A 576,716-nucleotide genomic window follows, 5' to 3' on the forward strand; every position below is an offset into this window, starting at 1 on the left:
TGCTTTCTTTCATTCATACATGGAAAAAACATTTAGAAACAGGTTTTATACTTGCATTGCACCATAACTGGCAGATTAAAATGCTTTTTAATAGACACGTTCCACATTTGGGTAATTTGTCATGTTGCAATGTTTTCTGTTACACAGTGGCACGTTTGAAAGTTAAGAGGTATGCTTGTCAGTATTCACCCAACAGCTCACGAAGAAATGCCCATGCTTTGGGAGAGAGGCAGGGAGTACTTATTTAAATCCACAAATTAAACCTATTAACTCAAAGGGCAGTTTCTGGGATGGCAGGTGGGTATCAGTATTTTATTGCTAAACTACCGATGGTGCTCAACAGAATAGAAACATCTAACCAGGAGTGTTCTAGGGACTTAGCTAGGATACCTTGCTTCTGACCAGCTCCAGTTATTAAGGGTAGGTCTACTCTACAATGCTACATGCTGTTGTAGCATAGACATTTCCTACAATCGATAAAAGAGGTTTTTCCATCAGTGTAGGTAATCCCCTGCTCCAAGAGGCGGTACTAGGCTGCTAGAAGAGTCCTTCCATTGGCCGAGTTGCATCTACACCTACTGTGTTTAGGACACATTTTTTAACAGCTCTGAGTAATGAGTGACATTGACATATGTTTTAGGTATAGCCCAGACGTATGAAGGTAACTTCCAGAGCTGGTCAAAAGACTTGTCAATTTGTTTCAAACACAAAATGGCTTTTTTTCTTAACAAAAAAAAACAAAAACAAAAAAACAACAACCCACACCTGACATTTTTGCAGTGAAAGGCAGTTATTGAAAAATTTTGGGTTTTCAATTAATTCACCCCTCCTTTCCCCCCTCAAAAAAATGAATACTAATTCTTTGCCAACATTTTTCATGGGGAATTTTTTTCTAAATAGTTCTACTAATTTATCAATTTATGGTAATACAATACATACTTATAGAGCTGTACAATGACAGCACTTTACAAACCCAAAGTAATATGTTTTCTACCGCTAAGACTCTAGAATATAAAGATGGAATACCGCTGTCTTTCGAATCTTCATCTACTTGAAAGCCTAGAGGGGAAATTAGCACGTGTTAAAGGCAGTGTGCATTGTCTACCCATGACTTTTCAAGGATGTTCGCTAACATCACACCTTTTTTACCCAAGCCAGACAAAGCCATTTACATAAGCCTTATAGTGGGGAACTATATATAATAAATAATTTGCACACATACATTTGTCACATTGCCACTGAGAGATAGGTTTGTTTTTCCATCTTTTGGCAGATGAAGTGGGGGCAAGCAAAGTAAAACCCACCCTCTTGAAAGAGCCTACACCAATCCTACTATACTCCACTTGAGTCCCATGCACAGCCTGTGTGTGGCTCTGCAAACCAGCCAGAGTTCACTACATGAAAGCAGGAATTAAATGCACATCTCCTGCTTCCCAGTCCTGGGCTTGAACCACTAACATGCTCTAATCTCTACCATACTCTCTGCTGTTTAGTACGGAGATCTGAGGATCAGCCTTGCCAACTAGGGAGGGAATGTAATGTTTACAATGCATACTGTCATATCTGATGAATCTGAATGGTATTTGTACATCAAGCAATCAAAAATATAATTGTTTATTCATTCCACTATTCTGTAAAAATAGTCAATTTAACTTAAAGAGCTGAGATAAATGACATTAACTGTGACATGTGTGTGACTACATGTGGATCATAGAAGGCATATGGCAGAAGCTAGAAGTTTGGCTCGCAGTTCAAAGGTTAAAAATCCTTGTGCAGACTCACAGAGCATTCACATTAATTACTTTTCAAACATCTGAATGTTAGTTGGAAATTTACTTGTGGGACTGAAACTTTTTTTAAAAAAAATTGTTTTATGACCACAGCCCATTTAAATGTCAGAAGAGCTTTAATAGGAGGGCTAACTTGTACTAAACTCCAATGAAAGCATGGGTAGTTCCTTGAGAACAAAAAATAACCCCAAACCACTCCTTCCTCTCTTCCCCCCACCTCTTCTGGAGCACATACCCATTGTGGAGTTACCAGGATCAGCATGGGAGATTTTATGGCACATAATAAGGTGGAGTGATTAGCTCTGCTGTAGGGAAGGAGAATGGTGAGGACAGAATTGGTTTTGTGGAGGACAAAGAAAACAACCTTGATATGTGAGAGTGAGGAAAGAAGGAGATAAAGGAATGTCATAGATGGGAAGGAAAGTTAGAAAGAGGGGGGCTCTAAATCCAATGGGAAAGGTCTCTGGAAGTAGGGCTCATACTGAGCCATGGACATGACAATTGAAATGAATATTTATTAATTTGGGCCTGATCCTGATCTCACTTCCTCTGGTTTTCTACTGGAGTCTATTGATTTCAACGGGATTACTCCTTATTTATAGCAGTTAAGTGAAATTAGAGTAACTTATCTCAGACATATGAAAATATGGTCCTTGTCCCAAAGAACTTACAAAATCCACAAAGAAGCACGCGTGAAACTAAGATCAATTTACCGTGGTACCTCAGAGTCCTTAATGGTGGGTATTTTCAATAATCAACCCAAGAAATATTTTGGGAGTACAAAGTGAAAATAAGCGGCATTAAAGACAAATAACTTGCTTGCAATAGATTTGGTTTTAGATACTAGTTTGAACCAGAATATTAATGATCTGAATGTCCTTCTAGAAACTTAGTATCCCTCCATAGCACTAGACTGTTTCAGTAAGAAGTGAAAAATTGAATTAGGGTCTTCTAAAGGACGGTACAGAATGTCACCCCAATTAGCAGGGAGCAGAAGTTGGTCCACAATAAATATTTGGATATCAATTTAAACAGTCTAAGCAGTAACAGGGGTTACTGTATATGCTGTGTTGGTGAGTTAATAGTCAGGGCCTGCAAAATATTTCCACCATTCCCCACCAAAAAATGTAACCTATTCCTGTCCACAGTTCCCATACTCCCCCACAAAAATGTGATGTATTCCAGTTCATACAGCATATGGCCAGCCTTGGAGAGGACTTGGAGAGGTTCTTGGGAAGATTCTTTGGGATGCACTCCAGATTTAACTAACTCCTCTTTAAAAAGTGTGTTTATTCTATAGGACCCTATCCACCCACCTGCTACAAAAATAGATTCCAAACAGCTTGTTTCTTTCAATTCTAGTTATAAGGGTGGTATTTAACTGGTTTACATTTCTGAATATCTCAGCAAGGAAAAGGGCTAGGGTTGTATTTTTTTCATGACAGCAGAGATTTCTCTTTATGTTTCTAGGCCTCTATTCCACAAAGGAAACTGTGCAGGCAGACCCTTTGCAGCATCAGTGTCCCTATTACCCCCAAAATTAGAGGGTTCCACCACCGTAGGTTTCATGGTGTAATAGTGTTTAATGGTAGTACATTATTAATCTGCTAGATGCTATGTGCTGTATAGAATTCCAGGTAGGCCATGGTCTCTGGTAAACAGCAGAGACAAAGCTGTGTGAAATCTGTAGCTGTTTTCTTTAATACACTTTCTGTTTAAGATTAGTGATTCCATATACAATTAGAAGGCAAGCTGTGGTGTTCGTCTTAATTTTTTCTTCATTTCTTGAAATGTATGTTTAAAGTTGTATCCCTCATGTTGCATTAATATTGTCTCTGTATTATCCCAGATTTAGGATTGTGCAGAAATACATTCCGTTATCACTGCTGTATCACAGTTCTGATAATCTGGAACATTGCAAAAATGAAAATCAAAATTTTATACCACATCCTATATGTTCCAAAGGGACTGACTTTTAAAAAGGAAACAAATCATTCATTTAGAAATTAGAGACCAAAATCATTGTCTATTTTTCTAAGTATTACTTAAGATCTTCTATAAACCTGAGTCATTTGTTTTTCTTGCTGGCTTCCTGTTGCTTTGGTCTTTGTTTAGGTTCACCATATGTACTTCATTATTACACTTCCAAATCCCCTGCAAGATTCCTGATACAAAGGGTTGCCAACCCTCCAGGATTGTCCTGCAGTCTTCAGGAATTAAAGATTAGTCTTTATTAAAGTTTGTCATGTGATGAAACCTCCAGGAATATGTCCAATCTAAACTGACAACTCTACTGATAGAGTCTACGTTAAATATACTCAGTTTCTCTGTTTTATGAGAGCAAGCTTTCTGTTTTACCCTGCGGGGTGGGGAAGATAGTTATCACCATTTTGTGAAATTCAGAAAACTTGAACTGCTCATTGTGGAATATGCAATAAGCAAAGAAATACCAAAGGGAAAGGGATTAAGTTTTGAAACAATAAATCCAAGAAATAATCTTACATTTTAAAGAGTTGTCTGAGATTTATCATCATCAGCCAGCCATATACTATACAGTCTAGTCTGCATAGTGCAAGCTTTCTTAGTCTATTTGCATCCTCAGAATACACTGAAAGTAGGATGACAAAAGAAATCAAGGGTAATATTTTTATCTTTAAGAAACCATATGGCAATGTTTGCAACATGAAGTATTCAAGCTGAGAAAGCAAGAGAGTGGCATGAGAGAAAACATTGCATAGTTGAGATAACTGCTACATAAAGTAGGTGGGTATAAACCCCTATGCTTAGAGAAGTGTGATTTAGAGACCAGCTCTGTGTCATTGAAGTAAAAGGAGAGTTTTTTCATGGAGCTCAGGGAATCATGATCAGGTCTTTGCTGTGGCTATGTTTGTGATCAGTCAGGATTACCAACTGCATAAATCACCACTCTACATAACACAGTTATATAGTCCTCCCCCCATATATTTGTTCTAGGTTTGATCAGATACATTTTGTCTAAATGTGTGTATACATTCTATGGCATATCCAGCTAATCATGGCAGAGTGTTTAAAATATATAGTAACTGTACATTTTCTAATCAATAATATGCCTCTTTATATTCAGAAATGATTGGCCTGAGTCTCTATTTGCTTTCTAACCACCCAGCACTCTTGTGGAATGAATTGAAAGACTGTGTATATTTTCTAATTAAAAACCCCATTAGATCATTACCATTTATTTTCATTAAAACTTGAAATTAATCTTGCAGTAAAATGCCTAGGGACAGCTTGGAAACCATTGGACATTTGCTTTTCCCAATCATTCATTTAGCCTCTGATCCTGGCAGATGCTGAGCACCTCCCATGAAGTGCTGAGCATTCTCCATTCCCTTTGACTTTCCTAGGAGTTGATGGAGCATAGCACCATTGAGGAGGCCCTCAGCACCTGGCAAAATTGTACCCTAAATAGTAAATTTGCATTTGAGTTTTTATCCATAGCAGATTTTTTTTTAATCTCCATGTGGCTGCAAATATGATTTACTTCACATCCAAACTACAGCTTAACCAGTTACCAGAGGAACAGAATTTTGCCTCTGAATGAGAATGTGCACACACATACCGTAGGGCAGTGTCTGGATTTAAAAACAAAAGCAAACAGCAAGCTTTGTTTTCTAGTGGTTATAAATATTTTCTTGCATTAGACCAAGTTCTGTTCACCTTACTCATATTGAAAGCAATGGGGTCAAGTCAGTGGAGGAGGGTTTGGTTTTATGACTACACAGTCAGTTTTTAAAATCAAAGATTATGGGGGAAAAAACATGGGCTATCTTTGGAAGATCTAGTCCCATACCCAGCAATATGACAATCGGATTTCCCTTTGCTAAAATTCCTCCCCCAAACAGGAAGAAGGTTGGGGTAATTTCCCTGGCTCTGACTGAGTTGACTCCACTCTGGCTACTAGATAATTCCTGCAAGAGGTGAATTATCTTTGGAGTTTATTATAATACTTCTGAAGAGCATATTCTCTAGTTTGGAATCAGTTTTCACCAAATTATTGATCAAGCACCCAAACGTGCAATAGGCAATTGACAAGTATAAATACAGACAGATTGTTGCCCTGAAGATAGAGCAGATGGTATTATTCAGGGAGGAATTGTACCTTTTCACCTCACCCCATCCTCCTCCAGTGTTTGCAAATCTACAGAATAAGCTAGATGGTCAACATATCTAGTGTACCTTTTTAGGAACAAAGTCTGAATGTTTCCAATAAGTGGCACCTAAGGTATGGGTATGCCCAGCGATGCAGTCTGCTTCCTTGGTTGTAAGCCAGTGAATGTTTTGTATATGAATAGATTCTGCAGTCATGCATCCAAGTAAATGGGGTTTGTCAGAGTCTTAGCCCTGGTCTACACTAGGACTTTAGGTCGACTTTAGCAGCATTAAATCGATGTAAACCTGCACCCGTCCACACAATGAAGCCCTTTATTTCGACTTAAAGGGCTCTGGACAGCACTCTCAACTCAGATGCACTGGCCAGGTAGACAGGAAAAGAACCGCGAACTTTTGAATCTCATTTCCTGTTTGGCCAGCGTGGCAAGCTGCAGGTGACCATGCAGAGCTCATCAGCAGAGGTGACCATGATGGAGTCCCAGAATCGCAAAAGAGCTCCAGCATGGACTGAACGGGAGGTACGGGATCTGATCGCTGTTTGGGGAGAGGAATCCGTGCTATCAGAACTCCGTTCCAGTTTTTGAAATGCCAAAACCTTTGTCAAAATCTCCCAGGGCATAAAGGACAGAGGCCATAACAGGGACCCGAAGCAGTGCTGCATGAAACTGAAGGAGCTGAGGCAAGCCTACCGGAAAACCAGAGAGGCGAACAGCCGCTCTGGGTCAGAGCCCCAAACATGCCGCTTCTATGATGAGCTGCATGCCATTTTAGGGGGTTCAGCCACCACTACCCCAGCCGTGTTGTTTGACTCCTTCAATGGAGATGTAAGCAATACGGAAGCAGGTTTTGGGGACGAAGAAGATGATAATGATGATGAGGTTGTAGATAGCTCACAGCAAGCAAGCGGAGAAACTGGTTTTCCTGACAGCCAGGAACTGTTTCTCACCCTGGACCTGGAGCCAGTACCCCCCGGACCCACCCAAGGCTGCCTCCTGGACCCAGCAGGCGGAGAAGGGACCTCCGGTGAGTGTACCTTTTAAAATACTATACATGGTTTAAAAGCAAGCATGTGAAAGGATTACTTTGCCCTGGCATTTGCGGTTCTCCTGGGTGTACTCCCAAAGCCTTTGCAAAAGGTTTCTGGGGAGGGCAGCCTTATTGCGTCCTTCATGGTAGGACACTTTACCACTCCAGGCCAGCAGCACGTACTCGGGAATCATTGTACAACAAAGCATTGCAGTGTATGTTTGCTGGCGTTCAAACAACATCCGTTCTTTATCTCTCTGTGTTATCCTCAGGAGAGTGAGATATAATTCATGGTCACCTGGTTGAAATAGAGTGCTTTTCTTCAGGGGACACTCAGAGGAGCCCATTCCTGCTGGGCTGTTTGCCTGTGGCTAAACAGAAATGTTCCCCGCTGTTAGCCACGGGGGGGGGGGGGGGAGGTTGAGGGGGTAGCCACGCGGTGGGGGGAGGCAAAATGCGACCTTGTAACGAAAGCACATGTGCTATGTATGTAATGTTAACAGCAAGGTTTACCCTGAAAGAGTGTAGCCACTGTTTTATAAAATATGTCTTTTTAAATACTGCTGTCCCTTTTTTTTTCTCCACCAGCTGCATGTGTTTCAATGATCACAGGATCTTTTCCTTCCCAGAGGCTAGTGAAGCTTAGAAAGAAAAAAAAACTGCACTCATGATGAAATGTTCTCCGAGCTCATGCTGTCCTCCCACACTGACAGAGCACAGACGAATGCATGGAGGCAAATAATGTCAGAGTGCAGGAAAGCACAAAATGACCAGGAGGAGAGGTGGCGGGCTGAAGAGAGTAAGTGGCGGGCTGAAGAGAGTAAGTGGCGGGCTGAAGACAGGGCTGACGCTCAAATGTGGCGGCAGCGTGATGAGAGGAGGCAGGATTCAATGCTGAGGCTGCTGGAGGACCAAACCAGTATGCTCCAGTGTATGGTTGAGCTGCAGCAAAGGCAGCTGGAGCACAGACTGCCACTACAGCCCCTGTGTAACCAACCGCCCTCCTCCCCAAGTTCCATAGCCTCCACACCCAGACGCCCAAGAACACGGTGGGGGGGCCTCCGGCCAACCAGCCACTCCACCACAGAGGATTGCCCCAAAAAAAGAAGGCTGTCATTCAATAAATTTTAAAGTTGTAAACTTTTAAAGTGCTGTGTGGCATTTTCCTTCCCTCCTCCACCACCCCTCCTGGGCTACCTTGGTAGTCATCCCCCTATTTGTGTGATGAATGAATAAAGAATGCATGAATGTGAAGCAACAATGACCTTATTGCCTCTGCAAGCGGTGATTGAAGGGAGGAGGGGCGGGTGGTTAGCTTACAGGGAAGTAGAGTGAACCAAGGGGTGGGGGGTTTCATCAAGGAGAAACAAACAGAACTTTCACACCGTAGCCTGGCCAGTCATGAAACTGGTTTTCAAAGCTTCTCCGATGCGTACCGCGCCCTCCTGTGCTCTTCTAACTGCCCTGGTGTCTGGCTGCGCGTAACCAGCAGCCAGGCGATTTGCCTCGACCTCCCACCCCGCCATAAACTCTCATAAACCCTTACTCTCACAGATATTGTGGAGCACACAGCAAGCAGTAATAACAGTGGGAATATTGGTTTCGCTGAGGTCTAAGCGAGTCAGTAAACTGCGCCAGTGCGCCTTTAAACGTCCAAATGCACATTCTACCACCATTCTGCACTTGCTCAGCCTGTAGTTGAACAGCTCCTGACTACTGTCCAGACTGCCTGTGTACGGCTTCATGAGCCATGGCATTAAGGGGTAGGCTGGGTCCCCAAGGATACATATAGGCATTTCAACATCCCCAACAGTTATTTTCTGGTCTGGGAATAAAGTCCCTTCCTGCAGCTTTTGAAACAGACCAGAGTTCCTGAAGATGTGAGCGTCATGTTCCTTTCCTGGCCATCCCACGTTGATGTTGGTGAAACGTCCCTTGTGATCCACCAGAGCTTGCAGCACTATTGAAAAGTACCCCTTGCGGTTTATGTACTCGCCGGCTTGGTGCTCCAGTGCCAAGATAGGGATATGGGTTCCATCTATGGCCCCACCACAGTTAGGGAATCCCATTGCAGCAAAGCCATCCACTATGACCTGCACATTTCCCAGGGTCACTACCCTTGATATCAGCAGATCTTTGATTGCGTGGGCTACTTGCATCACAGCAGCCCCAACAGTAGATTTGCCCACTCCAAATTGATTCCCAACTGACCGGTAGCTGTCTGGCGTTGCAAGCTTCCACAGGGCTATCGCCACTCGCTTCTCAACTGTGAGGGCTGCTCTCATCTTGGTATTCATGCGCCTCAGGGCAGGGGAAAGCAAGTCACAAAGTTCCATGAAAGTGCCCTTACGCATGCGAAAGTTTCGCAGCCACTGGGAATCGTCCCAGACCTGCAACACTATGCGGTCCCACCAGTCTGTGCTTGTTTCCCAAGCCCAGAATCGGCATTCCACAGCATGAACCTGCCCCATTAGCACCATGATGCATGCATTGGCAGGGCCCATGCTTTCAGAGAAATCTGTGTCCATGTCCTGATCACTCATGTGACCGCGGTGACGTCACCTCCTCGCCCGGTATCGCTTTGCCAGGTTCTGGTGCTGCATATACTGCTGGATAATGCGTGTGGTGTTTAATGTGCTCCTAATTGCCAAAGTGAGCTGAGCGGCCTCCATGCTTGCCTTGGTACGGCGTCTGCACAGAAAAAAGGTGCGGAATGATTGTCTGCCGTTGCTCTGACGGTGGGAGGGGCGACTGACGACACGGCTTACAGGGTTGGCTTCAGGGAGCTAAAATCAACAAAGGGGGTGTCTTTACATCAAGGAGTATTTCAGGCAAGACTTCACGGAGGGTTCCAATAAGAAATGGTGCACCTAAGTAATTGTTCTTATTGGAACAAGGAGGTTAGCCTGGCCTCTGATTGATACATGGCTAGATTTACCTCGCTGCACCTTCTCTGTGAGTGACTGCAGTGTGACCTAGAGGAATGAGTCCCCTAGACAGGGGAGGAGGCAAATGAGAACAAAACAGATCTGGTCTATTTCTTGTTTTGATCCACTCCATCTATCTTTTACATCTTTGGCTAGCAGCAGACAGTGCAGAAGGACTGCATGCCATCCACATCTCATGGCTGCTTGGCAGAAGATGGTACAGTACGACTGCTAGCCATCCTCATCTCTTGCCTGCCCGGCAGAAGATGGTACAATACGACTGCTAGCCATCCTCATCTCTTGCCTGCCCAGCAGAAGATGGTACAGTACGACTGCTAGCAATCCGTATCGCCTGCCTGCTCACCATAAGATGACGGTTCAATAGGACTGACTGCAGGACTAAAGAGAATGACCTGGTCAAGTCACTCCAAATTTAGTCCCTGCACCCATGTCTGCCCAGGCGCTCCCAGCCGACGTGGCCAGGAGCACCTCGGACACGACGAGGACGACTACCATTCGTACTGCACTGTCTGCTGCCAGAAGGCAATGGGTTGCTACTACTGTGTAGCAATGCCGTACCGCGTCTGCCAGCACCCAGGAGACATAGGGTGACGGTTACCTGAGCGGGCTCCATGCTTGCCGTGGTATGGCGTCTGCACAGATAACTCAGGAAAAAAGGCGCGAAATGATTGTCTGCCCTTGATTTCACGGAGGGAGGGAGGGAAGGGGGGCCTGACAATATGTACCCAGAACCACCCGCGACAATGTTTTAGCCCCACAGTGCTCCATTGTGACTGCTCTGGACAGCACTCTCAGATGCACGATTGTTTGCCGTTGCTCTGACGCAGGGAGGGGCAACTGAGGACATGGCTTACACGGTTGGCTTCAGGGAGCTAAAATCAACAAAGGGGGTGGCTTTACATCAAGGAGTATTTCAGGCAGGACTTCACGGAGGGTTCCAATAAGAAATGGTGCACCTAAGTTATTGTTCTTATTGGAACAAGGAGGTTAGCCTGGTCTCTGATTGATACATGGCTAGATGTACCTCGCTGCACCTTCTCTGTGAGTGACTGCAGTGTGACCTAGAGGAATGAGTCCCCTAGACGGGGGAGGAGGCAAATGAGAACAAAACAAATCTGGTCTATTTCTTGTTTTGATCCACTCCATCTATCTTTTACAACTTTGGCTGGCAGAAGACAGTGCAGAAGGACTGCATGCCATCCACATCTCATGGCTGCTCAGCAGAAGATGGTACAGTATGACTGCTAGCAATCTGCCTGCTCACCATAAGACAGTTCAATAGGACTGACTGCAGGTCTAAAGAGAATGACCTGGTCAAGTCACTCCAAATTTAGTCCCTGCGCCCATGTCTGTCCAGGCGCTCCCAGCCGACGTGGCCAGGAGCACCTCGGACATGACGATGACGGCTACCAGTCGTATTGTACCGCCTGCTGCCACAAGGCAAGGGGTTGCTGCTACTGTGTAGCAATGCCGTACCGCGTCTGCCAGCACCCAGGAGACATAGGGTGACGGTTACCTGAGCGGGCTCCATGCTTGCCGTGGTATGGCGTCTGCACAGGTAACTCAGGAAAAAAGGCGCAAAACGATTGTCTGCCCTTGCTTTCACGGAGGGAGGGAGGGAAGGGGGACCTGACAATATGTACCCAGAATCACCCGCGACAATGTTTTAGCCCCATCAGGCATTGGGATCTCAACCCAGAATTCCAGTGGGCAGCGGAGACTGCGGGAACTGTGGGATAGCTATCCACAGTGCAATGTGGAAGTTGACTCTAGCCTGGGTACTGTGGAAGCACTCCGCCGAGTTAATGCACTTAATGTACTTAGAGCATTTCCTGTGGGGACACACACACTCGAATATATAAAACCGATTTCTAAAAAAACGACTTCTATAAATTCGACCTTATTCCGTAGTGTAGACATACCCTTAGAGGAAGGAGTGATGGGAACCACTTGCAAAGATAGTTGCGAGTGCTATCTGATCAGATGATTTAAGATCAAAATTCTTTGCTCCATATTGTGGGGGTCACATTACAAACATTGAAAGATTCCATTCTTTAAAAAAATAAAGTTAATTTATTGTTAAAAAAAATTGGAAGGAGATTGACCTTTTGATTGTGCTATGAGTGAGGTAGGATTTGCTGCCTCCCCACTTGCAGTACAAGAAGTGGCTTTACCCCCTAAAGAGCTATGAAATCGGGACTACCATGGGGCGGGGGGAATCTGCTTGAGGCACAAGACTGTGCACAAGGAAGCCCTGTTCTTCCACATCAGCTCAGGGCTTCCCAGCGCCTCTTCTTGCTCCCTGGCAATACAATTCCACTGGATCAGCCAGTGAATATTCCAGGAAACACCCACACTAAAGTTGGTGTCCTCTCAAAGTGGTTTCTGAAGGGGATATAGGGAATAATTTACATATTGCCCTATCCCTTGTCTCCTTTTCCAGTGTGCATCTCCAGGCCTATAGAAGTTGTTGATGGACTTCCCTTTATACCACAAGTGAAGGCAGGGGTGGGAAGGGAGATCTACACATACAGGGTCATTTTCACATAGAGATTCTTGGGAATAAATCTCCCCTTTCCCTCCAAAACACTGTGTTTAAGGGACCTGTTATTTATTTCATGCAATTAGGGACAATTTCAGGATTGGCAAGTAAAAGATGAATGTGCTATAAAGGTGAAATACTTAGTCTTTGGGTTAATGCCAGCTTTATCTCTGTAGAAATCCTTCACTGAAATGCTTGGATTTTGAGTCCTTTGAAAGGTCTGTAAAAACAGGCAACATCAAGGCAAGACACAGGTAATAAATATGGGTAAAAGATGACATAGGCACATGAATATTTTATGTAAGAAGTGGAATGTGTTTTAGACATGTTCATATAATTAATACAATCAAGTACAGTGTTTATGCTATTGTTTTGTTTGTAACATTGCAAAAATCTGTTCTACTTAAAAATAGAATTATGATGATGTGTTCCTGTCTTATAAAGGTATCAACCATAAACATTTTGGCACAATATGTAGGAGCACTTCTGAAGCTGCTGTTACCAAAAACCAGACGGGCACATTTGTCAAGATGCATGAGAGAGAAGCAAATGAGCAAAGTGAAATAGCACTTTTTTAATGTTTACACTGACTATTCAAAGTGATCCAAGATAGTTTGCTCAGCATGGAAGACAATTAGAATCTCTGTCTTTAAAATCGAGTAAAGTAAGCTCACAACAAAGACGAGAAAGATTGCTATTTTTCAAAGTATGTATAACCCATTCATCAAAATTAAGCCCCAGCAATGACTGAGCCCAATCAAATAGAAGGGGTGAGCAAAACCACGTATCTTTTCAATCTCCAAGTCAAATGTATATAAATACAGCACATGCTATCTTTGATGCTTTTGAAATATAACTAAAGATTATTGTAGGCCTGCAGTATATACTTTGCAATTCTACAGCACCAGTTCATAACAGTGAACCCATCTAAAAAATATATACATAATGCTCACATATTCTATTTTTATTTTATATTTTTGCCTCTGCCGATAGTGTGAACACTAATGCACAGCCAAGCATGAAGCCTTTGTTTTCAGGAGAATCAGGATCCTCTGAAGTCTCACCATGACTAACTATTTGTCCTGTGACAGCACTCCAACCGCCCCATTCAAGAGTAACAGCCGTGTTAGTCTGTATTCGCAAAAAGAAAAGGAGTACTTGTGGCACCTTCGAGACTAACCAATTTATTTGAGCATAAGCTTTCGTGAGCTACAGCTCACTTCATTGGATGCATACTGTGGAAAGTGTAGAAGATCTTTTTATATACACACAAAGCATGAGGTATTTTTTCATGCTTTGTGTGTATATAAAAAGATCTTCTACACTTTCCACAGTACGCATCTGATGAAGTGAGCTGTAGCTCACGAAAGCTTATGCTCAAATAAATTGGTTAGTCTCGAAGGTGCCACAAGTACTCCTTTCCCATTCAAGATTGGAGCCCCATCATACTAGGTGCTGTATACATAGCAAGACATGGTACCTGCTCCAAAGAGTTTACAGTCTAACAACTGTGTCCCAGAATAGGACTTTTACATTTGAAGTCGTGGACTAGAGTAGCCAAGCCAAGTCATGTAGAGACATTGCCTCATATCACTCTGCCATAACCCCACTAGCTGATTCACAGGCTCCAGGGGGAACTGCATTCAACACTCCTCTTCAATAGTAAAGATGGTCACTATGATCTGGGGTTACAAGAAGGGGAATCAAAGCAAACTCGGGTGTGATCCTTGAGCGTGCAAGATAAAGTGGAGTATTTAGGGAAGAGGAGACTGGTTAGGAAACAGGTAGAGGAAAGAGCTGTATAATGCCCATCCCTTGATATGATCTCACTGTTACCTTGTACTCTCCCAGTTTGTTGTATCCACACATCTTTTATCAGATTTTTAGATAGTCCTAGTGCCCAGAATGATTAATCTTATATGTATGAACAGCACCTAGCACAATGGGGCCCCAGTCTCTGATTGGGCCACTGAGGAGCTGCTGTAGTAATACAATAATACAAATAATTGCTTTTATCTAGCCTTCATAGTTTAAAAATAATTTTATTTAAAACCTATTGCTGAAAGGAGTAGCCAGTCTTCCCTTTAAAAGTAAATCATATGGAGTATGGTTACCACCAGCAGAGCGGATCTTTTGGGGCTACCCAGGAAATAAGGCTTTTTAATACCTATCAATTTTTAATGCTGATGGATATTGCTTTAATACACAATATATCAAACTAGTAATTGCCCAATACTTGACTGACAATCTGGCAGGTGAGGACTAATTTGTTCAACTTGAAACACCTGACAACTTTTATGGTTGTTGAGACATTGCATTTGTTTGGCTAGAGCGCCAAACACACAGTATGAATGATGCCAAAAGCCAAATGTGAGACAAAAGAACCACCCTGCAAAGAAAAACATTGAAGAGGAATGTTTGTAATCTCTACTGTTTGAATAATTTTAAGGTCTTGATAATACCACAGGATATGAATGCTTTTCAACTGAAGTATGTGTAACAAAAGGTTATAGATATGCAAGTTATCTCTGCTGGATCTCTATACTAATTCCTTATGAAAGATAAAGTATTGTGGGATCACTCAAGCTATTTTTAATCAGTGAACTTGGATATTATGACAATATTCAAATTATGTAGCTTTATTAAAGGGTTTATCCCAGCACAAGGGGCCTGCTCAAGACTTAAAAACACCGAATAAGCTGTTCAAGAAATATCTTTCTTCCCATCTCTCCTAGTATACAGAGTTATATCACTTATACTGTGCATAATTGAAATGGCTAGTACATACATGTCAGATATCATACAACTAATTAGACTGAGATTATTGGACCAGATCCTCAGCTAGTGTAGTTAGGCATAAATTGAGGTCATAGAATCATAGAATCATAGAATATCAGGGTTGGAAGGGACCCCAGAAGGTCATCTAGTCCAACCCCCTGCTCGAAGCAGGACCAATTCCCAGTTAAATCATCCCAGCCAGGGCTTTGTCAAGCCTGACCTTAAAAACCTCTAAGGAAGGAGATTCTACCACCTCCCTAGGTAACGCATTCCAGTGTTTCACCACCCTCTTAGTGAAAAAGTTTTTCCTAATATCCAATCTAAACCTCCCCCACTGCAACTTGAGACCATTACTCCTCGTTCTGTCATCTGCTACCATTGAGAACAGTCTAGAGCCATCCTCTTTGGAACCCCCTTTCAGGTAGTTGAAAGCAGCTATCAAATCCCCCCTCATTCTTCTCTTCTGCAGGCTAAACAATCCCAGCTCCCTCAGCCTCTCCTTATAAGTCATGTGTTCTAGACCCCTAATCATTTTTGTTGTCCTTCGCTGGACTCTCTCCAATTTATCCACATCCTTCTTGTAGTGTGGGGCCCAAAACTGGACACAGTACTCCAGATGAGGCCTCACCAATGTCGAATAGAGGGGAACGATCATGTCCCTCGATCTGCTCGCTATGCCCCTACTTATACATCCCAAAATGCCATTGGCCTTCTTGGCAACAAGGGCACACTGCTGACTCATATCCAGCTTCTCGTCCACTGTCACCCCTAGGTCCTTTTCCGCAGAACTGCTGCCTAGCCATTCGGTCCCTAGTCTGTAGCTGTGCATTGGATTCTTCCGTCCTAAGTGCAGGACCCTGCACTTATCCTTATTGAATCTCATCAGATTTCTTTTGGCCCAATCCTCCAATTTGTCTAGGTCCTTCTGTATCCTATCCCTCCCCTCCAGCATATCTACCACTCCTCCCAGTTTAGTATCATCTGCAAATTTGCTGAGAGTGCAATCCACACCATCCTCCAGATCATTTATGAAGATATTGAACAAAACCGGCCCCAGGACTGACCCTTGGGGCACTCCACTTGATACCGGCTGCCAACTAGACATGGAGCCATTGATCACTACCCGTTGAGCCCGACAATCTAGCCAGCTTTCCACCCACCTTATAGTGCATTCATCCAGCCCATACTTCCTTAACTTGCTGACAAGAATACTGTGGGAGACCGTGTCAAAAGCTTTGCTAAAGTCAAGAAACAATACATCCACTGCTTTCCCTTCATCCACAGAACCAGTAATCTCATCATAAAAGGCGATTAGATTAGTCAGGCATGACCTTCCCTTGGTGAATCCATGCTGGCTGTTCCTGATCACTTTCCTCTCATGCAAGTGCTTCAGGATTGATTCTTTGAGGACCTGCTCCATGATTTTTCCAGGGACTGAGGTGAGGCTGACTGGCCTGTAGTTCCCAGGATCCTCCTTCTTCCCTTTTTTAAAGATTGGCACTACATTAGCCTTTTTCCAGTCATCCGGGACTTCCCCGGTTCGCCACAAGTTTTCAAAGATAATGGCCAATGGCTCTGCAATCACAGCCGCCAATTCCTTCAGCACTCTCGGATGCAACTCGTCCGGCCCCATGGACTTGTGCACGTCCAGCTTTTCTAAATAGTCCCTAACCACCTCTATCTCCACCGCGGGCTGGCCATCTCTTCCCCATTTTGTGATGCCCAGCGCAGCAGTCTGGGAGCTGACCTTGTTCGTGAAAACAGAGGCAAAAAAAGCATTGAGTACATTAGCTTTTTCCACATCCTCTGTCACTAGGTTGCCTCCCTCATTCAGTAAGGGACCCACACATTCCTTGGCTTTCTTCTTGTTGCCAACATACCTGAAGAAACCCTTCTTGTTACTCTTGACATCTCTTGCTAGCTGCAGCTCCAGGTGCGATTTGGCCCTCCTGATATCATTCCTACATGCCCATCATTCCTACATTGACACAGGTCAATGGAGCTATGCTGCTTTTCACCAGCTAATGAGCTGCCATTCTATTTCCACTGTGATTTCACAAAAATCTTGTTATATCTAAGCTTCCTGACAACTTCACTTACACTTCAGAATTGTAGTACTTTGTTCCAAGCCTGGTTTTGATTTCACAGCATTCTATTCCCTTCAAGGTTTAAGTCCAGCGTTGTAGATATTGACATCAGAAGGTTACTCTCTCGTGCACTAAAACTAGGCTTTATCTCCTTGACATGTGACGACCCCAAGGTTGCACCTTGAAACTAATGCCTAAATACATTCAATGGCAATGGCAGCACCAGATGTGGCAGCAGCTGGAGAAGCCTTTGTTCATATTTGAAACTGATATTCAAGTACATGTTGAGCCAGACTCCTTGAGACAAATGTGAATTTTTGATGATGCCTTTGATTGTGCACTAAAATAATCTTTCTATCTATCATTGATGCCTGCCATTGATGTAAGCACCCACTGCAAAGAAGAATTTTATAAAAAATGAAAACATACAATTGTATACAGATGTTTTGATCTACCATGACCTGGAACCACTAAGTGTGTCATATTGTGCTAGTGCAAATTAGCTGGTATAAAAGGCTACCGAAGCGTTCCCTTAACATTAAAGGACTTCACTTCCAAGATGCTATATAACCAGCATAATGGCTCTTTGTCATCATCCCCCACACAACCCTTGGTGGAGGGTGGGAAAAAGGGATCCCCAGCTCACTGCTGAAATGGCTCTTTGGGGGATACTACAGCTGGACAGAACAGAGCAGCTCTAAGTAGTGCCAAACTAGACCCTGGCCAGCCCCAGGATGAGGTATACACAAAGGCAGCCCAAATAAAGATTTAGCCCAAGGAGTTCAAGGCTTTATTTATTTCCCCCTCTTTTTTTTTTAAGTATAAAGGTTTTATACTTGAACATACAGTGGTACACAATTTTACTGACTGAGCAAGTTGGGCAAGACCTGTATGATGAAGTCTCATTTTACATGAGCAAACAAAATGGTTGGAAAACAAAGGACAAAAAACCCCCAACCCTTTAACAGCTGGCACTGACAAAGACCCCCAGGGAACAGACAAAAATGCTATCATGCTTTTATGCATCAAGGATCTGCATACTCCCCCACACCCAATCCTAGAAGTAGCTCAGGGCTAGTTCTAATTTTTGGCCAACTGCAATGCACTTAGAGCTAATTTTGGTAGCATGGCTCCCGTTTCCCAGCTGTGCACCATACACTTTGAGATCCCTTTCGCTGGTGAAATTCTACTGGTTTCTGTTTTTGCTACAAATCCCTAAACTAGGCAAAGATTTCTGGAAGGCCACCATGTTTTGAGTAGCACTGGGGTAGGACCAAACAAACCATGTATGATAGTGAGGTTACATGAGAGGCTGCCCTTTGAGCAGGCAGGAGATTCTGAAGGTGGTGTCTGATAGAATTGGTTTAATATTTTGTTCTGAGATTGAGATAGGTTGGGCAAAGAATCCTGTAAAAAAAAAAATCTCATAAATGCTTGTCTGCTAAGATCCAGCATTTGAGAATTTAGGAAGCAAGATATTTGAGCACATTCTACTTTCTGGTAGAGATTTTACGTTTGTTTATTCCTCCCTATTTTCTTTTTTAAAAAGCAACAATTATGAAAGATTAGACTTACTGCTGGAACACCTCCTTGTAGCCATGGGTAGTATAACAACTGTCTTCCTATCTGGTGCCACCTGCCAATGGCTGCCCTGGTCCTCCAATAGTCCACCTCTTCTCCTGACTCAGCCCTCTGGCCAGGTCACGATTTAAGTGTACCCTTCCAGGATAACACAGAGTCCAACAGAAAATAGTCCAAACATCCTCACACAACATCTGTGGCTCCAGCTCTGGGCCCCATGGATCTCAGCTTTCTAACATTCTTATCTCCTGTCAGGATAGATAGCTGCATGCTACCTTCTCTGGTGGTTACTAGAGGAACCTGGACCCTCCCACTACAGTGGGTTCCAGCCCAGGGACCCTATAACCAGCAACGAAGGTCAGTTCCTTTCAACTCCTTGCTGCTACCTCCCTGGGCATCTTCCTACAGTGGCCTATCTGAGGCCTTCTCCCACACGACCTTTCTAGTTTCACACTTCCCTCAAGGCCCTCTCCTAGAATCCCCCCCAACAAAGTCCCAAACTAAAAGTACAAACCTCAACCAACCTTTGCTCTCCTCTGGCTTGCTCTTTTAATCATCTGTACTACTTTGTTTTACCCAGCTTTGTTTCTCAACCAAACTCCTATGACTCCTTGGAAGGCCCTAAGTCTCTTCCAGCCTCTTAATAGACTTCCCTACTGAGGATAGGATCTCAGGGCTAACTCTCTTCCCCCGCAGGGCTTCCTCCTCAGAGCCTCTCTAATCCCAGAAAGTAATTACAGAATTTCTCTCCTCCCTATAGCCCCCTCCTGTTCTCATTTTCCTCATCTTATAGTCCTCTCCCAGCCTCTCCTCATCTGAGCTTCATTGTCTGTTAAGGCTGGCCCATCCTTTAGGTGCAGCCTTGTATGTTAATTGGCCTCTCAGGCCCATATTAATTGATTGAGGGCATGTGCAGGTATACACCTCATCACAGTAATCTTAACTGAAAATCTATGGTTTGTTCTCTATTTATGGGAAACACAGAAGATACCTACTTTCTTAAAAATATGTTTTCTTAACTTTTGTATATTTGCAACACTACTAGAGCCTTAAGTACAGCAATTGTGACTACAAGTTTACGGCTGTAATAATTACAGATTAAATCTTGGTTCCAATGAATTCAATTGCAAAACTCCCATTGACTCCAATGGGGCTGGGATTTCACTGTGCCTTCTCTGATCCCCAGACTTTCATGGTCATAGTCGGTGTAAGAGGCCAGACAGTGCAGCAATTGGTCACATTAGGAATGAAGCCAGCACATAATTTTTGGCAGCTCAACGCCTAACAAATCGGAAAGCCCTTCCCAAAGTTTAGAGTCTACACAGAAACAATCCATGCTGTCTTTCTTCCTCCTCCTCCTGCTGCTGCTGCAGCGGTGGTGGTGGTGTTATATTACCCTGGGACTTCAGGTACCTGGGGCCAATTAGACGTGTCCACATTTCCAAAGGCTGCCCTGATATCCTATTAAGATGAAGTGATTCATTGCATCTACAGCTGCACATGCAGCTACAGGTCTTCTGGCTGTTAATGACATGTAATTAACCCCTTCCTTTCCAGATATCATGCCAGAGTACTCCACCCCATTGAATCAAGTTAAAAAAAATGAGAGTCAGAGACTTGGTTTTATATCCAGTGTTGCTGTGTGACCAAGGACAAGTTACCTAATCTTTCTGTGCTTCAGTTCCTTCATCTATAAAATGGTGCTAGTGGTGCTTACCATACTTTGTAAAACACTTTGAGGTCCTAGGAATAAAAGTGCTGTAAAAGAGCCCAGGGTGAAATCCTGGTCCAATAGAAGTCAATGGGATTTTAGCCACTGACTGCCACAGAACCAGGATTTCAACCCAGTTGGTTTCATTAGTGTATTATAACAGGGATACTCTTAAGCATCATGGTTGTCACAGTCTGTATGCAGGTTTTATGAGTGAAACATCTCTACCTGTGCAGAATTCTGGAATCATGCATTTTACGCCTTCAAAATAAACAAAATCAGTGATGGAACCACAGCCTACTCAACAACTTTTGCCTTCCACTCTGGGATTCTAAAGCCATCTTTAGAAGTGTTCAGCTTTCTTTGTTCAAGATGGATGCTTACAACAGAGGAAATCTTTCCCAAGGGTGAAACAACAGAGTCATTCATATGAAAGGCAGCTTTCCATTTCATTTGGTCAGCTTTCTGAGTTTTCATAGTGGAATCTGTGACAAAGCTCTGTCCTTGCCTCCGTGGGTCCGACGTTTCATGGCGGATTTCGCTAGACTCAGAGGCTCACTGTGACCCTCCACATAACCCTTCTTTCTCTAGAGACAAGGGCCACAGTCTACTGAGCCATTTTCATCATAAGCCAGCAAGGGAGGTGAGGAGAAATTATCCTTCCTTGCACAGTCTCTGTTGTCTCCCAGTCTCAGTGATTAACCAGGGGGGCAAAAGTGTGGGGGGGGGAGCCCGGGCCCACCCTCTACTCCAGGCTCCCTAATAGTATCAGCTATGGTAGATAGCCTTTTAGAAACATGACATGTACAATTCCCTGGGCTACTTCCCCCACAGCAGCCCTCACTTCCTCAAGCTCCACTTCACCCTTACCTCAGGGCCTCCTTTCTTGTGCCTGATATGGTGTATACTGCTCAGCCTCTTCGACAGCGCAACTTCCTCCCACAGCTCCTGACATGCACACCCACCTGACTAACTGGGAGGCTTTTAACTAGTTTCAGCCAGCCCCTGATTGGCTTCAGGTGTCCCAATGAACCTAGTATTCTCCCTGCCTTCTGGAAAGTTCTTAATTGGCCCCAGGTGTCTTAATTGACCTGGAGCAGCTTCCATTTCACTTAACCTGGTACCAGGGATTTGTTTAGCCTGGTGCTACTATATCTATCTCCCACTACTTTTCTATAGCCATCTGGCCTTGCCCCGTCACAAATCTTTAACCTGGTTAAATGGTGCTGGTTTCCATTTTTGTTGCAAACTCCCCAAATCAAGCAGAGATTTGAGTTACACTGGGTCAAACTTAAAGCACATCTGGGCTGAGTTTCTAGTCAACTTGGCACTACGTATGGTTTATGGTAGAAATAAAACTAAGGCATTTTGCACAGGTCAGACTCCAAACCAGACAGGATACAGCATTTTTGGCTGTTTGGAATTGTATATTAATGCATTACTTTAAGTTTCTAGCATTTAAGAAAAATTGGTCCTTGCAAAGCCTTTGTGAGGCAGAGAAGTATTATTCTTAACAATTATTATTCCTATCTTGCCAATCAGGAAACTGAGGCACATAGAGATTGTGACTTAACCACAGGCCATATGACAAGGCAGTCTTCTTAGGATATGCGCAAGGTGCCTTGGGTGGCACATGACCAGGATTCACCACTGAATTTGGTCTGCTGGTTGGATTATTAATTTTTCCAGCTTGGGCCGGGTGCTGATGGGGAGTGCATCATGAATGCTAATCCATGCCTGAGGGTGGTGCCTTAAATAAAACCCAGAACTCCTAATTTATTGTCCCATATTCTAATCCTTTGATGATATTCCCTTGTTTTTCATTTGACCTTCCTCTTAAAATCCAAAGTGAAACTCATGTACATACCTATGAAGACAAAAAGGAAACAAAGGTTCATGCAAGCCCTGTGTCAGCTAAGAGTTCCACACAAATCTTTACTCCTGTATGCAAGGATTTCTCACATAAATAAGGATTTACACAATCTGCCTCTAAGTATTTCCCCACTCCCCTGATATAACATAGACAATGAGCCTTTTGATCAAGAAATAAAATTTAAATCTTTGAGTAAAAAAAGGCCCAACACTGGACACTGGCATCCATGTTCCAAATGTAATATAAATTAGACGTAATAGATACGAAAGCTATTGTGTGATACACTTCAGTAAGGTAGTCATCAGTGCAGTCAATGGGGTATTGCAGTGCCAGGATTCATTATCACTCTTTCCAACAAGCAGAGGCTTTTTCAAAGATGCATGTTTTTATTTCTGTAGGAAAATGGGGGGCAAAACACATCTCTCAAGGGAGAAACATCTCTGCGGAGAACTGCATAGGATATGCAAAGATAAAAGAGTTCAGATAAACTCTGTGTATGCGGTTCAACAAGAACGCTGTTTTAGTGCTGTAAACTCATTTGTCAAGTGGAGGAGGAGATGTAAGTTTACTTCCTCCATGAGTGACCCTTATGTCCTCTCATTATCCCTGAGTGATTAAACAGCAAAAAGTTTAGCATATGTCAAGGAAATATCTCAACACGTTATGGGTCATACATATATACATGTGGCGATTCCAGATCTTTCGGTCACATTGTTTTCATAGTTGTTACTATAATAATTTCTATGTCTGAACTGCTGGGGGAAAAAGAAATTCAAAGAATTATCTTCAGCCATGTTTGTGCTGTGATCTCAACTATTTATCTATATATAGCAGATAAAATGGGTTAACAATGGATATGCAAATAAGCTGATTCTACTCTGGCATAAATCCATTGACTTCACTGGAATTATTTCTGATTTACATGGATGGAAGTGAGAAAAGTATCAGGCCCAGTGTAATCATTTATATAAATGCAAAGGGATTTACAGAGAAGAAAGAAGAGCTCATAATCCCATGTGTGCTGGGGTTCTCTGATTCTGGAGCTTTCTGGGAACTGAATTGTTCCCTGCCATATATCGGAACAAGCTAACAGCTGTTCTAATTTATGCTGGATGACAGCAGCCAGTGATGACTGGAGATCATATGACATTTACTTTGTGAAGCAACAGCAATAATGTTGACCATGTGTCATACTTCTTACCTCTAATTTTTTGTGGTGTCCATACTATATTATGTAGCAACATACATTACCTCCTGCATTATTGTGATAATGTAAGCCCACAGTCCAGCAGGCCAGCTTCATTTGTCATTGCTATGATTTCCTATAAATACAATACCTTTCTATGGAGGTGCTGCTGGATATGACTGGCATACCATTGGCACCAGTGCTACAGGGGTCATTTTGGAAGCACAGACTCTCCAAAGCTACATATTGAAAGAGTTTAAATGGGAGCCCATTGCAGGTGACAGGGCTGGAGACAGCTTGGTTTCACTGGGGTCCAGTATTGGAATATCCCAAAGGAGAAGGACAAGACATGTGATTGTTCTAGCCTAGTACAAACCTAGGAGGTACCTTCATGCCCCTTTGGTACTTGCAATGCATGTGTTCAGAACAAAGAGATAAGGGGTACACCATAGTACCAGAAAAACAAGGTAGAAAGCTGATTGGTTAAATCTAGTTTCAGATGACGTACTCAGTACCTTTTACTTGTAAAGAGTAGAGTATACAAAGATAGCTTTAGGGGTGTAACTTTGAGAGCACACCTACTACTTAAGGGGAATGTAATAATGCTGCAAGAGACGGCTTCCTGGAGACTGGTGTCATATAGAACCCTTTTTCCTGTAGTCTGTTGTTGGCTTACAGCAATCAACCTGACTGACAGTGGTTGCTTGGTCTCTTGAATATATTTCATAATGAATCAAAATGTGGTAAAGCAATTGACTATACAATATATCAACATGTGTATACATAAAACCTACTGCTGTTTAAGGGACAGTTGAGGAGGACTGAGTCCTGCATTGGCAGTTTATTTTGTTCAACACTTTTGTCCTTGCTATTTTTAATTATAGTTTTAATTATTGGAAAACAGTACAAAGACAAAATAAATCAAATTAACTTTTTTATTTTCCACATTCTATTACATTCTATTTCTATTACCTCAGAGTTATCAAATAGGAGATGATAGCTCTAATTACCTTTTCAATGTATTTGTCACATTGGATTTAGTTTTCTTGGCGGTTTTGCCCTTAATACAACGGATTATGAGGCGACTCTGGCTACTTGAGCGTGCCTCTGAATCCTATGGGTAACTGAAACATTGTTTGGGTGCCTGTAATGGTAATTACAGATAAAGTGAAGATATATGCAAAACTTGTGTAAGAGAAATTATAGGCCAATGTTGTTTATGTCATGCCATTTCCACAGTGACGAAAGAAATTGCAGTTCATTACCAGATTATTAGCATATTTACTTCTGATAATTCTAGGCTATCAAAACAATATTTGGAAACACAAATCATTATTTTGTTCTTCCAGCAAGGTGGCAGTACCGCTCCTATATCACTAGCTCTAAGAGTGCTGTCATTTTTGTTAATGAATTAATTTTTCTTCCTTATAGCTGCTATTCACAGATTAAAAATTTGCCTTGAGAAGTTAAACAGTTTCCCATCTGAGTGATTTACTGATTCGCATATGCATATTTTCTCTTGAAAGCATCACTTCTAAGTTTCAGTGTAGTTATTGCTCTTCTGGCTACATTCTTTGGGATTGATACTGCAGAGTGGGAGTTGGCAATATTCATCAACTATCAGGCAGAATTAGGCTTCCATCGCTACCAAGAGGTATAGCTCCAAGTCTAGAAATAGAAAATTTCCTTCACGCTGTTGTTGGGAAGACAGAGCTATGACACAAGAGTAGTACTGGGAAATGGATCAAAATAACTCATTTTTCATTAAGACCTAATTCGAGAAAGCATCTCTATTCAGCAAAGCACATACTTAACTTTAAGCACCTGCAGCCAGACAGGGGGAAGTTGTACTCAGGAGTGGGAGGGGGCAGGCCAGGGGGAGCTGGAGCTAGGAGAGAGTATGCCAGAGGTGTGTTGAGTGTTAAAAAGATTTTGCAAGGCTCCAGACTGTCAACCAGCCCATAGACAGCCCAGTAGAGGAAGGGAGAGAGATGGGTCTGTAAATACTATTTTTGCTACATGAACCACAATGGCAGAAAAGCTTGAACATTGGTAGAGAAATTTGCCCCAAATAATTCATTAAATGTGAAAGTGAAATAAAAGATATTAAATACTTTTTGCCCAAAGTGGGATGTGACATAAGCATTACCTTGTGCTGGGGATTCAGTATTTTATGTTGAATGATCATGTGGCTCTGACTCAGGTAAGGAGGACATATTCAAGAGTACCTAAGAGATTTAGGAACACAGTGAGCTTTGTATCCCTAATGTACTTTTGAAAGTCTCATCTGAGACAGGGCCCAAACTCACAAGGTGAGATTCTGAGGAGATTTAGAGCCATAGAGTTTAAGACCAGAAGGGACCATCAGATCATCTAGTCTGTCTTTCTGTATAACACAGGCCACCAACACCACCCACACACTAAACCCAACAACCAAACTTAGGCCACCAGAGACTAGACTATTATGTGCCACAGGCAGAGGCCCCTGCAGTTTCAGGAGGTGCAGCACAGAATGCGCAACCCAGTGGGAGTGGGGCGGGGGGATTTCAAGCCAGAATCTCAACCTGCATGTTTGGGGTTTCTTTACCTAGGGGATTTAGGAGCATAAATTCCAGTGACTTTCAAAAGTGGAAACAACCCAGGGTGCTACAATTAAAAGGAACAATTTTAAACTTGTCAGGTGTTGCCGAAGAATGTTTTGAGCCACAATTTCAAATTGATTACGAGGACCTACTGTATAGCAGGTGACAGAAACCAAACCTTTCTCTAATATGTATCTGTGGTGATTGTGTCTATTATTAGTTCTTCTATTACAATTACTTTGCACTTACATGGTCTTTTAATCTGAAGGTCAGGAAGTTCTTCACTGTAAATATTATTATCTCTGCTATGCTGATGGGAAAACTGAAACACAGGGACGTTAGGCAGTGACCTTGTCCAGGTCACACCGGAAGGCTGTAGCAAAGCTGGATGTAGAACCCTGATCTCCTATTTGAATATCGACACTGCAAGTGAGAAGTGTGGTTGTAGCACACAGACATATCAACGTTAGGTTCAGAGTAGCTAGTGAAGGTAACAATAGAAGTTCAGATATAGGGCAAGAGCTTCAGCATTGGCTTGCAACCTGGGTACATACCCAGGATCTCAGGGCTTGTACTTGGGTTGCTAGCCCATGCTGAATCCCTCACCACTATGTCTACACTGCTATTGATATCCATGTTAGCTGGAGTAAAACTGGCATGGCTATGCCTATGCGTGCTACAGTCACACCTTTCACTTGACATAGACATAATCAGTTCAGTCTATTGAAGTCAATGGGAGTCTTTCCATTACTTTCGTTGGGTTTTAAATTAAGTCTGAATGGGGTAGGCTGCCTCAGATAGAGAATCTACAGCAGAATGTAAACGTTAGTTAGAGAATCCTCAGCAGAATATAAATGAAGCTTCTGTCCACAGATACATTTTAAAGGCAATAATAAAACACAGAAAATACAGTTTTTAGTTTGTGGAAAGCTAGTGCAAGGCACAATAATTCCCTTAGTTTACTACTTCTGGAATAAGATCTTATTGTTGATCTTTTTTTTTTTCAAAAACCAAGAGTTTTCTACTATAAACCCCACTCACATGTCACATTAGAAAATAAAGTGAGTGACACATCCTTAAATACTGCCATAAACCCGAGCTCTACCCACTCATGATGCCAACATGAGATGCCACTAACAGGATGATTCTGGTATTAGAAGAATAAAAAAATTGCCCCTCTTCTGTCTTCTATGCTTTGATCAGCAGTGAAGCGAGTTAACAGTGATGACATCTGAATTTATCCATTAGTTTTCAGAGTTAACATGTAGTTGACTTACACATGGAAAGTTCAGACTTCTCAGAGCTATTTTTACAGGTTGACATCACACTCAAGCAAACAGCACTGCACCAGTTTTCATCCAGTTCAGATTTTTCTCCCAGCATAAAGCTGAAATATCATTTTTTAAATTATAGTTTAGATTCTGGATCATAAAATGAATCCTGCAGAGGAAACTTAGGCACCACTAACCGGCCAACTCATCCCTCAGTTTATTCCAAACATTCTATATAGGTGGTGATTTTTACTGTATTATACAGAAGAAAATTTTAAACACTTAACAAGGACTGAAAAAAATTATTTGCTGACAAGAAAAAGCAAACCTAGAGAAATAATTAATCACTGAGAATTTTTTGTGTATGTGTGGTAGTAGCAGAAAAGTTAAAAGCTGGCTAACACACAGTGAAAATACTTCAGATTAAATTTCCATCATTAGAGATGATTTTTGTACCCTTCTTGCATCTCATCAGAAAATGGTGAGAGATGTGAGTTATACCCCTTGAGTAAAATATTAAAATTATATATTCCATCTTCCGGTGGGTTTGAAACAGACACTGTGAAATCCTCTATTATTGTTTGAAAGGAGCAAGGGATAACTACCAGAGTGCCCTTGTTTATATTCCCTCTGAGTTAATAGCACTATAGATTAATATAGATTGCACTAAAACAAATGATCCTCACTATAAGTGGGCACTTGCTGAATATGCATTGGTCGCTGCATGGGTTTCCATGCAATCAATTCATATCAGACTAAAAATACCCACAAAGTGCTTTGAGATGCAGTATATGAAAAGCACTATAATACTGCAAGCCAGAACCATATATTATACTTTCCAGTCTTTAATTCTTGAATGATTGAGATCAGTCCAGTACCTCACAGTGAAAACACACAAGCTTAAGGCCACTCTGGTTTCAATGTGCCATGCATGCAAGCTCCTTGCAAAGTTGTCATTGTTACAGATCTGCTAACAGAATGATGAATTGACTTACATGAGTTGGAAATCAGTTTCTTCAAGTGTCAGTGCTCCAACAGCCAGTATAGTTATTTTTCATCATTTTGCTAGAAGTTTAATTCAATTCTAAGATATTTTGTCATGGTTTACAGTTGGGTCTTAACTCTTAGTTGCATCTTTTTGCTGACTCTCTCTCTTCTATTCATTTGTGATTTCCATTTATTTTCATTCTGTATTCTTTCTAGTAATTATCCAGCATGCACATGAATTAGAGTTCTTTGGGTGCACAGGCTTAATAAAAAGGTCATGAAAATTACACAGATGATTTGTTGATTGTCCATAACTGAATTTTTATACAAATCAGCATTTACACTATCCAGATAATCTGGTCTCTTCTGGAAATACAATTTTCCATCTGTGTTACAAAATTATAACTATGATTAAATGTATTGGCCCAGTCTACCTGCAGTTCACGTGAGAAGGGGACCCTCCATGGATGGATCTTCCCCCGCAAAACAAAAGTGCAAACGTCTGTTCATCGCTTCCCAGAATCTTGTGGGATCAATTGCAGTTGGACCGTAAAGGGTGAGGGGGATTGGGCAAACTGCGGGTGCATGGCCCTATATGAAGTGGTGATGGAATGTCCCATGCTATGTTTCCCACAGCTTCCATCTACAGTGGGTGGTCCCCATAGTAGCCTTAGCTTTCTATTACAAGGTGTATATAAGAAGCTAATTAGATTGATAGCCCATGACAGTGCTCAGTGCAGGGATGGCGGGTGGAGGGGTAGCATTGGAAGTAAAGATCTGGTGTAGAGACAGAAATTCTACCTGGAGGCCCTGACTTACCAGCATCTGTAGCATTTAGGGGTGATCCCTGTGGTCTATTTCACAAGGCACACTTCACAGTAATTTCCTGTCCCCGTGCTCCATCCGGGACATGGATTTTAATAACAATCAAAAGTAAGTTCCCAGAATGATGTATAAATTGTAAAAAAAAATTATTTCATCTGATATTAACAAAATTACTAAAGAAACCCATAGCGTTATAACAGGTTACAACTGTTACATGTTCTCAGTGGTAACTACATAATTAATAATAAATAGAACCGTAGAATCGTAGAATGGTAAGGGACCTCGAGAGGTTATTTAGTCCAGTCCCCTGCACTCACGGCAGGACTAAGTATTATCTAGACCATCCCTGACAGGTGTTTGTCCAAACTGCTCTTAAAAATCCCCAATGATGGAGATTCCAAAACCTCCCTAGGCAATTTATTCCAGCGATTAACCACTCTGACAGTGAGGAAGTTTTTCCTAATGTCCAACCTAAACCTCCCTTGCTGCAATTTAAGCCCATTGCTTCTTGTCCTATCCTCAGAGGTTACGAAGAACAATTTTTCTCTCTCCTCTTTGTAACAACCTTTTATGTACTTGAAAACTGTTATCATGTCCTCTCTCGGTCTTCTCTTCTCCTGACTAAACAAACCCATTTTTTTTCAATCTTCCCTCAGAAGTCATGTTTTCTAGATCTTTAATCATTTTTGTTGCTCTTCTCTGGAATTTCTCCAATTTGTCCACATCTTTCCTGAAATGTGGCGCCCAGAACTGGACATAATACTCCAGTTGATGCATAATCAGCACGGAGTAGAGTAGAAGAATTACTTCTTGTGTCTTCTAACAATACTCCTGCTAATACATCCCAGAAAGATGTTTGGTTTTTTTTGCAAGTGTTACACTGTTGACTCATATTTAGCTTGTGATATGCTATGACCCCCAGATCCCTTTCTGCAGTACTCCTTCCTAGGCAGTCATTTCCCATTTTGTATGTGTGCAACTGATTGTTCCTTCCTAAGTGAAGTACTTTGCATTTGTCCTTATTAAATTTCATCCTATTTACTTCATACCATTTCTCCAGATCATTCTGAATTTTAATTCAATCCTCCAGAGCGCTTGCAACCCCTCCCAGCTTGGTATCGTCCACAAACTTTATAAACTCTCTATGCCATTATCTAAATCATTGAGGAAAATATTGAACAGAACCGGACCCAGAACCGACCCCTGAGGGACCCCACTTGTTATATCCTTCCAGCATGACTGTGAACCACTGATAACTACTCTCTGGGAACAATTTTCCAAATACATAATAAATAAGTAATATTTCCTAACAGAGTGCTCTACTTTCCATTTTCAAACTGCTTTAAAAACATTAGGCGCCCTACTCCACTTAGAGATGTTGGGTGGGAGGAAAGGAGAACTAAACCCAAGAATGTATGAAGACTGGGCTAACCAGAGCTCTCTCTTCAGGAAGAAAAGGTTTGTAGCTTCACAGAAGAGGCACAGTGATGTTTTTCCAAGGCATTGAGCTTAAAGCTTTGCATCATTCTTGTGAATCTCTGACTATTAGCATAGAAAATCAGTGTCTTCATGCAGTGTCCTGCTGCCTAGATCGTCAGCATGTCTGGCTCTGTGGCAAGCTGCAGTTGGCTCCACAATCTGCAGCTACATGCTATCCTTTCTCTGTGAAAGGTGAAGCATTACCACCCACTGGAAATTCCAACAGAAAAGACTCACCTCTCTTCTAGCCAACCAAAACCTGCGGTGCTCATTTATTTTAAGAATATAAATAGTCGGGCTTTGTGAAATATTTGCATTGGAACATGAAGTGCTCAGCATTTGAGATTTTCACATTTTATTTTGTGTTCACAAAAATAATCCATTTTTAATGTGTATCAGACATGCTTCCTAAGTTTTACTCAAAAATAGAAGTAACCATTTTTGAATGCTAATGAACTATTGGTTCTCAAAAATGGCCCTGTACTAGACCAAAATCCTAATTTCAAAATTTTGTTTTGAGAAAGGCTAATTTTTATATTGAAATGCAAAGCCTTTCTTAAATCTTGCATGTTTTGACATGAAACTACTATTTTGAAAAACAAAAACCAAAAAAGCCCAAAGTGAAATCTTTGAGCTGCAAAATGGTCTAGAATAAAACAGTGAGGGGGAGGGGCAGGGAGAAGAGGGGCCATGCCATTTTGCTGTTAACATGTAGGTTTGATTAATGTATATTCTCTGGAAAGGAGTGAGGCCCACAACCTTTCCAACACACACGTTGGGTTAAATCCTGGCCTAGCCAAAGTGAAGGGCAAATTGCCTTCCAATTGCCTTCAGTGGTACCAGGATTTCCCCCATTAACTTTATGCAGGCGAGTAGTGCCACTGAATTCTTATAACTTCAAGGCTTTATTCTTTTCTGGTTCTTTGCAAACATATTTTGTAACTTGACAGCGATATGAAACCTCAGCTATCTGACGTATGTGTAACTAATGGGAAACCCTCAGAAAGATACCGTCCTGAAGCCAGGCAGAGCTTTAGACTTAATTAATTACATTAATTTTAAAGCCAATGACATGAACAAATTCATTACAGAACTTCTAAAGGAACAGAAGTGGAATTTATGGCCCTCACTGGTCAAAGACCTAAACGAGTGCTTAATTTTACACTGATGGTTAGTCTCATTGGTTTCAATGAGCCTACTCACATGCATAAATGTAAGCACATGCATAAATCACTGCAGGATTGAGGCCTACTATTTTTACAAGCCTACTGTAAAAGATGTTATGATTGGATATATACTGGAAATAAGGTGCACATTTTTAAAACCAAGACTGGATGTTTTTGTAAAAGATACGCTCTAATCCAAATAGGAGTTATTCTGGGGAAGTTGTATGGCCTGTGTTATATAGGACATCAGACAGATGATCACAGTGTTCCCTTTTGGCCTTAGAATCTATGAATCTGTGAAATATTACATGATGGCAGAGAGTGTAACTAAACACATATGTCAAAAAACAATTTTTTTGAAGGTGTTGGGTTAAAATCTCCGCACCACTGAAGTCAATGGCAAAACTCCTATTGACTTCAGTGAGGCCAGAATTTCAAACTTTGAAAAAACAGTCCCCCAATCCTGTTTCTATTGAAGGCAATGAACTCTAAAAGCTTGATCCAGACAGCTTGTGTCAAATATTGTATCGCTCAATTTAGTCACATGGGTAGTCCCAGTTGAAATGAGTGTGACAACTCACATGAGCAAGGGTGTGTCTACACTAAGAAATACGGTCGATTTTATAGAAGTTGATTTTTAGTAATCGATTTTATACAGTCGATTGTGCATGTCCCCACTAAGCGCATTAAGTCGGTGGAGTGTGTCCTCAATACCGTGGCCAGCATCAACTTACGGAGTGGTGCACTGTGGGTAGCTATCCTGCAATTCCCACAGTCTCCGCCACCCATTGGAATTCTGGGTTCAGCTCCCAATGCCTGATGGGGCAAAAACATTGCCAAGGGTGGTTTTGGGTACATGTCGTCAGTTGCCCCTCCCTCTTTCCCTCCGTGAAAGCAACAGCAGACAATCATTTCGCGCCTTTTTTCCTGGGTTACCAGTGCAGATGCCATACCACAGCAAGCATGGAGCCCGCTCAGCTCACCGCTGCTGTTGTGAGCATTGTAAACACTTCACACATTATGCTGGAGTATGTGCAGAACCGGGCTAAGAGACACCAGGATGAGGATGATTGTGAGGAGGACATGGACACAGATGTTCCTGAAAGCACGGGCTGTGGCAATTGGGACATCATAGCAGCAGTAGGACTTGTTGATACAGTGGAACGCTGATTCTAGGCCCAGCAAACAAGCACAGACTGGTGGGACTGCATAGTGTTGCAGGTATGGGATGATTCACAAGTGGCTGCGAAACTTGCTCATGCATAAGGCCACTTTCCTTGAACTTTGTGAGTTGCTTTCCCCCTCCCTGAAGCACAGGAATACCAAGATGAGAGTGCCCTGACAGTTGAGAAGCGAGTGGCAATAGCCCTGTGGAAGCTTGCAATGCCTGACTGCTACTGGTAAATCAGGAATCAATTTGGAGTGGGCAAGTCTACTGTGGGGGCTGCTGTGATCCAAGTACCCAGCGCAATCACTGACATTCTGCTACCAAGGGTAGTGACTCTGGGAAATGTGCAGGTCATACTGGATGGCTTTGCTGCAATGGAGCTCCCTAACTGTGGTGGGGCAATAGACAGAACACATATCCCTATCTTGGCAGCAGACCACCTTGCCAACCAATATATAAACCACAAGGGGTACTTCTCAATGGTGCTGCAAGCACTGGTGGATCACAAGGGACGTTTCACTGACATCAACGTGGGATGGCTGCTTGCTGTGTGCTCCATAATATCTGTGAGAGTAAGGGGGAGGCGTTTATGGCAGAGTAGGAGGTTGAGGCAAATCGCTTTTAAACCCTGTACCCTGTAGTTACAAAAGTGCACTCACCGGACCTGCCTTCTCCGGCTTCAGGGTCGGGGATCCCACTTTGGGAGGGTATTGGCTCCAGGGTGAGGAAAAGGTCCTGGCTGCCGGGGAGAATGGATACACCGCTTGTCTGCTGCGTATTCTCCTCCTCCTCCTCTTCCTCTTCCTCTTCCTCAAAGTCCTCCTCCCTGTCTCGTGAGACTCCTCCCTTGCAGATGTCCACGGACAGTGGTGGTGTAGTGATAGGGTCTCCCCCTAGAATGCCATGCAGCTGATCACAGAAGCGGCGTGTATGGGGCTCTGACCTGAAGTGACCATTTGCTTCCTTTGTCTTTTGGTAGGCTTGCCTGAGCTCCTTAACTTTAACGTGGCACTGCTGTGTGTCCCTGTTGTAGCCTCTCTCCACCATGCCCTGTGCGATTTTGGCATATATATTAGCATTTCTTCTTTTTGATCAGAGTTCAGTCTCCACAGATTCTTCTCCCCCTACAGCAATCAGATCCAGTGTCTCCCTTTTGGTCCATGCTGGAGCTCGTTTGTGATTCTAGGGGGACTGCATGGTCACCTGTGCTGCTGAGCTGGCCACGTTGACCAAACAGGAAATGAAATTCAAAATTTCCTGGTGCTTTTCCTGTGTACCTGGCTAGTGCATCAGAGTTCAAAGTGCTGTCCAGAGTGGTCACATTGGAGCACTCTGGGATAGCTCCCAGAGGCCAATACTGTCGAATTGCGTTTGCACTACCCCAAGTTCGACCCAGCAAAGTCGATTTTAGCACTACTCCCCTCACCAGGGAGGAGTACAGAAGTCGATTTTAAGAGCCCTTTAGGTTGACGGAACGAGGTTGGTTGTGTAGACGCATTCATTTTAAAATCAACCTAACGCAGGTAAATTTGACCTAACTCCATAGTGTAGACCAGGGCTAAGAGAAGTAGGGTTTGGGTCTTTGTTTCTAAAACTCTATTGCCAAGCAGTGAAAGAGAAACTGTCAAGAATATTAAAAATTGAAAATCTGGTTAAAAATGATCTATACTTTTCCTTTACTGGAAAAGTCTGAAAAAATACTGCTAGTGTTTTATGTTTCCATTATCTGGCTAAAAAGTTCATTTTATTGCATACCAAATGGCCACCGTTTACCTTTCCATACATTCACAAGTTATTTTTCAGCTTTTATGTCTGATTTATAATCATTTCCATGTGCTTAAATAAAATTAACTATTTTTCTAGCTCTAACCAATTTGCAAAAAAAAATCTGTACAGTCACACAGAAATAGTTTTTCACTTCTAAATACTTTGATTGTGTCTTCTAGGGAAAATAAAAAGAGTCTGAGCCAAATGGCTGTCAATGACTGTGTGCAATTACATCACCTGTTGTGGCTAATTTGTCTCCAGAACTGACAGTGAATATTTTCAAAAACTGAGCTTTTTGTTCATTACAATGATGACAATGTATCTTGACACAAAGACCATAATTTCAGGAGAGACGGCCCCATCAGGCAATGCACTACTTCTACAAGTAATACAATGGGCTTCAATGGGAGTATTTGCATGAATAAGGACTACTCCTTAGATGAATAATGATAGCACAAAGAGACCCATAACCTCTCCAACTACTGACATATTGAATAGGGATTTTCATAAGGGAGAGTTTTGTTTCATCCTCCTACTAATACATTAAACATAATTTAGTGGCCTGTAATTCTACAAGTAGATGACTGTAGGGGTGAGTTCTTCACCCCCTACTCAGGCCCTTTAAGCTGGGTAAAAAGGGCCAGAGTGGCATAAATGGCCCTAAAAGCTCCCTGTCCAGGTGAAGGAAGATTCCCCTAGTGCAGGCACTGTGGAAGACAGCTATAAGGCTGATTCCTGAGGACACTTCTGTAATCCACAACATAGAGGGCATGCTCCGTGGTCTGGAGGCAAGAGTGGTGTGACAGCACTGCAGCCCACAGGGCATTCATATATTAGACAGCCTAATTAGGGGTGTTTAAATTATGCCAGAGCCTTCTGAGCAGCCCAGGATTGGGAGGGTGCAAAAGTGGTTTAAAGCCAATTTAGTGCCTCCTCCCTCCCTTGGCTGCGAGTTCTGTGCTGCATGTCTAGGAGGCGCAGCACAGAATCTCACCCTTGAGAAATGCATCCTGGAAACTATTTAATTCAGGTTCACCTAAAACTGAAAAACAACAGCAGTAAAAATTAATAACTATTTCATTGAAATAGAAAAAACTATGGCCTTATATATTCGGAAAATGTTACAACTGCACACTTAAACATTTAAGAAATGGAAAAGTTAAGCGCAGGTTTCTTGCCTCAGGAGGTCTACAGGAAAAGTGCAACCTCTACTTATTCTGTGGAGCATAGATGCTCTGCAGGAGCCCTCTCTTATCCCCTTACGCAGTGCATATGGGCTGAAGCAAGAGCTCCTAAAGAGCCAAGCACACCTTCAAATCTCTCTTTGAGATGCCACTAAATAACCCATCTATGGATTTGCCCTGCAACCTTTCGTAGCAGGTGAATTTACAGGCTTAGCAAGAAATTCCATTCAGAACCTACTGCACAAGTTCCAAGTGCAATTTTCAGTGGCTTATTGCTCACTGATATCCAAACTAATTTTCATGTAAGCACTTAAAGACGCTTCTCCCCAGTGAGCGCTATTTTCGGTCTGTCCATACAACCCCACGCTGGCTGCTGTAGGCTCTACCTCACCACACCTACAAGGCATTCGGATAAGGTGTTTAAATGGGGAGCACAACAGCTCACTTATGGGACAAGGAGGGAACAGAACAGACCTTCAGCTCTCAGATTCCGAGGAAAGGGCTGACTGAAGGCAGGAGCTTCCCAGGCAACTACTGCCTGAGGTAAGGGAGGGACCTGATTCTGAGAGGGTGGCCTCTGCCTGCCACTCCGCCCCTTCACTAACTCAGTTTGCGTGTGTTAATCCACCTTCCCTTTTATTTCTGGATGGCCCTGGAAGGGGAGAGACTTTGAAGTGACCTTGCCAGAGGGCCAAGTCATAGGAAGAGGCAGGCCACTGCAGAGGCACAACAGCCAGCAGCAGCAAACCTCAGTGAAGAGAGAGCTGCCATATTGTGACCACCCATGAGGAAGTGCCAGAAGTGAGTCACCCCCTTCACACCACCCCAATGATCCATATTGAGCAATTCATTAGATATGTGAGTTTCCACCTACTGGATGTGGATGGATACAGAAACAAAGGAAAGAATGATAGAGCCCTGAGTTATTAGCTCTTGAAACTTGCCTACTATGTTTTAATTTACCTGCCTTTGCAGTGTCTGTCCAAGCAAACCTACAAAACAATGGGATTTTTTACCTATGTTACGATGGCAGGTTATCATATGTTTCTTGTCACAGCAGAAGTGTCACAGTGCATTTTCTCAATAGTGAAATAGTTACATGTTACAAAAACATTAATTCCTGGATATTGTGCCTTGTGGTGTATGTCCTGACAATCCTGGAATACTGCATTCAGTTCTGGGCACTACATTGTCAGAAAAATATTGACAAACTGTAGGGAATTCAGAAAAGGGGTTGGGGGGCGGGAAATGGATCAAGTGGCTGGAGAGAATGCCTGATGGGAAGAAACTAAAGAGCTACATATCTAGTTTTATTAATTAGTGATTAAGAGCAGTAGGAGGCAGAATAACAGACTACACATATTTGAAGGATATATGCACCAAGGAAGGTCCTGATCTACATGTGAAAAAGGACATTTATAGATTGGATTGGGGCCTAAGGCTTTAAAACAATTACCCAGGGGGCTGTGGTGGACACCCTGGTGCTTGTGGCTTTTAGGATGACCCTAGACAAAATGATAGAAAATGAACTGTAGGTAAAACCCTAGTACCAGCATGCAGTGCAGGGTAGTCTAATGCGTCTTTGCGATGTCTTACTTCTGTGCTTCTACAGAGTGATGTGATTCTAATTAGCAATCATCACAGTATAGAAAATATGGCGTACGTCACAGTGAAATGTCATTGAAATAATTGGAAACATACCAGCTGTGATCATTATGGTCCACAGAGGATATTTCTAACATTTCCACTGAAATCATGTTTCACTGTTAATACATATTAGTTTGAGTATGCAAAACCATTACATAATAAATCAGTAAAACCATACTAAAAGTACCAAAAACTAGAATCTACATGGACTTACGTCCCTGCATACACTGACGTCAATGTGGTTGCACAGGCTGTAAATCAGTGAACATTTTGGCCTTACAATGTGGCAAAAGATTAAAATGACAACTGACTGTACCTCATTAATCTGATAAATAAGAATGTGAGATTTTTTTCCTTATTTATTTTAACATTGGAAATTAAAATTAAGCACGAAAAGCAAAATAAAATCAACATGAAGGTTCATGACCTTATTGCAAAGAAAGACCTGTCTAGAATAAGAAAGATCAGTAAATTAACAACAGTTGGGAAAGGATTTTGAGCCTGATCCGGAAGTCAATGGTAGTCTTTCATTGGGCTTTGGATCAGACCCTTAGGGCATGTGTACACTGCAATAAAACAGCTGTGACTGGCCCAGGTCAGCTGACTTGGACTCATTGAGCTATAAAATTGAAGCATAGCTGTTCGGGCTCAAACTGGAGCCCAAACTCTGTGATCCTGCCCACTCGTGGGGTCTCAGAACCCAAGCTCCAGGAGAAACCCAAACATCTACCCTGCAATTTTATAGCTCCATAGCTCAAGCCCTGCAAGCCTGAATCAACTGACCAAAGGCCAGCTGTGGGTATTTTATTGCAATGTAGACATATCCTCACATACTCCAAACTCTGCTTCCATTGACGTCAAATGCAAAACCCCCTTTGACTACAGTGGCCACAGGATTGGGTCCATATTGACAAATAACTCTTAGACTATTGTGGGAGTAAACTCATGCTTGTTGATTTGGGCTGAATAGATTTTTGGGGACAGTGGGAGGGTTGACGGAAAGATTTTATTTGATATTTTGGGTCATTAACAATAAGACATTACAATTACATTGTCTTGACACATATAGGGACAGATCATACAGCATTAACAATATTAAGCAACATATTGTATATTGACCATATTTTGTTATGTCATTAATGTTTCCCTTTTTTCGTCTCCAAAATTATTTAGACCTTAACAAGGGGTAGGGTTAGTGTGTGTGATATAACCTTTTAAGGTGTTTTGCAGTAAGCTGAATGTTATCTGGGCCCGATAGGGGAGAGGAAGTCTAGAGAATAAAATGAAAGGAAAGCTAAGGGAGGGAGGAGGGATGTAATTAAATTATTTTCCTCTGTGTAAAAACAACAAGGAGTCGTTGTGGCACCTTTGAGACTAACAAATTTATCTGGGCATAAGCTTTCGTGGGCTAAAACCCTTTGCCACAAGGACTCCTAGTTGTTTTTGCTGATACAGACGAACACAGCTACCACTCTGAAACCTATCCTCTGTGAGTATCCTTCTTGACTATACTGTAATATAGGATAACTGTGTCTAAATCAAAGCTTCTCAATTATTTTAGTATTTCTACTGTATTGTTTTCCTGTGCAACGTATGCTATTACATTTATCCTTTTGTGTGTGTGTATGTGCACTCGTGCATGTGTGACCTTCTTTAGCATTGTTCTTACAAAATGTGTTAAGTCTTCCATTACAAAGCTATTCTATTAATAGCTTTCTCCAGTAGGATTTGTTGCCTGTGTCCACAATTTAAGACTGTAGCATAAAAGCAAAGAGCGCAATCCTTATTCTTGGTTTGAATCATTTTAAGAGGCCAACGCCCAATACCTTTCTTTCAATCCTGTTCAAGTTCTCCTTCTTTATTTCTTTCATTCAGGCTGGTTTAAAAAAAAAACAAAACGATCCAGCAATCCCATATCATGTGTATAAAAGAGGGCCTGACTGTTTTGCATTTGTGGGACAATACTATGTATTTTGTTATATAGAGATGGAGAAACGTACATTCTGCAAACTAAAAAGTACGGAAATTGTACTACTTGTGTAATATTAGAGCCAATATAAATCAACTGCATTATCTGATTCCATTCATTGGCTGTTATTTCATATTTACAGTCTGCTCTCCATCACTTAATAGCTTTGTCCTTTAAAACACAGTCATGAGATCACACATTCTAGACATAACCTTGATTGCTGAAATTTAAAGCAGTTTTCAAATATAGACGGGAACCAACTAAACATTCTTCTCTGAAAGTTTTTTTTTTAAATAAAGTAAGCAATTTGTATTAGCTTATATTGTGCATGCTTTCTCTTTTTAAATACATCAGCTACATCTGTTTGTTTTAAAGGGTTGACACCCCTAAATAAATCCTTCCACTTATTTTATTGTAGGGCAGGGTTCCCTCACCTTGCTCCAAACAGTCATGCACACCAGTGGCAAGTTCAACAACACCATGTGCTTGATTTTCAATGGGCTTTACAAGTGTTTGTTCCTCACAGCATATGGCTTTTCTCCAAGTAGTAGGCTTTTATCTACTACCAGAGCACAGGGCAGGAGGGGGAGCAAAATCTCACCTGTCTGAGATCCCCCCATCTTTTGTCTTTTCTTGTCTCTTACCCATCAGCAGCTGAGGGAGTTGAATCCCATTGTTGAGTGGTTAATCACTTGTTACTTAAACAATGATCATAATTTTGGCTCATTTGGGGACACTTAGCAAGTGCAGTCAGCCTTAGGCTACTCACACTCTGGCACATGCCCCAACATCTAAAATCTTCCTTACTCAGTCTCAAAGCACTATTACTTCTGATTTTTGATATCACTAACCTATGTTCTTTTTATTTGGGTGCTGGAATGTTGGAAAATGAGTCCAGCATTCAATTATATAGTGAGATCAGGTTTGCCACTTTCTGTTTTAACAGTATCCATGATGGATTCTCTCTATTAGAAATGCATTGCAGTACCAGTCTAATTTGCGCCACCCTATAGTATCTCCTGAAGTCTGGTAGGTCTCCCATCTCAACTGAATGTTCCATCCATTCCATTTTCATTCTCAGTTTCTGATTTGATTATAGGAATGTTTGAATAGTTTTTTTAAAATTTCTTCAAGAAATTTTTGCCGGGTGTAAAGGAAATCATGGAAAAAAGATACAAGACCCTGGGCAGGACATTCATTCTCCAGCCACGCTGGATGAAAGACAAGAGGCAATGGATGTGGTTTAATTAGGCTGCAACTTTATTCACTTAAAATTTCTGGGAGTCCCCAGAAATAAATTGCACAGTACAGGTCATCATCTTTTCCCTAATAATTTCCACATAATACCCAACCTGGTCCCAGCCAACCCATTGCTGGGATGCCGCCAACCTTTTCTTGTATGAGGATTAAAGGTGGCTGGATAAGGAGGTGGGATTGGCTCGCCACTGTGCCAGGTGCAGGAGACCTGGACCCCACTTCCTTAGCACCCTTAAGGGATGCTTTCCTTTAAATCCTTCTCTGAGCCATTTTATCCGATAACCTTATTGCAGCCATGAGTACCTGTACTGGACACCTGCCATGAGTTTTACGTACTAAGTTGCAACATTATAACCAGAGGTGGGCAAACTACGGCCCACAGGACCATCCTGCCTGGCCTTAGAGCTCCCAGCCAGGGAAGCTAACCCCCAGCCCCTCCCCTGCTGTCCCCCCTCCTCTGTAGCCATGCCGCCAGCGCTCTGGGCGGTGGGGCTGCGCACTCCTGCAGGGCAGCACGGCAGTGTGTCTGGCTCCGGCCAGCCACGCAGCTCCAGACAGGCTGCTCTGAGCTGCATGGTAAGGGGCCAGGGCCAGCGGGTCCTGGGGGGCAGTCAGGGGGCAGGGAGCAGTTAGATAGGTGTGGGAGTCCCGGGGGACCTGTCAGGGGATGGTTGGATGAGGCAGAGGTTCTGGGGGGGCAGTCGGGGACAGGGAACAAGGGAGGTTGGATAGACGTGGGAGTCTCAGGGGGCCTGTCAGCAGGCGGGGGTGTGGATAGGGGTCATGGCAGTTAGGGAGCGAGTGGGTTGGATAGGGGGTGGGAGTCCCGGGGTGGCCTGTCAGGGGCCGGTGGGTCCCGGGATGGGGCAGTCAGGGGAGAAGGAGCAGGGGGGATTGGATGGGTTGGGGATTCTAAGGGGGGCAGTCAGGGGGCGGGATGTGGGAGGGGGCGGATAGGGGGCGGGGGCCAAGCTGTTTGGGGAGGCACAGCCTCCCCTACCCAGCCCTCCATACAGTTTTACACCCCGATGTGGCCCTCGGGCCAAAACGTTTGCCCACCCCTGTGATAACCCCTGTTATAACCTAACTCCCACCCCTCCTCACTGATTTCAGGCAGGTTTGTACTTGGCATAGCTCAGCCATGCCTCCACTGCTATCTGCGCTACTGTGGCTACACTATTTGTTCTCGTACTAGCTTGGTGAGATCTAGTGTAAGTGTGTGTACACAAGCAGGGAAACCACACCCCTAGCTCATGGTGAAGACATAGCCTTAGAGTAGTTTAGTCTTTACCTTGATTCCTGACCAACCACTTCAATTATTTCTTGAAATACTGGGGAACTTTTATTTACATCTTGTATAAAAAGCATAAAGGTGTCAGCATATAATGAAGGCTGAATAGAATTACTTGATCACACGGATAATGTTTGTTATGATGATGCTTCATATAGTCTAATATTGTCCTTAAAAACAAACCTGTGCTATGAAGCCTTCCAGTTAGAATGACCATGAGGTGTTTATTCAATTCAGTGTTGTTTCCACACGTCTTCAGAAAAGAGGTTCTCAGGATAAATTGTTCGTTTGCCTCAGAGTGCGGTCCCCGCCAACTCTTGCTGGTGGCCACTCCCCCACTTTTCCCTAAAATACTTAATTAGCTTTAGGAAAATCATTCATGTACACACATCCAAATCACTGTAATTTATTTATTGCTAACTAGAAAGTCTGTTGTGAAAAGTGATATTAACAAACATGCAAGTATCACTTTTTACAGCAGACTTACTCAGCCTAGCTAAGCCTGGGGACAAATTAAGCCCTGGATTGGGGGTAGGGGAAGGCAGCCAGGGCCAGGGGCAATGGAGGTTGGTCGGTGGGGAGTTGGGGGAGGCAGTGGGGGGCTGGAGCCCGAAGCCCCACAGCCAGATCCCAAAGCCCCGTGGCTGGAGCCTGGGGTCTGCCACCCTATAGCCAGAGCCTGGGGCTGGAGCCCTAAGCCCCTTGGCCAGAACCTGCCACCCTGCCAAGCCAGGGCGGAAACCCAAAGCCTGAGCCCCACTTCCCCGGGAAGGTGGAGAATTCACTTGCTGTCTGCTCCTCCAGAGTTGTGTCCTAGGTGTCTCTAGAGCGGGGCGGCCCCGGCAATCAACACTAAGGCTGTGCATCCAGGAGCAACAGGGAGGGAGGGGGCCAATATTTTGCCACTCATCCTCACCCCATCACAGCCCATGAGGCTGAGGCTGCAAGAAAAGCCCCTAGTGGCCACATGCAGACATGGTGGCCGCATTTGAGAAATGCTGCTTTAGACTGTAATCTGTCTGGGCAGGGATTTTTTACAGCACCATCTATATGTTTGGGGCTACTTAAGGTCCATATGTGGTAGGGGTATTGATGGGAAGGGGTGGATGATAGGCAGCGGATAGCGTATCAGGGAACATACGTTGCATCAGATAAAAGGCTGGAGCAGTGTATGTTCCTATTCTGTTGTAGAGAGGTAGGACTGTGAAATTATGCACTGCCTCATACACAAGTCTTCTGTCAAAGCTACGTTTTATCTCCAAATAAAGAAAAATGATACTCCTGAATCATCATTGGCATTTTAAAATATTAGTGTGTTTTTTATAATACACTACAATGTATACAGGGAATTTGAAGCAAAGTATCATTTGATTCTGTATGCTTCAGTGAGACAGAGGAAGGTGAAAAAACAGATGACAGTGCAGCACAAAGTATTAGAAAGATTATTACACTTTTAAGACTCTTGTAGTATCTAGAAACAAGTGAATGAAGTAAAGACGGGGCCTGATTCTGATCTCATATATAATAGTGGATCCTAACTATAGCCATTGACTTCCATGGAGTTACTCTGGGCCTGAACTGGTGTAGCTGAGATCAGAATTTGGTCTTAGGTGTTCATTGCTAATTGTTTTTAAATTAAGAAAGTCACACTTAATTTTTTTGATCAGCCACCTCTGTAACTTCTATTTTTCCTCATGATTTGATGAGTTAAGAAACAGCCTCATGTGTCCTTGAAAATAGAAATGCTGACAGTGTGTTTTTCTTTTTCTGTTTTTTTTTAAATGAAGATTGTTATGATCATCATTGCTGAAACGTCAGGATGTATTTAACCAAGTGCAAACATGTAGCCTGGGACACCCTAGCAGATAAAATATTTTAAATTGGAATACACACACACACACACGTAACCACACTTTTAATTGTGACACTGGGAACTTTGCTTCTAAGTCAATAGAAGTTCTTACAGAAATAAGTAGTCTGTGATTTTAATAACCATTTGAAACAAAGGGGACAAGGAATGAAGGGTCATAGCAAAAACTAATAACAAAATTTAAAATTTTTGTCAGATGCTGGATTTTGACTGAACCCCTTTGGCGTTTCCTTTGAAAGTTTAATTTTGACATTCCACTGATATGGATTTTTTTTAAAGTACTCCATAGCTGAGTAAAGCTCACATGAACATCTGTTCACTGTCGTAGAAGTTTATAGTGACCCGTGAATCTGAATTTTAAATCAGATACCATTTCAGGCTATAACTTTTAGATTAGAAAGAAACAGCATTACATTCTAAATGAACCAATGTTGGCAGAACAATTTTTAACGTAACTACCTTTTTACCTTAAAACAAAAAGCATATGGGCTTGATGTTAGCCAATGTCACTTTCTTTTTGATACAATTATATACATCTGTTATTGCAATAAAGAAAATGGTCCTTCAGCAATACACATCTGCTGGCAGGAAATTTTCCAAACTACTATTAAACATGTAAGACCTGCTCTTCTGCTAATATTTTTCAAAAGTCATGTATTTTTTTTCAAAAGAGGATGTCCTCTTCATATTTCAAATGTCCTCTTTGTATTTTCCTCCATTTTACTGCTGCTGATTTCTCTTAAGTGTGAACTATACAGCACTAAGTCCTGCTCACTTCACTCACACAAATAGTCCCATTTGGCATCCAATATAGACTGAGGCCATATCTTCACTGCCCCCCCAAAAAGCGAGTTTTACAGTGAGATAACTATGCACGATAGCTATCTCACAGTAAAATCCTAGTAGAGACAAGGCAGAGGGAGTTTTTACTAAAATGTAGGTAGGTGAGCTCAGGATATACTGTTGACCTTGCCTAGCTACCTAAATGGAAAAACTGCCTATGCCTTTTCTCCAGTAGAATTCAAAGTGTGAAAACTAATTCATGGTAGTTATCCCAATGTAAAAACCACACCTTTTTTTTGGCAGTGAAGGCATAAGTTATGCTTTCATTTCCCAGGCTGATATACAATAGTGATTCTTTTACCATGTCAAATCACTGAGTGACACATAGTCCTGAATCTCCAGGCCTCTCAGTGAGGGGCATCATTCATTTTAGTCCTGAAGTTACTTATATGCCATACAGATTAGGGGTTCCCTCTCTTTTATGGTTCATAATTACATGGGAGATAGAGAATCATGAGATTGAGGGTATAGAAAAAGCCATTTACACCAAAGGAAGGAAACCCACATCATTTTAAGTCTTCTGCACAGATACACTTTCTGTGCCCCTCATTTGGGGTTTTTGCCGCACATTGAGTCCCACATTTGGGCCTTGGCAGGTTGGGGAGAGGAGAGTCTGCATTGCTTCGAAGCTGCTGCTGTAAATGCTGACCCATGATTTCATTAGTTTATGCTCTACAGTTTGGCATTGTTTCATCTGGACCACTGACAAACTTTATTGCCCACATAAATCATTTTCATGAAGCCTTCTTTAGTGTAAAACTTTTCAACAAACCAGGAAGCACCCATCTTATAACAGATAATTCTAGGTATTTCATATCTGGAATAAATCATGGCGTTTTCTTTGTCATTTAAGTTATTATTACACAATTTGTTAAATAATCTTCAGCCCTAACATTTTTACAGCTAGTCTTTCACTCCACTACAGAATAAACCCTGTTTATCTAATGGCATTTTTATAAGACATGTATTTTGCACCTTCAAAATAAGGTGATTTATATATATATATAAATATAATTGTAAATATACTGATTTATTTATATATATATATATATATATATATATATATATATATGGTTAAATAGTGGATACAATTATTTACTGAAAAATATAGTGAATATGTTTTTCAATGGACATTTTTCATCCAGCTCTTCAGCTAGTCAAAAACCCCCAAAACTTATTTATCCAATATATTTCTTGACACTTAGTATTCAGCCTGATTTAATTCTGTGTGACAGTCTGTCACTTGGCATCACATGGTTTTGTAAGTGTGCATCAGTGAAACATTATTCTGAAGCCTGTGAAATGTAGATCTGCCTTTTAAGTTGCACTGCAATTGTTTTTTCTAACTTTTAAAAACATCTTTTGATATTGTCAATGGGTTTAACTTTTCCATTTAGGATCCACTACATGTGCGCCCACACATACAGAGTGGTAGCCGTGCTGAGGTGTTCGGGTAGCGGGGGAAGGGCGGTGTGGCTATTCCTGGAAATAATCTGTTTTCCTGTAATTTTCATATAATAATGAGTGCACACATCTTCACAATCAGGATTTCACTGTGCCTGGTTCCACATATAGCTAGTCTTGAACTAACTAAGCTTGGGGCTGTCTAGGTACTCTTCAAGCATCCAAGATTTTTGCACTATGGGGAATATGCACTAAAATAGTTGCTTTCCTATTACTAATTCTCAAAAGCTGAAATTCACCCCTTACCTGAACAGAACCGAAATAAGAAGGTTTTGTACATAGAAAGCATCAGTACTAAGATGGACAGATCTGCCCCTGAAAACTCACAGACAGTGTATGAGGCTACTGTGCAGCTTTGCTGATTGTTAATTTTTTCATGGCTTGTCACAACATCCTAGGATTTGCTGGAGGTTCTGTTGTCCTAATTATGTGCTACTCAAACCTATGTAACCCAAAGAAAATAGAAGCAAACTTTAGGGCGAAATGGTAGTGTGTAGTGCCGTATGTGAAATTATTTGGCCTATGTATCTGAGGTTGATCCAGAGGGCTCATCAGAACCTAGAGGGGCATTTGTAAAAAAGGAGTTATAAAAAACAATCATATTTTATGTTATTCCAGGAATGCTACTGGTTCCTAATCAGACATAAAACCATTACATCATTTGTAATTGGGGGCTTGATGTATAATGGTGGAGAGCTCCAGCACATAATTACTGCAATAGCACTTTCAAATCATCTGATCTTGTCTGAAGATTTATTTGACCTTGTTTAGACTCTGCATTAATTCTGTTTGTTTACTTTTAGCATTAGCAGTCTAATCTTCCATTAACACCTGTATGCTGCACCAAAACCCACAAAGTTGTACATTGACAGTGCATTGTAATAAGGTACAGAGCTTCTTACTATATAAATCCTGACAAATGGAACTATTAAGACTTCTGTACAGAGCAAATTGTTAGGGAATAACAAATAATAATGATGAAATGAAAAAAATGTAATGAAAAAATAAATTTTAACTTTCTTTGTCATTATTATTTATGTGCAAATAACAAATCTTCCTTCAAAATGGAAGGACATATGAAAATAAAGTTCACAGATAATCACTCATGCAGACACATGATAAGAAGTCCTGAAACAACAAATAGAAAATATAGTTATCTACATATGACAGAGTTCCTAGCTTTCAATTGGAACATAATTTGTCTTCTTGTAAACCTTTTAAAAAAATGGTAGACTATATTTTTGGAAGCTTTCCAGAAATAGTAGACTTTTTCAATAATAAAAGGAGCAGCCAAAGGATTATAAGATGCACCACCAGTATTTCAGCAGAGATAAATCAAGCATCCCATCAATGCGCTCTAACTAACTTTCTGTGAAGAAACAAATAGTCTTGCAATTCTGATCAATCCATTTTTAGTGATCTGTGAGCCTGTACAAATACTCATTATGTATATTATATATACTCACACATACACGCTATAGGAACACTGCACTGTATATCTATCTATAGATATACATGGCTCTGCTATAGTGAATTTGTCTCACTATATTAAATAATAAATGAATGCATAATTTACACGGGCTGCCATGTCAACGCTAAAATTTATCATAAAGTTCAGATGGACTCTAAAGATTCATGACAGTAAAATATAAACTATGGAAAATTTATTTCAACCTGAGGGAGCAAGCCCTGGTAAAGTGCCTTGAAGAAGATTGTTCAGACTTTTTTTTTAAGTGACACATTTGACAGATAAGGCAATAGCCCTACAGTCTCCCTTCCCAGAGCATTGCATGTGACTTCAGTGTGATCTTCAGGAACTACAGTCCTTCCAGTCATCTCATCCCTTGGTTTCTGCCATGAAAAGACCATTGTTGCTAAATTGTGCAGTATTGTATTTGAATATTTTGTAAGGTGGATATTTAACATACCATATATAGGCCAAATGCTGCTCCTATTTACACAAGTGTAAATCCTAAGAAACTCAAAAGTAGAATGTTTCCCTGTAGCCTTTTCAGTACTGCTTAACAAAAACTGATGGTCCAAATTCAGCTCTGATGTAACTTCATCCCACTCCCTAGTCAATAATAAAATCACATTGAGTTAAAAAAATGTGATGATCCTGTTGTTTCTATGAGAAAATAAAGTTTAGGGGAAAAAAGGCTATAAAACTCCAGCAACAGGAACTGTGATGTTTTAAGTGGTCTTATTGATGTTTGAAATTCAGTAGGCTGTGTAAAATCAGTTTACATAATTTGTAAGTTACTGGTTTCAATTTCTTTCACAAAAATAACCCAAGAATACAGTTGGGTTACATTTCCACTATATAAACTTGAAAAAGAAAAAGGAAGGAAATAATTTGCTGAGTACTTTCCCCTATGAAAGCATATAGGAAAACAGAAACTTATATAAAGGTTGGGGAGAGTATGTGGAAAAGCTAGACCATCCCTTTTTTGATGAAAATAAGAGGGGAGGCCATTGGCTAAATCTTAGGCTCTTTTCTGATGGCAGCACAAAGTCACTAGAAAACTGCTGTAAAGGAGCAGCTAAGGATTCACCATGACCTAGGGGACTCCTCAGGGGCAGCAAAGATGGCATGGAAGGAAGTTTGAGGGGTGGGAGTGGGGGTGGAGGGGCAGGAAAGCACACAGTGTTCCATAGATACTCAGATTGGGAAACTGCTGTCTGTAGCTGGGGTAATTTAGAGCAGCCTCAGAGCCACTTCAGCTCCCAGTCAGACTGGGATTGGGAGAGTGGAAAGCTGTTTTAGAGCTACTTTTCCACTTCCACCTTCTCAACTGCACTGAGTGTGACAACACCCTCTGCCATGTGTTTTAAAGAATAGGAGCGTCAACTCGCAGCAGCTGAGGAGTGAGCCCCACATTTCTAGATTGGAGGTGAATGGAGGCATATACCTGTGCGTATTTGGTGCAAAATGCTGAGCACCTTCAGTGTCATGGAGTTGAGGGAACTTGCAGATTCAAGCCCTTATAACCCACATCTGCACTCTGAATGCACATGCCACTAGTGTCCTAAGAGTTTCAACATAAAAAAAAGAAGAAATGTGTGCTTTGGTTAAAATATGCCTAGCTACAAAGCCAATGAGCTCTGAAAGATGTGCATTACAGCAAAGTAAACCAAACAAGGTGATTGTTATTCCTGTTGTTAACAGAGCTAAGATAAATGACTGAGTATTACCACTTTGAACAATTATTAGAGGAGCTATAGAAAACTCTGCAGGATAAATCCATATTAAAAACAAAGAAAGCTTCTAGCCCAAGAAAAATGAACAGAAGAGTTTGGATGTTTATGAGCTGTGAGTCTGTAGAGAATCAGCCTAATGATTTAAAATGTACAGCGCCTAATTCATGAGGTAAACTAACACAAGTAAAATGTTGTCACTGAAGCAAACAAAAATATCCATGTGATGTATGTTGTTATACAAATGCAAAATGTCATGGGATTGGACACTTTAGGTGAACACACAAAAAAAGCAAATCAGCACAGAAAATAAATAAATGCCAGCTAGGAAGAAAGAAACAAAGCAAGTTTATACAACAAACAAACAAAAACATCAAGGTATCCAAACTAAAACAAGTACAGACTAATAGCAAGAGTAAAGAAACTTGCTGAGAAAAGGGATTCAGTGAATTGTCTACTCCTATTTTGAAGACTGTAAAATCAAAAGGTTACACAAGTTATTACTGAAGATAGAACAGAGAGCCAGCCCACTATTACGGAATTGGACACAGGAACATTTGCATCATTCCTTCCTGAAAAACTGTATAAGAAAAGTTTAAGAAAATGCCACTTCAAGACTTGAATGACAAGCTAAAAATGTTTATAGTTCCAGCAGTGTCTGAGATTGGAAAACTAGAGGTGGCAGTGACCTTCCACACTCATATGACAAGGTTGCCATGACAAATAATGCATTGGCCCTGTTAGAGCCAATTTCTGCCTATCTTCTAGTTATATCATCAGAAGGTTAAATCTCTATATAGAAAATATTGCTCTGCAGATACTATTGGAGAAATCTTGGCCCTACAGAAATTAATGTAAGCTTTGTCATTGACTTCATTGGGTCCATGATTTCACCCCATGTTTTGCACAATAAATTGAATACTGTTAGTACATTTCAGTATGTAAAATACTGCAGAAGTACATCAATGAAATATTCCAAATTGTTTAAAACCATACTCTGTGCCATATGTTCTAAAAAATAAGAGAGCAAAACAGCTGAGAAGGCTGAAAAAGTTCAGATGTCACAGGGAAAGCAGGTTATTTAGAGTGGGCTATACAAACAGTACTAGTCAATACTACACTGGTCCACTCATTTATGTAGTGACTATAAAGTGCATCAGCCTGGACCTGGAAGTGCATCAAAATCTATATCCACACCAGGGGAAGTGTTTATGGGGGACAGAAGTCCTCTGATTTAAACTCTCTGGTTTTTTTATATCTATAAAATCAATAATGATTGAAAAAATCCACAGATACCGGTGACATAAACATTCATATAGATCTATATCACTGTTTATATCACAAACTACCCTATGGTGTGGCTTTGGTACCAACTGTTTTCCACTTATTAATAGATAAGATTCTGAAAGGTCTTCCAGTGAGATGCTACACTGGTCATTTTAATGGTGGCTGAACAAAATGGTTGCTGAACAAAAGCACTTCAAAAATTTGGAGGTAGCTTAAAAACATTTACGTAAGTATGAAAATAATTATTTTAAAAGTCCAACTGCCTTTCTACAAAACTGTTGAATATCCTTGATTCATTGGCAGTTCACAAGAAAACCACCCAGTGTCATCTTCCGCAGAGGTTGTTGCAAACCCCAATCATTGTGAAATATTGAGGGCTGTGAGAATGCAGGGCTGAGCCACTCGTAGTGCTATGGAACATAATGCTTTGTTCCTCATGAACCAATAAGATGAAGTAAACTGAGGGAAAATAGCACTGAAGTCTGGTGAGACAAATGGAGTATTGTACTGGCTTACGTCATGAGTCACTGAGCTGCTGGATGTGAGAAGTTCTGTGACGCAACAATGGTCAATTTTAAATGCAGTGTTTAGGCTAGTTGTCAGTGCTTTTGAAAATCCCACCCCATGGCTTTTTAAAAAAAAAATATGGCATTTAGTTCTGACAAGAGAGTGGATTTTAACATATTACAGAAACCAAGATTTGGGGAGGAAGAAGTTAAATGTTAGGAGAATCAGCAGCGGTTTTGGCACTGCAGGTTGACTTTGGTAAAAGAAAACAGTTAAATAGAATTCAATTCAATTGAAACAGACAGTTCTGACATTTAAATGAAATTTCCAAAGCATGTACTGTAGCTAAACAAGCAGGGTGGCTAGTTTCCAGATACATATGGTAATTGTGAGGAAGCAGTTTTATTGATGACAATCTAAGCTGGCAGGAGAATTGCTGGGCCCAGGAAGAAAAAGAAGAAAAAGCCAGGACCCCTGTACATAATCTACGTCCTCTTCCTTTCTCCTTCAATATCTTCCCCTTCCCCTTACTTTTCATCCCTATCCTTCCTGTAACACTCCCATGCCCTTCTTTCTATTGCTTCCCTCTCCCATTCCTTGTCTTTTGCTTACTCCACATCATTCTCTGACCCTCACTCGTTCCACTATTCCCCCTGGCATTTCTCCGGCCCTGCTGGAAATGCTGATAGACCTGGAATGCATTAGCACAATATGTAGGAAAGATCATCTGAATCTTAATGGGATCACCATACTTGATGAAGACGGAGGTAAAAAAAAATCACATGTTTAACAGCGGCAATCAATCAGACATATGTCACCAGGAGCAGATTGATTTTATTTCTACCTGCAGCACTGAGCCTTTTCTTCAAGCACACACGGTTCAGGAAAGTGTCATGCGACACAACTGCTTAAAGATCAGTGTTGCCACACAAAGAGCAAATGTAACGAGCAATGTTAGACTGCATTTGGAAACTCATTTGTAACCAGTTATTTTACTCTATTATGTATTTCTTTTCCTCCTATTCCTTTCTGTGATGGCAATCAGCGTAGCATGTGGGCTTCCTGTCTATGATACTGAAACACAGAAATTCTCCACCGTGGTGGAACGTGAGCACCTCCTCCTAATCTTTGTTTAAAACTGCTTATGTGGAAAACAGAACAAAACATGATAGCATCCGATAGCATTGGCAGGGCCACTCTAAAATGCAGGAAGGGGAAAGACAGAGCAAAGAGATGAGTCTTTTATTTTATCCTACACTTTTGCTCAGATGGATCTCCAGCTGGAGTGAATTCTAGTCAGTGGGGTGCATGTGCATCCTGCCCCTGCAAATTCTGCCTCCAGAATCACAGCCAAATCCTCCTTAGGAGAGTGGAAGAAGACAGGCAGGGCCAGATTTAGGGGCAGGCCACCCAGGCGACTGCCTGGGGTGTTGTAAGATATTCAAAAGTTAAACAAATGGAAGGGGGGGGCACCAAAGACGCTTCTCACCTGGGGCACCATTTGATCTAGGGCCAGCCCTGGAGACAATCATTGTGAGACAGTCATCTGTATAGCCCTAAAAACCTAACACCAGAACTTAGAATTAAACACTGAATTGAACTGGCAGTCAGTGGAGAGTACAGAGCACTGGAAAGATGTGGTCTCATTGATCTGCCCTGACTAGAAGGAAAGCTGCTGTATTCTGAAACTGTAACAGTTTCTATGCAGACTTACAGGTAGCACTGGCTAGGATGTTGTACTGTGGTGTAGTCTGGAAGTGAAAAGGGTATGAATCTTTATTGCTAGATTTCAAGGAGAGAGCCAGTCTTTTTGCTTTCTGAAGTTGGGAAGAGAAGTAGTGGGGGGAGGCATTCTTAGCCCATGTTGCTATCTGTGAATTCCAGGAGCAGAAGGGAGTCTAATAGCACCTTGAGCTTACTCACCATCTTGACAAGGGGAAAACAAATACCCTAAAGCTGAGTGTGAAGCCAGAATTCCTGTCAGTTCTTCAAAATGCTTCCCCATGCTGGCCAGCATCACTTCAGTCATACCTAGTCGAATCTGAACCAACTGTCCAATCCCTTCTTCACTCAGATACTGAGACAGAAAGCAAGCAGGGATACCATTGCTTGGCAAGGATCACCATATTATATAAAATAAAAATGTGTGTATCTTATTACCTAATTGTGACTTTTTTCCAGATAACATTTGGTAACAAGTAAAGTGATATATAATTTCAATCTCCTCTTTGGAACATTGATGCCTGTACCAAACTGGATTCTGATAAAGAGAGGATACAGCTTCAATGAAACGGAAGCAGATTCAGCTGGGAGAGACTATTATGAATGAAGTAGAAATAGATGCACACAATTCAATGAACTCTGAATACTTCTGTAAATGGGGAAATAGAGGAGTCTGTGAGAAGCACAGGTATTTAGCTACCAAGCAAACAGGTCAAACTTGCCATGAAATGATTACAGAAAAGACGAACTTTACATATCCCCCCTTATTTCTGCATCTGTGGAGTTTTTCTATGATGTCCTGGAAACTCTTGCTAAGTTTGTCTATGATTGTGAGACAAGTAATCATATTACGCTTATGTTGTTGTGTTAAACATGGCCAGGCCATCCTGATCCAAATCCAATCTTAAACTGATCTCCTTGGAAAGCTACATGTCAAGATTGAAATCTCTGATCAGGAAGAAGCAGAATTTAGAACCTCTAGCCCTGGTAGTCTATGGCTTTACCTACAAACCCAATAGCTCTCTCCAGAAAATTAAATCTAGGCTTCAGTCTGCATTGCCACATAAGACTAGAGAATATCTTCCAAATATCATTTTATTTTTTACCCATATTCACAATTAGAATGCTACTTTCAGGAAAGGTTGTCTGGGCACTGCTGTCTATTGAATGTAATCTACACTCATAAACCATGGTCATCACAGTGTCTGTGTGCTTCAAAAAGTTATAACATGTACAGACCTGCTCAGATGTGTCTCTGCAAACTCTCATGCCACTTCAAATGAAGGAAGAGATTCTCTTACTTATCCTTTACCTCTGTTCATTTGGGGAAGTAATAGCTGAGCTGTATCTCTGCTTGTGACTGAAAAATCCCAAGTGACCCTGTTGTAGAGTAAAATGATGACTATCAAGTCTTAGGCAACGGGGGGGGGGAAGGGGGGGAGCAATTAAATAAGGTACATAAAAATCCTGATAGCAAATAAGCATGCTCTGATAGTCTGATATTTAAAACTATGGTCTGATATTTAAATATAAGGCATCAACTTAAATAAAATTGCTGCAACTCTCCTTATCTTTTCCTAAACCTGTCCTGCCCGGTTTATATAGATGACAACCAATACTGTAAAACTGAACAAACCTTGTGTGAGGCAGATAGGCCTGCATATAAAAATTGAGTCCTGATATAGAGTGATTAGGAGGAAAAGACTTTTTACTCCGATAAGGTATAGTCTAACATTTCACCCAGACTTTCGGTTTAAAAATTATGTTCAAAATTGAGTCAAAGTTGGTATTTGGGTATCAAAATATAAAAGAAAGTTTTATGTATTGATTATGTATTGATGTATTATGTATTGATTGTATGTATCAATTTATTTAGTTTACCAAAGAGAAGGTCTTCACCTTCTTAACCTCCTTTAGGGTGACAATTACAATCTTTAAGTACCGACATGGGCAATAAATATTTGCTAGTGGACTCTTCAGTCTAGCAGAGTAAGGTATAACAAAATCCAATGGCTAGAAGTTGGAGTTAGACAGATTCAGACTGGAAATGAGGCATACATTTTGTTTTAATAGAGTAATTACTCACTGGAACATACTAATGGTTGTGGTGTCAAGATTGGATTTTTTTTAAAAGATCTGCTCTAGGAATTATATCAGGGAAGTTCTATGGCCTTTGCTATACAGGAGGTCAGACTAGATGATCACACTATCCCTTCTGGCCTTGGAACCTATGAAACTGGTGCCCAAATGGGAACACAGTTTGTTTTGGCAGGAAAGTTGATTTATGAATCAATCAGTTTGTTCAAAAAACAAAATGGGTTGCATAATCTCAGAGGGACTGGGCTGGAGGAGACTAGCTAATCAATCCAAAGGCTTACTAGTTCCCTATAATAAGACTATGCTTCTCACAGTTAGAGTATTTATCTTCCTGGTGGTCTTCTGCTCCTTTTTTCTGGCAACAGAAGATGGTGATATCCTGATAAAACATCCTCATTGTTTCTTTTTAAAACATACATTATTGTGCTATGTGCTCAAAGTGATATGAAATTGCACTTAACTTGCCCTCCAGAGCCATGCATTTTCTTTATGATGATGACCATCTCATGAAGGCTAATAGGCCAAAATGTTGATTATAGCCATTATCTCCACAGAGAGCAGAGTTCATGCTAATTACCTTTCTTCCTCCTGTTTGAAGGATTCTCATTGTTAATATGTTAAATCTTTAATTGCCCACAGCTGGAAGTTCCCTTAGGTAATTATGGGACTTTTTCTTGCTTTGTCTGGTTGATTGTCTTCTCTGCAAACATAGTACTCTAACATATTTCTCAACCTTCTAAAGCTCAAATGTGTGACAAAGACCCACAATGTAGGCACAAAAATGTATTCACATCTATTCTTATATGTATCTATTCTTATAGCCACATTTTCTGATGAATGAACAAGAGGGGTGATCAGATTTCTGTGTGATGCAGGTAACTTTGGGACTAAAGTGCGTGATGATGTCCCTTGAAATGAGGCACAGTTGAGAGTTATGCATCCTAACATACACATTCATGAGTAGAGCTGACCCATGTCACTATATTCTTCCTCAGACTATCTTCTCCATAAAAACTAAGTAAGTTTATGGAGCTGCATGGAAAAAAGCAACACCATTACATTCTCATCACCACAGGTATGTGAACTAGCTCTCAAACAGTCAGTATCTTTCTCTGCTGTAGTACAGAGGACAAGATGCCCTGCATAGTTTTTAAAAAGCAAAGTTTCAAGAAATATATAGCAGGGTGAATTAAATATTTTTCAGGGTTGGGGATTCACAGAAATGAAATTAATGCCAGGATTGGTACATTGGTTGTATTTGATCCTCAGGTTTCCGAGGTTGTGCTTTATTTTCAAAGGCAATAATGTCAATGTAATACAATATACAGTAAGTAATGGTGGCTATGTATTAAAAGGATGGAACTAGACAACACAGCAAATTGTCTACCCTACATCCAGATGCCTCTGAACTAACACTTGGTAGTAATTAGTTACCCAAATGGCACAACAACAGACGTGGGATGGGTGTTCAATAATAGATATTAATATAGAAGCACAAAAATCCTTCAGCTGACATGAATAATTCTTTCTTACGTAAGAGAGAAAGCATCCTCCTAACCTCTCCAAGTGTTCCTAGTTCAATATTTGACCTCTTTCACTACTCAGCACTTGTACTTTTTATGGGAAACATGTACATGAATTGGGAGCTTCTTCAAAGGTTAGTAAAAGCCTTGTTCTCTCGCGCTCTTTCCACCTCTTAAATATGCATACAAAATCCCATCAAAATGAATGAGGCCATTATTCTGTGTATCGGGTCACATAGCATTGTACCAGCCAACCCTAAAGGGAACACCAGACTCAAGCCATGTGCTTGGAGTTTAGTGTTCTGCCATCATTCCAGAAAAAGAAATTAATCATAAGTAATGCCTATTCATATTTTACTTGAAAGCCCCCTTCTCCTCTCCTGATAGGTTAATTTGATTATACTTGTCACATCTCGATCGGATATGGAGATAGATGGGCTGACTCATTTACTTAATTTTTTTTATATAGTTTTATAAATATCTTAATGTGTCATTTTCTCATGTGGCAGGTTTCAGAGTAACAGCCGTGTTAGTCTGTATTCACAAAAAGAAAAGGAATACTTGTGGCACCTTAGAGACTAACCAATTTATTTGAGCATAAGCATGTCTTCTGCAGTTTCCACAGTATGCATCCGATGAACTGAGCTGTAGCTCACGAAAGCTTATGCTGAAATAAATTGGTTAGTTTCTAAGGTGCAACAAGTACTCCTTTTCTTTTCTCATGTGGGTCATTTTGATATTTTGTTAGAAGAAGAAAAATTGAAAAATACAAATTTGAATTTGCATGGTTACTTGAAGTACATAGTATAAGGCAGAGCTATCAAACTATTCATTACGAATGATATTCGCTATGAATGTTGCACCTTAATATAGTTAAATCATTTCACAGGTGATCTTGATCTTCTTTGAATATATTTTTTATTTGTGAGTATTCAGCAAAGTTTGGGTGACTAATTTCCCATTAGGATAAGTCTGTGGACTGGTTATGTTGGCTGGTCACTATTTATTTGTTGTGCATGATTGGTTGCCCAAGTCACATGACACTATTTCTTCTCTGTAGGTGAATGACACGTTTTTGAAAAAAGAACAGCAAATAAAACACTACTAGTACGAATTTTGGAGAGAATAGTCATTAGTGCTAAACTTTGCAAAACTTTCAGGGTTTGCTAACATTTTTACAGCTAGCTGATTGCTGTCCAAGTACTCCCAATTAATGAATAATGTGATCCCACCAATCACAAAAGGCTGGTTGTTACTATCCAGATGAGATATTTAATTAGTATTTAGGAGTATTATTAAATGTCTGTTTACTTAAGATGGGTCCAAATCAAAACCACAGACTGGAACACCTCTGAAATTTGGAAAAGTTTAGATCTGGTTCAAATTTTGCACCTCAGAACTACCTCTGATATTGACAGAGCTGTTGGTTAATAATATGATAAACAATTTAAAATACAAGACACTATTTTCTCTATTAGCTAGACTCCTGTTCCCATTGGGTTGAATTTCAGACAGATGGCATTAACAGCTGGGAAGTTAGCCAGTGAGGAAATATTACAGACCCTGCAGCTATGTTTTCAATAACTTATGGTCATTTCAGTGGTAAAGCATGCATGGATAGATTCCTGATGGTGAGTTAAAAGGCACCACTTTAAAAAAAATCATATATGAGAGGACAGTCTGAAATGGAAACTACTGATTGATATGAGAGGAATGGCAAATTTCTTCTTTATTCCATTTAAAAGAGCGAGATGACTTATTGTTTTCTTTCTTTCTTTTCCTTCTTTTTAAAGAAGAGCTATTGCTGACCTCATTATCAGTGGTCTTGAAGCATAAAAGACAGTCACTGCTCAATCCACTGTTCATAATACTTGTGCTTTCCCCTTTCACTTGATCCTGTAATCCAAATTCTCATGTTGCATAGCACTTTACTCCAAGGGTAGTCACATTGAACTTGCTGCTTGAAAAGTGAAGTATTACTCAATCTGAGTATGGACATCAGAATCCAGCCCTTAGACAAAACTATAGAATTGATTCCTTTAGAGGTTTTCTAAAGTAAAATGTAATATACTAAATAAATTATATCTATATGACAAAGAAAACATCAAAATGTGACAGAGAGAATTGCATAGAACCACAAATCCAGCACCCAAGAATTTGTTTAATCTAACAGACCATGGATAATTTATTCATGAATAGATCTGCAAGGATACTCAGGTAAACAATCCAAAATAGTCATGAGGCATTTATTAACTCTGCAATTCCGATGGAATGTCTTAGAGTCAGTAAACAGTATAATGAAGAAATGCTGTATACAAGATACATGAGACAGCGAGATAGTGTGGTGAGAAAGAGGGCCCCTTTAAATAGCTCAAGCATGATTTACATCTTTAGAGCTGTGTGTGTAGTAATAGAAGGTGTCGAGCAGTCATTAGTCAATTCCATGATAGTTCAGTACAGGCCTAGACGTAAGGGGATCTTGCATGGTGATACTAGGAACCACACATATTTACTCAACCTGAGAGCCAGAGAAAATTGCAGTTTCAGGCGGTGTCCATTAGCCTAAAGAATCACAATCACATTCACTATAATGGAGTCCTATTTTTCTTCTCTGCCACAAGGTGTGCATGTGTGGTGGGGGTATGGGAAGGAGGGAAGGTGCACAGCTGTATTTTGAGTGTATATATATTAAAAATAGCATAGTCATCATTAATCATTAAAGGTAAAAAGCAAGACTTAATTATATGACTGAGTAGTGAGAGATCTTCCTAAAGGAACAGAGAACCATGCCAAAAATGTAAAAAGAAAAGTTCAATTAGGAATTACACCTGACAGGTAAATAAGCCAAAAATACCCATTAACTATTTTATCTGTATAGCCTTTTCCCAAGTGAGCTCATTAAAGATAACACATTTTCAGCCCATGCTTTGGCAGTACAATTAAACTTTTAACTCTAAATATTTAATTTAATATAATCTTTATGAAAGGTGCCTAACTGATAGTGTTGACAAGTAAAGTCCTTTATATATGCACAAAACAGGTACAACATTGCTGGCATTGGGACAAGCTTTCCCACATCACCTTACCAATGTACCGCAGTCCTAACTGACAGGCAACAGAATATTTGAGTTTCCAATGCCCATTTGATCCTTCACTTCTTCACAGAGAATGCCAATAAAGTTGCCATTTGTGATGTGGATTCCTGTCTCCTAAAAACTGGACTGAAACTAAAATATTATGCTACTCAGGTCACTAATCAGCCATCATATGTATCATCAAAAATGGTAACAAGTTTGTCGTTATTGACTGTGTCCTCATTTTGGCAAATTGACTTGTAGGGGAAAGGTTTTTGTTTGTTCGTTTTTGTTGTCTCTCCCCCCCCCATCTCTTTAGCAATTCCCTGAGCCATAAATTAAATTTACCAACTAGCCCAAATACTGCAGTATATGTGCCACTGCATTAATGCCACAGTTGAACCAGCTTCTTAAGGATATAAAGGTCATAAGTTGGTGTTCTCTCTTTTTTCTTATGTAATCATTTTGATTTTTGGATCTAAAATTTAAAACCAAGAGACTGTACAAAGAAGCACAAGGCTCTGTAAAATTCACGAGTGACTAGTTTGTTCAGTTCTACAGGGAAAATGTATAAAAATATTTTTTCAAAAGTCTAGGGAGCGCCTCAGAGCAAATGTTAAAAACAAAAGTGGGGAGGAGTCTTTGAAAATACTAAAGTCAATACAGAAGAGACTGAACTCTTTTTTTTATTTTATTTTTTCAATTTTTTCCCTCCAGGGTCAAGAGCAGGTGGTTCTTTTGATCACACAAAATTAAGCTCTCTTTTCTTTTACCACTGAATATAGGTGAGGAAATAATCTTCAACAAAGCTTGTACCTTGCTAGATTAGGTATTAGACATTTGGATGTGTGTTTTCACTTTTGTTTGCTTGTAACCCTTTCTAACTTTATTTCTTATACTTGAATTCACTTAAAACCCTATATTCTTTTGTTAATAAATTTGTTTTACTATTAATCTAAACCACCAGCACTGCGTTTGAATTGAAGTAAATGTTAACTCCAGTTAATGTGGCCAGCTGGTGGGTTGTGTGTCTTTAGAGGAACAAACAAATTTTTTTATTTCTCAGAACTTCCTAGGAGAGGGCTGGAAACTACAGAGCTCACAGGTTAGGGAAAATTCAGGACCGGGAGTGTGCTGGGGTCACCCTACAAGTAGTCACCCAGGGTGGTGGAAGTCAGAGTGGGGCTGTAGGGTTGTAGACAGGCTGCTGGGGTCAGGGCTGCCTAGCCTCACAGACACTCAGGCCTGCATGCTTGTAGGCTGGCTGAGAGCATCTCAGGTTGGAAGCTACAGCAGCAAGGTATTGTGAGGCACCCAGGGCTGTGGAATAGGTGGTGATTCAACCCCTCACTGGTCTGGAGTGTTCCACTGAATACTGTGACAAGCTCACAAAAGGAGAGATAGGAAAAAAGTCAAAGAGAAATTATTAACTTGAGCACTGTTTTGCTGAAAACATTTTTTTCAGGTGAAACTTTCCAAATTGATAGTGATTTTCAACAGCTCCCACATTTTAAAATGTACAGAGATCACTTGGCTTGTGTTTATTTCTAATAATAAGAGATACAATTCCCAATATGTGGAGATAATTTTTCAATTCTACAGTACCCATAGCTTTTTCATAGCTATTAAGGAACAAGGAACATCTGTTTCCTGATATAAATCTGTCATGCAACCAGTAAATCCCAACAAGATGACATTACCAGTTTATAACTCAAAACACCGCAGTTGCATAGATAAAAACAATATATCCTGCTGAACAGCTACCATGTCGCCTCTAGTTTATTTGAAAATATGACAGCTGAATAAAACACTTACCTTTCTCACTTGCAAGAATTAAATTCTACTGCAGATACTGTATATAAGCAGATTTCAGAGTAGCAGCCGTGTTAGTCTGTATTCACAATGCATCCGATGAAGTGAGCTGTAGCTCACGAAAGCTTATGCTCAGATAAATTTGTTAGTCTCTAAGGTGCCACAAGTACTCCTTTTCTTTTTGTATATAAGCAGGCGGTCTTATACCATAGTTAAGAGGCTGTACTTAGTCACTAGCTACTATAATTCCAGTATTTTAAAGGGAGCTACCAGTTTAATGCAGTCATGTATTACCATCAGTTTACTTGTCAAAGATGGAGGTGACCAGATGTCCTGATTATAGGGATAGTCCTGATATTCGGGCCTTTTTCTTCTATAGGCTCCTATTACTCCTCACCCCTATCCCAATTTTTCACACTTGTTATCTGGTCACCGTATTTCTGCTTGCACAACTGGGGGCCTACGTTTTGTTATTTTATTATTTATTTTGTTATTTTTGTTATTATTTATGTCTATTACCGGCATCATTTTTAATGTAACCTATTCATAACCTCTGAAAAATACTATGAAAATGCTCTCCAGGATGTCTAAGACATTTGCTTCCAAAAATTACATAAAATTGGACAAAACTAAGATTTTCCATGTAGGCAATTCAGTATATTCTCCCTTACATGAAAAAGAGCTAAAGAAAATTTGCTTGGTGGTCAGAACAAAGTAAGAACTGTCTTTCATAATCTCTTATTCCTTGATTTATCTTCTCATATGGTACCACATACAGTGCTTGAATCGTATTTAATTACAACAATATATGTGTAGTCTGTGGCCTTAATCACTGGTTAGTATGGGGGATGCAGTGGAAAAATGGTTCTGCCTAACATATCTGATTCACAGTTGTAATGTCACATGAAAAACATAAATTAAAGTAGGACTGTAGCGGAGTGGTCACCCGCTCCTTCCCCAAAATCAGCCCTGGGAGAGGGCTGATGCTGGGAGCAAGCAATTCCCAGGCTGACTGGGAGAAGCAGGCTCAGCTGTGGCCACCTCAATCAGGGCTCAATCAGGCCACCTCAATCAGGGCTCAGCTGGCCCTTATAAGACGGCAATGGGCCAGGAGCAGACAGAGTCTCCTCTAGCTGTGAAGGGAGATTGGCCTGGCTTCTGGGGAGCTTGAGAAGGTACCTGGAGCGGAGCTGGGGAAGGTCAGAGGAGCTGGGAGGCTCCAGACTGGAAAAGCCCCAGGCTGCAGGCCTGGCAGATGGCCTAAAAAGGGTACTGAGGTTGCAGGGGGCAGCCCACGGGTAGGCAGAGGCAGCAGGTCCAAACCCTCCTTGCCTGTGATGATTGGCTTATACACTGCAGTCTGCCCCAGTGTGCAGGGGCTCAATGATGACTGGCAGTAGCCAAAGACTGAGGGGAGGTGGGGATAGTGGGTGAGGGTTCCCTGGAGAGGGGAGATCCAGAGACTGGGGGGGGGACTGCCAGGGGGCAGCACCCTTGGTAAAAGGGGCACTATGGTCCAGGAGGGACACGGGGGCCAACGGCAAGTGGGACACCGGCCTGCAGAGATGCTTTGGAGGCTGGAACACTAATTCCCTGGATGACCAGCAGGAGGCGCTGCAGAGGTGAGTCCCATCCCGTGACATTGACTAATGAAGTTTAAGCAATCTTTAACACATCATTTAGATGAGTGGTGTTATTTTTACCTGAATGTTGCGGAAATACATATTGGAAATACTCATTGGGCTAAACTATCTCTTACTCATTTTTCTGGCTAGACTCATGGTAAACTCTCCTCTCAGGAAGATCAAAAAGTGTACTCAGAAATAAAAATGCTATTTAGGGAAACCTGTATTTGTAACAAGTTTTCATGAACTGGATGGGGAGGGAGAATTTATCTGATGAGAAACATCCAGGAACTTAATGTGGGTATTTGTTTACTCTTTAATTTGGGAGAACTTCTATACCTCTTTTTTTTTTTCTTCGATGAACCAATGAAATTCAAGAGAACTGGGGACATTTATTCCAGTGGAACTGTTTATTCCATTAATTCTAGTGGTGGCTTCAGCACGGGATTGCTAAATTGCCAAAAGATTGCACAAACAAGCTCTTGTCTGTGTTCTGGATTTGTTTATGTTAAGTTTTAAAAACTATGGTTATTTTCAGCTGTGACAATTAGATCTATAGCTGATTGATTACTTAAGATGTTTCTGAGGTTAGTAAGTATAGAACTCTCTCTGGTATTGTAACATGCTGCCTCTGGAAACCATTTTCCTTGAAGCACCATTCATAGTAGAGGATATATTCTCTGTTGCATGTGTGAGAATAAGGAACTATACAATGTCTGAATGAGATTCCAGTACACAGAAGTCAAATTTATCTTTTACATAGCTATTGCGATTGTGAATGCTGACAGTCAAATTAGCAGTTTGTTCATGCTTCTACATTTCTTGTATGTTTATGTACAAAGAGAACAACGGGAAAAATACGTCAAGAATGCCATTTACTACCCATTGTTGTTTTCTCATTTTCACTGTACTAAATTTACAAAGTATTTAATATAACCAAGTAGCAATATAACTTTGCTCCCTTCCCACCCCACCCCGCAACAAAAACATAGCAAAAGTACAAAGTGGTTCCCGAGCCACTGTTGATCAAACACAAGGTATGATTAACTTTATTCAGCTCAATGATAATCATAAATATTAATAGCATTTGTACCACTCTACAGGAATTCAGCTTGAATTATTGAAATTGACCTACCAAGTACTTAAAGCATGGTTTTGCTAAGCCTATCGATGCAACCACAGGTAGTCAGAGTGTACTTGAAAGCATGGGGTTCCTCAATTGTGTAGAGAGAGGGCTGTTGTTTGTCACAGCAGCTTGTAACATCACTGTTCAGATTCTTCAGACATCATGCCAATTTCCACACACAATAACAGAAATTTGCTTTCTTCTTATTGCGCATGTAATGGAAGAAAACAAATGATTAATGATGTTGAAATCCCTCTTTATACATCATAACTGATAAGTAATGGACAGAAACAAAAAACTCTTGCATTCTAGTTTATTTTATTAAGGAAAAACAAACCAGGTCACTTTTTTGTGTGTATTATTTCTTTTATACAAACATTTAGAATGTTAACAAATTTCAATGTTAATGAATTTCAAACATATACAGATTTTTTTAGAAGTGAACATGGAAAGTACTTAATACATAACTTTGTGGTATCTTCTCCCCATTTTGTACATGCACCATAGTACTTACTCAACAGAGTAGGTATGACACTATTCTTCTCATGCTCTGGAGGTTTTAAGGGAAGACAATGTTACATATCAGCTACGCAACAATATTTCAGCAACAATATTGCTGTGAGAAGATTTCTGGTGATGGAGGTGAAGTATTAACAACATAACCATATTCCATCCTCAGTAGATACACAGAATGCATCACTGTCTCATAAGAGAAAGTTCTCTTCTTCCCACTAGTCCTCTACCTCTTTGAGGCACTAAATTCTTTGACTTGTTAGTACATTGCTCACGTTAATGGTTTAAAATAGCTTGAGTTGGACTCTCTAGTACGCGAAGGCCACCACTCATGATATAGCAGCATACAGCAGCCTTAAACCAGCTGAAGAGCCAGTGGAAAATTCCTTCTTCACAGGAGAACTCTCAAGGCATAATGATTTCTGTCTAGATGTGTTCTCTCTCTAAACCAGGAAGGGCCAGGCCTTCCTGTCACAGAGTCTTCTGCCTGTGATTCAGAAGCTATTGTAATGAGTATTAATTAGGGGAATTCCCTTATTTTTTCTCTAACATTGGGAATAGATGTTCTGATTTTACCTAATACAAAGCACAAAGTAGTATTTTTTTCAGACTTTTTTTATTATTTTGAATTGGGATATAGTTTCTTAATGGAAAGTTTGATAAAGCCTTGAGTGCAAAAACAAACAAAACTTTTCATTCAGATATGACAATGTAATAAGATTATAAACACCATACTTCAAGTTGTTTTTTCCTGAATTTCCTTACTAAAAAGTGGGATGGGAGGCCATTAAGATAAACAATAGTTATCTGCTTCTGTCCTTCACTAACAACTTCCACATGTACCATGCTGACATATGTATTTGTACCTTAGAACAAGGTTGGCTGCTAGATGGCTTTAGGGAACATTCCCCACTGCTGGAAATTGAACAATAGAATTGGAAGGACTGCAAGTTTTGAAATATATATATATTTTTCTCAGGTGCCAATATACACAATGCTACAAAGTTACATTAATCAGATTTGGACAGAGATTCAATATAATAGTCAACAATTCATAATCTATATTTTCCTTATTAGAGGACTGGCAAGCCAGAGACAGCAGTTGCAAATGAAATAGCTTGTAGCCAGCAGGCTGGCATATGGTATGATCTAAGTTAGCCAAGTTCTTGTAAACACTGATTATGCCAAAGCAATAAGTAGTGCTTAGTCAATGGAGATAGGGGATATTAATGGCCCTGATCTAATCAATCACTGCTTTGTTCACCAGAAGTCTCAATACTACCAGTCTCTCTGGGTTTATTTTTCTTTTGCAATGTGTGTTTTTTGTGTTTGTTTGTTTTGGTAATGTAAGACCTACCATGTGTCAGGGTCTGACACACAGGCCTCTGCACCTGCTTGAACAAAAGATTTCTCTACAGGAATAACAGCATCTCATGACGGGCATAGGTCATTGGCTGACATCAAGGATAAAGGAGGGCCTTTTCTCAATTATTGTTAAGTTTAGTGATACCATGGTGCTTCAAATATCACTGTGCTGACATTTAAAGGTTCAAATTAAAAGTGTGGAAAAAAAAGGAAAAAAAAAAGCTTTCCTTCACTTGGTCAGAGAGGACATTTGTTTAGGATTCCTCTATCTTTTAAGTTGGGGATAACTCTAACTTAGTTACTGGAGTTAGACTTTAAGAATATTTGTTGTCATAAGCATTTTCTGTTGATTCCAGATTTCCCTTTTCTTACGGATAAAGACTTCTCTTATACTATTGTCTACAGCTAAGAGCAAACAAACACAAACAAAGAAAAACAAGAATCAGCAGTGACCTGGGCCCCAAACACAAATTAACTAGTTAATCTCTGCCCAAAAGCCTGAATGACATCATTCAGAGATCCCCATAGAGTTGACAGTCACTCTTAATACTCATTGGGTCCAGCTGAATTTATATGCAGTTTAGGTGCATCAGTATAAGAAAGATATTAACTAACTCAAGGGAATTCAGAAAATGATAAAGATGATTAGGAATATGGAAGAACTGAGGTAGGAGGAAAGGTTAAAAGAACTAAATATAGCTAATTACCACTAAGAGGGAATATAACTGTGTACATATATTTGAAGGCCTTTATGTAAGGAGAGCCATTTCAGAGAATGATTTGGACTGAGAGAGGGAATAAATAGGTGTCGCAAGATGAACATGCTGATTTGGCTGGACATTAAGACATGTTGTTTCATTTAGACTATGGAATTCTTTCCCAAGGGCCCAATCCAGCGTCATCTTATGTGGTTTTGTTAGCACGACAAGCAGCAAACAACTCTCTTTCAATTGTGCTGTTGGGTAAAGCAGCAGACAACCTGTACAGTGGATCTCTACACTCACAGCTATGCTATGGATATGACCTTTGCGGCAGGTTTTTGCAAGGGAATTTAGAATGAGAAAGGTGCGTGTGACCCCCACAGGCAGAGACATTGCCAATGGAAATCTTGTCTGGCCCAAAACTGGCATCTGCTTCTCTACACCTTATATCTTATCCAGCAGTAGCTGCCAGTTGGCCAGCCGTGTAGGTGGCCTGAGCTTTATTACAATGGTGTGGCTGTGGTTTGCAGGTCCATAAAATCACAGCCCTTTTAACAAAGGCATGCTTTCTCAGAATGAGGCCTAGGGGAAGTAGTGACAATTCTATCACTAGCCAAAAGTAGACTGGATAAAGCACTCTTTAATGCACTGTAGAAAACAGTCTTTCACTGGCAGGGGGAAGGATTAAATGACCTAATTGTTCTTTTCTTTCTAATTTCTATCATTTCTAGCTATCTGAAGATAAAAGTGGTAAGCTAGATGCTTTGAGATCTAAGTATCCCTTAACATGGGACATCATTAAGGAAAGGATGCTTACTACATCAAGGGGTTGCTGGCAATTCTCTATACTGTATGCAAGAGGGATCTAAACTCCAATCATCCCAAAACAACTCAATGAAATAACAATCAGATCTACTGCAATCTAACAAGAAAATGCTAAAACAAGAAAAGGCATAGTAAGTTCATACAAGAAATTGCAATTTGTACATCAACTTTAAAACAAGAAAAATCAGATCACTTCACTAGCAAGCTATGTGTATTATAACTGCTTCAATCTCTATCAATAATAACCCCTTAAAGCTTACATTTTTTGGTGTGAAACTGACTGGTTTTGGTATTATTCATATTAGAATGAGAAATACAACAAATATATGGTAAATGTAATTCATAGAGCTGGTAAATGTCCATTTTGGACAGTCAACTGTAAATGCTCTCTACTCAATATAGCGTTTATGTCTTGTTAATAGTAATGAGAGACATCTTGGTGACTAGTGGAAAGCAGGCTTCTGTGTTTTTGTCTGATTATATCCTGTTCTGACACACCAGATCATGGGGTACTAAAAATTTGTTAAAATCACCATAAAGTTTGATGCATAGCAGAAATACTGTACATACAGACACATGATGACACTTTGTGATATTTATTTATCAGTAGAAATAGACTTAATAAAGGATTTGTCTTCAGAAATAACAGTTTAATTACTGGTATCCTGATATTAATACATTAAGGAATATACAAATTTAAAAGTTTAAATGCAAAGGCTTTATCTCCAAACTACAGAATGAAATGGGATCCCTAAACCAACAAATATGTATCAGGCTTGCTATTATTTGCATGATTTCACAATGTGAGAGAGAAGAAAACAGGAACAACTGTTAACATGACTCTCAGTAGCTTTCAAGAAGTAAGCATGATAGACATGGTAAGGTAGAAAACCACATGGTTGATTCTGCTTTTGTTATGCCAGTGTTTCTCCACTGGGCTTCAGTTTCTTAAGTCTCTCTATTGTCATATGAGCTTAATGTAGTGGAGATTCAAACCCAAGAAAAGTCAGGATACAAATTAAAATGATTTGGCAATATAGTTGCCAAATTGAGACATCTGAAAAGCCTTTGAGTTTCTTTCTACCTGTGAATATTTGTTCCCTGCAAAGTGAAAAGCCAAAACACGTTTGCGGTCCTCGAACAGGACACTACAACAATGTTCTCCGTCTGCATGGAACACAGCAGTAGCAGTTAGCAAGAAGAGGGGAGAGAACGCTGATGAAAATTTGGTGTTTATGAAGGAATCCTTAAAGAGAAATGTCAGAGCCAAAGAAACACAGGGCCAGATCCTCACCATTTATACCAGTTGAGGATCTGCTTCACATTGTTAAAAAATACAACAACAAATAAATGTGAATAAAAACCAGGGTTGAAGAGAGGTAGATGGTGATGTATGTAGGAGGAAAAATTTGGAGAGGAGAAGGATCATACCAGAAATAGACCTAGAGAAAACATCTGCAACAAGCTGTGCCAGTTTAAAGGACTGAAAGGAATGCGGCAGAGGATATAGGAAAAGTAGCAGCATTGGGGTAGAATGTTTTTTTTCTCTTTAAATCATTACTACAACAGAAACACAATCTCTTTATTTCTGTAGAAAACGTGCCAGAAAAGTGAAGGAGGGCCTGCTACACACGGGAACACTGTCTGCTCCAAGAAGTCATTCAAATGAGAACCCCCATACCGGTGTGTGTGTGTGAGAGAGAGAGACAAACAGCTGTAGAGTACATAATCAGAAGCAGGAATAATGGGGTTGGAACATAAGGAGGGTGAAAATGAGACTAGAAGTATCTCAGAAGGGAGCAACTGCATGTGCCTTCTTGAGCTCCTGCATTTGCAATACGCCAAACTTACTTTTCCATTAAAGAGATGTCAGAGTTCTACAAAACCCCTGCCAGCAGCAGTACCCAAGACTTAGAACATTTCAGAGGCTCATGTATTCAGAGGCTCACAGTTGCTTTAAGAGGTTGGTAGAGCCATGGCTCTCAGGAAATTCTGCAACACAGGAAAAGAGGTACTTACAGTACATGGCCATTACTAGAGGGTGCAAATCATTTCACGAGGGTGCTTAACCTCTGGTACAGCAAACGGTGATGGCAGTTCCTCGGGTCATATCAAAATACTATACCTACCATATGAGGCAGAACCTCGTGGCATTTTGTCCCTCACAGCTGGGTACAATGCTTATCTGTCAAATGATTATAAGGCAAATTTTGTTCTATGTATATTAAAATACATATTTAAATATAGATCGCAGGACATTCCATGCATGATAAATGGCACAAAAGAAGTGCAAAGATGTTTGTAGGAGATGTAGACAAAGACCACTGACGATGGCAACATAAGCTGAGTTAAAGGGGCACTGCTGTTTTTATATTTTTTGATGTTATTCAAATATTTACCTTTATTGGCAAGATCCTTGGCCCTTGATCCAGATGCTCCATGCTATTGATGTATAGCCAGCTCTATGCCACCTGTTCTGACCCTCAGTGTAGGAGTTATGGAAAGTACATGGAGAAGGTGAGCGGAAGCCATTGTCACTGACATAACTCAGAACAACCTAAAGATCCAGACCTACCCCAGGACTGGGTGAGGAGATGGGTGGATCTCAGCAACCTTACTCCAACCCTTCCTCAGCTGCTGTCCAGTGTAAGCATGACTGAGCTGAGAACTGAGGCCTATGGGAATGTATTTTCACATAGCTTGTTCTGTTTAAATCTTTGTGAATATAAACTTTGGAGTCTGCCTTCTCCTAGGCCCCATCCTATAAGATTTGTGAACAGGCATTTAGGAAAAAGTAAACACTTGTTTTTGATCTTTGCAGAGACTTATTTTAAAATTTGCCTACAGATGGTAAAACCCACTGCCAAGTCTGAGTGCAGATAATTTTATGGGATAATTACCAACCATACTAAAGTTTTTAGAGGCTAGTTATGAGGAGACTAAAGAAGTCTGAATTATAACTAACCACCTAAAATGGACAGGTAACTCCTTTTGACATTGGATCAGATTCTGGGCTGCATCTGAACTGTGCTTGGCTCAGCTTAAAAGGAGCAAGAGGAAGGAAACATTTTCCCCTACCTCAGTCCTTGGATGAGCCAGATGCTGGGTTGCTCTCCTGTCCTCTGTAAAGTAGTGCAGCATCAAGGTTGAGCTGTTTTATGCCAGTTGCTAGAGATCCCTGAAGGGCCATTCCAGCAGCTGATGATCACTGGGGGCAGGGACACCCCAGCCACACCTATTTCCCCATAGGTGCTCTCTCTTCACAGGGGAGCTGGAAGAGAAGATGCAGAAAGGGTAGTTGTGGGGATGAAGAGCCACTATGGCAGTCCTATGCTACAGGAAGATTTCCATATACAGGGGAGATCTTTCACTGGCTGGGTTTGCCAAGTTTACAGCTGTCTGTGTCTGGTAGACAGACACAAAATGGCCCCAGTGCAGCTGGGAATCTGAGCTTTTATTCTGATCTGCAAATTCATCATCATCATTATCACTCCCATAACTGTATTGGTCATTGGGGCATCATCACTGATGAGCAATCAACCAATTGTCTCCACTCCTGATGATGGTGTCTCAGTGCTTGAGTCTCCGTGAAGTCCACTCCTATGCACTCTTTTATCTTGTCAATCCATCTCTTCTTCTGCCTACCTCTTCTTCTCTTCCCCTGTACTGTCCCTTGGATGATCTTGGATAGGCCAGATCTTGTTACATGGCCATACCACTTCAACTTGCGCTTCTACGATTGTCAGAACGTCTTCATATGACCCCGAGCATGGGGTGATAATGTTGCGGACCTCTTCATTAGTGATGTGGTCAAAGTAATAGATGCCAAGGATTTTTACGGAAGCATTCATCTCTACTACCTGTATTTTCCATTCAAGTTATGCTGTAAGGGTCCATGTCTCACACGCATACAGAAACATGGAGATGAACAATGCGTGCAGCAGTTTCAGTTTGGATTCTAGGGAGATATTCTTATTCCTCCAAATTGGCTTTAGCTTTGCCACTGCTGCTGTTGTTTGTGCAGTTCTTGCCCGAATTTCTGCCTTGGATCCTTCATCAGTGATGATTGCCCCCAAATACTTGAACTGTTTCACTGTCTCCAGCTCTTATCCATTGATATGTGAGCTGATCCCATCATGTTTGTCATCAGCTTGATTTTCTCTGCACTGATTTCCACACCATATTTTGTGGCTAAAAGGCAAATTATTTTGACAATTGCAGGTTGCCTTTCTTTGACAGAGTGGTGATTAGTGACTGTGTCCACGTGGAGGGACACTCACCGGTCTGCCAGATCTTGTTGCAGATCTTGGTGAGTACATCTATTAATAATTATCCTCCAAATGTCATCAGTTTGGCTGGGATTGTTGGAAATACCTGTAGCCTTTCTGTTTTTGAGTGATTTCACAGCTGTCTCCACTTCTTCATGTAGTATTGGAAAGTCATCCTCTGTTGAATCTGGGCTGTCTAAGACACTAGGATCTCCATTTGTCTGGTGGTTGTATAGATCAGAGCAGTAGTTTATCCACCTATTGATGATATCCCTTTCTTCTGTAAGACTGTTCCCTTCTTTGTCTTGAATTGCATTAGTTTTGGTCCATCTTTCCTTTGTCAGATCTTTTACAACCTCGAAGGCTCATTTGCTATTTTTATTATTGATACACTCCAATTTTAGAGCATTGTTTTTCAATCCATATCTCCTTGGCCACCTTCATACCTTTTTTGATCTTTCTGCCAATAATACTGTATTTATCAGTTCCCTCATTGCTGTTCTTGACTCTCTTAAGTTCTCTTCTAATGTCACACATTTGTAATATTTCATTTGTGACCCATGGTTCTGTTGTCTTACCATGTTTCCAAGGATGTCCATTGCTACCTCATTCATTACAGCATTGAAATTGTTGGTCATTGTTTCTATGACTTTCTCTAGAGCAAGCAGCAGGGCAAATTTTCCGTCGATCATTGCTTGGAATGTCTCTGCAATGTTTCGGTCTCTGAGTCTTTCTAAGTCAAACTTGATTCTGGTGGACTTTGGCCTGACGATTTTCCTTAGCCACAGCCAAAAATTTTGCATCACAAGTCATGAACACTTCCCATATCAGTACCGTGAAAGCTCCTTGTTTTAGCTCTGTTAATCCCAGAACGAAATTGGTTTTGCACCATGATGTAGTCAATCTGGTTGTGATGTAGACCATTAGGTGTGTGCCATGTTGATCATCTGGATGCTTTATGTGCTCCTAATGTGTTTGCAAGAACCAGATCGTTATAGCAGGCAAACTCAAAGTCTCAATCCTCTCTCATTGGTTACCGCATTACAGAAAGGGCCACAATAATCTCGCCAATCTGCCTGTGCATTGGTACCCACTTTAACACTCCAATCTCCTTGTACAATCAGGATATCTTTCTTGTGTACCGTATCGATGATGTCTTGGAGCTGATTGTAAAAGTCTTCAATTTGCTCATCATCATAGCCTGTTGTAGGGGCGTAGACTTGTACCACTGTGATATTAAATGGTACTGCCTTTAGACAGATGGAAATAAGCCTGCTGGACATTGGGCAGCATCCTAATACTGAATTCTTGATATCTTTATGCACAAGAAATCCTACACGGTTGACATGTTTGTCCTCTCCATTGTAATAGAGTACACGGCCTTCTTCTGTTAGTGCCTCTCCAAAGTTCTTTCATCTGACTTCAGAGATTCCTAGGAGATGCCAGGTGTGTTTCATTTCGTACGTGAGTTCTTTCAACCTCCCTATTTGTCTCAATGTCCTTACATTCCATGTGGCTATGGTGATATCTCTTCCATAGATCCTCTTTGTTGGGGTTACACCAATAGTATACTTGTTGTGTCCGCCCTGGTGGGAGATAGATGGCGTGGTCGTTATTAACCCGGGCTGCGATCAATCCAGTATGGACATCCTTGATGCTCATCATATGGTGTGTCTTGGGTAAATTTCTAACCTGGAAGAGCCCTTCCTTCTCCAGGTAGCCCCCTTTTAGTCACAATAATTTGCAAATTATTTCCTTGTTAAGAAGAAAAAACTTCAGAAAGGATCAAGTCACACATTCATTTACAACAGTTAAAACCATTTCCTTTTTGGACACAACAAGCTGTTTCTACAGTCAAGTTTACCTGTTACTGTGAACAGTTCTTATCTCTGAACAGTTTTGAAGTATTAAGTTCTCTAAATAATACATGCTTTTTTAAATATAGCAAACAATCATTTGCAAGTGCATTTGTTCCATTAAGTGAATCAAAAATATTTTCCCTTCTCTCTTTCTCAGGATTAAAACCTTTGGTGCAATATTCAAGAAGCATCTTAAACTAGTCCTATGATTCTAACCATTTAAAACCATTACAAAGTCTGCCTCTGACTTAATTATTTATCTGATTTAGATTATTTCAGAATAGGTGACTAATTCTCAGCTATTAACATTAATAACTCTTCCAAACTAATTAACATTGAAACTGCCTGGTTATCCCCAAATAATCCAACTCTCCATTAGAATCCTTCCAAAATAATCTGCACTGACTTTGACAGGGCTTTTTGTTATTTTGAAAATATAATGTGAGGCAAGATTTCTTTTCAGAAGTATTGACAATAAGGACTTCAGTTCTCTCACTGAAGGTTAATACAAAGGCTGAGATTGAAAGCAGTCTCCAAAACAGTACAGAACATTTTTTTTTTTTACAAATTAAGTGGTTATTCTGCTTTGCAAAGTCTTCTGATGGAGATGTTCAGCTGACATTTAAGGATCAGCTGGCAACTAGAGCCGCAGATTTGTGTAGCAGATATGAGATTGGAGCTATATCATTTCTAGTTGTCCCCCTGATTTCTCAGTCTGAACACTTATCTCTGTCCCTCTCAAAGATTGTCTGGGATGATCTCTGGCACTCCATATTCTGGCTTTCTTCTCATCCTCAGACATTTTGAGTCTTTGTCATGCCAAGGATATGCCTCCCAGAACTCAGACCACCTCTTTGCCAGTCACATCTGATTACACATCTGCCTCTTGTACCATACTCCACCACTGGAGTCCACTCTGAAACTACACTCTTAGAATGCCTCATGCCACAAGAGGCTAATCTTTGATTCACTCAGAACTCCTCAGGTTAACATGTGCATGTTTAGGAGTTTTTCTTTCCAATTTCTGGCAATTTCTCAGAAGCATACACTGTTTTTCTTGCTACACCTATATTCCTCTTAAGTTTATTTACATGTTCAGGCAATAAAATTTCTTTGCCATTTTCTCAAATATCCTTTAACCGTTTTCCCTTTATGTATTATAGTGTTAACCTGGCACCTAGGAGTCCTAGTCATGGACCAGAATCCACTGTGCTAGGTGCTGTACAAAGACAGAACAAAAAGACAGGCTCTGCCTCAGAGCTGACAATGCAAGTATAAGACAACAGGTGGATACAGAAAGACCAGGGAGTACAAAGAAACAACAAGACAACATTAGACTGCACGATAGGCAGTGGTATCTGTACACCAGCAATCTAATCGTAATTTTTGTAGGACTTATGGCGAAGAAGAATTTTAAGGAGGGCTTTGAAGGAGAAAAATGAAGTGGCTTTGCAGATATTTACAGGGTGCTTCTCCCAAATATGAGGGGCAGCAGGAGAGAAACCACAAAAGTGCTTTTTTGAAAACGTAACCAGTGGGCAATAGAAGTTGCCATTATTGGCCAGTCAAAGACTGGGAACTGCTCTCTCAATAGTGAATGAGAAATGATAGGTAGGGTGGGACTGGGGATAGGACATGAAGGCCTTTGAACTTGAAGACAAGGGGGCAGTGGAGGGATGCAGAGAGGGTGACATGGTCAAAGGAACGGTCTAGGAAAATAATCTTGGCAGCAGCATCCTGAAAGGATATGGCGGGGGGCGGGGGAATGCATTTGTCAAGGCTAGAGAAAAGGATGTTGCATTAATCAAGGTGATGGCAGCCTGACGAGAGTTTCAGCTGTGTAGATGGATAGGAAAGGCCGTATCTTTGAGGTGTTATGCAGATGGAATCTGCAATATTTAGTCATAGCCTGAATGTGAGGAGTTAGAGAGGTTTGAGTTGAAGATGATGTCTAGGTTACAGACCTGAGTGACTGGCAGGATGGTGGTGTTGTCTTTTAGTCTTTAAATCCAGCCCAAGTCCTCACACTATCATTTACATAAACTGTTATAGAGCAAGATGTTACTGATGACGATATTTGAGCATCTCTCTTTTCTTCACTGGTCACCTCTGGTTTGCTGCTAAACTTAGCTGAGTCCATTTTAGCCTCCTCTCTGTGAAGAGATGGGCTAACAAACAAGACTCTTGCTGCTGACCTTTTCTTTCTTTATTTCATTTTGTTCCTTTCTTCTCTACCTAGTGCACCATAACACATACTTTCTCCAGGCTTCCATCTATTATTACAATTTATTTGTATTAGAGTAGCACCCAGAGGTCCAATGAGGTTGGGGACCATATGTGTTAGGCACAGTAGAAATAGTGAGTGCCTCTGGTCTGTATTTCCTTCTATAGCCGATATCTATAGGGTCAATTTCTGCCTTCATGTGTGTACACATAAGCCCTTTTGTATACAAGGGAAGCTGAATGCTTAACTAGGGCAGGGTTTCACCCATAGTACATATTTCATGGCATAATGTCTGTATTTCATTATTAAAAGTAAGTATTTTATTATAATGTGACTATAATTTCCATATGCTATCTATGAATTCCCCAAAAGCATCTCAGACTTTTCTCAGCTGAAATATCATACTCTACCAAAATAACTAGAAATTCAGAGCAGCTGGCTTGTTTGCAGAGAAAGATGCTTCATGTTGAATTTTTGAATGAAACACAGCCTCAGAAACGTGTAGCAGTGTTTCACTTGCATTTTAATACTGTGGCTAATATACAGCTGTGATGTGTCTCAACTCCAATCTCACCGCAAAATTCCTGAAAACAGTTTTACAGAAATTTTAACACCTTCTAGCACATGTACAATTTTCCGGTGATTTGGAAAAGTATCAAATACTCTCTCAAGTCTCTGAAGCATTCCAGAGGAACTCCGAATACAGTATGAAGAAAAGTATATTTCAGCCATTGTGTCCACCAAAGAAGGACAAAACACTGAATATGGATTTCCCCCTAAACCAGAGCTCTCAGAGACATACGCTATTTTGCCATTAAAACTAAGCACATGGGGCCAGATTTTGGCCCCCACTAAGCTTTCTGTATGCTGCTCTAAGGCCAGCAGAAAGCTAGCTTAACCAACTCCTTGGAGATTTCCTCACTGTAGGGAATAGAATGTAGCCAATGAATTGCAGGTGAAGGAGGCATGACCGGAGCATTAATCTCCAGCTGTTGGAATGGTCTCTTGGACTGCTTTAAATGACACCGGGAGGTGAACTGGCTTCTGCCAAGATTTGGGGGTGGGGGAAATCAGTGGGATGTAAAGGTATCCTTAAACCACATTTTGCCCTCACTCTTCAGCTGAATGACAGGTTTCAGAGTAACAGCCGTGTTAGTCTGTATTCGCAAAAAGAAAAGGAGTACTTGTGGCACCTTAGAGACTAACCAATTTATTTGAGCATGAGCTTTCGTGAGCTACAGCTCACTTCATTGGATGCATACTGTGGAAAGTGTAGAAGATCTTTTTATACACACAATGCATGAAAAAATGGGTGTTTACCACTGCAAAAGGTTTTCTCTCTCCCTACCCACTCTCCTGCTGGTAATACCTTGATTATCATACACATTGTAAGGAGAGTGATCACTTTAGATAAGCTATTACCAGCAGGAGAGTGGGGTGGGGGGAGAGAGAACCTTTTGTAGTGGTAAACACCCATTTTTTCATGCTTTGTGTGTATAAAAAGATCTTCTACACTTTCCACAGTATGCATCCGATGAAGTGAGCTGTAGCTCACGAAAGCTTATGCTCAAATAAATTGGTTAGTCTCTAAGGTGCCACAAGTACTCCTTTTCTTTCTTCAGCTGAAGCTGAGGATTCAGCCTATTATTCAGATTTAATTTAAAACAGGGTGCATAACTCCTCTTAGCAACACAATATCTCGTTGCTGTTATCTCAGGTCCACTGAAAAGTCATATTTTCTTCTGCCTTTTAGTTTTCTCTGCTAGTCCTTGACTCTATATGTGATTTCTAAGGATTCTCCCAGGACTTTTATGAATCATTCTAGTTGTGGTCTTATGGAGAGGACACTGAAGAAATCTCTCTGGGTGATAGGATCTGAATGGGGTCCAAACCAAAACTTCAGATCAGAACAGCCCTAAGCTTTGGGGAAGTTTACATCTGAAGCCTATGACTGAAACTCGGGTGACTTGCTGTAAACAGTGAGCACACAGACACAGCTGAACATTCAGATTTACAGACTTTTGAACTGTTCTAGAAATTGTTAATGAGTTCCAGTGGAGTTAACCCAACACACAAGTAGGAAAGTCAATGATCTAGTATCAAAGTCTATGTGCTACTTGTATCTCTAAATTGTTTAGACTACTAATATGTTTACATGGAAAAATATTTTTTACTTTATCAGGACTATGCACATGTGCTTGTATGGAATGGGCCCTGGATTAATCAGAAATATACTATTCCTTAATGCCCAAGGCTACAGTATGTAGGAACTACAGTGAGCAAGATTAGCACTCATATATGATATGTATCAATATGAAATATTCATATTTTAATACCTTACCAGTATCTTAGCAACTTTTCTGGCCCCTTTATTAGCTCAGTATGATATAGATCTTTTAGATCTTTTTAGATCAATGCCAGTATGATATAGATCTTTTCCTTGTCACTTTCACCATACTGCTGCACTAGACAAATATAGTAGTAAGCAATTTATACAAGTAAAGAGCCATATCATGCTAATATTTTGATAGTAAATTAGTAAAGGTTTATGCAACTGATTCAAGAGTGAGGAAAAAATGGTAATTCAATAATTTGTTTGATTGATCAAAACCACCCAACTGTGCTGCTGTTAGCATAAGGGTTGTTTGTTGAAAAGGTGTTGGAAGAAATCTGGCTGGGGGGTAGCTTAATTACTTTGAATGGCAAGATAGATTTTTCCCTGGCTGACTCTCTGAAACTGCCAACACCTTGCAGTGAATGCACTAACTTGTCACCAGTGGTGACCTGGTTTTAATCCATTTCAAGTGAAATGGTTTGGGAGGTCTCAATCTATCCCCTCCTGTCATATTTATCCACATTCTAAAACTACATACCAATCTGAAACAGTAGACAGGACCTGCTGTAGGTAAGGAGTAAGGTAAAGGGTAGGAAAGGTAAGGTGCACTTACAGAGATGTGGGGGGAAAGTTGCACAATGCCATAACCTGCTCTCTGCCTCTGATTTTCAATAACCCCACAATATCGTTGAATAATATTAAGGAGATTCTGGACATAGTGCTCTATCATATCTACAAGCATTTCATTGTATTCTATTATACTACTGAATCATGTTTGTAATAAACACAGCTTGGAAAATGACTCTTGTATTTTACAAAAATATGTATGTACAAGTAGTAGTACAGGAACCACTTGGACAATTAAAGACAGATGTTCTTTTTCTGTTACTTGAGCAACTGTCATATTTTGCTGATAAATTTAATCTTATTGTCCCTTTAGCAAGTTGTTTTTTTTAAATAACAGAGACTTCAATCTTCCTTTCCCACTGTGTTAAAATGGAGGTTTCCTTTTGTGCATACAATCATGTAGTCAAACCGCTTGGCTCACACTTGGATGTGTGAGAAGAATATACATACAATCCTTGAGTGTAGAGACAAAAATAGCTTCTTGAATCCAATACGCTTCCCACACCTACTGCTGAACCAGTCCCATGGCAGGCAGGCCTTTCTGGGGCTGTGGAGAAAGTGGCAGGCTCTTTCTCAGAGGAAGTAGGGCTAGAAAATACCACTTTGATTAACCTGGATTTTACACGCTTGCTCACTCCATCATTCCCACTAGCGGTACATTTAAGGTTTTTTTTTTTTTTTTTTTTCTTGAAAATTTCCATTTAAGGTGTCTTTCCCCCCTTCCTTAGTCAGTCTGTTCTGTTGCCCAGTTGTGCTGAAAATATCCTTAATATCTGGGGTGATCATATTTTCCCAAAGGGAAAACAACACTGCAAAGGGCTGGTCTGAGGACCTCTCTCCCCGCCATGCTCAGCGTTTGCCCTAGCCCCTCTGCCGCCCACCTGCATGGGGCCAGCCTGAGGTTCCCTTCTCCCCCCGCCCCCCTCCATGCTTGGGCCTGGCCTGAGCCCCCCATGCTGCCCCATCCACATTGGGCTGGCGTTGTTGCTTCCCCCAGCATGTTCCTTTGCACCGTGCTAAGGGTTGCACCCCAATTTTTTGACAAAACTGTGCATTTCTCCAGTTTGCTTTTGCCAACTGATGATCAACTGGCAAGAGTAAATGGGACAAATGCCCAGTTTTGCCAAGGAATTTAGGCTGAATTTAACCTTGAAGGAATTTAAGCTGTGATCACATGGACCCTGGGCCTTCTTTTTTCTAGACTATAAAAATTTAGTGTCTTCAGTCTTTCATCTTATGACATTCTTTGAGCACTATAACATCTTTGTTGCCTTTCCTTGTATTTTTCTTGTTACTTTTATCGCTCCATTCAGACTAGTGCGGATCTGGGCCGCAGTGTCTCGTCTGGCCCGTTCTTGGATGCTAATTCTCCAAGGAAAGCACAGGTGGGATCCTTTAAGATGAATGGCAATATATAAATGTAAACTATAATTATCTCCTCATTTTTATTCATGGTGATCCCCTATTGATACTTCTGAGAGCAACACTGGCCCTTTTTTTTTTTTTGCAATGATTTTTGCATTGCAAGATTGTTAATCCGAGTCCTCAAAGTCAATGTATTCACTCCATGATAACTTTTTATAGTATTTCTAACTGGCAGCAGAAGCCCAAATTCTATGTCTATACTACAAAGATAAGTCGAACTATGGTAGGTCAACTTATGGTCACCACATTAATTAGTGGAGTAGCTGATGTCTACACTACCCTCCTGTCAGTGATGTGCATCCTCAACGGAAGAGGGCAGTGTGGGGGGCTGAAAGCCAGGCGTTTCAGCTCCACACAGCTCCCCACCAGGAGCCCAGCTTCCCCTCAGGGTTTCTCACTTCTGGGGTGGAGCTTCATATCGGGAGTCAGGTCCGCTGCCGTGCTCCACGCAGGGAGGCGGGACCTCGGGGGCAGCAGGGCTCCCAGTGGGGAGCCCAGGTGGCAGCTCAAACTTGGAGATTGGACAGCTGCCCGGCTTGAGGCAGACAGCAGGTGGCAGCCCGGGAGCCGGCTTTCTTGTCAATTTCACGGCTCCAATGGAACTCTTAAATTGACAAGAATGACAGCCAACAGCCCATGTAAGTAACACAATGTCTACACAGATACTGCATCACCCTAACTACACCGACATAAGCCCTACACCTCTCATCGAGGTGGTTTTATTATGTCAGCATAATAGGGAGTTACATCAGCAGGAGGAGGGTTTCAGCATGTACACCTTTGCTGCTCAGTGGACAAAACCTTTTGTTAAGTTTCAGAGTAACAGCCGTATTAGTCTGTATTCGCAAAAAGAAAAGGAGTACTTGTGGCACCTTAGAGACTAACCAATTTAGTTGAGCATAAGCTTTCGTGAAAGCTTATGCTCAACTAAATTGGTTAGGCTCTAAGGTGCCACAAGTACTCCTTTTCTTTTTGTTAACAAGGCCCACCTTTCCTCTCCTCTCTCCTTTTCTGATAGGCTTTTTATTACATTGCCCAGTTTGCTGACTGATGTATGAGGCTTTGAGTTATTTCCTTCCTCCAGAAGCAAAATACATTGAAAACAGACTCTGTAACAAAATGATCCCCCCACTACTCAGTCCTTGATGTATGTAGATGTTGGGTCTGAGTTCTGAATGGTTAACTAGATCTTGCCTAACTAGCCTGTACAGCCTCACACTCTCAGCTTCCAGATGCAAAAAGCCAATTTACTTGTCATGGCTTTGTCCTGAACCCCTGTAAGTGCCTTCTAATGACAGCTTGACAGTTTTAGTAGTATTTTTAAATTGCTAAAAACAGGCCAAGTCTGTCTAAACATAGCCTATTCACCAGCTCTCGTCAAAACAATTCTGTTTTTTTTCTACATGACGATCCAGCAGACCATGGAAACCGGCTACACAGATTCTATTTATTTTAGTCCAAAACTGGGCCCTCAGGCTAAGAGCAAGTCTACCAAGCAGTGGTCACATTAAATACTGTTTCACTGTCTCATACAGAAACAGGGCCTCTCTTTGAGAGGGAAATTGTCAGCAAAAGCAACACAGTCAGATGCCATGGAGCAGACTATAAAACATTACAGGCCAGATCTCCTACTATAGCTGAGGATTGCTTGTGTAGCCAAGTATGGAGGGGTGCCAAGGTGTCTGTAATCTATTTTTGCCCCCTCCCACAATCCTCCTGTAGCCTGTCTGCATTCCACTAATGTTCTGGTGCAAGTTAGAGCTGCCTAAAAGGCAGTTGCCCAAGAGAGTTGTATACACTTTAGTTCAAGCTATTTCTTCTAGTCTCCCCGCTAAGTAAAGGAAAGGGAATGAAAAAGGAGACCTCTATTAAGAAAAGTGGAATAGAACATACAAATAATGTATTATTGCTTTAGTGCTGGTCCGGAGAACCTCATGTAACCAGGATCCTCCTTTGTGCAGGGGAATGGAATCGTGGTTTAATATTAAGAGCTAAATTGTCAGATGTTCTGTACATGTGGGAAGCACAACAACAGGCTGCCCTCAGGAGCAGCCTTGCCTCCCTGTTCCTTCCCTGTTCTGGAGAGGACATATGCTGGGCCAACCCTATAACTATCTCAGTGTGTGCCCCCACACTCACTATGGGGTGAAGTCAAGGCTCTGCCTATTCCTCACTCCTTCCTCTTGCTCCCCAAGCATGGGGGTGAGATGAGGTAGTAGAACTCTATGGAAGCTGTTTTCCCCCATGCGTCTCTCTGCAATGTTAGTAGCTGGTGTAACACAGTAAGGAAGCACCATATGCCCCCATACTATCCAGCATGGGCACCCAGCACAGGCCATGATCTGGCCCTAAGGGAACATCTGGGTTATTTTCTTACTCACTGCAGCTTATAATAGTATATGTTAGTAGCTCCAAGTGGCAACAATGGACATATGTTGAGGAAAAAAATAAGGCCTGAGGTCTAGATGAAAGACCATGTGCACAATTGCATACTTATATATTTTAGGCAAATACCACAAATGTGCATGCAAATACATCTTAGATATCTGATAGGTATGAGAGGCTTTGAGCAATTTCTTCTAAAAGGATACTGTTACTTTATGGATTATGTTATACTCCTTTTTATGAAGCACCAAGAGTTGGAGACCAATTTTCTAAATAAATAAATCAATTAATAGCAAAGCCCAGTTTTCCAGTTTTCTGCATTCAAACTGAGCAACTCTTCCTCACAGTATCTGATGCACATGGTTATATATAACCACCTGAGAGCTCAATCCAGCACCAATAAAATAAAGGAAGCTTTGCCTTTGAATTGTATGGGAGCAGGATCAAATACAAAATGTCCATGTGTGAGTACTTTGTCTAATCCATAATAATTGGCTATGCAATTATTAGGTGTAAAATTGTGTGCATATCACAGATTTTTTCCCCAAAATGGCTAGAAATGATTACAAAACCTCCTATTATTAGTAAGTAAAAATGAATGCTCAAAGTTAGAGATAAAATAGACATGCTTGGCCATTGCCTTCTTCCCTTTGCCAATTCATTTTGTTGGTGGAGGATAGGGAAATGATAACATTTGCCAGGAGAAATAACCTCCAACCCAGACTGGAAAGCATGCTTGCTGTTTCACTAGGTTCTAGAAAAGAGAATCAAGGAGAAGCCTCACAAAAATCATAAGGAAGAGCATGAGATCCCAAAGGAAGTGACTCCCAGGAAAAGTTGAAGAGTCTGCACATAAATATAGTGGAAGGGTAGACTAGACTGAAGTCTAATACAACACAATACAATATTAATTTTATACAGATGAAAAGCACTAATATAAGAGATATTGGAATCATACCTATCAGAGAATAAGTAAACAAAGCCAAAATGTAAATGAATTTCATTGTTTTGTTTTAATTATTTCAAATTACTTTCACGACCATGGAGACCCATTAAAATTAGTGGAGCAGTTGACCCATTGCACAAAGCATTTTTGTGAACATCTTGTGGTTTTACAATGAAACTCTAATATGGGAGTTGGTAGCAATAAATACAATAGACACATTGATTATATCCACTCTAACTGAAGGACATAGGTGGGATTGGTTGCATATTTCTGTGTGTAGAAATCAGCTCGAGGCACAGATGAAAACATTCCCCACTCTTGGCTGGAATTTTATTTACCATTTTTCCATGTTCTCCTGCCAAATAACAGGACTAAACTGGAGGAATGGCTGACTCATATGTGGGTTGCATGCTGCCCTTGTCAAAGACCACTGAAGCAGTGCAGGGTAATTAGAAGTAAAATAAAGCAAAAAATTATTTCCAGAGGAGGACTCAGTTTTCAATGAATTGGCTTTATCTTTTACACCCTCTGTGCAGGGAACTCCTTTTGACTTCAGTTGGAATTCTGCATGTGCACACATTCCGAGACCAGTCCCAATGCCTACTATGTGCATTCCTCCCAAAAAATCTTATTTCCTTAAACACAACTAAAATGACTAATGCAGCTGAAAATAATAGGCCAGTCCTGCTTTAACTGCTCTTGTCCCTGTTCTGATGAATACCCAGGTGGCATAAAGCTGCTGTAGCAATTCACTAATGTCTGATTGACGCATTGTATTGTACTTGTGTGTAAGTAAAATTGAGAATATGCCATTCTCTAAAGATTACTGTTGTTGCTTGTATTCTGACCTCAGATGAGTTACTGTCATCATTCAGATACAGTGACCAGAGGATGTGAAAACACACACACGCTTCCCTATAAGGAAAAACAGTTAGAGGCTGCACATTGTTTAGGTGCGTAGTTTTGTTCGATATCATACCCTCCTTAACCCTGAAAAATGTAACCCAAGAATTCTTAGTAAAAACTTGAATAGAGTTTTTTTCTCCTAAAAATACTTTTGATCTTTTCCTTTCCCATATCCATGTATCTGGATTCCATGCAATAGACATTCAACTTTTATACTATAGATGCTTTAAAAGACAAACAAACCCTGAGACATACATGATTTTCAAATACAGTTGTGGGGGCACAGGTCCATAAAGTAAGAAGTGTGCAAAATCCAGATGGTGATCATGTTACAAGGAATGAAAGGAAAGCATAAAAACCAAATGCTAATATTTTCTCCCGCCTCCCTCCCCATTCAGAAGAACAGGTACATTGTGCTGTGAAAAGGCTTACTGAAGCATGCAACTTGATAATGCTTTAGGCAATACATCAAGTTCATTGAAAATTTTTTATAAAGCACAGCATTCAAAAACACTTCCTTTTTTTGTCTTCAATGTTTTTGCTTTGAGACAGATTTAAAAATAAAACCAACTAGAGATGGGTTCAGGTTGCTTGAGATCCAAAATATTCCCCAGTTTCCCCAGACTTTGGGAAAGTTTGCATCTGCATCCAAACTTGGCAATTTGGGCACATCTTTAAAATTAAGATTTCTAAAATAGTTACTAAATTCCGACAAACGTTACATTTTATGTCATGTGTTTAATTGGCTCAATCCTTCAAGACCCTGGCCTGTTCTGTCCCCAGTCCAGCAAAACACTTAAGTTCATGCATAACTTTATGCACATCTTAGCACCTTGTAGAAACAAGCCCTGTGACTCCAAAAGTCTCTCAATAATTTGTCAGAAGAGATTACTTCCATCAGTTTGTCTTCTTGATGATCTAGGGCTATATTCTCCGATGCATACTTACACTGAAACTAATAAACCTAGTAGTGGTGGAGTAAGATAGACTCAAGTAAAGGTGAGTAGATTCTGGCCCTTAAGAAAAGTACTGTTGCTATATCCCTGTTGCTATTGAAGTGTTTCCTTCACAACTAGTTTGTGAGCTCACTGCTGTTAGCTGATTAGGCTTGCTCTTTTCTTTATTAGTTAGATTGTGGAAGCAGCCAAAAATATGCTGTCACTTTCCAAACACAGATGTTGACAGAGTCCCTGCCCTGATGAGCATTCTGTCCAAAATGACAAGACACAGAAGGCTGGGAAAAAGGGATACATCATCTAAGCAAAGTGATCATGGTGCAGAAACTGGTAGGAACACATGCTCTCAATTATGAGTAGGATTTTCAAAAATACCTGAAAGAATTATGTGTCCTGCAAGACAATGGGAGTTGGGTGACTAACTTCCTTAGTTGATTTTGAAAATCTCTACTTATGTGATTGCTTGTTATTTTTATTTTCAAATAGATACAGGAAATTCCCTTCTACATCTGAAGTCTTAAAGTACCAATGTGGCTTACCATTAAATTTGGATTGTCAGGAAATTCAGACTGACACCACTCTGGTTTATCTCATAATTTTTCTTTTTAAAGAGTATCTGGCCTTGCTGGATCTCATTAGAAAGAGTGCAGGTCATTTAGGGTCCAAACCAGCTTCACCTAGAGTTAATGGAAAGGATTCCCATTGATTTCAAGGAGAGTCTGACCCAAATGCAGCCCCTGGAATTTGAAAATCCAGCCCAATCCTTTGGGACTGGAGCAAAGACACAGAAATACACAAGGCTGAATCACACTAATCTAGCATAGAGGGAGTCAGGCTCATAGAATCACTGAAATTGGAGAGAGAAACAAACAGCCATCTTATCCATTCCCTGCCTATATAGGATTGTTCCCTCTAACATATGTTTGAGCGCTTGTCTGTTGCAGTTTTAAAATGTTTCAGGTAATGTCACTTCCACCAAATCTCTCGGAAAACTACTGCAGTTTCATACAGCTCACTATTTTGAAACATTTCCTCATAGCCTAACTTTTGCTCAGATTCTTTCAATTATTCCTAAGCAACTTCTTTACTATCTTGGCATTTTCACCCTTCAAATTACTTGTACACACTTAAAAGCTGAAATTATCTTGCTCTTTCTTACTTTCCTCAAGAGTCCCCCTCCCCCGCCCCCCCACAGTGACTATCATTTCTGTTGCCTGAATTCCCCAAAGGTTGAACATACCTTGCTGGTGCCCTGGACTGCTGTATTCTAGGTACAGTGACACCTGCTGGATCCACCTCTGACAAATCAGTAGGGAAGAGCAAGCAGGGGGGACCAAGTGGAATCTTTTCAAGTCTTTCCAAAAGGGTTCTGGGAGGGTGAGAAATTGACAGGTGAGGACTGAACCTCAACTCAGCATTTTTAATGCTTTTTTGACATGGTAATTTCTTTGCAAAGAAGATACCAGGCAGGGAGAGAAAAGGATTGAATTATTTAACACAGTTTGTAGAAGCACCACATTCAACTACTTCCCTCCCTCCCCTGGTCGGGGGGTTAGTTTTGTTATATCCATCATTAATCAAGGAGAGGAAAGACTTACGGAAGCCTAATAAACAATATTTATATTTACTTACCTACCTGATTTTCTTTATTCTTGTCCTAGCCCATTCCCTATCTCCATGAGCAAGGTGATGGTCAGAAACCACTTAGATGTTAGAGTACAGCCAGGATTTGCATAAACACCAAGCCTCACTGTTGGAATTCCCTGTTCCTCAGTGGGTGGTTTGTTAGGGTTTCATAATACATGTACATGGAGAGTCTTCTCTAGTCTGGCCTATAGATTCCAAGTCTTTTCCAGGATTCTTACTTTTATCACAAGATTGAAGGATGAAGCTCTCTATGCACAATCACTGCCCTGACTCCACATGTACCTTGCTTAACATAAATGCTGTTCACAGTGCTACTGTGGCTAACTTCTCACGAAGGGCCAAATCTTTCTTCTGGCAGACTCCCACTGAAGTCACTGGGAACTTGCCTGAGTAAGGACTCAGGAAAACCTGACAGAGAACCTCAGAGTCTGGTCCAACATGAAGGGATGGTCCTTAGCTTCCTAAAAGGCACAATAATTGATAGAAATTAATTGTCACAAATGCCAACTGGCACCTGGCCCTTCTGGACTTATTACAAACAGGCTGATTTTTTGTACACGTATAGATTATTTCTTGCTGTCCTAGTGTTTTCTCACTTTTAATTTTTAGTCTGATTTTAATAAAACTCACTAAGCAGGTTTTCCCAAGTTACCATAGCGGTAGTAATAACTTTCCTCAGTCTACAAGGCAAATCTATACTATGCTTCCTATGGCAGTCCTGGGGAATGAGACCATTTGGATAGAAGTTGGTTCACAGCATGATTGAATTGAAGGTCTCTGATTTCAGTTGCCACAAGTACAGAAAAGGGTACCAATTTCCCTTAAAGTTTAGTTCATGACCTAACCTATTTTTACTTGTTATACCAGTACATCCACATAAAAACATTCACCTCCAAAATGGTTGGTCAGCAAATAATATAAGATTATATTACATTATATACATTAATAAAGAGTATTTAATCAACCCCTGATGTGGGTTTACATTTGGATAAATAATTGGGATATTCAGCTGAACACAAATTAACATTCTTGCCTTTCACAGTTTTAGCTGTAATGTGCATATTGATATTATAATTTCATCTTTTTATATTTGAGATCTTTCAAACCATTGCGAAGTTGGATAAATCAAATGTATACGTATACCGCAGGGTCTCAGTGTTTGGAGGACGTTTCTAGCAGAGATCCATGTGGGTCTGATACCATGCAATATTTTCATTAACGGATCTTGGAGTGGAGAGTGTGCTTGAAAAATCTGTGGATGACACTAAGTTGGGAGGAGTTATAAGCACTTTGGGGGACAGGATTAGAATTTAAAATAACCTTGACCAGTTATCCAAGAAGAATTCAATGAAAACAATTGCACAGTATTACACTTAGAAAGGAAAAAAAAAAGCACAAATACAAAATGGGGAATAACTGGCAAGGTAGTAGTTCTGCTGAACATTATCTAAGGGTTACAGCAGATCACAAATTGAGTTTGAGTCAGAAATGTTATGCTGTTGCAAAAAAGGCAAAATACACTCTAGTATAATAGGAGTGCTGTATGTAGAGCATGGGAGGTAATTCTTCTCATCTACTCAGCACTTCTGAGGCCTCAGCTAGAGTATTGCAGTTTGAGTGTTGCACTTCAGGAAAGACATCACTATAGGGAGGCTGCCTCCAAAGTGAGCCCTCATGATCTCAGAGTGGCCCAGCAAGTGGCCCCTGCCTTGATTTCCCTCTTCTAGGGCACTCACAGTTCCCCTCTTCTTAATTGGGGATCACCTACCTGAATTTTCCACCATATGTGAAAAGGCGACCCCACCTGGAACAGCCTCTAGCATCTGGCTGCGGCAGAACAGTTCTGCCTCCGTTTCCCTGCACGTGGAGTCCCCAGTAAATCCGTGTAAGCTTCCTAAATATAAATAGCCTGTTGTGGGATTAATTTATTACAAAAATCCTCGAACCACAATTCATAATTCTCAGTAAAGTCCAAACAGTACATTTAATCTTTCCAGTCTCAAAAGTCCATCAACATCACGTACAGCTCTGGCATCTCATGCCTCATTTCTCACATACAGCTCTAGTATCTGTCACTATGCATCACCTCAAGCTCCCTAGTTGGGGTGCATCTTTGCCCCCTTTCATTCTCAGGTCTGCCCCTAGCCCTCACCTGGAGACATCAGTGGGTTCACCACTCTATCATTCAACCCTCTCTGGCCCTCTGACTTCAGCTCTTTGGCTCAGAGAAACAGCATGGATCCACCTCTACTGCTTTCAGCCCTCAACCGTCTCTGGCCATGGCTGTCTGGCCTGGGAAAGTTTGTAGGTGACGCCCTGACTACCTTCTGCTTTCACCAGCCTGACCTGGATCCACTGTCTAGCTAGGGACCTCTCACCTCTCCCTCCTTCAGGGACATCCCTTTCCTGAAGCTCTTGGCCCAGCTCTGCTCCTGAGCTCCCTCTCTCACTCTCTGCTTCTCTAGATATCCGCATCTCTTCTCTTGCTCTCTCTGGACTCTTGCTTCTGAACTCTCTCTTGCTTTTGGGTCGTCTCTCATTGATAATTCCCAGGGACAGCCCTGTCCTCCTCATTATACCAAACTAAGGCACACCTGGATTGCAACAAGAGAGCCGAACCCAATTTTGTTTCAAGGGCCAGTTATGCTGTTACTAAGGGGACAAATTGGAGAGAGGCCAAAGGACAGCAACAATATGATAAAAGGTTTAGAAAACCTGACATATGAGGAAAGGTTTAAAAAAATTGTACATGTGTGGTCTTGAGAAAAGAAGACTGAGTGGGGACCAGATGGCAATCTTTAAATATGTTAAGGGCTGTTATAAAGAGAAAGGTGATCATTATCTCTGTCCATTGAAGATATTACTTCTTGTCCTTGGCTTAATCTGCAGCAAGGGAGATTTAGATTAAATGTTGGGAAAAACTTTCTAACTATAAGAATAGTTGGCCCTGGAATAGGTTATGGAGGGAGGTTGTGGAATCCCTGTCACTGGAGGGTTTTAAGAACAGGTTGGATAAACACCTGTCAGGGATGGTCAAGGTTTAGTGGTTCTGCCTCAGTGCAGGTCCTGATTAGTGCAGGAGGATGGACTAGGTTATCTCTTGAGGTCCATTCTAGCTTTACATTTCTATGATTCTGTGCTGCACTTTGTAGTGGGAAAGAGGTCCCAGTACCTGGATTATATTTCTCTCCCTGTGAAACTTGCAGTCCCACCCAGCCCAGAGAACAAGAGATGGGGACTGGGCAAGTAACTGACCTACATCAAATTGTTTTCAATGTTTAAACAATAATCCCTGTTGTTGGGGACTCTAGTTTCTATAATCTTTTAAAGTCCCTCAGAAGAAAGGGAGACCTTATTTTATCAGGTGGGGAGAAAGAATCTAAGGGATTGAAGTTTTGTCATCTTCAGTCCTTTCGTACACAAAATGGAAAGTGAGTATATGCATTCTAGTAACCATCCTTTGAAAACTAGGCATCTTTAAGATGTCTCAAACTGGGCCCCCCGAGCTGAGACTCCCCAAATCATTAGTTACTTTTGAAAATGTGGAGGCCTCTCAGTCTGATATGGGTTAATACTGAACTTTTCCCTTTGAAGCAAACTATAATGAAGCAAAATCCCAATTACCCAAAGATCTCGGGGGAACCCAAAAGCTTCAGATTGGCTATTCTGATTATTTAAACCTCAGTCTATGTGTTAGTGGCCTGCTCCCTCAATTATTTATGATGGAAGGTGCCCAGAAAGATGAGTTTGGGAAACAGGGCCTTACTAAATCACACTTGGTGCTCAGACTCCTTCTCTGCATCCCAGCCCTTTTTCCTTGGGAATCTCTCCTGGCAGATAATTGGAAATTGGCCAGTAGGATTTCCTGGTTATTCAGATTTAATTTATCCAAAGCCCCCGTTGTCCAAAACAATGTCACATCCTCAGCTAACCCAAGAGAGCATGGCTCTGCTTCAGAGAACTAATGTTATATGTGTGATTCACATAATCATGTTTGCGCTGTAACTAAACCGTTGCTTATGTGTACATAAGAGGGGGAGGATGAGGCAATACCAACTTTCAATTTCTATTGCAGCCTTAATTCCTCCACCCTGCGAGTGATAAGTCACAAAGTACTTCCTCTAAATCCAGCTTCTAACATGAACTAGCATTGACTAGATATGCACAGGGCCAAGTGGGTTTGGTTTCATTCCCAGCAGATGGAAGCATGAATCCTGCAAGAATCGAAGCCGTTCCCAAACTAATCCCTCTTCCCCTCTCTGCAGCCCTATATCATTGTGTGGTCCATCTGGTGGATATCAAGCTTTGGCAGATTTTTCACATTTTTAAAATATTAAACAAGCATTTTTGCAATAAATTGAATTTGATAATATGTGAGTACATTGGTGTATTTTGCAATGATGTTTTGGATGCATTCAATGACTAAAAATACATTGTGTACAATGCAGTTACATTTATTTTGTTCCTTTTGGGAGTCACCCCCCTTGGAACAGCTCACCTTAACCACAGTTTTTCCATCACTTTCACTGAATGTACAGTCTTTAATTTTACCTCATTTTGGCTAACCAGTGAGTATCTGACATTCAAAAATGTTACCCACTATAAATAGAACATACATTTAATCTGCCATTTCTATTAAAGATGCTATTCTGTGCAGTGAATTACCAGTGAAGTATTACATCATAAACTTGAACCAGATGAAATATTTACTGCTTTCCTTAAACTTAAATGTAAGATCTCAATAGCAAATTAAGTTTGGGTTTTGCCAGATTAGAGATCTGATCTGTCCTAAAACTTAGAGCTGTGAAAGTTTCCAGATTTCATGATGATTTGACTAAAATATATTAAGCCCATTATCACAGTTCCTCCTTTATACATCTACTGATATTTCAAAGACTTTAGAAAATGTATATTTGTTCTCATTTTCTTCATTTTATTTTGATATTAAAGAAATAGTGGAGAGGGACTAATACTAAAATATCTTCTGTTTTAGTTTATCTGTGGTTATCACAAAAATAGCCCTGCATTCACCTTTTTTCAAATAGTGACATAATTTACAGAAACAGCCTATTCATTCTGGCCTACATAGTAATTTTCCTTTCAGAAATGGTATCTCCAGCTATGACTTTTAAAGGAATTATATAGAAACATGGTGCTGGATACCAAGGTATTTAGAGACTGTGAATGTCCAAAGAACTGCTGTATCTAAGTGTAAAATCAATAGGTAAAATTGAGAACACCAAAATTTTAGAAGCATGTGTGCAATACTGTATCTCTAGGGAACAACTTGCAGATTTTTAAAATGCAGCATTTTAATATTTGTTGAACTGTGAAATATTGCAACCGCATTTCCTTTCTGCTTCTTACAACCAGTGTTGCATTTACCTTTTCTATGAATTTGTGTGCTGTAATGGGAGGGACTAAATCACAATGCTATCCTGTGAAGATGGCTGACTCCAGCTGTTTAGGCTGGCTGTAAGTTCAAACCCATCCATTGCTAGATAGCTAAATGCTTTTTGGTGAATTTTTCTCTTGACCTTTCTTGTGGCTCAGGATTAAGATTCAAGGGTTTGTATGCAGAAAGATCAATACTAGTGCTCCTGGAGCAATGAGCTGTAGAACTACTGCACTGCCTATTTTAACTCTAATTAGACACATTAAGCATCATTAAATAAGAATCCTCTGGCCTGATCAGCTAACATTTGAAAGTCATGTTAACGCTGGTTCATGAATTCTGGTGAATGTTTTGTAATTAATTCTGGGCATACCTAGTTGTGCTACATGAGCAGTGCACAAGTCCCTTAAGTAGAGCAAGGCAGAACGTGAACTTTTTTCTCATTTTCACCATTTCTTTGGTTGACACTCAAAGATTAAATTATATCAGTCTTCTGAAGTGTTATTATCCCTTAGAATCTAAAACCATCCTGTAAAGGTTTCCATTCGATGTATTATCTGTAAAGAGCTCATTTTCTTTAGAATGAATTTACGAGAATCTTGGATATTAATTCCAAACACTAAAATACTTGTAAAAGACATCATGTCAATCTTGCCTTGTATATAAAAAGTTCAAGTTCAGTCAGAGCAAAATTCATCTTCACATAAAGATTTGATGTTGGTATTTTGAAGGAGTTAGACTTTAAAAAAAAATGCTACTGGAAATCTGAAATGCAGTCAATTAACAGAGAAGACACTATACATAAGTCCAACAAAAGAAATATCAATATTGTAAGATAAAGGTAATTTATCAATTAAGTGTACAATTGTTATAAAAATGTATTCATAGGTCCCAACATAAATGCAGTAACAACCTATCTCTTTGTTCTCCTTAAATATGTTTAATAGGAATAGAAGTACCACTCTACAGTCTAATTCCTGAAAGAGCTTGACAGCAAGCATGGTAGTGAAGAGGATAGGTCCATCAAGGGATAATAGTCAGGATGGGCTGGGATGGTGTTTCTAGCTTCTGTTTGTCAGAAGTTGGGAATGGGCGATAGAGGATGGATCACTTGATGATTACCTGTTCTGTTCATTCCCTCTGAAGCACCTGGCACTGGCCACTGTCAGAAGACAGGATACTGGGTTAGATGGACCTTTGGTCTGACCCAGTATGGCTGTTCTTATATGGTATTGTGTTAAGAGAATACATTACTCTTTTGGCTAGCAAGGGGGAATGCTAAGGGACAGGTTACCTGTGAAAGCATAAAGGAAATTAGAGGAAACTTTGCAAGCTGAGGCTGAATCCACATAAAACCAAGATTATATTGGTAGACTAGAGGAAGATGTGGGGAAGATGTGCTGGGGGACATGGAGCTTTGTTATTGTAGTGAGTGGGTAATTATCACAGTGAGATAAGTAGATTATTATATTGTATCTTGAATTTGTTCAGCTATTAGGCCTGATCCAAAGTAATTAAAGTCAAAGAGAGCCTTTCTATTAACTTCAGTAGGCTTTGGATCAGGCCCATTGTGAGTTTTAAAAATGTAAAAGTACATACAGAGTTTGAGATGAACACTTAGGGCCAGATCCTAGTTCACTTACTCATCACGTTGAGGGGTCCCGTACTCCATAAGTAGTTTCTCTGAAGTCAGTGGGGCTACTTGTTGAACAAAGCAGTACTTAGTGTGAGTCAAAGTACAGAACTCCGACCCTAAATAAAAAACTTTGTGGAAGTACATGTGCAAGGTCTAAGGAAAGCTCTCTCTTTAAAACAAAAAACAAACAAACAAAAAACCCACCCCACTCACTGAATTAGATAGAGCAGCAGCAAAACTGCTGAAGATTTAGGTAAGAGTGTCCAAATTATTTTTACTTTAAGTTTGCCTGGAATCACTTTATCACTGTGCTTCATCATTTCACTTGGAAAGTTTGTCTGAGCCCAGGCATGATCTTAGGACTCAAGTTTTCCTAGCACGTGGAAGTAAATATGATGGTCATTGTGCAGGGTAATGATCTTATATTTCTTACAGCAGCTCCTGTGGCTTGCTAGTTCTTGGGAGTAAGTCATACATCCTGCCTTCTAGGCTGGAGGACATAATCTCAACATGCCAGTCATGAAAAATGACTGTCCTGTAAGGAATAAAGATGTCTGATATTTAATTGTGTAGGGGCCTTAAAAGAACTGTACCAGCTATGTGATTTATAGAGTTAAGTTAAGAATGTCCTTAGTGGAAACACAATTTGTATGTGATTATAACTATATTTTCAAATATGATGTATGATGTTGTGCTGAACTTATGGGCAAGCCCTGATGTTTATATGCATAAAAATTGAGGACAGAGTATACAAGCAACTCTTTCTTTTCTCACAGTTTGGAAAAGGATAGCCAACAGAGGATGACAAAAGCTGCATTTCAAAGGTGTTATGTTCCCTAAAATCAGACCAGAAGGAAACAAAACAACTTTTCTATAAATCCGGGAGTCACTTCCAGGATAAATTGGGAAAGAAGGGTGCACAGAGACACACAGCACTTGGGACATTTGATATGGAACTAACAGGACACAGATACTGAGGAGAGACAGCCTTACCTCTCAAGAAGATATAAATGATATTGCATCTAAGTTATAGGACTGTGATATCCATATCTGGTAAATTAAGGCTTTTGTCTGCTCCATGATATTAGTCTGAGGTTTGTTTATATTAACTAATTTTTATTTTAATTCTGCTTTGATTTCAAACAATCTGAATTTGAATTGGTGACTGTTAAGCTAGATGATATTCAGTGCTAGGCACTCCTGGAGGTCCTCGGTACAGTCCTGAGATGGGCTACACTCACACTTTGTGCAAGGGAAGGCAAAGATGCTGCTAAGCTTCACGTCTCCCCCAGTGCTTGTGACGGTGGTGCAAGGCAGAGCAGTCACAGGGTGCTCTAGTTCCTGACAACAAGAATGGCCCCTTAGGGACCATTCTGGCTGCAAGAGATCAGTCCTTGTGGAATTGCAAAGCTAAGGATTTCCCCTTACTGGGGAAATCTTCAGATGTCCTGATAGGGCAACTTTAAAGTCATTTTGCATCACACTGGTGGAATAAAGTAACATGAGTAGGGGCTGAGGATGTGGCTCAGCATCTGTGATTCTCCACTGCCTTGCCCCTTAGGTAGTTTCTCTCCTCTGGGCAAAAAGTGCATGTAAGCTGCTACCAAAAATGGTCTTAATTTTACAGTCAATTCTAGGGGGAAGGAACTATCTATCTGTGAGCACTATCCCCAACAGAAGCCACAAGGAAGATGGCATAAGCCACTATGTACATGGGGAAAGCTGTAAGGCTGAAAGAGTGGTAGGTTTGGAGAGATGACACATACTAAACTTTATTCCTATAAGTGACCTGATTTTCAAATATTTCTAATTTGCAATGTACTTAATAAACTATCTGACTAGTTTAGGCCAAATCCAAACTTTTAACAGTAAAGGCAAAGAGTGTTGAGAGGCTGATGTCTCAGCACCTGTAGAAGAGAGAGAGGAAGGTTTTAAGTGCACATCCTACAACTTTTCACCATCTGCATATAGAGTAGAACAATACTGGCTGAAGCTGTTTTCCCTTCAGTCTGCATGTAGAAAAGTGAACTCACCACAAGAGCCCCTCCTCATGCGTGGACCTGGCATAGCAGCCTCTCTCCTCTTTAGCACCTCCAGCTGATGGCTACTCTGGAGTGATCTCTCTTCCTATAACTCCAGCCTTCCAGCCAGGTCATGATTTAGTCCCACACCATTCAGATTAACAACATCCAACAAATAAAAGTCCAAACATCCTTTCAAAAGGAGAATTCGTCCCCAGCTTTGTGCCACATGGTCTTCATCCCCTATTTGCTCAAGGTTTTCCCATGTTCTTAATGGTTTCAATCAGGGGACAGAAGGGACTTAACACCTTCCCTGATACTCGTACCTGTAGTGAGCAGGCAAGGTCTTCTGTTCATATGCACCCTGCTACCTCTCTGGGCTTCTTCCCCTCATAGCTTTTTACCAGGCCTATTCCCCGCTACTTTTCTAGGTTTATCCTTGTCTCAGGGCCAGGACTCACAACTGGAATTCCCCAGTAAATCTCCACCCAGAAATACAAACAAACTTCCTTCTGTGCTGCTCGGGTTTCACCTGTCATCCCTCTTAAGTTTCCTTTGAGCAGTTTTTCAGTTAACAACCTCCCAGAGCTCTTTCTCAGGAAATCCTGAACCTATCCCTTTTATCAGGGCTTCCCACCAAAGCCTACTCCACTCCAATAGCTGCCTTGTCTTTCTCCTGGTGGCTTACTGGCATTCTGTATTCCAGAAAGGATCCCAAGTTTTACTCTTTCCCCTTGATTCTCCTGATTTCCCTATTCTCTAGTCCTAGAGAGTGACTGCCAAGTTCTTCCTTTTCCTCTCTAGACTTCCTCACTTTAAACTAGCCACCCAGCTCCTTCCTCAACTCAGACTCAACTTTCAATTAGTCCTGGCCCATGCTCCAGGTGCAACCTGGTAAGTTCACCGGCCTCTCAGGCCCACATTAACCCTTTTATTGTCTGTGCGGAGTAAACACCTCATCACACTGTAAAGTAAAACATACATGACAAGAGTTGTATAAGAAGGGCAGCTCTGTGTTGTGTAATGGTGCTTAGATGCCATGATTTGAATAGATTCATAGATTATAAAACTAGAAGGGAACACTGAACATCTAGTCTGACTTCCTGTTTAACACAGGCTGCAGAACTTCCCTGAATTAATTCCAGATTGAACTAGAGAGTAGCTAGTAGCAAAATGTTCAATCTTGATTTTGAAGTGTTCAGTGGTAGAGAATCCATCACAGCCCTGGTAAGTTGTTCCAATTGTTAATTACCATTGGATGTTAAAAATTTGCACCTTATTTCTAGTCTAGATTTCTATAACTTCAATTTCCAAACATTGGATCTTGTTACACCATTGTCTGATAGTTTGAAAGCCTTCTATTATCAAATTTATGTTCCTCATGTAGGTATTCACAGACTATGATCAAGTCACCCCTTAATCTGGTCTTTCATAATTAAATAGATTGAGCTCCTTGTGTCTTTCAGTATAAAGCATATTTTGAAACCCTTTATCATTTTCATGGCTCTTCTCTGAACCATCTCCAATTTTTCAACATCCTTCCTGAATAGTGGACATCAGCATGGGACACAGTATTCCACCAGTGTTTGCACCAGTGCTAGATAAAGACACAGTAGAGCCTTTCTACTCCCTTCTTGATAATCACCTGTTTATACATCCAAGGCTCATACCAGTCCTTTTGGCCACAACATTGCACTGGGAGCTCATGATCAGCTGATTATACACCAGGACTTCCAAGTCTTTTTTCAGAATCACTGCTTCCTAGGATAGTGACTATCTTTTAAGTACAGCCTGCCTTATTTGTTCTTAGATGTATGATGTAACATTTGGCTGAATTGAAACACATTGTTTGTTTGTGCCCAGTTTGGCAAGCCATCTAGATTGCTCTGTATTATGGACTTGTCCACTTCATTATTTACCACTTCCTTAATATTTGTGTCGTCTTTAAACCTGATCAGTGATGGATTTCATAAAAGTGTTCAATAGCAAAGAGCCAAGAACCAATCCCTGCAGGACCCCACTTACAATCATATTTTATGGCCTATCAGATAGTCCATTTTTAATCCATTTCACATGGGCCATATAGATTTTGTATTGTTTTAGTTTCTTAATTGAAAATGTCATGCAGTATAAAGTCAAATGCCTCACAGATATATACACAAATAGCCCAGGAGAACACGCTTCCATACAGGAAAAAAAAACCCACTGACCCCATGCTCCTAGCCCCTCCCCTACCTAGAACCTATATGGAGTATCAAACAATTACAACCAATACCTGACGAGGACCACATCCCAAGAGAAATCTTTTCTGAACACCTTCTTCTGGCCTTAAAACAATCCCTGAACCTTGCCAAGCTCATCATCAGAAGCAAGTTCCCCACAGACCAGAGCAGACCAATTCAAAGAGGCAGCAGACCCTGTCAGAACAACAGATGCAAAACCTACAGACACATCTCCACTCCTGCAATGATCAATACCCATCCCAACACACCTTTCAAGATCCATGGGCCCTACACATGCCTGTCATAATATGTGTTGTACCTTGTCCAATGCACCAAATGCCTCAACAAATATGTGGGTGAATCAATCTCTACACTCTTGAATGAATTCACACAGAAAAATGATTAAAAAAAAAGACAAAACCCCTGTATTAGCCATGGGCATACACTTCCCCAAATGATCTCTCCATAACTGACCTATCATTCCTCATCCCCAAAGGAAACCTGCACAACACCTTCAAAAGATGAGCCTGAGCATTTAAATTCATAACTCTGCTGAACACAAAAAAGGACTTAACAGAAACACGGGTTTTATGGCCCATTACTACAACTTAGCTTTTAAGGTCAGAAGGGACCATTATGATTGTCTAGTCTGACCTCCTGCACAACACAGGCCACAGAATCTCACCCACCCACCCATTCCTGTAACAAACCCCTAACCTATGTCTGAGCTATTGAAGTCCTCAAACCGTGGTTTAAAGACTTCAAGGTGCAGAGAATCCTCCAACAAGTGACGCATGCCCCACGCTGTAGAGGAAGGTAAAAACCCCCAGGGCCTCTGCCAATCTGCCCTGGAGGAAAATTCCTTCCTGACCCCAAATATGGTGATCAGCAAAACCCTGAGCATGTGGACAAGACTCACCAGCCAGACACCCAGGAAAGAATTATCTGTAGTAATTCAGATCCCACCCCATCTAACATCCCATCACAGGCCACTGGGCATATTTACCTCTAATAGTCAAAGATCAATTAATTGTCAAAATTAGGCTACCCCATCATACCATTTCCTCCATAAACTTATCAAGCTTAGTCTTGAAGCCAGATATATCTTTTGCCCCCACTGCTCCCCTTGGAAGGCTGTTCCAGAACTTCACTCCTCTGATGGTTAGAAACCTTCATCTAATTTCAAGTCTAAACTTCCTGGTGGCCAGTTTATATCCATTTATTCTTGTGTCCACTTGGTACTGAGCTTAAATAATTCCTCTCGCTCCCTGGTATTTATCCCTCTGATATATTTATAGAGAGCAATCATATCTCTTGTAACATGCTCTGCTGCCTACTAACCCTACATTGTCGTGTGACTCCCCATCTAGTTTCAGGGATAATTCTTCAGTGTTCACATTATTGAAATTACCTACTATATACTTTGTTTTTCCTTGGCTTATTCTGAGCCCATGACTCTCTAACACATTTCTCAAGATCTTCTTCTAAACTATCTTTCTTCTCACTGCATAGAATGATGTAATCTGCAAACGACATGAACCAAGGTGCCTCCTTTTGTATGTTCCCTCTGAGGGTATCCAGATTGAGACAAGAAAGGGCTTAGTGCTCATGCACTCCCACCTTTACCAATAATTTGTCTGTTTCACCACTAGAAGTTCTGACTATTGACTTTGCACCTAAATACATGGTGTGAACAAGCCACATGAACAATACTGGTACCGTTTTCTCCCTTAAATACCACCAGATGACTTCTCTTGGAACTTGCTCAAAAGTCTTTTCCAGATCAGTGAACACCATGTGAATATTTTCCCCTTTCTCTCTAAATCATAGTGACAAAATATCATAACCAAAATAATTCTGATAATGCTGCTTGAGTTTTAGAACATCTCAAATATATTCATGCCCTTTGTCCAGAAGCATACACCTTCCACACAACATTCATTTCATGTGGCGGGGCGGGGGGAAGCAATGATTACAAAATGTAAGTAAGTTATATTACAGTTTAGATATGTCAGTTTTAACCTGGGTGCTCAATGTTTGCATATCCAAGCAGTTGAAAGCAACCCGGAACAATGTAATAATTCTTTTTAGAAAAATTGACTAGTTGCCACAGGGAATTTGTTTCTGTCATTTGAGGATATATGGAAAATAGCTGCAACCTGTTATAGCTTTCAGTTCAATGCAAGCCACACAGAACAGGCTGATTAGGTATTTACCACTGACTGAAAATAGTTATGTGCATATTCAGGACAACCAGCACAAAATTTATAAAGTATTAACATGGTGGTGGGAATGGTGAAGAAAGAGAAAATAAATCTGCTTCCAAATACCTTGCTGAATGCTTCTTGTTGAATTTTTGTCCTTACCATTCTGAGAAAAATAAATGACATCATCAATAAGGGACTCTTCACCAATGAATCCATTTCTAGATTGTTATGGTATTGTAGAAATATATGGAATATATTAGTCTTTTAGTCTGAATCCAGAGGTCACAAATCCCTCACCAATGTAATTACTCACTAACTGGAAAGTTCTAATTCCACAGCTGCACCCGTCTGGCCAGAATGACCCGCCAACGACTGAATGAAGTGTCTGTCACAGTGTGAGACGGCTGCAGCTTCAGCATTAAAGGAGTTTGTTATGTGGCTTTTTGAGAGAGAATAAGAATTAAAGGGAAAATATATTGAAAGTCAGAGGCTAAGAGAAGCAATGTCTGAAACAGAAATATGCTATAGACACCACAAATGATATCTCCCCCCTCACACACTGCTCTGTTTATAGCTTGGTAAGAGAAAGTGAATCTGTGGCATGGAAATGAAACTGGCAGTCCTGTAGAACCAGAGAGATTTTCAGCTTCTAAAGAGAAAATATGATCAATTTAAAATATAAGTGCTAGTAAGTTTTATCCACAGTTTGGGATATTATGTTGGCAGTAGCCAATGGCAGAATAAATTCAAGCACGTTAACTGGAATGAATATTTTCCCCTTCATCTGGAATGCAGGGAAATCCTTTACCACAGGGAATGAAAGGGAGGACATGCCTTACAAAAAGGGAAAGTTTCTGTGGATTTCACTGGGAACTGGAGAGTGGAAATAAGGAATTTCATACATCTCATGAGTACTGAATAGAAATATCAATATGTAATATGATGTCCAGCCTCTAAACCCAGCTGTTTAAATAAGGCTTATAATAGAACAGCAGTAAACTGTTTCCCAGCATGGTAAATTTAAGTGACCAAAGCATCCCAGTTCCAGTTAGGTTGTCTGGTAGGTTCTCTATTTGTTATTAACTTTAAGAAGTGCCATAGACTCCTTATGCATTGAACTGTTGGCTGAGTAAGGGTCCCATTCTGAGGAAGGATCGTCTAGAGAGCCACAATTTACCTCAGGCAGTGTAGGTTCAATTCCATCTCATCCCAGTTCCCCATTTATAAAATAGGGATAACGCTTCCCTACCTCACTACTGTCTTGAGATGATAAAAATCAATTAATGATTGATATTCAGGGGATATACATAGAAAGCTGCTGTAAATATGGTTACAGCTAAACTGATTTTGGCCAACTTCTGTGGATGAGGCGGAACCGTGTTAAAATGTGCTTTCCCCTAGGACCTTAGCTCGGCCACACCTGCTTATCTAAACCATGTAAAATGTAACGGAAATGTTGTTTAAATATGGCTCTCTAATCCAGTGAAGGGCCTCAGTGCAGGTGGGGGGAGGAAGGGCTAAATGAATTGAGGAAGTTATACCCTATGAGGGATTTAAATATTCATAAGCACAGGAGGCAGTGGAAGAGCTGAAGAAACACACAGAGGGTAACAACAATTACAGCAGCCTTGCTGTGTCATGATTTCTGCTTCTGATTTAGAATGTGATTTATTTTGGTGACTGTGAAGTAAGCGGAGGCCAGAAGAACAGACTAGCAGAGGAAGATGGAACAGAGGGGAAGTATGTTTAACTTCCATACAAATTTTTGAAGTACATTCTTGTTTTATAATTATCTAAGATATAAAAAGAAAAAGAGGGAAAAGTGGGAAGTCCCCAAAACAGCCCTGTCAGTCTGATGGCCTCAGAGAGATTATTTTGTATAGGTTCTTATACTGCCCTAATCCTGGAATCTGAGTGCCTTGCAGTATTGCAAAGTCACAAGACTAACATCTGTCATGAGTGGTTTGTCCTCTCTTCCCCCAAAAGAAAAACTTTGTGTGCGGTGGAGTGTATAGTTTTGGTAGGGTTTTAGTTTTTACATGTACAAGTTGCTGTGTTTTAGATTAACTTGGGCTGTTTCAAGAAGTTTTATCATATGTGACTGGGATACAGAATGAGACAATTCCTTCCCCATTCTGTCTCCTACTGAAACAATTACACAGAGCACTTCAGAGATTGGGATATTTTTACTTTCATTCAGCTGCTTTTAGCATGAGCAAAGCAGTATTGAGGAATAGTGCAGAGCATACATGGAGACAGACAACTACTTTGTGGAAGGAAAATCATATAGCAAAGGAGAAGGACAAGAGGAGGAGGGAGAGAGAGAGACACACACAAACATACAAACACAAAATGAGGGAAGAAGAAAAGATACAGAGAGAAAAAGGATTTTCCTACCTTGAGTGGCTGAGCACAAACAACCTGCTCTCTTCCCCTATTTTGTCTCTGCCCACATCCCCATATCATGTTGTTCCTTCCTCCTCATCACAATGCTAGAATAATCCCCAGGCATCAATGTCTGACATAACCATCATTGTGAACCTAGATAAAAGGTTCTAATTGTATGGCAATTTTTAACCCCACAGATGTCATTCAGTCATTTTCTGGTTTGTCACTTGCTTGGAGGAGCACTTGCTGACAGTACTCCTGCGAATGACACTAAAATTCTCTTCCAACTTCCAATACAATACACTTCTGTTGACTTGTCACTGATCACATCAGCACTTTCAATCTTTTATGAAACATTATTACTCCTCTTATGAGGCATTCAGCATGAGATGTTTGGGTTCATTTCCTTAGAACTTAGTTGAAACATGCCAGGCTATTTTGATTACAATATATACAAACCTCAAGGATCAAAAAGTAGGAAAGACAACAGCAATAATGACAGGTTTCAGAGTGGTAGCCGTGTTAGTCTGTATCAACAACAACAACAAAAAAAAAAACCAAGGAGTACTTGTGGCACCTTAGAGACTAACAAATGTATTTGGGCATAAGCTTTCGTGGACTAAAACCCACTTCATCGGATGCATGTAGTGGAAAATACAGTAGGAAGATATATATACACAGAGAACATGAAAAAATGGGTGTTGCCATACGAACCGTAACGAGACCAAACTAATCAATTAAGGTGAGCTATTATCAGCAGGAGGGGAAAAAAACTTTTGCAGTGGTAATCAGAATGGTCCATTTCAAACAGTTGACAAGAAGAGGTGAGTAACAGTAGGAGAAAAAAATTAGCATGGGGAAATAGTTTTTACTTTGTGTAATGACCCATCCACTCCCAGTCTTTATTCAAGCCTAATTTAATGGTGTCCAGTTTGCAAATTAATTCCAGTTCTGCAGTTTCTCATTGGAGTCTGTTTTTGAAGTTTTTTTGTTGGAGAATTGTGACTTTTAGGTCTGAAATTGAGTGACCAGGGAGGTTGAAGTATTCTTGGTGCCGTGACTCGGATGTATTGCATCGGATAGGTGAGTGGCAGCCTGTAAGTCCCCCTCCGCAACAGTCCGCACAGCTGCTTGGAGGGGGTATAGTGAACTCTTGTGATGGTAGTTGCAAGTTCTGGCAAGCCAGGGTAAAGGATTTTTTGGATAAATGAATAAAGAAGAACCAGGGCCCATACCAGGCGCAGGGGTCAACCTGGGATGAGATTAAAAAGGAAATGGAGGCAGTGTTAGGGGACCTAGAGGGATGGGGGGTGGCTGAGGAGCCCACCCTCCTTTGGTATATGGGTAGTGGAAGAAGGTCCCTACCCATGAGGACTGGATGCCTTCCAGGGAAAGGAGGCACTTCAGTCCACTTGTGAGAGGTCTGAAGTAAGGGCAGCATTATGGGAAACTGCCAGGAATCTTTCAAGTTTGGTGCTTCAGCGAGGGCTGCTGAAGGGTTGTAAATTAGTTAGGGGTGGTTAAAGATTTGGCACAACAGGGTTTAGAGTCAAAAGCAGAGTTAACAGACTACCTTTAGAGACTGGAGCTGTGACTTGGTCCTGGGGGAGTGGAGAAAAAAAAAAGTTTCAAAGTTAAAAAATGGCAGGGTTTGCAGGAGCAGGTAACAACCCCCACTCTTCTCCCGGACCCAGGATGAAAATCTGGGGCCTGGGGGTAAGGATTCCCAACTGTTTCAACCCAGGGAGCCTCCTCTTGGCTCAGAGCTACCTATATCCTTTTCTTCTTTTCCTTCTTCTTTTTCTCAGTTTGCTTAATTTGCTGCTGGTAGCCTATACTTTAAACTGACCTGACAGGCGTAATTGGTTTCTTTACACCTCTTCCCCTTCTCTTCCCCTGCCTTTCCACCCTTTTGTTTTTCTGAAGTTTTAATTGAGAGTACTTTGGATACTTATGTAAAATGTTTATGGTTATTTTGGACAAAGTATGACGGAGGTCTGCTGTATTCCACTGGAGTGGAAATAAAAAGTAAAAGATCCACGGGTAACCATGGAGACAAATGTTTTACTGCCTTTTTGAACTGTCTCAGGGTAAAGACAGCACAGGTTAAGGCAGCTGTGTAGCAATAATTGTACTTGGTGGCTAAGTTGTTACAGACAAATTGCACAACCTTAAAAAACTAAATGTAGGAGTAAGTGATTTAAAGAAGTGAGTGAAAAGTTACAAATACTTTTTGCAAAAAGTAATAATACAACGTTTGGAGGAAAGTAAACATTTGGAAGTTGTGGAAATGTTAAAAGGTAACAGTTGTGGTGTGACAAGAAGGGAGTTTTTGTTTAATGATAAAACCCAGTTATATAAATGTAACTGTATGTGCAACTCTGTGCAGTCACATTAAATTATCCAAGGGGGTCAGGTAGAGTGGCTACTACCACCACTATGACAGGTTTCAGAGTAAAAGCCGCGTTAGTCTGTATTCGCAAAAAGAAAAGGAGTACTTGTGGCACCTTAGAGACTAACCAATTTATTAGAGCATAAGCTTTCGTGAGCTACAGCTCACTTCCTCAGATGCATATCGTGGAAACTGCAGCAGGCTTTATATATACACAGAGAATATGAAACAATACCTACTCCCACCCCACTGTCCTGCTGGTAATAGCTTATCTAAAGTGATCATCAGGTGGGCCATTTCCAGCACAAATCCAGGTTTTCTCACCCTCCACCCCCCCACACAAATTCACTCTCCTGCTGGTGATAGCCCATCCAAAGTGACAACTCTTTACACAATGTGCATGACAATCAAGTTGGGCTATTTCCTGCACAAATCCAGGTTTTCTCACATCCCTCCCACCCCCATACACACACAAACTCACTCTCCTGCTGGTAATAGCTCATCCAAACTGACCACTCTTCAAGTTTAAATCCAAGTTAAACCAGAACATCTGGGGGGGGGGGGTAGGAAAAAACAAGAGGAAACAGGCTACCTTGCATAATGACTTAGCCACTCCCAGTCTCTATTTAAGCCTAAATTAATAGTATCCAATTTGCAAATGAATTCCAATTCAGCAGTTTCTCGCTGGAGTCTGGATTTGAAGTTTTTTTGTTTTAAGATAGCGACCTTCATGTCTGTGATTGCGTGACCAGAGAGATTGAAGTGTTCTCCGACTGGTTTATGAATGTTATAATTCTTGACATCTGATTTGTGTCCATTTATTCTTTTACGTAGAGACTGTCCAGTTTGACCAATGTACATGGCAGAGGGGCATTGCTGGCATATGATGGCATATATCACATTGGTGGATGTGCAGGTGAACGAGCCTCTGATAGTGTGGCTGATGTTATTAGGCCCTGTGATGGTGTCCCCTGAATAGATATGTGGGCACAATTGGCAACGGGCTTTGTTGCAAGGATAAGTTCCTGGGTTAGTGGTTCTGTTGTGTGGTATGTGGTTGTTGGTGAGTATTTGCTTCAGGTTGCGGGGCTGTCTGTAGGCAAGGTATTGTTTCATATTCTCTGTGTATATATAAAGCCTGCTGCAGTTTCCACGATATGCATCTGAGGAAGTGAGCTGTAGCTCACGAAAGCTTATGCTCTAATAAATTGGTTAGTCTCTAAGGTGCCACAAGTACTCCTTTTCTTTTTACCACCACTATGCTTCTGTCCCCAGAAGCCTTTACAGCTATTCTGAGGGAAAATGGGCCCCTTTTCCCACAGAAATGGTCTATAAGGGATTGCTGCAGGCGGCAGGCGGAGAGATAATCTGATCAAAATTATTTGACTATTGGGTAATGTAATCAAAATCACTAAAGGAATGTAAGGGGTTTCTATTGGAACTTAACTTGGCTGCCCATGGCTGTCTCTAATTGTACAAGATGGGAGTGTAATCAGGATACAGTTGTGTAAAAAAGAGTAATCGCAGTGCAAGGGATGTTAGGCAAAAGAGAATTTTGTGTCTGTGCACAGGAAAAAGAAAAGGAAAAGGGAAGCAACGATGGAAACACTGAGTCTTGTGGGGGATTGAACTGTCGCTTTGGTGGGGGTGCATGAAAACTCTGTGGGCATGGGGGAGGCAGTTACACCTTGTGTAAAATTAATATGACTAATATAATGTTATGGAGGTTAAACTATGGAAGGAATGTGCATTTTCCCAGGACGTGTGCAGTGTATATTAGAGAAGGGGTAAAATAAATACAAACAAAACATGGTACTTAATTAAAATCCTATTAGGGCCCCAAAAGGAGCCACAATAGGTTGTGCTTTCTTTTTCAGATCTCTGTGTGTTTTGGAGCAGGAGATGAAAGTGGAAAGTAATCAGAACTCTGGTAGAAGTAAAATGTTTCCCTTTTAAGACAGTCTCTGAGCTGCTCATGGCTTTGGATCCAAAAGCAAGCTAGAAAGCCTCTGTGTGGATGCAGTTACCTAGCTGATGGGGAAAGGGAAGAACTGCCCGTAAGTAGCAGCACAAAGGACCTGCAAATAATAAATACATCTGATCAGCAAACCAACTACTAGCTGTCTCTCAGCTATTACCTGAGAATAAACTTAAAGCTTGGTACAGCAGAGAAACTATTGCAAACCTGGTCTGTTGTACAAGAGGGGAAACTGAGGTACACCACCGCATGAATTTCATAAATGACCAGTGAATGGGGTAATTCACTAGCCTGGAGGTAATTCTTCTAGTTTTCCTGCAATTAGCCAGGAGATTTGTAAAAGGAAGTGGTATTATTATTATTAAGCGATAATGTGTCCCCACCAGGGGGGGTGGAAATTGTTTCTTTTGTTTTTCAGACACTCTACAAGCAAGCTGGCGCAGCGGAAGAATAACCTATAATAGCATGGATCTATGTTTTGTGTTGTTTGTCTGTGGTGTTTGTCTTGTTGCTAGCATTGTTGTGTTTTAATTAACAGAAAACCTCATGATGTGGGTGGGGTGGCTTCAAAAGGCTGACCTAGCAGGGGAGATGTGTATGGGAATGCAAAATGCTCAACTAGGAGGCTAGCACCTGTGTAATAGCTACCATGGTATGTGGAAATGGAACGGCAACTAAGGTGTTCCCCACAAGCCCTATGGGAATAATGAGAAGCGGAGGAGCTCACTGGGAATCAATGGAAGGGTGTGTAAAATGGTGTAAATCAAGAGAAGATGTTTGGATGTGCCCCTCTCCTATGGCTATGGAGGAGCAGGATCAATGGCCTATGGCAAGGGGTGCACAATTGGGTGTACAGTGTATGAGGTGTTTTGCTGGGAATGTACATATTACTAGGGGGCACAATTACACCAGCCCATAACCAAACTACACAAATCTAAACGTGGCTATCTGAACTTTGGTACACAAATGGATCTGTGAATCTTATTGCTTTAAATAATCAAACTAGTGCATACTGCCTGATTCCATACCAAGTGGTTAAGTTGGTTTGGACAATAACCCATTTCTCTGTGGACATTCAATTAAATTATGATATGGAAAAAAGCATGCAAAATCTGTAGGGGCAGCTTGTTGCAACTGCCAGCAACTGGACACATTAAGATTGTGACCCTGTTGAAGGAGGAGAGGCAGTGTTTTGGTGGTGGTTTGGATGTTGGACCATACTGCAGTGGTCAGAACTCTTGGTGTTGCTATGACTTATTATAGCAGCTGGTGTATTCTTAACTGTATTTGTGTGTTACGTTGCATATGGAAACGATCAAGGGGGACACAACCCCCTTGAAAACAGCGACTAATTATAACCTATAAGTAATGTAGTAAGCTCTCCCCACCCCACAGTGTATGAGACAACCCAGACCCAACCTTCTTGGGCCTAATATAATGGAAAGTCTGGAACACTAATTGGAATAGGTGTGGTATGCCCGTACGAAAGAAGGTGCAGGGCACTATACTACACAAGGGGCAGTGGGACAAATGGAATATCGACACCTTCCACCTTGATGCAATGACACATTCCATGTCTTTATCTTGATTTTAGGTGAAAAGGCACAGAAGTAAGCCATGCACTCACCATGGGCTTGGTCCCTCCCTGACTCTCTTTTCACTTGTTATAAGGAAGGAGTGGAAGTGTGTGAAAGGGTAATCGATGAGCCATTAATTATATTTAGCACTATGAGAATGAGCGTTATTCCATTAGCCTGATGTCTGTTGCCAACACTTTCTAACCTGCTCTTTGTAGGCAGGATATCTTGCAAGAAAATGTCCATCTCAGATTGAGATACCAAATTATTGGTCCATGATGAGCCAGCACTCTGGAATCTATAACTGGACAAGGTGGTCTCTGAGGCAGACCCAGGGGAAACTGAACCCTACAAAAGAGTCTAACCATATGGAAGGAAAGTTGGTGTGAGTGGGCCCCCCCGCATTACCACCTGAAGTTCTATCTTGCTCTCTTTCATTTTTCCTCTGGACTGGCCATCCAGAGGAAAAATGAAAGACCCTAACTCTGAAGCCCACAACTAAGAGAGAGAAGAGACGAACCACCTTCTGCATGTGAAGCAAGATGATGATATTTGCAACATCAGGACTAATTTGCAGCTAAGACGAATCACAAGAGTTAGAGACTCCAAGAAAACATGAGTGTGCTTTTGCATTGTATTCAGAGCATTCTGAATTCACCGTTCCATTAGAAATGTATTTTTATGTGTCACTCACCATTCCTCCAGCTAGACACTAACCCCGCCTCCACCACAAATCAGTTATCTAATTAGTAAGAGATTAATTTGGGTTAATAGTGTGTTATTCCAAAGCTGCTATAACAGCCTGACTTCTGCATCTTTGTAAGAGTTTCAGAATGATGCAGACATTGAATTAATTTGGGAAGGAGAATAAGCTAAGTAAACAGAGTCTAACAGAAATTGTAAGGTGGAACAAATTGCGAAGCTTTAAACTATTAAGAAGTCATTCTAAGTGTTGTACTTCCTTAAAACAAAGGCAAGAGTCAACTGCAGACTCTTAATCTAAATTAGATTAGAAGAAATATGTTCTTCCTTAACTTTCCTATAAAGTATTAAAGTAATTCTTGTATTAACCTTATACATTGATTTAACTACTCATTGTAGTAACTGGTGAGCCAGATACATTGAACCTTTGATCTACTGATTCAATTTCAAATGTGCTGTTAATCTGATCATTGAATTGTGTTATATTTGATTAGTTTAGGGAAATTAGAAGTAAATTAGTGTCATTTTTGCTTTGCTTTATATTTGTTTGTTTATTCTTTTAATAAATCCATAAAAGCACACTATACTGGTTTCTCAAAAACTCAGTGTAGGAAAACAACCTAATTAGAGGTAAAGGTAAATACATTGAATAGCTGCTGGACCTGTTTTTTAATTATTTGATTAAAATCCTATTTCCATTATATACAGTAGGAGCTCCATCCCTCTTGTTAATTATAATCTTCCAGCCATTCTTGCTCATTACAGTCACAGACAGCAGGAGGGAGCACTTCACTGGATTGAAAGCCAAATGTTACACTGTAAGCTAAATTCTGCTTGTTTTCTTTTATTCAAGTGATGCCCATAAGTTTTCAAAAACATTTGAATAAGACCATAAAACCGGCCATCGTACGTCAGACCAATGGTCCATCTAGCCCAGTACCCTGTCTCCCAACAGTGGCCCATGCCAGATGCTTCAAAGGGCATGAACAGAACAGGGCAATTATCAAGTGACCCATCCCTTGTCATCCAGTCCCAGCATCTGGCAGTCAGAGGCTTAGGGCCACTCAAAGTATGGGGTTACATCCCTAACCATCTTGGCTAATAGCTATTGATGGGCCTTTCCTTCATGAACTTGTCTAATTCTGTTTTGAATCCAATTATAGTTTTGGCCTTCACAACATCCCCTAGAAACAAGTTCCACAGGTTGACTGTGTGTTGTGTGAAGAAGTACTTCCTTTTAGTTGTTTCAGTTAATAGGTTGGGCCTATTAATTTCATTGCATGACCCCTGGTTCTTGTTTTACATGAAAGGTATAAATAATACTTCCTTATTCACTTTTTCCACACCATTCATGATTTTATAGATCTCTATCATACCCTCCTTTAGTCATCTCCTTTCCAAGTTGAATATTCTCAGCCTTTTAAAATCTCTCCTCATGTGGAAGCTGTTGTATACCCTTAATCACTTTTGTTGCCTTTCTCTGTATGTTGTCCAATTCTAGTATATCTTTTTTGAGATGGGGCAACCAGAACAGCAGACAATATTCAAGATGAAGGCATACTATGGATTTATATAGTGGCATTATGATACTTTCTCTTATCTCTCCCTTAGTTACTAACATTGCTTGCTTTTTTTGATTGCTGGACACACTGAGTGGAACCACATTGCGGATAGTTTTCAGAGAACTATCCACAATGACTCGAAGACCTTTCTTGAGTGGTAACAGCTAATTTAGATCCCATCATTTGGTATGTATAGTTGGGACTGTGTTTCCCAATATGCATTTGTATGCACTTAACATTGAATTTCATCTGCCATTTTGTTGCCCATTCACACAGTTTTGTGAGATCTCTTGGTAACTCTTTGCAGTCTGCTTTGGACTTCTTTATTTTGTTGCATAATTTCTAACAGTGAGGCAAGGTTGTGCCTTGGGCTATGTGGCTGCTCAAGGGAGATAAGGTAATTAAGAACTCCTCTGATGCTCCTTCCTAGGCTACCTGGACTTTGGGTTTGGTTATTATAGTTCTGCTTCCTGTTAACTCAGAGCACATGAGCAGAGAGTGGGGGGAACGGTGGAGAATAGCAGTGGAGCTTTGGATTCACTGCCCATTCTCCCAGGGCAGTACTTCTGAGGGGTTGCCAACAGCTTGATTAGGAGGCTCTGTATCTGTGAGACTGTTCACACATCTGGGCAGACCTCCATTGGGCAGCATCCACTGACTCCCTTGAATCTTTTTGGAGTGATAAATATTGTCTGGGATTCTCAGCACAGGCCCACTCCTGTCATGCCTCTGACCTCACTGCCAACCCTCTGTTTTTTAGTTTGCTCTGCAAACAGTTTACCTAGCATTCTCTTTGGTTTCTCCCCTCTTCTGAGACAGAGGGTATTGTTATCTGTGTGGTATGGCCCTTTCCAGAGCCCTGCCACTGTCAGCTAGCGGTCAAATATACTGAGCTGGCAGAAGGGCAGGAGTGTCCGTGCACATATGCTAATTTACGGTTGGAATAGGACAATAACAAATTACCACCCCCATCACAGAGAGAAGAAAGCAGGGGAGGAATTGTGATTTACAGAGGGTGTCTCCAAGTTACAAAGCCTCCTGGGGCTACTTATGGAAGTTATACCTTATGATAGGATGCTCTAAGTATTGCTGGAGCAGTTTTAGCAGTTACACCCCATCAGTTTCTGCTCTGAAGCCCCTTTCTTGCTCTCAGGAACAGCAGCTATTCTCTGTGACTCAGCCATCCAGCCATGTCACTATTGTGGTTTCCCCTTGTGACATTATCTGATTAAAATATGACCGTGCAAAATCATGGTTGCTACCAATGTTATATAATTGCAACAAATCTTATATCAAGTGTGACACGTGGCCAGAAAAGGTTAAGCAGCTTTCAGGATAAATGGCCCGAAGTCAACCATTAGAGACATGTTAAAAAACATATATGAAAGGTAGAGCCATTCCATGCTAGATAGGATAGAACTTTGAAATGCAAACCTGTATTGTTAGAAAATTGGAGGTGACACTAATTGTATGTGTGTACTTATATCTTGTAGGATGTTAGCCATGTATACAGACAGTTCCTGTCTGTCACTATAACAATTGATTCAGAGATCAAAAGGACATACTAACATTTAGATGAACTGTAAACATAGTAACATCACTGTATTCATCTCTCTTTGAAATGTATAGCAAATCATCTGCAAATGGTGGGAAAATGGGCAACTGCCTTATGTTAATACATGTAGCTTATTACCAGTAATGTTTAGGAAATAGGTCCATTTCAAAGTATCCACGATTGCCTATTGTTCGCCTAGGGACTCTGAGCTGTCAAGGAAGACCTGGAAGTGCATAAGAATGTCTGGGGTCTTGATCCTTTTTATCTCAGATCTGCTTGATGCTTCATGCAGGGAAAGCTTAAGCCCAAGATTGAGATCTCTAGTCCTAAAATGGAATATTCTGAATATGAACATTGGACTATAACCCATGGACTAAATCTGAAAGAACTCTTTGGAACTACAAAGCACACCATCTCCACTATGAATCTGATCTCAAACTGTACTCATGTCTGTATGTATACTTATCTTTTAACCAATACTCTCTCTCTCTCTCTCTCTCTCTCTCCTTTTTTTTTAAAATAAATGTTAGTTTAGTTAATAAGAATTGGCTGTAAGTGTGTATTTGGGTAAGATCTGGAATATTCATTAACCTGAGAGGTAATGTGTCTGATCCTTTGGGGTTGGTAGAACATTCGTATATGATGAATAAGATTTTCAGTAATCCTCATCATACTTGACTTCAGTGTCTGGGTGGAGGCCTAAGGCTGGGTTGCTTTAAGGGAACTGTGTGGTTGGCTTCTGGGTAACCAGTAAGGTATTATAGAAGCTGTTTTGTGCTGGCTTGGTAAATCTAAGTATTGGAATATCCACCAGCTTTGGGGATTGTCTGCCCCATTCTTTGCAGTTCACCCTAATTGAGTGACCTCAGTTGGTTCCCCCGGGAATCCGGGTACACCCCTTCTCGGTGGAGTGGATCAAGATTCCTGCTCTCCAGCAGCCTCCTGCTTCATGTCGCCATTTCCACAGTAGCTGGCAGGGGAACATATGCCCACCCTCTACTCTGGATTCTGGCTCAGGAACCCTTTACACAGCATCTAAGATCCATTCCCTGCACCTTGCTGCCTTTCTCTGAGCCAGTTCCATGCCTACTAGCCTTCCTTACTCCTCTGGGTTTGCCAGTCTCTTCACTGCCTCCTCCCAGAGAGTAACTTTAGGCAAATTGTCTCTTTAGCCCCTCAAATACACCTCCCTTCTCCCAAGAAGTAACTACAGCCTTCTCCCTGCTACCCCCTTCCGTTTCCATTTTCCTGTCTTTTATAGGAGGCCTGCCTGTCTCTCACAGGTGAGTTTATCTCTAATTAGCTGCCTCCAGCCTAAAGCTCCCCCACCCATTGCAGACAAATTAGCTGACCAGGCCTACCTGGTCCAACTCAGCTCTTACAGGGCCAGTATGGAGTGCACACCCCATCACATACCTGCTCAGGACTGGGTCTAAAGTCACAATCTAGCTATTAGATTTTAACCTCTTCAAGGAAGGGACTTTGCCTTTTTCCTCATTCTGGAATATAGCTAGCACACTATTGGATGCTTTAAAATTAAGACATAACAGTTGAAAGGAAGAATAGTGTGTGTTTAATTTTAAAGAATCAGCATTTACCAACAGCATTCACACAGTACTGAACTGGTCACCCTTAAAAATGGCCAGACTTGATTTAAACATGTTTCCTCCTACAGAGGGGAATATATTATTTTTTAAATAGGGAATACCCAAACTACTGCAAACACTGAGATCAGGCTATTTAGCTAGAAAGGAAGGAGGGTCTAAGAGAGGAAGGCCAATCTGTTGGTTAAGGCCGTTGTAAAGATTCAAGAGATCTGGCTTCAGTTCCCAGCAGTTATATACTAAAGATGCAGACAGATTCCCAGTGGGATTTCAAAAGTACTTAGGCACCTCACTCCCATTGATTGGGGTGGGGCAGGACATACTCTAAGTAAGAGTTTATAGAGCACATAGTGTCAATGGGTCTCAGGCTTGGCTGGAACCCACGGGTGCAGTTGCAATAAAAATAATAAATAGATTTGGACAAAAACAGACTAATGATTTTTGACCTTTTCAATGAAAATTGGGAGAGTATGTTGGCTAAATTTTTGTTGCAAAAAATATTTCTTTTTTGACCATCTCCAATAATCATCTCAGGCATTATTTGGCAAGTGGCAAGTTTTTAATGGTGACCAATACAAGAGGGCCGGGGCTCACTGGTTCTATTGGGTATTGGGAAGTGGGTGGGCAGCAAGTTTCAGCTGGCCTGACCTGATCAGTGTACTCCACTTCATTAATCACATAACTTGTATCAAAAGTGTGTCATATAAGATATCAATAGAAAGCTAATATCATATTGCTCATTAATATTATTGCCTGGTGTATATACAGAGGAAAAGATCAAAATTACAAACATATTGGGAATTATGTTCTTAAGGCTTGTCTGCCAGGCAGGACTAAAGTTCCCCACCCTAGAAAAGGAATGTGGTTCTGCCACCTTAAAAGGTATTTCGCAGGTACATTGAAAGACAATGGTAATGCAATTTACATAGAAGGTAAACAGGAACAGCATACCCACAACAGGAGGAAATAACCACTCAGCAACATGCCAGGGGGAAGAGATTTTAGGAAACAGATCATTTTGCATTTTAGCAAATACCAGCAGGGGAAGAAACCACCATGAAAATTTCCTTCATGAGCATACTCCATGTTACCTTCCTCACAGCTTGAATGAAATTGTGCATGTGGTGGGGGGTAATCTTCAGAAGAATCCATTTCCAATGTTCATTGGACTATAAAAAGAGAGGGGCAAGGAATCTAAGATGACAAAGCAACCAAGCATTTTGGACCTTTTAGTCAGCCATATTGCTGGAAGATAGATTGTTAAGGAAACTGCCTTGAACAAAGGCTTATAACCATTTCTAAATCTACCCTTTATAGTTGAACTTACTTAAAATCCTATATTATTCTGTTAATAAACTTGTTTTACTTTTAATCTAACCCATGCCAGTGCTGTGTTTGACTTAAAGTGATTGCTATGGTAGCTATGCATTTTGTCTCTTTAGAAACCTTATAATGCCACTAAATGGTCCTGGAAAGGGATAGATATTTCCCAGCACACCATTTTAGGAAAACTCAAGACTGCGAGTGTGTGGGGATCACCTCTGCATAAGGTAACTGGGTGACAGAGATTGGTTGTTGTGTTGTAGACTGGATGCTGGAATGAGAGTTGCTGAGTCAGACCTTCTTAACACACTTAGTGCATGCTTGTATACTGGCTGGCAAAGCAAAACATTTTCAGACACTCAGGATTACAGGACAAGTCATGACAACCCCTCACTAATATGGATAGCACCTCAGAGTGTGACACCACTGTATATGAGATTACCATACATTTCCTTACATTTAGAATTACATATATGTAGGACTTCTTTGGCAATGATTGGCAAATGTTGACACTTAAATAATTGTTGGGTTTTTTATGGAAATAAACCAGTCAGAGAAAACCTCAATCTCTCTGGTCACGCGATTACAGACATGAAAGTTGCTATATTACAACAAAAAAACTTCAAAGCCAGACTCCAGCGAGAAACTGTTGAATTGGAATTCATTTGCAAATTGGATACAATTAACTTAGGCTTGAATAGAGACTGGGAGTGGCTAAGTCATTATGCAAGGTAACCTATTTCCCCTTGTTTTTTCCTACCCCCCCCCAGACGTTCTTGTTAAACCCTGGATTTGTGCTAGAAATGGCCCACCTTGATTATCATACACATTGTAAGGAGAGTGATCACTTTAGATAAGCTATTACCAGCAGGAGAGTGGGGTGGGAGGAGGTATTTTTTCATGCTTTGTGTGTATATAAAAAGATCTTCTACACTTTCCACAGTATGCATCCGATGAAGTGAGCTGTAGCTCATGAAAGCTTATGCTCAAATAAATTGGTTAGTCTCTAAGGTGCCACAAGTACTCCTTTTCTTTTTTCATCAAATTAGTGAAGCTGAAAGAGTAGTTAATGTTATGGTAACATATGGACAAGCAGCCAAACAATTCATACCTTTCTACAGCACGCTGATTTAGCTTTGAGCCTAGAAATAGGGAAAGGGTGTTATTTTTAACACTGATTGTTAGCCTGGCATCAGCATTTCTGTCACCTCCACTACAGTGACCACTACCACAAGTAAAGAAAGACACCTGCCACACACACTTAGGAAAAAATGGCTGTGTTCCAGGTAAAACATTTTCTGCAAATGCATACAGCTGATAGCATTCAAAACCAGCTGGAATGTCTAGTTACTGCTTCGATAATCAGTCAAACCATTGTACTGTGGACTATAATAGCAATGTAACACACTCAGTGAGGACCTGATTCTGCAACACTTGTGTTGAGTACTACTTTTTATTCACATCAGTAAGCCAGTAAGATAAATAACACTATTTGTGTGAAAGCCAATGAACAAGAGTAAGGGTTACAAAACTGGGCTGTGGATGACTCTAACCAATGTCCATTGCTTTATCCATTAACTTTATTTGTCCATCAGTAGAACTGGTTGGGAATTTTACATTAATATTTTTCTCTACAGAAAATGTGGCTTACTGAAATTTTCTGGAGGAAAATGTTGGTTTTGTGTAATTCTTTCAATTTGCTACAGGGAAAATTGAAACTAAACCTTTTGTTTCAAGCCAAGTTGACCCAAATCAAAATATTTCAGTTGAGATCAGTTCAAACTAATCTGGGAATCTGACTGAGCAGCTACAGCCCCTCAGGGGAATGGTGGTTTGTGTACCTCATACCCTTACTATGCCCAACTGGACTACATCTCCCAGGACGCACCAAAGAAATTCATCCAGAGGGAGAAACTGTGGTTTATCATGGAAGACATAGTCTGGCCAAGTAGTTTGATCTATAGTGGGTGCATGAGATATCTGAACTGCAACTTCCATAAGGCATTGTAATGACTTAAGTGGATGCTGAGTAATCTCAAGCCAATCTCAAATGAAATGTTTCTTCATTTCCAATTTTTTTGTTCTCAATTTTTTTTTTAGACTTTCCATGCCACATTGGGAAAAGAAAACAAATCTCAAAAATATTGAATATCCTGCAGGACTGGGATTTCATTTTTCACTTAGCTCTAGTAATCTGTGATGTTTCTGACAGGGATGATAGAGTGAGCATTATAATATGTGCAACATAAGGATTTACTTTCTTTTTAACCCCTCAATGAAGGGCCATGAGAAAACTTGCCATAAGACAGAAAGCAAGCTCTTTTACTTCAGCATCCCATTCTTGATATAAAAGCTAGTATAAATTCTACCTACTATGGTATATATTCAACTGCTATGTAAATTCAGCAAAATCTGATTAAATGTCACTCACCTGAAGTAGCAATAAATGACTGTATTATGACAGTATGAGGTAAAATTCCAAAGTGGGTAGACAGAATTATTTGTATCAGAACAGTTGGGGGAAAAGAAAATTCACACACACTAGAAGCTTTGATTAAAACAAGTTTAATTAAATTTATGTGGTCCCATGGGATAAGTCTTCACTGCAATCAGACACCCACAGCTGGCCTGTGACAGCTGAGGCTGGCTCATGCCAAGGGGCTGTTTAATTGTTTTGTGGACATCCAGGCTCAGGCTGAAGTCCAAGCCTTAGGACCCTCCTCCTTCACAGGGTCCCAGAGCTTGGGCTCTAGCCCAAGCCCAAATGTCTACACTGCAATTAAACAGCTCCTTTGCCCATATCCTGAAAGCCAGAGTCAGCTGATCCAGGCTGGCCACAGGTTTTTAATTTTAGTGTAGACATATGCATGGTGTCCAGCTGTTGCTTAATAATCCTTCCACCAATGAGCCCCCCTATGCAGGGGGTAGCTATAATTGCCACAAGCAGGTGGTCCCCTAAGCACAAAATTTGTTGAAGTCTAACAAAGGGAAGCCCCTGTCTTCACCCCACTCCACACCTGGCAACAGAACAAGTTGGTCTCCTAAGAAGGTAGGGCTTCAGTTACACTTTCTAGGCATTCCAAGAAGCATCATGCCTCCCTGAGGAACAATGCTTCCAAAAGTTCCCAGTGTGTCAATGCAGCTCTACATTGTCCACTACTACAGATTGTACCTTATTGGCACCCTGTGACCCAAAATAGAGATGAAAGGTCAACTAAGATGTGCTTAAAGAATGAGTTTGTTTTAAATGAAAATCTCAGATGAGTCTTCAAACATTTGTTAACTTTTCTTGGTAAAGTACTTAAGAGTGACAAACATTTTAAGTATTTTTAGTCAATATTAAAGCGCCTACATAAGCCTAGACTCCAGTGAGGACCTTGAAGTGCTGTATGGATGGATAACCAGCTAGAAGGATGGTAAATGTTTTACTTCATTATTATTTTTAAAAAAATGCACAACTTTATGTATTTTATCTATTCTTTTTCTTATAAGAAAAAGCTCAACCACTAAATCTCAGGCTTAAGCCATTTGAATCGTCATACAGTGAAATGGTAGAATAGCTCCGAGAAATGTTTTATTTAAAATAGGTGATTGGTTTGGGTTTTTTTAAAAATCATATACGATGTGTTAGACCATAACCCATTTTATTTGTTATTCTCAGAGCAGGCTGTTGACAGAGGAAGACTCCAATGTATGTTGAAATTGAAGGGCAAATTTTTTATGGACAATTGCCCATTGTTAGGATATAGATATTCAGGCCTGTCTGCAAAGGCCTGTACTTTAAGAATTTAGGTGCATCACTTGGCTAGTTAGAGGTATAAAAGAAAGAATCAAAATCACTGTCTGCCAGTGTAAGGTCCTTCTCTCACTGTGACAGTCTGAGGACCTGTTCTTAGGCTAGGGCCTTTGGCTAAGCAACAGAGGCAGCCATAAACTGGGAAGCGACCGGTCACATCCTCACATTCCAAACTAGTCACATATAAAGAAAGTGCTATTGCGCTGTTAGGAATACAATCCTGTCCTGATAATGCCTGTCACCTCCAGAGAAAGGGAAGTGCCTAGAAGATGTAAAAGTAAACTTCGTTTGATAGCATCCTCTCTGGCAAGAACTCACTTATCAATAGCTGGGATGTGAAATCCTCACTTCTGTATTGTTTTGTCATTATAGTTCCCACTTTGCTATTGTTTGTCTGTATAATCTCTGTCTGGTTCTGTGATTGCCTCTGTCTGCTGTATAATTAATTTTGCTGGGTGTAAACTAATTAAGGTGGTGGGATATAATTGGTTACATAATCATGTTACAATATGTTAGGATTGGTTAGTTAAATTTCAGGAAAATGATTGGTTAAGGTATAGCTAAGCAGAACTCAAGTTTTACTATACAGTCTGCAGTCAATCAGGAAGTGAGTGGGTGGGTGTGGGGAGGGAAAATGGGAACAGGGAATGGGGGTGGGGAAATTGGAATCATGTTTGGCTAAGGGCAGGAATGCGAACAAGGACACAGGTGTAAGGCTCTGTGGTGTCAGAGCTGGGAAGGGGGACACTAAGGAAGGAAACTAGAATCATGCTTGCTGGAAGTTCACCCCAATAAACATCGAATTGCACCTTTGGACTTCAGGTATTGTTACTCTCTGTTCTTGCGAGAAGGACCAGGGAAGTAAGTGGGTGAAGGAATAAGCCCCCTAACACCCATTTTGTGCAAGCTCACCTGTATGTGAACTGAAAACCCAGGCTGTGCAAATGTAGATCTAGCTACTTGATTTACATGCATAAATACAAGTTGTGTGTTCAAACCCAAGCCCAGACTAACCACTATGTAGTTGTTGCAATAGATCATAATGACATGCACTCAAATTCAGCCTGACCCACTCTCTGTCATGACAGAGGAGCAACAGGGTCAAACCTGAATGGTGTGGGGCAGTGTGAATGTGGGAAGTCTGGGACTGAAAGGAGCCCCCCTAACCTTGGATGGGTGTGGATCGCTGAGCAAGGTGAGTATCCACGAAGGTGGTAGTGGGTAAGGAACTGGGAACAAGTTGTTAGTGGGTTATGAAGTGAGAGGGGAGAGATGTATGTCAGGGCTTCTGGGATGCATGTGGGGCTGGTATGGGGCAGTCTCCATAGTGCATAGAGCCCCAGAATTCTTTAAATTGGGCTTGTGCGAATCTCTACCTAATATCCAAATTAGGGCCAGATTTGCCTGCACATTGATCTAGATTATGAAATGTTTGAACCTGGACAAAACTATAAGCCAATGGGTACAAGGTAGGATTTATTAATGAAATTCCAAACCAGACAAGTTTTATGTTTTGTTACAAAAGGCTTCCAGAGCTCTTGAAAATATCTTGTTGGAGTCTGGTGATGGAGATGGTGATGGAGTCTTGTTGGAGACTGATGATGCACTATAAAGTGCATACATACACACCCAAAAAAAAAAAGTCCTTCAAACAATTATAGCTTATGATTAAATTTGAGAAAGAAGGCCAAGCCACAATTTCAGACCCAGACTCTGATTTTGAATACCTATTATTTGAGGATGTTCAGATCTGGAGTTTTAGATTATAATAAGGCTCATTTGTAAAACTTGTAACTGAATCCAAATTTTGCTTTTAGTACTCCCAAAGTTTGCATATGCTGGGATCTGTGGTTCAGACCATGACCCATCTCCACTTAAAAAAAAAAAAAACAGGTGAGGGAATAGATGCTCAAAGAAAAAAGAACAAGCCACAGGACATTGAAACCCTCTTTAAAAGAGACAAAGGAAGCATCTTTGTGGTTTTAGATTCTTATTGAGTATGCCAGCTTTCAGGCAGTTTGGACAATGTGAGAATGTCCATTCTGGTTTAAGAAAGAAGTTTTCTTCTCAAAAATAGAATTAAGGTACAAGGTCTCAAAAGAAAATACCCTGGGAAAAATTGTTCCGATGATATTTTTATTGGCAAGCAGATTAGAACAAAATTTGTTCTGGTTTATTTGGTTTTACTCCATAGGAGTTGGGGCTTCTGATTATAATCTAAGGGCAAGATTTTGCAGGGGTGTTTAGGTGCTTAAAAGACTGGGGAATTAGGCACTTCCACTAAGCACCTAAATACTGTAGAAAATTTGGCTGTAAGTAACGTTGCATGCTCCCATTTATAAGCTAATTCACATGGAAGCAATGCTTTTTTGATTATGGCATCAAAGTGCTTACAACTGAATCACCACAAATATATATATAAAAGATGAAATGCTGGGCCCATGGAATTCAGTGGCAAAACTCAACAGGGCCAGAATTCCTCCCACAATGCATAAATCAAAGAAGAACTGGATATCGATCTCTATTTAAAATTAAGGAGTTACAAAGCCGCTAGGCATTTCCCATGGTGGCACAGCCCTTCAATGGTTTTAAAACAGTTACAAACTGACCAGTCAACCACACCCTCATTTGGAAATGGAAGTACACAATCAGACAGCAGCAGCAGAGACAAAAAAAAAAAAGCACAATACTGTTAAATGTAACCTATTAAAAATAAAAGGGAAAGCAGCATTTTTGTTCTGCATACTAAAGTTTCAAAGTTTTATTAAGTCAATGTTCAGTTGTAAACATTTGAAAGAAGAACCATAATGGTTTGTTCAGAGTTACGAACAACCTCCGTTCCCAAGGTGTTCATAACTCTGTGGTTCGACTGGAGCTTTAAGCAGTACCCATAGCTCTGTGTTATTTCAGGGCCAATAGTGGGTTTCCATGTATTAAATAATTACTCTCAAGTATGCATAAATGAAGGCTGTAATTCCATTTTTGTGGATGAACACTCTCTAGCATCTCCAACTTTTGTTTTATGATGTTTGAAAAACCCCTTGATGGTACTGGATGTTCACTGTATATGCTTTATGGTTATATGCTATACATTTGAGATACACCTTATTCCTTGGGAATGGTAGTGTATGTAGTGAGAATTAGATTTAAAAATTGAAACTCTCAAGCCATCAAATTTTATTTGAAATGATGATGATGAGTAAAGTAACAAAAGGATCACTCCAGTATAAGAGAGAGTTTTCTGATGGGCCACATAGAATCTTCTACACTGTCATAAATATAAAGGGAAGGGTAAACACCTTTAAAATCCCTCCTGGCCAGAGGAAAAACCCTTTCACCTGTAAAGGGTTAAGAAGCTAGGATAACCTCGCTGGCACCTGACCAAAATGACCAATGAGAAGACAAGATACTTTCAAAGCTGGAGCGGGGGAGGGGAAACAAAGGTTTCTCCTTTGTGTGATGCTTTTGCCGGGAACAGAAAAGGAATGGAGTCTTAGAACTTAGTACGTAATCTAGCGAGATATGCGTTAGATTCTGTTATGTTTAAATGGCTGATAAAATAAGCTGTGCTGAATGGAATGTATATTCCTATTTTTGTGTCTTTTTGTAACTTAAAGTTTTGCCTAGAGGAATTCTCTATATTTTGAATCTGATTACCCTGTAAGGTATTTACTATCCTGATTTTACAGAGGTGATTCTTTTACTTTTTCTTCAATTAAAATTCTTCTTTTAAGAACCTGATTGCCTTTTCATTGTTCTTAAGATCCAAGGGTTTTGGGCCTGTATTCACATATGCAAATTGGTGAGGATTTTTATCAAGCCTTCCCCAGGAAAGGGGGTGTTGGGTTTGGGAGGATTTTGAGGGGAAAGACGTTTCCAAGAGAGCTCTTTCCCTGTTATATATTTGTTAGACGCTTGGTGGTGGCACCAATAAAGTCCAGGGGCAAAAGGTAGAAGTTTGTACCTTGGGGAAGTTTTAACCTAAGCTGGTAAAAATAAGCTTAGGGTTTTTTTCATGCAGGTCCCCACATCTGTACCCTAGAGTTCAGAGTGGGGAAGGAACCTTGACATACACCAATACCTCTTGTTTCCTGAAAAGGTAACATGACTTGGGCTTCCTTACCTCACCCTATAACCAGCTACTGCATTGGCTTCTTGGGCCTGTGGACAGCTGGTGAAATTCAAGCTAGGTCTATGGTGGTGACTTGGCATGGGTCCATGCATGTGGTTGTGCCAGAACCCCTGCCCCCTTCCACATCTTAACCACATATGCATGAGTTTCAAGGCATGTACTGGGTAAGAACTCTAGCATTTCTGAGGGGTATAGCCATGAACATGCTCTGGGCTGTGGCATGGCTCCATACTTGTACCATTTTGTAGCATGGATGGAATAAGGGGTGCATACTGTTTCCTAAGTTCAGTAGTCCTCCAGCCTTGTTCCCACAATGCACTGACCCTTTCCTGCTTGACACTTACCCAAATCTATAAAAGGTTCCAGTCCTCCCTGTTCTTATTAGTACTAGCATGCTCTGATGACCCCTTCTGAACAGTTATTCACTGTACTCTTTTCACCAGTACAATGTGTGGTGAAATTCACTGTTATCCATGAATTCTCCCACCATAAACTTACATTTGTAGTGGGAAATTTTGGATAAGCTGGCTCAGGTGGACATTATCCATTCCCGGCACTGGGCCAGAGTATGGGGAAAGTACCTGAGATGCTAGTACTGGAAGGTAAAAAAGACTCCAGCAATCACTCCAGGAGGGGTCCTCCAACATGATCGTTCTTTGAGAAGTGAGGCAGGGTGCTTGCCAGGGTTCCTAGTATTAAGTGTGAGTTGATGCAACCCTGCTAACCTTATGATCTGATGGGATGACAATAAGGGCCAGGGCATGGAAGCAGCAGACACCAGGGAGGAGGCAGCCCTAGAAGACCAGGAGGAAGAGGAGCACTTTATCCTTCATCTCTACCCAGAAAAGCTGGCTCAGCAAGCCCCTCCAGGTTAGCCAATAGGGACCCTGAGATTCAACAGGACCTGGAACCTGAGGATGCTAAATTAAAACCCCACCTCCATGGCAACATCCCCTCCCTCTTTCTCTGAAGCTGTATGCAGGAGTGGAAAGCTCCCCCCCCCACTGGTCCCCATCACAATGTCAATTAAGTAAGCAGGTATGAATTTCAATTCAGAAGAGAAGGTGTTGCATAATGACTTAAAAAAAGTCCCTTTTCAGAGCAAAACTGCACTTTAAAAATCAATATAAAAAAGCAGGTAGTGAAGAAATTTAAGAGAATAATATGCCAATTTGCTTTAATATCAGGAAGAAATGTATGTGGCATTTCAAGCCAGTTACAACTCATATCTCTATGGAATAGCAGAATAGTGAGAGGTTTCAGAGTAACAGCCGTGTTAGTCTGTATTCGCAAAAAGAAAAGGAGTACTTGTAGCACCTTAGAGACTAACCAATTTATTTGAGCATAAGCTTTCGTGAGCTACAGCTCACTTCATCGGATGCATACTGTGGAAAGTGTAGAAATCTTTTTATACACACAAAGCATGAAAAAATACATCCCCCCACCCCACTCTCCTGCCCCACTCTCCTGCTGGTAATAAGCTATTACCAGCAGGAGAGTGGGGTGGGGGGATATATGTTTCATGCTTTGTGTGTATAAAAAGATTTCTACACTTTCCACAGTATGCATCCGATGAAGTGAGCTGTAGCGCACGAAAGCTTATGCTCAAATAAATTGGTTAGTCTCTAAGGTGCCACAAGTACTCCTTTTCTTTTTGAGAATAGTGAGAATTACAGACCCCAATCTCCAGAGAACACAAAACTATCTTCCTAATCTATTTTAGATAGCATATGTCCAATCCACAAAGTAGTCAAAGATAGTAAAATAAATCTGAATATTGTTTCAATCTTGGAGGAAAGATACATTGAATATCTTTGATTTCTTTATTTTCAGCTTCGAAAATGAATTAAATAACTAAAAGCAATGAAGACAAAATATTTTCCTACAGACTGATTGTCAGATTGTAATTCCCCAGCTGCTACTTATGGCACTGTCTAGCTGTACACAAATAACTTCCTAGGTATGGAATTACTTGTTTCTTGTCCAGTTTTTCAGGCATGCTCCTTGTCAGGGAGTTAAAATTCCCCCTTTTCCCCCCACAACCACTCCAGTGAGTAATCAATGTGTCTATAAAAATTAAGATCAGCAAAACATGCAAAAGCTTGCAATCGTATTTTAAAAGCCACTTGGTTAAAATATTGATGATGGCTTAGAATAATAGACCTCTTGTGGTGAATTTTTATTGTCAAGCCTTATCCTTTGCTAGGTTAATCCATGTAGAATTGTAGAGTAATTCAGCAGCACTGGAAAACAAAATAAAAGAAAATCTTATTTTCATTTCAATGTTTTCAGAAAGGTTTAATTCTTGTTTTTGTGATTATTTTTCTCTAAAAAGCTTTAAGAACAACCTGTGTGTGTGTGTCAGACATTAGAAAGTTTTGTTGAGAAGGGCAAAGAAGATGCCTCTTTACCTCAACTAGAATTTAGAAGAGGACAAATGGGCAGCAACTTGAGGTTTTGATTCAGGAATATTGAACATTTCATTTTAATTGAAAATGTGTACAAGTTGGCCTACTTCTATTTCATTTCTTAGCTGAACATGTGGACAAGGGCGATCCAGTGTACATAGTGTACTTAGATTTCCAGAAAGCCTTTGACAAGGTCCCTCACCAAAAGCTCTTACGTAAATTAAGTTGTCATGGGATAAGAGGGAAGATCCTTTCATGGATTGATAACTGGTTAAAAGACAGGGAACAAAGGGTAGGAATAAATGGTAAATTTTCAAAATGGAGAGCGGTAACTAGTGGTCCCCAGGGGTCAGTCCTAGGACCAATCCTATTCAACTTATTCATAAATGCTCTGGAGAAAGGGGTAAACAGTGAGGTTGCAAAGTTTGCAGACAATACTAAACTGCTCAAGATAGTTAAGACCAAAGCAGACTGTGAAGAACTTCAAAAAGATCTTACCAAACTAAGTGATTGGGCAACAAAATGGCAAATGAAATTTAATGTGGATAAATGTAAAGTAATGCACATTGGAAAAAGAACCCCAATTATACATACAATACGATGGGGAGCTAATTTAGCTACAACTAATCAGGAGAAAGATCTTGGAGTCATTGTGGATAGTTCTCTGAAGACGTCCATGCAGTGTCCAGCGGCAGTCAAAAAAGCAAATGGGATGTTAGGAATTTTTAAAAAAAGGGATAGAGAATAAGACAGAGAATATCTTATTGCCCTTATATAAATCCATGGTATGCCCACATCTTGAATACTGCGTACAGATGTGGTCGCCTTATCTCAAAAAAGATATACTGGCATTAGAAAAGGTTCAGAAAAGGGCAACTAAAATGATTAGGGGTTTGGAACAGGTCCCATATGAGGCGAGATGAAAGAGGCTAGGACTTTTCAGCTTGGAAAAGAGGAGACTAAGGGGACATATGATAGAGGTATATAAAATCATGAGTGGTGTGGAGAAAGTGAATAAGGAAAAGTTATTTACTTGTTCCCATAATGTAAGAACTAGGGGCCACCAAATTAAATTAATGGGTAGTAGGTTTAAAACAAATAAAAGGAAGTTCTTCATTCAGTGCACAGTCAACCCGTGGAACATCTTGCCTGAGGAGGTTGTGAAGGTTAGGACTATAACAGTGTTTAAAAGAGAACTGAATAAATTCAGGGAGGTTAAGTCCATTAATGGCTATTAGCCAGGATGGGTAAGGAATGGTGTCCCTCGCCTCTGTTTGTCAGAGGGTGGAGATGGATGGCAGGAGAGAGATCACAAGATCATTACCTGTTAGGTTCACTCCCTCTGGGGCACCTAGCATTGGTCACTGTTGATAGACAGGATACTGGGCTGGATGGACCTTTGGTCTGACCGAGTATGGCCATTCTTATGTTCTTAGGAACCAGTGGAGTTCTGGACTGATCAGCACAGCTTGACATGAGATGACTTCATAGGGCAGCAGAGGCAATTTGCAGGTTAAAAACTCACTGAAATAACTGATATTTTGTGAGCCTTGTAATGTTCTTGAAATTACCATAAGAGTCTAAATCCTTAACCACACTTAATAAAAGTCAAGTTTCTGCCTCCTTTAGATAAGACTTAAGCCACAGTTGGTTTTGCTTAATATGTTGAACTGAAGTCAGACCAATGTTTTGATGATAAGAACAGACATTAGCCAAAGGTCCGCTGAACTCATGAGAGGTGTAGCTCAATCTGGCCATTTGAAAAGTGGCACACTTAGTGAGTCAGCAGTGCAAATGTTTATGATATTGACAGAATCTGTATATAATCCTCATCTGTTTACTTCAGTGGAGTATTTTAGCTCTTTCACCATTTCTAAAAATTAAATCAGAATTTATTTTAATATCTTGTATTACAGAATACATTAACTCTAAGTATGGACACAATACAGGTATCCTGGGCAGAGGAACCGCTATCCCTATCGCTATGAGAATTAACCCTGAACCTTTGTCCAAATCCTGAACTCAACCTTTGCTTTTTCATATCTGAAATTGTTTAGTTTTAATGTAACATTTATTCCATTTTCCTTTGCCTGTATGCTTTCCTGTTCCGTCTGTGGCTGAAACTGACCATTCCAAACTAATGTGAACCGCCATTATCATGGTGTGTCCGACTCAACCAAAGCCAGAGACAACCTTATTAAAATACAGCAACAACATTCTAATATGACTTTCAAAATGGGTAGAACAAAAGAGCAACTTCCATCATCCTCTACATTTCAGGTCTGTCAGGGGTAGATTATGACCCCCTCACAATGATGAACAATTACTTACAAAAATTAGCTATTTAAACCCATCCATTTAAATTTGGGTTTAAAAACAGTAAGTGACAGACTGAGCACCTACACACATTGGTGAGCTGTAGCTCACATGGGTAATAACAGTCACTTTTTGACTGAGCAACAAGCACAATACAGACAAATCTGCACTGGAGATAACATACACCTGCACGTGTCAAGCAGCATCTATTCCAATGAGTACATGCTCTAGTATACACATCTTTTAATTTTGTTATGCAAGAGATACAAAGAATGGAAAGAATCTCATGAAGTAATAATAATAAAAAAAAGATCATCGCGGGACAGAAGATAAGAGAGACCATACTCCACAAATACCCATGTTCCCATTCCTTGTGATGACTGTAGGAAATTGGTCATGTGGAATGTGCCCACATTAATAGGTGATACTCATTCAAAACAACAGGTAAGTCCTTTAAGTTACTTTCACCCCTGAAGGCACCCCTTCTTTAACACAGAAGAAGCAAAGGGTTGTCACCAACATACTCTTAACAATCATGCTCATTGGGTAGTAATAAATTAACTTACAACTGTCCAGTTTATTTGAATGGAAAACAGCAGGAGGCTCTGAGCTACAATCCACATGATCATCAATGCTGTTAATATCTGTTACTGTATTTCTTTAAGTTGATTAAATGAATGAACCAGTGGTCTTTCCATGTTGTAAATTATGGATTCATTTACTGTGATGTTGCCTCTAACATTACTTTGGAATAGCATTGGCTTCTTGTTCAAATCTATTTTGCATTTTGTGATTTCACTGATGTGATCCAGTTTGATCACATTTTTATCCCAGTAAGTTCTAGCTATTATTATCTGTTAATTGCATAGCACAGTTAATAATAGGGTTCTCAGGTCAAGGGCCAGTGAAACAATAAACATCTTCTTACTGACTTTTAAGAAACAATCAGGATATAGAACAAATCTCTTTGAAGAGATCTGGTTGCATTGTCCTCAATCATGTGTGAAAAAGCCTTCTTGGGTGAAACAGTGCTACTTCACTTGGGCAGGGATTGGAAAACAAAAGTGAACATCAGTAACAATATTTACTTTTGATCATTTGATCATTGCACTGTGAGGATGCTGGGGCAAACTTATCACACTATTCCAACAAATGATACTTTTACATAATGGGCGCTACTAACATCATTCTAGGCATATTTACTCCATTATAGATTAGCCTCCACTAATAAAAGAATGTGGGATAAATCATGTGACTAATCAAGCTAAGCAAATTTGTAAAAGTAATCATTTTATTTGAAAAATACTGTGTAATTTGCCAAATGTATATAATTACTAATCAACAAAGCTGGCAATAATAAAGGGCAAATATTCATCCTGTGACCCATGTGACATAATTCACAGAAGTGTTATGTTGAAAGAGACACTTCTAGAATCATATTTCAACAAGGGTATTTTAGATATACCATAGGTAGAAGTTTATACGTGGGGAAATAAATACCAAGACATCAGTAATCTAGACAGGTTTGTCTTCAAAAAAGAAAAAGAAAATGAACTTGAACCAATCCTGCGAAGACCATCAAGCATTTTTTTAAACCAAATAAAGCATGTGATCGGTTGAATAAAAAATTTCCTTCTGCTCCCTGTCATATAAATCCTTTCCAAACTTAACTTAATATTTTAAGCCACACACAAAAAATTATCACAAGGAAATGGGATGTATTCATTTCAAGGATCATGCCCTCACCTGTATAATATTGTAGCCAATAACTGAAGTAGTATGTGAATGGAAGTACCATGAATATGAAAAAGGTCTGCAAAGCAGCCACAACATTATTTTAAATTTTAGAAATTGAAAATCAGAGTTAAAACAAAAACAAAATCAAGAAGCAAGAACATGTAAGTTAAGATAAAAGTCTAATGGAAGAGCAAAGATGCTTAAGGCGTACTTGAATGTAATAGGTCTTTTTCTCGCTCAGATTTTCTGACAACCTTTATGTAAAGGTTGCCATAGACTCTCACCTAAATCTGTCCAAATCCAAGGGCGAAAAAAAGAGACAAACAAGAAATGGAAAAGTCAGACTGAGGTAACCAAGCGCAGGTGTCTGGCATATTTATCTCCATTACCTCCTCGCTTCTAGACTTTTCCTTAGAGACACTAAACAAATGAGCAGTAAGTTTTAAAGAAGGTATGAAAGTGAAGCAAGGAAGTACACTGGTTGCCATTTGAAAAGCTTGTTTTCAGACAGGACCTACAAAGAATACAAGGCAAAAATATAACTCTGTAACAGATTGGTAGCTTGTGCACTTTGTTGGGCCTTGATAAGAGAGACTGGAACTGAACATTAAAAATGCACTTTCGCTGAGTACTTCACTGATGTAAGAACTGTACTGAAACATATTTCTTCTTCTACTACTGCTTTAAATGATTAACTCTAATCTCTTAAAGTGCCAGGTTTCAACAAATAGGAAAAAAATGTTTACATTATGGACCAAATTTTCAAGAAGCCTTAAAACTCAACCTCTATTATTGTTTTAATTTGCACCCATGTTTTTGCACTTGCAAAAGAAACTGCAGAAGCAAATATGAGCACTTGTGTCTCTAACTACCCAAATTACAACCACAATCAGTTATTTAGATGTGCAAGTATTCAGATTTATGTCCACAATTCAACACTGGCTGCAAATTTGATGGATGAAAATGGTGTCTGGACAAATGGAGGCCTTTCTTTTAACAACTGATTCCCATCTGTCACTTTTTTTGCAAGTGGAAACTGGCCTGCACATTAAATTCTCATGTCAATGAAGACAACACAATTTCATATGGCCCACAGTAATCGGGGTTTAGAGCAGAGCATTTCCTTAAACAATACAAAATGGCCTGCAAATAAGGATAGAAAACTGAGTGCAAACATGCTTGCTTTCTTACATAAATGTTTACCAGTTTGTATTAGCAATACACTAATGATTTAGATGGGTTTTTCCTCTCCTTTATATCAGAATGTCATTTTTGGGGCAGTGAGCAAGGGACAAGGAAAATGTATTACATACAGATGTGTGGCCAAACTTCAGTGTCTCCTTTGGGTATTTAGTATTCTAGCCACAGCATGTTCCTTGACATTTCTGCTAACATCCCTTTGAATCATAATTTTTCTGAATATTGCTTGGCATTTCAGGTAGCAGGGAGTTACAGCTGGGCCACAAGGTTGCATCAGCAGAGCTGGGAAAGTGATCTCGATAATAGTCTGGGTGCAGGAAAGGAAGGCGGAGGGCCAACGTGGCTTTAAGCTACCTCTTTACCTCCTGAATTCTGGCCCTACCCACAGAACTTCTTAAAGCAGCACCAAGTCTGCTCTAAATTGTACTGATCTGTAATGACCTCCTGTGGATCAACCCTGCTGAGACTAGCCATAGTGCAAAGTGACCTGGTCATGCCCCCTACCACTCCAGCATACCACATACACCATTCCACCAGATTTGTGATGCAAGGAAATCCCTTTATTATGGGTGGGGGATGTGTCCCCTTTATATTGCTGGTGTGGTTTAAAGCTTTTCAGTGCATGGACTGTGTCCATATGTGCTTGTACAGAGTGACTGATACTTTTTGAGAACTCTGGGCACTCCTGTAATGTCCTGTTATTTATCATATTTAATATTTATATTGCAGCAGTGCCTCAGGGCCTCCACCAGGTCAGGGATCCATCATGTACAAACATATAATAAGTGACAGTCCCTGCCTAAAGGAGCCTACAGTCTAAAAGACAAGCCATAACAAGGTGGATGAGACAAGTGGAAAGGAAGGCAAAGAGTAGCAGTGAGGGTGATCTCAGGGCTTGTTTCCACACCAAATTAGCATGTGGCAAGCTAGAGTGTGAATCTACAGTACACAAGGTTATCACACACAAACTTGCATCCAGAAAATTGTTATATGCCAAAAACTACTTGTGATCACTGCTGCTGACTGGCTAAGGCCTTGTCTACATAGCAAGTTAGTACACAGCAATCCATGGTGGGCACGAAATGTTCCCTAATGTGTTTTGATGTATTCCAGTTTGAAACTAGCTATTGGCACAGTTTCTGGATGCAACATAGCAGAGGTGAATTTTTCCAGAGGATAAGGTGATGGCTTTATGGATTTTGAGTGGTTGCTTGTCTCACATATAAGGGGCAGGATGAGAGAAAGTGCAAAAGTGCTTGTGGGATAATTATAGAAATATTAAATAAAAATAACAGTAGTAAAAAGCCTGCATTGGAAAGATTAGCGATCCATATGACTGTGAAAAATCAAAATGCCATATACAAAACAATGTTGATTGTTGATTTTAAAGAGACCCTGAAAATCTTGTTCATGTCTATTCTTACAACATTCATGGATATTTTGGACCTGATTTTTCTCTCGCTTACACAGGTGAGAATCAATGGAATTACATCAGCATTAAAATATGTAAGTGGGATCAGAATCTGCCCCTTTCTACTAGGTAATGACCTTGATCTAGTTGTGTAACTGTATGGATGAAGTTATTTAATATAGAAGTCAGCCTTATTTTGAGTAATTTTGCTGGTCTTTCGGATGAATAATGAAAATTGAAAACAAACAAAACAAAAAATTGAAAACAAAATGTAATAACATATTGATTTTACCCCCAAACTAAATTAGAGAAATGCTGGAGACAAACTGATGGAGAGGGGGGAGAAGGAAATCCTGGAAGAGGAAATGGAAAAGGAAGAACAAATAATTCAGTTACTCAGCCCTGGATTCTCTGGATTCTCACTCATAGCTCCACATGTCCCTCATTTATCCTATGTGCTATGTGGAGAATGTCGTTTTATGAAGCTACAAATTGTAGGGAGGACACTCTGCCTCCTATATGCACACATAAAGGGCAGAGCAATACAATAATCAAAAGTGGGGAAGAGGTCTCCCCTCCATTGACTTGATGAGCATTGCAGTACTGTATATTTATGGCCACACTTCTGATTTGCATTGTCCCTTTACTCATTTTATGTGGAGATATTGTATCATTCAGCCCAATAAATCACTGGAGAAAAATACAGTGAGGAGCAGGACTGAGTTATGGACTCATTCAATTAAATATTCTGGAGGGTTTGATTGCTTTAGGCCTGAAATTGAACAACATCTTAGTAAAACTAAAGACATAAAGGAATGAACTCTGGTAATTGCTTATTAAATTTTCAAACCCCAATGACAACAACAAGTTTAAACTGATTGCTCAATATGTTTAAAATAGACATTGCTAAACATTCAACAAAACCACACCAGCACAGCTTACAACTAAACCTTATTGAATAGATAAGTATGACACTACTTTGTTACCTCTGGAGAGTTTAAGACAATTCAATAAGGCTGACTGGAATGGATCAGATTAAATTGCTCTGTGGCAAATGCATATAAGCTCAGTTTTTGTAGTGAACCTTAACTCACTTTAGTGTTTAGGTAGAATAATATAAAACCTAAAATCTCCCTATATGCACATTATGGCTTTTAACAAATGCAAATCAGTTTGAAAACGCTCCCTACCTTATTTCCATTTTAAATACATGGTACAAGCTTTCAGATGACTTGCATTCTGTTAGCTATTGAGAGGAGCTGCTGCTTTCACTAGAACAGATTTCAGCATAGCAGGTGGGGGGGGGGGCGGGCAGTGGATCAAGGATAACTCCAAGCAAAGCATTTTAAAAATCACTTTGATGATGGGAGAAGGAGAAGACAGAAAGGCAGATGGAGGAGTAAGAGGAAAAAATATATGGGAGAAGAGAAGAATGGAACTGAAAATAGATTGGAGGGAGATTTCAAAAAGCACCTGAGGGATTTAAAGCCCAAATTCCATTGAAGTCATTTAGGAGCACAAGTCTCACTGGTTAAGATGTCCCACTTCTCATCTGCAGGGAGATTTTCAAAATGCCTAAAAGATAAGGGGAGCAAAAGTCCCACTGGTTTTCAAAAAGTACTTTTGCTCCTAACTCCCTTAGGGATTTTCAAAATCTCTCACCCAAGTTGGGAAGAAGTGGTGAAATAAACAAGGAAAGAAGGAATTGAGAAAGAGGACAGGAAGACATATGAAACCATGCACATTTCGATAATTAGGCACAAAGGGGAAGCTAGAGTGCTAGCCGTAACTACTGGTATTTTTTTTTCTTGACATATCACAGCCTTAATGGAAATCAAATACAGTTTTCCTATAAGTAAGCAGTGTACAGACTCTCTGATCAAGCCTGTGAAGCTAAATACATTTGCTTGACTGTTCCTCACAGGACATGCTATATGAGACACTGTCCAATAAATATAACAAAAGATATGAAAGAAATAAACTTCAGCTCTGCCAAGTAAACTAAGCAGCTTGAAGACAAGAACCAACATGCACTCCATTGTCACAGCAGGAATACTTCCACTGCTTTGAACATACCAAGGACTGAATTATTTGGCAAGCAATGTGGGGAACTATAGCTTGTTGCCAACTGCTGAATTTAAGGCTGCTTTAGATTAGATTGCAGATGTACAGCATTTAAAGTTCATTGTTTAAACATGGATTCATGGATCACTTTAAAGGCAGCCCAACCTGTAAAGTTAAGAAGTGAATGTTGACTAAATTACAGATTAACTGGATGTCTAAAATGCATCAGAAATTGCTTTGCATTTATAGTAAAGACAAAACCTTTTGAGCTTTTGCTTTACACTCTGGTTCCTGACAGATGACCCAGATGAGTTTTTATGTACAATGGTGGAATGAGTTGTCTACAAGGATCATTCTCTCTTTTTAACTCTTTTGTATCAAGGAATGAATAAAATTGCTAGTATAGCTGTTTAGGAGAAATTAAACTTTCTGCACAGAGGAGAAAAGGTAACAGCCTTCTTATGTTTTTATTTTCCTCTGATAGGACTCCACATAGGAAGATTAGGATATTGATTTCAGTTTTTCATGGCTGACGTATCAAGGGAATGTTCAGTTTGTTATTAGGCTGACATCTATTATTTTTGACATTACTGGTTTGAGAAAGAGCAAGTGGCAAGCATAAACTAGAATCAAAGTCTAATTTTTAAACATAAATTGAACTATTATTCTCACCCTCATGGGTCAGAATATAGATTTCAGTGTCTCAGTAGATCTGTATTTTATGTGCAGTAATTCAGCTACAGAACAGTTAGGAGCTTTCTTAGGTTATCCATGTAAATGTTTTTTAATCCTCTTCCTTTAATGACTCAGACCTTAAGTCCTTTACCAAGTTTCCTCCCTCACCATATCTAAATAAGTCAATCTTTTCCTTGCAAAGCGGTAATTGTATCACACTGTTGCCAGCTCTCATAACACTGGATGTTTTACTTCAAGCCCCAGCTTGTGGAGATAAGTGATTACAAGAGAATTTCAATATTCATTTTTTTTTAAAAGTAACTTTCTAGCCTTCATGGTTGTGGAAATAAGCTTGAAAGTGTGACCCTATTCCACCTTCAAGACCCAGAAACCAGAAGGCAAATAAAAAACCTAAAGTGTGTTTAAAAAGAAATAACCTTCCATGATTTTTAAACCAAACTCATGATTTTTTAATGTTAGCAATACTGTGTTATACATATTTTGGGAATTGTACGTTCAGAATGTAACCCCCTCCCCCTTTCAGTGTTGCTTCCCTCCACTGTCTTCCTTCCTTATTGTCTGGGTACACCGCAAGAAGGACAGGAGACACTTGTAATGGATTTTAATCAGGCCGCAACTTTATTACATAGATGTCTGGGACTACCTGGCAGATAAAGTGTACGGTGCAGCCAAATCCATGTTTATTCAAATCAATTCTCCAAGCTTTTCACCAGCCCCCCTTTGTTTCCATCCAGGTCCCCCAGCCGACCCATGGTTTGGACCTTACCATCCACCACCCTCGTAAGAGGGTTAAGGTGGGCTATGAGAATGGGGAGGGTGGAAAAGGGGGTTGGCTCCCTGCCGTTACCAGACTTGCCCCACCCAGGTTACGTACCTTTATGCCCTTCGGACCTCACATTCTTGGGGGAGGGAGGGCGAGTCACTGCTGCAAAGCTAACCACCGAGCACCTTTTTTACAGCAGTTTCTGACCTCCTTTCTCCCCCCACACCCATGCATCATAAAGCAGAGCTGTCCTTCCTGGGTAAGCCCCAGACAAACTCTGCCCCACCTTAGTTGTGGTGCAGTCACTCTCACCTTTCACCAGATTCCTGCCCCTCAATTTCACTTCCTTCCTATTTCTGTTTTGGGAAGGTAGCCTTTCTGCTTCCTGCTCCATGGTCATCTATCTTCTATCTCTTCCTGTCATGATGTGTGCTATTCCTTCCTATCACTTGACATAAAACACAAGCTTAAAGTCTCCTCATTTAACTTCTTTTTAGCTATAAACCCAAATGACAATCCCAGATCTCAACGTCTCCCAAACTTTGGCTAATTTTTAATCTGAACTTCATAGCTCAGGTTAATCTCTGCTTTCTTTCTTGGACAATAGCATTGATCAGAGTGAAAACTCAAGAGTGAAAACTCACACCTTTCTTAAGAATAAGAGAAATTCTCCCCACCCTTCCTCCTACAAATACTAAGCTACATAGAATATAGCTTCTCATCTCTACAAAAGAGGGAAGTTGTGTTTCAGTAGTACCCAAGAGTTTTTTATTTGCAATACCAAAAAAGGTGCAGTTCAACTGGCATTTAATATATAGAAAGGAGAAAACAAAAACCCCAAACCACACTGCTCTCATTTGATAACATACACAGGGACAACTCATTGTAAGCAACAGCAGGGGAGCTACCTCTCAGACTGAATTATTTTGACAGTAGTCATGGCCTTTGAGAATAAAGAGTTTGAAAGAGTGAAGTAAAAATGGAACATACAGTAGTCAGGCCAAGAATGGAAAGCTGCATTTTGTTGTGTGCCTTTCAAATCTTAGGCCAATGGTATCTATAGAAATCTTTACTGGAACATTTTACCAGAGTGGTATTGGCCTGAAGAGGATATTATTTTTATTACTCAATTTAGTTAGAAAGCTCCAAGTTGTGTCAGTGGCAGGTTAAGTCTGAATTAAGTGATATAGCGGTGCTTCTCTCCTGGCTTAGCAGGTAAAAATGTGTTTCCTCCCTTCTTTCCTTGCTTTTGATTAATATTTCCTCTCAGGTCCAGAAAAAATATTTCAGGATTCGGCACAGCTACTTATACTCTTAAGAATTTCCTCATTTATGATTGAAATCAGAATTTCCCTGAGTTGGATTCAGATTTTACATATGGTATATACTAACCTTAATTGTAGCAAGTGACTGGAAAGGATTAAGTATTTTCCATATCAAGGGTATTCCATAAGTGAAGTTCAAAACCAACCAAGCATTTTGTGCTAACATGAAGGATCTAATTTAAACCTATAAAATCAGGGAGAGTTAGTTATAAATGGTTTCAGAGTAGCAGCTGTGTTAGTCTATATTCGCAAAAAGAAAAGGAGTACTTGTGGCACCTTAGAGACTAAGCAATTTATTTGAGCATAAGCTTTCGTGAGCTTTTGTGTTATCACCCATTTTTTCATGTTCTGTGTGTATATAAATCTCCTCACTGTATTTTCCACTGAATGCATCCGATGAAGTGAGCTGTAGCTCACGAAAGCTTATGCTCAAATAAATTGCTTAGTCTCTAAGGTGCCACAAGTACTCCTTTTCTTTTTAGTTATAAATGAGACTCTATGCTTAACTCATTCCCCTGTGTCCCTTTTTAAAGTAAGAAATAAACGGTTTAAGAAAACATCAACAAAATTGGCATTGAAGGAAAGGTCTCACTATAGTAGATGACAACAGTTTGTTGTAGGCTTTCATGTAATTTCATGAACTTCCTGAGATGATTGTTTACCTAATTACACATTGACAGTACACAGAGGCTTTTTAAAATATGGATTGTTGACACAATGGACAGTAATGGCTGTATAGTCTCGTGTATCCCTGCTGCTTACTTAGGGACTCTTTAATAAGACTACATTTCATTCCTTAGCTTTTGTACTATCAACTGATTATGAACACAAAGCAGCTGGTCTGGTTCATTGCATTAGTGAAATACTATGCACATGCTACAAATACTCACGAAACATTTGCTGAAAACAAATAATTGGACATGGAATAAAATAAGGGTCACATTCAGCGAATCTCACTAATGCTTACTCAATGAGTAGCTCAATGGTGAATTTTTAATCTTGTCCACAAGGCTATATGCTGAGTATTACCTCACTCCGAAAGAGTAATTGTGACAGGATCTACACAACACGAGTTAAGGTGCCAAAAGCCATACATTTCTAAGGGTTTTCCCCACCTATCCAAATGCACTGCATTTAATTGAGAGTGAAAGTAAAAACAACACAGACTGAACAATCTCATTTTAGCAAAGGGTCTTCCAGATCCTGAGATCGCTAGAATTAGGAACATGTTACACTTATTTTTTGTGTCAAGCCTGCTTTTCTTTTCCTGGTGGGTGAATGGTTAATAGGGAAAGGGTTAGTACTGCTACCCAATATAGACAACTGAAAATGAATGTTTGTTTCTTTGTGATGCCTCCAGATGCCAAAGTAATGGGCACATTATAAGTGAGTCAGTAAATATATAAATGATAAGTGCCTTGCAAAATTTGACCAATAATCAAAGACATCAATACTTGGTTAAAAATAAATAGAACTTAAATGTAAGAGCTTTAAAAATGCCCTCTGGGAGTGAAGTCCCATCAATAACCTCAACTCATTTCCAGTATGGCAGAAAAATGTCTCCACTAAAACAGAAGAGCAAACATGAAAGTGGTAAACATTAAACCAAATTTACATAAATACTAGGTCCTTGAAGATCTTTTGCTTTTAGGAAGATGGAGGTGCAACCCAGGTTGAAGTTGAGCCAGAAAACATAACAGTGTTTATTGTTCACAATTGTAAGGATCAGGTTGCTGGTTTTCAAGGTTTCAGACATTAAAGGCACATTTCTAGGGCTCACCTTTCCTAATTATCTTTTAAGCAGCAGTCACTGAGCAGAAATAAAACTGACAGGTTTAAGAAACAGATAAGTCCCAAGAAGGTCTCAGATTCATTCTTCAAAGGAAAAAAAGCAGTCCTTCAGGACAAGACTTACATAGCATGACCTTGTTTTCTATAATCCCCCATTATATATGCTGAAAATATTTTAGAAGTCTTTCATATGATGAAATAGACTGGCCCTGTGATCACTGGATGAAGGTCCTGATCCAAAGCAGATAAAAGTCAAAGGATAAGACTCATTAAACCTCATTGTCATCAATAAAGTAGTAATAAATAAGAATAATAATGCTCTTATACCATTCAGAATGCTGCTGCAAAGATTATTTTCCTAGCCTGAAGCTTCAACCATGTTACCTCTTTCTTTGTCTCCCTCCAGTGGCTGCCTCTTCTCTACCATACTAATCACAAGCTACTTAGCTTCACTATCAGGGTTCTTCATGACTTAGCCTCACCCTACCTATCATCTCTCATTCACTATTGAAAGGTCAACTCTGGCCTCTGATCAGCCAACAATACCAGCCTCCATTGCCGACTTAAGTTTTCAAATAAGTACCTTTGTATTTTCTCCCCTGCTGCCCCTCATGCTTGAAAGGAGCTCCGCGTAAACATCCACAAAACTCACTCATTATGCACTGAGATCACTGCCTGTCAGGTTGACCAGTATTGTCTCACTGTTTGCTTATCCTCCCCTGTGTGTATCCATCTGTTCTCTCTTATCTGATACTTAGAGTATAAACTCTTTGGGGCAGGGACTGTCTTTTTGTTCTGTGTTTGTTCAGTAACTGCCAAGGTGGGGTCTGCTCCTGGGGCTTCTAGGTACTATGATGATAAGTGATCCTGTGCTTTCCATCCGTAGATCTCTAAACACTTTAAAAAGGAGTTCCATATCATTATCGCCATTTTATACATGGGGAAAATGAGGTACAAAGAGGAAAAGTGATTTGCCTAAGGTCACTCAGACCACTGGAAGAGCTCAGAACAGAACCCACATATTCTGAATCCCAATCTAATGCTCTATCCACTATACAGTGCTGCCTGCCAACAGGAGCCTAAGTCTCAAGCTCAGCTGCTCTCAGTTTTACACTGGCAAAATTGTCTATATTCATATCAATTATATCAAGAGAGTCTTAGAACTTAAGTTTCTGAAGAGCCTCCATGCTGTAATCTTCAGAACTACTTGAGGTACAATCTTTCCTCTGTGGAAAGCACTGAGTAAGTTTTCTTTAAGAGCATAATCCTTTCCAATTGCTGATTTTCTGATGGCTTTCAGGGGAACTGAGGGCACCCACTTACTTGGAGAGTTGGGGACTGAAGTTATTTTCTGTTCTGTTACTCTCTTCAGTATTATATCAGGCAGGTCATTCAGAAAAAGTTGTGGAATTATAACTGGAACAAAGTAAGTATAAAATAAATGAGAGAACTGAATATTCAACTATCCAGATGCATTCATGGTCTTACAGCTATTAAGCTAGCAGGCTGAAAACTATGGTGGGTCAAAAATTTCCATTTAAACTTTTTCAAAGAAAAATTGAGTGGAAAAACTGATTTTTCATCAAAAACTGAACACGCAAAAAACCACCCCAAAATACTGTATATTTGGCTGAATTTTTTTTTTTTTGGTGTTTGTATTTCTGCCTCTTCTCTCCCCACAAATCAAAATTTTCCATAAAAAATGCAGATCAAAATTATTTTTGTTGTCACTATCCAGATTTTCCATGGATCAACAAAACCCAACATTTTTCTACCCACTCTACTGAAAATAAAATGGGGTAAAGCCAATACAATGTTCAGACCTTTATAAATGTAATAAGAAGGTCGACATAATTTTAAAAATATTTCATTATTTTTAAAAAGTCACCTCAGAGACTGCACAAGTGGCAGAAGTTGGAGCTGCAGCTTGTCCTCCCCACCACCTCATTGTGTCTGAGCTCTGCTCACTCACGGTCAAGAATCTGGCCCACATGTATTTTACTAAATATTATGTTCTTGAATTAATCATGTTTAAGTGATACCATCCTCAATAGTTTAATCTGGTTCAATGGTTCTAAATACAGATTTGCTCCCTGTCTTGCAAGAGATAAGTGGAAGTTATCTGCTGTTGCCCTTGTTTAATGTTCTGACTTCAAAGGACATAAAAAGGGATGCATAAGTCACTTGAGAGTGCTGTTGGAGAATCCCACTTGAAACATATTCATAAACCATGAATCATGTAACATAATCTTCAATGTGAACTTGGAAAACCATGCCACCAACCTCAGACTGATGGCAGACTAGACAGATTAGTTTATTTTCCACTGATCCACCCATGGAAGATACAGGATAGATATTTATATAGCACATATTGGAGTGTGCAAAATCTCAGATGCCACATTGTACATTCTCAAATAGCTTTATGCTTACAATCACTTCCCAGACCAACCCATTCTTCTTTATCTCTCTTGTCTCTTTCTCAAAGCACAAGAGTCTTCAAAGGCAACCACAACATCCTGTCATACCGCAGTTAAATAAAATGATACTGCACCATACTGTAGATTCAGTGTGTATATTTGGGAGTCTCCTTTGGGTCTTGGCAGCCTTTAGAATGGAAAAGCGACAATTATGTATGTAGCTAATGTTAAATGGGAAGAAACATTTCAAATTACCATGATGATATTAGTGCTTTATGTCATATACCTGGAAGGAGAACACAGATATGTGGTTTCACTCAGCTCCAGCCATATATCTCTAGCTATAAAGCTAAAGTGCTTTATTAGGCCTTGTCTACGCTACGGGGGGAGATTGATCTAAGTTACGCAACTTCAGCTACGTGAATAACGTAGCTGAAGTCAACGTACTTAGATCTACTTACTGCAGGGTTCACACTACGCGATGTCGATTGGAGACGCTCTCCCGTCGACTCCCCTTGTGCTTCTCGTTCAGGTGGAGTACAGGAGTCGATGGGAGAGAGATCTGCAGTCGATTTAGCTAAATCAACCTCTGATGCATTGATTGCCACTCGTCAATCCCTTGGTAAGTGTAGACAAGCCTTTAGTAAGAAATAGGAAGGGACACAGAAGCATCAACATTACCTCCAGGTTTACTGAAGCCTACACTATTAACCATTTAAGGAATGCTTAATTTTGCCATGCAGTCATTTCAAACAAGACTCTTGCTACGACTCAGTATCCTTTGCCTTCAGATATTTACATGGCTGCACTGCTAGCTATCACTACATCTATTAGGAATTATTTTATCTTCCTTACAAGTAACATAATTGAGAAGGGGGGAAAAAAGCTGTTTTTTGTTATGATGAGAAAATAAGACAAGATAACTCAAAAGCTATGTCTAATAGTTTGCTGGATGTCTTTGTTCACTGCATGACACATAGCAAGGATATACTGAAAGCAAGGCAGATGTCATTAAAAGCACAGGCTCAGATCTGATAGGAACTTATTTCAAATAGGCTAAATGGGAATGGAGACTTTTTGCTAAAATGAAAATAACCAGTAGATTAAGATCACTGGTAATCTATTCAGGTGAAAAAGAAGTAATAACATAACAAAAAGGCCCAGATTTTGAAATCTGCCATGTACTGTATAAGATACACATAACTGTATGAAGTTGCAAGAAAGGATAGAAGCCTATGAAAACCCATCTCTCCACTTATGTGATTGCATTAATTGGCAGAGTTCTCAAGTGTAATTGAACCTGTGTGAAAATATGTGGTCACTTTGTATTTCAATATAGCATAATGTAAATAGTGTATGATAACTCACTGCAATTCACTTCAGATTTCTTTGTAAGCAGAAACATGCTTGCCGGAATCTGCCAAAGTCAACATCTGAAAAAAGGGGGCGGGCTTTTACATATTAGACACATAGAAATATCACTTATTTATCTCTTTGACAATTAGAATGAGTAGCTCTAGCGATAGATTCCAAGTTTCTTCATGTGCTGAAAAACAATACATAATAGATATAGATAATAGCACTGTTCAGCCTTTGCTATGCATTTTTTCCCTAAAAGTATAGCTTGTATCTTATCTCTAAAATTAATTGAAGATAGAAGCTATGAATTCTAGGTTTGAATTAAATACACAATTTGTGATCCCTCTGAAAAATCCATTTCAGGCTTGACATGATAGTAAAATACATCTGAAGATAACAAAACCCAGGATCCTCTGAGGCTAGAGACATTGTACTTCGAAACTCACAAGCACTTCTCTTCTAGTTCTTAATTGTGTTATATAAATAACAAGGACACCTACGGTATGCAGAGTGACATCACATACAGTATGAGAAAGGGTGATCACAGCATTACATTAAAACATGGCAAGTGTAATAAACAAGCACCTCAAAGCTATAAAGATACCCTTATTACACTATATAAAACAGATGCTACTGATGCTTTTAAGGGGTAATAAGATGATCTGAAGAGAACACCACAAGAAAAGAGATGCAGTAAATATTTTGGCCTTTGTAAAATGATTACAAATATAAATTACTTTTTCCTGGTGAGTTATTATTTAATAACAGTTTTATGTCCATGGATGTGTGCTGACTACAAATCTGACCGCTTTCCATATACACGGTTGCCTTTGAAAATAGACATATTTGTGGAGATTTACACTATTAAAATTATGAAACTTTTCTATAAAAAATCATCATAATTAATCTTGAGAGCAGCACATGGTTTTAAAGATCATGTGTAAAGTTCTTCTTAAAACCTGTAGTTCCCACTGATGTCATAAGAACATACATTGCCTTCTATGATGAGATAACTGGCTCTGTGGATATGGGGAAAGCAGTGAATGTGATATAACTTGACTTTAGCAAAGCTTTTGATATGGTCTCCCACAGTATTCTTGCCAGCAAGTTAAAGAAGTATGGACTGGATGAATGGACTATAAGGAGGATAGAAAGCTGGCTAGATCGTTGGGCAAAATGGGTAGCGATCAATGGCTCCGTGTCTAGTTGGCAGCTGGTATCAAGAGGAATGCCCCAAGGCTTGGTCCTGGGGCCAGTTTTGTTCAATATCTTCATTAATGATCTGGAGGGTGGCGTGGACTGCACTCTCAGCAAGTTTGCAGATGACACTAAACTGGGAGGAGAGGTAGATATGCTGGAGGGTAGGGATAGGATACAGAGGGACCTAGACAAATGAGAGGATTGGGCCAAAAGAAAACGGATGAGGTTCAACAAGGACAAGTACAGAGAGTCCTGCACTTAGGATGGAAGAATCCCATGCCCTGCTACAGACTTCAGCACATGGCTAGACAGCAGTCCTGCAGAAAAGGACCTAGGGGTTACAGTGGACAAGAAACTGGATATGAGTCAGTGTGCCCTTGTGAACTAGGTCTTATTGTGATCTTATAATTCACTTTTGTGAGTGTTCCCACTAGTAAAGCCAAGTACTTGAATGGTCCCAGAAGGTAAACACAAAGAGGCTGCAAATGTAGCCAAATAAAATGTTGCTATAGAACTACTCACAGAAGTTTCTATACCTATTTGTTGAATCCTAACAAAACACATAAATAGTGATTAGCTGCACATCTTGCCTTCTGCCTTCATTTATTTTCCAGGTAATATTTTCAACAGGAACTAGCTATGACAGCAATGGTGTTGCACAAGCCTTCATAACTTCCCTCCAGTCCATCAGTGAGTGATTCACCATTTACCAAAAGCCCATACATCACATCTACCAAAAGCCCCTACATCATCACAGTTATTTTCTGTTCTAAGTCTGCTAGACTAATTCAAACACCAATGTTGTAATGGCTGGAAATGTTACTTTTCCCAATCACAAGCTTGGTAAGACTATGTCTTAAACCTACATCTTTCTCCCGTGGAAGTCAACTGCAAATTTTCAATTGACTTCAGTAGGACAGGGTCAGGTTTAGGTGCAGGACCTATTAGGATCAGTGTTGAAAGGGCCATGAGTTTTTAATAACCAGAGGCTTGTGACAGACTAGAGGACTTTTACAGCAGGTCAAATACCAGGACAAAAAATATCTCTCTATACAATATTTAATAAATATTCTGTCATTCATTGACTAATTTATTTGACAAAGAGCACCTGTGCCACTATAAAGCTGGTTGAATATCACAAATAAAATTATTTGAACAAATTATGTGTATAATATTGGCAACATTTGTGCTCTTCCATTGCTTTAGAAAGATAAGAAATCATGTAAAGTTGTTTTTAGAGAAATGGGGATCTCTTGTATTCACTGAGAAGCAGAGGTGTGAATGCAAAGGTTTAGTCACGCAAAGAGAATACCCGAAGAAGTTCTGGCTTATTATGATTTCTGCTTGGGTATGGAAATTTTTGCTATTAAAGCAGGAATTTTCAGATAATTCTGTAGAAGAAATCCTTTGCCTCTCACATATCCCTGATTTCAAACAAGATTTCAAAACTCTTTATGGCATGGTCTGTCAGACGAGATACAAGCATTCTGCCACCAGTGGTCTAGCCATCTCCCCTCCCACCTCAGTTGTCACAGATTTTCTGTAAACCAAACTGACAAAGAAGATATTTAGGTGCCAATTTACTGATAAACCCATTATAGGGTCCTAACAACCCATTAAGAGAGTGAACAATGGAAAAAAAAGGTCTCCCTCAGAACATTCCAGAAACACTCTAGTTTTATTAATCTCCATGAATGGATCATCAAATCAGGCCCCTACCCATAAAAGGAGAGGCGTGCCCAACTCCAATGGCAGGAAATAGACTCATAGAATTTAAGGACAGAAGCAACCATTGTGATCATCTAGTCTAACCACCTGCACATTGCAATCTACAGAACCTCGCCCACCCACTTCTGTAATAGACCCCTAGCCTCTGGCTGAGTTTCTGAAGTCCTCAAATCATGGGGGGAAATTCCTTCCCAACCCCCAAATAGGGTGACCTGTTAGACCCACCAGCCAGACACCTGGGAAAGAATTCTCTGTAGTAACTTAGAGTCCTCCCCATTTAGAATTCCTGGCCATAGGGCATCTTGGGAAATATAGTTTGGTTGGGAAACTGGCCCATAGAGGAGAGTAGGAGCATAAGGCACTCACATTACATCTCCCAGGAAGCACTATAGCAGCATTTCTGAATAATAATAAAAAGTCAGTTTTAGATAAAACCCCAAAACTGTGTTTTTCAGGTGTTTGGTATTTTTTTCTCTCCAGAAAGCAGATACGTCACGTACAAAATTAATGTAGTTCGTTTTAAACCCAATTATCTGTTAAAAACAGTTTTGATGAAAACTTTTCATCAAGTCCTAGTAGTTTGTTAGCTTCATGTTGAGAGTTACACACAATTTCTTTATTTCTTTAAGGTAAGCTTCTCCTTAATGCAGAGGCATTCAGAAAAGCAATAAGGAACCAGCTTTTCTAACCTATTTATCAATATACTTGCAGTTTCCATTTCAAGGTATTGTAGACAAAGCAGTAATAAATCTTGGGCAAATCTTTACCCAAGGTATTTTGATAGAATGTTTTTTAAAAATCAGTTCATACCCATTGACTCTTGCCAAATTTTGTTTCCATAATCTTTCTTTTGTTACTGAACACTTTGGTCTTGTGCCAAACAATACAAATGTTAAATGTGCATGATATCCTTTTGGCTTTTTTGCATCCTTACAGGTCATTATCTGAAGCCATCCATCAAAGGAGCAGAGATCTGTGCTTGTACTATAATGGGTGTAAACAAAAAACATGAATAAGAAGATTCTAAACTACTGAAGGAGCTTTTTTAAAATCTGAATCCAGGATCTGAATTTCACGATCAGTTGACTTAAAATCTGAGAGTCAAACTGTCAGAAATTATGTGGAAGAGTCCACATGTAACTATCGCAGCCCAGGCCCATAACTAATTTTGAGTTTGTTGTGATGTGCAATTCCGGATTTTAAGCAAAACAAATACTATCAAGCTTGTGCATTTCTTAAAAGTGTAAGTGTCACATAAAAGTGCTTCAGCTCCTGACACTCTTTTCTGTAGCTTCCTGGCCAGCTGATATGTTCTGCATTTCACATCTGTATTCTACATTTTATAGGTTCTAATCTATCTCTGGCAGTAAAACTGTTCAAGAAGTATTCACCTCTATTATCAAAGATACTGCACGTACCCTAGAAGCACTGTCTCGGGCAGGAATATTAAAACTTAGCCAGAGATTTTAAATAAAATTAAAAGAAAAAAAAGCACTCCATAAATAACTGTAAATAAGACTGTAGAAGGTTCAGGACAATGGATTCACAAAGAAGGCTTACAGTATGAGCTACAGAATATGCCTCCTCTAGAGATTCCCTGACATTAGCTGTTTGTTTCTTTTTATTAGGAAGTTTTATGATGCATATAGTTTGCTTGCTTTTTTTGCTATCTTATAATTATTACAGAGATTTCATTTTGGAGGATTCATTTTTTTGTGGCTCCCACTGTGTACTTAGGCTTCCTCCTTGGGTGGTATCATTCTGTTATATATTGATTCTGACCCGGCAGGATACTGTGGTATCTTGCTTTGGATTGGATTACATGTTAAAATGGATAATGTAATGCTGTAATGCCATTTAATCCATAAAAAGGATAGGCCAAGACAGAGAGAGATAAACATTTAAAGTAAGATAAAAAATAGTTAACCTAAAGCAATTGAATGGCACCAACAAGCCATATACCATCTAAGGCATCAACAAAAGTTCACAGGGGGAAAAAAGTGATTGAGTCTTAAACTATACACATGCCTCACTCTAAGCTCAAATGGATTTACCTGATTTAGCTAATTAGATAAGAAGAGCAAGCAGAAGTTTGACAGCCAGCAAAAACATATAATTTGATTGCAAGAGTTCTAAACAAGGCAATGGAATTCAGTGCTTTCTAACAAAAGATTCTATATGAATCATAATGGTGGTATTGTAGATCTGCAGATGAGATATATCTTAGTAATTTGGCCATGTTGTTATGTAACACCTTGTCATCCTTCAGGCCATTTGGCTGTCTCAATTCCGCTAGTTTGCCTTATAGCACCGTTTGGAAAGAAGGTCACAAACCCTTTCTCCTTTGACTATTCCTTCACTCCTGCTTCCACCCTCCTTAAGGTCAGAAGTAATTTTCTCCCTTTCTGAAGGATCCAATAGTGCTTACCCTTGCTTAGTTAATGTTGCCAAATCCAGGTATCTCAAATAGAAGAGTTTAATGGGCATAGGAAAAAAAACAAAGGGAAAAAAACCCAAAGTGATAGTTCAAGTCAGATACTAGAAGAAACACACTGCTGGATGGGGACAAAGTCTGTGTTACAAAAGTCATTACTGTGAGCATAGATGAACAAAACAAAAAAATCTCACTCTGAAGGCTGCCAGGACACTTCTCACATTGTCACCTTAGAGTGCCCCTGTGCTTTATACCTGAGCAAGGTACGTGTTATATGCTACAAAGGAAAGGTGCATCTCACCCCTCCCTTGAGATCTCATCCCATTCCATTTCACTGGATACGAAAGGCCAATCTGCAATTACTTTGTGTGTGGATGAAAAGTGTTGAGGAGTGCAAGGAGTCATCCGTCATCTTGCAGAGCAGTATCTATACCCAAAGGGGGTGTGGAGATGGCACAAAGCCTCTCCAGTCTCCCTTTGGGTCAGGGCAACTCTTACTTGGTAAATAGTTCAGGATACATTGTGCCAGACACAGACCCTATTGTGGAGGGATGCCACTAAACCCTGCACAGTAATACAATGTGCTTCTTCCTGTTGTCCAGACACAGTTCATGTTACCTCACCAGTATTTCTCATGGGTTTTATATTACGTTCCTGTTCCAATATTTACAATAATACTGATTTGCACTGAATAAAAAATCCACTGTCACCCAGAGTTTTGTGTAAGGGAGAATGTCCAGCAGTTGATTCACAAAATCTCATTAGCCTCTTCGATTTTTTTGACAAGTCTTGGAAGAGAACTGTTCGTTACCATGCAAATGTAGATAACCCCTATCTCTAGGCTAATTGTCATACAGTACTTCTTTTCATTCCAGTTAAATCTGGCAATTTTCAAGCCAAATCAATTTTCCAAGTCTCAGATGTAATGGACTAAAATAGACATTTAAATTGGAAGATGGCTGCAACCTTAACTACGGTGGTGCTACTGACTCTCCATGGAACAACTCCATAAAGAAGCTTATTTGTACATGTCTTTGCCCCAAAAGCCATACAGTTCAAGGGGGATAGGTGCTACTTAACAAGTTTAAATGTTACTCCCAAAGTACATTTATAGACTTCAGTGGGACTTCATGAAAAGTAAGCATATCAGAACCTGGTTCTAAATAAGACATGACAACAAAGAGATGACAAGAAATACTAGATATTAGAAGACAAGCATTACAGTAGTGACAGATCATGAGTTGTGCTTAATATTATATATTTTTAAAGTTTCTTTATAAAATAGTCTATTATATTAGAGTTTGTGGATAGAAAAGGACAGAAGACAGACTATGATTCCTAATAAAGGTGTTGCACATAGCTTTTAACAGAAGGCATAGGAATGCAATTAATGGTTGCAAAAGATAATTTTCATATAGAAAACACTGATGCTGCCTATTTGCCAATTAGGAAGCTAAACTCTACTTTCCATGATCACTTGGGCAAGCAGATCATTTACATAAATGTTTGTGGAAAGTGAACACAAAAGGGATGTGTGTATGGCAAAAGCAATTTCATTTTTAATGTGAGTGAACGTTAATGGCATTTTTTTTTACAGTTTCCCTGACATAACTGTTATCACTGGGGCCGTGATAAGTTCTGACTGTAAGGTATTTTCAATTCCTTTAGGATAAAAATCTCAGAAACCACAAGAAGGTCCTCAATGCAGCAGAATCACTGCATTTCCACTTCACAAAGGGACTAAGAAGTTCCACACAGAATAAAGAGAAAGCTCCCTGGTGTCTAAGGGGTTGTTGGTCAGTTGGTGAGTGATAGCAGCATTGCCCTAGGTGAGACAACAAGCAGTCTGTATGGGTGGCTTGGCTTATGTTTGTATTGGTAGATTTATTCAGGCTCTTCTTTGTGTAAAAGATTTTTTTCCTGTAATCAAAAATATTTTTAGCTAAACAAAAAATATTTTCCAAGTATATGCCTCCCCATAATAAACCACCCTGTCAGATTCTGATTACAAGATGCTGCATTAATAGCACTCCATATGGTGTCATGTTTTGCTTGCAATGGTACATGTTGTTTCTAAGGTTTGTGAATGCTCAGATTTTTATATATTCTAACTCTCTGCCTGTCCTCGGTCTTTGGAAAAATGTGACACTTTTGGAGGTTTACCCAATGCCATCTAGAGCTGTTATATGGAAATGATTGAGTTTTTAGACAAGAACTTAAATTTTTGACAAAAATGAAGGATTATGTGCTACTGCAATTTACATCTTCTACAGCTGTTTTGGGATTGATGGCTTTTCAAAAATTCTACATTATATTCACCTAAGTAATTTGTAAAACATTTTACTCTTTACACAATGACTGGTTCCAAAATAAATCAGACTTGGTTTAGCTCTTATTTTCCATCCAAAACCCATAGATATTTTTATTCCTTTATGGTTTATTCTTTTTGTTTTAGAATTTATTTGTACTGAAGTTCTTAGTTAAGCAATGTTATTAAAAAATATAAGAAGTAAGATGCTGGCAGAACATAAAAACCCCAAATAATATCACTGGGGTGTATGACTTCCATGAAACGGTCCCTCCAAAATTTAGTTACAGTATCATACCATCAGAGGAAGATTAGCCAATGAGCATTTTACTCAGGGGGGAAATTCTGCGCACCCACTGATTTTTTTTTTCTCAGCAGAAAATACATTCTGCTGGAGAGATGCTGGAGTTATGCCTTTCGCCCACCATGGGCTGCTGTGGCACCAAAACAGCGGACAGCTGCTCACCAGCAGTAACAGCCGATAGAGAGAGAGCAGAAGGGGTGAGGACAGAGTGGGGCACATGGGACTGCTGGGGAGGGTCACAGACTGGGATTCAGAAGAGCTAATGTGGGGGCAAACTGAGGCAGGGGCAGAATGGGAGTGGGGGTGCAGGGCCACATGGGGTGGGGGGGAGAAGGGGTTGAGTGGGGGTGCAGAGACATATGGGGACAGGGAAAAATGTGTCTGACTGAATGGGAAAGGTTAGGAGTCAAACAGGGTCTGCATGGGAGAGGTTCCCCAACTCCCTAACAATCCTTTCTCTCCCCCCTCAAAAAACCTGTTCCATACTTTTCCCACTCATACCCAACAACCTTCCAGGTTCAAACCCAGACTCCTTCCCAGAAATTACTTCCCTCTCCCTCAGTTCCTCCATTCCCCAAAGCCTTTGCACTGCTTCTGAGGGGTGCAGAAAATACGTTTCTGTATCGTAGTTTAAATGAATAATTACGCAAAGTTCTGTATTAATATGCCTAGCAAGGACTATATTTGTCAACAACAAACACACAAAAACATTTTCTGAATCTTTTTCATTGCTTGTATTGTTATAGATATACTTGCTGAAAAGGTCTTTTGAAATAAATTACCAAAATAATCGAAACTGGTGTGATTATATTGTGTTATTTTGACCAATAAAATATGAAGAATTTAAAAATAGTGTGTGCAGAATTTTTAATTTGTTGGTGCAGAATTCCCTCAGGAATACCCTTTGTTGTAGTGATGTGTTAAACAGAACATCACTGCTATTGCCACCTAATGACTAGGAATGCATGTTACAGGTTTTCTTCCTACCAGATGCTTCCCTTTCTTACTACTGCTCCACTCTGCAGTGGACTGTCCTTTCAGGGACTCAGCCCTCCAGCCAGGTCACATGTTCAAGTCTACCCTCTCAGAGAATATATAAAACAGGACAGTCTTGGAGATTAATCAAGGGTCTCAGGGCTTTCCTTTTGGTTGGGAGTCATGTGGTCCAGATCCTGTATTTCCCCCAGCTAGATTCCCTGCATCAGGGAGAGACTTCTGTAGTTCTCCCTCTTTAGGGTTTGGTAGAAGAACTCACACCCACACTCTCAACCAAGCTCTGATACAGGACCCAATGGTAGGTAGCTAAGACCTGCACTGTGGAGTACTATGCAGCCACCTCCTTGGAATATTTACTACCAGTCCTCTCTCTTCCCACCTTCTAAAGTAAAGAATTAAACTCCAAGATGAAGTTTTTAACCTTCAGAGAAGCAAGGTCCTTCCTTTGGTGGCTTTGTAAGGTCACTATCACCAGGCCTCACCTAGCAAGAGCTCCTCTAATGCTCCTTTCCAGGAGCTCAGGATGTAGGTCAGCTCATCTCCCCTGTCTGCCAGCTTCTAAACTACTCTGGTCCCCTTCTTAACTACTCCTCTAGCCTGGGCATGCTTTCCAGGTGAGTAGGGCAAGGCCACCTTGGCCCAGAGTAGCTCTTTAGCCCTTTCCTTTCCAGAGTGGAGTTTGTATACCCCATCACATGATGTAATGCTTGTATCTTGACATTGTAATGTATTGAAGAATGCCCTCGACTGGAAGGCATCAGAATTTCTCAAAGTATGGCATAACAAATACTACTACAGAGTAGAATCCTATGCTATTGCAGCAGAAGGATCTGATTTCTACCCCTGCTGTCACTATGAAGTCCTGAATGTCATGGTGTGCATTATAGTGACAACTATGACAGTGCAGGTGCGGATAGAACTGTTAAAAAATTTTCTGAGGAGGTTTAGTGGATGGACCAGGCAAAATTGGAATTCTTCCTCTCCAGCTGAATTATGTAGATTCAATTAAGTTCAGTTGAATTAGTCTCTTGTTGTTGATAATGTTGTTGTAGGTTTTTTGTTGGTTTTTTTGTTTTGTTTTTCCTTTCTGTCTCATCTCTGGACTCTTTGGGCCAGATTTCAAATCCTGACCTCTGTATTTGCCCACACTGTACCCAGAGTTTTGTCATTTAGGTGGCTAAGTAGCTAATTATGCCCACATTTCAGATAGTAAGAAGCATGAATCGTCTGAATTGCACCTGTAATTACTCAAGTGGAAAAAGGGAGGCCTAGTTTAAGGCCAGACTGAAAATTGGGCCCTTAAATACCATTATTCCAGCTAGGTATTCAATGATATGTGAATCAACATGTAACAAAATAAACAGAGTTCTGAAATAAATATCTCATAATAAATGACTATGCAAAAATAGGACTGATTCAGAAATAGAGTATTTAGGAGTCAGGAACCTTTTTATGAATAATATTGTACTTATGACAAGGGAAGAAAAAGAAGTGAATGTGGACACCTATTTCACCAGCCAAATCAAAAAATAATTCATGAAGTAAATCATAAAGAGCTGACACTATCCTGCTAGAACACAAAACTTGTGATATGTGAGAGAAAACATATAGCTAGGTAAATGGTGGGGCCAATAAATCAGTGCAAAAATCTAACGATTGCTAAGCTGACAAGAATGGAAAGTAGTGCAGCTGACAGAGAAGTGTAAATGACTGCACTGTTTAAAGCTCACATTTCACTCAGTTTTAGTACCATGGAAGATATAAAAAGCAGGGATATTTACAGCTGTCTTATCTAAAGAAAACAGATTCAGAGAAAGACTTTCCAGCTGTTTTTAAAAAAACTTTTCCCTCTACCCTCCTTTGCATTAGTGCAACTTGCTCACTTTCAGGAATCAGAGTTTTGGTGCCTTTGCTGAGATTTCAGAGCCAACAAAAAAAATTCGGATGTGGAAGTCGTGGAGGTGGGTAGGCAGTGGGTCAAGGGCATGCACAGACGAACGTGCTCTCAGGCTGTACTGCGTCTGCACTATTTGAGGGTTTATCAAAAAGTAAGAATGGCAGACGTGAGTGTGTCTTTGTGATTAGTGCTGGGGAAGAGGGGTTCAAATCTGTGAAACTGCTATGGCCACAGCTGGGTTGGTACATGAATTTTATTCTTTTGTGTAGCCTCTTATAAACCTTACCACCTGTGAATTAAAACCTATGCAGAAGATCCTGCTATAGAAACACTAATCATGTGACCTGTAGGAAACGAGCACGATAATTTGGTTCCAGTCAAAAGATTTTCCTTTGTTTTGTTTTTTCGGGTAGCAGTTTGATTTTGTGTCTTACTGACTTAAGTGTTCTGTACTGCCAAAGTTACTGCTGGATTATGTGATGTACAATTTTCCCCACTGTGCTTCGTCCTATTATGTTACTTTTAGAATGAGCCCACTAGAGCATGAAGCCATTTGGGGCCTCTGCAAGGGTGGTCTTGATGCACAAGCTACTGTACTACTAAAAATCAAATAGCCTCTAATGTAACAAATTTGTAATGTCCAAACAATCTGAAACAGAGCCCTCTGATAATGTTTTAATGTGCATGAGGCTCCTATAAAAAAATCTATGATGGCATGGGATATTTGTCTGTTAATTGACTTCCGAAATAATGTAAAATGAGAGAGAATGAGAGAGAATGAAAGTTAGAAAATATGTGGTTAGACTGTTAGAAAATAGGGATTCTCTTGTAGTACTGTAGAAAGCTGGAAGTGAATAGAGGAATTGTTTTAGAAAGGATGTATTTAAAATAGGGCAAGCTTTTTTGGCATTGTTCACATGTTTTATAATAATGGAACATCTTTAGCATTAATATGACATCCATATCTGGCAACAGAAGACATGCAAGAATCAGAGTTGTGGTAGAATGCAAATCTTAGCTCGGTCATATTCAGATACTTTACAATGCTAGAAGAGGAAAAGATCAAGCAAAGACCATTGTCTGCTCAGAGTCCTATCCCAGTTTGTGGCCAGGAATTAAATCTGCTGCAGCCTTTTGCAATTAATTGGCCAGTAACGTTATTGGGTCAGTCATGGTACGCTTTGTGTGCCAGGTCATTTTCCAACCAAAACCTAGGGCTTCAGTTTCAGTATAAAACTAGCCCCTGACCTGTGTAAACAGTGCAATTCATCAAAAGCCATCAGTATGCTGAAATTGTTTTATCTACCTCTATATATGAATTTCATTGATCTACTGTTTATTATGATTTGATTCTCTCTGTTGACTCTGCTACGACTGCTAAGTACTTGTCAGTGCATCAGTTAAATGTCACCATTGGTGGTGAGAAACGATAACAGCAAACTGCAAATGTCTTAAATGTAAACATGTATCTTTTTTTTAAAAACCAACTACTTAGTTTTTAAAATATTGCTGTATTTTAAATATTGATATGTTTTAATTTTAGCCTGAGGAAATCATTGCTCCAATGTATTTTTGGACGAGAGGTTAGTAGGATTAAATAAATTATCAGACCTTTTCACAGACAATGAGGAATGTCCACAATTAAACAGGTAGCTGAACATTTTCACAGAGAACATAAAGCCTTATGCTTCACTGAGGATGGTACTGTTGTTAAGGCTCTAGCCTGATGCCCATGAAATCTACATTCCATTCCTGATGGCTCTTCCATGAACTTACCGTGTGGTCTTTGATAAATCACTTAATCTTTCTGTGCCTCAGTTCCACATCTGTAAAATGATATTTATTATCTCAAAGGAGTGTTATGAGAATAAGTTGTGACAAGGTGCAGTGCTCCATTAATGAGGGCCACAGAAAAAAGTATAAAAATGAATTCAGGATATAAGCCAGCTACTAACTGCCTGGGGTTATGAAGAAATTTCCCCAATGGCAGGGGTCATGAACTTTCAACACGTGGCCCATCAGGGTAATCCGCTGGCGGGTCACGAGACATTTTGTTTACATTGATCGTCTTCAGGCACGGCCCCCCGCAGCTCCCAGTGGCTGTGGTTTGAGATCTGAGTACAGCTGACCTGGGGTAAGTGACTGGTCCTTTGGGACTGGGAGTAACCTGAATATTGTGATTGTTGGTATAAAGTGACCATCTATCCCATAATCCAGCTTGCTTGGGTGGCAAGATAGACTGGAGTGCCCAAGGAGTTCACAGTGTTACAGTCCTTTAGGAGTTCACACTTGTTACCGGGTTGGTGAAATCTAATTATAAAACATATAACCGGTGTGGGATTTCTGCCCTGCTTTTTGACAATTTGCCCTGAGGTTGGCACTCACGATCATGAATAAGGTTGCCAACACTATATTTCAAAAGTAAGGGATTATTTTCTCAGCACCTCTGCCTCAACCCTCCTCCTGATATTATAATTATCATCAATAATAATAAAATAAAGAAATAAAGAAGCAGAGCTCTCAGATAGATTCAACAGGAGTATTTATTGCTGCTTTTTGCAGCACTCAGCAACTCCTGATCTTGTTGTATGGAGATGTAAAAAGAAGGGACTGTTGGCAATCCTCGGGAGCCACTCCAGACAGCAAGATACCCACATGCAGAGGAGTGGTTGGGGCTGAGACCCCCTCTTTGGGGGTGGATCTGAGTCTCCCTGAAGAGTGGAAGCTGTGGCCTGGGAAATGGGAAGGCTCAGTCTGCTCAGATAGAAAGATGTTGTGCCAACCCCCAGCTCAACAGATGTCTTTTGTAGATTGTCCCTGCTGCTGCAATCCTAAGGGCTAGGTCCATGGTGTGGGAGACATGCGTGTGCTAAAAGGGCATTGCCAGTTATGATAGGGCATGGTCTCCCAGTGAGGTATATCTAGGGCCCCAGATTGCCTTAGTCCACACTGGTGTGATCTGGTTTGGCAATTCCTATAAAAAAAAATGAAGTCCCATTTCTGTGCGTGCTATAATGTATGTGCAATATCTCAGCTACAGTTCCATGTCCAATTCCTACTGTTGTATAGACACATCAGATATACATACAGCCAGGTGGCCAGTTAGGCTTCTAAATAATCTTTTTATTAATGCATTTGTCCCATATGCATGTGTGATAGCGGTAATTGATCTTACCGGGGGCTTCTTTTATTAAAAAATAGGCAATGGAAATTATGTTCACCAGAACTGGTTTTAAAACCGTGCCTAGCTATTATATGGATAGTTTTCATTGAATTTGGCATTGTAGGTGCTGCATGTGGTTATGTAACAGCTAGGGGATATTATTTGATTTTCTGTGTACTGCACCCATAAGTATACAACAGTCGCTCTCCCTACTGCACGGGTAGCTGGTCGTTTTGTATTTCAGTTCAGATGCAGAATGTTTAGAGCAAATCACAGTACTCCCTCTCATCTTGACTGATGGTGTTTTGTTGTTGTTGTTGGGTTTTTTTTGTGGATGGCCAGGTTCTGGCCCCGAAAATGCACGAGGAGCAACCCCCATCCATTGCATTTCTACAAAGGGACAGATTGTCATTGAGGATGCAATGGTTATCCCTATTTGCATTCTTGAAGAAGCTAATATTTGTATCCTGGGACGTGTCCATACTAACTTTTACAAAACTGTTAATTCTCTCAAGTTAATTGGCAATCAGTCAGTGAAGGTTAAAAAAACCTACCCTCTAATGAAGACAAGCTCTTAAAGGGAAGAATTGAGAATGGAATTAAAGTATCTCTAAAACTGTGAACCACCCTCTTGTGTGAGGAGCATGTTGCCACCTCTGACACACTGCTAGAAGCGTCATTCTAGCATGCATCCCCAGGAACCCTTGGGAGGAATTTTGGCTGGCTGAGCCAAATTTCTCGCCTCCCTTCACAAGACCTCCCCCCACTTACCCGTGCTGAGGTGCCTAAGGGAAGAATCCTATCCTTAAATTTGTCTTTTTCCATAATCTAAAAGAAATGTCCCTTAGACTTAAAAATGTTTGGCTTTTTATGGCTGGGAAAACAAACAGTTCCTGTTAATTACATTGTAAACTGAAGACTATACTTAAAATGCTTATTTTACATGGGATATTTACCCTAGAATACATATGCTCAACCTATTTGCTGAAAAAAACCAGCATTCAGCAAACTGCTTGAGTGTGTGTATCTGTGTTTCATTTTCAGCTTCTAGAATACAAGGTTAATGTATCTGAGTCACTGAAATAATCTACAGTTACATGAAATAACTGGACTGTATGATATCACATTGTATATCAAGGCAAGTCTTGTAATTTTTCAATAATTACTACTTTAAATAGTTTCTCATGGAGAATTTTTTCCTCCTCAATGACTAATTGACTGTGATTTGTCTCCATTTGTTATTTTATTTTTATGACCCTAAGTTATTTTCCATATGCAGCTTGTTGAGATATCACTTTTTCCAAACATGGAGCATTTTTTCTACAAAGAGCCTTTTGACTCATTCCAAAACAGCGCAGACAACATTATGGTTGTAATAGGAGATATACTGAACTTCTTCCTCTTCATTCCCAGACAATCACTTTGGCACGTAGAATATTTTGTTTATTAAATTCAAATCAGTTCATATTAATGATAGGCCAAGTGAAGACCCTCAGGTATGAACCCCCTACAATTTCAAAAGTTAGGATTTGAATCTATGCATCTGATCCCACCCCTCGGGTTTGGAATGGGATATAGATCAGATCCTAAAGAGACCCCATTTTCTTATTCCACTTCAGACACAGCCAAGAATGCCATACAAATAATTGTTCTCTTAATGTTTCAATCCAAGATGTCAGAAATATTGCAAGATAACTGAGTTCATGTCATGAGATTATCTTACTCTATCTTAAACCTTCCCTTTCTATCTCTAGTTAATATGAAGCAAGCAGTTTTTCACTGGAAAGTCATATTGCTTATAAAAAAGAAAACAACCTTTTTTCCCCCCTAGTTCAAGTTTTTAAATGGTGAAGCCAAGGGCCAGTACAAATTACAGTGCAACATCTAGAAGTATCTTGCATTTTCAGAGGAAACTTTTAAATGAATTCCCAAAGCCGAGTTGACAGCACACTATATGCTAAATTGCAATCCAGAATTTTATTTTTAATGGGTATGCTGGGAAAAAGTCACAAAATTGAGTCTATTCATAAGCATTCCACCTCCTTTCCAGGATAAATGTATTCAGGCTTGAGAAATTCACAAACAGGCCAGACAGATAGATGCTGTCCATGCTAAATCTTCTTTATCTCAAACTTGTGTCCATGATTCATGTTACTATTAAAAGAAATATACTTGCATATACGATAGTCTTCTTTGATACTATATAAAAATAGGTATTTCCTATCACTGTAGAATTCCTTGAAAGTCTAACTAAAATAGAGATCTGATTTCAGGGAAAATGCTAACATACTGTAAACTATGAATCACAATTCATTTTTGTTTGGTTGGTTTTGTCTGTTCATTTGTATTTTTGCTGGTCTTATCTGACATCATCAACACTAACTTTTTGAGCTGGCATGCTGTTATCCACGGATGAGTTGTTGAAAAATGCTGTTTTGATTTGATAAATACTGTGGGAATATTACCCAATACTGTAGAAAAATATTTTGATGCTCGTTCATTTCTCATCTTTGCCAGAGTTTTAATATAAGAAGGCCCACTAGGGATACTAAACCTGATGATGTTGCTGCTGATAAAATTTTTTACATGTTTGGCATGTTATGGTTTCTTCTATCCTCAATAAATGTAAATAGAATTTGCACAATGGAGTCACTTTGGGTGGCAGCCTTTTATGTTTTCACCTTGCTAGTTTCAAGTCCATAACCCTTTAAAAGATTCAAGCAGCATATGCAGGTTCCTCTTTGTTAGCTGTTACTAGATGCCAGGATATAGGATGTCAGTAAGAATTATGACCCTGGTTCTGCACATTTTCTTCCTGCTGCCACGGATGGCAAAGGAACTGTACCATCCAGGCTTTTTCAAAATGTAACCAGTGGCTGAAAAGATGGGTCAATAAATGGTGTTGGCCAAACTCATAACTCAATTAATTTGGTTTTGCAGCTGAATAAAGCACTCAGTAAACAGGATACCAAGAGTGACACATTGCTGTATGTGAAACAACATGTTTTGTTCATCTCAGATACTGCCACCATCAGCACAAGCAACAAAACAGTATTCCCGGATGAGATGAGTAAATTATGGCATGTTATGCTGCTTACATGACTATGCAGCATTTCTTAAGTGTATATGATTCTTACAAAGATTGTATGTTCTCTTTAGAATGGTGATGTGTTTAATAAGCATGTAAATTATTTCTGAAATTAATTATTAGATATGTGAATTGCATAATATATTTACTTAGTAACTAAAGGGTTAATTAGTGCACATGTTACGCATACTTCCTAAACTAGAGTCCACTCAGCTGGATTGTTATTCACTAGAGGAGCCAGGGAACTGTAATAGGGTATTTTTATTGCAACTAATGTTATAGTCTGCACCTTTAGCAGTGATTTTGTCCAGAGACGTAGCTGTGTAGAAGCAGAGCTTGAAAAGAGCAATGACAATTGTAATCTTTTTAAACTGGTTAGGCTGCTGGTTTGATCTCTACCATGCTGTAGAAACCTTTACTTCATTTAATAAGCATGTGTTAAAAGAAAAACAAGTATGCGCTTTTGTGATTGAGTAATATGCAGAACACTATCAGCCAGGTTCTCTCATGAGGTCAGCGCTTTGGGCCCCTCAAGGGGTACAAATAGGCTGTAATCTGATTGTTAGTTCCTAGAATTCCCCTGGTGAGGCGAACTGTCTGCTACTTGTAACTGTGCCAGATCCAGTCCGTACCTCAGGAGTATAGGGAGCATGCTACAGTGTGGAAGGAGCATGGTAAAGTAGAGCTCCATTACCTCAATCCTCCACTAGATTAAGGTCTATTAAGAATGCTACATGTGTGATGCAACTTAATACTGTCCAACTTAACAGTAGCTCTAGGTGGTGTCAAAATGGAAGCCAGCCCTCATACTCAGAGAACTGTAACCAGCAGTTAAGAGTTGCAGTTAGTGCTCATATATATTCAATATACCACTTTGTATATTGAAAATATTGATGTACCCCACAAAGCGCTGTTGCAGGGAAACCGCTGTATGCCCAGTCAATTCTTTCGATCTTTAAGTCATTTTCTTGACATTGCAAATTACCATTGATCCTAAAGATGTGCCAAAATAATTTCAGTTCACTATCTTATGTTAAGAAGAATCAGGAATTCAGCTAACCAATTTAAACATTCTAAATATATCAAATCATACATTAGCCTATGAATCATATTCATACTGAACCTCTCTCAGGGTTAAAAGTCCAGAGCCATAAGAAAGAACAAGATTAAAAGCTATTTTCATCAGTGAGAGATTTCCCAACATTTCCATATGGTTTGACATTGTACTTGTTTACTCTCCATAGCTAACACTTTGACTATTAGGATTCTTAGAGTCTAAACCTGGTGGCTGAACTTTGTGACTTTGTCCTCACCCATAACTATTTCACATTTCGGGACAATGTATACCTTCAAGTCAGTGGCACTGCTATGGGTACCCACATGGCCCCACAGTAAGCCAACATTTTTATGGCTGACTTAGAACAACACTTCCTCAGCTCTCGTCCCCTAATGCCCCTACTCTACTTGCGCTATATTGATGACATCTTCATCATCTGGACCCATGGAAAAGAAGCCCTTGAGGAATTCCACCATGATTTCAACAATTTCCATCCCACCATCAACCTCAGCCTGGACCAGTCCACACAAGAGATTCACTTCCTGGACACTACGGTGCTAATAAGCAATGGTCACATAAACACCACCCTATACTGGAAACCTACTGACCGCTATTCCTACCTACATGCCTCCAGCTTTCACCCAGACCACACCACACGATCCATTGTCTACAGCCAAGCTCTATGATACAACCGCATTTGCTCCAACCTTTCAGACAGAGACAAACACCTACAAGATCTCTATCAAGCATTGTTACAACTACAATACCCACTTGCTGAAGTGAAGAAACAGATGGACAGAGCCAGAAGAGTACCCAGAAGTCACCTACTACAGGACAGGCCCAACAAAGAAAATAACAGAACGCCACTAGCCCGTCACCTTCAGCCCCCAACTAAAACCTCTCCAACGCATCATCAAGGATCTATAACCTATCCTGAAGGACTACCCATCACTCTCACAAATCTTGGGAGACAGGCCAGTCCTTGCCTACAGACAGCCCCCCAACCTGAAGCAAATACTCACCAGCAACCACACACCACACAAAAGAACCACTAACCCAGGAACCTATCCTTGCAACAAAGCCCGTTGCCAACTGTGTCCACATATCTATTCAGGGGACATCATCATAGGGCCTAATCACATCAGCCACACTATCAGAGGCTCGTTCACCTGCACATCTACCAATGTGATATATGCCATCATGTGCCAGCAATGCCCCTCTGCCAGGTACATTGGTCAAGCTGGACAATCTTTACATAAAAGAATAAATGGACACAAATCAGATGTCAAGAATTTTAACATTCATAAACCAGTCGGAGAACACTTCAATCTCTCTGGTCACTCGATTTCTGACCTAAAAGTGGCTATTCTTCAACAAAAAACTTCAAAAACAGACTCCAAGGAGAGACTGCTGAATTGGAATTAATTTGCAAATTGGATACAATTAACTTAGGCTTGAATAGAGACTGGGAGTGGTTGAGTCATTACACAAAGTAAAACTATTTCCCCTTGTTTATTTCTCCCCTCCCTCCACTGTTCCTCAGATGTTCTTGTTAACTGCTGGAAATGGCCCACCTTGATTATCACTTCAAAAGGTTTTCTTCCCCTCCCCCCCCCACACTCTCCTGCTGGTAATAGCTCATCTTAAGTGATCACTCTCCTTACAGTGTGCATGATAAACACCCATTTTTTCATGTTGTGTGTGTATATAAATCTCCTCACTGTATTTTCCACTGAATGCATCCGATGAAGTGAGCTGTAGCTCACAAAAGCTTATGCTCAAATAAATTGGTTAGTCTCTAAGGTGCCACTAGTACTCCTTTTCTTTTTGCGAATACAGACTAACACGGCTGCACTCTGAAACCTTAGAGTCTTTCCTGTATGTAATATCTCCAGAAACACCAGTACCAAAATTAATTAGTTGAACTCTAATTTACTGGGGTGTTTATTACTTTGGTTAGATGACTGGACATAAATTCTGGTTGAAAGGTACAATCCTGCTTCTATTGATGTCAAGTGGAATGTTACCATTAACTTCATGGGGCATGCGGGATCAAGTCATAAGTGACTGGGTATTAAACTAATGCTTAGCATGGACTACCCAACAACTTCTCAAACTTTATATAAACTTTAACAATTTGATTGAAGTTACTCTCTCTAAGCATCCTACACTTTTTGCCATACATCGGTACAGAGAGAATTGGAATAGATTAATTTTTTTAAAAAAGACTTATTGACGTTATTGATTTAATGGTTCAAGTTAATTACAACTTTTAAAATAGACACCTAATTTAACATATTTTCAAATTCTTCACCATTAATTTCTACATGTCTGGCACTCAAAATAGTAAGCTTAAATGGAGGTTTCTCTTTCATGGGGAAAAATATGTTGAATTCGTGAAGGTTTAGAAATTCCAAGGCTGCTTTTACAACATTCATGAGCAGATTTCTTTAGGGAAAGCCATTTTCTGTTTGAAATCTGATCTTTCTTGACAGATATTTAAAAAGCAGCATATCAGATGTTTTCAAATCCCCTTGTGCTGCTGCTTCTTCAATTCTATACGTATGTGGGCATAACAGGAAAAAGGAAGATTATTTATGCTCTGTGAGGAAATACTAAATAAGAATCAGACCCCGTTGCTGACTTCTGCAGATTTTCCCAACATTTCCCACAAATATTGAGTATTTGGCTCTTGGCATGTTAACAACCACCATAATGGATTAGGTGTACCTGTAATAAAACAAAGCAACCTGCATGAATCCAAACGGATGATTTTTCAATACTGCAGAATATTTAGTCTGAGAAGAAAATACATTCTTAACCTATGGGATACCAAAAAAATGGAATTTATAATATCAGCCCATAATAAAAAGTCTCATGGTTTCTTGTACATATACAGTGAGCATAATTAAAATATTTCAACTGGGGTGTAAGATTTTACCCATTTAAGAGTTATTTCTCTCCCTATACATATAGTTCCTGGATTAAGAAAGCAGCTATGCACATGCTTAATTTCATGTGTATGCAGGACAACACTTAAGCATGTGCTTAACTGCTGTAGTGAATAGTGATCTTTTCCTGAATATCAGTAGAATTGATATCTTTCAAAGCAGTGAAAATATACTCAGTACATATCACAGTTACCATCTCCACTTGCTGCACTTGTTAAAAGAAATTATTACATTTTCTATTTTTTCAGTAAGAGACTATAGAAATTATAGGGAAAGCAGCATGACCTAGTGGGGAGGGACCTGGCCTGGAAGTTAGGAGACTTTGATTTTATTTCTGGCTCTGTCACTGGTCCGCTAGGTGGACTTGGGCAAGTTACTTCACTTCTACATGCTTCAGGTTCCCCATCTGTACAATGGGGATAATGCTCCTGACCTCCTTTGTAGAGGGCTTTGAGGTCTACTAATGAAAAGTGATATATAAGAGATACATACTGTTATCATTGCTCATCATATAACCGTAAGTGTGAGAGGCCATAGACTTCCAATCAGCAGCTATATGGCTACGTTCAAGGAGTGTGGATCCCTGTTGTTGTTTTGTGATAGGAAATTTGGACAGGAGGATACACGTTTATTTCAACCACCTACAAAAAATATCTCTCCAGCTAGTGAGGGATGATCAAAATAACTCTAGCCCATTTTTTTTCTTTTGCACACCTTGTCTGAGGACAGTAGTAGTAGGAAATAAGTGCAAAACTACAGCTCAAACTGCCATTATTTTTGTGACAATGTGTCAACTACTTTGTATGCTGGTTCCTGGAGATATATATTTGTTCATGGGGCTCTCTGCAGAGGTGAATAAGTTGATTTTGCTCTACTCAAGGGAGTTCATCAACCTGTGTTACACTGAAATCTTCAGGGCCAATTATTCTGTTAGAAGAGACTTCTCACTCAATTTGTATTTCAAGTACCTTCCACCTGTATGTTTGCAATTTGAATATGTGCTTCTGTGCTTTCTGGAGTTGTGGAATTGTTTCTTGATGTGGTAAAATACTTTGAGACTCATTTTTGGATCAAATATGACACCATGGTTGTATCATCTGTAGTGACTAGGACATGTTGATTATCATGAAATGGATGTAATTTACTGCCCTGAATTGCAGGCAATGATACTACTGTATTTCACATCTCCAGATCAAGCCTCTGCATTGCCTCTCCACCCTGGTAAACAGTCATCTGAAAATCTGATTTACATACAGGGGTCACCCATACTAGTGAATCTATCACTGTTCTGGGACTGGTTTCAGGGTGGTAGCCATGTTAGTCTGTATCAGCAGAAAGAACGAGGAGTACTTGTGGCACCTTAGAGACTAACCAGTTTATTTGAGCATAAGGTTTCGTGAGCTAAAGCCCACTTCCTCAGATGCATGCACTGGAAAATACAGTAGGAAGATTTTATTTATATATATATATATATATATATATATATATACACACACACATACACACACAGAGAACATGAAAAAATGGGGGTTGCCATACCAACTCTTAACAAGACCAATAGATTAAGGTGGGCTATTATCAGCAGGAGAAAAAAAAACTTTTGTAGTAATAATCAGGATGGCCCATTTCAAACAGTTGACAGGAAGGGTGAGTAACAGTAGGGGGAAAATTAGCAGGGGAAATAGTTTTTAGTTAGTGTAATGACTCATCCACTCTCAGTCTTTCTTCGAGCCTAACTTAATGGTGTCCAGTTTGCAGATCAATTCCAATTTTGCAGTTTCTCGTTGGAGTCTGTTATTGAAGGTTTTTTTTTTTTGGAGAATTGCGACCTTTAGGTCTGAAATTGAATGACCAGGGAGGTTGCAGTGTTCTCCAACTGGTTTTTGAATGTTATAATTCTTGACATCTGATTTGTGTCCATTTATTCTTTTGCGTAGAGATTGTTCAGTTTGCACAAGGCAGAGGGGCATTGCTGGCACTCTATGGCATATATCACATTGGTAGATGTGCAGGTGAACGAGTCTCTGACAGTGCGACTGATGTGAATAGGTCCTATGATGGTGTCCCATGAATAGATATGTTGACAGAGTTGGCAATGGGCTTTGTTGCAAGGATAGGTTCCTGAGTTAGTGGTTTTGTTGTGTGGTTGCTGGTGAGTATTTGCTTCAGGTTGGGGGGCTGTCTGTAAGCGAGGATTGGCCTGTCTCCTAAGATCTGTGAGAGTGAGGGATCGTCCTTCAGGATAGGTTGTAAATCTTTGATGATGCGCTGGAGACGTTTTAGTTGGGGGCTGAAGGTGATGGCTAGTGGCATTCTGGTACTTTCTTTGTTGGGCCTGTCCCGTGGTAGGTGACTTCAGGGTACTCTTCTTGCTCTGTCAATCTGTTTCTTCACTTCAGCAGGTGGGTATCGTAGTTGTAAGAATGCTTGGTAGAGATCCTGTAGGCGTTTGTCTCTGTCTGAGGGACTGGAGCAAATGCGGTTGTATCTTAGAGCTTGGCTGTAGACAATGGATTCTGTGGTGTGGTCCCGATGAAAGCTGGAGGCATGTAGGTAAGTATAGCGGTCAGTAGGTTTCCGGTATAGCGTGGTGTTTATGTAACCATCGCTTAGCATTGCAGTGTCCAGGAAGTGGATCTCTTGTTTGAACTGGTCCAGGTTGAGGTTGGTGATGGGATGGAAATTGTTGAAATCATAGTGGAATTCCTCAAGGACTAATTTTCCATGGGTCCAGATGCTGAAGATGTCATCAATGTAGTGCAAGTAGAGTAGGGGCATTAGGGGACGAGAGCTGAGGAAGCATTGTTCTAAGTCAGCCATAAAAATGTTGGCATACTGTGGGGCGATGCGGGTACCCATAGCAGTGCTGCTGACTTGAAGGTATACATTGTCCCCAGATCTGAAATTGTTATGAGTGAGGACAAAGTCACAAAGTTCAGCCAGCAGGTTTGCCGTGACATTATTGGGAATACTGTTCCTGATGGCTTGCAGTCCATCTTTATGTGGAATGTTGGTGTAGAGGGCTTCTACATCCCCAAATAAATTTGCTTGTTCTGGGACTGATGCTTATAAGTGCATGGAAATACATGTTTTCAACCATTTTGTTAGCATGATTCTCAGAGGGTTTGAAAGCATTTACAAAAAGGAATAGTTGGTGCTTGACTCATGTCCCCAACAAGTAAAGATGATTTTATCCTGCAGCTTATATTGGAAGATATTAGGGTTATCACTACCTGATCTTTGAGAAATCTCTCCTTAGTGAAAGGTATGGCATGACACCCATATTAGTTTTCTTCTCTACAATTTCCACTCCCAGATGAGTGACTGAGATGGCACCAGACTGCTCTTCTTGAAGTTAGTGCAGAACCCTGGCTTCACAGTTATGATTAGGGTCAAATCCATGGCTAAATGGGAGTTTATCCTTGACATGTCCCACGTAAAGATGCCACCCAGAAAAGGATGTTTTCCCTGTATCTGCAAGTAAGCAATAATTACTACCTGCACCTTGGCAAGAAACTTGTGGGCGGTAGCCAACTTCGCAGAAAGGTATGGTAATCAATGCAGATGTGTAGGCAGGAAGAATGAGCTTCTGGAGGGAAGATATGATTAGAAGATGCAGGTACAGATTCTGTTTTTGCGAAAGATGGATATCATAAAGTTATCTGGCTGGATGTTGGAGAGGTTAGAGATCAGGGGTTCCACTCAGAATTTCCCATATATGATAGATTTGCTCAAAATACTTAATATCCAGAATTGTTTTTATTCTACCTGATTTCTTAAGAGCAGTCTCTTATCTTGTTAAAATACTGAAAAGTAGATTATCCAGAATCTCTTAATGAGGACCTGGTTAAATTTAAGCTGTCTGGATCAGATGATTGAATCAACACATGTAGTCCTGGGTTCTAAGGTGTTCTTGATCATCTGAAGTGAGCTAAGGGCAGCTGAGTAAACTCTGTGACAGTGTCTGCTCATAATTTCTAGGACCTGTTTGTGACCAGTTTTTTCTCAGTCGTACAACAAGGAGGATCATCTCTGGGCAGAATGGGGTGCTTATCCACTTCAGCGATATTTGTGGTGAATTCTTTTCTGATACGAAGAAACGATGGGATCTTGTGAATATCTCACTTCTGTTTCCTTTGTATCAGGGTCTACTCTCTCTACTATTGGTATCATTTTTATGGTATCTGGTACTGTTGTAGGGGCAAAAGGACCACCATTTTTGTTGAACTACTGATGACTTCTCAGCTTTGGAGGAGGAGTATATGTAATGCTAGTCCTTTTCTGAATTCTCTACCATCACTTTGTCAAGGGATTCCCAAAACTGATTTCTTATCTAGAAAACCTGACAGAATATTGAAAAAAATACAGATCGGAAAAAACACCTGTCAAATAAATTATTCTCCTATTACTATGTGATCATCTATGGGCTAGCTGGTTTGTCAAATACTAAAAACATGTGCAAACAAATGGTTTGAAAAAAATCATATAAATTATCCTTAATGGATAATTTGACAGGCTATGGCCCCTGAAAAAGAGCTGTTGGAGCCAGCTGGTTGTCTGAAAATCTGCTTCTGCAAGAACAGCCACAGATAACTCCTTGCAGCTGTGTTTGTGGCTAGAGAGCTGGGGGAGGATAGTATCCTGTCTTACCTTGGATGCATTGGTGGTGAGGGACCAGATCTTTTATTGCTGGATGGACTCCACCTCCGTAGTATTAGAATTGCATTTACCACTGATTGACAGTAGCTGTAGATGCCTATCTTCACTACAGTAAAGGCACCCCATGTATCTATCACAAATTAGCAGACCTTATATTGGGAGAGAGAACCAACTTACAGGCAAAATACTGTGGAGTTTCAATTATAATTCCTTTTAAAATCATTACTGATATTACTATTGAGTAAATTAATAGTTTATAACTAATAGCAGTGGGAGGCTGGGTATATATAAAAATGTTTTTGAAGCTAATTAAATGCAAATCCAAATTATCTGTGTATGGGTTTTCTGTAGCTCTCATCATTGTAGTATCTCTTCCCCTTATGTATAATGTCTGTTCTTTCTCATTCAGAGCAAATACCTGGAGACTGCTACTGTAGTCTAGTCTGCCTCTACCTCCTTCGGACTCTCTTTTTCTGTCTCAGGTACAGAGTTGAAGACAATGGGGCTTATATTTAGTTTGGCTATGTCAAAATTGATTGGGAAGGTAAAACACCTTGACTCTTGATGTCTCAACTATAATGCAATGAGTGGTAAAAATCCAGCCTGATCCCATGTCACTCAGCATGACAATTAGAGACAGCTAGATTTATATTTACAAGGCTTTGGTTATATACAATACCATGGTACCTTCCTTCTTTTCTCTTGGTCTTGTAACAACTGTCTCACTGTTGTTACACTGTTACATGTGAAGAACTGAGTAACTTGCCTTATTTGAGGAAAAAAACTTAGCATAGTTCTAAAGACTAACACCTGAATCTCTTAAATCTATCAATTTGTCTTTCTTGTGAGCTCATTTGTTTGACTTGGGGTTTGGGCTGTTTCCAGTAACAGAAACATACCTGTTTGGTTTTTTATTCCTATTTCATTTGTTGGCTGTTGTTTCAAATGTCATTTGTCTCCACACGTGTTCAGGGACTTATTTCTCACACCTCTTTCACCACTGATACAGAGAAGTCTTTCCTGACCTTAAAGATGGCGTGGGAGGCAAAGTGAAAATTGGCTTGTGACCTCTTTTTTTTTTTTTTTTTTTTTTTTGTCATTTATGATGAATAAAGAAGGTCTGAAAGGTTTTTTTGTCAAAAGAGAAATTAAATAAAATTATAATTCTGCTTGTTTTACATTAAAAATTTAGGACCAGCTGGGAAGACCTTATGTGATTAGAGAACTAGTAAAATAACATCACAAGAAATAAGAAACAAACCTGAACAGTCTAAAGGGGAAATAATTTTTAATCAAACATTTAAAAACTGTTTGTGTTAAACGCCAATTGCTAATGAAGACTCAGGAGAAAAGAGGTCTCTGTTAAAGATTCAATATCCAGGCCCCTTTAATTAATGAGTGAGAGCTCAAAGAATACCTCCCTGAGACCAGCAAAAAGTCCCCTGCATATCCTGAAATGACCAGAATTAGCATTCCTGCTATTTCTAAAAAGGTGTGTGGAGGGGGGGGGGGAGGCAGAAAAAGTGTCCTCTGTTTAAAATAAAAAGAAACAAAGCTTTCAGGCCTCTTTTCTATATCACAAAGAGCCACACACACACACACAAATATAGGGGCACACAACCCCAGTTTAAAGGAAAAACCTTTGTTGATCAGGTCACCTTTAAAAGTGGAGAAAGACCTGAATCAAAACACTGGATCCAAACATCCCCAAAGTTCAGCAAGATCATAATCCTGATATGGACCAAATTTTACTGTGTAGGTCCATCTCTAATTAAAATGATATACTAGACAAACCTCTAATTGAGTCAGCCCATAGGAACCCCCAAGTCCAAGTGTTGGGTATAAGAAATAGGACAAAGGTGATGCCATACTGAATCAAAGCATTTTTCCATTGAGTCTGTTAATCTGTCCCTAATATTAGCCATGCTGTGATACTTCAGAGGCAGTCAATCCCCTCTTCTTAAGAGACCTAAACAAGTACACTATGCACACTTTATGCACCAGAGGTTAGTAAGTGGGTCTGTCACCCTGGAGAAAAGACAAAGGTCCATCATAGGGACAATCACCAGAGCAATACTTTCCCCAGTAATCCCTGCTCTCTGACCCCTAAGAACAATCCTTTTTCTAGCTTCATTTCTCAGTCTTCTCCTGAGTTGGGGGGAGGGGGGGAAAGGTTACTAAAGTTACTAAAGCTTCAGTAATTTCTGCAGGGCCAGAACAAGAACTGACAGAGGACTTGGGAAGTGTGCAAGGACTTGGTTCATATAAGTTATGCATCCTTCCTGGTGTCTCTATAACTTGCCCCTCTGCAGTCAGTGCAGACCCCACTCCACTCCATTGTTCTGGGGATTGGTTATCCTGATGTGCTAAGGGACGCCTTAGTGCTCTTTTACATAGGGATCGCTTCACCCATTACTAAAAGTCATGTATCCATTGCTGAGGTGGGAGGCAGCAACCGTTAAAGAGTGCAAAGCAACACTATACAAGCCAAATGAAGAATGATTTAACCCATGGAAACTGCAGAAGAATTTTAGGAGCCAAAGGTTTGATTCGTCTGACTTCCTCAACCACCACATTACATCAGCATGGTTTCCTGTCCATTTAATTTCTTTGATGTTTAAAAAGAAAGAAAAAGAGATGCGTGATTGATTGTGCATTCGAATAAACACACATTGAGATCCAAATAAGCACTCAGAGTGTAACTCTTGAACATTCTCACAAGCATAGGGGAGCAGCTGACTTTACGTCAATGTGTGGTGAGTGGTGGAGCTCTGGATACAGGCACACTTCGGCACATTGTTAAAAGTTAGTGAAAAAGCACATATTGTGCATTTGCGTGTTATTTCAATAACTTCATTATTGGTCAACCAAATGCCTTCAAACATGTCAAAGTCCTTGTTCTCCTCGAGTCTAAAGTCCATGGCAAATGTAAAGTCCATGGCAAAGGTTTACAAATACGTACAATGGAGTTATCTGAGCATGTTTCTTAACTAGTGAAAAAGTTTCTTACTGCTTAAATGACAAAAACAAGCTCCTGACATTTTACCAAACTTCAGAATACTCATCATGAGAAATGTCATTACAAAAGTGCATTTTTTAAACGTTAGAAAGGTCTGCAAACAGAGCGGCTCATAAAGGAATTTCCTCATCAATTTTAACAATAATGCTCAAAAGAGTGTAAATCCAGTTACAGTCTAGCTACTTGAGAGTCTGCTACTGTTGGTCTTTAGGTTTAGATGTAAAACAAAACTATATTTTACAGAAGTAGCCCCTAGAGGCCAAGGGGAATACTGACATCTCAGGGTGACTATTCATTCTATCAATCCTCTGATTATTCATTCATTCGCTTTCTCATTCATTCATTTCTGCTAAATCAGTAGGAGAACTTATTCACATGTTATAGCTGCAACACTGACAGATCAGCTATGAATGATTTTATATGTTAGGAAGATGAATACATAGGAACAAGTGAGGTAGTGCAATTAAAACAACAAATTCCAAGCAAATAAGTTACTTCAGAAAATTCAAAAGATTAATCATTTGATTATTTTTTAATAGCAATGTGGAGTTCTGCATTTATCGCCTGATGGAACTCCTGAAATGCATTGTGTAGCTTCAAAAGCAGTCTAGCATTCTGAATAGGACACTATAAACCTGATTTCAACAGATTGAAAACAAGATGTGACAAGCAGTTTGACACTGGCCCTCTACTAATTTCCGCTATTTGTAAAGAGACACATCTGAATGGAAATAGCTCAGCAGAATGGGTCAGTATGGTTGAGGCCATGTCAGTCCACACATAAAAAACTCAGAACAGGGGAAAATAAGCAGGCATTGATTTCCAGTGAAAGCTGCCAGAGTCTGGGGAAAGCAGCCAAAACGAGGCACCAGCTGCTCTCTGCTGGAAATCTTTTGTGGAAGAGTGAGAGGAGGGAGAGAGAAAGCTAGGGAAAGCTGGTGGGTCTGAAAGGGGAAAACAAGACAGAAATCAAGATAGAAGATGTGCTGCTGACTGCCTCAGTAATGCTTTATTCCCCAAGCTTAACATTCTCAGAAAAAAGATCCCACCCCCTCAAATTTTACATGTATGCAATCTATTGGGAACAATTCCAATGGGGATTTCTCATGCTCCTTCACACTCCCTGAATTCAGTTGTGGTGTTGTGTTTTTTGTTTGTGTATTTGTGGGGGGTTTGTTTTTGTTTTTAACTGCTCTGATCTAAACATGCTACAAAAATGGACGAAAATACTCAGTGTGATTGCAGCTCTTCATTTGCATAATTGCATTATGACAACAATTTTAGGGAGATAATAAATGGAGGATATTCTGTTTGAAGTTTTCTGCCTGTAATAAGAAAATCATCCCCAGCTTCTTCTTAAGCACTTCCATAATGAATGCATGCTATAAATGAGAGTGAAAAACTCTTTAAAGTTTTAGCAGTGAGTAATAACTCTTTTGTTTCAATCCTAGACACTGCAGGCAGTACATCCCGCAATGGAATAAAATATTCATGAAAGGGCTCAAAGTGAGCATATATCAGTAAGTTTCAGATGGCCTCCAAAGTTCCAAATGGTTTGCACTCTTACTTCTCTAATTAGGCCAATATATGCTCTCCACAGTACTTTAAAGAAGAATAAGGCCTAAACTAAAACTCTAGTGTCATACACCCAATAATTTTGGATCCAGATCTGAATTTTGAAAATGGGGAGCCTCTGTTGAAGGGACCAATCCATCTGATTAGATTAGACGGTAGTTCAAAAAAGGCCACTTTCATGGTAGGTCTTCAAGACTATTTAACAAAGCTGAGTAATTCCACCCCAGTGTTTGAACTTTGCATGAGAAACTTTCATTATTTTCCTTCACTGAGAGACATTGCTCACCTCTAGTTACTGAAGTTAACAGCTTAAGGGTTTTGTTTGATCTTTTCTGGACCTCTGGAAGCCATGGTGGCCAGAAGTTTGAGATCCTTTCTGCTGGACAGGTATCAGTTTTACATGCTGTTGTCCTCTCCAGATGAAATTACTGCAATACATTGTACTGGGGCTACACCTAAAAAAGCCCTCTGAAACTTCATCTGGTGGCAAAATGTCCCCTCACTTAGTAGTAGGGTTTCCCCACAAGAACATTATGTCTGTGATCAAGTCTGCAGTTCCAAGTGCAATTTAAAGTTTTATTTTTTTAGTCTATGAAGCCCTAACTGTCCTGGACACTGGCTAATTTAGAATCGAACCTTTTTGTCTGTCTGATACCGAGAACTTCAGATCACCTGGGGAACCTGAGCTAATAACTCCTCCCTGTGTGTAAAGGGGCAGGGGGAAGCTGGTGACAGCTCTTTTTAAGTAAATGGTCACTGACACGCATTCACTCCCCCATTCCTTAGCTCAGCAGTTTGTCAAACTTCAGAGCATCCTGCAAGGTCTGCCTAAGGGCTGCTGAATTTGTGCTCTCTTTCTTTTCTTTGGATGGTACAATGGAAACTAATTTAAGCAAGCAAACAAAATATCAACACAGTTAAAAATCTGTCCTTAAGACCTTCCTGTTATGTCTTTTCCGCCCTCCTTCTCCACATCTCTACATTGTCATATATCTTTCCTCTGCTTTCAAGCCTCAGAGCAATGTTTTCTCAGGCTGTAGGCTCACTTGAGTTCCAACCTCTCATGCTTTCTCCAACAGAGCTGCAATATCCTCATAGTGATGGTAAGCGCTGAAGAGAAATATGGAGGCTGCCAGGGAAAGGCAGAACATGAGTGGACCTGCAGGTATAGTACTCCCCCAATTGATAAAAATGATGGAGCCCCATCCTGTTATGGTAGTTTGGGAAGGTAGGTAGGTAGGTGGTGTGTGAGTGTAAATTTTATTCCAGATTCTGCCCTGATTTGAACAGGAAGGCTGTTGCAGTTCATAGGGCTCCACAGAGGTGTAGCAGTCTGCTAACATTCATCTCATTGTAGGATCTGGGCCTCAGGAGAACTAGAGTCTTTAGTAATTCAAGACTTCTGAGTAGCAACAACTGCTATTCACTCAAACAGCAAAAACACTTTGATATGTAAGAATTAGTGCTTATTCTTTTCATTCTCATTCATGCTTCAGGCACCCTGTATACACAATATTAGCGTTAGAAGGTTCAGCCAATCTAGTGACGTGGTTGTCTGAAAACCCCTAAGTGTATACACTGCCCAGAAGGTACTTCCTTTTGTATCACTGGCTTCAGACAATGAACAGTTTGGGTTTTGGCTGGGCAGGTGTAAAATAAAGCTGAACAAATTTTGCTTCAGTAAACCTAAACTGCAAAGAAGAGCAGGCCCAGATTGCACGGAGGGGCTAGGTGCCCTGGGAGCAGTCCAAGTATTTATTAGATAACAATTTAAAGATTAAAACAGTATGAAATACATTTTAATGGAAGAAAGTGGCATTCCCTCTTGCCTCCAGTTCAAACAGTGAAATGAAATATCTCACAATATAGTGCATCACAATACAATCATTTATAAAACTCACAAAACTCCTCCAGAATAATCTATTTCCCTACTGTCTTGTTATGTAGATTCATTGGAAGGTGCCTTAAAAATACTGCGGTTGTTTAGCAATCATCATCTTCATTTTTTTAAAAAGGTGTCATAATACTGTATACTTGGAGCTGCTAGAACATAAAATCCATAACTTCTGCCCCCCTTCACAGATTTTCATGTGTCCACAGTTCATCCAAATTATTTTCCCTATTCACTTTCTTTCTCATCAGTCAGATGACTAATTTGACAAAATATACTACCACCACTTGGCCTCTAGTTTGTCTTTTCATTGCATACGGTATCCAAAAATGGCTGATAAAACTAGCTAAACACTATACTGCAGCTCCTCAACTTGTATAAACTGTTGTAGCTCCATTGAAGTCAATGGAGCTGGGATAATTTATGTCAGCTGAGGGTCTGGACCTATATCAGGACCCAAGACTACATGTTTGAAAATATAATTTGATTGTTGTAGAGCAAATGAAGGTCACCTTTAATATAAGGCCTCTCAGATCAGTTATAAAAATGTTTTCTACAGAATATAGGAAAATAGCTCACCACTCAAAGATAGGTTTGGAAAGGATGGAGTTGGAATTCATAATTGCTCCTTAGACGGCCTACTGTGCTGACATTCATGCCTCTGTCACTAAAATGTTTGTCATCTTTCCAAATTATATTTCTAAAAATAAAATGTCTTGTGCAGGTTAATTTGCCTCCACTTACTTTCATATTTCCCCTCATAGAGGCTTCCTAAAGGCAGAGTCAAGGACTATAAAGGTTAGGGCAGACTAGTTACAGTAAATAGATCAGTTTTATCTAATGGGAAGCAGTTAACTGGAAATATCCACATGAAGCTTAAAAGTATCTTAAAAGAAACTGAAAAAAAGTTGAGCATATTGCAGTATGGGGAAATTCCATGTTGTGCTCCACACTCACATTCAGTCGTTCAGCAAAACACACAGATATTTCAATTTATGGTTGCATTCCTTTTGGACTACAGATGAAAGGATCATCATGAATAGCAGAAGTCAGAGGAATGAAAACAACATGATTTTTTATTAGGTTTATTTTGTTGGATGAATACCTTCCCCACCCTCCGGCCTTTGACTTATCAGCATCAGCTTGTGGAACATGGACTGACACAGTTCCATCTCTTGATCTCAGATTCTTGTAGCATATAGAAGTTTTAAGAGCATCACAAAATTTAGAGGTGTAACTGGCCTATTTTATCACGTCTAACAACAATGAACTCTGTACATCTGCTACAACAAGAGAAAGTTTGTTTTGAATGAAAACAAACTTTATTGAAATTTTTGCCAGAGCCTAAAGTGGTTCCTGAAAGGCAAACTGACATCATGTAATTATCTTGGCTATAATCCTATAAATCCTTGCACCACATAAGGGACTGCAAAGTTGTTGTGGTCCAGCCGAACTGTAAGCAGCTTATGATTAAAATTCTGTGCCACATATCCAGGAGGAGCAGCACAGAAAGCACTGCCGAAAGGAAGGGGGAGCAAAGCCAGCTTTTGGAATTGTGTACTATTGCAGAGGCTGGTGTGGTCCCCAGCATAAATTAGAGAACACAGGGGCTACTCAAATTTACAGCAGCTTCCCAAAGGCCACCTGCAGGCTGCTCTAGGGCTCAAGAACAGCCCAGAATCCCCTGTACTGGTCTGCACTATGACCCTACCCCTTTAAATCCCCAGCACTTGCCCCTGTTTTAGTATTTATGATGGGGACAGTCTATGAGCATATAGAGTGGCCCTATGATGTGCTTATGGAGAGGCAATTCTCCTCTGCTCCTCTGAAGAACAGTTCCAGCCTTTGAATATTGATGCAGTTGCATATAGGGACCAGATCAGGGAACAGAAACTGTCCCTATGGGTGGGTATGAGTAAGGTTAATGCATCTGTGGTAGGTGGAGAGTCTCAAGCCCCTGGTGAGCCCACTCGCTTACACTCAAGAAACAGATTACAAATGGTGGCAGGCAAAGAATGGGCCTGTCTGATGAGGCATCAGCCTGCCAATAAGGGCTTAGTTGTAGAATCATAGAATTGTAGGACTGGAAGGGACCTCAGGAGGTCATCTAGCCAATCTCCTGCACTCAAGGCAGGACTAACTACCCAGCTCCTTAGTCTGTCTCCTGTTAGTAGGCAAGAGTGATTCAGTGGCTGCTCAGTGGCAGTCTCATCAATGCAGGATCAGGTTTCCCTGCACTACATGCTGGGCATCACTTTTTACTGGATACTGTAAGCTTTGTGGGGCACAGAGAGTCAATCCTCCCCACTCTCTACACGGAGAGAGCAGCAGCCACCAGAAACAGCTTGGAGAGGGCAGTTTTGGAGCCAAAAGGCAGCTACAGCCCAGGACTAAGCCTTCCGTCCACCCCCACATCACCCCTAGAGGGACCACATGAGGTATCAGGGCACTGGGCCCAGTGGCCTCCTCATTCCCCTCCACCTGGGGACCAACAGCAGCAATTAGGCAGAGTTTACAAAGGTGGACATGGAAAGCCCCCAGCCCTCAGTGCTCCTTCCCCAAAGCATCTAGCATCAGTGGCAGGGTCAAGTTCCCTTTCCCTACATTAGACCTAGGGCAGGGGACCTTCACAGCTTTCTGACATCATTATACTCCCTCACCTCTGAAACTGGGGCTCTGGATGTATATATTCTTTCACAATTATTCTGTGCCATTGGTTGTTGCTCCTCCTTTATTCTGCCCTTCGCAGGCCACTGCAGCCCTCCATTTGCCCAAACTCTCACTTTTTCTCCACTGTACTTGTCACCCCCTTCTCTTCCTCCTCTCTTACCTTTTATCCTCCCTCCCTTTCCTTTCCCCACTCTCCACTCCCATATCTTATTCCCAGAATCACTTCCCTGTTCCACCATTCCTCTCAGGTGCTGCCCCAGTAAATCCTAGTGGTGCAGTTCTGTGCTGTGCCTCTGAAAGGCATGTTAAGGGGCAGAGGAGAAAGTGAGGATTTCACGCTAGATTCTATATTTTACTTTACACACACACTTACACACACACACCGAACTAACAAGATACGAGTCAGTCATCATCCTGACCACTTTGTTTATATATCCATGCCATATCCCTTTCTCCTACCCTTCATCTGTTCTTTAGATCACAAGCTCTTCGGGGACATGGAATGTGTCTTCCTATACTGCATGTAATGCACACAGCACATTTTGGGAAATACTGCATTACAAATTAGCAATAATAATGTGCTTATAAACTGCTATGCATATATATGGTGCTAAGTAATAAATAATCATGAACGATAACTTGTGTTTATACAAGCAACACTCTCTACCTGTGCTATGAAGACTACATGGTACTATGATGATGTGTATTTCAGCTTCCATTTCAGATTGTGCAGGGAATATTCATCAACAGAGGACAGCAAAATTACATGCTGTAGGAATCATAATGTAACTGCTTACAAACAGAAGCAAAATGCCTTCGAACTCTGACACTGTAATAGAAGCTACTGGCAGAAGGTTCTTCCTGCTGCATTACCCCTACCTACTTTATCAAATTGTTGGATGCAAATATTCTATATTCCATTCTAGCTCTTCATGATTTTATTTTCAGTATATGTGGTCCTTCAGCCAGTTCTTATTCAGATAAGATTTCATTCAGGGTGATGAGAGTTTTGCCTAAATAAGAAGGATTCAGGATCAGGCCCTCTCTTGCGATTAAAAGTCAAGCTGAAAGAAACTCTAGAGAGAGACATTATCTTCCCTGACATGCATTCCATTATGACTAAACATTCTACAAACTATACTTTAGATGGCTATCTGAAAATCTCCTGGGATTCCAGCCAGAGGTCTCATATTATTGAAGCTACCTAACCTCCTGCAGCTGGCATTCCACTCTCCCTCCTTTCCAGATAGAATTGTAAACAGAATGGGACTAGCTCACCTGCAACTTTGAAAGGTGCCAGCACTGTAACATATTTAGGCATTTAAGCAGGACAGCACTGACTTTCACGGGATTAATAATTCATATATTTGATCTCATTCAGGGCATTTCAGAAAGTCCATTATACCTATATTTTCGGTACAGTCAGTAAATTTTGTAGCTCTTAAAACCCATGAAATGAAAAATAGGCTTGAAAAGCCATAACACTATCAATACATTAATATTTATGTAGCTCTTTTCACAACAAACATTCCAAAGTGCTCTACAGTAAAAATAAAATGAAATAAAGCATGACCAGAATGCAGATGATTGCAAGTCAAAAGGTCACTTAAAAAGACAAATCAAATGAATCTGTTTGGCAAAGAGATTGACTAAGTTCACACAGGCAACAAGAGCAAATCCTGTGCTCCATTCTCAAGCTTCAGCAAGCCAAGTTCCAAAAACAACCTGTCGATAATCAAAAAGCAATCATAATGAATAAGGTGGACCAGCTGAAACCATTTTAGTTCAGACAGATAAGATGATGCTGTTCCAGCCACCCTATAAAACATAAACAGTACTTCTCTCCCTGGGTCATTTACATAACTCTATTAATATGGCTTTGCAGCACCAAATATAAATAAAGGTAAATAAGCTGATAAAAATGCAGTCATAAGGGCTTTTTTAAAATTTACAGTGGAATATTATTTTATTCACACATCACTGCAAAATATTATTGATATAAATTATGCTAATTGCTTTCCATGATGCAGTTATTCATGAGTGAAAAATAAATCTAGAGAACAAATGATCTCTAATGTGCACCTCCTGATTCTCTAATAGTAGATTGTCTCTATCTATTTTCCATTGTTTTTTTTTTAAAAGAACCATGCTCCACATAAAAATATCCTCCAAATTCAGATGAGTTTTTCCATCACCTCCTGAAGCTCATGATTAAAGAAAACAAATAAAACCAAACCCCAACAACTTGGAAACATTCATGAGCAAAAAATCAGTTGAGTTTCATTAGAACTCCCATCATGTTTCCCTAGTTTGGCAGTTTTGTGTACCAAAGCATTAGGTTGCAATGATGTATATCCTCACAGTGTATAAAGTCTCTAGATTAGGGACTGGAATTTCTGCATCAGTGGTAGACTATAGATCACGTGTTCCTTTTCTGAGTTAATGCTGAAGCAGAACTAACATACAATGATTAAATCAGTTATCTGTACACATCAGTGGCCAGATGTGGTCTTCTTTTATACCCTGCACACCACTAATGAAATTAAGAGGGTGGCAGGGAAGAAAGAGCAAGGGTAAATTTAGCCCTTAGTATGCCTACAGATTGCTAGAAGATTTAGACTTAACTAGACATATATACAAGTAAATGAAGGACCTGTTTTCTGTTTTTATATAGAACTACGTGAACCATTCACTTTATTATACGTATTGACTTTTCACAGTCAACTCAACTCCCTAATTACTGGTATTGGATTTTGGGTGGGTGTTCAGTAGCTGAATTCAATACCTTCAAAAATCCTATTGAAGTCTAAGGGGGAAAGGTTTCATTCCTTTTAATTGGAGATATTTTAATGATTCTTTGGCTACACAGGATCTCATAGTAGTGAGCAATTCTGCATAATGGGTTAGTGTTGATTTCATAGCTATAACCAGGGATAGAACTCAGACAATCAACTCCAAATATTAAAGCTCATCTGAGGTACCAACCCATCATGTCTAGCTATAGTAACATTAGGGCTTATATCCTCAGCTGTACTTGTACTATTGAAAGTCTGCCTTTCCATCCAGTAGAGGGTAATAGTGGTGCACATACATTCTAGCCAGACTGTTATAAGATATAGTACAAATAAAAGGGGTGAAACTTTTTTGCCTAAATTTAAAATGACTCAAATATTGTGAGTTCAGAAGTTCCATCACAGAACAGTGTTCAAATGGATTTGCTAAGTAAGGGGAAACAACTCCCATCAGCCCCCTCTCCACTACACATGCCTTTCCTCATGCCTGGTAGCAGAAAGTAGTCAGGATGTGCCTGGAAAATGGGAGCCGCATGGCAGCAGGGAGTGAAGAGAAGCCCCAGGAACTTTGAATAAAGCCACGGGTGGAACAGGCTGTCGGTGCCAAACAGACAGGTCTGTTGGCACTTATGGGGGAAGAGCAATGGCTGGGCAGGGAGCCAATGAAAAGGGGCCTCAATGAGAGACATTAACTGAGCCAGGCTTGGAAACCTGCAAGCTCCTATTCACGGGAATGGAGAAGGCTCCCCATACACTAGGTCGGTCAAACCCCGACTCTTGATTGGATTGCCCAGCAGCCCAAACAGAACTGCTATTACTCACTTTGAACTATAACTGTTTAAGCCTCTGTCCCTAGGGTATTTGCAACCTATCCCTTTCCTGCCAGTCTCATAAAATAACTTTTCCACTAGTCACCTGTCCAAGTGACTATTGAGACCCACCAGGGCTAGTGCCTACAAGACCTAGCTGCTGAAACACCCAGAGGGCTTGCCCCTGAGTCATGGTATAGCTGATATGCTACTGGCATGCCTGGAGTTTGAGGAACAGTCGTCCCAGTAATTACAGCTGAGCTCATGTTCTGTTTACAAAGCCCTGCAAAGGAAGGAGCAGAAAGGATGGGAAAAAACTGCTAATGCAAAATAAAAATATAGTGTATATACTGTATATATGACACTCACATATACTGGCCTCTTATTTAGAGGATATTTCCGTTCCTAATGTGAGACATAGCACAAGTGATTCTTTAGTTAGAAAAAAAGACATTATTAAAACTGCATGTGTAGTATTATTTATAGAAGTACTATCCTGGAAGGCTAAAATGATATTACCGCATCAGAGATGATGTGTTCAGAGTGCCGCAGCACATGGTTTAGAATAAGATTACGTTCCCCATGCCAAACCTGAATAGCCAGGCTAAGCTATAGGGTGCTCTTTAGGAGAAGGAATTCTCCCATTTGGGGAGCAGTGGAAAACCATCCCAGAGTTTCTAATGCAGCCTCAGACCTACTACACCTCCCGTTTATGCTGTGCTATGCTGATGTTGGGGTAATGACCAGTGGATGTGCATAAGAATGGATCTACTGCTATGTCTCCATGAACACACTGGCAGTGTAGAAAAAAAAATCCTCTCTACCTTTATTTATAGTACTGCTATTTTATTATTTATTATGTATATTGTGGTAGTATCCAGAGGTCTCAGCCAGGATTGGGATCCTGTTGTGCTACGTGCTGAACAAAATGGAGACAAAGTCCACTCTGAAGAACTTACAATCTTAGGCCCCCATGTTGCAAAGACTTATGCACATTCTTAGCTTTGTTCATTGTGAGTTGTTCCTCTGAGATCAAGGGAACTAGTTATTCACACAGTGTAAGGTTAAGCACATGAGTAAATCTTTGCAGGATCAGAGCCTAAAAAGACATATGATAGACAAAGGACATATGGAAAGAGATGCAATCATATATACAAATTTCTGTATATTCATATATACATTTACAGGGTTTAAAAATAAAGCAACTCACCAAAACTGTTCCTCAAGCCATCATGGCTATTGCTGTCTGAGCACAATGCACATGCAGACTCCTAGCATCCTGGTCGCCTGCGTAACAAAATCACAATAGTGCTGCTATGAATCAACAAAGGGGCAGGTTTGTCCCTTAAAAACTAAAGGGTTTCAAAGATGGTACCCCAGGAATAATAGTAAAGAACATGGTGTCATCTCTGCAGGTGCCATAGCTTCTGGTCTATACATTGAAAAAGATCTGCTTTATCACGAAGTCAATCTTTGGTGGCTGTGTACATCTTTGGAATTACTTGAATACTTTTACATCATCATCTGGAGTCTATTTTTTATTCATTACAATTTTGAGTGTATTGCAAATGTATGGTGCTTTTAATATTTTATGTATCAGCTCCATGTGGGAAACTTTTTAAAAATGCAACTTGTATAATGAATATGCACGATACAGATATTCCTACAAAGCCGTATGTGGGAGGGTTGCCACATTGCCAGAAGGGTTTTGGTTTGCCTGCAGAGACTCATTTTTTAAATGTGGAAAATGTGATAAGAGAGGCACAGCATCTCTGAGTACAAGAAAGTAAATTTCAGGAGTTGCAGATTCTCTGCTTGCTGAATTGGTACTTTGATGACCACTCCACAAACATACGGCCAGATTCTGAGCATCATCAGCACCAACTTAATTCAACATCGTGCTGAGCATGAACACCACCACTGAATTTAACTGAGCTCAGCTCCCCGCAGGATCCGGCACAAAAAACATTTGCAAGTATAAGAGCAGGACAGTATCTGAGTTCCACCTTTCAGAACTGTTCATTTTCCTTTTCATATTTGTGCTGCCAGTAAAAGAAAATAATTGAGGCAATACAAAATGTCCTGGCACAAAACACCTATTTTAGTGTCATGATATTAGAAGCATTTTAATGTTGAAAGCATGGACATTTATATTTCTAGGGCCTGATTCTTCCCCCTCTGAATTCAATTTCCAAACTCACATTAAGTTCAATAGATGCTGGATTGGGACCTTCAAACTTAAATTTAATGGTGAAATCAACTGCTTTCAAGTGAACGCTTACTTTCTTATTTGCCAAAAATACTAATGCCTCTCATAAAGGAATAGAAGCATGCTCCTTTTAGGATTAGGCAGACCCAGGGTGCTTAAGGAAGCAAGACTTTTTTTTTAATGGGAAACAAAATATCAAATGCAATGAAGTTCACTCTGCAATGCATATATTTTAGATATAGCCATTTAAACTCATTTTTAGACTAAACACTTTGTGCTGCCCTCCAGCTAACTCCTCTAGAGATGAAAGGCACCATTTATAAACCAGTCTCTCTTGCCTTTGAGGGCACAAGTTCTCACTCCTTTACATATCTACTTGAACACAAAAGATTGGTCTATCTAAAATGGGATTTTTGTAAATGTTGGATCTCTTCTGGTGTGATGCAAACTGTATTTTGGGTACTTTTTTCAATACAAAGATGAAATTCCTTCTTCTTGTATTACTGTTTGACTCACACTGCTGTTGTGAAATGATATTATTTATTAGTGCAATACTTCTGATAAACCTTTGCCTGTCCTCAGAGAAGGCTTTATAATCTCCCAAGACTATTGAACTATATGTTTCTAAAGTCCTAGGACAAGTATGCATTAGCAGGATTTATACAAGATGTTTTGAAATTGTAGGTGCAAAATGTATAATGCAAGTTTGAGTTTTCTTACACGAGATTCCCAGATCTGGGGCAGCAATTTTGAAGATGTATAATGGTCCCAATGCTCCCTTTCTCCCTGCCCCCTCTCTCCTCACATCCTCATCATCAAAAATGCAGAAAATAGTGCATTCAGATTTCCCTCTGGCAGAATAAACTACAGCTGAACCTTCACGTGATTATCCCAGAGTGAGTCACTTAAGCACGAGACTGCTTCATAAACTTCAGGGACTTCATTTGCATGTGAATATTGATTCTTCTCACACCAATGGTTCATCCTTTTATGTTTCTTTTGCATGAATTTCCCAGCAAGAGTATTGATTTTTTCTCTCTCCGTGCTGCAGCAGGGTGTTACTGCTGTTCCAGTCAAAAACACTTCCCTTAGCTGAAGCTGAATCAAATGGAGACTGTGTAGATTACTCACAGTTCTTCCCCTGTCAAGCATAAACAATTCACATTTCCTTCCAAGGAACCAGTGAACATTTGACCTTTCTTTTTTACATCATCAGATAAGCAAGGAGGGGAGGCAGGAAGATGCCCATCATTTACCAAAAGTAATTAAGGACCATATTTCTTAAGTGGTCCGGACCTGCAGTACTCTTTGATCACTAAACCAACAGCTATAAAGTATTCTTGTTTTCATGATTCACCCAAGGGCCATACTCACCAATTGCATGGAATAATTATACTGTATGGGCCTGATCCCAGAGCCCTTACCCATATGAATAATCCTAAATCATGTGAATATTCCAATTAAAGTCAGCAGAACTTCTCAAATGTAAGGATTGCTCACATGGGTTCTGGTTTCAGGTCGCATTTGTTTGAGGGAGCCAGAAGGGGACAGACATTCTGTGTCAATCTGCTCCCCCCTGCACAATGTGATACTTGGTCAGGGGAAGGAAAGTTCTGCCCAATTGCCTTGTGGAGTTTCCGCAGATCATTTTGTCAGGGGACAGTATTTGTCCTCACAAAATGTAATCTCAATGTATCTTCTAAAGCACAGAGCCACCATCACTGTGCCTCCACATTGGCTCCAATGCCTCCTGGCCCCCCTCCTCTGGCTTCCAGCAGATTCCTGTGAGGGCCCTTAAAGGAGGGTTCCCCAGCACGGAGCGGACTGGGTAGGAAAGTTAATGTATCCTCAGCTTCATTCTTTGTGCGGTTGGTGGGGTAATAATGAGCATCTCCTTTCCTCTCCTCTGTATGCCGGGACTCTCTAGGCTCAGCATAGATGGGGAGGGGCTTTGTAGGTGTTTGAATCACCCTTCCATGAATGTAGAGACTAATCTGGGTGAAAATATAATCTGGATTTTTGTTACTAAATGATAGCACAATATAGTGAACATTTATTCCACCATTCAATAGATCTGCTGTACTGGATTATGATTGTGTGAGATGCTGTGATGATACAACACTAAGTGGCATCACATTGCTATGACTCAGACACATAGTGGAATGAGACTATTCATTTGGAGTATCAGACTTGTCTGTGAAATAAGGACTAGAGTAGGGCTCTTGCATTTCACCATGGAGGCATACCAGAGGAGCTGTACAGAGAAAGCTATGAAAACCAGTTAGCTCTATCCTGAATTATGCATTCACTCATTTTTCATAGGAACTAAAATTCACTACCATTTTAAAACATGAAATTCTGTTGTCAATACTAATGTCTATAAAATATATGGGAACAAGCTGGAGAAATATTTACTTTGTTTCTGAATCCAGCTGTTAGTAAATGATAGCTGGGCCTAATAAAAAAAGTTCTTAAATTCAGATTTATTGGAGGAAAGATAGCTACTGTATACTTTCTTCCTCAGAACTGGTTTCCAGGCTCCACAGCACTTCACTGTATTTATGTATTTTGTTTGGAGACCAGGTACCTGCAAAAAAGAGCCACAGTATATAGCACCGAAAAATCCATAATAAATTACAGAACTATTAGTGGTTATTGGTTTACAGTTCTACATGTGGTTCTTAAGCAATTTCTTATATTTTCTCTGCCCTTTCCCATGCTGCTAGCCAGATGGTATTTGACATTGTTTTGCTAAGAGTACTGTGGATTTATGAATGAAAAACAAGGGGGGAAATTCTCTCTTTGTTCCATATCTGTGTTCATGGTTTCACGGTCAATAAATCTTTTCTGGTTTTATAACAATATAATAAATTGTCTCCACTTTCTTCTGTGTTTCTTAGGTTCCTTTGTAACTCTAGAGCTCACAAATCTCTTACTTTCAAATGGTAATGTTGTTATTTATTTATATTACTATAGTGCCTAAGAGCCCGAGTCATGGACTAGGACCCCACTGTGCCAGGTGCTGTACAAACACAGAACAAACAGATGGTCCTTTCCCCAAGAGCTTACAACCTAAGAGTAAGACAAGAGACAACTGATAGATACCAAGGATGGACATGATAACAGCCTTCAAATATGTAAAAAGTTTTTATCAAGAGGATGGTGATCAACTGTTCTCCATGTCCACTCAGGGTAGAACACGAAGTAATCAGCTTAATTTGTTGCAAGTTAGATATTAGGAAAACTTTTGTAACTATGAGCATAGTTAAGCACTGGAACAGGTTATGTAGGTAGGTGGTGAAATTCACATCCTTGGAAATTTTTAAGAACAGGTTGGACAAACACCTGTCAGGAATGGTCTAGGTTTATTCAATCCTGCCTCAGTGTAGAGGGATAGACTCCCTGATCTCTTGAGGATCTTTCCAGCTCTAGATATACAAGGGAGTACAAGGAAACAACAAACACGGGTAAGCGGGATAGGTAGTAATGGCAGCACAGCAGTGGCCTTACCATTGTTGATTGTTTTGTATGCATCACAGAAAAGTAGAGTGGTAAGAAGGGTTTTGAAGGAGAATAATGTAAGGGATGTTTTCTTGTGAAAGAGTTGACCCAAGGCAATATATTATACATTTATTTTATATATACATGCACAATGTATATGCAAGATTCAATTCAAGTAGCAGTGTTGCTGGGATAAATGTAAATATTAATAAAAGATGCTTTTCAGAAGGGAATATTCAACAATCCCTTTTCACCTGTCACACCTGATGCAATCAGCTCACACTTTTTGCAGATCTAATGTTTACAGCATCATAAATTACTTTTACCCGACAACTTCTGTATCCCTTCCAAATGTCTTCATTTTCTACTGACATTTCAAGGATCGATTTGAAATATTAGCACAATATTAAACAAGTAATTTCTTCAAATTTACCTGTAAATCTAAGATTAACTCTCAAGAGTAGCCCCTTATTTTTTGGGAAGATACATTAACTCTGTTTAAAAAGTCATTCCTGATTAAGCAAACTGAGATTAAGCCTAATAAAGAATCTGACTATATATCCTATGATTCGCCACAGAACTGACATCACTATAGATTCCATCACTACAGAATAGTACGGCCATGCTACTTTACTCTCCTTTAAAAAAAAAAAAAAAAGATCAATTGCTATATTCTCCCAATTAGCTGCGGTAGGGATTCAGTTGTGCTGCAGGCTGGGTGGGGATTGAGAAATTTAAAACTCACCAACCTCTCCAACTGGTTGTTCTACCAGTTTCATGGCCTAAAAATCACGGTCTTGAAAGGAGTGTACACCCCCCCCCTTTTTTTTCCCCACCAGTCCTGCCCCCATAGGTCCTTCTCAGGGCAGTAAATGTTGGGTTGGTATGGACATGGATAAGGTTTGGGAGCATTGATTTCTGCTTACATATACAAAGCGAAATCAGAAACCTGAAATCAGGAAGGGATTTCCCCCGAACAATGTAGGGTGAGGGCAACCATCTGGGAATTCATCTTCTGGTGCATTCCTTGTGGGGCAATAATCAAGGTGAGGTAGGTATGTCCTTAGCACTTCTGATGTTTTCATGCGATGTTTTTTGGCTGTCACACTTTCTTGTCAATGCTGGCGCATTTCCATTAGTGTGCCCTTAACAGACAGCAATAGCTTTGTTCAAGTTAGCTAATAATGTAATCTTTCTTCTTGGTGGGTAGAACTTTCACATTCTAGACACTGGGTTGTCTTTGCCTCTTCTTCAAAATTTTGGTGTAGGTGTGGGGGAGAGTAAGACCATATGATCTGACATGGGTACAAGGCTTCCCTCAAAGGTGAGCCTTGTCCCCTCAAGAGAAGAGTTGCAGTCTGCAGCAAAAGGAGGTGTGATTCCCATTGTTTGGGGCTGTGGGGGACTTTAAGGTGTTTGATTTCAAACACAGAGACCAAAAAGTCCTGAGTAATTCTGAGCTTGTATGAAGAATATAAGATTTACCATACAAGATCAGATGAATGGCTCAATTAAGTTCATATCCTGCCTTTGACAGTGACCCATACCAGATGCTCACTGTTGGACAGGTCCCTGCTGGCTCAGGACTCAGTCATTGCTCTGGAAGATCAGGCCTCTGGTGCTCTTCTCTGTTACAGTCTGATCACCTCAGTTGCCCAATTCAGTCTACTCACTCCTGCCCATTCTCTCTTTGGTCCTCTGTTCTCCTCTGGCTGCTAATCTCCATGCTGCCTCTCTGGACTGAGCGTCCTTTTTCCCACTCAAAGTCATAAACTGGGGATGGGAGCAAGAAGGAGAAGAGGCAGGAATGTGTGAGGAGCACCAGCTGAGAACTGCAATACCTGCACTCCTTGAGGTATTAGAATGTAGCCTGTTGATGGTATCCTGCCCGCTGACCTGTCCTAATTTTCCCTGGGAGAATGAATTACTCCAAGGCCTCCATGTGTGCACGCACATCCCGTGCTGTAGTAATACAATTAATATTTCCAATTATGAATATGTCTTTGTAGGGCTGGAGTCCTCAAGCCCTGTATTGGTGCAAAAGATTTTCTTCCACCCTTACAGTGATGTCAGGATGTGAATTTCAAAGTGTGTTTCAGACATGAAAGGGCAGCAGAGCTGTTTCTACTGTGGATAACATGCTTCTTGAAAACATTAACTTTCCAAGTAATAGGCCTGCAATTTTCTTTATTTATATTTTTATTACACCGAAACAAGATGCTGCTTTCTTCTTTGCTACCATTTTCTCTCCTGTGGTCAGGTTAGGGCTTACAATTTAAACTATTTTTGCAGTTTGTGATTTTACCATTATTAGAAAATTAAGAGGCTTTTCAAAACCTGCATAATGGCAGAGGACCTGGGTAATTTACTTGTTGACAATAAATGCATAATATGATTCCAACTGACAAAAAAATTATACTAATTCCCCTCCATATTGGCACTCCAGAACAGCTTTATCTGGTCTTACTATTGCAGTTAATAGTTACCTGGATTTATTTCTCCTGCCCCTTTTTCTAAGTGTGTTGCAGGTAGTGCTATCCAAAGATGAAAGAATATGCAATTGAAAATGTATATACATTCATATACCTTCATTTTTTATGTGAATCCCAAATACAAAATCTACTTTGCAGACCATTTCCCAACTATTTTAACAGGATATAAAACAAACTTAGTATAGTACTTGGATTGTGTTGTATCTACCTCAACACCTACTTACTAGAAAAAAAGTGACACAAAACCTGCTCGATTTACTTTTCCACCGCCTTCTTCTCAACCAGTACTGGATTATCGTAGATACTTGTAAGAAGTTACATTGACTACAGTGGTGCTGTCTGGTGTCAGGGCATGACACTGCAGTCTTCACCTCTAATGACCGCTGGATCACCTCATTGGCACTGCAATGGCTTGATTCAGTCTATGAAAGTACTCTAACACCTGCCATGGGAAATAAATAACTGTATATTTATTCCAGATTTGTGGTGGTATTTCTACTTTTACCAAACAACCAGAGTGCAGGTTAAGTGAGATACAGTAACTCCATGGCACTGCCTTGTTCTATATCCTCCTTCCACAAAATATTAAAAGAGGAGCAAGATTGAGACGTGAAATGATAAAGATGAGAAATTCATATGCTATATGTTCTCCAGCATTAGACACAACAGGATATGTCAAGAGAATAGCTGCGGGGGCATCCAGCTGTGTCTCAGTTCTGCAGAACCTAGGAAATGTTTCACCCTTATCTGTATATTTCCTGCTGTTCACTGTTGTGTGTGTCACTGCTTTGCCATTCATTAGTACAGTTTTTGGATGGTGGAAATTTGTAATATACTTTTAAATGAATACGCCAAAATATTTTAATACAAAGGCAAACATTTCGTGTATGGATGATTCTCTCTCTCTGAATGAAGCAAGAGCTGATTAATGATTTAAGATATAGTCAAGACGACAGAAGTTTACTTCACAAAACAAAGCATAGCTACAGATAAACTAAATCTTTAGTGTATGGATGATACCTGCAAAGTAGAGTTGACCTCTTATGATAGTGAATTTAACTGGTTAAATACATGCATAAAGCAGTATTTCCTTGTATTTATTTTAAATATTAATTTCATCAGGTGTCCCCTTCTTTTTACACTGTGTGACAAGGTGCCCAGCTGTAAGTGTCCACTGACACTTTTCTTTTCCAGTCTAAATAGTCTGCCTCTAGATTTTTTCCATTTTAAAATATTTTAATAATAAATAAAGCTAATAGCTTAGGTAAAAAATAAATACTGTTTCAAGAAATAATGTAATTTCATTTTTAAATTATGAGGGTTTTTTTTTAAAAAATGCATATTTCTTGCATGTTTACTACTCAAAAATAGTAAAAACAGATTTTCTTCAAATTCCATTCCCTTCTCTCTCAGACTAGGGAAAAAAAATAAGTCTGAAATATGAAGTTACAGTCCAGAGAACATTTTTACAACTGACACATAAAACCCTGGAAAGAGGTGTTTTTATGATGGAAAGTCTGACACTACCCTAAGTCCATAGAGCCACAAAAACAAACACTAGAATACATGTAGCTTAATAAAAACTGATGGTAGATCAAACCTGAACTGAAGGTAACTAGCAAGTTGTTACACTAACATCTGACAACAATACTATATTTGGCCCAGTCTTGCAAATAAAGCTTCCATTGGAGTCCTTGAAGCCATCAAATTCAATGGGAGTTTTGCCTGGATCAAGACAAACACTTTTCCCCCCCTATAGCGAATGAGGTCAAAAATCCTGGCCGCAGAACACAGCTCTCTAGCAACATAGCTTTAATAGATCTGTTCTGCCAGCGGCCTCCCCTTAAAAAAGGATATTTCCCAAGGCAGAGGAATTCCATAGAAAAGCTAACACATTTCTGTCAATCCAGTCCACAAAACATTCATCCAGGCACTTTTCATCTCCCATCTTGAGTACTGCAACCTTTTTCTCTTAGGTCTTCCTGATGCATGTATTGCTCCTCTCCAATCTATGCAAAATACAGCTGTCAAGATAATTTCCCTCCAGATTATGATAAATAAAACACAGAACAAACTCCCATCACATTAAGCAAAGTATGAAGTGCTTGTCTAAAAGAATTATGCAGGAGAAAACCACTATGGTTAGAGAATGCATAGCTTCTATCTTTATAGCACTATACAAGCTCTCAGTACAATTCCCAGAACAGAAGTTTCATCTTAAAGGCTAATGTGTTTGCAATTAACCAGATATAAGTTAAGGCCTTCCCTCTGAAGTAATTATTGTTATAATTCCTTTTTTTAAAATCAGCTGGTACACATTGTGTTCAAAACCTTTGCATTTTTATTTAATGGGAAAATCAAGGAAGATGTTTATTGTCTCCGTCACATGGTTTCAAAGTGCAATTTTCAGTTACAGACCTCCATGTAGTGCAGTGCACTAGTTTCAATGCCTGTGGATGTATTAGTTCAAAACATGGGCCAGAGATTTCCCATTTCCCAATTTACAGCCTCTCTCTTCTACCTAAGCTAAAACGATTTGAATATAAAAAGGTGTGATTACTGTCGGTATTGCAAAGTTCAAAGTAACTAATGTGTCTAAGGGAATTCAGCTGAGGTTTTTATTCTTTATTTCTATGACAAGACCTTTAAGCTCTTGGCATCATCCCCCACAAAATTTCTATCAAAGGAAGGTGAATTTCTAATATGCAGTAAACTCATCATTTGTAGGCAAACATTCCATTTGTTTAATCATCTATTCAGAAAGAACTTTCCACTCTATGCTTACAACTACAAATCACACCAGCTTCTTACCGCAAGCAGCAATGAATCCTGAAGAAGTTTAGCAATGGATACAGATTTACAAATGGTTGAAAACTCCCTGAAGTGTGTATGTGTTTGCTAACTGATAAACTACAAAAATAACGCAAGAAAAAACCTAGGCTTTAAACATGAATAGAGCTTACTGTGTACAATTGTCTACGATATAAAATATGAAGAAAACACTGAATATTCATGCATTTATAGGGAGAGATTTTCAAAAGAACCCAAGTGATTTAGGAGCAAACATCCCATTGATTTTCTATTAGGAGCTTTTGAAAATTTAAACAGTGCTGATCAAAATTGGGATGCTTAAGCATTTTTTGGCTTACGTTTGCATCTCTCTCCTACTCCTATTCTAGTGAATATTCGTTATAGCAGACAGGTGCATCAACTGCATGATACTCTCCTGACAGATGTTACTGTATACAGTACCCATTCAGAGTTTGTTTGACGAGGTACTGGAACACAGACTTCAAACATAAGTATATCTGGCTACAAGGTATGTCTGCAGGCTTAGAGACAAGTATCGTTTTCAGATGCATTATGAGTCAAGGCAGGTGTTGGTGAGGAAGGGCTCAATTGTAGCATCCAAACTGTGGTGGTGGGAGTGATTAGATAAAGTTTAGCCCTAGTGTAAGCAGATGTCATACCACTCTAGTCAGTGGAATTGCATCCACTTACGGCAAGTCTGAATTTTTGCCATTATGTCTATACAAGACACAGTGTGCCATATTTTGAAGTGAGGTGAATGATTGAGTAAGTTGTATGTTGGTAAATCAATGTATGTCAATGAAAGTGGGTCTTATTCTGATCTCATTAACTGAGATCAGAACCTGACTCACTGAGTATGAATGGGTGCATATTATATGCTGAGAGGGTAGAAGGATGGGGTTACATCAGGAAAACCAACTAACAGGAAGGTGGAGAAGTTATAAGATAAAGCGGGCCATCATTATTTTATGTTATACCCTCATGCTTGCTTTTCTTGATGCTACCCTAGCCTCCCTTCATTTCAACATGTAAGTTACAGCAACATACACCAACACACACAGATTTACCCCATTTTACAGATGCATATAACTCATACCACCCCTTTTAGAACCTCTGAAAATTTGGTCCAGTGCCTATAGGGTGCTGGGGAATGAGCTCAGTAGCGGCACTTGCTACTTATGGAAGTTCTAATGTGCACTTCATGTGGCAGTGCCCTCCCCTAGGATAGCTGGTGAACATGGGGTTTAGAGCTATAGCCACTATCTGACCTACTCCAATATGACACATTCTCAGTGCATGGTATTTGCAGCATTCAAGCAGATTGCCCTTCATCCCTTTCCCTTTACTAAAAAGAAGGGCCAACCATCATATTATAGTTTTCCCTCTCAGTTGGATGGATGGGGGCGGGGGGTGGGCAGGGGAGGGTGTGGAGGGAGAAAGATGCTCCCTGTGCCCTCTCTACAACATTCACAACCATGAGCAGCACTGATTTGTCCTTCAACATACACTTTTCATAGTATTATGCTATTCATATGCAGCCCTCATCAGTGAGTGCGCACAATACCTGCGTAGATGTCCGGTAAATAAATGGTGGAACTGCTTTTCCAACCCCATCCCAAACATATTTTTGTAATGCCTAAATAGTCTGCACATGCTCATCTGCCAACATATATGTTTTTTAAAGAATTAAAAAATAAACAAAATATTGGAACTAGTCATAGAAAAGAGAAAAAATAAATGTGGAGAGACCATGACAACATTTGGATTTTTGGTTGTGCCACCTTCATAGCCCACACAGCAGAGAATGACTGATAACTTACAGTTACCCACAGATTATCTAGTGTGATGACTTGATTCACACTGTTCCACAGAGTGTTGCTGACTAATTCTGTATGGAGTTCTAGGGGTCATGAAATATAATAAGGTGTGTTGTGAATGAAAAATATCCAACTTGTGTGGTGTGTCCAGTTAAACTAGCAGCTGGTTCTGCAAACAGTTACTATGGTGTGCAGTGCTTACTCCTGTCTCAGTGGGGACACTGCCTTCATGTGGAATGACAACTGTCAAAGCCCTTCACTCATCTGTGTTTCCTTGGTGAGGACCTTGCTTTGCTATGATGGCTAATTTTCCTAAAGTTTAAGACTAGAGATAGCCTGAGACAAAATGTGAATCTGGAATCAGCTCTGAATGCCCTCATAGAAAACTTGTAGAGGTTCAGACCTGGAAGTTTGATTCTGATGAAGTGAGCTGTAGCTCATGAAAGCTTATGCTCAAATAAATTGGTTAGTCTCTAAGGTGCCACAAGTACTCCTTTTCTTTTTACAGAAATAGTGGCTAAGTCCAAGGTTCATATTTGGATCTGGATTTAGATTTAAATTTCTCCAAGATTGGATATGTTCAGATGCAGCATTGTGGTGTAGGCTTCTCTCTATTTAAAATTATCTCAAGCATTTAAGTTTTTATTCCTTGAAGAGGTTTTTTAGTCACTAAAAACCTTGTTTTTAGGAAAAAAAATTAGATCACGTTAATTCAGAGCTAGCTGCAGTCTGCATCCTTCTCACTCCAACTGTTGCTGTAATGTGTGCAGCCTAAGGAGCAGGTAGACAGGATATTAATTCTGAGTACGCTAACCTCCTATTATCCTGCACTGCTAGATCTGACCTGAACAGTAATAATTTAGCGACCTTAATAGTACTAAGTGAAAAGATGTGTCCTGTCTGGTTGTGCAAATAGGCTGGTGAGTGTGAACAGTTGAAGCAGTGAAGTAAAAGATCTTGGCAAATCATCAGAGTCAGTCTCTCACAAACACCCATTCAATGCTCACCTGGAGAAAGTTCTAAACTCCTTGACACTTGCCTGTCATGCATACTTGTCAGAATGAAACCCAAGCCTGAAAGCTGCCAATATTTCTAGCTTTCATTTTGGAGATTCATTTGTTTTATCTGTAAAATAAAACCAAAAGATGGATTTGTCTGCTAGGAAGAAAACCAATGAACAGTAATGGGGCTCAGCTATTGTAAACGTTGGAGTGTGCGCTGAGGTGAGGAGGAGTTGCTGTGTGAATGTAATTAATCTCCCTTTCGCCTTGAAAGCTTGGGGTGCTTCAACTTTATTTACTTATTTATAGATAGAAGCACACTCTTCAGGTGGGATTTCCTGACTCTCAAAGCTTCATTAATCCCAATCACCCTCGATTGATCTGGTCTTACTCCTTACAAAATAAATCCTGTTGAGCAAACAGATGTTAATTTTAGTACAAGTTGTGATCCACTGAAAGGAAAAGCACTCCATTAAAAATGTAGGTATGGCTTTTAAAGCATGAAGTGCAGTATGTACAATGCTTAAGGATTTAAAATAAAATTCTTCATCACCAAATTCCTATTGGTTGGAAAATGTTTAACAAAGCTGACAGGCTTTCAGTTAGACATGTGCTCAGTCATCTCAGGATGTGAACTAGGAAAGCGGCACAGGACAAACATTCTCAGTTCACAGACCACTCATGGTATGACTGTGATGGCATGTATACACTGCTTACCCAGGGAAGTGAAGAAAGGATTAAACTGCTTCTCTACAAAAGAGCTGCAAGGGATTAAGATTGGGTCGGTTGCGGGAAATCTATGTTCTTAAACAGAGAGCAGACATATGGCTCCTTTTGGGCAGTGAAAAACACTCCTGGGTGAGTTGGTTTGCCGTGGAAATAGTCTTACCCCTAGCCAGGTAGGCTGAGGCAAGCCCCGCTCATTTTCCTTTCTTGATTAAATTTACATTTAGAGGGCTTGGTTTGATTCCTTAAAAATACAGGACACTCTTTTGGCTTTGTTACTTAATTATACTTCATAACTAGTGACTGAGGAGGCTTGGCAAGTTTTATTTTTTTATTTTCCAGATCTGCATGTGTCGGCCGTTGTTCAATGTTCAGCAATCGTCACTCAAACGTGACGATGATACAAATAACAAATGTATTAAAAGAAAATCTGTGAATGATTCGCTAAATGAAAAAGGGGGCAGATTCATGATTATTATTCAACCAGTTCTACTCATGAGGAAGATGGAAGTGTTGAGTTACTTTTTGAGTACAATTTACAACTTTTAGAAACTCACTTTCATAATTCTTCATGTATTTTAATATGGAGATATATAGATGCTATAACATTCATCATACCTATAATAAGTAGATATTAACTTCCTTTGACATGAATATTACAATCTATTGGCCCAGAAGGTAAATATTGACTGAGTGAAGCTAAAGTCAAGATTTATCTCCATGCATAGTTAATCTTGATATTAACTGAAACAAGAAATTAATGTTAATATTGATATATCCATTCTAACAGCCTGATTCATTACAAGTGTAATTCATTACAACTGACATTACAAGTATTAGGATCAGACACTTAAAATTTTAACCAGAGGTATGTGGAAGCCTCTCTTGTGGTTAAGGTTTTTCAAGAAGCAACAATTTTGCCTTTAAAAATAAAATGAAGGAGAACAGCACAGGGACATCTAGGGGAAAAATACTGACCTCCTGAGAGGCAAGAAGTATGCAGTTAGAATGAACTTATTATACATCAACAGATTTCATAAACTTCTCTTGAGAATAATATGTTGGTGAAATTTAATGGAAAAATGAAGTTTGGGGTGTGTGAAATACCTTAGAAAGAAATGGGCAAGACATTTACAGAAAAAATGTGTCACCACTTTCATTCAGCACTGCATTTCAGTTAATTTTGGGTCAGGGATGTTCTTTCCTACCATATCCATTAATACTATACACCTCATTTTGCTATGAACATTCTGGGTCCTTGAATTCCATGTCTGTTTACAGGAGCTCAGTGTTATCCAATGCAAACAGAAGGATAAGAACTTAAATTTGACTATGTTTGCACATTTTGCCCATATTTTATTTTCTATAGGTCTGAAACTGCACCATTCAAGGTAATAGGAGTTTTGCTGCTGATTGCAATGGATGCAGCATTGAGCTTTACCTATTGAGTTTCCAAGCTTTCCTAACATAACTAGTCACTAAAAAGAAGTGTGTAGCACAAATGATCAAATATTTGCCAAAAACTAATTTGAATTGTATTTTTAATTATAACATTTTCTATTCAGTTTGTGTTGTGTTGGTTACTTATAGACACCATATTGTAATTTTATTGATAACTGATTAGATGATTTACAAAAATCTTCACAGTGTGAATATGAATATTACAATTAATTGAATATATCATTTGAAATTCAGTGAGTTAGGAAGTTAATTACTTAAATTATAGTTGCCTAGATTATATAAATTCCAGTACAAATTACATTCATTTGTGATAATCACAATTTAAATAAGCTGTATAGTAAGACTATTTCACTGAAGAAATTCAGGAATAATTCTAATTAATATATTTGAGAATTTTGAAATCTGTTCCCAAACAATTCATTAATAGAACAAAAGGCTAAATTAATTGTATAAAATATTTATTTGCTCAAGCTATAAATAGAATCAATTCTTCAGATCATGGGGAAGCCCATGCAGAACACGTAGAATTTGAAGGATCTAGGACTATATTTAGAATTCACATTAGAGTGAGCTGGCACCATGAAAAATAATTAAGGGTGTTTAAAATGTAACTATTTAAAAGGAAAATAAGTCCTTTGTGGCAGTGGGTATCATAGAATCATAGAATATCAGGGTTGGAAGGGACCTCAGGAGGTCATCTAGTCCAACCCCCTGCTCAAAGCAGGACCAGTCCCCAATTAAATCATCCCAGTCAGGGCTTTGTCAAGCCTGACCTTAAAAACTTCTAAGGAAGGAGATTCTATCACCTCTCTAGGTAACGCATTCCAGTGTTTCACCACCCTCTTAGTGAAAAAGTTTTCCCTAATATCCAACCTAAACCTCCCCCACTGCAACTTGAGACCATTACTCCTTGTCCTGTCCTCTTCCACCACTGAGAACAGTCTAGAACCATCCTCTCTGGAACCACCTCTCAGGTAGTTGAAAGCAGCTATCAAATCCCCCCTCATTCTTCTCTTCTGCAGACTAAACAATCCCAGTTCCCTCAGCCTCTCCTCAGAAGTCATGTGTTCCAGACCCCTAATCATTTTTGTTGCCCTTCACTGGACTCTCCAATTTCTCCACATCCTTCTTGTAGTGTGGGGCCCAAAACTGGACACAGTACTCCAGATGAGGCCTCACCAATGTCGAATAGAGGGGAACGATCACGTCCCTCGATCTGCTCGCTATGCCCCTACTTATACATCCCAAAATGCCATTGGCCTTCTTGGCAACAAGGGCACACTGCTGACTCATATCCAGCTTCTCGTCCACTGTCACCCCTAGGTCCTTTTCCGCAGAACTGCTGCCTAGCCATTTGGTCCCTAGTCTGTAGCTGTGCATTGGGTTCTTCCATCCTAAGTGCAGGACTCCGCACTTGTCCATGTTGAACCTCATCAGATTTCTTTTGGCCCAATCCTCCAATTTGTCTATCCTATCCCTGCCCTCCAGTGTATCTACCATTCCTCCTAGTTTAGTATCATCCGCAAATTTGCTGAGAGTGCAATCCACACCTCCTCCAGATCATTTATGAAGATATTGAACAAAACCGGCCCCAGGACCGACCCCTGGGGCACTCCACTTGACACCGGCTGCCAACTAGACATGGAGCCCTTGATCACTACCTGTTGAGCCCGACAATCTAGCCAACTTTCTACCCACCTTATAGTGCATTCATCCAGCCCATACTTCTTTAACTTGCTGACAAGAATACTGTGTGAGACCGTGTCAAAAGCTTTGCTAAAGTCAAGAAACAACACATCCACTGCTTTCCCTTCATCCACAGAACCAGTAATCTCATCATAGAAGGCAATTAGATTAGTCAGGCATGACCTTCCCTTGGTGAATCCATGCTGACTGTTCCTGATCACTTTCCTCTCATGTAAGTGCTTCAGGATTGATTCTTTGAGGACCTGATCCATGATTTTTCCGGGGACTGAGGTGAGGCTGACTGGCCTGTAGTTCCCAGGATCCTCCTTCTTCCCTTTTTTAAAGATTGGCACTACATTAGCCTTTTTCCAGTCATCTGGGACTGGTAGGTAAATTTGAGTCTAAAATGAGAAAGATCTTCCGTAATGAGGGACAATTTGGGCACTGACATACAGGGTTACATGGCTCTATTGTGTCCCTGTCTGAAATACTTGTGTGATTTTCCATGAGATATCTTGGTGCCATAAGACTTCCCCCCCCCACCCCCGCCCCAGGTAGAAATAATGTCACATGACCACAGTCACCACCAGGAGTGAGTGATATTCCTAATGAAAGATTTTGTGACAGGAATAAAATAATCACTCCAACCTTGAATCAAGTGGTGTATAATTTGTCTAGTGATAAAAAACAGAAGCTGCTGTATCAAGTTTCATTAAAGATGTTAAATTATGCTCCATTTTGAGTTGAAAAATGGTTCCAAATGTAATCTTCAGCTCATAGCAAAGCAATTCCAAGTGTGAATATCTAAACCAATTTTTGTAGATAATAATCAGATACATTGTTTGCAGTAATTGGATAATTTCTTTGTCCACAGATAATTCACCAGTGCAGCTATTTCACCATTTGAATATATCAGCTGCCAAGGTTCTGTTATCATAACAGTTTATGCAATATATTCTATACAGTAAACTCACTAAAAGTGGACTGAAGACTAAGTAAAGTACTTGCATCTCCTGTTAATTAGCTTACAGTGATTGAAAAGGAAAATATACTTGCAGGCCAAACACATCGGATTATTTCATTTACTTATTTAGGTCATCATGGTGATACTGAAATGAAAAGTGTGGCTGACATGACATTGCACATGATTAAAAGTTAAAAGTAATCAAAATTAATGAGGAGAGCTGTCTAATGTATGGTTTAAAAAAAAAATAGTTAATGCTTTTTGTGACACTTTGAAAATGGATATATAAATGCTAAAAATTATTATTTAGTTCTTATGAAAGGTGCCGAACAGACAGCACTGAAGTTTGAAATCCTTCATTTACAGAACAGATAAACACACACTTTTCATGGGGAGTGATTTTGTAAGCTTCTGCATGCTATTTTCAGTGGGGTGATCCAAAGCCCAACAATGTCAGTGGACCAGGCTCAACATGCTTCACTTGTGTTCTTGAAGGGCTACCTTTGGATTAGAGGGGGGAGTCCAGTCTCACAATCATCTGGCTGGTCTGTCTAGACAGCCAACAGAAATACTTAGGAGTGAAGATCCATACCTCATACAGCATACTAGACTTAATATATGTTCAGAACTCCAGAATTATTCCGACACTGTCCCTCAGACATCTTTGTCCCATACTGCCCCACTACTATGGTACAGTCAAGGCAGTATTGCCTTTTTATTTAATTTAGATATAACATTCAATTTTAGACTGACTGAATTTTCTAAATTATGAATTTTTAATTTTTTATAAGTTGAAAATTCATAAGTATGTAGTGAGTGGCCTCAAACAGTAGGAAAGAGAAAGGGAGGGACAGAAAAATATCAATATTTGTTAGAAATCAGCAGCAAAGTGCTAAGAAAAATATATAGTAAACAAAATTCTTGTCATAATCCTCCTCTTTGGTCTGTTTATGACTAAGGCCCTGATGTGACTTTCCTGCTCCCCTAGTCTTGCTTCCTTTCCTATATTCTTCTCCTTTAACACTGTCATGCCTGGTCTACACTAGAGGGGGTGGGAAATTGATCTAAATTATGCAACATCAGCTACATGAATAACGTAGCTGAAGTCACCATACTTAGATCGACTTACCGCAGTGTCTTCACTGTGATAAGTCGACTGCTGATGCTCCCCCATCCACTCTGCCTATGATTCTCACTCCGGTGGAGTACCAGAGTTGATGGGAGCGCACTTGGCAGTCGATTTATCATGTCTTCACTAGATGCGATAAATCGACCCCCGCTGGATCGATTGCTCCGGAGGTAAGTGTAGGCATGCCCTCAGAGACATAGAAGTTTCTTGGCTACTCTTCTAACCGCTCTATTTGCTCTAGTGATCTCATTCCAACATCCCCCTCACTCCCATACTTACCCCCTCCATTACTCTTTCTCTTACAATACAAGGGTGCCTTAGCGTTTCTCCCACTTTAAAAGCATACTTTTGGTTTCACGTTCCCTCTAACTACTGCCCCAAGTCCCTTCTCCCTTTCATGTCTAAGCTCACAGAATACCTTGTCTGGAATTCCTCTCCTCCAGTTCCATCCTAGACCCTCTCCAATCTGGGCTTCCATCCCTTGCACTCCACTGAAACTGCTCTTGCCAAAGTCCTCCTTCAAATCACTCCTTAAAACCCTCCTTGACACGATACCCATAAAAATCTCATTAACGGTTAGACTATTTGTGTGCTGAAACCACAGCCTATCATGCTGACCAATATTGTCCTACTGTTTCCTTGTGTCCACCCATCAGTCTGTCTGTATTCATCTGTTGTCTTTTGTCTCATTCTGAAATGGCAAGCTCTTTGAGACTGGTGACCAAAATATTGTTCTGTCTTTGTACAGTACCTAGCTTAATGAAGCCCTGCTTCTTAACTAATGCTCCTAGGTGCTATGTATGGTAATACAATAACTACAACAGTAAGATACTTGAGCACATGCCTAATTTTAAGCATATAAGTAAGTGACCCTAAAGCTCCAATGATAATGACTATAAAAAAGATGCTTCAATATTAGCACTTCACTTCACTCTTCTTTGTCAATGACCTCTCTCTTACCGCCTCCTTGTTATATGAGGTAGGCTGAACTGAGAGAGTCTTGTATAAAGAAGTTGTGACAAGAGACTCCATCTGACCCATGCACCAAAATCCTAACTCACTCAAGTAGCGCCATTTACTTCAATACTACTGTTCAAGTGAGTAAGGCTTTGCAGGATCAAATACATTTTATAGTCTACTTTGAAGTGATATTTTTTCCTGGCACAGTGAATCCAAAAGGATTTACGGAAATGAAGTCAGCACACACTAGTTTGTTGAGCTAATAAAAGCAGCCTTGATATGGGATTGGATTCTCTTTACAATGGGTATGAGAAGTTATCAAAGAAAAGAGGATATGGTTTATTTCAAACCCTGCCCTCCTTCTGGACAGCCAAGCACAGTAGAAACATCTCTTTTTACAATGACAGTCCTGTGACATTATTGACATGAACTGTGACCGTATAGATCATTGTTGCAACCAGGGTCCTATGGTTGCACCAGGTCGTGTACAGAGGAGGTCAAGTGGGGTGTCTATGGAAAGGTTGTAGTTTTGCTAGTTATGATTACGCAGTCTGTATGTGTGTATCATTTTTGTATTTGAAGTTATGAATATTGGCTATGTACGTGTATCTCAAAGTGTTTGATTCTAAGTAGCCTCAGAGAAGCATTTGGTCAGCTTCTTGAGAATGGGCACTTACTGAGAATAGTCCTATCAAGAAGCACTTAACTGACAATGGGCTTTGGGAGATGCCAATCCACACCTGAGCTTTCCTGGGAGCGTTCAATATGTAAACAATGTAACGTGTAAACAGTAGCATTGGCCTGCAAAAAGCTGAATAATTCATGGACATGTGACTTTCCCAGGTGGTTACAAACTCCATCTTGTTGCTGTGATTTTGCACAGGAGAACAAAGGGGTTTCTGCCCACAAGAGAAATAATATAAAAGGCCCTGGAAACCCCTCCATTTTGTCTTCAGCTAGCTTAAGAGATGGCCTCTCCACCCCCAAGAGATGCCTGAAAGAAACTGGAACAAAGGACAGTAACTACGAGGATGAGAGTGATTGCTGGTCCCAGACTAGGAAGGAATCTAGTCTGTGAAAGAAGCTTATTGGAACATCTCTAAGGGTGAGATTTATCTGCAATCAGTTTCTTAATGTATTAGACTTGCATGTTTTTGTTTTATTTTGCTTAGTAACTTACTTTGTTCTGTCTGTTATTACTTGGAACCACTGAAATCCTACTTGTTATACTTAATAAAATCACTTTTGTTTATTAATTAACCCAGTGTAAGCAATTAATACCTGGGGGAGCAAATAGCTGTGTATCTCTCTCTATCAGTATTCTAGAGGGCGGACAATTTATGAGTTTACCCTATATAAGCTTTATACAGAGTAAAACAGATTTATTTGAGGTTTGAATCCCATTAGGAGCTGGGCGTCTTCGTGGTAGAGACAGGAGCACTTCTTAAGTGGTTTTCAGTTAAGTCTCCAGCTTTGGGGACACGGTTCAGACCTGGGTCTGGGTAGCAACAGGCTAGTGGGTCTGGCTCAACAAGGCAGGGTTCTGAAGTCCCAAGCTGGAAGGGAAAACAGGCTCAGAGGTAGTCTCAGCACATCAGGTGACAGTCCCAAGGGGGTCTCTGTGACCCAACCCGTCACAAGTTCACCAAAGGAAACAGCAAGAATCAAAAGTAAGATCAGCTAAGTTTGATAAGCAGAATGAAAAACATGAATCTCACCTGAACTTTAAAAAAAAAAAAAAAAAAGAACTGAGTACCTAATTCCATTTCTATTTTTTCCACTATCATAAGTTGAGTGCAACAGTTTTTCCTCTTGTCCGTATGTTACTGTGTTTCTGATTACTATCAAAAGCATTGTGCTGACAATAACTGTTCACTGTAATTGTGTCCAATGTGAATTTCAACCTCTTGATCTCAGGCTATTCATTCTTTATTCGTATCTATTAGCGGCATGTGTTGAAGCTATCCTGTTATTAAATCCTCCGTTGCATTGAAGATGAATGGTTCCACTATGCTCCATTTTACTTAGCACTCAGTGGAGAAGACACCATCTCTTGTTTTTGAGTTCCCTTATGTCCAATTTGTACACTCTCAAGGATTAAGAAAAACACACAATATTTTATTGGGAACTTCTTAAAGTGCTGCTGGCATAATCCAAAGATAGTGTTCTTTAAAGAAGATTCCAAACCTCAATTCGGGTTACACATGATTCTGGAGACCATCTTTAGAAAGACTGAAGACTCATAACATGACCTGAGTATCCAGTGAGATCTCATAGTGTGTAACATACACACAGCAAGTCATTTTTGTATAAAGTAAATACTCAACTCAGTTCACAAATGTATCCTTATTAAGTATGTCAAGGTTCCTTCCCCACTCTGAACTCTAGGGTACAGATGTGGGGACCTGCATGAAAGATCCCCTAAGCTTATTCTGACCAGCTTAGGTTAAAACTTCCCCAAGGTACAAACTTCTACCTTTTGTCCTTGAACCTTTATGCTGCCACCACCAAAGTGTCTAACAAAATAACAGGGGAAGTGCCCACTTGGAAACATCTCGCCCCCCAAAATATCCCCCCAAGCACTACACCCCTTTTCCTGGGGAAGGCTTGATAAAAATCCTCACCAATTTGTACAGGTGAACACAGACCCAAACCCTTGGATCTTAAGAACAATGAAAAAACAATCAGGTTCTTAGAAGAAGAATTTTAATTAAAGAAAAAGTAAAAGATTCACCTCTGTAAAATCAGGATGGTAAATACCTTACAGGGTAATCAGGTTCAAAACATAGAGAATCCCTCTAGGCAAAACTTTAAGTTAAAAAAAAACCACAAAAACAGGAATATACATTCCATTCAGCACAAAACTTATTTTATCAGCCATTTAAACGAAACAGAATCTAATGCATATCTAACTAGATTGCTTACTAACTCTTTACAGGAGTTCTGACCTGCACTCCTGCTCTGGTCCCGGCAAAAGCATCACACAGACAGAGAAGACCCTTTGTTTCCCCTCCCCCTCCAGCTTTGAAAGTATCTTGTCTCCTCATTGGTCATTTTGGTAAGGTGCCAGCGAGGTTATTTTAGTTTCTTAACCCTTTACAGGTGAAAGAGTTTTTCCTCTGGCCAGGAGGGATTTAAAGGTGGTTAGCCTTCCCTTTATATTTGTAACAAAGTAATATAAGCATTGTCAAGGATACCCTTTGGAAAACTTTAAAAATCATTCAACATCTACATTGTATGGTCTATGTACCATACAATACCTCCTCATACACTTCTACTTAGGGTATTTACATTAAAACAGGATCTTTGGACTAGGTTTTTAAAGGTATCTAAGTGTTTACAGAGGCAGATAGATGCCAAAAGGGAGCGAGTTAGTTCCCTAGACCTTTAGTAATTTTGAATGACTATGAATTTATTGAGACCAAAAAGGAATAATTTGCATGTCTCTGTTATTCAATTTTCATAGCTTTTTAAGAATTGTTATGGTCAACCTACAAAACAGATCTGATCACTCTCTAAGTAACTTATCTTTTCCTTTAGTGAAAAGCATTAGCTCTGAAAGCAGACTTAATATCAAAACATATAGATCAACTACAAAACAGCACCAAAACAAAATAACAAGAGTGGCGTTTGAGCAGAGTTTCATGGACAAACCAGATTTTTGTACCCATACCATACTACTTTTCATTCTGCATATTTCCTCTCCCAGCACTGTTGTAGTTGGATCTGGGAGCAAACAAACTCCCCTAAAAGAAGTGCTGCAGGCAAACTGATGGTTTCTGTGGTGAGCAGCAAAATAAAAGGGTTGGAGCTGTCAATATTTCAACAAAGGTCTCACACAAATAACTGTATTTTAGGTTACTAGATCATCCACTCACAAGCACTTCCTATTTTTCCCCTCCCCATATCTCTCTCCCCCACACTTTCTCCACCATGGTAGCTGCTCTCAGTTTTTCCTGTTTTGTTCCAGAGTGAGATCCCAAGTGTGTGAGGTCCACCTCTTTTCCAGAATATTATCTGCTTTTCCTTTGTACCATAGTTGGTTTTTTTCCTTTCCCTGATGGATGTTTGCCCTTTCCTCTCACTTTTCCCTCTGTTGACTATTACTTCCCTTGCTTCCTAAGGCCTAAGGCCACAGAGTAATATTCATAATGCTGCTACCTGGCAGGGGCCAGCGGGCATGCTATTGACTGTGTTTTAGCTAAGTGAAGAACAGTGACTGAATTACATTACTTCTATGAAAGATGTGTGACCCTGGTTAAAATGTATCTGTAGAGGGGGTCCCTGCAGTGAGGCTTACAAAGGAGTAAAGTGGGAACCACAGGATTCTATGCTGGAATTTTTGTGACCAGACCCTACCTACCTGTTTGGAGAGGAAAGAAGAAGAGAGAACAGAGTTTCTTTTGAAAAGAGAAAGCAAAAGCACAAGACAGAGAAAAGAAAGCTCCTTTTGGAGTGCATGACAGCACATGCATGGGCTGGCTAGAACTGGAGTGCTCCAACCTCTAGAGCCAAGTCAAAACCTTACAGGGACTTTCCAGGGACTGGGACCTTACTGCAAAATCAAGGGAAACTCTAGATTCATTGGCAACAGAGTTGTGAATACCATTACCACCAGAGACTCTGGATTGTTACACCCTACTTCCTTCACCCCAGTAAACCCCCTTTTCAGTGGAGACTAAGACTCTTGTGTTTGGGAAGTCAGGCCTGGCTGAAAGACATTTGTCCTTGACACTGCAAAATACCAAGAGGGCTGGAGGTACCATCACATGTAAAAAGCTGTAGAATCCCCCCCAGAGGAGAAGACAACCAGCTGGGTAAGGTGGTAGGGAAGGGCAAGAGAAGGGGAGGGATACTAGGGATGATAGAGGAGTAGGTAACTGCAATCTGCAGCTACTGCTGGCTCCAGAGGTACTAGACTGAAAATTTAAATCTCCCATCTACTTCCAGAGCTCTCCTACTGGCGGGGCCACTGTAAGACAGGCTTCCCTCTTCCCAAACTCCCCTCAAGACCTATATCTTGGCCACTGAAATGCTGTTTATCTACCCTAACAATAATACAATAACACCCTGTGCCAGGTCAGCACCTTGCTGACCTATGGACTCAAGCCCCTCTTATACCTGGTGGAATAGAGGCTACAAATAGTTTTCAAAACTGACAGATTTGTGATTCCTCCATCTCAAAGAGTCGCGACTTAAATCTTACTCTGAACAATTCATCAAGAATTTTCATCAACCTACTTAAGTTTACTGCAGGACAAGATCCAAAACTCAAGGATGCTCTGAAAACCATTCCAAAAAACCCAAAGTATATCTCCACTGAAATTCAGAATGAAATAATTCATCTTATGAAGAAAATGGACTAAAATTATTGAAGATATTCAGAAAAAAATGGTGAGGTCAAGTTCTCCTGCCTGAAATGTGACACTACAAGGGATGCTGTGAATGGAAAAAGTTTGTCCACTATTTTGTGCTACTTGATGATGAAGGCAGACTTTCTAGGGTAGCCCAACTTCTATGGCCTCACTGCTGAAGATATTACACACCACATTTTGAAAGACTTCTATGAACAGGGTCTTGACCCTCAAGATAATTTATGTTCTTGCTTTAATGATGCCAAAGTTACATCAGGGTGCAAAGGAGGTGTGCAAATGCTTTTACAAGAGAATTTAAACAAGTAAATATTTTACACACACTGTTTGACTCACCAGTTACATCTGCAAAGACCAGCACTCCAAAGATTCATAGAAACAAGATGGCCTTGCCACCTGAAAACATTGGAAATAATTTGGAAGAGATTCAGAGTGTTCTGTCAAAATGGGTGTGTGTGTGAATGCATATGGCAATTTGTCCATTGAAGCAGGAGGGCTGTTGATTACAGAATCATTCAAATTCTTGTTCTTAGCTGAAGTTATGAGACTGGTTCTGAAAGTTTTTGTTCCTTTGAACAATTACTTTCAAAAGGAACTAATGCACCTTGCTAAAGGAGTTGAATTGGATTACTGTTGTTGCCAGTGAAGAACTTCAACAAAAGAGAGCAGTTTTAAGATTTTTTTGCATAAATTTAATCCACGCAAGCTGTTTTGAAAGATGCATATGATGAAGCATCAATATAGGATCTGCCCCCTAAAGAGCTAAGGTATTGCCCCCAAAGCTTCCAGATTCCATGGTTACAGAGCACTTACCAGGATTCCAAAGTGTAGCATCAATTATCCCAGATTTATCATGAATTGATGAAACCAGTGGTGAACTGCAAAGGACATTTTTTGAAATGGTAGTCACTTGCATACTTTGATGGACTTGCTTGGATTAGATACAAAAAAGGAAACGTTGAAATGGCTGTATTTAAACCACTGATAGATAAGAGAAACTGCTAAGAATCTGAAGAAGTTCTAGGTGTTGTCAAGGAATTAAACGAGGCTTTCCCATGTATTTTTGGGATGTTTATAGTGATCTTGTTTGGAGCATCAACTGCACCTTGTGAATTCCTTTTCTTGTGTGAAGAGAATTTTTTGGCACCACAGGAGAAGCATGCCCAATGAAAGAAAGAGAAACCTAATTCTGCTGTCATTTGAAAGTGATTTCACTTCAAAACTGAACCTGGATGTCCTTGTGGAAGAATTCAGACATTATCATCTAAGACTACTTCAATTTTGGTTTCATGAACGGACTTTACATTACATAGCACTTTCATGTTCAGATCTGTACTTTTATATTTCTTATTTTTTTTTGAATTCTTGAATATTTGTTATACTGTACAATCACAGAAAGAGGTATATTTTTTCTTATTACATAAAAATAAAGTTTTTAAAAGGCTTATGACTGAGGCTGCATTTTTCACTAAGTACGTGAACTTCTGAAGGCAAGCACAACTTCCCCTTTTGTCATGAAGTCTGCTCCCCATGTTGATGTCTTAGCTATGGACATCTAGATTCAAGACTTCACTTCTTCCTCCCCACAATTAATACTTAAACTATATTGGGATGACTAAAGAATTGACTCCTCTTGGAAAAGAATTATTCAGACTAGCACATTTACTACCAGAGAAAATTATTCACACTGTACACAAGTACTTAAAAACACCTTATTTAAAAAAAAAAAAACATCAATTGCTGGAATCTGTATATGCAGTTATAGGTTTAAGTAGTATAACCTTGGCTGGGATGTAATTAGAAATGGGACCAAACTAAAAGCTTTGTGAAAGCTTGCATCCATGTCCAAATACTGTGGCTGGACCCTAACTCTGTAATGTGCTGACCCAAAACCCTGATTCTGAACAGTCCTGAACTATAGGAAAGTCTCCATCTGGCTTTAACTATTTTGTTTCAATCCCATCTGTAAAGATAACTAATTCATAGCAATTAACTCGTAATTTCGACACATTCTGCAGTGTCATGTTGTCAGTTAAGTTCACTCCAGGTGACATCTGTACTATAATGCTAATGATATTTTACAAAATCCCTACTAAAAACAAAACAACCCCCCCCCCCAACAACAACAACAAACCCCCACACACATTATGGCAGTATGTCAGAAACCAATGAAGTCCTTTATGGCTTATGGCTACAGAACTTACTGACGCCTAAGATACAAAGTATATTCTGTTTAGAAACACTTTCTTGCTTCAGATTTTTTCTGCTGTCACATAAAAGTTGTTTTTCTCCAAGCAAGAAAAAAAAGAAAGATGTGCCACAGAAGTGCTATGCCTGCAAAATCAGAAACATTTTACTCTTTTCAAGGAAATATTTCATCCTAATAGCAGTAGAAAACTATAAACAGGCTCCACTATCTGGTAATGACCTTACTTGTCCAGCCACATTAGTCATCATCAGGTTGGTAGAGTTGAGTGAGCCCCTAAAGATATAAATACAAGTTTTTACATCTTTCAAGTCTCATTTCTGTTTTCTGTGTTGTGTGTTTTGTGCCATCTCACATTTTCTTCTTGTAGGCTAACTAATGATGATGACAGGTCAGTCTGCTGCGAACCTGTCACAAAGTTATCATCTAGGAAAGGGACTCTTGTATTCATGGGGAAAATTTGCCTAAATTCTTCACTTTATACATTGATCAGTCATTCCTTATTGAGACACCACAAATAGAACCTGATTAGGATCACAGTTTCCAGAAGTCTTGTTGTCATATGCTACAATTATCAGGTTTGACCAAATGGAGGATATACAACTGAACCACATTGTCTGGTGTAACCACTATACCATACAGGTTTCAGAGTAACAGCTGTGTTAGTCTGTATTCACAAAAAGAAAAGGAGTACTTGTGGCACCTTGGAGACTAACCAATTTGAGCATAAGCTTTCGTGAGCTTCACGAAAGCTTATGCTCAAATAAATTCGTTAGTCTCTAAGGTGCCACAAGTACTCCTTTTCTTTTTGCACTATACCATACAGTTCTTCATTCTTCACAGAAACCAGATTTCTGACTCCTTAACCAACAGCTCAATAGAGTCTTACTGTGAGCAGCTGACTTTATTAAAGTATAACTGCTTCTGAATTTAAAAGGATATCTGGCCCAAGCAATATATAAACAAGGTAATACAAAATATGGACAGGCATAATTCATGTTCATATTGATATTGCATTTATTAACATGGCACATCATGCAACACAGATACTCTGGCATCAATGCTGGAACATTCAGCATATTCCCATAAATGTCAGAAGCACCAGTACAATTGCAACAAAAGTTTTCTTGCTTAGGATTCTAGATTTGCCCCATCTGTCCTAGGTTCCACAGTCTCACTCTGACTGAGTCAGAGATGGAAACTCCTGGCTGACTAAAATACTTACTCAACATCAGTCAAATGGGTGATAAACTTAGAAAGTTTAACTTAAAGTTTAAACGATAACATTCGGAGGGCTACTTCAAACTATGGCTGCTGGCTTTGTTTGACCCTCTTTTCTATAGGATGTCAAACTTCCAAGCAAGATATTCTCAGAGACACCAGCTGTTATTAGGCCTTTATACTCTAATAGCTCTGATGAATCTGTTTCATCTGTGTAGAAACCTACGGAGATGCTAGAAAACCCCCTATATTTATGTTTAATTTTTGGAAGCCTAATTCCATCTCTCCTGCCTGATCTGGCCGTGATAATATCAAGGCTTTTATATAAATACAAAAACAAAAATGTCCCCTTGAAGGATCTTCCTCTTCTTGTAAAAAAACAAGCAAAAAAACCCTCTGACAATGCAATCCCCAGTCATGTGTCATTGATTGTATCAATTACAAGCACCGGGGAAGTCTCCAACTTTAAATTTACTCTTCCCATTTTCTCAGTGCATCTCCACTTCATCTATGTTTAATTTCTTGGTAGCCTTACATCTTTTCTGCCTGATCTAGGCATGGTAATAGTTAAAGTTTTCATACAAATAAATATACAAAAATTATTTTTGTATATTATCTCACACTTAAGAGTAGATGCTATCATTAACTGACTTTATTTTTAAAGGTTTTACCTTCAGCATTTGTCTCTTTTTCCAGGACCAAAAGAATATCCTTTGTGTAGTTTAGTGTGGGATATAAAGGCGTCAGCACAAAACCCATCAGCCTAGGTTGATTGGTGCTTCTGTTTATCATGTTATTTATGGTAGCAAATCTCATAATTCTGAGACTGGCATAATGGACACATTGACACTTGTAAAAAAACGTATTTCTCACTCAAGACACAAAACATTTGGAAATGTAGATGTCTGAGGCAAAGATGCAGATCCTCAAGGTACTTAGGTGCCTATCTGCCTCTTTAGGTGGCAAACTCCACCATTGAGGCACCACTGACATTTTCAAAACTGCCATTCAGCTGCTGTCCTACCACATAGGCATGTAAATCCCCCTAAGTGCCTATGTTTCTGCCAGTCAGCATTTCCATTTAGGTGGCTACCTAAACTCAAATGCTGTCTCACAGCTAACAAGGAGCTCAAAGCCCTTACTCTAGCTTAAACCTTGGAGGTCCTAAAATAAGATGCTCAGACTAGATGAGGGAAAGTCTATTTCACAAATAGGGCCTGATTTTCTAGGTGTGCTCAGAGCACACCTAAAGCCTGACATGTTTGAGACCCCAGAACAGGAAGGTTTAATGCAGGCCACCAATAGGTGAGGTGGCTGCACATCATCCTCAAAAAGACACACAGGGAACCATAGGGTGAGCATAAGAGAAGTATTGAGCATGAGCAAGAGACGGCTTTTGCTACATAAGTGGCTGACCTAGGTTAGGTGCCTAACTCCAGAAGAGCGTTCACAACTGAAGATCCTGACTGAAGGGAGCTGCCCATCTCTGGCCAGTCAGCCAGATACGTCAAGTTAGCTACTTAGGCATCTAAGCCCCTTGCCTCTTCCATTTCCTCTTTGTTATTTCACTCTGGCTAGGTTAAGTGGCTTCCCACTCAGCGTCCTCAATTCTTTTCTTTTGCACTTAACTTTCCCCATGTCTTGTATGTGGAGGCTGGCTGATGAACCCACAAGGCGGCAGGTGGCCTAGGGGTCAGGCATTGCAACTCTGAGTGAAGCAATGCCCAGTACTTTTGAGGACCTGGGCCATAGCTCACGTTAATAATTATTCCACATGTTGCACATTAGTAACATGCCACATTGATTTTAACTATTTTTCTAGCCATCAGTAGTCAACAAGTGACTCTATAAACGTATTAGTTACACCACTGATTAGAACTGAATTGCAGTTAATTCTCACCACAGTACAACAGAGGGCTGAATATTCATACCTACGTAGTTGTACGATAGAAACAAGACAGTGCTTCTCTGAAACATGGAACAATTTTTCTGCATGAACCCTCACTAATAGTATATGATATTTAAACTGCCCTTTTAGAAAAGAAACAGTTTACCGCAATGATTCACTGGGGTTGGGTTGTTTTTTTAAAATGCTTTCTTGGGCTTTCATAGTTTTGACACAGATCAAAGCTAGATGGCAACAAAATAAAATGTCTTTGATATACAGACATCTAAAATGTAACAATAGGCCTCAAATATGTAAAGAAAGAGAGGTAGTCAAAGTACAAGTATCCTATATTACAATAAATTTTATACTATTATATGTTCACCTTTCAGGCATGGAGCTTGACATATCAGGTGACAATGGGACAAAATTGTTATTTTATTTACTAGCAATTACAGTATCCAGAAGTTTGTTACTTTAATATAAAGAAAAACACTGAATGATGCTTTTTAACATCTGCTATTAAGGTTAATCATGGTAGATCTAATACTCCTCTCACTTAGACCAGTTTGCCTACTGTTTTACTTTGTAAAAACATTCTCTTCTGTCTTCAGAGCAATTTTTTGTCCAAACCGATTTCCCAGTCCATGGTTATGGGAAACAAAAATATATCCATATAATGGAAGCTGATTACATCTTTAACAGTGGAGAGGCTTCCCTCTCTCCATGGTGTACCACTTAAATATATAAGAAGAAACTGTAGTCCCACTGAAATCAAAGGGAGTTTTGCTACAGGATTTCACCAATAGTGCCTATAAAGAATTGGTTAAAAAATAGTGAAAATGTAATAGAAATATTTTCACTGACATTTCAGAAAGTTGAAAAAGATTCAACCAGCTTTGGTTTCTAAACACTGAGCCTCCAAACACTGACAGCACAATGTTTGCACATTGTATAGCTAACAGAGTACCTCCAGGGTAGGCATTTTGAAGCAACTGAAAAATATACCTGTACTTACACCGCATGCTGAGTTTCTGTAATTGTGACACAGTACATTTGGAAATTTCAATGTTAAACTGCCCAGATCCCCATGCACTTCCATGTAGCACAGCGATGCAGTGTTACTCTATTAGACCATACCAATAAGTCAAACTAGCTCCTGGTTTAAGAACTTCTGCAAGTTATTCTCTCTCCGCCCCTCCCAACTGCCCAAACATTGTCTCTATTTTAATCCTCTGTACTCTTTTTCATTCCTCCCTCCCTCAAGCACTATCTTTCTTCCATTCCATGCTAAAAATGACTTGCTAAACTTTACCTTATGGGTTCTTTTTTCTTTCTTTATAAAGCACTAGTTACAAAAAATGGGGTAAGAAAAGCAAAATTTGCTAGGCTGACACTGACCCTGAATCTCTCTCACACTGCAAAGGAACACATTCTTTACAAGCAGCAGGTGAATACCACATGAGCTTGTGAAAATGGGAATTGGAGGAGTGTGATGAGTGGTCTTGTCTATAATGCATTTATCTCACACAGCCCTTGTAAAACTGTTATAACTAGCCTAGGCATATTAGGAAATTGCTAATAGTTTTGGCAGTGCAGAGAAGAAAAAAGAAATAGTTGGTATAAATAGGGCAGTTACAGTCTAGCATATCTCAAGTGTTAATATGTTCTGAAAAAATGTACTTTTGTTCCTGTGTCTCCATCTTTCTTTTTCCAAATTTAAAGCATTGAAGCTTATTCTTGATAGCAGTACTACAGCACCTCTATAAATCCCTTCCAGTGCCTTGTCAATACTTGCCATAATAAAAGAGGAGCATTTCAGACTCCTGCTTCAGGATATGCCCCAATTCCCCAGATTATCCAGAGCACTATCATTCCATCTACAAACAACTGCTTGTTTTATTTGAAGTTGTATGTAGAGAACTTGGGTGATCTGTAAGTAACTATGCAATGCAAACCCCCAAAATAACTGACCTACTGCATTATAATGCTAGAAAGTATATTACCAGAAAATTAAGCCTTTCCAGTTTTGCATCATCAAAGAAAGGAATTCATGAGGAAGTTATCCATAACATGCTTCCAAGAAACTGGAATTTCTGTGAACACTGTGGTTCAAGTATTGTATTAAACTACAGAAGGTGATGTTCATAATTTTCCATAATGGAAAAAAATGTAAAAACTAATTAAATTAATTGCAATTAATTGCACAGTTAAACAATAATAGAATACCATTTATTTAAATATTTTGCATGTTTTCTACATTTTCAAATATATTGATTTCAATTACAACACAATACAAAGTGTACAGTGCTCACTTTGTTTATTTTTATGACAAAAATTTGCACTGTAAAAAAATAGTATTTTTCAATTCACCTAATACAAGTACAGTAATGCATTCTCTTCATCATTAAAGTGGAACTCACAAACATAGGATATGTACAAGAAAGCCTGCATTCAAAAACAAAACAATGTAAAATTTTAAAGCCTGCAAGTCCACTCAGTCCTACTTCTTGTTCAGCCAATTGCTCAGACAAACAAGTTTGTTTAAATTTATAGGAGATAATGCTGCCCGCTTCTTGTTTACAAAGTCATCTGAAAGTGAGAACAAGCATTCTTGTGTTACTGTTGTAGCCGGCCTCATGAGATATTTACATGCCAGATGCAGTAAAGATTCACATGTCCCTTCATGTTTCAACCACCATTCTAGAAGACATGCATCCATTGTGATGACAGGTTCTGCTTGATAACAATCCAAAGCAGTGCGGACTGATGCATGTTCATTTTCATTATCTGAGTCAGATGCCACCAGCAGAAGGTTGATTTTCTTTTTTGGTGGTTCAGGTTCTGTAGTTTCCACATCAGAGTGTTGCTCTTTTAAGACTTCTGAAAGCATGCTTGTAGTGGGGCGGCTGCTCCACTCTCTGAGAGGATGGGCTAGAACAGGCCAGAGGGGCTGCGCTGATCAGCAGCCAATCAGCAAGGGCCTGTGGAGAGCCAATCAGGGCTGGGCTGGGTCCTATATAAAGGCTGCCTAGTAGTAATGGGGGCAGTCTCTCCCTGACTAGAAAAGGAGGTAGCACCTTGGTCAGAGCAATGCTGGACAGGCTTGGGGGAGCAGAGGAGAGCTCTGGCCCAGTTAACTGCCAGGCTGTGGCCCCTACGAAAAAGGGTCGAGAAGGTGCCCGGGGCCAAAGGCAAAGTGGCCCAGGCAGGATAGGCGGACAAGAGGGGAGCAAAGGAGGGCAGAGAGAGGCTGCCACTAGAGGGTCCCTGGGTTGGAACCCAGAGTAGTGGGTGGGCCTGCCCCCCCACCCCTTACACTGCATCTGGCCACAGAGGAGTGTGGCTGAGAGAGACTGCAATTTTCCCTTAGGTGAGAGCTAGACCTGGGGTTGTGGTTGGCCACTGAGGCAGGTGCATGATGAAGGACTGTTGTTACCCCTCCCCCCCCCCCGAACGGGGTGAGAATGGAGTAGTGGGCACTACTGGAGGGCAGTGTCCTGAAGAGGATGCCGCTGAGCGGGGAGCAACGCAGGTCCCAGGGCAGCAGAACAGACAAGGGGCGAGACAACATGTGTTGAGGGTGCTCTGCAGCTGATGAGCTAATTCCCAGAGCAACTAGCAGGAGGCACCAGCGGTGGTGAGTCACGACCCTGTTACAATGCTCCACACCTCATCCCTCTCAGATTTTGGAAGGCACTTCAGATTTTTAAATCTTAGTTACAGCACTCGAACTAACTTTAGAAATCTTACATTGGTACCTTATTTGCGTTTTGTCAAATCTGCAGTGAAAGTGTTCTTAAAACGAACAACATGTGCTGAGTCATCATCAGACTTCTATAACATGAAATATATGGCAGAATGTGGGTAAAACAGAGGAGGGGACATACAGTTCTCCCAAATTCAGTCACAAATTTAATTAAACACATTTTTTTAATGAGCATCATCAGCATGGAAGCATGTCCTCTGGAATGGTGGTTGCAGTGTGAAAGAGCATATGAATGTTTAGCACATCTGGCACATAAATATCTTGCAATGCCGGCTACAAAAATGCCATGCAAATGCCTGTTCTCACTTTCTCGTGACATAATAAGTAAGTGGGCAACATTATCTCCCTTAAACGTAAACAAACTTGAACAAGAAGTAGGACTGAGTGGACTTGTAGGCTCTCTTTTACATTGTTTTGTTTTTTTAGTGCAGTCATGTAACAAAATATCTACATTTGTAAGTTGCACTTGCATGACAGATTGCACTACAGTACTTGTATGAGGTAAATTGAAAAATACTATTTTTACAGTATTTGTAAGCAAAATATATGCTTTGATTTCAATTACAACACAGAATACAATATATATAAAAATGTAGAAAAACATCCAAAATATTTAATTTCAATTGGTATTCTATTATTTAACAGTGCAATTAAAATTGTGATCAATCATGGTTATTTTTTTGTAGTTAATCATGTGAGTTAGCTGCAATTAATCAACAGCCCTAGTAAAATCACTTCTGAACAATGTATCCCGAGGAGATTTATTTCTTACCAACTGAGGAAAAGTGAGTAAAAGTAGCTATCCTTAATCTCATACAAGAAAATGGAAGTGCAGTTTATAGGAGCAGAAGTACCAGCACACAGACATTATAGGGTCATTTGTTTCTGTAATGATAGAGAGGAAATAAAGTTCAGGCAGTGTTTGATTTAAAAGGTCAGACTTTACATATTTCCAGATATCATGCCACAATATTTGTTTGAATTTTCATTGCCTCTACACAAGGCAAAAAACATGTCCAACAAACCAGAAGACCCACTGAATATTTTCTTAGTCATTAAAAATTAGACCCTTAACGTGGTACCTAAGGGTAGCAGAATTCTAAGTTGTGAGTCTAAAATACAGAAATATTTTTTAAAAAATTTCCTGAGTTACAGATGTTAACGTGCAGTTTTCCACATCTGAGTGTTTGAGAGTCATGTGTTATCTTATTGCAAAGGGCCAGTTCTCTGAGACCCACCAAAAATGAGACCGTCCGATTCATCAGGAAACATCTGTGAAAATCTCTACCAATTACTGGAGAATGATGGTGAGTGCTACATCTGATTGTTAAAGTGTCTTTCGGGGCCCTTGCTCCTTCATAGTCAACACTTCTCTGGAGGAGGGGAAAATGAGTATATGGCCAAATACATGTCTTGCTTCCCTCATCTGTAGAATTTTAATCTCATGGACTTCAGTGAGATTTTTAACATGCTAGAACTTAATCACATGTTTAAGTAATTTGGTGGATCAGGGCTTAAGAGCTCAAACCTGCAAATAGAATTGGTTGAAATTTTCTCATAAAAAAACTTGTCTTTTTGGATGAAGTATTTGTTTTAAAACAAACCATCATTGACTTTTCTTTCTGTTACCCCCTATACACACATCTCCTAGCCTCTCTTTTTCAAAAGAGGTGGGGGAAAGAGAAGTATCTTTCCCCCCAAATGCACACCCTGGAACTGTGACATGAAGCAACACACCTAATTCATAGACAGGAACATAAAGAGGTGGTTATGAGTGAAGATCAAAAGGTTCAGCTTTAATTCAGTCTGGTGAATCATCCAAAAATTCAGATACTTATCCAAACTTAATTTTGGAATCTCTCTTTGGACTCAGGTCAAGCATTTCCAAAGATGATCTATGCTGGCTGCTTGGGAACAGAGTAAGGGGGAAAAATCCAATGGAAAATGTGGAGATCTAGAATAGGGCAGGTATTTATACCCCTGGCAGGTGATGTTCCACAAAAAGCCAGTAAGTTATTGGGAACATTCTGCTGGAACTTTCCTCTGGAAAGCTTATTCCAAAATGGAGTGCAGACCTCCTCATGTTCCCTTCTCCAGAAATCTCAGGTTTTTAAACTACTGCAATATTGTTAATCCTCATTATGTTAATCCATTATGGCACAAATCATATATTCTAAAAGTATAATTCCACTGTGGCATAAATCTAGAGATGACTTTTTGAAGAACTCTCTTAGCAGTCATCTCTTATAAAACCATTGTGTTGCAAATCATTGAGTCTAAAAATCATAACATTATGGAGACTCTTTACTATCAATGACAAAATAACAACAACATCATGGGAAGAAACAGTAAAATGCTGCAGTTGTCCTACATCTTTATTAGTGTCATGAATCATATTTATGAAAATAGAAAGTTATAAACAGTTAGTGAACAGCGGTCCATTTCAAACTCAGTATGATTTTATTACTTCAGTGGACAAGCATTACAATTAAATAAGAAATTACAATATACACTTTTTTGGGCGGAAAAAACAATGGGTAACAAAAGGTCAATATACAGTACTGTGTGGATTTTTTTTTCCCCCATGAGCCACAATAATCATACTGAATACTTCCAGAAATACATGGTCAGAACTGTTCCATAAAGGATATCTGACCTTGACTCCACCAGAGGTAAACTAATATGGACTATATTTTATCTGAAATAGACCTCTCATCCATGATGGAGAAACATGGGTCAAGAAAGTGAAGAAAAACCTGGCTTCAGTCTTCATGATTCTTCCACTTATTCAGTAGCATCCAGCCATTTGATCATTTCTAGCATTAGCAATTTCTGTTAAATTATTGGAGTCAATTATACATCTTGGATTTATGACTGAACTTATGATTCTGCATTTCAACATGCCAGTCACTTTTCATCTAGAAAATATGAAATGTTGTCTTCTGTCTCCACTTTTCACACATTCAGTGGTCACTTGTCTTGGCTGAAGGTTCTTAGATAATAAAGCCATGGCATTGTATTCCATACCTAAAGCTCCGACAGTGTCTCTATGCTGTTCCTTGAAGTGTTTTTCCTGATATAGCATTGACTCAGGTTATACCGCTGAAGAGAGGAATGTTTGGCTCCTTGACTAAAAAGAACAGATGTTCTCCTAGAACTGCATAATGTCTATGTATTACAACAATGGGTATGTGAAAACGTAACCATTTGGTGCTGATCTATAGTAAGGCCAAGAAGTGGTATCTTGTCAGACCTATTTTCCCTTTGTATATCTGACAGCCTATTTGTATGTTGTTCCACAGGGAGAGCTGACCTTCACTACAACTTTACCTTGAAACCTGACTAATGGCTTTGTCGTACCAAATTAATGTGTCTGTGGCAAGTAGGTTTCTTGTCAACATTGCAAAGAAATGTATGGCCTGGCTATGGTGTGAAACTTGTATACATCCCACTCCTCTTTTCTCAACAAATATGAGTCTCCTGAAATGTGTCTTTCATGCTGTCCATTGTCCAATATTCTAGAGTTGAGATATTATACGATATAAGTGGCAAATCATTAGAAAATAATTTAGACTCTTAGTTTTTGGTCCTTTCTTGCCCAATCATTCAGAGATTTGTCCAACTTTTCAGGACAAGCTGCAAAAAGGGTAATTTTCTCCCCATCAGCTACCAGTTAAACAGATTCCTCATGCCCTTCTATTTTTCTGTGATTCAGTCATTGATTCCATCTTCTCCTGCTGCACCTTATTCCTGACCTGCTTATTCCTGACCCGCCTCTGCATCTTATCCATCTGCATGGATTCAACTAGCATCTCTGTTAATGATCCACAAATCTGCTTCTCCAGATGTGACTAGTCTTCCAGTCCAGCACATCTGACTGTGTCCCTGACATTTTGCAGGGTAGCTGTCTGACAAACAAAACAAATCTCTTTTCCTCCTCCCTTTCACTATCTCACGTCTCTATTGTGATGGACAATACCATCACCCTGCATGCAGTCTTGTATTTCTGAGGTCCTCTTTAAATCCTCACTCTCCTCCTTTCCGCATATCCAGGCAGTCACTAAGTCCTTCCACATTTGTGATACTTGGTACAAGGGTAATCCTACCAATATCATATTATTTCCCCCCCACCCAATTCCTTACATTCTGCCAGACTGTAACGCTAACCTGCAACCAATCTACTTTGAATCATTCTACAAAAACTCCTGCTTCGGTGCTTTCTTCCATGCTATCCTCCATCCACATAACATCCCATTCCCAGAGTCCCAGGCCCCCACCCTCTCCTCATTCAAACCCATGTTAAAGATTCACTTCCAAAATCCCCAAACACTAACTCTTGCCAGTCAAATACCTTCTGCTCCCAAGATTAAAAACCAACCAGTAAACAAACCCTAAGTTAATACAGCTTCCTCTGGGTCTCCTTTCTTGAAGGCAGATTCAAATAAACCCTAACACCACACAAAAGCAGCACCCCCTCCCCATGTAGACACTCAGATTAGTTTACACATACTTATATGAATGTATCACAAATAGATTCCTCACTCAATTGATTACACTGATGTAAACTGATTTAAGAGTCTACACAGGAGTCCACACTGGTTCAACTAAATTAATTTAAGAAATCAATTTAGTAAACTGGTAAAACTTTTGTATGTGGACTGGGCCTTCACCTGTAAGCTCCTTAGGATAGTGCATGTTTTTCTTGGTTGCGCCTTGTGCAGTAATCAATGCTTAACACATAGAGCCCTGCGAAGATACAAAACTTGTATCTGCATCAAATCCACAACAATGGTCCATGGATATCCCCGGATTTGCAGGGCTCTACTAATACACGTATACATGCCCAAGCATACTTGGACATAATTGTCCACTGAAGTCTCTCTTACACTATATTCAGCATTATAGTTTCAATTACAACTATTTTTCATCTTTATTGCAGGTTTCATCATAGTCTGTGGGCAGAATAATATTTTATCCAGTACCTTTAGGTCTATATTTTGAAGTGATGAGAGAAATTTTGTACTGATCTTTTGACCAAACCTGGGATAAAAGATCAACTCAGGGGAAGTTATTATCAGCACAGTATAGTATAGCACAGTACTGCCTGTTTTGTGGCCCATCCTTTGGAAGCTGCAAACATATGGTGCTTACCATTTCTGAGTAAAGAAATATTAATATTTCAGAGTGACTATATTTTGGGGCTTCCAAAGCACCAGCACTGAATGTTAGTCACGTCAGTGTATTTATTTATTTGTAAAGGAATCAATGTTTTTGTCATGGAACTGCTCCCAACCCTGTATTTGATAAGCTGGAGAGACAGGAATAAGAACAGTACCATGAAACCAGCATAGTGCAGAGGCACTTGATATAGACAGATGGGGAGTTTGATCCCATGTCAGAAACAACTTTTCTGTGCTAAGACTGTTAGCAGGGCTGTGGAATACAAAAGTGAAATTCCCACCTCTTTTCAGTAGGTTGTAGAAGTATTTGAAGTACGACTCCCCTCCTATTTGTCTGCAGCTCCTGCTTCCTTTATCTTACTGTCTCCACTTTCCAGGCTCCTCTCTGTAATCAGAAGAAATATGGCAGTGGGTGCTACTCATATGCCTGCGCCTGCCAAGGGACCATCAGGAGCACAGCTATATACACCCCATGGGAATAGATGCAGGCTGTTCTGTTTTCAGCTAATTGCTCTCGCGGCGAAGTGAAGATTATCAGCATAAGTGATACTTTACTTTGTATCCTATGAGCAGCTCACTCAAAATTTACCATCCTGATATACTTTTCCCTCAATTTCCTGGAATAAAATGTTTCCAGTTCATATTGATTGCAAATGTCTAGCTTTGAAATAAAACCCAGATTAGAGCAGACTGGGATAGACAATTGTTGTTGACTATGCCACATCTGCATTAGTTTTCCTAGATGCACTTAGGAGTGATAAATGGCAAGTGCCTGTGTGGGAAGGTGTGGATGGGGAGGGGAGGGGTGAAGAGCCATTACTAATATAGTAAACGAGGGTTGAATTAGTTTTCTCTTTATCTAGTGCAGACTATAACTCCCCCTTCAGAGCTACAGGCTGAACCAACCATTAGGACTGGCAAGGAACTCTCTGATCTCAAACAACCCATTTGGAGTGTCTTCACTTTTAAATGGCCAAATCTCTTCAATGGAAAGCTACTCTGAGCTTATGAATATGGAATAGCAGAAAGAAAGGAGGACCAGCCCCACCAATTAAAATAATCAGTGTTGCAGAAATAAGTCTTCCATTGTGCCATAGAGGCTTTAGCCTTAATCAAACTAGTGACAACCTAGGGAACTGGATATTAGGGGGCTCCATGTCCACCTCTGCCAACACCACTGAAGGTGATTTTGATAGTGTTTGTTCATACCCGCTCCTGTGGAAATAAACCCAAAAAACTACAGAAACAGGGAATTAGCCAAAAAGAGGGGAAGGAGGGATGTAGCTTTCTGAGTCACTGACATGGCACTTTTTGACTGACTCATAAGAAGTGTCGGCACCTTATCCCACTCTCAATTCAGTCTCCATCTTTATCCTACTACCAAGATGATGGCCTGATTTAAGTAGCAGGGAACACAGGGCCAGAGAAGAGTAACTGAACTGCCAGCACTGAAGAACCTGACAGGTTCGGTGTTGTGTGGTTTTTGTTTTTTAAAGGGGGGGTGGGAGAACGACAAATATTTAAGAGGAAAAATTAGGCCAAGGCCCATTTGGCCCATTTGCCCTGAAGATCCTTGCACTCCTTCCCTTTCTGGGAGTAGGGGGTACTACTTGTAGGAATGCAGACTGACTACAGGTGAGCTGCCAGCTCTGAAAATTTCTGAGCTCTGCAGGGCATGGGCCTATACTGGTTCCAAGGGCAGACTCATCTGAACCAGGTAACTTTGGGAAGTTGAGAGGATTGTGTGTGTTTTGTGTTAGATTCAGGTAAGATGTTATGTTAGGGATGGACAGGAAGATTCAGGATAGGAAAGTTTGTGTGTGTGTGCCTCAGACACATAGGGAAGGAGTTGCTTGTCTTCCTGGTTTTGGTCATGCAACAGCCCTGAAAGAGAGGCCTGACTTGCTTGCCAGAATAAAGAACTCCCATTCAGGATCAGACTACTGAGCATGAAACTTGATGAAAGTATGACCACTCGGGTAGTAATTGTCTGTGTTTTTCCAGTTAGGGAGCTCATGGGATAAAGGAAAGAAGTTGCCCTGATGTGGAACCCACAGTTCAATTGAGAGTTTGTAGCCATTCAGCATTCATCCTAGCGCTGCATGCTACTAACCCCCTGAAAGCGGTTGTCTAGAGTGTGAGAGAACAACATTTTTGAAATATCAAACCCAGGAAACACATGATGCAAGAAATAAATCCCTCCATGAGGAGAAAAAGCCTCTGGGAGATTCCTTTCAAGACAAAAACCTGCAAGGGAAAGTGCTTCAGGGAAATGTCTAAACAAAATCCCTTCTCTAGCTGTCTCTCTCAGCTTCCAACTTGAGGCTTTAGGAGACTCTTCTCAAAACACTGTTCACTGCTTTTACAAACTGCCTATTGGTACAGTATATCACTCACCCCCTCAGAAATCTCTGCAGTGATCCTGCACAGTTGGCCCTGTGGCATAAAACTCCATGCTGCCATATCAAACAGCCCGCAGGTGAACAAAGTCCTCCTTATTGCTATACTCCAATTAGGACTAACAAGAGCCCATGGAAAACTGGGCTCAGTTGTTCTCCTATGCCTCTATTCTGTACCCAGAAGAGTTGGCAAGTTAAAGAACCACTCAATAGCAAACAAGTTTTTTGGTTTTAAAAAAGAACTATGGGATTGTTTTTAATTACTTTAGAGAAGAGAGGGACAGTACTATACATTTTGCACACTGAAAAGATAGAAAATTGCCCAGAAGACTGAGTTCTGAGATATAGTGAGCTGTATGGTATTACTCTCCTGAGAACATTTCCTTCAATAAGCTGCAAATGGTAAGAGAGGAAACACCACCATCAAAACCAGGAAGGCTTACTTAAGTTGTAAAAAGAAAAGGAGTACTTGTGGCACCTTAGAGACTAACCATAACCCATCTTTAACTAAGTAGCTACCATCTAACCAAAGTCAAAGAATTCACTATGTGGCCTTTGGAAATTGGAACCTCTGTAGGTGAGCTTGAATTTATTGTTCCTGTTTGTTTTTATTGCAGTAAAGTATGTCTACACAGTGTTTTGGAGACCAGGGGAGTTAGCTTCCAGCCCTGGCTGACAGACTTGAACTAGCAGATTTCACACTAACATTCTAAAAATAGCTGGGTAGACAGTGTTTTGAAGCTGTGGCTTGGATTGGAACTTGAGCTCTGAAGCCGACCCCATTCCTAGGCCTCAGAACCTGAGCTCCAGCCTGAACTGGAATTTCAAAGTGCTGTCTATACATCTATTTTTAGAGCACTAGCAGGAGCCTTGCTAGCCTGAGTCTACTGACCTGGCCTAGAAGGCTCACTCTTGCGGGCTTCACAATGCTGGGTAGACATGCCATAGGAGCCCCAGTCATGGACCTGGAGTTAAATTTAGAATTATGCTGCCCTGGAGCTGCTGGGTAAAGCATCAGTAAACATTAGTTGGGACACACACAGGGTATGTTGAGAGCTAGATTATTAGTTAATGAATTAAACAATCTTTTTATTCTGTAGCTGGCAGACTGTGATAAAGCAAAGCTTTATTTCTCATGGTGTCTTGAATGTGGTGACTGCTACTATAGAATATTGTAATTTCTGGCCATTGATCGGAGGTAATGGGCAGGCAATGAAGCTACACCAAACTGGTGCACAGAGGTTATGTGATGTACTTTGCAATTTACAGTAGGACACCTTTCTGGCTTGTACACTTTTATTCAAAGACCAAACCAAAGGGTCCACTCTGTTATCAATATGTATATAGAACTCTCACTCCCATTAATAGAAATTATGCCTGTGGATTAGCTGCATTACAGACCACAAATTCTTTAATGTTTTTTAAAGACTGCAACCCTTTAATCTGAGAATAAGCTCACCAGGTTTGTCTCGGTATTTGTTGTCAGAAGGATAGCTATAGAGTTTACCCAGGGAATTACTTTCCTATAGGAAGTAATACTTTTGGATAACAGTTGATTGTTAGAAAGGGGGAGAAAAAAGGGTTTGGAGAGGTTAAAAGACAGGAGAGAATGCAAGTAAAAATAAAATAAAACTTTATACCTTTTGCAGTCAAGATGGGAGAGCAAATGCCCCCAAAGCAATATCAAATTTATAACAATTTAATTTTAATGAGGCAGCCCAGGGGCTCAAAATAAATGATCAAGCATTTGTTCTAAATAATGGATGAAACATATAGATAATATAACATGACTTAACAATTTCTTTAAAGATGAATTATAAGTGTGGTGTTTGCTTTTCCCTGCCAAAAATAATTCTTAATCTCAAAATGAGATTCCAACCTTAATTGGGTGAATAATTCTATTTTTATAATAGAACACCATCATCTTAACCTTTTAATTTCAGAGTTCTTAGAACATCAGCTTAACTAGATCCAGAACACTTTATCTGTTGTTGTCACTCAAGAATACAGATCTTTATTTTACCAAAATTCTGAGGTGACGAACGTCTGCAGAAGAATAACTCACTGTAGTGAAATAAGAAAAGGAGTACTTGTGGCGCCTTAGAGACTAACCAATTTATTTGAGCATGAGCTTTCGTGAGCTACAGCTCACTTCATGAGATGCATGCCGTGGAAACTGCAGCAGACTTTATATATACACAGAGAATATGAAAAAATACCTCCTCCCACCCCATTGTCCAGCTGGTAATAGCTTATCTAAAGTGATCATCAGGTGGGCCATTTCCAGCACAAATCCAGGTTTTCTCACCCTCCACCCCCCCCCCCCCCCCACAAATTCACTCTCCTGCTGGTGATAGCCCATCCAAAGTGACAACTCTTTACACAATGTGCATGATAATCAAGGTGGGCCATTTCCTGCACAAATCCAGGTTCTCTCACCCCCTCACCCCCCTCCCAAAAACCACACACACAAACTCACTATCCTGCTGGTAATAGCTCATCCAAAGTGACCATTCTCCCTACAATGTGCATAATTAAGGTGGGCCATTTCCAGCACAAATCCAGGTTTTCTCACATCCCCCCCCCACCCCCATACACACACAAACTCACTGGTAATTACCAGCAGGATAGTGAGTTTGTGTGTGTGGTTTTTGGGAGGGGGGTGAGGGGGTGAGAGAACCTGGATTTGTGCAGGAAATGGCCCAACTTTATTATCATGCACATTGTGTAAAGAGTTGTCACTTTGGATGGGCTATCACCAGCAGGAGAGTGAATTTGTGGGGGGGGGGGGGGTGGAGGGTGAGAAAACCTGGATTTGTGCTGGAAATGGCCCACCTGATGATCACTTTAGATAAGCTATTACCAGCTGGACAATGGGGTGGGAGGAGGTATTTTTTCATATTCTCTGTGTATATATAAAGTCTGCTGCAGTTTCCACGGCATGCATCTGATGAAGTGAGCTGTAGCTCACGAAAGCTCATGCTCAAATAAATTGGTTAGTCTCTAAGGTGCCACAAGTACTCCTTTTCTTTTTGCGAATACAGACTAACACGGCTGTTACTCTGAAACCTGTAGTGAAATAATTTCCTGGTTCTCTGTGGTGAGATTCCTTTGTATCACTGTGGACATCAGCACATTAGAGAATAGTCATGTGTGTATATAGTACCCACTAGACTAGAACAGAACGTATAATAGATTAGAAGGACAGAACTGCTCCAACATAAGCAGCAAAGTAGCTTCATGAATAGCATAAATATTATTCACCATACATTTGTAACCCATATGATTTTGAAACTTTTTGTCCTTTTTACACCTTTGGTTTTGGTCATGTACCCAGCAGCTTTGTGCTCTGTCAGATATTGTGGCATGTGATAGGGTTTAGCACTCATCTGATATTTTATTCTGAAGCTGAGTTTGCCACCAGGTTCTCCAGTTATGAAATTTTTGGACCCACATAAATGAAAACAGCATTTGGTATAATTTCTTTTACAGGGCAACAGGGCACCATGTGTCTCTGAGACATCCTATTTAAATTGCTGAATGTTTTCTTAGATGAACTACAGTAGTTCCTTTTCTCCCTAGAAAAAGATTGCCAGTATGTGCCTTTACAGCATGCTCATCAAGCCTTTACCCCTAACACAATGACTTCTCATGGTGAACATCCTCCAGCAACGAGAGGTATCATCCAGCAATGACAGGACTTACCTTTCCCTTTGTACCAAACAAAACCCACAATAGTAGCACTTACACATGATCTTTGGCCATGTGTAAGTGCTCAAATATAACTCAGCTCAATATAACTAATTAACAAACTGAGTGATAGGATAGCAAAGGAAGGAGCACAGAAATATTCTAATGGCATCTGTGCCCAGTGCCAGCATAAGTAACCTGTCTGTAAATCTGCTGAAGTTCTGCAGTTTTCTCTGGACTATTTATATAATTACAGTTAAAAAAAACCCCTATGTTAGAGGAACATTAAGGTTGCAAAGTCCAACACTCAAAAGTTAGGAAACTTGAGAGAAGGTTGTTTGCGTAACCTTAATTCAACCCCATTGTTCAGAGACATTATGATACAACTTTTAATTACATGAACAAAAGCTTGTTCCTTCTCCCCCCGCCACCTCATGGGACAGTGCAAAGAATACATGGTACTTGGGGTATGAATCAAAGTTGTGAGGTGAGTGAAGCTACCTTAAAGACCCCTGCCACATTTGTTTCAGAAGTTGGAATGTGGGGAGTGACTGAGGTAAAGGAAAGGATGATCTTATGGTCGAATCCCAACCCTGGAGAACTGGATTCTAACCCTGCCTCTGACAAAGTTTCTATATCATGCTAGGCAAGTCACTGAAACCAAAAACTTATCACAGGTGGCCACTTCTGTCATTTATACAGCAGAACTGAACACCACAAGCAAATATGATTTAGTTTTTTAAGAAAAGCAGAAGTTTTGGAGCTTTAGCAAAAATCTGTCATCTTGGCCTCTCTCATCATTCCTCCAGAATTACATATGATGATGGATAGAACTGGTCAAGATGTTTGTTTTTTTTCAGGGGGTGGGGAGGCAAGGACAGAAAATGCACTTTCCACAAAATAAAAAAAAAAATACTGATTTTGCTGAAATATCTTGATTTTCCATTTGTAAATCTTAAACAAAATGGTTTTGGGTCATTTTGACCCAAATTGAAATATTCCAGTTTGTTGAACTAAGCTGCATTATTTCATTTGGCACCACAGTTCACTATACCACACTGCCAAGATGTTGGCTAGGTTGTGGGTGGGCGGGGGGAGAGTTAGACATTTAATCTATGGCAGAATTAATGCATTTTGTACTACATCTGGTTACATACAGTTGCTGTCCTAAGTTTAAAAACATTTGGCTGCCAAAATGCATTATTATACTATGTTGTTCATCATACATATTCTTATAAACTGAAAAGGTTTTGTTTTTTTAAAAAGATTACTTTACATGCATTCTGCTCAACATTGTCTCTCCACCATAAGTTGTTGTTACCCCTGGAAATGTCTCTGGCCTGTCATTTTTCTTGCAGAAGGAGACAGATGCCTCCAGGAGTCCCCAATATGTTTCTGCAATTGTCCTTTGGTGCAGTAGATTTCCTTAAATACCATTTCTTTTTAATTTATCAGTGATTTTTTTTGTTTACAACTAAAGCATTAAACTCCTGAAAGTTTATGTACATTTTGATGTGTGCTTGAAAACCATGGTCATGTTACAAATAGTGAGAATTATCTTCAATTTGTTTAGCTTCTTTCATCCCAAAGTATCACACACTGACACATGAACTCAACATAGGATTCACATGCATTCACTGTTGAAATGCACAAACACTCTAAAAAACAGCACATCTCAAAGCAACATATCAATTTTGGACAGGAAGAGAAAGTGTCCTTATCCAATTAATTTGCAGGTGTAATTTTAGTAAACAGAATTTAAACAAACAAATTTGTCCAATGCATAACTCTTTTACACTTGCAAAGAGTCCTTTGGGCTCTATAATGGCCATAAGAGGTAAAGTTTTGGTTTTACATCTCATACAAAGTATGGCCCTTCCACCAGTACTTTGTCCATACTGCCAGGCTCCAGGAGAAGACTGACACCTACTGAGTCATCAGCACCTAATGTTCATTAGAGGTCTCCTATCAAACTACTGACATGGCCTGACCTTAGCTTGTGAAATCTACAGAGACTACTGATCCTCTTCCTACTGTTGCCCTTTGTTCCAGGCTACCATTCTCTTCCCCACCCCTTTACTACCTTTTCTGGGCACTTCCTCTACTTTCCTTCATCCACCCCCATGGATCACTTACTAGACCCTCCCGTACTCTCTTCCTTCCTTTCTGCTGCTGTCCTCTAACCCTTATGTAACTTACCACGTTCTCCATTGGCCCAGATCCCATCATTCAAGAATTTGAATCAAGCCTGCGTATGATTTCTGTAATCTTTACACTAAATGCAGTATTTTAAATATAGCAGTCCATGTGAAGGAGCTACATGCTGGGCTGATAACACTTGAATTTACATCTACCTTTGTCCACCCATACTTGGATTTGTTACCTTTTGGACACTACAAGGCTAATCTGTTTCCCAGGGCTTTTGTGATAAGGTCAATGGATATTGGGAGAAACCTGGTGTTTAAGCGGATAATTCAGGGTCTTAAGAATGACTGACTGATTTTCTTAACAGATTTTAGGCAGTCTATTTGACTATATCTATAAATTATATAATGTGCTAGTATGTATTTTAATTATAGCTGGTGGAAAGCATTCAGATGAAAATTTCTTCTCAGAAATTAGTTTCATTGAAATCCATATTTTCCATAGGGGAAAAGTCAATTTCAACAAGCTTTAAAAAACTGCAAAATTAACATTGCAAAATGAAACATTTCATCATTTTGAAATGTAGATTTGAAGTGAAATTTTGTTTGAACATGTTGATTCAATTTATGACTTGATATAATTTTAATGTGATTTTAAATCAAAGTCCATTTTAAAACAAAAATGATCATTTCAAATGAATATTTAGAATCTACACTTGCTTTTGAACTATTGAAGCATTTTATTCCAATTGAAATGTCATTTCCTAAACTGACTTTTTTTCTGAACTTTTTACTCCGAAATATCAATGTTTAAAATTTTGGCCTGACAAAGGACAAAAACAAATTTCCCATAGGACAAAAATTCCATTTTCTGACAAGCTCTAATTTTAGTATATTGTTGGGATGCCAAAAAACATGAGATGGGTGCCTATTTGCACTACTTTATAAAAGAAAATTAACTCCAAAAATAGTGAGAATACAACTTCAAAAGGAATTTCATGGAATCATAGACATTAAAAATAGAAATGTGATTACATTATTGAGTGTCTCCCTGCCTATCCTAGATAGGCCCCTCCCTCCCCCGCAACTAGTTTTAAAAGTTTAAAACAAAATCTGCTACCTTCCTTGGATCATCATTCCCCAAATACAGCGTACTATCAGGAAAGATCTTGCTGTTGGGATATATGCATGTGGTACACAAACTAACATGCTAAATTTTCAAGGGCATCACTAAATTTTTATGCCTTATTCATGATATTCGCATGTACAAATCAGGTACAAAACTTTTTACAGAGGCGTTAGAAAATTATGACCAGTACATTAAAAGAAACAGAAGTATGCCTTTAATGGGAAACATGCTACAAAGCTCAACTAAGGATTCAGGAATTTATCTCCTGTAATATTTGTTGCTTTGATATCTCACTACTTTCATTGCTGGGAAAGAACTACACTTCCCCAATAAACTAAACTACACGTGATAATACAATAAAATACAAAAAAAAAAATCACAACCACTAACCACAACCACTTTGTACAACTCAAGATTTCTTCAGATTAAACATATGAAAAATCAGCACTTCCATCTCATGCTCAAGGACACCCTAACACTACAGCTTGGCTCCCCACCAAGAAATGAATCTAGACCTGGTGAATCTCAGAAATGCTGCCCTATGATGAGAGCTTCTAGGCCTATGAAAAACTTAAACTTAACTCAGTGGAAAAAAAATTCTCAAACACTTAAATTCAGGGTTTGGAACCAGAAAACACAACATTGCTGCAATACGATATATTCATCCATTCCTGTAGGTGGGATTTGGCTTTCAAAAATATTCCACCTCTCAGCCAAATCTACCCTGTTTCTTCACTCCCTAAAACTCCTTTCTGTCTTCAGGGGCTAATTTGACCAAATAGAAAGAGAGTATACATCTGAGGGAATGATGGAGTCCTAAGTGTCTCTCATTGACACACTTCAATTCAGCTTCAGGCTAACTGGCTAACCTCACACATGTCAAAATAGTCATTTGTTCAGCAGAATGATCTCTCATGATTTAGTGATATCATTCAGAACATTATTGTACTTTTCATTTTAGCAGCTCCATTAGTTCCTTTTCTTAGAGCACTTTGAATTTCCCTGTGCCTTACTGGAGCTATTCTCAGCATTATCTTTTTTAAGCTTGCTCTTCATCCTTAGCCTAATGGCCACATTGTGACTTGAGCAAGCCCACAGGGCAAATACCTGTAGACTAGGCAGGCTAACTTAGCTCCTATATAGCAGTATCGTGAATAGAACAGGTATGTATAGCATTATAGGCCTTTCTTGAAAATTCTGGAAATCTCAGATGATATTTCACAGTTCAGGCTTCTTTTCACTACCATTTTTTTGGTAACTGTCTGCTACTGTAACAGAACCTTAGGTGTCATTATGGCTCTGTATACAAGTATAAAATATTTGGTTTCACTAGAGGAAGATCAATTCTCTTTGTGGAAGAAAGAGACCTTATGTGATTTTTCTAGAAACTGGATACTTTCTCTCCTGTGGCACCTTAGAGACTAACCAATTTATTTGAGCATGAGCTTTCGTGAAGTGAGCTGTAGCTCACGAAAGCTCATGCTCAAATAAATTGGTTAGTCTCTAAGGTGCCACAAGTACTCCTTTTCTTTTTGCGAATACAGACTAACACGGCTGTTACTCTGAAACCTCTCTCTCCTGTGGCATTGGGGACTGAGGCTTTAAGGGCTGAGCTTCTCAGACAGGGTGTGGACTGAGCACTGTGAAACTCGTTACACACAGCCACCTGGAACAGGATACAGAGTAAAGCAGATCTCTTGCCAGTACCTTAAGCACTGAGTGATCACTGACCACCACATCCCCAGCTCTACCATGGCCAACTCCCTGCCATGGTGACTTAATTTCATTTCAGCCAGCAGGTAGTTACTGAAACTCCTTAATGTGGACAGAGATCCCCTTCCATACATAAAATGTGAAGGGATGAGATGGTAGCAAAAGCTAATTTCTGTACTAATGGCAGAGAAAGAGTTTGAGAGCCCAATAATTCCTGTAAATTTTGTCATACAAAAAACATTGTTCCACAGAAGGATGGGTTTCTCATCATTTTCTTTCTGCACCCAACTTTGTTTAAAATAATACAGTATTTCCCTAGCCACTTTAAAAGTCTAAATGGCAATGGGTTGCTGGTTAAGGAGGATGCCCTCTTCTACCAATCAAAAACAAAAGTTTTGTATAAGAAAAGGACTCTTAAAAATTCCTGCCTGCCCCCAAGCAGGAGATCCTTTCACTGATCACTTGCCCAAAGCATCTTTAAAGCCCCATGAGTGAGGCTGCTCTAGCACCATAGAGTGAGTCAGCATGTTACATCAGGTCAACACATCTTTTTTTATTTAATCTACATTAACACATGAAAGTTAAGTACAATAATTCTATTTTTTTCTTTTCTGTTACTGTTTTAAACACTTTATATTTAAAAAAAAATCATGCAGAAGAAATTTCCAAACCCGCAAAAGGTTTTATTTAGGGTTGGTTTATAACATAGTAGCAGTGTTTCTTAATTGTAGCACCTAGAATCACCAGTTGGATCAGGTCCTTAAAATTAAGTTGCACTACATGTAATGGTCCTGGCCCCCGAATTGGTTACAAACTAACTTAGGTCAAGATGGATTAAGTAGGTGGACAAAATAAACTGATAGGGTCTGGTTTAAAATAATAGCTTCAGTGGTGGGCTTCTCCTTCAGGGCTCCTCCCTATTTATATCAATTGATATTAAATAACTATTCTTACTATTATTCGAATTCATCTCCTCTTCCAGATGACCCACAAAGTTTATCGCATGTAAAATCTCACATGTTTTAGTAGGTTACAGTTTAATAGAGGTTAAATTCTATCCAAGCACTGTTCCAATGACACCCCACTTGACACTTGCCCCTGGATTTTTGTTACTATTAATCTCTTGTTTATACTCCTGCAGCCAGTTTTCTGCCCATGTGACATGACAGTTCATGTTCAAGCCAATTTGAATTAAATTTTTCTAGCGAGATTCCTTGAGGCCATGTATCAAATGCTTTCATGAAGTCTACATTTGTTACTGCTATGGCATTCTCTTCTTCCCATAGCTTAATAATTCAACCAAAAAAGCAATCAAGCGTGGCATGATTTGTTCTTTATAAACTCATGATACTTATTATATTGTTATCCACAGAATGCTTAGGAATAAATATTTTCCTAATATTGGTTCTAATTTTAATAATTGTAATTATGGTGTATCTCTGATATAGAGCATATCATGTGTATGTTTATAAACTTGTTAAAAACAGCCACTTATTTAGCACAGGTTTCAGAGTAGCAGCCATGTTAGTCTGTATCCGCAAAAAGAAAAAGTACTTGTGGCACCTTAGAGACTAACCAATTTATTTGAGCATAAGCTTTTGTGAGCTACAGTTCACTTCATTGGATGCATTCAGTGGAAAATTCAGTGGGGAGATTTATATACACAGAGAACATGAAACACCTTAAAGTGATCACTCTGGTTACAGTGTGTATGGTAACACCCATTGTTTCATGTTCTCTGTGTATATAAATCTCCCCACTGTATTTTCCACTGAATGCATCCGATGAAGTGAGCTGTAGCTCACAAAAGCTCATGCTCAAATAAATTGGTTAGTCTTTAAGGTGCCACAAGTACTCCTTTTTCTTTTTATTTAGCACAGTAGCTGTACATGGTATTTTGTAAACTAAGGCCTCAATCTTGCAAACTCATATGTATGAGTAGACCCACTGAAATGAATGTCTCTACTCTCTGCAACCCCTTTTACTGCAACCCCTTTTATGTGCAAATCAGGATGTTAACCTACTTATATATTTCTCCTTTAAAATTAGTCTCCTCTTCTCCCCCCCCCCCCCCAAAAAAAAAGGCTGCAGTGTGTTGAATAAAACCATTTCCCTGCCCTGCAATGGGGGGCAGAATTTTAAATGATCGTAATAGTGAATTGCAGAGTGATTAATCTGTGGTCTCTGAACATGCTGGATTCTCCCAAAGGATAGAAAGGTAGCCCAAAGTATAGCTGAGAGTCTGATTCATCGCCAATCTGTACACATGCAGGCCATTACAAATAGCTGTAAAGATGGCAAAATATGAGTGGTTACATGACATCTGGAGAATGAGAGCCATGAATTTTCAATCCACTATGTTTCTTTATTCCTTCTTATACCATTCATCCTGCCCTATGTGTCAGCACTATTTAAAATGTATTAATTTTTTTTGTTCTAAAAATTTATATTTTCTTTGAAGCCAGGCAAACTTTTGACATAAACTAAAGTGTTGCGATGCTTGATTTGAAGTGATTTGAGACAGCTATTAATGTGTAAACCCTAATGTCAGAATAGTTTTAATTTATTGTATCATTTTAGGTCCATTTGTACGGAATATGACAATCTCTCCCCAGTTTGTGGTTGCTCCTGCAAAACTCTTGCTCGATACTTCAAAAATGTCATATTTTCCTTGTGTGAGTGATATAGCCCTACAAGTAAAAAGAAAAGGAGTACTTGTGGCACCTTAGAGACTAACCAATTTATTTGAGCATGAGCTTTCGTGAGCTACAGCTCACTTCATTGGATGCATACCGTGGAAACTGCAGCAGACTTTATATACACACAGAGATCATGAAACAATACCTCCTCCCACCCCATTGTCCTGCTGGTAATAGCTTATCTAAAGTGATCATCAAGTTGGGCCATTTCCAGCACAAATCCAGGTTTTCTCACCCTCCACCCCCCCCCACACACAAACTCACTCTCCTGCTGGTAATAGCCCATCCAAAGTGACAACTCTCTACACAATGTGCATGATAATCAAGGTGGGCCATTTCCTGCACAAATCCAGGTTCTCTCACCCCCTCACCCCCCTCCAAAAAACACACACACAAACTCACTATCCTGCTGGTAATAGCTCATCCAAAGTGACCACTCTCCCTACAATGTGCATGATAATCAAGGTGGGCCATTTCCAGCACAAATCCAGGTTCTCTCACCCCCCCCCCCCCACACACACAAAAACTCACTCTCCTGCTGGTAATAGCTCATCCAAAGTGACCACTCTCCCTGGTCACTTTGGATGAGCTATTACCAGCATTAGAGTGAGTTTGTGTGTGTATGGGGGGGGGGTGAGAAAACCTGGATTTGTGCTGGAAATGGCCCATCTTGATTATCATGCACATTGTGTAGAGAGTTGTCACTTTGGATGGGCTATTACCAGCAGGAGAGCGAGTTTGTGTATGTGTGTTTTTGGAGGGGGGTGAACCTTAATAAATTGTACCTTAATGTATTTATCTATTTTAATTTAGGAAACTTATAGTAATTGTCTAACATACTTGCTTTGTTTTATATTTACTTATTTTAATAAAATATATAAAAAGTACACCAAACTGGTTTTCCCCTCTCAAAACTGTAACAGAGGTCAAACCCAAGGGCAAGTCTACCTTTGCTAAACTGTTAAGTTGGTTGGCTCTGCCCTAAATTAAGATCTACATCTGACATTTTCCACTAGTGTATTTTACTAAATCAGGTGTGAACTGCATTGGAAACATGGTATTTGTGGCCATACAAATAAACTAGTATTCCCTGAGTGATATTTGCATGTTCAGTAGATACATTAACAAGGATAAACCTATTAAATAATAGGGCTATCCTAAAGCAAAAATTATATTTGTTTTTTGCTATTGCTGCATTATTCAGACTTATGCCTCTAAGTATTGCTTTCTTTTTTTTAAAAAAGCAAAACACTATTTCGTTCCCAGGCTGTAGGTGGGTGATTAGTGCAGTTGGTACTGCATGCATTTCTTCTATAAATTATTGGGCTAGAACCTCAGCTGTACATAATATCCACTTGGTATAATAGTGTGTGATGGGGGAGGCAAAGGGGCAATTATAGTTTATTTCTATATTAGTAGCAGCATAATTTAGTGAAGTCTCTTCCAAAACACCACTTTCTCTCCTTTTCCTAGGGGCTGGAGAAGGGCATGGTCTAGGGACAATCTTGGAATGCCTCCATGCCCAATGAATCCTCAGCTAGGAAGATTTGTCAGCTTTATGCCCAAATCTGGCCAATTCTGTTTGTACAGTCACTCAATTCTTAATTTTAGTAGATAATTGAGTGCTCAGGGACAGTGTCCAATTTTATCTTCCTTTTCAGCATTCTCCTTCCAGTTGATTTTAGTGACAAAATAATATATACGTGTTGGATAAGTGCCAACCAGTAAGAAACCTCCTAAAGGTTCTCACTAGTGAAAAACATATTTGAGACCTGTCCAAGTTCTTTCTGGTGGTCACTATATTATTTCTTTCGGTGATCATATTTTTTCCTGAGCCTCACAGCCTTCCACCTTGCCCTTCCATGATTTCCCATCCATTGATTTCTCTACTTTCCATGAATGTCTTTATTCCTTCCTTATCTCTCTCTCTCTCATTAACTTCTTGGTCAACTCTACTACTACCTCCACTCCTCTTCAAACTTGTTTTCACTTGCCCATCTCCTCCTCACCTGCTTCCCACATTGTTCATAGCTCTCCTCTTTTCCCCAAGTCCCTACTGGTATTGCCTTGCCCCTGAATCTGCCCACGTACGTGGATATCAGACAAAAGAGAATGAGTTGGAAGGCAATAGGCAGACAGACATGCAGGCAAGCAGCTCCAAAGGATGCCAGACACTTTCCCATACCTTAGTACCAGCTAGAGCTTCTGGCTGCTGTGAAGGTAGAATAGGAGAACTGACAAAATGTAACTTTGGTAGAATAATGTCATTTTATGTTTTTCCAGATAAATAAACGCTGGACTAGTATGAGCTTGCTCATTTTTTTCCCACCCCCCCACAACTTCAAAACTAAGCCCCTCTGTCTGCCAGAGTATAATGGTGTTTTGAAATATTTTCAAGAAACAGTGAACAAGCATTGATCTTGGTGACAATAAGGAAACTGGCAGTCAAAATACCAGGTTGAATGTGTACACGTCTCCCACCTAGTAGTCACTGATAACCTATGATTGATCATGGCTCTGGTTAATATATGGCTGCTGACTACAACATTTTTTGCAATTTACTTTGCTTTTGTGATTTACAGAACAGTCCCATAGGTAAACTTTACCTTCAGCATTATGGTCTGATGCTTACTTGCAGCATATTTAATTCAGTTTTTAAAACATCCAAAAACAAAGAAGCATCAGATTCATCATTCAAAAATTTGACCTTTAAAATAATTAGTAGGCATTCCAAATTTTCAGGTTTGAAATTTCAGACTTAAAAGGTCATCTGTGTTTATTAGGAATACTGACTTTTGCACCAAAACATTTAAGTACAATTAAGGTACTTGACTGCCAAACTCATTTGAATGAACTGTTAAAAATGGCTTTGGTGGAGTCATGATGTATCCTGGTAAAACTTGCAGTATTAAAACAAAATAAAATTTGATTTGTGGCTGGTATGAAACTGGTTTTAGCTTGTGGCAAAGTCAATTGGAAGCTACTTGGCTGTTGCTATGCAGATTTAACTGAAGATTCAAAGTTCTTCATCTCTCTCACTTACTTCAGTCACTATTCCACTTTAAGGTATCATTTAAAATATCATGGCATTTCTACTTTACCCATGAGACTTCATCAAGGCTTCCTCTTCAATGAGATGTGGAAGCCTTGATGGAGAATTTTCCTTGGTAGCAGGATGTTAAGTAGCAGGTGTACACAAAACCAGCAACAGCTTCAGTTACATTTTCAGAAACTTATTGTAAACCTGAATTCCTTGGCTACTCCTTAAAAATTAACCTTTGGTTAACCCTATCTGTCTCTCTTTTTAGCCTTTTTGACCTGAGTGCTGCATCTTCTTATTTCAATGCACAGCATATTTCTTAACAGTTTGCTTTTATACAGTTTATTGAAACATTGAGGACCTCATTTCACCTAGCTTCTTTCATGGGACTAAAAAGTGTCTACTCTGTGCTCTTTTAGGTTGTCTTCCCCCACCCCTTCCTTACTCATTCCTTTTCCCTACTTCTTTTGTGAATAAAAACATTCTTCTCTACTCTGGCATTTCCACTACTTTGGCTGTTTCCACACTTTCAGCCTGCTTTGGTGACTATTCTGGGCATGTATTCAGAGTAGGAGGCAAGAAGAACAAGGAGAGTCAAGAGTTGAGGAAGTGGCAGAGTTGCTCAAAAGAGGCAGTGGGAGTGAGGGTGGATGGGATGAGACTGAAGAAGTTCGAGGTGGAAGAGAACTCAGGGAAGTCAATAGACTGGAAATCATGAAGGAAGCAAGTGGGAGGGTGAACATAATTGTAAGAAATAATACAGTGATCAACCACCAAGAAACTGGGAGGAAACAAGAAGCTGCTTCCATGATAGGGCACTACTACACAGGAGGCGGCACAGAGAAGCTACTCTCCAGGACTGAACCAAGAACTGGAGTGGCCAGCATGAGAGGAGGGAGGAGGGGAAAACCCAACCAATGGGATTGGCACCAACATCCATACAGGTACATCCAGGGGAGAAGGGAGCTGGGTAGAATGTGCAAGGGAATAGTGAGGGGAAGATGACTTGGACCCAGATCTGTAAAGGTATTTAGGCATTTGTGTGCTCAGTTTTGCAATGGCTAACTGATTTATGATCCTAAATCTCATTTTCAAAAGTTTTCTGGGCACTTAGAACCTTAAATCCCAATGACTGACTGAGATTTAGGATCCTAAGTACCTAAATCACTTTCAAATAGGAGACTGGCATCACAATGCAAAGCCTAAAACACCTTTAAAAATCTGGGGCCTGGTGCCTAGGCAACATGTCCAAGGGAATAGGGAGTCAGGCAAGTAATCCGTATGCCCAGGGAGTGGGGAAATCAGGCATTATGTAGAGACATGGGGAAATAGGGAAACTTGCTCAGGGAATTGTGGAGAAGAGAGAAAGGAGCAGATGAATACAGGAGATAAAAAATGAAGAGCAAAAGAAATGGCATGATATTTTTCAAAAAGGAAAACTTCCCTTACAAACTGTAAAAATACATTAGATACTTCCCTAATCATTTTTTCCCACATACACAATTGTTGCAGCTGCCATAAGGATGTTGTGCTCTCACAAATAGAGTTATGAGTGGGGAAGGGATCTGGTCTATAAGGGAATCTCTATTAAAATGTGTTCTGCACTGTGGAAAGATTTGAGAACCCCTGGCCATCCAGGAACCAAATTGTGAAATATCAATAAGATGAAACTAAAACAAAAACAAAAAAGCATTTATTATGTTTGATTTCAGTTTGCCCTTAGTTGATGGATTCTTGTTCTGTGCTCCAACCCCTATAGTGTGTTTGACAAGTAGAATACTGAAATCTCAGGCTTTTCAAGTGATTTAACACAGGAGGACAACCCAGTGAGACACAAGGGCCAAGACCTCTATTTGGCATGGTTTCAAAGGCCATTTGTACATTTTTCCTTAGGCTAAAAATCTCACGGATGCTACTGTGACAGAAACTTTTCTTAGAAGCCTGCCTGGCACTACAGTGAGCCTCAGGATGAATATATGAAATAAACAAACTGCCTACAGAGTGAAGGGACACAACATTAAATTAAAAAAAAATTAGTTTTTCCATTATTGGCAAGATTTTGTCTAATCCCTAAATGCTACTAAAATTTAAAGAGGGGGAAACAGTAAAAATACAGTCAAATTTTCAGAAGCGTTGTAGCATTTGTAATAAACATTACATATTAGTCTCAATGGCATGAATTCTGAATTTGGACAAGTTAAAATTGGTTTATACAAACAAGGTAAGTGTTACACTGCATAAGGAACTGGGTGTCATTGCTTTACTGCTGCCAAAGAAAACAGGATATTCAGAAGATTGGAAATCAAATCTACTGTCTGGTGAATTCCCTCAGCCATTCTGTCACACGAGGAGAAAGTATTGTAAAGTGGTTGTCACTGTGCCGCAGTGGGTCACAGCTGAGAATATCAGATTCAGGACAAGCCACTGAGAAATAGGGCAGACTCACCCCAAATCGATGGTTATTCTAAATAAAAGATATCAAGCCAGTTTAAAAAAAAAATACACACTTCTGTGCCACCACACTGGCTAATGAGAAGTCAAAAACTGTCTCCTTAAACACTCATTTCACCACTCAGACACTAGACTTTACGATGAATGTGTTTTTTTTTAAACTCCATTTAATCCAAGAAAAGGGTCCTTCTAATCCCAAGAGATCAGCCACACAGCCAGGTCAATATATAACTCAGATCTTGCCCAATAATCATGCTGTTGCCAATCCTTTAGTATCTAATATCTAAAGGTTTATTTATAAGAGAAAAGGAGGTGGCAAGAGATAAAATGGTGAAACCATATACCTGCAATCATTGCAAAGTTCTTGGATCAGCTTTGTAGCAGCAATTTTACAGACTGCTGGCTTATAAAAGTCTCCAGTAACTTCCAAAAGATTGGAAGGTTCTCAGTCCATTCGTTGGAATGCTCCTTTTAGTGAAAGTCCATAGTCCAGAGATCAGAGTAGGAAAAAGGCAAAATTTAGATGCTTCCAGCGTCCTTTACACATTTTCCCATGTGGGGGGACTGCTTTCAGTTTTAGTTTGTGGAAAATTATGGGGACAAGATGAAGTCTAGAGTTACATGAGCTAATCACATTCCCTTACATAGTCTGATGACTCGTAGGAGCAGCTATTACCCATATTCTGGCTAAAATGTCCACAGGAAGGCTCACTGGGTGGACATGAGCTTTTTCTATGACCCATTGTGAGAGCTAAGTATTCTTTGAGGGGTCATCAAGTTGAATAGTTCATTCACAAAGTGCTGGCCAGACTGGATGTAAAACATCTACCAGGTAATACCACAGGACAGACATTTGAAATACTAATACATAAAACTTTAGATATAAAAGTATAAATGCATATAAACAGGATACTTATACTCAGCAAATCACAGCTTTTCCATTGACACCTTACAGGACATACGTCATACAAGGTTTGTTACAACTGTATAAACAGTGGTAGCAACAGTGATAGACATGGTCGTATTTCAATCACACAGCATCACAGTAGTTTGGGAAACACTCATATATAGTAAAGCCAATAGCTTCCACAAAATTTTGAGATCCCCAGAAGAAAGTAGGCTTATAAATGAAAAGTATTGTTGCTTTGAAAAGTAGTAATCATGGATTGTTCTAAAATTAACTTTCAGATATTCTGCATGTGTGACCATTTAAAATAAAACTACCATATTTATGTATGAACTAAAAAATTACTCATGGAAAACAAAGGAAATTAAGCTAACATTTTTAATGTTGTGCATGTGAGTGATCCTGTTGTCTTCAATGGAGCTCCTCATACTGGTAAAAAATTAATTACACAAGTAAGTGTACACAGGATTGAGGCCAACATTTGAATGATTCAAAGTCAGAAAATGCCAACGTGAGGATTACTTGTACCCCAGGATGGGTGGGAACTGGGAGGCATGAAGTTGGAAGAGCGAGCCACTCTTTGGGAACCTCAGAAATCAAAATTTGGGAGAGGCAAGAGACATGTTGGGAACACACATGAACAAGAACGTGTGTCTCAGTTGCGAAGGGTTTGTGAACCTGAGCAGTGAGCAAAGATTAACAAATGCAATAAACCTTGAACTCATGTGGCATTAAAGTTCATTGTGAATGTTTTTGAACAGCTCATTACAAGAGATCCATGGTTCCGCTGTCAACCTTTGAAGAAGGTGGTAATAATAAATAAAATACCAACTGCCTCTTAAAAAGGTAAAGGAATGATTATTTTTCCTCAGAAAAAGGAAAAGAGCATAATGGTGGTAATTTAATGGTCTCCTCACATAGATACCCTTGCCAAAATATTCTACACATTGACTCAAGAGAAGGTCTAATATATTAGCAGACAGCCTTTAGATCACATGCCTACTAAATATTACATCTGAAATCTACTTTGGAAAGTTGGATTTCTCAGTTGATTTAAAGAAGTCAAGTTTTGTAGACACTTTTCTGAGTAAAATGTACCACAAAAAGACCGAGGAATAACATTTATTTATTTCTCTATTTACCATTTTTCCCCTACACGAATAATACAGTCACTAGCATAAAGAGCTAATAAATGCAATCTAAATTCAAAACAAACAATGTGCTAATTATAAAAATAAAAAGAAAGGCAAAATGAAGAGAGACGACAATCCTACTAAAAGTACTTTGAATTACATTACACTAATTAACTTAAAATCTCAGCCACAGATAATCCTAGGATGAAGATGTAAGCCTAGGGATGTTCTACACATACTCAGTACAGGCAATAATTTAGCCAAACATGTGAGCACAGGCATAATCTTATTGATTTTAATGGGACTATTCACTAAAGTTAGGCACATTTGCTTTGTTGGATCAGGACCCAATATCTCTAAAGGTATTTCACAAAACCAGTACTATGAAGAAAGATTAGCAACCCAATTAGAGCCTATAAGGAATGGTGGTCAGTGTTGCACAGTGGTGACTTTCAACCCAGTTCTAGTGGGGAAAAAGTGAATTGTAAAAAAGTGCTATATTTTGAAGAGTGATCATGCACTTTTGTTTTGCTTGATTTTTGTGCTCTCAGTGCCCCAATAAGCACGCACAACTCTAGTTCTCATTTCCATTGCCATAAAGTAAAGATTTCCCTAGATTCTGGTCTTAGATTTGAAGAAAAGACTAGTTAGTGATTGCATGTGTCTGTTTGGTGGTAGGGTGTCTAATTCAGTGCATCTAAAAAGGGTCCGATTTTCAGAAAGCATTTAGTATTTCTCTTGTGGAAATCAATCCCCTTTAAACTGTTCAAGTGGGTCACTATAAATTAGACAGTCCACAATTGCTAGTCATTACTGAAGATTTAGCCCAAGATTTTCAGCATTGTAAGCTTAGATTGATTCCCAAATCTAGGCATTATGGTCCTACCAAACCATCTACAGGAATTTCTCAAATATTCAAAATGAACCCACATAACCCTAAATGTTTCACAGGAAGTGTCCCCCAAATGTTGTTTACATATCAGAAGAGTCTTCATATATGCAAACTCCCACTGAGTTGTAATAAGAGGCTTGTGCGTCTGCAACTCCTTGCAGTAATAAAAACATTGAGGACATTGCTTTGGGGAGGGGGGGAAGATTACACTTATCCAAAGAACTGAATTCTATCCTGCTCTTTTTTTCAGCCATGAGTTGAGAATCTATGCCTTCTTTGGAAGGAAAATGCAAAGCAAAGCTACTTTGTATTTCAATTAAAACAGCAACAAATGCTAATATGCTGAAGAGAAATGGAAAGGAAAGGAAAGGAAATGTAATATAGGAAAGATCAGTTATATCTATGGTCTAATTACTGCTATTTTGCAGTGCTCTCTCAACTACCTATATATCTCTCCGCTCTGCTCCCTAGCTCAAGCAGCACCAGGTGTATATAGAAGCTCCTCCACTTTTACTTTGCATTTTGAGTGCTGATCAGATATTTGGATTTTAGAAACATTAAGCTAGATTTTGACCTGCAGCTAAGCTGCACTTGGTGCAGGCAGGATGACCAGACAGCAAATGTGAAAAAAATCAGGACAGGGAGTGGGAGGTAATAGGAGTCTGTATAAGAAAAAAGACCCAAAAATCGAGACTGTCCATATAAAATCGGGACATCTGGTCACCCTAGGTGCAGGGGATGTTAGGGAGCCAGTTCCACCTCCCTTATGTTATGCTACCTTGCCCTGCCATACATTAGAGCACCCGTGGAGCTGCTGTGACTCATGCCACTAGTGTAAGTTCCCCCAAGTGACCTTATGCTAGTAGTGGAAAGGCATAGCAAGTTCTGCTTCACTACATCCTCTTCAACCCTTGACACACCCCTGATGTGGAGCTGGGAGCCAACTACGCAACGTCTGCCAGTGTCACACCAGTGCAGAGTTCCCTTATACAAGGAGAATTCTCTACAGGCTCTCTCCTGCCAGAATATGTTTTGTGCCACTGCAGCAAAGTGAAGTGGACCAGAAATTCCATGCTCTGGTTTTCAGTTGTTACTGAGCGAGTTTTCAGTACGAAAAATGTTACTAAACTCAATGCAATACCTCAGTTACCAAAAAACAACCCTCAGTTTTAAAGTATCTTCTACTGGAAATTCCATGCATTAAAACATTTGTGTGGAACAGGCCTCTGCTTTTCTTGTTATGTTTCCTGGGAGATTTAGGGCCAAATTTTAACACTGGATGAATATGAGGCCACAGCTGACTCTAATGGGAGCCAGATAAGTGCATCACAGAGTAGAATCTTGCTAACACACATTTTATCACAAGCATTTGCTCATGGTGATCACAGGAAAGGGGAGGAAAAATCACTTAATTTGTCATGGGAAAACAAAGAATTAGGATGTAAACCTTATCTGAAAGGGATTCCCTTCCAGTTAGCAATTTCCAAGGGACGTACAGTACGAGGTCACCATTCAGAAATTCTACAGAGGATCACCATTGGGGTCAAGGTCAAAAGAGATTGGGTTTTAAGATTTAGAAAGTGTGATTGGAGATTTAATGCATCTGAACCAAAGTGAGAGTAGTAAGAGATCCTGAGAGATAAATATATTTCAGTTTTATCTCCTCAGCATGGGGAGGGGAGGTGACGAGAGAGGGCTAATGCAAGAGCTCTCAAACTTATGACCTTGCAGAGACTCCCCAGGGTCAAATTTATTGCAAATTCAGATGTTTCACAGTTCACTCTGCCACTTTGAGTTCTTGCAGTTAACAAGATTTACATCTATGAACTAGAATCTGTACATTTCCATAAATGCCACTCAATAGGATATCATTCTGGTTTGCTGATAGTTCATAAAGAAGTCAATAAGTATCTGTTATTTATTGAGATGTCAACTGCACAAACCTTTGTGTAAATGGTAAGACTAGCAAGTCTTGTTCTTTTTAAAAGACCCATTGGTCTCCTGCAGGGAACACTTCAAGGAGTTTCATTCATATAATCAATATATTTCTATATTTATGCACCTAATCAGGGCACATCTGCTTTCCTGCTAAAGTACTATTCAATAAGAGTCACAATCAAAATTATTAGCTTTATTACATTGATTTTATGTTCTGCTGGTTACTCAGACCACAAAAATAATTAAATAAATATTTTTCTTTCAATTACTACAACTGGACACAAAATCATTTCTGTAGAAAATATTTCCCTGGTGTCAAGTTCAAGGCATCTTAAACTACAAATGCTGCCATTCCTCATTTTAGTTATTAGAACTTAACAGTTCCATGGGTTATTTATTTTTAAACATATTTTTCTATTCTAAAGAGAATATCTGTTTCCCAGTATGTGTAGAGAAAAGCCTGTCACTGCTGCCTCCACCAGAACCTGATAGAACCACCAGGAACAACTGAGGGACTAGAACTGGCCCTTTCCTCTCACTCTACAATGTAGCTTCACATAACAGCCAGCTCTTGCAGGGTCAGTTACACAGATTGCTTCCTTTGTTAGTAGCACCTTGTAAGTGTCATTAATACAGAGCACTGATAAAAAGTGCAAAAATTGTATTAAGTTGTCCAGAACCTGTTCTCAGGTACACTGGGTAAATCCAGAGCAACACCTGGAGTAAGACCATTAACTTCAAAGATTTGCCCCAGTGTACAAGTGGCAACGTGCACTTTGCTGCAGGGGTTGAATGTGTTTTTATACACTGCACATAGCTCTGACAATGTGTGCTCAGCTATTTTAACAGCTCATACTAGACCTACACGTGGAGAGTACCCTGCGGCCATCTAACTTGTACACTGAAAGTTTGCTTAGTCACATCTCTGGTACCATCCTACCCCTCTGGAAACTGGGGAGGTCCTAGCCAAAGCTAGTACAGAGGCACGAGGCCTCCACACAGGTGCCCTGGCCTCTTGTGGACCCCTGGGATCATCACCGTTTTTCCACAATCTAGAAAGTTTGATAGGGCCTGTTTTATAGTAGCCAAGCCACTTGGAGGAGGAAAGATGAAAAGTTTGTATTTCAAGATCAGTTCAGTATCTTAAAATGATAAACATTGGAATATTTTCGAGTGCATTAGAAGACATAATAATTCAGAGCACATTTAAGCTCCATGGCTATAGAACAATGGGTATGTACTAGACAGTGTAGAGAGTGTTGGAATCTGTTCAGCAGAATGTCTCCTCCATCCCCCCAAAGATGCCATTTCATGGACACCAAAACACTTCAAAACTTCTGCTGAAATCAGTATATTTTGTGATGGATGTTTTGCTGGTTCAGAAAGTCCATCCTGAGAGAGGGGAGATGGGGCAGGGATGGGTATTGAAAATCTTACCTGTTCAATCTGAAAACAAAAATACTGTATCATTTCGCAAAACTTCAAAAAGATTTTGTTTTCATCCCAATGCAGAATAAAGACATTCTGAAATCTTGAAAGTTGCAAGGGATTGCCTCATGCAACAGAATTGTCATTCTCCAATCAACTCTAATGTGTACATTTAAAGGTACTTAAGTTAAGGCTGCTTTAATTTAGGTCATTGATAAAAATGGCACATTGTTAGCTGCAATTAGCAACAATGCAGTAGCTTTTAAATATATTTTCCACTGCTGAGGTGCTTCTAAAAATCTCTGTAGGGTTTTACTTTATGGAATAGGTTTTGAAATTATTCATACTTCAAAAAATTACATTAAGAATCAAATCGGCAATTTCAGCAAACATGCTATGGGGTCAATCATCAGTTCCATTGCATGCCCATTCAGAGGATTAAAGAGGCCCCCCAAAATCCCCTTAGTTTCCTCTGTGGTCTACTCAGCACTGATGGACACAGTGCTGTAGGGAAAGCAGCAGCCACCATGATGCTCATCTTCCTTGGACTGTATTGTCAAGTTACTATCCAGTCCTGGATGATCAGTTTCAGAAGCTATCACACTGGATTGGGAGTCCGAATACTTCCCTGTTATTCCCAGATCCATCATTAGCTTGCTCGGTGAATTTAGGCAAGTGTTTTCACCTCTGTGCCACAGCTTCCATATCTAATGTGATGATAATACTTTGAGATCTATAAATGAAACATGTTTTATAAGTGCTAATTCATCACTATTATGGGTCCAACTAGATTTGACAAGGTCAGATACTTTGCATGCACGTGGGGTGTGAACCTATGGGGCAAGAGCCTTTTGTTGTGAGGCCACACTTTCTGCTATGTAAAGCATTTCTGATGTATACCTTTCCCATCTCATTTTGTGACAATTTAAGAGACTTGTGGAAAAATGTAGACATAGCTTTCCAAAAAAAAAAAAAAAAAGTTTTTTAAAGTACAGTAAAACCTGTACAATATTCCACCCTTAATAGGCAGTCTGTCTTAAGCCTGCCCAAAGCATGGATTAGGAGTTCTCCTCCTCCTAATAGGAAACCAGTTTGATTCAAATCCAATTTTTGCTGATCCTTTGAATAGTTGCTTAAGGCAGTTGGCACTGTATGTTCTAGGGGCCAAATCCTCAAGTCTTTGCTCAGTTTTTACTCCCCTTGCTCAGGCAAAAAACTGTTAAAAACTCAAGCCTACTCAGGTAAAACTCCTAGTGATATCATTAAAAGACATTAAGGAGACAGGGAGGAGGTAGTACAGCTGTGTCAAAGGAAATGACCTCTCCTTTAAGAGGAGAAAAAGAAAGTTGTTGGTATTAGGTGATGCTGTAAGGAAGGGAGGAGCACTTCCTAAAATCACTAAGTATTTATTTTAATAGTTTGTTTTGGTAGTCAGAATTGCTGGATTGTCTGTGTCTGATCTAATAGCCACATCTGAATATCCATGTCATATGTATTCCATATATGGCACACAGCAAATAGAGCAAAGCTATGGGTAGTGGCTCTACATCATTCAAGGATTTTTACTGCACACTGAAATACCAGTGTTCCAGATTTGCACCTGTGTTGTAATCTTGCTATTGGGTTTAGGAAGGCTGAGCAGGATTGCCTCGGGTGGAGCGAAGGTCCTCAATGCACTGACAAGGCTTTTCCTTCATCTTCTCTGTGTTGGAGTGTGTATTTGTATATGTGCCAGCAGACAGCTGCAGTAGCAATGTTGATTGCTAACTAGGCAAAGTTGGGTGTAACGCCAAGTAACCGTTTTGCATGTAATTTTTTTTTGATGACTGAATACCTAGCCTGCCTTTTCACAAGTATCAGGTCAGTCAAAGTCATAGCCCCACTCATCCAATATTCTTCCCAATGGGAAATATTTGGCCTTTTTTCAAATCGTGATTGTGGTGTCCTTACAGGGATTGTAGCTTCTTTAGCTGGAACAGCCTCTCAGTGTAATTCTTTTCACCTACCTAGCTCAAAGTCGACTCACTGCCGTTCAACCATTATTCAATAATCCACAAGACCGACTACAGAGCCAAAAAGATGAAGTTTCCCCCTCCTATTTAGGAGATGATTCTTTGTTTGTTCCATGAGACTCCCACTTGCAAACAGACCAGGCTGGTCTGGTGAGAAAAGGGTTTCACCTTAGAGCTGGTAAAAAGAAAACCATTTGTGAATTTAAAAAAAAAATCAATTTTTCCTAACTTTGAAATGCAACCCTTCGGCTACATTTCCAACACTGGCTACTGGTTTTCGATCTCTTGGTTTGTGGGAGCCCAGAGGGAGACAGTAGGTGTCCTGATATTTAGAGGCACTAACTGCAACGGATCCTATTAAAGCCAATGAAAAAGTGACACCCAAAAGAAAGTTCCAAAGCATCTCAAGGTGGGCTCCAAAAAGTTGGCACCCTTCCCCTCCCCACAAAAATTAGAATCCATGCTAGCAGGAAGCAGCAAATCCAATTGGACTTTATCTTTATGCTCCGTTCTAATAGCTGTCTTCCACATACAGAATTATGAAGTAACACATCAGGCACCATGTTTCCAAGAGTCGTTCCAGTACACGACTTCATGAGGCACAGCATCTGCCGGAGTGCACCACAATGAGCTCTGCTCTGTCCTTACGGTGGTAAGTGTAAGGGCAGGAGGGTAGTTTTCTCCATGAAAATAGGTCACGAAGTCGTGGAATTCACAATTCCTATAAAGTCTGCAGCTGTCATTCACCTACATAAGACATGTATTTTCTGCCCTGTTCTTACAGATGAAAAACGAATGATTCCTGCAGTTATTCTTAAAGGCTTATATTCAGTGGAGCATTTCCGGATTTCACGTACGGCAGTCAGTCTATGTGATTTTAATTAACCAACCAGTGAATTGAGCCTATTTACTAGTTTAATATTTTTCCAAAAGGTTAGAAAACATCTTCAGACTATTGATTAGATATAAAGATATGGGCAAATTAAAATATTTTCCAGAACATTTATTTTAGAATTTGAAGTTTTACAAAAAGCGGACATGTTAAAGATAGTTTAAGCATAGAAATAAATTAACATTTCCTGATACTCCACAAATGCCACATTAAAATCAGTTGTATGCAGTGTTGCGGTAGCCATGTTGGTTACTAGGATATTAGAGAAACAAGGTGGGTGAGGTAATGTCCTTTATTGGACCAACTTCTGTTAGTGAAAAAGAGACAAGCTTTCAGGTTACCTGAAGAGCTCTATGTAGCTCAAAAGCTTGTCTCTTTCACCAACGGAAGTCATTCTAATAAAAGATCATGCCTCATGCATTGTGCATCACAAACCAGAAGTGTCTATATTTCATTTAATTTAGTTTCAAGCTCTTTAGATCAGGTTTTCTTAAAAATGTTTGTTCTATAAGAACCTCCTGCCTTACAAAATTTTACATATAACCATCACATTCAGATAAATAAGGGATGTTTAGAATACACTCTGTCAGTGCCTCAAAGGAGAGGCAGACAAAACCAAATTAGAAGTCTGGAGAATTAGGAGCTTTTGTCCCAGTGTTAGCATCACTTCCTCTCCCTGGGTCAACAGAACTATAGGACTTGTACTCTTGCTTGTATTATTTCATCTGGCACATGACTGTCTGAAAGGGTTTATTTTCCACTTTCTCCACCTCAGCTCCCAAACAAACAAGCATTGAAGATTAGGGTTGGAAGAGGCCTCAGGAGGTCATCTAGTCCAACCCTCTCCTCAAAGCAGGACCAACACCAACTAAATCATCCCAGCCAGGGCTTTGTCAATCCGGGTCTTAAAAACCTCTGAGGATGGAGCAACATAGTGCTATCCACACTGGTGCTTCTGTCAATGTAACTTATGTCGCTCAGGGGGGTATTTACGACAGAAGTGGTAGCATAGACAAGCCCATAGTGTAGGCCAGGATTTTACTCCTTGTGGGTGCGTACACTATGAACTTCATTTACACCCGATATGGAATATAGTGTTTTGCCTTGTCTGTACTGTGTCATTTATTGTGCTATTAGTTTGATGTTGGGACAGAATTATAGGCCACCCTGCATCTCTGTCCCTATTTTTGTTTTTTCAGTGTTACTCTCAGGTGTGTGTAGGGGGGGTCTTTTGCCACTCCTATTTAACTAGAGTGGAAACCCATGACTCTCCACTCTTAGAATGACACCAGAGTATAGTGTCTTGGTTCATAGGCCCTTGTAGCTTTGCAGGCCCTCTGGGTTGGGTACCTGTTCAACACTCTCCTAAAATGAATGACCATCATGAATTTCCCAAACTAATGTCAACTCTTATTTTTAAACTAAGTTACTTATTTTGTAGTGAACAAAGCATAGACAAAAATAATTTACAAACAAACTAAAACAAACATTCCCTTATCAAAACTTCAGTTTTACTATAGGCTTTCTAGAGAAGGTATTCTCATAAGTTATATAAATGAAGATATACAAACTAGTAACATACCGTTAGAGAGCAAAAGGTCATCCCCCCATCCCCCATTCCCATAGGTCCAGCCCACAATCTTATGCTGGGTTAGAGAGAGAATGTCTTACTCTCCCCTTGTAGGTTTGTTTCTATGAAGGAGCCTGACTATCCCCTCTGTGAATCCATCACCAAATGTCCCAATCTCATGAAGATTTACCATATTTGAGAATCTTACCCCTCACTCCTGAAAAGTCATCTCACACTAGTCTAAGCATTCCTTTCTGAATCAACCTGTGTAATATCCCTTCTGATGTTTTTGTTTAGTGATAGTCCCTTCTCTTGATGTTGCAGAAGTAGTTCACATGTCTGGGGGTCTGTCCATAAGCAACTCTCATCTCTTGGTTTATAACACACTATATTAGAAATTCAGCATAGACTTCACATTTTGATTACATACCCAAGTACTATTTCACAAGGGGTCCCTCTATCTCAGTCAGGCATGGTGGAATTTTTATGCAAATTTTGGAATTCACTAATACAATCTTGGAGCCCATAGACAACAGATGGAGACTAATAAGGAATGCTTGCACAGTCCATCCCACTGTCAGTACTCCATTATTTCCTACGATCTATTCTGATATGCTCTAGGCACTCCAAATTTCAAATGACTCGCTGATTGGATGGGGCTTCCATCAGTTTGCTTCAGAGTCTATTTTAAGTTCTAATAGATTTCACTTTGTAGAAGTATTTCCTGATGTTCAGTCCATGTTTTCCTGGGATACATGTACTCATTACCCCTATTCATACCTGTTTCAATCACTAGCAGATTTCATTTATAAATATTTAGTTATTTTAATTTTTTCTCATAAATCCAATCTTTTTGTCAATCATTTACATTGCACCAGCAAGAATTGCTACTAATTAGCTGTCAAAGGGACTTAATGAGACTCTGGGTAATAGTGCTTTGAAGGTGGGAGAATATTTCTTGAAATAGCTTGGGGGGGGGATATACAAAAACAAAGTCCATTTAAAGCCCAGATTCTGCCTTCTTTACTCTGAGTCAAATGCACTCTGTGACATAAATGAGACCAAGATCTCAACCTTTAAGTAATCCTTCATTCCACAATAGACCTATCAACTTCAGCGAAGTCCTCCTGAAAATCAAGCAGGCAATGATTTTAACGTAATGTTGATGGTGTTCAGATGGACAAATACAGTGAATGCACTTCTGGAAGCCAAGCTTTGAGTGCCCCAGAAAGAGGCATAAACCAGACTGACCAGGTTCAAGGGGCCCAGGACTAGGAGGGACTTTGATAATGATAAATAAGTTTTAAAAAGAGCCTGTGAAAATCAGGAGAGACAAATGGGGGGGGCGGGCGGCACTGGGAAAGGAAGGGTGAAAAGAGAAGGGTGTCAGATTGAGTGAGACTGCATGGAAGCATTCTGTGTTTCTCAGCCCTGACTCTGAGGAGACTGCTGTGACAAGTGAAGACTCACGCAAGGAATGGGTAAGATTTAGTCAAGGTAACAGAAGACCTTGAAAGTATGTTATTTTAATCGTTTCCGTTCTATATGTTCTATTCCTATGGATAACTAAATACTACTTAGACAACAGCTTGCTGAAAACAGTCACTGCATTTTCCAAACTGATCTTGTAAGTCCCAAAGGGAAATCTATAGCGGGTGCCAATATGAAGTTGGCCCTGCTGAGGAATCACACATGGTGAATTGGGGTGCTGTGACTTGGGTATCCTGTCTAAAATTTGAGTAGATTGTGAAATTCTATCCTGAGGAGTGAAATGAAGGCACAGGCCTACCACTTGGAAAAGGTGGCTACAGAGAGACTAACTGATGGATCAAAGGCACAGTTCACCTTGGAACTGGGACGAGGGGTGTAGAGGGGAAACAGGCTTTTAAAAAACAAAAAAGTGAGACACTTCTAAGGAAAAAAAATAGCTGGAAAAAATGGAAGAGTAATCCATTCACAGTACAGCCTGGCTAATTGCTAAGATGAAATTCTTTCAAAATATTACTAAATTATGCCTATCCCTGTGAAACTGCACTAGCCTGGGCAGAGAGGGAACAACAAGATCTTTCTTCCTCTACATCAGCCATACAGGAGCCAGGCATAAACTTGCCTCATATTAAAGGGACAGAAATCAAGATTGCTAGTGCTGCCAGGATTTCTGGAGGCCTCAAAAGGATTCTAAGTGGGTAAATGGGGGCAGGGGTGATTAGGGTTGCCAGTGCTCCAGGATTGGCCTCAAGGCTCCAGGAATTAAAGACAATCTTTAATTAAAGATGAAATATCCCAGAATACATCCAACCAAAACTGGCAACCCTAGGTGTGACCCACTCCCTCCCTGCTTTAGGGGAATACCTGCTGAATTGGTATACTGGGACACAGCTGTCCATACTTCCCTAAAAAGTCATCATTTTTCCAGGCTCTGCCCATGCCTCCCCCTCTCTTTGGGAAGTCTGATTTCCAGTGAGAGTAATTAAGCTCAAATGAATAGTTCTACAGAACTGCTGTTCAACTGGGCTTTACACAGAGAAAATCAAGTTTTACAATGTCAGCCTTTTCAATGCAAACATTTAGGCAAGGGCAGATGAGGCTAGCACCCCTCCCCCTGGAAAATACTGCAGGGAGAGGATCTATTTGTCCCCCAAAAAATGTTTTACACTCCCACAATCTCTCTGAGGCTAGAGCAGGACCAGCTATGTAACATACAGTCACCAGGAAGGCAGGGGAAGCGGCCACTATAATGCAAGACGTAAAGCTGCCTGCTGGGAAGCAGGTATGACTCCTTGGCCCAGTACAGTCTCACATTCCAGACGCTCCAGGTCCTGGTGGAGACACCTGACCCAGGGGAGGGGCAGGAGCATATGCGCCAGCTGCAACATGGCTGTGGGGCATATCATCACCCCAAGAACTCTGGTGAGGAATGACCGGGACACCTTTTCCCCTACAAACTATCTCCCTCACCTCCCCCACCAGAGTCTCAGGATCTCCCCTCCTATCCCTTGACCTCCCATTCACAGGAAGCTTCCACCCCAACCCCACCTCCTATATTTTTAAGGTACAGCCCATATAAAGAAACATTCAGAATGTTTTGTTGCTGTTGCTAGAGCTCAAGTATATAAAATTATAGCAAAGCAGAGCTCTCCCTCTCGCGCTCCACCCCCTCTCCGTTAGATGCATGCCCAGGAACAAAACTATTTACCTAAAAGAAAATGCAGTACCACAGGCTCTATTACACCATTTTGCACCTTAAACACACCCAACAGCTTTAGCATATTTGAAAACCCTATATAATACCTTCTATTAATGCTATCTTTTTCTTTCCTCTGTAGGCATCACTGCATGCCATTTTTATTGATATCCATTAATACACAAATAAAATATTGAATGAGAAAAAAAGTCTACACAATGGAGCTAACACTTTAAAATTTCTTAACAACTAAAACCACCAAATCCCAGACCCATTCTTATTGACATAACCTAGTGGCTATGGGCCAAATTCTGCCACGCACATGCACTCTTAGGGTATGTCTGCACTACGAAATTAGGTTGATTTTACAGAAGTCGATTGCGTATGTCCACACTAAGCGTATTAAGTCAGCAGAATGTGTCCTCACTACTGTGGCTAGCATTGACTTGCAAAATGGTGCACTGTGGGTAGCTATCCCACAGTTCCTGCAGTCTCTGCCGCCCATTGGAATTCTGGGTTAAGCTTCCAATGCCTGATGGGGCAAAAACATTGTCGAGGGTGGTTTTGGATACATGTCATCAGGCCTCCCTCCCTCCATGAAAGCAATGGCAGACAATCATTTTGCACCTTTTTTCCTTGATTACCCACGCAGACGCCATACTATGGCAAGCATGGAGCCCACTCAGCTTACCGTCACCATACGTCTCCTGGGTGCTGCTGACAGACGCGGTACTGCATTGCTACACAACAGCAGCTCTTTGCCTTTGTGGCAGACACTGCAGTAAGACTGATAGCCATTGTATGTCTCCTGGGTGAGGTCAATCAGGGGTGCCTGGACAGACATGGCTATTCTTCTCTTAGAGCACCAAATGGGAGCCAGAGGCTCCAGGTCATTCTCTTCTTTAAGTTTCCTCTCATGGAGATTCAGGCCTGCCTGGAATATCCTATGAGCAGGAGGCTTCACCTCAGGCTGCTCTCCCAGCCTGCAGCATCATGCTGTCGCACCTACCCTTTGCTCCCATGGCTCATGAAGCCTGGACAGTAGTAAGGAGCAAATCAACTATAGGCTGAGCAAGTGCAGAACAGTGGTAGAATGTGCCTTTGCACGCTTAAAAGCTCGCTGGCACTGTTTGCTGACTAGGTCAGACCTCGGCGCAACCAACATTCCCATTGTTATTACTGCTTGCTGTGTGCTCCATAAGATCTGTGAGAGTAAGGGGGAAGACGTTTAAGGCAGGATGGGAGGTTGAGGCAAATTGCCTGATGTCCGATTTTGAGCAGTCAGACACCAGGGCAATTAGAAGAGCACAGCAAGGTGCATTGTGCATCAGAGAGGCTTTGAAAACCAGTTTCATGACTGACCAGGCTTCGGTGTGACAGTTGTGTGTTTCTCCTCGATGCAAACCCTCTCCCTTTGTTGATTTTAATTCCCTGTAAGCCAACCACCCTCCCCTATTCAAAATAAAGTAACTATTGTTTTGGAGACCATGCATTCTCTCTTTTTTTAAAAAATTTAATAAAGAGATAACAGACAAGGTAGCCCGGGTAGGGTGCAGGAGGAGGGAAGGACAAGGCCACATTGCTTATTGTAGCCACACTAAAAATCAAACTGTTTGAATGACAGCCTTCTGTTGGTTGGGCCATCCGCTGGAGTAGAGTGGCTGGGTGCCCGGAGTCCCACCCTCCCGCATTCTTGGGTGTCTAGGTGAGGAGGGTAGGCGGTTATACAGTGGATGCAGCGGGGGGGTCTGTGCTCTTGTTGGCTTTCCTGCAGCTCCAACAGATGCTTCATCATGTCCATTTGCTCTCCCATTAGCCTCAGCATTGCATCCTGCCTCTGCTCTCCATGCTCACTTAATTCTTTCCTGGCATCTGCCACTGAATGCCCCCATGCATTAAGCTGTGCCCTATCAGTGCAGGAGGACTGCATGAACTCAGAAAACAGGTCATCATGAGTGCATTTTTTTCACCTTCTAATCTGCAATAACCTCAGGGATGGAGATGATAGGGGGAGTGTAGAAACATTCTACACTCTATGATTCTGGGCAGACTGCATGGTCACCTGTACTGCTGAGTTCACCACGCTGACCAAACAAAAAATGAAATTCAAAAGTTCCCGGGGCTTTTTCTGTGTACCAGGCTAGTGCATCGGAGTTCAAAGTGCTGTCCAGAGTGGTCACAATGGAGCATTCTGGGACAGCTCCTTGAGGCCAATACCATTGATTTGCGTCCACACTACCCCAAATTCAACCCAGCCAGGTCGATTGTAGTGCTACTGCCCTCATCAGGGAGTACAGAAGTCGATTTTAAGAGCCCTTTAGGTCGACAGAATGGGATTGTTTTGTGGATGCAGTCATTTTAAAATCAACCTAACCTTGTAGTTTAGACCAGGCCTTAGTAATACCTTACTGCTTGAGCAGTCTCACAGGAGTAATGATTTCTCAGAGGGAAATACTATTCAGCATGAGTAAGGGTAGTAGGATCTGGTCCTATTTTAAACAATTGCAAGATAAATAAATATTTGTTTCCTGTGTACTGCAGTTCTGCAAATCACACTGGTTGACATTCCCTTTTCTGGGAATAAATGGGAATTAGGTTGTATATAAAAAACTTTGCACTAAACATGTTGTGTTTCTGCTTAATGTTAAGGATGATACAAGAGATATCCTTGAGGATAGCAAGTCTTTTGTAATATGTACATACAATGAGGTTTATTAGTCTGAAACAGTCTAAATCAAGTTAGAAGTGTTGTGTGACAATTGTTTCAAAAGGGTGTTAGGCATAGACCTCCAAGTGTGGGAAATGTCCTGCAGACAGGCTCTCTTAATCCATCTTGATTTTTCTGATGAAGAAATAAAACAATAATGGATATTTCTCTTATGTAGGTCAAATTGTGATCCAACATGACAAAAACTACCAGTAAGCCTGTCAGTACCGGAAACTAGGAAACACTGTTCCCAGAACTATGTTAATATCATTGACGGTAGTACTCAAGAATTCAGGAAAACAATTGCTTCTTCAAACACTGGGACAAAAGCCTGTTATCAGATCTGCAGTGCAGACCTCACATACAATATGCAACAGAAGCCCACTTTTAAAACTTGGGAGGCCTCAACTTAAGCAAAATCACCTAAATACCCATCTTAGACACACCCATTTGATTTGTAGAAACCTAAATCATTACTTATCCCTAAAATGAGTATTTTAAATACCAAATAAATATTTAGAGAGAGACAACTTTGAAAAATTTGGTCCTCTCTTCCATAAAATGGACTCAATCAATAATCCATATTTCCATACCAATGGTAATGAGAAATTAGAGGTATAAACAAAGTTTGCACCTAGCAAGAGTTGGTTTGCAGATACTTTGTCTGATGTACAAAATAGGTGTCTATGGGACCTGTAAAACACTTTGCTCTAAATCACCCATGACTTATGTCGTGACCCCCCCCGCAACTCAGATGAAAAGGTCTGAACCATCACATCCTTGTGTGAGGCAGAAATATTATTCTACTTGATCAGCAGCACTGCTATGGGTACCTGCATGGCCCCACAGTATGCCAACATTTTTATGGCTGACTTAGAACAACGCTTCCTCAGCTCTCGCCCCATAATGCCCCTACTCTACTTGCGCTACATTGATGACCTCTTCATCTGGACCCATGGAAAAGAAGCCCTTGAGGAATTCCACCATGATTTCAACAATTTCCATCCCACCATCAACCTCAGCCTGGTCCAGTCCACACAAGAGATCCACTTCCTGGACACTACGGTGCTAACAGCTAATAAGCAATGGTCACATAAACACCGCCCTATACCGGAAACCTACTGACCGCTATTCCTACCTACATGCCTACAGCTTTCATCCAGACCACACCACACGATCCATTGTCTACAGCCAAGCTCTATGATACAACCGCATTTGCTCCAACCCCTCAGACAGAGACAAACACCTACAACATCTCTATCAAGCATTCTTACAATTACAACACCTACCTGTTGAAGCGAAGAATCAGATTGACAGAGCAAGAAGAGTACCCAGAAGTCTACTACAGGACAGGACTAACAAAGAAAACAAGAGAACGCCACTAGCCATCACCTTCAGCCCTCAACTAAAACCTCTCCAACGCATCATCAAGGGTCTACGACCTATCCTGAAGGATGACCCATCACTCTCACAGATCTTGAGAGACAGGCCAGTCCTTGCTTACAGACAGCCCCCCAACCTGAAGTAAATATTCACCAGCAACCACACAACAGAACCACTAACCCAGGAACCTATCTTTGCATCAAAGCCCATTGCCAACTGTGTCCACATATCTATTCAGGGGACACCATCATAGGGCCTAATCATATCAGCCACGCTATCAGAGGCTCGTTCACCTGCACATCTACCAATGTGATATATGCCATCATGTGCCAGCAATGCCCCTCTGCCATGTACATTGGTCAAACTGGACAGTCTCTATGTAAAAAGACTAAATGGACACAAATCAGACGTCAAGAATTAGAACATTCAAAAACCAGTCGGAGAACATGCCCATCTCTGTGGTCACTTGATTACAGACCTAAAAGTTGCGATTCTTCAACAAAAAAACTTCAAAAACAGACTCCAAACGGGAGACTGCTGAATTGCAATTAATTTGCAAACTGGATACAATTAACTTAGGCTTGAATAGAGACTGGGAGTGGATAGGTCATAAACACAAAGTAAAACTATTTCCCCATGTTTATTCTCCCCCTCCACCTCCCACTATTCCTCAGACGTTCTTGTCAACTGCTGGAAATGGCTCACCTTGATCATCACTACAAAGGTTTTTTCCCCCCTGCTCTCCTGCTGGTAACAGCTCACCTTAAGTGACCATACACACTGTAACAAGAGAATGATAACACCCATTGTTTCATGTTCTCTATGTATATAAATCTCCCCACTATATTTTCCACTGAATGCATCCGATGAAGTGAGCTGTAGCTCATGAAAGCTTAGACTAACAAATTTATTTGAGCATAAGGTGCCACAAGTCCTTTTCTTTTTGCGAATACAGACTAACGCGGCTGCTACTCTGAAACCTATTCTACTTCTGGTACCTTTCCTCCTATTTAAAAAAAAACAAACAAAAAAACCAAACACCACACCACATCAGATTAGTTTCTTAAAAGCAAATGCATGCCAACATTATGGAACCCCCAAAACAGCAACAAAATGTGAAAGATCATAAAGTCACGGAATCAAAAATCTCTGGTAAAACTGCGTAGCCTAGCATATTCCATTTATATGCTCCAAAGATCATTGTCACTCAGAGCAATTCTTTTGCTCTGAGAACAGTTGGCCAGTGGCAGTCCTGCCACCAACATATCTCCCTTGTTTATCAGCAAGAGCCAAGTTTTCCTATGAAATATTCATTCAGTAGATCAGGCTGCTCCATCCTGTCAAGTGGATGATGGTAGGCCTCGAAGGTAGCTGTACATGTAAATTAATCACTGTTTTTATTAGCTCCAACTACAACTCTCCAGGGTGGGATTTTTCTTTTAAATATTGTCTATCATTCTTCAGTCCACCTCACAGAATGCAGGAATACAAGGCCTGAATTGGCTGCAGGAGATTTGTGCATATGATAATTTCCTATCATTTGGTATCAGAAAGGTAAGAGACAAGACACCCCCCCCCCAAAAAAAAAGTAGTTTAAAGGGAGAAAGTAAAACCTGGATGTATTTTTGAGCTCATCTGTGATCCAATTTTACCAGTAGAGCTGCTGGGGATTAGTGTAGCTGATTACTTGCATTAGGGAAAGTTGAGATATCCGGTACTATAGATTTTGTCTAAAGAGAAAAAGCTTTAACTTTTGTTGTTAGCAAACAATGTAAAAGTATCACATTGGGAAATTGTAATTTCTGTTGTGGGGGAGGGGAGACAGCGACAATAAGATCTATGTACTATTTTCCTGGATATTGCCTATTAAATCAAAGTGGAAAGTCTTGAAGGCAGATATGCTAATTGCCATCCAGCTGTCATTAAGCAAAACTTTATTTATTCATTTTTACTCCCATTCAAACACTCTTCCCCCTGTGGTTATACTGTCTGAACTTGATGTAGATCTGTGATACAACTTGAGCTCTTGTTGCAAAGCAACTTGACTGACTACTATATGGGGAGCTATAGAAACATTTTTTGCATATTTATGGGGCTAGATTAAGCCCAGGGTTATGTTGGCTTCTGTCAATTGTAGGCAGAGAAAACAGAACCCAGAGAGGGGTAGCAACAATGTCCAGCATTTGCATCCTTCTTCCCATCATTAAACACTCTAGAGCAGGTGATGGTGACCATTGAAATAAGCTGACCAGGGCAGCATGGGGAATTGTTGATTCAGCAGTCTGTGGGCAGCTTCTGCAGGTGAGGTTCTTATAGTAGCCTGATCAAAATTTACAGCTGCTTTCCCTTGGCAGAACCCCCAGTAGAGAACAGTGGTACAAGCATATCCTCTTCTGGAGTGAGTGATTCCTGCACTTTAACAGTTCTCATTGCTGCAAGGAAGTATAAATTGCACCTTCTTGCAACAGCATCTCTTTAAGCCTATTTAAACAAGTATATTCAAAATATGGAAGACTTCTCTCCCTCCACCATATTGTATCTTTACATACAACCCTGGGGGCCTGATTCTACCTCCCACAGAACATACTTGACTCTGCTGTAGTTCCAGGTCTTCTTAAAATGATCTCAGGTCCTGTACCTGAGACAGCAGCCAGAGCCGTTAAATAAACTGTCCAGAAGCAGTTTTCAAATGGTATTTGCATTTGGGCACATTTTTTGTTGTACTTTGCTTAATTGTACCAATCACAGTGCCATAGTATGACACTTTCACTACATTGATGTTACAGGCTCTCTTAAGTAGACAAGTTGCAAGACAGTGACTTGTACAAAACCAGACTTGATATGTATGCCTGCACAACATTCCATTTCTTTCATGTGTTTTTTCCTCTTGCTTTCAGTCTTTGTGCTTCCTCCTGTCTTAGTATGCATGCATGAAGTAATGATGGCTCTCACGTCTTATGGTTGTGGAGTGCACTTGCACTGAGACACTTCAATTATTGTATCTTTATCTATTGGACTTTAAAATCAACATGTTAGATATTGATTTCTAGCACCACAGTCTGGGCTACGGCTTTAGCCATTCCATCATACCCAAAAGTCAATTCCACACCCCTCTTTTCTGTCTCTTGCTGACTGCAGTATCAGCCACCATGAAACTGCTGGCACTTGTGTGTATCAGCACAACATCTGTAAGATAACGTGAATTCCCAAATTAAAATTGCGATGATTAATTACAAAATTCAAGTCTGGAAAGTGTGATTTTTATGAGAATCTTTTCTTTTCGATGAAAGATTTTAATCATTTCCAACATTTCTTAGAAATAGTTTGAAGCTAGAGTCCAAAAAAGAGATACAGAGATGCTAAAATGTAGAATATTTATAGCTGCAAATAAACAATCAACTAACTGGTAGATGCATACCTGCAATATGCGGTGCTGGCCCTTTAAGGCTCAGAAAGGAAGCCTCTGGGTATGTCTACCAAGCAAATTAAAACCCATGGCTGACTTGGGTTCACACGGTTTCATCACTGTGTGGATGTCCAGGCTCAGGCTGGAGCCCTCCTAAGTCTCAGAACGCAAGCTGGTGCCTGGAAGTCAACACAGCAACAAAACTACCCCACTAGGTTTGAGCCTAGGTGGCAGGCACTGGCCAGCCATGGTTTTTCTTTGCTGTGTAGACATTGTCTAGGGCCTGTTACTGTGTTCCAGGTGTTTTTCTGTGAAGACAAACCCATTAAACAAAGGAAACAAACTAGTGAGAAAAAAAAGTAATCCCAAGAGGACAGTTTGTGATTTGAAAACCCATGCTGCTAACTCTGTCCAGAGCCTGTACCTGGAGCCTTGAAATATGGGTGGATCAAGGCTCCCTTTTTCTTAGGTGTACTTTGACTTCTGTATTTGGGGTGGGGTGGTGAAGGGAAAGGGGGCTTAATACTGTTAAGAATAGGTATAGGTCAAACGTCCAGATTTACCAATTGTTGTGGCACATAAAGTTACAGTGTACTTAATGAGTGAGCTGGGGCATGGAGCAGCCTAGCATTGCTGCTCACCCTGAACATTTCTCCATGCCCCCCATAGGAGAGGTGTGCCCCAGTTTGAAAACCTCTGATATATAGTTGGGGGCAACACCCCTCAAATCTCTGCCCATGTTCTTCTCTGCCAGCCAAGCAGAAGGCAATTGGGAATTGTAGTCCCAGAGCTGCTAGGACCTGTTCGCTTCCCCAGTGGTGTACGATTGTTAATATCCAGCCACTCTCCTCGTCTCTTTTCCTTATAAGAGGATAAAGTGGAAGGATTTCGACCTACAGGCAGGATCTCCTAAAGAAAATGAAACTGAAATGGAAAGATTCTGCACTGGCCCCTAAGAGTCACAACTCCAAACTCACAGCCTAGGGGGGAGGAGGCTAAGGGATCTTTAAGCCGTTGTCATGCTTAAACTGAAACATCTCTGGATTCTATTTAGGCTACACCTACACTTCCGCACTTACAGCTGGATCTAAGGTTTTTAAGAACTATGTTATGCTGCTGCAGTTCCTCTATATTGTGTCAAGTGCCACAACTGGGATGAGAATTTTAAACAAGCTGTCTCCTTTTTACTTTGACTACTAGATCCAGTGAAGAATCTGGACTCCCAGCAAGAATTCATGGGAGAACGAAACCCTTGAAAAGGAGGCTTTGTTCTGACTTTAAATAGAAGACATACTTTTCGTGGCAAGATGTTGCATGGGAGCTATCATGATCCACATGTGATGCTAAATTTTGAGACCCCCCCCCCCCCCGAAACCAAGAAGCACATCAAGTTATTTAGGACAGGAATTTCCAGCCACCAAAACTACATTTACATTTGGAGCTGCGGAGTGAGATTCTCATCTTGAGTAGATATACTAGCTTGATGCTAATGCATTAACAATAATAGTGTAGCTCCAGTACCCTGGGCAGTGGTGAGCGGGGACATAGGCTAGCTGCCTTGCACTGTGTGACAAGTCTGTTCTGCTCGTTACCACTATCAGTGCTGCCAGCATATGCTATTTTTAGTGTGCTAGCTCTCCTTGAGCTAGCATAAGAATGTCTACTTGAGCTTGAAGAAGGATTCCAAGTGTGGACGTAGCCTAAGAGTACAGTTATGATGGTTGTGTATCAAACCCTTCAAAAAGTAAAGTGCCAAGGAATGTTTGTACAAAGGAAGAGAGTGACCTGAATCATGTACGGAACATGGAATGTAGGGGGGAGAGGAAAAAATCTCACCACTGTGACCAAAGAATTGGAAAGATGTACAAAAGATATATGTGGAATCTGAGAGCTGTGACAGAATGGTTGGGGTCATTTCATGATAATGGATGAGTGTACTGTTCAGTTTTCTCTCACTTTCTCAGATCCTGAGTTACATTTATCTTATCCCAGGAGACAAAAGTGTGATTGTATATAATCCAGTGACAGAATCATTACAATTTGCCTTTGGAAAAGACAGTTAATGTCAATCATATTGGTTGGTGCTCCTATGACTGCAGCTGACAATGACACAATTGAGTTCCATGAACTGTTTGAAGATACCCTTAGTGTTTTAATGAGTGTATGGCTACACTTCAGAGCTTACAGTGGTGCAGCTGCACTGATGCAGCACTGCTAATGCAGACGCTCTAAGCCAACAGGAGAGAGCTCTCTCGTTGACTTAATTACTCCATCCCCTGCAAATGGTGGTAGCAGCTGTAACAATCGGTGAAACTTACCTCACTCAGGGGGTTGATTTATTCACTGCCCTGAGCAACTCAAGTTTTACAACCTAAGCTGCAGCACATAGCAAAGTCCTGACCCTTGTAAATGGAGACCTGAACGCAAAACACCTGAAGCTGTAAGCGATCAAAAGGGTGTTGGAAAACATTGTCTGGTTTTATGAGAAGGAGACACACATTTGGTTGAATTCTCCTCCTCTAAATCAGCTGGTCATTACAAATGCTATCTTCACCCAACCTTCTAGATGTTTATATGCATGGAGGTCACCTACTGTGAAAGGACCAAAAAATTGCCAGTGTAATGTTACAGAGATGCTCGAGATCAAGAATCCAACGGACAAAGACTTTCCTGAGTGCAGACTGCAGGTCAGACCATCAAATGCCGCCTCAAGCACAAAAAATAAGAGAATATGTTTCGCAGTTTCACTGAGCCTGGACATGTCCAGAATCAATTCAAGCTACACAACTTCTGTCCAGAATGGGTTTAAGGCGTTGTCACAGGTGAATGAGACCACCACCCCAAACTGTTTTTTTTTTGGGGGGGGGGTGCCCGCAGGGCTGTTGAGAAGAGTGAAAGAGTGGCTTTGAATCTGAAGAATGTAGGAGACAGTCTCAAAGGCAAACAAATTGAGACAAGAGTGAACACATCAGAGCAAAACGTGGAGAACTTCAGAATTAGAAAGATAATACCGAAGGTATATTCACAATGGTCAGACTACTTAGTAAAGAATTTTCCTCATGACTGAGCACAATAAAAAGATCATGATGGCAGATGGAGCGAGATTACTGTACTATTTGTAAGTGGCTCTGAGGCATACCAATACTGAACGATGTGGGGGGAGGGGGAAGAGCATGGAGCCAGAGCCATCAATCCTGCAAGGGGAAGTGGTGCATGCTGTTATGAAAGAGCACCAGGTGTAAATACCTGACCAGTAGAATTGCTAAAAGCAGTTGGTGACTGCAGTACTAATCTCACATAGTTTTCAATGATGTGTGATTGAACAGAAATTGGCTGGATGACTACACAAAGGGAGTCTCTGTCCTTACCAAAGACGGGGATAGTTATGGCATTTTGTTGTATCTCCTGGAGATCACACATGAATAAAGTGCAGGGCCACATAATTCAGGAGTGCATGAAGCGAATGAGCTGGTTTCAGAGAGGGAAAAGGCACACAAGGAAGTTGCAAATAGCCAATCATATTCTTGAAAAATGCAGAGATTGAAACACACAAACAAAGGGTGTTTATGTAGATTGTTCCAAAACATTTGATACCATCTGACAGGATAGTCCCTTGGGAATACTGGCAAACATGGGGATTCCAGAGCATTCTCTGAACTCATCAGAAGTCTCTACTGTCAAACAGGCTATGGGGCAAACAGCAGTGAGTGACGAGTGGTATTCCACTGGCCAGGGTGAAAGAGACAGGTGAGACACAAAGGTGCCTTTTGTTCCCAAATATTTTCAATATGTATGCAGAATTTTATATGAAGCAAATCCTTGAAGGTTCTGATAAATGGAAAGAGCTGGGATTTCCATTGGAGGACACCTCTTAGCCAGTCTCAGATATGCTAAATGATACAATGCTCTTTGCTGCAACTATCGAAGCGATACAACAAACATTGGAGTCTGCAAAAACAGGTTTGATGAACACGGACTCTCTCTGAAAGCGGTAAAACAAAATGCATGTATGTTCACATGATCAAGAACAGCAACTACTTGTTATGCTGTAGACTAATTTAATTATCTGAGATCATAAATATCCAAAGAGGATACTTTAAAGGAATCGGAAAGTGACCAGGGATGGCTTACATAGCCATGACCTTTCTTTTGAAAATGTGAAGAAAACATGCCATCTTGAAAAACAATTAATTGTTTTCCAGAGCAACTTATGGATGTGAATTCTAGGAAACTAATGCCGCTGACAAAAGGAAAATTGAGATGTGACACTCAAAGATGCTGGCATATATCCCAGACGGAAAACAAAAACAAATGCTTATGTTAGAAATATTATTGGAGAGAAACTGACTCCGCGGTCAGAAACAAACAAGTACTTTGGTCCCATCAGGTGTACATATGGAAACAGAAAGTTATCATAGTAGCAGATGACCAATGACATGGCTATATGGTGTGGAGCAAGTAACCAGGAAGTCAGCTACTGGGCTTGTGTAGTTAATGACAGATCAAGAAGTCTGAAATTTCTCTTATGTCAGTCTTTACCTCAGAGGAAAATGAATAAGGCCCAAAATACAGCAATACCTTTCAGCTGCCTGACCCAGGGCCTGTTCTTGTGTCCACTGAAGTCAATGGAACAACATTCCCTTTGACTTCAATGAGTACTGGCCCAAACCTGTTCAGATAAGGATCAGCTCCGCAAATACAGAAATAAGGGATACCATCCCTCCTCTCTCCCCCTCCCCCCCCCCCCCAAAACAACCAAAAACCAATGGCAGCCTTTGTCAAAGAATGACAAAAGACAGAGGCTATTCATTTCAGTTGTTAGATAAAACAAGCCAATACACTCAAACCAATATCAGTTATCTCAGTACAAGAGGACATTTTTAAATCCCAGTGATTAGTGAGGGACTCTGGCAGATGAAGGAAGCTTTAATACAAAGTCAGGGTGGTCCAATGTGTCAGAACAGGTACAGGTATGGAGCACAATAGGATCTGTGTCTCTCTCATCACAAAGCATAATAGAAATTAACTGAGCATTGTGAAATATGATGTAGTGTTCACATCTGCTTTACATTTCAGTTAATACTTCGGCAGATACTCTAAACATTCATGTATAAATTAAGGCCTTCTGCATGTTACCACTGTCTTAGTTTAAAAGCTGTAATAAGATTCTGCCTACTGCATTTACTGTTTTTCAAGTGAGTTTCAGTCAGCCCATTCCCTAGCAAATGAGGACAAATTCCATAATTATAATAAATTTATAAAAAGTACTGTAGACAATTTAATTTTGAAAGTTGGCATAAATGTTACCGTATTCACTGTCAAGCATTTTGCTTTGTAAAGGATTTTTTAAAAATAGTGTGCTCAAAAAAAAAAAATCAATAAGTCTCAAGAGGCAGCCCGAGATCAATTAAACTACAAAGGATTTAATATAGATTTTCAAAACAGAGTTCCATTACCAACATGTCATATATAATAATTGTGGTTCTTCAAAGCAATGTCCAATGGGACTTACAAAACCAAATATACACCCAATAATGAAAATAGAAGTAGGCAACATTTTCTACCAGACCTTATTGGCAAAAATACAGATTCTGTTCCAGTGAAATATGTCACCATTGTGTGTTGATTCTGCCAAATAGTTTTAATAAGACATTTATATTTTTTTAATCTCTCACTCTCTGTATCTATAGATAAAATATATAGAGAAATCAGGAAAAATCTAAATGTTTAGTATTGATATTTCTGAAACAGTTTCATTTTTCTATTAAAAATGTTTTCTAAATTTAAATTAAAAAAAAAAAGTTAAAATGCTCAAAAATGGACCCCAAAATGTTTACTTTTCAATTTAAAAAGTATCCAAAAATTTTGAGTTTTCCCCAAAACAAATCCCCCCCCCCAAAAGCCAACAATCAGTTATTTGCCCACCTCTAAATGAAGATGTTAGAATGGATGAGCAAGGAACTCATTTGTAGGATTTTATTTAACAAAATTAGTTACATAGAAAAACTACTTTGATAGATGGAAGTTAAATATTTTGGAAGGTCAATAATTTCTTTTTAATACACACAATTTGACTTGTTAGAGATACTCTTTGTTAAAGTATGGTTATTCTCTGGTAATTGCTGTTAAAATGGCATAAAAATGGTATTGTAGCCTGCATGTTTATTGTTTCTGTGATTTTACATATCAAGTGTGCTTAGTTTAAATGGAAAACCACAGGTGTGTCTCTTAACTGCCCTGAAAACCCAACCTTGATCTGAGAATCTAGCTTGGTCTACACTAGAGAGTGATTGTAAAAAATTTCTCCATTTGAAATTACTTCTACATGATAGGGAAGCCACAGTAAATTTATATTACCCCAACATCATGCTGGGGTAAAGCTTCAGTTGACTGAGGTTCAAATCATTGTGCACCAGTACACCCCTCACTGGCTCAGTCAATTCAGTTTACAGACAGCTGTGTGTGACAGCTGTCAGAGAAATTAGCACTCTTAGACAGCACACTGAAGGGTTTAGAGTTAGGCAGCTGAGAGTTTCCTCTGCCCTTCTCAGAAATGCCTCCAACTCCAGTCCCACATGTTATCTTACAAAATGCCTCACATAGCTGTTGCTCTGCAGCTCCTCCTTACCCAACCTCAGCCTGCTCACCCTAGTCTATAGTGTACTTGCTTTCCCTGTCCCGCTTCAATGTTCCTGCTGTAATTCCTGTGCACCTCCTGAGAATGGAGAATCTGATCTTCAACGTCTCAAGACAGGCATGTTCTAGAAAGGTACTGCTAGGTTTTGTTCTTGTGATAATATCCCTGCCTGGGTACACAATTCATTTCCCCAAAAATATTAAGCAATACACCAGGGAGGGGAACAAATTCCACAAATCTAAGTCATCTGTGGGATTTTAATAGCTTCCTGATAGTTTACCGGTTCAAGAGAGCAGTTTCAATGAGATTATTATATTGCTCTTACATCTTTATATGTTCTGCATACTCCAGTATGACAAAGTAAGTAGTTTAAGCTGGCTCTCAAAGAAATTCTACAGTGTTAACATTTGCCATTTTATCATTTAGACAGTTTCTCTAGAAACTTGAGGCCAGTGAAAGGCTGCTTATCTGAGATGGTGATCTGGGTACAGTATGTCATACAGCTAATGTACACATTCCACTATACAGAGGACTGTGATGTTCTGTACCTTAGGGGAGCACCCTGTAACGCCCCCATATTCCTCCTCATCTGTATATAATTGTGATCTTACATATAAAGCATGCCTTGGAAAGTACCAGGGGAAAAAGTTATGACCTGCTGAAAGTCATTTCTCTATCCATATACGTATATTATTAATGCCTGTGAAGTTGAGAGATTGTATTGAATTTCCTTGACTTTAGCAAAGCTTTTGATATGGTCTCCCACAGTATTCTTGCCAGCAAGTTAAAGTATGGGCTGGATGAATAGACTATAAGGAGGATAGAAAGCTGGCTAGATTGTTGGGCTCAATGGGTAGCGATCAACGGCTCCATGTCTAATTGGCAGCCGGTATCAAGTGGAGTGCACCAAGGGTCGGTCCTGGGGCCAGTTTTGTTCAATATCTTCATTAATGATCTGGAGGATGGCGTGGACTGCACCCTCAGCAAGTTTGCAGATGACACTAAACTAGGAGGAGGAGTAGATACGCTGGAGGGTAGCGATAGGATACAGAGGGACCTAGACAAATTAGAGGATTGGGCCAAAAGAAATCGGATGAGGTTCAAACAAGGACAAGTGCAGAGAGTCCTGCACTTAGGATGGAAGAATCCCATGCACTGCTACAGACTAGGGACCGAATGACTAGACAGCAGTTCTGCAGAAAAGGACCTGGAGTTACAGTGGACGAGAAGCTGGATATGAGTCAGTGTGCCCTTGTTGCCAAGAAGGCTAACGGCATTTGGGCTGTATAAGTAGGGGCATTAACAGCAGATTGAGGGATGTGATCATTCCCCTCTATTCGACATTGATGATGACTCATCTGGAGTACTGTGTCCAGTTTTGGGCCCCACACTACAAGAAGGATGTGAAAAATTGGAAAGAGTCCAGCGAAGGGCAACAAAAATGATTAGGGGACTGGAACACATGACTTATGAGGAGAGGCTGAGGGAACTGGGATTGTTTAGTCTATGGAAGAGAAGAATGAGGGGGGATTTGATAGCTGCTTTCAACTACCTGAAATGGGGTTCCAAAGAGGATGGATCTAGACTGTTCTCAGTGGTAGCAGATGACAGAACAAGGAGTAATGGTCTCAAGTAGCCGTGGGGGAGGGTTCGGTTGGATATTAGGAAAAACCTTTTTCACTAGGAGGGTGGTGAAGCACTAGAATGCGTTACCTAGGGAGGTGGTGGAAACTCCTTTGAGGTTTTTAAGGTCAGGCTTGACAAAGCCCTGGCTGGGATGATTTAGTTGGGGATTGGTCCTGCTTTGAGCAGGGGGTTGGACTAGATGACCTCCTGAGGTCCCTTCCAACCCTGATATTCTATGATTCTATTGCATGGCTGACACTAAAACATGCTGTAAGTTAGGGAATCAGCCAGATATTAGCTCCCAGAGGCAATAGCAAGGAAAGTAACCAGTGTCCGGGCGGGCTGTGAAACAACCCATCTGCTGCCATTATCAAGCAAGGGAGCTACAATTCAATGACTCACCTGCATGAGGCCACACCAAGGGGATTGCTGAACCTTGCCTGGAAACTCAGCAATGCCCCCCAGACATGCCTGGACTTGTGTTCTACAAGCAAATAGACTGAGGGTATAAAACTGAAACATGGAGTCCAGACTTGGCCCTTCTCCTGCCCCACCTATGCTGCAGGCAACTAAGACACTGAAAGACAAGACTCCAACAGAGGAGATTGGCTCAGGTTTAAGGAAGGACTGCAATATCCAGTGGGGTGAGAAACTTCTTAATCTAGATGTTGCCCAGTCTAACAGGGTTGGGAGTTTAGACTGCATGCTTACATATTTTATTTTGGTAACTGACTTTTTGCCTTTTATAGTCAATAAATTTAATGGTTTATATCTTTACCGGGGAGTCTGTGTGCAGTGTGTGGCAAATCTCAGGTTTTGCAAAGGCTGGCATATAACCACTTTCCATTGCTGAAATGGTGAGCCAATAAATAAATCTGCAGTGCCCATCTTGAGCAGTGCAAGAGGGTATATTCCTGAGGTACAGTGCTGTGAGCTGGGGGGTAGGGGGGGAGGCAGCACGGATTTGGCTCTGGTGCCTCTCTCTGTGAGAATCAGGAATGGCTCTGGGAGCATTCATGCAATCTGTCTGGGTATGTGGGGCTCCTTATGCTGAGTGATCACAGTGCCTGGTGGGGCTTGCTGCTGGTCACTTGCAAGGCACTGAGAGAGTCAGCCCAGGCTGAAGAGAGTAAAGGGGGCACAGCAATCCCACAGTCCCAGGCTGCACCCTGGGGGATCCCATCACAGGACATTTCCTGGTAATCAAGGCATAGAATCATAGGACTGGAAGGTCCTTGAGAGGTCATCTAGTCCAGTCTCCTGCCCCCATGGCCGGACTAAGTACTATCTAGACATTTCATCAGCATAACCCCAAAATGCTTAGAATCTTTGTGGATATTTCCAGTGGAGGGAAAGAAGAGGAAAGGTGTCAGATATTTTCCTGACGTGTATTCAGTGGGTTATTAAAACATGACTAAGCCACTGAGACTCTGCAATACTTTCAAAATGAATTTGTCTTTGTTGTATAGAAAATTCTGAATGAATTCTTGTGCTCTCCCCATCAAGAGTTTAATTTAATCCAAAAACATTTGCCCTGCTATGCTTGGAGGGAAGCAAGCTAAGCTAAAACTAGTAGTTTAATTTTTTTCTGGCATTGCTTGCAAAAATACACAGCTTTATTGAATCATAGCATCCTACATAATCCTAAAAAAACCCTGATTTTTCTTTATATCCACATCTTGGGGTTTACACTTTACCTCAGAGAGCTCAGTTTAGATCCAGTGTGTACATAGCTCTAGGAAGTAGTGTTCTGAACCAGAAAACAGAAAGGAATATTAATCAAATGTGAAAAGGTTGCTGGAAAGAACTCAGAAAATGCTTTTAAAGATCACTTGCCTCATGAACGCTATTATTTCTTTGTTCTATCTTATGGCCAGCTTTTGAAGAAAATGACTGCAAATTTTTAATTCCAAAGTACAGTATGTCTGTGTATTCAATGGTCTGCAGTGTTGTTGTAGTTGTGTTGGTCCAAGGATACTAGAGAGACAAGGTCCTGTAAAAGATATTATCAGCAAAGGTTGGTGGGTGAGGTTAGAAAAACAAGCTTTTGAGCGGCACAAAGCTCTTCTCCAGGTCTCCAGATGTATTCCAGAGACTTTCTATAAATGGTTGTCCAATGCTGCATGAATTGAGACAATATGGTGCATATTTTTATGTGATCCAAAAAGATGTAATACTGTTGATAAGAGACTATCATGAATGTGTCTGATGAGTAACTAGCAGTTGTAGTCTGCATCAGGAAGACTACTCAACATACCTTAGCAGGGCTGATACTGAAGCTTTAAGTGAGAGCAGTTCCTATCCTAACTCAGAGTAGTGCGAGGGCCTAACTGGCTTTAGAGCTGCTTTGTACTGGAGGAGCAATGCAAAAAAAACCAAACACACCCACACACACACACCAAAGAGCTCTGATACTGGGGAGAATTGGGCTCTCTCTCAAGTAGCTTCTAACACAGAAGGCAAGAGGGGTTGGTTGCACATATGGAATGATGAGCCTCATTTCCACCGCAGATAGGTTTACTCAACGAACAGCAGTTCATGTGCCATTTTATAGAAATACACTCGTGATACAGAATTAGTGAAACACACAGGCCTACATAAACACTACAGAAATCATAACTACACCAGCACTAAAATTTAAAACTTAACACTGGTCAAACTATCTTGATTTATAGCACAGTAGAAACTTTGCCTGCTGAAAAAGAAAAGAGCAACTTTAAAGCCTTTTGAAGTAAGAACCTCTACAGAGTGTATTTTATTTTAATGTACTGTAGCCCCATCTCTGCTTATGGCCTTCCCTTCACATGAAAAAGTCTGCATTACACATGGTTACCCATTTGGTGTAACTTTAATTTGTTCTCACTGGGCCCTATTCTGCCTTCCACTACTCATATGAATAAATACTAGTAAATGGAAGAAAGTATTTACTGCTCTAAGTGAGTAAAGATGGCAAAATGAATCCAACGTATTTACAATTTCTGATATCAGCTCATGACAAATGATGCCTCTTCCTATTTGATTCACACACTGCTACTTGAATAGATCGTGTTGTCTGTAATTCTTTATGTCTCCCATGAGTACGTGTTAATTAGCCACACAGTTGTATGGCTAATGACTTTATAACACTTTTGTAGTTGTTGATTATTGTGCAAAGAGCATCAAAATAGGGAAATATCTTTAAAAGAATACACTGGTATATGCACAATTCAAATTAAAATAATTTAGACAGAAAGTTAAAAGAGGGAAAGTATGATAGGTGATTATTCCTGCTCTCTCCCTTCCCCTGACCCCCCATCCCATGTTCAAACATATCCAGGAATACACTGAAGTTTCTCAACTGTTGCTCAAAATGATTCATTGTTCACTCACTCATTTGCAAGCAGTTGATTATGAGCATGCAATATTCTAAATTTGCCCTCATTTGATATATGAGCACAACACTTTTTTGCTTCCTGATATGTTGTTAGTTATGCTCATCTTAACTGCATAAATCAGTGCCAATTTTTTAAATATTCAATAGTTGCTTAAAATTCACTGAAACAGTGAACTAACATTCCCTAGTGTTCCTCAAAGAGAGCAAGCTGGAGAGAAAGTCACGTCAGCTGTTAAGACGTAAAGAGCAATATTTTGCTGACCTCACATTTTTCCAAAGGTTTTCCACAAAATGAAAGGCAATTTTCAATGGAAAGATATGTCTGTCTTCTACAAACATTCTGAAATGTCACTGCATATTTTTTCCTGGACCAAGTTTGGGTTCATTTTAAATTTTATTCCAGGATTCAATTTTTGCCTTTAGCATAGAATGTTTGGCTGTGGGAATATGGAAATATATCTGTTTTAATATTGAGTAATTCTTCACCTTTATGGACATATTGGGGCCTTTTAAATTAGGCCCCAATCCCGCCAAGAGTTACACACAAATGTGCATAAAGTTAAGGATGTGTGCAAGTCTTCACTGGATTGGAGATTTACTTTGGAACTTTGAAGTGTGAAAAATAAACTTTGCAGGTCATGGAGATTTAGAGTGAAAAGTTAAAATGCGAATCATCCTCATCTACACTGTTTTTGCATCTCCTACCGTTCTAGGTTATGGATGCCAAACAGGGCAAGTGAACAACATGGGTCTCAAATTCTGTTGCTTCACTCCCTCATGGTTCAGCTGAGTCTCTGATTGTGCTATCTTGACAAAGGATTGATTGTCTGTACACAGAGTGGCTGCAGGCTGTGCTCTCATGATACATGCTGTATTTACTGACACTCCAAGTGGTCTTAATGAGTTTTCAATTCACCAGCTGCAATACAACCTGTCTTGTTGGTGGTCAGCTGTGCGTACGAATTCCGTGTCTTCATCTTCCCCTCTTGGCTTGGCTTTTCGTTTTTGGCATTGGAATATCAATAGGTGTGAGGAGGCATGCAGTGCCAGTGCTTCAGCACTGGTGCCACGGTGGGTCTTCCTACAAAGGCGAATGCTGGCAGTATGAGCAGACTGCCCATCTAAACCCTCACTGCTTGGCAGGGCGCATATTCCTTGCGAAGGATGCCAGGTCTAGGCAGATGTATATGGAGCAGAGACCATGTACAGTATGTGTATTGCCACCGGTATCAAAATTATTCCCCCATCAATAATATTTAGATAGCTGTCTGGCTTGGTTTTCATAGTGTATGACTGTGCCATTAAAAATCCATCTGAGTTGGATTAAATTTCAATAAAACAATGGGTCTCTCACACACACACACACACACACACAGAAAAAACCTCTCTTCAAGACCCTGCATTCATCCCAACTCCTTTATGCAGCACTGCTACACTTCGTATGGATGAACTGGCAGAGAGAAGAACCCTGCACACATTCTTCCATAGACTCATTACACAGAAGGAATGGGGGACATCTCTACCTCTCCAAATATCGCATTTCTGAAATTTAAGTGCAAACTCCATAAAAATATGGGCGGCCACGGGTATATGTTTGGCCAAAGACATCTATCCAGCATTTTTCCATCTGTCCCTGCTCCCCACCAAGTCCCTTGGTCTACCTACTTCCTGGTATTAGCTCTCAACTGAATACTTTGAACTGTGTCAAGACTGTGGCAAACTCTGCATGTCCAGCTACCATAGCTTAATGCAAGCCCTCCATTTAATGGATAATTGGCTGAACACCAAATACTGAAATATCCAGCTGTTTGAGTCAGGGTTGTTATAAGCTCTTGATGTTAAGAGCACAGTGGGGAAAAAGGGATCGTCAGGAAAATGAGAATGTGGTGAAAACCACAACCCATTTATGTCAATGCAGTAAAGCATGCGTGGCTTTAGTCAATTTAACAAGAAAATGGGACCATATGAACAGCAGCAAACAGACTCATTTAGAAGAGCCTCAAAGGGGATATGTTGATTTTTGCAAATTTTTGCTGAGCAGTTTGGGGGGGAAAAAAAAAGGACAGGCTAACTGCTGCTGACTTTACTGTTGTAAGTAGTCAGAGCTGAACTTGCAAGAAACTTTTGACCTACTTTTGTATCACTAATAACCCTCAAACTTCCAGATACTAATCTTAGTCAAAGAAGGGAGTATAATTAGATAACCAACCTAATGTAACTATCTCTACAAATGTGCTTAATAGGTATGGAAAAAGGTCTCTGCCATCAGAACATATATATGTTAAATTGAGCCAATGGAATGAAACACCTGCCGTTTATTAATCACAGGTATCATATGGCACACAACATTTGTCAATATAGTCATAAGCAGAACACTAATCAGGTGTAAGAGATTGAGTGTTTAAGACCTGTGCTTTACTCTACAACATACAATGTTGTTCTTTGACTCAGTTCTGTCCTTGGATACAAAATACATTAAGTTGTAAGAGATTTTTCAATATCCTTGTAACCCTAACAGCACCTCTCAGAATAAATTCCTTTAAAACTCCAATGAAATACATAGCAGTAGTGTTTTAGGTCATGCTATTGCCACTTGTAAGTCCAATGAACATGAAAACACCTGGCTTAATTGAGATGGAAATGTGTCATTTTGGTTACAATTCAGAACAAGCAAGGGTATGGGAAGAGTTTTTAATAGTGGGGGTGCTGTGAGCCATTGAACCAAACTGTGAACCCTGTATTTGATAGAAATTACTTCAATCCAGGAGATGCAGCTGCACCCCCAGCACCCCTAGTTCCAGCACCTATGAAGACAAGTGTTCCTTGTACCTGGTGAACAGAAACTGAGTAGTTTGTTCTGTAGACCCTCTCTTCCTCCAACACAGATAGCTTGTGAGAGGAGTGGGGGCTGAAAGAGGTTTTACAAAAGCGGTGATAAAATAAGTATCTCAGAAATAGGAGGCTCACACTAGGCTTTGTGAGGGGCTTTGCAGCCAATACCAAATCACTGTTCAAAGAAATGGATTGTGCTGGAAGTTTAAGAAAAAAAGAAAAGGGGAAAAAAACCTACAACCCCAGCTCCACACCCCCACACATACAGCAGCCCCAGCCCACACATTTAAAAAAAATAACTACAGCACTTCCTTTTAATCCAACTGTAAACAAATTAACAGATTTGGGCATAGATGCATCTGAAGAAGTGAGTTTTTTAACCCACGAGAGCTTATGCCCAAATAAATCTGTTAGTCTTTAAGGTGCCACCAGACTCCGTTGTTTTTGTGGATACAGACTAACATGGCTACCCCCTGATACTTGTAAACAAATTAATGTATTACAAATCCATCAGAGGAAGCTTAATTGCCAGACTAAACAGAAGTGATTGATGTTCGTGCCAGGAAATTAAATATATTGACCGCTCCACCACACTCATTTCTATAGCTGAGCCCTGATGGTCAGATTCGGATAGCTTTTACACCACTGTAAAGTCAGAATGTCCCCACTGACTTCAAATGCATGAGATCAGATTTGGCCAGGTATGTGTAACAGAAGAGATTTTGAAAATCTTACATTTAAAAAAAAAAAAGAAAAGAAACACCCATCCCCACCCTCCATTAGAGGCTAGAGGCAAAATATGAGAACATTTGTTTTATATATCTTGTCATTTAGGATCACAGGTCTCCTCTTTGTCATCTAGAGTGGGTCAGTACACTGGTGCAATGAAGAATGAATAGTTAAATTTTTGAGATAATGGAAAATTTGAAGCTGGAGTGATGTCTACTTATATAAGCAGCGTAAAAACTCGAGAGAGACTGAGGGCTTATCTACCCAGGACGTTATTGCACAGCAAACCTGGGTATGAAACAACCACTTACTAGATTGGCACTGTCACTATGTGGCAGAGTACTCCATGGAACTTTTAGTCTGCATGGGATGTTATTGTGCTGCAAGCTATTGCTTTGTAGTTCACACTCTAGTTTGCTGAGCAGTAAAGTCCCATGTGGGCAAGCCCTGAAAGAGCAAAATCAAAATCTTAAGTACATAATCAATGGTGAAAGACACATGGAAGAAACAGAAGTTAAAAAACCAAAAAAAAAAACAAAAACACAAAACACAACCCCATACTACCTATAAGGCAACACCATTGACTAGATAGCAACAGAAGAGCAGGTGGAAATATAACATAGCTACAGACAGACAAAGTGTCAGCATCATGTTCATATCGTAAGTTTTGGATGGGAAGCTTCCAAATCAATGCTCTTTGCTGAAATATTTTCTAAATTGCTTGATCTAGAGATTGTGAGGACTTTAATATATTAAGTGTCTTTATCGACCTGCTGGAAAAGTATGTCAAAATAGCAGATATTAACAGATTAAAAACAGAACACAGAGGACCCAATTCTGAGTTTACACCAATATATTAAATCAGCAGTAGTCCCATTGAAGACAATACAGTTCACTAATTTTTACACAAGTATCAGAGCAAAATCTGGCCCTGAATTAGTGGGCCAGGAATAGTGCAAAGAATACAAAGGACATACAGTTCCCACATGTCTATTAACCAGATTGGAGAAGAGGGAACACACACACACACACACACACCAGTAAAGCAGGATTTCCCAGATTAATACATCACATTTGCTCAAACAATCAGGTCACTTACCAAATTAAATTATTTTGGAGACAAAGACAACATACAGTCTCAAACAAATGAAAACTGAACTCACATTAGATGGACATGGACTTTTTAAGTTAATGCAACAACAACAACAAGAATTCTTGGTACTGTTTGCGGCATCAGTTCCAAGTTAAATGCTTACTGCTGTGATGGGCATTATAGAAAACCCTAGACCTTGAAGAGAGGTTCATTGACTTCAATAAGATTATTCATAACAATAAACAGTACAGTCAGTTGACCAGTGTGATATAAGAATATTAGATTGTTAGTACTGTATTAGAACACAAATCACTTTAGACACTATCTATATATAGAAAATTAAATGCCTTACAGTTGTGTTGAACTGTTCAGTAGTTAATATCTTCATTTAAATGTGAAGCACCCACTGTAGATGTCAGACTTTATTCCTCTGCAACAATATACTAGACTATTAACTTCAGTTCTTGGAAGACTGCATAAACGGAGATTGGACATGTTCTGTTGAAATGCTTTCTGAGTTGGTTATATTTTCTGCTCTCCTATCTTGCCCTCTGCATTAACAGACTGCTTGAAAGCCCTATAAGTGCCAACATGTTTGCAATGCCATATGTTTCAAATTGTAATAGAGGAAAAACCAATACTGTACTGTGAGCCTGTACTATAAATTTTACAAAATCATAACAATAAGCTTTAAGAAAGCAGCCTTTTCTGATCACTATATTAAATAATGCATTTTCTTTAGTCTCAACTGTGAGAGCAGAATTTCATAATGTCTGTCTTCACTTTTAATTCTTCTGGATGATCTGTTTTACTCAAGGCGACAAAGGAATGCAAGAATTTGTGTTCTTGCATTATTGAAAATTCATATTTTTTGCAAGACAAATGTCTACAAGCTTCTCTGAATCTGGTCAGTTGTGCATTTTACCTGCATAAAGCATGGAAATACCCAAAGATATGGTATGAGTAACGAAAAGATCTATTGTTAGTATAAAGATGACAAAGATGCTTGTGTCAATGTTTTATTAGCTTGGTCAACAGTCAATACCATTGACTACAAAGCTCCATTGACTTGTTTATAGCCATCACTTGCCAGGATAGATAGAATAGCCCTACAATTGTTTCACTCCTTCCTCTTGGAATGGTCCCAGAAGATAGCATCAAGAACAAACTGTGACCTTAAAAACGCCTCAATGTCAACTGGCAAAGGGTTCACTGTTCTACAACAGCAACTCATCAGGTCTAGCTAGCTTATTACACTGAACAACTTAGTATTGATGCAAAGAGGGCCATGTGAGGTGTAAGAAAAGCTTATATCATACTGATCTTAATAAGGATTGTGAGAAGTATGTACAGATATTTAAGGAGTTGTGTGGAAGTATTGAAATGTGGGTCGAAAACAGAGCTGACAAACCGGTTGTGTGGACAAAAGATGTTAATTCAGTGGTTGGAGTCAGCTATGTAGATAAAGCATGATAAACCAGTACGATGGAAGCCAAAACTGCATGTGGAGTAAACAGGAGTATATGAAGATATCTTGGAGCGATCACCACAGGAAAGGAACCAAGGTTTCATCCAGGCTCTGGGGACAAAGACACTTTGGGGTCTAAGAGGAAGGCAAAAGGACACCTTTTTAATCCATTCATGGAGAAAACCCCTTGAAAGGCACAGTGTTCATAAAAACTGGACCCTGGTTTTGACTGAAAACCAGCAGTTCTGTCAAAGACTGAATCCTTGGGAGGAAAATATCCATATTATTAAATAGGAAAGGTAATCACTGATAAGTGTTTACCTAGGATTGTGTGTGTGTAACCATTTGTTTTCACTTATTCTTATCAAAGGTAATGCTTTGAGATAATGGGCAATAAAAACTGATTGTTGTTTCACTATAAACATATTTCAGTGTTGTAATGTTATAAGGGACCTGACCCAGAATTGTGCCCATCAAGCAATGTGTACATTGTCTCTTCAGGGGCAGCTTACCTGGTAATTACTTTGAATGTCCAGTATCCATGCTGCAGGGAGCACTTCAAAGCCTCAGGGGTTGGTGTGCACCTACCACTAGGGCGAGGTGACCGAGGAGTCAGTTCTTGTGTGGCCTGAGGCTGGTGGTTTCAGGGTACTGAGCCACGGCAGGCACAGACAAGACTTCTTCATAATAAGATTCATACATTACTCCCCAACCTACCTGCACAGGTGGCATGAAAGAAAGAGGGCATGGCCAGGACATTTTTATTTCTTGCCATTCCTGCTTGTTGCAACAGCTCCTGGGGGTGGGGGGGGGAGGGGGCGCTGAGCAGCAAGTGTAATATAGAACAGATGAATCCAAGCAAGACAGTGAGGCTGGAAGATTAGGTAGAGGAATGGGTCTTCCATATCAGTTGAGATCAGACAGTCACCCTTTCCCAGTAGTACATGGACTCTCAGGTACTGTTGGAATTCTTGTTCTTCTGGATATGCAGTCAGCCACTTTGCCCTATAGTCTTCTTTTCCATTTGTAGCTGCCTCCTAGATGGTGACCTATCTTTCTTTATAGATGCATCCCTTATCCAAGTGATGCAGGCCTTTGTCACTCCCAAAGATTATTATAAGGAGTTTTAGGTCCTTGATTAAGCTCTGAAAGTTCAAAAGGTTGCAAAGAGACAGCAAACCTATGACAGGCTCATTTCCTAGTTTTCATTTAGCCATGGTTGGCAATGAGCTATTCTCAATGAAGGATGCACTCTTTTGGAGACTCACTCCTCTGGGTTTGGAGAGATTCAGATCATGGTGCAAGACTGAACACTAATTATTGCCTTGTGATAATGGCAGATGAGATTTCTATGATGAGTGGGACATAAAGGCCAGTAGTCTAGCAGAATTTAAATAAAAGTTATAATAGGAAGAATTTAAAACAAGCAAACAATGTTATTTGGAAGGGATCTGAACTCTTATGCTCACATGAAAGCCAACGTTTAACTATTGGGGATTAGGAAAGAGACTCAATTGTGGAAAAGCAGCATCACTTGCCCCATAACCTCAGCTGTGCAGAACACAACACCATCCACAGCCTCAGAAACAACTCTGACATCATAATCAAAAAGGCTGACAAAGGAGGTGCTGTTGTCATCATGAATAGGTCGGAATATGAACAAGAGGCTACTCGGCAGCTCTCCAACACCACTTTCTACAAGCCATTACCCTCTGATCCCACTGAGAGTTACCAAAAGAAACTACAGAATTTGCTCAAGAAACTCCCTGAAAAAGCACAAAATCAAATCCGCACAGACACACCCCTGGAACCCTAACCTGGCATATTCTACTACCACCCAAGATCCATAAACCTGGAAATCCTGGGCACCTCAACATCTCAGGCATTGGCACCCTGACAGCAAGATTGTCTGGCTATGTAGACTCCCTCCTCAGGCCCTATGCTACCAGCACTCCCAGCTATCTTCGAGACACCACTGACTTCCTAAGGAAACTACAGTCTATCGGTGATCTTCCTGAAAATACCATCCTGGCCACTATGGATGTAGAAGCCCTCTACACCAACATTCCACACAAAGATGGACTACAAGCTGTCAGGAACACTACCCAGATAATGTCACGGCAAATCTGGTGGCTGAACTTTGTGACTTTGTCCTCACCCATAACTATTTCACATTTGGGGACAATGTATACCTTCAAATCAGCAGCACTGCTATGGGTACCCGCATGGCCCCACAGTATGCCAACATTTTTATGGCTGATTTAGAACAACGCTTCTTCAGCTCTCGTCCCCTAATACCCCTACTCTACTTGTGCTATATAGACGACATCTTCATCATCTGGACCCATGGAAAAGAAGCCCTTGAGGAATTCCACCATGATTTCAACAATTTCCATCCCACCATCAACCTCAGCCTGGTCCAGTCCACACAAGAGATCCACTTCCTGGACACTACAGTGCTAATAAGCGATGGGCACATAAACACCATCCTATACCAGAAACCTACTGACCGCTATTCCTACCTACATGCCTCCAGCTTTCACCCAGAACACACCACACGATCCATTGTCTACAGCCAAGCTCTACGATACAACCGCATTTGCTCCAACCCCTCAGACAGAGACAAACACCTACAAGATCTCTATCAAGCATTCTTACAACTATAATACCCACCTGCTGAAGTGAAGAAACAGATGGACAGAGCCAGAAGAGTACCCAGAAGTCACCTACTACAGGACAGGCCTAACAAAGAAAATAACAGAACACCACTAGCCGTCACCTTCAGCCCCCAACTAAAACCTCTCCAATGCATTATCAAGGATCTACAACCTATCCTGAAGGATGACCCAACACTCTCACAAATCTTGGGAGACAGGCCAATCGTTGCCTACAGACAGCCCCCCCAACCTGAAGCAAATACTCAACAGCAACTACATACCACACAACAGAACCACTAACCCAGGAACCTATCATTGCAACAAAGCCCGTTGCCAACTGTGCCCACATATCTATTCAGGGGACACCATCACAGGGCCGAATCACATCAGCCACACTATCAGAGCCTCGTTCACCGGCACATCTACCAATGTGATATACGCCATCATGTGCAAGCAATGCCCCTCTGCCATGTACATTGATCAAACTGGACAGTCTCTACATGAAAGAATAAGTGGACACAAATCAGATGTCAAGAATTATAACATTCATAAACCAGTCGGAGAACACTTCAGTCTCTCTGGTCACGTGATTACAGACATAAAAGTTGCGATATTACAACAGAAAAAACTTCAAAACCAGACTCCAGCGAGTGACTGCTGAATTGGAATACTATTAACTTAGGCTTGAACAGAGACTGGGAGTGGCTAAGTCATTATGCAAGGTAACCTATTTCCTCTTGTTTTTTCCTCCCCCCTGTTCCTCAGACGTTCTTGTTAAACCCTGGATTTATGCTGGAAATGGCCCACCTTGATTATCATACACATTGTAAGGAGAGTGATCACTTTAGATAAGCTATTACCAGCAAGGAGAGTGAGGTGGGGGAGAGCAAACCTTTTGAAGTGATAAACACCCATTTTTTTCATGGTCTGTATGTATAGAAATAGCCTCATTGCGTTTTCCACTTTTATGCATCCGATGAAATGAGCTGTAGCTCACGAAAGCTTATGCTCAAATACATTGGTTAGTCTTTAAGGTGCCACAAGTACTCCTTTTCTTTTTGCGAATACAAACTAACATGGCTGCTACTCTGAAACCTCTTGGTTGGCAATTTATTCCGTAACTGCCAACTGTTGTGTTTCTTGCATCTGCCCCTGACACTGCTGGTACTGTCCACTGTTGGAGACAAAGTTACAAACTAATCTAAAAGAGCAGTTTGTAGGTGCTATATGGTAGGAACATACGTTTTAGCATGTACGACACCTGGTAAGTTCCATATTGGTAGTATTCAAGGTACTGTATTGGTTAAAAAAAACCTGTAAAATACTCAGAGGACAATAAGAGAAATAATTTGTAAACATTCTGTATTTGAAGTCTGCAAAAAAAAAAAGCGCTATAGAGCCATTATTCAGCCACATTTTTAGTAGTTCTGCAGCCTTGATTTCTGTTTAAAATTGAGAGCACACACATTTATGGCACTATTCTGCCTATACTTCTTTATCCATAGTAGTCCTAACTGACATCAGCTAAATTCTTGCTTAGTTAAGGACTCTTCTCATCCATGAGAATTTTGAGATATTGGTTCCTAGCAAAATGTTACTCATAAAAATGGTATTCCTGTAAAAGTAAATTCTGTTGGAACCCGGGGAGGCTTGCACACAGACTCCTGAAGTATTGAAAAAATACTGTCTCTGGTGGAACTGAAACAAAGAAACTTTAACTTGCTCTGTGTGATCTAGAATACATTGAAAACATGCCAGAAGCAAAGAGGTCAGTCACCTTAGCTTCAGAGAACTGAAAACTGTCCCTCAAGACTGACAGCTCAACTATTTGGTATACTCCTCAGGCAACTCCTGCCTGGTCTCTGTTCATTTATTACTGAAAACAAGACTTGTGCTAGGCTGCTGAGAAAAGACCTCGATGTGTTACATGCATAGATACGCAAACACATGTCAACATGAAAGCTTCACACTTGTAAAATAAACACTGACATTGCTATTTACATACATAGGGTTTGGAGGTTTGTTTGTTTACTTACATAAGCTGAAACAGTAGTTTTGAATAGTGGAAAGGGAATTTTGCAATAGTACAGGTAATATTCCAAAGAAGTCAAAGAAACAAGGCCACTGAAATCAATGGGAGCAGTAGAGAGCTGAAAAGAAGGCTAGCTACTTAGGAATGCTTAAATAGGAATCCAAGTTTAGGTAGCCACACAAACATTTTGGTGGAGGAGCCCACAATGAAATACTGAGAATTAAGTGTAAAACAAAATCTATTCATTCAAATTGCTCAGTCAAGCAACTGGTAGTCAGAAGTGTGCAGATTAGAGTTCTGTGCTCTCCCCTTCTGTATGTACAGAGACTAGGCAAGTTAACTCTTACCATTTAAAATTTGCCAGAAGAATACAACCCCAACAGCTAGTTTTCTTGAACAGAAAGAGTGAGTGGGATACAGAATCTATTTCCTCTTTGATTCTGAACTCGAGAGCCCTTTAATGGCTGAGCAGACAGGTTTTGATGCTGAAAAGGTCCAAATTCCAAGTTTGGGTTAGAACTCTCTAAAGTATATCCTTACTCCTACACTGGTAAAGACGACAGACTACAGTGCTTTTGCCTGCTACCTAATATATAGTCCGATTCCAAAAAAGCATCCCTAATCAGAACAGCATGCTTAGACACATGCCCAACTGAATGTGCTTAAATTTAAACATATGCTTAAGTGATGTCCTGAATTGAGATGATTTCCTGAACTGGGGCCTAAATGATTGCGGAATTATGATCTTTCTTCCTTTGGCTTTTTATTCTGTTCTGTCTGTTTTGGGCTATCTGGGGTGATCTGTATGGCCCAGCAGCAAACCAATGCAATGCTACACGAACCTCATCAACTGCCAACTGCTCCCCTGCATACACAAACTCTTCATCCTTCCAGTAACGACAAGCTTCTGAAAAATGAAACTCCTCAAAATGGGGTTTGTAATCAAGTAAGAAGTAAACAGTTTGGAGACTCCCTTCAAACCCGATTGGGTGGGTAATATGAACTACATTTCTCAAGGTATTTTTGCTTGCCACTTCCTTACCTGCCCCCTTTTTATTTTGCAATCCATGTTCTGGGGTGTAAGCAGTACCTCTACTCCCCTAGAGAAGAGGGAGCATGGATAGTAATATTGCGGGAATCCTGTAAAAAGTCAGGCAAAAAGAGAAGCTTCTTCCGTGCTCCCAGTTTGGCCAAGGAAGGCCAACACATTATGGCTCCTTATTTTGCATTTAATCTGTATAAATCTAAATAAAGCTCCTGTCCAGGGCTCAAAGCACCCATAACAAGCATTCCCTGTGCAATCCAGAAATACAAATCCAGCACTGTAGCGTCACTGTGTCTGAATTTACTAGCCAGAAGAAAAAAAACACAATGATCTCTTCTCCACCCCCAGCACTGGCCCTCAACACTCCACCCCAAAAACCAATAATAGAGAATGAAATGCTATTTCTGGGCAGCAGTTTCAAGGGGTTGTTTAATATTTAGTGAGGATTTAAAAAAAAAAAATGTACAGCACATCTGGGCATCACTGCACATTTTTAAGGGTTTTCATGGCAATCACAATGTTTCTCTTCAAAAGACTGTTTGAGGCATTTCATTCAGAACAATTTACTTTATCTCCACAACCCCCAAAGATGCCAGTGTAATTACAGGTGGCATGTAACCTGCCTATTGCTTCACTCTTCATACATTTATAAACCAAAAATCTTTAGGCAGTGTGGATACTTTATGAGCAAGACACTTAGAAACATATTCAAAGCTACTGGTGAACATTATGAACTTCTTCCAGAAGAATTTTCAATATGCTCAGCATTGCCCTAACTTTGCTCCCATGGAAAAAGATCAGTGTTAAAACTCAGGCCAACAGTGAGTGCAACTTAAAATCCCACCATTCGTGTTTTAATCCAAAGCCTTTTTAAATATATGCAACCAATAAGAATCAAGTGTATGTTTTTAGTAATCCTGTACAAAGTAATGGACAAAACACAAAGAAAATAGCCCCCACACTAATTGTTGTTATGGCAAGCTTCAGCCTGGAGGGAGTTTAAACATAAGAATGGCCATATTGGGTCAGACCAATGGTTCATCCAGCCCAGGATCCAGTCTTCAGATAGTGGCAGGTGCCAGATGCATCAGAGGAAGTGAACAAAACCGGGAAATTTATTGAGTGATCAGTCCCTTGTTCTCCATTCCAAGCTTCTGGCAGTCAGATGTAGAGGTGCCCAGAGCATGGGATTACATCCCTGGCCATCTTGGCTCAGAGCTATTGATTAACCTGCTCTCCATGAACTTAATTCTTTTTGAATCCGGTTATACTTTTGGTCTTCTTTGCACACCACACAGTCAACCGGTGGAATTCACTGCCAGGGTGATGTGATGAAGTACTTTCCTTTTTATTTTTTTTATTAAACCTGCTGCCTATTAATTTCTTCAGGTGACCCCTGGGTTCTTGTGTCATGTGAAGGGGTAGACGCTCTTATTCACTTTATCTACATCATTCATGTCATCTCTTTTCTATAGGACTAGTCAGCAATGCTTTTAATCTCTTGTATGGACTCCTAGCCATTTTTGTTGCCTTCTTTGTACCCTTTTCAATTCTAATACATCTTTTTTGAGACTAGGCATACTATGAATTTACATAGTGGCATTATCTATCCCTCTCCTAGTGGTTCCTAACATTGTTAGGATTTTTTTTTTTTAAATACACACACACACACACACACACACACACACTATCGAGCAGATGTTTTCAGAGTCATTGTGCCTAGTTCTCAGAGATCTTTCCAGAATGGTAACTGCTAATGTAGACTCCTCATTTTGTATGTATAGTTGGGATAATGTTTTCCCAATATACATTAGTTTGCATTTCTCAATATTGAACTTCATCTGACATTTTGTTGAACAGTCACCCAGCTTTATGAGATCCCTTTGTAACTCCAAAGCTGACTATAAAGAGTTAACTAGCCTGACTAATTTTGCATCATCTGCAAACTTTACCACCTTATGTTCACCCCCTTGTATACATCATTTCCGAAGACGTTGACCAGCACTGATACCAGTATAGATCCTTGGGGAACCTCCTATTTACTTCACTCCACTGGGCAAACAGACCATTTATTTTTTGTTTCCTGTCTTTTAACCAGCCACTGGATCCATTAGAGGATCTTCCCTTTTATCCCATGACTGCTTACTTCGCTTAAGAGCCTTTGGTGAGGGACTTTGCCAAAGGCTTTCTTGAAGTCCAAGTATACTATATCCACTGCATCACTTTTGTCCATATATGTTTGTTGACCCCCTCAAAGAATTCTAATGGACTGGTGAGACATGCTTTCCAACAGCAAAAGCGGTGCCGACTCTTGCCAAACATATTATGTTCATTTAGGTGTCTGATAATGCCATTCGTTAGAGTTTCAACTCATTTGTGAATTAATGCTCCTGACACTTCATCTCTAGCGCAAAGGTTTCCAGATGGCTCGTACTGTATGTTGCACCTTACTATACAAGAATTTTCTTTGTAAGTCAATCCTTTATCACTTATATATATATTAGATATAGTGCTATTTAATAAGAGCTTTAACAACAGCAAGTCTACCTTTAACCAGATCTCCTAAGTGCTTTTTATTGGGGCAGAAAAACTGGAAATGCTTTAATTGTTCTTCCTACTTTTCTTAAGCCAACCCTGTTCTGTGGTGGTGATAGCAACTCTGCACCTAAGAAATTATTCCAGTCAGAATGGCTCAGGCTTTAATGGGGACAACTTCCCCAGAAGAAGTGTACCACAACTACATTTCTTCCAAGATCTGATTGTACATACATTTAGTTCAACAGAACTTACAAAACTATCTACAGATCCCCAATAAGAGTACATCAGTCCCTTCCTACTGGGAGGCAGCTACAGTCAGTCACTGATTTCAATTGATGCTAGGAGCCTAAATACCTTGGAGGATCTAGGCCACTGGATGTACAGAAGCAAAAAAAAGATGAAGGAAGCAACCAGTAAGGGAACGAGACTATGAAAAGTTAGGGATAGGCATAATTAATGTTTTGTGCTATTGGAATCAGAAGTAAGTGAAAAAGTTACTAGCATGTGTTATTCTTTTACCAATATGAAAGCAAAGATAACTTGATAAAGCCAGATTTACAGGTTCTGAAGTTTTATTGCAGTTAAGGAAATTAAAAGTATGGTTATATCACTGAGAAGGCGGCTAGAGATAGCAGATACTGAATCAGAGGCTAACTTTCTACAACACTATTTGCAGGTCTCCACTACATATTTGGGCCTGCTCCTGCTACCATTCAAGTCAAAGTTTTGCCATTAATGTCAATGGCAGCAAGATTGAGCTGAATAGGAAGTAGTGAGGTGTGCTCTTAGGTAACTAACTCTTTGGTTAACAGCCAGTATAAACAGGGAATCACAACATTAGTAATAATGTGTTTGCAGCCTTAAGCTGAATAGTGCAAGTGACATAGGTGCTTTATCAGAATCATGCCAAAGCACCCACTGTAGTCACTGTCTGATCAAAAGGAGTGACTCATCTGGAGAGAGGTAGTGAGGAGGAAAAAAGCTTTAAGTTTCATAAATTTAGTTTAAGCCATGCTACAATTTAAAATTCAGACACTAAAATTATAATAGATTGAAAAGGTAGGAACAGGATATTATAGGCATCTCCTTACTTTCCTGATCTGCTTACCTTCCATTCTCACTGCCTTCAATTCTAGCCTAGTGATGCTGTATTCACTTTTCAGTAGATCCTCCATAGGGCTTGGAGGTAACAATACCCTGCCCCACTTGCTCCCCATAGACAGCTGATCTTATCATGGGCCTTCTGGAACAGTGCAGAAGGTATCACTGCAATAGAGGCAGTCCATCACTCCAGCATACATAGGAATGGGGACTACTTGCATGAGAATACAATCAAAGGGCAGAATCCTATTAACAATTTCGGGACAGGCGCATTATACGTATAATCACATGCAAAGCACTTAGCACTCATTTGGCATTATGGAAATAAAAACCACCACTCATACAGCAGTCCTCCACCTCACCAAAGAGGAGGTTTTTATGACAGCAAGAGAGCTGGTATTTTCACTGGAAAAAAAAAAAAGGATTCTTAAATTATAATTTATATGCTTTTCTTCTCAAGGGGGGAGAACAAAACAAAAAAAAACACAATAACTGTAGTTCCCTCCATGTTTGTGTTTTTGTTAATCTGGTCAAGACAAGTAGACTAGCTGGCTGTTAATCCCAAATCATACATCATAAATTGTAATATTTCAGCATCCCTGATGATAATCACATCAAAATAAAATGTAAGGCAACCTAACAAGATAGTTCAGTTACTGTTTTACAAAGGTAAGGATCTTTGAATGCAAGCATTTTTGAGTTATATTGTATGTAACTATTCTAAATACTACTTCTTCCACAATGGTCAGCAAGAGGGACTGATCCTGCAAACACACTTACACTTGTACTTGACTGAACACGAATAAGCATTGGGACTACTCAGCCACATCAAAGTTCGTCATGTACTTAAATACTTCTCTGAACTGGGGTTAGAGCTCGTCAACAGTTGCCTCCCTTCCCCCATAGAAAATTGTGATTGAGTGGAAGTTCAAAAAAAATTGAAGTTGCATCCAAAAACCCAACAATTTCGTCTGAAAACTAAATTATCCTTTGGAAATGCTTCCATGGTGCCTCATGGGAGCTGTAGCTTGGATGCCTCTACCTCCCATTCTCTTCCGCAGGCTGAGCTCCCTGGTCAGATTACATCTCCCCCACAAGTTTTTCTGAATTGGAGCCCCCCCCATTTGTGTTAGGGTTTGCAGGATTGTGGGTAATGTCTGCATTTGAAATGTGAGTATGCTCACGCAGACATACCCCATCCCAGCTCTGCTCAGGCTAGCGTGCTAAAGTTAGCAGTGTAGCACCATGACAGTGGTTCAGGCTAGACACCCAAATACACATCCAGGGGATCCGGCGGGGTACGTACTCTGCTGCCTGTGCTACTCCAGCTACACTGCTGGCATGGATACATCAATGAGAGCTATGATTCCCAGCTCCTAACTAAAATATAGATGTAGCTTTAGAACCTACTATAGTCCCCTGCACCTATGCAGGGCCCAGTTAAAATAATGGGATTCCACATAGATGCAGGAAGCTGTGCTAATAGATCTCATGCAGGACGGGGACCATGATTTTTCATATAGACCTTAATAATTTATCCGATTTTTAAAAAGTTCTGTTTTCTGAATATTACAAAGCATCTAAAGAGATAGGATATGGATAGTAAAAACTAAAAAGAATGACTGTAGAATTATGGTAAGGGTACAAAATGTCACCTAGTTTAATACTATAGTTGCAAAAAATGATAAAGATATGTCTATTGCATGATATCTAGTGTATTAGAAAACCCAGATTAGGGCTTCTTGCATATTACATTGCTATTTATTATTATTTGACAAATTAAAGTGTGTTAACTGACTGAATATATTCAATATACAATTTTTGGTGGTGACCATCAGTTATGTGGCAGATCTAATATTATTTAGTTAATATATGAAATATACACCTATACATATAATGTACAAATATTAAAGACATAATACACATTATATGGTAAAATATTTTACCATATAGTCAATGAAGATTCAACATGCTCAGACTCTAAGGTCTCATTGCAGTCCATAACAAAGCTTCCCTTCACTTCAGGGAGAGACAGATCAAGAGACAGATCAAGAGAACACAGACTGATTCCGTCCTGCCAAAACTTCTGCATGTGCTTAACTTTTAATGCACAAAAAAGAGTTCCATTGAAGTCAATGAGACTACTCACATGCTGAAATTTGAGCACGTGAGTAGGTGCTGGCAGCATTGGGGTCCTAAACATATCCTTTAAAAAGTGAAGGCTCTTGTAAACTCCCTCACATGACCAGTCCCATGTAAGTCACATGAATAAAGGTTGAAAATACTGCACCTGTGTGTTTCGATTTAGATCCAGTCTATTTATTAAGTCCTAAATAGAAGAACCAGGCCAAATGTTTATCGCAATCATGCTTATTTCTTATATAGTCCTATTCGTCACTAGATCTCAAAGGACATCAGTATTATTCCTGTTTTTTCAGATGAGGAAAGAGGAAGAGAGGAGAAGTGAGATGCCCAAGGTCACCCAGGCAGCTGGTGTTGGGAGACCTGGAGTCTATTCTTGGCTCTAAGTCCTACTCCAGTATTCTAGCCACTAGGTACCATTGTCTCCCTATTATTTCCAAGTACCGAAAACCCAAACTGTTGGCCTGATCCTGCAGGAGTTTCACATAAGACTGTTATTGGCTCCTCTGACTATTTTACATGTGCAATTGAACTGTTTCCCCACCCCTGACTGGATATAAATATTCATCAGTGACTTAGCTGCTTCTTGCATCTCAGTTCAAATTTTTATGATAAACATATTACTGGGGACTTCTGTCGGGAAATATATGTGAAGCTAGAGTAATTAAATGTGCAGTTTGGCTGCAATATATTTTTTTAAATGTTATACAATATCATAAAAGTGTTATACACAGCACCATCTGTTGGCCGAGGTAGCTATAAGATGAAAAATAGGTTATGCAGATTATATAGGAAGTACATTAAAGTTTGGATTTGGAAGGGGGAAAGAAACCAAGTTTAGAACAGTGAATTTAAAAAGTTACTCAACATGTCCTTTTAGTTAGGAAATATATTTTAAGTGCTACTGAAAGTAAGAAGCTATTCCACTTTGGAAAAGTTTGAGAAGCTATTAAACTCATCTTCATGTCAAATGATAAATAGTTGAGAGGAAAAAATTAATCTACAGTATTCTAGATCACTGTGTACTTTGCCTCTGTGGATCTTTAGTGCTTTCAAATGGCAATAGCAAGTTTTTAAAAAAAAAAAATTTAAACACTACCACCACATACCTATCCTGAGAATTTGTAAGAATTGTCTATAAGTGTTTCTTCCTTCTGTAGGCTTAGATTATGCCTGGCTATGTAAGAGTGGTCATGAAAGCAACCATCTCCCTCTTATGCCTCTGTACCTATACAGTGGCCAGCCACAACTGCAGCTTCACCATAATTCTTGCTCCAGGAGATTGTTAATAGTTTCCTTATGGATACCTTTCCCGTAGCCAAACAACTTTGTTTTCTTAATGTAGCTTTTCTCCCAACTGTGGGAAATACATTAGTGAGTGTAGCCCACACTCCTTGCACATGGGTCATCTAAATTCCTAACGAGCTTCATAGTTCTGGCCAAACATGCTCCTATAGTAAGCAATATACCATTCTCCCTGAGATTAATGTTAGTCTTCTTAAGGAACCAATACAGTTCTGCCTATGGCTCAATTTTCCATGCAATAAAAAAAAAAAAAGTGTAGGTCTTCTTCTAGGATAACTGAAACAAAAGCTACAGCACAACATGGTTTCTCTTTGATTTTACAATATTGCAATTCAGCAGTTTGCCAATTGATTCAAAACATTAGGCTGCAGATCTGTAACGTATCACTGAAATTGATCATTATGTGCCATGCAACATTTGTGCTTCAGTAATCTTAAATCCACTTATGTTAGCACTCAAACACCTGCAGAGATCTGCTCAGGCTCCTTCTTCCCTACAGGACACCTTTCAAAGTCTTGGCTCCCAAATATCTAGCATTTAGATATTGCTCACCCAGTAGCCCTTCACTTTCCTTCCCAAAATAAACTGAACAGTTACTTAAATTATTCATGTTCCAGCCATTGTATTTATGTATCTGACTATGATTGATGGAGGCTGGATCAAAAATTCTCTTAACTCCCTACACATCTAAATATGTGGGGGCAAGAGAACTAGAAGGGTCCTTATGTATTGGTCAGTAATATTGTGGGTCAGCAACTCTCTCTTCCATTTTACAATAACACCAAGATTGTTTTTTTTCTGGACACTTCAGAACAGCAGCAGCTAAGGTAGCAGTAATAGTGCTATGCTTCTGTAACTCCACTTTAACATGACAACATGGCTATTAGACAAAGCTATTTGTAACAAGTGTGAGGTTCAGAACCCATAAACCACCACGGATGTTTAAATCCTAACCTAGGGTGACTATTTCTAGAGATGAAGACAATTAAGTCATCATACCACTATTTCTTGAACTCACTCCTTAAGGCTCCCAACCCCAAAGACAGTTTAGCCCAATTATACTGAGGATTCTTTTCAATATGTGGATACTTACATTGAGCACAACCAATACTTTCACGTGGACTACCAAACAGCCATCATTAGATATTGGCTATTTGGAGACATTATAATTGACTGAGATTCAAAGCACTGATGGAAAAACCAAAAGCTTTTGCAATTCTATTTAGTCAATCTCTGGACCCAACCAGAGCCACCATCAGGTTTTCCTCCCCCTGCCCCAATTAAAAAAGGGCTCTTTCTTTTTTTCCCACCCCAAAGCCACCTGGATCTACTGACTTAATCTAGGACCACTGCCTTATAGAGGAAAGGTCATACATATTAAAGTTAAGGGCTGATGTACCCTAGAGGACTGCACTGTATCAGTTTTAAGGGTTTTGCACGTGTCAAAAAGAATCAATGATTGTGTCTCCTGACTGTGTACCAATACAGCGTGGTGGAGATAATCTGTGAAAGGAATGATTTTTGTCCTCTCCCTTCCCTATCTCACTTAGGGATCAAACGAATTGTTGTCACCCAAATCAAAGACCAGGATCTGGCAGCAATAATAGTGATGGATTTTAAATCCCTGCTATTGTTGTGTCACATCTCCACAAGCCACCCCAATCACTTAATAACACTGAACTGAAGAGGGAATGTAAATTGAGCAAAGCAGCATTGTTCAGCAAGGTGGAAAATCAATTATTAATGTTTCTCTGGTATATAGGACAGCTCTGATCCATTTTCACTGTAAGTAAAATTCTTGAATCCTGCAGAAAGCCTGAGTGCAGTGATTGAGATTTATGCAGCTGTCCTGTTCTGGCAAAGATGGAGAGGAAGTGTGAAATCCACCTTCTAAACAGAGAGCAGCCTGTGGGGCTCCAGTATGGTTTCATTGATGCAGATCAAATGCCTAAATTTATGGGGTATAAGTGTGGTTCCTCTCCCAGCCTGGCCCTAATGCTCCCCTCCAAGCATCATAGTCCTAAATGGGCACAGAGCTGGGCTCTTTCCCTGCTGTTACTCCTGCAGACTACATTTTGAAGCCAGGACTGGAGAGCAGTAGGATCACATGGCTTTTTGAATACTGCCAGGCCCATCCAGACTGAAGCATTGCCTCTGATCTTTCTACTTCTAGATTTACTAGTGTATATTAGTTGGCCAATTTCTTATACACACACACCACAGAACTAGTGGGCCTTGAGGAAGGAGAGTATATATGCCTTACAATTTGAAACATAGTTGGACTCTTCTCTTTGAAGACCCTCACTTTTCAGCAAACCCAGGGATAAAAGGAATAAGTGTCTGATTTGGTTTGATGTGGGTTAAAAAAAAAAAGTAGTCTTTTGGGTGGGCCCCAAGTCACTTGCTGCATTTTTCACCTGGAAGCCTTGCCCCTGCTTTGAAAGATGTGTTTGTCAGCATGAGGGCAGAGGCTACTTGAAAGAAAGCAAGCTGATTTCTGCATCAAAAGAGCTGCAGCAGTCTGATGTACAGGGGGAGGGATGAGGTGGAACCCTATCTCTGGCCTCTGCACACATATTCTAAAAGATCCGAGTGAGGGTAAATGGCAAGAGTCCTTTCCCTGTCAAAACTAGGAGACAGATGACCACCACATGATTTCAGGGACGAGGAGGGAAAAAAAAAAAAAACTCACCACACATATTCTACTTCCACAGATACCTTGTAGTCTGGTTGAGGGTTAAAGAGAAACAATGCTCCTCTGACCCCAGAAATATAAGCCACACAGAAGAGCTGGCTGAGGAGAGAAAGTTCTCCTGATTCCCCTTTACCCCCCACCCACACATCCTGCCTGAGAGCTGGCCACCTGCCTCTGTTCTCTTCCAGGCAGCCCTTTGATCTGCTACTGGCAGGGAACTTTGCTGTCAGCAGCACTTCCTTTCCTGTTCCCACAGCCACTTAACACTCCCTTCCTAATGGGCGAGAGGCAACACTCCTGCTCTGCGAAGCAGCCAGGGTGGGGAAGTCAGAGTGCCTTGCAGCACAACAGCCTCCTGGTAACAAAAGAAGCAAAAGCTGATCTATTATCTGCATGTTCTTCTTGTCTCCTGTTTTACCTATAAGCCTGCAATGTCTGAGGCAGAGTGTTTCGTAGCTAGTTCAAGGAAAAAATTAATTTGAAGTAGCGCATTCACTTAGGAATACCTTCCATTTGTTCCACTAGGTGTGTCAGTGTGGATATGATTTATACTTCATTTCTTAAGCCAAGTAACATTAGTTTTTTCTGAACATCTGGCTGGCATCTGGGAGATCCACAGTACGCATAATTAATCAGAACATCATTGTGAGGTTTGGTAATGACAGATAGAAACGGCTAGGTTTACTATATTGATGTTCAGCAAAGCAGCAGTTTTCAACATATATTAAAAAAAGAATTGCTTTAACAGACTAAAATGTAGTACTTGTATTTAACAAAATCATTTAGTGAACACCTGTCTACCTTTCACATTTTTTTTAAAATAAAGTGGATCTGATCATCTTCATTTCCTGTCCTAAAGTGCTATGCAGTGTTAATGCCCATTGTTGAACAGCTACCATATTTTAGGCCAGAAGTGGCTACTTCTCTGAAGCAATTTCTATATACAGACCCTGTTCCTGCAAACACAGACTTTTGAGCAACTTTCTGCGTGTGTGCTTTAAGAGCTTGCAGGATCTGAGCTATAGTTTTTAAAGTTCTTTACAAAGGGATCTTTTAGGATGACGGACTATACATAAATGTAATATTTTGACTAATAATAATGAGGCCTAACCAGTAACCAAAGTTTGAAAACAGTTTTTCTTCCTATATTTCACTGTCAAGACCAACATGAATCAAGGCCCTTTTGATTAAAGATAGACCAGAAACAGACAGACCATCCTGACAGATCACCCATCTTACCAGATCTGATCCCCTTTTCTCCAAAATACAGGATTCAGTTTAGTATCCAGTGACCAAGCCTATTACACACAGAAATTGACTGAAAGGAATATGAAAGGATAATGTGGTAGCCTCTGAACTGAGTGCACTATTTTACTCTTTTAGGGTCACCACACAGACTCTCAGCCCTTTGTGAGCTTCTCTTTTATGTGATGGTATGGGAGATGGAGATGGCCACTTGCTTACATATCTCTAAAGTTACAACTGAAGACAGAGCCATCCCTAGGGTATGGCGAATCGGGGCAACTGCTCTGGGCCCCGCGCGATCAGTCCTGGAAGTGACAGATTCATACTTCCGCCCTGAGCCCTGAACCTGCCCCCCTGCCCTGAGAAACAGCCCTGACTGAAGAGTATCTAAATTCATAACAGATTAACAATTGCACTGGGGGGCGGGGGAAGGGGAGAAGAGTCACAACTGTGGTGCCCATCTCAGAGATATTGGCAACATGCTTCACATATGGAAAAGCAAATTTCTACAATTAGCTACATGCTGTATGAAATGTGTTGTAGGTATATTTCAAAGGAGACTGTAAACTATCTAGAAATACAGTGTTATAGAATTGGCCACTTATGTGGCATGACATAGTAAAAACACTATTTTAATACATTTGTTTTGGTGCCCCAACTGTGCATTTCTTTATTTCAAGAAAGGTATACCTGTCAAGCTTCCCATATCACACACAAGCATGCATTCCAATCAAAGTCCACATCTAGCATGATAAAAGACCAACTACCAGCTTCTCCACCCATGCCAGGAAAGATCAACCAGGTTATAATCGGCTCTAATTGGCACTCCTATGGGTTGTAGCTTTATTTACTTGCAGCCAAGTGGAACTCAGATGAAGTAATTTCTTTTCAATCTTTGAAAACATCAAAAAGTTTGCTCCAGTATACTAAATCTGGCTTATCAGTGATGAGCAAATATTTGTCGACAGAAAAAGAGAGAGAGAGAGAGAACCTGCACTTATCTTTCATGTCCAGAAATATTCATACTAGTTCATTTGACACCATCTTATTTAAAGATTTTTCAGAGATCTTATTTTAAGTTGGTATTTACCTTCAGGGCTAGGATCACAGTGGTATAGCACACTGCTCCCAAACACCCTAAAATCGGACTTGTTCTGTTCCCTCTATTACTACAGCCAATCCTTCTCTTGTGGGTAAGAGATAACTTCCCTCACAATACTGTCACTCCCTTGTCACAGGTGACTACCCTAGAGGTTGAATGTAATTTCTCTCACAACATACCGGATAGTAGGTAGGATCTTAGCTCTGCTGGAGGGATGACATTTATAACCAATATACAGAAAAGTGATACTTCTGTCTTTCTGGCACGAAGAGCTGCAATCATAGTGGTAGCTTAAAATACAGAAGCAACTATTGATTAATACAAATGTCAAAGATAATACTGTGAGAATACATTGTGGAATGTGAAAAGGAATACAGAGGGAGACACAGCATGCAGCAAACAGTTTCAAAATAGCCACTATAAATTGCAGCTGCAGATCACTGAAAAATTTAAAGGGCCTCATAAAAGGGATGCTGGGAGAGAGTGTTCCTATAAGAGGACAATTCTCCACTGGGGAGATTTCAGGCTAAGTAACGATGAAGGGAAAGGGTTTTCAGCTGCCTCTATATTTACTTTAGCACCAATACTCAATTTGAGTCTACTTAAAAATACTCAGGGTGAGAGAAAATTAATTTTTGTTTCTGAACATTAGTTTTCTGTGTAAACAAGCTACTATGAACAAGCCTAACGCTAGTTTAAATCCCTGTATTGATCATTGTTTAAGTTGGAGCAGGTTGCATCTCTCTAGTGTTGAGGAAACATTTACTATAAAAGGTTATATTATTCCTCCCCTTTATCTTTAAGTGTCAGAGACCTGAGCTGCCAAATTATGACAGATGTTCTTCTAGAATCTTCCTCTAGTTTCTTGAGGATTTACAGTGACAATTGTAGTAGAGCACTGGAGCTAGAAATGGTTTCTCTCTTAGAGAGAGAATCAAGGAAAGAATGAAATAGTGGTGCTGGCTGATTTCCAATAAGCCAGGCAGACATTTTTGCAAAATTATGCCTAACTCTATGCCAAGAAATCCTCTCTCAGACTCTGCATCGGCCCTTACAGCCTTTCATAGCCGGATATTACCACTGTCTCACAAAGAGACCATATCGAAGAGGAATGTAAAATAACCAGACTTTCTATTATAACTACCTATTTTGATGGGTCAATGTTTAAAGTGTTTCTTTGGGAATAAGCCTCCCATAGTTATCTTTAAAACTTTAACATGTAGTACAAATAATGGTAGTCTGGGAATCTGTTACACAGAATTCTAACTTCATCTGTTACAGAGAGCAAGCTTTACACAATGCACCAACACATCACAAACACTGCATTCATTTGAAATGCTAAAAAGGAATATCCAAAACAATAGGGGGAGGGGGAAGGGGAGGGAGAGAGCAAACAAGAATAGTTACCAATACTATTTTGCGGTTATAAATTTGGAGGTGTTTTAATATCCAGACTCAAACTGAGTACCCAAACTGAGTACTGCAAATAGGCCCTTTATAAAACAGACTGAACCAAAATGTTGGCTCTGAAAATTTCATAATTTTAAGGTGTTCAATATCCAGACCTGATTTCATGGTTTGAGCTCATCCCTGTCATTTGTTTTATGTCAAGACTGTCAAAGATCTTTACTAATAATTAAGCAGCACAATAGCCCTGTCAGCAGCACTAGGAAATAGCATATTCATTTCAGAGAAGGGTAAAATGAGACATGGCGTAGTTAAGTGACTTGTCTAGGGCTATATAGCAGTACTCAACAAAACTAGAGTCCTGGCTCCCAGTTGTTTGCTGTGACCAAGTGAACAGTTGAATTTGTCATTGCAATACCAAGACAAATGATAGATAAAAAGTATTGCCATATTTTTATTATTTTGCACTAGCAGACTCCAAACTAAAAAAAAAAAAAAGTGTTCAGAGGTCAGGCCCTCACAAAAATATCTACAACTGACTGATTGCTCTAATGCTGCATCATTAAAAGACTGGGCTTCTGCCATGGATTCCAAGGTCCCAATCATAGCAACAAGAATCTCCTCTTCGTAATCAAAGGAAGTACTTATTTTTGAGAGCAATGCTTTAAAGAACGGAGTCATTGCGCAATAGAGTTTAGTTTAACATAGCTTTCCTGGTACCATATCAAAACACTTTAGCGAGTTTGATACCATCGGTCTCAGCAGCAGCAAGTCTTCTACATCAGTGAGTTGGGTAGAAGTAAAATATAAATCAGTGCTGAAATATGAAAGCAGAAGAGGAGAGACATGCTACTAAGTATTCCTGAAGTTTAGTCAGATAGCGCAGACTAGAAGGATTCAATAACAGGGGAAGGGAAAGGTGAGTAGGGTTAGAGTCAACGTACCTAGAAATATTTTGGTGTGATAGCATATCTGGAGAAGTAGTGAATCAGTGGCCTGAAGGGAGGGAACAATTAGAAAGAGAAAACCTCCCAACTGTGGTTAATTCTTTAAAAAAAAATAATAATAATAAAAAAAGGAAACCCATGTTTTAGGACTAGAAATAATGAGTATGAATATGGGACTGGGAGCAAATTAACTGGTGGACAAGTACATACTACAGGTGCCTACTCAATGAATAATGATTGCAAATAAGTCTACCACCACCCATTTGTGAATTTGGCCTGAGTGCCTATGTGAGGTACTATGTTAAGTGAAAATGTGCATACGTTTTTGTAACATGCACAAGATCAAATGGACAGTTGTCATACTATATGCAATATTTCAAGGAGCAATAGCATCTGCTCTGATCGGTCACCAAACCAAACCAAGGAGTTGCAAACCAAAATTTTAAAGAGGTACAAGTACTTCAGAGGTTTTTTTTAAATATACTAGTGATCGAAATTAAGGTCTACCTTCTTGGAAGCTGCAAGAAAGAAACATTTCATCTGTCTTAGTCTCTCAGCTGCAAAATTTCTTGAGACAAGCCTTTGCACACTTGTAGCTTCCCTCTAAAACTGAGTCTTGAACAAGACCCACACAAACCATGTGCTTGGCATTTTAACAATATATATACAAAGACAGTCCTGGACCTAAGAGATTTACAATCTAAGAGACAGACACATGGATAAGGCAAGATGGACTGGAAGATCCAGAGGATGAATATAAGGCTAGATCACTCACCAACCCAACTCCAGAACCACCACAGAAAAGGGACAGGGAGTACGAGGCTCTGGGGAAAAACTATGCCATTCACTTTGCAGATGTTGTGTCGTCATTTGCCACAATCCCAAACTGATATTGGATTCATCTACCCAAAGCAGTAGACCTACAGAGGATCTGCCTAGGAAAAGGCTATCTATGGAGATGGATTCCACTCCAAACCTGGGATTTCTGATTCCTAATAGTTTGCTCTGCTAGAGTGCCCCAGCCATTGCTGTCCCTGGGAACTTGACAAAAGAGGTTGGCCAACGGAAGGGTCCACAGCATGGAGGGGATTTAATACAGATGGAGTAGAGGGATATCAGCTTCAGGATGAGCAGTGAGAGAGGAGGCGGTCATAATCCAGGCAGAAGAAGACTAGTGTATGGATGTTTTATGAATTTTAGTGTGACAACACTGCAAACTACATAGCAAGCAGACTAAACATCTCATGATTAAAACTTCAAGCATTCATGAGCTATGTTAGCCTCAATATTAAACTAATCAATTATTTTTATTTTGAAAATTTTAGAGATTTGAGTCCATTTGCCGGACTAACAGAACACACAATTTACTGAAGAGTTAAAGCTGTCAAGTCACCTTCATAGAAGCGGCTGGTTGAGATGGAAAATATAGCCATTATAAAAAGATCCCTGTGACTTTTTGGAGATGACCTCACTTCTCCATTGTTTGCAACAAATCTCCTTGGGCTACAGAGTGCTTTTTCTTTCGTCCCACCCCCCTCAATCGTATTCCATTGGAATGTCAATGTTAAAAATCCCCCATCTCCTTTCCACATGAACAATATTGGCAGCATGAAAAAAAATTGACATTTGGAGGCCAGGCCCACTTCACCAAAGCAATAGCAACGTACTACACTAGGAACCACCACTAAGATGGTAGAGCAGCTGCACCAACAGTAGCGGAGAAGAGAGACGGCTGGCCTCCTCCCACTATGTAAGCCGTTGGACCCAACACATGCCCACTGCCGTGCCTCTCCCTCCTGTCCCATTTACCCGTCACCACCCATGGTCACTACATGGGCAGGGGCAGAGAGAGAGAGACAGACATACAGACTGGCTCACAGGCCTGGCTCCTCCTAGTCACCTTCTAAACCAAGCATATTATGCCAGTGACCAATCCCATTCTGGGCACAACACCCAGGGAAGGAGCTCACTCAATTCCGGACAAAAAGGAGAGACAGCATGGCCAGACTGAGCTCCCCAAGCCACCAATCCAGCTCTTGGACTCAGGAATCCATCCTTGTGATGGGAAAATCGCCTTCTTGTACTGCCAGCCAAAGTTGCTAGACCTGTAGCTCAAATAGCAGCAGCACAATACGGAGGACTCTTGACTCAAATTCTGCACCCTAAGGCTGCAGGGGTAAATTAAATCTGGCATGTCCACCGTGCTTGACTTATAAGTGATGCTCTTAACAGGTTTGGGGCTCTGTAATTATAATATTTATATTGCACTTTGCATTATTATTTATTATTGCACTTAAACATTGTCATGTACATTTAATCCAAGTCTGACTCCAAAACAAGTGTTCGGACCTTGTTAAAATTTCTGGTCAGCTAATATTTGAGGGAGGATTTGAATCCTCCCCTCAGATAATTACAATATAGCTTGTAATTTTGAATGTCATGTTTGCTTGGCTTATGGGAAATAAAAATAATAAAAAAAACCTTGCCCAAAAAAGCTTATGCCCAATTAAATCTTAGTCTTTAAGGTGCCACTGGACTCCTTGTTGGTTTTGTGGATACAAACTAATACAGATACCTCTCCGATACAAGATTTTCAAGAAATCATATATGTAACCATGTGAGCTTGTGCAATTACTAAAGCCTTTGAAATTACGATGTCCAATTGCTACATTCCAAGACTATGATGGAAGAATAGAACACCTGTGTGTTGATTTAAGCAGTGTGTGGCTGATATGCAGTTTCCAGCTTATCACACTGTATAACATTCTAGAAGTTTATACCTCTGTCTTGTTTTTCCAAATATCAAGACTCACATTAAAAATCAAGTTCTAAAAAGAAACACCATTGGTTATCAGAAGCATCTGCAAAATTCAGTGTATACTCAAGTGGATTCTTCCCCCCGACCAGAGCAATGTAAATGAACATTGAATTCACAGGGTGACAAACAAGCTCATTGCCTAGTTTTCAAAGGTGCTAAGCTTCCACTGAAGTCAATAGGAACTGCAAGTACTCAGCCCCTCTCAAGCTCAGGCACTAAGTGAGAATATGATTCTTCACCAGCAATCCCAACACCACAACTAAAAAATAATTTTGTTTCATAAAATGAAAGTTTGACAGCCTATGCCAGGCAAGAAAATTCACAGTTAATGGGGTAGATCCTGAGCTGGTGTGAATTGTCAATGCAATCAGTGGAGCTAAGGCTTTGACCTTAATCTCATTCTTTTGTGCCTTATTACTGCAAGGAGTATTGTATGCAATTATGAACTGCGGGGAGTACAGAGATTCCTGCACTCTTTTAGCCCCAGCATTTCTGCTTTTTCAAAGTTGCATCTTGGCATTACTATAGCTAGCAGACATCTAACAACCAGTGCATAGAAGATGAATACCCCATGTAATTTTGATGTGAGAAAATAGCCAGACAGAAAGAGAATGCGAAAGAAAAGAAAAAAGATAGTGCTGAGCTCCATGAAATTACATGGAGTGACAGCAGCAGACCACTGATCCATCTGGCAACTTTAATCTATGCATCTGGCAGTTTATGGGCAATAACTCCACCAGTCTTGATAAAAGGCAGAAATATTTCTTATCACCTCTGAACAAGACACCTTCAAGCCCAGAATTAGCCCTTATAAATCTAGATGCAAAAGTGTCAGCTGGCAGTCCACAGTCCATGTAAACAGCCTATATTGACCTTTAAAGAATTAGAAATTACCATTAATCATCCAGAAAGAAAACAGAAGATTCTCACTTGTGATGGTATATTACCATGTTTAACATTTCTAGATTTGTATATTTATTTCTACGTACAAACATACAGAAAAAGGAGTGTGTATTTACCTTTGACAGAACACAAAACCACCCAGTTGTTCAAACCAATAACTAATCCCAAACAAATTAAAGTAAAACCTAGCCTAAAAGAAAGAGGTTCCCCTCCACCACAATCCTCACTTTCATCAGAAACCCCCCTCTTCAAAAGCCTACATTAAAAAGTAGTTGGCCATGCAGTATGTCAAATGACTGAGTACTTGAGAACCAGAGTGGAAGCTGGTTTTCAAGCTGAGGGCTCCTCATGAAGAATATTCTACTGCTAGCCCTTGCCTTTTATATCAAGTGATATTTAAAGTGCCTAGCTACCACAGGAAGAGACTCAGTAGAGAACAGTTATAATTATGCTCAATTTATAGAAGTGTCAGATCTTCAGATGCCACACAATTTTAAGTCTGCAATTTTTCCAAAAAAGAATAGAATATGAGCAGGACAGTGGAAAGACTATCACACTTTTCAAAATAAAAAATAGTGAATGAAAGTCAACGTTAGTTTCATAGACCACAAAGCTGTCTCTATTGGTACTACTCGTGAGCCACTTAGCTTTAACTCCTCAACTTTAGCTATCCAAGAAAACCACAATATTGTTCAGATTTCCTTATTCCACTCAATGTTTTTGTCTTTTAAAGTTTGGACAATTTCACTTTTCCATCCTAAACTGGAGCACAGTCCAAGGATGTAACACAATATCTCAATTGTTAGTTATAACAGGACTGTGTGATTATTTTGTTCTGCTTTTTCTTGACTTGATATAGCTGTAGTGAGTATTCAGACAGCTAAATCCAAGTCTTTTTTAGACACAGAACAATTTTACAGATATCTTTACAGGAGAGAAGAGACATTTAGGGAAAGTATAATTATATTCAGTCAAACCACGTGTAAATCAATCTACTCACTAGTAGGCAACCCCTCATAGCCAGGTGTAGTGTAGCAGCTCTTGTTTTTCTGGCACCCCCAGCCAGCAGTCTCTCCAGCATTGTGATGCTTTTCTTCCAGTGACTCATCCTTGAAGCCAGCTCACTAACTTAAGTCCACCCCTTCCAGGAGGACAATTATCCAAACTTAAAACTCCAAAAAAGTATCATTAACACAAGTAAAACCCATCTGCCTTCACTGGGGCTATTTCTCAGCCTGTATTCCAGGCTTAGCCGGCAACACCCTGCTGGGTTCAATAACCCTTGCATTAGGCTTTGTATGCCACATTCCTTAGCACCAGTAGGGGAACCTTCTATTCTAGGTTCCAGGATCTCTCCCAGGCCACTGTCTGAAGAGCTTTTCTTTACTCTTTGAGGTTTCTTCTTAGTACTCTTTCCCCAGCTGGCCTTCATCATCACTTAAGCCTGGTTCTTCCTCTTTATTGCATCCATCTTCTGCTCTTTATGGGGAATTGCCAAATCCCTCTCAGGTGGGGCTCATTCTGTAATCAGGTTGGCTTAGCCCTAGGCTCTCCATATGTTATTCCACCACAAGTATGAGAATGTTGAGCAATGTATTTCTAAAGGTAATGAAATAGTGCATCTTGACTGACCTTTTTGTTTGAGACAAGTAGAAATATAATCAACACACATAAAATTACAAGTTCATGAGGCCAGAGATGAGTGCTGCAAACATTAGCCTGCTTAACAAGAGGGGTTACTTTACTGTGTCTTTGTACCTGGAGCGGGCATGGTACTCTCCTGGTTCCCTGGTCCAGAGTCCCATGGAGGTCTCAGCTAGCTCTCGTAGCCAGAGCCAGGTTGGAGTTCGGTCACTCTGCAGGGCTGGTATTGCCTGACCCATACACAGAAATCTCTGGCAGTCATTATTGTTGTAGTCCATATGGCAGGACCCCCTACAGGCTCAGGCCAAAGTTCCAGGAGCTGGCAAACTCTAGCTGGGGTTTGTATTTATTTCTCTGACACTTAACTGAGTTGATTTATAATTCAGTGATTCAATGCTACTTAATGGCTTTATCTGCATATTTATGGATGAAACCTCAATGCTTCCCACCATTTTCTATTCATCCAGAGGAAGAGCAATAAAAATTGGTGGATCCCAACCTACTGCATTGTAGAGAAAAGCAATGGCTAGCACTGGTGTTGGAAAGCTTCCTGAATTAGAAATTATATTCGATGGAATGGCATTAAAAGTGTTACCCAATCTAACCTGGATAGTTTATTCTGATCAGTAAATCGAGATTGCTATATATAGGAATCCATTCAGAACTGAAATTGGGAATGCCGTGGCCACCATATTCCTTCCAATCACCCATCAGAAAGTAGCCTCTTGAGTAACTGACCATTATGCAGCCCAGAAAAAAGACACTACAACCAAATGGAAAACCAAACAAACCACAAATAGACACCCTGATTCTGAATAATTCTTGATGTAAAGGACCTAATCCATTTGGCTGTAGGAAACTATCTTCCTCTAAGGAGATTAAGCTTTTTTTATTCCAGTCATATAGGTAGTGCATATGGTAGTGCAGACAAACTCATACTAAGTGTGATTCTATTCACCATATTGTGGATGCACTTGGCCCATTGAACTGCTAGTCTTGTCTTCACTCTGTTCTAGTTCTTTGCTATTTTATCCGGACTACTTAACAGACTGCAACCAATTTTCAAACAATACCAACTTGGGTAACCTCGGAAAAGGGTGAGCAAATTGAAATTTGTTTCCAACTTGTATAAAACAGTTGAGTATGGACAATCTTTGTTCATTTACAATTTATGACTTCATTCTAATCAAAATCCAAGAGACTGAAGTCCCTTAGTTGTAATCTTCAAGAGAAATTTTACCAGAAAATGTAAGAATATGTGCAGGAATTTTTTTACTTTCTTTCTCAAGAGACAAGGACATAATATTGTTAGTGCATGTTATATACATCATACAATTTCAGTATTTTCCCCGAAAATTTAAAAGTCTATTTTAAACTTGTATTTTTCTATGTCATTGGGGAGCAGAGGGAAGCTGTGGGGAGAGGGGAGAATTATAAAGCTAATACAGTTCTGCAGCTGAAAGCTAAATCCAGTGCTTGTGATTAAGGGCCCTGATTCTCTCTTGCCCTGCACTTTCTATAGTCATTTCCACCAGTGCAAAGAGAGTCTGAAGTTGGTGTAACCATTCAGATCAGGAAGCATTTTATACTCATTTTGCATGGGAATAAACGACTGTACAAAGTGGTCCAGGTCCTTATGGACCCAATTCTTCTCTCACTTACCCTGATGTAAATTAGAAGTAACTCCATTGGTGTCAATAGAGTAGCATCTGGGTAACTCCATTGCTTTACATTTACTTTTCCTAGGAACATACTAGTTTACTATGTTATATACTACATTGAAGATAAATGTTCAGACTAGCGATTTAAAGATAATTGCTTTTGTCAGCTGAAGCCATGTCCCCTTCCCTTCTTCTGCATCCCTGTGACAGGTACACATTCCATGTGCGCACAGAAAAAAACCCGCAAAGAACTGATTAAGTTACTTAAACAATCGGCTGTTCAGAATGAACCTCTTTAACATAAAGAGGAGTTTGGCAGGTAGGAGAGATTCTATTGATTTGTTTCTCCACAGAGAGCTGGTTGCAAACTTCTTGAATGTAAGGCTATTACAGTTCAGCACTGTGTGGATCAATTTTATCAATCCCTTTTACAATTTAAAAATCTCTAAATTAGGTCATTACGAACTCTCCTTTCCTCCAGTGAGAATAAGTTCAACTTTCTTAATCCTTTCTTATAAAGTAACTTAAGGAGACTTGCTATCATGCCAGACTATTATATCTATGGTGAACAGTGATGTATACTGTTCTTTATAGTGTTTCTTTAAATCTCGTCCTTCTGTATATTTCTCTAGCAATATTTCTGACTGCTTTCTTCATTGCAGCTGACAATCTGATGACTTTTAATACAACATTTTCGTCCAATTTCTTTCAAATCTATTTTCTTGTCAGTTTATTACCCTGCCTTACTATTTATCTCATATCTTGTGGCTCTTTACTTCAGAATTTACTAATATTTGAATCTGCAGTGAACTCCATTTGCACTCTATTAGTCAGGTACTTAAACAATTCCAGTCATTCTGAATCAGATTACATTTTACATTGTCCTTTATTAGTTAATGAGTCTTCCAGTTCAGTATCATCAACAACCTTGCCTGTGACATTATCTGTTGGAGCTTTTCTGTCTTCCGCCTTTTCTTAGAGGGCTATAGGATGCAAATTGTTTACACTAAATGTCTTGTCAGGCTTAAGAGCCTCTTCTGTTTTCAGAAGCATTCGCCAGAAAAAACTGGAAACTCTGAGAAGCAATTTTGTCTGTTCACCATCTCTCTTCCGCTACAAATGTAGTGTACAATGTAAAACATCCTGGTATGTTATTGACTCTAGTGTGTCCTGGAAATAAGGAAACTGAATTTTGGTAGAACGAGTCCAGGTGAGATATTACAAAAAACACAGTGTTCTCTTGTATGTGGAGAGAAAGTAGCAGCCCCATGATGAAGAGAAAGAGGAGGCTTCACTTACTTGATCTTATTCCTTTTTCTGATTATTTTCCCCTCTGGTGATACACATTGTTCTTATCCTCAGCGCTGCTGTCTTGATCTAAAATTTAAAACTAAGATTATAAAAGAGCAGAAAAAGATTTGCAGAGCACATTGCTTAATTCATTTGCTACGTCGGGAATCTACATCAATTTCAATTTCAGCCAAGTATCAAACATGTATGGACATGAAAAGGTAATGTGATACCTATTCTACATTGCCAATACAGAGTTTAACAATGGCTAGTTACATGTAGTTGTGATTGAACCAGTTTGGCCTGGTCAATGTGAATGGATATATATGTGTTATTAACCAGGTTAAAAAAAAAAACACTATTCACTATCTTAGGTGTGTACTTGAGCAAAATCATGGTATGGTCCTAGACACAGTGTCTGAATACAGTTCATTCGCAAACAAGTTTAAAAACTAATGTTAAACTCAATAGATTTTATACTGTAGTTGGGAGATTTAGTGAATCTCTGAGACTATATAATACTTTGTTAAAACATAAATGATTTCTTCCCCCCCCCCATAATCTGCTGAGAAAAGAAAAGAAAAGAAAAGAAAAGAAAAGAAAAGAAAAGAAAAGAAAGCTTTCAGGCTTTTTGGTGAGATTTTAATGAAATTAGTATGACTTTTTCTAGAACATTCCCTGACCAGGAAAATTTTAAAATACTGTAGGTGAGATTTTGTGCTGTGCCTCTATGGTCCACAATGCTGCCCAGAATGTCTACAGGGTTGTATGGTGTAGTCCCGCTCCCTCCGTTGGCATGAACCTTATGCCATGGCTTGCAAGGGGGCCCTTGGAAGACACCCTTACAGCTATGCCTGTGGCTTGGGATCCTCCCTTAGCTGGGACAATGACTTTTAGATCCCCTCTACACTGCTTAGCACTAATACATGTAGAAATATGTATAAAATGATATTATATATTTTAGGTTAATAGATAAAACGTTACAAATAGTGAGAGGAAAATCACACAAATGATATTTTTAAGGAATTCTATAACAGAGGTTCTGAATTATTAGCTGCTTAGTGAGTTAATACAGGAAGTAAATTTGCTGTTTTTAAATGTAATTTTAGTTGACTATGTTACAGCAATACTTACAAAGTCAGTGTTAAGCATTTTCCAAATAACAATATCAACGGGACACTACAACAAGCCAAAGGGAGACAGGGACACTTCTCATCTAGTAAGTCTAGAAAGTTAAGCAAGTGAAATATGTCTTCCATATCCCCTCACTAAACTAACAAGGAAATATAACGTGACTTATTCAATATCCCTTCCTGCCCCTTATAGCAGCTCTAGCACAAACTAGAGGAGTTAGTATTGAGAAAATGTACCAAAATATCTCACACATCCATTTTATTCAGGTTGTAACATTTCTCTCTCTTTCACATTCATCTCTATACATATGTATGGATAAGTATAGTGAGATCCAGGTTCAGAAGAAACATAGAACTAATTGCAAAATGGAAAAACAATTCCCAAAACATCTCAAAAATTTCAAAATCATTTTCTTTCCACAAGTTTCTAAACAGATCTTATTTTATTGATTGAAATGGTTTCATGAAAACTATAATTGATATAGAAAATGTTCAATTTGGAAAAGTTTCAGTTTGAAACAATTAAAATTTTCCTGTTTGCTTTGCTTTTTCCCCAGTGAAGAAAAGAGAAAGGGGAAAACAGTAAAAAAATTGAAAAACAAATTAAAAAATAACCTGAAAAACTTTTTTTTTGTTTCCAGTTTAAAAAAAAATTGAGAAAACAAACAAAAGAATTCATAAAAATACCCAATTTTGAAAAAAGCTTGGTATATTTATTTTTTAATAATTGTATGAAAACTTTCTAATAGCTTTTATCTCACCTAATGTAGCTGTAAATAGGCTTTTAACTAGGGCTGTTGATTAATCGCAGTTAACTCACATGATTGATTCAAAAAATTTAACTGCAATTAAAAAAATTAATCGTGATTAATCGCACTGTTAAACAATAGAATACCAATTGAAATGTATTTAATATTTTTGGATGTTTTTCTACATTTTCAAATATATTGATTTCTATTACAACACAATACAAAGTGTACTTTATATTATTATTTTTTATTACAAATATTTGCACTGTAAAAATGATAAAATAAATAGTATTGTTCAATTTACCTCATACAAGTATTGCAGTGTAATCTCTTTATCCTGAAAGTGTAATTTACAAATGTAGATTTTTTTTGTTACATAACTGCACTCAAAACAATGTACAACTTTAGAGCCTACAAGTCTACTCAGTCCTACTTCTTGTTCAACCAATTGCTAAGACAAACAAGTTTGTTTACATTTACGGGAGATATTGCTGACTGCTTATTTACAATGTCACCTGAAAGTGAGAACAGGCATTCGCATGGCACTTTTGTAGTGAGTGTTGCAAGGTATTTACATACCAGATATGCTAAACATTCAGATGACCCTTCATGCTTCGGCCACCATTCGACAGGACATGCTTCCATGCTGACGATGCTAGATAAAAAATAATGCGTTCATTACATTTGTGACTGAACTCCTTGGGGGAGAATTGTATGTCTCCTGTTCTGTTTTACCCGCATTTTGCCATAAATTTCATGTTATAGCAGTCTTGGATGATGACACAGCACGTGTTTGTTTTAAGAACACTTTCACAGCAGATTTGACAAAATGCAAAGAAGGTACCAATGTGACCCAACTTGACCCAACGTTTAAGAATCTGAGTGCCTTTCAAAATCTGAGAGGGGTGGAAAATGCTTTCAGAAGTCTTAAAAGAGCAACACTCCGATGCGGAAACTACAGAACCCGAACCACCAAAAAAGAAAATCAACTTTCAGCTGGTGGCAACTGACTCAGATGATGAAAATGAACATGCGTCAGCAGGGGCAGCTCATCCATAGAGGCGAACTAGGTGAGCGCCTAGGGTGCCAACTTAAATGGGCTGCCAAATTCGAGGGGAAAAAAATCAAATAAAAAAAAATGAAAAAGCTGAAAAAAATACAAATAAAATAACAAATATGTCACTATTTCAATTTCTGTGTGCGTACGGAGGAAATATGAATTATAATTAATTTTTCTACATTTCTGAGAATTTATTAATATGTCAAATCTTTTATTTACTGAAAAAATAAATAATATTTTAGCAAAAAAAATTTCAATCTGTGACGTAGGGTCAAGATGACTCACTCTGCAATTTCAATAAGCAATAACTCAGCCACAATGAAACACATCAGCCAGCAGCAAGAGCTGTAATGTTAGTGACACCTAACTTGAATATACATCAATGTCACATAGACGAAAATTCATGTAGAGCAAAGATATTGCAAGTTGATACATGTCAAATGGTCATTTTAACACACTTTGCAGGTAGATGGTTAAGAATTGAGCAAACACTGTGGAAAATTGTGTTTCTTGGTGCCAAAGAATAAAAAATAACATCTTTTAGCATTATAAATCCAAAATGTAAGTATCTTTAAACCTTAGTGTTATTATTGGGCTGCATAATTATTAACTTTTCTTTGTTATAACTAGTTCACATGTAATAAATAAGGTCCATAAAGGAAAAAAAACAACATTAATGCTTAATACACTACAAAAGTGATGACATCACACTCCAATCGGGTAACTGTGAGGGAGTGGATTACTTTCCAAACAACTGGTTTCGGGTTATAACATCGAAAAAAGTCATTTTGTTCCTGAGTAAACGCTGTAACTAACTGTTTTGATAGGTAAGTGAGTGTATGTTACTAATCATTGAACCTTTAAGCAGTGAAAAGATGTGTTGGGATGGCTGCAATGTGGTTTAAATCGCCAACCATGTGGTGTGTCAGCCATCCTTAATGCTAAAATGCTTGCAGTCGGGAGCACAATTAGTACATAACAATATTCAAATGCCCCATGGCAGAAAGAGGAAAAAGAAAACCCTCAGGAGCTGAGTATCGTAAAAGAAAGGCTGAGAAGGAAAAGGACCAAGCAAAACAGCAGATATCCTTCCTGAAATATCTTCTCTTTAATCCAAATAAAGATGGAAGCAGTTCACAGCATCCAGATGAAGGAATTTTACTTGGATAGGAGGTTAGCTCACATCTGCATGGAAGCAGTTTGGAAACTCAAGATGATGGAAACTGATTTCTAGATGAAGGCAGCTCACAGCATCAGACTGATATGGAAGTGGAGAAAATTTATTCACCTTCAGAGAGACATGCAGAAATTGAAGTAAATGAAGTAGAAGGAAGAAAGGATGAGGAAGTTACAAACAAGTTACAGTATGGGGACCCAGCTTCATGGCCCAGATGTGATGACAGCGTGTGGCAAATTCTCGTGGAACATGGACCTGAATAAGTTCATTAATTTCCCTTCCCTAAGGATGGAAATAAAAGAAAATTCTCTGCTCAGCATTAAAAGAGGAAACTCATTAATGGGGAAGAAATTAATCAAAACTGGTTACAATATTCAGTGTCAAAGGACTCTGTGTTTTGCTTTTGCTGCAAGTTGTTTAGAAATCAAACAATTGGTACATCACTTACTGAAAATAGTTCAAAGGACTGGAAAAACATATCTTCAATTCTTTCTTCACATGAAAGAAGTACAGAACATTTGGAATGTTTTCAAAATTGGAAAGAACTTGAATTAGGATTAAAAAAGGAAAAACTATTAATGAAGAAAATTTATGTGTGATCAAGGAAAAAGAATATTGGCAACAAATATTGGAGCATCTGATTGCTTGAGTGAGAGTTCTCGGTGGGCAAAATGTAGCATTCCACGGCCACAGTAGAAATGAAAAATTATACACTCCAGGTAATGGAAACTTTTAAAAAATTGTTGAATACTTAGCTTTGTTTGATCCAGTCATGAAGGAGCATCTATGTAAAATAACTGATCATGAAACACAGGTTCATTACTTAGGAAAAAATATGCAGAATGAACTGATTCAAATCCTAGCAAATGTCTTTAAAAAGAAAATTGTAGAGCTGCCCATTCTGCAAAATACTTTTCAATAATACTGGACTGTACACCAGATGTGAGTCATGTTGAACAAATGACAACGATCATTTGTTTTGTGGATATGGAAAAGTCTGCAGATGAAGATAATGTTTATGTCTCATAAAGGAACATTTTTTCGGTTTCATACCACTGAAGGACACGACTGAGCATTTATGACTCATCCTAATCTATAAGAGCCTGAAACAATGTCATTATCTGTTCAAAACTTACATGGCCAAGGCTATGATAATGGGAGTAATATGAAGGGTAAAGACAATTGTGTGCAAAGGAGAAAGATGGAAATCAATCCTTTTTCGTTCCTTGCAATGCTCATTCTCTGAATTTGGTTGTCAATGATGCAGTTTGGAGGCAAGCAGTTTCTTTGACCTGGGGCAACGTGTTTATGTGTTTTTCTCAGGCTCAACATGTCATTGGGAGATTCTGACTCGGCATGTGAATTCTCTAACTGTGAAACCACTTAGTCAGACAAGATGGGAAAGTCACATTGATGCTTTGAAACCTCTTCGCTATGAACTTGGAAACATTTATGATGCCCTAATTGAAATTTCTGATGATACTACCTTTACTGGATCATCTGGCAATACAGCACGTTCAGATGCAAAGGCTCTTGCAAATGGCCTTTCCAAGTTCTAATTTATGACTTCACTCATTTTGTGGTCCTTTTCGAGATTAACCTAACTAGTAAGCAGCTTCAGGAAAAGAACTTGAACATACAGTCTGCTATTCAAAAACTGCAGCAAACTAAAATATTCTGGAGGAATTCAGAAGTGATGAAGGGTTTGAAAGAACACTGGTAGATTATCTTGAGCTTGCTGAAGAAATAGACTTTCTGACAGAATTTGAACCAGAGCCAGTTCGCATTCAGCAAAAGAAACAGCAGTTTTCATACGAAGGACGAGACACACCCATTCAGAACCCAAAACAAAGGTTCAAAGTGAATTTCTACTTCGCAGTCCTTGATACTGCTATTCTCTCAGTTGAGGAAAGATTTCAACAGATGCAGCAGCTAGAGTCAGTATTTGGCTTTCTATATGATATCCACAGCTTGCAAAAGAAAACAGCAAAACAGATAAGAGAATTTTGTATAAAACTGGACTCGGCATTGACTCATGACAATTCAAAAGACATTGATGCTACAGATTTGTGTAGTGAGCTTCAGGCTTTTTCAAGATGACTTCAGAAACATTCCACTCCTGAAGAAGTACTGGAGTTTGTCTGTAAAAATAAACTCACAGACAGTTTTCCAAACATTTTTATAGCTCTACACGTTCTTTTAACTTTGCCAGTTTCCATAGCTAGTGGGGGAACATAGTGTCTCAAAGTTAAAATTGATAAAAACATATCTGCGCTCAGCAATGGTGCAAGAGAGACTTGTTGGACTTGCCACAATGTCAATAGACCATGAAATAGCTGGAAAACTGGATCTAAAAGACCAAGTGCCTGAATTTTCAAAACTTAAAGCAAGAAAAGTCATGTTTTAAGAGCACAGAGTGTTTGTTTTGTAAACACAGGTTAAAGTTCATTGAAGAGTTTCCTTATTTCTTTCTATATTGGATGTGGTGGTAATGGCAGTTAAAGCAGGATAGTGTAATGGATGATTTTGGATTTGTAATAATAAAATTATAATTAACATTTTTAATGCATTTTTATTTGAAATCGGACTGAAATATCATCTAGCTGTTGTGTACAAATCTATTCTGAAAATGTCGTGTCTCTATTTTATCTGATCTTAGAAACATTGGTTGCACAGACTGATGGACGGACAAGCCGAATAATTAAGCCTCTGTTTTAAAAAAAATGCTTAAAAAACATTACAAGGAAAAAAGGGGCAAAATGTTTCCCAGTTTACCAAAAACCTCAGCCTAGATCTGCCAGTTTGGGTGTGAGGGTCATTGATTGCATGGTTTGCCTAGGTGTCAGTTGCTGGCAGCTAGTCTAGGGCTGCCTCTGTGCATCCGATCACTTTGCTTTCTATCATTATCAAGCAGAACCCATCATCAGTATGGACGCGTGTATTCTGGAAGGGTGGCTGAAGCATGAAGGGACATATGAATCTTTAGTGCATCTGGCACGTAAATATCTTGTGATGCCGGCTACAACAGTGCCATGCGAACACCTGTTCTTACTTTCAGGTGACATTGTAAACAAGACATGGGCAGCATGATCTCCTGCAAATTATAACCAAACTTGTTTTTTCTGAGCGATTGGCTGAAGTAGGACTGAGCGGACTTGTAGGTTCTAAAGTTTTACATTGTTTTATTTTTGAATGCAGTTATTTTTGTACATAATTGTACATTTGTAAGTTCAACTTTCATTATATAGAGATTGCACTACAATACTTGTATTTGGTGAATTGAAATATACTATTTCTTTTGTTTTTTACAGTGCAAATATTTGTAATAAAAATAAATATAAAGTGAGCACTGTATGCTTTGTATTTTGAGTTTTAATTGAAATCAATATATTTGAAAATGTAGAAAGCATCCAAAATATTTAAATAGATGGTATTCTAGTATCGTTTAACAGCATGATTAATCACGATTATTTTTTGAATCGCTTGACAGCCCTACTTTTAACTACCACTGGTAATCTAAGCATCCAGTAGCAGCTTTGGGTACAATAAGACCCCTTCAAACCTGTGTCACAATTGACAGCGGCACTCCCTCAGACAAGGATGTTGACAATTCTTGCCACCTCCTCTGGCTTCATTCCTTACCTACCAACATTATTTCAGTTTCCGACTAGCCCTTGCCTAAATCTAGGTTGCCAGCATGCACTGGGTAATCCTACCCAACTGTATTGGCCAAGTCAGATGAAATGGAAGCATAAAGTTAGGTATCAACTGCATACCAAAAACAGCACATCCCAAATCTCTTTTTAACCTCATCCTAAATGGGCTCATTGCTCATGAGCATAAAACTCCATTATACTGAGCTCAAGAGCTGCCTTGGGGATAGATGTGCAACTACCTATAATTACCCTCTAGTTCCTATCATATTAAAAATAATTGAGTCATTTCAAAGAACCTCCATCCATCCCTGCTAGGGACCACTACAGTCAATGGTATCAACTGCTGCTTACAGATCTTAAAGACTCAGCATGGGTACTGTGTCCTTTTCTATTCTTAGAAGATCTATCAGTACAATATTATATACAATACTATACTGTTATTTTTAAATACACACTGTTATTTTAAAAAGTTAATTAATTAAACATTTTAACCTTAATTAAATTTTTGTGTACATATTTATTTTATGTATTAATTATTATTATTAAAAACACCTATCCAAAGCTCAAGAAACCCTGATGTACATTGGCAAAGCACTTCCAGTTATTGCAGTATTAAAACAATTCATCTGGAGCTCAGCCAGTCACCTACAAACACTCCTTTCTGCTCCTTTATTGTCTAGGCAGTGTACCCTCAGTCTTCTTCAAAATGCAGGCAAAAGGTGCTTTTTGCAGAATGCCCAGAAGGTCACCAAATTTGAGCTATTCCTGACTGTGGGGTGAAAGGGGAATGCCAGTTCCAGAGTCTCAGAATACTCACAGAGAAACCCCAGCCACCTGCTCCCACTCTTTTATAATGAAAGGGCTCTGTGCTAAGTGCCCTGGCTAGCAGCAGATGTGGCAGGATGGCCTGGGGCGAGAGGCAACGATTTCAATGAGAGTTAGGTACCTAACCTGCTTAGATCCTTTTGAAAATCCCACTCAGCACAATCTACATCTTTACACACCTGAATACCTTTGAACATTTGGCTGCGTCATTTCAAAAATTGGACTTCAGCTCCTAAATCATTTAGGCACTTTAGAAAATTTTACCTTATTTTTCAGAAAAATGGTTTGGGAGCCACAAAAATCTTGGGTTCTAATCCTAGCTGAATTTAAGAAAAAAGTCTCTTAAACCCCCTTTGCCACAGTCAATATGCTTTTTAAACTGGGGCTTTTTGATTGTTTTTGAAAAAAGTGATTTCCTTAAAATCAAAAGTTGCATCCGTGCTTCGCTTTCCTGTGTACGTTAATCAAATTTAAAAAATTAAGAAGAACTTGGAGTATCATGATGAAAATATATGTTCAAAAAGGTTGTGGCTGGGGGCATTGCATAATGATATCTATTGATGGTAGAATTGGTAGGGAGTCTTTTATCTTTTTTTATTTCACTGTGTTCACATGTTTATGCAATTTACCTTGAACATATGGCTGCTGAAAGAAATTGAATGATGCAAGTATGCCAGTTAAAATAGACACTTAAAACACTTGATCATTTTCACAATTATGTATGCTCAGTTTATTTACATGCATTGGCTACATTTAATACTTTTGACTATAAGCTGTTGTTGAGACATCTGTACGTCTCAGATGAGATGGATGGAGGGAGTCACTGCTGAATAACATGGCTCACTTTAATGGAGAGGATCCCACGGGGTATATTTGGGCAATTCTTACTCTTCACAGAATATCTCTTATGGGGGTTCCTACACTGTTGCATCTTGCTACTGCTTCTGTTCAACATGTATGTGAAGGTCTTAAGGAGATGTGCTGGAAGGCGACCTGGGCTGTGATGTCATCAGTATGCTGATGATACTTAGTTCTATACCATCATCATTGCTGCTGCTGCTAGTGCTTACATGAAATGGACTTGACTAAGGGCCAGCTGGCTGAGGCTCAAACCAGAGAAGGAGGAAGTAGTGATGATAGGTTGGGAGGGAATCATCTGGATGACTTGGTGAAGGTTTTATCTAGACTCCTGATTGAGGAAGTATGGCTACCATTTGTAATGAAGTTTCATAATTTAGGGGTCTTATAAATGCCTCTGCTGATCCTAGATGCGCCGGTAGCATCTGTGGCTATGAGATGATCATATGCACATGGCAAAAGAAAAATGACCATTTCTCTCTCTCTCTCCTTTGCTGCAGTTATTTATGCCTTTGTTGATGAAAGACTAGACTAGTGTGATCTCCTCTGTGTGGGTCTACACATGAGATCACCCGGAAGCTGAAGCTAGAGGAGAATGCAGTGCCTCACTTATATTATGGGCAGCTCATCAGAGATACTAGGAGCTAGCAGCTAGATCCTTACTACTTGATCTAAAGTTAGCTAGTAGTAAAATAGGGACTAGTAACTATGTGAACTATGGAAAACAGAACAGCTATTGTGATTCTATTCAGAAGAGGGCAGAAGAACACAAACACATTAACTATCTCCCTAAAATATTGTATGAATTCCTCCATCTTATTGTGTCAGTACAGAACCAAGAAATTCTCTCTCATGTTAACTAAAATTTTAGGAAAAAGAATATAAAGTGTATGAGCAGATCCTAACCCAGTACAGACGGACATATAACTCCACAGAAATCAGTAGAGCTACATTCATTTGTAATTACTGAGTTTTGCCCCAGATATGTTAAGGAATGAGATACAAAGGTGAAATTTTAAACAGACTTGTAACATATTCCTGATTTTTTCCTGCTACTACCTGATTTTGTTGATGATGGTGACAGGACTTTATATTATTATAGTTTGATTATATAGGACAATGTGCTACTGGGATTTGTTTACATAAAACTAGATAACCCCTTATAATATCTTTCCATAATATACTTTCACAAATACAACATTCCCCTTCCTCATTCCTACTGAAAACATATCAGAGATGAAGAATGCATTTCTCTTTCATAAAGAGAAAAGGGGTTTGAACTGACAAGATGTTTCTAAACAAATAATAGGTTGCAGAGTTTTACTCAAGAATTCCATTGGAATTATGGAGAACTTTACATGTAAAATGGAACTTATTAGAAACAAAAGTAGAATTATGAGGATTTTTTTTTCTGTGCACTGACATATCTAATGCATTCTGCCTAAAAAAATAAGCAATAAGGAGAAAAATATTTTATAAATGTTGGTTTTTAGTATGCATAACTATAAGGAGCTCAGAGTTGCTTCAAATGAAAAATCAGTAAATCCCTAATGCTAGAAATTCATACCCATGCTTAACTTTAAGCATATGATTAGTTCCATTGAGAACTTGTGCTTACACCTTGACTTATCTAGTGATATGTTACACACCTTAGCCCTTCCTTGCAATATCCCAGTGTGAGAACTATTACCTACTTAAAGTTAAACATACGCTTAAATCTTTGCAGAATCAGAGCCTAAATTTCTAAAGGTGGGGTTATGGCATACCACTTTTTAAAAAAATTCCTCTCTATTTTCAAAGTTCCAGCCTCCTTTTGCAAATTTTCTCCCCACCCTGCCACCCCCAGTTAAAGGAAAGACTCAAACATTCAAAATTCAAAAGTGGAAAACCAATAATTTCTGGTTTCAAAAGCTGAAACAAAATGTCAATTTACATATAAACAAAAACATTTGCATTTTTTCACATTAAAACTTCCCACGGAAAACTGAAATTTTAAATGAAGCTATATTAGTTTAAATTTTCTTGTGATATATATATATATATTAACTATCTCTCTTAGATACATATGGACTGGTGGGAGTTCTGTTTCTTTAACTCTGTGGCTGGAAGCCAGGCAAGAGGAATCTATGGAAGACACTCAGCAAGGAACAGAGACAATGTGTATAGCTTTAAGGATATTATTTTCCTTATTGTAATAAAGCTCCAGTGTTAGAAGAAAGCATTTCTTTTCATGAATCTTCACCATTGACACATTACAGAGATCTACAGCCAGGAAAGACGACAAGTAGTGTACTGTGCTCACTAAATAAGTTTGGGAGAAAGATACTTGTTTCTGGAGGGGAAAAAAGTTTTTATTGTACAGATGATTGTTTATGTTTTGTCAGAAGGAACTGTCACCATGCTTATGGATATTAGTGATTAACGGACCTGGCCCTGTGGTCAAGTAGGCACTTTAATGGGTGGCAATGGTAGATTTCCAGATTAAATCATTTAATTTATTTGTGTGAACAAAGACTATATTAACTCATCCAAATGTTTCCACTAGTACAAAAACATAATGGTGGGGAGAGAAAGGAAACATCTGCTGTATGTAGAAGCAGCTTGTGGGCTAATTTCCATCACTGAAGCCAAGCCTGCAGTTAATCAGCTCTGCCCTCACCAACAGATGCCACTGCAGCCAAAAGGAATTCATTGGTGAGGTAGGTTATGGGGCTCAAGGAGCTACAAACCCTCCTGAAAATCCAAATGTGAAAGAATTTCTCTTTTATAGCATATGGTCAGATCTCAGTTCCTCTACCACAAGCTGGGAATTGGCAGCAGACAGATTTGTAAAAATAACAAAAAAGAAAAAAAGTTCCAACTTGAAGCAATGTGAAACAACTGAAATACATCAAAGCATAAGGCAATACTCTGCTTTTAATTTTGTGAATGATTGAACTCTGAAAACTTAATCTGTTCATTCATTATGTGTTGTTTCCCCAAGGCACAATGTAGAAAAGTAGCCATTCCCATTCATTTGACCCTGTGGGAATAAAAGGGATAAGGAAAGTATATGTTTAATAGTAGTATGTTGGATTTGAAGGTTACAAATATATGTATATAACTGGGCATAAAAACGGAGCAGAGAGCATGACAAAGCTGTAAAGTCAAGCCCCTGAAAGTTAGGAAATGTCAGAATTAAGGTTGCTTGTGCAACCATAATTTGCCCCTGTTGTGCATATGCATTATGACACAGTCTTTAATTACATGATCATATGCTATTGTTTCTCTAAAGCAACCCTGCCTCATTCAGTTTTTTTGTGTAATATCCTAGATTTTAAAAAAGCAAACAAAAAAGAAAAATTCTATCATATAGAAACACATTAACTCCCAACATGATTAATCAGTAAGGTTTGAATCTAGAGCCAAACACAGAGCTCTGCTATTTGAGCTAACAGAGCAAATGTTAGCAATAGTAGGTTGCCATTCTCTGTGTGGCCAGTCACTAGAGGAAGATGAGGCAAATACTTTGCCAGTGGATTTCACAGCTATTTGCTGATAGCAAAGAGATGGTAAGACTCAGGAATTTGGGATTTCATTTCAGGTTCTGAGGGAAGTGTTCTCTAATGGTTACAGATCATTCTGTCACCAGGCCCCTTGGCTCCTTGTCCCAATCCCACATTGCCCCAGACCCCTTTATTCCAGTCCTCCTCTCTTAGCTCTGGTCTACACTAGGACTTTAGGTCGAATTTAGCAGCGTTGTAAATCGATGTAAACCTGCACCCGTCCACACGATGAAGCCCTTTCGTTCGACTTAAAGGGGTCTTAAAATCGATTTCCGTACTCCACCCCTGACAAGTGGATTAGCGCTTAAATCGGCCTTGCCGGGTTGAATTTGGGGTACTGTGGACACAATTCAATGGTATTGGCCTCCGGGAGCTATCCCAGAGTGCTCCATTGTGACCGCTCTGGACAGCACTCTCAACTCAGATGCACTGGCCAGGTAGACAGGAAAAGAACTGTGAACTTTTGAATCTCATTTCCTGTTTGGCCAGCGTGGCAAGCTGCAGGTGACCATGAAGAGCTCATCAGCAGAGGTGACCATGATGGAGTCCCAGAATTGCAAAAGAGCTCCAGCATTGACTGAACGGGAGGTACGGTATCTGATCGCTATATGGGGAGAGGAATCCGTGCTATCAGAACTCCATTCCAGTTTTCGAAATGCCAAAACCTTTGTCAAAATCTCCCAGGGCATGAAGGACAGAGGCCATAACAGGGATCTGAAGCAGTGCCACGTGAAACTTAAGGAGCTGAGGCAAGCCTACCAGAAAACCAGAGGGGCGAACGGCCGCTCCGGGTCAAAGCCCCAAACATGCCGCTTCTATGATGAGCTGCATGCCGTTTTAGGGGGTTCAGCCACCACTACCCCAGCCGTGTTGTTTGACTCCCTCAATGGAGATGGAGGCAACACGGAAGCAGGTTTTGGGGACGAAGAAGATGATGATGAGGAGGAGGAGGTTGTAGATAGCTCACAGCAAGCAAGTGGAGAAACCGGTTTTCCTGACAGCCAGGAACTGTTTCTCACCCTGGACCTGGAGCCAGTACCCCCCGAACCCACCCAAAGCTGCCTCCTGGACCCGGCAGGTGGAGAAGGGACCTCCGGTGAGTGTACCTTTTAAAATACTATACATGGTTTAAAAGCAAGCATGTGAAAGGATTAATTTGCCCTGGCATTCGCGGCTCTCCTGGATGTACTCCCAAAGCCTTTGCAAAAGGTTTCTGGGGAGGGCAGCCTTATTGCTTCCTTCATGGTAGGACACTTTACCACTCCAGCCCAGTAACACGTACTCGGGAATCATTGTACAACAAAGCATTGCAGTGTATGTTTGCTGGCGTTCAAACAACATCCGTTCTTTATCTCTCTGTGTTATCCTCAGGAGAGTGAGATATCATTCATGGTCTCCTGGTTGCAATAGGGTGCTTTTCTTCAGGGGACATTCAGAGGAGCCCGTTCCTGCTGAGCTGTTTGCCTGCGGCTGAACAGAAATGTTCCCCGCTGTTAGCCACGGGCAGGGGAAAGGGTTGAGGGGGTAGCCACGCAGTGGGGGGAGGCAAAATGTGACCTTGTAACGAAAGCACATGTGCTATGTATGTAATATCAACAGCAAGGTTTACCCTGAAAGAGTGTAGCCACTGTTTTATAAAATGTGTCTTTTTAAATACCGCTGTCCCTTTTTTTTTCCTCCACCAGCTGCATGTGTTTCAATGATCACAGGATCTTCTCCTTCCCAGAGGCTAGTGAAGATTAGAAAAAAAAACGCACTCGTGATGAAATGTTCTCTGAGCTCATGCTGTCCTCCCACACTGACAGAGCACAGACGAATGCGTGGAGGCAAATAATGTCAGAGTGCAGGAAAGCACAAAATGACCGGGAGGAGAGGTGGCGGGCTGAAGAGAGTAAGTGGCGGGCTGAAGACAGGGCTGAAGCTCAAATGTGGCGGCAGCATGATGAGAGGAGGCAGGATTCAATGCTGAGGCTGCTGGAGGATCAAACCAGTATGCTCCAGTGTATGGTTGAGCTGCAGCAAAGGCAGCTGGAGCACAGACTGCCACTACAGCCCCTGTGTAACCATCCGCCCTCTTCCCCAAGTTCCATAGCCTCCACACCCAGACGCCCAAGAACGTGGTGGGGGGGCCACCGGCCAACCAGCCACTCTACCACAGAGGATTGCCCAAAAAAAAGAAGGCTGGCATTCAATAAATTTTAAAGTTGTAAGCTTTTAAAGTGCTGTGTGGCATTTTCCTTCCCTCCTCCACCACCCCTCCTGGGCTACCTTGGTAGTCATCCCCCTATTTGTGTGATGAATGAATAAAGAATACATGAATGTGAAGCTACAATGCCTTTATTGCCTCTGCAAGCAATGATTAAAGGGAGGAGGGGAGGGTGGTTAGCCTGCAAGCGAGTGAACCAAGGGGCGGGGGGTTTCATCAAGGAGAAACAAAGAGAACATTCACACCATAGCCTGGCCAGTCATGAAACTGGTTTTCAAAGCTTCTCTGATGCGTACCGCGCCCTCCTGTGCTCTTCTAACCGCCCTGGTGTCTGGCTGCGCGTAACCAGCAGCCAGGCGATTTGCCTCAACCTCCCACCCCGCCATAAACGTCTCCCCCTTACTCTCACAGATATTGTGGAGCACACAGCAAGCAGTAATAACAGTGGGAATATTGGTTTCGCTGAGGTCTAAGCGAGTCAGTAAACTGCGCCAGCGTGCCTTTAAACGTCCAAATGCACATTCTACCACCATTCTGCACTTGCTCAGCCTGTAGTTGAACAGCTCCTGACTACTGTCCAGGCTGCCTGTGTACGGCTTCATGAGCCATGGCATTAAGGGGTAGGCTGGGTCCCCAAGGATACATATAGGCATTTCAAAGTCCCCAACAGTTATTTTCTGGTCTGGGAATAAAGTCCCTTCCTGCAGCTTTTGAAACAGACCAGAGTTCCTGAAGATGCGAGTGTCATGTACCTTTCCCGGCCATCCCACGTTGATGTTGGTGAAACGTCCCTTGTGATCCACCAGAGCTTGCAGCACTATTGAAAAGTACCCCTTGCGGTTTATGTACTCACCGGCTTGGTGCTCCGGTGCCAAGATAGGGATATGGGTTCCGTCTATAGCCCCACCACAGTTAGGGAATCCCATTGCAGCAAAGCCATCCACTATGACCTGCACATTTCCCAGGGTCACTACCCTTGATATAGCAGATCTTTGATTACATTGGCTACTTGCATCACAGCAGCCCCAACAGTAGATTTGCCCACTCCAAATTGATTCCCGACTGACCGGTAGCTGTCTGGCGTTGCAAGCTTCCACAGGGCTATCGCCACTCGCTTCTCGACTGTGAGGGCTGCTCTCATCTTGGTATTCATGTGCTTCAGGGCAGGGGAAAGCAAGTCACAAAGTTCCACGAAAGTGCCCTTACGCATGCAAAAGTTTCGCAGGCACTGGGAATCGTCCCAGACCTGCAACACTATGTGGTCCCACCAGTCTGTGCTTGTTTCCCGAGCCCAGAATTGGCGTTCCACAGCATGAACCTGCCCCATTAGCACCATGATGCATGCATTGGCAGGGCCCATGCTTTCAGAGAAATCTGTGTCCATGTCCTGATCACTCACATGACCGCACTGACGTCGCCTCCTCGCCCGGTATCGCTCTGTCAGGTTCCGGTGCTGCATATACTGCTGGATAATGCGTGTGGTGTTTAATGTGCTCCTAATTGCCAAAGTGAGCTGAGCGGCCTCCATGCTTGCCTTGGTATGGCGTCCACACAGAAAAAAGGCGCAGAACGATTGTCTGCCGTTGCTCTGACGGAGGGAGGGGCGACTGACCACATGGCTTACAGGGTTGGCTTCAGGGAGCTAAAATCAACAAAGGGGGTGGCTTTACATCAAGGAGTATTTCAGGCAGGACTTCACGGAGCATTCCAATAAGAAATGGTGCACCTAAGTTATTGTTCTTATTGGAACAAGGAGGTTAGTCTAGCCTCTGATTGATACATGGCTAGATTTACCTCACTGCACCTTCTCTGTGAGTGACTGCAGTGTGACCTAGAGGAATGAGTCCCCTAGACAGGCGGCGGGGGGGGGACACAAATGAGTACAAAACAAATCTGGTCTATTTCTTGTTTTGATCCACTCCATCTATCTTTTACATCTTTGGCTGGCAGCAGACGGTGCAGAAGGACTGCATGCAATCCACATCTCATGGCTGCTCGGCAGAAGATGGTACAGTACGACTGCTAGCCATCCTCATCTCTTTCCTGCCCGGCAGAAGATGGTGCAATATGACTGCTATCCATCCTCATCTCTTGCCTGCCCGGCAGAAGATGGTACAGTACGACTGCTAGCAATCCGTATCGCCTGCCTGCTCACCATAAGACGGTTCAATAGGACTGACTGCAGGACTAAAGAGAATGACCTGGTCAAGTCACTCCAAATTTAGTCCCTGCGGCCATGTCTGCCCAGGCGCTCCCAGCCGACGTGGCTAGGAGCACCTCGGACATGACGATGACGGCTACCAGTCGTATTGCACCGTCTGCTGCCAGAAGGCAATGGGTTGCTGCTACTGTGTAGCAATGCAGTACCACGTCTGCCAGCACCCAGGAGACATACGGTGACGGTTATCTGAGCAGGCTCCATGCTTGCCGTGGTATGGCGTCTGCACAGGTAACTCAGGAAAAAAGGCGCGAAACAATTGTCTGCTGCTGCTTTCACGGAGGGAGGGAGGGAATGGGGGCATGACGATATGTACCCAGAACCACCCGCGACAATGTTTTAGCCCCATCAGGCATTGGGATCTCAACCCAGAATTCCAATGGGCTGTGGAGACTGCGGGAACTGTGGGATAGCTACCCACAGTGCAACGCTCCGGAAGTCGACGCTTGCCTCGGTACTGTGGAAGCACTCCGCCGAGTTAATGCACTTGGAGCATTTTCTATGGGGACACACACACTCGAATATATAAAACCGATTTCTAAAAAACCGACTTCTATAAATTCAACCTTATTCTGTAGTGTAGACATACCCTTACTCCCACTCTCAGTTCCTTGTCCTAGTCTCCATCCTACACCAAAACCCTTTCCAATTCTCACCCTTTACCGTGCTCCTAATACCTGTGCATTCCATACAGGCTGTTTTCGCCTTCTCTTCTCCATTGCCTTGGCACCAGCAGAAGGACCAGTGAGAATCGTCTTTCTCCTCTCAGTTCCTCGGCCCAGCACCACAGCAGGCCCTGGCTTCCAGGATAAACCTTTTCAGGAAAAGTCCTCTGGCTGGAGCATCCTCAGTGCAAATGGTGTCTTTGGAAAAATTATCTGCCAAACTCTAACAAGTCTTTATTGAGCATCTGTGAACTGAGGTTTACAGAAGGTCATAATCTGGCTAAATTTGGGTGGATTTCCACAGGGAAGGGAGGGGGGAAGAGAGAGATCCCAGTCACCAAGGGACCATACCCCTTGCACATTTCAAGTCCTTGATCCATAGTATGGAAGCACTACAGCTTTAAAATGAAATTTTTGTATACATTTTTCAACATTATATATATTTAGCTCAAATGGTTAAAGTCTGGCAAAGTCATCAGGATCTGAAAACAAGGTTTTACAATAGAAAGTACTGGCAACCTTATGCTAGATGTATCACCTCTAATATACGTAGCCAAGATTTTAAAAATGGGAACCTACAATTAGATTCCTAAATATGTGCCTGAACGCTAGGAGATCGTTTTGGCTTCAGTGGGAACCCCCGGGGCTCTCAGCACATCTGAAAATCTGGTCACTTAGGCCCTGATCCTGCAGACAGCTATTTACATAAGTAGTTCCATTGATTTTAAAGGGACTACCCACATAAATAGCATAAAGCTTGCTGGACTGGGGTCTGACTTAAGAAATTCTTCTTGAAAATCTTTATATATCTCACACACACACATTTAACTTGCACACACACACACGTGTGTGTGTGTTTCATGAACACTTTATATAATGATGACTTTATATGGGATACAATAAAAGATGATTTTTCTCACTGAACATCTGCTTTATGTCTTATGATGGGACAAAATAATTACATGGAAAAAAATCAAATTTACATCTATATGTATTTCCCAGATCTGAAGCCTGTGAGATGCTCTAGGGCCTGAACAGGAAGCTGGACAATTGTTTTCTCCTACGGTTTTATATTTATGCAGTGTATGTTTTTTCTTTTCCATCTCTTCACTACCATGAACACCCCCGCCCCCATGTATGTTTCCTTCTCAGCTGCCAAGCAATAACCAGTTCTGATGTCAGGCAGCTTCTCTCAATGCTTAGGCTCTGCTTACTGACTTTTTTCTCCAAGATTTAAGGGGGGGAAATTGTCAGGATTCCAGCCAAAGCTCAGGAACATATACATTCATTGGTACTTTTTAACTTTTAATTATTTCCTATCACAAGACATAAATCAGTAGTTTAGTAAGAAAATCATCTTGCTATTGTATCCCACATAACATAATCATTTAAATAAAGGTCTACGCTCTTTCCCAAAGTATGCCAGTTTTCTTCATTTAAACAATGCTGTGTAAGTTATAACTGGAATTAGTGATACATTTCTCTTGATATTTTCCAAAGACCTCAAAGGAAATTATTGTACATCAAAGAGTTCAGACACTTTGACATATCCATTTATATATATAAAAACAACCAGTAGAGCTTCAAACAAAAATCTTTGTTCTCCCCTGGAGGTGGAAAAAAAGATGGCATCTGTATCAATGTATTTGTTTGTCTATTTAACAAAGGAAATCAGGCTGTAGTTTTGAAGGCTAACATTTTCAAAAGCTTATGTTACTGAATTTAGCAGCTTGGGTGGCTATAGCATTTTTGTTGTTGTTTGGTTGGTTGCTTTTTACTCATATGGGTGTTTGGGGCATTTTCAGTGCAGTTATGGCATTCCTTTAAAATAGGAACAAGAGGTTGGGTGCTCTTAATGGGATTTCAGAGCTGCCCAACAAATGCAACAAGATACTTCTCTGATAGCCATGCCTAAGGAGGTGCAAACAGACACCTCTATAGCCATCACAGCCTCCCACCTTTTTCAGATCTTGCCCAAGAATATACAACCATATCAAACTACAGATATGTGACATTAGGGAAGGTAATTCCACATTTCAGGAAGAATTAGGTTCTGTAAATTACAAATAAAGTGGCAGCTGTTTGGAGATGCTCAAGTTTTGAAATATTAGAAGGCAAATGGATTAGTGGACAGAGTGCAGGTGAGGTGGTCAAAAGCATAAGAAAAATGCAGTTTATCATATGGATGTCACTACAAAGGTTTATGCACACACTTAACTTTCAGTAATCCCTCTGAAATCTAGTAGTCACATTAAAGTGAAGCTTTTGTGGGATTGGGAGCTAAAACTGTATTTTTTCATGGAAATAAAATCTTTTGCATGGAGCAAAAAGGCAAATTGCAATGGTGAGCATTACATTTTAGACCCTGATTCAGCAGAGCATTTAAGCACATACCTAAGTCCCACTGACTTTAATAGGATTGAACGCGTTCCAGTTAAGCACATATTTAAAGTTCTTTGCTGAATCTGTGTCGATGTGACCATTATCATTAAACAATGCTTGTTGAATGCGAGAAATGTTTCAGTACGTCCCTTCAGAAAAAGGCAAACAATTTCATGTGTTTTGTTTTTTTGCTTGTTGGGGCTTTATAGTGTTAATGGAGTCACTGTCTCTAGTGGACTGTGGAATGTGAAAGGGATGGGTCCTGTTTCTCTTAGGTTCTTGCTTTATTTTATTTTAGTTAGTTAGTTTGGCTGCACAAATTCTGAATGGTTTAGTCCCCATCATGCAGCTAAAAAAAAAAAGCAGGCAGCTTTACGCATCAGATGACAGAGATGAGCAGAAAGATGCAGGAAAAGAAAACACAATCATTTAAGAGAAAGCGGTCCAGGGGTTCCCTTTCCCCCAAGAAGATGGTACAGAGTTATTTGTTTGTTTTTGGAAAGTTAGGTCTCCTTTCTCCTCAACTTCTATTTCCTTTTCTCTCTGTCTACCAGTGGGCTGGAAGCTCAGTATGAGAGAGCATAAAAACTAGCCAGCAGGCAGCAGACAAGGCAACCTCTATACCTGTTTCCTGCACTAAGATCACTCACTCAATGGCATCCACATCTCAGGCTTTTCCCTACACATGTACAGTAAGCAAGAAATCTGATAGAAATTTTAAATTTCACATCTTTTACAGCAAATAATCAATTTAAAATTTCCTCTGCAATCCATGATGACTGTGAAAATAATACAGCCTTAGACATCATCACAACATGTGTATATATATATACGAGATCAGAATTTGGATCCAAATTTTGTGTGTGATACATAAATGTATGTAAATAGAGAACTCTAAACTGATTGGAAAGTTCAGTTACTTCTCTCTGAACATCTGCTTTCCCATAATCTAGGCAGACTTCTTCCCATTTGTGTACTAGACAGTGATTATATGACAGACTGATTCAGCTACCATCACACTATATATGCCTAAAACATGGTTACATTTTCTTGATTGAAAGCTTCAGTCCATCTGCCTATTTCTCACTAAAGTTTATTTTACAGCATTTCTGTTTCCTTCTAAGAAAAGAACTCAATTTGGACAATTTTCGTTTGAGAAACAAGGTCAATTTTTTGACATCCATTACCCTGGACAAAAAGATTAGAGTGATATAAATGTCAGCAAGGGGCCTTTTTTCCTTGTACTAATTCACAATATCTAGTAATGCCAGCTTGTTGTGTCACTGTTTACCACATAAAATATGTGTAGAAGGGTCCCTAAAAAAAAAAAATCAATAGCCATTATCATTGTTATTTACCATCATCATAATCCATCATCTGCTGTTGTTTCACACCACATTTTCCATGCCAAGTGTGGGCGTGCAGTACCATGCTGATGAATAGCTGCAAATTGCCATTCCAGGACTGCTGAGTTTCTGCTAGTTGGTGTAGCAAAATGCTTGCCTTCATGGTGGGAAGCATTGCACTGTGCTATTAAGAGGGACCTCAGCTGAGATTTTTCTCAATTTTTACACATTCTTCTTGCAAGACACCACAATAATTAGCCCCTGTATGTAGTAAACAAGAGACGTAAAATCCTAGACCAAAATGTTGAATAGGGAGAATAACTTCCCAGTGTGAAAAAAAGTTAACCACTTGGAATTCTTTGGTTGGTTAACTGTGTCAAACAAACAGTAAGCTCTAAGATATCAAATCAAAAGATAGAGTGTGGGGTCAGGGGGGCGGGCAGGTTGCATGAAAGAATCTTTGAACTGGCTCAAGAAAAATAAAAAAGAGGAAAATTCAGCCTCACCCAAATCTTGAACGTAATGCAAAATTCTACTCTGAAAGATCTGAAGTGCTTGGCTAAGGTCATGCATAGGTGGGAGTTGGGAGAGGGTCCAACATATCCTCAGCAGTTTACTATTATTTTGCCTTCTCCACTTGTTCTCAGTTGGGACAGGGCTTTTGGAGGCACCTGATGGCTTGCTAGCTCACCAGCCTTACGTTCTTCTCACCTGCAAGGTTAGTTTACTGCTATCCTTCTTGCTGTTCACATCATTACTCCATGACCAATTCCTTACGCTAGCCAATCCATGGATTGGCATGGAAGCCTTAGAAAAGGTTACTTGACTCCTCATCTCAGGAAGAGGGAGAAAAAAAAAAGGCCCTGATTCAGCAAATCATAGAATCACAGAATATCAGGGTTGGAAGGGACCCCAGAAGGTCATCTAGTCCAACCCCCTGCTCGAAGCAGGACCAATTCCCAGTTAAATCATCCCAGCCAGGGCTTTGTCAAGCCTGACCTTAAAAATCTCTAAGGAAGGAGATTCCACCACCTCCCTAGGCAACGCATTCCAGTGTTTCACCACCCTCTTAGTGAAAAAGTTTTTCCTAATATCCAATCTAAACCTCCCCCACTGCAACTTGAGACCATTACTCCTCGTTCTGTCATCTGCTACCATTGAGAACAGTCTAGAGCCATCCTCTTTGGAACCCCCTTTCAGGTAGTTGAAAGCAGCTATCAAATCCCCCCTCATTCTTCTCTTCTGCAGGCTAAACAATCCCAGCTCCCTCAGCCTCTCCTCATAACTCATGTGTTCCAGACCCCTAATCATTTTTGTTGCCCTTCGCTGGACTCTCTCCAATTTATCCACATCCTTCTTGTAGTGTGGGGCCCAAAACTGGACACAGTACTCCAGATGAGGCCTCACCAATGTCGAATAGAGGGGAACGATCACGTCCCTCGATCTGCTCGCTATGCCCCTACTTATACATCCCAAAATGCCATTGGCCTTTTTGGCAACAAGGGCACACTGCTGACTCATATCCAGCTTCTCGTCCACTGTCACCCCTAGGTCCTTTTCCGCAGAACTGCTGCCTAACCATTCGGTCCCTAGTCTGTAGCTGTGCATTGGGTTCTTCCGTCCTAAGTGCAGGACCCTGCACTTATCCTTATTGAACCTCATCAGATTTCTTTTGGCCCAATCCTCCAATTTGTCTAGGTACTTCTGTATCCTATCCCTCCCCTTTTACTGAAGGATGTTCATAACTTTAAGCAAATGAGTAGCCCCAGTTAAAATCAAGGAGATTTCAGTTGGGACTATGCATGTGCTGAAGTTGACTTCTTTTGGTCTACGTATGTGCTTTAAAGTTACATGCACAGTTAAGCACTTGCTGAATTGGGACCCAAACCACTGCCAAGAGAAGAAAGGAGGGAATGGTTACTGCTTAGAATGAAAGAATGTGATGCCAGCCTCAATTAGACATCAAGGAAACATCCTTGAACGGCTAAGAAAAAATTCATTGCCAAAACCACAATAATAATTAATAATAATAATAATAATAATAATAATAATTATAAAATAACATTTTACAATTTATTCATAAAATGAGTTATTCTTAATTCAGAATATGAAAGTACTTTTCAGAGAGGGGTAGAAAGGAAAATAGTCTTTAGGGGCAAGATATAAAGATAATGCCATCAGGATCAGCGTTATGTTAAAAAGTCTGCATTTCTTATGTATATTCATATGGCAGCAGAGTTTACATTTTCCTGGCACCTTAATCTGGCTACGTTCAGATCTTCAGGGCTGCTTTTCTCAATGCTAACTTTAATTAATTCAAAATGATAATAAGGTAATTCACTGCCCCTGCAGAGGCACAGAACAAAAGGGCCTGAACCATGAATTTATATTTTAGGTATATTATTTTGGGGTACAGCATTTATCATCAACATTTAAACTCAGTCATAAATTGAGGCCCTAGAAGCTGATTAAGTATACTAAAAAACAAAAATCAGCATCTTTATTAATCTATGATAGTAACCTGTTCATAGTAGAATGGATACAGTATGGCACAAACATTATTTGTTGCCTCCTGTAAAGGCATAAATAAAACAAAGTAGGAACATGGAAACTTTTTCTGCCATATCACTTAAAGAATGACCAGCATAGGGTGCAAATTAAATATATTTCCCTTCTTAGAGTTGAAAAGTGGATTTTCCCCCCCTAAGTAATGGCCATGATAGTGCTGAAAAAAATAATATTTTGGGCCAAGGAGCTGTGCTTTATAGCAGCTGAGCATCTGGCCCTGAATGTTTAAGGTTTATAAATTGAAGACACAATGTAGTAAATTGTTTTTAGCAATTACTGTGCATATCAACTGGCAGAATGGATGTATAAGAAATATCCATCAAGGACCACAAGTTTGCTATTTAAAGACTGAAATGAGAATAGAATAAAATTGCTGTGGTAATAGTATCTTTCATTGCCAAGGTGTCAGAAAGCCTGAAAAAAAGTCATACAGTGATGCTTATTTGTTCAGTTATACAGACTGATTTAAGGGCCTTTATTTTCTGACTTTGTCTTCTAAATCTATGGGCCAGGGTGAAAGAGTCAGGTAGGCCTTGAACTGAAGAAAACAGGAAGACTACAGGGTATGGGGGGGAAATAGTTCCCCTTATTAAAATGGACTGGTTAATATATTGGGATAGATCCTGAGCTGGTGTAAATCAGTGTAGTTCCATTGACTTCCCTGGATCTACACCTATTTCAGCTGAAGGTTTGGCTCTAAATGTGTAATGTTAGAAGAAGACAGAATGGAAGGCAAAAGTTCTCTTTCTTAAATGTTTACCACTTGTTTTCTGGGGTCAGCCAATCAAGATTTAGAATGTTTACTTTGCAGCATGCTGAACTGTTGCCTTTTACAGATTACACTGGGCATTGCATTCACATATCTATCATTCATCACAAAGATTGTCAGAAGAATGGGAAAAGGAACAAAAGGAACATTCTTAAAGGAAAACTGCAGTGATTAGATAGATACCTGAATAAATATTTACTATATAAGGACACACATTTTTAAAATGGCTCTTAATGACAAGTCTCCTTTATCAGTTAAAAAATCATGTAAGTGGATTGGTTTGGACATCTTGAATATTCTGTTACATTTATCATTTGTAAATGGATAACTCAACCTTTGTTGGTGACAAAGTGTTTTAGGGGAAATTTCAATAAGGAGAGAGAGTGGTGACTTTGCAAACAGAAATTGGGAGGACTTTCCATACATGGGGGCAGCATGCAAAAAAAGCCTCGAGATGGGTGTGGAAAGAGAAGAAAAGGGAAATAGTGTTAGTGCAGCACAGGGAGAGAGGAGAAATGTGAGAGAAGAAAAGGTCTCCTCAGTTAGCCAAAGACTCTCTAAGACTTTCAGGAGATTGACTTCTATGTGTGTTCTGTCATCCACTGTGCTATGAACAAGTTTATGAAAAAGATAAAACATACCTTTAAATCACTTTGAAACTGTCTGGCCTCAGTTCCACTCCATTATGTTATCCTACGTCTTCTCATTCTTCCATTCCTAATATGGATAATCAGATTAGCAAATTGGTCATATCTCCTTGATTAATTATTTTTGTTATAATTAAAACACTGAATGTTGTACTGATTTACTGCTCTGGCCCTGGTGAATAAAATATCCGTTATATTATTTTGGAATTTTCCTTTGGAATGCAACTCTGATTTAGAGTATGTGTACTGTGGAGTCCCGGAGTGTGATTGCAGCTGTGTAGACATACCAGACCAAGTTTGAATCCACCTAGTTTGTGTACCGTAGCAGTGAAGCGATGGCAATATGTGCTTCACCACAAGCTAGTCATGTGAGTAATTGCCCAGGGTTCTCAGTGGACTTATACCACCCATGCGGCTGCAGCTTTACTGCTTTGGTACCCAAGCTAGTAGTTCGATTAAACATAGCTGGGGTATGTCTACAGGAACGGCAATATTTAAAGCACAGTGGTTTTATAGACACACAAGTGACACAAAACCAGGTGAATTTTGGAGTTTGACCAAGAGTGAGGTTTTTTTGAAGGTTTTAGATTTGTTCAACTCAATATGCAAAGTGAAACCCAGTGATTGTGAGCCCACATTGATTAAAACCACTGGAAAGCTTCTCCTTGAAATGATGCCAATGAGTATGTATGCAAATTAACCTTCTGAAGTCCACACACTTCCAGTCAGGATGATAGCGATCAGTTGAACAGTATCTGTCTCTTGAAAACATCATGGTTTATACAGTCTTCCCTTTCTCTTTTATTTCTATAGTAAACAAATAGACATAGGGAAAGAAAAACAATTTATATCATTTGGGTACAAACCATCTGACAAAGTCCATAAATACCTGCTGTTGGAACATGGCTGAACAAACAACTATACATATAATTTTAAAGGCATATAAAGCAGCACTATAATATAGTTATGTAATTGTTTGGGGAATTATATTCCTTGCTGATGTGAACTACTATCAGTTAGTCACTGATCCCACCGGGCATTTAGTATGAAGTGGAATTAGTTAAAAGGTAGCTTTCCTATTCAGGTATTAATTTCCAGGGCTCTCCAGCCTATGTTTTGAGACATTACAATTACAACGGTCTTTCATTTCTACCAAAACAGACTTAAGTAATACTAGAGTTTAAAAGAGGAAAGAAGAGGGAGAGATAGAAAGAAGGAGGAGGGGGGACTGATGGGACAGCTTGTTATTTTTATTTATTTTTCCTCCTTTAATAGAATACAATTCTTGTCTATCAACCAGACAGTTCAGCCCTGCTTAAGGCACAATCTCTGTGAGAAAGCTCTGAGGCTTTAAACTTTAAACATAGCTGTCACAAGTTGATGCACACACACACATGCATACACATACACACAAGTGATCATTATTGCCTGGCAGTGAAAGATCCTGCATCCAACTGACCTAATGGGTCACTCACTGTATGAACTATGTCATTTAATTTCAATAGAGGTCTCTTTTTTCATATAAGCAGTAATACAGCATACATTATGCAAGTGGACAAATGCAAGACATAACCATCATGAAGGAGAGCTTTAAAAAAATGTACACAGCATAGCCAGAGTCAGTTGAAAAAGGATTTATATCTCTTGAGTGTCTGGCCTTGAAATAGATGGGAAATGTCAATCAATTAGACAGTGGTGAATGATGGGTATGATAGAAGAGAATCTAAAGAGATAATACATGTTAAATACAAAAAGGCTACAGCATACTGACCCAGGAAGAGATCTGGGAGATATTCCTGAGATTGCCTGAAGCCCTGAGCCCAATCTGAAGGTGAGGAAGACACAAAAAGTGCTGGTGTGTTATTCTGTGAAACTAAGGCTTAGTCTCTACTACAAACTTAATGTCAGTATTATTACATCGCTTGGGAGTGTGGAAAATCCACACCCCAGAGCGAGGTAGTTATTCAGACCTAACCCTAGTGTAGACAGCGCATGGCCAATGGGAGAAGCACTCCCATTGACATAACTACTGCCTCTTGCAGAGGTGGAGTACCTGTGCCACCAGGAGAAGCTCTCCCATCGGTGTAGGTAGTGTCTTCACTAAGCGCTACAGCAGCACAGCTGACCCGGTGCAGCTGTGCCGCTGCAGTACTGTAGGTACAGACATGTCCTGGGATGAGAAGACAGTATGTACTACATAAACTGCACCCAAGGGAACAAAGCACCTAGTGAAAGTCACCTTATTTAAGAACAGAAAATACTTTGCACTGCCATAATATCTTCATCCTAAGGGTCTGATAACTGGACCTACAAATGTACCCTAATTGTGACCTCAGCTGTGAAAAGTGAATGTAAGTTCATCAAAGGTCACAATAACTGTAATAACAAATGTTGATGGTAAAAGGTGCAAAAGCAAGACAGAAAGACTGAAATAATCCAAACAAAAAGGCCTACTGATATAACTCAGGGACTGTGTTAAGATCCTGGTTGGTAGATAAGAAAAGTATGGAACTGGAAATCAGTGAACCAAAACTGGTCTTTCAGAAACTAGGCCTAATTGGTGGACAAAATAATGAGAGGACAGGGTATTCCACCCATCACTCCTATGGGGATCCTTAAAGAAAAAAAACTTAGGGAGAAAAATTGATTACTGGAGCAAGCTTCACCATCATGGCTGACACTCCTACGATTTCCTGGGGCCCCGGGCTTCATCATCCTGACCCTGAGAGATGTCCTGACCAGACCTGGCCAAAGAGAGGGACCCAGATGACATTGCCACCTCTACCAGCTCCGGATAAATCCCAGCCACCACCTGGAATATGAAACTTTGTCACACAGCCCTCCTTGTGTTTTTTCTTTTCCTTCCCTACCTATGTCTTCTCTTTCCTATCCCTCTACCTTTTTCCTTCTGTCTAACAACTATCTGTCTTAGCCAGCCAATATTTTTCAACACTCAATTGGAAAGAGGCAGCTAAATGCCATGCCCTAAACAACCCAGTGCTGGTACAAGTTTTCCAGGCCTCAGAGTGGCTGATAAGACTATGTGCTCAGCCCATGTTTTTCTTGCATTCAGGCTGCTTCTGAGACAGAAGTTGTGTTTTCTGTCCTTGCTGTTCTTTTCTCTCCCTCTTTTGTGTGTGTTTATCTTGTTTTGTCTTCTAGGAAGTGGGATCAGTCTTCAACAACAACAACAACAATTACAACAGCTCTAGCCCATCTCAACTAACTTTTTCTCTTTTCCCCAAAGGGACAGTTATTACAATCTTTGATATCATCTAAGAGAGGGTCAAGCAAGGGTTTTTTTTCCTTCTAAAAACTCTACAGCCAAAGTTAAAGGGAACAATGTTGGAACTGAAAACCTTACTTAATACTTTATATTTCAAATGCTTTAGTTGTTTTTCCCTCTTTTCTATATCTTTAATAAAAAGTTTAAATGATTTTTAATGGTGTGTTTGCCATGGCAGTGAACAGGCTGAGGACTTTGTATTCTAAACCCCAAATCTTGTTTAAAACGTTTTAATGTTGGACAGTCAGAGCCATGTTTACACCTTTGACTCTTTGAGCCTTTTTATTCCATCTAAATTAATACTATAGATCTCAAAGCATTTTAAACATTAAGGAATTAACTTTTACACTCTTCACCCTTGTGAGCTAGGGACTTATTGTCCCTATTTTACAGATGGAGGTGTGAGGCACACAAAGGTTACACAACAAATCTGTAGCACAGCTGTAAACAGACCCCCCTGACTCTCACCTCTGTGCTTTACTAAGGCCCGATCTACACTACAGACCTGTAATTGGTATAACTACCGTACATCCCTCAGGAATGTGAAAAATCACCATGTCTGAACGACATAACTATACCAACTGAACCTAACCCTCTGTGTAGACAGTGCTATGTCGACAGGAGACCTTTCATAGGCCATCCTGGATGCTTCCTCACACTGGAATTGACCACATAGATTAATAGAAAGTTAGAGCAGCTAAGACCTATTTTCTTTAATCAGCTGCTTGTGGGTTCAGAGAGTTAGCAGGTTTTGCACTTAACCCTGTGGCCCATGCGTTGCTGCGGTTGATGATGAATGTGGAGGGTGTCTATTGATGAAGGCCTTTCATAGGCTGCCATGAAGCTATCCCTACTTGGCCTGCTCATGTGCATGTTGGAGGTGGGAGCCATTTTGATTTGGTGCCTGAAGGTAGCTTCTGGCACGTCTGGTAAGGGGATGACGGAAGGAAAGGAAGCAGCCCTGGACTTAGCCCCACTTCCCGATGGCTTCTGTGGGTGATGGTTTTAGAATTAAAATTATAAAAGTGATTCAGATAAAGCTCTGATGTTTGTAACCTTTATAAAGTCATGTCTGTTTAAGTTATGTGGGAAAATAACATTATCTGTTTCTACCATATAAACTAACAATGAGAGGACTCCAAAGCATTTTCTTTGGATAAGGGCCCAAAACTACAGATGCTTATCTAAGCCCTCTCAGCTCTTTGCTTTTCCTTCTATCTTCCCCCTGTGTGTCATCCTTTGAAGCACAAGAACAAATCCACACAGACACACCCCTAGAGCCCCGACCAGGGCTATTTTATCTGCTACCCAAGATCCATAAACCTGGGAATTCTGGACGCCTCATCATTTCAGGCAGTGGCACCCTGACAGCAGGATTGTCTGGCTATGTAGACTCTCTCCTCAGGCCCTATGCTACCAGCACTCCCAGCTATCTTTGAGACACCACTGACTTCCTGAGGAAACTACAATCCATTGGTGATCTTCCAGAAAACACCATCCTAGCCGCTATGGATGTAGAAGCCCTTTACACCAACATTCCACACAAAGATGGACTACAAGGTATCAGGAACTGTATCCCCGATAATATCACGGCAGACCTAGTGGCTGAACTTTGTGACTTTGTCCTCACCCATAGCTATTTCACATTTGGGGACAATGTATACCTTCAAATCAGCAGCGCTGCCATGGGTACCCGCATGGCCCCACAGTATACCAACATTTTTATGGCTGACTTAGAACAACGCTTTCTCATCTCTCATCCCCTAGCGCCCCTACTCTACTTGCGCTACGTTGACAACATCTTCATCATTTGGACCCATGGGAAGGAGGCCCTTGAGGAATTCCACCATGATTTCAACAATTTCCACCCCACCATCAACCTCAGCCTGGACCTGTCCACACAGGAGATCCACTTTCTGGACACTACAGTGCAAATAAGTGATGGTCACGTAAACACCACCCTATACTGGAAACCTACTGACTGCTATACTTATCTTCATGCCTCCAGCTTTCATCCAGATCACACAATCCATTGTCTACAGCCAAGCCTTAAGATACAACCACATTTGCTCCAGTCCCTCAGACAGAGACAAACACCTACAGGATCTCTATCAAGCATTCTTAAAGCTACAATACCCACCTGGGGAAGTGAAGAAACAGATTGACAGAGCCAGAAGGGTACCGAGAAGTCACCTACTACAGGACAGGCCCAACAAAGAAAGTAACAGAATGCCACTAGCCATCACCTACAGCCCCCAACTAAAACCTCTCCAGTGAATCATCAAGGATCTACAATCTATCCTGAAGGATGATCCCTCACTCTCACAGACATTGGGAAACAGGCCAGTCCTAGCTTACAGACAGCCCCCCAACCTGAAGCAAATACTCACCAGCAACTACACACCACACAACAAAACACTAACCCAGGAACCAATCTCTGGAACAAAACCCGTTGCTAACTCTGTCCGCATATCTATTCAAGGGACACCATCATAGGACCTAACCATTTCAGCCACACCATCAGGGGTTCCTTCACCAGCACATCTACTAATTTGATATTCCATCATGTGCCAGCAATGCCCCTCTGCCATGTACATTGGCCAAACTGGACAGTCGCTACGTAAAAGGATAAATGGACACAAATCGGACATCAAAAATTGTAACATTCAAAAACCAGTAGGAGAGCACTTCAATCTCCCTGGACACTCAATAACAGACTTAAAAGTGGCCATTCTTCAACAAAAAAACTTCAAAAACAGGCTTCAATGAGAAACTGTAGAACTGCAATTAATTTGCAAAATTGACACCATCAAATTAGGCCCGAATAAATACTGGGAGTGGCTGGGTCACTATAAAAAGTAATTTTCCCTCTGTTGATATTCATCCCTTGTCATCTGTTGGGAATAGGCCACTTACACCTTGATTGAATTGGCCTCATTAGCACTGACACCCCCCCCCCCCACTTGGCAAGGCAACTCCCATCTTTTCATGCGCTGTAATATATATACCTGCCTAGCGTATTTTTCACTCCATGCATCTGATAAAGTGGGTTTTAGCCCACAAAAGCTTAAGCTCATGCCCCAGTAAATTTGTTAGTCTCTAAGGTGCCACAAGGATTCCTCGTTGTTTTTGCTGATACAGACTAACAGAGCTACCCCTCTGAAACCTGTCATCCTTTTGTTTGAATGCCCTGGCATAACAAGAGAGACAAGGTGGGTGAAGTAATATCTTTCATTGGATCAACTTCTGTTGGTGAGAGAGACAAGCTTTCAAGCCACACAGAGCTCTTCTGCAGGTCTGGGAAAGGAACTCCCAGCATCACAGCAAAATGCAAGGTGGAACAGATTGTTTAGCTTAAGTAGTTCACATTAATTTTGTCCTATGACTACAGAGGTGTTAACAGGTCACATTATCTTAAATGGTCCCTTACAATATGTGCTAGCTATTTATGCTAAACAATCGGTTCTACCTTGCAGTTAGCTGTGCTGCTGGGAGTTCCTTTCCCAGACCTGAAGAAGAACTCTGTGTGGCTCAAACACTTGTCCCTCTCACCTACAGAAGTTGATCTAATAAAAGATATTATCTCCTCCACCTTGTCTCTCTAATATCCTGGGACTGACACAGCTAGAACTGCAGTGCATCCAGCGTAATAAGATATTTTTCTCTCTCCTGTTCTCATTCTTCCATTATCAAACCCAACTATTTCCACAAGTTTCAGTGATTCTCGAGGTTCTTCCATCCTTTCTGAAGCTCCACAGTCCCCATCTTTCCTGGTAATTCTAATAGTGTGGGGGTCTCAGATCTGCAGTCTCTCTCTTCTTGGTCTTCTGTTCTCTTCAAAATGGGATGCTCTGGTTAGAAACTCCCCCACTTCAATGCATTGAAACTGCAGAGTACATGGTATTTTAATAACAGCTGGCCAGAGACTCTGGTCCTGATAAAACCCTTTATCTTTCATTTGAGTGTATGTTGCAGAGGAAGACCAGTAAGGGCTGGATGGATATGAGGGACAATTAGGTCTGGAGCCTTTTGAGGAAGATGGAATTTGAGGTTAGTAGAGTGTTTGTTCCAATTGATTTAAATCTTAAATAAACTCATCTTAATATGGAATAAAATACTTAAATTTGGATTAGTTTTCTTTTTTTTTCAAGACAATTCACTGATCCAAACCAAAAATATGTGTTTATCAATACAGGCTGATGGGCACTGGACTTGTGTGTAGCCTTGAGTAGGTGCAAGGCCAAAAAAAAAAAAAAAGAGGCATAGAAAAATTGAAGTTCTAACTCATACAACCAGCTCTTAGGAGATAGATAATCCTTCCTGCAGCAGACAATGAACTATACAACATTACAAGACTAATCTTTACATACTGTGCAGTGGTTTATGTTTAAAAGGAAGAATTTATTTTGTCACATGGCTATCAACTCATGATAACATTCTAGGAAGAGGAAGATAACACAAATTAAAAATATTACATTAAGATAAGTATGTCCTTTTAAATATAAACCAGTGTAGTCAATTTATTCTTCAGCACTGTATTAAGTAAAAACTTTCTTCACTTCAATTTGTGTTGAGTTATTATTGTTCTACTCTTTGCTGTTAAATCTATCTGTTCACTACAATATGCAGGAAGCTAACTCAAGTCAAGTGTAAAGTGTACTGCAGAGATGGTGTAAGAAGATGATGACTGGATCCTTATCAGGACTAGAGCTAGACTATGGTCCAGGTGCAAGATTGAACCACGGTTACAGTTAGGGTTTGGGATTCACAAGTGCTGAAACCTCCGGAGAAGTTTTTGTGGGATTTTGGTCCCCACTTGAAGAAATCCATGGGTTTATCTATCATCCAGAATGTTAGGAATCTTGTGAGAATAACTGCTGTTGTGCTATTTCTGCCTTTTAAACTTATTGCAAGTTTTCAGCTGCATCCAAACAAGAAAATAGGCCCTTCTACTTTTGGATACAGTACGGAATGAAAATCCATGGGCTGAATTCCAAACTGCTCTTTACCCCCAAATTTTGTGGAGATTTGAAGTGTTGGCTTTGGACAACACTCTGGGACAATTTCTAGTATACAATTAATTTTTCAGTGAAAAGGAAGGGATCCCTTCTGCCCATACTTGAATTCTTTTCATTTGATCACAGAGTCAATCATTCCTGTCCACACTCTCACACCATATACAGATGTGTTTCGGGTTCCCTTTTGGGTGAATAGCATGGAGCTAGTGCATTCACTCAATCACAAAGAAAAATCAAATGAAAATGACAATGGGCTTGCAAAATACAAGCAGTTATGGCTAGTTTTTACCCTGGCCAAATACATCCATAACGAATGAAAGGGCATAAGATAAAAAAAAGTGGGGAATAAAATGTAAATTTTAGTAAATATTTTCTATGTGACTGCTATGTGTCCTGCTCAGCAACTGATCTTACAAGATATGAGGTGATGCATAGTTCTGTATCTCAAAATAGGATCTCTTAGTTTTCAAGCAAGATTCCTGAACATTGATATATAATTATGTATTACAGACAAACCATTAACTAAAAGGGGTTATTTTTGGAGGAGTTTACAGGGGTATGGGGAAAAGGGAAGGCATTTCTCCTAGATTTAAGTCCTTATTACACAACAGTACTTTGTTCTAGTTTCCTTTACAAAATATATCCACGTTTCACTGCAACTTCTATTTCCGACCTTTCTGTATGTTTTTTCTACAAAACCATTTTATCTTTCCCCCTAACATATGGGGCGCACACAGCAGATTTTTTAAATCTAAAAGTGTATTATTTTCACAGTTGTTATTTTCGTCACATAATGCAGCCAATAATATTTTCCTTTCTTTGTTGATTTCCCTTCTGTGTCACAGAATCATAGAATCATAGACTATTAGGGTTGGAAGAGACCTCATGAGGTCATCTAGTCCAATCCCCTGCTCAAAGCAGGGACCAACACCAACTAAATCATCCCAGCCAGGGCTTTGTCAAGCCAGGCCTTAAAAGCCTCTAAGGATGGAGATTCCACGACCTCCCTAGGTAACCCATTCCAGTGCTTCACCACCCTCCTAGTGAAATAGTGTTTCCTAATATCCAACCTAGACCTCCCCTACTGCAACTTGAAACCATTGCTTCTTGTTCTGTCATCTGCCACCACTGAGAATAGCCTAGCTCCATCCTCTTTGGAACCCCCCTTCAGGTAGTTGAAGGCAGCTATCAAATCCCTCCTCACTCTTCTCTTCTGACTAAATAACCCAGTTCCCTCAGCCTCTCCTCATAAGTCATGTGCCCTAGGTCCCTAATCATTTTTGTTGCCCTCTGCTGGACTCTCTCTAATTTGTCCACATCCCTTCTGTAGTGGGGAAACCAAAACTAGACACAATACTCCAGGTGTGGCCTCACCAGTGCTGAATAGAGGGGAATAATCACTTCCCTCGATCTGGTGGCAATGCTCCTACTAATAAAGCCCAATATGCCATTGGCCTTCTTGGCAAGAAGGGCACACTTCTGACTCATCTTCTCATCCACTGTAATCCCCAAGTCCTTTTCTGAAGAACTGCTGCTTACAATTATAGAATTGGTCCCCAGCCTGTAGCGGTGCATGAGATTCTTCCTTCCGAAGGGCAGGACTCTGCACTTGTCCTTGTTGAACCTCATCAGATTTCTTTTGGCCCAATCCTCCAATTTGTCTAGTCACTCTGGACCTTATCCCTACCCTCCATCGTATCTACCTCTCCCCCTAGCTTAGTTTCATCTGCGAACTTGCTGAGGGTGCAATTCATCCCATCACCCAGTTCATTAATAAAGATGTTGAACAAAACCGGCCCCAGGACCAACCCCTGGGGCACTCCGCTTGATGCCAACTAGACAACGAGCCATAATAATAATGACACTGAATTTTGCCTTTCAAGCTGCTATTTTGTGGAAAGTTTGCCTATAATCGTGAGTGAAGTTATTTCACAACAAAAATATGTCATATGGCCACTGTGACAGGGCACACTTGTCCCGCACTGGTACTGAGAGGATTAACTCCACTCTCTGGGCTGAGTTGGCCACAGTCCTGTGGCCCTGCTGGGAATGCTCTAGCTGGAGACTAGGTATAAAAGGGAACAGCTGAGCTCATTCAGGGCTGACCGCCGAAGAGAGAGGATACACATTGTGAGCTCCAGCCCAGGAACCATAGAAGCCCCAGACAGTGAAAGCCAGGGATGCTGAGACTCTGGAAGATGCCCAAGGAGTGGCAGAGCTGTTGGGAGCCGCACTGACTGAGCAGCCCAGAGACCCCAAAGATGCCAGGACCACAGCATCAGGAACTGGGGAGGAAGTAGCTCAGGGAGACTAGTTGTGGTGCTGAGTGGGGTCAGCATGTTTCAGGTGGATTCCCTGCTGACCCCATGGTGGGCATACGTGCCACTGACTGAGCTGTAACCCAGTGGAGCAGGGAGGGCGTGGGTCCCGCTACCCAGCCACCACCCATCCTGGGGTGATGGCCCACTCCCCTGACAGGCCACCAGGCCACGCAGCCCCATGGAAGGGGCAGTTATACTGACTCTGGCCACTAGGCCATGCAGCCCTGAGAGAGGGAAACCTTACTGACTCTGGACACTAGGCCATGTGGCTCTAAGAGAGGGCGACCTTCCTGACTCTGGACATTGGGCCATGCAGCCCTGAGAGCAGCCCTGAGAAAGGGCAGCCCTACTGACTCTTTCAGCTAGGCCATATTGCCTTGAAGAGCCATATGGCCACACCAAGTCTGACCACTAGGTAATACATCCCGGACGAACCGGGAAGCCATATTGACTCAGGTCATTGGGTCCCACAGCCCTGTGAGAAGGAGCTGCCACCCTGACATTGGCCATTGGGCCACACAATCTTGAGAGCGAGAGAGAGAGAGCAGCCATATTGACTTTTACTGCTAGTCCACACTACCCCAAGACAAGGAATGATCATAAGAATGCAATCACGGGGAAGTAATTACCCTGCCCCAAGAGGGGACGAAGCGCACTTGCCCTGTGACATCAAATAAGATGAATCTTTCTCCTACTAGTGAAATCAAAAGTTCTTACTGTTCACTCCTTTTTTAATTTTTATCCAAAACTGAAAGGGAGTTTAAGGTTGAACATCTGGCTTTGTTTTCCTGTTGCTATCAGTATCCTCTCCCCAAGCCTTCAAGCTAACCATTATCATTGTCTTTGGAGAGCTAAGAGAAAACTGTATTTCTCAGTCAAAACAGAAGTTAAAACTCTGTTGTTTTTTTCCACATTATATTTTATAACATGTTTTATTCCAAACTCAAGCAGCCTGATCTCTCTTACATCTCTCTAAGTTCATTCACCTTATTGGAGTTACTCCTAATTTGAACCACTGAAAACAGGGTCAGAATATTTCCTCCCTCCAACACGTTTGTAAACTCCATTCACATAAATGAGACTGGTGTCAATGTAAGAATGGAACCCCAAGTCTGATCGCATACTAATTCAACACTGGTGTGAGTCTGTAGAATTCAGTGGGTTTGATCCTGGTTAATACATATATACATACATACAGATACACTTTGTTTTGAAAACAAATAGTTACACAATGACTTTTCCAATTCCCTTTGGAAGAGAAATGATTTTGAATGTAATGTCGGCTGCTATGATCCTTCAATCAAATTCAGGCCTTCTCCCCCAAAGCCTCCCCCTGTGTTAGATTACTCTTCCAGGAAGGCGGATTGAAATGGGTAAGAATATTTATCAGCTGCTTGATACACACAGTGCCAAAGCACAAGGTCAAACTACTTTCAGTACAAAATACAATTAGAGAGAACCTTAGGGTTTAGTGTTTTTAATTTCCTTTTCTTGTAGAAAGAGATTGTTTGAAGAGAAGAATTTAGAAAGTAACAAAAACCCACATTTAATTCTTAAAGGGGCAACTGGAGAAGAAATAAACCTTAGAAAAAACTATTTGAATGAATGTTCTGTAAATGTTTGATAATTTTCAGGAGAGATAAAATTTCAATGTCTTGGGCCAGATTCTCAGTCCCTGGTCAAAGTCCTTGGCACCATGGGAGCTGCCTAACAAGGCAGCTGAGGATTCTCCTTGTTTAAGAGAATCCTCACCTAGCCTCCAGCAGTATGCCCGACAGTGGGTTGGGGATGTCAGCTTTGAAAGGGACATCAGTGGAATCACTGCATTGGAAGAATGACCTCTATGGGGCCCTTGAAATTGGAGTACGTTAAAGCAGCCGGGTCATTGTACTAACTTACACTGGGGAGCTGAATCAGTTTCCAGCTGCTCCCAGGACTGAGGGGAGTGCAAAGGTGGCTTTAAACAGAACTCAAACAGTGCAAAGGATCACGTCAATTTTTTTAAAATCAGCAATATGTATAACAATCTTTAGTGGGAGACTCCAAAATACTTCCAAGAAGAACAGCATTTAAAGAACAGTTTTATATTAGATTGATACTTAATAATAATTCCTCCTTTATTCAGAATGATACTTACTGGTAAAATTACAGTATCTGTTTCTGCGGGTTGTATGGCATAAAGGGTCATGGTCCCAATGAGCTTATAAAAGTGTTTATTTGTTCCTGCTGTTCATGACTGTAAACCAATTGAATTTGCAAAATGAAAACGATTAATCCACCACTACCATCACAACAAAACATCTTACTCCTCCTCCAGTTATACACATTTTCTCCTACAGACTTGCCCATTCCTCTTTCCAAAGTTTCCCATTTCTCATCCCTAGCACCTTGTTTTCTGACTCAAATATAATAATAGTAACTTAAACAGCTCATTCTATAGGATGTTAATGGCTTATAAGTAGAGCTGTGCGAATAACAGGTTTTTCAGTTTTCTGGCAATTCGGAAAAATCAGGGGAAAATAAATTTGAGACAAATAAAACATTCTGTTTCAATATTTTCTAAATGCAACATTTTACTTTTGACCATTTTAAACTGTTTTGGTAGGGGGTTATTCAATAAAGTTAAAGGAAATTTTGGAAAGAAAAATAAATTTTGAATGGAAATACTGAACTATTTCATTTTAAAAAGTCAAAATGATTCAGATTGGGGGGTGCTATTTTGTGGAGGGTTGTTTGGGTTTGGGTTAGGGATTTTTATTTTGTTTATTTTTGACTGAAACAATCTCACAAAATAGACAAATTTATTGTCACCAAATCTGCATTTTTTGTTAGAGAAAAATTTCATCAGAAACATTTCACCCAGCTGTACTTGTAAGTGTTGTAGTAGGACAGTCACTCACTATGGTGAAGGAACAGCTTAGTAACAGTACTTACAAAGGATTGAGAAATGAAATTGAGAGACTTCAAAAGGTGTCCTGTCCGTACCTTCTCAGCCAGAAAGGTGATGGCTCTGATGTGGGCCACTGAATATGGGATGAAGGGTGGTCTAAATAAGGGTGGAGGGCGAAGAGGAGGAGAGAAAAAGAACCTTCAGAGCCCTGAAGGGGATGTGGAGGAACACCTGGAAAAAATGGGAGGCAGGAAAAGGTAAAAATATATTAATCTGACTGCTGGAGCTGCACCTATAAAAATTACTTTTCAAAGTCTTTATCTTTTTCTTTAGTCTTACTCACCTTGTCTTTTCTTAAGTCAGTTTGAACTCTCTCTCTCTCTCTCCATATACATATATAAAATCCTCTCTTACACTATTCTTGACTTTAAGAAAGAAACAGATACAAGATTATTCTCCATAGTTTCATCAGATTCTCCATATAAATATCGCTTTCTGTTTCTCCAGTGCAGCTATCTGAGCATCTGCAAAGCATTTGGCATTGTCATACTCATAAAAAAAACACTTTGCAATTCTAGTAAATTATGCAGAGTTTAGCGAGGTATAACAATGCCACATCTGTTTTGATTCTAATAAATTCCAGTGTAAGGGTGTTAAATCCACAGAGTCTTGGCTGAGCTGCCCATGCCATGTCTGGAAAAAACATTTTTTTATTCTTTGGCTCTATCTACTGCTTTCAATTTGCCTTCACAATCGTACAGTACAGAAGAAACAAAATAATCAGCCAAAGTTTCCTCTTGATTATGGGTGGGGTCTGATCTGTTCGGAAGCTTTAGTAAGACATGATGCATGGATGGGGAATGGGTCACAAAGTACTAACAGTTAACTATTTTCGATCACTGTTTGTGATCATTAGGCATTTATAAAGTCCTATGAGATACAATACTGCATATTTGTTATGGGCTATTATATGTGTGTGGGGGGTTCAGATAAAGAACTGGAGTCAGAACCTTTACAGTTTGCTATTTCTGGGTGAAGATTGGGTCTGATCTGAAACCTAATGACATCAATGGAAGAACTGTCATTTTCTGTTACGCTGGAAGGACAGGAGAAACTGGATGTGGTTTCATTAGGTCACAACTTTATTCTTAAATCTCCGGGAGTACTTGGAAGATAAAAGTGTACAGTTCAGGTAATTTCAAAATCATTTCCATATATACCCAGGGGGCTTCTATCAGCCCTCCACCTTAACCATCCTGGTCCCCCGCCAACCCATTGCTGGGACCTCACCCCCACCTCAAATGAGGGTGAAGGGGAGTGTGTAAATTAAGGGGAGTTGGATCACTGTCATATCAATCGTAAGAGCCCCAGCCCCCGCATTTTCTTTCCTTTAAAGAATACCTCCTGTAAATCTTTTACCAATCCATTTTATCTGATCACTGTATCCCTTCCCTATGGAGTACCTGCCCTGGACATCCACCCTACATTTACATAATGAGCTGCGACATCCTACCCTAACTCCCATTTCAAGTTCACCTCAGTTAAACCCCCCTGGATCCACTGTGGGGAAGTAAAAAAACAAACAAAAACCACTCTACCTTGGCCAGTCTAGCGGCGAGGTAAAATACCTTCCCAGTCCCCCATGAAAGGAACTAGCACAGTGCCCACAGCAGTTCCTGTATTTCACCACTTACATGGTTGGGAGGGTGGGTGCTGCTCTGTCTTATCCAGGCTTTTCTTGCACCAGTATGGACCTATGCAGTCCTCCCCCTGCCCTCCTGCCTGTCTTCTGGTCACCTGGGAGGGAAGGATAGGTCAGCATCCCCATGCGCACCTGGTCTTCAGCTGCAGCAGAAAGTCACTCCCTGGTTCTTGCACACACTTTTTCCAGCAAGCCAGACAATGGGCCCCCACCACTTAATCTGTAGTGAGGTCATTGTCTTTAATGGGCTTTGGAACAGGTCCATTATGAATTTGCTTGAGTTCACTATGCTTCTCTGCTAACAGCAGTCTGTGTGCAAAAGGGAGCCTGGGGCCAAAGTGATAAACAAAACCATTTCCATTTTGAACACTGGAACACAATAAGTTCCCAACATTCCACACAAAAAGCTCTGATTCATTCCCATATTGTATCTTTTTCTCTCTTCCTTTCACCTGAGTAGGGAATCACCACTATGTAGGTAACCACTCTATCACTGTCAGGCTGTGTTCTTTGAAAACTCCATCAAGCTAAAACATTGCTCTCTTTAATCAACACTCCCCTCCCTATCACTGTTAGTTAAAGTGCAGGATCTACACTGGATATTGCCTACTGCTTCATGGCAGCCACTCTAATTTTCATACCTTTCAGTTGTTGGAAAAATGCTATTTTTATACTTTCCAGAATGTGAATGGCACTGAGGATTTTACTTTGAGTCCAAATGGATCATCTGGACTCCTAACTTTGTACAGTGCTTTGGGAGTGTATAGAGGCAGAGGAGCCCCTATGACTTGGTTTTGCTCCCCTTTCTCTCCCAGCCTAATAGGAAAATAACAAGGCCTTCACTTAGCAACATTTCTTGAGTACTATTTGTTAATATATAATCCAGGAAGAGGCAGAAGGAAAAAGCTCTCAAAGTGACAAGCTGAAAAGTCAGTCGTACTGTGAAAACAGTAAGATTTTCCAAACATTTCCCAAGCAATTTCCAAATACACAAAACAATCCCCTATAGCCACTTTCATGCAGTCTTGGATCATTCTTCCTGGAGTGTTAACAGAAAAAAAAAACTGGCACACTCTCTTGTTTTTGAAACAGAGCCTTAGCAGAGCACTCCCTATGCACTCACGCACATAACCATGACCCTCTACTTACTCTCCAAAAAATACATATTTTAATGAATGTACTCTACCTTGTAATGTTTGCTTCATTTTAAATTTCTAAACTGTCATCCATTTCTTCTTTGTCTTTCCTCCCACAACTCCCCACCCCCGCCCCTCCACAAGTCAGATCCAACATTTATTGAAGTCAATTGAAAGACCCCATTTATTTCACTTGGGTTTTGAGTCAGACCTATAACAAATATAGTTTTGAAAGAATATGTAAAATGTGTTGTGTTGAGAAAGAATGGAATGTGTGAGGGACCAGCTGAGGGAGGAGAGTAGTCTAAGAATGTAGCTAATGTGTGGATAGTAGTTAGAGAAATGAACCTTGATACTATGAAAAGTGGTCTTCCTCACTCCGCAGTATTCCCCTCCCCAGCCTTTCTTCACCATATGTCTCCCTTCTTTATCCCTTTCTTCAGCTTTCCCTTCCCTCTTTGCTTGTTTTTCCCCTACTTTTGTTCCCCGCCTCTAGTGTTAATCCAGATGTTTTTGTTCTGCTCCTAATTTTGACAGTGACCACAGGGTGTCAAGTGTAGTGATTTGCTAAACCAGGTGAGGCTAGCATGAAAAACTTGAACCAACGAAAGGGACAAAAATACCTGTTACTTGTTTCTACCCTGTTGGTATCACTGGTACTGGCTGTTGGGAATCTTCCATCAAAATGAAAAATGTGGTGTATCATGTGAGTCTCAAGACACTTTGTTCATCATGGGAGATCCTGTCTATTCAGAGGGAAGAATAGTGACATGAGGCAACAGAACTACAACTCCCATGGGGTACTATGGCATCCTGAGGCAGAAAGAGTTTAATGTCAAACTGACTCAAAATAATTCTTTCAATATTCGGGTCGGCTATGAGTGTCATTCTCTGCTCTCTATCCTTGTGTTTACATTCATGCTTGAATATGCTAAAAGCAATGATGGTTCCAAATATCATCATGTAAAGCAAAGTTTCAGTGTGTCCAAACTGCCCTTTACCCCTTGATACTCCCCCTGTGTATTAGTGGACACATTCGGTCTGTGATATCTTCTGTAGTGTGCATGCACTAGAGTGGCTGAAGGGTCCAGAGCAAACAGGAGATGAATTAAATCATGCTCATCGTTCTTTCTCGGGGCCCTCATCGAGCCCATACCTGAGGTCTTGTCTATACTATTGCTTAAGTTGATGTAACTTACGTCGCTCTGCAGTGTGAACAAACCAAGCCTCTGAGCAACACAAGTTACATTGACTGACATGCTGCCCACACCAGCACTGAGCTGGCAGGAGACCCTCTCCTGCTGACATAGCTTTCACCTCTCATTGAGGTGGAGTAATTATGCCGATGGGAGAGTGCTCTCTCATTGGCATAGCATGTCTTCACCAAACGTGCTACAGTGGCGCAGAAGCATCGGTGCAGTGGTGCCAATGTAGTGCAGTAGTGTAGACTAGCCCTGAGACAATTTCCATATTTAGTCTACTCCCCTTTTCTGATGGTGGATTTTGTTGAAGTTCAGGTACAAAAATACCTGTTGTTTCTTTCTATCCTGTTGGTATCACTGGCACTGGCTGTTGTGATAAAAACACAGGTGGTGAAAAACACAGTTGGTGAAAAATCACAGGAAAATCCACAGGAAAATTTTTGTTTTGCCAATATTTTTCAATTTCCCAGCCAGAAAATTGAGATGTGGTTGTATCGTGTCTCAAGCCACGGAATTCATCGTGAGAGACATGGTCTGTCCCACAGGAAAAATAGTGACATGAGGCACCTGACCTACAACGCCCTTGGGGCACCAGGGCATCCTGAGGCAGATGTAACTGAATGTCAAACTGATTCAAAATTAAACATTTTGATTCCATTCAACTAACTAAATCAAAATCATGAATGTTAAAACATTTCATTTTAATAAAAAAAAACTGAAATAAAATGTTCCCACTTTGCCAAATCTAAATTTTTGGAACTTTCTGATCTGTGAAAAATGTAGCTATTTTGAGGTTTTTGTTTTGATGGGGGGGAAAACAAATTTTGAAATATTGGAATTTCTGATGGGACACAAATCTGATTTTCGCTCCGCTCTACTCGATGTGTTTTAGAGAGAGTAAGCTGGTTTGGATAAAAGCCATAATGTTAGGCATAAGTTTAAGCATCTTACTGAATCAGTACCATAATACATTTTTAAAGTAATGAAGTATGAAAAAACAGATGATGCTTTTTGCAAAAGTAGAAGAAAAAATCCATAGTTAGTTTAGAAGCCTCAAACTTTCTGATGATTCTATATGTACAGCACTAAAGATTTTACTAAAAACAAAGTAATCTATCCATTTCATTTTATCATAATTAAGGAACCTATTCTGGCAAATAGATAGCTCATTAATTCTAATATAGGTTTGGTCAGAATTAAGCATACAGGTATCCTTTGATAATCGTTCAAGTTCAGGTTGATGCCATGATGTAAACACTCTTTCTATTTACAGAGTAGCAGCCGTGTTAGTCTGTATTCACAAAAAGAAAAGGAGGACTTGTGCCAGGAAGTCATTGCAACAAAACATTTCTGACCAGCTCTACTATTTGCATGTATTTCCCCCTAGATGTTTGGATATTTGATCCGTTTGGTCAATTAAGGCAGCAAGAGCCCTAATTATAATTTTTTTTTGCCAGAACAATTTTCTGAAACCAAAGACCATCAAAACCAATGGAAGCACTCACCATTGACTTGAATGGGGTTTGGATCAGAGCCATAATGTTCTGACATCCTACAGAATATAGAGTAAAATTATGGAAAAGCACATATACTGAAAATAACATAAGAACAGTCATATGGGGTCGACCACGATCCATCTAGCTCAATATCTAGTCTTCCAACAGTGGCCAATGCCAAGATCTTTAGAGTGAATAAACAGAACAGGGCAGTTATCAAGTAATCCATTCCCTGTCATGCACCTCTAGTTTCTGGCAGTCAGAGGTTAGGGAAACCCAGAAGACAGGGTTGCATCCCTGACCATCGTGGCTAATAGCCATTGATAGACTTATCCTCCAGGAACTTATGATATAACAAGATGAAAAATGCTTAGTAACTTAATATGTAAGTTTTATTGCTACTTTATCTATTGTACTGTTTGTTAATGCTAAAAATGCTCTCTCTTACCATATTTTCATCCATCTCTCTGGTGAATAAGGGAATTGTATAGCAACAGGTACCTTCATAAATAAAGTTTCTTGCATGTTCCACTTGCCATTACAGTGCCAAGCTGCCTGTAGCTGCTTTTTACATTAATGTGCACAGAGGTTTCTGCTTCCCAGGAACCTGTTACTTGTCACTTACTAGCCAAGATTTCCTTTATAACTCAGTCAGGAGTATCAGGTACAGGCTCAATGCCCTGCAGTGAACCAGAACAGACTTTCATACTGTCAGCTATAATGATATAGGTATTCTTTTTCATGGAATAAAAGTTAATAGAATTCTTTCCACATAGGATAGAAAATTCCAAAGAAACTGCTTGCATATATAAAAATAAAAAATCTTCAAATAAAGACTACTACTGAGGTATTATTGGCTAAAATAAAACAAAGACATTTATCACCCCTATGTGATCATTCTAAATGCGAAAATGTTAGCATTCTTTGATTTGATCTATGCAGTTTAATTTATTACTTCCTGAAAATACTAATATAAACAGGGGATTGTATCATTTTTATGAATCAATCATAGTAAAATTTTATTGTAGTATGTTTAAGCAATTAACTGACACACTAATTGACTGCACTGTGTGTTAAAAAGAGAAGCCAAAAAAATGAGAACTGTTTTAATGGAGCAAAGCACTAAGAAATACTTTCCTGCCAAGCACTGTTTCCTTTGCAATAAGCCCTTGTGAGGGGACCTAGCCAGAGTAAATATTTTCCTCACATGAGGAACAGATTGTGTAATAATGTGGCTGAATCAGAACAGTGCTGGTCCCAAGGTTACAAAACAAAACCTTTCCCTCTCTTGACATTTTTTGTACTTATCCATAGACTTAGATTTTTGTTGAATTCGTGCCCTAAATCTCCAAACTCCCAGTTCATAGGTTACATTGAATGAAACAGGTGCCAATACTACTTAGCCTTGAAGTTGCTCTGTGCCTCAGGTACACTGAAAAGCTTTTGGTGCTGTTCTACAGGGCTATTAGAGTAATTTCCCTTGGCACTCAGAAATCTAATCACGACAAAAAGGTGATGTTTGGCCTTTGCTGCTTTTGAACGTACTTAACTACATAGGATTAAATATTGTTCCTGGTTTGCCAAAAAAATGTGAATTAGATCTTTATACATAATTCAAATAAAGCCTTTTGAGATTGTGCTTATTTTTTGCAAGATTAATACCAGCTGTGATCAGTGAAGTCAAACTTCACCACTCTAGTCACTTCTAGTTTTGAAAGTCCAATAGATTCAAGAGAACAATTGGCTACATTAGGAATACAGAGCCAGTAATGATACTTTTTGGATAATTATGATGCTAGTGTTCACATGCAATTGCTGAACTTAAATGACTCAATCTTAAAAAAAAAAAAGTGTTGGTGGCCGGCTTACTACTCACATGTCTACCAAAGGAGTTAACACTATACTTTAAAGTAATCATCCTCATTTAAAACATTGTGACAGCAGCAGCATATCCATGATTACATTGATATAAAGTAAAGGCACACGGTCTGTGTAATGATAAATGGCCTGAATCAAAATCCATTGAAGTGAATGGAAGATTCCCATTGACTTCAATGGGTTTTGGATCAGGCCTGAAGTGAACAATCCTTTGAGCCAGTGTTATGCTGGATGGAAAGCTTTGGGTCTGTCCTACATGAGGCTTTCAGAAGGAAAAAGACATGCTGCATCACAATCAAGTGGATGGGACAGAGAGTCCAGAGACCTGAGTTACATTCCCAGCTCTGCTACTTACAGTTTGTGATTTGGGGTGAATTACTTGAACCTCTTGGTTCAGTTTCTCATCAGTGAAAGTAAAGTAATAATACTTTCCCACCTTTGTAACTGATCTATATGTCTAGGTTCTTGCATAATATTCTACTGCACTTCTTTGCCACAGGGATGAATTTGGCCCGAAATACACTGGTTTTAAGTTTTATGTATTTGTTTTTCCTCCTCTCCTTCTGAATTGACTAGTCCCACTCAGGCAGCTGAACCAAGGAACCTGAGGTTCAGAGTAGACTACTAAGAGAAGGACCAGCTGAAGAGGGGAAAACAAAAATAAAGTATTCAGGAATTCTATTCATCATATAAACAAGCTCCTTAAAGTCAGTCAAAATTGTTTTTTGAAGATGAGAACAATGCTGGAGATATGGTAATTAATGGAATGGAAGATGCTGGGGATGATTGCATTGTAAATAATTCTGAAGCACTTCAGTGATTATTGTTGTTGTGTTCATAGTCCTGACATCATAGATCTGTTCAGAGCTGACCCATACCACTCACAAGTTGATACCTCTCATGGACAGAGTGTAAGAGGAGCCCTGATGATATGCTATTACTATTTCAGACTAATAAAAAACTAGATTGTGACTCGGAACAGATGCTCATGCCAGGAACTAACAACCCATCTTTATGCCCCTATTCATGTGGACTGGACCTCAATTTAGGCAACATAAGAGGAAATTGGGATGTTTGCCTATGTGCTCCTTCTCTAGAGCATGAAGGCAAGAAGTGGTATGTGTGGGAATCCACCTTTACTTAGATCCACCTTTACTTTCTGGCTACATCATCTGAGGCAGCATGGATGGGCCCGTGATCTGCTGTTAGAATAGGCTAGCAGTAAATTACTAACTCGTGTGAGCAACAAGAAGAAGAACTGTAACTCAGATGGATGTCTGTGGCACAATGCCCCCAAGAGCTGTATTCCTAGGTTAGTGCAGTTTTTTCAGCACTGTTCCTAAAGTAACAATCTAGTAAATCTGTTTACTTAAAACAAATAAAGTAAAATATGCTTAATTTTTTCTTCTGTGCTTCTTAATGTTTTTAATGGCCAGTAGTACTGATAATAAACTGACACACACACTCTCACTTTAATAGAGAAAAAGACCTGAAGAGCTCTGCGTAATCTTGAAACTGTGTCTCTCTCACCAACAGAAGTTGGTCCAATAAAAGATATTACCTCATCATTTTTTCCTCATTTAACACAGTTTTTGTTTTTGTTTTTCCAGTTTTTATATGCATCCATTCATGTGATCTGAACCTTGGAACTATTTGAAGTTCACTCTGTAGATGAACAATTACAAGGAATTTGAAATGCTCTGACTCTTTTTGTTGCTCTGGGCCTCATAAGGCTTAGCACAGAACCCCCTATATTTCAGGCATTTACAAACAGTAAAAATGCTCTGGCCTGTGACCTTGTTTCAGTGAACTTCTTGTCATCTGAAAGAGGCATTTCAGTTTTGAAGTCACTGAGTAAAAGCTCTGGTCAAACACATTATTTGTCATGTTAATACTTCAAATGGCTCTTTATATAAGCTTATATGCGTATACAACCTTATAAATCCTGTGTATGACAGTAGTGAAATGCCAGTAAGTCCCCACTCAAGCCTACTGAAGGATCCATATTTCTTTATTAACGTTTCATTTAGTAACCTTTATATTTAAAAATAATTATTTGTATTTTAACAGACACTTACAGATAGATGCATAGAAAAACTTGCATGTTGTAATATGATAGATCAGTTCAAAAGCGTGATTTTTGTAGGGCATAGGAGTGAGACAGTGCGTGTTCAGTGTGGTACTATTATATATGGGTAGGTATCAATACACGGATAACATGATGCCATGCTCAAAGGGTTCAGTATAGTGTGATTTTAAGTTCTGGTCTGTTGCTAATTGTTCTTCTCATTTATATGTTGTAAATAGAGTATTGACTAGAACCTAGTAGTCCACAAACAGTCCTTGAGAATGTTGAACTCAGTTGTGATTCATTCCATTGATTTAATTTCTTAAACCAGACTCAATTCAAGGGCTTTCTTTAATGATGTGTAGTAATACAATGCATTTTCTTGCAGCTATTCATTAATATTTTGAATACCTATCATCACTTGGCTGTTGTGAAGGTTTGGGGGAATGTCTCCTAAATATCTGCTGGGACAGATCCTCAGCTGGCATAAACCATTTAGCTCCACTGAAGTCACTGACATTATGCTGATTTATACTCGCTGAGAATTTTTCCCAGTACATATTTAGGACTTGAAACTTCAAGATGTTATGCACTCAAGCAACAGAATTACTCATAGGTCTAAAGCTGATCAGATGCTTAACTTCTTTGTTGGACCATGGTCAGACTGCTTAGCAAGATCAATCTCACAGTAACTTTTTGAAAAAAAAAACAAAACAAAAACATGAACCTCAATAGACTCCCACTATTTTTGCCTCTGTCTAAGATGTTTGTATAAAATAAAAAACATAGAGCAAACACTATGCAACTCCACGGAAGTCGTTGGGGTTGCCCAGGGGGTATACTAGTGCTGAATTTACTCTCTTATTGTATTGTTTTTATATTTTATAACAAATATATCACCTCCTTTATTTTATTTTACCAGATCACTCACTTGTCTTATGGTCATGAGGGTTTATCTCAAAATTAAATAAAATAAGAAACCCAATTCTGTGCTGCTGCATTGCAAATATATATTCTACAGTGACTCACTTATCCTGTAGCAAATGTTTATAAAATGTGCCAGTTCATTTAATCTATCTTGAATGTACAATTTCGTCCACTCTTCTAGCTCAAACACTAGGACTGATCTCTGAAAAACAAGCACACCCTGTAAGGGAGCTGAATAGATATATTTTGTTGAATTATTTTTCCTCCCAGCTCTAATCCTTTTTCTTAAACTATACTTTGAGTACCCAGAGTATTTTAAACCCTATTTCCTTCCATCCCCTCACACCAAATAAAATTAAAAGGTAAGGGTTTGGGGTTTATTTTTTTTTATTCACACTGGAATTTCTAGAAAGGAAAACATACTTTATTTTCATCTGAAACTGTTACAGTAATATAATATTATATTCTCAACCAGTAAATTATGAAGCTGTATTATTGAAGGCCATCAGTTTAACATCACTTGAGAGATTTGATTCATAATTATCTGGATGAAATCCAGTAATGACATTTTTGTGTACACATCTGTGCCAACAGATGCTGACACACCTCATTAAAAGAGTATGGATTAGTGTATATCAATTCATATTTCAGACTGCACAGAGAAGCCAGAGGTGGGGTAGAACACCTGAGTCGCTACCCTTCCCCAATTCAGTGTCCTGCCAGTTCATAAAAGCCAGAGATGGGAAAAGGTTCATTAGATCATTCAGTCAATGAAGGATTGTTCTATTCAGCCGAGCTAAAGAAGCAGTCATATTACCAGAAGAAATCAGGGACTCTTTTTTCATCATCCACAATCCTTTGCAGTACTGCAAGCTGATGTATTAATTTAACGTGTAAAACCCAGTGTTTTTTTCATTTATTGTGCATTCACCTATAGTAAACATTGAAAAATAACCAATAAGAGAGATGGGCAAGTCAGATCACATAAAACAAGGACCAAATCCTACAATCTGAGTCTCTGAATAAAACTCAATATAAACCCAAACCAATTTCTTCTGCAAGCTCATAATGATTTGAATACATTTTTCCCGACTTTGTTTCGTTATCATGTGCGTTGGCATATACTGGCTCTTGCTGAGATCAGAAACTGTAGAATGTGGAAGCCTGTTCTTATAGTTATTCCTGCCCAAGTGGAAGCAGAAGTTTTTGGAAATCTTGCAAAAACATTTTGCTGAATTTCTTACTAAGTATCTCTTCTGTGATAAGATGGAGAAGGTCTTACAGACCATATATTATACATATGGCTCCATGTTTGTTGCAGAGGTTGTGGAAGTCATGGAATGATGTGGCTGGCCCGGGGACCACCTGAGCAGCAGTCCTGGGGGTCGGTGGGAGTAGCCACAGCTCAGCGGCTCCGAGCACTGATCCCGGGGCGGACGGAGCAGTGCGTGGGCCCAGGCTCCTCCCCATTCCCCCTGGCGGCAGCAGGAGTGGCAGCAGCCCTCCCCGGGCTCCCCCCGCCCCCGGCAGCAGTGCTCTGGCCACAGCTGGTGCTGGTGGCTCCCCCCACCCAGTCCCCCCACCTTACAGCACCCCGCCTACAATTCAATCAGGGGTATTTATGGTATAAGTCATGGACAGGTCATGGGACCGTGGTTTTTTGTTTCTTGCCTGTGACCTGTCCATGACTTTTACTAAAAATACTCATGATTAAATCTTAGCTTTAATTATACAGAAATAATTGAAGGTGTGTAACTCACAAACTCATAACTGTGTAACTCATGGCTGTCTCAACAGAGACGTCAATGATTCTATGGACATGGATTATCATACCATGAACAACTATTCATATTCATAATAGACTTTCACTGTGCAACAATCACTTATAAAATCCTATCTTTACCAGTCCTTCAACCAAATCAACATAGGCAGTTTGTTGTATCACTATAGAGCCTGCTGATGTCAATGCAGCTCTACACAGACACAAATAAGTACCTGCACAGATTCAGTTTCAGGATTGGTACCATATTTTATCCTATTAGAGAGAGTGAATATGCTACAGATCGTAGAGGAGCTTGTTCAGATGGAAGACTGCAAACAGGAAGTTCCATTTTAGTAGATAACTGTCATTTTCTGAACACATCAGTATAATAAGAGTTATCAGAGTTATCTCCAGAAAGTGAGAGAACCCTTTTCTCCTATAATTCTGGATTCACCATAGCGAAGATATAATTTTGTAATCTTGCTTAGGTTAATCAGACCAGTCACTTTTATCACTTTTCAGGCTGATGCTCCCCAGTTCTGTTTCATATGGATATTGTGTTTTCCACTGAACTTTTACTTCATTCTTTATAGTTTTTGCTTTCAAGTCACCTTCCAAAGTTTAGCAAATATGTTCAGTAAACTTTCAGGTCTGAGGTAGTTTAATGACAAGCTGAACATGCTGCAGAGGTTGCATATTAGTTTAAAGGAATTGTCAAGACTTATTAATAACAAGAAGTAGATTAGATAGTCTCTGACAGGAATAGCATGCTTTTTGTGTGTGTCAAAAATGCTAAGCATTCTTCTTTTGAATACGATTCTTCCTTCATTGCATTGTAGTACTGGATGACCACATTGGCCAGTTCAATAACTATGTTACACTGGTTGTGAATAAAGGAGTACACAGACTCCACATAAGAATTTACACCCATATAATACTGTATGTGGACAAAACAGGTTAGAAATTTTGTCATATAATTCTGTGTGGCTGGCCAAAATGCATTATGTGTAAACACATCTTAGTGTATTATGATGATTCAGCAAATGGACTCATTTTACAAGTCGCACTAGAATTAGTCAAATGCTAACAGAGTTCATTTTATTTTGGTAAATAGGCCTCACTAACCAAAAGTCTGTTTGTGGCATGCGTACAGAATAGTTTATTAAGGGTGTTGAACTAACATGAGCCTTGTACTCAAACTTTAATATATCCTTTGTACAATATGTAAGAATTGATTGGCAATTTATTTCTTATTCACTATTAAGAACACTATAATCCTGATATGAATGACAGAGGCTTAACAAAAATACAGTTACAGACAAGACATTTGATGTTATATGGAAGATTCACTCTACTGTCAAGGGGAAGATCAGACACCAAAGGATGAAAATATACAATTCCTTATAGATATAGTTTCCCTTCACAACAGAAATTAACAGGTGGGATTTTCAAAAGTACCTAAGTGACTTTCTAAACTCCCACCATACTTCAATAAATATACACCCGGGAAATAAAACTACTGTAAGAACAGTATAAGACATGAAAAAGTAACATGCAAGAGACTACACAAAGATGATGGATGGTCCAGTGGCTAAGGTGCTAACCTTAATCTCAGGCGGCAGATTCATTTCCTGTCAACTTTGCATTAGTCGTATAATCTATCTGTAAAATGGAGATAGTAGCATTTCCCAGCCCAACAGGGGTATTATGAGGATAACTGCATTCAAGATTGTGAGGTACTCAGATGCTATGGTAATGGGACTACATATGTATCATAGCTAGATACATACATATCTCCAGTACTGGAAAAAATATTTCATATTATAAACTTTATTTTTATTATGTTTTGATTTACCAGTGCAACAATAGCAAGTCATTAAATATACAAAGTAATAACAAATGTATCACACATCCCCCCTCTTCCCCGCCATCAGAAATACTAAGAGAAACATCCTTAGGCAATAGAAACAGAGAGTGGCTTTCTCCGCTCAAGAGAAAGTTTTGGCAGTTACAGATATCCAGTAGGAAGGCAATCTAGTCAATAATGCCAACTAAAATTAAATGTGCTAGCCAATACCCTATGCTGTAGTCCCTTTGAACTGCCAGAATGATACAAAGGGACTGTACAGCTGTCCTAACTGGATAGTTAAGATTTCCCTCGGCCCGGGGGGAAAAAAATCCAACTAGTGTAAATTCAGCATTTCCAGTCCTAGGCCCCTCCCTTTTCATCCCCTGCAGTAGAGGGAGAATGTCAGAGGAGTGCCTGAAGGAAGGAGTCTTTCAGAGCCCCGCATCTATCAGCCAGCATAAGGAAAAGCAATGACCCCACCAGGCCCAGGAATCAGGGGAGGGTGAAGATGGAACAGCCACCTGCATCAGCTGCAGCTAGGCTGAAACTGAGGAATAGGGAACAATATTCTCAGTGATCCAAAATATAATTAGAATCCAATTATTATATCCACAAATCAATATTAAATGTTAAACCATCCCTAAGGTACTTGCATATCATTCAAAGGATCAGCATCAACAAGTTCCTGTTTTCATAGAATCACAGAAGATTAGGTCTGGAAGAGATCTCAGGAGTTCATCTAGTCCAACCCCCTGCTCAAAGCAGGACCAACACCAACTAAATCATCCCAGCCGGGACAAAACTAAATTTGTCAAGCCGGGCCTTAGAAACCTCTAAGGATGGAGATTTCACCACCTCCCTAGGTAACCCATTTCAGTGCTTCACCACCCTCCTAGTGAAATATGGCACACATTGTGTGTTATGGGCATGCCACACAAAGCACAAGTTTGATCATTTAAAATCTCTTTCAGCTGACTAGGACTCTAAAGGCAATAGATTTTGTTGTCAAATTTTATCTGACAACCAGGATAGTAAAGTTGAAACTCAACCTTGGTCTGATTAATTTGAGAAATGAATGCAATCAAGAGCTTATGATGTCATAAGCTCTTGATTTAGTTGGGGATTGATCCTGCTTTGACCTCCTGAGGTCCCTTCCAACCCTGATATTCTATGATTCTGTGATTCATGATTGGCTGCATAATATCTGGCATATCAAGACATTATGACCACAAAAGAGTTTGATGGCCAAATCTCAGAATACATTCCCTGCCCACCATTACAATCAAATAATGAATATTTTCATTAAAATATATTGCTGACTTTTTTCTATCTATCTATAGGTGTGTGCACATATGTACACACACATCTATGTTATTTTATATTTCAGAGTGTTTTATGGCTCCCTCCGAGTCCCATATAGCCATTTGTTCTTTCAATACTTTAAATGAGGATCTCCCTCCTACATTTTCCATCCATCCCTTAGCAGCTGTGGATGATGGAGGAGTCGGTTTCCATTGGCTAGTGTCTGGGACTTTGCCCTGGCTGGTAGGTGAGAGAATAACACTACAGCCTCCCTCCTAATATAGATTCTTCTGACTCTGAGGTGAGGCTAAGCAGACAGATTCTGGTGGAAAGAGAGTGGTGAGCTGCAGTGGCTGGACACCCACTTAGTGCAGCAACATCTTGGCTCTGCCTTTTATCCTTTGCCAGTGTTGCTGGCATGGTAAGCAATGGAATAGTGGGGGATTCATTATCAAGACTATGTGATGCATCTCCCCATGCATATTAGAGGTCCTGCTGCTACCATCAAAATAAAACCATTTTTGTCTAGATTATCAGGCCACTATGCACAGTGACAATCTGACTGTGGGGAGGTTCAGTGAGACTATTCTTTGGAATTTCACCTGAAATTTAACATGCCACATGTAACTGGCTCATTTTATATACAAGTCTGTTGTGGGGAAAATCTTTAGCTTTCCCCTCCCTGACATGCCACCTGGTGCAAAAGTGGAACCCAGTTACATGTCCCTTTCCAACTTTATAATTGGTTGACTTTAGCTTATGGTTTCAATTCCATCTTCACAAAGCAACAGACCAGAGAAAAAAGAGAGAGAGAGAGAGAGAGAGATGAAAGCGGAGGTTGTCCTTCACAATCTGAAAGGATGGTTCTTTTAACAAGAAGCATGCAGTAGTCCCTCCAAGTACCCTCTGATTAATCAGTCCCATAGAGATGAGTCGTAGCTTTATAAACAGAAAGAGAAAATAATTCCCAAAATATTTTTAAAACATTTTCAAAATATTTTTTCCATTACATATCATATTTTATGTATATACCACATAAGTGGTGAGGTAGAAAGGTTTTATCCGTACTTCTTTGGGATTCACCCATCATGAATAGTGTGCAAACTAATATGGAAAAACTTTAAAAACTCATTACACCATGATACATTATTTTCTCTCTCTGTATATCATATGTATATAAAGTGTGTGCGCGTATGTATGTTTCTTTTGTTTTCCATACGAGCGGTTGGAAATCTAAGACTTAATGCTTAAGTCTCAAATTAATCCACCCTTCTAAAGCTATATAGAGATCAAAGGAAAATGGGAAATTGTTGGCATATTTGGCAGATCATCTACAATTGTCATTAAAAAGAGAAGGATTATGAAAGTGTGAAGATTAATTACTTATATTTTAAAAGGGCATACTCTGTTTTTCATGGTTTTGCTTTAAAAGCATGTTTTGAATAAGGTTTCTGTTGTTCTAGAAACACTAGATTCTTTTGCACTAACAGTTTTAGATTGTCCTGCTGTCATTGGTTAGCAGCAAGGAAATAATATTTGACTAGATTAAGATGCACAATTCAATATTGAAAATGAGCATTCTAGCATCTTGTATTACAGCTTGAGGAGCGGCTTCACTAAATTACTTGGTGCCTATAAGTGTCTATCTTAGTTCTTTCAAAAGTACTCATGTTCACATATGACATTGACCCTGAAATCCAAATTCAAGATGATTATGTGAAGAGTGATCAATTTTCAATGTAGCAACAGAGCAGAAAATGCAAGAAAAAAAATAGTCTCATGTGACTTGGCTGAACACTTCAGAGCTGTGTCTTTAAAAAGTGAATTGTTTATGATGCTGATTAGGTATTCTTCATATTTATTTTAGAACAAGCAGCTCACTGCAAAATCTTTAACAGGGAAAGACAGAAATCATGTTGTTGGTAAGATCCTGATAGATAACCTTTGCTTTCAGATTGCTAGATAGCAGCTATAGCCCAAGGTGCCTTCTTTCTATATTTACACATTCTTATATGGCTCCCATCACCATGGTATCTGGGTGCCTTTTTTCATCCATGTCTATTAAAGAGTTTGCTCTATTTCCTTTTAAGTAGGGACTTCTCTATGTATTTATTCCTTCAAATGTGGATTAATGCAATGGACTTCATTTGGGGCTGCAATTGCAAAGCACTACGTCTCGTATAGAATTTGGCTCTCCACTTACCTGATCTTGTTTTTTCTGCGATCATCTGACAGGTATGCTTCATAATCTATACTGTCTGAATTTACCTGAGACATCTTCAGTGTTGGTTAATGAGGGGGGAAAGAAGGTGGTCATTTGAGGAAACAGCACTAGATTAACTAATGAGGTATATCAAACTTGATGACAGTGGGAATAAAGCTACACAAAACCTAACGTGCAAGAATCCCTACAGAAAGGGACAGAAGATGCATCAATAGAAGAGAGAGAGAGAGAAACCCAGTGATAACCCCAGAAGGAACAACTTCATAATCAGCTAGATTCTGACCTCATGTATACTGGTGTAAATCCAGAATAACTCCATTGGCTTCAACGGGATAAACTAAGATAAGAATCTGTTCAGAAGTGACAGAACAGAAACTAAAATTGAAATACTTTCTATTTATCCTGAATATTTGGCATTGTTTACATTTTATTACCCTAGTTTACCCAGGATATGCAATTTATATTTTGAACTGAAGTATATTAAATTGGAATCCCTGAAAATGATAGGTCCTAATTAGAAAGAAGGTGAAGCAATAGCACTGCACAGTGTCAGAATTAGCACGATATTTGAGAACAATGGACTGGGCCACTAACCCGCACGCCACCCCAGGTTTAAGTTTCAACATCGTCCTTTCCTCCTACAATAAATCTGACAATATTTCATGAACAGATGGAGGAAGTGGTGCAGAATGAGAAAGTGATCTTCATGTTACAAATAGTGACAAATGATAACCAGTGGCTCAGATCCATCTTGCAGCACTTTTACTCTCACCCTTTTACTCTGCCTTGCTCCATACCCCTTTCTGCTTGAATTAGTTCAGGTAAGGCACCAAGGGTAAGAGAGTTTGTGGGTTCAAGTTAACAGTACTTTCATTGTTTTGGGGAGAGAGATACGAGTTTCTGGATGGCTCCCCACAGATAGCCCCCACAAATTAAAAGGGCAAAGTTGGACTGGAAGTGTGTTTTGAAAAATGTTCATTTGCTTGTATATAATTCTTATGACGTGTAGGAGTGATTTATGTATATATTGGGGAGAGTGGATATTCATGGCTGGTCTTAGAGAGTGTGAACAAGAACATGCACAACAATGTGTGTGTGCTTGCTTTACTGTCACATTCATGTAAAAGGGGGAATGGTTAAATTAATCGAGTGTGGGTTCATTTGCAGGATAGGAATAGCTAGGAAACAAGTTTCTCAAAAATGGCTCAATTCATCCTTATAATATACAGCTGGTTCCTTATGAAATCAGCTACCGTAAAATTGCAAGCACAGTAGCTGACTTTTCAAAATACTGCAATGTGTGCTGGCTATCAGTCAGCAGGCTCAAGTCTATATTGCTTCATTGTTACCTTTATTCGGGTCTCCTTTGCTTGGGGCAAAGCAAAAAATTAAACTCTCCCTAAACAAAAATGTCTGATGTATTTTCATCTTTCCCTAATAATTTTAGAATGCATGTTTACAAATAGTCTGGTAAGTGGGTCTTTTTACTTCCATGTACTTGTTGTCGGTAGCTAGCGGTGTGGTCTGCTCTTGTTTGATGATGAGAACAGGCTGTGTGCATGTTCTTTCTGTGTGCTGCCCCAGCTCTGTGCAGATAGCTAACACAGCAGACCCCGAGAGAACCCCCCAAAACCACAGACGCTAGTAAGGTACGGAGGAACCCGAGCCAGGTTTATTGTCAAACGAAGCACAGTAATAGTTCCCTATAGACTCTACAGGGCATCCTATGAATTTGTGCTCCCTGGCACTGGATACAGCTCAGTCAGTGGCGGGACACTCCACTGCCCCCTAGGCTGGACAAAGATGTGCGCTCCCGGACCTACTTTTATACAGCTGCAGGACAGATTATTCATCATAGTTCAAATGAATCTATACATCATGTTGTCCTTTTGACCCTGTCTTTAAGATGCACCTGCCTGTTCCTTGTTATGGTTGTGGAGTGTTCTGATGCCGTCTGGGCTCAAGTTCCTCTCATTAGCACTTATGTGTGTGTGCACGTGCTTCTAACAACCTTTTCTTGCCAACTTCTGTGAGTGGGACCTGCCTCTGGCTCACAGCCCAGCTTTGCTTAACATTGCCTGGAAGTACTTTGATTCAGGCTTCAGGCCTCAGTCTGGGCCTCTGATACAAGAGTTTATGTTTCAGGGTCTCCTCTTACTACAGAACTGACAATGTTTCTAATGAGGACTTCAATACTGAATATTTAGACTACATCCTTGTTTTTACAGCTATTTGTATTACATACTATGTATTTTTTTCATATTCACATGTATGAATCAGCTAGCAATGTCTCTTACCTTCCTATTCTTGTGCTTCTTGAGAATTTCCCTCTTTACTGATACTGAGATCCCAAAACTGCTAGCTGCTCTGAGTAGGCAAATGTCTGTACCCATTGAATCAGTGGGGCTCCATCTGGTCACAGTGGCTTATCTATGCAGAAGAGAGTTATGCATGCTTGCTAGGAAACAAAGTCAGTGGATTAAGTTCTGATCTAATTTATAGAGATATAAATCTGGAATAAGTCCACTGAAATCAATGAAGCTACTCTAGATTTGCACCAGTGCAAATGAGATCATAATTTGGCCCACTGAGTTTAAACAGTGCTCATAAAATGTGTTATGAACTTTTTCAGAACATAGGAATGGCGATACTGGATCAGACCAGTGGTCCATCTAGCCCGGTATCCTGTCTTCTGACAGCAGCTAATGCCAGAAGCTTCAGGACAATTAATCACATGATCCAGCCCCTGTCATCCAGTTCCAGCAGCTGGCAGTCAGAGGCTTTAGAGACACCCAGAGCATGGGGTTGCATCCCTGACCATTTTGGCTAATAGCCACTGATGGACCTATCCTCCTTGAACGCATCTAATTCTTTTTTGAACTCCGCTATAGTTTTGGCCTTCACAAAATCCCAGGCACAGCATTCCACTGATAGACTGTTCATTGTTTGAAGAAGCACTTCCTTTTCTTTGTTTTAAACCTGCTGCCTATTAATGTCATTGGGTGACCCCCGGTTCTTGTGTTATGTGAAGAGGTAAATAACACTTCTTTATTCGCTTCCTCCATCCATGATTTTATAAATCTCGATTGTGTCTCTTTTCCAAGTTGACTATGGAAGTTGTTCCACACCCCTACTCATTTTTTTGCCCTTCTTTGTACCTTTTCTATTTCTAATATATCATTTTTTGAGATAGGGTGACCAGAACTGTATGCAGTATTCAAGGTTTGGGCATACCATGGATTTATATGGCGGCATTATTATATTTACTGTCTTATTATTTATCCCTTTCCTAATTGTTCCTAACATTGTTAGCTGTTTTGACTGCCAGTGCACACTGAGTGGATATTTTCAGAGAACTATCCACAATGACTCCAAGATCTTTCTTGAGCAGTAACAGCTAATTTAGACCCTTCATTCTGTAAATATAGTTGGGATGATGTTTTCCAGTATGCGCTACTTTGCATTTGTCAACAATGAATTTCATCTGCCATTTTGACAGGTTTCAGAGTAGCAGCTGAGTTAGTCTGTATTCGCAAAAAGAAAAGGTGTACTTGTGGCACCTTGCTGACGAAAGCTTATGCTCAAATAAATTGGTTAGTCTCTAAGGTGCCACAAGTACTCCTTTTCTATCTGCCATTTTGTGCCCAATCACCCAGTTTTGTGAGATCCCTTTGTAACTCTCTATGTGCTTTGGACCTGCCTATCTTGAGCAATTTCATCTGCAAATTTTGCCACCTCACTGTTTACCCTTTTTTCCAGATAATTTGTGAATATGTTGAACAGCACTGATCCCTTACAGATCCTTGGGGGACCCTGCTATTTACCACTCACCAGTTTGAAAATTGACCATCTATTCCTGCCTTTTGTTTCCTGTCTTTTAACCAATTACTGACCCATTAGAGGAACATTCCTCTTATCCTGGGTCTGCTTACTTTGCTTAAGAGCCTTTGGTAAGGGACCTTGTCAAAGGCTTTCTGAAACCAAGTACACTATATCAACTGGATCTCCCTGGTCCACATGTTTGATGACCCCTTCAAAGACTTCTAATAGATTGGTAAGGCATGATTTCCCTTTACAAAAGCCATGTTGACTCGTCCCAGAAAATCATGTTCACGTATGTGTCTGACAATTCCGTTCTTCACTATAGTTTCAACCAGTTTTCCTGGTACTGAAATTAGACTTAATGGCCTTTAATTGTCAGGATCACCTCTGGAGTTTTTTTTGGCCTCCCATTAGCTATCCTCCAGTCATCTAGTACAGAAGCTGATTAAAGTGATAGGTTACATATCACAGTTAGTAGTTCTGCAATTTCATATTTGAGTTCCTTCACAACTCTAGGGAGAAAGACACCATCTGGTCTTGGTGGCTTATTGCTGTTTAATTTGTCAATTTGTTCCAATATTATTTCAGGTAAATTTGGAGGAGATTTATTTATAAACTGATCATTATCAATAAGATGGTATAATACCATCTGAGTCACTAATAGCAAAAGAAAGGAAGAAAGGATTAATGCAAAACTAAGAACCAAAAGTGAATCTTTTTCATGTCCAAATACTGGATTTCATCTAGTTAAATAGTTGTAAATATAAATAAACAAAAGACGACTGAGTTTTCCCTGAACATCTGAGTTTCAGCTGAATGTGATAGCAATTGGTCCTTCACATAGGACCAATGTGAGATTCTTAATCCAGGTCCCTACTGTTTGGTCCCTTCAGTAAATTTGCTACCAGATCCTTAATCCTTACAGTCTCCTACAAAAATGGATTTATCTTCCTTTCCTATTTTTTCCGAAGCAAGAAGTTCTGCCCTCTGGCTTCACATTTTTATCTTGGCTTACAGCTTTTCTGACTGTCATCTCCTGCTTGTTTTTGCTACTTTTCCTACAGACTGGGAAGTTTGGTGGTTTATGACTTCCTGGTGTGAGGTGAGCATCACAAAGTGGTGACAAGCAAGTTATTAGTACATAACACAGTACATTATCAAATCCCACTGAATTTTAGTAACTTCTGAATGGGAATGATAGCTTGTAATAATATGACCCATCATGTGCAATTCTGAGAGATGACTCTAATGTTGCATGCCACCAACACAGCAATCATTCTGTGGATTACACTATATTAGCATTCCATTGTGCTTCATTGATCAACATGTGAAAAGTACTGCTCCTTCCACAAGGTGCCTCACACATTTCATCTTGAAAGTATATCAAGATTTTTTGCACTCCCTCAAATGCCAGTAGAGAAAGATGCCATACTGGCACAGAAAAAAAAATAATAATAAAAACTGGAAGTTCTTTCAAGGTTTTTAGGTCTTTGGTTATCACAAGAGCTTGGCAGAAAATGAATCATGACAAAGTCGAAATCATGAACATTTTTGCAAATTGAAAGTCTGAAAAAAGTTTTGGATCAGGTCAATAAAAATGTTTTGTCTAAATAATATAAAAGTGTTTCATTTTGATTGACTTTAACCTTTTTAACTATAAATTAACAAATTGTATAATGAAAGGTCAATTTGACCTGAAAAACAAATGTTTCATTTAGAAAATGTCAAAACATCTCATTTCAACAATTTTGAAACTTTTTTCAAAATATTTTTAAAATGGGAAATTTGTTGAAACTGACCCTTTCTTGTGAACAGGTTTCTGTTTCAACAAATCAGAATTTTCCAAATGAAAAAATGTATAACTAATACAATACCCAAACAGCTCTAGTTATCACATTTTTAGTGAAGACTACCTGTCCAATTCCAGTTTGCTGCTCTCCTAAAAAATTTAATATCTTATATGGTTCTAGGGTAGCAATTTTATCTTGCACAACTTGTATGGTAAATAGAGTTGGATTCTGATGTCTATAATTTGCTTCTACATGCTTGCCTAAACTTTTACATATCATGGGGCTTCATTCTAAAATCAGGTTAACATTGCATTCACAAAACATTACAGTATTGTAAATGCCTGTTTTATAGCTATACCCTTACCTAGAGGTGTGTGACCTGAATGTCACTATACTTAGAATTCAGTGTGAAAAATTACAAATGGATTATTCTGGTACGTCCTAGATACAATACTACCTATAAAACTAACACTGCCAACTCTGCTCCATTCTCTGTACTAAATAACAAATTTGGACTATCTGATAATGAAATCTAACTCCAAGAAAATTTTAATTTGGGGAATTCAGTAGGAGATTAATTCAGTTGAAACTGGTATGTCCTGTAGGTCAGTCCTTGGACCACATTTTTGCCCCCCAGTGGTATATTAATGACATACTGAAAGTGTGCTCAGAATCAAATTTACTACCCTGAGCAGATGATACAGCAATTCTTTATTCACCTAGGTCAGCTGCCTCCTACCATACAAAAAGTGCTGTCAGATCAAAAATGCTGAAATATCTTGTAGATGAATATAAATACCTTAGACTTACAGTTGACCAAAGTTTGTTCTGACATCTTGCATCCCATTCATCAAGCAAGATTACATAGGAGTCTGAAGAATTCCACACAAAATATTCTAGAAGTTTCACACAAATTAGAATGTTTAGAATTTTTCAAAAATCATAATTTTGATTAATATAGAAAATATTCTCATTGGGGTGGCAAAAAGAGTACATGATGTTGTAATAAAAATGGTATTATATATATAAATAAATGAAAAGAAAATATTAAAATTTTTCAGAATCTGCTTTCTTAGTATTAGATTATGCAGAGTAGCCTTTTGTATTTCTCTTTATAGGTTATATTTTCTCTATTTTCAGTTCTCTCTCCTTTTCCTTAAAAACACATACACATGCACATGCACACACACTTCTACATATCATTATTATTTTAAAAATGGATATTTTGCATTTATATAGCATCTTCCAGTCAAGGATCTCAAGGCCTTACATATATTTTTGACAAAAAATTTTAAATGAAAATGAACAAAAAAATCCTGTTTACTGGAGAAGTGGGGGAAGCATTAAAAATAATTTAAACATGACAGAAAGTAATAATTTCTCTTACTTTTCCAAAGGTAAACATTTTTTTAAAAAGTTTTAAAAAAGGGTGAAGAAATCTTGAAAAAACTACAACAATTTCTGAATGAAAAAAAAAATTAAGTGTTTGCAAAAATGTATATAAAATATATCATTTCTAGTTTGATATGTACCCCAAACCTTCTCTCACTAACACCTCCCTGCCCCTTCCCTAATACTCAGGCCAATGGTGTGATCATGGTGGATAAGAATCAGTAAATATTTTTTGAGAGGCAGAAAAGATGGTACAAGAATCAGAAATGTATATGTGTAGGAGTCATGGGAGGTGCCATGCTGGCAAAAAGGGCAAGACTGCCCCTGGAAGTCCCTTGACTCCTAGTCCTCTGCTTTTACCATATCACGTTGCAATATGGGAAAATGTTTCAAATACATCTTTTGCAAGGCAATTCCTGCTTGGATACAGTGGTTTTTTACTTACTCTACATAAGTATCAGGCGAGGTGGCATGTTAACACATCTGGAAATGCTGTTGCCACATTATGTTACTGCAGTTCTATGGAAGTTGTAATATTATTTACACTTCTCTAATCTTTGAAAGAACACCAAGCAATAACACATTTTTGGTGAGTGGAAATAAGGATTTTTTCTTTTATGTCATTATCAGAAGAGTTGGGAAATTAATCCCTAACAAAAGAGTAATTATGTCAAAGGAAAAGATAGCAGAAAAGGGAACTATTTTTTTCATATTAAGGACCAGGTTTTCAAAAGGTCCAGCCTCTCCGTTTGTTTGGTAGTACAAGATAGGATGGGAAACAAAGATATAATCAAGAGATCCTGAGGCTCCACAAAGATATTGAAAACACTTCTAACCTCACAAGAAGAAAGATTATATCAGATGACAAATGATAAAATAACTTTTCAGGTTTCAAGATCTATTGGGCTGACTGAGAAGGTCTGCACTTCAAATATTTGGGAACTGAAAGTCCTGGCATAAATTTCTAGAACCACACAATACAGACGATTCTGTTGCAGGAAAGCACACAGTACTGTTGAAATCTTACTTTTGTGTCTATATCTGCAGAGCCAAATTCAGTGGGACATAAGCGGAAGCAACTCTCATTGCTCCAGTGAAACTCCAGTTATACCTTATTTACACCAGGGCTAAATTTTATCCTAAAGAAAGATAGGAAAGATATAGGGAAGGGTAACCACCTTTCTGTATACAGTGCTGGAAAATCCCTCCTGGCCAGAGGCAAAGTCCTTTTACCTGCAAAGGGTTAAGAAGTTCAGATAACCTGGCTGGCACCTGACTCAAAATGACCAATGAGGGGACAAGATACTTTCAAATCTGGAGTGGGGGAAAAGGCTTTTGTCTGTCTGTGTGATACCTTTGCTGGGAACAGATCAAGGATGCAAGCCCTCCAACTCCTGTAAAGTTAGTAAGTAATCTAGCTAGAAAATGTGTTGGGTTTTCTTTGTTTTGGCTTGTGAAATTCGCTGTGCTGGAAGAAATGTTTATTCCTGTTTGTGTCTTTTTGTAACTTAAGGTTTTGCCTAGAGGGATTCTCTATGTTTTGAATCTGACTGCCTGTAAGCTGCTCTTCCATTCTGATCTTACTGAGTTGCTCTTATCTTTTTTTGTTCTTCTAATAAAGTTCTGTTTTTTAAGAATCTGACTGGATTTTTTGGGTCTTAAAAATCCAAGGCTGGTTTGTGCTCATCTTATTTATTCTCAAGCCTCCCTAGGAAAGGGGGTTTAAGGGCTTGGGGGGATATTTTGGGGAAATAGGAACTCCAAGTGGTCCTTTCCCTGATTGGGTGTTAAATCACTTGGTGGTGGCAGCGTTTACCTAATCCAAGGGCAAAGACTTTGTGCCTTGGGGAAGTTTTAACCTAAGCTGGTTAAACCTAAATTTAGGGGTCTTTCATGCGGGTCGCCACACCTGTACCCTAGAGTTCAGAGTGGGGAAGGAACCCTGACAGTCATCAAGTCAGCTCCTAAGCTTTTCTTGGATGATGTAGATTGATTAGAAATTTAGAAAACATAATTTACAGTGAGAGATTAAAGAAGTTCAATCTTTCATGACTTTCTTTATTGAATTCTCTCGAATTTTGAGACCCTCTTTGAAGTATAAACACCAAAACTGGACACAGTATTACAGAAGTGGTCTCACTAAAACCATATACAGAAGTAATACCACTTCCCTATTCCTATTTGATATTCCCTTCCTTATACATCCAAGGATTGTGTTTGCCTTCTTAACCACAATGTTGCACTGGGAGTTCATGTTCAATTGACTATCTACAATGAACCCTGCATCCTTTTCAGACTATTGTTAGCCAGGATACAGTTTCCCATCTTATTAATAAATGTAACCTACATTCTTTGTTCCTAAATGTTTGACCTGGCACTGACCTCGAATACCACTCCTCGGACCAGTACAGAGCATGAAGCCCTGCCTGCCTGAGAGGCTGCTTCTTTCTCTATGTATTAGTCACAATATAGTTGAAATCAGATAGGGCACTTTTGCTAAAAGTCCCTTGATTGAAATGTCTGGGACTGGAGGCAAAGTATTCTCTGTGGAGGTAATGTGTTAATGACTGAACTTACATTTCTTGACAATCGTTCAAGGCTCATGTATTTACTCAGCCCTTTGCTTGAACAATGGGTAATGTATAAAGCAGCATTCTGGAGTCAGAATCTATAAGCTGACTTTTTGTCAATAATGATTGAGTAATTTGATGAGAGTACATGGCTGCTTTTCCCTCCCCCGGCAACCCCATGGTAAATTTACTTCTCTGTAGTTGCCTCTATTTGAACTCCAGAATTGATTTCAGGAGAGGGAGTGTTCTTGTATGGGTTGCTGGCCAGGTTTATCATAAGGCAAACCTCCTCTTAAATAGGCTTCTTGAGGGATCCTAGAGTGTCCAGCTGCCTGTCTCCCTATTGGCCCAGGTGACTGAGCTTTCCTCCACCATTCCAAATTACCTTTGCCACTTCAGATCATTCAAACTGTGGAGAGGGCACTTGAATACAAGTTCATTTTGGTAGGTCAGATAGGCTCCCCCTCCTCCAAAATATACCTCAGAATCCCAATAAGTCATTCTTTGTTCCCCAAAACTCTGACCAGAAATGTAGAGCTGCACTTGTTGCAATGACATTGCACTATTGTACAACACAACTGTTTGGGATATTCTATTTCATGGGGTTACACAGAGATATTGTGCTCCTAACAGGTGGCACCTAGATAGTACAATAATGAAGATATTTCTAATATCTTACCTTGGCTCCTGAAACCTGGGCTTGGCTTGCCAAAAAGGCTGGTGAACCTTTGTCAACTTGACCTTAGCTTTAGTCAGTTTGTTATTCAAAGCCCAAACCAGACAAATGTTATCTGGTTTGGGTTTCCGTACAGAAGTTCTACATGCCTCTAGTTGTGATATGTATATCAATTGCTGACGATAGAATTTGAAAAAACAAAGACCTGGTGAATTGCTGACACAAAGGGTCACTACTCTTGGCCTAGTATTAAAAGGAAGAACCCAAGAGTGTGGTATTTCCTGTGAGTGCAGTTCACGATTTGAATAATGAAAGATCCATTTACTTGTCCTGGAACAAAATACTACAGTACTACAATTTTAACCAGAAGTCTATAATGAATAAGATATAAAAATAAATTCAATGAATAAGATATAAAAATAAATTCAAATCAATTCATTAAAGAAGAAAAAAAAATCCCCACACATTCAACAGTCTTGCTAGTTATACATAAAGATAATTGTGCTCTCCTTGGTGGAGTGAAATAAGAGCATTTTATGTTTTTATAGGATAAAAAGCTTTTGAAAATTAATGTTTTCCAGGAAATGGGGGTTGATTCTGCTGTGTATGTGACCCAGAGCTGAGAACACGTCATGTAATTTAATTAGCCAAATATGGTCACATTGTTAAAGAAAAGTACACATGGCCCATGTTCAAAAATGTGCTCCTATAGTACATTTACATCTCCAAGTGAAATACTGTGATGGCAGAAACAAGCCAGATATTTGTTCATGCATCTGTAAGTGTCCCAGAGCAGACATACTTTTCTTATGGACCTCAGGTCTTCTCATTAAAAAGTTGTGACTCTGAGAATACTTGCCAAACCATATACATCAATGTAATAGCATGTTTTGATCATTCTGGCAGCAAGAATTAGCTTCCTTTTTTCCATTTTAAAAGTATTTTTCATTATCTGATTGGCTAGTCACCCACCAAAATTAATGGCTTAGGTTATTTAATAAGTTACCAGCTCAAAAGGTGACCAAATTTTAAACCATACATCATATTTGAATATCCTTTTCCTAACTATATCGCCTGTGGTGTTAGACACTGGCATGATAAGTCCATACTGGATTGAAGAATGTAAATTTTGAAAACAGCTGACAAACCAAAGCTTTTAGGTTTGTGACTTTGGCTCATGTGCATAATGGCATCCATTCAGTAAGCTTTGCTTACCAGAGTAACCAAGAAAGCACCTGATCCTGAAGCTTCAAGAGAAAATTTTGCCTCTGAGGTGCTAGAAAATTTCCAAATAGCCATTCAAGACTCAACATATTTGCTGAAATGTACAATAACATTTTAAATAAGATCACTACACCATTAATTGTGAATGTACATTTTTCTATGAGCTAAATTCTGTCACATCTCCAGGTGCACTAGGACCAAAGAGAACAGAGGAAGCATCTTTTCACTCACCACCAATGCAACTGCATGGAGCCATGCAAATTGGTGTCTGGAGCCAATGGGATCTTACAGAGATGCAACTGTACTGAGATTCAAAGATCTGGGTTGTCTTCTCATTTCTGCTACACAGACCTGCTTTGTGACCTGGGGCAAGTCACTTTCCTTCTCTTTGCCTCATTTCCCACATGTAAAATAGAGATAATGACAATGACCCTTTGTCAAAAAGTGCACTGAGACCTACAAGTGAAAACCCTATATCAGAGCTAAACATTGTTATTATTGAGTGCTAGGCCAGAGGCCTGGATAACTTGTGTGGCAGAAACCCTGACCACACTCTTGTCTACTCTAAGAACGTGATAGTACCTGGAAGCATTTGCAAGATGCCAGCCAATAGGCTTGTCATCAGAAGGGTTGCTGAGGAAGTTACCCTCCACCACCCAGAGTCAGTCTCTCTGGATTGACCAAACAAAGGCAGCATGGCTCAGAGAACATCTTCATAGACTACTGTTCTTTTTGTCCCCTGTAGGTCAGATAGGAAGTGCCAGAATTTAGTCCCATAGCCAGTACTTATCTGAAGGTGAGTCTGTGTCCAGACTACTAAGTACCCCACTGAAGTAAAGATAGGTCTGAAAAACAAAGTTCAGATCAAGATGCAGATCCACAGCATCATAAATTTCAAGGGTAGTTGAGATCCATCTCTGTATGCAGATAACTAGAGATAATTGTTCTTTTCTAGCACTTTCCAGCAGTGTAAATTGTAACACTTCAAAGGAAAGAGTCCCATCATGCACCCAACAGCACTTGACACATGAGCAGGACTCCATGTGGTTCATTGTTTGTGTTATTTATTTTATAGCACCTTACATTAAGCTATGTGCCTCATGATACTTGTTTCTCTCTCTTTTCTTTAAACTCTCTTCAAGTGTTTCATTATAAAAATAATTCAGTAGATTGTAAACACAAAAACATCTTTGCCATACATGTGATATGTCAGACATAGTTGGAAGGGGGTTGTTATTTTTCACTGAAGAAACGTATGACCTCAAATAAGACAGGTATAAAAAAATTGATAATATTTTATGATTTTGTTACAAGAAATGTTAAGAGTATGCTCATTTTTCTTTTCAGCCTCATTTTTATTTTCAAGCTGCATTTGATTTACAGTAATGGCAATACCCAGACGTTATCCATTAGGTACCGAGAGGCTGAGGCTAATGAAAGTAACACACGCTCAAAGTAAACCCTGATGCAAATCCACACTGCCACATGTGATTGTAACATGCTACTTAACACCCTCAATGGGGACACTCCAACCATGGTTCTCACAGCAATGTTAGGAGAATGCCAGACAACTATTTGGCAAACAATTCAGACATGCACTTAGAAAACAAGACAAATGACGGCGTGGCCTGCTTGGCTGGATAATAACAGCAGCCTTCTGTGAAGGTTCTCAAGAGGCAGGAAAGGTGTTGTGTTTTACAAGCTATCAATATCATATTATCCTCTAACCTCAGATCTCTGAAACATACAGTCACACATTTTTACTGGGGCCTTACAACTCACAGTAATATATAAAATTATTCAAGTGCAGTGTTTATGTTTCTTTAGGACACCTATGCTATTTAAGTGTAAAAACAAAAACAATGGGTTAGTCTTTGCAAAGAGGTGATTTCTACCTCTTTCTAGAGCTACTAGGGAACAACTGAATGTATTTATTATTTTTACTAGAAAATAAATTGTGGCCCAGTAAAAACAGCAAATAAAGAATTTTTACCCAAATATGTTCATTCAGTTGAATGCTATTCTCACCCTCATCTCCTTTCTTAGTATTAAGATTAAATCCTCCAAGCCATGCTGCTGTACAGTTTAGATTGTCACTACTCTATATATCCAGTGACTGATGTAATCATTGTGCAATCAGTGGGGTCTCCTTGGCAAATTGTCTAACACCCTAGAGCACAGTATAGCATTGTGCTGTGAAATACTGTTTAACTGTTCCTGTTTTCAAATGATATCTGCAGTCCCCATTGTATCTTTGAGAACTGACGACATGTATTTCCATGGATGGATTCTCCAATCTCAAACAGAGGCCTGTCACAGCGGGTACACTAAGACATCACTTAAATCTATTTTCAGTGGATTCTTATGAAACCAAGAGAGATTCCTGATCCTTACAGTGTACAGCCTGCAGCTGTTGTGTAAGCTTTGTTTCAGAGGAAACAATTTAATTGTGAGCTCCCTGCAACAGCACCCTTGTTTCATTCCATGCACACTTGCAACAGTAGATAAATATTACTACAAGTAATATATGTGTCACTTTTTAAGGTAAGAAGATAAACCATTTTATACTGCTGTCTTCCTTACTATGATTAACAATGGACACATACAAAGAAAATCATGTAACCTTCCTTTTTAAAATTTTCTTGTGCTATTAAGTTTGTATCCTTGAAGATTCTTTTTGTGGAAAAAGAATAGTCCCATTCCTCCTTTCTAGAGGTAGCTCAAGAGTCAGTTCTTATGAAACATGAAAATGCATCCTGGGATTTCCATATGGATGGTCAAATGGAGACATTAATGGAATCTTACTGACTGAGACCAGATGATAATCCACAATTAGAAAAGTAAAAACACAGCATAAATGAAGAAAAGCAAATGTAATTTTCAACATTTTTTCAGTATTAATAAGGTGGTATTAGTTGTACAGGCAGGGAGATTTTTGTGCATGGGTATGATTAGATTTTTAACTTGACAGTGTTTCTTAAAAGAGAAGAAAAATATCAATTGGATTTGTGTGTGTTCCCTTAAAATAATCTAAGTTCCCTAGCAATTTTAATTTAAAAGCAACCAAGTCCCCAGTTCAGCAAGGTACTTAAGCAAATGTTTAATATTAAACATGTGAGCACTGCCCTTGAAATTAATGGAATTGGGCATGTGCTTAACTGCTCTCCTGGATTGGGTCTGGAGATTTTTGTCTGTTAATATCAGGGATGAGGAACTGATTTTCTCTGCAATATGGGGTGGTGATGGGTTCGGTCACAGAAACCCCCTTGAGACTGTCACCGGATGTGCTGAGATTACCTCTGAGCCCATTTTCTCTGCCAGTTTGGCCTCCAGAACCCTGTCTTGTTGAGCCAGATATGCTAATCTTCTGCAACACAGACCTATACAACGAGTGGGGAGACAGGCACCTAAGAATGCAACCAACAAAAGCCGGCACTTAGGTAGAGAATGGCCTAAGCTTGCCAATGGGAGCTGCCAATGAGAGGGGTACATCTTAAGCCTCCAGTGACTATTAATTGGAAGTGAAACAGTGTCAAGGAGTGATTGAGGGAACTTCACATTAGACTATCCTATAGCCAAGTGGTTAGAGCACTCTTCTGATGGGTGTGTGGGAGACCCCTTCTAATCCTTTCTCCCCATCAAGCAGAGGTAGGAATTGAAGCTCGGTCTCCCACATGCTGAGTGAGTGTTCTAACCTGTGGGCTAGTTATAAGGTGGGCACCAGGACCTTCTGCTTTATCCAGCTTTTGAATGAGGTCTGAGCTGGTAGGCATGTTTTCAGCAATCAGATTAGGCTATGCAGGTAAAATAGGCGCTCTTCTGCATATCTTCGCCAGTATGTGGAACATGCTGAGGCTCAAGCAGGAGATAAAATGCCTGGAGTGAAGAAGCAGTGCACATACCTAGAGGCAGAAACATCTGCGCTTGGGGAATTTTTACTGCAAAATTTAGCTGCAGAGACTTAGTTTTTGAGGCTACAGGGTGGCAGCAGCAAAGCGGGAGTTTTGTGGATAGCAGTGGAGACTAAAACTGGGACTAAGGCTCCTAAGATTGGGGGCAACTAAGTCCTTTTGTGTCCCTGGGCCTACCTCTCTAAATATTACAGGTCATATTCAGGTAAACAGCGCTCAGAGAGCTAGTGACATTTGTAGTTTGCACTCAGCATCTTTACCTCAAAACTACAACTGGAAAGTAAGTCTATGACTAATACTTCAAAATACCATTAATATCAATGGAGCCTAGCTAGCCTTTCACCTTGGAAAAGCTGCATTTATAACTGATGCATGCATGCATTTATAACTGATTAAGTGGTCTGGCTATGGCCCACAGATACCAAGTCAAAACTTGACCATCTCTACATTGCCACACACACCGTGGCACAATTTGTTACTCATGATTGTCCACCAAATAAGCTGAAGACTAGAATACCAAGGGCCAGATCCTATGTGAGCATGCAGAGAAGGGAGTAGTAAGGAGTCTCCCTCACCATGTGCACATCCTAAGCTAGGGCCTCTCACAGCTGGAAAAGTGCAGAAGCTGTTCCACCAGGGCTCTCCAAAGAGGGCAGAGTGAAATAGGTAATGCTCTAGCCCCACTCCCACGCAGCGCTAGCTTAGCACACAGTGGGGAGCAGTAGGCTCCCTGCACATGAGGCTGCTCAGGGAAGGATTGTGCCTGCATAACCTGGGTTAACTCCAGGTGCTGTAGCTTAGCATTTCTATGAAATGTTCAACAGCTTAGAAACCTTTGTATGAAGAAATGGAGAATGTAGCATGAACATATAGAATGCATCACAAGAATCAGGAATGCTTTTCCTGAGATGGATGGTAAAACAAAACATCTACGTTAACAGGCAAAGCATAAGAATAAGCAATGTTGCAGTTGAACTGTCAGCTTTGAAAACATGCAGTGCTCACGTAGGAAATAGCACTAGTGGAGGACTGTCTCTATGGGTTTCCCTCAGTTTATTAAGCTGAAGGACCTTAGCTCACCTGTGCCCTAATGATATTTTGCAAGTTGTCTTCCCTGTTCAAAATAAAACAAAAGAAGCATTCTTAGATGAAGTCTGAGGAAGATCTCTAGGGCATTTACTCCATATGAATTTGGTGATGTTATAGAGAACGTCTTAATTGGAGACCTCAGTAAGATTTCCCCCCCCCCAATTCCGTTAGGAGCTCTTGAAAAGTTCTGCTAGCTTCTTTCAATTCAAGTGGAGGAGGCTGCTAATTTACTAGAGCAGGAGATTCACAAGGGGCTCCTAATATTTCTACAATGGCATGTGTTCTAGAGTAAGCCAAGGAGGATTGTGAGCTGGGGAGAGGGCTTGGCAGGTTTTCTACATTTTTGTTTTATCATGTCTATTTCTGTCTTTACAACACTTATTATACCAAAAATTTATAGGACCTAAGAGTACACACAATGGGAACTGTTCACTGTATTGCCTTACTGCACTGCAAATGTATTGTACCTAATCCATGTTTTTATGCAATAGGTACCAATAAAGATTGTTTTCCCAAATCAGTTTTATCCATTTTGAGTTACTTTTTTAACTAAGCTGGCCCTTGTCCATAATCTGCTGGGTGTATTGGATGAACATTTTCAAATTACATGGTTTGTAGTTCCTAGTTCCTCTGAATTTAGAACTGCTTTCAGACTCAGTGAGCTGCATTTGATAAGGCTCTATTTGGTCCAGAACCCTTCTTTAGGTACATAATTGAAACTGTTCTACCAGATCTGTTTCACTTAGACAGAACTATATTCACATCATTCTGCCAGCCACTCAAAAATATCTGATACAGCCATGAACACTTAGGACAGTGTTATAATGTCATTTAATCATTTTTTCTCTAAAGCACTGGCACATATGAATGCCACAATGCAAACTGTGTAGGTGTCCAGACAGAAGAACTGGATATTCCAATGTGTGCTGTCTCATAGTATTATAATTATAAATTCAGAGACACAGATGTCACATTAAGGGGTAGTCCAGCCTATCCATTGCCATTTAGAGACTAGCAGGTGTCTGATAAAGCACTCAGTGGACTCTTCCATCTGTTTGACCATCACAGCTCATGCAGCGTATAGTTCTCCCCTTCCAACAGTGGTATTATAAAACATCAGAGGTTTTTAAGAGCTGTATAAACATGGAGTATGATGAAGGTGCTTTATGAACATATTTTTGCTTGTAGAGTCTCAGTGTGATTTATTTCTTCCCTAAGTCACTCCACAATAATACATTTAGCCCCAGAGTTTATCGCTGTGCTGAATAACAGACATTTTCCTCCCTAGGTGATTTCCAGTTCTCTTCCAGCAACAGATGTTAGTGAAAAAAGAAAAAGCTAGCTCTATTCACCATTCCACCAGAGGAATTAATAAAAAAGGGCTTAGTGAGTGTTTTTTTCCCTGTTTGTTTTTATAGATCTCTTTACCAAGGTGTACAAGAAGAAAAGTGGATTATGATATTATAGTCAGACAAAGTAAATGAATGAAGGACGGATGGAGCACTATCTTTAGATTATAGCCATTAGAAATGTTATAGAAGAACAAGCAGCAATCTTCCTAGATAAAAATGGGAGTTCTAGAGGTCTAATTCTGTCTTCTATATTAAGAACAGTAATGCTACTTTTATTCAATTTTGAAAATAAATGTATTTAACCAGATCATCTGATGGTATGTACTATTTGAAGAACCAAGGAAACAAGATGTGCTGATGCAAGGCCTTAGGCTTCTACTCTTTCCCATGCCATCATAATTAAGAATCACTTTATTATTTAAGCCAAGGACATTTGGGTTAATTTTTGTACAGTGAAAGGGATTTTCAACAGTGCCTAAGTGACTTAGGAGCACAAGTCTGACTAATTCCATGGGACTTGTGTTCCTAAGTCACTTAGTGCTTTTTCAAAAAGAAAAGGAGTACTTGTGGCACCTTAGAGACTAACAAATTTATTTGAGCATAAGCTTAAAATACAGTGTGTATGGTAACACCCATTGTTTCATGTTCTTTGTGTATATAAATCTCCCCACTGTATTTTCCACCGCACGCATCCGATGAAGTGAGCTGTAACTCTCGAAAGCTTATGCTCCAATAAATTTGTCTCTAAGGTGCCACAAGTCCTCCTGTTCTTTTTACGGATACAGACTAACACGGCTGCTACTCTGAAACCTGTCATTAGTGCTTTGGAAATACCACTCAGTTAATTATCTAACAACTGAGCATTTGAACACCTTAGTTCCAGAGAGAAAGTGCCAGTTGTCCTAAGACAGTGAGCAGAGCTGTACAAATAGTTCACAGTGAATAATTCAGTTGAAGAATTTCACCAGTTTGAAACCGAAAAAATGTTTGTGAACAGACAGTGAAATTCTCACATTTATTCTGTATTCAAAGCTCTCTGTGAATTTCTTCAGCAAATAATTCTTGGGCTGCATTCTTGAGAAGACAGAGGTAACTAACCAGCATAGTGCAAATTGCAGAGCTGAATGTACTATTTTCAGTTTCCTTTTAGTAATTGTCAAGTATTTGATCTTAAAACTCATTGTCTGTGAGTATTTGTAATAATAAAGCTTGACAGTTTGGAATGCAAACATGACAGGGTTGCAAATACATTCAAATAGAAATAGACTTTTGAATTTGCATATCTATCCATGAACAGTTGCCCTAGTATCAGAATCAGAACTGGTTGTCAAACCGTGGTCCATAAAGATTGCATTCTAGATAATGAGACATTTTGAGAATGATGAAATCAAGGGCTGAAGGGTGAGAAGATCTTGCAAAGTTGTCTACAAAATCCACAGGTTGGAAGAACCATTGCCTCTAAAGTATGAATCCATCACTGCTCGACCCTCTCCACAGTACTCTTTCTTTTGGGAAATATAGTGCACTTGCACTATGGGGCATGCAGAGATAAGAACCCCCCCCAACCCCATTCACAGCTTTATAGAGCCTACTCCAAAGATGGCTTGGGTACAGTGAGGGGAGGGGAGGGACCATAGGGGTTTATGTTCAGTATTCCCAACCTCAGTGAGCAGGTGGTTGGACAGGGGTAGTAGCAGAAGCTCTCTGGTTGCAGAGAGGAGAATTAGGTACATCCAACATAAGGGTGTTGCAACTTACTTCCTCTGGAGTAAGAAGGGAGCAGAGGAGGAACTGGGTCTGTGCATCACTCAAGCTAATGTCTGAGACAAAAAGCTCAATTTAGCCCTTTTTTTAAAAATTAATTGTATATTTATACATGCAACAGATTTGTCATGATCTCATTATTACAATACCACAGAACTGATTTTGCATACTATCTTTTATACAAAAAGTATCACAAGCATTTCAATTATATCACAGCAGTGGCATCTGCAAATATTGTGGGGCGGGGAGGAGGGAGAAGGGATAAAGGGTAAGAGAGATTGATTGAGTACCAGGAAACTGAGGATAGGATTTGATTGTTTTAGTAGAGAGAAGGTTAGGGGTTATAAGACAGGGAGAAAAGATAGTTCTCCAGATGGAAAATGAAGAGAGTCATGGAATCAATTAACTGCACAGAGGTGGTTCCAGATGGTGGGGGCAGCGTGGGAGAAGAGTCTGCTGCTAGAAATGGGAGGAGGAGGGAAAGGGTTCAAGATGAGCTTATCAGCACAGTAAATCATGGATATTGCTTCACTTCCACAGAATAAAGAATGAGGTCAGTAGTTGGGATGTGGGGGGCCTTGCTTCATGCTACATGCATTTTTTTTACCTTTTCGTTATCCATCTATCTATCAGGATCCTGCAAACAACATCGTCTGTCATAGGCTGGATTTGTTAACCTTCTAGACATGCTGAAAGGGACATCCCCCCCGCTGCCCAAGAGTTCAGAGAGGGAGATAGGCTATGAGAAGAGGTATGAAGGGAGGGGATACTTAAATATGGGCTTGATATTATGATTGTGGTTATAGGGATATATATATATATATATATAAATATTTCTGTGGTGGGAGAGGTTATTTTGTGTATGTATAATTATATCTGAAGCTCTCTATAGAGAGAGATATAGCTCTCTTTTCCCATCGTCTGAAAACATAACATTAGGCTGAGATTTTCCAGTTAATGGGAATTGGCTATCCACACCCATGATGTAGCTTTGATAGTCTCACCCTTAATGTTTGCAGTGTCCAGTATATTTTTTGTAATTGAGTCCACAGTATACAATGGGGCCTTGAAGTAGAGCCTAAAAACCAACATGAATACAACCGTATAGTCACATTGATCACCTGTATGTGTTACTGCCATATGGGGAGAGTGTAGATTTTTCACAGAGCTCCCTCTGTGTACCAAACCTCTCCCGGTGGAGCAGGAACACATTCAGGTAGCCAGGACTGTATCCAACCAAAAAGAACCCCAACACACATTCTATCTAAAAATTAACCCAATTTTGGGGCAGGGTTAAAAAACAAAACAAGCCACACTTCTGCTAACATGATAAGTCACTATTATCTTGAGCAGTAGTGGCATCCACAGATATAAATCCATATGCAAGATAACATTTTTAGCAAATCAGAATAAAGTCAAATGCACCATTATTCTGGTACTGGAATTGGGTGCAACCAGAATCTTTATGTTGTGGCAGAGTTCCAACCTTGTCTCAGTGGGTCCCGTGCTTCCTGGCAGATTACGCTAGCCTCATAGGCTCACTGTGACCCTCTACGTAGCCCTTCTCCTTCTAGAGGCAAGGGTCACAGCCTACGGAGCCATTTTCATCATAAGCCAGCAAGGAGGTTGGTGAGAGAACTCCCACAGTCTCTGTTGTCCCTATGGGCTTATTGCAGAACAGTTTAGCCTCCTGTCCTGACAGGGGCCCGTCTTCCCCTCCCAGGAGGTGTTTCCACAGTGGCAAGTTGGGGGGAACCTGGGCCCATCCTCTACTCCGGGTTCTGGCCCAGGGACCCTAATGGCAGCAGCTGTTGGCAGCCAACCTTTCACTGCCAGAGTTGCTACTTTTCCCTGGGCCACTTCCCCACAGCTCTCCCGATTCTCTCTCTCAACGCCTTCTTCACCCTTACCTTAGGGCTCCCTTTCCAGTGGCTTGAGCGTGTCTTCATTACTCAGCCCTTCAGCCACACTTCCTCTCCTCTGGCTCCCCTCAGCCTGAGGCTGGAGTGAGCCCTTTTATAGTATCAGAGGGGCCCTAATTAGATTCAGGTGTTCACATTAGCTTAACAGTCTCACCTGACTCTTTGCAGGTTAATTGGAGTCATGTATCCACCCTAGCCTGGAGCAGCCCCTGCTCGGGTCACTCAGGGAACAGAAAACTGCTTATCCAGTGGCCAGTAGATCTGCCTTCTAGTAGATCTGCCTTCTACTACTCTGCTGTACCTAACTATCACAATGTTAACTCTTGTCCCCCCAAATCTTTCACATTCTAACCAACACCTATATGACTCTGAATGGTACAAACCTATAAAAGGACAAAACACCCATGTACCAACCTTTACTATTTCCTATTATCCTCATTATTTTGAGTGTGTTTATTAAAGCTGGTAAAACGGGAACCAGATAGGAACTAGCAGGATGTGATAATATTTAAAGGCTTATTTAAACCTTGGTACATTTGTCAATATAACTAAAAATCACAAGTGTTTCTAGTGGTTAAACCATGACACTGAGTCAAGACAACTTGGTCTTTTCCTGGATCAGTCACTGAATTCTTGTGTGATCTTCATGTTTTGATGACTTAACAAGTTTGATTGAGAAAGGTAACTGATATATTGAGACTTTTTTGACTTGGAGTTTGACTTGGCATGAGATTGATTAAAAATTAGCATCATACACTAGAATTTAACACCCATCAAATGGATTTAAAAGCGAGTCAACTGACAGATCTCAAGAAGTGGTTCTTAATGGTGAATCAGCATTGCTTCCAGATAAATAATACAAATATTGAATAGTGTCAGGCTAGAACCAATCCCTATGTATCCCTAGGAACACCCTCATTAAAAAAAATATCACTGTCAAAATTGGCAGATGGCACAATTAGTGAAGCAGTAAATGATAAGGATAGGAAAAGTTATACAGAGCAACCTGAATTACTTCATGAACTGGGCCCATTTAAACAAAATCCATTTTAATATAGCCAAATGCATGGCCATACATCTAGGAACAAAGAATGCAGACCATAGCTACAGAGATGGGGACCGTGTCAAGGAAAGCAATGATTTTCAAAATGACTAAGGGGTGTCAGGGGACAAGGAACTCAACATGAGCGACCAGTGTAATGCTGTGGCAAAAGGTCTAATACACTCGTTAGATGTATAAACAGTAGAGTAGTGAGGAGGATAAAAGAAATAATATCTTTGTGCATGGCGTAATGAGAGAGATACTGGAATGCTATGTTCAGTTCTGATGTCTACCTTTTTAAGAAGAGACAAAATGAAGAGGGTTCAGAAAAGAGCCACAAAAATGATTTAAGAGGTAGATAAAATATCTTCCTAGTAAGAAGTTCTAAAAAGAGCTCAATTTGGTTAGCTTCTCAAAGAAGATGAAAAGGTGACTTGATGATAGGGTATAAGTACTTTCACAGAGAGAAGATACTGGATACTAAAGAGCTCTGTACTTTAGCCAAGAAAGTTGTAATAAGAACCAATGGCTAGAATTTGAAGCAAGACAAATTCAACTTAAAGATAAGGTACACATTTTTAACAGCAAGGGTGATTAACCATTGGAACAAACTATCAAGGGAAGTGATGGATTCTCCATCCCTTGTTATCGTCAAATCAAGTCTGGATGCCTTTCTGGAAGATTTGCTTTAGCCAAAACACAAAAGTTATTGGGTTCAATGCAGGGGTGACTCAGTGAAATTCTATGGCTTGTGATTTACAGGAGGTCAAGCCAGACGTCGCATGGTCTCTTCTGGTTCTAAAAGATCTATGGATCTTTGACAAGATGTAATTTATTTAATGCTTGTGGAGTTCTCAGAGATCCTCAGATAAAGACTGATCCATAAGTAAAATGTATTATAAACATTTAAGTAGTCTAATCAAGTACTAAACAAACATGATACAAAGAGGATACCTAAGAAGTACATGTGTGTACAAACTGTTTACATGCACCCCAACAAGCAAGGAACCTCGACTATTATGCCTCATCAAAGAGTCATAGCATTTTATTGCATGAAAAGTAAAACTAAGTATCAGCCTCTGGCTTTAGTTTTCCCATTCTTTTCTTTTGTATGGAGCAGTGTGACTTCTTTCTGAAAGGAAATGAAAACATCCACAATCTAGTCTTTAATGGAATACTCAAGATGTATTGTTTCATTATAAAAGATAACAGTTGTAATTTTCAGTCGGTACTGCTAAAGAGTGGCCATCTTATTACAGACTCCAGGTACGCTCTATAGCAGCTATAGCTGCAACTTCCCAAACGTACAATGCAGCAGATCCTCACAGGAGATGTAAAACCATACAGCACGAATAGGCTCCCTCAGAAACTGTCGAACTGTGAGTGTTTCCTGCACGAACCTCAGTGCTGACAATTTCCAAAGAGAATTCTATCTGATCCTTCTGGCTAGGGGCTGTGTAGGAGTGTTGTTGGAACATGACAGAAAGAATACCTTTAAAGGAGATTGAAATGTTAGATTCCTAATGATTTATCTTTATTATGCGTGTTTTCCATTGATCGAACAGAGACCTTTCTAGGGGAGTATGGAGGGAATTGTGGCCCTCTTGAGATTTAGGGAAGAGGAAGAAGTTTTCACGTGTGAGAGAAGAGAGGTAAAAGTTGATGGGGGAGCAACAGCAAAATCTATTTGAACATGGAGGAAGGTGTAGGGCTATATTGTGCATTAAAGGCACAGACCTACTTTATGCTAAAACAAAGCAAGAGACCCAGGAAGGATTCACAGGTGGGTTCTAGTTAGCTAAAACATCAGAAGATTCCCCTCCTATTAAATATATACAGCATGTTCTCCTTTTTCTGCCTGGCCTGCTCTGATGGGGGACAGGACCATGGCACCCTTTCCCCTTTAAGGAAGCTGGTACTCCACTGTTCCTAGTATGGAGATGCATTTTCATACCACCCACATTATATATTTATAGTGACTGTATCCTGTGCAAAGGCACAATGCTGGGAGGCAGGCTCCTTGTGCCAGACAAAACCAGTATGGCCCTCACAGTGATTTACAGCATATTTGCAAGACTGAGATAGAATAAGAACCTATTCGATCCAGTTCTCCCATCCCTCATAATAGCCCTGTGGAGACTCAGAAGTAAAATCTGTTACTGAAACAGTTTATTTTTTCCCCATTGAACATGAATTCTAGGTGGTTATTATAGGGGTGCTCCTATGTGCGAGGCTGCAGCCCCCTCCCTTTAATAAAAACCTAATATGTATAAAATTACATGGATTTTAAAAAGTATGTCAATTAGGAGTATAAACATCCTTGATGCTGTATCTTTAACATTTACACTGCCAGGCACAGACTATTCTCTTCTCGACTGGTAGAGTTTTGATCTATTTTATCTAATGTAAAATATTAGGAAAAAAAAAAGGTTGTAGAATAGATGCACTCTATATCCCAACACTAGCAGAACCACCTACCCAGAAATATTTAGGATGCCACTCTCCAATAAATAATTTTGAAAGTATTATATTTTAAAACATCAGGGATATCCATGTTCCCTTTGGACTGCAATTTCACCATCTTATTTTAGACAGATTTATTGGAGGCATGATCACAAACTGTACTGCCAGTGGAATGATTTTAGCACTCATGCTAAATAAAAGGAATCAGAAATCTAAACCACCCTACATTTGCAATGTGAAAGAAATTTAAATTCACTGAATGACCTTTTAGGTCCTTTAATGCCCTGGTTAACATGTGACAGTGATTACGTTTCATAGTATGTTAAATGTAATTCACAAAGGTTATGTAGCTAGCACATTTTAAAATAGCCTGGTAGTTGATAATACCCAGCATATGTGACATTTAATCAACTTCAGTCTGATGAAACTGTAACAGTGTCTGTCCCTCAGGCGATTTGAATGAGCAAAAAAGGGGGAAAAGTGCTGGAAATGTCTTGCCGTTAGGCTGCTAACTCCCCGTATTCTCTGCTAATGCACTTGAACCCTAACCTACAGTAATCACAGAATGCACACCGAGAAGGTAATGGAGTTTCACTCCGTTCAAGGTTGCTGTACAGCCCCACGCCATAACTTGCTGTTTTAGAGATGCGGATGTGAGACCGTAGTAAACTAGATGAAGAGGAGCTGGATTTATTTGCCCCTAGCCAGAAGTAACAGTTACACAGGAAAAACTAAAAAGTCAAGAGGAGAATATCATGCATTAATATTTAATCATAAAGGATAGTAAAGCAATCGAACGGCAATTGTGATGCACAGAAAAATCAGAAAGAAGGTTTCCAGGAAAATACTATGGGTGAGGAGAGCCTCCAGAATGACCTACTGAAACAACAACAATATATACACTGTATAATAGCTGCTTGTTTATGAATCAGTATTATGCCTCTCTCTTTATAAGTGTGGCAGTATGGGAGCTGTCAAACAAAACAACCCTTCAATTTCAAGGGTATTTCAATGAAGCACTCACTCAGAACAACACTGTTGGCTTTTTGATACAGAAATGAGTCAGAAATATAGTTCATTCTACAAGGAAGTATTTTTTTTCCTTCCTCCCCCTCCTTTCTTCATTTCTAGAGCACATCTCAGCATGAAACAGCTACACCCTGAAAAATGGCACAAAGAACCTTAACAGTGGCATTTTAACAAGCCTAAATGATTTAGAGTCTGTACAAATCTTATTGGATTGGGTACAATTAGTATGAGGGGAGCATTGCCTGAGTGCATTGAGTTGTGAACTCTCTAGGTCTGACCCATTAAGAGACTTTGCTATGTACTGTATGCTGCAGTACTGTGGGAAGACAGGGCATTCATTAATTTCAGTGGCATCACTGAGTAGGACAAGAAGAGGGAGGCACTCAGGTGATCGCTCATTTAAAAAAAAATGCACTTACTTTTATCTGTTTTTACTGTGTCTATAAAATCCAGGAATGATGTATTGGTGAGTAATGTGGAGGGAACCAGAACCAAAAGGGAAAAAGTCATACCAAGCTACTTTACATAGCTCAGAAACAGGAGCATAATATCATACTATAAATAGAAAACTGGCTTTTTAAAAAAACGCACTATAACACTTTCCCCCTCTCTCATTTCATCGAAGCCTTGGTGTACTTTTAGCACTTTGGAGATTATTTGTTTGTCCTCCTCTCTTTTTCAAATGGGTTGGAACTGGAAGTGTCAAAATATATCAGAGAAGTGACATGCCAAGGATCAGAAAAAACAAATCAGGTTTCATGAGAAAGCCCGATCTTATGAGATTTCCAGCTCAATTCTGTGGACTCCAGAAGTTCAGATTGTTAGGTTACTGTCAGGCTGCTAGCATGCTGAGACCACTGCCTGTCATACTGACCAATATTGTCTCATTGTTTCCTTGTAATCTCCCTTTGTATACATCTATTTCTCTTGTCTGATACAGAAATAAATTTCTTTGGAGCAGGGACAGTCTTTGTTCTGTATTTTTACAGGGCCTAGCACAATGGGGGTCCTGGTTCCTGACTGGGGCTCTTAGGTGCTACAGTAATATAAGATAAATAATAGGCCAACTCTCTGGACTTCTGGATGCTTTTCAAATTGCATGCAAATCTATCTCAGGGTGTGAGTGTATACGCTCCCCACATAAATTATATTATAATTTTTCATTGCTTTACTATGGCCTCACAGTTCTTTAAAGCCCATGAAAATCACCTTCATAATCCTACTCCCACTTTACAACAGACAGCATGCTTCACTGATTATTGTGTTACAAAAGCTTCTGATTTTCACCCTTGCAACTCCATTGTCCTCTCAGAATTTACACCTGACTTTCACTGGTGTACTTGTAATCAGAATCAGGTTCTAGCAGTGGATCCCGAGTCCTCATTCACCAACAGGATAAGGCTCTAGAATATGCTAGGTCTCTGCCCAGGGGTGAAAGGTGAAGATATTTTCTTGTTTTTTCTCTGCTTCCCTCCTTGGGCCTCCATATAGGGCTAGGCCATAACCTACACACATCCCCAACAAGTTATCATGAAGCCTTTCTGTAATTTTGCTTTAATATAACCTAAGATGGACTATGGCAATATAGGCAACTCTGGACAATGGCAATGCAGGGATGTAAAGGGGTACAGGCACCCTGGGTAGCAGTATGGCAGTTGAAGTAGGCTGTGTCAAGCTGTTATTTCTTATCCCCCCTGCCACAAATGGACTGGAGGGGGCAGAACTGGCCTTAACTTTCTGTCCCACCACTACACAGGGCTGTATAGCTGATCTTGGCACATCAGGCAGTGTGAGTTGTGGTGGGTATATAGACCTAAAGCGGTTTACTCCCTCCCCAGACCAGCAGGGGGGAACCAGAAGGGAGATTTAATCAACTCGGAGCCAGACTCCCTTCCGGGGCTGCTCCAACAGTGGCAAATTAACACTCTGGCCTTTACTCTGGGCATACAGTGATCTCATGATCTAGCTCTAGATTAGGCTCTCAAAGAACAAAGCAGCCAGATGGAGAAGCAGGAAAACCGGTATCTACCATATAAACGTAAAGAGAGCCAAAATGAACAATTCTGTACAATAAGAAAAATAAAATAAGTAGGGAAAAAGCCACTTAAAAATTTGTAAAATCATAAAATTGCTTGGTAAATTAGGATGATATCTTTCACTGTTGTTTTCAGCATTGTAGCCATAGTAGGCCTATGAAATTAGAGAGACAAGGTGGGAGAAGCAAACTTTTGAGCTGCTGACAGGCAAAAAAAAAAAAAAAAAAAAAAATTAAAAAGCTCTGGCAGTCAAAAGCTTGCCTCTTCTACCAACAGAAGTTGATCCAATAAAAGGTGTTACCCCACCCACCTTGTCTTTCTGGTAAATAGGCAGAAAGCATGTCAGAGACTTAAAGGGGGTGGCAGGCAGAAGGTGGAAAACTGAACTGACTGTTCCAAACCTGAAGAGCTTTAAAAATATTAATATTTGGGTAGAATGATCATAGCAGGCATTTGTTCTGGCAAGGGTTATAATTATTGCTCTGAAATTTTCTGAAAAACCTGGGGGATAATTAGTTGCAATAAGATGGCCTAATAACTGCAAACATTTTTGGAGATCTGGTCCCAGCCTTTCTGAGTGGTGACTCCCTCAGACCCTATAAATCTACTAGGCTTTCCTGCATTGGCAATGGGAGCACAAGTATCCTGTTGGATTATGCTCCATTAAAAAAAAAGAAAAAATAATGCCTGCCTGGGTGATTTCTATGAATACCTGTGTCTCAAGAAGAACATAAAAAATGAAAAATCCTGAAAAAAATAGCTACTCATGAATTAGAAGATGTTAGTTTTCCCCTTTAAAGCCAAAAAGTACATCAAACAAGATGTACTGTGAAAATATGCTCATAATCCCCACGATCTTTGTCCCTGACCCCATCCTATGCCAAAGTGAGTTGTGTTCCTAATCTGTTATAGATGGGATGAAAATGAAATTGTTTCAATCCAAATTCCCCTTAAAATACTGGTTATTCAGCTGTCATTAACTCCGATTGTTGGGATCCATCAGCCATTAAGAAAGCAGCATGTGTGTGTAAAAATTGGGAATGCTCAAAGTAATTGCACCAAGCAAGTTTGGCGTGTTTCTGTTGACAAGGTAGTCGGTCAGGTGTAACAATTTGTAAACTTGCCTGAATAAAGACTGGGAGTGGCTGGGTGACTACAAAAAGTAATTTGCCCTCTGTTGATATTCAGCCCTTCTTGTCAACTGTTAAGAATAGGTCACTTCCACCTTGGTTGAAGTGGCCTTGTTAGCACTGACTGCCCACTTGGTAAGGCAACTCCCATCTTTTCATGTGCTGTAATATATATACTGTTTACTGTATTTTTCACTCGATGCATCTGATGAAGTGGGTCTTAGCCCAAGAAAGCTTATGTCCAGATAAATTTGTTAGTCTCTAAGGTGCCACAAGGACTCCTCGTTAATTTTACACTTGCTGTCCAAAAACTAAGTATAGCTAACTTGATTTCATTAATTTCTCATGTTGCCATGTTGTACAGGAAAAAAAAAAGCGAGAAAGGAGACATACGATGCCTATTAAATAATCACCTACAAGGAGCAATTACATAAACTGAAAACTGAATGTGGATTCTACTGCTTGCAGAGTCTGTCATGTTCTCATGTTACTAGGCAGAGCACTGATTTTCACTAAATCTTAGGTTTCAGAGTAACAGCCATGTTAGTCTGTATTCGCAAAAAGAAAAGGAGTACTTGTGGCACCTTAGAGACTAACCAATTTATTTGAGCATGAGGTTTCGTGAGCTACAGCTCACTTCATCGGATGCATACCGTGGAAACTGCAGCAGACTTTATATACACACAGAGATCATGAAACAATACCTCCTCCCACCCCACTGTCCTGCTGGTAATAGCTTATCTAAAGTGATCATCAAGGTGGGCCATTTCCAGCACAAATCCAGGTTTTCTCCCCCCCTCACCCCCATACACACACAAACTCACTCTCCTGCTGGTAATAGCTCATCCAAAGTGACCACTCTCCCTACAATGTGCATGGTAATCAAGGTGGGCCATGTCCAGCACAAATCCAGGCTCTCTCACCCCCACCCTTTTTTTCCCGGGGACACACACACACACACACACACAAACTCACTCTCCTGCTGGCAATAGCTCATCCAAACTAACCACTCTCCAAGTTTAAATCCAAGTTTAACCAGAACATCTGGGGGGGGGGGGTAGGAAAAAACAAGGGGAAATAGGCTACCTTGAAAAAAAAAAGGGGGGGGGGTGAGAAAGCCTGGATTTGTGCTGGACATGGCCCACCTTGATTATCATGCACATTGTGTAGAGAGTTGTCACTTTGGATGGGCTATTACCAGCAGGAGAGTGAGTTTGTGTGGGGGGGGGGGCGGAGGGTGAGAAAACCTGGATTTGTGCTGGAAATGGCCCATCTTGATTATCATGCACATTGTGTAGAGAGTTGTCACTTTGGATGGGCTATTACCAGCAGGAGAGTGAGTTTGTGTGGGGGGGGGGGCGGAGGGTGAGAAAACCTGGATTTGTGCTGGAAATGGCCCAACTTGATGATCACTTTAGATAAGCTATTACCAGCAGGACAGTGGGGTGGGAGGAGGTATTGTTTCATGATCTCTGTGTGTATATAAAGTCTGCTGCAGTTTCCACGGTATGCATCCGATGAAGTGAGCTGTAGCTCACGAAAGCTCATGCTCAAATAAATTGGTTAGTCTCTAAGGTGCCACAAGTACTCCTTTTCTTTTCACTAAATCTTACTGTACTTTCCTTGATCATGCATGTATGGTATGCAGGATATCCATTTTTGTTTTGTGTTATAGATCCAAGTTGCATTCAATGAAGTAACATACATACAGCAAAAGCACTATTAATCCTTTCAGCTCTGTGGACACCTAAAGCTGTGTGATCTGACATCAGTGTGTGTTTTCTCCATTCTATATTTAAAGCACTTTCTAAATTTAGTAAGCAGACCTTTAGATCTCTGCATCTTTTCTTTTGGCAAACTAACATTATCGACCTGAAATAAAGAGGAATTGAATAAGAAGTTATCTGTAGTAAGACCCATCATTAACCTATTCACTCACTGCTGACAAAAAGCAAAATCTTTATGTGCCATATTATTTTTGATAATCCAAGCAAGGGCAAAGAGCTTCTTTTAAACGGGTTATACTTAGATTCAATAGGTGATATCAGTGAAAATAATCCAGTGCTTTATCAGAAGCATCCCAGCTGATTTGAAAGGCATCAGAAATCAAGCTACAGGACTGATTTACATCTTCAGTTCTACTGAAATTGATGTCTGTCTCACAGATGTTTTGCCAGCTGGTTGGTAATGGCTATTTATCTTTAATGTGTAATTGATACCTATAGGTCAAAGCAAAGCACAGTAACTTGTTTATTACTTCAGGGCTGTGAATTTGTTTGTCATTGTCTCCATCATCAGCTTTAGAGTTTCTTTGCATGGCAAAGTAGGTGATGCAGTAACTTTGTTTCCCCCCCCCCACTTAAGATTTTGTGCCTGTATAGAAGAAAATGTCAGTGTTGATTTTCCATGTCGAAGTCTAACATGTAGGTATAAAAACAGATGTAAAATATGCAAAAATAACTTAGTTTGGCAGCAAACTAAAGCAGAAAATTAAAAATAACTGTCTAAAATTATACACACATACTTTTCTGTATACGCTCTCTCTATACACACACACACACACACAACTATGTTAAAAGAACATTAAGGTTGTGAAGTCAAGCACCCAAGTTAGGAAATGTCAGAATTAAGGTTGTCTGTGCAACTTTAATTTAGTCCCTTTGTGCATATGCATTATGATAGTTGTTAATGACATAATCACATCCTATTTTTTTTCCACGGAACACCTGGCTCTTTCAGTGCTCAATTAATGAACAGCTATTCAATATTGTGTTTTCTTCTCATTGTTCAATGTATGGCCCTATGCCTTATTTGCTGCACACTATTCAAACCCTGCTCTGAAGACAGACGTATTAATTTCTTCATGGCTTTTCTAGGTCTTTCATCACTCTACTATTTGAGTTCTTCACACATGTCAATGAATTTATTTTCAAAGCGCTCCTCTGAGATAGGTAAAATTAGGATGATGATAACAGGAGAGGAATTGAGCAACAGAGATATTAAGGTAAAAAGTATCCAGTAATTTTGAGTGCCTGATTGAGATGACTGACTGGATTTTTTCCAGTTACTTACCCTTATATAGCATCAGAGCATCACTCCCACTGACTGCACTTGCAGCTGTGAGCACTCAGTATTTCTGTAGTTCAAGCACCAGGGTCTCAAGGCAGGCACCCAGAAAATGAAGAGCACACAATTAGTGACCACCCACAAAAATTTGGTTTAAATGATTGGCTTGGCATTAGACAGGAAAGGTATTCCCACACCTTGAATACTGCATGCAATTCTGGTTATCCCGTCTCAAAAAAAGATATATTAGAATTGGAAAAGGTACAGAAAAGGGCAACAAAAATGAGTACGGGTATGGAACAGCTTCTGTATGAGGAGAGATTTAAAGTACTGGGACTTTTCAGCTTGGAAAAAAAAGAGGATATGATAGAGACCTATAAAATCATGAATAGGGTAGAGAAAGCGAATAAGGAAGTGTTATTTACCACATTCACATAACACAAGAAATAGGGGTCACCCAATGAAATTAATAGGTAGCAGGTTTAAAACAACCAAAAGGAAGTATTTCCTCACACAGTGCACAGTCAGCCTGTGGAACTTGTTACCAGGGGATTTTGTGAAGACCAAACTATAGCAGGGTTCAAATAAGAATTAAATAAAGTCATAGAGGACAGGAGTCAAGGTGGTCAGGGATGCAACCCCATGCGTTGGTCCAACTTCTGTTGGTGAGAGACAAACAGGCTTTTGAGCTTCAACCAAGCTCTTCTTCAGGTCTGGAAAACTAACAAAGAGTTACTACTAAATATAAGATTTGAACAGATTGTTCAGCATAAGTAGTTAACACATTTCAAGGGTTGTCACCTACCACCCCACACTGGATCCCCAAAAAACTTCAAGCCATACTCGATGGGGATCCCATCCTGAAATAAATCTTTTCTAAACCCCCACTTCTGGCCTTCAAAAAATAAAGGGGGGGGGGAAATAAGACACCTAGCTCAACATCAGAAACAAGCTCCTCATAGACCAGGACACCAACACAAAGCAGACCAGACCCTGCCAGAACAGATACAAAAACTGCAGTGCTACAATGATCAACACCCCCCACAACACTTTTCAAGATCCCTAGGTCCTACACATGACTATCACAACATGTGGTATACCCCATCCATTGCACTAAATGCTCCATTATCAACTATGTGTCTGAAACCAGGTAAACACTATGCTCTCTAATGAATTCACACAGGAAAATAAGACAAAATCATCTGTGAGTGAACATTTTTCACAAAACAATCACTCTATACCTGCAAAAAGAAAAGAAGTACTTATGGCACCTTAGAGACTAACCAATTTATTTGAGCATTAGTCTCTAAGGTACCACAAGTACTCCTTTTCTTTTCGCGAATACAGACTAACACGGCTGCTACTCTGAACTCTATATCTACAATTCTCACTCTCAAAGGAAACCTGCACAACACATTCAAAAGACAAGCCTGGGAGCTTAAATTCATAACTTTTCTAGACACTAAAAATCATGGACTGAAGAGAGGCATTGGATTTGTTGTAATAAACCGTAATAAGTAACCGATTTACAACTCCCCCCAGCTGCTTTCCATTCCACTCTTCCTTTGCGCCTTATGACTGGAGGGGTGTTAATGGGCCACTTCACCTTGAATGGTCCCCTGAAATATGTGTTAACAACTCACATTAAACAATCTGTTCAAATCTTGTATTTAGCAGTGATACTAGTTAGGCTATGTCTACACTACAGACCCTACTGCAGCACAGCTGCGCTGCTGTAATGTCTCCCATGTAGCTGCTTCTAAGCGGACAGGAGAGAGCTCTCCTGCCGGCGTAATTAAACCACCCGCAGTGAGCGGCAGTAGCATCTCCCACCAACATAGCGCTGTCCACACTGGTGCTTTTGTTCGTGAAACTTCTGTCAGTAAAACTTTTGTCGGTCAGGTGTGTGAAAAACACGTCCCTTGACTGACAACTTACACTGACAAAAGTGCTGATGTAGACATAGCCTTTGTTTCTCAGACCTCAAGACGAGCTCTGTGTCAACTCAAAAGCTTGTCTCTCTCACCAACAGAAGTTGGTCCAATAAAAGATATTACCTCACCCACCTTGTCTCTCTAATATCCTGGGACCACTGTTCCCTCTAAGCTGTGTGCGTGCGCACACAGATCCTATACCCCGCGCACATGGCAAAACACCGTGCGCACAAAAATTTGCACAGAAGCACAACAATTTGCACAGAAGAAATTTTTTGTGCACACAGCCTGTCAAAAATTAGAGGGAACATTGCCTGGGACCATCAGGGTTACAAGAACACAGCATAAAGGAACTATGTGGCTGAGGCAGGGATGGAATTCAATTTCCTAGGGCATCATTGAACTGCCTTAAGTATGAGGCCTTCTTCTCTTTCTGAATCCCCTGCCTCATTCACTGGAGGCCTTTCAATTTTTGCAACAAATGAGACAGGGTACAGCTTCTTCTGCCTATTCCCACCCACTCCCCAAGTTTTACTCTCTGGCCTGCATTCAAATGATGCAGCACGTGCTTCAGCACTAGCAGGGAGATCATTGAGGGTATGTCCACACTGAGGGGGTTTGGGTGAGAAGACAGTGAGTCTCAGAGCCCAGGTTAACACAATGGGGCTAAAAATAGCCATTAGCCATTCCTACTTAGCCTTGAACCAGGCTATGAAACCCAGTTAGGGAGGGAGGGTCTCAGAGCTCAGGCTGCAGCACAAGTGGAAATTTTACATGCTATTTTTAACCTCGTAACACAAGCCCAAGTCAGTTGACCTGGGCTCTGAGACCCACTGCTGTGGGGGGCTTTTTTGAGGGGGAGAGAAAGAAAAGGGGGTTGCAGCATAGACATATTGTGATAAATGAAGGGGGGGAGCTACCTTTTATGGACACCCAGCCAGCCAGTTCCCATAAGATCCCTGTTAGTAGCTGTGCTCTACTTGCTTTACCAGTAAAGGGTTACAAAAGCCCATAGGTAAAAGGAAGGGAGTGGGCACCTGACCAAAAGAGGAAATAGGAGGGCTAGAACTTTTTAAAATTGGGAAAAAACTTTCCCTTTGTCTGTCTGTTGTTGTTCTCTGGAGAGAGAGAAGACACACAGCAGGAACAGGGCTGAACTGTGCTGTAAGAAGCTTTAAACCATGCAAGAAAAACCATCAGATCATACATAGAAACTACTTATTTGAAACCCCCAGATATGTAAGTAGATATGGGAATGTCTAAGATGACGTGATTAGGTTTATCTCTTATTTCTTTATGGCTTGTGGACTCCTCTGCGCTAACTCAGGTGCTTTTGTTTTGCTTGTAACCTTTAAACTGGACCTCAAAAAAACCATTATTGATGCTTAATTATTATATTTGCTCTTTTTAAATCTAACAATAGCCTAAGTTCCAGATGTATTTCTTTGTTTTTAATAAAAATTACGTTTAAGAACAGGATTGGGGTTTTTTGTATCCTAATTGGTTTGTGCATGTTGTTTAATTAGCTGGTGGCAACAGCTGATTTCCTTTTTTTCCCTCTCTCAGCTCTACCCCGGGGGGAGAGTAGGGGAGGGGTGAAAGAGCTTGAGGGTACTCCACAGGGAGGAATTCTCAAGTGCGCCTTCCTGGGTCAAAAGGGGTGTTTTTGCACTTGGTGGCAGCATCTACCCATCCAAGGTCAGAGAGAAGCTGTAACCTTGGGAGTTTAATACAAGCCTAGAGTGGCCAGTATTAATTTTTAGAATCTTTCAGGGCCCCCACCTTTTGCACTCAAAGTGCCAGAGTAGGGAATCAGCCTTGACATATACCCTGACAGAAGAAGAAAGGAAACTACCCTGCTCTCAGTTCTGGAGCATGGCCCTCGCAGAGCCTAAAGCACCCCGGAGCTGTAGCTGCCAGGAAAGCTTTGCTCTGCCCTAGCTGGGAGCATGTGTAGTGCCAATGGAATCTTCAGGGATTTTAGCTAAGAAGCTCAAGCAAGTCTCTATTGAGTAAGTGAGACCTGTGATTTTTCAAAGGCTCATAACGGAGTCAAATTTAGGTGGATTTGCACATCCCTGACAAAGACTACCCCTTGCCAAATTTTGACTCCCTGCTCCAAAGCATGGGGCTACTAGAGCATCTCAAAGAAAAGGTCACCAGAATTTTAATGTGGGCAAAACAATGTATTATTCACTGTTCTCATTCTCAGAAGTGGTCAAACCATAATGCCTGAAATTTTTCAAAATGATTGAACCTGATGCAGACATTAGGCTGATATTTTATATGCACAATCAGCTAAAATTTGGCAAAGTTATAAGCCACCAAAGACAGGTTCTTATAATAGGAAGTGCCAGGCAACCTTAATAGGCCTATAATAAACATGTGTGATTTAAATACTGGCTGACAGTCCTTTGAGCAGATACAGCTAGCAACAAGATGCTTTTGTTCCATTATGGGTGCTCAGCTGATTGGAACTGGGTGCACAACTGGTTGAAAAAATCATACTCAAAAGAGTAGTTATCAATGGTTCTGTTGAAAAAAGATAAATCAGATAGCAGACACGATAAGTCTTCAAATATGTAAAAGGTTGTCAAAGAAGTAGTGATCAATTGTTCTCCGTGTCCACTCTGAGGGTAGTAATTTGCAGTAAGATTTCAGTGGGATTTCAGGAAGAAAATTCTAGCTATAAGAATAGTTAAGCAATAGAACAGGTTACCAGGGGAGGCTCTGGAATCCCCTTCATTTAAGGTTTAAGACAGGTTAAATGATCTGACAGGTGTTTGTCTAGGTATAATTCTATATCAGCATTGGGAGAGTTAGATGGGAAAACAGACTAGATGACTTCTTGAGGTACCTTCTAACTCTACATTTCTAGGATTATCTCTTCAGCCTTTTAGTAAAGCCGCTTGTGATTTTAGCATATGAACCAAATGGCACAAAATCAGACCTTAAAACAGTGTATACTGGTAGTCACAAGTACATATTAGTTGTGGACAAAATTTATGGAAGGTCTGTGTTGGCTGTGATACCATTGTTTTGCCACTAAAATAGTGGACCAGATTCTCAGCTCCAATCCAACCCCCATGCACTGCTCCAGTGGTGGATAAGGATAGAAAGCCAGCCAGCCAGGAACTCCTGAAAGGTGTAGAACCAGCATAGCAACTTAGTCCTCAACACACTTTACATCCATCCCAGGGGAAGAGGTCATGGTTGATGAACATTAAAATGAATATAAATAGCTATATGGTTAATGTTTTTACACACACGTCTAATTTAATTGTAAGAGAACACTGTGTGTGCAATAATTCATTCCCACCATTGAGTCCATCAGCACTTCTCCAATGTGTCACAGAAATGAGGTATATATTCTGATCAGATTTTCAAAAGAACTGAAGGCCAGCACTCATCATTGGGATCAGATTTTCAGAAGACCTCAGCTTCCATTTAGGCACCTAAATAAAGGCTAGTCTTTCAGAAGAACTCAACACCCAGTAGTTTCCTCTGTGACACATTCAGAGATCTGGAATGTGTTATTGTTTACATAGTGTTAAATCCTGCTGAATCTTTATCCTGAAATGGGTTGTGTAAAGAGAGGTTTTGCAGGTATTCCAGGGAATGGAATCCTCCCTTAGAGGAAAGAGCAACCGCAAAGCCATTCCACAGATACTAGGTCACCTTCCTGTCCTGTACACTTCAAGACCGTCTCCAAATACCCCACATTGGAGTGGATGGTCCACTCACTGACTAGAGCCCTATGGCAGGTAAGGATCATGGATTGACCTGACTGGACAGTCCATACTGCTCCCCTCACCCTGACACAGCAGAACAACATTAGTGGTAAAAATAGTAACAAATATATTACTTCTGCTGCATGAACATGATGGAGGTCTGAACTTAACCTCAGTTTGATAGTTTGTCTCAATGTGTGTGTGTGTGTGTGTGTAAGTAAATAGGTTCAAGGTATAGCAGAAAACAGTTCTCCCACTACAGTGCCTCATTCTGACCACTGAAGTATATGTCCCCACCCTGTTGGATCATATTAAAGAAGTTCTGTATTAAAATCACAAATGAGTTTGATTCCCCATAGTTTAAATTCCAGGGTATTACGAATTAAGAGGGAGGTCTCTTGGTTTTTGGCTGCTAATTGTGTTAGTACATCCTAAACAGAGTCTGCTCTCAAAGCAATACTTTGTAAAAACAGAAACAGCACACAGAGACTCCCCGCCCTTTTGTTGTATTTATCTCACTTTGTTAACAATCGTGATTAAAATAGAGATAGAGGATGTATGTGGATGGATGCTTGGTGTGGATAATAAATGAATGATCAGGGAAGTGCCAGCCTAAGAATCCAGTATCCATCAGCCAAAGAAGGCATCAAGTGGAAACAACCAGAGGACCCCGGAGGGCAGACTGGAATCTACCCAACAGTCTCAAGGATGGGAGAACTGAAGAACAAGATAACATCTGGCAACACGGAGCCATCAGGAATATGACATCTGCTGATTGATTCAGCAACAGCATGATGAAGCAATTCCCATAGACTGGTATAGGAATAAATTCCTATAAAAATGGACTGTAGAAACTGAGAACTTTGGGGTCTGATTCTGCAAACCAACTTCCTGGAGCATCAGATGAGCATCTGACAAGGCCCTGCTCCCTCCTCGTGTCCAGGCCACCTGGCCAGTGACTTGGCACGAGCAACTCTAAGGCTGGTGTCAAGGTTCCTCCCTCACTCTGAACTCTAGGGTACAGATGTGGGGACCTGCATGAAAAACCTCCTAAGCTTATCTTTACCAGCTTAGGTCAAAACTTCCCCAAGGTACAAAATATTCCACCCGTTGTCCTTGGATTGGCCGCGACCACCACCAAATTAATACTGGTTACTGGGGAAGAGCTGTTTGGACGCGTCTTTCCCCCCAAAATACTTCCCAAAACCTTGCACCCCACTTCCTGGACAAGGTTTGGTAAAAAGCCTCACCAATTTGCCTAGGTGACTACAGACCCAGTCCCTTGGATCTTAAGAACAATGAACAATCCTCCCAACACTTGCACCCCCCCTTTCCTGGGAAATGTTGGATAAAAAGCCTCACCAATTTGCATAGGTGACCACAGACCCAAACCCTTGGATCTGAGAACAATGAAAAAGCATTCAGTTTTCTTACAAGAAGACTTCTAATAAAAATAGAAGTAAATAGAAATAAAGAAATCCCCCCTGTAAAATCAGGATGGTAGATATCTTACAGGGTAATTAGATTCAAAAACATAGAGAACCCCTCTAGGCAAAACCTTAAGTTACAAAAAAGATACACAGACAGAAATAGTTATTCTATTCAGCACAATTCTTTTCTCAGCCATTTAAAGAAATCATAATCTAACACATACCTAGCTAGATTACTTACTAAAAGTTCTAAGACTCCATTCCTGGTCTATCCCCGGCAGAAACCAGCATATAGACAGACACACAGACCCTTTGTTTCTCTCCCTCCTCCCAGCTTTTGAAAGTATCTTGTCTCCTCATTGGTCATTTTGGTCAGGTGCCAGCGAGGTTACCTTTAGCTTCTTAACCCTTTACAGGTGAGAGGAGCTTTCCCCTGGCCGGGAGGGATTTCAAAGGGGTTTGCCCTTCCCTTTATATTTATGACAGCTGGTAACTATGATGATAACCTTGCAGAACCCCTGTGTGTGTGTATGAATGAATTGTGAATAAAGATGAAATTGAATGGAATGTTATAGCTATAACTAACTGCTTACTATGATTCTTTCTGTATTCACAATAAATGTGGCATTTTGCCTTTCCCCCTTTAATAAGATCCTGCTGGTTTTTATTTTATTGGTATAACAACCCCACACGACACACATATCCAGTGTGACACACAAGACATTTTACTTTCTGAATCAAGAATAAGTTCAACAGAAATACAGATGGTTTGTAAATCCTGACAAAACTGGTGAAGTGGAAGATCTTTCTTCTTTTTTTGGACTCTGGTGAGACCTTTCATCAAGTGGTAAAAATGGGTGCAAAGCCTGAATTATGCAGCTAATATGGTCACCACCTTATGGATATTATCACAAAGACCACACAGGATCAAATTAATACGGCGTCTGAAGCAATATACGAATGAGACTAGAACTCCCTCTGTGCTCTTATTACACTGCTGCTATTGTCCACATTCAGGAGGCCACACATGAGGGAAGCCCGGAGGTGATCCAAACATTAACCAGACCTTATTGCTGACTTTGAATGTTCTCAGTGTGTTTTTTGTAGCTAATGTGTTACTTGGACTGCACACGTGTGCGTGCACATGCACGGTCAGTGTCTTTTCTTATGGTTGCAGTGACTGAAATGTTGATCAACATTCTGAAGCAGTATGAGAAATACTCACCCCTTTGCATATATTTCCCTAATCGTATACAAGACAAACTTCAAGCAATCTGTTTGACTGCTTATCCAGATACTGGTAGGAAATAGGACTTCACTGATGGACTACGAGTGCATCTCTCATTTGTCTGGCCATGTGAGAAGACAGACAGTAGGCAATGAATGTGGTTCAATTAGGCCAACTTTATTCACTTGGCGTACCCAGGAATAAGTTGCACAGTGCAGGTCATCTTCTTCCTTAATCATTTGCATATATTCTCCAAACTGGTCCCAGCTATCCTGCTCCTGGGACCCCCACTGGCCTCCCTTTACATGAGGCGAATGAGGGCTATAAAAGGAGGGGGGTTGGCTCTCCACTGTTCCAGATAGAGAAGCCCAAAACCCACTTCCTCAGATCCCATGTGGGGGTGTATGCATGCAGGACTGGGGAGGTGGGAGGAAGGGCAGTCAGCTCCCTTCTGTAACAGATGTAAGAGCCCCCAAACTTTCTTGATCAGCTCCCTTCTGGGACACTCTTTCAAATCCCTTTCCAATCCATTTTATCGAATAACTGCATCCTTTCCATAATATGCACATGCACTGGACACCTGTCACAAGTAGGCACCAATAATTAGGCTTGGCTGGCTTCCCCTTCATCCCACCCCAGAGTTCCCAAATATTCACTGATTCCTTCCTTAATACCAGACAAAATTATATCTGCTCCCTGAGCCCTATCAGGTATACCCCATTCTCCCTGAGTAACTCTGATGCTCAATATGATATGCACCAATGAAGAATCACCAAAGTTCCTTGGTTACTATGACAGACACTCAATATCCTAATGAACTTATTGAATTAAGTTTAGTAACCTTGGGGTCAATTATAGTAAAATTGCAGTTGTGAATGTGTTATTATGGAATTTTATATATGCACTAGTCATCTTCCTAGAGAATTTACAATCTGTGGAAGGTATTAGGAACTTAAAAGGACTTTTTGGAACAATACCTTGGCAGAGAATTTCCTGGGAAGTAGTTGAAGGTAGGGAAAATACAAATGACCACTTTGACTCCACCCTTTTGAAACTATGCCCTGGGGAGGAAAAACATATGGTGTACTAATTACCTGGTCCTGGAAACTCCAGAAGGGCGCGGAGGCAGTGCACGGTAGCGTGGCTCGACCTGGCTAACGCCTTTGGGTCCATGCCCCACCACCACATCTTTGCTACGCTCCAGGAGTTTGGGATGCCAGAGAACTTCCTTTGTGTGATCCGAGAGGTGTACGAGGGATGCAGCACCACCATTCACTCAGTCGAAGGGGAGACCGCCAAGATCCCAATCCGGAGTGGAGTTAAGCAGGGCTGTCCCCTCAGCCCCATCATCTTAAACCTCGCCATGGAGCCGTTGCTGTGAGTGATCTCCAATGGCACAGATGGCTTCAACCTCCACGGTGAGAGGGTGAGCATTCTGGCTTACACGGCTGACCTGGTCCTGACTGCGGACGACCCAGAGAGCCTCCAACGTATGCTAGATGCCACCAGTTGAGCTGCCGACTGAATGGGGCTCCGCTTCAATGCAAACAAGTGCTTAACTCTCCACATGGACAGCAGCAAAAAGGACTCGGTGCAGACGACGGGGTTCCAGATCCAGGACGAGCCCATCATCCCCCTGGCAGAGGGGCAGGCGTACCAGCACCTCGGCACGCCGACGGGTTTCCGTGTCTGGCAGACACCCGAGGACACCATCCAGGAGATCTTGCAGGATGCCGCCAAGATCGCCGCCTCCCTGCTAGCACCGTGGCAGAAGATAAACGCCCTGAACACCTTCCTGATCCCCCACATCTCATTAGTCCTAAGGGGATCCACCGTGGCGAAGGTACCCGTCAACAAGGCAGACAAGATTGTCAGGCAGCTGGTGAAGAAGTAGCTGTTCCTTCCCCAGAGAGTCAGAAACGAGCTGGTCTACATCGCCCACAGGCACGACGGTGCCAACGTCCTCCGCATGGGCGATCTGTATGACATTGCGGTGATCACCCACGCCTTCCACCTGCTGACGTGTCCAGACGCCATGGTAAGGAACATCGTGGCCAACACCCTCCATGACGCGACAAAGAAGCGGATCGGCAGAGCACCCTCCAACCAAGACAAACGTTGCAGGAAGTGCGGCTACTCCAATGAGACCCTTCCCCACATCCTGTGCAGCTGAAAGCCCCACTCCAGAGCCTGGCAGCTGTGCCACAATGCCATCCAGAATCACCTGGTGAATGCCATTGTACCGTGCCTGGGGGAGATCACCGTGAACTGCGCCATTCCCGGGACTGACAGCCAGTTGCGACCTGACATGGTAGTCACTGATGAGGCCCAGAAAAAGATCATCCTCGTCGATGTCATGGTCTCCAGGAACAGGACCCTGGCTTTCCACAAAGCCCAAGTTTGTAAGCTGGAAAAATACGCCCTCCTGGCCGACACCCTGAGAGCAAAGGGCCACGAGGTGCAGATGGATGCCCTGATCGTCAGAGCCCTGGGCGCTTGGGACCCCTGCAACAAGCGTGTGCTGCAGACCTGTGGGATCAGTCGACGCTACGCACGGCTCATGCGGCGCCTCATGGTCTCGGACACCATCCAATGGTCCAGGGACATCTACATCAAACACATCACTGGCTACTGTCAGTGCCAGGAGGTGTGAGCCGGAACGACATCGTGCATCAACTATGAAAAAGGGACCGAGAGACTTTTTCCATTGGACCATATGAACTGGAAACTTAAACTCACTGAACATTAAATCTCACCAAATGACGGTAAATCCATCATCATCCTATCCACTCATTATACTCCACACCTGAACATAGCCATTATATGAACAACATACCCCCATATCTCAATGTCTATACTTTGACCCATTAACCTTTTACCCCCAATCAGGGAGATTGCAGATTATGTATTCCGTACGCCACCCGTTCCTAAACCGAATTTCGCACCCCTTGATAATTTGTACCTTATTCCCTGATAACCAGAAACTTCTGTACTGTTTTCTTTTACTTCAACATCATCTTAATAAAATTACCTGGTCCTGGAAACTCCAGATCAAAGACCCATGAACAGCATAAAAGGTGAAAAAAACATGTTATGGGTGTGCTTGTTTTGTGCTGAAGCAGTGATGAACTAGTGATCACAAAAGAAACCCCCCTGGGTGGGGTTTGAAAGGACTATTCCAGCCAGAGCCCAATTTAGGGTTGGTTTGATCTCTGGGAAGATTATTAGCATGTGTGTGTAGATTCTTTTATTGTTTTTAAGGTTCTCTCTGTACTGCTTTTGTTTTGTTTTTTTAAAAAGGTAGGTTTGCAATCACTCTGTTATCAGCCTCTAAAGAGAGCAAGTAAGCATTCTTGGGGGAACCTGCCTCTGCTGAGAACAAACACAGTGAAGCCAGGGAACTTTGCAGCCTGGAAATACCCTAGTCAGAAGAGAGAGATGCTGATCTCCACTCAAGACAGACAATGGCTAGGGAGCAGGAAGCCTGGGAGTTGGTACCCTTGCTGGACCACTGAGGGAAAACAAAGGTGCAGTTGGCCTGAACTTGACAGGTAGGTATGAATTTAGCCACCTCTTTATTTACGGGCCTCCTGGTCAGATTACCCCTTTGAGGCTCCACAGCCCCCCTGCCTACCCTACACTGCTACATGTCAGACCAAATAATTGTCCCCCAAAGAACAATTCCTGGATCAACCCTAAATCCCACTTTGCTCTGACCATCAGTTTGACCCCCTCACACCTTCCCACATTGTGTTAACCAAGGTGAATAATAATGGCATCTGGTGTCTCCTCTTGGCCTTTACTTTTGCTCAGGCTCCTCCTGTTGTAGCTGTTGTTGCCAGTCCTATTAAGCTAAGAATGGGCTTCCTGATTTTTCCCTGTACATCTTCTCCCCCACTTCCCCTATAGTACGTAGTGTAGCGGGGGTTGCCCTCAAGGAGGCAAGGACCCCCTTTTCCTCCAGCAAATCAGTCAAGGACTCACCCCATGGAGACTGCAGTGAGCACATTTGCTGAGTATGGCATTGGCCATGCAAGATACAGAAATAGTGGAGAATAATTTTCTGCTTGGGAGTTAATACGTTAGTATGGCTCAATATCTCTAAGCCTTGGAAGCCAACACTCTTTACAATTGAGTATGGCTGTAGACAGGTATAGTCATTCTTTCTATTTTACAGTCAACAGTGAAAAATGTGTGTATTAGAATATATTGAGAGATTAATCTGCACCCCCTAAATTCCTTGTGAAAAAAATTATTTTTGCTCCATAGAACATAGCAAAACTCTATTGGACTTTGAGGTATCGATGCTTGATGCCTATGGTAAAGCAGAAATAGGTGATACAGTTGAACTGTGACTGCAAAGACCAGTTCCTTCCTCCTCAGGCTCTTGTGTCAGATCCTCAGCTGGTGGGAATCAGTGCATCTGTGTTTATTTCACTGAAGCTACACCAATTTACAACAGCTAAGGAGATGCTCTGTGTTCCTGTTTCAGTATATATTCTACTGTATTACAGTAAGAGGAAGACAGCTATCATCCAAAGAAGCATAGCCAAATATTTAATTTGGATGATTACACCAGGAAGTCCAGATAAGCAACTAATTTCCCCTTGATGTATGTGCACAGAAACCAAAGTGTAATTTTCCCACATGAAAAAGCTTTGAAGGTCACTCAACATTTAATGCCTCAATGAACCAAATGTTCAGTACTCTGGTATTACTTACGTTTGGATTTTTTATCCCCCAGATGCAGGCATTACAGCCAAATAAGAATAAAATCATAGTGTTGTCTAATTTATATATCAGAGAACACTTAATTGAAATGGCTTGGTGAAGGATGAAATAAAACACTCTATTAGTTGGGAAGTTCATACCATTAGAGTTAAAGTTGTGTCAGCATTTATGTTTCCCTTATCAATCCTGTTTTGCTGGGGATTGTAACAGCCATGAAATTCATATGGGTTGAAAAGGTGTTTAAGGTCTCACAACTTAGCCACAAACCGTGCTTTTAAATTTAAGCACAACTGATCTACTGGCCTAGTCAGAGCTCTGTATTGCCCTGTGGGAAGACTTTGGTTCACATAACCCCTGCTATTCACAGGTCTAAATTATAAGTCTAGATTCACAGGTCCTGCGATGAGTGCAGGGGACTGGACTAAATGACCTCTCGAGGTCCCTTCCAGTCCAATGATTCTATGATCAGAAAAGTCCTGCTTACATGCCAATTGAGTAGTTACAATGCAGATCGTTTGTCCAACTGGAGTGCCATTAAAATCAACCGTCTCCCACCTATGCAGTTCAGCTTGTAGGGTCAGGGCTTTAGTGAAGAGTGGGGTAACTGGCTAGGACATGGAATCTTAAGGTTGGGGTTTAAAATTGAGAAGGACGTGAAGGAGAATCTCAGAGCTGCATCAAAGAAACAGAGGATCCTTGAGCGGAGAAAACCCTACTATTTATATAATTAGTTTGGCTGCCATTAAGTTGTAGAAATAAAAATTAAAAAAAAAACCAGAAAAGGGAGGGGGAGTAGATACTATAACGCTGGCTTTTATATTCCTAAAATTCCCAAATTCCATTTTTTTAAAATGCAGTTTTACAGGGAAATTGCTCCACAATGTGGATTATTGCATTGGGCAATTGGGGGGAGGGAACGGGGACTAATAATGATTGAGTTAAATATGATTTCATATACTCTAACATTCCTCAGAACAAGTTTCCTAGGTATATTTAGTAAAAACATAATGCTAAGGTACAGGAGCCTTACTGACATTATGGAACATAACAGAGCCTCAGGTCAAAAATCTACATTCTAGCTAGAAGCTCATGGAATACATGCTTATGCAACAAGTGAAATACAGTAATGAAGGAAACTGTCTCACACTGATGAAATGAGAGGTGGGGATTATATTTTCATGAATTAGTCCAATCAACAGTTTAAAAAATATTTTCAACTCTTTTGCAAAACCCAAAAGGTAGAAATATTAGTTTTCACATGCAAATAGTCACCAAAGAAAAATTAAAGGTCGATCCAAAGAGTATTTGTTTGATCGTTAATTTGTCATAGATAAAACAAAAATCTATAAAACATCTTTTCTTATTCATACAGTTTATGGAGCTGGGCAAATAGTTTGCTAGTGACAATAAATTTACATGACTTTTAAAAAAAATTCAAATAAAATATTTGAAATGTAAATAACTGATTTTTCAGTTTGCTGGAAGTTCTACAATATTTTCAAACAATTGAAAAAGTTGGAAAAAATTGTTTTGGGTCAAATGAAAGATTGTATTAGGTAGTTTTAATAAATGCAAAGGAAATGAGACACCACTCACAAAACAGAAGTGGCACCTCTTAAAAGCTAGTATTTAGGGCACTCACCTGGGATGGGGAGACTCAAGTCCACACAAGAGATCCACTTCCTGGACACTGCGGTGCTAATAAGTGATGGTCACATAAACACCACCCTATACCGGAAACCTACTGACCACTATGCCTACCTACGTGCCTCCAGCTTTCATCCAGACCACACCACACGATCCATTGTCTACAGCCAAGCTCTACGATACAACCGCATTTGCTCCAACCCCTCAGACAGAGACAAACACCTACAACATCTCTATCAAGCATTCTTACAACTACAATACCCACCTGCTGAAGTGAAGAAACAGATTGACAGAGCCAGAGGAGTACCCAGAAGCTACCTACTACAGGACAGGCCCAACAAAGAAAATAACAGAATGTCACTAGCCATCACCTTCAGCCCCCAACTAAAACCTCTCCAACGCATCATCAAGGATCTACAACCTATCCTGAAGGACGACCCATCACTCTCACAGATCTTGGGAGACAGGCCAGTCCTTGCTTACAGACAGCCCCCCAGCCTGAAGCAAATACTCACCAGCAACCACACAACAAAACCACTAACCCAGGAACCTATCCTTGCAACAAAGCCCGTTGCCAACTGTGTCCACATATCTATTCAGGGGACACCATCATAGGGTCTAATCACATCAGCCACACTATCAGAGGCTCATTCACCTGCACATCTACCAATGTGATATATGCTATCGTGTGCCAGCAATGCCCTCTGCCATGTACATTGGTCAAACTGGACAGTCTCTACGTAAAAGAATAAATGGACCCAAATCAGACATCAAGAATTATAACATTCAAAAACCAGTCGGCGAACACTTCAAACACTTTGGTCACTCAATTATAGACCTAAAAGTGGCAATTCTTCAAAAAAAAAAAAAAATCTTCAAAACCAGACTCCAACGAGAGACTGCTGAATTGGAATTAATTTGCAAACTGGATACAATTAACTTAAGCTTGAGTAAAGACTGGGAGTGGATGGGTCATTACACAAAGTAAAACTATTTCCCCATGTTTATTTATTTCCCCCTCTTCCCCCCCACCGCTGTTCCTCAGACGTTCTTGTCAATCGCTGGAAATGGCCCACCTTGATTATCACTACAAAAGTTTTCTCCACCCCCTGCCCCCGCTCTCCTGCTGGTAATAGCTCACCTTACCTGATCACTCTCGTTACATGTGTGTATGGTAACACCCATTGTTTCATGTTCTCTGTGTATATAAATCTCCCCACTGTATTTTCCACTGAATGCATCTGATGAAGTGAGCTGTAGCTCACGAAAGCTCATGCTCAAATAAATTTGTTAGTCTGTAATGTGCCACAAGTACTCCTTTTCTTTTTTCAAGATTGCATCTCACTCTGGAGCAGGTATTTGAACCCAGTGTCCCACTACTTAGGTGAGTAACTACCAGGCTACAGAGTCATGTTCACTGTCTTTCTTTGTGCCAGTTACTATTCAACTATTTTCTACAAAGTGGAACAGTTTAAACAGGAAAGAACAGAGGTCCACCCCACAATTGCCTGGTTAGGACTTAGTGTTAGTGGTTTGGGCTTATCTGGGAGGGGGGACACCTGGGTTCCAGTTCCTGCTCTAATTAATATTTAAGTGTTTTAATAAAGTGGAACAGCTGCAACAGGAAAGAATGAGAAAGACACAGCCAGTAGCCTGATGGCTCTTCCAGGGTAATTGTGACTTGAAGTTGATGCCCCTGAAAACATAGTTGTACTAGCTAAAGTTTACAGGTATTAGAGTAGCAGCCGTGTTAGTCTGTATCCGCAAAAAGAAAAGGAGGACTTGTGGCACCTTAGAGAAATAAATTTGTTAGTCTCTGAGGTGCCACAAGTCCTCCTTTTCTTTTTACAGGTATTGTGCAAGCTATCCCATAGATTTCTGTCAGTGCACTTCAATCCTGACCCACAATACTCTTGCTGTTTAAAAATGATGCACCCTGTAAGTGGACAATGGCAAATTATATGGTGTATGACATGGACAAATATCCAATAGGAACTGGTGTGAGATAACCAAACTCATTCTCAGATATGATCTAAGATGGAATCTGAACCCAGACTTCAAGAGTAAAAGGTCACCACTACAGCTGGTGGGGAATTTTTCAACAAACTTTTTTGGTCAAAAAGTGCTAAATTTGTCAAATCCAAAACTGTTAGTGAGACAGGGTCAGTTTAGACAAATTTCCCAACTTTAAAATATATCAAAAGGAGTTTCACAGTTGTCAAAATGTCTGGTTTCTACATTTTCAAAGTGAAAAGTTTGGGATGGGATTTTGGTTCAAAGTGACTTGTTTTTGAAATTTTATCTAATTTATACTAGGAAATTTTTTTAAAAACAAACCATTCAATTGAAATGAAACATTTAAAAAATGTCACTTCAATTGACCTGAACTGATTATTTTTGTTTGTTGGGTCACAAAAATTTGAGGTTTCAACTTTGTCCCAATTTGGGTTTAGAACATTTTTCAAAATCTCAAATTCTCATAGGGTAGGAAAAAAGTTTCCCAATGAGCCCGAGTCTTCACCATGCAATAGCAAAGATCTCAGCAATGTACACTATTTTCCCTGTTGTATGTGCTGTAATATGTTGGTAAACATGCTGCTGTAAGAAATTTCTTGTAATTTTGATACAAAAGGGGGAGACAATTCCTTTCAAAAAAGAAACTAAAACCAGCTGTAAAGGCAACACAGTGTTTCTGTCATAAATCTCACCCCATAACTGTGCTGGAAGGGAATTTCAAACCTGATAATGGAGCCAGCAGGAGCATAGCAAGTCATTTTCTTAGCTATTAGGGAAATGAAGACAGTGTTTATCCACGATTTGGCACACACTTCCAGATTCTGAATGAAACAAAAAATAAAAAAGCATTTGGAACTGGGAGTGGATAACTAGTTCATTAAGCCAATTTTTCAGTTAAGTTTTTCTGGTTGTTATTCAGAAGGAGCTACTAACAATAGTCTAGATGAATGACTACTGTATCTAGTCCAACTCCATACAAAATTAAGGGTTTTTTTAAAGAGCTATTAATTCAGCTCAATAAAGTGAGCTGCCTTGCTCAGTATGTGATTTAGAAAGCTCTGTTGACCATTTTTGAACCCGATTTAAGGCAGTATTCCTCATTTTTAATAAGTTAGATTTCCAGTTGATTTTTCAAAAACCAAGAAGCCAGCTGGAGGCTTATCCACATGCTAATAAAGCCACAGAAGTAGCACATATCTGAAAAATTTAAAATCTTGTACCCTATTCTTTTAAGAATCACACTGACTTTAGGAATCCATTTTCTAGCTGTTGGAAGATACAGGAAGCTAATGCACTAATTTGCTTATCGTTATTCTTTGTTGCCTCCTGAGTATGTCACCAGCAGTTCATCAAGTAAAAAAAAAAAAAAAAAAAGCTAAATAAGCAAGGAGTAGATCAGTACCTAGCTACCAGTATTGAACCCTGACCAAGGTTATTTTGTGAAGATGCTGTAAACGTTCCCCCACCCATCCAAAGGTTTTCATTTCCTGTACATGCTTTCCATGTTTCAAACCAGGTCTAAAGAAATTCAGACCTATTCCTTCCCATCCAAATCCCTGTCTGCATCCTGTTCTCCATTGGTGTGCAGAGCCTGAAATGCTTCCACTGAATTGAGGAGGCCAAGCCACTGAGGACTGTGGCTTGATTTACAAATTTATATGAGGGGAGAAGTGGGGGGAGGAGGATGGCTGAGGTAGCTGTGCATACGCTACAGAAATGGACAATGCACATACCTTCCTACCTCAATGCTGAAGATGGATATGATTCAACAGAAACATAGGAATTAACATACAGGATTAGACCAGTGACCCATCTAGTCCAGTGATGTTCCTGATAATGACTATTACTAAATACTTCAGAGAAAGAGGCAAGCAATTTTAGTGGAAATACCTTGTTCAGAGAGTAAGAGTAAGTCACTTATCCTCTGTGAAATACAGACAGGAATGCTTAGCCACATCTGGGGAGTACTTTGAGCTTCTAGCTACAGATGAACTGACCTCAACTCCCAGACTTTTTGAAGTTCAGCCATTTACTACTGTCCCTCTGCCTTGTCAAGACCATGGGAGATATACAATCTGTCCACATCATTACAATGAACCACTATTAGTTTTCATTTCACTACAACCAACAAGAGAGGTGAAGCGGAAACTTAATTTTGTTTTTTTCTATTTGATAACCTTGTACATCTTAGTAGCAGAAAAAACATTAGAAATTGAAAACACGATTGTACATAGCAGGTGAGTAATTTTTACCTCAAAGATTGTTAGCATAAAATGAAACCTACTTTTACTGCATATTTTTCATCACAAGAACATATTCTGATGATTTGTCAAATTAGACAATGGGAGAGGAAGAGCACTGTCAAAGGGACAGGAACCTGAAGAAGAGCTAGGTGTAGTCTGAAAGCTTGTCACTTTCACGAACAGAAGTTGGCCCCAATAAAAAGGTTTTGCCTCAGCCACTGGTTTAAGTTTTTTTCCTTTTTACATAGTTTACAAATAATTTTCCAAAATATACACAAATTCATTAAATGCTTTGGTCAACCGAGATCTGCATTTTCAGTTAAATAATGTTGTGGTCAAAATATTTCACCCAGCTCTATTTAACACCATGTTTTTAAGACCTGATCAGAATACAATTATGCACACATTAAAATGTAGGAAGCTAATGTATAAGTGGACCTTTATCAATCCCAATCCATTACTGGGAAGCATGAAAGGGGATACTTTATATGATAATTTGAGGATCAGTTCACGTTTCTTCTCTGTCAAACACACACAAACACCCTAGAATCCTATTCAAAGTGAGATCCTGGGTATGACAGCTTTTAATGCTGGTTTACTGTCTTTTTCAGCAGCTCAGAGCAGCTTTAGATGAAATGGTCATAAAAATGCCTGTAGCCAGTCTCAACTGGTGCTCTCAGCAGTGGAACTGTGCTGGTAATAGACCAATGGTGGGGGGAAAATGTTTAAAATTCTCAGTGAAGACAAATCCTCAGGGTCACAGCTCCATTAGTTCAGTTGTGATCAAAGTCAAGGTCATTGACTTTACTAGAAAATCTATTTACCAATGTAAATTACATTTGGTGCTCAGGAAGTGTATTAGATTTGGTAATATTTTTCTTTCCCAGTCTTTTAAAATAGGGCGCACATAAACTGTATTTAGAGGGCCATTCCTCTAATATTTCTTTTAGATAGCTCACACCCTGGAGATTTTACTATCATTTACTATATGTTTATACAGTGACTAGCAAAATGGGGCCCTGACCTAGCTGGGATAACAACTATCTAGTTTCAGCACTTTCAAACCCTGCTGGAAGTAGGAAGTGCAGAGGTGCACAATTATGAAATACAATGTAGTTGTGGGGTGGGGTAGGAAGGAAGCCATTTTTTTCAGCCCTCAGAAAGTTTCTGTTTGAGTTTAGGGAAAGTTCTGGATCCATCCTTAATCAAACAGATTCATCCCTTCTTTACCTATATGACCTTTCATTGGTTGCTACTACATATAAATCCATGGTTGATCAACTCAGAGAAATTCAGTAACAGAGAATTCTGTTCTAGCCACTTATACAGAGAGAAGAGGAAGAAAGTGAAAATACTTCACAAACATTCACTCGAGAATGTGGGTTTTAGCCCACGAAAGCTTATGCCCAAATAAATGTGTTAGTCTCTAAGGTGCCACAAGTACTTCTCGGTTTTTTTCCAGTTTTCATGAACTTTTTTGTTCAGGTTCAGTTGTTTGCAATACAGCCTGAAGAGAGGTCCTTATTTATGAGGGGAAGAACTCTCAGTCACCAGTGATTGTAATGCTGTGCAAAGTGGTCTTTTCAAGCCCTGCTCATGAATACGTCTTTGTTAGACCAAATGAGAGCTGCCTACACAACATCTGCCCATAATGCACGAAACTCACCTTTTCATCTCAGCACCCATTTTGGATGGCTAAAAGACATCTGTGGTTTGAGAGGCCATTTCCATGAATTATTATGACTAGTCTTTGTTCTTTTTCTAAAACAGGAAGACAATTTTTAACAAAATGTTTCCCTTTGATTTCCATGTAGGGTACAATGTTTAATTGGTATAGAAACAGAGATTCTAACTTATTAGGGATTTTTTTTATTATGAGTTTTATATATGGGAAGTAATGAAGTATGATAAAACATCCAATACTGTAGAGAAAGCAATAATTTATTGTATCCTTTGGGACACACAAGCTTGTTCTAAATTCATTTTTCCATGTAAAAGGGCCTTTTTTTAAAAAAAAGGATTAAATTCAATGCTGTTATTGTTATTCATTTGAATATCAAACAAATTTCATTCTTTGACTTTCCTTAATGCTAGTGTCCAGAAAAAACAAAATCAATTTTACTTTTTTCATTCATGCATCTAAAATAACTTAAGCTTACTGCAGTTTAAGGGATTTGGATTATTGGACTGTCTGACAAAATATATTTTGTACATAGTCATTTAAAGGAGGTCACCTCCCTTTACTCGAAGTTTAGGACTCAGTAGTCCACTAATCCATCCAAATACTGCAGGTGAGGCAGATAACTTCAGAAATTAAGAAAGATGCATTTAGTACCATTCTTGATCTCATTCTCCTTTCTGTATTTAGAAGGATTTTAAGGTACAGCCACAATGAACTGTAAACCCCAGAGACTTGAACTCTGGCCAATGGGCTCCTCAGGAGCTGTTCTGTGAGCCAGGCTATAATTATCTCCCTCATGAGCAAAAAGATGATGTGAATATATATAAAATGGAGGAGATGGTAGATAGGGATGCCTGTGCTGCAGGCAATGCTTCTCCCTCTTCCTAGGGATATGCTGGAAGGTTGGTGGCTGATAGGGCTGAATGTAATAAAAGTGGGAGTGTGCTGAATTTGCCCTTTTCTTCTAGCCCTTTCCTCAGAAGCTTTATAGCAAATGGGTGTACCTTGTCCTCATGCAGCAACGTGTTAGTAGAGCTCCTTCCTGGTACTCCTCTACAAAGCTGGGGCAGTGTAGTTGCTGAAAGGGACAGTAAATTAAATACATCACGGTCACACTCAGAATCAGACTCCTAATAGGATTTTAGAGTGTGTTTTAAGGGACTGAGTGGCCAGCAAAACAAAAGGAGAATATGTTCTGCCCCGCCCTGCCCCAGCATTCCAGCTGTCCCTTTTTAAGCATCTCAGTGACTGAGAAAATTCTGTTTTAACAACTGAGAATGGTGGTAGTGCTCTTTGTATCATTCATTTTGTATATTGAGATGAGTAGAGGAGAAATAGCACTTTTAAACAGAGATTATGGAGGCAGTGGTATTTAGATTCTGAGGTTGAGGCTGAATTGGGAACAGAGTACAGATAAAAACAGCAACGAATACTAAATATTTAGGGTTGCAAGATTTTGGCTGCATTTGTACAACAAGAAGGCCAATTTCAATATGTCCTGAGACCAGAACCATGGGGCAAGCGCTAATTGTTCCCTCACCCTGGTATTTGCAGAGGTTTAGAAACAAGGTTCTGATTTTCTCTTAATTTAAGAATGTCAGTGTCAAAAGGCAGAGCTTCTCCCCAGCTTCCAAGCATACACTGCCCCACCCAGTCTCCTTTAAAGAAGTTTAAATCCAAACATAAGCAAAATGAACATTTCTCAGTTCACCCAGCCCTTACTCAGCCCTCTTTGCTCTCCACCAGCTCTGGTGTTCTTCTGGAATAGCAGATCCACAGCAATCTTCCTGGGCACCTCACCCTTTGCTCCACAGAAGTTAACTCCACTCCTCTGTGGGTCCTCTCCCCATACACAACCTGCTCCCAATCAATCCTTCTCTACCTGCTGTAATGATGCTGGTTCTGGCAAGATCCAACTGAGAGTGCCAATTCAGGACAAATTGCTTAAAGGCTGGGGTTTCTGTGCACATCAAGGCAAACCAAACTAGCCAAAAAGGGAAGACGTTGGTTTTACACCACTTGCTAACCACAAGTCACACCAGCAATTCCCTTATACACCCATTTCCTAGTATCACCACCAGTGCTACTCGTTATGGGAACAAATGGTTATGAAAACCAATACTTCAGTAAAAGAAAAATGGTTCTCTCGATCCCAAAGGACCAAGCCCCAGACCCAGATCAATATACAAGTCAGATCTTACCCACAAATCACGCTGTTGCCAATCCTTTAGAATCTAAAATCTAAAGTTTTATTCATAAAAGGAAAAAGATATAGATGAGAGCAAGAATTGGTTAAATGGAATCAATTACATACAGTCATGGCAAAGTTCTTTGTTCAGGCTTGTAGCAGTGACGGAATAAACTGCAGTTTCAAATCAAGTCTCTGGAGTACATCCACAGCTGGCATAGGTCATAGAATATCAGGGTTGGAAGGGACCTCAGGAGGTCATCTAGTCCAACCCCCTGCTCAAAGCAGGGCCAATCCCCAATTTTTGGCTCAGATCCCTAAATGGTCCCCTCAAGGATTGAACTCACAACTCTGGGTTTAGCAGGCCAATGCTCAAACCACTGAGCTATCCCTCCCGCAATCAGTCCTTTGTTCAAAGCTTCAGTGCAGCAAAGTTCCTTCAGCAGTATGAAGCAGGATTGAAGAAGAGATGGAGGAGCTGCAGCAGCTTTTTATATTCTCTTGCCATGTGGTCTCTGCTTTCTTTGTCCCAAAGACAAGCTGTCCCTCACATGGCATAGAAAAACCTCAGAGTTCTATCCAAAGGCATTTCAGTGCATACCTTGCTGAGTCACAAGGCATGTCTGCCTTCTCTCAATGGGTCAATTGTATAGCTGATGGTCCTTAAGGGGCCATCAAGCAGGCTAGGCAGAGCTGACACCAACTTGCCTGGGGTGTCCCCTAGAAGCATAGCATAAGTTTGAAATACAGACAGTATATAGCCAGTATTCATAACTTTAACTACAAAAGCAATACACACATATAGACAGCATAATCATAACCAGCAAACCATAACCTTGTCTGAGACACCTTATTTGACCCCCTTTATACAAGATTTGGTGCCACTACAGGACCTTGGTTGCAACCATGTTCTATATGGTTCAAGTCAATAACTTGACACCTGCTGTCTGACAGACTTTTATAACCCCAGGTGTAATGCTTCTCCTCCCCCACTACACACACATAATTGACTAATTGGGACCACCAGCTCCGATACAAAGGTGCTGGGCCTTGTTTACTCACAGGGACCAGATACCCTAAACACTAAAAAAGGACAGAGGGAAAATAAATTCAGTAATGCTCATGAAACATAATTTACAACCAATATGAATGGAAAATTCCATATATTACTTACAGGGACACTGACAAGTAATTTAGGCCCACAATTTGTTCTGGCTTTAATTAAATACAGTCTTCTAACATACCAGGAATGTCCAGTTCCAAATTTGAACAGTATATTCTATACATTTGAACTACCCTGGTGCTTGAAAGAACATTCCATTTAAAAATGCAGCATGCATGCCCTTTCTTCAGTGAAAGAGTTAACTGTAGGTGCAAAAGAATATAAGTTTTTGGGCTGTCAGACTGTAGCCATTAATCATCAAGATCCCCCAATCCAAGAACACTTCTAAACAAACTTTTACAGAGGCACTTGAAAAAACAAATGTATGTTATGCCCAGATGGGTAAAGTCACTGATGCCAGCCTTATTTCTTTAGCCTTCTGGATAATATACTAGAAGTCATATGCTACAGATAATTTGCAATGATCATTAATTGTTGATGTGTTCTGACAAGCAGATTCCTCAGCAAAAAACATAAGAAGTTGTGAATGGTGAACAGATTCCTAGAAAACCTGTAACAGTTTTAAAGGCATTTATTCCAAAATTTTATTTATTGTTTTTATGTACTCCACCCTTTTAAATGCATCCAACACGTTAGTATCTGAGCAGCTTTAAAAAAAAATGGAATGCCTCTACAGGAGTGGCGCTCTCCTCTCTTCCCTCCCATGCAGCTTATAGAAGGGTCAGACTCCAAGTGGTTCCACTCAGCTTTGAGATTGCACATGACATCTTACAGTCTCCATTAGTGGACTCTCATAGATGTTAAAAAAAATGTTGACAGGATTTAAGCATGGTGGTATGTCAGGTTAAAGCCCCTAAGAATAGGTCAAAGATGTGTCCAGCTGTCAAGTTCCTCCATAGGATACATGGGAGAATCTGACAGTCACCATAGAATTTAGCAGAAAGTGTAGTATGCCTGGGTATAAAAGTCCCCAAACACTATACATTTAATTTAGGAATTCCCTTGCTCAGCTAGCTCTGACAGCCCTTGACAAACTCTAATGTAATCTGAGAGGTTTCAGAGTAACAGCCGTGTTAGTCTGTATTCGCAAAAAGAAAAGGAGTACTTGTGGCACCTTAGAGACTAACCAATTTATTTGAGCATGAGCCGATGAAGTGAGCTGTAGCTCACGAAAGCTCATGCTCAAATAAATTGGTTAGTCTCTAAGGTGCCACAAGTACTCCTTTTCTTTTTTCTAATGTAATCTATATACCACCATGAGTTCTGCATTGGCTCTCACCAGGGATTCTCATTCTAAGTGGATGCACTTGATTTTTTTTTCTGGGAGTGGGCTTCTATTATATACAAGGTCAGATTCAAAATATATGCCAGTTTTCTTCCACTGCCTCCTCTAGGCTCATGTAGCACTGAGTAAACAGTCAGAAATAGCTATGCAAGCACAAGTCTAGCTGAGTCATTCAGCCAGGTTTCCATAACATAGGCAAGAGCAAGAATTTCACCAAGCATCAGGTCATGAATGATGAGAAATTTGGTGATCTCACATTTTGCATTCCTCACACAAGTAGCAGAAGACACTAGTGCCACATTGCTAACATATAGTAGAAGTTGAAACCTTTGTCTCAAAAATAAAACCCCACAGAATATGCCCCTTTCTTAATCTATGTCCTTCCACAAAAATATAGTCTCTTGCATTTACACACACAAACATTTTGCAAAAGTAGACCACAATGTTCTTTCTATTTGTGGAATCTGTGGAATTTTTCTGGGTACTTTTCCAGTGGGCCATATGATTTAACAAACATGGTATTGGTTCCAGTCCCCAACCTATGAGTACATGAATGTGGGCAATTTACATCTGTAAGGGAGAAACTGTATTTAAGTTGCTCTCTGCAAGCTTGAGTTAGTCTCTGCTACAATTAGATCAGAACTAAAAATGAAGAAAGGCAAGACTGTAAATCAGAATTATGTGACTTGTGAATTATGTGAAGTTCTGATATTTTGTGAAGCACTGGAGCTAGAAAAAATACTTGCAAGTGTTGTTTTTCCACTTTCCTTGAAATATAGTAATTTACAGTGTAGCTTACCTTAAAAAAAGTAACTGTCCCTTAGACAAGGCAAAATATCAGCGCATTTACCAGATGCTTCTAGAATCCCATACATCCTGGACCAGTCTGTCCAAGAATGTGAGAATTTATTGAATCTCAAGAAGTGAACTGATGAGTGTGTAACACTGAATTTTAAAATTGAGATATCATGACATTGACACTTGGGCTGCTAATCTACAGTATATGTTTCCAATGTTTTAAAATTAAATAAAAGAAGGAAAATAGAACACCCTGACTTACACAAAGAGATTGAATTAATTAGACACTTGCCTGTCAATTTCCATAATGGCACAGAGAAAGTGCAATTATCTTTCTGTTCCACATTTTAGAACTATAATTTGTAGCAAAAATGTTTGATGTACTGAAGACCCTATTATTGTAAAATATACTTTGATTATAGTGAAGCATAGCAATACATACATACACACACAGAGGTCCAATCCTACAAACCCTAACCATCCATCATCATAGTCTCTGAGCTATAGTTTGATAATTCCCTTTAGATTAACTAACTTGCTTCTCCCGTTCCCCCATTTCTTGTACCCAGCAGGTGGAAGAAAATAGATGAGTGGCTTGGGTTGGGTGAACTGATCCAGATAAAAGAGGAACTGACCTGAACCTTTGTTAAAAATACAAAGTCAACTTTTTCAGCAGTTTTGTAAAAGTTGAGTTAATTTTTTTGTTATTTTTAATTTTTATTTTCAGATACCTCTGCTTGTCCTCATTGAGGTGGGAAGAAGTTCATTAACACAATGAGAAAAGCAGTTCTCACTGAACTAGTCGAATTGGCTCTATTCACTCAGTCTCCCACTGCAGTATATGAATAATTCCCATTGACTTGGGGATGACTGGGACTCCAAAAGCATGGCAAGACAGCCCTATTTTACAGACCCACAAGATTCAGAAAAGGATATTTTGGGTGTTTTCAAAACTTATTTTTTTTGTTCACCCATCTCTGGTCACCATATGATATTCATTAAATTGAGTTCTCACTCACAGCACATTCCTTATGCAGAAGACAGCTACGTTGTATTAGAATGGGATGTGATGGATAGATATAAAATATGAAAGTCAGTAGCTGACAGAAGCATGTTCTCCTTTCCATGTCTTTTATACAGCATGTAAAATACTTGAATTTGTAAACTGAGTTAATTCTGGCTTCAAGTGGACTTTTATCTTGAAAAGCCCTAAGTGTTTGGTTCTGCCTATAAATTGTGGTGTCTGGCACTTCTCATATTCAATTAGCTTCAATTCTGGTGAAATCATAAGCAAAAACTTGCCCTCATAAGCTTCTTTGTATATGTTTTTATGCATGAACTGTGTTCATGGACAACATCCTCATAGGCTCTGACACAAACCTGTCGCTGAAGAATTTTCAGTGTTAGCACTTCTGTTGCATTATGGACACTGGTTTGAACACAGAGAATTGATGCTTTTCCTCTTGCATAAGATATAAAGTTACAACAAAGAATAAATAGGTCTGTAGCAGACAGGAACCGTATGAAGTGCTCTTCTCATTTAGTTCATACCTCTCAACTTCACGACAGGTGTTTGGAAAAAAGATGACAATTTATAATTAAATACATTGAACCAGTTCTGTTCTAATCTACCTCTAAGTAGCCGCAATGGTTCCAATGGGGCAGTCTGGATGGAAGTGAGAGCAGAATTGGCTCAATATGCTTTATTAATTTATTTAAACTTGCCATCTTTATTCCAGTTAAACATATTGGGCCAAATTCTGCTCTCATTTACACTTGTGCAGCTCCATTAATTCCCCTGGGACAACACAGTTGAAAATAAGAGTAGAATGTGCCCGCAGGAATTAAAGAAACAATCACAACTAGAGCTGATGGAAAAGTTTGTCAAAATTTCTGACTAATGTGGTTTGCAGTGTTGTTGTAGCTGTGCAAGTCCCAGAATATTAGAGACCAGCTGGCTAAGGTAATATCTTTTATTGGACCACCTTCTGTTGGTGAACAAGATGAGCTTTCGAGTCATGCAGAGCTCTTCTTCAGGTCTACCTGAAGATGTTAACTAACTTTTTGCAAAAAACATCCATTTTTATTAAAATGATTCAAAATGGGTAAAATTTCTGTTTTTGTAATAAAAGACTGAGAATGATCAGTTTTAATTTCCCCCTTATTAAAACCTGAATGATTTCAAAGAAAAATATAGAGGGAAATGTGTATTTTGTTTTTGTCAAGATTTTTATGAGGGGGGGAAAATAGATTCCCTACCAGCTAGAAATGCAGGCATATTTTTCCCTTTAAAATATAATATAATGCTTACATTAGTTCCTAATGCTGGTTTGATAGAAGACAAATTAAAGGGAAAGGAAAGCAGAGGAGGAGCCATCAAGACACAGGGCATGAGGAAAGAACTTCCTTGTCACCTGCCTCCTGGAGTCATCTAAGTTTCAAAAAATGCTGTCTGTTTAAGAGTCATGGAAAAAGGCAAGTAGGGCATAGTCATGGCACAAGTAAAGGGTAATAGCAGAAAAGGCCACAACACAGGCTGCCATTAGAGCATTAGTAGCAGAGATATGGCAAAGGAACAGAAGAGTCCAAAGAAAATGCTGTAATCATGGCAGAAGCAGCAAAGTAGGTAATGACAGCTACAGCATTCACAGCATAACTAATGCTTCAGTCCTGCCAGGGAAATAACACAGACAGGAGCCACACAGAACATCAGTCGAGGCATGGGCAGATACTGTCATTACAGCAAGAACAGGAACAGGAGTAGAGGCAGAGGGAAATGCATCAGTCATGCCAAAAGTATGAGCCGTGGCATAAGCTCTAGTACATAGGACATCGCCTCCTCTTCCCACTACTAACTATAGCTAGTGGAACCATGAGAGAACTTTCCTGCTTTTTGATCAATTAAAATCATTCCAATAATCCACCTGTCAGCCGGTCTCCAGTATCATCTTTTGTGCTGATTTTTCAGCTACAGTAAATAAATCACCTAGTCAGTTTATTAGTAGCTTCTGTTTACTTATGGAGTGATCACTGATCAACTGCATAGAGTCTGAAGTCAGCCTGAGCCTCTGCCTTAACACCTACAAGTATTAGCTATTGTAGGTCAAAGTGCCTAGACTTGATAAGGACCTGATTTTGTAAGCCAGTAGACAAGGCCAGAAATTACGGAAGGGGCTCCTACTGCAACTCTGGAAAGAAATTAAGAAAGTTATTTGGTGTGTTCATGGCTTTACTGCTGCTGTTGCTGAAAAGACATTAGTGAAGAACAAAGTGCCTGAAGAAAATGTATTTTCACCTTGGGCATTGCTAATTAGTGTCATATAATTGTGCTATCTTGAAGTTTTCAAGAGTATTCCAAGTAGTTATCTCTATCTCAGCAGTGATAATAATAAACTTATCTTAAGTTACATATAACTTTAATTACTAGCAGTAATTCAACAAAAGCATATTTGCAACGAGAGCACATAATATGTAAAAGAAACCAGAAGGACCAAGGCTGACATATAGCATTACAGAAGGCAGCCAATAATATGCCCAATCTCTACTAACAATCAGCATTTAATAAGCAAACTAAGTCCCAAACAAACAAACAAAAGCTCTCGTCAAGGTAAGGACCTGATCCAAAGCCCATTGAAGTCAATGAGAATCTTTCAAGTGACTTCAATGACTTTGGATCAGGCACAAAGGGGAAAAGCTCTTATAAACTTTGTATTGCACATTATTGGAAAAATGTGACCTCTCCTCCTACGGACTTGAGGTACAGTAAAATATGGACTGTCCTTGTAATAGAAAAGCTTTCACACCAAGTACTTACAAAAGAGAAGTGCCAAAAAATAGGATATCTTCATTGTTGTTTGCAGTGTTGTTGTAGCCATGTTGACCCCAGGATATTAGAAAGACATGATGGATAATACATTACCTTTTATTGTACCAACTTCTATTGGTGAAAGAGACAAGCTTTTGAGCTACACAGATTTCTTCTTCAGGTCTGGAAAAGGTATTCAGAGTTTCACAGCTAAGTACAAGATGGAACAGATTGGACAACCTAAATTCCCTTGCAGACTTCCACCATAACTTCACTAGCCACTCTACAGACAACTAAACACAAAAGAAACCCATAGATCACCACACCTACCTTCACAGATCCAGTAACCACCCCAAACACACCAAAACCTGTTATCTACAGCATGGCCCTCAGGTACCACAGTATGCTACAAGGAGAAAGTCTGGTATACACAGCTTAACACACTTAAAACTGGCTTCACCAAACAAGGACACTCCACCAGAGAAACAGGTGACATGATGGAACAGGCTACTCAAATATCCCGAGAGAACCTGCTTCAATAAAAAAATAACCCTCTGACCACATACTTCTAGTTGTTACCTATCACTCCATAGTGGAACCCATGTGGGATACAATTAAACTATTTCAACCCATACTAGATGGGGACCACATCCTCAAAGTAATCCTTCCCAAACACCCTCTTCTGGCCTTCAAACCATCCCTCAGTTTTACCAAGCTCATCATCAGAAGCCAACTCCCCACAGAGCAGGACCCACCAACAAAGCAGCATCAGACCCTCCCAGAACAACAGATGCAAAGCTTGTAGACATATCTCCCTGCTCTGATAATCAATACCTCCTAACACACCTTTCAAGATCCATGGATCCTATACTTGCCTGTCACAACATGTGGTGAACCTTATCCATTGAACTAAATGCCCCAACAACAACTATGTGAGTGAAACCAGACAATCACTATGATCTCAAATGAATTCACAAAGAAAAATGACAAGACAAAAACACCATATTACCTATGAGTGAACATTTTTCACAAAATAATCACTCTATATCTGACCTCTCAGTTCTCGTCCTCAAAGAAAACCTGGACAAACACCTTCAAAAACGTGCCTGGGACCTTAAATTCATAACTTCGCTAAAAACTAAAAATCTTAGTCCAAATAAAGACACTGGACTTTTAGATTATGACAACAATGTGTAACCCACTAACCCCCTTTTTTGTTCTATGACTATAGGGGTGTTAATGGGCCACTTCACCTTGAATGGCCCCTTAGAATATTTGGAAACTACTTATGCTGAACAATCTGTTCCACCTTTTATTTACCTGTAAAAATCTGAGTACCTTTCCCAGACCTGAAGAATTCTGCATAGCTCATACGCTTGTCTCTTTCACCAGCAGAAGTTGATCCAGTAAAATATATTTCTTCATTATTATAGATTACTACTTGAAAAACATTCATTTCCACTGAATGCATCCGATGAAGTGAGCTTTAGCTCACGAAAGCTTATGCTCAAATAAATTTGCTAGTCTCTAAGGTGCCACAAGTACTCCTTTTTTTAAAAGGAGGATGTCTCTCTAGCTACCAAACCTGACTTTTTAGCCTGGTTTGTTGAATATTAACCTGACCCTGAATAAGTAATTTTATTACACCTTTGCCTTAAATAAAAAGAAAAAAACAAAAATATAACTTCGTAATATTACTAAAAATATAGGGGTGCTCCAATAGACCAGCCCATTTAACATCCAAATGATAAAGGTTTTGAAGCTATTCATATAAGAAAAGTACAACTACAATTAGGACTCCATATTTGACTTTCTGGCTAAAAGGATAACTGTATTAAATATAAACATTAATGTTTAAGCTATACCAATTTGTGAATGCCCTTTCTCTCCTTGAGTTCATTAAGCCTCTAGAGAAACTTTAAAAGCTCATTAGTTTATTTCAGGTTGGGTTTCCCACCTCTGAATTTCAAACAGCAAGAAATGAGATTTAATGATTTTACAGGCCATGACCTCTGTTTCACCTAGAGTATCTTGAAATGGTGACACACTTCATTATGACCTGAACTTCATCTTCTGTTTATTCTCAAAAACCAAACCTTCCAAACCTAAATTACCCATATTTACTTTCCATCTTAAATAGTTAATTTTTTTCTCTTTCTTGTTCAGATATAACATGTAGACATAACCTTGCAAGTTTTCACGGGTTTTTAGATCATACTATTAAAGACAATAAAAACATGCCAGATATTAACCTTGTCCAGGAAACAATTTTTTTTAAAAAGAGTATTTTACTCTATCGGGTTCAATTAAGAGTTATTCTGAAACCAACCTATTTGATAAGCAATAGGACATTCCTTTTGTTTGATGACTCTACTCCCTTACTGTTGGAAACCCTGAATTTATGCTAGCATTATCATAATGTATCATACTCAGATTTGACAAAAGTGAAGAAATTTGGCTCTCTTCGTGTACCTCCACAAATGATGGCTTTTAGAAACTTGAACCGCTCCCTGGTTTATCGGAAGATATTACTAGGTTGTTCATCAGCATTAGAAATACTTTCCCCAAAACTAACTACTCCATGGATTTTGTAATAGAATTACCTTCAATTTTTTATTGCTTCGTGGTTGTTTGATGTTGTCCTTTGACAGGTAGTTTTTTTATTTCATTTTGAAGGTGTTTAAAAGTATCCAAAGGTATGAAGATATATTAAATCTAAGCTGAAATTTGACTAAAGAATCATCAGTATTATGGTATTCTGATGATCCAATAGTCTAATGAAAAAGCAGTATTTGCCAGAAATCAACATATTTCCCACGTATTTAGCATGGGTTCTTTGACATAGCACTTTCTCCTTTTACAGAGAAACATTGTCAAAAAGTCAAGCTGGCTCAGGAACTGTGGTACAATCCTACCCAAGTGTCATGCCAAGGATGTAGGCAGTCTGACATAGTGGTCAGACCAGAAGTCAGGCTGGATCTGATGCCAAGAGATCAGAGTACAAGACAAGCCAGAGGTCAAACCAAGAATAAGTCATCAGGAGGCAGGCAAGGCCAGGTTACCTGTAGATTAGGGTCAGGCAGTGGGTTACAGACAGAAACCCAATAGCAAGGTCAAGGACAAACCAGGGTCAGAAGCCAGAATCTGGATTTCCCTAAGGGTTCATGTTGGTCTATACACCTCAGAAGAGTTAAAAACTTGACAAACATTGAAAAACATAAGCTTGGGCTGTGAAACAACTATATATTTCCCAGGGGAAGATAAGTGAATGGATGTGAGGCTGATTAAGGACCCCCATTCCCACTGCTATCTTAACTCTGCACTCTCTCCCTCCTCCAACTTAGATAACAGATAACTGCATAAAAGAAAACAAGGAAAATGGACAACAGGTGGAATGCAGTGACTGGACTCACTGCAGAAGTCAGTGTCCTATGTAGATCAAAATCGAGAAATACAGGTAACAGATTGCAAATAAATTTGTTCTGTGGGATCAGGGGTGCAGTGCCATGATATGATTATTACTGAGATGCGAGGGAATAACTACTGAAAAAGGAATACACTAAATATAGGGCACCCACTTCCTCTCCCCTCTTCAGAGATGTGGGGGAGAAAATCATACTCTGAGAAGGGCTGGGAGGGGAGGCTGGACACACACAGAATTCAACTCCATTCCCTTCCTGCCATGCTTCTAAAGGAGCTCTTCTGCTGCATGGGAAGGGTGGGGAAAGAGTAGAATCTGACTATAGCAGGAGTAAGAGATCAAAGCCCAGACAACCGGTTTGACTATGACTCACCCTTCTTGTTTCACCCACGACCCCAACTCCCTGAAGAGTAGCTCTTTTTTGTGGGAGATCCATGCCCCTGCCCCCCTTCCATTGCTTCTTCAGGGAGAGATATTGTTCCCTCCTTGCCTCCCAAACCTCCTCTTTCTCTGCTTTCTCTGAGTAACTCAGAGGGGATTCTTCTCCAGCCTGCCTTCCTGTTCCCACACATTAACACAGGGCTTGAGGTTGCCTTGGAGAGGCTCTACCTCTATCCTACAGTGGCAGCTACTAGACTTGTCAACCCTGGCCACCTTGCACTGCTGCTAGAAAGGAGTCTGGAGGTGGATGGAGTTTAGTCAGATATAAGTAAGGGATTTAATCTTGGCTTGGATTCAGGAACACCCACGGAGCCGCCAATTATCACATTTCAATTAGGTCAATACTGGGAAGATAGAGACCCTAACTCTCTTTTTTTAAAAAGTAAAGAGTGGCACTTGAGTCAAATGCTGGTACTAAAATACTAGTGTTGACTGGTCTTTTAGGGATTGATACAAAGCCTGCTGGAGACAATGGAAAGACTCCCATTGATTTCAATGGGCTTTGGATCAGGCACTGGAAGTATACACAAAAATGTTAAAAGGAATTTTGATTATTATGTATAGCCTCATTAAGCTCTTATATGTCAGATATTGGCATATGTTCCATGTGTTTATATTCTGATCTAGACTGATTAGTTAGGGCCAAAAAAAATTTTAAAGTACACACAAAAGTGCATCCCTGGTTTCCCATGTACCTTCACTTTAGTTTGCAAACACCATACAAGATCCCAACCCAGAAAAGTACTTAAGCACTTATGTTCTCTCATTGGAGTTAATGGAGTTATTCATATGCATAAAATTAAGCCCAATTTTTTTTTTCTTAAGGACATTATCATAAGCTCATTGAAATGACTGGGAGTCTGTGTATCTCCACGGGCTCTGGATGAGTCTCAGAGCAACTAATTACCCATTACTGTACAGTTGCCTAATTTGTCCATGCAATCATAGGGTCGCTTTTGCTCTTGCATATATTTAACATGGCTCTGGACCGCTGCGACTAACTTTTGTTAGTCGAAGGAGGCCCTTGCTCTCATAAAATATGCATAATTAATGGACAAAAGCATGTTTATTTAAACTTCATTTTAACTTTCTTTCTTTGCTATCTATAAGAGCAAGGAATTCAAATATGCTATGAAGCCTTTTAGGCATCACTAATCTTTTAATAATCAAATAACTGTTTCAGTCATGGCAGGTTCATTTTTGCTTTCCATCATTCAGTCCTTGATGACCCAACTCCCCTACATCATCATGTTTACCAAACCATTTTAAATCCAGATTTCAAAAATCCCTGAAATTCAGATTTTTAAAAATTGCCTGTATTTAATATAAAGGATCTCTGAACAGTTGTTAGCATCAAGTATGAAATCAAAGAACTCCAAAAAAATTCTGTGTTTTATTTCTACTACACAATATATTGACTACTAGATTTCCTACATGAGATCTTGAAAAGAATCATAATACTCTAATCTACACCATAGCGATTAACAAAACTAGAGCTTCAGACCGCTTAGCGCCATCATTTTACAATTGCTTGTCTCCACTCTAAGACCACGTTTTCTGAAAAAAAAACCCCGTTGTCCCTCATTACTATTACTAGTTATTATTTATTTACTTATACACAATGCATGAGAAGCCAAGGTCTCTGCCACAAAGGGCTAGGAGCATAATGTTAAAATGAAAATACTGAGGATTATGAACAGAAAGCTTAGGAAGGCTAAGAAGGAAATGATTGTTGTACAGGGGGTTGAAGGAGAAGAGTGAAGGGAAGAGGGACAGTGTATTAGACTTAGGGATTGATGTAAATAAAAGCACAAAGTCAAGAGTGAGAGAAGGAATAGTAAGGAGAAAGAATTAGCTAATTATAGGACATGAAAGGAGGGTGTATAAGAAGAAACAAATGCTGACTCATAGGTATGGCTTTTCAATGGTCTCTAAGGCAAGGATGTGGAAACTAGACCTGAAGCAGAAAATGCATCTAATGAACGTAATGGAGCCATCTGCTTTTTTCAGACATGATTCATTTAGTAGCTTCCAAGTATTATTTTCAAGTGATGCCAATTAGAATATTAGCACATTGTATGTGGGAGATAAACACCTGTGCACAATTTTTAAAAGGTTTAATACCTCATGTTGACTAACCATAGAGATGATAAACCATTTTGAAAATACAATACACAGCAACATGAAAGAGTGGGGGCTGCTTTTCCTTAGGATGCCAAAAAAAAGATCCAGGGTAGGTGGCTATTAAAAACAGGAGGTACTCTGGGTTTGTGCAGGTTTTTGACTTTTACTGGGCGTAATTTTCTGGAAAAGTCCCTTCCTTGTTTTGCACCAGGACTTTGGAACCGCTGAAGTAGAGACAAGCCCTGAATTTTTTACTAGGGGTTCTACATGAAAACCATTACATAAACCGAACACTTTAATATTGAACATATCCAATAAACAGACTTATTCTTTAATACTGAACCTTACCACAGCATAGGATTTAATTAACGGCACCAAGTAAGCCTTCTTCATTACACTATGCACTGTGGTTAAGCCTCTTCTATTATCTTCATTTGTTGACTAGCTAATCTGTATGTTGCGAATGAATTTCTGGGGCTTTTGGTTGTTTTGTGCATAAAATGGTGCTTTTGTGAGGCTAGACTTATTAATAGAGTGCCACTATTTGTGGATTATTTGTGGGTGATGCAAATGTTAACCCCCTCTTTAGGTAACATTTTCAATTCTCTTAAGGGTGGGCTGAGAGAATGCTGACCAGAGGCCCCACCTTAGCAACCAGAACTGAAAGAGAGAGATCTCCAGCTCCTATTTTATGGTGTGCATATTAGACTAGATTCTGAATTCTGAGTATACTCCAGATATATTTGTTATACCAGTGTAGATATCAGAATCCATCCCTTTTGTGCATTCTAGGTTGGGACCCATTAATTCAGTTTATTTCCATCTCTACCCATTATGGCCCTAGCACTATAAAAAACTTATGCATGTGATTAATTATGACTAGTCCCAATGATTTCATTAAGATTACACACTTGCCCACTTCAAAAAGAATTAGAAAAGAATCATTCTGGGGCAAAAAGAAATTATTTTTTAAATTTTTAAAAAAAATTTTGGCAAATCAGTGTTGAAAAAAAATGTTTTGACCCAAAACAAAATGTCATTTCAATTCTGAGCATTTAAAATAAATTGAAAGCCATTTCAAAATGAAAAGACATTTTGAACCCCCCAAAAATCATTTTTAAAAAGTCATAAGAAAAAAACATTTCAGCTTTTAAAAAGAAATTATTTATTTTTTCACAAAAAATCCAGTGAAACCAACGAATTCCCAAAACATGTTGGTGTGGTCAAATCTGTCTCACATAGAGAACTTACCTAAAGAGGTTTTTATTGTTCTTTTAATTCACATATATTATTAATTATTATTATTATTATTGGTAGTTCTTCCTGTTTCCTGTTATAAATCAGTGTTCTTTCATTTGTTGTAAACATTTAAAAAATAAGATGAAGTTGCTGAGATACTGTTAAAGGGCCTGATCCAGTCTCAGAAAAACTCCTATTAATGTCACTGGACACTGCATGAGGCTTAGGGGCCTAAACTGGTTTGTTGTCCATGAAGTGTCTAAGAAAGAAGTGCGCTCAAGAAGAAGACTGATTGAAAAAGACCTTAAAGTTGGTGATACTTGGAAGAAGCCATCAGTTTAGATGGAGAATGTGTGCAAGGATAATAAACAAACTGATGATGATTAAGAGGCACAAGGTAAGGAATGAAAAAAAACTGTTGACGACACTAACTAATTCTAAAAGTTTTGGGTGGGAGGGATAGCTCAGTGGTTTGAGCATTGGCCTGCTAAACCCAGGGTTGTGAGTTCAATCCCTGAGGGGGCCATTTAGGGATCTGGGGCAAAAATTTAGGATTGGTCCTGCTTTGAGCAGGGGGTTGGACTAGATGACCTCCTGAGGTCCCTTCCAACCCTGATATTCTATGATTGATTCTATGATCTATGATTGAAAAGGCACGTCTCCAAAGAGTGGGCAAGAAAAGGCAGAAGCATAAGCAACTTGAAAATCTGGGAAGCTTATTCTGAAAAATAGTTGTTGTTGCTGTTTTCAAGAAGAAAGGAAAAATTGAAGAAAGAATGACCCATTTTATTTACTTCCCAGTCATAAGTGTGTGAGCATCAGTGATCTCCCTAAACTTCTGTGTAAGGAGATGCCTCAAAATGACAGCATTAGTACATTCGCTAAGAGCATCTAATAATGACTTTCTGAGCATTTAATGTGGTTCTTATAGCATTATAATAACAGGACAATTATCCTAACCTGCTGTGTAACAGGGGAGTCCCTGCTGGTAATTTGTTTCACCAGTTGGAGCTACCCCCCACCTTGGTTTCCTCTCAGTGTAAGCCCTCAGGAACACTGATCTGTAGTTTACTGATTGTTTCCATTGAGTACGATCATAAATCAGATCTGAAAACAAGGACAGAGCTTGATGTGATTTAAATGAGACTCACTAAAAAAAGAGAGATAATTAAATAGTTTTCCAACAATGTTAAAAGAGAACTTAAAAACATTAAGGTGATCATTTCTGATGTAGTTTGCAGAGAGCCCTCATCCACAAATACAGCTGTGCATTGTAATACAAAGTGCATATAAAGCAAAACCTTGCATTTTGATAACTTGCTAATTGAAGGATTCCTTCATTCTTTAAGAATATATATTGCACCTTAATGTGATATGCACCATTAAATAACAGGTGCCTGGAGGACAAGTTGCTTAACAGCAACATATTTTTAATGTTGTCTAACTCTTAAGTAAGAAAATGTATACCATCTTAATGTACCCAATGCTTCTATTTTGCAAAATAGTTTTTCAGCAGATAATGTTATAAATTGTTTATCCACGTACCTAAAAATAATTTAAATCTAAACACAAATTCAGCCAACCAGATGACTGGAATCGTTCAATGTGTCTTATCCTATAATTTTCTGCAATGTGGATGCTTCATGCCGTGACACTAATCATTCTGAGATTGCTTCATTTTAACTGTTGGGTTGTTCCATTTTAAGATTAAGCCAAATCCTGCTTCAGTTATACAAATGAATGGCTCCATCAAAGGCAATGGAACTACTCATGTGAATAAGATGAAAAAGACTTGGCCCAGAAGGAGACAAAATACACTTAGTTTTAATAACATAAGCTTGATTATGTGCATTTTTCTTTCACACATTTTAAGCATTATACAAGTTGTGCCTGATTTACTATAGACGTTATAATAATTCATCATAAAATATATTAATGATAAAGAAGGATATAATGTTGTGTGAACTGATCAAAGGTCCTACTGACCAATTCCTACATCTCTGGCTGAAAACAATGTGATCAAAATCATAAATATGTAATAACAAATGAACATTCTGATTGCTTTGATTTCTGTGCTATAATCTGATTGAATTGTGATTCCCCTGCATAAACCATGGAAGTGAAAGCATGTTCCCTACTTCTGTTGTAATGAAAAAATAGGTAATATAACAAAGAAAGGGAAGTGAGATTTGGGTTGCAGACAGTTTTTGATCTCTGTGGTAGAAATGTTTTACAATTGGTTGTCTCTCATATTTCAAAAAGTGAGAACTTATTCTAGGAGCAGAATTTTATGTATAAAAGATCATTTCAATATTAGATCATTTTTATTATACTATTATGCTTCATGTAAAAGATATTAGAACTGGTTGACATTTTTCTGATGGAACACGCTTACAATGGAACATTTCCTTTCCAAATTGAAACTCTCTATTGGAATATTTTGATTTGGATTACATTTTCATTAGTAAATTGAAACCAAGTGTTTTGATAAGGTTGAAAATTCTATTTTAACCTCGTCAGAATTGAATGATTTAATTTTTCATGTTGAAATGACATTTCATTTTGAAATTTATTTTAACTTACACTATAATATAAAATAAAAAAGTCAAGGTTAAAATGGAAATGTCTCATTCATCAAAACAAAACATTTCAATTGACCAGAAATGAGGGTTTTTTCCCCCCCAAAAAATTTAAAAAAATACATTTAATGAGACATTTAAATTTTGTTTGTTTGTTTGTTTGGCTCCAAATCACAGTGAAAGGAAATTTTAAAATGTTGGAAATTTCCAAGAAACAGAAATTCAGAGTTTCAACTATATGTAGTAAGTACAGATGGCAGGTAAAATGTCCACTGAATATTGGGGTTCTGATCCTATAATAATCACTCACACTCAGTGCTCATGGGATTTTTGGGGTTATGTGATATAATGTCCCAAGAGGAAGAATTTGGGTTATCATGGAAAGGAAGAGAGTTTTAAAAGAGAACAGATGCAGGGAATTAAGAGGGCACCCCTGAAGAGTGACTTCCTTTTCAGCAACTCAGCTGCTGATGCTGCCATACCCACTGTAAGAATGGCTTCAGATGAGCCATTGGTTAACCTGGTCTTATATGCTTCCAAAGGGCAGGGGAAGGCGAGAGGACAAAGGATACAGAGATACCACTGCTTCTACCATCTGTAACTTTCAACTGGATTTACTGTGGAAATAGACCCAGGCCCACCTGCAGCATAGCAGAAGGAGCAGTTGCCCTTTTCCACTAGTCCTCCACACCATAGCAGAACCTTAGTCAGACACAGTTGGATCAGAGCAGAGAGGTCTGTGGATATAATACACAGGAGAGCCTTTGATCTTGCCTTTCCATCTCTTTGGGATCTTTTCTGACACATTTTGTTCATCTCTGCAGTGCATAGCAAAGAGGCACATGTGGTGTCTTTTAGTATTTTTCTTCCATTGAACTGTTGGTTTGCTTTGGAATTGGAATGCCCGCATAACTGGATGATTATGATGGAAATTCTATGTTTTCTTCCTTAGAGGGCCTCATTACCAGGAAAGTACGCTCACAAGAAGATTTGGTGTCAGCACTGTGTTAAGATTGGATGCTCAATTTGTAAATCAATAAGTATAAGCTAAATTATTCTGTACTTTTCCCTGGGCTTTCAAATTGCACTGAAACTTTTGAAAAAATAAATCTAAAATCCCAGATTTTAGATGTAAAAACTAAGCAGTTGTAAAATGTTTGTCTCCCCAAACAGTGGCCCATCCAAAATGGAGATATATACATTTGAAGGGAGAATAACATTTAGCTATTTATTTGAAAGATAACGCAAGGTGCAGGGTGGGGGGAAGGCTTCTTGCTCCCATTCTCTGATTCCTTGCATTAAAAATCAATGCTCTCTCACTTCAGGGGCTGGGGATAAATCAGAGGAATGAATTCAATATTATACATAAACAGATTCCTAATCTCCAGTTGGAGAATGCTCCCTGTCTGAAAGGGAACTAAAGCAATCTAAAACTTTAAGGAACACATGCTGGTATCATTTAGTAAAGCACAGGTGGGAGCTGCTTCACTAAGAATAATAGAAGTACTGAAGTTCAGAAGTCATATTTAATCAAAATTAAGGCTAGTGTATGCTGTTAGCATGCAGGACACCTGACAGATGGGTCTCAAAGTTTAAATTATTTTTTTGTTTCATTTTTAGAGAGAGAGAGAGAGAGAGAGAGAGAGAGAGAGAGAGAGAGAGGTTAAAGTGCATTAAGCATAACAAAAACAGTGTTATGCATCAGGGTGATCTATCCAACAGACAACAACCATGAACATGTTAACCTCATGCTGGTGTTTTCAAAAGACAGAGTCCACGAGAGATATACGGAAATGAGAATACCAAATGTAGCTGTGTATGATGATAAAACCACCAGTTGATTAGAATATAAAACTTCCTCATTTTTAACAGTTTTTAATGTATTGGATTTAATAAATATAAAACAAAAAAGGACTCGATGGAAAGCATTTGCACAGAATAACAAAAGAGTAACACATAGTTTTAATTATGACAAATGCTATTTTATGTAATTGAATGAAATTATGTATATTTAGTCATAAATGTCAATAAAAGAAAAAAAGAATGGATATTGCTGAATGACTGCAATATACAGTAGTTTGGAAATAGTCATACATAATTGGCCCTCTTGTTACTTTTAGTCTATCCAGTGATTTTTATAGAGAAAGTGGTTTATACTAAAATAACTGTAGTTTAAAATTTACCTTTTTGAATTATTTTAAATAATTACTAGACTTCAATAAATCTAAGGTGATTTTGTCTTGTAATTTTAAATATCTATGTTGGTTAATTAATTATATGACCCCAATTACTATAATATGTGAGTGCCTCATGATTTAATGTATTTATCCTCACAACCCACTTGTGAGGAGGAGAAGTATTATCCCCATTTTACAAACAGGGAACTAAAACACACAGAGATTTAGGCCTGGTCTACACTGGGAGGGGGGGAATCGATCTAAAATATGCAACTTCAGCTACGAGAATAGCGTAGCTGAAGTCGACGTATCTTAGATTGACTTTGAATCCTTACTTCGCATCCTCGCGGCGTGGGATCGATGGCCGCCGCTTCCCCGTCGACTCTGTTTCCACATCTCGCCCTGGTGGAGTTCCGGAGTCGACGCCAGAGCGATCAGGAATCTATTTATCACGTCTACACTAGAAGCGATAAATCGATCCCCGATAGATCGATCACTACCCGCCAAAGCAGCAGGTAGTGTAGACGTGGCCTAAGTGTATTGCCCAAATATTGCCCAAAGTCACACAAGTGGTCTGTAGCAGAGCTGGGAACTGAATCCAGGTCTTTGTCGAGTGTTCTAGCCACTGGACCATCCTCCTTCTCATCAGGTCAACCCAATCTAATTTCCTTTTTTAACAGGGTAACCAGAGGAGTGGATGAGGGAAAACATTAGATGTGATATATCTGGAATTTAGTAAGGCTTTTGACAGTATCACATGACATTCTCATAAGCAAACTAGGGAAACATGGTCTAGACGAAATTACTATAAGGTGGTGCAAAACTTGTTGAAAGAGCATTCTCAAAGAATAGCTATCAATGGGTTACTGTCAAACTGGGAGGACATATTTAATGGGGTCCCCCAAAGGTCTGTCCTGGGTCCAATACTATTCACTATTTTCATTAATGACTTGGTGATGGTGTGGAGTGTATACTTATAACATTTGCAGATTACACAAAGCTGGGAGGGGTTACAAGCACTCTAGAGGACATGATTAGAATTCAAAATGATCTTGATAAATTGGAGAACTGGTCTGAATTCAACAAGATGAAATTTAATAAAGACAAGTTCAAAGAACTTTATTAGGAAAGAAAAATCAAATGCACAACTACAGATTGGGGAATAATTGGCAAAGTAGTCATACTGCTGAAAAGGATCAGGAAGTTTTACTGGATCACAAATTGAATATGGGTCAACAATGTGATGCAGCTGCCAAAAAGGCTAATGTGGGGTATAATAACAGGATTGTCACATGTAAGACACAGGAGGTAATTGTCCCAGACTACATGGAACTGATGAGGCCAATTCTCGGTGCCACACTTTAGGAAAGATGTGGACAAACTGGGGAAAATCCAGGAGGATAGCACCAAAAATGACAAAAGGTTCAGAAAATCTGACCTATGAGGAAAGGTAAAAAAAACCTGGACATATTTAGTCTTGAGGATGAAAACTGAGGGGGGACCTGATAAGAGTTGTCAAATATATCAAAGGTTATTATAAAGAGAACAGTGATCGATTGTTCTCTGTCCATTGAGAATAGGATATGAAATAATCAGCTTAGTCTGCAGCAAGGGAGATTTATGTTGGATATTAGGAAAATATTTCTAACTATAATAATAGTTAAACATTGGAACAAGTTACTGAGCAAGAGTGTAGAATCCTCTTTATTAGAGGTTTTTAAGAACAGGTTAGACCAGTGGTGGGCAACCTGCAGCCTGTCAGGGTAATCTGCTGGCGGGCTGCGAGATAGTTTGTTTACACTGACCGTCTGCAGCTCCCAGTGGCCGTGGTTCGCCGTTCCCAGCCAATGAGAACTGCAGGGGTGGAGCAGGCCACCAGGACATGCTGGCTGCTGCTTCCCGCAGCTCCCACTAACCAGAAATGGTGAACCATGGCCACTGGGAGCTACAGGCAGCCGTGCCTGTCAATGTAAACAAACTGTCTTGTGGCCCGCCAGTGGATTAACTTCTCGGGCTGCATGCAGCCCATGGGCCACAGGTTGCCCACCACTGGGTTAGACAAAAATCCGTCAGGGATAGTCTAGGGCCTGGTCTACACTAGGGGGGGATCAATCTAAGATATGCAACTTCAGCTACGAGAATAGCGTAGCTGAAGTTGACGTATCTTAGATTGACTTAGAATCACTTACTTCATGTCTTCACCACACGGGGTCAATGGCCGCCGCTCCCCCGTCGACTCCGCTTCTGCTTTTTGCCCTGGTGGAGTTCCGGAGTCGACGGCAGAGTGATCGGGGATCGATTTATCGCGTCTACCCTAGACACGATCGATCGATCCCCGATAGATCAATCACTACCCGCCAATCCGGTGGGTAGTGTAGACGTGGCCTAAGTATACTTAATCCTGCCTAAGCACAGGGGGATGGCCTGGATAACATCTTGAGGTCCCTTTCAGCCCTACATTTCTATGACTCTATGTAATGAAGGTCATCTCATGGATCAGAATCTGGTTAAAAGTTGGGAAACAAAGGGTAGGAATAAATTATCAGTTTCAGAATGGAGAGATGTAAATAGTGGTGTCCCCTAGGAGTCTGTTCTGGGACCAGCACATGAAACATATTCAGATATGATCTGGAAAAAGGGGTAAACAGTGAGGTGACAAAATTTGCAGATGACACAAAACTTCTCAAGATAGTTGAGTCCAAAGCAGACTGCAAATAGTTACAAAGGGATCTCACAAAACTGGATGACTGGGCAACAGAATGTCAGATGAAATTCAATGTTGAAAAATGCAAAGTAATGCATATTAGAAAACATATTCCCAACTATACACAGAAAATAATGGAGTCTAAATTAGCTGGTGCCACTCAAGATACAGATCTTGGGGTCATTGTGGATAGTTCTCTGAAAACATCCACTCAACGTGCAGAGGCAGTCAAAAAAGTAAACACAATGTTGGGAATCATTAGGAAAGGGATAGATAATACAACAGAAAATATCATATTGCCTCTATATAAATCCATGGTATGCCCACATCTTGAATACCGCATGCAGATGTGGTAGCTCCATCTCAAAAAGGACATATTGGAATTGGAAAACATACAAAAAAGGGCAACAAAAATTATTAGAGGTATGGAACAGATTCCATATAAGGAGATATTAATAAGACTGGGACCTTTCAACTTGGAAAAGAGATGACTAAAGGTGATATGATGAAGGTCTATAAAATTATGACTGGTGTGGAGAAAGTAAATAAGGAAATGTTATTTACTCCTTCTCATAACACAAGAACTAGGAGTCATCCAATGAAATTAATAGGCAGCAGATTTAAAACAAACAAAAGGAAGTATTTTTTCTCACAATGTATAGTCAACCTGTGGAACTTTTTACCAGAGGATGTTGTGAAGGCCAAGACTATAATAGGGTTAAAAAAAGAACAAGATAAATTCATGGAGGATAGGTCCATCAATGGCTATGGGCTATGAGCTGGGATGCAAAACCATGCTCTGAAGTGTCCCTAGACTCTGTTTGCCAGAAGCTGGAAATGGATCACTTGATGATTATCTGTTCTGTTCATTCCCTCAGAAGCATCTGGCATTGGCCACTGTTGGAAGACAGGATACTGGACTAGATAGACCATTAGTCTGACCCAGTATGGTCATTCTTATGTAATGCAGTATACAATATAATTAAGGATACAATTTAGTCATGGAGATCACAGATTCCATGACTTTACCAGACCTCCATGACTTCAACTTCAGCTGTGAGAAGTGGTATCAGAGCTGTGCACCCCCACCTGCTTCCCTCACCCATAACAATTTTACATTCAACAACAAACACTTTGTCCAAACCATGGGAACAGCCATGGGTACTAGGATGGCTTCCTAATATGCCAACCTTCCTCTTGAAGAAGAAATTCTAGACAAATGCACCATGAAATCAAAGATATACTTGAGATACATCAATGATATTTTCATCCTCTGGACAGACATCTTAAATTCCCTCAGATTTCCACCACAAATTCAACAACCACCACCTGTCCATTAATCTCTCTCTGGAACACTCCCACATCAGCATCAACTACCTAATCACCACAATCAGCTTCAACAATGGAACCCTACAGACAACCATACAAAAAACTGATGGAAAACCACACCTACCTTCACAGATCCAGTAACTAATCCAAACACACCAAGAAATCTGTTATCTACAGCCAGGCACTCAGATACCACAGAATATACTCCGAGGAGAAAGGCAGAGATATACAACTTAACACACTCAAAATTGCCTTCACATCATGGAATGGGTCACTGAAATACCTGAAGAGAACCAGATTCAATAAAGAAATGAAACCCTTTCTGACCACACACCCCTAATTGTCATCTACCACCTCACACTGTAACCCATATGGAATATCAAACAACTACAACCCATACTTGATGGGGACCCTATCCTGAAAGAAATCTTTCCTGAACCCCCATTTCTGGGCTTCCAACAACCTCCCCAACTTCTCCAAACTCATCATCAGAAGCAAGCTCCCCAAAGACCAGGACACACCAACTCAAAGTGGCACCAGATCCTGCCAGAACAACAGCTGCAAAACCTGCAGACATATCTCCACTGCTACAATGATTGACACACCTCACAACATAGTTTTCAAGATCCATGTATCCTACAGATGCCTATCACAGCATGTGGTATACTTCATCCAGTGTACTAAATGCTCCTCACAACAATTATGTGGGTGAAACCAGACAATCACTAGGCTCTCGAATGAATTCACACAGGACACTAAAAATCATGAACTGAACAGAGACACTGGATTTATAGCTTATTACAACACTAACCTCCCATTTGCCCTATAACTGCAGAAATGTAAATGGGCCACTCTACCTTGAATAGTCCCTTAGTATATGTGCTAACTATTTACGCTAAACAACCTGTTCCACCTTGCATTTAGGTATGATGCTCAGAGTACCTTTCCTTAGACCTGAAGACATGCTCTATGTGGCTCAAAAGCTTGTCTTTCTTACCTGCAGAAGTTGGTCCAATAAAATATATTACCTCACCCACATTGTCTCTCTAATTTATTACCTTTGATTATTTTGTCTGTGCATTTTCAAGCATGCAGCACAAATGTGACTAGATCTTTAATCAGCTAGTTTCCTTTTATAACATGCTACTTTAAAATTAAGGTTGTTAAAAATATTTTTCTACTTCTTGTAGCATTTTCCATGTTCTTAATTAAACGTTACAGATTAACTGACTTTATTTGTCCCAACATACAGTATAACTTGAGCTATTCATTTTATCTGACACTATGAACACATTTGATTATTTCTATCACCTGTTACTCTCACAAGTACTTAATCATCACTTAATTCATCTTATTTTAATCCTGGAGATATTACTATGCAAAATCTGGGATTACATTTTCCTATTAGTGGGATTTTCTTTTAAAAGCTAAAATGCATAATTTCAGGCCATCACTATTTAAAGTTATCTCTAAACAGTTTTAAATCTCCCTCGAGTTGTTCTGAAGACAGTTTAATGAATTCTCATTTATGTTAATTATATTAATTATTGTACATGAGAGTTGGTTTTGTCTGTAGCATCTTAAACATCGGAAGATCAGATGAGACTGTAAACTCAGACATTTGCCTCTGCAAATACAACACGTTGTTTTTAAAAAAGCCCTCAGGTAATTCCACTTCTGGAAACTAGAATCAACAAGGCAGAGGTTTTATTGATGGAACCATTTAAACATTTCTTGTGGGAATGTCAGATTCTGTAGCTCTGTTGAAACAGAATGCCACTTACAATTTAAGAAAAATTACTGTAGAATGAATAATAGCTGCTCAAGCCACATGTTATCTATTTCTGCAATTAGCGGAGAAATCCTGTTGTAGCACTCATTTAAAGCATCAGTTTTATTGCCACAGGAAAGTAACAATGCATCTTATCTGCACTTGGCAGCACCACTGTGCTGTAGTTAAGGGACTGTCAGGCTGACTGGTATAAAGCTTTATCTTGAAACTATTGTAACTCCTGGTTGCAAATTTTCTCCATACAAACCTCTGTATTCAAGATTTCTGTCTGGATAGAAATCTCTTTTCATAAAATATAACTGGTTAAAGGAGATTGGACTTTTAAGAAACATTTTTAAAAGCCTATAACTTAAAAGTGCTGTTGTGTTTAAGAAGGGATTAATTAATATCCTGTGGGCACTTGATACTGCATGATGCAAAGGGTAACAGACAACATCTTAGTTTGCAAAAATGCAGTGACTCAGATCATAGATCATTTGACCCAACAAAGCCATACACAGAGATAACCCTACCTGCACAGATTTCTCATCTACCAGTCCTTTGGTCTCACCATCTCCTTTTCTCCAGGCTCCATGCAGAGATCTCTCAGTGGTTGCAGTGGCTGAACTTAGGGAGGGGAGTGAGCGGTAGGGGCCTAGAAGAATATGTCCTCTCCCCACCTGTCCTAAAGACATTCCCAGGGAAAAGTAATACAACCCCAGGCATCTACCCAAGGGCATCTAAAGTCTGGGGAATCCCTGCTACCATGGCTGTGTTGGAGCATTCTGTGAAGGGGAGCTGCCAGTGTGCAGGCACTGTGCTTCCATGCTCCTGGCTTTTTGTGCACTCTTGAGAACGTGCTAGCTTTGAAGCTTTCTATTATTTTTCTTTATTGTATTGCAATAGCACCTATAGGCCTCAAACAAGACTAGAGCCCTATTGTGCTAGGCACTGCTCAAACACATATTTAGGATGTGTCTAAATGGCAAGATACCATGTCGGTAGCTAGGTTGTCAAGCTACAGTGCACTGGCATGCTGGTGTGCTGTAGATTCATACGCACTCTTGCCGCACAGTAACTTGTCCAAAGAGTCAATCCCTGCACTGAATAGTTTACACTCTGAATAGACAAGACTGATCAAAAGCATGTGTGTGGGAGGAGAAACAAACACAGAGGGGTGAAATTACTAGCCTAAGGTCACACAGCAGGTCAGTGGCAAAGCCAGGAATAGAGCTCCTAACTACAGTTCCCTCAACCAATAAATCACACAGATTCTCTTTTGTAGGGAACAGACCCTGCTCCCCTCCAGGACAATGTGAAGGGAAGCAATATGAGGAGACTCTTGTGGAGACTTCCTCCCCAATTACCGCCTATTGTGGATTATACCATGAGTTAGCACAAGTTAACTGAGCAAAGTAATGTCTATAACATATATAGTTATAGTGTAAGTAGATTTCCATTGTAATTTGCAAACAGTAACAGGTACACAGTTACTAGAGTTCACAACACTGAGCAATTGTCAATACTGAACACAGGCACCGGCTTCCAACTTTCTGTGGGGATGCTCAACCCCTACTCAGCCACAGGCCCAGCCCACATTACAAGCCTTTCCCCAAGTCCCCACCCTACCCCTTCCCACCCCTGTCCTGCCCCTTCCCCACCTCTCCCCTGAGCGTACCCATCCCTGCTCCTCCCCCTCCCTCCCAGCGCCTCCTACACGCTGTTGATCAATTGTTCTGTGGTGGGTGGGAGGAGCTGGGAGGGAGGGTAGGAGCTTGGCTGCCAGTGGGGGAAGCACATAGTATGCCTATGGATACTGAAAAAATGTGCAGACTACAAATAAAAGAGTGCTCTGGTTAAAAGAATATTCATCTAATATTAACTTCAAGTTAATGAACTTCAAGAAATGAACTTCAAGAAACTGACAGAAAACAAACACTCCCTCCCCCCAGGGAAATATAGTTAAGATTCCTCTGATATCTAGGCACAACCTTTTAACTATTGCCCGAGGTACTGGAAGTGCATTTCTAATTCTTGTCTGACCTCCTGAAGTGTAGGTAGTGCTCAGTCAATTGCATCAGATTTGTATCAGTTAGGGTGGTCACTGTGTTGGTATTAACAAACATACATTGTGCAAGCTGCTAAATATGATGCAATGTGTGTCTGTCTGAGAGGGAAAGCGGGGCCTGGGCAAGAAAGAATCAACCACTAAATGTTCATATAACATCATCTGAGAAATTAATACAATGTGATGTGTCTTTCCCTGGGAGAAAGTCTAATACAATGTGATGTTCCCATCTTATTAAACTAACATTATATAGTATTAGATTTTCATACAGTAGGATGTTCTCTAGGTTGGCATCAGCAAATATTGTATCATGTTAACTTCAATCCAGGTCTACAATAAATGGCACTCTATAAATGGCACCTGTTAGTTTGGCTTCTGAGAAGCATTACCTTATAAAGCCCAATAGAGCATTAAATACAACATTATGCCCATAAAACATTGGTGCCCCTGAATCTCAGTCCTGAAAAATTAAGCTTGCTCTGCCCTCACAGTACAAAGGGAAGCTGAGCCTCAGGAGGCATTCACCTGAAGGGGAAATCCACGCAGTAATAGGACATTCAGTTAAAGCATCCTAATAACCTTAACTTTGCCGTGTAGTGATGTACTGAGAAAACACAAAAAGAAAAGGAGTACTTGTGGCACCTTAGAGACTAACCAATTTATTTGAGCATGAGCTTTCGTGAGCTACAGCTCACTTCATCGGATGCATGCCGTGGAAACTGTAGCAGACTTTATATATACACAGAGAATATGAAAAAATACCTCCTCCCACCCCACTGTCCAGCTGGTAATAGCTTATCTAAAGTGATCACCAGGTGGGCCATTTCCAGCACAAATCCAGGTTTTCTCACCCTCCACCCCCCCACACAGATTCACTCTCCTGCTGGTGATAGCCCATCCAAAGTGACAACTCTTTACACAATGTGCATGATAATCAAGGTGGGCCATTTCCTGCACAAATCCAGGTTCTCTCACCCCCTCACCCCCCGTCCCAAAAACCACACACACAAACTCACTATCCTGCTGGTAATAGCTCATCCAAAGTGACCATTCTCCCTACAATGTGCATAATTAAGGTGGGCCATTTCCAGCACAAATCCAGGTTTTCTCACATCCCCCCCACCCCCATACACACACAAACTCACTCTCCTGCTGGTAAGCTATTACCAGCTGGACAGTGGGGTGGGAGGAGGTATTTTTTCATATTCTCTGTGTATATATAAAGTCTGCTACAGTTTCCACGGCATGCATCCGATGAAGTGAGCTGTAGCTCACGAAAGCTCATGCTCAAATAAATTGGTTAGTCTCTAAGGTGCCACAAGTACTCCTTTTCTTTTTGCAAATTCAGACTAACACGGCTGTTACTCTGAAACCTGAGAAAACACAGAAATTCTGAGACAACCATAACCATCCTTAACAAACAACTTAATCTTGGAAGTGCCCACAGACCTTAGAATGCCCTACTCTTCATGATATAATTATGGTGCTGATTCCAGCTGTGTTTACATTGTCCATATAAAAAATGTATTTTATAAATTCGTGATTAGACAAAGAGCATTCAGAGAACAGCTTTCCCCCACTCTTCATGAAAGATGAAATCCAGAGTATTCATGTTCACTTCTGGTAGAGTACGGAATGGCTGAAGCAGTGAAATTCATTTTCGCTGACCCAAAACTAAGGTTCTGGAATGCTATATAGCCCCATCTCCCTCCTCTCTTTTTCCCTCTATGGTTAATATTTCACCCTATGGGTTAGAATAGAGGCTGTAGCCTTCTGCACAAGTTGCATGGCTATTGAGGTCACTGGATCCATGTAAATATGAAACCACAGCTCTTTTTGTAGCTTCCTTCCAACACATCCCCAATGTGGCCTTTTGCACTAGCACACAGGAGAATGGGAAGCACTCCCCGTGCAACTATTCAGCAGGCAGATCCCCCCTATACACCCCCCAAAATATTGATTTAATGCTGTGGAGAGCCTGGTGCCAGCGCTCAAGATTGGAACCATTCTACCCTTTGAATCCATGTGGCCCCAGTATTAGCACACGCCAAGTGCATGTACATACGACAACCTCCTTTGCATCCTTTGCACAGATCATAATATTGTAGCACTTTCCTAAAACAAGCAAGGCTGAGTGTGGTGACAGTCACACTTGTTATCAGCTATGTATGCATAAAACCAAATATAACTCCCAATACTTAATGGTGCACATTTTTAATACTCCATCTACATGCTGTACAAGTACAGTGTCCTTTCTGAATTTACGATGAGCACAACCATTGACTGAAAACATCTTATGAAAAAAACTGTTGAAGGGGAGAGGGGAGGCTGATGGTGGTAGGTTTACTTTATCAATACAAAAAGAACGAGGAGTACTTTTGGCACCTTAGAGACTAACACATTTGTTAGGCCATAAGCTTTTGTGGGCTAAAACCCACTTCATCGGATGCATGCAGTGGAAAATACAGTAGGAAGATATATATATATATACATACACACAGAGAACATGAAAACAATGGGTGTTGCCATACCAACTCTAACAAGACTCATCAATTAAGGTGGGCTATTACCTTCAAGTCAGCAGCACTACTATGAGTACCCGCATGGCCCCACAGTATACCAGCAACTTTATGGCTGACTTAGAACAACGCTTACTCAGGTCTCGTCCCCTAACGCTCCTACTCTATTCGCGCTACATTGATGACATCTTCATCATCTGGACCCAGGGAAAAGAAGCCCTTGAGAAATTCCACCATGATTTCAACAATGATTTCAACAATTTTCCATCCCACCATCAACTTCAGTCTGGACCAGTCCAGTCCAAAAAAGAGATCCACTGCCTGGACACTACAGTGCTAATAAGCGATGGTCACATAAACACCACCCTATACCGGAAACCTACTGACCACTATACTTACCTACATGCCTCCAGCTTTCATCCACACCACATCACACGATCCATTGTCTACAGCCAAGCTCTAAGATACAACCACATTTGCTCCAATCCCTCAGACAGAGACAAACACCTACAGGATCTCTATCAAGCATTCTTAAAACTACAATACCCACCCACTGAAGTGAAGAAACAGATTGACAGAGCCAGAAGAGTACCCAGAAGTCACCTACTACAGGACAGGCCCAACAAAGAAAATAACAGAACGCCATTAGCTGTCACCTTCAGCCCCCAACTAAAACCTCTCCAGCGCATCATCAAGGATCTACAACCTATCCTGAAGGACGATCCCTCAATCTCAGAGATCTTGGGAGACAGGCCAGTCCTTGCTTACAGACAGCCCCCCAACCTAAAGCAAATACTCACCAGCAACCACATATGACACAACAAAACATTAACCCAGGAACCTATCATTGCAACAAAGCCCATTGCCAACTCTGTCAACATACCTATTCAAGGGACACTATCATAGGACCTAATCACATCAGCCACATCATGAGGGGCTCGTTCACCTGCACATCTACCAATGTGATATATACCATCATGTGCCAGCAATGCCCCTCTGCCATGTACATTGGCCACACCGGACTATCTCTACGCAAAAGAATAAATGGACACAAATCAGATGTCAAGTATTATAACATTCAAAAACCAGTCAGAGAACACTTCAACCTCCCAGGACACTCAATTACAGACCTAAAAGTCACAATCCTTCAACAAAAAAACTTCAGAAACAGACTCCAATGACAAACTGCAGAACTGGAATTAATTTGCAAACTGGACACCATTAAATTCGGCTTGAATAAAGACTAGGAGTGGATGAGTCATTACATAAACTAAAAACTATTTCCTCATGCTAATTTTTCCCCTACTATTACTCACCCCTTCTTGTCAACTGTTTGAAATTGGCCATGCTGATTATCACTACAAAAGCTTTTTTTTTCTCCTGCTGAAAATAACCCACCTTAATTGATGAGTCTCGTTACAGTTGATATGGCAACACCCATTTTTTCATGTGTATAAATATATATATCTTCCTACTGTATTTTCCACTGCATGCATCCGATGAAGTAGGTTTTAGCCCATGAAAGCTTATGCCCGAATAAATTTGTTAGTCTCTAAGGTGCCACAAGTACTCCTCGTTCCTTTTGCTGATACAGACTAACACGGCTACCACTCTGAAACCGTTTACTGATACGGTGGCTTTTCCAAATTCAAAATGTCCTTAAAAGCTCTGTGATATAAGTGCCCCTACATGCATACCTTGTGAAGTCAATAAGAAAGGAAAAAAGAAGAAGTGATAAGAAGCTGGCACCACTACAGGGCCAAAATTATGATTTGAGTGCCTTACTTGTGCATAATTTCAAATATTGGGGTTTATTTTACATTCAACCATAACCATAATATCCTGAATTTTGAATGGTATGTGGTGGTGGGGCTTGGGGTTTTGTTTTTAATTTTGTTTTGTAATTATAATTTTCCTGTGAGTTTTTGGTTTTACTTTCAAATAGTTGATGTATACTGTCAATGTCAAATTCAGAATTTTTGTCTGGGGATTAAAAAAAATATATATTTGTTTCACAAAATTAAGGTGTTTTTAAAAATAAATATATAATCTTCCTATAAGTACTCACTGCATCTTATGTGATACCTACAGATTTCTGTTTATCTGTCAATAACTTTCTATTTGCCACAGGGTAATAAACATAGGGGAGAAGTAAATCATTTTACTGACTTGAAGGATGGAACCATGCATGGAAATGGTAGCCACTTAGATTGGATTCTCTCTAACTTTCCATTCTCTCTCTTCCTCCCATAAATACTCCCAGTCCAACATAGATGAGAGGGGGATATGAGTCAACAGTGTGTGCCTGTTGCCAAGAAGGCTAATGGTATATGGGGCTGCATTACTAGGAGTACTGCCAGCAGATCAAGGGAAGTGATTATTCCCCTCTATTTGGCAATAGTGAGGCAACATCTGGAGTATTGTGTCCAGTTTTGGGCCTCCCACTACAGAAAGGATGTAGACAAATTGGAGAGAGTCCAGTGGAGGGCAAGGAAAATGATTAGGGGGCCGGGGCACATGACTTATGAGGAGAGGCTGAGGGAACTGGGCTTATTCAGTCTGCAGAAAAGAAAAGTGAGGAGGGATTTGCTAGCAGCCTTCAACTACCTGAAGGAGGGTTCCAAAGAGGATGGAGCTAGGTTGTTCTCAGTGATGGCAGATGACAGAACAAGGAGCAGTACTCTAAAGTTACAGTTGGGGAGGTCTAGGTTGGATATTAGGAATAACTATTTCATAGGAGGGTGATGAAGCACTAGAATAGGTTACCTAGGGAGGTGGTGGAATCTCCATCCTTACAGGTTGTTAAGGCCTGGCTTCACAAAGCCCTGGCTGAGATGATTTAGTTGGTGTTGGTCCTTCTTTGATCAGGGAGTTGGACTAGATGACCTTGTGAGGTCTCTTCCAACTCTAATCTTCTATAATTCTATGATGTTCCAATAGCACTAAAAGATGTTCCCTTTTTCTCAAAAAGGGCCCCTATTTACTGTATAGTTTTCAAAGGTATGCTCTAGTGCACTAAGTTATAGGACCTGTGTACATGAAAAACTGCTTTTCCTTCTTGGTGCTGTCTCAGGTTGAGAACTGAAAGCACAGTATTTTCAGTGTGACTCAATCTTTACACAGAGCTATCCACTTAAATGCTCAGTTTACATACCATGGATCACAAAAGCACCCTCTGATCAATGCAGAATGGGGTCCAGCATCAAGGACCTGATGATTTGTATACTCTTGCTCCAAGACCAATAAGGAATCAGGCCTTAACTGAATTCTGTTTTCTTGCTAAACACTGTTTAAGTTAGGTGAACTCAAAAACCACCTTTTGGTATAGGGGGAGATTTGTCTTTCAATGGGATCTGTCTCTTAAATCCTATAGGGGCTTTTGAAAATCTCCCCCACAATTATCTAAGCTGACTAGAATCCTCCAGAATAATTTAAAAAACACATACTGTAAAATATGCAGATTAGTGGATCATCCCTGACCATAAAGCACAATCACATTATTCCTGTCAAAAACAAAATGTATAGACATATTTTATGTATACTTTTTATTTAAAAAAACATTGACTGGTAATGAAAGGCTGATCTCAAGGCCAGATCCATACTCACTGACTATTTTAAAACAGAAGTATTATAATAGCATGGTAGCCTCTGTATCTTGGCTGCCTGTCCCTTCCGCATGATCAGTTTACCTATTATCTTTGGAGACCTATTTTTCATGTTAATGGCCCTCCTTTCTCTCTCTAAATTGAGTGTTTGTAGACATGCCACACAGTTGATCTACTAAACATCCTATATACAACATAATTCTCTTCAGAGGTAGCAATCTTGCTTGAGACACTAATATAATTATGTTAAGCCTTAAATCCTCCATTAGTCCTCCCATCAGAGGATATGTTTCCCCAAAATGCTACTGGCGCTCCCCAATAAAGTTACATGCAGGACATTTAATACCAAATTGAACAGTTGTAAAAGCTGATGAGGAAACACTTGTTTCTGAATGTTGCTTTCCCTGTATAAAGAAAAGGAGGACTTAGTCTCTAAGGTGCCACAAGTCCTCCTTTTCTGTTTGCGGATACAGACTAACACGGCTGCTACTCTTTCCCTGTATAGTGCATTGTAATAGCTTGCCTCCCTGAGGAGCAGAATTGAGCAGAGACCCCCTGCCAATACACAAAGAAATGCTCAAGGAAAAAGCTTGTTTTATCCTCCTTCTGTCTTCCTAATTTTACCACCATCCAAAACCAAGCTGAATGAAAGAAGAGGTGGAGTGAGCAAGACAACTAATGCAGAGAACAAAGAAACGCAGGGGGAGAAGCATCCAGAAGAAGAGTTGATACAAAGCATTCAACATCTCTGCTGAAATACCTAGGTGTCTGTTTCACTGGTCCAATAAGAGGTGCTATACAATGTGAATGTGTAGGTATGTACAGTATGTATCCATCTGCAGTTTTAAGTAAGATTTTGTACCATGCTCATCACCATAGTATCTGGTGCACTCTGTTTTAACTCAGCTCCTCCTCTCAGCTGCACAATGCACAAGGTAGGAGTTAAGTGAATTTGAAGTAACAATGTAACGTCTTTAAGGAAACGGATGTTCTGCAGCATTAAGCCCTGGTGTTGAGAAATGCCTTGATGCACACTGTAGTTGCGCTGGGGACTTAGTTGACAGGCACATGGAAATGCAGGCCTTGGAAGAGGACCTCAAAGTACTGTATTTCTCTGTGCATTAGACAAGGATTGACAGGACAGCTGAGCAACATTTTCTGGACAAAACTTTTTTCACCAAAAAAATGCAGATTCAGGTTCTCCAAAATATTTTGCAAATTCTTCTCAGTACCATCCTCACAAAAAGAAAAAAAATCCAGACAAAAATAAATATTTCATTTTGATTTTTTTCATAATGAAATGTTTTGACTTCTTGATTCAGACCAATTTTTCATTTCAAATTTTTCTTCAATTTTATTTTAAAAAAGGTTAAAACAAGGAAACAAAACATTTCATTTCAGGCCATACAAAATGTTTTGTTCCACTCAAAACAATTTGTTGGACTTTTTCAGTTCACCAAAGTGAAATTATTTAGATTTTTCATTGTGGCCAGTGTGTGGGTAGTCAGGCCTATTGGTCAAAGCTTGAGTCAGGCCTAGTAGTCAGAGCCAGAGACAGCATCAGGTGCCAGGCATAGGTGCAGAGACCTTAAATAAGGCAGGAAAGCAGGTATGGGGAGCAAACGTGAGTCTGCATTAGGAGGACAGGAACCAGGAGCAGGCAGGAATACAGGGTTCAGAAGTCACATAAGCAGCAGAGGTACATAGTAGCAGTGAGTGTTACTTCCTGGTTTATATAGCGCTCCTCAGGCAAACTGGGGGTGCTGGATGTTTCCTGCAATATGAGCTAGCACTTCACTGGTTACCTTCTCTTGTTATTCAGATGAGCTGCTGAATGGAGGTGATGGCCTAAGCACTGCCTGTGGGTCAGGGTTCAAGGCCCACAATCCCATACACAGTGAACCAAAAAGTCAGTTGTTCCCATACACAGTGAACCAAAAAGTCAGCCCTGGTTCTTAGACATCTGGCTCTAGCTTAAATTGCTACCTTTCTTTTCCACTCCATCAGGGCATGTGTGCCGGCTCCCATGCTGATGTCAGCTGGCCAGACCATAAACCAGCATCAGCAAGGGCAAGATAACTCCAATGACAAACTGCCAACATAAGTCCATTAACATTCATTTTATTCTACATGTCCTCTTCCTTTTACAGGTACTGAAAATTGGAGGGCACACAATGAAGAATGAATATATTTGCGGGTGTGTTTATACTTTTTAAATTGTCAAAGATAATACTTAATAATCCATGTTGTTGGATATGATTTTCTCTGTGAATCCTGCTCTTAGATTTGTGTATAGTTCTGGTAGTTTAATACCATGTTTGTTGCCACAAGAGATGCCACAGGAGTATAATATTCCAAGGAGATTGATGCACGGTGTCTAGGATAGGAACCTGGATTTGTTTTGAAGAAACAGGAAGCACTAACCATTTCTATAGTATGCTGTTGATACATGAATCCATACCATTCACACTCTCTGCATTAGTTTGGTAGATACCATTAATGACCAGTGGAGAACACTGCTAAGAAAAAAAGCATTGACCCTTGATAATAACCATAGTTACTGTGGTGATCTTCTTACCATTTCTGTTTTGTGGTGTGTCTTGGCCTCCAAAAAACCTTATAAGGTGTGTTTCTAGATGTCATCATGTCTCCTCCTACCTTCTGTTCTTTCTGCTTTTCCAGAACAAGGAAGAAGGATGTACAGCAAGCTGTGCCTTCCAGTTGTGGACATTTTTGGGTGTTACCTCAGCCAACATGCACACTTTTTGTGCAGATTCAGAAAATCAGGATCCAACTTTCTTTTCTTTTACTAGACTCCATCTCTACATGTCATTTTCCCTTTTCTAAGACTCTGCATCCAACTCTGTAAGGTTCAGGTGGTCTCATTCTCTCAAAAATACACACACACACACACACACACTTTTAAGAAACTTCATCTGAAAATAAACTGTATTGCATGACATGAGAACACACTATTCTTGTGAGAATAAAATCCCATCTGTGGAAGATACATTCCTAGTACAGGATTTCCTCCTCATTTTCCCAGAGCAGTCATGGACTGAGGAAAGCCTCCTTATCTCTCTTGATTTTGTCCTTTGTATATTGTGTTAGCTAAATCTTCCCTCATGACAGCCATAGGGAAATCTCAGACTGAAATTTCGTGCCCAATTGAAATGCATTCTGGTTATGCCCCTGTAATCCTACATTATAATACTTATCTCCTTCACCACCTTTGGGATGTACAGATTTGCTGTATCTTCAAAGTCCCACACCCTCCAAAAAAATGAATATAATCCCATCAACAAACATTTGAAGAACAAAAAAAGACTAGTTTTGGACTTGAAGGAACACTACTGAGCTAATCATTTGCCCTGCAGATGTGCCCATCTTTTAGTGCTTGCAAAAACTTTCTATTTTATGTGCTTTCATTTAATGTCAGATGAACCCAATGAAGTGAATTGACAGGCAGATTCAGTTCCAAAGCAGGCTTGTTTCATAGCCTGCAACCTCATATTATTTCCAGGCTTTTTCATATGTCAACCTTTGTAAACGTGTGTAGAGATAACAGCAAATATCAGAGTTTTGACTGAGCTAGGATTGCAGCTCGCAGCCCAGCTCCTTGAAATGTTCATGTTTATGCTACATAAATAATGTATGTTCTGTACATTTAAAAAAATACAAATTTTGTTTAATGCCTTGCAATGTGTGAAGCAGTGAGGGAGAAAGGGCTTTCTGCCACACATTGGCATATATTAATAGTGCTTTAAAAATTAAAAAGATTAACAGAATGTATTTGACAAAAGTGGGTCACACATGATTTCAGGGAGCACTAGGGTCTTTCAACCTGTTTTGTCCATTTCAACTTTCACATAATATTCCTCAAAAATCCTTATAGTTTAAGTTTAGACATTTAAAATGGTGTACATATGTTTAATATGACATATTGCACGAAATAGCGGAAGTGATGGATCAAATATTGTAGACATATAGCTTTCTCTTTCTTTTCTTATTTAGTTCATTTGAGTAGTTTCAACCATCAACATCCATTTAAGCGAAGGGGGAATTGTCATTGTTTGTTTCTTTGTTTTTGTGTGTGTGAATTGGCCCAGGGACAAAGTAGGAGAGCTCATATATTGAAAGGGCCCAGGCTGAAGTCAGAAGAAAGATTCCTATTGACTTCAGTGGGCTTTGGGAATTCAGAATCCTGACAGGTGCTGAAGATTTGACACAAAAAAATTTGCATTGGTTGTGCAGCTCTTATGAACACAAAGAGCACAAATCATACATCAAATTTGGCAAAGTATGAGATCCCAAGTGGGGACCAAAATAAAAAAGTGTCCAGTGGGTTTTTTTTAATGCCAGTGTCAATTTTCTGTAGATGAAGAGTTCCAGGTTTGAAACTGTTACAATCTTCTGTCTTACTAAATTAGATCATCTACATTAAATACAATACAAAGTAGAATTTATAATCTAATGGTCACACATGCATTATTTCAGATTTTCTGTACCTGACCCAAACTTTCCATTGGGAAACTAGACTGTATTTGTGCAATGGAGTATCATTCCATATTGTGATTCATTATCTTGTTAAACACTTGCCAATACATTCCTAGAGAAGCTTGACTTGAAGCTTTGGGTTCTTATACCTCTGCTGTTTACATAGGAATATGAGTCTAACTTTCTTTGAGTTTATTCAGCTTCTGCATTATGACATAAGTAAAACTACTGTCCCTAGAAATAAACAAAAATAAAATATGGTGTTAAGTTATAAAAGCCTGTTTGTCAGCCTAAGAAAAATTTTGGGTTTAACTATTTGATACTCTTATATCTCATACTAATGTGTGTAAACAAAGCCATTGTGTTTTACATCTTCCTACAAGCAGACGGGGTAAAAATAAAATAAAACTAAAGTGTTACAGGGTATGGTAAAAGTGTAATACATGAGCATACACTGAAAGGCTGCCTGGCTCATCTCTCAAGGCAAGGTCAAACAACCAGTCAGGAGGGGCAAGGAGGGTTTGGGGAGAAGGTATAAAACACTACAAGGCCAAAAAAAGCCTGTCTCTGACTGTAGCACAACTTCACTCCTCACCCCTCTCATGGAATACAAAAAAGGTGGAACAAAGACCCTAAACTCACGACCCTCCAAAACGGAACATGATCATAAGTTGTAAGGGGTGGGACCAAGGGCGTGCATTGCAGGTATATTTGGGCCTGCTAGGAAGAAGGAGGTAGGAAATGGGAATGGGGACACAAGCAAGGCTCTGCGGTGTCAGAGCTGGAAAGTGGGGACATGGGATAAATGCTCTGCGGCATCAGAGGTGGGAATGGGACACTGGGAAACCAGGCTCTGCAGCATCTAAGTTATGGTATACATGTTTGCTGGAAACTAACTCCAATAAACATTGCATTGCCTGCACTTTGGACTTTTCTCTTTCTGTCTGCGTGACAAGAACCAGGAAAAAGGGTGAGACCTGATCTGGAGGACTGGCATGTGCACATCTGAAATACAAGGGCTGTGTAAACTTTCTCTTTTATGATTGTGCATGGAGACAGAAGAAATGTTACATTTTTAACGGGAGCACTTGACTGCAAACCTGCTCTGTTCTTCCTCCCAAGACCTTCGACAGCCCTCCAAAGGGTTGAAGTATTAGTGGAAACTAGCAGGCTTATTGCCACAATAAACCCCTGCTTGATTAAAAATAAAAGTGCTTTGGCTACAAAGTCAATCTAAATAAATACTGTATAAACAGAATGACTGGGCAGGATTTCAACTGGTCTCTAATTTCAGACTGTTTATTCTCATTGGGCCCAAACCTATACCCATCTCTCTCTTTTTCTCAGTTAAAGGTGGCACACAGATATAAATGGACAAAAAAAGATATAATAAATGAAGAAATGTCCCTGCTATTATAGATGGTAGTAGAGTGTATACATTAGTAAAGCTGAGTTTGTGTTTCTGTTCTTAATACAGGTTTCAGTCTCTTCAGCACTTAACTTCTTAAACTATTTCTAATCATATCACAGTGGTGTGTCAGCCAGATGCCTCGGGTGTTTTTTGTTTTGGGGGCCTGAAGTTTGGAAAAGCATTTGAAAATGTTCTGCCTTTTTCATTTAACAAAGCACACAATGTAATTTGTATACAATTTCAAAACACTACATAAAATAAGGGGCAAAGTTCAAAACTATCACACATAAAATTTGGAAGTGAGTTAATTCTTAACATGAGTTGCTTCTAGAGCCGTGCATGGGACTATTTTTTTAATCCTGCTCCTGTCCTGCCCCCCAGTACCCATTCCCACATTTTTTCATGAATTTTTATCTTGTTCCCACCTGCAAAAACTTTAGATCCTGTAAGAGAGGCAGATTTCCCTATGCTACTAAAAACAAAAAGACAAAAAAACAACAGTTGATTAATATATTATATAAACGGAAATCATTCATCATTTTACCATGTAAAAATTGTGAGAGATTTAGTGTTTTCCTGCAAATTACTGCTGTCTGTTATTTGGCCCACCCAATGCCAGCTGCAATAAAATATATTTTACCCATTCCTGCTATTGTGGGAGCAGATCCTGTGGGACTGCGGAATCACAGTCCTGCTTCAGGGCTCTAGCTGTTTCCTTTCTATTTGGAAATACTCCCTTTTGAAATGGCACAAGATATAAATGGCAAAAAAGAATTAGTAGACAGAGCATTTATAGCTGTTCCTGCTTGGAACCTTTTGTGAGACAATTCCCCATTCACTTAAATAGGACTTGGCATTGTCACATGCTGATATCTATTCAAAGCCAAAGAATAGATATTCTATAACGTCAAGGAAACACAGTGAAAACTTAATGTGGGTCTTGAGACCATTTTACAAGTCCAATTATGATGAGAAAATGATATCAATCCGCATCTAAAATGACAATTTTACTATGTCAAGAAGATGCCCCAATGATTTTAATGTAAATCCCTGGAGACTGCATTATAATTTTTACATTGGGAAAACATTTGTATTGTAAAGCTGGAGAGTCGTGTGGTGTCAAACTCACAGTACAACAATGTCTTGAGTTTGTCTTCTGCTAAGAAAGGAAATATAATCCCCATTGGACTAAGATACAACTAAGATTGATACATTAAGTACACCATTATCTACTATAAAATTCCTATTCCCAATTCCCAATCTTTTTAATTAAAAGTTTCCCTTTTTATTTCTTTTCCTGTTTAATAGTAAAGCACTGTATTTTCACAGCACTATTTCTGTTGCCTAATTTGACTGCTCCACGGTCACACAGGATATCTGTGCTAAAGCTTAGATTAGATCCCAAGTTGTCTGAACTTCAAACACAGACAAAAGCAGGGTAAATAGTTTTTAAAATTTCCTAAATATTCTTTCAAATTTCCATATAATTTGCTTTGGCCATGTGTTCACTCTTTTTTTGTTTGCTTTCTGTGAACTTTCAACAAACTTTACTACCATAAATGTTCACAGAAGGCAATTTTCAAAGTCATTCATGTGAGTGTTCTGGGAAACAATTTTTTTTAAATTTACACCCAGTTATATTATTCACTTGGAAGTGGGTTGCATGCATGGCCAGTTAGGGAACAGAATTATTAACATGTGCCTTAAACAAACAATCACTTTCTAGGAAAAACAAGTCAAATTTCAAAGATTTGTGATCAATCCATAGGCTAAAAAACATATTTCCTGAATTATTTGAAAAACAAATACATTTGAGGAAATTTAAATTACATTGTGAAAGCAGACAAAAGCTTGATCAATCATATCAAGTATTTGTTTTGAATTATTTCCTTAATTCTACAGAAAAACATTTCTCTGCCCCGTTTATCCCTTTCCCATTACATATTCTCTGCTTAACTGAGTTATCATCATTATCCCTAATCCAGTTTCTGTTGCATATAATTTGTTAACAAAATGTTCTCAATCCTCATTTTCTTTACATTTTTATTGGTCCTTAGCATTAATAATGTTATTCACATTTTTTAAAAAGCTCTTTTATACCCTTCATTTTATGTGTGTTTTTTCCTATTACATGCAAAAACATTACATTTTCAGAGACATGCTACCCTTGAAAAGAAGCAAATTTCTAGCATGTTCTTTTTCCTAATGAATAATTTGACACCGTGTCTCTTACATTAAATATGACTGCAGCATTATGTTAAATATACATATGTGATAGTTATAAAATGTTATGATTGGCAAATGATCTAACATTATAATAGCATTGTGTGCACTTAATATGTAATTGCCTGTCTAATCCTACATGCTTATGGCCCTGATTGAGAAAGCACTTAAGTATGCGTCTAAAACCATTCCTATTCATGACAGCATTCAAGCACATACTTAAGCGTATTTAAGACCCATTGACTTTAGTGAGACTAATGCACATATTTAATATTATGCACCTGCTCAAGCGTTTTACCGAATAAGTATGCTTCCCTGAATCAGATCCTTATTATAGATGGAGCTGGCAGTGCTGCTTATATTTAAGGTGCCTAACATTTTCCATTATAAGGCCATTTTCAATTGCTTATAATATTGCCAAAATGCAACTGATGAGTCTGAAAGTATCTATACCAGGTGCCTGCCGAAGCTGAATTTTTTGGAAAAAGTTTGCACAAAAGCAGTTCAGTTTTTTCCAAGAACAGGCTTAAGGGAAAATATGTTAAAACAATGTTAAAATTCTGACATCTATGCCATTGAGAAGATTTAACATACCCATGCTTTGGAGCAGGAACTTGAAATTTGGCAGAAGGAGTCACCCTCAGGTCAGAGACCTGCCTTTTACCATCCCAGTGCAAATCCACCCAAATTTGGCCAAGTTATTAGGGTCTGGAACAGTGGTATTGGAACACTTTTAATAGTGGGGGTGCTGAAAGCCAGCCCCCTTACTCCTGTCGACCCCTCTGCTCCCAGACCTGAGGCTGGGAGTAAAGCCCTGGGCACGGGGGGCTGAGAGCCGGGAGCACAGTCGGGGCATGTGCGGCTGGCAGCTGGGTGCCCAGGGGTGCTGCTGCACACCCCGCACCCTTAGTTCCCGTGCCTATGGTCTGGAATTGCCATTTTCGCATGCTCAGTAGAGGCTTAGAATTTGGCTACAAAAATTTCTTACGAGTCTGTCTATATTGAGCAAAGTTGAGCCAGACTTTCCCTGTAATTGCTGTTCTTGCTGCTTTGGGCCACTGTGGTGCTTGGCACCAGACTGAGAGCAAGTAGACTGATTCCCCTGTACAATCAATGCTTTTCCTGCTTTCACCCAGGAAGCAGCCTGTCTTGAATGCTGAGGAGTGAGGAACAGAGGGGGAGCAGGCTGTGGGAGGAAAAGCAGGCAGGCAGAGGCAGATCAGCAAGACCCTGGGATCACTGGGGGAGCGGGACAGGTTGGGTGATAGAATCAAGAGAAACAGGAGCAGAACCACAGTCTGAGGAGAAATTAGTTTTGTGCAAAAAATTTCAACCAGCTGTATTCAGCATAGCCGAATATCTGTTTCTGCTATGCAGCACTAAAGTATCAGAGTGTTTCACAAATATTTATAAATTTATCTTTGCAACAGCTCATGAGGTATGATAGTATTATCCCCATTTTACTGAAGGGGAGCTGAGGCATAGACTATTAAGGACATTATCACAAGTCAACTAAATATGGTGCCCAATTTAAGATGTCTAGGGACAATTTTTCAGAGTCCCTAGCATTTTTATCATTTTGTATGCTCAAAGCACAGCTCCAATTGACTTGAGTTCTAGCTGTGAACGCTCAGAACTTCTTCAAATCAGACCCAAGGTGTTTCAGGTTGCACACTCAAAATAAAACAGACATAATTAAATGACCACCTGTGAAAAGTTTGGTTTAAGTGACTTCCCCAGCATCACACAGGAACTCTGTGTAGAGGCTAGACTCCAGTTCTGCATGGTGGCACTCAACTGCCTTCACCATAAGAGCAACCTTCTTGAATAGAAAACACAGGGGTTAAAACACCAGCTTTCTCACCATTGTTCACACCACTGAAGACACACTAGTGGTAGCAACTGTGTGGATTTTCTTTGTTAAAATGGTCTCATGTGTACATAATATATGTCTCAGAATTTTGGATTAGAGAAATTAGTTTTTGTTTTCCACTTTCAGTGGCTTTAATATTAAAAGGAAAAGGAGTACTTGTGGCACCTTAGAGACTAACAAATTTATTTGAATATAAGCTTTCGTGAGCTACAGCTCACTTCATCGGATGCATTCAGTGGAAAATACAGTGGGGAGATTTCTATACACAGAGAACATGAAACAATGGGTGTTACCATACACACTGTAACAAGAGTGATCAGGTAAGGTGAGCAGGAGAGCGGGGGGGGGGGGTGGGTTACGGACGACCTTTTGTAGTGATAATCAAGGTGGCCATTTCCAACAGTTGACAAAAACGTCTGGGAAACAGTGCGGGGGGAGGGAATAAACATGGGGAAATTGTTTTACTTTGTGTCATGACACATCCACTCCCAGTCTTTATTCAAGCCTAAGTTAATTGTATCCAGTTTGCAAATTAATTCCAATTCAGCAGTCTCTCATTGGAGTCTGTTTTTGAAGCTTTTTATTTGAAGAATTGCCTCTTTTAGGTCTGTAATCGAGTGACCAAAGAGATTGAAGTGTTCTCTGACTGGTTTTTGAATGTTATAACTTCAAAAATAGACTCCAACGAGAGACTGCTGAATTGGAATTAATTTGCAAAAAAAAAGAAAACTAAAATTGAACAGAAAAAAAAATAAACATAGCAACTATAAAATAAAAAAGCCATTTGTAATTACTCTTACTCTAAGTAGGCAGCAGGCCAACTTTTCATGCAGTTTAATGGCTGTGCATCTTTTCTTTCTGTGTTAGGTTTAATGACTGTGAACCCTCCTCCACATCCTCCTTAATTTCTGTATGTTTGTCTAGTCAGTTTAGATTGTAAGCTCTTTGGGCCAGGAACCATGTCTTAACTTGTTTACTGTGCTTTCTAAACCACCATGTACACTGAAGGAATGTTATACACTGATATACACAAAAATATACATACAACTTTTTTTCTAGAAGATTCCAGGCAATCAAGATGCTCAGCTATCAATTAGTTCTCCCTTTTCCCACAACAGGTAGCATTAGCATGAAGTAAAGTGAGTAATCAAAATCTTTAAGTGGGCTTACTAACAGATGACACCATGATGAAATTAAAAAGGTAGGCCACTGCCTACATCAGGGCATTCTTGCTGGAATATTCGACATTTGACCATGATCAAATAATAGATGGTCAGTTGACCAATCAATTGACATTTGACCAGTCAATTGATCAGTCTACCAAGCATAGCTCCTTCATATACTTACTCTGTCTACCACAAGCCTCCTCATGCTTTCTCAACAACAAGCCACTGATGAAGTAATCGTAATATACTGCTCTGTTTAAATCTGTACAAAATAAATTGTCTGTCTTTCTTAGTCTTCTCTGAGACTCCTGGCAAATACAGTGAAATAGCAGATTGTTGCGAGCTGTTCTTTTACAATTTTGCTAGAGGACCCTGTATAGCAGTAATACAGATGTCCATGCACTGCCTTCCAGAGTAACCCAGTGGTACAATATAATTTTAATAATAACAGGGTTGTTGTGACTCACAAATGTAGTAACACTTTAAAACACTTTATATATTTACCTTTATATACGCTAAAATAATATGTTTTTATTTATTAGACTTTCTTGCTCAAAACATCACTATGTTTCTAAATAACGAGGTACCTAAAAACTATCATTAACCCAATGGCAATGTGCCCCAGTACACAGACAAATTCTAGCACATGCCTGCACACACACACAAATAAAAGTATCTCTAGCCTTTCCCAGAAGAATGTTGCTGGCTAAAGGCATTTTTTAAAAAAACAACTCTTTTTACTCATTTGAGGAGCCTCAGGGAAGTTAATGGCCCACTTTCGTGAGTAAGGCAAATGGGATTTGGCTGTAACTAGAATATGCTGTCTGAGGAAGGAGCATTCCAAAACCACAGGCCCTCTACAGAATATATCTTACCTCTCATTCTCTTGAAATTACATCATGCAACAGTTAGCAGTTCCAGCCCTGTCAATCTCAGATGGTCATTCAGGTAGATCGGTCCTGTTTAATTTATGGCTGTACCAGAAACATGCTTTACATTACAATTTCATTTTATTTTATATTTGAGCAAAAACAGGATATTGTGGTTACTGTTCAGAAGAGACTTTATTTCTGTGATAAACATTAACCAGAGCTACGTCATGTAAAATCAAATATTAAAGAAGTTTAAAAAATCATTTACAACTGTCTTCATATGAAATACAAACAGTTCAAACTAAGCTACATTTGACTGCACTGTGTTACACATTTTAAAACTTTCAGAGCCTAAAGTATATTCAGATTCAAATTAACTAAATCCTTGCAGTAAGTCTTTGATATTTTGCCCTAAGTAGATAAATAACTATGAAGGGGGTCTCATTCTACCCTAGTCAGCAGTTGCTGGAAATAGATACTTTTCAACTCTGTTTTGATAAGAGCTGCTCCAAATGGTTCACATTAAAAATCAAAACTGCTGTGAACTCTGTTTGTTTATTTGTATGAGCCCTATTTAATGTGTTCACTGAAAGGACTGGCTGAAAGATGGCTATTGTATTTTCAACAAGATGGCATTAGAGGCAGAGCTGATGCCACACAGTCACATGCACAGAAGAGAGAATCTATTATTTTTCTGCTTGCATGAAAATTACTTCCACTGACATTTATGGAACCCCTCACAAGAAGGGCTTCCCATGTGAGTAAGGGTTTCAGGATTGGGCCTTTATCTTTTACAGTAAAAAAAGAGGTTGTTGAGAACACAATTTACACCTTGTAGTCTCCTCTTGCTGTTATCCCACTGGTTCAGATGGATATTGATTGTATACTGTAAGTTATCAGAATGAGGTAGTTGCTTTGCAAAAATGACATTTCTGTTTGCTCTAGAAATCTTATTCCTGTATAGATGATCAACATCAATAACTAGAGAAACATTTTAATCAGTTAAAGTTTATTCTTCTTCTCCAAAGGAGCTGTTGTACAAAACATGAATTTAGCTAGATGATATTTGTCCATTCATTCTTTTTAAAACAATACAGTTTACCAAATTCGAGCTCTTCAGAACCAAAATAATGTAACATGCTGTTTCAACTTATAAAAATATATGCAGCTCTTTTCAAACATAAATTGCATCTAAAGTCAGTTGAGTAATGAAAAATCTGCCCTAAATCTGGCCTGTAGATGACTTTTTATGAAAAATGTCTGCAAGACTTCCAGCTGCTTCTGTAGAAGGTCTATAAAAGTTACCTTTGATGTTTAATATATGTGGCAGAGGTCAAGATTAACAGATTTCATTTCATTTTCTGATAATAGCTTGTATTGTTCTATAAATTCAAAGGAAATTTGGTAATGTCTCATACCAAATGAAAACAAGGACTTTACTCTTGAACGGGATATTTACAGTATAGGTAGCCAGATTCAAGTATAGAGCCCTGCTAAATGAAGCTGGTAGCATTGCAGGAACATCTTGGTGTGCCAGAGAACAAGATTTCACCATGAATTACATGCCTCCTCATGTATACCCTGAGGATAACTGAGATCACTATAGAGGCTGTACATGAAGGGCAACAATCAACCACACTGATGATGAAGATACGGAGCTGCAAATTGCACCTCCCTGGACCAGCGAACTCCACTGTGACTAACTGGCTCCAAGATTTGATCCACACTATGTGTAAGTAAACAGGAAAATGCAATAACCACCAGGACTTGAGGGGAGTTGTGCACCCATGTGTGTTAGCACAGGCAGCTGCTTCTCTCTCAGACACATACTATGCCAAATTTGCTGCCAACAGGAACCCAGGCTGTCCATCAGCAGGGTAACAATCTCCTGGAAAACAGCTGCCATGGCACAAGCTACCCACATTCCTCACTCTGCCAATGGTCAGTTCCCAAAGTATTTGTGGCTGGCTTAGGAAAGGAGTCATCATGGCAAAGACCCTCAGGAGCTCCCCTGGAGCTTCAGCCACAACCTAAAGAACCACCAGCTCAGAAGAAACCCAATGGAGGACAACTGCAGTTCTATTTCTTTCCTGGGACTTATTCCCCCTGCAATGCAGTTGCCTTTTCGGTGCTGGGTGTGCAGATTTCAACCTGTGCACCAACAAGGACAAATAAAATACACTATGTGCATGTTCTACTTTTTGTCACTATTAACTTTTGGGTCTGAGATCAGACAAGGCTTATACATTTTTATATATTTGTATTGTGCTAGCACCCAACAGTCCAATCGAGACCAGGAATCCATTGTATTAGCCACTGTACAAGCACAAAGGAAGATATGGTCCATACCCTGAAGAGCTTATTGTCTTTGCCATATATGACTCCCATACACTAAGATCATTTTAAAACTCCCCACATTATTTATGTTATTTTACTCATTTATCTACATATTGAACCCTAATAATGTGGTCAGAGATGTAGAGAACACAGAAAAGGACATGAAAGAAAAGCTAACTTTTTTTAAGGGTAAAAAGAGAAAAATTTATACAAGAAACAAATGACCAGGCCAGTCATGTTCTTTTTGCCTTTATTGCAGAAAGATTTTCAGAAGTGACTTTGTCAACTTCAAATGTTGAGTGTCCAATTTGAGACACTTTAAAGGGGCAGGATTTTTTGGAGCCAAATGGTCAGCACTCTCTGAAGATCAATTCTGAATCTCAAAAACTCAGGAACCCAAAATCACTAGTCACTTTTGAAAATTGTGGCATCACAGTTGCCATGGAAATGAAGGTTGTAAATTCATCATTATCACTTCGCTATGTAAGAGGGTTACATAGATTTAAAAAGTAAGCCACATAAAGTAGAATTGGGTGGGAAACAGTTTTCCCATTTCACAAAAATTTCAGGGATTTCAAAAACGTTTCCCAACCTGAATCAGGATGAAAAGTTGAAATCTGAAAATTTTCACAAACTGAAAATCTGAAAAACATTTTGGTTCAGGTCAGTTGAAAGCTTTGTATTTATTTAGTTTTTACTAAAATTTGTTTAGATTTCTACATGAAAAATAATTTCAAACTGGAAAACTAAAATTTTTCCATGTAGAAAATGTCAAATTTGAAACATTTCAACAATTTGGAATCTTTTTTTCCTCAAAAATTTTCAAGTCAGCAAATTAATCTAAATTGACCTTTTCCAGTAATTTTTTTCCTTTTTGACGAATCAGCATTTTTTGACAAAAAAAGTTTCATCAAAAAATTCACAAACAACTCTAATTCTAACCTAATGTCATAGCTAGATAGTAAACAATGCAATAAAAATTACCAAAACACAGTGAAAAAATAAAGGAATTCCTCTTCAAAGCTCATTTTAAAAATATACACATTATATATATATATATATATATATATATATATATATATATATATACACACAATATATATATCTCTTTTAGCTGGTTTCTGACACACTGTGAGTCAAACCCAATTACCTCAATGGGAGTTTCCCTGAATAAGGAAAAAATAAATGTTGATTATAAATGTGATAAGGAGCTTCCATCCTTTAGAAATTACATTAAACAGATGCAAAACCATTGACTTCAGGGCAGAAGTGATCACCAGCCTGGCTCATGACAAATTTTGCTTCTGTGAAAGTATTACACCTTCCTCTGAAGAATCTAAGGCCTTGTCTATGCTACAGAGTCAGGTTGATATTAGGCAGCTTACTTCAAACTAACTCTAAGTATCTACACTACAATGGTGATTCCACCGATCTAAGCCACCCACTCTATTGACTTAACAACTCCTCCTCCGTGAGTGGCACAGCGCTTAAGGCAATGCCGTTAGGACAACACAGCGTCTGTGTAGACTCTGCAGTACCTACACCACCTGCTGGCTGCAGCGGTGAGTCTCTGCGTGCCCCACACTGTCAATTACATCGTGGAAGTGCTCCTGGTGAGGAAATGCACTGCTGACAGAAAGACCTAGCATGGACATGAAAAACTGCAATAATTACTGTGGTGGTTGTACATCAACCTAACTTAGGTCGACTTAATTTTGTAGTTGAGACAAGGGCAAAGATAGGTCACTGGCAGAGAGATGTTTGGGCTAAATGGATCATCACAGTGTTCTGGATTTTTGCTATGGCAATTCCTAGAGTCCTAACAGGAACAGAAAGTTTTCCATAATTTATGTCAGGACAATAGTGAATGCTGCTATTGTTATTACTTGATATGTAGATGGATAGTCATGTGATTTTAATGGCTTCCTTGGCCTCACTTTGAAATGAATGAGGAGAAAAGTCTTGCGGGGAGAGAGGGAAAACTTCGTAATTTGCTGTTTTGGAAGGACTGTGCAACAAAGTTTCCAAACTGAGCTGTTAAGCCACCAGTAGCACACATCAGCGTAGAGAAATAATACACAACAGCATGCCAGGCACATTGAAAGAGGCGAGAAAGAAGCAACTGTTCATTTATTTAAACTATGCAAAGCATCTCTAGCTTTTTAGATATTTATAGCCTTACAACAAATGTCAATGGAGTGATAATGGGGAAGAAAATGAAAACCCCATATACTAACTATATATAATGGCCCATTCTTAAGGTGACTACACTCCAAATTACAGATTTGTAGGCTTGGGGAAGACACTGAATGTCACCCCATGCTGCTCTAATTTATGACTAACTATAGACTAGATTTTTTTTTTAAATTGAGAACAGAAAGCATGGGGTGTTTTGAAATGCAAATCCTGACCTGGTATTTTTCTCCTGTACACACTATTTAATCTTTCAAAAATGTATGAATAAAACCACAAGTCAGCACATTCCTGCTTAATTTCAAGACATCAGATTCCTTTCATTTAAAAAGCAGCTCAATTATTATTTGTTTATGGGCACACTACAAAGACATCATATAACTGTTCACTGATTAGCATATATATATATATTAATAAATAAAGTTTACTTCAAAATTATGGGTAGCTCTCTTCGGCTATGAAGAAAGTTGCAATCCCTTTCTTGACTATACTCAGACTATAGAAAAGGACATACAGAATTACTACTTTTAGTGGAATATTTTCCTTGTTCAGTATTCCCTGTTCTAACATTTACTTAAAAACAACTAGTTAGATTCAACTTGGTTGTGGGTAGCGTAGTTTTACAATTATTATTGGTCAATTCCTTGCCAACTTTTAGCAAATGTACTCATACAGCAGAGATAAGTATGCGTGATTTTCTCCTTTAATGAAAGATAAATAATTTGGCAGTCCTGCCTCATCTATTTTTCTATTTCAATACAATTCATTGTTTGAAGGTGGTGGGGGTGTTTGGGGTTTTTTTTGGTATGGGTTAGTGTGCAGAATGAAAAATTTCTTTAGATCAATTATACAGCTTTTACGGTAAGGCGCTGCTATTAATATTAGAGGCTTGTACCAGAGCATTAAACACGGACATTATATTATGTTCTGCTCATAACGATGTCGCTCTTTGTTTACTACTTATATAATTTGCTATGGAGGCAGAACATTATCAAAAGAGGAAAAAAGAGCAGAAGGTACATTTATGGTTTCCAAATAGAACAAAGAGCCCTGGTCAGTCTTAATTTTCATTAGACTCTGTTTCTTCCTGTCAACAAGCCTCTCAGCCCTTGAGCCAAAGAGACCCGAGTCCTCCAATCAGGGACAGGTATAATTTGCAGAAATATTTTTTAAGAATAAGAGTGTTTTGCTAGATCATAAAATAACTGCACAAACCCCAGTTAAAATATTCTCATTATTTCAACACTGATGTAGAATGACTAAATCATTTAGCAAGTAGACACAACATACATACATTTAGAGACAACATAACTGTAATTCCTCACTTTTAGTTTGTTAATTGTTGGAAGGGAAATTAGCAGTTTGCCACAAAGTAATTCCGCTCCTTTCACAGGCTCCTCAGTGACTGTGAATAATGCTGGAAGACATCAAATGCCGCCCAGAACGGACAGCCAGAAAAGAAGAGGGTCAGTTTGACAGTTTTGGGTTACGTTGCTCCAGGTTTTCAGCAAAAGAGGGACACTGCAGAATGGATGTAAGACAACAAAGAAGAGGGAGAACCTTGGTCACTTGAGAGGTCCTGTTTATTAGTCACATTTCTTCCACCACTGCAGAAAAGATCTATGCAAACAGTGAGACTGCCTGGAATGGATATCAACATTGCAAGAACTGAGATGTCACTGCTGGTACTTATAAAAATATGTATTAGTGATCCACTAGATCTTCAGCTAACGTCAATCAGTGTAGCTTTGGCTTCAGTGTAGCTGCACTGATTAACACCATCTGGAGACCTGTCTATAATATGAGATGAGGGATGGGTCTGATAATATGTAATTCATTAAAAGGAAAAACAAAATGTAAAAGTTATAACCATTCTGAAAGAGAGAGTGAAGTGGAACTTATGCAGCAGGGAAGGGCCTGATTCTATGCTGCAATCCTTTCTCATGTGAATATACATTCAGCAGGTTTACACAATACTTTTACATAAGCCAGTGGCACTAAAAGGTGTAAGAACTTCATTCAGCAGGTTTAGAGGCAACCAGACTATCAATAGTAAGACAATTACCACGTTGGAGGCTATACAGGCAAAACGAACAATAGGAAAACAGAGGGGAAAAAGAAAACAAAGTCCTTAGTCAGTTTTTATTCTTTCTACTTAGTCCTCACTGAGGCCGATTCCCACTAGATTCAATAGGAGTATGCTGGAGTAAAAACAGAACATTGGCGTTTGGCCAAAGGAAAAGAAGTTCTGGTTTAAAAGGATAAAAAAAGAAAGAACATGATAAGAAAGGAGGATAATGCTGAAAATAGGGAAACAACACTTAGAAAGGAAAAGTCCAGTTGAAAACAAGTATTGAAGCTTTTCTTAAACATTCACTATTACTTGGAAACTTCAGTAAGCTCAGTATATTGTGTTTGGTTGTTTGATTTTCTGTAGTCTGTGGCAAGTGGAGCAGGTATCAGAACATTTCTGGCGGCAAAAGAAACATTTCTACAGGTGACAGAGTCTGGACACACAATTGAGTAAACCATTGGATTAAAGAGCTGCTGTGCAACAGCTTCTTGTACATGAAGTCAAGCTGTGTTGCGGAGGCTTGGAAAAGGAAATTCCAGACATGTAGCTGCCTGGGGCCCTGCTGGAGTAAAACAGAGTTAACTATGAGGAGGTCACGGAAGAGTCAGTGAAAAGAAAGCAGGAATAATTGCTGGTTGCTTGACCAGCTAATGTCCGACAAAACTAAAACTCCATGGGACCTGGTAGCCAAGCTGAAAACTGGATTTCAAATATTACATGGGGATTAAAGACAATGGAATCTGGCAGCAATAGTAGAGAGGGATTAAGTCTACAAACCAAATAATTAGGATTAAAAACAACACTTCTTTGGCAACACACAGCATGAAGAAAAGTCTTTAAGTGACAAAAGAAAAAAAATCTAAATATAATTTGTAAGCCAGAGAGGCTGCAGAACATATTATCCAGGTGGAGAGAAAATACATTAAATTATCAGGAGTTTCTCTAGTGTGTCAAACAGTTAGTATAACAATGCACAGAGGGTATTTCAGACAGCACTGAAAATTAGCACAACTGGAATTCCCCATTTTCAGATGAGAGTACAATTAACTTACTTCAATAAAATAAGGTAAATAAGAGAGGAAGTCTTAATTTTAACACAGCATCTGGAAGACTGTATGTGCCCATGTGAAATAAAAAAATATATGCAATGTACGTCATACAAATGCTACCACATGTTTTACATATTTGACTTATGGGAGGTTGTATATTGACTCATATGTAAATAATATGAAAGTGGCTCCTTTTTTCTATTGCAGTCCGTGTACCCATATAACTTATATAAAAATATATAACATATGACATACGCTCGGTGTTCAGTATATGGAACACATATGCCTTTTCCATGTGGTATTGTAAATAAATGGAAGAAAAAGTTATTCAAATTGCTGACTACAATTTACATAGTTTCTGTTGGGAAATGACTAGAGATCAGCAGGATCCTAGCAGCTAAAAGTTCTACCAGGGCTCACAAGAACACTGATTCCACCAGGCTATTACAGAACTAATAGAAATAAGATGAACCCCAATAAAGACAGAAATGCCATTGCTGAATCAAATTCCTATAAAGCAGAGGTTAAGCTGGGGACAAGAGCCAAGAAGCCCAATGGACTTTCTGAGGTCTTCTTCCTCCTTGTGACTGGCTTTTTTTATTGTTATATAAGTGAAATTTTCCTATGCTCACACATTCTTGCTTGCTGCCACCAATATTCAAAAAATAGAATATTTTTAGACAGTGTCTGTCAACTGCAGCCACCTCTCACTGCCATCCAGGAGGCAGACTCCTGGAGCACCTTTTGGTAACTTTTACACCATCCTCAATGTGGGGCTGTGCCTATATGCCCCAACCCATCAGTTAGTTTACAAACTCCTTACAATCTTCTCTTCCTGTTTGCCTGTAAACTGCCTAGCACATTTTTCATGCTGTATAAATATTAATACTGTTTAATCACTTTAAAATTCTACATACCATATATCCAGAGGTGAAACTGGGACCTAGGATTGTAAGAAGGCTCTAAAAAAAGTACATCTTCAAATAAATAAATATTTTGCACAATTATTATGTCAGATACTTGAGTGCAACTTCGATTTACACTACAAATCTGAGGGCAGAAATGAGCATAAAGTGTTTCAGTTGAATATCTAATATATTTAGCTAGGATCTTTCACAGTTTTCACTAATGGCAATATTAAAAAGAAAAAAAAAGACTGAAATTTGATTTGCCCTTGTCCCTAATAGTGCCACTGCTTGGTTGTTCAATCCCACCTGTCTCATACCATCTTGCATCTCTCCCACCTCCTGCTTAAAAAACAAAACAACAACAACAAAAACCATACACACTTTCCCACCTGCCCCTATGCTTTGTTTTGTTTCTGGCATACCCCGAAGACAACACGTTTTTTCTGTATTTTCACTACAGTAGGTCTTAAGAACCCTGGATGGATGCTAATCCCTTTGCCACAGCTGACAAATGTTGCAACAAGCCAGAAGCAGCTGAGCACTGATTTTCGCTGTAAGCATCACACTGACAACAACAGCTGCATGGAGACTTATACCACCAGTCCTGATTTGATGCGAGTCTGGGACAAGAATGGCAGAATCACTGGCATTTGCTGTGATGAAATAGAGGTACAATAGATTGAAGCAGGCAAGAAGATTTGGGCAAGAATGCTAATTCTTTCATTTTAGCTCTCGTACACACACAGACACACACAGTTTGTGAAATTCAAAGAGGGTATAATTTTCTCCTTTGCAGAAAGCCAGCACAAGGGCTATGCAATACTTAAGTCACTTTTAAAGATGCAAGTAGCATTTAAACTTCTCAGATTCTGAACTCACTGAGGCATCTTATAATAAGATGGAAGTGCATTATGGGCTCTGCTGCAATCTACATCATAATCTTATGCTGTTCTCTGTTGAAGCTATGGCCAGTATTTGATGCTACAGAAGAAAGAATGAATCTGACCCACTCTACAAAACTGTGCCATAGGGAGGACATTTTCACACTGTATGTTTTTATGGTAAGCATTTTATGTTCTGCTGTATTTTACACTTTGATATAATACAGTACGGACTAGATTGTGGCTTTTAAACCAGAGCTCTGAATAGGACACAGTGCTTAACTGCATTATCCCAGAAAGAACACTGGAGAGATTGTCTCAGGCAAATTATGCCTCACAGTCTCTCACTATACTGTCCATTTGAATGGATCATGTTTCTCTCCTCTGTTCATCACCTCTGCCTTTCAAGCAGTGCTATTGTGAGATGCCCTTACTTACCCACACAAAAAGAGGCGGGGGGAGGGAGGGGAGAAGAGTAGCTGAGTTTTTGCTTGCCCGTCTTTTGCCCCCACTGAGCAAGAACCCCTCAGGCTCTAGCTCTAAATGCCTTCAAAAGCATATCTAAAAACCTGTTCTCTTGAACTGAAATGGTACCTTCTGAGTCCTTCAAAGGCAAGAGAGAAAATGAGCCCACTGCTGAAATTAGGGATAAGCAAACCTTGTGCAGTTCAAGACTACTGACTTTGTAAAATATTGTTTGAGTTCAGAGGGTTTACAAAACTAGTATGAATTTGTAAACAATCTTCCCTATTATTTAAACCCATTTCTCTTTAACAGTGATTACATTTAAAACCAAATGGTTTCTGCCGAAAGCGAAGGCACTGCTCCCTATTAGCGACCAAGCAAACTCCTTAAGTGGAGCTGCTTGAAAAACGGTAAGTCATTTTTGTGGAAATTAAAAAAAAATTATTTCAAAAATGTCTGCAAAATATTTTCCAGTTTTCCTTCACCTCATCACTCCTCTCTCTCTCTCTCTCTCTCTCTCTCTCTCTCTCTCTCTCTCTCTCTCTCATTTCCCCCTCTTCCTTTTTTCTATTTTGCAACTGGAAATGGGGAATGGGGAACTAATGAGAAAAGGGGAAGTAAATGCAAAAACTGAAATAACAAAAAACATTTTAGGTTTTCAAGACTGAACATTTTCCATTTTATCATTGAAAAACATTTTTTTAAAAATCATCTAGCTCTACTTCTAAGCGGTGGTTAGCACAAGCTAGAGCTCTCTGTGTACGTTATAAGGGCCTGATTTATTGACCAAGTTTTGCTGCCTTCAGGCTACGTGCCCCAGATGGGGGCAGGTTAGAAGGGACAGAGTGCAGCCAGCCAGTGCAGTTCAAAAAGTGGGCAAGGCAATCAAGGTGGGATTAAGCCACCCAAAAGACTGCAGTAATTCAACATATAGCCTTAATTTCAATTTAAGGCTGTTCTCTCTGGTGAAAAGCAGGGCAGGTAACAATGCCTGCCCTTCTCTCAGGAACGAATACCCCTCAGTACAGCTACCCCCATGGCAAAGGAGGTATAGTTTCCCTCCCACTTCCACATGGGGCAATCCTAGCTTATTGTATTCATTTTTCTTTAGACATTTTATTTTTCCCCACCTGCTACTGTCGTGTGTCTGTGTGCTTTACTTTTCTGTTTTTCACTCTATCTATTTATCCAATACAAATATGTGTCAGACTTGGAACCCGCAGTGTTTGAGTTGGTTTGAAATGAGGTAAGAAAAGTTTGCCTCTCCCTAGTTAAAAGCCAAGTCCAAATCACAGAGTTTATACAAGCGTCCACTTATCCTCTCTTAACTTTTACCCCCACTACTTTCTTAGCACATTTTGCAGGCATCATTTCAAAGGTTCTAGATCATTTAAGGCTCACTATTCATACAAGTCCCAGTCAGTTCATCTATAAGAGGGATGGGCAAACTTTTTGGCCCGAGGGCCACATCTGGGTATGGAAATTGTATGGTGAGCCATGAATGCTCATGAAAATGGAAGTTGGGGTGCAGGAGGGGGTGAGGGCTCTGGCTGGGGGTGCAGGCTCTGGGGTGGGGCCAGAAATGAGGAGTTCAGGGTGTGTGGGGGGGCTCTGGACTGGGGCAGGGGGTTGGAGTGCGGAGGGTGGGGGTGATGGCTCCGGATGGGGGTGTGGGCTCTGGGGTGGGGCTGGGAGTGCAGGATGATGCTCAGGGCTGGGACTGAGGGGTTCGGGAGGGCGATCAAGGCTGGGGTTGGGGCGTGGGAGGGAGTCGGGGTGCAGGTTCCGGGTGGTGCTTACCTCAAGCAGCTCCCAGAAACAGCAGCATGTCCCCACTCTGGCTGTGGTTCCTGGCCAATGGGAGCTGTGGGGACAGTACTTGGGGCAGGGGCAGTCTGTGGAGCCCCCTGACTGCCCCTATGTATAGGCAGCGGAGGGGGGACATGCCGCTTCTTCCGGGAGCCACGCGGAGTGGGGCAAGTCCCTGATCCCGCTCCCTGACAGGAGCTCAAGGGCCAAATTAAAACATCTGGAGGGCCATAGTTTGCCCACCCCGATCTATAAGGTTGTTTTTATAAAGGTTGCGATCTTCATTTTATAATGAAAATACTTTTTCCGCATTGTTCCTGAACCCTAGATATATATCAATTTTGCTTTTAAAAATATATATTTTTAAAAAGCAAAATTGTTTTTGCTCGGACTTTCTTGACACAGTAGTGGCAGAGGGTGGTGATTTTTTTTTTATAGGATCAGGCTATGTGGGACTATGGAAAATACATGGTAATCAAATCAAAACTCTGCCAGCAAAATTGCTCCCTTATTCCATGCCATTTAGGCAGATCCATTTTACTCTGCAGGTTGTAAGGAAGGATTTAGTTGAATGATTTTTATTATTTATTATAACCATCATTTGCAACTAAAATGATTACCTCCCTCCAGCTTTTCAAAATGGTGAGATTATTTGTTCAGTTCTCACTACTGCATTTAGTCTGCTGGCTGGCAAAAGACATCAAGCAACAAATAATCAGGACAACACATCATAATGCACCAAACAAAAATGGAGAGTACTGAATATCCAGCAAAATTTTTCCCTATATAACACTTCTGCAGGAATATGAAAGAACTTTAGTGGTAGAGATTTGGAGCAGTGAAAATTAAATTTCAAATCCTAATAATTCCCACGCATAGAGTTTTCATTCCAAAGCAGCAGAAAAGATTTAACCACAAACCATTGACTCAAATTAATGCTGAAGGCTTAGCATAAAGGAGGCTCAAATAAGAAGGGTAAATGTACTCCTTTCAGGTAAACACAATCATCTTTTTCAGGGCCAGTAATTCATGTTTCAAAAGGAACCCATAGCTTCCATAGTTTTAAGCGCTCCACTAACATGATATATTTGAAGTATGATTGATTTACAACATTTTTTTCTGTCAATTAAAGTACACTGGCATAGAAGTCATGCATTTGTTGAATAGCGAGTTATAATCTATTTCCGTAGGCAAACCTTATGTTGAAATACACATGAGAAGATTTTTACCCCACTCTGGCCTCTTTGAGCTTCTCTGGTGTAGAAAGGGGCCAGAAACAGGACAGATCCTGCCAGCTTAGGATTCCCCAAGGGGAAGTTTCCAACAGTCCTTGAGTTGGCATAGTGAACTCCTACCGTAGGAGGGGTCTTAACAAGTGAAGCATGCTGGGAAGTTGAGAGGCATCGCCAGAATGCACTGTCTTGCTGCAGTCCCCAACTGATTACTGTCCAACTGATATATTTCAGAACAGCCCCCAAACTGCTCTAAACTATATCAAGGCTAGGAATGGTATAGAAAGGGCCTTAGTGTTAGGGAGGTGCAACCAGCTCCTTTGTGCATCTGTTTCCTTAGATTCTCTGCCACCTCCCCATTTTCAGTTAAACAGCATTTGGGCAAAGACTGAGCTGTTTTTTGTTCATTAGATTTTTTTGAAAGCTTAGTTTGGAAAGTAAATATGAACATAATTTAAGATACAAAACACTTTGGAAGAAGAAATCCCAGTGTGAGGACTTTTATCTGGTCTTAAAAGATGCTACTCAATACCCATAGGACCCTGCGTCTATTAATAAACTGTACCTCATCCACATCTCAGGGCATATCTACAATGTCCTGTCAATCATGCTATAGGGTTGTGAATAGCAGCATGGCTGTAACCCGCCTGTATGGATGCTTCAGGTGTGAACTTTAAGGTTCCTACTTTGCATTAATGTAGTCCAGTCCTAAATGCAAGGCAGTTTAGACATGCCTTATGTCTCTCTCTAGTCTGTCTCTTTTTCCTCTTAGGGCCAAATCTTGCTCTGGTCACATATATGTGTAGTCCCACTGATGTCAACAGAACTATATATGAGTATATGTAAGTAAGGTAAGCAGGATTGCTCTTTTTTCTTTCCATTCTCTCCCACTCTCTTTGTATCCCTTTGCTCCTTCTTTTCCATCCTAAAATTGATTCTCATGCTGTCCTCACTATCCTTTCTATGCACCAACTTTTGGTGCACTCTGTCTGTATATATGAATAATTACATGTCCTTCATCACCATAATATTGAAAGCGTTGTGTTCTGCCCCCATGTTAATGAAACAAGATCTCCCTTGTGCTGAGTCACCACAGGTTAGAGCTGTAGATAAGAAAATAAAAGTGATTTTTTAAAATTTATTTCCGTAATCTATATGTCTGCTAATATCCATGAAACTTCATCACTACGGCTTTATAATCACACCATGAGAGGTCATGCTAAGGAAGATTCCTCATGACCATATCTGATAGTGCTGGTTACGCAGTTTCAGTACCAACCAACCCCCAAATCCTAGTGGAAGGACAGTGTATTTGTCAATAGAGATTAAGGAACATCTTTATATGAGTACCAAGCGGGTAGGGCCATAAAGGTAAAGTCTAGAGCAAGGAAATCCCATCATGATATCATGCAAATAATCTGTATGGGTACATTTGAATACAAATCAAATGTATCTAAACCACGACCTTACTTTTCTCATTTCACAAACAAAAAAAAATAGTGGAGGATTTAATAAAGCAAATTCTGTATTATTGAACAATATTGAATATATTCATAGATTTCCCAGCAATGATCCCTCTACAGTTTGTGATCTTCTGATTCGTGTTTCTTGCCCAACAAAATATTTTAATATGAAAATTAGGATTCATCTACCACCGCTAGATCATGAACCCTCTAAATCAGAACGCCATACAGATTACAGGTGATGCTACAGTTATAAGGAAATAACCTAAGTTCTGGTCAGGTTGTTTAATTTTCTCGCTAATGGTATTAACCACTTTAATCAAGGAACCAAATGACATGAAGAGAAGAAATTACTGAATTGTCTATACACCAGTGCTAGAAACCTGGGTAACAAATGAGGAATTTGAATTCTTCATTTATGGGCATAAATTCTATCTAGTTGGAATTACAAAACCTGCTGGGTTGATTCACACCACTGAAATGTTGAAGTCAATTATTATAGCCTATTTAGGAAGGATCAAGTGGGTAAAAGAGACAACCTAGAAGAAAATGATCTTGAATGCATACAGGTAAATATTCTAACAGATAAAGCATGAGAAAGGCTATTAGCTGGTGTATGCTACAGACCATCATATTATTGGGGGAACCGATGACAACCTCCTTATGCACCTTTATATAACATGTAGGAGAAAAAACTGCATGACCATGGAGGACTTCAATTTGTGTAACACATGCTGGAGGTCTTATGCTGCCAGTACTAAAACATCCTTGGAATTTCTAAACATTATAGATGGCAAAATCCTAACTCCCAAAGTGCTGCCACCTTTACCTCTGCGCTGCTGCCTTCAGAGCAGGGCCCTCTCTGGCCCAGCAGCCACCACTCTCCAGCCACCCAGCTCTGAAGAAAGTAGTGCAGAAATAAGGATGGCATGGTATGGTATTGCCACCCTTACTTCTGCACTGTTGCTGGCAGCACGCTGCCTTCAGAGCTGGGCACCTGGCCAGCAACCACTGCTCTCCAGCCACCCAGTTCTGAAGATAGTGCAGAAGTAAGGGAGGCAATACCACAACCCATCCCTACAATAACCTTGTGACACCCCCATGAACCTCTTTTGGGTCGGGACCCTCTGTTTGAGGAATGCTGGTGAAATCTGTATAGTATAGGGTAAAAATACACAAAAGACCAGATTTCACAGTTGGTAATGCATTTTTCACAGCCGTGAATTTGGTAGAGCCCCATCAATAAGTCTTGGAATTTCCCCAGTGCTCCAGAAGACTGGAAGAAAATTGAGGTTATGCAATTTTTTTTAAAAGGTAAACAGGAAGACCTAGGTGATCATATGCGTCAGCCTGACATCAATCCTGGGCAAGATAGGTAGTATTGCAATATACTTAGACTTCTGTAAGGCATTTGAATTGGTAGCACATAACATTTCAATTAAATATAAAATTAATGAGGAACACATTAAATGGATTAAAAACTGGCTAACAGATAGGTCTCAAAATGTAATTCTAAATGGGGAATCATCACTGAGTGGATGTGTTTCCAGTGGGGTCCTGCAGGGTTCGGTCCTTGGCCCTATGCTATTTAACATTTTGATAAATGATCTGGAAGAAAACAAAGTCATCTCTGATAAAGTTTGTAGATGACACAAAAATTGGAGGAGTGGTAAATAAAGAAAAGGACAGGTCACTGATACAGAGTGATCTGGATCACTTGGTAAACTGGGCATAAGAAAACAATATGTACTTAAAATGGCTAAGTGTAAATGTATACAGCTAGGAATAAAGAATGTAGGCCATACTTATAAGATGGAGAACTCTATTCTGGAGTCCCAACTCTGAAAAAAGTTTTGGGCTCCTTCTGGATAATCAGCTGAGCATGAGTTCCCAATGTGACACTGTGGCCAAAAGAGCTAATGTCATCATGGATTGGACAGGGGAATCTTGGAGTTGGAAAGGAGAGGTTATTTTACCTCTCTATTTGGCACTGGTGTGACTGCTGCTGAAATACAGTGTCCAGTGCTGATGCCCACAATTCAAAATGTTGATAAATTGGAGTGGGTTTAGAGAAGAGCAATGAGAATGATTAAAGGGTTAGAAAACAAGCCTCATAGTGATAGACTCAAAGAGCTCAATCTATTTAGCTGAACAAAGAGAAAGCTAAGGGGTCACTCGACTATAGTGCATAAGTATCTAATGGGGAACAAATATTTAACAATGGGCTCTTCAGTGTAGCAGAGAAAGGTATAACATGATCCAATGGCTGGAAGTTGAAGCTCTTAAATTTAGACTGGAAATAAGTTGTACATTTTTGTCAGTGAGGGTAATTACCCATTGGACCAATTTACCAAGGATCATGGTGGATTTTCCATCACTGACAATTTTTAAATAGAGATTGGATGGGTTCTTTTCCAAAAGATCTGCTTTAGGATTAGTTTTGGGGAAGTTCTATGGCCCCTGTTATAAAGAAAGTCAGACACACTTACTATTTATATTCAGTTTTCAGAGTAGCATCCATGTTAGTCTGTATCCACAAAAAGAAAAGGAGTACTTGTGGCACCTTAGAGACTAATAAAGTTATTAGAGCATAAGCTTTCGTGGGCTACAGCCCACTTCTTCGGATACTCAGGCACTCTCACAATAGTAATACAGAAGAGACAGGATCAAGCTGATTTAGTTCTGTAACAATAACACAAAGAATATGACAAATGGTCTCTTTGTTCTGAAAAGAAAACTAAGCCTCCCTGTTTCCGAAGACCATGATATGTAATATTCATAACCACTCATCTTCACTCGGTCAAGCCACAAGATGAAATAATAGAAGAGCTCATCTAATATACTGGCAGCAAGCAGCACACTAGGAAGAGATTGGAGCCAATGGTTTTTGACATGTACTTACTTCCTACCATCCCTTTTACATATAGAGGATACACAGTAGGGAAAAGTTGAATTAATATTTAGCCCTTCTTCACTGAAAATAGCCACTTAAACTAAAATACTAGCATGCCTTTGAGGATACTAGCATTTCTTCTTTGTCATTGAGCAGGCTCTTGATTTCCACACCTATTATTGTGCTTCTTCACATATTGTAACTCTTGCAACAATGTATTCATCACCTTGTTGTGAAACATCTTGGCATAATTCTGAATAAGATGCACATTTTCCATAATAAAGGAATATGTGTCTGTAGGGACAAGGTTGCAAAAAATTGGCGAGGAGCTAAGTGGTGGACTGAGTATGTGACTGGATGTAAGAGGAAGATGCAGGCAGTTTCAATGAACTTTGTCCGACAGATCCTGCCAAAAGATATTGTAGCATAGCTCAGCATATTTTTGCCTGTAAACAAGTTAGTTTATGTAATAAGCATAAATCATACATATAAGAATGTAAACAGCTATTGACCCCATGTAACCCCAAGATAAGCACAGAGAATATAGCCCCCCGGCGGAGTCCTGCCTGGTCAGCTGTCCCGAATGGCCAGAGTCCCCTGCAGCCCCTCCATGCGTCCTAGGGGCTCCCCGCGCAGATTGGAGCGTAAGTTCTTCCTTCCTTCCTTCCTTCAATAAAGCGGAGTTTACCATTCTTAGGCCTGAGTGTCCTCCTTTCACTGGAATCTTCCCCCCGGCCCTTGCGGGCACAGTGTCACACACATTTTTTTCCTAAGACCTACATACTAGCAGGCTTCTATTTTTGTTACTGAATGGAGACTCAAGCAGGGTGAAAGAAGAACTTTCTGAAGATGACATAGGGCTTAATCTGTACCCTAATATTAATATCTCCTTAGCATAACACAAATGCAGAATAGTGTCAATAAAGTCTTTGTTATATGATAAACTGAACTTTTTCTCCCTTTAGGTTAGTTTGTAAATTTGTAGTTATTAGAACCGGAAAGATACCTGATAATTAAATCTATATTCCTGGCAGTGTCTGTCCAATCAGAACCTCTGGTATACATTAAAAGATAGATATAATAACTATACTATCATGCCATAGGATATTAGTCTCTCCTCAATTATATTCAGAAAAATATAGACCTTTGCACAGCTAAAGTATTTCACAAATATGATTCTCAACTTTTTTTTTTTATAATTGGTAGATCATTAATTTGTAAACAGCCAACATTCTCTAACTCTGCTCTGTGCTGGGTATCTAAGGGTATTTGATTAAAAAAATAAATTAGCAGCACTCAAAAGTGTGGAAGTTTACATTGGACAATTAACCAGGAATTTGAGATACTTATTCAAAGCTTATCTGAAATATCAAAAGTTTATTTAGTCTGCAAAATTGGGTTGAAAACATGCCTTTTCAATGTATTTTCAGTAAGGGAGAACATATCACAATCTATCTGTGATACTTATAGGACCCCCATTTCTATAGAATCTGAGCATTTCTCATCTTTAATCTATTTATCCTGATAACACTCTTGTGAGGTACTGAAGTACTAATAGGTTTCAGAGTAGCAGCCGTATTAGTCTGTATCCGCAAAAGGAAAAGGAGTACCTGTGGCACCTTAGAGACTAACCAATTTATTTGAGCATAAGGTTTCATGAGCTACAGCTCACTTCATCAGATGCATGCAGTGGAAAATACAGTGGGGAGATTTATATACATAGAGAACATGAAACAATGGGTGTTACCAAACACACTGTAATGAGAGTGATCAGGTAAGGTGAGCTATTACCAGCAGGAGAGAAAAAAAAAACCTTTTGTAGTGATAATCATGGTGGGCCATTTCCAGCAGTTGACAAGAATGTGTGAGGAACAATAAGGGGGGGAAATAAACATGGGGAAATAGTTTTACTTTGCTTAATGACTCATCCACTCCCAGTCTTTATTCAAGACTAATTTAATGGTGTCCAGTTTTCAAATTAATTCCATTTCAGCAGTCTCTCATTGGAGTCTGTTTTTGAAGATTTTTTGTTGAAGAATTGCCACTTTTAGGTCTGTAATCAAGTGACCAGAGAGATTGAAGTGTTCTCCGACTGGTTTTTGAATGTCATAGTTCTTGACATCTGATTTGTGTCCATTTATTCTTTTACGTAGAGACTGTCCAGTTTGACCAATGTACATGGCAGAAGGGCATTGCTGGCACACAATGGCCTATATCACATTGGTAGATGTGCAGGTGAACGAGCCTCTGATAGTGTGGCTGATGTGATTAGGCCCTGTGATGGTGTCCCCTGAATAGATATGTGGACACTGTTGGCAACGGGCTTTGTTGCAAGGATAGGTTCCTGGGTTAGTGGTTCTGTTGTGTGGTTTCTGATGAGTATGGTGACAGCTTCAGGTTGGGGGGCTGTCTGAAAGCAAGGACTGGCCTGTCTCCCAAGATCTGTGAGAGTGATGGGTCGTCCTTCAGGATAGGTTGTAGATCCTTGATGATCCTTGATGATGATGACGATGATGGAGAGGTTTTAGTTGAGGGCTGAAGGTGATGGCTAGTAGCTCACCTTACCTGATCATTCTCATTACAGTGTGTATGGTAACACCCATTGTTTCATGTTCTCTGTGTATATAAAATCTCCCCACTGTATTTTCCACTGCCTGCATCTCATGAAGTGAGCAATAGCTCACAAAAGCTTATGCTCAAATAAATTTGTTAGTCTCTAAGGTGCCACAAGTACTCTTTTTCTTTTTGAAGTACTAATAGTCTCACTTTACAAATTAGGAACTGAGGCTCAAAGAGACTATGGGTCAGATTTTTAAAGGTATTTACACACTTGAAGATAAAGATTGGGAGTTAGGCCCTTAGTGCATTTTTGAAAATCCCACTTGGCATCTATCTACATTGTTAAACTTCCTAATATTTTTGAAAATCTGACCCTAAACAACTTGCCCAAGGTCACACAAAGTCTGTGGTAGTGCAGGAAATAAAACCCTGGTCTCTTGAATCCCAGTTAGTGCCCCAATCATTGGTCCATCTTTCCTCTTATAAGAACATGTGTCACATTACTAATCACCCCTACTTCCTGTTCTGATTGAAACCAGGAATCTCAGTAGTCTTGTAAAGGATGAGCTCTGGTGAAATTTTCAATCCAAGTTTGCAATACAGAATGTGTCAGAAAAGCACCTGAGCCAAACCCCAGTTCTGAAACTTTTGCAGTTTTCCCATCATTACTTGTTTTATATATATCTGAACTGGGTCAACCAACTCTAATTTTTAAAAAACAAAACAGTACTGCTTACTCATATCCAGTGCTACACCATTTAGGAAATTTCCACACTAAGTCAGTATTTATTTGAAATTTTGTCTGGGAAATAAACTAGTAGCACTTTTGGTGTGGGAAGCCATGTACTGAGACATCTGCCGAACAACACACTACAGGTCTGTGCCTCAGAGCATTCCATAATACTTGCATACCAAAAGAATGCTGAAATACAACAGCATATCATTCCTCCAAAGAATGGATTGCAGGGACTTCCTTTAGGGAAAAAAAATGTATTGTAATAGTCCAGCACAGACCATCAGTGACAAAGGTTATCTGTAAAATGCAAAGATACCTGTGCAATGGTGAGGGTACCAGATTCTCTTCATTCTGTTTTGTCCATATATCTACTACTGAATCTGGCATAGTGCCTCTTTCTGTCTAAACCTAGTACTATACTTGATTTAAATGAGACAAAAAACCTCACTAAACAAACTGGCTATTTCTGAGAGTTAATTCAGCCTAGGGATGGATTAGGGTTAGCATAGTCCTTTAGGAATAGGTACTAATTGTTATGTCCAGCTCCCAGCATTAATGCCCATCTGTTTGGATGAGATGGTGCACACTCTTCAGTTGGTCAAATCTTTATCCTAGGGCAGAGGTGTCAGACAGGCAATAAAGGATGGATAACATTTCATAATCTCTAACCACGGTCATCTTAAGAACAGAAGTAGGTCAACACAGCAGGCTGCAGCTATTATGATCCAAAATCAAAACATTAAAATATAAACCAGGTATACAGAAGCAGAATACAAGCAAATATAAATCAAACATATAAAGGTTTCTCTTTAAAGATTATTATTATTCATACAGCAACATAAATATGCATAGTTCTTTACAGAAAAGAATGAAAGACAGTTCCTGCTCTGAAGAGATTAGACACAGCACAAAGTGAACAAACAGCATGAAATTAGGGAGACAAGAGGACAAGGGTTACTACAGTATTATTACTAGTTTTTGTGTGCATTACCATATGACCATGTGGTTGCTTTGATTTATTGTGTATGCATTTTGATAGTCCCCATTTTTCATAATGAAAAAACTGGTAGGGATGACATGAAAGGAAAAAGAGCATGGACAAAAAGGCCAGGCAAAATTGCTTGATTACTAAAGGTAATCAAATAGTAATATGACTCATTGGGCAGTGAAGAGTTAATTAGCTGATGACTGTGAACTGCAGTGTAAGTTGGTAATGATTGGTAATATAAACGTTAGGAGACAGTGTAGATGCACCCCTGTAACGCTGCCCTTGGATTGGCTGGCAGCAGAGCAGCTCTATGCTGGGAAAGAGGATTTCTGTAGGGAAATCCTGGGCTGAAACTATGGGATATGTCAAAAAGCTATGTGTCCTACCAGTCATACTTTATTATGATTTTTTTTGTAAATAAGGCTTTTACTGTCTTATTATGGTTAAACTCAAAAAACTGTGCTTGTCTGTTTTATTATATCTAAAACAAAAAAAAACCCTCTGCAGCTTTGTGACAACTGTGACAGATCAGCATTAATCAATAATTCATATTTGAGGTACAGTAGAATTAATGTTAAGAATTAATTATAAGACTATGTAGCTAAACAGATGCAAGTCAGAAAGCAAATTGGATTTAGATAAATACCACCAGTGAAGAAAATTAACACATGAAAATAAGATCATTGAGCTAGAACAAAGAGCAGACAGTCCTCTGAGTTATGTATGTGTATAAGGAAATAAGACGTTAATGTTGGCTGGGAAGTAATGTGGATACACTTGCAAAAGAAACTTTATCTTGTAAAAGTGTTATAGAAAAACAAGATCCAAATTTGTTTATCTAGAGCAGTGGTGGGCAACCTCCAGCCCATGGGCCGCATGCGTCCCATCAGGGTAATCCGCTGGTGGGCCGCAAGTCAGTTTGTTTACATTGACCGTCCACAGGCATGGCTGCCTGCAGCTCCCAGTGGCCACGGTTTGCTGTTCCCAATGGGAGCTGCGGGAAGTGGCATGGGTGGGCCGCACATTGCTCACCACTGATCTAAGCAATCTATACAATCCGGGATACTTTCATTGAACATTCCACAAAAGATGGTTATCGTCCCCAGGGACAAGAAGATTTTTGTTCTGTTTAATTTTTTTTTAAAAATTGATTCAGATTAACAATTTCAAAATAAAATGACAATTCTAGCTTTGTTTCAACTTAAAATGTCATTTCAGTTCCGTTTTTGGAAACCTAAAATTTCAGTTTTCCATTTTGGGTTTTCCTCTCCCATTTTCTCTCCTTTTTCTACATTTCCCTCCTTTTTTGCAGTGGGAAAACAAGTAAAATAGAAAGAAACATTGAGGAAAATCCCATTTTTCAAACCGTTTTGTTTTCCAAATGGAAAAAAGTTGGACAATGATAAGAAAGTGGGGAAGAGAAATAATTTTTACACACTTCTTACTGTTTTCCAACTTTTTTGTTTGGAAAAGTGTAAGGAAGTGAGAAAAGTGCAATTCACACCTCTTTTTAAATTCAAATTTTCCCACTGGAAAAATCAAAATTTTTAAATTAGAGTTGAAATTTTCCCCATTAAAAAAATCAGTTTTAAGAGGAAAATTCTCTGATAAATTTCTAACAGCTTCAGTAAATATCTTTTTGGGTGAGATCAGGAGAAGCAGATAAAAGTAATAGAGGTATAGCTGAGGACCTCAGGGACAAAGAAAAGAAGGGAGCCATGGGACCCAATCGAGTAGACATTCTCAGAGCATGCCTTACCACACACAAGATGGCAGGTTTGGCGGGGAAGGAAGAAGAGGAGGTCTCTCTTATAATCTTTAGCCTACCCTCTTCCTCCTATGTCCTATTGACTAGCTCAGGCAGCCCACTACTCAGCATGCTGGTTTTTGTGGATCCCCATTCTTAGGTGACTATGCATTATATAGGGAGCTGAGGTGCCTAATTCAGGGCTGTGGATTCCACTGGGTGGCAAGATCCTTAAAAGTTAAGCACTGCAATGCTGAATGTTTCAATGACTAAGGCCTAGTTTACACTTTAAATTTAAATCAACCTAGCTCTGTTGCTCAGGGATGTAAACTGTTCACACCCCTGAACACCATAACTAGGTTGATCTAAATTTTAAGTGTAAACATGGCTAGTTGATGGAAGAATTCTTCCATCAATCTAGCTACCACTGCTCAGAGAGGTGGATTACCTAAGTGGAAAAATCCCTTCTATTGCTGTGGGAAATGTCTACACAGCATAACTGCAATGCTGAAACTGTATTGCTGTGGCACTCATACTGAAGATGTGGCCTTAGTCTCTCAGTGGATTTGGACCCCAGAGCTTTAAAATTCACCTGTCTTGCGGGGTATTTTTTATACAGGAACTCAGTGGGTCAAATCTTTGCCCACCTCACCTCACAACTTCCATGGCCCAGCTTGACTGCTCTGTACTGCTCAGCCATCAGTTATTTTCACAAATGAAGCATTTCACAGTGCAGCTGTTATGAAAAAATGCTGCTTCTACTACTTTAGACTGCAGGGGTTTCCCTTAGGTAAAGACATTGCAGCATTACTCTTGATTAAGTTCCCGGTCAGTTTGAGACAAACAACTTCCTTAAAGTTACAGATGCCTGATTATTTGTATCTAACATAGGAAATGTTGTGCATTAAAGAGAGCAAAATGAAAAATCCTTACAACTGCTATGGGATATGGGTGAAAAAGATCTAACAAAGCGCGGTTTTAATCCAAAACTAGCACATGTATCTGCCCTCATCATGACTAAAGGCATATTACAGTGGAAATTTTTACTCATCATGAAGGTTCTAGAAAAGCCTAAGAACACAGGACTGAAGACAGGCAGGAACAAGCAGTAGGGACGATTTAGTCCCAGTACATTACCAGAAGTAATGCATACCAATTAAGAGGTTACAAAAAGAACTATGATCTTCTATCCTGTTGAGTTGTCATATGTTGACCTAGTTACAAAATACAACAGACACAGCACAGTTTTAAATAAAGTTAATTAAGAGACTACTAAAATGAGAACTTGGATAAAGGATGTAGAAAATATATGAATGAGGTTTGTAGGCTGTAGTATCCAAGTAAAGAAATAGGCACTGTTTTCACTGCCCAGTAAAAGTTCTATGTAGAAACAACATCAAATGGAGGTTTAAGTCAAGTTAAATACCCACAAAACAGAATAGTATTTGAATGCTGCAGCATTGCTATACAACAAAAAATAGCTAAAAGCAATGGCGGAATAAACATTTGTCATGATGGGGAAAAATGTACGAAACTTCTTTCTATTTTTATTGTTGATAAAAATAGAATTAAATTTATCAGCTGGTCAAAGAAGACTAGTAACAGTAGCAAACAACGGTTGTAATTTTCAGTCCTCATATTGTAATCATTCCTGTTCATTGTCATCAGATGGAAAATGCCTGACAGCCAACCTGCTTCCAGTTCACATTTGCAGCCCCCTGTTCATCAGACACTAATTAAATTGTGCACATTCTTATCTGAGCCCAACACCTGAATAACATTTTGGTTTAAATACTCTATCAATGAATTGGTTTTCAGGTCCAGCAACTGGTAAAAGATTAAATGGAAAATTAAAGAGAAATTTGATTATAATACCAAAGAGAAATCAGCAGGGCACAGGTAGAAAAAGGTAAAAACTGCAAGACTTCATTCTATCATCTGCATAGCAGTTAACTGTTAGGAAGTTATTACTCAAACCTAAGAGGACTCAGACCAAAAATTGCCTGTTCCAGCATTCATCAATAAAATGGGGGAGGGAGGCCTAAAGGACAGATGAAAGAAGAAAACCAGGCCTTCACTGGGAGCTGTGGCTATTCAACTCTGAAATACAGGCCACTTCTCACTAGGTAGCTAAACATGGATTTATTAGCCTACTTTTAGGATCTGTTTGAAAAAAAAAAAAAACTGGCCTTTACATCTACAAAAGGGCTGGTTTGTTTTTTTTTTTACCAGTTTGTGTGGTAGAGGAGAAGACACAAGGAAATGCGACACTTTGAATCTTAAATAGTATCACAAGTTTTTCTTGGATTGGCAACCAAGATCATCAGTACCTTGCTTTGCATCAGTAGGTGTCATTTAGCTTATTTTAAAGCACGTATTTTCTCTTATGCTTATCTACCAAACTGGACTTTATCTCAATATCTCCCTGTCTCTCTATTATCCTTGGGACGGAATGATTCAGCTTGATTCTCCATACATCTTTGTTCTTTTGTAATTTATATGATATTCACTTGCATTATATAATTCTTTAAAGTGCAGTTTGTCTGAAAGTCTTTATACACAATACAATTGAACTGTACTAGACTAGATTAGGTAGTGCATTACCTACCTCAGAATCACAGATACAGATAAGATATTTACTGAAGCGATGTAGTTGAGAATGAAAGAAGCTGTGTACCGTAATACAGGGGAAAAAATGTGTTGAAATATTCAAAAGCTTTTTTTTTTCTTACCTGTCTTGTGTTGTTAGCTCAAATGGGCATGAATATAGGAAATGGCATACTGGAAAAAAGTTATGGTCTACCTAATGCGGTAGCCTTTCTATAACACTGACTTCCCATAGCTTGAATTTACCTTAATTATCAATGGCAAAATCAGGATAAAAAGCAATTGTGTAGCCACGATAGGAAAGAGTGCAATCTCTGAAAAGCAGTAGCTGCCCTCCCACAAGATACAAAAACAACCAATTTTTATAAACACCATTCTGCTAACTTGGCTTAAAGTACTGTTGTAGTGCATGAATATTCTTGTCTTTTGCTGTCCCATTATCACAGCTGCTAACCTTATGACCCTCTCTGGCAGGCTTGTCAGCTAATAAGTAGCTCTCAACAGGTCCCTTTTGCCCTTCTCCTGGTGGGAGAGAGTAGCAGAGGACCTGCTGAGAAATAAATGTAAGGAGGAGCAAAGCAGTGGCTAAAAACTGAAAAACAAACATGGAAAATTCCCCATGGAGGTTGTGAACCTTCTTAGAGCCAGAGCAACAAGTGACCTACAGCTGTTCTCAAGAACAAAGGCCTGAGCAAGAAACAGAGAAGGGGAATATCACAGCTACAAGGGAGGTATGTGCAAAAGATCTGGAAAACTCCTACTGATCCAGATGAGAAGAGACAGGGAAAAAAAACAAACTAAAAAACTTTCCCATACGTGCTCTGCACTTTTTAAAATGATTTATATATTGTCTAACATCTGCTTACACTAATACAGTATTCATTAAATCTAGCTATAATGTCTTATTATTTATACAGCTGAAAAATGTGCTAGACACCTTACAGAGCAGATAAAAAGAAATACCTCGGTCCCTACCCTAAAGAGTTTGTAATCCAATTTTAGACATAATGCAGCCAGCAAGAATAAAAAGCAATGGGAAGATGCCAATACAGTGAGGAATGATAAGGTTTACTGTAATAAGATCACATCGTTATTCAGTTTTGATGTGTGCATTTAATGGTTCTCTTAATTACGCTAACTCACTTTTTGTGGGTATGTCAGAATTAAGGGTCAAATTCAACAATAAAATTTCATTGATCTCCATGTTTTGCAAGGCTGCAGGACTATGGTGGGGAGGAAATATTGAAGTAGAGGCTTTGAGCTGCCATATATCAGTTTCCACAGTATTGACACTGCATTTTATTATTCATGAATTGGACCATTAGGGCCCTATTCAGCAGTGCATTACTCCAGTGTTGAGTCAGGCCTTGGTTTCCAGTAGACTCAACCAATGGCTACCTTCACATACATCATCAGCTGGACACCAGTACCAATGCGCTCACTATGGATATCCCTTCTCAGGCAAGGGATATTCACATTTTATCCAAATCTGCTTCAGTCATGTCATAAAAAGGAATGGTTACTGTAGGTGAGTGGCTTTTTCACCCAATTATAACTTCAATCTATCATATGTTCTGCCCACTTTCAGGTCAGAGTTCAAAAAATAATGTAAAAAAACAGACAACGCATACAATGTAGCTTCCATATGAAAATGTGGTGTACAATTAGAAATGAATGCAAATCCTTCAAAACCGATAGCTACTTTATCACACACCAGCACAAGTTTTAAAAGAAACTTCAAGTTCTTTAAAACTGTCTCAATACCAGTGGCATTGTAACATGAAGTAAACCTGCACTGCAATAAAGCTAGCTGGAAACTATGTCCATCATTTGGAGTCAATCCTAGCATCAATTTTCACTATGAAATTAACGGTCTTTGTTTCATTAGCTGAATGAGACCCAGAAGCGGTTTCTCATTTCTTCTTTATAACTGACCCAACATATTTCAAAAGACACGTCTTTAGACTGCTACATTTCTCCACGCTTCACATCATTCAGCCTTTCCTTGTTTCTTCTGCATATTTAGAGACTCAGTCTGAATTTCATCTCTGTTCTTGAACCCAAACATTTTTAAGGTTCAGATCAGTTAGGGAGCCCCTGTCTCCCTGGAAATCTTCTCTGCCCTCCAGATACACATCTTCACTAGGTAATTTTATCATGTTTAAACATGACAGTAAGTAGTTAGCTGATGTTGCTGACCATGACTGTCTAGTCAGTGTAGATGGAACAAGTCATGTTCAACATTGTATCAGCTAGTTGTGGTATGAAGAAGTCAGCATGGGCTAGAGTGGGTTCAGGTCTAACCACAATTACTTGACACAGTTTTGAACATGATTTGGCCTTGTCTACCTTGTCCAGACATTTATGGTCAGCATTGTGACAACTACTCAGCTCCTCACAACTGTGTGTCATCACAGTAAGATTTTCTAGTGAAGGCAAGTCTTAAGATGCATTCTCTCCATCCCACCTGCCTGCTTAGGTCTCTCTCCACAGACTCTACCTAGGGACAGTTAGAGGCATGCCGTGTATGGCAATGACAGGTGGCTATTTTTGCATTACACTTCTGAACATTTAATTTCTGCATCAGTAATATTGTGCTTCTGTTCCTGGGCCAAGAGCTCAAAGCAGTGCCAGTGTGAGCAAGCCCACACAGGACCTGCTACAGATGGACTCAGGAAGTCATGAACTGAAACAAAAGTAGTAAAAGATGGCTCCGTATGTGGACTTCAATGAAAGGACATTAGAGAAGAGATGGCCTTTTGTTCCTCCTGCGATTGCTTGGCAAAAGATAAGTTACCCAAGAAATTAGTTTAAGCAGAAGATAGAGTAGGTCATTTGGAGAGAGACAGAGCCCCTTATTTCCCATATAATATACCATCTTCCTAGAACAAAGATATACAATAAAGTTCAGATATGTGACCTTGAACTAACAGCATCTGAGCTCTGAGGCAAATAAAAGAATTTGCAGCTGTGCTGTAAGTTACCTTCCATGCTCTGACACAAGGCTTTTTCGAAACTAGTGCTATTTTAGCACTATTAGTTTGAGATGAGTGTGTATGGACTTTTATTTTAATGATTTCTGTATTTTTCTGTTATAAACTTATATTTTATTAAGACAACCAGCAGCTCTTTGGTCTTACATGGCGACAATCGCAGTCACTAACAAACCAGAGGTTACTAATAAACCTGCCTTTAAATCTTTAAAGGAAGGCTTAGATGTTCATAGACGTTCTCTAGAGCATTGGGGCATAAGTCTGTGAACTTCAGGCCCATCTGCAAGGAAGCTGGCATCAGTGATGAGCTGCCAAAATCTTAACAACCGGTTCCCTCCTCACCCCACGAGGGGGTTGTGGCCCACCCCTGCCCCCCGGGACTCCTGCCCCATCCAAACCCCTGCGTTTCTTGATGCCCCCCCCAGGACCCCTGCCCCATCCACCCCCCTTCCCTGTCCCCTGACTTCCCCCAGAACTGGGCAAGAGGGTCTTGTGGGCCACCATAGTGGGTCCCCACCCTGCCCCTAACAGCCAGAGGGACCTGCCGGGGGGGGCGAGGTGGGGAGTCCTGGCATTGCTCACCTGGGGTAGCTCCCAGGAAGCATCTGGCAGATCCCTCTGGCTCCTAGGGGCGGGGTAGCATAGCTAGGGGGAGAGCAGGGGGAGCGGCTGCTCCCCCCACTGATCACATCAAAAGTGGCGCCTTAGGCACTGACTCCATGGGTGCTCTGGGGCTGGAGCACTCATGGGGAAAATTTGGTGGAGAGCAGAGCCCCCACCGGCAGAGCTCCCTGCCCCGCGCCTGGCCCCAGCTCACCTCTGCTTCATCTCTGCCTCCTCCCCTGAACATGCCGCCCTGCTCTGCTTCTCTGCCCCACCCGCGCAGGCTTCCCACAAGTCAGCTGTTCACGCAGGAAGCCGGGGGAGGGCTGAAGAAGCAGGTGACGACTTCGTGCTCAGGCCCAGGGAGGGGGAGGTGAGCTGGAGCGGGGAGCGCTTCCCCTGCGCCCCCCAGATTATCTGCTGCGGTGCGGGCGGCCCTCCTCTCGCCCCCCACCACAGCTCACCTCCGCTCAGCCTCCCTGGGCCTGAGCATGAAGCCGCCACTTGCTTCTCAGCCCCATCCCGTGGCTTCCCGCGCGAACAGCTGATTCGCGGGGGGAGGGGGCGGAGAAGCAGAGCAGGGAGGCGCGCTCAGGGGAGGAGGCAGAGCAGAGGTGAGCTGGTGCCAGATGCGGGGAGGGGAGCTGCTGGTGGGTGTTTTGCACCCACCAAATTTTCCCCATGGCTGTTCCAGCCCTGGAACACCCACGGAGTCAACGCCTAAGGCGCCACTTTTGGCCAGCTGTTAAATTTAGAAAGCCCTTTTAGAACCGGTTGGCCCTCGAGGTTCTAACAAACCGGTGCAAGACGGCTCCAGCTCACCACTGATATGGACGTGGGAGATGGGGGGAAAATCAGAAGATTATGACGGTCCTAGGAGTGATTCCGGTGGCATTCTATGGTAGCTAAGGAGGGGTACTTAACTATTATTGTTAAGGCTGATTCCCCACTCTGGCACTTTGAGTGCAGAAGGTGGGGGCCCACAAGGATTCTAAAAATTAATACTGGCCACTCCAGGCTGGTATTAAACTCCCAAGGTCACAGCTTCTTTCTGACCTTGGTTGGGTAGATGCTGCCACCACACAAGTGCAAACCCCGCCCCCTTTGAGAACTCAGGAAGGAGCACTTGGGAATTCCTTCCTGTGGGGTACCCTCGCCCCCCAGGAAAGAGCTGAGAAAGAAAACAAAGGAAATCAACTGTTGCCACCAGCTAATTAAACAACATATGCACAAACCTCTTAGGACACACACAAAAATCCCACTCCTGTTCTTAAAAAAGGCAAATTTTATTAAAAACAAAAAGAAAGAAAATACATCTGGAACTTAGGCTATTGCTAGAATTAAAAAGAGCAAATATAATAATTAAGGATCAAGAATGGTTTTCTTGAAGTCCAGCGTAAAGGTTACAAGCAAAACTAAAGCACAGATGGGGGTGAGCACAGAGGAGTCCACAAGCCAATAAGAAATAAAAGAAATAACTCTAATCGCATCTTCCTAGACATTCCCTGAGTTACTTACATATCTAGGGTTCAAATAAGTAGTTCTAGGTGTGATCTGATGATTTTCCATATCTGGCTTAAAGCTTCTTATAGCATTGCTGCTATGTATCTCCTCTCTCTGGAGAAGGACAGACAAAGGGGAAGGGTTTTTTTATTTTAAAAAGTTCTAGCCCTCCCATTGGCTCTTTGGGTCAGGTGCCCACTCACTTCACTTTACTTATGCATGCAGCGAGACTTTTTAACCCTTTGCAGGTAAAGCAAGTAGAGAACAGCTACCAACAGGGATTCTATAGCTAACTGGCTGGCTGGGTGTCCACAAAAGAGAACTACCCCCTCTGTCATTTATCACAGTTATAACAGGAAATAGTCTTTGTTGGTGCGGAAGACAAAAGACTTGTAATTTTTTTGAACATTTGTAACATTTTTGAACAGCTCTATAATAGGAATAGTCGGTGAAAACTGATATGGAAATAAAGTCCACTGAGATATGCCTTTTGCCATATGTATGCTAGAGTAATGAACTGTTGGTATTTGAGCCAATGGTATAGATTCATAGATTCCAAGGTCAGAAGATACCATTGAGATCACCTAGTCTGACCTGGTATAACAAAGGCCTTAGAAATTCCCCAAAATAATTCCTAAAGCATATTTTTGGAAAACATCAATCATGATTTGAAAATTGCCAGTGATGGACAATAACATAACTTTTGGTAAATTGGACCAATGGTTAATTGGACAGCTCACTGTTAAAAATTTAACCTTATTTCCAGGCTGCTGTAAGTTCCCGTGGTGACTGGGGTATGGAGCCATTTTTCCCATTCTATCCACTTTAGGGACACAATAAAACCTGGACGAGTTGGGACAGCAGACAGGGTAATTCCTGAACTTTTAGGCCTGGGACTGCAGTTATGCCTCACTCTTATACGGGCCATGCAAGAGGAAGAAAGAGCTCCATCATACATGTTTAAGGGTTAGACACAACATGGATTTATGTTATTAAAATACATAATTATACAAAATAAAACTTGAGTCAAATCTACATCAATAAATATATATTGAAACATTAGGAGAATTAATACAGTGTAAGTATGCAAGAATAAAAACATTACTATGTATATCTAGAAAGAAAAAAAATCAAGAAAAAATTTTGTTACATTGCAGTTGAGAAATAGTATGTGATCTTTAATAAAAATTGTATTTGATACATACATACAGAGAGACAGAGTTAAGGTTGTGCTAGCAGTTTTAATTTTGTCATTTCATGATTTCATTGTTTATGGATGCAATCTGAAAGCACTCAGAACTCAGTTTTCTTTATGCTTGTTTATTTATGGTATTAAATAATTTAAAGATTTAACTATTCCTTCATTTCTTAAACATACCAAAGCAGAACATCAACTGGGATAAATTGATGTGCATCATTCAGGTCAACAGAGCTCTGTTGATATACCCTAGCTGAGAATCCAGTCTCCTGAAACAAATTTATCCCCATCCTAATTCCATTGACCTGCAAAGGAGTTACATCATGGCCAATAGAAGTATAGTTCAGTAGTTAACATATTTCAAAAGGTTTTGTCAAAATATCGACTAAACAATTTTGAAATAAAATGTCCCACTATTTAAGTTAAGATTTTGATTTGCTACACTGTGAAAATATGTGCTGAAAACTTGCAAAAATATCACTTTTACTAGGTTATTGTGAAGAGTTAAAAAATACAAATATAGCACTTCTTTTCTGCAGTGGCACTAAAAAGTTACTGCAATTAAAACTCAGAAGTGTCCTTTGAAAAGAACTTGTTCACCATAGGCAGAGGGAACAATATTTTAACATTCCTCGCCTTGCTTAGCATCAGCCATTACATAATGCTAGACAAATTAAATGATTTGTGCCACTGTTTGTTACTGAACATCCAAAGGGATTAAATTTCATATATTCAGCTATGGATTGAAGTTGCCTGAAGAAAAATGTGAAGCCAGTAAACTACTAGATTATACTTTATGATACCATATATAATGAGGGTGTGCAGCAGTCTCTAAACTGTCTCATAGGCAGCAGAAGCACTATATTCAGATGTTCAAGAATGAATGCTGACTTTAGAATATAGCATCTGCATTGCCTTCTAACCTGAGCACAGCTCTGACACCTTTTCAGCTTTTGTCTCTCTAATACCAAACAAGTGATACCAAGGTGCCCTGCAACTTGTGCTTGGCTAGCAATGAATTGCTTAAGTAAACAAGAAAACAAAGTTTGGATTATAAGGCCCTTTAGTAGCTATGAATCAATGAAGAGAGATTTTTTTTAATAAAAGCCCTTTTACTTGGAGGAGGAGAACTGGCCACATACAGGGTAACCCCAAACAAACAAACAAACAAACAAACAAACAATCTCCAGACTTTGGCTGCAGGGAATTAAACCGGTTTGACAAAAGCGGATTCATTTAATAACTCACCCAGCCCAAAAAAGGAAAACTGGATATGTTGTGCTGCTCTTTTTTCCCCTCTTTTTTTTGCCACAAGCAGTTGCATTTCCCCATTACACACATGCAGAAAGATCAGCTTCATTCTGACTGCTGAGCACATACAGTTCTTTACTACAAACACATGAGAATTATGTTTCACATGCCAGTGTTTGCTTTTGTGATTTTAATTTGTCAGTTATTCTATAGATAATAGATTTGTCTTTGTTCCAGAGCCATTTTGCAATAATTAAAGCAAATGAAAATGTTAGCAGCAGGGCTGATGTAAGGGAATTTCATTAAAATATTCATGGCTTTTTCAGGCCGGTTGAAATCACTCCTATACTCCTTGTTTGTAACATGTTTATTAGCTACTAAATATCTTCTTCTAAATTAAGAGGCAACTTCTTTCAAAATACAAATCAATATCACTTTAAAGGAATTTACCTGTAACATTGGTCTATATACTTTATCTGTTAGCTTAGCTAATATCTTTAAATATTCTGCATGGCCACATCAAAAACAGAATTAGATTAATCCCACCTAAACCTAAATTTCCATTGCAGAGTATAGCGGGCCTAGATAATCAGGGATTTGATGCAACTATCCTGTCTGCAATCCATTTAATGCATTTTCTTATGCCTTTCCTTTATGATTCTTAAATATATTTTTATCCCCTGTGGGATTCCAAATCACATTAATAACTTGAAATGCAGCTTTTAGTCAAGGGAAGTATTTATATCGTGGGGAGCTGACCCTAATCCTTCCCTTTTCTAATTTTTACAATATTGGTGGTGATGAGCCCCCAGCCGTACCACAGATTATTTCCTTATAACAATCCTCTCAGGAAGACAATGGGAGCAATGACAACTAAAGCAGCAGTCACGTTCTGAACTAAGACTCCTTTTTTGATTCTCTTCTAAAAAAAGAAGGATAAGTGAATTTAAACTAGGGATTTTCAAAGGAGCCTTGGGAAATCTGGTGAAACCCATTGAGTTGTGCACCTAACTCTCTTAGGCAACCTGTCAATCCCAGTCCCAGTGATCATAAAAATAAACTTGAGCCAAAAATAGTTGAGTATGAGCTAATTTGCCCCACACAGCTCTGCCAATACACCTAAATCCTGATGAGCAAGGTCATTATTGTAGCAAAAATTCCTGAGATTGTGGTTTGAAGTGTTTAATGCAGCTCAGCTATGTTCACACCCCTCTTTGCATTCACGATCTGTGAGCATTCATGTGACTAGTTTTGCAGCAAGTTTTAAACTTGCATACTTAACAGTGAAATAGCATCTTCACAAAAACTGACTACAAGCAGCAGCTGCAGTACCTGATCAGTAGCTTTTTGGAAGTTTATCTTCATTGTTCCAGTCTCTGCAACGTTACATTCAAATGCCATGACCACTTTGTAATGAGACCTCTTGTGGGTATAGTGGATACTTAGACAGTTATCTGCATATGGGTTTCATAGGCGAGCTTTTCACATGGGCAGAGACCACACTAGCAGATGGCATTTCAGGACTGTAGCCTGAGTTGATAAGATCAGCTGGGATTGTAGCAAAAATGGGTTTGGTTGCTGAAAATGAATGGAAATTAGCTTGTGGGGAGTGCTCTTCTGTAACTGCAGAATATTGATTTTATAGATTGTACTTGGCAATGGTTAGCTAGATGGTGCGCTATCAACACTGCTTATCACACTGTTCATAATCATCTTAATGTGATTTCCTCTTGTTCCTGCTTGTTGTCTTGTATATTATGCTTGGATATAAACTTTTTTGGAACAGGAACCTTCTTTTTATAATGTGTGCGTACCGAACCTAGCAAAATGGGACTGCGACCACTGACTGCGGCCACTGGGCACTACCACAATACATCTAAGAAATAATAATCTAAATACCAAATGAATAAGGAAAACTGTTGCATTCATAAAACGTCACAAGCAAAAAGCTATAGAATATCTGCTTTGTTTGGGGAATTTTCAAAAGAACTATGGAATTGATCATTGTTACAGTTAAAACTATTTTCACACATTTGATTTTTCAACGAAAACTACAAGGATATTTCTTGCTACAACCTTCCCCCTGCCCTCCCATTTAGTTATAGGTTATTAGCTATATCACACCATAAATGTCTCAGGTGCTGAACAACATGCAAATGAAGCGCATACCCTCAGGAGCATATTTAAAGCACAATCTGATACAGTGCAGAGCTTGACACAACAGAACAAGCACAGAGCCAAATCCTCAGGTCCTAACTCCGTCCTTGACTTCAGTGTGATTTTGTTTAAGTAAAGACTGAAATTAAACTGAGTAAGAACCACAGATTTTGGCTCAGAAAAAGGTAAAGTCTTTATCAGTTGAATTGTGTATACAATTTTCATCTAAGGTAACTATACTTTTTGGCTCAGAGGAAGTGTAACCATATCAGTTTAATACTGGATACAACAATCCTGTCCGGGGACAATATCCTGCATTTTCCGAAAGACAAGAGTCTATTTTCTAATGGCCTTTACCAGCTCTAACTTCTACGATTTTAGGTCTAAGTGTAATACAATTTGAAATGGATAAAATATTACATTTTGTCAATCAGGATTCTTAGTGACAATGTCATCTCAACTTTTCACACACTGTTTTGCGTAATACTGTTGCCAAGAAAGCAAAGTAGAAAACTATTGGAAACCAATTCACTGTTCATACTGGAGACTCTGTTCTGAATGTACTGGGATCTTCCTGTCACTAGCAAACTGTTTTTTTCTTTAATGAGTTTGTTACCTGAATTATCCTCACTTCCATTTAGAAAACCGTGAACCCAAATTTATCCAAGTATCAAAAGTTAGGCTGCAACAGAACTACTGGAATTCTAAGACAAATGCTTAGCAACAACTCCCATTCCCCCATAAAAATATTCTAACTGGGTATGTGGTTTATGAATGATGGTGTGTTTCTGACACTCTAAAAAGGAAAAAAAAAATGCTTTGTCCATACATTCGTTCATAAGGATTCAGCGCACTGAGTGAATTAATATGAAGAGTTTACTGGAGTTGAATTTTGAAGTCTATAGTCCTTTCTAGTTACTGAAACCACAGTTATATAATGAGCAAAGCTCATGAAATAACAGAAACAGTTACTCACAAATAATCAGTTATTAACAAAAATGTCAAAATATACAACAAATTTTCCATGGATTATCCAGTCAGCTCCAGTGATGAGTAACATGGATTTTGGTTTTCATATGTCATATCTGCAAGGTCTGCTTTACCATAGTGCTGTGAGGGTGGGAGAAAAACATTTTACTGGGACTTGAAAGCAGTTAGATTAGACTCTAGAGGTAATCTGCATCCACATTAGCAAAATGGTTTTTGAAATGCTTCTAAGCCATATTTTTCTCAAATGCAGGCCCTGCTCTGTAAGGAATGCCTCTGGCATTTCTGAAAAAAATTACTGCAAAAAGATATCTTTTACAACACAAACCCAGTTCAGGAAAAAGTATTATTGCACTATTTAAATTATTTGTTGAGCAGTCAGAATGGCTGTTCCTACACTGGAGTGGACAGGGGCAGAATTGAACACTTTAGAGCCTGCCCTAGATTCTAAAAAGTCTCATGAATGCATTTCTTTTTGATGTTTGGTATCATCTACAATATGGCATCACCACTTTTTGGGTGTTTTCAACAGCAAGTTCAGTTTGAAACTGGCACTGCATACTACAGAAGGAATGGAAACATGAATATTTTCTTTTCACTTTCAGTAGCATAAAGTATATTTGTGTTTTAGTTATGGATAACATCTGCTATGAATTTCACAACCCAAATTTTAAGTAGTTTGATCACTTTATCTTTACAATAAGGACTAAGTAACATGTTGGATATTGTTGTATAATTCAACAATGCAACCGTGACTTCATTGCCATGGATTTAGAAGGTCAAAATTTGTTTATCTTTTCCACATTATGACTCTCAGTTGCATATTTTTGTACTTGTTTGAATGGGAGCTGTGCCCCTCCCTCTTTAACCCCCTCTTCCCATCTCAAAAAATCCAAAAATAGAGGCATCTCTAGTGTGAATTAGCAAGGAACATTTTTTCTAATGTTGCAAGTTTAAAAGGGACCTCATGGGTCATTTATTCCAGTGCCCTATTCAACTCCCGACTAAGAGTTTTCATTTAAGAACTGTTACACTTATAAAAAGTTTCACAGGGACTTTTTTTAACCTTTTAAGAGGAGCCTTGGACCTACTGGTTCTCAGATGCAGAAAGATAGCATGCTGGCTTTTGTTAGTTTTCAAATTCATTAAGTGGACAATAACATTTGAAGTATTTTTTTAAACATTGCAGCTATCTTCTTATACTTATCACAAAGGTAAGAATGATCAAGAAAGGACAGACTGTTTCTACATATTTTTTTTCCTCAAAAGACATTTTAATATTAGCCCTACACAAAAACCCTTTAAGGCCAAATTCTGAAAAAAATGCATAGCCCAAAGTGACTTCACTTTGCACTGGTGATTTCTAAGGAGACACTGTGGAAAGGTGTCTACCCCTTCAAGCCAAACAATGGCAGTAGATGCTCTGCGATCTCTTCCACAGTTTCAAAGCTGCAGTAGTCCCTACAATTGGTGAACTCTCTGATGGAGACAGTGGCCAGTGAATCCATGTAGTGACATATCTGCTATGTAATTATTGTGGCTGCCCAGTACTTCAAGCTACAAGTGTGCAAGTAGCATGCCAGGTGTACCATAACTCTGAGGCAAGCCTGTGGGTGCTTTAGCAGCTAGATCTAAAAAAAAAACCACTTAGACACATGGCTAAGTGAAACCCTATTTTACTAGGCCTCGCAGGAAAGGGAAAGGTTGCAGATACCCTTGGTACAGAGGACTTAAACAGTTCTTGTTTGGGTCCCTGGGACAGTCCGATTGAGAATTTTGGCTCTTTAAGGCCTAGTGCCTGAGGAGCTCTCTTCAGTCAGTCTCTGTTAAAGCAAATAGGCACGTGGGGATTTCCAACTCAGGCTCAGTTTGTCTCTCATCAGGGCCCTCTGCACTAGCTCCCTGCCCAAATGCTGCTGCTCCTCCATAAACAACACACAGACCTCTGTCCAGCCGTAATGTCAGGCATTCATAGCCTGTTCCGCATGTTGCTCTAGCCACAGTTCCTGGGGCTTCTCTTCAGCTCCCTGCTGCCCTGTGGCTCCCGCTCCTCAGCAGAGCCTGGCCACTTCCTGGCTCAGGATCTTTCTGTGATGTTGCACTCCATATGCTTTATAAAAATATGCTTGGAATGTGAATATAATGTAACTGGAATATGCTTTATGCAAAAGATCTCTTTTGGGTATCATTACAAAGCTTCAGCGTGTGTTCATCCTATCTGTATGTATGTATGTATCATTCTTGTATCTAAAGCTAGTAATATGAAGTTAACTCTGAGGTTCTATTGTAATTATGCAAAGTGTGGGCCATTAACAGTGGTTTAGAATCTTGATAACAGCCAATGACTAGGACAATTGGCTGTAGATGGTTTATTTACCTGCAAGCCTTCTTGTGGACTTGGGGCCCAGCCTGAGGTCTTACAGTGACATGTGACCATGTCACCTGGTATTGGAATCCACCTTAAACCTGGTGCTTTTCCATTTAGAAGGAAGGGTGGGAACCCAGAGAGACAAAGGATTCCCGCTTTGGGCCAAAGCTATAAAAGGGGGTGTAACAGAACAAAGGGGGGTGCTAGTCATAAGAAATCCCCTAGCTACCATTTGAGCTGGAAGAAGTACTGTACCAGGGGAAAGGATTGGGCCCAGAGTAGAAAAGAGACTAGTTTGTGAAAAAAGCTTATTGGAATATCTCTGAGGATGAGATTTACCTGTATTCAGTTTCTTAAACGTATTAGGCTTAGACCTCCATGTTTTGTTTTATTTTGCTTGGTAACTTACTTTGTTCTGTCTGTTATTACTTGAAACCACTTAAATCCTACTTTTTATACTTAATAAAATCACTTGTATTTATTAATTAACCCAGAGTAAATTATTAATACTTGGGGGAGCAAATAGCTGTGCATCTCTTTCTATCAGTATTATAGAGGGCAGACAAGTTGAGTTTACCGTGTATAAGCTTTATACAGAATAAAACGGATTTATTTGGGATTTGGATCCCATTGGGAGCTGGGTGTCTGGGTGCTGGAGACAGGAGCACTTCTAAAGCTGTTTTCATTTAAGTGTGCAGCTTTGGGGGCGTGGTTCAGACCTGAGTCTGTGTTGCAGCAGGCTAGTGTGTCTGGCTCAACAAGGCAGCGTTCTGGATGTCCAAACTGGCAGAGAAAACGGGCTCAGAGGTAGTTTCAGCACATCAGGTAACAGTCCCAAGGGAATCTCTGTGACCGTACCCATCATACTTTCCTCTTCCCTGGCCAGGAGGATGGAGATGAGCAGTGAGGAGGGAGCTGGTAGATGTTTTACTCCCACACTCCATAAGATCCATTACAACCACTTATACCCCAGTGCCTTACTGGCCAGTCTGCCAAACCCCTTGAGCATTGGGGTACAAGAGAATCCCCAAAGAGTAGAGCTCTGCAGCATGCAGAGAGTACAGACTGCCTCCAGGGCATGCCCAAGTCCTGCCCTCCCTTCCACAGGAAAAATATACTGGTTCCAGCATGTCAGAATCCTCTCAAATAATGGAGGACAGGTAGGAGACCTAAACTGCAAAAATACCTCAGGTACAAGATGACTGTTCGTATCAGAAATATAAAGCCAATATTTGCTCTGCAAAGAGGTTCCTGAACTGATAGGCACTGACCTTGCCTTTAATGTGCAATTTTTCCCTCCCTAGGCTGACCATAGATACTGTTTTGGCCGGGACAGTCCCTTTTGTAAGCCCTGTCCCAGCTGTCCGGACTTTTTTGGCAAAAGTTGACATTTGTCCCATTTGCTCTTGCCAACTTGATCAGTTAGCAAGAACAGACAGAACAAATGCCCACTTTTGTCAAAAAAGTAGGGTGTGATGCAGAGTAATTTGCCGGGGGAGGGCGTGAAGATGCCAGGCCATTGCAGAGGGGAAGGTGGGGGGTGGCAAGCAGGGTTGCAACAAACACCAACAGCCTCTCGCGGGTGGGGGAAGGGGCAGGTAAAGTTCCTGCAATCCCAGCCTCTTGTGGGGTGGGGCAGGTTTCCAGCCATCTGAGCTGGGCAGGGGGTGCCTTGGGCCAGATCCACATGGTATCCCCTTTTCCCTTTGGAAAATATGGTCACCCTATTCCAGCCTGATCCACGTGGCAGATCTCAGCTGCAATATTCTAGTCTTCTTTTCTTGGCATGCAAGGTTTCTCTGATATCATGGGGAATTCTGCACATATAAGGAAAAGCAGAATGCTCAGAGGAAGTTTGCACTTGTGGGTAAGGCACTGGATGAGTTCTCAGGAGATACAGAATTAGTTTCCATCTCTGCTACAGATTTCCTATGTGACCTTGGGCAAGTCACAACCTCTATCTGTCTCAGTAAAATAGGGTGATAATACTTCCCTTCTTTCACCATTTGTCTGTCTTGCCTATTTAGGCTACACATATTTTGGGACAGGGAACCCCATTACCAGAAGAGATTAGAAAGACCATAAATTTCACAACTTTCAAAATATAGCATACAACTCACATTTCTCTGACTTCAACTCTCACTGTGACAACTCAAAACAAAGACCAGGAATGAAGGAGAAAGTGGAGAAAAGAAAAAGGGAAATGTGAGAAAGACCCATAGAAGAGATGGGAAGAGAGAGAAAAGGAGGAACTGAAGTATAAAAACCCAACACAACCAGGGAGAAAAGTTGACAATTAGACCACTGGCCTATTGTGGTTTTAGTTATCTCTTGGGGTGTTCTCAGATATTACAGTGATGGGCACCACTGTAAGAACCTAGATATACAGATTCAATAAACTAATACATAAAATATATGTATAACACATTAGAGTCTCTTTACTTTTAAAATTCTGGCTACAGGATATACACAATATACAAGCTGAAGACATTTTAATACATTTTATAGTGGTGATGTGATATTTTCTTGAGTGGTATGATGTGGCAAGTGATGTTGGAAATAGAGAGAGAAATGGCAACTAGAACAGATAAGTGATAACTGGTGGTGACACTTCAGAGCAGTTCCAGTCCATGGACTAATGTATTAAGGCAGTTTTCTAAAACAGGTACTGCATTATGTATATATCACTAGACCAGAACAGCTCAGAAGACCCCGTCAATTAAGTGAATATATACATGGTTTTCATAAGACACATTTAGTAGTTGTAGCAGTATAATATTCTGCTTTCAGATGGTTAGTCAATGAAAAAAGAAAACCCTCTTTGTTCTTTCTTTATCACCGATGAAAAACACAAAATGAGCTAAATCCTTCTCATATAACTCTTGCAAAATCTCCTCTCGTGGTAAAAGGAGTTTTTGTACAAGGTGAGTAGGATTTGCCCTTACATCTGTAATTACTGCTGTTACAGATCATATATGATACAGTTTCTGCCAAAATAAAGCAGATATTTTTCTGTGTTTAAGGATGCAAAATAGTAACTGAGCATGTGTGAGTATGTTCTAATATGTTCATGCATATTTATATATGTACAATATAAAAACAAAAGCCTCTCTTGTAGTTCTCACTAGTTCTGCTTTAACAATGGTTTTCACAGATAATTTCAAACAGCAGTATCATAATAAATTCATAATTTCTAGTCTAATGCATTTATATTTCAGAAAGGCACACTCAACATACATAATTTCTGTATAAATTGTATGAAATGTGTATCTGCAGCGCTGCAGAAATGGCAAAGGCCCAGGTTACTGATTCTTTGCTTCACTGCCTTTAATACAAGCTATCTACCAAGGTAATGAGGTAGATGACAGGAAACTTAATATTAATTTTGCATGGCCTATTCAAATCTTTTTTCCACAAAAACCTCTCATTGTTTTACGTAAACTAATATAATCTAGTCAAAGACATCACTTACCTGGGTCTATTTACATGAAACACTCTAGTGCACTGCAGCATAGAACTTGCCATATCCAACATTATCCCTTGCCTAGAGCAAAATAATAAAATCTTGGCTTTCTAAAGCAAGACTGTTTTTATATAATGCTGCAGTTGATTTCCTTTTCTACAATTGATTTTTATTATATTCCAGTCAAGCACTTTCAATAAATTTAAAGACTATCTGCAATATGCATTTTTGGAAGAAAATTGCTGTAGTCATAGAGGCAGTTCTGCAAACTATTACTGTAAAAGCATCTCACAATTTTATATTTTCAGATTAAAGAACGCATTGTGCCTTTAATGCTGTGAGTGGCACTTTTTTTTTTTTACAATGCACAAATCATAGAATATCAGGGTTGGAAGGGACCTCAGGAGGTCATCTAGTCCAACCCCCTGCTCAAAGCAGGACCAATCCCCAACTAAATCATCCCAGCCAGGGCTTTGTCAAGCCTGACCTTAAAAACCTCAAAGGAAGGAGATTCCACCACCTCCCTAGGTAACCCATTCCAGTGCTTCACCACCCTCCTAGTGAAAAAGTTTTTCCTAATATCCAACCAAAACCTCCCTCACTGCAACTTGAGACCATTACTTCACCTCGTTCTGTCATCTGCTACCACTGAGAACAGTCTAGATCCATCCTCTTTGGAACCACCTTTCAGGTAGTTGAAAGCAGTTATCAAATCCCCCCTCATTCTTCTCTTCTGCAGACTAAACAATCCCAGTTCCCTCAGCCTCTCCTCGTAAGTCATGTGTTCCAGCCACCTAATCATTTTTGTTGCCCTTCGCTGGACTCTCTCCAATTTCTCCACATCCTTCTTGTAGTGTGGGGCCCAAAACTGGACACAGTACTCCAGATGAGGCCTCACCAATGCCAAATAGAGGGGAATGATGACGTCCCTGGATCTGCTGACAATGCTCCTACTTATACAGCCCAAAATGCCATTAGCCTTCTTGGCAACAAGGGTACACTGTTGACTCATATCCAGCTTCTCATCCACTGTCACCCCTAGGTCCTTTTCTGCAGAACTGCTGCCTAGCCGCTCAGTCCCTAGTCTGTAGCAGTACATGGGACTCTTCCGTCCTAAGTGCAGCACTCTGCACTTGTCCTTGTTGAACTTCATCGGATTTCTTTTGGCCCAATCCTCTAATTTGTCTAGGTCCATTTGTATCCTATCCCTACCTTCCAGCGTATCTACCACTCCTCCTAGTTTAGTGTCATCTGCAAACCTGCTGAGAGTGCAATCCACCCCATCCTCCAGATCATTTATGAAGATATTGAACAAAACCAGCCCCAGACTATCTTCAAGATGGTAATCACTGGTAAGCATTACAGTAAGGTTTATTGAGAGATCAATATGTATATATAGTATGCAGCATTATAGGAAATTGTATTGAATTAACTGAAAACGTTGTTCTTGGAAATCTATTTTTTTCCTTTACTTGTATTTTTCTTTATCATAACAACAATCTTCTAATCACACCTTGTTCTGCCTCTGTTTATACAGAGAGGCCATCTGTGAATGAGAATAAATAGCAGTATTGACACAACTTCAATTCTCATTTCCCAACATTACAATAAATAGGTATGGCATCTTGTCTGAACAGCAGAAGATAGGCTAAAGCCTATTTCAGCCTTCCATTCAAGCAGCCATTACAATTATGGCATTTCCAGACAAGCATGCTGAAATTTAACACAATTGCTACTTGCCACATCAGTGACTTCTGCCCTGAAGTCAAAAACCCAAAACTGAATCAGCAAAAGTTAAATAGTTGAACAGTGATCACAGATGGCCTATTCTTAGAGTGTATTTATTTTGTACTATATTGTATACTCTAAATGAGAGCATATACCTTGGAAGAAATACTCACACTCATTTCTGTATGTTTTTAGCACTGCCAGTCATTTCTTTGCAAGACAAAAATGATTTAAAATAGCTTTTTTAAAAAAGTAATTTTGTTGATACTGCCTTAAAAATTTAGAAAATTTTTTCATTGTTCCCTCTTTTTACCCAACTAGCCAAGTTTTTTCTTTTTTCCTTTAATTGAAGAGGTGCTGGGTTTTTATTTTTTTTTTTCTACCTTTCAGTTACTGCAGTTCATTAGCAGAGCAAAAGACTTGAAGCTATGCTGGTATAATTTTTTTTTTTTTTTTTTTTTTTTTTTTACAGAAGTTCACCTTTCTCAAGGAGCAAATGAAAAGGGCAAAGGCATGACATAATTTCTCATTTTATAATGGGAAATTTATTCAAGCATTTTTTACACCATTTATCACGTAGGACACATTACAATTAAAAGACTCCATTTGCACAAAAGTAGCCTAAAAGCCTTTTTAATTCCCCAGGTGCTTAGTCTGGGATTTTTTTTTCTTTTCATTTAATCCCCCAAATCACTGGTGCAACTGGGACTGCTCACACAAGTTACACATATGCATGTTTGCAGGATCAAGTCCTTAATCAATAACAGTGTTGTCAAAAACGCAAGTGGAAAGTAGCTACTTTATGGATATGCTCAAGTACACATTGCCAAATTGAACTGAGACAGAAATCACTGAAACAATCCATTTATTTATTCTCCCAAAACTCTCAGTATTCTGGTTAACTGAACAATTATTTTCACTGGGATGCTGACAGAAGATCAGCCTGCTAAAAAGGATAAAAAAAAAGTTAATGGATGATATACAACAAGTTTAGGTGAATATGACATGTTCATGCCCAGGAAGCCAGAATGGTCCCACAATGCAAATGGATTGGTGGCACATATTTATATACATATGTCCTCATTTAATAGGTTCCCATTTAAAGCCATTACCGGTTACACCACTGTCATTAAAAATGATACTATAAAGGTATTTTTCATTTGTTTTATAAATTAGTTCTTTCCCTACAGCTCTTTATTTTAAGTGGCTCCTGAAAAATCTGAAACGCATATCTATCCTCCTGATTATTTTTCTTCTATCATGTGCTTAAAATGGGTGGTAATGTAGAGGTGCTCATCCTGAGCACTGGACTACTAACACAGTTATTTTGGCATAAAGAGCACTGCAGTATTTATTTTAAGTTGATTAACAGTTATTAACACCATAAAGAAATACTGTATAATGAGGCACACCGGTCATCTCAGCTGGGCCTAGATTACATGGAAGGCCCAGGAAAGTGACCAAACAGAGTGACATTGCAGTGACTGCTGGCCAATGATAGCCCAGCTATGGACAAGAGTTTTTACTAGTGCTATAATTGACCAGTAACAAGTGCTAGGATTGATGGACAGGCAGAAGGTCTCTTGCTCGGTCAACCACCGCTGCAAACATCTGCACTCATTTCTCTTTCCACTTCTGTCCAGCCTTCTTCCATCCAACCCTGCACTCAGCCATTCTGTCAGCTCTTCTTGAATGCCTCACCTCTAATTTCTACTTAAACATGGCCAAAACTGAATTGATGTCTCCCATTCACTGCCACTGAGAAGAAGGAATATAAAGACAGTGGAACTGAAGCTGGGGAGTGCTGGGAGGGAAAGACAAACAGACTGAGTGGTGCTGAGAGAAGGGATACTAAAAGACACATGCTTATCACCTCCTGATCATTTTGTTTGTATGATAGCCATCTTATGTATTCACATGGCCTGCCTATAAATCTGTATCATCACTGTATATCTGAGCACCTCACAATTATAAAGGTTTTTTATCCTCAACACCTCTGTGTAGTAGGGAGGTATTATCCCCCATTTTACAGATGGGGAACTGAGGCACCGAGGTACACTAAGGACTTGCCCAAAGATCACAGAGGAAGTCTGTGGCTATGTCTACACTTGGAGCTGGGGGATTTGATTCTCAGCTTAAGTAGACATATTTGCGCTAGCTCTCATCAAGCTAGAATGCTAAAAATAGTAGCTTAGCCACAATAGCAGCAAAGGCTAGCTGACCAGAATACAAACCTGCCCAGACTTAGTGGGTGTGTGGCTGGGGTGGTTAGCCCATGCTGCCACTTGCAGCTGCCTATGCTAGTGCAGCTACACTACTATATTTAGCACATGAGCTCAAGGAGAGCTAGCATTAGTATTTTTACTTACGCTGAGAATCACACCCACAGCTCCAAGTGTCGATAGCCTGTGGCCAAGCCAGGAATCGTACCTAGATCTCCTAAGTCGTAGGTCAGTGTTCTGTCCACTACACCATTCTTCTTACCATACTAGCATGCTGTATTTCTTTCCTCTGTCCTTCAACTGTCTTTATGTTAATGTTTATTTTAACATTAAAAATGTTTATTACAAAATTAAAGATATAGTTGGATTAAAACATGACTTGTGATGTTGGGCATTTTTTTAAAACTATACATTTGTGATTTTTGCCTTTTTACCATTACAGGACATTTTGCACAATTTACAGTGTCAAACAACGAGTCCTGGCAATTCCCATTACTACTTGCAGCTATTCCCAGATAACAGTAAATTGAATGGATTTGTATTCCTCTTTGAGAAAATTCCAGGGGATTATAGAATTCATTAAGATATCAGGTTTCAGAGTAGCAGCCGTGTTAGTCTGTATTCTCAAAAAGAAAAGGAGTACTTGTGGCACCTTAGAGACTAACCAATTTATCTGAGCATGAGCTTTCGTGAGCTACAGCTCACTTCATCGGATGCACTCAGTGGAAAATACAGTGGGGAGATTTATATACATCGAGAACATGAAACAATGGGCATTACCATACACACTGTAACGAGAGTAATCACTTACGGGGTGGGGGGCGCTTTTGTAGTGATAATCAAGGTGGGCCATTTCCAGCAGTTGACAAGAATGTGTGAGGAACAGTTGAGGGGTGGAGGGGGGGGAATAAACATGGGGAAATAGTTTTACTGTGTGTAATGACCCATCCACTCCCAGTCTCTATTCAAGCCTAAGTTAATTGTATCCAGTTTGCAAATTAATTCCAATTCAGCAGTCTCTCGTTGGAGTCTGTTTTTGAAGGTTTTTTGTTGAAGAATTGCAAATTTTAGGAAATGGCCCACCTTGATTATCACTATAAAAGGTTCCCCTTCACCCCCCACCTCCAGCTCTCCTGCTGGTAATAGCTCACCTTACCTGATCACTCTCGTTACAGTGTGTGTGGTAACACCCATTGTTTCGTGTTCTCTGTGTATATAAATCTCCCCACTGTATTTTCCACTGAATGCATCCGATGAAGTGAGCTGTAGCTCACGAAAGCTCACGCTCAAATAAATTGGTTAGTCTCTAAGGTGCCACAAGTCCTCCTTTTCTTTTTATTAAGATATCAGAAACACTGACGCAGGCCCATTCATAAGTACTAATGGTGTAGTGGATATTTGAGGCCACTACTCCTCTCTCTGGGCTACTGGTTCAGGTAAACCTGAAATCCCCAAAGGAAACGCAGCACATTCCACCTACATACACAATTCAAAACCATCTGCAACAGGTCTCAGTGTAGCATAGGCATGGATGGTCTCATCCTTGTCCCTTCTGACCTCAAGGACCAGTAACTATATAAGCTGAAAGACAGCAAAACAACAGCATACTATTAGTGCAGTGTAAACACTATCATGCACCTAAGGAAGGTGGGCACCACCATGTTCTGGGCAATGACATGGATTTAAACTGGGAGCAAGAGGAATTCTCACATTTCAGCCAAATTATCTAGGGTTTATCATAGGCTTTTATGAACACTATGCAGAACTGTACTGCAAGTCATACTATACTCCTGTTTGTTAACAAAGTTCTGTAAGCTATAGCATAACATGAATAAAAATTGAGGTTAAGAGGCTCTGTGTTACTAGCAGCCATAGAATTCTTTGATAAAATTAGGAGAGTACCTAACCAGATTCATCATTAAGGATATGGGAGGGTGCTTGCAGGACATATCACTGCATCCACAGAGGCAGCTGAGTTGGTGGAATATTCACCCACTACAGCAGGCAGTGGTACCTTCCAAGACTCTTCTAGTACCACTGCTGCTGTCATGCTTACTGCCTCTTTGAGGTTGCATTGGCAGAAGTGAGTCAGGCCTATTGGGTATATCTAGAAAATTGATGTAGTTGTGATCTGATCCTTCTCCCCTTGAGGCCAACTGAAAAATTGTGCCAACTCCACTCATCTTCATGTGTCCTTTGCATTGTTCTCCCACACTGCCCCCTTCAGCTGGAATGATCTTCCTGGTCTCCTCTCTCAAGCAGCGCCCCTTTCTTCCTTAAATCCACCCACAGCATCTGTTTCTTTCAGTACATTTCCAGCAATAACCCACCACAAATCCTGCAAAATGTTATATTTTAAAGGAACTAGAACATTATGTACATTACAAAACCATCTCATGAACATTTGTCTCCCCTTACCCACCGCTGCCCCTTGCTTGATCTCATTTCTCCCGATGTCATGCCAGACTACAAAATTCTCAGAACACAGGCCGGTTACATTTTTTTCTATATATGTAATGTGATGCATACCAGTGGTGCTAGAGTTTTAATATTATGTTCCCATTTCAAGCTTGGACCATGATGTTACCTTTCAGATGGTGAATGCAATAGTCATTTGTATGTCCACATCTTCATCATGTTTTGTTTCTATAATCTCAACCATCATCTGCCTTCCTCGCATATTGTTAGTATTTTGAACTTTTTTAGACTCCATACAAATGAAAGCATTGAATTGGCCTGGTCATCTCTTTCATCTTGAAGCCCTCAACCCTGTTCATTTATTCCCTCATAATTTGTTTCTAGATAGCCAGATGCAACCTTTTCAAGTAAGCCTCCTCTTTGATTTCTGTGTACAGAGATTTCAAATTGTAGCCATAAACCATGCAAGCACCCTGCAAGATATCCCATTATAAGTTAAACTGAAATTGTCTCATCTTGCCTGCAGATGTCTGGTTGTTTGTTTTTTTAAACTTATTCCTGAGTAACATACAGTGTTATTTCTACAGATGTACATGTTGGAGAATATGAAATACAGCCTTCCTTAAATAAAAATGGCTCTCCCTTTAGGATAGTAGTGCATAGGGAAAGTAAAAAGGGAGAAAGAAAGAAAGAAAAATTTCAACAAGCAACACACACACACACACACACACACGTACACTCTTCCGTTGTGGAGTGGAATGTGATATTTTAATGCAAACAAAGTCAGAAATTTCCATGTGTACTTGTAAGCAAACAGTAGCAATGGCATGACCTTCCCTTTCTTGTTTCACATGGGAAAGAAATATCAACAGCGCTAATGCAGACATCTGAATCTACTTACCTAACAAACAAATACCATTGTTTTAAAAAAAATCTAATAGATCATTTCTTACTATAAAATACAGTAACTACATGACAGATGTTATCTTTTTAAATTCTGTTGTACTTACACTTGATTTAAGAACAAGGTTCGTGTTTTATTACATTAGTTCATTATCTACTACTAAGGGATTGATTCCAAACTGACATTTGCCAGCTTGTAATGCCAAAAACTGGCACAACCTATGCAGAGGAGACATTCGCAACAATCTATGCTCAAAGACAGCTGCCTTTGAACAGTCTTGTGATAAATTTGGGTCAGACACTTGGCTGGTCTAAACTGAGACGTAAAAGAGAAAACTGGACTTTTCCCACTATTCCAGAACAAATTGGAAGTGCTTTTTTTTATTTTTTAGGGCTGTCAATTAATTGCAGGTAACTCACACTGTCAAGGTTCCTCCCCCACTCTGAACTCTAGGGTACAGACGTGGGGACCTGCATGAAAAACCTCCTAAGCTTATCTTTACCAGCATAGGTCAAAACTTCCCCAAGGTACAAAATATTCCACCCTTTGTCCTTGGATTGGCCGTTACCACCACCAAACTAATACTGGTTACTGGGGAAGAGTGGTTTGGACACGTCTTTCCCCAAAAAATACTTCCCAAAACCTTGCACTCCACTTCCTGGACAAGGTTTGGTAAGAAGCCTCACCAATTTGCCTAGGTGACTACAGACCCAGACCCTTGGATCTTAAGAACAATGAACAATCCTCCCAACACTTGCACCCACCCTTTCCTGGGAGATGTTGGATAAAAAGCCTCACCAATTTGCATAGGTGACCACAGACCGAAACCCTTGGATTTGAGAACAATGAAAAAGCATTCAGTTTTCTTACAAGAAGACTTTTAATAAAAATAGAAGTAAATAGAAATAAAGAAATCCCCCCTGTAAAATCAGGATGGTAGATACCTTACAGGGTAATTAGATTCAAAACATAGAGAACCCCTCTAGGCAAAACCTTAAGTTACAAAAAAGATACACAGACAGAAATAGTTATTCTATTCAGCACAGTTCTTTTCTCAGCCATTTAAAGAAATTATAATCTAACACATGCCTAACTAGATTACTTACTAAAAGTCCTAAGACTCCATTCCTGGTCTATCCCCGACAAAGACAGACTATAGACAGACACACAGACCCTTTCTCTCCCTCCTCCCAGCTTTTGAAAGTATCTTGTCTCCTCATTGGTCATTTTGGTCAGGTGCCAGCGAGGTTACCTTTAGCTTCTTAACCCTTTACAGGTGAGAGGAGCTTTCCCCTGGCCAGGAGGGATTTCAAAGGGGTTTACCCTTCCCTTTATATTTATGACACACACGATTAAGTTTTTTAATCATGATTAATTTTTTGGGTTAATTATGATTAATTGCAGTTTTAATCATACTGTTAAACAATAAAATACCAATTGAAATTTATGAAATATTTTGGATGTTTTTCCTACATTTTCATATATATTGTATTCTGTGTTGTAATTTAAGTCAAAGTGTATATTATTTTTGATTATCATTTTTACAGTGCAAATATTTGTAAACGAAAGAAATAGAATTTTTCAATTCACCTCATACAACTACTCTAGTGCACTCTCTTGGTCATGAAAGTGCAACTTACAAATGTAGATTTGTGTGTGTTACATAACTGCACTCAAAAACAAAAGAATGTAAAACTTCAGCGCCTACAAGTCCACTTAGTCCTACTTTTTATTCAGCCAATCACTCAGACAAACAAGGTTGGTTACATTTACAGGAGATAATGCTGCCCTCTTCTTATTTACAATGTCACTAGAAAGTGAGAACAGGCATTTGCATGACACTTTTGTAGATGGCATTGCAAAGTATTTACATGCCAGATATGCTAACCATTTGTATGCCCCTTCATGCTTTGCCCACCATTTCAGAGGACGTTCTTCCATGCTGATGATGCTTGTTAAAAAAAAAAAAGTGTTAATTAAATTTGTGACTGAACTCCTTTGGGGGAGAATTGTATGTCTCCTGTTCTGGTATACCTGCATTCTGCCATATATTTCATGTTTCAGAGTAACAGCCGTGTTAGTCTGTATTCGCAAAAAGAAAAGGAGTACTTGTGGCACCTTAGAGACTAACCAATTTATTTGAGCATGAGCTTTCGTGAGCTACAGCTCACTTCATCAGATGCATGCTGTGGAAATCTGGTGGCATCTGACTCAGATGATGAAAATAAACATATGTTGGTCTGGTTTTGGATGGTTTTTGAGCCAAACCCGTCATCAGCATAGATGCATGTCCCCTGGAATGGTGGCTGAATCATGAAGGGACATATGAAACTTTAGTGCATCCAGCACGTAAATATCTTGCGAACCAGCTACAACAGTGCCCTGAGAATGCCTGTTCTCACTTTCAGGTGACACTGTAAACAAGAAGCGAGCAGCATTATCTCCTGCAAATGTAAACAAACTTGTTTGTCTGAACAAGAAGTAGGACTGAGTGGACTTGCAGGCTCTAAAATTTTACATTCTTTTGTTTTTGAATGCAGAGGGTTTTTTGTTACATAATTCTACATTTGTAAGTTCAACTTTCATGATATTGCACTACAGCACTTGAATTGAAAAATATTATTTCTTTTGTTTTTTTACAGTGCAAACACTTGTAATCAAAAATAAATATAGTCAGCCCTGTACACTTTGTATTCTGTTTTGTAATTGAAATAGATATATTTGAAAATTGTAGAAAACATCCAAAATATTTAAATAAATGATATTCTATTATTGTTTAACAGTGTGATTAATCATGCAATTAATTTTTTTTAATCTCTTGACAGCCCTAATTTTTTAAATAATTAAATAAAGCACTCAGGGTACTATTATTCAGCATTTTTCCACTCCAAATTGTGCTAGGTACTTCACAGGGTCAAGACAATAACTGCAAGATCTCTGGTCTGAAGAGGTTACAGTCTAAGGCCCAAGACCTGAAAACTCATGCATAAGTGCTTAACTTTAAACACATGAATAATATCCACAAACATAATAAAAGTTAAGTATATATGTAAGTGTTTGCAATATTGGGTCCTAAATTGAGACCTGACACTAATGAGGGTAACAAACAAACACAGGGCTAGACTGTGACGTGGAGTCCACATCTGTTCAGGGGAGTAACAGGGGCATCATTCACTATGGGACAAGGGAGGCAGCTGTCCCCCAAGACTTTTCCTAGGTCTCTGAGCTCCATTAGGTCTTCCACTTTCCTCCCCATTTTTTCAGGATATAATAGACACAAAACTCTGTCTCCCGCTCTTCACCCAATTTTTTTCTGACATGACATCCCTAAGTAACACTCTCTAATAAGCCCCAACACAGGCTACCGAGAATTTTTGGTCCAGACATCTAGGAGTTAGCACAGTTACATATCCATTTATTTCCTCCCTTGGTGCAGGAATTGCTGGAGTTTTGGCGACCCAGCTACTGTGCAACACCACATAGCAGAGTCAGTGTAGGAAAGTGGAGTAGTAACTCATTGGTACTACTCACAAAAAGAGGACCAGGGAGCAGGGAAGGAAGTGTCATTCTTGCTCTGGGATGCTCTTGGGGTAGCGTAGTAATGTGCAATCCTTTATTATGGGCTGCGTCTTCATGGATAATACAGAAAGTGGAGTAAGATGAGTTTCAACATATCAGAAAGGCCTGTGCACACTGATAATTCTGTCCAATCTCTTTATCTTGGTTTGTTTGTATTACCATATTTCACTTCTTATACACTATCCTATACATTTGAGAATTGACCCATCTTTTCAGGGGAGTAATTTTTTTTTCCTCCCACACCCTTGCTGCATACTGCTAATAAACTCAGCTATGTAGTTTTGGCTCAAGCCATCCCCCAAATATAGATACTGAGTGGATATGAAAGATTTTGAATTTGATTCTAATTGCCGTTTGTTAAACTGGAACTCATATTGACAATGTGATAAAGCAAATGTGTCACTTGTCAGTTTATTTTGCAATGACTGTTGAAATCAAGTAAATAGCATGTTGAAAAGAAAGGTGCTACTTGTATGTATTTATGCTTAGCTATTTTGTGTCCAGCACAATACTGGAAGGTTCTTTGCTGTATATAATAAATAGACGGTCAAGATTTCAAGTTTCTAATCTAGTGAATACAACTTCTACTCTGGAATAAAAAGATGTATTGAAATAACTGATCAGTACAACAGGGAGTCTTGAGATATGTTCCTCTCAGGGAAGTTTGTGCTGTAACTTATTGTTCTCAGGGACTGTAGGAGGAGAATTTATTCTGTGTTTAGCTAACAATTTGTCCTCAAAACCACACTGTTTTTCACTTTCAGATTGTATTATCTTCCTGGAAACAAAACACGCATGATCTATAAAACTCTTATTCATGTTGGTTTTGTAAATAGTATAAAGACAGTGAAACAGGCTATAAAAACAGGCTTTTCCTTAGGCAAGTTTATGAAAAATATTACAAGGAAGTAATGCAAGGTCTTCAGAAAAACTCCATTAACACCCAGAAAAGAAACAAAATGAAATGCACTAAGATCCTTCCCTTGAGTTCAAAGATCCCTAAAAGCTCCACTTAAGAACCTATGAATATGGGTTTCCCCAGAAGAGGAAGAAGATTGAGATGGTGCTGCTACCAAGAATGTCCTTCACTGTTAAAAGATGTACTGCCAAAATAAGAGAAACACGTAAATGAAGGCTCCCTTTAAATGTCTATGACAACCTCTTTCGAGATTCTTTGTAGGAACAGAATTCACAGATTCCAAACTGGTTTGCCCTGTGCTTCACAAATCAGCCACCAAGAAAGTGCTGAAAGAATAAAGCAAAATGAGTCAAATCTGAGAGGCTGGGTGGGTCAGCCAACAAGTGCTAATGATATAACATTTATTTATATCTCACCTTTACTTACAAATACCTGGTATCTACCTGGCATCTAAAATTTGGTTAAAATTGGGATGAAAGAGATATTAAACTGAAAGGCGAATTGCTATGTCTGCTGCTACGAAAGGTGGCAACCAATTCTATAAGAGGAGAATATTTTTAGGTTAACTGTTCTGAATGATTTACCATTTGCTTCTTTCCAGGATAGCTGTGTTTCTGTTGATAAGAAAGAACAAATACTTATCTTTCAGACAAAACGTAAAGCTGAGGCTCTGGTTACCTGTGGGGACAAAAGATCCCTTAGTACATTTAGGGGTGTTAGTCCTGGTGTCCTAGAAAATTTCATCTTGAGGAATGAGGGAGTTACATTCCTGCCTTGTAGTTTCAACTTTATTATTTATTCTTCACATCCTGTCCTAAAAACAGTTGTGTAGAGTTTATGTAGAGCTGTTTTAATGTTTCACTCTAGAAGTGGGTGCATTGGTGCATTTAAGTGGTGTGTGAAGTGATCCATATAAACACACACACACACACACACACACACACACACATTTAGGACAGTGCTATAACAGCTCCTTTGACACTTTCCACCTGCCTGCAGACACAGGAGGGGGGACATGGAAAAGTGGGCGTAATCAGAGTATCCCTGCAGTCTCTGATCTCTTGATGCCATAAGGGCCTTTGTCAACCAGCATAGGTTAGAAATAGCCTGAAAGATGTTCTCATTTATGCCAGGGACTAAATAGACCCTGGCTGGCCCCATGATTAGAGGAGCACAAATGTGATTCAAGCACTCCTCAGCTGGACCCTGACGTGAGAGAGCGTGAGAGAGTGAGAACTGAGGCCCATAGGGTCTGTTTTATTTCATAACACTAGTTTATAGTGCCTGGCACAATAGAGCCTCTATTCTCATGGAGGCCTTTGGGCACAACTTCAATAAATAATTTGCTATTGGTAATCTCCACCTGTGGGGGAAAATATGAATTAACCTTAAAACAAATAATTCTTATAACTGTATTCTTAATATAGCCTATAACATACAGCCTCAATTCTGAGCTATTCACTTATTCTGTGTACCTGGCAGGTTTTTTAAAAAGCTAATTAGAGAAAATAACTTGTACTACCAAGAATTATGTTAAACTTAAATAAAAAATTAGTATTTAATATTTACTCCATCTCTTTGCTATATCGCATTTGAACTTCACTGTGTTAAACCTAAATCAGGATGGAACTCAAAAAATGATTGTGCTAAGCAGATGAAAGAGCTACAAGGAACAGAAGTGGCTTTCATATTGTTTTTCATTTTTTTATAAAGTGACATGAAATATTGAAACACATTCTTTGAAACTGCAGGATTATTCCTAGGGAACAGCAGATCTGTAGGAATGGCATGAATGTTTTAGAGCAGATTTGAAGTCTGTGTATGAGAGACAGAGAGAAATTGAGTGCTTTCCATGCTCCTGTGTCCTGTGTTTCTTCTTAAGAAACAAAGACATATAGTATGGCAGATGCCCATTCAACCTTCTCTGAGCTGTAGCAACAATAATAGAGACAGCAGCTTCATAATGGTGTACCATTTGCACTAGCTAATGAAGCACTGTGGTGAGCAATCAGCCTAGTAACAAAGATGGCTCTGGCATGGCAGGAATCCTCTTATGTCACTTTGCTCTTGTTCTGTGAGTTTTGTAAAATGATGATATGCACATACACATATCTCTGCCTTAGGAGTACTGCTGAGACCTTGCCATTTTCCTACTTATGGACCATTCTGCAACCTATACTCATTTTATTGCAGAGTCCACCCCACACTGGTGTCTCCTGTGGCCCTGGTCCAATGGAGCTGGCTAGAGATTCAGCTTCCTGCTCTAGGTGGTGCAAATTCTGGAGTCACAGCACTGCTCAGTTGTGCCCCCACTTCCTGTGGGGGGCCACCTAGGTCAATTTGTTTGAATGTCATTGTGACCTAGTGCATGGGGTCTTAGCGCCAGTCACTCAAATTTGGCCCAGCTGGGCCAAAAGTGAGTGGCGCTCTGACGCTGGAGATGGCAACACCAAGAGAAGGGAGCCAAGCCCAGCCAGTCCCATGGGACCAGAACCATAAGAGATGCCCTGGGCTCCTTTGAAACAGTCTGCTGACACAATTTGGGGTTGGGAAGCCCTGCTTTATACCATCTGTCTACCATAGTATGTTCATCACAGTATTGTATAAAAACCTGTGTAAAATTCTGGTGATTTCAATAGGCCAACACAGGGTAGTGATTTCCAGTTGGTTCTGTCTAAAGCTATAATCAGACTTGCAGTTTTATTATAGTTGCTTCTTTAGCTGAGTTGTAGCTGAAATCCAGGAACTTGCAGGATATTTTCCATTTGGGTGAGAAATAGGTGACATGAGGTCACATTTTCTTAGTGCAATTTATTTACAAATGTATTTACCAGATCTGTGTTCCTCAGCAGCTGTATAAGCAATCCCATTTTTATGCATAAAGGAAACCCATTTTTGCAGGAACTCCAGGTAAAGAGTCACTGCCCTGTCCCAAGAATGAAGCTGGTTGGGAATTCTCCATCAAAATATTTTTTCACTGCAAAATGCCATTTCCACAAAATTGAAATTACTTACAGGATGGGGTACTCTAGCCTGGAAAGCAATGACTTGAAAAGATTTTGGAGTTGTGGCACAAACAGCTGAACATGAGCTCTCAGTGCAATACTGTGGCCAAAATGGCTAATGAAACCCTCGGATGCATAAACAGGGGAATCTAGAATAGGAGTAGAGAGTTTATTTTACCTTTCTATTTGGCATTGGTGTGACTGCAGCCAACATACTGTATCTAGTTCTGGTCTCCAAAATTCAAGAAGAATGTTGATAAATTGGAGAGGGTTCAGAGAAGAGCCATGAGAATAATTTAAAAATTAGAAAATATGCCTTATAGTAGTAGACTCAAGATGTTCATTCTATTTAGACGAACAAAGAGGAGGTTAAGCAGTGACTTGATCACAATCTGTAAGTACCTAAATGGGGAACAAAATATTTGATACTGGGCTCTTTAATCTACCTGAGAAAGGTTTAACATAAACCAATAGATGGAAGCTGAAGCTAGACAAATTCAGACTGGCAATTTTGAAACCAAGATTTGATGGGTTTTTAAAAGAGTCCTGTGGCCCGTGTTATAGATGATCAGACTAGATGATCAAAATGGTCATTTCTGGCCTTTGAATCTATGAAGTTTTGCATAGTATAATTTTGATTTTGCCAAAAAATTGATTTTTCTAAGAAGATTGAAATAAAATACTTTTGTATGTTAGGTCAGTTCAACATTAATCTGTGTCTGCCTGAGCTGTTGTGGTGCCTCATGGGGAGTTGTAGTTTGGGTGTCTCAGGCCCCCATCCTCTTCCATGGCCTGGGGTCCCTGTCTGAACTACAACTCCCAGCAGGTAATGTGGCAGCTTAGGGGGACATGGATTAATGTCAGCCAAGCTGAAACAAAATGTTCCATCTTAATTCAAGAGTATTATCAAACACTTCTATTTGGGAATACCAAAAAACTTTTCCTTCCTTCTCTTGGAAATGTCAAATTGACATTGCTCAGAAGTTTTCATTCTGTGAAAAACTTGGACTTTTCATCTCTACTCAGGAGAAAGCAAGACTGAAATATCAGTTTCCCAGAGGGCAGAAATTCTGCTATTCAACTAACTCTACTCAAAAAGCAGCTATTCTTAGCCTCTATCTCTCTCCAGGTACTCACAAAGACTCACTGTCCAATGCAAACTGGGTCCTTCCAGGGACTGCACCAAACTTGACCTCTAAACTGCATAACAGAGGAACACAAGACTTTTCTGGGTCACCGAATCTAGTCTCTTGCTATCAGAGCCAATTTTTAATCCTATTCATAAATGTCTCAAGTTCATAACTTCGTTCCATTTTCCTTCCCCTGAGTTTGAAACCTAGAAAACCTGTTAGCTCCACACTTGCCCTGTGGACCCCATGTTCTCCCTGGTAACTCCAGGTGTGAGCCCCCTCCTTGGAGCGCCTGTTTTATACTACAAGAGGGGTCTAGCTCCTCCTGCTGTAAGGCACAAAGGAAAGTGCTGTAGACACCTGTTCACAGAGGTCTGTGATCAGTTTACCATCCAAGATCTCTAAAGGCAGCGAATTAATGCCTCTTTCATATCAGTAATAGTACATGCAGTTGGGAGAGAGTGTAGTTCACTTTGTACTCCCACATAAACTTTTTCACTTTCCTATACACAAACAACCCTCACATTTGAGGCAGCCAGCTATGCCATCATTATTTACAAGACAATGGACAACCCTCAGATATCTACCTCAAACATTCATCCCCAGTCACATCAAACTCATCCATAACAATTTTATATTCGACAACGAACACTTTTTCCAATTGAAGAGGAAAAGCCCTGGGTACCAGGATGGCTCCCCAATACGCCAACCTCTTCAGGGCCATACTGAAGAGGTATTTCAGGACAAATGCACCATGAGATGTATTCACAATATTTTCATCCTATGGATAGACAGCTTAAACTCCCTCATTGATTTCTACCACAACCACTCATCCATTAAACTCTCTCTGGAACACTCCCACACTAGAATTGACATCCTGGACACCACAATCAGCTTCAACAGAACCCTACAGACAACTACATACAAGAAACCCCTGGATCACTGTACTTACCTTCATAGAGCCAATAGCCACCACAACCACACCAAAAAATCTGTTATCTACAGCCAGGCACTCAGATACCACAGAACATGCTCTGAGGAGCAAGTCCAGGATATACATAAGAACAGAAGAATGGCCATACTGGGTCAGACCAAAGGTCCAGCCAGCCAAGTATCCTGTCTGCCGACAGTAACCAATGCCAGGTGCCCCAGAGGTAGAGATCAAGTGATCTCTCTCCTGCCATCCATCTTCACCCTCTGACAAACAGAGGCTAGGGACACCGTTCCTTACCCATCCTGGCTAATAGCCATTAATGGACTTAACCTCCATGAATTTATCCAATTCTCCTTTAAACCCTGTTATAGTCCTAGCCTTCACAACCTCCTCAGGCAAGGAGTTCCACAGGTTGACTGTGCTCTGAGTGAAGAAGAGCTTCCTTTTATTTCTTTTAAACCTGCTGCTCATTAATTTCATTTGGTAGCCCCTAGTTCTTATATTATGGGAACAAGTAAATAACTTTTCCTTATTCTCCACACCACACATGATTTTATATACCACTATCATATGCCCCTTTGTCTCCTCTTTTCCAAGCTGAAAAGTCCTAGCCTGTTTAATCTCTACTCATATGAGACCAGTTCCAAATCCCTCATCAGTTTAGTTGCCCTTCTCTGAACCTTTTTTAAGGCCAGTATATATTTTTTGAGATGAGGACACCACATCTGTACACAGTATTCAAGATGTGGGCATACCATTGATTTATATAAGGGCAATAAGATATTCTCCATCTTATTCTCTATCTGTTTAATGATTTCTTACATCCCGTTTTTTTGGGGTTTTTTTGACTGCTGCTGCGCACTGCATGGACCTCTTCAGAGAACTATCCACAATGACACCAAAAATCTCTTTCCTGATTAGTTGTAGCTAAATTAGCCCCCATCATATTGTATGTATAGTTGGGGTTATTTTTTTCCCATGTGCATTACTTTACATTTATCCACATTAAATTTCATTTGCCATTTTGTTGCCCCATTACTTAGTTTGGCGAGATCTTTTGGAAGTTCTTCACAGTCTGCTTTGGTCTTAAGTATTTTGAGCAGTTTAGTATCATCTGCAAACTTTGCCACCTCACTGTTTACCCCTTTCCCCAGATCATTTATGAATAAGTTGAATAGGATTGGTCCTAGGACTGACCCTTGGGGAACAGCACTAGTTACCCCTCTCCATTCTGAAAATTTACCATTTATTCCTACCCTTTGTTCCCTGTCTTTTAACCAGTTCTCAATCCATGAAAGGATCTTCACTCTTATCCCATGACAACTTAATTTACGTAAGAGCCTTTGGTGAGGGACCTTGTCAAAGGCTTTCTGGAAATCTAAATACACTATGTCCACTGAATCCCCCTTGCCCACATGTTTGTTGACCCCTTCGGGGGGGGGTGCAGGGGGGGGGAAGAAAAACCTGGATTTGTGCTGGAAATGGCCCACCTTGATTATCATACACATTGTAAGGAGAGTGATCACTTTAGATAAGCTATTACCAGCAGGAGAGTGGGGTGGGGGGAGAGAAAACCTTTTGTAGTGATAAACACCCATTTTTTCATGATTTGTGTGTATAAAAACAAACATCTTCTGTATTTTCCACAGTATATATCCGATGAAGTGAGCTGTAGCTCACGAAAGCTTATGCTTAAATAAATTGGTTAGTCTAAGGTGCCACAAGTACTCCTTTTCTTTTTGCGAATACAGGTTAACACAGCTGTTACTCTGAAACCTCTAATAGGTTAGTAAGACATGATTTCCCTTTACAGAAACCATGTGGACTTTTGCCCAACAATTTATGTTCTTCTACGTGTCTGACACATAGAACATACTCAAAACCACCTTCACCAAACAAGGGCATTCAACCAGAGAATTAGATTGCATCATGGAATGGGCCACCCAAATACCCCCAAAAAAGTTGGTTCAATACAGAAATAAATCCTCCCTCCCCTCCCCCCCCCGACCACAAACCCCTAGTTGTCACCTACCACCCTGAACTGGAACTCACATGGTATATATATCAAATAACTACAACCCATACGTGATAGAGACCCCATTGTGAAAGAAATCTTTCCTGAATCCCCATTTCTGGGCTTCAACACACACACACACACACACACACACACTCACTCACTCTCCAAGCTCATCAGAAGCAAGCTCCCCACAGACCAGGGCACACCAACTCCAAGGGGCACCAGACCTTGACAGAACAGACGCAAAACTTGCAGACATATCCTCAGTGCTACAATGATCAATACCCTCCACAAGTCCCATGGGTCCTATACACGCCTATCACAACAAGTGGTGTACCTCATCCAGTGTACTAATAACCCCAACAACAACTATGTGGGTGAAACCAGACAATCACTACACTCTCAAATGAACTCACAGGAAAATAATAAAGTGATCACTCTATATCTGACCTGTCAGTCCTCCTCCTCAAAGGAAACCGGCACACTACCACTTTCAAAAGACAGGACTGGGAGCTTAGATTCATAACTTTGCTAGACACTAAAAATCATGGTCCTAATAAACACACTGGATTTATCATAGAATCATAGAATATCAGGGTTGGAAGGGACCTCGGGAGGTCATCTTATGGCTTATTAAAACAATCTGTAACCCATTTAACCTCCTTTTTAATCTTATGAGGATAGGGGTATTAACAGGACACTTCACCTTGAATGGTCCCTTAGAACATGCTCTAACTACTTATGCTAAACTATCTGTTGGATCTTAGCTGAAGAATCTGCATAGTTCAAAAGCTCATCTCTCTCTCCAACAGGATTCGAATTAGAGAGATTACCTCACCCAGCTTGTCTCTCGAATATCCTCGGACTGACATGGCTGCAACTACACAGCATACACAAAATCTTGGTTATTCTGCCGACACTACCCATAAGAGGAGAAGTGATTTTTGTGAAATGTAGATATCTGTTCATTTGAAACTGTACAGAGGATCACTGTCTATTTCACACAGATAGCAAAGTCTTTTGTTCTTATTTAAATGCTTCTGTGTCTGGTTTGAGTCTGTTGAGCTATGATTGGAGAAAGTGAAATGTAACAGCTATTCAGGAGTCTGACAGGATAAATCCACATTGACACAGCCACACATAATAGGCTGCTGTTCTCCAGGATATGTTCTTTCGATCATCAGTGCTCCTGTTTCACCAGATGCTACCACCTCTGGTTTTGTTCTATGTCCTTCCAAACAGGATTTGTTGGATGGCTTAGAAAACCTGCACAGCGCATGAGAATTATGCAAACTTGAAAGTCCAAAAGCACCTTAGAGATATTAACCCATACAAATGAGCTTGGCTCTTTGGGTTTGCCAACACTATAAGAATCTAAATCTGGTTTTGCAGTTATAACTCAGACCTTAAGAAATACTCACAATTGCCAAATTTCTCTTCTGAAATTGGCCCTATTCCTCTTATTATTTTGTATGACATTTTTTAGACTGATATGAAGAACTGTGAGGCCTGTGCAGTGGCAGTCCATAAAGATGGAAAACACATGAAAATGAATAGACGTGCAAATACTCACATAATGGAAAACAAATTGGAAGAATAAAGTTGCTTTGTTAACTTGTAGAGGCATCTTATTTTTGTGTGATGTTCCCCATGAAACATGCGTGCAATGTACCTAGACAAAACTGAGCAGCCAGTAACAAAAACATAATCCCTTTAATTTTGTTCCAAGAAAGGAAACAAAAGGACATTTTATTTCTCAGAAGGGAGAACTTGGTGCACCTTTGCAGCTAGCTGTAAAATATCTGAACCGGAAAAGAGAATTGAAAAACCCCAGCCCTGCCTAGCGCACAGTGGTATCCTGGGCTATTGGCGGCATAACCCTCTGTAGGTGGAAACAGAGAATGGGGTGAGCTCAGCATGCCGCCAGAAAAAGCACCTAAAACCCAGCCGTTTAAATAGGAAAAAAAAATTATCCTGAAAATGAAACTATTGAACAACATGTATGTACTGAAACTTTAACTATTTTTTTTAGTTTTCCTTTTCTCAGGTGTCTTCACAGTGCAGCCTCAGCAGGGAGAAATGATTTATAGGCAAAACCCTCCTCCTGACTCCTAAACTAAAGTGTTCGGGGCTAGGTTGTGTGTAGTCCCTGTAAGGGGTAAGCAAGAAGCTTTTCTGCCTTCCACAGCTGTACATGGGCCACACCCAATGGTGTTTCCTGTACTCCCCCAGCTCTGGAAAAAGGGTACCGATAAGTGAGTGGGTTTATGTGGGGAAGAGGCAGAGTCATGACTCCACCTATCCCCTACACATGGATATCAGAAAAGAGCAGAATCAATTTGCTCACCTTGCCTTGTGGAAGGAGCACACCCCAGCAGAGATTGCATCTCACCCAAACACACTTTTTCCAATGCTTCTCCTGGGGCAGTGGCCCTGTGCACTGTTCCCTCCATAGGATGTCACTTCAAAGCCACAATCTAGCTCTAAAAATTTAGATTTGATTCATTTTGGTTTTTTTTTTTCTCCTTGACATGCAGGACAAAGTGTTGCCTTTCTCAAAAAGCAGCCAACTAAAATACTTGCCTGTAGTATCAGGAGTGAAGAAAGATCTTATGACCCAGATGAACTTTCTGAAGCAGTGAGAAACCTTTCAGTAAGTGTCTGCACTACTAATCACATCAAGACATGTTAGATACGTGGTATGTTGTCAGTAAAATGCCAACCAGATTAACGTACCCAGGTTTATTGAGACAAAGGAACTTTATCAAACAGGCTCAGCCCATCCTAGATAAAATTAAGGAAAGCATGTGACAGTGTGTCCAGTATGATTTTGTACCTTATTTTCTCAGAAAATGTATTTGCACTTATGTAAATCTTCCAACATCAAAATTCTCTTAGATCATTTGTTAGTTGTTCAATAACAAAATCCTGATTAAGATTTCTGGGAAAAGACAATTGAAAAGTGAAATCCTACACTTTTGTCTCTGACACAATTTTATCAGGTACACAGCAATTAACCATTGTTACCTAGCAGCTCTGTGTTCTTGGGGAACCAGGGCGCAGTACCCAGCCTGTCTGACTCAGGAAAGACCTTCCCCTCCGCCCCCACCCCCAGCCTCTGCTTGAACCAAAACTGATCAGAAGGAAGACTTACAAAAAGCAATGAAAAGGCAATGGAAGACACACCTAAACCCCTGGAATAAGGGTGACAGGATTAAGGAAACTCCCCTAGCCTCATTTGCATTGAAAATAGAACAAGGAGGCATCGCCATTAGCATACAAAATGGAAAACAGAGATTCCAATGCAAGAACCGCACGGAACTTTAAGACCAGAAAAGCAAGGAAGCACTGCATGACGGTGGAAATCTCTGCTCCAGGTGTTAATGAACCCATGCCTGCACACACGCAGCTCAGTAGTTATCAGACCAATTCTAGTAATAAATCGTTTATTGGTATCCAAAATAGTTAAGCTCCCAAATTGCATTGTGAGATCCCTCCAAGGAGCACCACCCATAGTCAGGAATGATCAGCTCCCATTGTCTAACCTGAACAAAACAGCTTTTGTATACTCCCTTGAGCCATCAAGTTTACACATAAACAAATCTAGTGTTCTCCCTTGAACCACTGAGAAACTTAACAATAACAAGTCACCAGGACCAGATGGCATTCACCCAAGAGTTCTGAAAGAACTCAAATGTGAAATTGCGGAACTACTATCTATGGTTTGTAATCTGTCCTTTAAATCAGCTACTGTACCCAGTGACTGGAAGATAGCTAATGTAACGCCAATATTTAAGAAGGGCTCTAGAGGTGACCCTGGCAATTACAGACTGGTAAGTCTAACATCAGTACCAGACAAATTAGTTGAAACAGTAGTAAAGAATAAAATTGTCAGACACATAGAAGAACAAATTGTTGGGCAAAAGTCAATATGGTTTCCGTAAAGGGAGATCATGTCTTACTAATCTATCAGAGTTCTTTGAAGGGGTCAACAAACATGTGGACAAGGGGGATCCAGTGGACATAGTGTATTTAGATTTCCAGAAAGCCTTTGACAAGGTCCCTCACCAAAGGCTCTTATGTAAATTAAGTTGTCATGGGATAAGAGTGAAGATCCTTTCATGGATCGAGAACTGGTTAAAAGACAGGGAACAAAGGGTAGGAATAAATGGTAAATTTTCAGAATGGAGAGGGGTAACTAGTGCTGTTCCCTAAGGGTCAGTCCTAGGACCAATCCTATTCAACTTATTCATAAATGATCTGGAGAAAGGGGTAAACAGTGAGGTGGCAAAGTTTGCAGATGATACTAAACTGCTCAAGATAGCTAAGACCAAAGCAGACTGTGAAGAACTTCCAAAAGATCTCACCAAACTAAGTGACTGGGCAACAAAATGGCAAATTTAATGTGGATAAATGTAAAGTAATGCACATTGGAAAAAATAACCCCAAATATACATGCAATATGATGCGGACTAATTTAGCTACAACTAATCAGGAAAGAGATTTTTGGAGTCATTGTGGATAGTTCTCTGAAGAGGTGCATGCAGTGTGCAGTGGCAGTCAAAAAAGCAAAACGGGATGTTAGGAATCATTAAAAAAAAGGGATCAAGAGTATATAAAATCATGAGTGGTGTGGAGAAAGTAAATAAGGAAATGTTATTTACTTGTTCCCATAATATAAGAACTAGGGGCCACCAAATGAAATTAATGGGTAGCAGGTTTAAAAGAAATAAAAGGAAGCTCTTCTTCACTCAGAGCACAGTCAACCTGTGGAACTCCTTGCCTGAGGAGGTTGTGAAGGCTAGGACTATAACAGGGTTTAAAAGAGAAGTGGATACATTCATGGAGGTTAAGTCCATTAATGGCTATTAGCCAGGATGGGTAAGGAACGATGTCCCTAGCCTCTGTTTGTCAGAGGGTGGAGATGGATGGCAGGAGAGAGATCACTTGATCACTACCTCTGGGGCACCTGGCATTGGTTACTGTCGGCAGACAGGATACTTGGCTGGCTGGACCTTTGGTCTGACCCAGTGTGGCCATTCTTATGTTCTTAACCATTGTTGTTTCTCTACAGAAACCCCTAACCATGCTCAAGTAAGTGTTCTGATGCCTGGATCTTCATCTGCATCAGTTCCATTGGGACTTCATCTTCTCCTGATTGTGCTGGGGGCTCTGCCTGACTTCAGCACTCCGGACCCTCAGCTACCACCACCTCCTAGGACCCAATCAATTCAAGATTCACGGAGTGGTGAGAAAATGTGTGTGTGTGTGTGTGTCCATCCTTCTGACCCTGACTTGTGTGATCAGTTACAGTTTCCTAAACTTGACTTTTATAATCAAATTTAAGTTAGATTTAATATTATCACTGTTTTGTTTCTCTCCTATGTTTATTACCTGGCAATAAATAACTTTCATGATTAAGCTGGTTGCTTCTCTTTCCCCCTTGTGGGTGTTTTTTGGTTTCCTCATTCACTCTGCAGCCATGCTCCTCGTACCTAAGCTAAAAGATCCCTGCAGCGCCCAAAAATCCTGTGGGGTTTGCTCATCAAGTGGGTTACTACCAGAACAACTGTAACATGAAAGGGGGGACAGGGACATGCTTAACCTGGGACATATGAGGGTAGCAGCTTGGAAGTGCTGTTTGACTGAGCCCGTTGAATCCAAGGGCCTATGAGGGTGACAGTTTGGAAACACTGCTCGACCCAGCCTGCTGAATCCAGGGACATATAAGGGGTCAGCTTGGGAGTGCTGATTAACCCGGTCCTCTCAGACACACTCTGTTAATGTGTATGTGTGTGTGTGCTTATCTGATTCTGGGGCTGGAAGAACCCAGCCCTGGGGAACCTAGGTCCTGCAGGATAGCTCCATTGGGAGGAAATTTGCAGCAGGGAGATGTAGAGCTCCGTATGAGAACACAAGTGATACAAGCAGTACATTGATAGAAGTACAGAAACCCTCTCCCCCAGAAGAGTAAACCTAATTAATGAGCATACCCCAAAGTAATGGTAAAGCTGGTAATACCATCAAGGGGGAATGATTAACTCAGACTTGTTTGTATTGTCTCAAAGCCAACCCAGACCTATAACTGAACTTAAACTATCCTGCTTATGCCTAACTGCTGGATCATCCCTTTCCATATTAGGAACTTAATCCATTATGCCATTAGACAAAAGTATTACTGATTCCTTGAAACCCTGAGCAGCTCTTCCTAAGACTAATTCTGAATAGCTCAGAAAGTCAGCATCTGCAAACCACAATAAAGTTCATGCATGAACCATCCATCTACTGATAAAAATCTGAAGGGTTCACCAGTAATCAGTTATAAGAATAGTAACCAGACGACCTGGACTAGTATTGTTTACTCTAACTCAGTGTCCTAAGAAAACATCTTAATAAGTACATATTTTTATCATTCAAGTATGTTTAATTGATTTGAACTGAACATTCAGAAAAAACTACCACATAAAAAATATTTGATGCAATCCACACATTTTTCTTAAACTAGCATGTGTTTAAAATATAAAGCATAACATTGTGAATAATTTGTTACTAATTAATTATTAACTACACAATCACTTTACAATGGTGCAAAAACCAACATGCTGAAAATAACCTTAGTCAATATTAGAAAAAAATATAATTATTGTTTGACTCAAAGCACTTAATAGATTTTTTATTATATGTAGGTCGAAACAAATCACTCATGTTCCGTGTGCTCATTACACAATGAAAGACAAGACAAGCATAAAGATGTGCACAAGAAACAAAGGAGTATTTGAGTAACAAAGGATAGATGTCCTTAAACTGAGCGAGAACATTGCTAAGTTCTCTCAGCTGCAATATTTCTAATTCCTACTGGAAACTCTCATTAACTAGTTCTGCCATCTGATGGGACGTTCACATGTACGTAAGTGAAAGAAGGAGTTTGTCTAGGGAGAACGCCAACTGGATAAACTGTCGCCTAAACACAGGCCTATGTGATTTACTGAGAAAGAATGAAACAATAAAGGGGGAAGATAATGGAAAGGAAAAACTAACTATAGAATCATAGAATATCAGGGTTGGAAGGGACCCCAGAAGGTCATCTAGTCCAACCCCCTGCTCGAAGCAGGACCAATTCCCAGTTAAATCATCCCAGCCAGGGCTTTGTCAAGCCTGACCTTAAAAACCTCCAAGGAAGGAGATTCTACCACCTCCCTAGGTAACTCATTCCAGTGTTTCACCACCCTCATAGTAAAAAAGTTTTTCCTAATATCCAATCTAAACCTCCCCCACTGCAACTTGAGACCATTACTCCTCGTTCTGTCATCTGCTACCATTGAGAACAGTCTAGAGCCATCCTCTTTGGAACCCCCTTTCAGGTAGTTGAAAGCAGCTATCAAATCCCCTCTCATTCTTCTCTTCTGCAGACTAAACAATCCCAGCTCCCTCAGCCTCTCCTCATAAGTCATGTGTTCTAGACCCCTAATCATTTTTGTTGCCCTTCGCTGGACTCTCTCCAATTTATCCACATCCTTCTTGTAGTGGTGCTTTTGACACCTGGTCATTTTCTGAACAGGGGCCAGTAAAACTCTGTTCTTGCATGAACTATGGTGCTCCATGGTTCTGAAATTGAGTAATATAGGTAATGACAATCACTGGATAAGTTTTTTATTTCACTTTAACTTCATAGGACAACAGTCTTGTCTGCAACTTTCCACTCATGTATGTTGTCTTTGTTAAATACATAGTGATAGCCTGTCTCACAGTTCACTGTCATGACTGTGGTGTGGAGACAGTTATCAAAAATAATTTTGATAAGGAAAAAAAAATCACAAAAGTATGACAACCAATATTCACTACAGCCACTCCAGTAGGGTCAACGTTGAGTGATAAGAGGCTGGTTAGTTCCCACCTATACTACAAAAATGCCATTTTTAAAGCCTCATGTCTAGTACAAGAATGGTATGTTCTCTCTTCTGTGAGCACTATCCTCCTAAATAAACTAGAGACATTAGCAAACAGCACCATTGGGTCGGTCTCTCCTTTTTCCTCCAAATGATCATTACAAGACCAAAAACTGTTAAACAAAAGAGGAAGCTACAATGCTGTACATTTTCTTTGTTAACCATCAAATCTGATGGATCAATATAGACACTTAATATTTTAGAAACTCAAAATGAAAGTGACTATAAGAAGCAATTGTGAATTGTAGAAATATTTTTTTCACACCTGACAGTTCTGAATAGCACACACTGCATTCTCATTTACTCCTTGGCAATGGAATATATACTGTACTTTTAAAAAGAAAAAAAAACAGGATACTCAGTAAAGTATTGGAAAATTGCAGAAAGTGCTCTTTTGACACCTGGTCATCTTCTGAACAGGGGCCAGTAAAACTCTGTTCTTGCATAAATTAGGGCATTTCTACATAGCAGTTACTAACTTACTTAATCAATTATGTAACTAACCTAGTTTTCATTTCTCTCTCTTTTTTTAGAGGGACATTGAGACTGTACTTTTCCATTCACTGTGATGCAAAATGACACCACCATTACATAATTAAGTGACATTGCTAAATATATTACAGGTAATGCAATGGTAGCATTTTCTCATCAGCAACACACACGTTATACAGCTAACACTGTCCCTCACACTGGAGTCCACTATGTCTAATCTAATCAATCTATCTATATAAAAATCTAAGATAATATAGCATAACCAAGTAAACCTTGCTCTTAAGCAGAGATGGTTGAACCATGTGTTGCAAACAACTTATTCATTGGCTTTCACCCTTTATTTTTGTTCATTAACTCCGGTCATGCTTTCCTGAATCTGTATGGGGTTTTCAGTTGTTCAGATGCGCTTGGGTTCATGAGTTTTTCTACAAGTCTTCAACTCAAGCACTGCTCTGTGTTTTCAATGTTTGGAATAATGGCTATATGATTTGGTCACTTAAATCACATGGTAGAATATTTATTATTAGATTGAAAGACATTAATGACTGCCATCTAACCCAGTCTATGATTAAGCTGAGGGGTATACTAAGCCACCCATCAGGCTATGTGGAAGGAGTAATTAAATGCCCCTTTGAGTAGTGGTAGCTGAAACAATAGAAGCCACAGGCCAATGCTTGGGCAACATGGCTAGGCTAATCAGAAGCAAAGCTGTATGATGGAAAGATTTCTCAGCCAACTGGCTGCAAATGCAGGAGCTGAGGATTGACTGGTTGCAGCTGTGTGTCTGTATGCTTACGAGACAGAAAGCAAGAGAAGCACTGGCGAGTATGGCTCTGGAAGAAAGCCAACATACAGTATTAGTTTTGAGAACAGTACTCACTGAAAAGGCAGATTTGGATTCCTGAACAAGAAAAATGCCTTCTGTTTGTTTCTGCTGTGTTAAAGGAAACAGGACTTTTTGTATATTCTTTGAAAATAAAACAGGATTGTACGACAGAAATACCTGACTTATAATCACTTTTCTTCTAATGAAAACCACCCAGCAAGGCTCCACAGCTAGAGCTTCAGCTGAATACAATATTATAAGTAATGAGAAATTCCTGAAGATATTACTGTGTTCCATTTAATGGACAGATGTGAGGAATAGTGTAGGGACAGAGACACAGGAGTTAAGGAAATGGCACATTTCAATTATTTTCCTGTTCTTTTTGTAGAAGAACAAACATTGAATTTGGCTATATGTGTGGGGCCCAGGTTTAAAAATAGCTTCATTCTTTCCTTAGTGAGAGAAGGAATAACATAGGACAGATACATTCGCAATCTAGCATATTTCACTTTTCCTTTTCTCTTGTCAAATTCCCACCAAATAATTGGAAGCATAGTATACATAGGATATCTGGGAAAGTACTTACAAAATCCTTGTTTATGCACATATATAATTTGTTTGTGTAAATATATCTGTATTCACTTTTGTATCAAGCTCTTCTCCAAACATTTATTTGAACAAAAAGCAGTTGCTTTAATGTCTGTGGAAAAGCCAATACATAAAGAGTAAAACACAACTGGATAAAAATCACAAATTGGATTTAGCTACCATATTCTCAAATACATTTTTCCATTCTTCACCCAGCTGAGCTCTTCAAAATAGAATGTAGCTCATCTGTACAGAAATACCTGGTCTTCTGGAGACTTATGTTCTGTATTCCACAAAACTGATACAATAGAGGCAGGAATAGTGGCAGTACAAACTTCCCCACATGGCCCCACCAGTGTATATTAACCATGATATCCAAATACTCAAGGGTCAGAAAATAGTTCATGCCCATTCAGTCTCTGCCAGAGAGACTCCTAGTCACTACTGGGCTCCTCTATACTAAGCACTATAGAAACATATGAAGACACAGCCCCTACCACAGTCTAAGATGACACAGCATATCTGAAGAGTGGGATGCACACACGCGCCCGCACACATGCACACACAGGGAATTGAACTGAGTTTCACATAAAAAGGGAACTGGATATTCATCAGATATTGACAAATTCCCTAGGGACCTGGAATAACTTTAAGCTTTGCAGAGACTATGTATTTATAGGGGTGAGCAAAAAGTGCACAACCCAAAATTTAAGTTTTTCCATTTCACATGAACTCAAAAAATGAGTAATTTGTTGAACTTCTGACAGAGACACACAACATTTGAGATGTGTTAAATCTATTGAAAATAAATGTCACATGTTTTAGTGAAAATTTTTCCATTTCTTTTCAAATCTGTCACTAATTTTACACAGCCTTAATCAATTGGCTGAGCCACCCATTCCTCCATATCTCTATTGTATTTATCTCATCACTGAGCTAAGTATCCATCTATTAGTACATGAGCAGTTTCTGGGCAATAGCTTTTAAGATATCAATTCCTTTTCAGTTCATTCCTTTGATGGGCTGCCCCCACACAAGAAGGGCCCAGAAGAACACTACATGGCTCATCACTGAGCCAGCCACCAGGAATGCAGAGGGCTATCCTTGGGTCATCAATTAACATCCAACTATAGTTTCCTTCTTTTAGTAGCTATCTGTCAGTAGCTATTCTTAACAAGTTTTGCCACACCAAGACAGAGCCTGCTCCAACTGAAGTAAAGGGTACAATCTATCCAAGTTCAATGAGATCAGCTCTGGCTTTCATCTGCCATACTGCCTGCTACCTTATTATTTGTCAGATTACTTGCTTTTTTTCCCTCCCATATTGATTTCTGTCTTATTACCTGCTATGTTAATTGTTTTTCATCTCCCATATTGACTGCTGCCTTTTTACCCACCAGAGAGTTTGTCTTTTATCTTCCACATTGACTGCTGCCTTATTACTTGTCATACCATTATTTACCACTTTGTTTACTGCTGTCTTTCTGAAGAATTGTTAGTTACTTTCCTATTCCTCATAATGATCAGCTGCCATCTGGCCTGACTCTACTATTTTTTACCGTTGCCCCCACAGTTACCTCATTTCTCTCTGCTCCCTCACTGTCACACTAGCTAAGTTTCCTATAGTCCTGCACTGCACTGCCTGCACTTACACTCCTTCAAGGTCTCGCTACAAGTCCATTCCTCTCCCCACCCTAAGTGCATCATCACCTCTTCTGTGCCCCACGCCCTTCCTGCACCTGCTGACTCCATGTCCTCCTTTTAAAAAAAAAAGTTTTTCTTCTTCTCAACTCAGTACCGCTACCTAGTTTTTCTCATGGATCCTTGTTTCCATTTTCCTTTGCATCTTCATTTCAGCTACTAGAAGAGCTGTGCAAATCTTTTCAGACTAGTAGTTTATTAGCCAAACATTCAGTTTTGATTGACCCAAAATTATTAATATTTTTACACACTTTTGGCCAAAAATATTTGGCAAACAATATTTTTTCAGGCTCCGTTCAGAAGGGGACTTAGGCGCCATTCACAAAATGGCTGGAATCTGAGGAGGAGGAGGAGGAGGAGGAGGAGGAAGAAATGCCCCCTTTATTAATGTTTAGCTCAGTGATTAGAGCACTCATCTGAAATGGACTTTTCCAATTTGCCAGAAATATAGAAAAATTCCAGATTCGGTTAGGGTCAAACCAATTTTTTATTTCAGTTTTTTAGAACTGCCAACAAAGGGGAAAAATCAGCTATTCACCTGGCTCTCGTCTCCTAAGTAATACCAATCAAAACCAGGTGCACCTTTCGTGCTCACCCTCTCCATCTTCCATGTTCTTCCTTGCCCTTTTCTGCTCCCTACAGACTCTACACCAACCTACCTTATTCCCATTCCAGGCCTTTTGCCTACTTTTCAGCCGTTCAGTTGCTATTAAGTTGTTTATCCTTTGTAGTATTTTAAGGAGTTTTACCGTGCAGACAGCTGAAGTAGGCATTTGTGCAGGCATCTGAAGTAGACACAAAGAAAATAATAAAATGAAAATACTAAAAAAGCTAATTCTGTGCATTGATTACTTAAGATACACTTAGAAGAAATTATTATAAATACGGGAGCTACTTCATTACTACATCACAGCTATTTGTGAATCATTGTTAGAGTTGTTCAAAAATCGCAAAACTAGTGTTCAGGAACATTTAACTGAACTGTAAATGGTTATTTGTTTTCACCATTTTTATATGTTCAAAAATGATGATTGTAATGGCACTCTCACAAACAGGTTTTGGAGAAAGGCTTGTTCATGTGAACAAGGCATATTTGTCATTCACAATTTGTTATTCTCTTTTTTTAAAAAACTATTCTTTCAACCTAACAATATCATGTGACTTAGTCTATGGATAATAAATAGCAAAAAGTCAAAAGGGACAGCTCATATGCAATCTAGAGACTGAAATGTGCTTGAACAAATTACTCAAATAAATTCAAAACAAAGTCTATCTGAGGACAAATAACCAGAAACAAGGTTACATTTATCAGATAACATATTGGCAATGAAATTATTCAACCATATCTAGTCATTGTTCAAGATTATCAAGCTTTTTAAGTTAGTTTCTTGGGAGTCCAGCCTATATGGCCAGAGAAAATATTTTCTCAGATGACCTACTTTTATCTGTGGTGATGTGCACGTCAAGTGCTGCATATCAAGCACAGGAAAGGATAACTTGGAATTAAACTGGTGGCGGATGTCTCTTGAACAATGATGAGTTCTGTGTGATTATGAAATAATCTCAGTAGTAACATGACAACTTCATTACTACAACTTGATGATAAATGGTCTTGGATAAAACAAAGTAGCTAGTGTATTTTTCAAGATTGCATTAAATGTATCTGGTTACCTTTCTTGGGATCAGTTGTTTCTTTGTTGATCATTGTCAATGTTTAGCTTGGACTTTTGTCGTCCTCCGATATTTGCTCTGAACTGACATAGCTAGGCTTTAGGCAATGCAAATTTTCACTTCTCAGAAACTTTAGCAACATGGGGTCCCATTGGCCATTACATATGTGTAGGCTTACATATGTGCTCAGTGCACAAGTATGATGGACGCTTATTTTTGAACTTTAAATATTCATCTTTTTACCTAGGTAGCACATGGCTCTCTCTTGCACATTCTGTTTTTATGATCTCGTTTATATGCCAATGGAACCTCTAGAAGTCCTGACATGAAGTCTCACTGTCTGTTCTTTGTCAGGAATGCCAAGAAAATAGAAAGCTTTCCTCAAATAAAATGTTTCACAAAAGATGCCCTCTGTCTGGCCCCTCCCCTTCCACCCACTCAATCTCCAAAATGCTGCTAATAAACTGTTCTCCTTGTCCTGACACTTTATGTTATTCACCTCATTGAATTTCTCCATTGGCTTTGTTCATTCAGTCTCAGATTCAGCCTCCCCATTCTCACCTTCATTCTCCCAATCTCACTTTCTTCATACTGTCTTATATGGTCAGAACTCTGCCACTGTTTGCACCAAACTACCACTACCTTCTCATTCAAGTCCCTGGATTAAAACCACTAGTTCACCCAACCTTTCAACAATAATCCATGAAAAGGGAAAAGATCTATACCAATTGTCTGTTATCGGATATATTATGTGTATGTAATGTATTATTTCTAATGCCTTGGGTCTTCATCTGTGTTTGTAGAGCACCTAATGCACTTCTGGTGCTCTGTGAGTAATACTAATGACAATAGTAGACTGAGTTTGTATATACACAGACAGCTTTCTTTATAAACTCTATCATACACCTTTCAGGGACATACAATTATGAATAATTCTTTGGGACCAATAGCATCTATCCCTTTAGAAGTCTTTTTCAGAGATGTGAATGGGATCCATTGAAAAAATAAAGCGGGTCTCATTTCTAACTTAATGAGCAGTCTAGGGGACTCATCTTTGAAGAAATCATGTGTGCCTGTTCACTTAAGCAGTTGCTTTGTTTAACCCATACGTCCAGTTTATGCAACAAGATTTATAATGTCACATTTTATCATTTCAGATCATTTGATCCATTTACCAGTAATTAAATGTAGTTTAAAGTGAGAGCAAGTCTCATGCTATGATCAGACATTTAATAGGAATTATTACATGCAATCACAGCTATGATATATTTAACCTCTATCAAGATATCATGTATGTCATTTGTTCCCCTACATATACCTTCTCATGTTAAGTACATGTCTTATTTTGTCATGACTTACAAGCTTTTAGATTGTGTATAAAATAGAAAGCAACATCCTAACGACCTTTCCCTTGTGTTGGATACATATCAGAAATGACAGAGGCCATGAAGAAAGTATAGAGTTAGGATTCAGCAACTACTTAGTTTTCATCCCAGCTCTGTTGCACTGACTTCTGTGTGACCTTATGGAAGTAATTGCACCTCTGATTCAGTTTTCCCTTCTGTAAAATGTTTGCTCACTTACCTCGCATGACCAGTTTCCACTGCCCCTTTCCAGCCCAAGAAGGAGTACGTGGGGAGGATTAATTAGCTAATGTTTATAATAGATTTTGACCATGTAGTGCTGTATTATTTTTATTATTAATAGAACCATAAGGAACACTGTAGCTCTTAAAATATAAAGCATAACAAACAACAAGTCACCATTTTATGGCTCCTGGACTCTAACAATGTTTTAATATATTCACGTCTTTAGCCATTTTCTGCTACAATTTTATTTTTATTGCCTGATAGCATTATTGTGCAGGGAACATGAAACTAACAGAAAATCCAGATTAGGATATATGCCCACATCCATTCATTGTCTTGTGCTTTCTCAGTCACATTGTGTGACAGGCAATAAACAGAGTGTAAGGGATGTAACTGAATAGCTGTTGCCTAATCAATTCATGGATACATTCACAAGTGATCCTGGGTATGGCACAGGAGGATCATCATACTTATAGAATAAAATTTATATTTTAAGATTAAAAAAAAAGCCCGTGACCTGTTTCATCTGCACCTTTGCTCCCAAAGTAATGGTGCTGCTATGACAACAAGCTAATTGACAGCATGAGTTCAGGAAGATCAAGAATTCCCTTTAATATGGCAGGTAGCGGACAGACAATTGAACTCAGGTATTCATCCACAGGGAAACTTCATTGGTCCAAGCTTTCTTCAATAGAAATATCCTTAATAACTTGAGCTCAAAATAAGTTTGGCTTTAGGAGAAATCATATGCAAATGCGCACAAAGGGTGTGTGTTTTTAGTTCTCTCTCAGGCTGGCATAAGCAAAGGCTTCCACGGCTTAGCCCTAGCCTAATCCCTTTTAGCTAAAAGCTCCTTTAGCTGGAGGCTCATCTGCCAGCTCTCCATCAGTCCAGCAATTTCTCATGTCAGCTAGTGATGAGCAATTACTGACACATTAATCCTGTATCACTTCCTCACAGGACTGACCTTTGGCTGAGTTTCAATAGATTTAGATGAGATATATCCACTACTTGGGACTACCTGAGGAGGGGAGTTGGAGGAACATAAAAAGACCGAGGTTTTATTTAAAATCAAGATTTGTCAAGATCAAAGAGACATAACCATCATCACATTTTTATAGTTCATATTTAAAAGATAGAGCTTACTTCTGAGAGCTAAAGAGAGCAAAAGCCTACCTTTAAAAAGACAGTTACATGCTGCTAACAAGAAAGAAACATCTGAATCACATCCAGTGATTATAATTGTAGAATTTCTATTAGCAACATCACTGGCATATTACCTCAGATTTGCAACTGTACGTTGTTTTTGTTTTTTCATTGGTCGGTGTTTTGTTTGTTTGTTTTTGTTTTTAAGTTACATGTGTTACAATATCCAGTTTTTAACTTGATGGCAAACTGGGTCCTGGATCGAATTTCCAACTGTCTAGCTTTTGAACTATTTTAAATGAAGAAATGAAAACAAGGTTTATTGTCCAAGGTGAACCTCATAAAATTATCTAATATTTGTAAGGGGAATGTGTCAACTTTGTTCCACTTTCTATTCTTATTAAAGTGGTCAACCCATGAAATAAGATTAATGTTGTGCTAGACATGAAAATGAGATATCAAAAATTATACTGTCACATGCATTTGATAAAGTATAGTGCTTTGACCTTTTCAATATTCTGAAGTGTGATTGGTTTTCTATTCCTTCACTGGCAGTGAGGAAGGAGGAGAATGGCTGAGCAATCAACATACATAAAAATTATAACGACAGATAATGGAACGCATTGTTCTAGCTATAAAATTCTAAAGTCCCATTTTTGTACCAAAGACTAATATGGAAAAAATGTAAAAGCATGAATCAGTTTTCAGAATTGTAATGAGAAAGATAAGTGTTACATTAGCCTTTTTTGACAGGGAAGGAAAATATGAGGGGGGACTGAGTCTTTATGCTGTACACTTGAAATATGTGCTTCAAAATTTGGCATAGAACTTCAGCTTGTGTAAATCAGCATAGCATACCTGAAATAAAAAGAGGTACATTGATTCACACTAAGAGCGATCTGGCCCTGTCAGTGCGTATGATACACAAACTCAATAAAATGCCTGTCATTATGTCAATTATAACTTCTTTTCAAGGTCAGTTACAGCTACAGACATTTTCTCTCATCTCAAATCTTGTGGTCTATCTCCAAGTCCTCTGACTTCCAAGGAAAACAATATCATACACTAATGACCTACCTAAGCATAACTGGATAATGTATAAAATAATCATAGAAGGAAATGGAATTGCAACAGTTATTGTTTTCGCAAATGAAATTAAAAGGCCATTTACCAAAAGAATGACTTGCTTATTCCCTAAAATATCCTTGTACATGCATCCTCTGTTTCTTGAAAAGATCTGTAAGGTTCAGTGTTTCTATGGAAGATATTGCTATGATGTTCCAGTAGATGCATCTTTAATAAATATCACAACGCTGGAGGCTCCTTAAAGGACTTATTCCTCAATGCTGCACCAATTTACACAAGTGCTTAATTTTCAACTTAAGCATGTTCATACGTCTTTGCAGGATGTGGGCCTTATTTTCCTAGAAACTTAACAGAATTAATCTGATGCTTAAAAGGATGTTTGGAAAAATACGTTTAGATAGTCTTTCTTTAAAGTTAGAATAAGCTATCCTACTGCAAAAAGCATTCAGTTATATCATACCTGAACATTAAAACCATGTTTTTCAGAACTTTCCTTGCCCATTTAGACAATTATTAAAGATAGCCACTAATATTAAAACCTCTTACATCATGCTGATATATCAAAATGCAAATTCTGTGACAACCATTATCCTAATATCATATAATACTTAGTCTTGGCATGAGTGCAGGGGACTGGACTCGATGACCTCTCGAGGTCCCTCCCAGTCCTATGATTCTGTGACAATAAAGTGTCATATCATAAACACAGAATTATACAGTCATGCAGGATCAGAGAGGAGGACAAGCTGAGTGACGAGAGGATCGTTTATGAGCCACAACTTCAGCAATTAAAAGGGAAATATCGAAAACTCAATTCAAAGTAAATTACTGTTTATACAAGTGCTCTTTTGTTTTAAGGTTCCCCAGTGTGCAAGTGCTCTTCAAAGCTGGTACAGTTGTGTACCGCATATAATTTTTGTTTGACACAAGGGACTTCTTGGGTGAAAAAAAGAAGTGCATTCTGCTGTAAAAAAAAAAAAATCACCTGAATTTAGCCTGTGTTCATTAATTGTAATTTACCTAAATTATTACACTAGAATAAGCAGAAAAATTGTAAGCATGTGTTCTTCTATCCTAACCGAAGGCGATATTGTTTTAATATTACAGGACGTATGTTGAAATATCCTGATTGACTGACTGATCTCAGTGTGTTTTACAGTAGTTTATCATATTGACAAATTAAATAGTTTAATCATGCATGAACTTAGAGGTGTGAAATGCTCAAAGAAACAGAATAAGTAAATATAAATAAGGGGGGGGGGAGAAGGAGTTTTCTGCTCAATGATCAAGTTACAATTTGCTTGAAAAGAGCATCAAAAGCAGGAATATAAATTGCCCTGGCAGTAAAATATAGCGTTTGCAATATCCCAATAGTTGGTCAGCAAGCTATTCATCGTAAACTCATGAGCATTCAGGTTCAAACCTCTCCCAGACCTGTCCCCTTTCTCAGCACATGGCACTGAATTGCAACATAAGAATGTGGAGACAGCTCATGAACTTCTTTCACATTGGTGAGCAGCAACTTACCTGAGCAGCACCTGTGACTTGAATAGAATCAGTTGGGTGAGTAACTGCTTGAGGTTCATAATATGGCACTTCATTGAATTTAGCATTCTGTGCACAACCCCACTGTTTACTGAATTCATCTGCGCCGTGGTCTCAACCCCACACGGTGGCTACGACTGCAGAGTGCTAAATCTGCTGAAATTGCTTTGTGACAAAGTAACACCATATGCAGCCTCTCTCTTGTGCAAAATGAAATGTGCATTTGGGGGACTTATGTCTGCATAATCCATTTTCTTGTGAATAGAGCCCTAAGTTCTTAACCTGGATATATTACTTTCTATGTGAATCCCTGAACACACCAATTTTTAACTCAGACTTTATAATAACCAGTATTCTACAGTTTGATGACAAGTGTTCAATTTGTTATGCAATTTAAGTTGGCTGAAACATCAGTTAAATTTCACATCTATACATAGAATCTGCAGAGAAATAAAAGGCTTCTGGAAAGGTATTACTGTATCTCATGGGCCAATACAGCCCACAAAAAATCAGGCAGATTCATTAAATATACCTTGGACTTCTATTAGAATTTCTTATGGAAGGGTGTCTTTCTAGCAATTAACTTTATTTCTGATTCTTTTTCTTTTTTTATAAGAGTCCATGTTAGAGTTCACTGTCTGAAGACTTTCTAATTCTGGTGAGATGTCATTTTCAGAAATAATTGTTCTTTCCAATACTAAAATTGAGACAGCACACAGACTTTTCAGTACATGGGTTTGCAACTCCTAATGGTGATAAAGGAGTGGAAGATGGTAGCCTTCATGTGACCCACTCTGTTAAATGATAAATCACGACCAATGCCATCAACCCAGCGACCAAACATTGATCCACGATCTCACAGTCTTCAGAGCAACAACAACAACAACTCAAGCTACCATAATTAACCACCTAAAGGTAAAATTACAGTAGTTGTTCTAAATCAGCCACATGAAGAAGATGGTGATAAAGAGCAGTGAATTATGGCCCAAAGCTTGGATTGTTTGCATTAAAGTTTATGGAGTGGCTCAATTTATGACAACATTTGTCTTCAGGACAGATCTTTAAGCACAAGTGTAAGTGCTTTCCTGAATCAGAGCCCTAATCCCAATATGAATTTCATCAAGAACAGACTTGTAAATATAATTATGAGAGTGCTGTGTCTCACATGATCTGACATCAGCCTTCAAAATAAGTATAAGTATGTAAATAAGTGTTTAAAACAAATGTTTGATTCAAACTGGGTATTTATTATTTATTGTGTGCATGCCTTTGTACAGAAGACATTCTATGCACCAAGAAGCTTACACTCCCTGGGACAGGTGATGACTTTACCCTCCCACCATGGTTAGAAGTCTAAAGCATCCTGTGTGTGTTATTGCTTGTAAATTCTTAGAGGTCCTTTAACTATCTAGCAGTAAGAAATATGGGGCACTATATGTTCCTTCTCATTGTCTCAAAAGAGTTTCATTCTGGTTCTTACAGACCATTGGGGGGGGGGGGAGAATCCCCAAAGACATTTTTTTCTGGATTTATTCTTGTCCAATACCACTGAAAAATATGTAGGGCAATAATTGCCTGGCAACCCCTTAGCTTCCCAGAGATCTGTGTAGGGAATTCCAGGTAAGAGTGAGACCAGCTATGGTGGTCTGGGGGAAGGTTGAACAGGCGGTGCTGAGAGACAGGGGTTGGACCCTTAGACAATTGGGGAAACAAGGTTTCCCTTGGAGGCTCATTTTACCAAAACCCAAACTTACATGCAAACCAGGAACATGGGAACATAGGTCAACCAACTACCACTGATAGTGTTCTGATCACATAAGAAACAGGAAACAAGAACTGCTGTGTTCAATTACTCAGTCTGTTTTTGTATTGTACCCCAGCTCACTGTTTTTTCATAATATAGTAAATCCCTCTTAGGAAAGTTATTTTTCACAGAACTTCATAACTATAACGTTGCCATAACCCAGGGGTTCCCAAACTTGGTTCGTGGCTTGTTCAGGGTAAGTCCCTGGTGGGCTGTGAGATGCTTTGTTTACCTGAGCGTCCACAGGTATGGCCGCTCGGACCTCCCAGTGGCTGCAGTTTGCCATTCCCAGCCAATGGGAGCTGCGGGAACAAAGCGTCTCGTGGCCTTCCAGGGGCTTATCCTGAACAAGCCGCAAACCAAGTTTGGTAACCTTCAAAATCAGATCTGCAATTTAAACTTATATTTTTGATGTGTTACAATGTATAAGTCCACTGTAACTTGTTCTTCTGTATAATAAAATAGCGATCTGTTTTTGCTGATATTGAGGAGAGATTAAAGAGACTAGGACTTTTCAGCTTGGAAAAGAGAAGACTAAGGGGGGATATGATAGAGGTATATAAAATCATGAGTCCATTAATGGCTATTAGCCAGGATGGGTAAGGAATGGTGTCCCTAGCCTCTGTTTGTCAGACGGTGGAGATGGATGGCAGGAGAGAGATCACTTGATCATTACCAGTTAGGTTCACTCCCTCTGGAGCACCTGGCATTGGCCACTGTCAGCAGACAGTATACTGGGCTGGATGGACCTTTGGTCTGACCCAGTATGGCTGTTCTTATGGTGTTGTGTAACCATAACCTAAGATCTGGATCTGTGTGGTTTTGACAGCAGGATGTTTTCCTCATATACTTCAGGAAGAGTTCAGGAAAGAGTATATCAATGATCATTAAAGTGTCAGTATATGCAAGCAACCACCACAAAAGGTACCACAATTACTTCTTTATCTACACACAGGAGGGAACTGTAGCAACTCCAGTACCACCATGTGGTAACTTCTAGCAAAGGACAATCTCTTAATGGCAACCACCCTACAAATTCCAGTTACAACCCTTTGAAGAGTGGTGGAGGAATTAAGGAAGTAGGATGGGAGCTGTTACAGCCACATCCAGCAGTGTATTCTGGTAAATTCAGTTCATGTCATTAAGTGAATTCACAGCTGATAGCAGAGTCAAGGTAAAATCCCAGCCTACATGCCAAGATTTCTGCCTCAGAAGGTATTTGATGCCTGGGTGCACAGTCAAGCTGCAAGCACATTGCCAGCTGGTGACAGAAATCACCATAATTGTATTATCTACAAATAAAACTAAGATGTTACCTGTTTTTCCAAAGTGTGAGGAGCCTCCAACTACCCAGGACTCAGTACATAAAGGATAAGCTAAAGAACCCACAAGTAGACAGTAAATATTGTCAGTTTTCCATAAGAACAATGGATGCTCTACTGCAGGGAAGTCCTGTTAGTTATGATCCACTTCAAAGACTAATTATTTATTATCAGAGATAACATTAGAGTCTACATTTTGGATTAGTTGCATGGTATATTTAACAGACAACCATGGACTACTCTTCCCCTGCGAGTCCCTCTGCTTTAGCAAGATGAGAAAACATTATCAGGATAACAGCATGAATAATGTAATGCAATATTAATATAACTTTCACGGGAAGCAAGTAACATTCTAGAACTATAACACGCTTACATATTTCCATTTGCTAAATAAGGATATTCATTAGACAGAAATATTTATCTAGTGCAATTCATTAGTTTACTAGTTTCCCCCTTGTTGCATTGATTATACATGGTTTCCCAAAATTGTTGTGTTTATTACTATTTGCTCATGATTTTCATGGCTGTCTTTTTTCTTTCCTCATGGATAAAAATACAGATTTATGCTCCCAGAAGTCAATGGGAGTTGCAGCTGTGTTACTAAATGTAGAATTTGTTTCACTATACTGTATTTGTATTTGTGTTTATTTTAGTGGAGTGTATTTTCCTCACAAAGAGCTCCAGACCCTGATTTTCCATTGCATTTCTTCTTGTAGCAATTTACACCTGCACATAGTGGGTATAAACTGCTTCCCTTCTCATTTAGAAGCATTTTACACTCCCTTTACAAAGGGGTACATTGACATTATTCAGCTTCCATTATAGGAAGAGGTGTTACAAGAGTGCTCTATATCTCTATATGTGTAAACAGAGAAAAAATGTGCAAATAGATGGCATTCAAGAATATGTAGCCTTGTTCCTGGGTTCTGTAGGTACGAAAAAGGTTTGTTGTTGTGGTGCACTGCAAATAGCTTCCTGTGCTGTTCTTTATAACAGGGGTTAGTATAAATGACTTCACAATGTTAAGGACAATGGAAAATAAGGACTGTTATCAATGCAAATGTTGTACAAAAGATTGATAGGGATATTAGATGGCCCATGTTGACATTTGAGCTTAATTATTTGCTTTTCACTGATTTTTGATGGGCCACAGAGAGTTGACCTAAATAAATTAAAGTAGTTCCATTTCCTGTAAGTTTCATCTAACAAAGTTATCTTTCCCCAAGCAGAATATAAGCAATGGGATAGAAAAATCATAGGTTTAAAATGTACCATATAAAGAAATAAGCATTAACAATCAACAAAATGCAAAAACTTGTTTGAACCCCATTATCCATATGGCTAAAGAGAGAGTGTCCTCCAGTGTGATATCAAGGAACATAAAAGCAATCCAAAGAAGGAAAGGTAATTTGGAAACTATATTATTTCTTCAAGTTTTTTTTTTTTAATTAAGAAGTTCAAATTTTATTTGTGAAGGAATTTAGTGCCCATGGATGAATATGAGGAAATAATTGTACTAGCTTAAGCCAGGCATCTCAAATTTTGACTTTCAACCTACCTATTATTTCACTCCTGGCTTACTGCTAATTATGCTGATTTTTGCCAAAAGTTACCATGAATGTGTGCCACAAGTATGAGAATAAAGATGAGACCAAACTACTTTCCTTCACCTAACCAATTTAGGAACCACTGCATAAAAGCCTTTCACATAAAAGCCTTTCAACAACAAGAATGATGTTCTTAACATGGACATCTCATCTACCCAACATCGCTTCGCCCCAAAAAAGAAATGAACAAGTGAAAATGCAAAAACTGGGAACAACCAACTCAACCACTAAATAAAATAAATAAAATCCTAGAAGAATATTGTTTTTACTTCAAAAAGGGAAGGGAATCTGAGAATTCTGAAAACTACTAAGGACTTCACTATTGCTGTTGATTTTATATAGAAGGCACTCAGATACAGTGACCTACCAATGGGAGATATAATAGATCTACAAACAAAAGAAAGAATGTGATGAAACATCAAAGCACTTATGCATGTGTAATTTTATGCATGCAGTTATTCTTGGTCCCAGGATATTAAAGGGACAAAGTAGGTTAGACAATCTTTTTAGTGGAGAGAAACAAGCTTTTGAGAAGAAAGCTTCTCTCTCACCAACAGAGGTTGGTCAACTAAACGATGTTACCTCACCCACATTGTTTCTAACTTTAAACATGGGAGTTGTCTCATTAGGTCTGTCCTGCACCACTAAAGTTAATGGATGTAGGATGGGTCAATGGGACTACTCTTATGGTTAAGGTAGTCCACGTGTTTAAGTGCTTTGCTAAATGGAGGCTAAAATACGGGGAAACATCCCGATGTACACAATTTTTTATTGCTGAGCAAGTGACCTTTCTCCCACAAAGATTTAAAAACATCTTAGAGCCCAATATACCCAGTTGTTCCATCTGTCACATGGAAGGTCTGTGGGTGTGAATGGTAGGGCACTGCAACTGTAAAATTTCAAGTTTCATTTTGTTTGCAAACATTGCAGTATTTAATATTGATTGTTTACCAATTAATAATGCTCACTTTTCTACATAGTTCTGTGTAAGTCAAAGGCTTTTTCCCCCCTCTTAAGAAAAAAAATGTCTTATGCCAGAAAAATACATTTTCTTCATAAAACACCAAATTGAACATTTTTATAAGTCCACATGGAGAAAAAAGTGTTTTGTTTAATCAACAGAGCAATACTTCCTGTACATCTCCTTCCACGTAGGACTCCAGAGATGAAATGATAATTTACTATCTTGCTACATCACCCACCTACTTGATGACAATGTTTACAATAAAGTACACTCTATAAAAGTTTAAATGAACTGGCAGAGAACAAGGACACTCCTGGTGCCTAGAGTGTATATATGTTTTATTAAAGAATTGCCCTCCGGTCACAACACTACAGGTACAAGTATGGCAGCATTTATATTATAAACCTTGTTTTTCCATTTCTTTTACAGCTTGTCTGTTTCAGATTGCATTTAGTTGAAGGTGGGCATAGAAGCAGACATTTTAGATGTAAATATGCTCTATCAGGAACAATTCTTAAAACGGCCAAGGTAGAAAGGTACAAAGGATTAAGTAGCAACCATTGCTGAATCAAGCTGCAGACTAACACTACTAATGGGGAGGAGGATGAAATCATGGCCGTTGAGGTCAGTGCCAAAACTCCCATTGACTTCAATGGGGCCAGGATTTCAGTAAAGAACTAGCAGGTGGGCCCCACAAAGATTAGGTTATGGGTAGCAAAGGGGTATCTGGGTGATTTAAAAAATTTTGAGTCCCTTTCCAACAACCCTTCCTCCCCAGCACCTAATGCGCAGCATGATTTAACTACTCTATAGGTGAAAAATTTTCAGGATGTGATGCAAGGAATTTAATACTGTGGTTGTTTCCTTCCCTTCTCAGTCCCTAAAAAAAAAAAAAAAAGAGTACTTGAGAGACAGCACTAGTGAGAGTGGGGAGAAGAGGAGAACTTCTCTTTAGTGGGTGAAAAGCAGGATAGTCAGAGAAGCCTAATTTAAAGAGGGCAAAAAAAGTTTGTTGTTGTGGTTTGGAAGAGCTCTATCCCTAAATGGGGAGTTCCACCAAAGGAAGTTAAGGAGGCTCCAGGAAACCTCACTTTAACAATTGCTGTTCTATTGCAATACTGCTCAGCTACACATGCAAGAGTTTCTGTCCCTTTCTATTTTAGGGTTGCCAGACCTCCAGGTTTGCCCTGGAGTCTTTAGGCGTTAAAAATTAATCTCCTGGAGACTGCTGTGAGAAACCTGGGGAAAAAAAAGTCATAGGGAATTCTCAAAATGAATATTGAAAGGCAATTGAGATTTATCTCATCAGCTTCTTATTAGTTTCATTCATTACTGGAGACTCTATACGCCAGCCTGTGTTTGAAATGTCAAATCAACACGTGCTTGCCATCTCTCAACCATCTTATTGGTATACACATGCTGTGAGATATGTCTCTACAGCAGGGGTGGCCAACCTGAGCCTGAGCAGGAGCCAGAATTTACCAGTGTACATTGCCAAAGAGTCACAGTAATACATCAGCAGCACCCCATCAGCTCTCCTCCCCACCCCTGCTCCCAGCACCTCCCACCCACCAGCAGTCCCACCGATCAGCGCCTCCCCTTGCCTCCCCACACGTCCCAATAAGCTGTTTCGTGGCATGCAGGCAGCTTGGAAGGGGAGGACTGAGGGCACGGCAGGCTCATGCGGGAAGGGGTAGAGTGGGGGCAGGGCCTGTGGCAGAGCCAGGGGTTGAGCAGTGAGCACCCCCTGGCACTTGGAAAGTTGGCACCTGTAGCTCAAGCCCCGGAGTCGGTGCCTATACAAGGAGCCGCATATTAACTTCTGAAGAGCCGCATGTGGCTTCGGAGCCACAGGTTGGCCACCCCTGCTCTCAGTAAAGTCAGTGCTGTCTCAGTGACCACATGTAACTCTGGCTCGTGAGCAGTAACAGCATTTTACACTTTCAAAAGGAACAGATCAGTTTTTCAAAATGGATGATTTCAGTGGAGACTCTTCAATATCAGCTCTGAAGGCATTGTGAAAAGGAAAAAAGTATGATTGTACTTACAATGATGACTGGTGTAAGGACCCAGAATATAAAAACTGGCTTCACATAATAGATGAATTGACACAATGTGTTTTGTGTCAAGCATTTTCCATTTAATATGAAGGGAGTTGAGCCATTGCCATTCATGCTGAATGTACAAAACACAAAGATGCTGTGAAAAATCGGAAGTCAATCTCCTCCCCCACCCCGCCCCAAAAGAAAGGAAACCTCAGGAAAATCTAATGACAACTGAAAAAAATAGGAGAAGTTTTCCTAAACTGAGATTCATCATTTATGTTATTCTAGTCAAAACTGCAACAACAAGTTGCTTCCACAGTTTTGACTGGATTCAGAAATTGAAAGAAGGACATACAAAAGCATCTAGTATTACTGAAAATGTTTTGGCACCAAAACCACAGCAACTTTAGTTAATGATCTTGAATTAGCGCTGATTGGAATGGACTCCTCAAATAAAGTTTTTCCCTGTAACTGTTCTTTATTTTTCAAAAAACCAAAAGAGATTATTTTATTTGTACCATGACAATGACAAGACTTGCTCCACTCATTTCAAACAAATAAAACAGCCTTTGTATGAACTGTGCGTCAGCCTATTTAGCTGATAATACCTGTTAATTCTGGGAAACACAGGTCAGTTCACCACGAGCTGAAACAACTGAATGACAGAATGATTCAGGATGGCTGCAAATACCATCTAATTCACAATTACGTTAGAAACAGCATGAAAGCTTTGAGGCTGAATGTCTTATTCTGAATCATAGTGAAGTCTCTTCCTCCACTAAGACAGAATCTCGCAGTTCAGTTTTTGATTTTGTAGAAAATGAGTATAAAGAACTTCTGCCTCATGTGCCAACATGGCTATCCCTTTTGCCTGTGATAGAATGAGTCCTACAGTGCTGGCTTGCACTACAGGCATTTTATTTCAGAGGGGAAAGAAAAATATATCCCTTTATATGGGAAGAATTCAGTGAAGATGATCAGGAGTCTCTTCCTCTTTGTTGCATTTATTTCCTTTATCAAGCACTCAAAATTTTAACTTTTTTTCCCTCTCCCTCCCCCCACGCCAATCAAGCACTCAAACTGTAAAATTCAGCAATGCCAACTGTACAGAACTAGACTGTCACAGAAGCTCTTTATTCTAAATTCCATAAAACAAAAAAGGACAAGTTCTGTGGGTGATCAGCTCAGGATATTTTGTACAATGTCTCTCAGTGGAATAGGAGAAAAATTGGGGAAGAAACAGATCCATGGTTGAGCTAATAAAGGTATGGGGACTACCCTCTCCTAGCCTTCACCCGCAGCAGCTTTTCGATAAATATTATGCAGTCAGAGGATGCTATATAGGCATAGGTTAGGTAGGCAGCTCCTGGGGAGGCACAGCTGTCCATGGCGGCAGATTCACAGCAAGTTGGGGTATGATCTACCCCACACTATCTTGTCCCGGAACAGATTGTCAGTGGGCACCCTGACATGCATTAACTGTTCCTTAATGTGCTTTGATCATTAACACAGGTACAGAGACCTCAGCACAGACCATGTGACTGGAGGGCCTGGCCCAGCAGGAGTGCACAGCCCAGCTCCTGATGGGCTCTCCCTGAACAAGACTAAGGATGAGGGGTCTGAGCAGTGACTAAGTGGCCTGCCTGTTCCCATCTGCCCCCTGCCAGACCTCCTGCTGTTCGGGCCTATTTCCAACCCCCCCAGCTGCCACAGGCCCCCATTTCCCCTGTATCCTAATGCACTGCCCTAGTCTTTCTGCCCCCATTGCCTCCCTGTGTCCTCTAGACCATCTGCTACCAGGGTCCTGCCCCACTGTACCATCATCCCCCTTCTCTACCATCCTGCTCCACCTCCCCACTTTACCTGCACCATGATCTGCTCCCTGTTTTCCTAGCCCGCCCGCCCGCCCGCCCACCTCCTCTGGCCCCTTGGTCCTGGTCTCCCCAGGGTCCCTGACACCCATTCCCCACCCTGTGTGCAGACTCCAGTCTCCCATATTATTTCCCCCAACACACTGTTCCACCCATGTATCGCTTGCCTTCCCGCAGCTTCAAGTCAGGGACCCTGCTCCTCTGCCTTGCTCCTAATGCACTCTAGGGTGCCCTTTGGATTGATGCTCAGCATTAGGGTCAAAGTCCAAATGTGTGTCTGTGGTGGGGAGAGGGGGCATACATGAATCTCACAGTGCTTTTGGAGGTAAATCCCTAATGAAAGGCTGCTGTCTTCTGGGATGGCACATCCAGTGGGGGTCCTTCCAGGGAAGCCTGTTCATGGAGGAGCACACTGCTCTATTTGCCACTCTGTCACCCCAAAAAGGCAATGGACTTTGGCAGGTCAGGAAACTGCAGGGGGTCACTTCTGTCTCCATAGGGTGTCCTTTTTGTTGTGTGTGAGTTTGAAAGGAGTCACTTAGGTCCCACACACCTTTATACTCAGACCAGGGCTGTAGCCAGGGTTAGCACCACAGTTCAATCCAGGTTGTGTGGGCCAGATTTTCTGTTGGACCCTTAGCTTCAAATAAGACAAGTTTGCTATGAAAAGGTAACAGACATTTGCAAGGAGAAAACACTGAAGGAAAAACAGTCTGAAACTCAGAAACTCATGCACCCTACCGGATATATTCCCCACTTTGTCCATTAAAAAACCACCACACACACTATACATAAGTGTTATTATATCCCATACCACCATAATTTGTCTTCTTATACTTGGTCAACTTGCAATACAGTACTAGTTTGCTGGTCACAATAGAGAGGCATGATAAATTTGTGTGGAATCAGCAAGCCAACAGGTATAACTGAAGGTGGCACCACCAGTAACCCCTTCTCTGTACCCTCACCCCCTGCAAAACCTAGCTTTGCCACTGAAGTAGATAAGGCATTGTCAAGCTGCATCACACACCTTGAGAAATGTTTTCAAACAAATGTCAGTCCTCTCACTGGACAATGGTTTGATATTGAGAAGTTGGTTGAAGACTTTCACAATTGAGATTGATTTTGACAAGCTTATATATGATGGCTCCTGCACTTTACAGCAAAGAAGAAGAAATAATTTCAAAGGAGCAAAAATTTTAGTCAAAGATGGATGAAAGTTTTCAAACATACACTCTAGTGAAAACGGGCATTTTCAAACTCATATCTTTCACACTTGGAATTCCAATATCAAATTTATTCTGTGAAAGGGTTTTCAGCTTAATGACTCAGCTTCAGAGCAAAGAAAGAAAAAAAAATTAAGTGAAAGTGTTGTGAAAGCAGAGTTACCAGTGCAGCTGGTACTCATGTCTTACGCTGACTCTTACGAATGTCAAAAAGTCTGCTGACTTGCTGAAAGCAGCAAGCAGCCAACTTATCTACTGGTTTAAGAAAGAAACTGGAGCAAAGGCAACTACAGGAAATCCAACTTCCATAAAATAAATACAATTCCATTTACTTTAAAGTCTAAATAATGCATTTTTGCTGTATCAGTCTTTTGGCATTGGTATACTATTAGCTTTTAGTTATTTTTAAAACAGAATACACACACAAAAGTAGCTTGAACCCTATCACCCTTGTAATAATGTGAACCTTATTTTTAAAATGGGTGATTTTTCAATATTACTTATTTTGTAACATGTTTGAACTTTGCTTGCACATGAAAGAGATACACATTACTCCTTGTTTTCCACTGGAGGTAAACTGCAGACAAACTGCTTGCTCCATAGTAAATGGATTTTTGAAATAGCTCAGTCCTTAAAGCTATTGTGTCATGTGATGACACCTCCCAGAATGCATACAACCTGCGTATATGCCCACCAACTGTTCCTTCCATCCAGGGTGCAACCAATGTAGGGGTTCTAAGATCATTCCTTTTATGGGCAATTTGGGAGGTAGTCACTTGTTTTACACAGACTCTTACAATGGAAGAATAATGAATGAGGAACAAAAAACCTTATTGTAAGATACGGACAAATGACTGTCCACTTAAAGCACAATATGCACACAAAGCAGTCAAACAACAGGGGCTTGTATTAGTAGGAAACTAAAATCACTGTGCTCTGATCAGAGCGGCAGTTGATCACTTAGAGAACAAGAACATCACTCAATTAGAAGATCGTGAAATGTACCTGCTCCTGTTATTAAAGGTTTTCATGATTGTGGCACAAACTGAAAAACCAGGCTGCTGTAATGACTCTTATACAATCCCCTACCCAAGATTCTGGTGCAGTAGTATAGCTGGGGGAAGGGGGGGAGGGGAAATAGATGTGGCCAGGGCATTATTATGGTACAGCAATACCCAGTTGCAGGCCCCTGGAAACAGTTGGCAGTCAGCAAAATTTAGAGCCACCTTTACACTACTCTAATATAAAACTAGCACATCCCAGTCCTGAGCTGTGGCAAATTCTCTTCAGGTACAGCTCAAGATTGGGCCCTATCCATTCAACAAAGGGGTCCCGTTTGACACAATGAATATCTGCCATGTGTACCACATAGCAAATCAGTACAGCTGTTTGGATTTGGGTTTCATGTTGGTGTGAGAGGCATTTGTAATGAGTTATTTACAATTTCAGCATATCCCATGGCTTCACCCTGCAATATCACTGAATTAAAACATATAGATGATTATGTATGTTTTTATTTTGAAGTACATGTGGTACGGTACTGTACATATCTGCAATTCCTTTGTTAAGTTGGAAATCACACTGATAATTTCTCCATGAATCCAGATGTTAAAGTGGAGTGTGTAGTAATATTGACAATTTTAATGTCTTGGCTTTCTTAATTTCATTGTAGTTTTTAGCCTGCTAAATCAGATAGAGGTCACATATTCAGAGCTACTGATTTTGCGGTGAAGTAAGCATCTCTTCAGATGGTATTGACTGTGGAGAGCCTAGCAGACTAACAGTATGTTTCATTGTTGTTCAAATTCTGATTGGCATGCTGTATTTTTTCCCCCTGTCTTTCATAGTAGAGATTGATTGCCACAGAAAAGCAACTGCAGGAATCTCCAAGTAAAGGTAAAGCTGTCAAAATAATCTAATCAATTTCAATAGATCAAAAACACCTTTCCAAAAATGACTGATGAGTTTTACAAGCAAACATTAAACATTCCCACTTAGAAATAACTCAGTGAAGCAGAATTCTTTATAGTTCATTCTGTATTTGGTAGAATATTTGTTTATTTAACCCAGCAGGAAGTTATAATAGAACAGTCAAATAATTACTTCACATAATGCTCTGCTGATTAAATATTTAGATGTTCTTGGCAAATAACAGGTGGAAATTCTGGTACTACCCTCCTCCCCAACCCACCCATTATCTGTGGTGTGGTTGGCCTGGTAGGATGGGGAAAACAGTATAGTTATGATGCATGGGGCCAGGACAGCACACAGGGCTGTCTGTACCCTTTATATACACCATGCAGTCATGCTTTGTGGATCTCAGTCTGCCACAGTGTGGAAAGGGGTGAGGGACAGCGGAGATACTTATTGTAAGTAGTATTATGTTCAGTTAACTTTAACTGACATGATACGGAGCAATGTGCATCTCCTTGTATCAGCTTGGGGATGTTCAGTCAGCGAGGCCATTCACCCATCTGGCCTTCTACATTACCGGCCTTCTCCAACGTTCCACTAGGGAAGGGTAGCTTTAAATTCTGAAGAGGGTCTATGTGAGCCCAGACATTGGAGACTTCCCAGGACATACACGTAATTAAGTGTATCTTCCACATGTTGCCCCATCTGCAGATCAGTCAGGCCTGACTATTTTCTGGGCTGCACTGGCAAGCCCTGGACCTAAAGCAGAGTTTCTGGATAGCTGTTCCTGTGTTGATAGCAGAGTTAGCAGATATTGCAATCACAATACCTTTGAGTGGAGAAGCCCTCTTAATGCTTGTTAAGATGCAGGCTAGCCTGTTAAAAGCTGTTTGCTTGCCATGTTGTAGTTGCCTCTGCTTCCAATGTACTAACCTGCATCTTTATAAGCACTGAGTCATTTCAACCTAACTCAATTGAGCTAACGGGGCTATTCAGTGGGACTACTCAACTGAGCAAACGTTTGCAGGATCGCACCCATTGCCTGTTAATATACAGCATGCTTGTCCGTAATACAAGTATTCAGTTAGCAGTATAGGCATCAGTGCAGTTGAGACCATTAAAACTTCCATACTTCTTTATTTGATATAATATCAATCCTCAAAAGCAACAGGGTTTGCGCTTTAATTTTTCAGCGGGCAAGACATGGTTCAACTTCTGCCAGGATTTCTGTGGGGTGCTGGAACAATTTTTATTGTGGGGGTGCTGAGAGCAATTGAACCAAACTGTAAACCCTTTATATAATGTAAATCACTTCAAGCCTGTGGGTGCAGCAGCACTCCCAGCACCCCTAGTTCCAGCAACTATGTCTGTGTTACAAATAGAAAAATTGTAAAAAATTCATAAAGCAGAGAAACCAGAAAATGGGTCAGTGTCAGTGATGTATTAATTTTTCAACACAAGAATGTAATTCTCTTGCACATCCTTTCCAGTAACCCTTTGAAGTAAATAGCAGTAAAACTGGAATAAGTTTGCATTTGAAATCTGCATATGCAGCAACATTAAAAATTGCAATATGAGCACAAAGAAAATTAATGAGTCTTTTAGAACTACACAATTTTATGTTTTGCTTTGAACGTGCGGTTACATGGAGAAACAAAGTTTGTGCTAATCTAGTATAAACAAGAAAGACAGTGTCAGCAGCAGTGTCTCAACAGTTCAAAGGAATACCATGGGGGTTCTGCAGCAAAACACAAAATCCCCATCCTTCATTACCATTGTCTTGAAACAGGCATTTGAGGGTGGGGGTGTTTATGAGGAAGGGATTAGCTTGCTTTTTTTTATTTAAATTAATGTGTAGTTTTGAAACTCTGCAAACCAGGATCAGACAAGTGTATGGAAAACAAAACACCTTATCGGCAGCATGACCTTCAAAATGTCATCTACACTATAACAGTTCAAAGAATTTCCAGATTCATAAACTGCAGTGTGCTGCCTTTGACAACTTTATCAAATGTTTTTCTAAAGCACTTTTGGAAGAAGGTTAATCTAGTCTCTCACATTCAATGAAATACAAAGGAAGGGCTCACTCTACAGATCCATTTTAAATAATCCAAAATTGTAGTCTAACTATACTATTGCTCTAACACTGGGATGTTTATGTTTCAACTAAAGGATCAAAGGAAATGTAAGTACATAAGAAAAAAAGATGGTTAGGTAGTGTACATGACTGTAGGGGAAATGACAGTGATGTGCTATATTATGTATCTTGTAGTACAAAGAATCCCAGATGAAGATTTAGTGGGAAATTTTTCCTCCCCATAATTTCTTCCCCAATAACATCCCCAGCCACCATAATCTGTGCAATAGTTTACATTTTGTTACAACACCACACCATGCAGAGAACAGGCAGATATGACCCATAGATAAACCCGCTCACTCTACAAGTCAATCTCACAGAAATTAAAATAGATATATTTATTTTTATTCCGTTCCCCCGCCCCCCTTACAGGTGGGAAGCAACAGCATAAATGCAAAAAGTAATAACTTTTGATTACAATTATTACCTGTAATCTAGCTCTGTCAAGCCTTGATTCTCCTCTCACTTATACTGGTGTAAAAAAGGAATAATACAAGTGAATTCCATGAATTTACACTAAAGTATAAATGGTGTGAGATCAGAACCAGGGCCCATATTTTTATCCAGTCAGCTTTTGAGAATCCCTACTTGTCCATTCACACAGAGTGGGTGACACTTTTGTATGGGCAAATAAAATACTCTTTATACATTAATAGTCACAGTAGTACAGGAATTGTGACTAAAGTTTGGGTCTCAGCCAGAAAATGTTCAAGATAGTTTTTCTACATACAAACATAACAGCAGAGATAGGCTTCCTTTACAAGCAAAACATGTTAACTGTCATTAATAAATAGTATTGCAGGACAAGTTTCATCTCAGTACATTACTGTTGGGTTGAAGTTCATCTTCAGCTCCCAGGAATTTTTTCTTCTTTTTAAACTTTCTGCTAAATATAACCCAAACCAAGTTTATATGTCATAACCTAATCTAAGAGAGGAAGCCATCTGTAGGTTTGATAGTGTAGTTCAGACTTCATTTCCATTTCTGCTTCCCTACTGAGACTTGGCCAGGGTGCCAACTAATACCAGTTGTAGTAATGCTTGGTTTTGCGATGAGGAAAGTTGCCAATTGGTAATGGAGAATGAACAGACAACAGGATTCACAGTCATCAACTATCACTTCATAATGACTTTTGCTCACTGTTATCCCAGAAACTATCTACAGATGAAAGGCTCTGTAGGTGATTGACAATTCCCTAGCCTTCCTCTTATTTTTTTCCACTGAGGTCATCTGTTTAGTCTAAGAGATGGAACGAAGCTGTGTGTTACAATAACATAATATCATGGTCCAATGGTTGTTACTGCACCATTGATATAGTTAACAAATAATCCAATTTGCACATTGAAAAACCTTGACCTGGATTCTGGTTTCAAAGACATCATTGTAAATCCACCAGAGTCAATGAAATTACATCATGTAAAAGTGTAAGAGAAATCAGAATCCAGACCCCTTATTTTCATAAACTGCAAGAATAAATCTAAGTAAGACTGCAGTGAAGAACTATTTGCCAGAGTTTTGAACATAGGAGAAAAGCTCTTTAAAAGCTCGTCAGCTTTCAGCCATTTGTTCACAGAAAGGACAGCTGGTGCTCAAGTTTAAATATTAAGTATGGAAGCTTGCCAATCTGCCCTTATTGCAAAGTAGGCTATACACAGTAGATATTACAAAATAATAAATACTTCAATTTTAAAGTTCGCTGCAGATTTAATTATCAAACATAAAAGAATAACTTATTTCCCCTCCTAGGAGGAGCCATGCAAAATTCTCTCAGGCTCTTACAACAAGAATTCTAGTCTGGACCTTCCATTGACAAGGGGTAAATTTCTCCTAACCTCCTAAACCAGGGGTGGGCAAACTATGGCCTGTGAGCCGGATCCGGCCCCTCAGGGCTTTGGATCTGGCCCACGGCATTGCCACCCCTGTGGCGCCGTGGGCTCCGTGCTGCTCCCAGAAGCAACTAGCACCATGTCCTTGCGGACCCTGGGGGAGAGAGGAAGGGTAGAGGCTCTGCGCACTGCCCTTGCCTGTGGGTACCTCCCCCGAAGCTCCCATTGGCCAGGAACAGGGAACCGCAGCCAATGGGAGCTTTGTGGGAGGTAACCACAGGGAAGGGCAGTGCACAGAGCCCTCTGCTCCCCCCATGGTGCCGCCTGCTTCCCGGAGCGGCGCAGGGTCAGAGCCAGGGCAGGCAGGGAGCCTGCCCTGGCCCCGGTGCATGCTGCTGCTACTCCAGAACTGCTCCAGGTAAGCAGTGCCAGGCTGGAGCCCAAACCCCTCCTACACCCTGCCCCTCAACTCCCTGCCCTGAGCCCCATGCCTGCCCCCCATCCCCCTGCTGCACCCTGCACCCCAACCCCCTGCCTTGAGCCCTCTGTGTACCCCGCACCCCTCCTACACCTCAAACCCCTTCCCTGAGCCCCCTCGTACAACCCACACCCCTCCTCTGCCCCATCTCCTTGCCCTGAGTCCCGTCCTGCACACCGTACCCCCTCCCACACCCCGCACTCCCTCCCATACCCCAACCCCTTGCCCCAGTCCTACATTCATGGCCTCACATGCAATTTCCCTACCCAGATGTGGCTCTCAGGCCAAGAAGTTTGCCCACCCCTGTCCTAAACCATTCTCACAATGCAGTCTAAACTGAGATTAAGTTCAGAGTCTCCTTTATTAGGCAAAGTTTTCCCACTTGGTAGACTGAGAGCATTTAATTTCTTACTTATGAGTTGCTCATGTATCCTTGCAGAACAGCCTTCCTTTCTATTTATATTTTACTGGGTGAAGTTGCTTGTGTGCTGAAGATGTGACCCAATACGCACTGAAAGAAATGAAAAGACTCCAACTGATTTCAGTGGGCTTTAGATCAGGCCTCAAGGACCTGATTTTCCAGTGCCTTTACTTCATGCAGTCATTTATACCTGTACAAAGGAAACATAAAATGCTACTTGTAAAAGAGCCCCCTGAAGTTTCTCACCTAAATGAGAGAATCTGACCACATCAGTTACTGACACTGGGTGTCTCCAGCACAGGCCCCAGCTCCTTACAACTTGCAAAGACCACTTGTAGGCCTTTTTAGGACTTTCTGGCTTACCCTGGGAGTTCACAGCTATCTCAGGGTGAAGGTGTCCTGGCTGGAAATTCCCTCTGTGGCTCCAGGAGTCCTTGCAGCAGTCTCCTGCTTCACACAGTCCTTCCCTAACTGACTGCGGTTTCCTCCCTTTTAAAGGCATCCTCCCTACAATATATGACGGACAGGTCAGGAGGGGTGGGGCTAGCCCTACTCCCAAAGCCTGTGTGGCACCTTCTTCATCAGTGTGGGGTCTACTCCCCCCATCACACTACCATTCTGAGCTGAACATATTTTACATCCCTTCTGAATTAAGTGGAAAATGACTCCATAAGATACAAGTCTGAAGAGAGTGAGGCTTTGCATTTAGGGGCTAACAGAAATAGCCTATGGCTTGATACGATTAAAAAAAATCTTTTTCCAGGCTATTGCTGTTTCTGTTACAGAGCTTAAAAAAAAAAAATCATGTGCAGTAATCTTTCAAAATCCCTCACCCGTGTGTACAATTGTTTACTCAAGGTCACCCATATAGACAGACCATATAACATATAAGACTGAAGGGGAGATACAAAAAGCTGAATCACAACCCGCAGTCATCAGTGTTAACTAGTGGGTCTCACAGTATGGTTGGGAGACTCAATGTTGCACGCATATATTACAATATTTTAGACTAAGAAAATCTTGTTTCAGTGCCATAAGAACATCTTCTTCAGGTAAGTTGTCTTTTTAATTACTTTATAAAAAAAATCTATCCATAAACTGCAAAGTTCATTGTTAAATCACTGGAAAACAGAACATACCATTTTCCTATTATTCTATCAAATCTCATTCAATATGGATGATTTTGTTTTATGGAAAAATCCATGTCTATTTTCTCTAAATCCATAAATCAATGGGTAGGTTAGATTCTGATGACCATATTAATGGTGGAAGAGTGGGGAAAATGAGGCTTTGGTGGTTTTTTTTTTACATTTTGATTGCACATTCTCATCTGAAACGAAATGAGTATCGGTCTCTGAGGAAGAAAAAGAAAATCTGGAATCAGCCAAGGCTGCCCTGTTTTCCCAAATGCTTAGGCACTAAGGAAAGGAACTAAATACATCACAGTATTACCATTAAATGAATTATGCAGCACCTTTGATAGACAGGATTTGTAATTCTCTCTCTTTAAAAAAAAACCCTCATATAGTTCTATTCCTATGATTATGTGGTGGTTATGCTGAAAATAAGTAACCCTTTATTGTTACAAATACACAATCATATGGGATTGTATGAAATGAATATCTTTGCAGAACTCATTTTAGAGGCACATTAGCTTTAGGGCTGTGCTGATACTTCCAACATCAACCTTATTTTCAGAGGTTTATAATTTGGCCATAAATACTCAGTCCAGATTGAAATTCAGTGTCAGGTAAAATGCGCTTTATATTAATCTTTGTATTGCAGGTTTCTCTTGATTTGTTCCTTTAGGATACTGAATATTTTAGAAAACTATCTTTAGATGATGATTAAAAAGTGAAATAAACCAATGCAAGCCAGAAGGATTCAGTCAAGACTGACACTCTGTACTCTATTTATATTGCCTTTTCTTTCAAACAGATGACTGAACTTTTCATACCAAACCATAATTTTGAGGGATTTATCTCCAAGGGTTCATGATACCATGCCTCAGAAAATCCACATAGCCTTTTTCTACAAATCTTTATCAGATTTACCAGGACAAAGACTCCTTTTACAGAAGATTTATCTACACTGTATTAACAGATGTAACAGAAACGATGAAAGGCTAGCATAGTAATCATGGAAGCTTGAAAGATGGGGTGAAACCTCTGCTTTTGTTGTTTCCAGTCTTAGTCATGGCAGCACTTATATAAAATAAAGTAATCTTTGCTGCTTACACACAGAGCTCTCCCGGTGCTTCTCAAAGCATTACTCTTCTCGTCTTAGAAGCGGAGAAACTGAGGAACAGAGGGTGACATCACTTGTCCAAGTTTACACAACAACAGCAATGGCGGAGAAAGGACTAGAATGGAGTCTCCAGATTCCCAATCTGTTGCCATTTCCACTGAACTATGCTGTCTCTTCATATGTGATTAGATTGTGGGAGTTAATCACAGTCTTGGATAAGGGGCAGCACATAGCTGTGCCACACCAGGATGAGCTCTGAGAACCCTTGTTTTTCGGGAAAGCACTGTGCCTCCCAAATCTCCCTATTACACTGGGAAGGAGAAGTATTATGTTTCACCTTTTTAGAGGTACATACGCTGCCCCTGTCTCACACCCAGCCATGGCTCTAGTTATACCCACTCACTGTCCATTCCACCCCCCGCTTAGGGATATGGGGAGCAGCATTGGGCACACAGCTCTTGTTCTCGTACTCTCACCCAGAGCAAAGATTCAGGCTGTCCTGTCAAAGTCACAAGGCGAAGCAGTGCTTGATCTCCTATGTGACTATGTCATGGCTAAGCACAATATAGCATACAATGAACCTTCCTCCCACTCTTAAACATTTGCCTCAACTTAAAGCAAACCCCCATTTGGTTCCTTTTTCCCATCATGGTTTGTTTTTCTGTGTCTCTGTCCTTCTGTATTCCAGCCATGCTAGGAAATGGAAATGCTAAAATGCAGTGAGATAAGCTATTCTCAAAGTATTTATGGAACGATTAGAAATAGGAACTATCCTAACTGTCAAATATCCAGCCTAATTTTTTAAATAATTGCAGCAAGCGCTGCTCAAGAGTTCAGATTTAGCTGTTTATCCAAACCAAACTTTTTCAAATTCAACCATTGAGGTTTAACTATCATAACGGTTATCTACCATAGGTACTTATATGGTCACTATCACCACAGTGTTATGTGGGGTGTAACCCACGCAAGTCCTGAGTGGGCTAAGGTGGTCCTGAGATGACATTTAACATACCAGGCTGCACCCAAATGGGGAGCCAGGCTTAAATGATCATGAAGCCCAGCTTGGCAGCAGCAGGCTGATTTGTATAACAAGAGGAAGTTTAGCGCAGAAAAGTGCTGCAGGGACAGAGTCTGCAGTCACTCTCTGGGAATAGAGAGGAAGTGAGGAGGAAGCCAAGGGGGACAGAAAGGAAAACCAGGGATCCTAGCCAGATGAGGAGAAGGCTGGGAAGAAAATCTGAGCTGCAGGTAAAGGAAACACCCCTGGGCACGGGATGACAAGGAAGGGCAGGACTGTGTGAGGGTTTGAAAAATGAGTTAAGCCCCGGAAGAAGGCAAAGCTAGGGACTGTGTTATGGAAGAGGCCCCAACTAAAGGGGAAAGAAACAATAGAGGGGCTTGTAGGATGGAGCTTGTCCCCTGAGATTGCCCCTGAAAAGAGAAGGCAGCTGAGGAGGAGACTCTTAAAACAAGCTTGGAAGAAGAGAGGTTCCAGAGAAGAAGACCTGACAGTCAGTGGTCCAGAAGGGGCTGGGCCTCCAGGGAGAAGGTCTATGAGGAGGAACTCTGCAGAGCCTAGGAGTGGGCTGAAGAGCGTGAAGAGGATTGATTCTAAGAATAGAAGAGGTTTTTATTCCTTTCTGTTGCAACATTATTACCTGAAGCTTTGGGACCATCCCACCACCTCACATGGTCCTAGAGCCTGGGCTCCAGCCTGAGCTCAGAAGTCTACATAACAATGAAACAGCTCTGCAGCCTGAGGCCCATGAGCCCAAGTGAGCTGGCATGGACCAGCCACAGGGTTTTCTTTGCTACGTAGACATACCTCAGTGACGTAGCCATACAGCCAAGCCAGAGAAGACCTGGTCAGAGCAGACGGCCAGCCGGAGGTTCTGGAGATGGGGCCCTCTTGCACCATGGCATCCTGACACAAGGGGGCACTATAGGTGGTGAGTACACAACCTTAAACGTAATATATGAGCACCTTACAACGCCGGATGTTTTATTCTCATAACATCCCCATGAGGTATGGAAGTACTGTTATCTCCATTTTACAGATAGGGAATTGAAGCAAAGAGAGACTACATGACTCACAAAAAATCTGTAGTCCCAGGCTGCTGTCCTAACAGCTGGACCAAATATCTATCTACCTACCTCTCTTAAGTAGTTCTATGATGGGTATGTCTACACTGAAATGGGAAGTGAGACTTCATCTTGTGTTGGCATACGCATGTGAGCTTTAAGCTAGCTAGCACAAAAATAGCAGTAAGAAGAAAAGGAGGACTTGTGGCACCTTAGAGACTAACCAATTTATTTGAGCATAAGCTTTCGTGAGCTACAGCTCACTTCATCGGATGCATTCAGTGGAAAACACAGTGAAGATGTGACACCATGGGCTTCAGCATGTCCCAGCCACACAAGAGTGTACCCAGATTCCCCAGCAAAAGTGTGCTGCTGTATCTACACTGCTATCTTTAGCTGTGCTATTGTAGCTGCTATCACACCTCAAATTGCAGTGTAGACATACCCAAGGCCCATCCTTGTCTCAGTGGAGTCAAAGGCCAAGCTGTCATTGATTTTAATGTGAGCAGGAGTAGTGCTTTATAATCTTTAACATACAAAATCTAGACTAACATCAATCTCTAATCAAACCCTCCCAAAAAGTACATGAATCAATGCACATAACATAAGGGCTAGATTAAGATGTACCTCCTGTCTATGGATTCACAGTACATGTTTTCTTATTTTGAACGAATTTCATGGAATCCCCACTTCTGTGAATTATAGCAGAGCAAGAAAGACACATAGCCAAACACACAATTTTGACAGCGAATTCGGGTCTCTTGTCCAGTTAGAATGGCTGAAATTCTTTTCTCATTTTAGCACAAATATCAATCTAGTACTAGCCAAAGTCTTTCTTGGAAAAAAAAATACAAGACTGAAACATTTTTTTTCTGCATGTAAAACTTAAGGCTTAGGACAGCCTTTGAAATAAAGAACATTAGTGCTAGAATGGTCCTGGTTTTGTCAGTATTTTACATCTTTTTATTCTGAGAAACACAGACCTCTGAATAAGCAGGCCTTGGCTTTCTTGTTCTTTCCATTACATTTATTGGGATTTATGCTGCAGAGGAGATGTTATTAATTTTCAAATTTCTTTTGCATGTGCAGCAAATTCCTGGGTGCTGTGCTGGACACATACAAGCAGTGAATGTAAATTTAAATAATGAAAGAAGAGTGGGGTTTATGATCTCTGCAGAGCAGGAAACCTCATGAAGTATGAATGTTTTGTATTGACGTGTGAAAGGAAAGGCAAATGTTGAGAGTGATGATGTCTATGTGACTCTGCCAAAGTTTGATATATTATCTAAGAGTGACAATTAAAACAATACCCTTATTCATTCAGTTTATACACTGATTCCTTAAAAAAAAAAACAACCCTCACAGTTTGTGATCTTATGTTACATTACATTAGGTGCCATTTATTGTTTTAATCTGGGAGGCGGGGCGTTTATAAGACTAAACGGATCCTGTAAGTCTCACAATAAAATAAATGGGGGTGAGGGATAAAGTAATGCACTGCTTTCATGTCATGATTTTTTGCTTTGCACCAACCCTTACTGGACACCTTCTAGGACTGGCTCTGAGGCATTGGCAAGGGGACCAGAATTCTTCTGCAATAAAGCCACATTATGAACAACCAACCCAAGCCATTTCTGGCCCCTCAATTATACAAGCTTAATTTATTAATACATTTTCCCATACCACATATAGAGCAGGGACTATTAATTAGCATAAATTTTGCAGAATAAAAAAATTCAAATTACATAATCTAGCACTGCTACCTCACAAAACAATATTGAAATTAACCTTCACCCTCTCCCACCCAGATAGTGCTTATTTGTAACTCAGATGTACTCAGTAGCCACTAGCTACCATTGGGCTGTGTCACGCCAGAGGGACCTGGTCCCAAGCCACAGAGTCTGGATCTGGAACCTAACTTCACAGAATTTGGGGTGAGTTTAGAGATAGTGGTTTGCTTCTGTCAAGCTGTATGCAGTGGCTCAAGAGCATAGTACCAACCTCAGAGCAGACTGTTAAGAAGCAGGGCACAAACCCCAAACTGGTTGTGAGTTCTGAACTTAGATTTCACCAACCAAGCATCAAGTATGAACTCCTAAGAAATTATAATAGCCTTAAAATGGAGTCACAGACAGTGCCCTTGGGTACTCTATCTTGCCACCTAGGCAAGCTTGTCTTTATGATAGATGGTCTCTCATACCAAAAATCACAACAGTATTCAAATTACTCTAAGTCCCAACAGACCAGTCACTTACCCCATGTCAATTGCATTTTAGATCTTACACCAAAGACAACACTTGTAGCCAATCCTATAATAAATTAATTAAAGATTTATTAACTAAGAAAAAGAAATAAGAGTTATTTACAAGGTTAAACCGGGTAAACATACACTCACAAATGAGCCACAGTCTTAGGTTTCAAAATATAATACAAGCTGCTGTAATATGCAAGCTTTTAGATGTTTTTTTAGAGCTAGCCCCAGCTAAGTAGCTGAGTATCCCTTGCTTATGTTTCAAAATCTTGCCCTCCCAAAGTCCAAGCAGCATAGAGAGATCCAGTTTTTTCTCGTCAGGGATTTTTCTTCCCTTTCCCCAGGAAGTTCAAGTTGATGGGACAAGTCCACCTACATGTCCCCTCTTCACTGATGTAGGGGGAGCAATAAAAGTCTTTTGTCCTCTGATATTCCACAAAGGTTGCCTGGTGTCTATGGGCCTTCTGTTGTTGGGCAGGAGACAACACCCCTTGTGGCAAACAAGTATTTCACACTTGGTAATTCTTCTCTTCTGACTGGTAGATTCCAGTTTCAGAACAGACATTTTTACAGTTACAGAGCAAACATTTAAATATTATCTTATAACATGGGATACCAATATTATAAGTGAGATTGACCCATGCAACAAGCGTTTCATAAAGTCTAAACACATTTTTATAAATCTAACAATACTAACACACAGGTAAGCCAGACTGGTTTCTAGCTGAGCATTTCTCAGTGTTCAGGTGAAGCCTTGGGCTCTGGCATGAGCTGGCACCTGGTCTCCCAGAGTCACAGTTTCCACCCTATTTCTAAACAGCTGGATGCCCAACAGCTGGATGCCAGGGTGGTGTAGAGTAGGTTGGGTGTACTGGAGGTACAAGCTGGGAGTGCATCTTAGGCCATGTCTAAACTACCATTTATGTCAGCAAAACTGATGTCTGTCAGGGGTGTGAAAAAACATTCCCCTGAGTGACAAAAGTTTCACTAGCATAAGTGATAGTGTGAGAGCTTCTCCCACCATCACCACTACCACAACTCATTGGGGTGGTTTAATTTTGTCGATGGGAGAGCTCTCTAAACTGGCACTAAACTGGGAGGAGAGGTAGATATGCTGGAGGGTAGGGATAGGATACAGAGGGACCTAGACAAATTGGAGGATTGGGCCAAAAGAAATCTGATGAGGTTCAACAAGGACAAGTGCAGAGTCCTGCACTTAGGACGGAAGAATCCAATGCACCACTACAGACTAGGGACCGAATGGCTCGGCAGCAGTTCTGCAGAAAAGGACCTAAGGCTTACAGTGAATGAGAAGCTGGATATGAGTCAACAGTGTGCCCTTGTTGCCAAGAAGGCCAATGGCATTTTGGGATGTATAAGTAGGGGCATTGCCAGCAGATCGAGGGACATGATCGTTCCCCTCTATTCATCATTGGTGAGGCCTCATCTGGAGTACTGTGTCCAGTTTTGGGCCCCGCATTACAAGAAGGATGTGGAAAAATTGGAAAGCGTCCAGCAGAGGGCAACAAAAATGATTAGGGGACTGGAACACATGACTTATGAGGAGAGGCTGAGGGAAGTGGGATTGTTTAATCTGCAGAAGAGAAGAATGAGGGGGGATTTGATAGCTGCTTTCAACTACCTGAAAGGGGTTCCAAAGAGGATGGATCTAGACTGTTCTCAGTGGTAGCAGATAACAGAACAAGGAGTAATGGTCTCAAGTTGCAGTGGGGGAGGTTTAGGTTAGATATTAGGAAAAACGTTTTCACTAGGAGGATGGTGAAGCACTGGAATGGATTACCTAGGGAGGTGGTAGAATCTCCTTCCTTAGGGGTTTTTAAGGTGCGGCTTGACAAAGCCCTGGCTGGGATGATTTAGTTGGGGATCGGACCTGCTTTGAGCAGGGGGTTGGACTAAATGACCTCCTAAGGTCTCTTCCAACCCTGATATTCTATGATTCTATGATCAGCATAGAGCAGCTACATGGGAGATCTTACAGCAGTGCAGCTGCATCGGTACAGCTGTGGCTCTGTAAGGTCTCAGGTGTAGACATAGCCTTAGTGAATCGTATAGCCAGGGCACATGCTGGGAAGCTCAGGGAATTATTTCTCCCACAGCTTAACCTCTCCCAATGCTCCTACTGGGATGGTATGACTCTGCACTGCCCCCTTCTTGGGTTGCCACCTGTCAAGTACAATTAGACCCCAGACAATTCTTTTCTGGGGACTGATGCAGTTTTAGCAGACACATCCTACAAAACCATGCAGAGTCATGTACATTGAGAGACTACTCTAGAGATAATAGATCAGCCTTTGTTTACTCTATTTTGTAAATGACACTTAGGGTCCTAGAAAAAAATATAACTGGACTCCTGAAGTCTCTTTGTGTGCCAAGGAAAACCTAATACATCATTGTAACTACGAGCAGAGAGTAAAAAAAAGAGTTATCTATCAGACTTTAAACAAATGCTGTCTGAACAGTTGCATGAACAGCACAATATAACATCTAGTCATCAAAGTGATGAAGTGTTGCTTCCCGTTTACAATAAAAGCTTTAGATTTATATCATACCCATTCCCTTCTCCCCCATCCATTTATCAAAAAGGTGTAACCTTTTATTTTTAAAAAGGACAAAGACAACATTTTTAAAATGTTACACAAAATGATAGACATTAACAGAATAAATGTCTATGGCAGAATAAAGTGGGAATCCAAGATGGCAAGCAGACTGCCTTTAGTAGTGCGCTGCTTTCAATTGCCCTATTTTATTTGCAAGTTTGATTCTTTTGACTATGTGATCGTATGGTAATAGTTTTGGGAAAGATGACCTGATATGTAAGCTCCTTGGATCTGACACAAATTCTACTCAAACTTGTACTCGCACCTTCAAGACCCTGAATAACACCAACCTGTATCTTGAATCTCACATCTAATCATGCCCACCATGCTATCCCTTTGTGCTCAAAACCATTGATGCCATTCCCAATGCCCCCTTCATGTTCTTCATTTCACATCTTCTTAACTCCTTCCATGTTTGGAACAATTTCGCAACCCCAGCAGGCCAGGTTCCCTCCTTAGTCAAATCCCTCCTAATGATTCAAAGCTTCTATAAGGCGTACAAACACTGACTTGTTCCTCTTCACCCCAACATAATAGAGGAGGGAAAGTTAATGAAGGAGAAAAGGAAGACATAAAAGGAGAAACAGTGGTAACTTCACTATATGAATGTAATAAATCTCTCTTACTCATTTCACCCCTCCCCCCGCTTTTCTTCCTCTCCTACTACTACACAATCTCTCTCTCTTTCATTGAATCATATCAAATGTGAGATTATAATCTCATAGGAGCAAGGATTATGTTGTATTTGTTCTCTAATGCATGCATCATAAATTAGTTTCTATATAAATAATAATACTTCATAAATGTTTAGACACGGTTATTCTAGCTGTAATGGAGAGAGTGTTGATTTAAGCAGGCAAGACTCTGAAAGGCAACCTGAAGACTTGGAAAAAACTGCATACTCTGAGTCACAGCTTTCCATAATGGCTAAATCAATGTACATGGTGGTATTTGACTGAAGAATATTGACAAGGACAATGAGATGTTGAATTGGTAATTGGTTACAAAAGCAGATTTATACATTATATATATATATATAATATATATATGTGGTGCTCATCATCCAGGCACTTGGGTGCCTTGCAACAATATAACAAACAGTAGAACATGTTGTTAATTATTAATTATTATTATTATTATTATGTGTATTACTGCAGTGCCCATGAGCGCCACTCATGGCCAAGCACCCCATTATGTTAGGCATTGTACAAACACAGAAAAAAGACAATTTATGCCCCACAGAGCTTTGTCCCACTTCCAATTCTTGCTGTTTTATTATTAAAAAAAGTCAATGAAGCACCAGGCTAATCAAGTCATTGAAGATCACTAAACATGGACGCTGACAGATCACCAGAGACAGCAGATACCTGAGCCATCTCCTGAGATTCAAAAATATATGAGATTACTGGTTGGGTTTCATGAGATGGAAGGAAAGCACAGGTTCTCTTTCACACACACCTTTTTCTTTTTATAATTAAAGAATGTGCTGGTTGTCTACAATTTTGGATTTCCTCTGCAGTGTATCAATACGTACCATTTTGGAAAGGTCTGCATAAGACGAGAGGAATATGCCACTGATACTATGAGGCAAATATTGTTGAAACTGGCAAGTAAGTTGAGTTTTTAAAGTTCAAGGGTTTTATATTATCTGGATTTTCAATCCTTTAGTTCTTTCAAATTATTTAGAGAGCATTTATGACCATAAAATAAACCAGTGGAGTTATGCCTGTTTATACCAACTGAGGATCTAGCTATAAATCTGAAATATATTTGACTCTGTCATTACAGGATGAGGGTTTCCTGTGGAGACCAGATGTACAATATACATCTTTTCTTATAAACAGATATTGTAGAGTTTCTAAGAATAATAATGACTCTATCCCAAAGGAATGAGACAGCTTCAGATCTTTTACCCTTTAAACACAGATATTTTCCCCCCGGATAGATTTTTTGTTTCTGTTTTCTGGATGCTACTAAATTGGTGTGATAGAGCACACAGAATATTAAAAGTACTTTATCAGTGTAATTGTCATACATGACTACTTCTGTCCAGGGGAGTATGGCAAGGGAATGATATAGATGGGAGGCACAGTGTGCTAATGAATTATTTTTGCAGTTGTGGAGAGTCTCAGAGAATAGTTCTATCGCTTTAAAATATTAGAGCAGCTAACAGAGTGAAACAGGAAACAAGGGGCTGGGAGAAATTTCAAGAACGATTCAAGCTGTGTAACTTGTGAACTTAAATTAAAGACCATTTTTGAACCACTTTAATCTATCTTGCCTTCCTAATCCTGCATTGGTCACAGCAAGTGCAAATGAATTTGATATTCCCCACCTACAATAACTTTCCACAAAATGACCACATAACTTGCAGAGTTGATATTATGCATGAAAGAGGCCTAGGATTAGAATAGCAGAGGTGCTGCAGGTTAGCACTGATATATGTTTCAGAATAATTTTATGGAGAGGTTTGCACAGCAGCTCACACATACAGGATGGTTAATTTATTAGCCCTTTGCTTTCAGAAGCCATATGTTTACTCACAGTTTTAACAGAAAATTTCTGCTCATAAAAAACTTACTAAGGGCAATGAATGCATTTCTTGCTGAAATGTACATTCTTCTGAATTACTCACATACATTACTAACTGAAAATGTTATAAGCCCTAATTTAGTAAAACGCATAGAATCATAGAATCATAGAATATCAGGGTTGGAAGGGACCCCAGAAGGTCATCTAGTCCAACCCCCTGCTCGAAGCAGGACCAATTCCCAGTTAAATCATCCCAGCCAGGGCTTTGTCAAGCCTTACCTTAAAAACCTCGAAGGAAGGAGATTCTACCACCTCCCTAGGTAACGCATTCCAGTGTTTCACCACCCTCTTAGTGCAAAAGTTTTTCCTAATATCCAATCTAAATCTCCCCCACTGCAACTTGAGACCATTACTCCTCCTTCTGTCATCTGCTACCATTGAGAACAGTCTAGAGCCATCCTCTTTGGAACCCCCTTTCAGGTAGTTGAAAGCAGCTATCAAATCCCCCCTCATTCTTCTCTTCTGCAGGCTAAACAATCCCAGCTCCCTCAGCCTCTCCTCATAAGTCATGTGTTCCAGACCCCTAATCATTTTTGTTGCCCTTCGCTGGACTCTCTCCAATTTATCCACATCCTTCTTGTAGTGTGGGGCCCAAAACTGGACACAGTACTCCAGATGAGGCCTCACCAATGTCGAATAGAGGGGAACGATCACGTCCCTCGATCTGCTCGCTATGCCCCTACTTATACATCCCAAAATGCCATTGGCCTTCTTGGCAACAAGGGCACACTGCTGACTCATATCCAGCTTCTCGTCCACTGTCACCCCTAGGTCCTTTTCCGCAGAACTGCTGCCTAGCCATTCGGTCCCTAGTCTGTAGCTGTGCATTGGGTTCTTCCGTCCTAAGTGCAGGACTCTGCACTTATCCTTATTGAACCTCATCAGATTTCTTTTGGCCCAATCCTCCAATTTGTCTACGTCCTTCTGTATCCTATCCCTCCCCTCCAGCGTATCTACCACTCCTCCCAGTTTAGTATCATCCGCAAATTTGCTGAGAGTGCAATCCACACCCTCCTCCAGATCATTTATGAAGATATTGAACAAAACCAGCCCCAGGACCGACCCTTGGGGCACTCCACTTGATACCGGC

The 576,716-nt window shown here is 40.0% G+C and overlaps 2 long non-coding RNA genes across 13 annotated transcripts; one reads left to right on the forward strand and one right to left on the reverse strand.

The window, feature by feature from the left end:
- Positions 1-64,319: 64,319 nt before the first annotated feature.
- LOC140911533 (uncharacterized) lies at positions 64,320-466,407 on the reverse strand. 12 transcript variants are annotated; one of them, XR_012159021.1, is made up of 15 exons: positions 466,315-466,407; positions 350,323-350,425; positions 348,972-349,053; positions 348,673-348,859; positions 347,876-347,974; positions 335,815-335,920; positions 335,108-335,183; positions 309,319-309,396; positions 222,584-222,687; positions 183,123-183,199; positions 89,163-89,288; positions 86,988-88,658; positions 70,895-71,087; positions 69,668-69,808; positions 64,320-64,614 (listed from the first exon to the last, which is right to left on the reverse strand). It is a non-coding gene; the product is annotated as an uncharacterized lncRNA (long non-coding RNA). The 12 variants fall into 12 exon arrangements; XR_012159027.1 differs by having other exon boundaries at positions 86,988-87,116; positions 88,538-89,288; XR_012159028.1 differs by adding an exon at positions 311,771-311,846 and having other exon boundaries at positions 86,988-89,288.
- LOC140911532 (uncharacterized) lies at positions 106,900-113,574 on the forward strand. The gene is made up of 3 exons (XR_012159018.1): positions 106,900-107,712; positions 109,228-109,328; positions 113,229-113,574. It is a non-coding gene; the product is annotated as an uncharacterized lncRNA (long non-coding RNA).
- Positions 466,408-576,716: the final 110,309 nt, after the last annotated feature.

Source organism: Lepidochelys kempii, chromosome 5 (genome assembly GCF_965140265.1).
Source record: "Lepidochelys kempii isolate rLepKem1 chromosome 5, rLepKem1.hap2, whole genome shotgun sequence".
Classification (NCBI taxonomy): Eukaryota; Metazoa; Chordata; order Testudines; family Cheloniidae; genus Lepidochelys; species Lepidochelys kempii.